The 576,716-nt window shown below is 40.1% G+C and overlaps 1 protein-coding gene across 1 annotated transcript; it reads right to left on the bottom strand.

Annotated features, from left to right (window-relative positions):
* Positions 1 to 132,817: 132,817 nt before the first annotated feature.
* ATG18B (autophagy 18 B-like protein) lies at positions 132,818 to 459,203 on the bottom strand. The gene is made up of 11 exons (XM_089383325.1): positions 458,904 to 459,203; positions 434,393 to 434,466; positions 348,941 to 349,014; positions 348,663 to 348,772; positions 272,330 to 272,421; positions 238,385 to 238,497; positions 177,462 to 177,581; positions 177,058 to 177,203; positions 133,838 to 133,954; positions 133,605 to 133,676; positions 132,818 to 133,116 (listed from the first exon to the last, which is right to left on the bottom strand). Exons 1-11 carry the CDS (start codon positions 458,960 to 458,962, stop codon positions 132,990 to 132,992), a joined length of 1,104 nt encoding a protein of 367 aa, XP_089239451.1. The 5' UTR covers positions 458,963 to 459,203; the 3' UTR covers positions 132,818 to 132,989.
* Between the last annotated feature and the right edge of the window lie 117,513 nt (positions 459,204 to 576,716).

Genomic DNA, 576,716 nt, shown 5'->3' with positions numbered 1-576,716 from the left:
AGGGGGCAACTGTTATAGACATTTTTGTGCCTTACAACATTGAGCATGAAATGTCCATAATCTAAGGGATCCAAAGTCCCTAAACATGTTGTTCCTACCCCTAGAGGAACAAGGCTAACAAACCACAACAATTCACAAAAGTTCTCCACCTGAAACTGCTCAAAAACAAGTCAATTCAGGATCATGTCAACTGCTCCACTGACCATCTGCGCTGAATGTCAATGGCTCCACTGGCTACCTGCGTTGAATGTCAACTGGAACAAAGGCTACCTGCGCTGAGCGAGAATGGACAAGTGGCAGGCTCATTTCTCAAGGTGTCAAGACCCAGGAAGCTTCCAAAATGACACTTGCCTCAGGGAATTCGACTGGTGATGAGTAAGAGGTTCCAAATCTCCAAGTGGAAGCAAGAACCTCCAAGTGGACTCAAGAACTAATAGAGGGAGAGGACACTAGTCAGATCTCAAGCTGACTCATCCTCTCTCCAAACATCTATATATGGATCTCTCCTCCATGAGATCTAGAGGCTGGAATTTTATTATTGCAAAGAATTGCTGTTGGTTTGAGATTGGAATCATTGGGTGCTTAATGATTTGAAGGGGCTGAAGATAGGAATTCCATTTGCTGGGAAGGAGATGCTGGATTGGAGCCCTCTGGGTTGTATCTCTTCCTGAACCTTTTTATTCATCAATAAAGCTATCTTGGTTTCTCCTATATGCTGATGTATTTTGATGTATGAATGTATTAGTGTATTTGGTTTATTTCTAATCATAAACTAGTTATGAATGTGAACATCTGTCTTTGTGTAGTGTTCTTCTCTTGTTTCAAGTATCTGTTCTCTTGTCGCAAGTAGCTGTTCTCTTGTGATCTTGCAGGAAGTTGTAGCTGGATAAGCAAGAAGGCAAGTAGCTTTGAACACCCAAAGAGAAGGGAGATTGGATCGAGGGACAAATGGAAGACACCGGTAAGTCTATTGATCTCTCTTCTTTCACATTTCATAAAGGAAGAAACCAGTGTAGCTGTATTCGTTTGTTGCTAAGGCACTGTCACACCTTAGGTGGATAGGATCGTCCTGCATAGGCATTTTTCCCCACAACACTAATGTGGCTAGGGAGAATGTGTACCACCCTCCTCCCACATCTACCCAAGTAACTGGCCAACCAGGGTAAACATATGCCGAAAAGTTACTATGATATGATTCAACTCCATATTGGTTAGTTAAGGAAGTGGAGCTGACAAAACACAACAACATAGACCTTCCAGACCTACTGCAAAACCCTCAGGAGCCATCTAAACCTTCCAAATGACTAGCCCCTGAGACAAACTAACTTTTTACTGTAGTAATCCCCCTATCTCTCCTATGACATGGGCATGAGTGTGAATGGGACCCTACAATTTCTCCCACAACATGGTTATGCCTATGACTAAGGAATTTCCCAAGAAGTTTTGTTCCTACAACTTTGACTTATGTGCCACCTTTTCAAGCCCAAGGCTCACTTCCCAGAACTCCATGGCACTTCTAGAAATGAAAGATAATAGTGGAATAATGATACAAATGTAATTACTTGAAAAAGGAATTGACTGGACCCCTACTAGCTATGACATGCATTTTGTCAAACATGTCACAAATATGCATTCTATAGGTTTAAACCACAGATCTGAGCATATGGGTCTCATAATTACGTGAGAATCACTAAGAAGCATTGATGCCTCATCACATTAAATGCATTACTATTTGTTAAGTCACATATTCATTTTACATTTAGTGTTTAACCAAAACATGATGAGAGCCATACATTTTCACTTCCATAAAACTCATTCATAACCAACATATAGCTAACATAAATATCAGGGATATGATAGCCATGTAATCCACATTTAAACAAGTATATTTACCCATAAAAACACCAAGGAGAAAGATAACTCTTATTGATGATTGCATAAGCTGAACATTTATGGGACTTCCACGAACCACCCAACCATAGACTAGGCTGAACCAAATGTTTCTTTCAACCAGTCAACCCCATGCCATACTACAATCATGAATGTGGGATCTCATAAAACAAATGAATCAAAACCATCCAGGGCTTCTGGAGGTCAAACCACCTGAACTCTCAACCAGTGATTCCACCTCACCATCGGAAATCACAAACCATCTCCAGATTGGTCTCTACCCAAGCTGTCCAGGGCTCCAGAGCATTTGTTCCAACTAGGGCTTCTAGGACTAGTGACTCAACCCACATTTGTTGTCAGGCTTCTAGAGCATTTATCTAACCGCGACTTCCAGGACTAGTAATTCAACCCAAGTTGTTATAGGGCTTCTAGAGTGTTTGTCCAACCAAGGTTTCTAGGAACTAATAACTCAAACCACAACTAAAGGCACAAGAAAAGCAACCATAAAAAAAAAGTAAAACCCACAACACCATGGCTATCCATGAAATGGAAAGGTTAGTCAAATCCACTATCAATCCAGGCAGTCCTCCATGCCAATGATAGATAATAACCAAGAAACCACATGCATATGCCATGCATGCCAAAACTAGTGAGAAAAGCATACATGCAAGTCCGTACCTACAATAAAAACCCATTGTAGCTACCAATCCTAATGTCCTCTTGTGTTTTCCTGCTCTTCCTTTGCCTTCTTGCTCCAAAACTCCAAGTATGCCACACTCCTCCAAGAGTGATCCAAGAAAACTCTAAGTGTCGAAGAGTATGAGAGAGAGAGAATAGAGAGAGAGCTCCAATATTGAACTGAAAAAATTCTGACCAAGCTACCAACTAATCCTCATAAGGATTTTTATCAATAAGCCCTCTAATTTCTTCATTTTGCATTATTTTCCTTCATTTTCCTCCTCACATGCAACCTGCAACCTTTCACCTTTGTTTTCTTCTAATTTCCATTATTTTCATCAATAAAATGCCAATTAATGCCATTTTTCCTTTCCAAAGCCTTAACCATTACCTTTGCCAATTTCCATAGCCATGATTCATGGAAAGTGATCCCCATCACTATGTTTTTGCCCAACATTCAAATTGGAATACATGTCCCATGACCAACGTCTTATTTTACCATTATTAATTTTACATGGATTTTTAACCAAGGTTGTTACAGAGCCCTCCCCCTTGGGGGAACACCCTCCTCAGTGTTCAATGACACCTACAACCAATAAGACTATTGTAAGAAAAACGTATTGCCCATGGAGCTTTATAACTTATCTCTATTTAGTATTTACAATGATCAAACTGCTTAGAGGAAAACAACCATGACTACATAAGAACATGACAACCATAATGAAATGACACCCATACCATTTATTGGAGCTTTATAACATAGCTCATGGTGGTATTTACATCCATATACATATGCACCTATACCAAAACATCATACCCAAGCATATACTGAAACATTTACCAAATACATATACCAAAATATTCGCTCAACCAACAAATAGAGAAGGATACATAGCTTGCATTTGATCTGCCATCTCCCATGTAGCTTCATCGAGCTCAAAGTGCTTCCATTGCACTTTAACCTGCTTGATTGCTCGGTTCCAGAGCATGAGCATCTTTCTCTGCAAAATGCACTGAGGTTCCGACTAGAAGTCTCTTTCTGGCTCCACTTGAAATACATACCAGTCAATCACACGATCAACATGTTTAACATACTTCTTAAGCAATGACAGATGGAAAACATCATGGAATTTCATTATTGCAGGTAGTACAAGTCGATAGCTACTAGCCCAATCCTCTCAAGAATCTTGAAAGGTCCACAAAACCGAGGGCGAGCTTGGAAAATGATCTAATTAAAAAGGAGATCTTCCTCAGCTTGATGCACAAGTACACCTACTCCCCAAGCTAAAACTCCTTAAACAACCTGTTTTGATCTACATATCTCTTTTTCCTATCTTGTGTTGCTTTCAGATTCTTCTTGATTACCTGCATTTCCTATTCCATTTCAACATGTTCGGTCCAATCAACACCCTTTTAACTAGATCACTCCAATTGATGGGAGTATTGCAACTTTTCCCATACAATGCCTCAAACAGACTCATCCTCAAATATTCTTGATACCCATTGTTGTATGAAAACTCCACCAGTGGAAGATTCTCTTCCCACTTCCATTTCTGGTTCATCATATCATGCTTAGCATGTCCTCTAATATCCTATTAACCCTCTCTGTTTGTCCATCTGTCTGTGGATGATAAGTGTGCTGATGGCCAACTTTGTACCTAAACCTTCAAACAAATCCTTCCAAAACTTGGAAGTGAACGTTGCATCCTTGTCTGGCACAATCTTCTGCGGAACACCATGCAATATCACAATATCTCTGATGAAGACTTGTGCTACATCATTCACTGAGTATGTAGACTTCGCTGGAATGAAGTGCGCTATGTTCATCGACCTATTCCCCATTACCATGATGGAATCATGTTGCCTATATGTCCTCAGAAAAACTATGATAAAGTCTGTGGAGTACTAAAAAGGTATGTTTTTAATGATCATTTCAATGGCTTTTCAGTGGGACTTGTGAATCTTTTACATCATGAATGTGGAAAACAATAGAGAATTATGATAAAATATGTGGAATTAGTATGCAAGACTTAACCGCTGATAGTTGTCATTCTCTTGTGCAAGAAAGGGTAAAAACGAGGAGCTGCTGTTCCAAAGAAAAAGACAAGAACAGGGTAACTGCTGTCCCTTTGACGAAGGATCGAGTGCAAACGAAGCTAAGCAGGTTGAAGCAAACCGGTCCGGAAAAGAAGGAGAAGGCACCAGCACGGCGGAGGAGAAAAGAAGTGATTAAGGATTAACAGTTTGGAGAATCCCTCAGGATCGAGATCCTGAGGGATCACTGCCTTATTTATCTTATCGCTTAGACATCTCCGCTGTTACCCTTATATAAAGGGATGACACTGTTAGTCTTGGGGGACGATGCTTTTATGTAACTTTTTGTTAAAGATTGAACTTTGATCATCGAGTCTCGTTGAACTTGGCTCACTGTACTTTCTGTTTCATGCATTAATATAAACTTGGTGATTATCTTATTTCTGTGTCTGGATTAACTTAAAGTGGTGTACCCTTGAGGCTAAGGGCCTGGCCCTGGAGGACACTTGCTTCTATATCACTATGATTTGATTTCTGCGTGGTTTGCTTATTGTCATTAGTTGGTAATCTGATATGCTTTATAAGTTACATCATATGCTCTGTTAAGATTCATTCATTAAGGTTCTTTATATTGACTCTGCATTATATCATCAATACTTTCAGAGTTGATTCAATATTATTAGACTTAATTGAACATTGTTATCATTTTGTTACGGGGCTTTTATGCTGTGTATTTGTGTTAAGGAAATTATCTGAAAGATGTGTTCTTTATGATTCAGGATTCATGCTGTTCCATTTTAAAACACAGTTGTAATTCCTGTTGATGATTGGTGTTAAATCAGATTACTTTTCCAGAGTGTTGTGTGTGTATGATTTCCACATGCTGTTCCATAATTAGTAATTAATGCTGTTCCATTAGTTGGTTGTGTGATTTGCTTGGAGAATGAAAGATTTGAGTTTTGATTACAATGAGTGCATTTGAGTTGACAGGATAAAGTTTGATTATTGCTCGCGAGGTTTAGTTATACGATTGCTGTTCCATTCTAGATTTGCTGTTCAATTTACTATTTGCCGTTCCATTTTTATCTGTTGTTTCATTTACTCGCATTTGGTGTGAGAGACGATCTGTGGCTGTAGTGAGCCTCGGCATTTACTGCCTCGCTCCTAGACCCGTGGTCCATGCTCTAATTTCCTTTCCATCAGTTTCCAAAGGGATGGGCTATTGCTGTCGAACCCTTGAATGATAAAGTTGCCTAGCTTTAAGAGTGTGTGCTTTAGTCATTTGAAGTAACTTAGTCATAGACAAGCATCAGTTTACTCTTGTATTTTTATAGAACGCTGTACTACTAGCATTACTTTGACAAATAGCCTCAGATTGAGTCACTCTTTGAAATAACCAAATGCTCCCTGATTGACATATTAATGTGAGGTAATTAGAGGTGAAAGAGACCCTTTTTATAGCTCTACATTTTGGTGCCGTTGCCGGGGAAAGAGTGTATCCATTTGTCTTTTTTTTCAGAGTAGTGTACGAACCTGCTAAGGAAGAGTTGGATCTTAAAAACGAAAGGTAAGAACCTACATGCAGAGCATGTAAAAGCCCTGCTCCACTATCTGCTTTCCTAAAAAAATTTCTCTTGCTTTGTTTGAATAGAATTTAGCAGTTCATTTGAGTGCATGACTAAGCAGAAAAAACCAGAAAAGAAGATTAAGCTTCCATCCAAACCCAAAAAAGCTAAGGGGCCGGTGACCCTTGGCCGAACAACTTTCATAGACGAAATCTATAAGAAAACAGAATCTCACCCATCAGTAGGTCCCCGGAAAATCATTTCTAAACAACCTACTAGTTCCCTTCAGGTCACAGGATCACCATCTGTAGCCTTTGCTGAGGTGCATAGTCAAACTGAAGAGCAGGACTTTTAGGAAATTGAAAATTCTACTCCAAAACTATTGCAGGAAGGGAATTTCAGCAAATTTTGTGAAGGAGAAGGAGAAACAGGGGAAATTGAGGAACCAAAATATCCCATTGGAACAAATCAGCCATTAAACAACCCAGATAAGGGGAGCGCTGCGAAAATCATTGTTGAAGGAATCCAATCTCCTCAGACATCAGGTATTCCTCTTATCCCAGATAAAGGAAGTGCCATTAAAACTATCCCTGCTAAAATCGTTCCCTCTCAACCTAGGAATACCCTCTTAGATATCCAGAAGGTTATTGGCATATATTTGACCCTATGGCTCAGAACCAGCCAAATACTCAAACCTCTACATTACAATATCCTATAGTGGATTCTACAGCAAATGCGCCCATGAAAGCTATCCCTCTTCAACATATCCCTACATTTCACGGTCTCACATCAGAAGATCCGGATGCATTTCTATTCGAATTTGATGTGTTGTGTAGGGGATATGATTACACCACCGATCCCGAGAAATTGAAATTATTCCCCTCTACATTAAAGGGGGCTACTTTAAGATGGTTTATGGGACTAGGTGGTGGGGTCATTAACAATTGGGATCAAATGAAAGAATCCTTCTTAAAAAAATATCAGGATTATTGTAGGTCTAGAGAATTGAAAGACGAAATATTCCAAATGATAGCCAAACTGAACGAAACATTAGAAGAATATGTGGAACGTTTTCAATACAATTTACAATGATCTCCTTATGCATCACTACCTTTACCTGATAATGTGTTAAAAACTGCATTGATAAGGGGCATGAAGGAACAGTGGATTGAAACATTAAACATCATGGGAAAAGGGGATATTTATCAAGAGAATTTTGATAACATTATTGATTTATGCATTAGGAGTTCAAGAGGCAGCACAAGAATAAAACCGAAAAAATATGATCGGTTTGCAAGAGACAATAAAATATCAACAAAAGGAGTAATGCGTGTGGAGATTGGAAATTTATTAGAAAATTTTAAAACTGATATTCTAGGGACACTAACTACACAACTTGATATTATGCAGGCAAAATAGAAGCAGATGGACGCAGGACAAAATTTGGCAATCTTCTGCCCCCGATGCAGAAAAAAACATAGTCACAAGGAGTGTCCATTGGATACAGTCTAAACATGTGCCATCTGTACAAACGATCATCTTACGGAAAGCTGCCCCTCACTTCCTGGATTAAAAGTAGTATACAAGGAAGCAGAGGAAGAACCAGAATCGGTGTACTTGATCAACCAGCGCTGCCAGTGGTAGCCAAGACAATTTGGTATGTTTTCAGACCCAACCTCTTCTTTTCAGCCTCCACAATATAATGCTCAACAATATAATATGTGGCAAAATTAGCCCCCACCCCCATTTTCAAACTGGTCACCACCATTGTTTCCTTCTTCAAACCCGTGGCTGAATCAGCCAAACCAATCTGGTTGGCTGAATTTCCCTTATACTCCACCATATTGGCAAAATAGCCCATATCCTCCGCAATGGACTCCCCCTACTTCACAAGGTTCACCCTGGCAGACAAACTGGCAAAGACCGATGCAACAACCAGTAGGAACTATTCCGCTCCCTCAACCTACTCTGCCAGCTCTACAACAAAATCCCCAGTCTAATCTGAGACCGCAACTCCCAGCCCAACCCAACCCCAATCCAAATAACAGACCGGTCCAATCTCTTCAAATCATAGAATCACCAGAAATAGGACCCGACCTGCGGGAGTGTAACGATCTTCAATTACGATCTGGACGTATCATTGAAAATGAGGGAGATAAAACAGTTCATATTGAAGATCAGTTAGTAAGAGAACATCAGTTGCAACAAGAGGATGTAAATAAGCAGCAGTCTCATAATCAAGCAACCACATCCTCTCCCCCGTTCCCAGAACGATTAGTCATACCTCGACCTTTACAGTATCCTGACTTTGACATTCTGGGGGAATTACAAAATCTGTATATAAAAATCCCATTCCTCCAAGCCATTCAAGATATTCCTATATACGCAAAAACTATTAAAGGATTGTGCATAAAGAAACCAAGGAGGAATATAACAACTAATCCAAGAGTCCAAGTAGTCGGTACTTTATCTGATCTATTATATGGGAAAGAAACACCCATTAAATATGAAGACCCAGGAAATCCAATTGTAACTGTTCAAATTTACGGTCAGACCTTGTTTAATGCCTTAGTTGATTTAGGAGCTGCAATCAATATTTTAACAACCACCACCTGTCAAAAACTCGACATTACATCTGTAGAACCTACCTCTACTTTGTTAGAATTTGCCGACCGATCTATGGTTAGACCAGAAGGTACTCTACACGATGTCATGGTCGCTGTAGATTCCTAGGAATATCTGACCGATTTCCTGATAATTAATCCAAAAACCCGACTTGATGGACACCCGCTAATCCTAGGTAGGCCTTGGCTTGCCACCACCGATGCTTACATTGGTTTCCAGCAAGGAAATATGACCATAACCAAAGGACCTGATATCAAGAATTTGGTTCTGTACCCTCCAGCGCAGCCAATTCTTACAATAATTAAAACTAACAAGTATCCTGTATCATACCTTACTGATAACATTAGATCTCCATTGACTATACAAGAGGCACTTGATTTTAAAGATCAAACAGAATATGATGCCATTAATAATTTCATTAGTCAAACTGAAGCTGGATCCTGCACACAATGTCACATGATAGAAGTAGCATTTGATAATGAATTAGAAGAAGATCCTTTGAAAGACACACATGATCAAACAATACCTGTTACTTCTGTCGCAAATAGTAAAATTGTGGAAATTGAACTGGGAAAAACTTTAAATATCAATGCCAACCTCACATCTGAACAAGAAACTAAGCTCATCCATCTATTAAGAAAATATCAACAGGAATTTGCATGGGATTACCCTGTTATGAAAGGAATCGACCCACAATTGTGTACACACCACATTTATATATAAAAAGATGCTAGACCTGTCCGTCAACCGCAAAGAAGACTTAATCCTCATCTAAAGGATGTGGTGAAAGCGGAACTTCAAAAACTTTTAGATGTCAATTTTATTTATCCTATTTCTGACAGTAAATGGGTCTCTCCGCTTGTGGTGGTACCAAAAAAGAATGGGAAATGGAGAATTTGTGTGGATTACAGGGAACTCAATAAAGCAACACAAAAAGACCACTTTCCTCTCCCATTCATAGACCAAGTGCTAGATACTTTGGCAGGAAAAAAATTCTTCTCCTTCCTGGATGGCTTCAGTGGATACAATCAGATTCAGATTGCCCCTGAAGACCAGGATAAAACAACTTTCACTTGTCCTTGGGGAACATTTACCTACCGAGTTCTACCTTTTGGCCTATGTAATGCTCCCGCCACATTCCAAAGGGCTATCCTTGGCATTTTTGCAGATTTAATAAATGATGGAATTGAAGTATATATGGATGAATTTACACCCTATGGAGATGATTTTGATCGAGCACTAAATACCCTAGAAAAAGTCATACAACGCTGCATAGGTACCAGCCTTTTCTTAAGCCACGAAAAATGTTACATGATGATGACTGAAGGACTTATTCTAGGACACTATGTTTCAGCAGCCGGCATTCAGGTAGACCCAACCAAAATCCAAATACTTTTGCTTATTCCCACTCCTACTACTCAAACAGAGGTACGCAGCTTTCTTGGATTTTCTGGATATTATAGACGATTTATAGAACATTATTCACACATTGCTGCACCTTTATATGCACTAACTGGTAACGTTGATTTTCTTTGGACAAAAAAATGTGAACGTGCTTTCAAGGATTTAAAGAAGCTTGTATCCATAGCCCCAGTCCTACGAGGACCAAACTGGGATCTGCCATTTCAGATATCAGCTGATGCCTCAGATACAACCATTGGCGCAGTCCTTGGGCAGGAAGAGGATAAAAAACCATATGCTATCTATTACATGAGCAAAAATTTATCCCCTGCTGAATTAAATTACACTATTACTGAAAAAGAATTGCTAGATGTAATACATGCTGTCAATAAATTTAGACATTATATTACAGGCTATCCTGTTATTTTGTATACGGATCATTCCGCCATAAAATATTTAGCAAATAAGCTTGTCACAAATGCCAGAATAAATAGATGGTTGATCTTATTGCAAGAATTCGATATCACAATCAAGGACCGTCCTGGCAAAGAGAATCCTGTAGTTGATTTTCTCTCGAGAATGCTAAAGCCAATTGATGCAACAACAGTTGAAGATCAATTTCCAGACGAACATCTGTTTTCTGTTGCCGTTCGAACACCCTGGTATGGTGATGTTGCCAATTACCTTGCAGTAGGTAAACTACCAAAACACTTAACTCCTAATGAGCGAAAATAGATTGTTCAGAAGAGTACTCGATTCTCCTAGATTGGGGGCTATTTGTTTCACACAGGGGCAGACATGCATATCAGGAGATGTGTTCGAGAAGATGAAATCTTTGACATCCTAAAAGCCTGTCACAATGGACCATGTGGGGGACACTTCGCTGAGCGTAGAACTGGACACAAGGTATTACAGATAGGATATTATTGGCCCACGATTTTTAGAGATGCAAAGAAATTTGTCCAAGCCTGTGACAGCTGCCAGCAAGCAGGACGTCCTGGTCAAGCTGACGAGATGCCTCTCAAACTACAGTTAGTCATCGAACCATTCGAGTGATGGGCTCTTGATTTCGTTGGACCCATCAACCCCTCATCAAATCAGAGAACATATATCTTGGTGGCAACAGAATATGTCACCAAGTGGGTTGAAGCAGAAGCATTACCAAGAGCCATAGAGGACTCTGTCATACAGTTCCTGTTCCATCTATTTGTACGTTATGGCCTTCCAAGGGAAATAATTACAGACGGAGGACCACAATTTGCTGGCAATAGATTAGCTGCAACACTTAATAATTATCATGTCCAGCACAAAATCACTACTCCATATCACCCACAGGCGAATGGACAAGTAGAAAGCAGCAATAAGGTAATAGAATCAATCCTAACGAAAACCATTGCGTCACATAGGCGTGATTTGGCTGCCCGATTACCTGAAGCACTCTGGGCCTATAGAACAACATGGAGAAGCACCACTGGTACTCACCTTATCAATTAGTGTTTGGAAAACAACCCATTTTTCCTATAGAATTTGAAATCCAAACATTACAAACAACACAGGAAGTTGGCTTAGATATAACCGAGGCACAGATTAATCGACTACAACAGATCAATGAATTGGACGAAATTAGGCTCTCTGCACTACAAAATACAACATTGATTCAACAACAGCGAGCTAAATGGCATGATGCCCTCATCAAAAACAAAGTCTTCCACGAGGGAGACTGGGCTCTGTTATATGACTCTCGGTTTCAGGACTTCCCTGGGAAACTCCAGACTCGTTGGTTGGGACCATACGAAATTCAGAAGGTACATGACAATGGGACCATCACTTTAATCACCATTGACGGTTCTAGATATACCTTCAAAGTGAATTGCCACCGAGTTCGTCTCTATCGTAAACCACTCACTCGGGAATCCTTCTGCCAACAGCTACGCAGAGACACTGATATGGAGATTTTAGGAGAGGAAGAGAAGTCTTCCTCACCTGTAATTCATTAAGGAATTCATTTCTTTTCACAATTTGTACATAATTTCTTTTCTTCAAACTGGTTTGTGTATATATGTTTGAACTAAATGTGTTCTTTTTCTCAAAGATTTCAATTTTTTCCGTTCCTGAAACGAATGGCATTTGCGTTTTTCTGCTGTTCCTTTTCAAAAGGAACAACATTTTTGATTTCTCGATTTTTTTTTGTTGTTCCTTTTAAAAAGGAACAACACTTTCAATTTTTCTGCTGTTCCTTTTCTAAAGGAACATCACTTTCGATTTTTCTGTTGTTCCTTTTCTAAAGGAATAGCACTTTCGATTTTTCTGCTGTTCCTTTTCTAAAGGAACAACACTTTCGATTTTTCTGCTGTTCCTTTTCAAAAGGAACAACACTTTCGATTTTCCTGCTATTCCTTTTCAAAAGGAACAACACTTTCGGTTTTTCTGCTGTTCCTTTTGAAAAAGAACAAGCACTTTTGATTTTTTCTGCTATTCTTTTTCAAAAGGAACAACACTTTTGATTTTTCTGCTATTCTTTTTGAAAAGGAACAACACTTTTGTTTTTTCTGCTGTTCCTTTTCAAAAGGAACAACACTCTTGATTTTTGCTGTTCCTTTTTCAAAGGAACGACGTTCGCTTGTCTTGCTGTTCCTTTTCTAAAAGGAACAACATTTTGATTTTTGCTGTTTCTTTTTCAAAAGGAACGACATTGGTGTGTTCTGCTGTTCCTTTTTCAAAAGGAATGACATTTACTGTGTTCTGCTATTCCGTGTTCAAAAGGAACGACATTTGCACTTTTGAGACCTATGCTCCTTTATTGTTCTAGTATACTTTTTCTCTCTTTGTGAAACAACTTATCCCTTTTGCTGGTCCAAGTTTGAGGATGCTTCTTGCCCCTGTTCTTTCAAAGTCTTTTAGAGACAGCTATGCACTTATGCAATGAATACAAAATCACAACATACTGAAATCAGGAAATTATAAATCGCTATCTTTATAAGCCTATGTATTGGTAAGAGGACAAAAGGAAGGACATACTTATCTTTTGTTGTCATTATCTTACTAATTTTGCCCTGTTTGGTTATCTTTATCATGCCATTCTTTTTTTAATTTCCTTTCATTTTTGTTCAGGAATAAGAGCAAAGGGTTTATATCCTCTTGTTGAGATGATAAGACTTCTTCCACCATTCCTACTTTTAAGGAGTGTTGAACCACCCTTTGTGGATATATAAGGAAAATTGCTTTATGAAAAAAAGAAAGAAAAAAAGCAAATGAATTATAAATTGTCAAATGCAGGATAGGGGGTCTCATCAAGAGCCAGCCTACCATGATCATGAGGATGGAAGTGAAGTGGCATTCCCACTGTGGCCACCACACCAGGGATATGGTCCAAAAGGTATATCAAATAAACAAACCTTGGAACAGGAGGTCTCATCATGAGTCAGCCTGCCCACTCTTCGCCCCCTCCTCGTGAATGGCATTATGGCTAACTAGTTACCAAGCCAGCATAATGGCCTACACTTTGACATCACGTTCCTTAATATGGAAATAAAGAATCATGGTTCCAGGGGTGAAATAAACAACTCTGCCAAGGTTATGGACACCTGTCGGTAGCAGAGCACTGTTAATGGTATCAAAGTCACATTAATTTCAACAATAGGTAGGATACTAATACTCTTTTGTTTCTTATATCCTAGGCACTAATCATACATTATTTCCCGACTTATATATCGCATGAACTTTTATTACAAAATCATGGCAAAGGAGGTGACAATGACCACTTGAGATTTGGAAAGTACGATAGACGTCCTATCCCTCGGCCTCGCATCATATCACAACAGCCTCTTACGTAATACGCGATCCAACTTTACGCCTCGATTTAAACAATCCGTTGTTTTTCTAAACATGGCATATTTTCATACGCCGTTCCTTTATGACTTGATTACAAATCGGGTGCCGCTCCTTTCTTTGATGGCTGGGGCAACCTATCGCATTGTGGGAGGGGAGGTTAACCTCATTATTTCCCGTGTTATGTGTCATCTCACTATTCGGGAAAGATAGTGTACCAGGAAATGGCACGGTTTAACGACATGATATTTCTATTTTTTTCTACACAAGTTGCTGTTCATAAGTCATTTCTGTTGCATACTCTGTGTTTTTGCTAAATCCGACGATTACCACCCTCTCTGTGTTTCAAACAGCACAAGTAGTTGTTGTTCCATTAAGAATCCATAGTGAAACCATGGGAGGTAGGGCAATTCGAAGCGAACCACAGGAGTTGACAGTCTCCGCTGCTGCTCGGGAGATCCTGGAAAGAGCAGGATCACTGACTTATCTCAGTCGCCTGCAGGAGTCCAATGAAATAGTGGCGATGGAATTTCTGCAGAACCTGCAGGAGGATCACTCCACAGTGAGGGGGAAGGCGGTCACCGACGATATAATCGCAGAAGTCTCGGGACTACCAGCCACCGGACTTGTATGGACATTAAAGAAGGAAAGACTCCAGAAGATCATGGAAATTTTCCAGGATGAAGGCCAGAGCTTAACGATTAAAGGGAAGGGAGTTTTTCCGGCAACGCTAGGAGAACCCTAGGCAGAATTAGCAAGAATAGTGCAAAGCTACATCACCTGCGAGGGGAGAAAAGATGTGGTAAGGCCACGACATCTTAAACTCTTAGCTGTTCTAAAGTAGAAATGCTCTGTAAATCTTCCTGCACTTTTGAATTCTTTACTTCATGACGTCGCACGAAGCCTGAAAAAGGCACAGCATGTAGAGTCAGTTGTCAGCCACCATGGATTAATCCGACTAATAGTTAGTCATAGCCTCACCCAGCAGCAAAGCAGCTGGGAAGAATCAATTGAAATAATTGTGGGGAGAGCGACAACACCTTCCCCAAAACGTAAACATACTACAAGCACACTAGAACGTCCGGAAAAACGCAGAGAATTAAGAAAACAAAAACATGTTACGAGCACATCCGGACGACCAGAAACACGCCAGGAATCAGCAAAGCATAAGCATGACACTAATACAGCGGAACAACCATAGAAACACAGAAAATCAATCCGGTTAGCCCGGATAAGAGGAAGGCTGGAAAAACTCCAGGAAAGCACCAGCCAGCCAGTGGTAATTGAGGACGAGCAACCCTCACGGCCAGAAGTAGAAGAAGAACAAGTCGAAGGAGAAAAGGAAGGAGAGGCCGAGGAGGCTAAGCAATCCGAAGAGGAAAATGATGAAGCAGCTGAGCCTCCTGAGACAGAAGCTGAGCCTCCTGAAACAGAAGCTGAGCATCCTAAAATGGAAGCTGAGCATTCTGAGGCAGAAGCTGGACAATCCAGGCAGGAGGAGGAAATGGGACAACAGGTAGGTAGCCCACCACAGGACCCAGTATGGTTATGGAAAGCACATAGAAACCTTATGAGAACTCTGGGTGTCATCGAAACGTTAGGACCCATGCACGAGGCACTCATTCGACAAAGTTTAGAATATTTTCTTTCTATCAAAGACCTCGCCATTGATGTAGCCAAATTCCGGTACCGAATCTCTAATCCAAACATCCAGCTCAGGGAGCCATTTAAGTATGAGAATTTTCAATTAGCTGCCAACCGTTTGAACCTCTATGGTGAAAGCATTTTGAGGGCAAGGCCATCCTGGTTAGGATATAGATTCTGCAGTCCAATTATCTAGCACCCTGCACCCGGATTTCAAGCCCTATATGAGATGCCTGAGGGTCAAACAAGCCAGTTCTTTGACTACCTAGTCACTCACCATGGCTGTAGGCCTCCGCATGAGATTCCTTCTGCAGCCTATTCTCTCACTGCTTTGCATGTCAACTACAACGTTTTCATGAGGGCATGAAACAGGGTAAGCAGGGGGGTGTGTGGAGTACTAAAAAGGTATGTTTTTAATGATCATTTCAATGGCTTTTCAGTGGGACTTGTGAATCTTTTACATCATGAATGTGGAAAACAATAGAGAATTATAATAAAATATGTGGAATTAGTATGCAAGACTTAACCGCTGATAGTTGTCATTCTCTTGTGCAGGAAAGGGTAAAAACGAGGAGCTGCGGTTCCAAAGAAAAAGACAAGAACATGGTAACTGCTGTCCCTTTGACGAAGGACCAAGTGCAAATGAGGCTAAGCAGGTTGAAGCAAACCGGTCCGGAAAATGAGGAGAAGGCACCAGCTCGGTGGAGGAGAAAAGAAGTGATTAAGGATTAACAATTTGGCGAATCCCTCAGGATCTTTGATCCTGAGGGATCGCTGCTTTATTTATCTTATCACTTAAACATCTCTGCCATTACCCTTATATAAAGGGACGAAACTTTTAGTCTTGGGGGACGATGATTTTATGTAACTTTTTGTTAAAGATTGAACTTTGATCATCGAGTCTCGTTGAACTTGGCTCATTGTACTTTCTGTTTCATGCATTAATATAAACTTGGTGATTATCTTATTTCTGCGTCTGGATTAACTTAAAGCAGTGTACCCTTGAGGCTAAGGACCCGACCCCCGAGGACACTTGCTTCTGTATCACTACGATTTGATTTCTGCGTGGTTTGCTTATCGTCATTAGTTGGTAATCTGATATGCTTTATAAGTTACATCATATGCTTTGTTAAGATTCGTTCATTAAGGTTCTTTATATTGACTCTGCATTATATCATCAATACTTTCAGAGTTGATTCAATATTATTAGACTTAATTGAACATTGTTATCATTTTGTTACGGGGCTTTTATGCTGTGTATTTGTGTTAAGGAAATTATCTGAAAGATGTGTTCTTTATGATTCAGGATTCATGCTGTTCCATTTTGAAACACAGTTGTAATTCCTGTTGATGATTGGTGTTAAATCATATTACTTTTCCAGAGTGTTGTGTGTGTATGATTTCCACATGCTGTTCCATAATTAGTAATTAATGTTGTTCCATTAGTTGGTTGTGTGATTTGCTTGGAGAATGAAAGATTGGAGTTTTGATTACAATGAGTGCATTTGAGTTGACAGGATAAAGTTTGATTATTTCTCGTGAGGTTTAGTTATACGATTGCTGTTCCATTTCATAATTGTTGTTCCATTCTAGATTTGTTGTTCAATTTACTATTTGCCGTTCCATTTTTATCCGCTGTTTCATTTACTCGCATTTGGTGTGAGAGACGATTTGTGGCTGCAGTGAGCCTCGAAATTTACTGCCTCGCTCCCAGACTCGTGGTCTATGCTCTAATTTCCTTTCCATCAGTTTCCAAAGGGATGGTCTATTGCTGTCGAACCCTTGACTGATAAAGTTGCCTAGCTTTAAGAGTGTGTGCTTTAGTCATTTGAAGTAACTTAGTCATAGACAAGCATCAGTTTACTCTTGTATTTTTATAGAACGCTGTACTACTAGCATTACTCTGACAAATAGCCTCAGATTGAGTCACTCTTTGAAATAACCAAACGCTCCCGGATTGACATATTAATGTGAGGTAATTAGAAGTGAAAGAGACCCTTTTTATAGCTCTACAAAGTCCATGTAAATGACCTCCCATTTCCACTATGGAATCAAAATTGACTGTAGTAGTCCACCTGGATGCTTACACTCTGCTTTTACTTGTTGACAATCCAAGCACCTAGCTACAAACTCTGCTACGTCTCTCTTCAAATTCGGCCAATAGTAAAACTTATTCACTGCTCTCAGTGTCTTTTAATAGCCTAGGTGACCTAAATATGGTTTCACATGAAACTCCCTCAAGATCACCTTCCTGAGCTCATTGCTATCTGGCACGTATATCCTCTCCCTAAACCTGACCAGTCCATATGCTATGAGACAATAGTCCACATCCTATGCACTTGAAGCTGTACCTGTACCACTCCATGTACCTATACCTTTACCATTACTTGTACCTATACATGTACTCTATTGCAATTTGTTTCTAAGCTCATATACCTAACATCCTACTGACCTTCCTACAAGATCCTATCCTATAGATCTGTCCCATAGGAGCTCATAGCTGCTATATGATTCACCTATATCCAATTTCTAAGAGCATCTGTGACCCTGTTCTCTTTACATTTAATATACCTGATCTCAAAGTCGAGCTCACTGATTGTGGCGAACCATCTAGCTTGTTCGATGTTCAGATTCAGTTGGTAAAATAGATACATCAATCCATTATGATCACTCATCAATACAAATCGTTTTCCAAGAAGATAGTGCCTCCACATATTCAATGCATGAATTATTACTTCCAACTGAAGATATTGTGTCAGATAGTTCTGCTCATGCTCATTTAGTCTCTGTGACTCATAGCACACTACCTATCCTTCTCGCATAAGGAATCCACCAAGCCCTCTCTTGCAAGCATCTGTACATACCACAAACTCTTTGTCCAAATATGGGATCTTTAACACTGGAGCATGTGTCAACAACTACCTTAACTGCTCAAAACTGGTTGCACATTCCTTTGTCAATTCAAACCCCTTACCTTTCCTTTTCAATGATGTGATAGGATAAGAAATTTGCGAGAAGTTCTTGATGAACCTCCTATAATACCCTACTAACCACATGAAGGATCTCACCTCATCCACATTCCTAGGAGTTGCCCACTCCATGATAGCTCTTGCCTTTTCTGGGTCCACTACTATCTTCCTTGGAAACCACATGTCCCAAGTAATGGGCTTCAGTCTAAAAGAAACTGCACTTGCTAATCTTAACATACAACTGATGCTCTCTCAACAATATCAATACCACTGCTAAGTGTTCAACATGCTCTTCTTCACTTTTACAATATACCAATATATTATCAATGAACACAATAACAAGCTTGCCCAAAAAAGGACACAACACACTATTCATCAAGCATATAAAAGTAGATGGAGCATTAGTCAAACCATATGGAACTACAACAAACTCATAATGTTCATACATGCTCCAGAAATTTAGCTTGTGAATGTCATCTTCTGTAATGCGTAGCTGATGATATCTGGATCTCCGATCAATCTTTGAGAACACTGCTGCTCTCTTCAATTGATTGGAAAAATCATGAATCCATGAAAATGAATACCTATTCTTGATGGTCACTTCAACTACCTATAATCAATGCACAACCTGAGAGTACCATCCTTCTCCTTCACAAACAATACCAGTGTGCCACATGGTGATACAATTGGCCTAATGTATCTCTTGTCCAACATTTCCTTCAGCTGTAGCATTAGATCTACCAATTCTGAAGTGCTCATCCTATAAGGTGCCTTAGATGCTGGTGCTGCCCCTCGTACCAACTCAATAGAAAAGTCTAATTTCCTGTGAGGTAGAAAATCTGAAATATCTGCAGGAAATACATCCTGAAACTACTGTAGAACTAGGCACCTTCTCAAAACATTTGCATCCTCAACTTCCTTACCTTTGTCACTAGAAATATGCATTGCAAATAACACACACCCTTTCTTGTGACTATGCTTGGCCTGCATAGTTTTCACCATTCTCACTTATGTTTCTTTCTTCTTGCATGTATGACTATTTATTCCCCATTGTCATCTAAGTACTCAATAGCGTTGTCGTAACAATCCACCTTGGTCCTATGAAGATAGAAAAAGTCCATACCCCACAACATATCGTATGATCCCAACGACAATACATTCAAATGTGCTGATGTAGACATACCATTCAACTCAAATGAACAAGATCTTACCCAATGATGAACTTGCTTCATTGTACCTGTAGCCAACTGTACTAACCAAGATTCTTGATGCAATTATTTGTTCAAACCACACTTATCCACCAAGTCAGAATTAACATAACTATAATTATATCTAGGGTCAATCAAAATAGAAATAACTTGATCACAAAGCTTACCATCCATCTCGATAATAAATGCCTAATGATCTACTTTCTTGTTATCTAGCGTTGCATAGATCCTAGGAATACTCTGTCCAACATCTCCCATTGTCTGTGCCTCATGAGCACTCTAGATCTAAGGTATACCACTCCAATGTTGTGGATAATCTCTCCTGCGATGTTCTCCTCCAAAAGTCCAACACTGCAAAGGCTTCCAACCTTCATCCTTATTCTACTCCTCAGATGGAAGTCCCTGTCATCTGTTAGATGCATTGAACTTCTTAGATGGCACTACATTCTCTTTATTACCTATACCCCGAGGTCTTGCTTGTTGTTTGTCCCATTTTACTTTGTTATTTGCATTAAATTTCTATTTTGGTTTAGTCTCAGATCTGCACTTTGATTGCTCGTAACAATGCTTTAGCTTCCAAATTGCCTCCTCCAATGATCTAAGTTCATCAAACTCAATCCTGTGTATGAATGATATTGAAAAACAAGTAATGAATCTCTGAATATTGGCCTTCTCCTCTTTGAGGTAATGAACATACCTCATTAGCTTAAAGAATCTGCTAGTGTACTCCTCTTTAGTCATGGATCCCATCTTCAACTCATAAAATTCCTTTGCCCTGTCATCATAGTATCTCTCAGATAGATAATTCTTTTGGAACAACCTCCTGAATTCACTCCAAGTTAGCTCCTCATAAATATATCTGATGTTCTTTACATCTTCCCACCAAATATATTCTTTACCTTTAAGACTTCATGTAGCTATTCCGACCTTCATGTTTTCTGAGCAATCATGCAATCTGAAGAACTCATTAATTCCAAACAACCATACTTCTACATCATTTGACTTCTTCATCTCTCCATCAAATGTAGGTGGCTTTGATTTCTCAAACTCATTAGACAAATATCCCCTGTCACTCCTCCTGTAAGGATGATAATGATGACGATCATGATACTTGTGAGAACCAGAACTAGAATAGTAGCTGTGTCCATCAACTCTTCTATCCATAGTGTCCAAGAACATGCCATCTCTGTCCGACCTATACCTACCAAGAGACCTACTTCCATATATGCCCCATTAGTTATGTCCTCCTATTTATGGTTGATCTGAAGTGGTGCATGTCTCTACAAATATGACAAACTCTGAAGGATTATTGTATTGACTTCTGATTGTTTCTCTTGTGCATATATGATTCTATTATTATTTGCTTTGTAACTCCTTGTTTATGCCTTCAAAATTCTATGTGTCTGCTAAGTTAGAAGAATTCCCAACACCACACTGCTCATCTAATCCATAAGGAGAATCTTGTGAACTGTAGTCTACCATATTTCTAGCCATCTTGATCTCTTTCCTGCAAGGCATCTTATGTCAGCTAAACCAAATCACAAAAAAAACAACATACCTTACAATAATTCAAGGAGGATATCTCATCTGCAAGATCAACCAATTTAGTGTGATACATGTATAAACGTAATCATAACAACACATAAATAGATAACATATATATATATATATATATATATATATATATATATATATATATATATATATATATATATACAACATATAAACATCATTCTAACCATGGTCTAATCATCAATGCATGACCATATCAACTACACATAATGACATCATGTATGGAAACAAAAACCATATCAATTTATGCAAAACGATATATAAGCATTGACAAGCATAACCAATGTGTAATCGACATACACTCATGATGACGCATTCCACGACAACACCATCATCCTTCACATGACGTCATCACTACAACCATGATCAACACCATGCATATGAAACAAGCACATAGACCACACACATGATTAAAACGTATGCAACCGAAATGAATACATGACAAACACATTGCCCATCCAGTCTAAGGGGTGAACCATGATCTAATACCACTTTGTAAGACCCTCCCCCCACATCTACCCAAGTAATTGGGCAACCAGGGTAAACATGTGACAAATATTTATTATGATATCATTCAAATCCCTATGTGTTAGTTAAGGAAGTGGAACCAATGGAATACAACAACACAGGGCTTCCAGACCTACTGTAGAACCCCAAGGAACCACCCAAACCTTGCAGGTGACTATCCTTCGAGACAAAATAATTTTTACTGCACTAATTCCCTAGTTGCTCCTCCCATGACATGGGCATGAGTGTGACTAGGACCCTCCATTCACTCCCACAACATGGGTATGCCTGTGACTGGGGACTTTCCCAAGCCGTTTCGTGCCTACGACTCCAACTTCTGTGTCACTTTTCCAGGCCCAGGGCTTAGGTCACTGTCGAGAACTCCATGGCACTTCCAGAGATAAAAGATAACAATTGAATACTGATACAAATGTAATTACTTGAACAAGGAATTGACTGGATCCCTACTAGATATGACAAGGATTTCATCTAACATGTCACAAATATGCATTCTACAGGTTTAAACCATAGATCTGAGCATAGGGGTCTAATACTTCTTTGAGAATCACTAAGAATCATTGGTGTCTCATCACAATAACTGCATTACCATCTATTAAGTCACATACTCATTGTACATTTAGTGATTAACCAAAACATGATGAGAGCAATACAATTTCACTGCCATAAAACTCATTCATAACCAACATATAACTAACATAAATATTAGGGATATGATAGCCATATAAGCCACATATCAACAAGTATATTTACCCCTAAAAATACCAAGGAGAAAGGGAGCTCTTATTGATTATTACATAAGCTGACCAGGTATGGGACGTCCGTGAACCACCCAACCATAGACTAGGCTGAACCAAATGTTTCTTTCAGCTAGTCACCCCCGTGTCATACTCCAATCATGAATGTGGGATCTCATTGAACAAATGAATCAAAACCATCCATAGCCTCTGGATGCCAAACCACCTCAACCCTAAACTATTGGTTCCACCTCACAATCGAAAATCACAAACCATCACCAAATTGGTCTCTACCCAAGCTGTCTAGGGCTCCTGATCTTTTGTTCTAGCCAGGGCTTCCAGGACTAGTAACTCAACCCACAGTCGTTGTCACGCTTCCAAAGCGCTTATCCAACCAAGGCTTCCAGGACTAGTAACTCAACCCACCAAGGGATTCCAGAGCGTTTGTCCAACCAAGGATTTCAGGACTAGTAACTCAACCCAAGATGTTATAGGGCTTCAAGAACATTTTTTCAACCAAGGCTTCCAGGAACTAATAACTCAAACCACATCCAAAGGCACAAGAAAACTAACTAGGAAAAAAAGTAAAACCCACAACACCATGGGTATCTAAGAAATGGAAATGCTAGGCAAATCCACTATCAATCCAGGAAATCCTCGTTGCCAATGACAAATCATAACCAAGAAACCACATGCATATGCCATGCATGCCAAAACTAGTGAGGAAAACATACATGAAACTCGGTACTTGCAAGAAAAACTCATTGCAGCTGCTGAACCCGATGTCCTATTGCACTTTCCTGCTCTTCCTTTTCCTTCTTGCTCCAAAAATCTAAGTATGCAACACTCCTCCAAGAGTGGTCCAAGAAAAATCTAAGTGTCCAAGAGTATGAGAGAGAAAGAATAGAGAGAGAGCTCCAAAACTGAACTGACAAAAGTGTGACCAAAGCTACCAACTAATCCTCAAAAGGATTTTTACCAATGAGGCCTCTAATTTCTTCAATATCCATTATTTTCCTTCAATTTCCTCCTTATATGCAACCTATGACCTTTCACCTTCCTTTTCTCCTAATTTCCCCTATTTTCATAAATAAAATGGCAATTAATGCCATATTGCCTTTCCAAATCTTTAGCCATTTCCTTTGCCAATTTCCATAGCCATTAATTAATCACAAGTGATCCCCATCACTATGTTTTTTTCCCAACATTCAACTTGGAATACGTGTCCCATGACCAAGATATTCTTTAACCTTTATTAATTTTACATGGAATTTTAACCAGGGTGTTACGGAATGACCTAGAGAGCATCAAGGCCTAGAGTGCTCCCCAAGTGGGTGAGTGAGTGCCTTTAGCATCGAGGAAGAAGTTACCATTCAATTAGTATGTAGGAATGGTAATAACCCAAGGTTTTAGTATAGTTCATAATCATTGACCAGGTTCCAAGAGACGACTTTTTGAGTATGATGTTGATTGAGGATAATTTCCATAGGTAGTGGATAGATGCATCAACATAACTAGCTCACTCAACATTTTTCTAGAGTTTTTTTTCAACAAGAGAACATCTAGATAATCATTATGAATACCTCCCTAGCTAAGAGGGAGTGTTGATTTTTGAAGCTATGGCTGGTCTTCATAATTAATAATTTTAGTCCAAATATATGTAACAATAAATATAAGACACGTTCTTCATGTCACCTTAAAAAAGGAAAATTTTAGATTTTTTAATTTTGATTTTTTCCCAAGAAATTAAATTTGGCCCTCCAAGTTAGCCTGCCTCATGTCACAGCTATTTGGCCTCACAGTCCATTACTATATAAAGGCATTCTACTTCCTTCCCTAGGCATAATTCAAATCAATCCTAATAATAAGTATCTCTCTGTTCATCCAAGTGAAGAAGAAAAATAAGAAGAATACCGAAGTTATCCAACAGTTCGCCAAGCTCTCTCTTTCTTGTTTTAATTCACACGTGTGACAGAAAGGACAAATTTCTAGGCATTTTTGGGTAGCAGGTTTGAGTTTTTGTTGTTGCAGAAGTAGGCTAAAATTCAGCCCTAGAAGATCAAACCAAATGTTGGAGCCTTTGTTAATTTTGAGGAGTTTTGACCATTTTTGATCAACCGTAGGGCAGGAAAGGACAAATGGCAGCAACAGTTGGGTGGCGGAATGAGCAGTTGCGGGAAGGTGATGCCAATGTGGTAGCAAAAGGTAAGGGCAGCCGAGGAAACGAAAAAGTTTAAAGGCATCCAAGGAAGAAAGCAGCCGAGTGAGAAGTGGTAGTCCAGGAAGCTGAGAAGAATATAAAGAGAGGAAGAATAGAAAGGAAGGGTTGGATTATGGATTGTTGATGGTGTTGCTACTATTGTTGTTGAGTTTCATTGATCGTCAGGGCTGGTGCTGAGACACTGAAGGATCGGTCCACTGAGGAGGTACGCAGATACTAGAGCAGAAGCAGGAGGGGCCAGGTACTAAGGAACTAAGTTGTGGAGTAGTTATGACTCGAGCTACTAAGCCGGATATTTTCTGTGTTGTTGGCGGCCAAGAGCCGAGTTCTAATGTATTCTATTCTAATACTTTAATGTAATTTGAATTTGATGACTGTTAAGGCCCATAAATATACTGCACATCTTATTGTATGTTTGTCAAAATTTTAATTAGTCCCCTTGTTATATGAGGATTGTGTTCGAAAGATCGACACTCGTATATTATTAAGTTCTGTGGCATACATGATGAGTCTCTGTGTATGAGTTGATGATACTATTATTTTCGTTCCATGTTGTGTCACCGCATATGTATATGACCACCTTTCTATAGCTTAGACCCCTTAAATCCCATGCTGAGCCCTTCTCCCCTTTTGGTCGCGGCATGCTTTGGGTGAGACTCTTTGCCCTTCGGGGTAAGGTGAAAATGCCAACACTGTCCTAGACTACAGCAGACCATTGTTGGCCTTCCATGCCTGAACCTGGGGTCTTTTCCCCGATGACTCGCTCGAGCCAACAAATGGTTCCGTTGCCAAGACTTGAAGTTAGGAGAGCTGGTTCAGAGTATGGTATTGAGGGTGTTTAAGAAATAGATCGGAAACTGGTGGAATCACAAGATAGACCAATTTTTTGTAGAAAAAGATGCCCGTAGGAATCAGCCGATTAGTAGGGTGCACAAGAAGATCCTATATGCTGATAGTTCAGATGACCGATATGAATTTTTTTGGTGCAAATTCCTTGAAGACCTGTACAATTGGGTGAGGGAACTGAAGCAGCAGAGTCCTTCGAGCGGATTGGCAAGATCCTACCACAGTTGGACTTCATACGAAATTACACTATTACAGTAGCTGGATAATGAGCGGACGAGAGTAGCTAATTTCTAGGTAAGAACTATTGTAGAAGGGTACGTAGTCGAGTTTTTTGCATAGAGCTATCAGTCCTACTCAAAGGCGGAGGCAGTGTTCCACTTCAAGCTAAGGGGGGAACTAATAGGAGAAATCCCGACGTGGATTAAGATTTTTTTGGTAGAGAAGGGAATGTTATCTCTAGACACTGAAGGATGGAACCGTAAAACCCTAGTATCAGGGGGAGGAGCTAAAGTGGAAAATGCATCCCACCAGGGGATAAGGGTGCTGCAGGGGGATGGATGCAGAAGGATTAAAGAAAGCAAGGGATGTTAGATCACAGAGAAGGGAATTGTTAGCATATAAGTGGCAGGTAAGAGCAGCTCGGGCCCTAGGGAAAAGAAGGAGAGGGTCCCACCCGATAGGAGTGGCGATGGAAAAACCCCAAGCTAAGATGAAGGGGGAAGAGGACGCTAGGGCACTAGAAGATGGGATAAAAGGATGTTAGAATCAGGAAGAGGAGGAAGGACTTCCCCTGCAGGTTGTAGAAATAGGATCGCAATAGGGAACTGGAGGAGGGCTATCCCGGAATGTTGCGGATGTGGAATCGTGACCGGGGCCCCATGAAGGATCCTCCCTAAAGGCCGTGGAAGAAGAACTGCAAGACCAACACCCATGCTGGTATGAGGACGACAACACCATGGGCAATAGAATGAGGAAGTTATTCGATGAAGAACCCACATCCCCCAAAGTTCAGCAGCCCCAACCCCAAAGCGCAAGCGACATTTTCCCCGACCTTCCCCTAGTACCCTACCACAAACTAGAAGAATTCATCTTTAACCTAGCAAAAGCAGTGCGAGTATACAGAGCGCAAGAAAAGTACAAGACTGGTCTCAGCACTGGGGGTGATACCAAAACTAGTTGCAGCAGAAATTTGGGACTATAGGGGTCACTACAACTAGGAACCAACGGTTTTATATTGTTAGAAAATATTTAGAACAGTATGGCAGGATCATTTACAAGATACCCAGAGTTTGCAGGCAAGGGGAATGAGGATGTGGAGCAACACTGGTACCTCTACGAAGTCATCTGGAAAACTCGCCAAACTCCAGATAATGTTCAAGCGGTGGAGTTCTAGACAATGCTTAGGGAATGAGCTCTATGCCGGTTCATAAAGTGGGCGGAGAAAAACCAGAACCCAACCATAGACGACATTAAGAGGGGATTTGTGCAAGAGTTCAAGGTATCGCAAACTGATCAGCAAGGGCTATCAGGGTTGTGGGAAGTCAAGCAGAGGGAGGGAGAGACTGCATGGGAGCTCATGCAAAGATTTAAGGACGCCATTGCCAAGCTAAGTTAAAATTTAGACCTAAACCGCCAGCAGGACTGGTTCATAAAGGTGTTCTCTCCTTTGACCAGAACACCACTGACACAACAGAAGATAGGAACCATGCAGGATGCTTTAGAGCAAGCATCATGGATAGAAGTAATGGCAAGGTATCCCCATGAATATTGGGGAGGCATAAGTTTGCAAGACCCAGAAATCACAGGCTTGTAGAGCCAGCTCACAAACCTGGCCGAGAAGCTGAGGGATCTTCAGCCCGCACGACTAGCCAAACAGAATGTTTGGTGCATCTATTATCTGGTGGAGGGGCACGTTGTGACAGAATGCCTGTGACTGTGAGGTCTTAACCCAACAGGAGGGGTGGCGGGGTCATTGGGAACTTCTCCGACTACAGGGGTTGCAACCATCGGGTCGCAAGGACCCTTCCCAGGAAGGAATAACACAAATTTCTGTGAAATCTGTAGAACATATGGACACCTGCCGCAGATTTGTCCAGTGCTGCAAAAGTACTCTAGCATCCCCAATAACAACTACTGTGATTTATGCGCATCGACTACTCATCACACCAATCAGTGTCGGGCGCTAGATGCTCTAGCAGAGAGATTGGATAGATCCACGTTCCGAGTCAATGAATCAAATCGAAGGGGGTGAGGAGGCAATGAACGCGAAGGGAGATCGGGGGGCAGAGGAACCCTAAGATGCTACAGTTGCGATCAAGAAGGACATGTAGCAAAGGAATGCCCTCTCCCAAGAAGACCATGGTGTTCAAAATTCAGAGTTAACACCTATGTGACAGAAGATTGCGCGGAGCTCATCATGAAATAGGAAGAGAGGACCAGACATGAGGAGCTAACCTGGTGAATGCCGAGCCGTGGGTTGACGAAGCCCTCCCTGCAAAAAATATCAATATAGTCTCTCGAGGAGGAAAAGACAGGGGAAGATCACTACGCGGAGGAAAATGCCATAATTGTCAAAGAGGCATCACCACAAAAGGCATATCAACCCGAGTGCCAAAATCAATATTACCAAGAAGTGACCAAACTGTTTGAAGGAATGTCTGAAGATAGGGACACCCAAGGTCCGCAAATCTATGGGCTCAGCCCTGCCCAACCCATTGGGGAATGGTTTAAACTATTCTTAAAAATTGTTGAAGATGAGACCATGCTAAGGGAATTACAAAAAAGCTTGAAAGTTGCGGTATCCGTAGAGTGAGAGGATGCGGGACCACCTTGTGAAGTCTGGCCAGAGAAAGCATCCAGGAGGGTAAAGAGGAATAAGAAGAGAAGCAGGAAGGAATTCTGAATCAATGCGCAGGTGGCAGGATTCCAAATAAAAGACACCATGCTAGATCTGGGATCGAATGTAAACATCCTACCCCAGAAAACTTGGGAGGAAATGGGGAAACCAAAATTGAAATATTCGCCAATTCAATTGAGAATAGTAGCTCAATACTGCATACTGCCCATCAGAATATTTGAGAATGTAGAGGTTGATGTAGCAGGAGTAAAAACATGCACTGAATTCGAAGTAATAGACATTATGGGGGGTAAAGACCCATATCCAACACTCTTGGGGATTGACTGGGCATACGAAAAATATGTCATCATAGATTTGAAAAAGGAACTGATGATATTTGAAGTAGAAAGCCTAAGGTTAATTCAGCTACTGGACCCTTACTAAGGACCTAGGTTCATAGAACCAATAGATGACAGGGAAGAACCAGGGATGTTAGACCAGTTGTATACTCTCACGACCGGGGAGAGGGAAGATTACATAAATCCTATTACCGAGGATCAATTAGTTGGAGGAGCATCCAAAGTTCTGAAGCTGGTTCAAAAGCTGCATGGGATGCATGGCAGTAGGAGGGTTACGAAATAACAACCCGATGATGTGCAATGATAAGCTGAGTAAATGGGGGACATATAGGAAAGAACGACATACCAAAATACTGTGGCCTTGAACTGATAGATAAGTTCCTAGACAAGATGGACCAGGGTGTACCAGAAGACCAAAGAATCCCCTTTCTGGACATTGCACTCATGGCAACACCGGCAAGATGGTGGAAAACACACTGCCAAGTATTGAAAGACTGGACAGATGCAAAGCAAGCATTAAAGGAAAGGTTTAGCAATAAGGAAGAACAACAATCAGGCCAAAAAGAATACACGGGGATATCAAGTCCCGAGGAACATATTAAAGAATGCACAACCAACTGGGAAAGCCAGGGACTGCGAAGGAGTCTGTGGGTGCATGCTTTTATACACACCCTCAGTGCCATCCCTCGGGTGTGGTACATCCATGAAGAACTACGATGACGAAAAACTACAATGGATGCCTTGAAAACATAGTTTGTCGATGATTTCTTGTTCAAGGACAGTGAAGACAAAATGACAGAAGTGCTTCAAGTGGTGAAAGGAGTTTTATTCACCCCAGAAATGCAAGTGGAGGGGGAGCACAAAGAAAACTTCCTACACTACTTATTTGATACGAAACGTCTAGAACTAGTAACCTGGACAGAGTCAACACAGAACCAGAGGAAGATGGACTAGAAGGGCTTAGGCATCTAGCCTTCGAGGAAACAGAGGGAGAAAGAGGGATTCACGAGAGCCCTTCAATAGAAGGCACTCATCTCCTACCAGTGAGACTGAGAAAGCAGAACGTAGGGATAGAGGAAAAAACCAAGATAGTATCGGTGGGAGACTACTGGGATGAACAAACCACTAAAGAAATTTTCGACTTGTTACAAGAGTACCAAGACCTGTTCCCAGCTTCTGTAACTGAGCTCAAGGGGATAAAAGGTAACTTGGGAGAAATGAAAATTGTTTTGAAACCAGGAGTCTGACCAGTAAAGCACAGACCATACCGGCTGAACCCAAGGGTCAAAGAAAAGGTTAAAAGGTAGATTGATAAAATGCTGGATGTAGGAATCATTTTTTCGGTTGACGAAGCTGACTGTATAAGCCCTATAGTGATTCAAAACAAGAAGGATATGACCAAGATTAGAGTATGCGTCGACTATAGAATCTTGAACAATGCATGCGTGCACGACCCATTCCCCACACCCTTCAGCAATGAAGTCCTAGACAATGTTGCGGGGAATGAGGCTTACTCATTCACAGATGGCTTCTCGGGCTATCACCAAGTCTGAATAGCCGAAGAAGTCAAAAGGAAAACAATGTTCACGATGGAGTGGGGGTCATACGCATATAATGTAATGCCAGTTGGATTGAAGAATGCGGCAATAGTTTTTTCAAGGATTGTAGTAGCAACTGTTACACTAAAATTTGTCACCATGACTATTTGCAGTCAGTATGGCTCCATCAATTGTCATACTATCCTCCTTGGCAAGTCTTATACCTCTGCTCCTCATGTCAAACTCCAAAAAAGAGAGAAAGTCTTTAAAAGTCTATATAACTTTGGTTACGCAGTTTATCTTACCCTTACCTGCGTGTACGCACCTCAAGTTCATAACACCTGCGTACTTGTACGCTCTGTCTGTAAAGGGGTGGGTGCGTACTCCTGTAAAGGTCAAAAGGTGCAAGTTTTACTTCAAAAAACTTACTTGTGGTCGATTCTAGAGGATTCTAGAAGATGGTTTGACGTGGATTGAGCGCCTCCAGATGGTTCATGCATCCCAATGAAAGAGGAACTTATCCCATCAAGAGGGGAGCTATCCCATTGAAAGAGGGGCTTATCCCATTGATGGTGGACCTGATTAACTTCCTCCAAAGCACTATAAATATAGGCATTGGGCCAGAGGGAGGAGATGTTGAAAGCTGAACATTCCTAAGGGTAGATGCTGCTGAAATTAGGACTCCCTTATAGAGCTTGAGAGGAGAGATTCCAATCCTTTCTTAGCTTCATTTGGAAGTGGGTGAGCTGATCAAAGTAGAGGAGAACTCTTGCTGGACCCTGGGAGGGACCTGCACAACACCAAGGCACTGGTTGTAATGGTTTCTTTTGTTTCCAATTAATACAATTAAGTTCATTTTTCTCAACAAGTTGTTATATATAATTTGTTTCATAAACTCCTTGGTCTTTATGATGAATATGTTTTATTATATGAGTTATTCAGGTGCTATGTAATCGTTTGCTTGTTAGTGAATGCAGGCTTCAAGGAGAAGGAGCTCATCTGGATCGAAGAGGCTTGGCTGCTGCAAACAAGCGTTGGACTAGAGGTAAGCCTTAAACACCTGGTTGCTTTTATTTTAAATGCATATTTAGGGAAAGATAGTGTTTGATTGTTTTGTTTTTCACTAGAAAGCCTTAGCTTCTAGGGAGGTCGGTTTTGTCCGCAAAATTGACTCTTTCCGCATGACAACAGCTTTCAGGGACTATATTCATAAATTCCTAGAAGTCTACATGGATGACTGGATAGTGTAGAACCTACTAAAAAAGCACACCAACCTGTTGCGAGTAATGTTCGAAAGATGTAGACAATTACGGATCTCTTTAAATTTGAAGAAGTGCATTTTCGAGGTTCCCTTTGGAACCCTACTAGGCCATATTGTGTGCAAAGATGGAGTCTACGTGGACCCTACTAAAATAGAAGCAATCATCCACAAGGAACCGCCCCACAACATAAAGAAATTAAGAGCAACTCTAGCCTGTATGGGGTACTACAGAAGGTTCATTAGAAACTATGCAACCATAACAACCCCAATGGAGAGATTGCTAAAGAAGACGTAGGAATTCATTTGGACAGCAGATTGTCAAGCAGTGCTCGACAAACTAAAAGAAAGGTTAGTAAGTGCACCCATCTTAGTATACCCTGACTGGAACAAAATGTTCCATGTACATATTGATGCATTTGGAATAGCACTAGGAGCAGTCCTGGTGCAACCAGGAGAGAAGATGGATCACCCAGTATACTACGCAAGAAGAAAGCTCTCCATGGCAGAAAATAATTATACAACAATAGAACGAGAGGCTCTAACAATGGTCTACTCTCTCCAAAAGTTTAGGCACTCCCTGCTAAGGGCGCCTTTCAATTTTTTCACAGACCATTTTGCACTAAAATACCTAGTAAACAAGCCTGTGCTGGAGGGGAGGATATGCAGATGGCTATTGCTGTTTCAAGAGTTCACATTTGAAGTAGTTGTTAAACTGAGCAGACTAAATGTAGGCCCAGATCAAATTTCTCTTTTGGAGACAGGGGAGAGCGATGGAGCAATAGACGACTAGTTACCCAATGCCGATTTATTCAGGATAGAATCTATACCCGACCACCTGCAGGAAATTGCTACTCTGCTCACAACAGGAAATTGTCCATAGGACTACACCGCAATGCAGAAATGACACATGGTGGTCAGAGCAACATATTACCAACTCATAGCAGGACACCTTTACAAAATGGGTTTAGACGAGATACTTAGGCGCTGCGTCCTACAACACAAAAGAGAAGATATCTTATGGGAGTGCCACGCAGGGGTTGCGGGAGGACACGTCGGGGGTAAGGAAATGGCAAGGAAAATACTACAAGTGGGACTGTGGTGGCCTACAATACATAAGGATTCAAAGGCATTCACTAATGAATGCGATGTCTGTCAAAGAGTTGGAAGGCCTTCACGATGCAATGAGCTATCACTACACTTGGTCCATACGGTACAAATATTTGATAAATGAGTGGTAGACTTCATTGGTCCAATATCCCCACCAGCACGTCGCTCCAAAGTTTGATACATAATTACCACCATAGAGTATCTATCAAGATGGGTAGAAGCCACACCAGTAAAAGACTACACAATAGAAACTGTAGTGCACTTCATTTTTGAAAACATCATCTCAAAGTTCGGATGCCCAAGAACTCTTATAAGAGACCAAGGTACACACTTCCTGAACGAGACGATCTAGGTACTATTAACAACTTTTATGGTACAACATCACAAAAGTAGCCCTTACCATCCATAAGCAAATGGTGCGGTAGAAGCATTCAACAAGATACTGGAAAAAGGGCTAACCAAAATTGTATGAACCAACAGGGATGAATGGGATGAAAGACTTCCAACGATGCTCTGGGCATATAGAACAACAGTTAAAATACTACATAAACAAACCCCATTTTAGCTGGTATACAACAGAGAGGCGGTGGTTCCAGTAGAGTTTGTACTACCCAGCATGTTTATTTATGAAGCAACAGATATGACAAATAGTAGTGCCTTGTGGGATAGACTGAGCCAACTGTTAGAGCTCGACGAAATGCGGTTCCTAGAAGAGTTCCATCAATTTGTCGAAAAATGAAGACAAAAGGCTTGGCACGATAGGCACATCAAGAAGAAATTGTTTGGTGTTGGCGACCAAGTGCTCCTATATGACAGTAAGTTCCTCAAGTTCCCAGGAAAACTACAGATGCACTGGTTAGGCCCATTCCTAGTTTCACACATAAAGGAATCTGGTGCGGTGAGATTCGCACAATTGGATGGAGTTCTACTGCCAGAATGGGTGAATGCCGCACGCCTGAAACCTTTCCGCAAGTGAATATATATATATATATATATATATATATATATATACATACATACATATATAATAAATAAATTTCTTTCAGTGTTCATAATAAGGTTGTACCCAGTAGACAAATACCGCAACCCATTTGAGGTCACGGGAGGGGGGGGGTAGTATAGTGCCAGTAGAGTTAGCAGGCCAAGTTGGTAGGAATAGTAGCCATGCGTGTCAGGCACTGTCAACAGAATCCACGTAGGTTCAAACTTTTTCGAAATTGATGACCGCACACGCACCCGTCCCATCTATCGTACTAGTAGTTATTTCCTAATTAAGTAATTAATAAGGAAACTGCCATGATAGTGTCGAAAAATATTTCCCGTTAAGCATAGAATTAGTTAATAAATAAGCCCATCATGACAGAATAAAGATGCCATGCAACCCATTCTATACTTGCCAAGCTCATGTCATAGATGGCTTGAATACATGGAAAGGCTGCTGGAGTAATGAGGTGATTAAAGCTCATCAGTCAAGGGTCGTGTCAGAACCAGCTACATAACTCCTAGAAGAATGTAGGAAATAACATAAGTTCAAACACTAGAAGTAATTCAGAAGAACTCGGAAGAATAGGATCAGGACAGAAGAAACAGGAGACCACTAGTGCAAATTGTCTATAGAAGAAGGGAAACAATGGCCAAGAGAAGCACATCAGTTCCACAAATTGCTCTAGATGCAAGAATCAAAGTTATGGATGACCTGTATGGAAAATATGACCGGTTGAACCTCATCGACAATGACTTCATAGACAGGTTCCAATTCCCGTCCATGAAGAGGGAGGTATATGTAGAAGAATTTCAATGGGAGGATGGCACCAGAGCCTCCAGAATCATGGGATATTTCAAAGGGCTACAAAAGTCCACACTGTTTAGCTTAATAAATCTGCCTGTGTTTGGCACCCAGTTGGCCGCCATGCAATGTACCAAGCTGTTGGCAAGCAGGATGCATGGAGATTCCCTATGGCTGGACAAAGAATACCCAATCCATGCCGAGCATATATACAGATTGACAGGGCTAGAAAACATGGGGAATGCAGTCAATAGAGCATTCCAGGCAGGTGCCAAGTGGGGTAAGAAACCCACATAGGACAACATCTACTCCTGATATGGAATAGAGTGGGGGGGGAAGGTGTAAAGCTAGACAGAATTAACAAAGATAACATTTGGTTTTCCTGCTACCTGATTGTAGGAAAGACGATGAGGCACTTAACAAGAAATGAGTGCACCCTGGACATGGTCTCAATAGTAGAGCACTGCTGCCAGGTGAGATACTCAACTGGGCAGCGTTTGTACTCAACGAAATCTTTGAGGTGTGCAAAGATGTCTACCGGCGGAGAACTAGATTTGTGTTCAGTTACTTGGTAATGACACTGGCAATGTGGAAGTGGAAGCCACCCATAGAGAGGCAGATGGAAACCATTGCTGAAGATCAGCCAATAGCACTCAGATATGAACCATGGAGGGCATCGAGAGATCCCAATGTCAAGGAAATCAATGAAGCGGCTTTCAAGAGCTGGTACACCTAGTTGGTGGATGCCATCCAGTCCGTGGAGAAAATACCTAAGAATCTCTTGGATGAGTTCTCAGGAAAGCTCTAGTTCAGGGCTTCGCACGCACATACGTACCTCAGACCATGGTGTGTTAACCCCACCACATTTAAGTTAAAGCCACAAAGATTTGGTCTGATAGAGGAGGCTTTGCGTAGAGAAGTAGAGTCATGGCCGGGAGTGGCTTGCGCAATAATGGAGGGGAAGCCTAGGTACCTATTTGGAGCTATGGCACCACAAAGCCAAGAAGGAGAGGGAGAAGAAAGCAATAAAAGGGCAGCAACAGAAGTACTCCAGCCAATGCTTCTCCAAATGGAGGAGAAAATGTTCGAGGTTAGGAGAACAATTGCAAGCTTCGAGCCAGGTGAGGGTGAATATCCCAAACATTTTCAAGGTTCAACTATGCTGTTTCCAATTATCATGCCACCCCTCATAATTGCTCCACCCACGGATGCAGCCCAAATCCCCTCCACGACCCCAGTGCCCAAACCACAAAAGAAGTGGTTTATCTGCACCCCTCAAGTCAAAAAACCACTACCAAAAAGCCGAAAGTTACCACCCCAGCCCCAATCGTTGATCTCACTATTGAGGTCGAACGTCAAATTCCCGCAACTTCTATAGTCAATGAAATCCCCACTACCACAACCACAACAATACATCAGTCGCAAGAGTCATCCCCGCAAACAGCTTCCACCTCCGCAATGGTGTCCGAGCTCTTCCCCTTCGACCACAGGAGTGTATCTACAGAAGCAAAAGTTCAATCAACTGGCCGGAAGGAAGGTGCCACCTTGACTTTAGAAATGCTACCTACTGAGAGTACACCACCAATGCTAGGACTGAACCCACTGAATGGAAGACACCTGGATTATAGTTGGTAGGGAGAAAGGACTGGCTCGTACCTACCCATGCCCCCTATAAAAATCACAATCTCCCCAAACCCTAGTATCACACCAGCCACACCACAGTTCACCCCACCATTACAACAACCATCCTAGCAAGAGCATTCACCTGCCTCACATTTCGATAAATACATTTCAAGTGGCCTACCCCTACAACAACATTTTCTAGAACCAGACACCATGAGGGTTGATACACTGTATCACTAGTCATCGACCCAGTTATTTCTTTCATTCAGCAAGTTGCCCACAAGGCCGAGGGCCTACATTAGAAATAGGTTAAGGAGCATGAGCAGTAGACGATGCAATTGCTCACAATGACGGAAGAAAGCGATCGCCTGAAAGAGGCAAATATAGGGTTGCCAGAACAAGTGCATCAGCTAACGCAACAATTCCAAGCCATGTGGCTAACAGTCGTCGAAGCCAACACTGAAGCACCAGTGGACATGTCTGCTTGCTCCTTGATTGACTGCTGTGATCACATACAGATGGCGTGCGTACGCCTGGTAACCACAAATGCAGAGATGAAGAAGAAGCTAGAGACTGTAAGATCCGCACTGCCAAACCCTGTGGAAATATATGCATGTTAAGTTGAAAGCAAGATGCGGGAGCTAGAGACAAAGAAACAGGCATTAACTGACGCCCTCACCAATGGATATGCCTTAATGGGAAAAGTCCATGAATGGCCAGGCATTCTAGCCCTGAAGAATCACCAAGTCTACCCATTGCGAGAGCAGATTCAATTACTATTTGCAAGCACAAGGGCATGCACTGATCTTGTTCAAATCTAGTAGCTAACTGAACAAATCGACATCCTCAAGCCCAAGTTGATGCAATTGAGGATGATTCGGCCAGGACAAAGAGGGTAATCCGAGACTTACGACCCCCAGTGTGGGTGCAGGTCTTGCAATTGAAAGCGGCATGTGACTCAAGCAGCCAACAACTTGACGACCTGCAGGTCCAACAACCGACAACGCTGACATCACAATCAGCCGAGACATTTACAGAAAAGGCAGATATGATCCTCACAAATTGGAACTTGGCCATCCAACGATATAGCAAGTTTAGGTAGCAGAGGAAAACAACAGTCCTCGAGTTGGAGCCTTCGTTTGGGACGAAGGAGTCACAAGGTTAGGAAAGGGGCACAGAAACAGATGCCACACCATAGGCTAGGTTGAACACGAAAGGAATGCCTATTCCACAAGAAGGAATTATAGCAACAGAGGTGTCGACATAATAGACAGAGGACATAGCGCCGATAGCAACACAACCACCACCCTTAGAACCCATGGAGACAACACTAGAGCCACCAAAGGTCGAAATGACTTGACTCGAGGATGAGTCAAGAAATTGTGGTCAGGGCCTGTTGGAGCCTTCGTTAATTTTGAGGAGTTTTGACCAGTTTTGACCAACCGTAGGGCAGGAAAGGACAAATGGCAGCAACAGTTGGGTGGCAGAATGGGCAATTACGGGAAGGTGATGACAAGGTGGCCGCGAAAGGCAAAGGTAGCCGAGGAAATGTAAAAGCGCAGAGGCAACCAAGGAAGCAAGCAGTCGAGTCAGAACTGGCAGTCTAAGAAGCTGAGTGTTAGAAATTATATATTACGGAGCAATAGAACACATAAAAATATTGCAGAAATATAAACAGAGAAAACGCATAAAACAAGAGAGACACAGATATATGTGGTTCACCCAGTTTGGGCTATGTCCACGAAGAAACAACCAGTCCTTCTTTTATTATATTATCCAGCAAACTGAAGATATACAACCTACAACAGATCTGCTGTAACACCCTCTTCACTCTCAATCTCCTCTCTCTTCCTCACTCAGAATACAGACCTACATAGATGCAATAAAATTCCCTCATATATAGTGAGGGGTTGCCTTCTATGGAAAAAAACCCTAAATTAAACATAACTTCTACCGTCAGATCATCCGCCTAATGAACGGCCCAGATTGACTAGAAATTACTAGACTTTTACAAGGCAATTTTACATCTATTTTTGGCTTCAGGGGCGCTGCCCCCGAACCCCCACCGAGGGACCGCTGGCCCTCGGGCCCCCAACTGGGGGGATTAGCCCCCTCGGACCCCCGTGGGGGCGACAAGTCCCCCACGCACCCCCTCGCGTGGAGGGGTGTATAGTCTTCCTGGGGTATACATTCGACTGAGACATTTGAATACAAAAGATAATTAGGCTCCACACCCAACAATCTCCCACTTGGAGACTGATTATAGAGACTCCACCGCTGCTTCATTTGCTAGACAATGACTCCACTTTGGACCTTGCTATTTCTCATCTTCTTCATCATACTTGAAGACCAATTGAAACTAAGCAGATTCTCAGTTTCTCCTTGGTTACAACTTTTGTTAACATATCTGCAGGATTCTGGCTTGTGTGTATCTTTTCTAGCTTCAACTGTCCATCTTCCAATGCTGACCGTATGAAATGGTACTTGAGCTGTATATGTTTAGTCTTGGATTGGAATGCAGAGTTCTTTGCAAGATGTATGGCACTCTGGCTGTCACTGTATAACCTACCCAACTCTTGCTTCTTAGCCAATTCATCTAGAAACCTTTGTAACCAAATCATTTCTTTACTAGCCTCTGTAGCAACAACATACTCTACCTCTGTTGTTGAAAGTGCAACAACACTTTGGATTTTTGAAACCCAACTGACAGCTGTTCCACCTACAGTAAATACATATCTTGTAGTTCTCCTCCTATTATCTCTGTCACCTGCCATATCTGCATCAACATATCCCTGCAGAGCAATGTTTGAACCACCAAAGCATAATGCTTGATTTGTGGTACCTCTCAAATACCTGAGAATCCACTTCACTGCCATCCAATGTTCTTTTCCTGGATTGTTCATGTACCTTCTTACAACTCCCACTGCATGTGCAATATCAGGCCTTGTGCAGACCATTGCATACATTAAGCTTCCAACTGCTGATGCATATGGAACTTTAGACATATGAGCCATTTCTTCTTGAGTCTTTGGACATACCTCCTTACTTAATCTGAAATTTCTAGCCAAAGGTATACTAACTGGTTTTGCATTCTGCATATTAAACCTTTTCAACACCTTTTCTATGTACTCACTTTGAGACAATGTTAATTTGCGATTCTTCCCGTCTCTAGTTATTCTCATACCAAGGATTTGTTTTGCGGCACCCAAATCCTTCATTGCAAATGAGTTTGCCAATTTCCTTTTGAGCACATTTATTTCCTGCATGTTAGAACCTGTAACAAGCATGTCATATACATACAATAACAATATAATATAGCTTCCATCATTTTACCTTTTGAGATAAACACAATGATTAGAGTGACATCTAGTATAACCTTGTTCAGACATAAACCTGTCAAATTTTAGATACCACTGCCTTGGAGCCTATTTCAATCCATACAAGCTCTTCTTCAAACTGCACACTAGTTTTTCCTTCCCTTTTACCTCATATCCTTGTGGCTGCTGCATATATATCTCTTCCTCCAAATCCCCATGGAGAAAGGTTGTCTTTACATCTAACTGCTCAAGATGAAAATATTCAACTGCTACTAGACTTAAAATAGTTCTGATTGAAGTCATTTTAACAACAAGAGAAAATATTTCATCAAAATCAATACCTTTCTTCTCTACAAACCCCTTCACCACAAGTCTAGCTTTGTACCTTTGTTTTCCTCCATCTTCTTCCTTCAACCTGTAAACCCATTTATTCTGCAATGCTGTTTTACCTGTAGGCAACCTAAATAAGTCCCAAGTCTGGTTATGTGCTAAGGAGTCCATCTCTTCTTTCATGGCTTGCTCCCACTTCTTCCTAGTTTCTACTTGCACTGCTTCTTCATAACATTATGGTTCACCAGAATCAGTCAACAATACATAATATAATGAAGGAGAGTATCGTTCAGGGGGTCTACATATCCTGGTAGATCTTCTAACACCACTTTTCGGTGTTTGAGGTGTTTGTTGTTGTTGTGGTTGTTGTTCTAGCTGTTGATCATTATGATTTTCAGGCACCATCACTTTTCCTGTGATATCATCAAGCACTGTGTATTCTTTGTTTTCTTTTTCTTGTTTCTTTTCCTGCAACTGATTCTTATTAAAGACCTTTTCATTGAATATTACATCTCTGCTCCTAATGATTTTGTGATTTTCATAATCATATAAGTGATAACCAAAATCATTAACACCATATCCAATAAAGGTACATTTCTTTGATTTTGCCTCAAGCTTTGTTCTATTTTCTTTGTTAATGTGGACAAAAGCTTCACAACCAAAAGTCTTTAAAAATGGGTAGTTTACCTTTTTACTTGTCCATTCCTCCTCTGGAATACCACCATCCAAGGAACTTGAAGGCCCTCTATTTAGTAAATAAATAGTAGTGTCTACAACATCTGCCCAAAATTGTAAAGGAAATCCTACATGCTCTACTATTGCCTTTAGGAAAAAAACAAGAATTTCTCTAAGGAAAAGGTTGTTGGGTTTTTCCCCAAATGATTTTTCCGAGGGTAAAATACTCGTGTCTCTTGTTTGGATATCTCTTTATGATCCTACTCGCGTTTCTGTTTCTACTATTGAAATATTTTATGTAATTATTTTATGGTGAATGTGAATACAAGAAAAATTAATATAACAAATCATAAGAAGTAATTATTAGATTAGAAGACCTTGAAAAATCAACACAACATGTCATGTAGAATTTTTTTGGATTGGTAGCAAGGAGTAGGGTTTTGAGGACCTTGAGGGAAAGGAAATGTTAGGTGCTATAGTTCTCTAATATATGTGCGGAGTCCAATAGTAGTACTAACCCCAATTTTTCAGGGCACTAGCTAAGGAGGCTTAATTGTTACCTTAGCCATATTACCCAACTACACAGGTACTAGAGAGTAATCTCCCCAACCGCTCTTCTTAGTGCCACTATAATAGTAAGACAATCGATCATCTTACTTAAGGTTGGTTTCAGGTAACCTTGGGGATTTTTGATATACCCTAGGGTATGTGGAAGTGAAGTAAACAAGTATTTTATGATGTGGTGCTACTCAAAGGAGTACAATAGGGGTTTCAAAGGTGACCTACTAGCTATTTAAAACATGTTGTATTTTGTTTCTGTATTCTTCCCCAAACATAGAGTAAGAAACTAAATGACATATCATCGTTTGATTTATAGACGTCATAACATTTCTATAGCCTTAATTTTATTTATTCATTTTCTAAAATTTGGGCCTAGGAAAGTGCCTTAATACCACTTGTGGTGCTCTTTATTAGTAAATTGAAAGATGCAACCCATAAATAATAGGTTTTACTCAAATTTGTTCTAGAGATAATATATTACAACTACAATAGCCAAATAAAGAACAATAATGCTACGAAATGTTATACCTTTACTAATGGTAGCAATGTCCATTTTCCTCTTAAAGGGGGAAAAATCAAATTGGGTAGAGATCCTATTAAAATAAACTTCACATGATTCTATAGTACATTGATTCTACTTCTTAATATAATTCGACGTACCTCCTAGGAACAATCTAGAGAAGGAACTTTCTAGTAGGTGGAACCTTCTAATAAGCCTTCTTACAACTGTTTCTTTCACACTACGACATGGGCCTTATTTACTAGATATGGCCTCCATACGTAACAACCTATCTATATAATTAGTGGGTCAAGGTCAAACCCTAATAATTTTCTCTCACAAATATGGCATTATTTCACTGACAACATACAATAAAATCTTTAGAGTAGTAGTGTTGTTGAAATATTGCATGATATATTCATTAGGTTCAAACCCAAAAATATATGCACTTTCATTTGTTAATAGTGTCTCTCCTATTAGTGGATGAATTTAAGTCATTATGCTTGATTTCTATGTAGGTGGTGTTGAGTTTCTCTTTCTATAAACAAAATACCATACTCAATAGGCTCCACATTCTCCATCTTAATCTCTTCTATCATTTTCCATGCAAACATACCATAATAAATGCCAATTAGACTCTCTGGACTTGTTGATCAGTGTTTTAGTTCTTCAAAAAATTTTCACACTAATCTTTGACAAAACTACATGTACCTTTGTGATTAATTGTGTTTGCAAAACTCAACCTACCTACAATCATATCAACACTAGAATCTACTCTATTTCATCTCCTGGGATCAATACATTATCCCTCTTAGTAGCAAAAGGAGCGGGAGACTGAATCACAATATCTTTTTCATTCAATTTTTCTATGTGCATGCGCTTTGCAAGTGCAAGAATAACATTGCGATCTTCCTACCTAATATTGCACAGACATCAATATCAACCAACATCACTATTACAATAGTGATCCTATGCTTTACACTCTTATGTCAACATCAATTAATTGTCATTCAATTAGAGCAACTAGTATAATAAATCAATAAGGATCTCATACCAAATTTTGGGTTTATAACTCAACAACAAATATATGAAAATACATATCAAGCACATACTAAGCAAGGGACATTAAGAGTTAAACACTTAAGAAAGCTTCGAAGGGGAAATTTCATTCAAACAATCATTGATCTAAGTGGATGTTGGTGGCCACCCACCTATCCCACTTGGACCCCCACAACTATCTCTTTCAATTTTTCAGTTTCCTTAATTGTAGCAGACTTTACTATTTTTAGCAATTTTTCGCGTCCTGAACTTCCGAAGTTGTTTTGAGGCCCTAAACAACAGTTTTTTGGGAAACTATGAGCAACATGGGTTAATAAATTGATGTTTCGCTTCCCAAAATTGTAGTCCTCGGATAGATATTTCTAACGAGTTATTGTGCGCATCAAACAGAGATCGTATGCCAAAGTTACAACCCTGGGAAGTTGTTGTACCAATTTACCCAAACGGGGCACACAGTTTGTCGTTTCATCTCCTAGGGTTAGGTTTTTTGGATGTTTAGGGTTTTCCATTGTTTCTCAACAATAAATAGGCCTTTGAGCCTCATTGTAACACAGTTCAGAGGCATGTAGTCGCCACATCTCTCCTCAGAGATAAGCTACCATCGCCTGAGCTAGTTTATTTCCATTTTTGTTTTTAAGCATATCTCAGTATTTTACATTAATGAAATGAAGTATTATTTCTGTTGTATCTCTATATTTATGGTTATCTCTGTAATTTGTTGCGTTCTTGCTTAAATCTAGATCAGTGGTATTAGAGCGGTCTGCTCTTTCTCTGTTTTTCTTTACATGTCCCCAATGAGGTCAGGATATAAGGAGTTAGGGCTTGAACTAGTCGAACCTTTGCAAGACCAACCTCACAAATCCCGACGACTTCCCATGGAGGATGAAAATAAAGACGAGGGGACATGAGATCCTATCAAAATATTGCTCGAAAAATCCCTCGAGCGACAAAGGAATGCAATGCTGAAAAAATTTTCCCAGATCCTTTAGCGGCTACTCAAAGGCGATGCATCGACTTCCAACAGCTACTCTCGAAATGCCACACCCTTTAAGGTACAAGTTAATTTTGGAATCCCCATATTCGAGGGTCAGATAGACACAGATGCCGTAGATAAATGGTTAAATCTGCTAGAAGGGTATTTCTCTATTCATGATTTTTCTAGGCAACAAAAGATCACTTCCACTCTTCTCAAATCCAACCCCCACGTCAAGGACTGGTTGGAAACCTACTGTGAGCAGAAGGATGAAAGTACGAACTCACTGTTTTCAGCCGCTCCCACTTGGAGTTCATTCCAGGACGCCATCAAGGAGCAGTATTACCCTGCCAAAAGCTATGAGGACAAATACATAAAGTGGACCATGCTACAACATGGAAGGAACCAAGATGTGCCGGAGTTCACAAATATTTTTCATGCCCTTCACACAAAGTTTGGTATCAAGGATTCTGAGTTGCATTTGGTACTCAAATATCGTGGTTGCCTACATAGGTACATCCAGGATAAGATGGAGTCCCTAAACATCTCTTTGCTCAGCACAACATACCGATACGCCGTCAAGATCGAGCAGAAGTTTAAACAAAAGAAGCGAGACTTTGGATCTACGAATTCAAAGAATAAAGGACAAAGCCAAGGCAGGGTGACCCAAGAAAACTCATCGAAGACGTAAGAAAATAACAACACCACAAAGTCAAAGAAGGACACAGGAAAGTGGTGTGAGTTCCATAAGAGCCCTGCTCACCACACAAGTGAGTGTCGGACCAAGCAGTCGTTGGTGGTCGAGTTGAAGGCTTCAGAATGAGATGCATGTTCCGATCCTTAGCCAGAACCTAACAAGGGGAATGGAAAAGGGAAGCAAATCATTGATGCGGAGCCCAGCGCCGCTATTGCCATTAACAAGATCCAGAAGAATTAACCTGAGGATCGAGAGCAGGCAGAGCGTCTTTTCCACTCACAGATGTGTGTGAAGGGCTCACCGCTGCAATTCATTGTTGACAGTGGGAGCCAAAAGAACCTCATTTCAGCAGAGGTTGTGAAGCGGTTGGGCCTACTGACTACACCACACCCGCAGCTGTACATTATAGGGTGGCTTCACTAAGGACAAGATCTCTGAGTTCACCAGCAGTGCCGCCTTCCCTACAGCATCAAGTCCTTCACAGATGAGGTATTGTGTGATTATGCACCTCTTGATGCTTGTGATGTACTATTAGGCCAACCATACTTATGGAGGCTACATGCTGTGTATGGGTCAAGGCCTCACGCTGTTATTATTTCTTTGGGTAATTCATTATACAAGATACCAAAGACAGCCCCACCTACCACAACTTCTTTGATCTCTGATAAGAAATGCAGTAAGATCATCTCCCAAACTACGAAATTTATTTCTGTCTGGTTCGCTCTCAAAGTAAGGGGAAGATCGTTGCCACATCCATGACCCTCGAGAAGGGTTCCTCCACGTAGTAGCAACAAAATATGGATGTGGTAATGAAAGAAGACAGGAACATCTTCCCCTCACGCATAGGGGTACGGTTGCACTGACAGGTCAAGCATTCATTCGATCTGACTCCTAGAGAACCTCTACCCAACAGGTCGATATATCGTCGCTCCACTCTAGAAAATGCTAAGTACAAGCAGTGACATGATCAACATTAGGTACCACACAAGTTTCAGGTGGGAAACAAAGTCTAGTTGCATCTGCAGAAAGAACGCCTTACAAGTTCCCATCAGAAGCTCCGACCACTCCGATATGGTCCTTACACCATTACCAAGGCTGTGGGAAATAATGCTTTGGGGAAAAACATTCCCCCATTCCTTTTCTTGCACCATGTGTTCAATGTGGACCGCCGTCGACCATGCTTCCCACCATCACTGGACACAACAGAGGTTGCAGAATAGCTCATCTAGGGCCAAGTTCAGCAGAAGTTTCCTCATCTCATGGAGGAACTCAATGCAATGGGGACCATTGATTCATAAGGGGGGAGGAATGATCCAAGTGAATGTTGGTGGACACTCACCTATCCCACTTGGACCCCCACAACCGTCTCTTTCAGTTTTTCAGTTTCCTTAATTGTAGCACAATTTACTATTTTTAGCAGTTTTTCCGATCTTGAACTACCAGAGTCGTTTTGAGGCCCTAAACGACGTTTTTTGGGAAATCTGGGAGAAACATGGGTTCATGGACTGATGTTTCTCTTCCCCAGGTTGTAGCCATCGGATATATCTTTCTAACGAGGTATTGTTCACATCAAACGAAGATCGTATGCCAAAGTTACAACCACGGGAATTTGTTGTACCAATTTACCCAAACAGGGCCCACAATTTGGCGTTTCATCTCCTACGGTTAGTTTTCTGGATGTTTAGGGTTTTCCATTATTTCTCAACAATAAATAGGCCTTCGAGCCTCATTATAACACAGTTCAGAGGCATGTAGCCGCCACATCTCTCCTCAGAGATAAGCTACCATCGCCCGAGCTAGTTGATTTCCATTTCTGTTTGTAAGCATATCTCAGTATTTTACATTAATGAAATGAAGTATTATTTCTGTTATATCTATGTATTTATGGTTATCTCTGTAATTTTTTGCATTCCTGTTTAAATTCGGATCAGTGGTATTATAGTGGTCTGCTATTTCTCTGTTTTTCTTTGCATGTCTCCAACGAGGTCAGGATATAAGGAGTTAGGGCTTGAACTAGTCGAACCGTTGCAAGACCAACCTCGCAAATCCTGATGACCTCCCATGGTGGATGAAAAGAAAGATGAGGGTACAAGAGATCCTATCAAAATCTTGCTCAAAGAAGCCCTCAAGCGACAAAGGAACGCAATGATGAAAAACTTTGCCCAGATCCTTCAGTGGCTACCCAGAGGTGATGCATTGGCTTCCAATAGCTACTCTAGGAACACCACTCCCTTTAAGGTACAAGTTAATTTTGAAATCCCCATATTCGAGAGTCATATAGATGTATATGCTGTAGATAAATGGTTAAATCTGCTAGAAGGGTATTTCTTTGTTCATGATATTTCTAGCCAAAAAGATATCACTTTCCCTCTTCTCAAAGCTTCCCCCCACGTCAAGGACTGGTGGGAAACCTACTGCGAGTAGAAGGATGAAAGTACTAATTCATTGTTTTCAGCCACTCCCACTTGGAATTCATTCTGGGATGCCATTAAAGAGCAGTATTACCCTGTCAAAAGCTATGAGGACAAATACATAAAGTGGAGCATGTTGCGGTAGGGAGGGGACCAAGATGTGCCGAAGTTCACAAATAATTTTCATACCCTTCGCACAAAGTTGGGTATCAAGGATTCTGTGATGCATTTTGTACTTAAATACTGTGACTGCCTAAACAAGCACATCCAAGAGGAGATGGAGTTCCTGAACATATCTTCACTCGATAGGACATACTGATACGCCGTCAAGATCGAGCAAAATTTTAAACAAAAGAAGCGAGACATTGGATCTGTGAACCTGAAGAACAAAGGCCAAAGCCAAGGTAGGGTGACCCAAAACAACCCATCAAAGTTGCAAGAAAAGAAAAACACCACGAAGTCAAAGAAGGACATAGGAAAGTGGTGTGAGTTTCATAAGAGCACCACTCACAACACAAGTGAGTGTTGGACCAAGCAGTTTCTAGTGGCTGAGTTGAAGGCTTCAGAATCAAATGCATGTTCTGACACTGAGTTAGAACCCAATAAGGGGTATGGAAAAGGGAAGTAGATCATTGACGTGGAGCCCATCACGACTATTGCCACCGCCAAGATCCAGAATAATGAGCCTAATGATCTAGAGGAGGGGGAGCGTCTTTTCCACTCACAGATGTGGGTGAATGGTTCACCGCTGGAATTCATTGTTGATAGTGGGAGCTAAAACAACCTCATTTCAGTAGAGGTCATGAAGCGGTTGGGCCTACTGACTACACCACACCCTGTAGCCATACAGTATCGGGTGGCTTCACCAAGGACGAGATCTCCGAGTCCATCAGCAGTGCCACCTTCCCTACAACATCAAGCCCTTCACAGATGAGGTATTGTGTGATGTTGCACCTCTTGATGTTTGTGATGTACTATTAGGTCAACCATACTTATGGAGGCGACATGTTGTGTATGAGTCAAGGCCTCATGCTGTTATTATTTCTTTGGATAATTCATTATACAGGATACTGGAGGTAGCCCCACCTACCGCCACTTCTTTAATCTCTGACAAGAAATGTTGTCAGATCATCTCCCAGTGTAGGAATTTATTTTCTGTCTGGTTCGCTCTCAAAGTAAGGGGAAGATCATCACCACATCCATGAACCCCGAGAAGGGTTCCTCCATGCAGCAGTAGTAGCAGATGGATGTGGTAATGAAAGAAGACAAGAACATCTTCTTCTCTCCCACAAGGGTATCGTTTCACTGTCAGGTTAATCATTCATTCGATCTGACTCCTAGAGCACCTTTACCCAACCGGTCGATATATCACTGGTACCACGCAAGTTTCAAGTGGGCAACAAATTTTGGTTGCATCTGCAGAAAGAACGCCTTACAAGAGCTCATCAGAAGCTCTAACCACTCCGATATGGTCCTTAGACCATTACCATGGTTGTGGGAAACAATTCTTTGGAGCACATCATTCCCCCATTACTTCACTTGCACCATGTGTTCAATGTGGACTGTCGTCGACCATGCTTCCCACCATCACTAGACACAACAGAGGTTGTAGAACAAGTCACCAGGGACCAAGTTCAACAGAAGTTTCCTCATCTCATGGAGGAACTCAACGCAAAGGGGACCATTGCTTCCTAATGGGGGAGGAATGATCCAGGTGGATGTTGGTGGCCATCCACGTATTCCACTTGGATCCTCACAACTGTCTCTTTCAATTTTTTAGTTTCCTTAATTGTAACATAGTTTACTATTTTTAGTAGTTTTTTGGGTCCTGAACTTCCGGAGCCATTTTGAGGCCCTAAAAAACGTTTGTTGGGAAATATGGGAGAATGATGGGCCCATGGATTGAGGTTGCTCTTCCCAAAGTTGTATTCCTCGGATATATCTTTCTAACGACGTATTGTGTGCATCAAATGGGGATCGTATGCCAAAGTTACGACCCCGAGAAGTTGTTGTGCCAATTTACTCAAACGTGGCCCACAGTTTGGCGTTTCATCTCCTAGGGTTAGGTTTTTTGGATGTTTAGGGTTTTCCATTGTTTCTCAACAATAAATAGGCCTTCGATCCTCATTTTAACATAGTTCAAAGGCATGTAGCTACCACATCTCTCCTAAGAGATAAGCTACCATCGCTTGAGCTAGTTGATTTCCATTTCGGTTTGTAAGCATATCTCAATATTTTACATTAATGAAATGAAGTATTATTTCTATTGTATCTCTGTATTTATGGTCATCTCTATAATTTGTTGTGTCCCTGTTTAAATGCAGAACAGTGGTATCAGAGTGGTCTGCTTTTTCTCTGTTTTTCTTTGCATGTCCCCAACGAGGTCGAGATATAAGTATTTAGGGCTTGAACTGGTCGAATCTTTGCCAAACCAGCCTCACGAATCCCAACGACCTTCCATGGCGAATGAAAAGAAAGATGAGGGGATAGGAGATCCTATCAAAATCTTGCTCGAAGAAGCCCTCGAGTGAAAAAGGAACGTGATGATGAAATTTTTTTCCCAGATCCTTTAGCGGCTACCCAGAGGCGACACATTGGCTTCCAACAGCTACTTTGGAAATGCCACACCCTTTAAGGTACAGGTTAATTTTGAAATCCCCATATTCGAGGGTCAGATAGACACAGATGTCGTAGATAAATGATTAAATCTGCTAGAAGGGTATTTCTCTGTTCATGATTTTTCCAGCCAAAAAAAATTCACTTTCGCTCTTCTCAAAGTTCCCCCCACGTTAAGGACTAGTGGGAAACCTACTGCGAGCAGAAGGATGAAAGTACAAACTCACTGTTTTCAACCGCTTCCACTTGGAATTCATTCTGGGACACCATCAAGGAGCAGTATTACCCTGTCAAAAGCTATGAGGACAAATACACAAAGTGGACCACGCTACGCCATGGAAGGGACCAAGATGTGCCAGAGTTCACAAATATTTTTCATACCCTTCGCACAAAGTTGGGTATCAAGGATTCTGAGCTACATTTGGTACTCAAATACTGCGACTGCCTACATAGGTACATCCAGGACAAGATGGAGTTCTTGAACATCTCTTCACTTGGCATGACATATCGATATGCTGTTAAGATCAAGCATAAGTTTAAACAAAAGAAGCGAGACTTTGGATCTTCGAATCTAAAGAACAAAGGACAAAGCCAAGAAGTGGTGACCAAGACAACCCGTCGAAGATGCAAGAAAATAAAAACACCACGAAGTCAAAGAAGGACACAGGAAAGTGGTGTGAGTTCCATAAGGGCCCCACTCAAAACACAAGTGAGTGTCGGACCAAGCAGTTACTGGTGGCCGAGTTGAAGGCTTCAGAATCAGATGCATGTTCCGACCCTGAGTCAAAACCTGACAAGGGGAATGACAAAGGGAAGAAGATCATTGATGCGGAGCCCAATGCCACTGTTGCCATTGCCAAGATCCAGAAGAATGAGCCTGAAGATCTAGAGGAGGGGGACTGTCTTTTCCACTCACAAATGTGGGTGAAGGGTTCGCCGCTGCAATTCATAATTGATAGTGGGAGCCAAAAGATCCTCATTTTAACAGAGGTCATGAAGCGGTTGGGCCTACCAATTACACCACATCTGCAGCCATATAGTATAAGGTGGCTTCACCAAGGACAAGATCTGCGACATCGCCAGTAGTGCCACCTTCCCTACAACATCAAGCCCTTCACAGATGAGGTAATGTGTGATGTTGCACTTCTTGATGTTTGTGATGTACTGTTAGGCCAACCATACTTATGGAGGTGACATGCTGTGTATGAGTCAAGGCCTCGCACTGTTATTATTTCTTTGGGTAATTCATTATACAGGATATCGGAGGTAGCCCCACCTACCGCCACTTCTTTGATCTCTGATAAAAAATGCAGTAAGATCATCTCCGAGACTAGGAAATTTATTTTCTGTCTGGTTCGCTCTAAAATTAAGGGGAAGATTGTTGCCACATCCATGACCCCTGAGAAGGGTTCCTCCACGCACCAGCAACAACAGATGGATGTGGTAATGAAAGAAGACAGGAACATCTTCTCCTCACCCACAAGAGTACCGTTGCACTGTAAGGTCAAACATTCATTCCATTTGACTCCTAGAGCACCTCTACCCAACAGGTTGATATATCATCACTCCAGTCTATAAAATGCCAAGTACAAGCAACGACATGATCAACATTAGGTACCATGAAATTTCCAAGTGGTCAACAAAGTTTAGCTACATCTGTAGAAAGAACGCCTTACAAGAGCCCATCATAAGCTTCAACCACTCCGATATGGTCCTTACATCTTTACCAAGGCTCTGGGAAACAATGATTTGGAGCACAACATTTCCCCATTCCTTTGCTTGCACTGTGTGTTCAATATGTACCGCCATCGACCATGTTTCCCACCATCACTAGACACAACAGAAGTTGCAGAACAGCTCACTGGGGACCACGTTTAGCAGAAGTTTCCTCATCTCATGGAGGAACTGAACGCAATGGGGACCATTGCTTCCTAAGGGGGGAGAAATGATCTAGGTGGATGTTGGTGGCCACCCACCTATCCGACTTGGACCCCCACAACTGTCTCTTTCAGTTTTCCAGTTTCCTTAATTGTAGCACAATTTACTATTTTTAACAATTTTTCAGGTCCTGAACTTCCGGAGTCATTTTGAGGCCCTAAAAGACATTTTTTGGGAAATCTGGGAGCAACATGGGGCCATCGACCAATGTTTCGCTTTCCACAGTTGTAGTCCTCGTTTAGATATTTCTAACAAGGTATTCTGCCCGTGAAATGAAGATCATATGCCAAAGTTACGACCTCGAGAAGTTGTTGTACCAATATACCCAAATGTGGCCCACAATTTGGTGTTTCATATCCTAGGGTTAGGTTTTAACAATGTAAACTTTGAAACGGGAACTATAAACTCAAAACAGGAACTCTAGCAAAAAAACGCCAAAAAAACATCAAAAACAGTGCTAAAAACGAAAATTGTGTATACTGGAACGATGGTTTTTTTTTAAGGGACAATTTTGAACATGTTTTAAAAATGACAGTGAAAACAAAATTTTCATGCAAAATATAGCTTGAAAACGAAAAAGTGATTATACTGGAACGATGTTTTTTTTTAGGGTCAATCTTCAAAATTAAAAAAAATATGCTAGTAAAATGATCTAACAACATAAAAGTGACTCATAACTTCTCATTTAACACCATATGGAAATCAAAAATTTTATTTCAAGAGACGATGCATACATCAGTTAGATAAACTGTCTTAAATAATTATTCAAAATCACTCATATTTTCTTGCACGCCATCATAATTCACATCTTCAGATGAGTCACTGGATTCTGATGAAGATGTTCCATATTCTTCTCTTTCTTCAACTAGTGGCTCATCTGAGTCCACATACATGCCCATCATTTCATGTTTCAAAATTCTTCTAGATCTACAACTGGTTTACACAGACTCCCATCTCAATACTGTTCCTTTTGGTAACAACCTTTTAAGAATCTCTATCGTCTTGAAGCGAAGAGTTCCCCTCTTTGTTAAATTGAAGTCATAAACAAGTATGTCAACATCCTCCAATTTCAATATGTCTATGCGGCGGCGATTTATATTCGTACCCTTTCTTTTTCTCTTTCCGCCATTTTTTTTGTCAACTACCATCTCTGGCTTATACACACCATTGAATGGGTGTGTATTTGTGGCATACCAATGTATTTCAACACTTGTAACATCCTCATTTTCTGTAAAGACCTTTATAACTTTAGCAACCCAAAATGGATAGCCATTGAGATCTCCATCTGCTAGCATTGCGATCATGCAACCCTCCTTAATATCCTGTACTGAACCCCTGTAAAGGTCTTCCATGGCTTCACGTTATGCACGAGATCTTCTGGAACCAATATACATCTCTCTTTCCTCTGCCTGTGAAGAATTAATGATACCTTGAGATTGTTGCTATTCAACAATGTTTATTTCCTCATGTGCATTCGACACATTTTGTGGCCAAATAAATGGATTTTTCAAAGGTATATCTTCATTTGTTCTTGTTGAAATGATATCACTTTGATTATCGAAAAATGACTCCCACCAAACTAAATCAGCAATGTCAAAGTACTCATATGTATATCTAATACATTTTTTAATTTCTTATAGGAAATCATAATAATTTATATCTTCGTTTTGTTTGCGTGCATTATGAACTTCACCAACTGATTGTAATAACAATATTTTCGATGCAAATATTTGATGATCTGGAATAAACTTCAAAAATTGCAAACCTGATGACGGTGCCCATTCTGTAGTAGTTGAATACTTCTTGACCCATATTAGTGTTTTCCCATCAATTTTTTTGATACGAAATTGATGTTGGAAGCTAATGTCATTAAGTTGTTCAATGCATTTCCCCTCGCCATATGATCCCATAATAAACCTTCGCATGTCAACAGTGTCTTCCAACACATCAAAAGTAGGCTCTGGCATGTATGATTTATTAATACATTCAATTAATGATGGTAAGCTCCCAGCTTCCTTCCTCCTCAATGTGATTGAAAAATGACTGAACATCTGATCAATATGATCATGAGTGTTCCCAACAAGAAGGAAACCATCCTTTACCTTCTGAAAAAATCTCAATTCAGCAAGCATGTTTAGATATCCAAAAACAACCTGATTTTTGTTTTCACGGCAAGTGTTGTCCAATTGTAGATGCAAACTTTAGGAAGATTACCAAACCAATGAGAAAGCACATCATGAATTATGGTTATGGTCAGATTTGCATCATTATGAATATTTGGAGCTGTGAGGTACACCTTTGGCAACATTTTCCCATTGAAGACCATACAATCGACCAAGTGATGCTGAATAAAATTTTCCTCCTGTAAATTTTTGGGTGTGCGAACAAAATGTGGTAAAAGTGTTTTCTTTTGGTCCATACCATCAATTATCAAACCCAAATATTTATTCGGATTATCATAACACTTCTTTCGATTCTTGGACAACTTTTTCTGTTCATTTGTTTGTTGTTCACGATGCTGCTGAAGTTCTTTGACAATTGAATCTACACAACATAAAAGAAAGCCATTAAGAAATATGTTTTCATACTTGATGAATATACAATCTTAAAAGTTAAAGTTATGAATGCCTACCTCTTTTTGACCCTTCACATTTGTCCTTTTTTTATTTAAGAGAAGCACATGTACTGCAAATTCCCATCCTTGTCTTCTTAGGAATACGAACATTGTTGAATTTTTTCTTCCATATCTTCACAAAATATTGATATGTAATAAACCGGCCATGTCCCTCAGCACCTTCTGCATATTCTTTGTATAAGTTGTAGATTTAGCGTCTCAAAAAATTATCTGGAATATGTATTGTCTCTCTATTTGGCATACACTCTCCATGCTTTGAAAAGAAATCTTCCATCCATGACATTGCAATGTTTGATAATGGCCCAAACTATATTTTATGACGTATTTCAGAATAAAATGTGAGATCCTTTTCCAAATTTTCTTGAATTCTTGAGAGACGAAAATTCCCAATCGAATGAAACATTTTGAAAGCTTTTCTATAGATAAATAAAGTCTTAATATGATAATCATAACCTGACAATGTAGATTGCATGTACCTAACTAAATATGAATTTTGCATGCTTTTATTCATTGACAAATATCTCTTCCTGCTCTCAAATGCAAATTTGAAATCCATATGTTTCAAGAAATCTTTTTGGAAACATTCACTTGAAATGAGTGCGCTGATAGAACTTCTTCTTGTTAGATATTCTGCTCTACCCCTTGTATAACTAGAACATCTTGCATTGATACGAAAAGGTCTGGTCCTACTCTCCGATACAATATTTCTTGGCAACATCTCCATCATTAGATCATCATTTGTATAAGGATTTTTATCATCATTAAGAGGAATGTTATCCACACTATGATCAACTGTGCTTTTCAAATACTGACTTGGAGGATATTCTTCACCTTCCCCTTCTTCAGTGCTACTGCCATAGTCCATAGAATTCAGACTCAATGGAAATTTTGACTCGATGTTTATTGGATATTCTTCCTCATGTGCATTTTCAGTGCTGCTCTCACGGTCCATAGAATTAGGAATAAGTGTATCATCTTGTCCTTCATCACTGCTACCTTTATACTCATTAGAATTAGGACTAAGTGCATCATCATGTCCTTCATCACTGCTCCTCTCATAGTCCTTAGAATCAGGACTAAGAGAACATTGTGACACTCCATTCTTTTGAAATTCATCATTGCGCTCTTCATCACTGTTGCTCTCATAGTCCTTAGCATTAGGACTAAGTGGACACCGTGACAGTCCATTATTTTGAATTTCATCATCCCGCTCTTCATCACTGCTGCTGTCATAGTCCTTAGAATTAGGAATAGTTGGACACCGTCGCACTCCATACTTTTGAAATTCATCATCCTGATCTTCATCAAAGCTGCTTTCATAGTCCTTAGAATTAGGACTAACTCGACACCATGGCTTTCCATACTTTTGAAATTCATCATCCCGCTCTTCATAAAAGCTGCTCTCATAGTCCTTAGAATTAGAAATAACAAGACACCATGACACTCCATACTTTTCAAATTCATCATCATGCACTTCATCGTTGCTGCTCTCATAATCCTTAGAATTAGGACTAAGTGGACACTTTGACACTCCATTCTTTTCAAATTCGTTATCACGCTCTTCATCACTGCTACTCTCATAGTCCTTAGAATTAGGACTAAGTGGACACCTTGACACTCCATTCTTTTGAACTTCACCATCTTGCTCTTCATCACTGCTGCTTTGATAGTCCATAGAATTAGGACTAAGTGGACTCCGTGAGACTCCATTCTTTTGAAATTTGTCATCAAGCTCATCATCACTACTACTTTCATAGTCCTTCGAATTCAAACTAAGTGGAATCTCTGACTCTTTATTTATTTGAAATTCTCCATCCCCTCTTTCATTAGTGCTGCTCTCATAGTCCTTAGGATCAGGACTAAGTGGAAGAATTGACTTTCTATTCATAGTGGAAGAATTCCCACTATATTCATCCATATGAATAGAGTTGTTACGCGATGAAGATGTTGATGTTGTATAAATCGAAACTTCACTATCAGGACAATCCATCCCTTTCAAATAGAAGGTGTTGAATGATACAAATGGAGAGTCTCCTAAAGATATTATATAGCTTAGAGAATGAAATTTTCCCTCCAAAATTTTTTTGCGAAAATATTCCCCTCCAAAAACTTTCCAACCAAAAAATTTCGCGAAAATATTTCCTTCCTAAAAGTTTGTGAGATATATTTCACTTCATTATTTTATTATGCAATTTAATGAAAATGTAAACTTAATTTTTTTTATGAAATAAATCATTAAAGTTAAAATTGTAAACTACAACTTCTACCTAAATTATTTTAATAGTCAAAGTATATAATTTTTACTAAACAATTGAATGTTTTTTTAAATTTTTATAATACATTTAGAAACAAGGTAATCCCACATTCACCCTGCTATAAAACAATTCCAAACTGTTTGCTTTATCATATTTTCATTCATCGCCATAAAAAAATTAACATGTTAAAATTTATTAAAACTAATTAATCACGCATTCACTGTACGATAAAACATCTCCGTAGTTTCACCTATATATTCCATTATCACTATTACTCACGTCACATCAAGGTTTGCTGAGGTTCGTTAAAAGACTTGGAGAAAATTTGTGGAGCAGCTACATTGGGATCAACAACATATTCAACGAAGAATTTCCGCAATTGAAAGGTCAGTTAAAATTTTTTCCTTGAAATTTCTCATATTAAATTAGTTTAACGAAGTAGATTTTTTTTCTAAACTTAAAATTTTTTGTCAACCAAATTAAGAAATATTTCTGTCATGAACATGGTGGGCCCAGGGAAACCCCATCCTGTAATCGACTTTCCACTAAATTTTTTTCTTATAAACTTCAATTTTTTTGTCAACCAAATTAACAAAAATTTTCGACGTGAGCATGGTGGGCCTAGGGCAACCCCATCCTGCAATCGGTCGGCCACCCACTCCCTCCGCACACCCTTCCGGGCCCCTCCCAAAACTTAGCAAGCCCTTTCCCCCTCACCCCTCAAACCCCCTTCTGCCCGACCTTCCTACCCCACATGACCCCTTCACCCCTACCCGACCCCCTACCTCACTCCCTTGGAGCCACCCACCTACCTCCCTACCCAACTCCCCTTCCCTTCCCCCTCACCTCACCCCTCGTTTCTCCCCACTCTACCCCTATAGCCCCCTTACCCCCCCACCACAACCCCCAACTCCCCCCGTCACCCTCATCCCTATTCCACCCCCCCGCCACAACCTCACCCCCTCCACCTCACCCTTACCCCTCACCCCCCTGCCCCCTTCCATAACCCCCCCAACCCCCCTCCATAACCCCAGCAACCCCTCAGCCCTCCCCCTCTACCGCTGGGACCCTACCCTCACCCTCACCCTACTCCCCCCTAGGCGCCCCCCAATAAACCTACCCCTACCCTCGGCGGCCCCCCTTAACCTTCCCCCCCACCCCTCCTTAACCCCCGGCGGTCCGCCCTTAACCCCCCCCACCCAACACACCCCACCCCCTTAACCACCCCCAAACCCACCCGGCCCACCCCCTTAACCCTACCCCATTCCCCCCCCTGGCGCCCCCCCTTACCCCCCCCAACCCATACCCGCCCCGCCCTTAACCACCCCCCCCCCCCCCAAAACCCCTTACCCCTACCCAATCCCCCCCCGCCCCCCTTTACCCCCCATCCAACTCGTACTCGCCCCCCCCCTTTAACCCCCTTAACCTTACCCCATCCCCTCGGTGCCCCCCCTTACCCCCCCCCCCCCCAAAACCCCTTAAGCCTACCCCATGCCCCCTCACGCCCCCCCCTTAATCCCCCCCAAACCCACCCACCCAACCCATACCCGCCCGCCCCCCTTAGCCCTGCCCCCCACCCAACCCATCCCCGCCCCCACCCATCCTCGCCCATCCCCGCCCCCACCCATCCCCGCCCCCCATAACCTCGCCCCCCGCTCGACCCCCTCCCATCCCCGCCCTGCCCCTCCCCCTCCCCCTCCCTCCCTCCTCCGCCTCCGCCTCCGCCTCCACCTCCCGACCTCCGCTCGCTCGGACGGCCACCTAGGCGCTCCTGCGGGCCACCGGGGTGGCACGGTGTGGGCGACTACGCCCCACCCTACGCCACCCCGGCAGCCCGCCCGGGGTGGCCATCTGATTCCGAGGTGCGCCCAGGTGGCTGTCCAAGCGGGCGGAGGTCAAGAGGCAAAGGAGGGAGGGATGGCGAGGGGGAGGGGCGAGGCAAGGATGGGAGGGGGCGGGGTTACGGGTGGGGGCGGGTTAAGGGTTACAGGTGGGGGTGGGTTAAGGGGGCGGGGTTACGTGTGCAGGTGTGTAGGTGGGTTAATGGGGTGGGGGCGAGGTTATGGGTGGGGGTGGGGGCGGGGTTATGGGTGGGTTAAGGGGGTGGGCATGGGTGGGGGTGAGTGGGTTAAGGGGGCTGGTTACGGGTGGGGGTCAGTGGGTTAAGGGGATGGGTGGGGATGGGTGGAGAGGTTTCGGGGGGGGGTTAAGGGGAGGGGGGCGGTAGCGGGTGGGTTAACGTGGGTGGGGCGGGAGTGATGTGCGGGTGGGTTAACGGGGGAATGTTGGCGGGGGGAGGAAGGGGAGCGTGTGGGAGAGGTTAAGGGGAGGGGGCCGGTAACGGGTGGGTTAAGGGGGGTGGGGGGGATGTGTGGGTGGGTTTGGGGGAATGTTTGGGAGGAGGCAGGGGAAGGTGAGGGTGTGGGAGAGGAGGGGAGGGTTGGGGGAGTGGGTTTGGGGGGATGTTGGGGGAGGGGGTGGTGATGGGTGGGGGGGGACGAGGGGGGGAGTTGGGGGGGTGCTAGGGGTAGGGGATGAAGGGGTTAAGGGGGGGTGACGAGGGGGAGGATGGGGTAGGGGGCAAGGGAGGGGTAGGGTGGAAGGGGGCGGCGGGTGTTAAGGGGTGAGGATGGGGGGGTTTACGGGTAGGGTGAGGGGCGGTGGGCGGGTTATGGGACGGGCCGAAGCGTGAGGGGGGGGGGGGGCAGGGGTAGGTTGAGGGGGGGCAATGAGGGTGGTGCCGAGGGGTTGTGGGGAGAGGGTGTTGAGGGAGGTAGAGGTAGGGTGGGTGGGGGGAGTTAAGGGTTCGGGGGAGAGGGGTGGCCGAGTAGAGGGGGTGTGAGGAATGAGTGGGGTGGATGGAGGGGAACGAGGGGGCCCGGGTAGAGGGGTGAGGTGAGGGGGAGGGATGAGGGGTAGAAGGAGCTAGAGTGGGGGGGGGGGGAACGAGAGGTGAGGGGGATGGGGGGGGGTGGAGTACCCGGGTAGAGGGGTGAGGTGAGGGGTAGAAGGAGGTAGAGTGAGGGGGGGAACGAGGGGTGAGGTGAGGGGGAGGGGGGGTATGAGGGGGAAGGAGGGGTGGGGGGGGGGTGCTAGGTAGAGTGGGGAGAAGGGGAGTGAGGGGAGGGATGAAAGGTGAGGTGGGGGTGGGTAGGTAGAGTGAGTGGAGGTGGGGGGGAACAAGGGGTGAGAGGCAAGGTTGGGAAGGAGGAGGTGGTGAGGGGTGAGGGGGGTCCGGGTCGAGTGAGGGGGAACAAGAGAAGTGAGGGGGATGAGGGGTGAGGGGGGAGTAGAGTGAGGGGGAGCAAGGGGTAGGGGTGGCCACAGGTAGTGGAGGGGGGGGGGGAGAGGAGTGAGGAGGAGGGGTAGGAAGAGGGAGGGGATGAGGGGTGAGGTGAGAGGAAGGGAGGAGGGGTGGATGAGGGGTGAGTCCAGGGGGAGTGAGGTAGGGGGGATGAGGTAGGGGAGGGGGGGTTAAGGGGTAGAGGGAAGGAGGGGTAAACATGGGCTGGGGTAGCCGTTCGATTGCGGGGAGGGGTGGTTCAGTTGGGGGTGAGGCGGGTAGGTGGAATAGGTGGAAGGTGGGTAAGGGTGGGCTCGGGTGGCCGTTCGATTGCGGGGTGGGGTGGCTCAGTTGGGGGGGAAGGGGGTAGGCTGTTGGGGGTTGGGGAGAGCGGAAAGGGGGTGAAGTGGCATTGGTGTTGTGGGCCAGTAGGGGGGCTAAGGGGTTGAGGGGGGCGTGGAGGGGAAGTGGTTGGGGGGTGGGGTGGCATGGCGCAGGGGTAGGGGGGAGGTGTGGAAGGGGGGTTAAGGGTGCAGTTGGATGGCCATCCAATTACGGGGTGGGGTGGTGTGGGTCGGTTGAGGGGGAGGAGGGGTAGGGGGCATGTGGGGTAAGTGGTGGGGAAATTGCCCGCCACTCCGTGGATGGACAGGGAGTGGATGGACAGGGTGGTGTCAGTGGGCTTCTACCATTTCTTAGTGTTAATATTTTTTTAATTTCAATTATCTAATTATACAAATTAAAAATTTAGGATATATTTTCGTTGTGAATTTAAGTTAATATGTTTTCGTTGTTTACTAATTTGTGTTTCTATTTTTCAAGAAAATGGCATCAAAGAAGATTTTTGTGAATATGTCTGGACCAAAAACACTTAAAGGTGCATGTTCAAAAAACATTGGTGAATGAAATCCACCTGAGCTCATGGTTACAAATCTTTCAAGTGCCTCAAATGATAAAACGATGATTTCAAACTGGAAGAATTCAAAAGAGGTGAAATTCCCATCAAGAATATGGTATGTGAAAGAAAGATAAAGTCAAAGTGTGAACATATATCTATATATTAATATACCGAATGAAAATGGAATTTTTGAGCTGATGGGAAGAGTCATAGATATGTGTTCGGTACCAGACACTGAAGTTGTTTACATACTTACAAAAGCTCCCAAGTCACATGAAAGGATTAAATATCAACTAACATATTCATTGTATGACACAAGAGATGTATCTACAAAGTTGTGTAAACAAATTGTAAATGAGATGAAACAAAACATCGTAAGTATTGTCATTTATATTTGTATTTTGTTTTCTTGAAAGTGTCTCGCTATATTTTTTTAATTTTGTTTTTATTTACATATGATATTTTATTTGGCAGAATTTTGTTGAAGGTTGTTCAATTAGGTTGGGAGGCATTCATTTCATAGAGCATGATATCATGAAAGTTGTTAGTAGTTTTTAATCAGTGTTAGAAGAAGATATGGAAAACAAGCAAAATTTAGTAATTGATGATGCTACAAAACTACATCTAAAGGATCAGAAAAAAAGGCCTCTAGTGGATAAATCTAGCAAGGGTAAACAAGTTACTTTTGAGGGAAATGAAGTTGAAACTGACAGTGAAGCATATGTTGCCGTTACTGAAGATGACATTGGAACTGAGAAGAGCCATAAAAGACCAAAAGTAACAATGCCCAAAAATAAATCTGTTGAGAATGTTATTATGAAGAAAAGTAAAGTTGAAGATTTTGAAGTAGTCATTACCAGTAGTCAAGAACCTAGTGAAACTTCAAAAGAAAGCAGAGAAATCATTACACCAGGAGTTGATTTACAGGATGGAATTATCAAAACAAAACAAAATTCCATTCGACAAAATTTGACAAAGAAAAACTTAATTGATGGTGGTCATACATTTCAGCTTAATGTCAGACAAACCTATAAGGCAAGTGAAGGACAATGTCAATATCAAGTCAGAAAGCCACACCATCTGCATGTTCACAACTTGAAGACATTGATGAGGTATAATCCATATGCTCATGTGGTTGATTATGTGCTTCTTGTTGATCCAGTTCAAGTTGCCAACAAAGAAGCATTTGATAAGTCAAAATGTTTTGAATGCCATTATTATGTGCTTGGGGGGAACCATTCTGTAGAAGCTCAAAGACAATTGATGGAGGAATATCCCAATAACCCACGTTTTGAAACAATGAAATGTATCATTTACGCTGGTTTATCGAATATAGAAGAAAAGTTAGTGGCATGGGATCATAATTCAGATAATGAATATAGGATGTCTATGACTTTCATCCAAAGAGTTAGATTTATTCATAAGTGAATTTCAATAAAAATGTGGTGGGGATAGGATAAATGTCACTACAGATTTCTGAAGGGAATGTTGTATGGAAATAGGCTATCAAATTGAAGAGAAACCCAATTCAAAAAGTGGAAAACGCAACCTTCCTAGTGATATATTCAGAGGTGTTGATAACATTTTCCAATTGGCATTTAGAACTGGAGATGTTTGGAACTTGATTGATGAGATTTTTAGCACGTGGGAAAACATTGGCATTAAAAACCAGAAGGTTAAAAAGTCTAAGCCATTGATATGTGGCGGCAGTAAATTAGGTCCTGACTTGAAGCAGCTTCTAGAAGATATGACTATCACACCTTGGCGAGCAATGCAAGGAGTGAAAGATGAAAAAATTGTCAAAACAATATTATCTCGTGTGAAGTCAAGGGAATTATCATTGGAGAAAATGTCCGCGGAATTTCAAAAGTAAGTTTGTTGAATTATTTTTATTTATTTCTAGATTATAGTTTTATTTTAAATAAAACATGTTGTTCTTGGTAGTATCTGTTATACATATCATTATATTGACTTTTTGTTACTTTATCTATGTAGTCACAAAGTTTACATGAAAACTCAAGAACAAATGGTTAGATTGTTGAATGAAGATAGTTGGGATGATGTCGTATGCAACTATCCAGATTCAAGTTTTACATCAACAGTAAAAGCTTTTTATCTTGCATTTAAAAAGGTATCTTGATTTACACATTCGTTTTTATTCATCTGTGTACTATTTTTAGTTTATAACTTACACATATATTTGTTTATTTTATAAAAGATGAAGAAGGATGATAATGGAGCGCCAACTAGCTTCAGAACCTTTATTGAAAAAATAAAGACCGAAAGATTGAGGAAGCAACATGTTAAGAATGTTGAACTTGATCCAACTCTTACTCATTTCATTTGGAATGGGCTAGACACTGTTCAATATCAAGTAATACAAGCCGAATGTGAAGACATTTCTAAACTCATACCTAAAAGGGAGTATGCCCTAGTTATTGCAGATATTCCCCATGGTTTCAATGTTCCAAATATTGACTATGATAGTGACCATTATACTTATCAAGCTTTTAGTAAACTTGTTGCGGGATGTGTAGAAGTCACGTCATCACCATTATGGAGATTTGTGACATTTCATTCAGACACACAATTGGCAATGATATTGTCAAGCTTCAAAGGGAAAACAAATTCAAGGATGTAGCTTACATGGTAAGACGTTTAAAATGTATATGTGATTAATGTTGAAAAATTCATTTATGTACAAGTTGATTGAACTTTTACTATTTCATGTTACAGGCAAAAGTCAAATCTTCTTAACCGTGATGATCAAGTATTTATAAATGATTGTGAGTTCATTCATATTGATAGTTGGGCAAAAGATGATAGTTGTATGTCTATGATTTTTAATCGGGTGGACGGAAAGAGTCATAGCCAAATACTGAGTTATGATGCTGTTGTGAGAAAACTAACATATGAAGACAAAGAAGCAAAAGGAGAGATAGATAACATTTATCAAAAACCACAATTATTAAAACTATCTTATAGACATATGTTTAAATGAAGGAGATTGGGTTCTGGATTTATTTTCTGGCTCAGGTAAGTAGAATTTAATTTCAATATGTTATTTTTTTAATTAATATGTCATTGTACTAATTTACTTCATTATTTCTTTTGTGCTTGATAACTAGGTACAACACTAGCATGCTGCCTTCAAAAAGGAAGAAATTGCGTTGCAATTGAAAAAGATCCATTACAATGCAATTTCATTCAGCAAAGAATTAATGCTCTTCAATTTTTTCCAGATACAATGCAAGAAATTGGGTTGAAAAAATGGGACTTTAGTGAATCACGTGTTGCAAAAAAGGCAAAGGAACCTCAACCACCATTACATGGGATGTTTGGAAAAACATACATTGGGAGATTGGCAGACATGAAAGATCCATTAGAAGACGAAAATGAGCAAAAGGAAGCAGAAAATATTGAGGAAGAAAACAATGACGAAACTCTAGAGGACGAAGAGTTTGGATTACGTGACATTGTTGATTAAATTTAAGTTATGCTTGGAAATCAAGCTCATTTTTTGTAACTATTAAGTAGTTATACTTGCAATGTTTTGACTTTGACATTTTGTGAGAAGAATATACACTCAGTTAAGGTTGTTATGCATTGAATATTTGCAAGATGTGATTTTCGCATTAATTTTTAAGTTAACCATTATTTTGTGAAAAAAAAAGTGATTATTATTATTTTTTTGATATGAAATTCATAAAAAAAACTATTATTTAACTATTTTTAGTTAAAATTTTCGTATAAAAATTGTGATTTTCGCATGTCAATTGTAGCAAAAAATTATCAAAACGTGTAGTTTTTTAATTATATTTATGTTAAAAATGGCTATTTTTATGTCAATTGTTAGAAAATATTGTTTTTTAGAAACAATTATTTCTTGTGGATTGAAAAATTAATTAACAATGTCTAAATATGTAGAATATTGAAAATTCAAAATATCAACCTTCTTTTTTAAATATGCGAAACAATAAAAACCTCACTACAAAAAAAATAAAATTAAAATAAAAATAAGAAAATATGAAGAAAAAGACCACTTCAAAAATGATTAAGTTTACAAAATAATTATTTACATTTCCTACATTAGAAAATAAAAAAAGTAAAAAAAAAACACCTTTTAAAAAAAGAGTCTGGTGCAGAATTACCACGTTTTTCAATTAGCATAAAAAACACTACCATTATAAAACGCATACATAAAAAAATTTATAGTGCCAAAAACTAAGCTTTAAAAAACACGTGTGTTCTGCATAACCCCTTTTCGAAATTGGGTCACTTTTTTGCTATCTCTACAAAACAGGTAACAGTATGGGTTCCCGTTTCAAAATTTACATTTTTTTTGGATGTTTAGGGTTTTTCATTGTTTCTCAACAATAAATAGGCCTTCCTGCCTCATTGTAACACAATTTAGAGGCATGTAGCCACCACATCTATCCTTAGAGATAAGCTACCATCGCACAAGCTAGTTTATTTCCTTTTTTGTTTGTAGTATTTGACATTAATGAAATGAAGTATTATTTCTTTTGTATATCTGTATTTATGGTTATCTCTGTAAGTTGTTGCGTTCTTGTTTAAATCCGGATCAATCATCCTATGTATGTTTTCATTATACAATTATGTCCCTTTCTATAATTTTAGGTGACCATGACAATATCACAATAATATGTTATAATAAGATATTTAGTTCAACCATCTCCATAGCTATCTTCGACAATGTTTCCCTAAATATTCCCATCAAATATCTAGTGTATTGATATGTAAATCACCATGGATATTCCACTTGACTAGTTCATCACAACAAATTTGATAAAATAAATGAAATCTATACTCTCAAGGTTAATTTTCCTTTAGATCTCAAATTCTTAATAGCTTATTTTATGCTTAAATGAATAAAATAGTTGAAATGCAAGAAGTAAAAAACATAAAGAAATACATACACCATCCACAATAGATGTAAGTTAAGCCTTGGGAAACCCTTACGAGATAAAATCCAACTAGAAAGTAAGGTTACTCTACTCTTTTTTATTTGGTATGGAAAAATGCAAGTCTAAAGGAAGAGGTACTCTCTATGGAGTTACATGAGACCTATGACCTGTAGGGATGCTACAGAACCTTAACCCCCTATGTTTTTCTCTCTAACTTCCCACTTTTAGTTCTTTTGCTCAACTATGTAATAAAATACAATAGCATAGAATGAAACCTCCACTCCTCCTAGTGCCTTGGTATTTAACGTAGCTTGATATCCAACAAGCATAAGGTTTGAATCGCTCAACCCTCAACGAGAGTTACAAATTTATAACTTTTAGAGTCTTCTTAAAATCTACACATGGCTAGCCCCATTTGTATGAGTAATGGGAAAAGGCATGACATCCTCTCATACCATGGTGGTCAACATGGTAGGTCAGCTTGTAGGAGGCATAACTTTTGCATATAAACCCCAATTGATGTGATTCTTGCACCGTTGGAAAGCTATTTGAGTGTCGATCAACGTCCCAATGTTTCATATTGATGTGAAAAAGTTTTGACCCCAAAAAGTTCCATTTGATGCCTAAAAATGGCTCTAGAATGTTTCAAACCCCAATTATCCAAATTGGGACTCATTGTTAAAATGACCTTGCAAGCTAATTCCTCTAATCAAATAATATAATGATTGAACCTTGATAAGATTCTCATCCCTAACTTCTCTTCATATTCTCATATTTGATTAATATATAGAGTTTCATGTATGGTCTTCCTCATTATCCTATTAAAATATATTAATTAAACATCACAAGTAAGAGTTAATCCTATAAATCCAGATCCAAATGTGCAAGTTGCCCATTTCTAGGCATCCAATTGTTGCAACTACCTTACTTGAAGAACGGCCAAGACATTCCTGTCACTTGTGCTTCATGGATGTGCTCGTCCAAATGTTCAACTAAGTTCATGGATTGCATCCACTAAATCCGTAAAACCCAAAGTAGTGTTGCCCACCGCCAAAAGCACTAATACCCATGAACCAAAGTAGTATGTGGTCCGACATGCTTCTTATCGCATCTTTCCCCATGAAACAAGGAACACTCACCCCACTTGGGATCGCTTCCATGTTTATTATCCAAAGTCATCATTCACCATAAATAAAAAGCCACTTCATGGCAACACTCATCTCATGGCAACACTCATCTTATTAAGATGCTTGTTAATATGCTTATGTCAAACATCCTTAATTACTTTAGTTAAACTTCCTCAACACTTGCCATAATGCAAGACCCTTCAAGGCATGTCCCATCAATGACAATCTCATTGAATGGGCAAAGGTGCACATTACCACTGCGAAGACAATGACCTTATAAATACCCTATGGCTTAAGAGTTAGTGGATGTACCTTGGGGACCATATACAAGGGATAAGTAATGAGTAGCAAAGGGGTAGGAGGGGACATCTAGTCGCACTTCATATGGGAGCATTAATGGATAGTTTGATGATGTTTGTGTCATGCATTATAGAGTGAAGTAATGACTAGCAAAGGGGTAGGAGGGGACATCTAGTCGCACTTCATATGGGAGCATTAATGGATGGTTTGATGATGTTTGTGTCATGCATTATAGAGTGCACCCTCACGTAGTCATTCTAATGGGAACTATGAGGATAGATTGGAACCATAACAAAGGTCTTCTTCACGTCCAAATTCAGAGCATGAGTCAACAATTATTACGAACAGTCAAAGTATTTGACTTCGCCTTCGTCTAGCCTTCAACTTTATGATAAAATGAGAGTAGAATACTTTAGAGAACATGTGTTTGACTAATCATGGTTATCTATTCATATGGATTTAACGGCTCAATTTCCTGGAACCCGTCACTGTCCCAACTTGGAAGATGCCGGCAGACTCAACGACTACACTTCACAGGTCGTCATCTCCGATTGTACGGCCACTAGTTGCAGCCAGGGATCGAATTAGGGATGGAAATTGACACTGTTACGGGTGATTTGTCGGTTAAGTATAGTTAAAATTTTCGTATTCTTGTTAATGTTAAAATATCAAAACATATTCTAGAGTTGCAAAAACTGTCAAATTTGATGGTTGTTTTTTTGTTAAAATATCAAAACAAATTATAGAGTTGCAGAAACCTTCATATTTGATGGGTGTGTTAGATTTGTAAATCGTGCAGCTTGTCAATGAAGTGTTGTTGGCCAACGCTGCCACATTTTCTCAGCAGGCTTTGAGTTTTACAGTGTCGAGAAAAAATTGTGAAAAAAAGAAAGAAAGTTATTTTAATGTTTATGAGGTTAAAGCTAGCTTATTGGATATATTGATGTATTTGGTCTTTTTCTTGTGCAACATAGAGTATCTGCATAACTTTTCCATTTTAAAATGAAATGTTTTTCTGTTTCCACTTTTCCCTAAACAAAAAATACATATTATTTCCTCAAAGCAAACCTCCATGTCAAGGACTGGTGAGAAACCTACTGTGAGCAGAAGGATGAAAGTACGAACTCACTGTTTTCAACCGCTCCCACTTGGAATTCATTCCGGGATGCCATCAAGGAGCATTATTACCCTGTCAAAAGCTATGAGGACAAATACATAAAGTGGACCACGTTGCGGCATGGAACGGACCAAGAGGTGCCAGAGTTCACAAATATTTTTCATGCCCTTCACACAAAGTTTGGTATCAAGGATTCTGAGCTGCATTTGGTACTCAAATATTGCAGTTGCCTACACAGGTACATCCAAGATGATATGGAGTCCCTGAACATCTCTTCGCTCAGCACAACATACTGATACGCCATCAAGATCGAGCAAAAGTTTAAACAAAAGAAGTGAGACTTTGGATCTATGAATCCGAAGAACAAAGGACAAAGCCAAGGCAGGGTGACCCAAGACAACTCGTCGAAGCTGCAAGAAAAGAACAACACCACGAAGTCAAAGAAGGGCACAGGAAAGTGGTGTGAGTTCCATAAGAGGCCCGCTCACCATACAAGTGAGTGTCGGACCAAGCAGTCGCTGATGGTTGAGTTGAAGGCTTCAGAATCAGATGCATGTTCCGATCCTTAGTCAGAACCTAACAAGGGGAACGACAAAGGGAAGCATATCATTGATGCAGAGCCTAGCGCCACTATTGCCACGACCAAGATCCAGAAGAATGAGCCTGAGGATCGAGAGGAGGGAGAGCGTCTTTTCCACTCACAGATGTGGGTGAAAGGCTCGCTGCTGCAATTCATCGTTGACAGTGGGAGCCAAAAGAACCTCATTTCAGTAGAGGTCATGAAGCGGTTGGGCCTACCGACTACACCACACCCAAAGTTGTATAGTATCGGGTGGCTTCACCAAGGACGAGATCTCTGAGTCTGCCAGCAGTGACGCCTTCCATACAGCATCAAGCCCTTCACAGATGAGGTATTGTGTGATTATGCACCTCTTGATGCTTGTGATGTACTATTAGGCCAACCATACTTATGGAGGTCACATGCTGTGTATGAGTCAAGTCCTCACACTGTTATTATTTCTTTGGGTAATTCATTATACAGGATACCAAAGGCAACCCCACCTATTGCAACTTCTTTGATCTCTGATAAGAAATGTAGTAAGATCATCTCCCAGACTAGGAAATTTATTTTTTGTCTGGTTCGCTCTCAAAGTAAGGGGAAGGTCATCGCCACATCCATGACCCTCGAGAAGGGTTCCTCCACGCAGCAGCAACAGAAGATGGATGTGGTAATGAAAGAAGACAGGAACATCTTCTCCTTACCCATAGGGGTACAGTTGCATTGACAAGTCAAGCATTCATTCGATCTGACTCCTAGAGCACCTCTACCCAACAGGTCGATATATCGCCGCTCCATTCTGGAAAATACCAAGTACAAGCAGTGATATGATCATCATTAGGTACCACGCAAGTTTCAGGTGGGAAACAAAGTCTAGTTGCATCTGTAGAAAGAATGCCTTACAAGAGCCCATCAAAAGCTCCGACCACTCCGATATGGTCCTTACACCATTACCAAGGCTGTGGGAAATAATGCTTTGGAGCACAACATTCCCCCATTCCTTTTCTTGCACCATGTGTTCAATTTGGACTGCCATCGACCATGCTTCCCACCATCACTGGACACAACAGAGGTTGCAGAATAGCTCACCAGGGACAAGTTCAGCAGAAGTTTCCTCATCTCATGGAGGAACTCAACACAATGGGGACCATTGCTTTGTAAGGGGGGAGGAATGATCCAGGTGAATGTTGGTGGCCACTCGCCTATCCCACTTGGACCCCCACAACCGTCTCTTTCAATTTTTCAGTTTCCTTAATTGTAGCACAATTTACTATTTTTAGTAGTTTTTCTGATCTTGAACTTCCAGAGCCGTTTTGAGGCCCTAAACGAGGATTTTTGGGAAAACTGGGAGCAACATGGGTTTATGGACTCATGTTTCTCTTCCCCAAGTTGTAGTCATCAGATAGATCTTTCTAACGAGGTATTGTTCACATCAAACGGAGATCGTATGCCAAAGTTACAACCACGGGAAGTTGTTGTACCAATTTACCCAAACGGGGCCCACAATTTGGCATTTCATCTCCTAGGGTTAGTTTTTTTGGATGTTTAGGGTTTCCACTGTTTCTCAACAATAAATAGGCCTTCGAGCCTCATTGTAAAATAGTTCAGAGGCATGTAGCCACCACATCTCTCCTCAGAGATAAGCTACCATCGCCCGAGCTAGTTGATTTCCATTTCTGTTTGTAAGCATATCTCAGTATTTTACATTAATGAAATGAAGTATTATTTATGTTGTATCTATGTATTTATGGTTATCTCTGTAATTTGTTGAATTCTTGTTTAAATATGGATTAGTGGTATTAGAGCGGTCTATTATTTCTCTGTTTTTCTTTGCATGTCCCCAACGAGGTTAGGATATAAGGAGTTAGGTCTTGAACTAGTCGAGCCTTTGCAAGACCAGCCTCACAAATCCTGATGACCTCACATGGTGGATGAAAAGAAAGACGAGGGGATAAGAGATCCTATCAAAATCTTGCTTAAAGAAGCCCTCAAGCGACAAAGGAACACGATGATGAAAACCTTTGCCTAGATACTTCAGTGGCTACCCAGAGGTGATGCATCGACTTCCAACAGCTACTCTGGAAACATCACTCCCTTTAAGGTACAAGTTAATTTTGAAATCCCCGTATTCGAGGGTCATATAGACGTAGATGTTGTAGATAAATGGTTAAATTTGCTAGAAGGGTATTTCTCTTTTCATGATTTTTCTAGCCAAAAAATTATCACTTTCCCTCTTCTCAAAGCTTCCTCCCACGTCAAGGATTGGTGGGAAACCTACTGTGAGCAAAAGGATGAAAGTACAAACTCACTGTTTTCAGCCGCTCCCACTTGGAATTCATTCTGGGATGCCATCAAGGAGTAGTATTACCCTGTCAAAAGCTATGAGGACAAATACATAAAGTGGACCACGTTGCGGCAGGGAGGGGACCAAGATGTGCCGAAGTTCACAAATATTTTTCATACCCTTTGCACAAAGTTGGGTATCAAGGATTCTGTGTTGCATTTGGTACTTCAATATCGCCACTACCTAAACAGATACATCTAGGAGGAGATGGAGTTCCTGAACATCTCTTCACTGAACATGACATACTGATACGGTGTCAAGATCAAGCAGAAGGTTAAACAAAAGAAGTGAGATATTGGATCTGTGAATCCGAAGAACAAAGGCCAAAGCCAAGGTGGTGTGACCCAAAACAACCTATCGAAACTGCAAGAAAATAAAAACACCGCGAAGTCAAAGAAGGACACATGAAAGTGGTGTGAGTTCCATAAGAGCCCCACTCACAACACAAGTGAGTGTTGGACCAAGCAGTCGCTGGAGGCCGAGTTGAAGGCTTCAGAATCAGATGCATGTTTCGACCCTGAGTTAGAACCCGACAAGGGGGATGGAAAAGGGAAGTAGATCATTGATTCGGAGCCCATCACCACTGTTGCCACCGCCAAGATCCAGAAGAATGAGCCCAAAGATCTAGAGGAGGGGCAGCGTCTTTTCCACTCAAAGATGTGGGTGAAGGGTTCACCGCTGGAATTCATTGTTGACAGTAGGAGTTAAAAGAACCTCATTTTAGCAGAGGTCGTGAAGCAGTTGGGCCTACCGACTACACCACACCCGCAGCCGTACAGTATCGGGTGGCTTCACTAAGGACGAGATCTCTGAGTCCATCAGCAGCGCCGCCTTCCCTACAACATCAAGCCCTTAACATATGAGTTATTGTGTGATGTTGCACCTCTTGATGTTTGTGATGTACTATTAGGTCAACCATACTTATGGAGGCGACATGTTGTGTATGATTCAAGGCCTCATACTGTTATTATTTCTTTGGTTAATTCATTATACAGGATACCGGAGGTAGCCCCACCTACCGCCACTTCTTTAATCTCTGATAAGAAATGTTGTAAGATTATCTCCTAGGCTAGGAAATTTATTTTCTGTCTGGTTTGCTCTCAAAGTAAGGGGAAGATCATCGCCACATCCATGACCTCCAAGAAGGGTTCCTCCACGCAGCAGAAGCAACAGATGGATGTGGTAATGTAGGAAGACAAGAACATATTCTCCTCACCCACAAGGGTAACATTGCACTATCAAGTCAAGTATTCATTCGATCTGACTCCTAGAGCACCTTTACCCAATTGATTGATATATCGCTGGTACCACGCATTTTTCAGGTGGGCAACAAATTCTGGTTGCATCTGCAGAAAGAACGCCTTACAAGAGCTCATCAGAAGCTCCGACCACTCCGATATGGTCCTTAGACCATTACCATGGCTGTGGGAAACAATGCTTTGGGGAACATCATTCCCCCATTCCTTCGCTTTCACATGTGTTTAATGTGGACTGCCGTCGACCATGCTTCCCACCATCACTAGACACAACAGAGGTTGTAGAACAACTCACCGGGGACCAAGTTCAACAAAAGTTTCCCCATCTCATGGAGGAACTCAACGCAAAGGGGACCATTGGTTCCTAATGGGGGAGGAATGATCCAGGTGGATGTTGATGGCCATCCACCTATTCCACTTGGATCCCCAAAAGTGTCTCTTTCAGTTTTTTAGTTTCTTTAATTGTAACACAATTTACTATTTTTAGCAGTTTTTTGGGTCCTGAACTTCCGGAGCCGTTTTGAGGCCCTAAACGAAGTTTGTTGGGAAATATGGGAGAATGATTTTCCCATGGATTGATGTTACTATTCCAAAAGTTGTAGTCCTCAGATATATCTTTCTAACGACGTATTGTGCACGTCAAACGAAGATCGCATGCCAAAGTTACGACCCCGAGAAGTTGTTGTACCAATTTACTCAAACGTGGCCCACAGTTTGGCGTTTCATCTCCTAGGGTTAGGTTTTTTGGATGTTTAGGGTTTTCCATTGTTTCTAAACAATAAACAGGCCTTCGAGCCTCATTTTAACACAATTTAGAGGCATGTAGCTACCACATCTCTACAATTTAGAGGCATGTAGTTGATTTCCATTTCTGTTTGTAAGCCTATCTTAGTATTTTACATTAATGAAATGAAGTATTATTTTTGTTGTATCTCTGTATTTATGGTTATCTCTATAATTTTTTGCATTCCTGTTCAGTAGTATCAGAGCGGTCTACTCTTTCTCTGTTTTTCTTTGCATGTCCCCAACGAGGTCGGGATATAAGGAGTTAGGGCTTGAACTGGTCGAACCTTTGCCAAACTAGCCTTGCAAATCCCAACGACCTCCCATGGCAAATGAAAATAAAGATGAGGGGATAGGAGATCCTATCAAAATCTTGCTCGAAGAAGCCCTCAAGTGACAAAGGAATGCGATGATGAAATTTTTTTCCCAGATCCTTCAGCGGCTACCCAAAGGCGACACATCAACTTCCAACAACTACTCTGGAAATGCCACACCCTTTAAGGTACAAGTTAATTTTGAAATCCCCATATTCGAGGGTCAGATAGACGCAGATGTCGTAGATAAATGATTAAATCTGCTAGAAGGGTATTTCTCTGTTCATGATTTTTCCAGCGAGAAAAAGTTCACTTTCGCTCTTCTCAAAGCTGCCCCCCATGTCAAGGACTGGTGGGAAACCTACCGCGAGCAGAAGGATGAAAGTAAAAACTCACTGTTTTCAACCGCTTCCACTTGGAATTCATTTTGGGATGCCATCAAGGAGCAGTATTACCCTGTCAAAAGCTATGAGGACAAATACATAAAGTGGACCATGCTCCGCCATGGAAGGGACCAAGATGTGCCGGAGTTCACAAATATTTTTCATACCCTTCGCAAAAAGTTGGGTATCAAGGATTCTGAGCTACATTTGGTACTCAAATATTGTGATTTCCTACACAGGTACATCCAGGACAAGATGGAGTTCTTCAACATCTCTTCACTCGGCACAACATACCAATACGCTGTCAAGATCGAGCATAAGTTTAAACAAAAGAAGCGAGACTTTGGATTTGCGAATCTGAAGAACAAAGGACAAAGCCAAGACGTGGTGACCAAGACAACCCACCGAAGATGCAAGAAAAGAAAAACACAACGAAGTCAAAGAAGGGCACAGGAAAGTGGTGTGAGTTCCATAAGGGCCCCACTCACAGCACAAGTGAGTGTCGGACCAAGCAGTTACTGGTGGCTGAGTTGAAGGCTTCAGAATCAGATGCATGTTCTGACCTTGAGTCAGAACTTGGACAAGGGGAATGACAAAGGGAAGAAGATCATTGATGCAGATCCCAACACCACTGTTGCCACTGCCAAGATCCAGAAGAATGAGCCCGAAGATTTAGAGGAGGGGGACCATCTTTTCCACTCACAGATGTGGGTGAAGGGTTCACCACTGCAATTCATTGTTGATAGTGGGAGCCAAAAGAACCTCATTTTAACAGAGGTCATGAAGCGGTTGGGACTACCGACTACACCACACCTGCAGCCGTACAATATCGGGTGGCTTCACTAAGGACGAGATCTCTGAGTCTTCCAATAGTGCCGCCTTCCCTACAACATCAAGCCCTTCACAGGTGAGGTATTGTGTGATGTTGCACTTCTTGATGTTTGTGATGTAATATCAGGCCAACCATACTTATGGAGGTGACATGTTGTGTATGAGTCAAGGCCTCACACTGTTATTATTTCTTTGGGTAATTCATTATACAGGATACCGGAGGTAGCCCACCTACCACCACTTCTTTGACCTTCGATAAGAAATGCAGTAAGATCATCTCCGAAACTAGGAAATTTATTTTCTGTCTGGTTCGCTCTAAAAGTAAGGGGAAGATCGTCGCCACATCCATGACCCCTGAGAAGGGTTCCTCCATGCACCAGCAGCAACAGATGGATGTGGTAATGAAAGAAGATAGGAACATCTTCTCCTCACCCACAAGAGTACCATTGCACTGTTAGGTCAAGCATTCATTCCATCTGACTCCTAGAGCACCTCTACCCACAGGTCGATATATCATCACTCCATTCTAGAAAATGCTAAGTACAAGCAACGACATGATCAGCATCAAGTACCATGCAATTTCCAAGTGGGCAACAAAGTTTAGTTGCATCTGTAGAAAGAATGCCTTACAGGAGCCCATCAGAAGCTTCAACCACTCCGATATGGCCCTTACATCATTACCAAGGCTCTGGGAAACAATGCTTTGGTGCACAACATTCCCCCATTCCTTTGTTTGCACCGTGTGTTCAATGTGGACCGGCATCGACCATGCTTCCCACCATCACTAGACACAACAGAGGTTGCAGAACAGCTCACTGGGGACCAAGTTTAGCAGAAGTTTCATCATCTCATGGAGGAACTCAACGTAATGGGGACCATTGCTTCCTAAGGGGGGAGGAATGATCCAGGTGGATGTTGGTGGCCACCCACCTATCTGACTTGGACCCCCACAACTGTCTCTTTCAGTTTTCTAGTTTCCTTAATTGTAGCACAATTTACAATTTTTAACAGTTTTTCAGGTCCTGAACTTCTGGAGCCGTTTTGAGGCCCTAAACGACATTTTTTGGGAAATTTGGGAGCAACATGGGGCCATCGACTGATGTTTCACTTTCCATAGTTGTAGTCCTCAGTTAGATATTTCTAACGAGGTATTGTGCCCGTGAAATGAATATCGTATGCCAAAGTTACGACCTCGAGAAGTTGTTGTACCAATATACCCAAACATGGCCCACAATTTGGTGTTTCATCTCCTAGGGTTAGGTTTTTTGGATGTTTAGGGTTTTTCATTGTTTCTCAAAAATAAATAGGCCTTACTGCCTCATTGTAACATAGTTCAGAGGCATGTAGCCACCACATCTCTCCTTAGAGATAAGCTACCATCGCACGAGCTAGTTTATTTCCTTTTTTGTTTGTAGTATTTTACATTAATGAAATGAAGTATTATTTTTGTTGTATCTTTGTATTTATGGTTATCTCTGTAATTTGTTGTGTTCCTATTTAAATTCGGATCAATCATCCTATGTATGTTTTTATTATACAATTATGTCCCTTTCTATAATTTTAGGTGACCATGACAATATCACAATAATATGTTATAATAAGATATTTAGTTCAACCATCTCCATAGCTATCTTTGACAATGTTTCCCTAAATCTTCCCATAAAATATCTAGTGTATTGATATGTAAATCACCATGGATATTCCACTCGAGTAGTTAATCACAACATATTTGATAAAATAAATGAAATCTATACTCTAAAGGTTAATTTTCCTTTAGATCTCAAATTCTCAATATCTTATTTTATGCTTAAATGAATAAAATAGTTGAAATGCAAGAAGTAAAAAACATAAAGAAATACATACACCATCCGCAATAGACGTAAGTTAAGCCTTGGGAAACCCTTACGAGATAAAATCCAACTAGAAGGTAAGGTTACTCTACTCTTTTTTATTTGGTATGGAAAAATGCAAGTCTAAAGGAAGGGGTACTCTCTATGGAGTTACATGAGACCTATGACCTATAAGAATGCTACAGAACCTTAACCCCCTATGTTCTGCTCTCTAACTTCCCACTTCTAGTTCTTTTGCTCAACTATGTAATAAAATACAATAGCATAGAATGAAACCTCCATTCCTCCTAGTTCCCTAGTATTTAACATAGCTTGATATCCAACAAGCATAAGGTTTGAATCCCTCAACCCTCAACGAGAGTTACAAGTTTATAACTTTTAGAGTCTTCTTAAAATCTACACATGGCTAGCCCCATTTGTATGAGTAATGGGAAAAGGCATGACATCCTCTCATACCATGGTGGTCAACATGGCAGGTTAGCTTGTAGGAGGCATAAATTTTGCATATAATCTGCAATTGATGTGATTCTTGCACCGTTGAAAAGCTATTTGCGTGTCGATCAACGTCTCAATGTTTCATATTGATGTGAAAAAGTTTTGACCCCAAAAAGTTCCATTTGATGCCTAAAAATGGCTCTAGAATGTTTCAAACCCCAATTATCCAAATTGGGACTCATTGTTAAAATGACCTTGCAAGCTAATTCCTCTAGTAAAATAATATAAGGATTGAACCTCGATAAGATTTTCATCCCAAACTTCTCTCCATATTCTCATATTTGATTAATATATAGAGTTTCATGTATGGTCTTCCTCATTATCTTATTAAAATATATTAATTAAACATCACAAATAAGAGTTAATCCTATAAATCGAGATCCAAATGTGCAAGTTGCCCATTTCTAGGCATCTAATTGTTGCAACTACCTTACTTGAACAATGGCCAAGACATTCTTGTCACTTGTGCTTCATGGATGTGCTCGTCCAAATGTTCAACTAGGTTCATGGATTGCATCCACTAAATCCACAAACCCTAAAGCAGCGTTGCCCACCACCAAAAGCACTAATACCCATGAACCAAAGTAGTATGTGGTCTGGCATGGCAACCAATAAATCCCATGCTATCGGGCTTTAAATGAATGGAGGCTGTATATGGCCACCGTTTGATTTCGGCCTTAGCAAAATCGAACGGTCGGCATATACAACCGCCGCTCATTTAAAACCCGATAGCATGGGAAATATGGCTTACCATCTGACATGCTTCTTATGGCATCTTGCCCCATAAAACAAGGAACACTCACCCCACTTAAGATCGCTTCCATGTTTATTATCCAAAGTCATCATTCACCTTAAATAAAAAGCCACTTCATGGGAACACTCATCGTTAATATGCTTATGTCAAACATCCTTAAATACTTTAGTTAAACTTCCTCAACACTTAATGCAAGACCCTTCCAGACATGTCCCATCAATGATAATCTCATTGAATGGGCAAAGGTGCACATTACCACTCCGAAGGCAATGACCTTATAAATACCCTATGGCTTGAGAGTTAGTGGATGTAGCGTGGGGACCATATACAAGGGAGAAGTAATGAGTAGCAAAGGGGTAGGAGGGGACATCTAGTCGCACTTCATATGGGAGCATTAATGGATGGTTTGATGATGTTTGTGTCATGCATTATAGATTGAAGTAATGAGTAGCAAAGGGGTAGGAGGGGACATCTAGTCGCACTTCATATGGGAGCATTAATGGATGGTTTGATGATGTTTGTGTCATGCATTATATTAATGGATGGGATGGTTTGATGATGTTTGTGTCATGCATTATAGAGTGCATCCTCACGTAGTCATTCTAACGGGAACTCTAGGCATTCTAACGGGAACTATGAAGTGATTGATCGGATAGATTGGAACCATAACAAAGGTCTTCTTCACATCCAAATTCAGAGCATGAGTCAACAATTATTACGAACAGTCAAAGTATTTGCCTTCGCCTTCGTCTGGCCTTCAACTTTATGATAAAATGAGAGTAGAATACTTTAGAGAACACGTGTTTGACTAATCATGGTTATCTGTTCACATGGATTTAACGGCTCAATTTCCTGGAACCCGTCACTGTCCCAACTTGGAAGATGCCGGCAGACTCAACGGCTACACTTCACAGGTCGTCGTCTCCGATTGTAGGGCCACTGGTTGCAGCCAGGGATCGAATTAGGGATGGAATTTGACACTTTTACGCTTCCACATTTTCTCATCACATTTTGAGTTTTACTATGCGGAGAAAAAATTGTGAAAAAAAGAAAGAAAATTATTTTAATGTTTATGAGGTTAAAGATAGTTTATTGGATATATTAATGTATTTGGTCTTTTTCTTGTGAAGCATGGAGTATCTGCATAACTTTTCCATTTTAAAATGAAATGTTTTTTTGTTTCCAGTTTTCTCTAGACAAAAAATACATACTATTTCCTCCTATGCTTTTTTCCGCATTTTCCAGTGAGAGTGGATGATATTTAGTCTTTAACTAAACAATAAGAGTTTTGGCTTTCCAAAAATATTGACCTCTCTATAATTTTGTTTTTATTGATTATTATGAATAAGATTAAACATTTTAATATGGTACTTTTTCTTCCTCAGTAACTCCTTATCCTAATTACACTTGTGATCATGTTTTGGAATTTCAAAACATTTTTTTTAAGGGGGCAGTCCTTACAGAAGCTTTTATTAGGCCCTATTTTGTACAATATATACATCAAACGTCATATTGACTGTCACATCAGATCACAATACCTCACATCAGATCACAATTTAACTCCGGCATATGACTGACCGTGCGGCAACACATAAACGAGATTCGATCGTAGAAAGTCGTCAACCCCCACCACGCGAACCATGCACTCGGGTGCATTTTGGAATTTCAAAAAATGACGTTTTCACACTTCCACCACCCATTTTCACAATTCCACTACCCATGTTAATTTGACGTTTTCACAATACCACTACCCCTTTTCACAGTTTCAAAGGAATATGTTTGACAGTTATGTAAAAATTTAAATGGTATTTTAAGGCAAATCACCAGGCAATTTTACGCTCAAATTCCATCGCCCATGTCAGCTCATTGTGTTGCGTTCCAATTCCCATTGAAGATACCAAAGCGAAATGGATTTGCAAATTCTGTAAACAAATCACGCAACGTTGCTGTTAATTTTTTGACCTCTGCCTCCATCACAATCGATTCCAGAGACGAAAGATTCCACGGACACAGTTTGTTTACTGGGGGAGAGCAATTGGCCCCCCCCGGGCCGGTTTTGAGCGTGTCGCGTATAATAGAATAGTTGGGCAGGCAGATCTGGTCTAAATCTGATCTAGTGCGGACACGACCAAATAAAATATCAATGTGCACGCATGCTTTATGATTCCCACATTACATTTTTTATTTTTTTGTTCATTCAATGAGAATCCAAAAAGACGAGAGATGGCACGTAGGTATATCGATACTGCCTCTAAATTCTCTGACATTTGGGCCAACTTGCCGCTCCTGTTCAATTATAATATCAGTTCATATGGATATGGGTTCACTGGAGAAGAGTATACACAATTAATATTGTTCATTCAGTCATTCGAGTCCAATTAGACCAGAGATTGGGTTTCACCAGAGAAGAGTGTATATATATATATATTTTTCACTGGAGAAGAATGTGTATATTATGTCGAGTGTATATATTTCATTAGAGAAGTGTATATATGAGTGCGAGTGTATATATTCTTTTTCCGAAGGTATTATATTTTACAGGAAGAAAAGTATCTATATATCCGAGTGCGTTTATATAAATATAAAGCAATCTAAAGGTGCATGCAAGAGTTTAATATATATTCATATTCGATGCACCCAGCGCAATGCAAATGGTCAAATAAATTCGAATGAACAATAGATTGGATGTTTTCACATTACAATGGTTACAATGTGAGATTGGGTTTTTATGAAATCACTAAAATGTATTTTACTGTAAAATTGGAAAGATAGATTTATCTTTATCTATATATTTTTTTAAATGAAAGTTTTAGATAGATTTATCTTTATCTATATATTTTTTTAAATGAACATTTAGATAGATTTATCTTTATCTATATATTTTTTAAAATGAAAGTTTTAGATAGATTTACCTCTCATCTCCTTAGGAGGAGAGTACTTTTCCTCCCAATTGTATAAATAATAGATCTGTAAATATATGTTTTTAAATATTATTTGAGGTTTGTAAATTAATTCTGACATCAATGAAATTATGATTTATATTTATGATAAAAATACATATTTAATTGCAAATAATTAATATAATTTAAAAAAATGGAAATATTAATAGAAACATTTTTATTTTTGTTTTTTATAATTGAATATGATTTTTTAAATTATTCAAATAATATGTAAAGTGACTACTCATATATATTTCACTAGAGAAGAGTATATATATTACAGTGAATATATATATATGAGCTTATGTAAAACTTTAATATAATTTCATATTGTATATATCTAGTGCAATACAAGTGGTCAAATAAATTCGAATAAAAAATGTTTTCACAATGTTTTCACACTACAATGTGAGATTGCGATTTTATGAAATAACAATAAGGAAATAAGTACTTATCACTATAACATTGGAAAGATAAATTTATCATTATCCAGATAAATTGAATACAACAATCTAAATGTTATCGATATATCTCCCAATGCATATATATATGTTCATAAAAACTTTAATATATATTCATATTCTATATACCTAGTGCAATACAATCGAATAAAAAATAGATTGAATACACAAAGGCTAGCATAAATATTTTCACATTACAATGGTTGCAATATGAGATTGAGATTTTATGAAATAACAATAAGGAAATAAGTGCTTATCACTATAACATTGGAAAGATAAATTTATCATTATCTAGACATTTTCATAGTTTTTAAGTTAAATCTTTGTTTCAATGCAACAACTATCTAATCTTTTTAGGATCAAAGTAATTTTGCTTCAAAGTGTATAAATAGATATTTGAATTTTTTTTTTTTTTATTTCTTCACATGGAATAATGATTCACATCCACATCCCTAATAAAAGTGTATATTTAATTGTAAATTATGGATATAAAGTTTTAAGGAGATATGGACGTTAATTGAAACACTAAAGAATAAATTATTGTTGAGCATGACTCTAAATTACATTATTCAAAAAATATGCAAAGTGACCACTCATGTATAATAGTACCAAAGCATGGATCAATGGAGTTAGCTTCACTATGATGCTTGATGGATTCACTTGAGATGACGCTTTTTGTTGCATCTAATTAAAAGAAAATTTATAACTAAATGATGCTACCCCATTTATTAAAAACATTGAAATTCCAAAATATAAGTGGGAATATTGCGATTCCAAAATATATGGTAAAGTGTTTTAATATGATTATGGTATGAATATGTGTTATTTTTAAATCTTAAAAAAGAATGTTATTTTGTTTTAATATATACAATGTGGATATGTATTATTTGCAAATCTCATTCACAATAGTTGTTTCTTGAAAGTATGGTTTTGGAAAATGTGAAGCCATGTGTGATTTGAATTTATGAAGGAACGAAATGATATATAGATTTATAAACAAAACATATATATACAATGAAACTTGATTTCTATTAATAAATGGAAAATGTTGAGATTATATAAGTGACGAATGAAAACAAACTATCTCGAATAGTGGTAGCTTATTAATGAGAAGAGATGTGATAGCTACTTGCCTTCACTGAACTATGTTACAATGAGGCTCAAAGGCCTTTTTATCATAAAGAAGCAATGAAAAACCCTAAACATCCAAAAACCTAACCCTAGAAGATGAAGCACCAAAGGCTTGTGGGCTTTAATGGGGTAAGTTGGATTGTCAACTTCCTGAGTTTGTGACTTTGGCATACGATCTCCATTGGTGCACACAATAGTTTGTTGGAAGTGTTTATCTGAGTAGTACATTTTTCGACCACCAATGGATTTTACAATTGTTGTTGGCTCATTTCCCCAAAAAGTTTCCCCAAAAAACACAATTTATGACCTCAAAATAACTTCGAAATTTTAGGATCTAAAAACTGTAGAAAAAAACTGCCAAAATAGAAAACTATGATATGAGCTAGTAGAATAGGTGGGTGGCCACCAATATCCACCTTGATCAATCCTCCCCCTAGGAAGCAATGGTCTCCATTGTGTTGAGTGTCTCCATGAGATGGGGAAACTTCTGTTGAACTTGGCCCTTGGTGAGCCACTACCCTTGGTGCAATAGTTGGTTTACTTTGACAACCTAATACACCTGGATTCTCTGTTAGTGAGTGGTCTTAATCTGTGTGTCCACAATATGATCAATTGTGGCTTGTTCTATGTAATTTGGGTTGAGCTCTGTCGGTGTCAGCTACTCTATGACTTGTAATCTGTCCAACAATGGTGGAATGTATGGCTGAAGATGGTCCACATTAAACAGTAGGTGCATACCAAGGAAGAGGAGAATGCTTAACTCAAAAAAGCGTGGTCACCCACAACCTTGGTGATGGTGTAAGGTCCATAGAAGAGTGGCTGAAGCTTTTGATAGGTCCCTATAAGACGTTTCTTCTGCAAATGCAACCAAACCTTGTCTCTGACTTGAAACTTCTATGACACTTGGTGTTGATAATGGTGTTGTTTGTACTTAGTATTGGGATTTTGAAAGATATCTGGACTTGTTAGCAGAGGTGCAGAATTCGTTCAATAAAGTTGGTAGCTTTGTTGGCTTCAAATTAAACATATGTAGATTTAACCAATATAGTTGCAAGGAGCAGTGCAGCATCAATATGACCCAATGGTTGAAATCATAGACCCACTTGAAAGGGGTTATGGCCAGTTGATAAATGGATAACTTTGTGGTAGTTATGCTTAACATAGGTGAGATTCTCATCCCATGTTTTTGGATTCTTGGAGTTGTACATGCACAAAATGTGCATGATGATATTGTTGGCGACCTCTATTTGGCCATTAGTCTAGGGGTGGAAGGAATTTGATTTGGTGATATTGGTGTCCAACAATGACCAGCGTATCAACCATAATACACTTAGTAACCTGCTATCCTGATACGATATGATGGTTTATGGGATCCAAAAATGTACCCACATATGTTTGAAGAAGAGCTTGGCCATGGCTTCTGTTGTGATATTCTTCTTGCAAGCAACCAAAATGGCCATCTTAGAAAATATGTTAATGATAAAAAATACACAATCATTACCATGCTTGGTAGAAGGAAGGCCAGACATACAGTCCATCGAGATGGATTCCCAAGGTCAACTAGGAGTAGGTAGAGGGGTGTACAAGACTTGCTTCTTAATGGTGGGTTTGACAGTGGTGTAGGCAGTGTAGGACCTAATATACTTGCTAACATTCTGTCGAATTTTCATCCAATAAAAATAATTCTACAGTACTACCATTGTCTTCTCTACACCAAAGTGACCTACTACTTGACTGTAATGTGCTTCCTAGATCAGTCTGCCACACAGACGATTGTCTGTCTTATGTACATAAAAATGAATTTATAAAACTGAGCATCGGAATGCCCGCCTCAGCTAGATCATGAAAATTTTATGAAGATAATGTATTGTATTGTATCTTATTACCGGTCACCTTCCAGTTCGAAAAACCTTGTATCGTCATGATAAAGCATTTCACTCGACATCGGAAGATTTACGACCTCATGCTTTAGGTGGCAACTGTTATAGACATATTTGGGCACTACAACTCCAATCACATCTGTCCATAAACCAAGGGCTTTCAAACCCCTAAAAGTGTTGTTTCATACCCTAAAGGATCAAGGTCAACTGATTACATCATTTTGCAGAAGTTCTCCCTGAAAAACTGCTCAGAACTGGTCAAAACTGGATCATATAGACTGCTCCATGCTAAGGGTGCGATGCATCCCCCATGTTACACACGGGGGTTGCGATGCATATTGAAAATCCCTTCTGTAGGGTGCGATGAGCAAGAGCAGACAAATGGCAGAAGCAGTTTTCTAGGTGGAAACTCAAAGAATCTTCTAGAAACTGCTCATATGACACTTGCCTCTCTGAATTCGCCCAGGGATGAGTAAGAGATCATAAAATCTCCAAGTGGAACCAAGAACTATCAGTGAAATGACACTAATCAAAATCCCAGAAGCTGACTCACTCTCCTGCAAACATCTAAGAATTTTGGAAATGGAACCCTGTGAAAAATGAACTTAGCAAAAACTATCATTATTAAAGCATGACTAAACCATCTCTAATCATAGAAAAGCTAAGAAAAATAATGATAATCAACCACGAGGCGTAGGACATGCATTGGTGGCAAGTTGTGGAATTATGTTATGAAATGAGTTTAAAATGTTGGAGTTTAGGTTATGAAATAGTGGTAATAAGTGATGGAAAAATAGAAATATTTAAGGCTCAACATCCCCCCATGCCTGAGGGTTTTCATGTCCTCATGCAAACAAATCTCTTGCTCATTGACAAATTCTAACATTGTTTCGTAGATGTTGGTTCTTGTGGAGCAACATTGCTTGAATATTTGGAGGTGTTGGTTCTTGTGGAGCAGCATTGCTTAAATATTTGGAGGTGCAGATTCTTGTGGGGCAACTCTCTTCATATTAACATATCATACTGATTTTATAGAAATACAAATTGAGGACAAGAACGAGATGGATGAGGGAGAGATGATGGATGAAAATGAGGTGGTGATGGAGATGGTGAATGGGTGCTTGCATATTCTGTCATCGTAAGGCCAATGTCTATAGGTGGTTTCCTTTATCATTTCATGGCAGTAATGACTTCATCCCATGAATAGAATGCTTGGAGAAGGAAATATAGAGACTTCCTTCATTAATGCACTATAAGGTTTTTGCTTTTAACATGGTCTTGTAATCAGAGTATATGAGTAATGAATGGAAGGAAATAGAAGGATAATGTTTATGAAAGATGAAATGCGTGGAATGAGAAGTGGTGAATCATTAGGCTTCTTTAACCTTCTAATGAATTGGAGAATCATAAGCAAAATTTACCTCAAGTTTTACCTTTGTCGTTGATGTGCCCAGTGCTCCAAGATGAAGTGGAGGATGGAATGGCTGGAGCTGATGTGACTACTAATTTGATCTGTTGAAGAAGGCTAAAGGATGAAGGATGAAATGAAGTGCTGAAGGATGAATTGAAGGTCCCCTTCTCCCCCATGCTTGAGGAGTTGTATGTCCCCAAACAACTGAGGAAAGGTGACTATTGCTGCAAATGACAATGGGAATGCTGATACAAAAATCCAAATTGCTACAAATCTCTGTTGAGATCACAAAACCATATAGTCTTCAACCACTACACACCCGTGTGAAATCTTGCATAAGTGAATAAATGGTGTTGATGTCAAACATAAGCAAGAATAATTGGATTACCAACCATTGAGGATGTTGTTAACCAATGTGAGATATCCCACCTTTGATGTCAATGGGAATCAAGGCACTAGGTACATTCTACTAACCATGAATGGATTTGTCGAAGTTGAATGGACTGCAAAATTCATCCTCCAAGAAACATTGATTTATTTCCTTAGTAGATGACAATGATACTTGCCATTAAGGCATGCGGGCTCCTAGGTACCTTATCTAACCATAACCTTGGTCCTAGATAATTTGCTAATGTCAATGGGACAAGGCTTATTGACAGGTGGGCCTTAAGGGATCCCGCACCAACCAACTCAAGTAAAAACATAATGAATTGAAATATACATGATTTAAAGAACTCATACAAATTTACAACTTTATTGGGAACCTTTCTTGCCAGTTACCTAGTTTTCATGCAAAATCCCTGCTCAGTTGTGCCAGACAAGCTGGTTTTCGAAAAAGGACTTATTTTTCTCTTTACTATTTTCATTTATTTATTTACTAACTTTCCTACTATACTAAAGAAAATATTTCCTTCAAGTGAAATAGAAATTCCAATGAAGGCAAGTGCAGATAAGGTACAAAGATATATTCATGCTTAGATTTAACATATAAAATTTAGAATATACATGAACATGAAAAATCAGTAGCTTTGAAAGATGTGATACAAAGAGTACTTGAGGATGAGAGTGGTACTTTGACTAAATTGTGATCTAGAACCAATGCTCAATGTAATCGTGATGGTATTAGCCCATTTCTTTATTTTGACCACTCTGAAAGTCCTCCTCGATCATGCCAGTCAAACTTGGATAATTGGTCTATGGAATGCATACAAGGCTTGCTACTAGGCATGGTGAAATTTCTTTTATCTCATGTTCAGCTGGATGCTCCCCATCGGATTTAGTACATGAGTTCTCAATCTACTTGGTAGATAGGCAAGAGGAATCAAGAGAGACCTCCAAATCCTTTTCTGGCTATGGAGAGATAGATAATTTCCGGAATGCAGTCAAGATGAACTCTTCCTAAGAGGAAGATACCCCAGCTAGTGCTAGGATTGGAGAAAGTTCTTCAAGGAACATTCTTCAAGCTCCCAATCATTCTTGAATTTCTCCTGCTGGTTGATGATACCTGTCTCACAACATGAATTAGTACAAAGGCATTCTTACAACACCCCAAAATGTTTTATCTTGAAAGAGCTTGAATTTTTAATCTAAATGAATTAAAATTTCTAATAGCAATAAAACTTACCAAAATTGAACTCCTCACTTACTCGGGTAGCTAGACAATGGAGTGACCCCAAACCAAAGCAGATGCATGGCTCTTCACTCACGTCTTACTGTCATCTCTACCCTCTAGTTTCCCTGCAACTAAGATCACACAAAAAAAACTTGTGAAAGAAACCATGCTCTAATCCTTTTAGCACCTCCTCGAAAACGGTGCCAAAAATGTTGGAGAAATTATGTGTTATAATTCCAACATTAAATTATCAATCTGGGGTTGTAAGACTTAGAGGCACAAGCGCAGGTAACACATGATTAGAACATCTAACCTAAACTAGAGTGAGAAATCAATTTACTGTTTAAGTACATAATTTCTATTTATAGTTTGAAACTAATCAATTGAGGAAAACATGCTCAAACAATACGAATAAGAAATTCTAATCATTGTGCAAATGAAACTAACTCTAATTAATCATAAACCAAGCAATACAAATTACTATTCAAATGATTTTAATCTAAATGGAAATCTCAATCTAAATAATAATATACATTTAATATAAGTACAAAAATCTGAAATCAGTCAAGATTAATTTAAAATGATACCAAACCTATGCTAAATCTTAATTCCAATAAAATTCACTCTCATTCAAATGATCTTAAACTAAGGCAATGGACAAACAAGACTTCAACTAATCTAATTCCTGGGATGCATAAAACAAATCAAATAAGCATTCAAACTAACCTCTATCATCACTTTGCAATTGCTTCAAAAGAAACTAAGTAAACTAAGATTCTAATTGACATGCTTTAAGATATAAAAGACTGCAAAATAAGAAACTATTTTATCCTTAGATTACTTCAATCAAATTCAAGAAATCATTCAAACATGAACACATTGTGTGCATACTTGGTAAGTCTGTCAACTACCACCATGATGACACTCTTTCCCTCAGACTTGGGTAAACCTGTGATAAAATCCATTGAAACCTCCTCCCAACGTTGGCTTGGAATGGATAAAGGTTGTAATAGACCTGGTGTCTTAATTGTTTCAACTTTATTTTGCTGGCAAACCAAACATTCCGCCACAAACTTTTGAATATCTGATTTAAGGCCATCCCAAAAAAATTCCTTCTTAACCCTGTGGTAAGTTTTTAAAAATCCTGAGTGCCCTCCTAAGGGAGAAGTGTGCAATTCCATAAGAATCTTTTGTTTTAGCTGGGAATTCTTACAGAGGTATAAGCGATCTTTGTACCATAACGAATCATTTTTCCAGCTAAATGTATCAGAAGTACTGGAATCTTGTTGTAGCTTTTGAATAAGTGCCCACACTTCTTCGTCGTTCTTCCATTCCTCCCTTGCTTCGTTTATCCAATCTGGTTGGATAATAGAAATGGCACACAACAATGCTTCCACATCCTCATCCTTTCTTGAGAGTGCATCTGCCACCACATTTTGCTTCCCTTTTTTGTAGATGATTTCAAAGTCATAACCCAACAACTTTGTGACCCACTTTTGTTGCTCTTCAGAGGATAATCTTTGTTCTAAAAAGTATTTAAGGCTATCATGATCCGTTTTTACCTTGAAGTGTCTTCCCATTAGGTAGGGTCGCCATTTCTTAAGTGCATGGAGTATTGCCAACATTTCCTTCTCATAAATAGCTTTGTTTAAAAACTTTCCCTTGATTGGACGACTTTCAAAAGCAATGGGTCTTTCATCTTGCATTAGAACAGCACCAATTCCATTTCCTGAAGCATCACATTCCACAATAAAGGTTTTTGTGAAGTCCGGCGTAGCTAAGACCGGTGCTTGGCACATTGCCTCTTTAAGATGTTCAAAGGCCTTTGTTGCTTGCGAAGTCCATGAAAATGAATCTTTCTTCAATAATGTTGTTAGAGGTGCTGCTATTCTCCCATAATTCTTAACAAACTTGCGATAATACCCTGTCAACCCAAGAAATCCTCGCAGATGCTTTATGGATGTGGGGATTTTCCATTCCTTAATGGCTTTAATTTTGCTAGGGTCTACCTTAACTCCTTCATGAGATACAATATGACCCAAATATTCCACTTCCTGGACTCCAAAGAAACATTTGGATCTTTTTGCATATAATTGTTTCTCCTCCAATAGTTGTAACACCCTGTCAACATGTTCAACATGATCCTTCCAAGTCTTGCTGTAGATTAGTATATCATCAAAAAATACTAACACAAATTTTCTAAGGAATGGTTTGAAAATTGAATTCATCAAACCTTGAAATGTTGAAGGTGCATTGGTAAGGCCAAAAGGCATGACCAAAAATTCATAATGACCCTCATGAGTTCTAAATGCTGTTTTCGGAATGTCTTCAATCTTCATTCTAATTTGATGATATCCCGAACGAAGATCCAACTTGGTGAAGTAAATTGATCCATGCAATTCATCCAGTAACTCATCAATAACAGGAATGGGGAACTTATCTTTAATAGTGAGCTTGTTGAGCTCCCTATAATCTGGACACATGCGCCATGATCCATCCTTCTTGTGCACCAATACTACTGGAGCTGAGAAAGAACTTTGACTCGGTTGAATTATACCAGCCTCTAGCATTTCTGCAACCATACGTTCAATTTCACTTTTTTGGACATATGGATATCTGTACGGCCTGATGTTTGGAGGAACACTTCCTGGAATCAGATGAATAGCATGATCATGATTACGTATAGGTGGGAGACCTTTGGGAGTCTCAAATACCTTGGAATGATTGTCCAGGACTTTTTGGAGATCTGGAGAAATAGATGATTCCAATGTGGAAACATCTAGCGAACATAGTTGTGCAATCACACCTCTTTGCTCCTTTTTTAGAAGCTTTGTCATGCCATTAGAGCTGATTATCTTTCCTGGTTTCCCTGCAATACCCCTTAATTCAACTTCCTTTCCTTCCACAGAAAATTTCATGAAAAGTTCTTGAAAATTAAAAGCTATTGTACCCAAGGATTGTAGCCATTGGACTCCTAGTACAACATCAGCACCTCCCATTGGAATGGAAAGCATTGGGCTAGTCAATACATATTCTCCCATGGATAGCTTGATATTATGGCACTTTCCAGAACAATTTATTGTTCCTCCATTTGCAATCATCACTTGACACTCTGGTGCTGGATATAGGAAGCAATTCAATTCTTTTGCTACCCTACAATGAATAAAATTGTGGGTGCTTCCTGAATCAATCAACACTATTACCTTTTTCTTCTTGATTTGTCCTTCTATCTTGATGGTTTGAGGAGTGGTAATTCCCGCCAATGCATTACAAGATATGGTCGGATTTATTTGTTCTTCATCTAGGCTTTGTTCCTGGAATATATCCTCTTCTTTTGACCTTTCTTGCTCCTTTTCTTCTTCCTCTTCACAATCTATGTAGAATAATTTCTTCTCAGCACACTTATGACCTTTTGTGTATTTGCTATCACAATTGTAACAAAGCCCTTTTGCTCTTTTTTCTTCCAATTGTTGTGGTGTCAACCTTGTAGGTTGTGGAAGACTATGGGCAACAACACTTCCATCTTTATAGTTGTGAATGGTATGCTTCCTAGTTGCCATAATTTTGCTTTCCATTTTTCTTGCTAACCTGAATGCCTTCTCTAATGAATCAGGTTCCCAAAGGCGCACATCATGTTGGATATTATCCTTTAAAGACCCTATGAACACATCAATCCTATACTCCTCTGGAATATCTTTTACCCTTATGTTCAATTTTTGGAACTCCTCAATGTGCTCCATTATTGAACCCTTTTGTTTGAGACTTATCAATTGGCTAAAAAAAGTGTTGCTTTTTGTATCCTCATAATGTGCTATCAATTCTTCCGTAAAAATTGCCCAAGTGATAAATTGTTTACGAGAACAAAGCCATTGATACCATACAAACTGATTTGGTTCCAAATATAAAGTTTCCATACGTACCTTTTGTGTGTTTTGCACATTATTGAGATCGAAGAATTGCTCCATCTGTAATATCCATGTGGCGGGATCCTTGCCATCAAACTTCCTCATATCGATTTTTGTAACATGGTGAGTCTTCGATCCAACATTAGAGTCTATGGAATCATGATTAACATTTCTTTTCTTCTCATCATGAGTTTCCTTTACTACCTTTTCACCATTAGTGACCCTTTCTTGTAGCAACTTCTTCAATTCATCCATCTTATCATCCATGCCATCAATTTTAGCATCCATGCCATTCACCTTAGCTTCCATGCCATCCATCTTAGCTTCCATGCCCTTTATCTTAGATTCCACGCCATTTACCTTAGATTCCACGCCACTTATCTTAGCTTCTGTTAGCTTTTGTGAGCGTGACATTTGTTGCACTTGTTCTTGTAATTTTGATATATCATGTAGCATTTCTTCCTCTTCTTCATGAGTCATGCTAGAGCTTTCAGGTTCCTTACTAGGTGTTTGCATTTTCTTTCCTCGGGGCATTAGTTACCGATAATAATGTTTTACTATGCCCTTTGAATTCCGTTAAACCAAGCTTACACAAAAATTAAAAAAAAAACTACACACCTTTTTTCACTTTATAGAAGCCTGATATTGAATCTGATGTATCTCTGTAATTTCGGATCCTCCAATTCTGAAATTGCTACCTGTAGTAGCCTTCTGTGTCCTCTTTCCAATGCCACAAGTCTGAGCCAAATTGGATTCTCCAAGGAAGAGTTATGTGAAATCTCCCACAGTGACTAGCTTTTAGACTGGTTCAGTACAGCGAACTTGTACGACTTGCCACGAGTCCCTGTTTCAACCTTTGAATCTGAAACACACATAAAACAAAACTACAGTCCGTCCTCTTTCTGTACCTTCTTACGAAATTTCAATCCGATCCCCAGAGAGAAAGTTATGACGATTTTCCCCAGGTCACCTGTTTTGAATGTAATTCAGGAGTCTGCAAAAAGACCAACTTCCTCAGATCATATCTCCGCAAATATCACGCAAAAAGCTCTGAAATTCGGATCCAAGGTTCAGCGCGATTTCTTCTCAAATGGGTTTTGTTTTCAACTTCTGAAACGTCACAGAAAAAAGTTATAGCGAAAATGCCATGATGACCTGTTTGGAGCAGCGAAACCCTAGAATCCAAAGCTCTGATACCAAATGTTATGAAACCAGCTCACAAAAAGATAGAAAAGAGAGATCCACGCCTTAGAATTCAGCCTCTTCGAGGGGGCAACCTCCTTTACATTACATAAATGAACAATTCTTGGATGATACAAATGAAAATACCTCCTTTCTATATATAGGAGTCTAAGTGGTCCCAATACAATCAAAGCCTACATAACAATAATATTGTAGGGCACAACAATAACAATAGTGGGCTTCTATGTGGCACAATAGTAACAATATGGGCACTACATGGGTACATCAATATAAATAAGGGGTATAACTACAATAGTAATGGGGTAATCACTAGTATTATAGGGACCCAACACATTGACTAATGGTTCTACCAATAACTAATTCAATTATAATGAATTTCAAAACTAAACTACAACTCCAAACAATGATGTAATGGTCTCGTTGCATTGCTTTCAAATACTTGATTGCAAAAACACAATGTTACAAGAAATTATATTGAATCGGAATCAATTTCAATTCATATTTAAAAGAAATAGAGTTATCGATCCCTTGTTTATCCAGTTAAGATGCACCTTTGAGTATTCCAATCGTAAACTTGTAACAAATGGATTATTTATGAAATACAATCATTGCTCAAGACAATTCCTTAGTTTGCAATGAGTTGAAGATGAAGTATTTATTTAGTTTCAAGAAAACAAATTACAATCTTGAGTACAAAATCATAATTATGAGATCTAATTAACAAATGCTTTCAAAATAAAATCCCTACTTCTAGATCTATCCTATGATGTTTTACAAAACTTGCTTCCAGGTGATGATGGGCCCTTTCCATTGCCAGAGCAAGTCTAAATTAACATAATACTCTCTTTAAAAATTAAAAAACACATTAATACTTATAGCAAATTGAGTGCAGAATAAGAGTTGTATTAAAATTCAAAACTAAGTTTATATGCATACATTCTTTGAGTCCTTGTTATGAAACCAGCTCAAGAAAAGATAGAATAGATAGATCAACACCTTAGAATTCAGCCTCTTCGAGGGGGCAACCTCCTTTACATTACATAAATGAACAATTCTTGGATGATTCAAATGACAAAACCTCCTTTCTATATATAGGAGTCTAAGGAGTCACAATATAATCCAGCCGACCTAACAATAATAATATAAAGGCACAATAATAACAATAGTGGGCTTCTATGGGGCACAATAGTAACAATATGGGCACTAAATGGGTACATCAATATAATAAGTGGGTTATACTAATAACAATAAGGGGTTACACTAGTAGTATAGGGGCCTAACAGTCCTTTTGAGGCAAAGCGAAACTTATTACATCAATCCTTTCGACCTATCCTTTTTTTTCTCCATACAAGTCATGGATAAGCTATTTATAAAATTTACAAGGCGAATTTTGACTCTAACAGTCATTTTCCTTAATCCTAGAAAATTGCATATTTTTAACAAATTGGCCTCAAAGATATTTGCATATCTTCCTAACTATAGCAAATTTTGGAAAACCGTTTGGAGGGAGCCTAATTTGTCAATATTTAAAAAAAAAAACCACTCTTTGATTTTTCTCATTCAAATCCATTTCCTTGGAAAGTGTGCCCGAAGTTGGATGTTTGGCTCTTTTTGCAAATTTGGGCAAGATTCTAGAATTCTGGAAAAACAATGTTTTTTTATAAAACTACCTCAAAGACCCGCGTATAACTTTTGAACCAAAGATAATATTGAGAAACTATTTTGGTTATAGATAATATGTTATATTGGTAAAAAACCTAGTTTCTCTGGTTTTTGATATTTTTCTCCAGATGCAAGCAAATCGAGTTCAAACTTGACATTTTGAAAATTTTGAGGATTTTGAGCAAATTTGTTGATTTTTCTTCTAGAGACCCACATGTACAACTTGGGTGCAATACAACTCATGGGAAGATCTTAGAACATAATTTTAGACAATAACCTTCCTCGGTTTTCCGAGGAAGCATGCCAAGATGTCGAAGCTCCAAATTTGATATTTTCACCTACAAGAATTTATTTCGTACTCAACCTGTAGCAACTAGTTTAATTGTCTTGTGAAGAATTTTGGAAATGGAACCCGGTGGCAAATGAAATTAGAAAAACCATCATTATCAAATAATGACTAAATCATCTTTAATCATATAAAAGCTAATAAAACTAATGATAATCAACCACTAGGCGTAGGATATGTATTGGTGACAAGTTGTGGAATTACGATATGAAATGAGTTAAAAATGTCGGAATTTAGGTTATGAAATAGTGGTACTATGTGATGGAATAATAGACATATTTGAGGCTCAACAATATGCCCTCTCAAATATTGACCATATAGCGTTGGCTACATCATCAAATGCTGGCATGTTAGCCCACGTGATCCTACCACATCATTTGCAATATTTTTGTGGCATCCACATAGCCTCATCGAATCATGCATGGAAATTTCTACCTCATCCCCAATTCGCAAGTCTCACCGAACACGACCTCTTCACAAAAATATCAAATTTCCTTTACATCTAATTCTGATAGATATCTAGGTACGTGTGACATTTGCACTTGGAAAAGCTTCTAGATCCTTATATCCCTAGAATATCTCCTCTCTGCAAGCACATTTAGGCCTCCTAGACTTGTATCTTTGCACTCATTGTTGGATGCCCTAGGTTCCCACATGCATCTACCATTTGCAATGTAATCCAACCTCGCACCACACTTTCTTTAAAAGGGCTTGACTCGATATCTTCATATGAAATCTGTAACCACCCTCCTCCCACATCTACCCAAGTAACTGACCAATCAGGGTAAACATGTGACGAGAGAGGCCACTATAAAGGGATTCAACCTCCTTGGTGACTTTAAGGAAATGGAATCGACGGAACACATCAATCATACCTTCCACATCAGCAACAACACCCCCATGAGACATTCCAACCACTAAGACATCCTGCCCCTGGGTCTCACTGATATTTTAGACCTCTTGACCTCTAGACACTATCATGCTGTATGCATGCCAGGATCCAAAGACCTCTGGATGCTCTCACAGGCTGGCAAGCCAGCGTCCAAGGAATTTTCCCAGCATACATGTGCCAACATCCGCAGAATTCAAGGCACTTTTCTAGCCTAGAATTTCGGCCACTACCCAAAACTTGTTATAACTTTCATAATCCATCAAAGACATTATGACAAGATTATTAAACCAAGAATAAACCTCAAGACTAGGCCTGACCATCCCCAAACAGGACTAATATTTCGTCAAACACTTGGCATCAATGCAACCTACAGGTCTAGGATACAAGACAGAGCATGAATGACTGAAAACTCTTATGAAACATGACAATAAGGATCACCACCTTCTCCATTGAATTGTTATAACATCAATTAGGTCTTGCATCCATCAATTTAACAATTACAAGTAAATACATGAGATAACCATGACATGAACCAGTCAATTAACCAAGCTTATAACTAGCATAAAACCATATAAATATCAGAGATATAAAAACCATTAAATACACATATAAACAAGTTCGAAAGAAAGAGAAATTTACTTTCATTAATCATAGGAAAATCTGACCAGGTTCGAGACTTCCATGTACCACCCGACCGTAGACATGGCTCAACCAAATCTTTCTTTCAACCAGTCACCCACGTTCCATATTCCAAGCATGAATGTGGGATCTCATTAGTAAACCAATCCAAAAACAACCAAGGGAATCTAGAGGTTAAACCACCTCCACCCTCACCAAAACAAGATCAAACCAAAATCGATGCTCCAATCACAATCGAACCAAACTTGGAATGCTATATGGAATCCATCACTATCCTTGAGGAATTTTCCATCTCCTTGTTTCTCAGGCTTTACCGCAATCCAATCCCTAATCACTGGGCCCTAAATTGAGACTAGTATCTCAGGATTTACTGCAATCGAAACCTAGATCACTAGGCCCTAAACTGAGACTTCTCCCTCAGGCTTTACCATGTATCTTGCCAAAATAGGTTAAGGGATTCCTAGGCCTTTGGGAATGAACCTTAAGACCACCTCCACCCCAGATTCCGAAATCCATCCGACAAAACAAAGCTCAAAACCAAGATAAACATCCCAACATACCATGGCATCTAGAAAAAGGAAAGTTTAGGATGAAACCACTATCATAACCCAAAAAAACCATGCCATCGACATCAAGAGAACCATACACCAACATGCAAAGCCATGCATGTCAAAACTAGTGAGGAAATCACACATGCAATATGTTACCTGCAAGTATTCATGTTGAAGTTGCTTGATCATGATCTTCCTTCCTTGATCCTTGCTTTCCTTCCTTTCCCTTTTCTTACTTTTCCTTCCTTGATCCAAAATTAGAGTGCTCCAAGAAAACTATAAGTGACCAAGAATGAAATAGAGAGAGAATAATGAGAGAGCTCCAAAACTTGAACTGACAAAAGGTTACCCACTGATCCTCGGAAGCCTTTTTATTAATGAGGCCTATCTTTTCTTCATTTTCCATTATTTTCCTTCATTTTCCTCCTCACATGAAACCTGTGACCTTTCACCTTACTTTTCTCCTAATTTCCTTTATTTTCATAAATAAATGTGCCAAAAATGTCTTTTTTTCCTTTTAATGCCTTTGCCTTAGCCTTTGCCAATTTCCTTTGGAAAAAACACATCCAATGATTCCCACTAGGATATCTTTGCTCAACATTCAACTTGGAATAAGTGTCCCTTAACCGTGGCCTTATTTTCCTTTATTAAATTTCATTACATAAACTTCTCACCAGGGTTGTTACCGACTTGTGATGGAATTTGGCCCCCAAGCCTCCATCTCTGAAGACAGTCCCCACACTAAATACAACTTATTCCACCCTTCTCTACACATATCCGGATCAACTTTGGATACGAAGCTCCTACAAATATGCACAAAGTTAATTGACTTAAATGTCCATAATCTTGTATACATCTGATGAGCCCACATTGTATTTGACCCATATACAAAACTACATCAACAACATATATGGACCCAATACACCCGAATTCTCTACAGTTCTTCAGAATTAGAAACTTTTAAGTTTTTAGGAACTTATCCCAGACTTGTATTTGTACATAATGTTGCTCAAAACATTAATTCTGCAAGAATGATACCTTCTTTCCAACTCCAACATTTCATATTTTGGCTCAAGCTAGAAATACAATAAATAGATTCAATAACATGCTAACTACCAGGCATCAAAAACCAACTAAACCATAGCTAGTAGTGCTCTTGTAACTTCAACACAACAACTCCATAACAACCCCATAATGGGTCCCAATCTGAATTTATCAAACCTACTGATATAGCATATCATGTACAACATCAATCACATGCCCTCATCGATCTTAAGCACACAAATCCATAAAATCCATATCATGCTAAGCAACAAATTTAATACATTGTAATAATTCAACTAAGCATATTAAAAATTCATGCATGGTCAAGCAAATGAATCCATGCTTATAATAATAAAAGCACATGTGCACAAAGACATCTAACCTCCCATAACCACGGATAACATGTAAATAACATCTCATTAGAGACAAATATAAATAAATATTCCTCCATAGAAAATGCTAGCACATTCATTATTATCATACATAACAACATCATCCATTATTTGTTGTGCACATAAGTAAATACACTTATCTATATAGCTTGAATGACTGGTAACTGAGGGTGGGACTCTCCACCCAACCATAGGCCAATTACATTGCAATCTTTCTTGTAGCTGACCGACCTCGAGCCAAATTTAGAGTCCAAGACATTAAGTGCTCAAGTGTATTCTCAACAAGAAAATTAAACCACATAATCAAGAAGAAGAGTCCATTGTCCATGTGGGTTATCAACTACCTCCAACAATAAGCACCACAATGATTCTCTGTCCCAGTATAAATCAATCACAGGAATTCATACAAGGCCCAGTGAGTACTATTTAGTTCTAGGAGAATGAATACACTACATGGGTGGGTTATGACCTATCTTCTCTAAGAAAGCACTACAAGAGTCAATATACCACTATCTAGTTGGTGTATCAACTTAGTGAACAAGCACATAAGTGGTTTATCAACCCCAAGGCTAGCACTTAATGGCTTATCAGTTCCTTTCAGCAATCCCATGGATGTCTCAACCTGTCAAGTGATTTATTAACTCTCCATCAATCATCCCAATGGTTTATCAGCCCCAAGGAAAGCATTGAGTGATTTATCTTCTTCACTGAACTTTCACTAGAAAAGAAACCATAGGCACACACCACTCATATGCATGTTTTTTGTGTATCAATCATAAATCACAGTCTAAGAGAGGTATTCTCTCTTATAGATCCACGTTCACTACAATTCCTGCACTCTGCCTTCTTTTTTGTTTAACATTCATTGTTACTTGTTCCACAAGATATTCCTTGCTCTCCCACTACATAGTGTTTTTGTGCATCATCTTGCATATCTGCAACGCCACTATAGTATGTGCATTCGACATAACATGCACACACAATATACAACTCATGTCCATGCGCCTGCTCGCATATTGTATGAATGTTGAGATGTCCAAATGAATCCTTGACATCCATCCCCACGTGCTCTTTCTTGTCGGCCTTTTCCTTTCCCATGCAAGTCCTTAGATCTATAAATTCATGTCTACTCCTCTTAGCCTAGTCATTGTGTTTCTATTTTTGCAATATTTACATGAAATACAATTCATAGCAAAAATTAAAAGAGAGATAGAAAAAGGGTTTTCACAAACAAGTTGATGGAGTTAATGATATCGATGATAAACACATAGATAAAATTCTTGATGAGTGCCAACATATTTATCAATTTGGCCAGATGGAGATGAAATGTTTTGATCTCCACCCCTATCTTCATTATGTAAAGAAAAGTAATATTTCAAATAAATTTCAAAAGAATAAATTCAAGGGCAATTAATTCATTCTCGTTTGATAAGTTCTTGACAATGAAATTTAGAAGTTAAGATTTTCATAAGTCTCTTCGTCGAGTTCAAACACATGTAAAGACACATTTACATGGATAAGTTAGAAAACTAGATGACTTTTGACCAATTGTTACAAATAATCATGTTGGGCATGATTAAATCTTGATTCAAATTGAAAGTTGAGTCTATGGCTCCATAATGGTACTCCCTTGCACTTTAAAGTGGGGAGGTACACAATTGAGAAATGTGCTCTCTTTCACCTCAAGGGAGGTAGTACATTGACAAGGTGAAATGGTTAGTGATCAATCAAAACCACGAGATACAATGATGAAAGAGCTATTGAATAAAATAACACTCCAAAGATCAATATTAGATCCCTTCACTGTACTCACATTTTAACTAACAAAGGGGGGAATATTAGATGATTTTGTGAAAAATCCAAAACTGGAACCCTATTACAACAACTAGTATTATTTCTCCTAATTGTTAATTAATTTAACAATTTATCTGCTACGAAACATATCGAAATAAACACACTACAACCTTCAAAAATAAAATACTACAGAAAATAATGCGCTGGAAACTAAGAAATGCTAGCACAAATATCACTGGAAAAACTCAAATTGGAAAAACTGGTGCAACAAGTAAGGGTTTTATTATTATGCAGTGATGAAAAAAATCTGAGTACAACTGGATGTCATAATCTGGAAATCCTATAGAGAAAAAATATTGGCAAAAAAATATTGAGAATTTTTCATCAACCCACAGTAAAACTCCCAACGTGACTTGCCTTCAGAAATTTGGCCCTCTGACCCTTTGTGTCATCCTACGTGTTGCTCTACAAAGCCTACTGGAGGTCTAGCCTCAGACTGGTCTATGATGAAGTCGTTCTGCCTTCTTCTAACTGGAAAGACACTTCTACGACACTCTAGGACTCCTTCCCGAACTTTGGAACTGAAGACATCAATCCCTCTTAGCAATTCGACTTTGCCTTTAGAAGTTGTTGCACTACCCCAACATTAGCCTCTTTGTGGCTCTCGTACCTCTCTGCAAATTCACTTGCTGGATCTGGAATGCCTCCTCGAGACTCATTGTCTCTGCACCTCTCTCACTCTTCAATTTCTATCTCTCTTCAACAACTGACTACTGCTACTCTAGAAATCGACCTGCTCATAAATCGAACTACTCAAGTGTATTCTCCATCACCACATTGACATCATCTTATAATCCTCTCTTGGAGCACCAACAACCAATATTAAAACATAATCGATGGCTAGGTTCATCTCTGGATTGATTTGTGTGAGTTTCTAGATGATTCTTTCCTTGACTTAATTAATACTGATTAGTTAACCATATTCCCTAATTTTAGACTTGGGAAATATTTAAAAACTAGTTAATAATCTAATTAAGTCATTTCTAGGCATAATTTATAGAAACGATTTCTGGGTTTTGGAGATCTCATGTAGTTAGCCTATACACAAAATTTCATGGCTAGAACACATCTGATGCTACAAAAACTAACACTCTCTCGTAGAGGGGAATGTGTTCTAGTGCTACTACACCTCTTGTAGCAGTGCCATGTCTTTGCATAATCTCCTTTCACACTTCTGATGTCCGACCATACTACCCACCAACCACTACGCAAATTTGATATATGTTGCATCTGTGTTGCTGCTAACCCTACTGGACTATTGCCAACACTGCATCTGCATTGCAACTCCCTCTCATCTGTTGTTGCTACAACTGCAACATCTGCAACTGAAAAGAATCCAAAATATTGAATCAATTGTGATCAGTGTAATGCATATGTCACCCAAGTCTCCGAATGTTGCTATTATTTGCACTATCACAAAAGAATCTGTGCCATTGCTGACTTTGCACTATGTCGCTTGCACTGCTAGCAAATCTGCACTGCGCTCCCCAACATTTGACTGCTACTAGTCTCTACAACTATCGCGCTGGCATCTCACTGCATCGAATATCACTAATCCATTCTGCTACTGAACACTGTGGGCCCCTGTAGCAAGGTATTGATCCATGAGGTGGACTCCTCAAGGATCTTGCCCATTCTGAAAATTTCTAAATCTAACAATACCAGAAATTCTACTACAATAAACTGATTTTCATTACCTACTTATATTCTTCATGTTAACAAGTTATTTTTAGAAATATTCATAAAATATTAATGTAAATACATTGCATCCTACACCAATATATAGATCAATTATTGAAAAATAAATGAGACAATCACACAAAGGACACACTAATTATTGGACTAAACATCCCCGGAAAAACCCATTGTGGAAAAAAAGGTGCAACAGATATGAGGGTTTTATTATTAAAAAAAATTCTGAATACAACTATGGTTCCAAATCTGGCTCACCCAATAGAGAATAAACCTGATAGAAGTACCTCTATCCAGAGACAGATATTTTAGCGAATTGAACAACTGGATGAACAAACCCCACAGGTGACTACGTTGTCCCTAGTTCTGTGCAACGATGACTACTCCAAGCTCTGTGATGGAACTACATCATCTCCTTTAGGAGTTTCACCACCCTCCTAATAAGCCTTCTGGACTCAAAAATCGATCTGTTGAACTGCTACTTGATCTGCCTCAAGAAACCCCAGTACTTCCTCTAAGTGACTGCATCAGCTCCTCTAGCCTCTATGACACCTTTCTGGAGCTACAATGTCTCTCCCTGGTGTTGTGTTGCCTCTCTACTATGTATTATTGGGCTTGGACTCAATTCCCTCTGTCGAATTTCCCCTCTCTACACTAGAAGCTCACTCCAAAATTCTCAGCTAACCACACCCTAGAATTTCGATTTAGCTCAAGTGCTGCTCTCACTATGTGTATCCTCCAATTGACCCTAAGCCTCCTTTTATACCTTTCCTGTTGATAAATCAATGACCGTGATCTAATCTCTAAACAATGGCTAAGATTAAATTAGACTTGATCCTCATCCCTTAGAAGCTTCTCACCCATATTTTCTAGCCATTAATATTTTAATTTTCCTAAGTTTAGACTTAGGAACCCCATTAGAAATATTAATTATTTTAATAAAATACAATCCAGGTGGAATTTCACCAAACTATTTCTGGGTCTTGGAGATCTCATGTATTCTAGCCCCTCCACAAAGTTTTGGAGCTAGATCACATCCGATGCTACCCAAAAATCAACACTTCGTCTTAGCAAGGAATGTTCTATAGTAATATTTCCCAGCAGAAGTCTCACACTAATCCACGACATTGGTCCTCTGCGTTGTTGATGCTCGGCCTATTTCCCCTCATCCACTGTGCTGCTACAATCTGTATTGGTGCCCATGAAACTACCACTATCGCTATTACATTTGTACTGCATCTCCCTCTCAATATGCTGCATCATGTTTCCCATAGCACTACCATTCCTAACTATTGCACGGAAACTCAGTTGCTGAGAAATAAACAACTGAAAATCCACCTAAAAGCTAACATGTTGGTCAGTATGGATGCCCCTTGACGCTGAGGCTACCTATGTTGCTAATCTGTGCTGAACCTCTAATGCTACTGCAATGTTGTTGTATCTGCTCTATCCCTTCCGCACTACTGCAACACTCTACTACACTGCTTCAGACTTTGTCACTCTAGCTCTGCCACTATTGCTCCATCATCCCTCACACCAAATGACTCCCATCATTTTGCTATTTTCATTAAGGGCTCCCACAACCGTGTGTGATCCAAGAGTTTGGGCACCTTAAGGATCTTGCCCAACTTATGTAGTCCTCACAACTACAACTCAATATCTCCCCACCTCCTCTCTAGAGGTGCTTGAGAACTGATTGGTGCAATCATCATCATCCTCTTTGTCGACTTGTGCTAGAGAAACCTTTGATTCAGACTTCTCTTCTTTTCCCTTCTTCTAAGGGCACTACGTGGCGAAATGACCCATTTCTCCACATCTAAAGCATATGACTTTGGATATGTCCTTTTTATTTCTCTTATGTTGCCCTTGACATCCCGCTAATGTAAGAGCCACATCCTCCTCTTCTTCCTTCTTGACTCTAATCCCTTTTTTTTTTTGCTTCCTACCTTGGTCAACCATCCAATCTCTTCCTGTCGAAGAGCTGCCCACATCTCCTCCCAACTAGGAAGTGAAACCCTGCCCAAGATGCTTTGGATAAAGTTTTCCCAGTCTTCAGTGACTGCATTTAGGGCAATTCTAACCATAAATTTAGGATCTGGTGTAGGCCCTATGGAAGTTAGCTCGTCACAGATCCTTTACAACTTGAGAAGGAATGGATCGTTTTCTTCTCCCTTCTGCATATGAAACTATCTCATCTCACTCTCAAACAACATCTTATGATGAACGGAAGTTCCCTCGTATAATGTGGTTAAGGCCTCCCACATTTCCCTCATTGTGTCTTTCTCAACAATATGTTGGATCACATGATCCTTGACCCCATCCAAGATCATGCATTTTTCTTTTTCTTGAGCCTCTTCATACTTCTTGAGAGGATCGGCATCAACCGGAACAACAACCGTCCTCAAGGCATAATCCTTGATGTGATTTTTATCCAAAACTAAGAAGGCCACGCCTTCCAGATGATGAAGTTGGATGCTCCGTCCAACCTATCCTAGTCCCTCAATCCATTAACGTCCATCTATGTTTGAATGAATGTCGAACTGGTTCTCTTCTCCCTCTTTCGGTGTTGCCCCATAAAAACTCGGGTCTGGATTTCTTTGGCGCTAGAAATCCTCTAAGGAACAAGCTCCCTCTGAATTTCAATTTCCTTTATGGAAATCCTTTTGCCAACCATTGTCGAACCACCCCTCTCTAACCTCTCTTTTCTTTTACTGAGCACTGGATCTAGATTTCTTGGCAAGAAATATTCTGAGGAACTGCTTCCCTTTACTTTGCTTCTACCCCACTAGGTATTGTTCTGCACCAACATAATCAACACCCCACCAACAACTCCAGATGAAATATGTGTTGCACCTCTGGCCATGGCAACCAGAAAAACGAGACTCAATAGTCTTTTTGTTGGCCCAGTAACCACTGCACTACCCTCTACAACAATAATGTCACCCAATCAGGCTGACGCAAGCTCTGCGTGAGCCTCCCTTGGTGACTCTATCACCCCTCCTCTGCTCTCTCAGCAAGAAACTATGCTTCCTCTCGAGGAAGCTGTCTTCACACACATATTTCCTTTTTCCCTTTCGTCGATGGCTTCAGTCCTCCTTGATCTGCAATCACTCTGATACCATGTGAAAATTTCTAAATCTAACAATACTAAAAACCCTACCACAGTAAACTGATTTGCATTACCTACTTGTTTTCTTCATGTTAACAAGTTATTTTCAGAAATATTAATGAAAATACATTGGAGCCTACACCAATATATAGATCAAGTACTAAAAAATAAATGAGACAATCATACAAAGGACACACTAATTTTTGGACTAAACGTCCCTGGAAAAACCCAGTGTGGGAAAACTTGTGCAACAGATATGAGGGTTTTATTATTAAGTAGGTTTATGAATACAACAAAGAATAAACCTGACAGAAGTACCTCTATCCGAAGACAAATATTTTTGCGAATCTGGCAACTGGATGAACAAACCCCACATGTGACTGCATTGTCCCCAGTGTTTTGCAACGATGGTTGCTACAAGCTCTGCACTGGAATTGCGTCACCCTCCTAGTGAGCCTTCCTAGCTTAGAAATTGATCTGTTGAACTACTGCTCAATCTGCCTCACAGAAACCCTAACGCTGCCTCTAAGTGAGTGCATCAACTCCTCTAGCCTATGCTTCACCCTTATGGAGCTACGTTGTCTCTCCCTAGTGTTGTGTTGCCTCTCTGCTATGTATTCTCAACCTTGGATTGAAGTCCCTCTTCTGAACTACCCCTTTATGCACAAGAAGATCACTTTGAAATTCTCAGCAAACCACGGCCCAGAATTTCAATTTAGCTCAAGTGCTGCTCTCATTGTGTGTATCCTCCAATTGACCCCAAGCCTCCTTTTATACTTTTTCTGTTGATAAATCAACGATCGTGATCTAATCTATAATCAACGACTAAGATTAAATTAGACTTGATCCTCGTCTCTTAGAATATTCTCACCCATATTTTCATTAATACCCATTAATATTTTAATTTTCTTCAGTTTAGACTTAGGATCCCCATTAAAAATATTAATTATTTTAATAAAATACAATCCAGGTGGAATTTCACCAAATGATTTCTAGGTCTTAGAGATCTCATGTGTTCCAGTGCCTCCACAAAATTTCAGAGCTAAATCATATCCGATGCTACCCAAAAATGAACACCCATATGTAGCGCTTTGGGGCTACAACACCAAGTCATCCTAACTCACTCCTACAACTATATCAATAAACATGGTGAAGTCTTCCTCCATCTTGGATAAAATCCTATCGATCTCTGTTGAAGCTGTCTGTTGGTCCTGCTTCTCCTCCTTGTGCTTTTTCCTTAGAGGACACTTTGTACTATAGTGACTAAGCTCACCACATCTGAAGCACTTGACCTTCGACAGGTCCTTCTTCTTATTCCTCTACTCCCCATGTCCCTGACTGGGACCCTTAGATGCGAGGGTCACATTCTCCACCTCCTTCACCTGCTTCGATCCGCTATTACTACCATTGATGGTGCTCTTCAATAAAGCTCGTCCAAACTCTTCCTTCGACAAATCGATCCACATCATGTCCCACCTTGGAAAGATATCTCTGCCCAAGATACTTTGGACGAATACCTGCCACTCCTCTGAGACATTGTTGAGTTCCAATCGCATTAATTCTATGGGTTGAGGCGCTACCCCAACAACTGAGAACTAGTCTCGGACCTCCTGAATCCTGGTGAAGAAGGAATCTATGCCTTTCCCCTTCTGCATCCTGATGCATCTCAGCTTCTCCTCCAAGTACATCTTCCACTGCTCAGAAATACCTTGGTATAGCGTGGCGAGAGCCTCCCACATCTCTTTGGTCGTTCCCTTGGCCGCTATATGTGATACAATATGATCCCAGACTTTGTCTAGGATCAACCGCTTCGCCTATGCCATCTCCTTTCTGTACTCTTTCAATGGATTTGCATTCGTGGGAGCTACTACCACTGCATCAATATAAGCTTTCAAGCCAAATTCATCTAGAAGGAAGGATATCCTTGCCATCCAGATGACGTAGTTGGAAGTTGCATCCAACCTGTCCTGATCACAAAGCCCAACAATGACCATCTCAACAATTTGTCAAAAGCTTCCTCTTTCCTTCTGCTTGGTCATTGCTCTTCTATTCACACTCCCTTCTAGAGTGAGAAGATCTGTTCACAATGACTACTAATCTGCAAGGAAAAATAAAACTTCTTGAAACTAGAAGTTCCCTAAGAGAAATTTTTCCTATGGGTGTGCTTTTCTCTTTTCCACCTAGATGTTGGTCTTGCACTAACGAACTATTGTGAAACCCTCTGCATCCAACTAGAGATAGGCCCAACAAAAAATGAGTTGCTCCCTCTTCCTCTAGAATCACTCGATCTAAAAGGATCGAAATTTTCTATCCCTCTCTCAAAAAAATCAAACTTCCATAAGTAACTCGGCCTCCTGGCAAAATGTTGTGCTTCCCTTGGGAATTTCGACTTGCTGCTCTTACTGAGCAGCGAAATTCCTTCTTTTTTATTCTGAGCTCTTTGGCTGATCAACTGCGATCTAATACCAAGTGAAAATTCCAAAACTAGAACCCTATTGCAGCAATTGGTATTATTTCTCCTAATTGTTAATTAAGATAACAATTTATGTGCTACAAAAAATATTGGAATAAACATAGTACAACCTTCACAAATAAATATTGCAGAAAATAATGCACTGGAAACTGAGAAATTCTAGCACACACACATAAAATATGAGACAATTATTTTTGGATAAATGTCCCTAGAAAAACCCAACTTGGGAAGACCGGTGCAACAGTTAAGGGTTTTATTATTATGCAGCACTGAAAAAATATGAGTACAACTGGCTGTTGTAATCTAGAAATCCCACATAGAAAAAATACTGCAAAAATCTAGTGAGGAATTTTCCTCACCCCACAGGCAAACTCCCAACACGACTTGCTTTCAGAAATTTGGCCCTCTGACCCTGTGCGTCAGCCTCTACGCTGCTCTACGCAGCTTGCTAGACGTCTAGCCTTAGGCTGGTATCTGATGAAGTCGTTATGCCTTCTGCTGACTAGAAAGAAACTTCTCTGGCACTCTGGGACTCCTTCTCGACCTTTGGAACTGAAAACATCAATCCCTCTCAATAATTCAAATTTGCCTCTAGAAGCTACTGCACTGCCCCATCGTCAACCTCTTTGCAAATGCACTCATTGGATTTAGAATGCCTCCTCCATCCTCACTATATGTACCCCTCTCTCATTGCTTTGATCTCCAAGTCTCTCTCTAGCATCTGAATATTGCTACTCTGGAAATCGATCTGCTCAAAAATCAAACTTCTTAAACGCATTCTCCATCACCACATCGACCTCCTCTTATAATCCTCTGTTGGAGCACCAACGACCAAGATTAAACATAATTGATGGCTAGGATCATCTCTGAATCAATACTTGTGAGTTTCTAGATAATTCTTGCCTTGACTTAATTTATATTGATTAATTAACCATATTGCCTAAGTTTAGCCTTAGAAAATATTAAAAAATTGGTTAATAATCTAATTAATTCATTTATAGGCAGAATTTCAAGAAACAATTTATGGGTTTTGGAGATCTCGTGTCTTCTAGCCTCTCCACAAAATTTCATGGCTAGAACACATATGACTCTACAAAATCTAACATATTTCATCACTTGTGATAAATTGATGATTGAGATGTCGATCGAAACAACTTGTGTCCCTTTTTAGAGCAATATTCAACTAGATGGTCATTAGACCTATTAATTTTTCTTGCCATTTTATTTGGCTGTTAGGAATTATCTAGGAAGGGTCAGACATCAAGATGATTCATTTCTCATAATTCACTCTCATTAGATATTGGAGTTCATACTCATGGACATATTATAAATATTGGAATTCACATGTTCAAATAGTAGAATTTTCTACATTCTCAACATTCATATTTCGAAATTTTTTAAGAACAATGTTTTCATTGAATCTCAATTCAAAAGTTTTAAATTGAAGAATCAAATTATGCTAGTTTATGCTGGAAATACTGAGAGGGGGATGAATTAGTATTTCTTTTCAATTGTTAACCAGTTAGATTCTACACAATTTAAAATCAGAGAAATGAACAATTTTATTATTGAAATAAGAAAGACAAATGATCCTTTTACAAATGAAGGTGTACAATGATTTCCAAGCACCAACTTGGACTTAATGAGGCTCTAACCTCTAGGTATTCAACCCTATCTTCACCAAGGCTCCAACCTTGAGGGGCACCTACCCCAAGGACACCAATCCTTCTCTGCTACGTCACTAGATATTTGATCAAATACTTCATTTCACAAATCTGCACTATTCTGCACCATCTTCAATTTTTCACTGCTCCAAACACCAAAGTATACCATTGATATGTCTTCACACTTCCCAAGAAGAGTTAGCACCACACTGCACCAAGTCTGCACCTGTTTCTTCACTGGACTTATTTGATCAAATACTTCATTTCACCAATCTGCACTATTCTGCACCATCTTCAATTCTACACTACTCCAAACACCAAACTATACCACTAATCTGTCTTCACACTTCCCAAGAAGAGTTAGCACCACACTGCACCAAGTATGCACCTTGTGAATATTCAAAGTATACACTTCACTGCATAAAATTTCTTTGTGGGGGTAGGACTCTATCCCACTGCAGAGACCTGAGAAGCTCAACGTTGGAAGTCTGAAATCATTGTCACGTTGTGGAGATAGAAATAGTATAGAGACCAAAAAATTGTGCCAACGAGGAACTGTTCTTCTTCAATTCTGTTGTGACAGAGACCGAGGAGTTGTGCCAAACCTTATTTAACGCAGCTATGACAGAAACCGAAGTTGTGTCATTGAGGAACAACCCTATTGTGACCATGCAAACAAGAAACAAAGACCGTGAACCTGTGGAGTTGTGCAAATGAGGAACTGTGGAACCTTGCTAATGAAGAGACTCCTTTTTCTGGCTGTCCGAGAAGGTATACTCTTTTGTTTTCTTATCTTCTAGTTGTCCATGATATGTGAACAAGTTTTCATGTCTTTTTTATGTTATTTGATTCTCTTTTGTACTTGAGGAGGAGGTATGAGCCTATATTAATTGGCTATTCTGCCCATAAACCTAAACTGACTCATCTTTTAGTGCAAGCCGACATATATAAGTTTGTGTAGGTTGGCTCCATGAACAAAGGTATAATTTAACTTGTAAAATCAATTTCTCTCTCGTTATTTGGAATTTCAGGACACATAATAGCTCATTAGAAAGGTAAAATTATTCCCTTCAAGATGGTCTAGGTCTCATGATGAGATTCTTCCTCTAAGATGGAGAAAAATATTATTTAATGTGACTGATCATTCATTAGTGTAGAAATGGAGGCAGGGAAAAATGCCTTTGAGTGTTGGGCTTCTTCATTGATTGCCTTCTTAATCATATCCTTGTCTTCTTCAACATATCATCATGTCCTTGATGTCCTTGCCTTCTTCATCACCATGTCCTTCTTCATGTCCTTTCCTTCTTCAAAATATTGACATCAATGACAACTAGATTAACAATCTCCCCCTTTGTCATTGGATGGCAATATTTTTCTTCTTTCCTCCTTTGACATCAATGGCAAAGAAGCGCACAAGGACTCCCCCTATCAAACTGCTCCCCCTGTCATGCAACATCTTAAGAATTAGCTTAGTGTGATGCTAGAGAAATAACCCCCATATTTTGGCAAAGATTTTCAAATTCTTCTCGGGGAAGAGGTTTGGTGAAAATATCTGCAATCTGATCCTTAGTATTGATATACTCCAACTTGATGTTTTGTTCAGCCACATGTTCATGGAGAAAATGATATTTGATTGGTATATGTTTGGTCTTTGAGTGCATCACTGGATTTTTACTAAGACTGAAAGCACGTGTGTTGTCACAATAGATGGTGATTGGATGTTTAGTTTCTATGTTGACATCCTTCGAAGCTTCCTTCATCCATAGTATCTGTGTACAACAATATGCAGCAAATATATATTCGACTTCTACTGTGGAAAGAGATATATATGATTTTTTTTTATTGAGCCAAGATACTAGACAATCTAAAGAATGCATTTCCACTAGTACTTTTTCGATCATCCATGCTTCTAGCCCAATCAACATCAGTGTAAGTTGTCACTGTAAGAGTTGTGATTTTGGGATACCAAAGACCAAAGTCAGGAGTTCCTTTCAAGTATATGAGAATTCTTTTTACAACCAACAAATGGGATTTCTTAGGAGTTGATTGAAATATTCCTACCATTCCTACTACTTGCATAATGTTGGGTCTTGTAGCAATTAAGTATAGGAGAGCTCCAACTATTGACCTATAAAGAGTTGCATCTACCGAGGGGGATTCATCATCTTTTCTCAATTTGCAGTCTGTGGTCATTGGTGTGCTCATAGGTGCACAATCTTCCATTCCATATCTTTTAAGCATGTCTTTAAGATATTTTGCTTGAGATATGAACATGCCTGTTGTGGTTTGAGATACTTGTAGTCCAAGGAAGTAAGATAATTCACCCATCATTGACATTTCAAACTCTTTTGACATATTTTGAGCAAACTCATGGCTCATCTCATCATTATTTCTAGCAAAAATCAGATCATCAACATAGACAAGAGTGACTAGTAACTTATCCTCATCCATCTTCATGTAGAGATTACTTCCTGCCACCCCCTTTTTGAAGCCTTTTTGTTGTATATAGTGATCCAATCTTGCATACCAAGTTCTAAGAGCTTGTTTCAACCCATATAATTCCTTTTTCAACTTACAAAACAAAGTATTTTCCTTCTTCTGGATCAAACCCTTCTAGTTGCTCCATGTAGACTTATTCCTTGAGTTCCCCATTCAGAAATGTTGATTTTATGTCCATTTGATAGACTTTGAATCCTTTTGAAAAAGCAAATGCCAAGAACATCCTCATAGCTTCCGTACGAGCTACCGATGCAAGGGTTTCTTCAAAGTCGATTCCTTCAATTTGTGAATAACATTTACAAACAAGTCTTGCCTTATTTATGATGGTTTGTCCATCTTCATTCATTTTGTTTTTTAACACCCACTTGGTTCCAATTATATTTTTATCCTTTGGACAAGGTACCAACTCCCACATCTCATTCTTCTCGATTTGAGACATTTCTTCTTCCATGTCTTCCACTTAATGAGGATCCTTGCTTGAGTAAAAGTTTCTGGTTCTATCATAGATAGGAGAGCAACATCATTTTTCCTTGGTGTACTTGTCATCCTTCTTCAGGTTTGTAGCCCCTCATCTACATTGCCAATAATCTGTTCTTCCAGGTGATGTTTTTGGAGGAATTTCACTTTTGAAGGAGTTTGAGATGGTTCTTTTTGTTGAATTTTCTAAGTCTATCCGTTAGAAAATTAATATGTATTCTGCTGGTTTATTTCTTCTACTTGTAAATTCCGAACAAGTTATTTAAAACATTTAAAAACCAAAATAAACACAATACAGTCACAACATCTGCAGATCATCAGCTGAAAGAAAAAAAGCACACAAGTAACACCATTATTTTTGGATAAATGTCCCCGGAAAAACCCAATGCGGGAAAATCGATGCAACTATTCTGAGGGTTTATTATTATGCAGTATTTCCTTGAGTACAAATAGGTACCTAATCGGCTCACCCGACAAAGAAAAATACATGGCAGCAATACCTCTCTATTCGGAAACAACTATTCAAAAAACATTTCCCACGAAACTCTCTCCAACGACTTTGAAGCTCAGCGCTAGCCCTTCTAGCCTTCGTGTCAGCCTCCTGCTACACTGCGTCAGCCCCTGAACCCACTATATCAGCCCTCTGAGGCTCTACACAGCCTCTCGGACCCTTTGTGTCACTCTCTCTGCGTTCTGCATGGATGATGCAGTCCCTATGGGCTCTACGTTGTCTCTACTGGGCTCTGCATGGCCTGCTCTAGTTGTCGCTCTCGCTCTCTACTTCTGCGCTGGTCTCTTGGCACTGTCTTTGCCTCTCTACCCAGTACTCACTTCCCCTCACTTTTGATCACTGATTCACATTTGCTTAGCAACCTCGATATAGAAAAATGAATGATTGATCACTCTGGTGTGTTATCCAACTCACCCTCAAGCCTCCTCTTATACTTTTCCTGTTGGTCCTTCAATGACCAAGATTAAATCTCTAATCAATGACTAAGATTATATTTGACTTGATCCATGACTTTTGGAACCTTCTAACCCAGTTTTATATTAATAGCCATTAATATTTTATTTTTCCTAAGTTTATACTTAGGAACTCCATTAAAAATATTAATTATTTTAATATCTCCCAAACCGGGTATAATCTATCCAAACCATTTCTGGGCCTTGGAGATCTCATGTGCTTTAGCCTCTCCAGAAATTGTCACGGCTAGAGAACATCCGATGCGACCCCAAATCAACACTCCCTCTTAGCGAGGACTGTGCTCTACTAATACTCCTTATTGAGCATCACTCTGATTATCCAGCACCGGTACCTGTGCTGATGCTAGGCCTCCTCACCCAACATCCTGTACTATTACCCATGGCCCTAAAACTACCACTGTTGCATCTGTATGGCATCTCCCTCTGCATCTGTGCTACTCCTGGTCCATCCTCCCAACACTGCATCTGCACTGCATTGCCCTCTCATCATGATGCATCATGCTACTGCATATTGCTACTGCACTGCAACTCAGTTACTGAGAAGCAAGTAACTGATCCATCCAACTTATGACATCCTTGTTAGGCTAGAAACACTCCCTATGCTGAATCTCTCTCTGTCGCTAACAAGTGCTCCCTATATTAGCCTTTGCGCTGCTGCTACAACTCCCTGCATCTCGCACTGTTGCAAACCTCTCTGTGCCATCCTGCACCATTACAAATTTCACGTGCTTCTCACAATGTTGCAGCCTGCTAGCCTCGCGTTTCCCAGGGACTCCTGCATTGTAGCACTCTCCGTTGCTTCATTTGCATCCATCTCTATCGACATCTGCTAGTCCTGCTACTCTCTCTTCGAGGCTCCTGTAGCAAGGTATAATCCAAGCGGTTGGGCACCTCAAGGATCCTGCCCCTCATCACCTGTAGTCCTCCTAAATACAGCTCGATGTCTCCCCACTTCTTCTATAGTGGCACATGAGCACTCATGGCACAATTGTCATCCTCCTCTACTTCTTTCTCCGCCTTTGCTGGTGCTGCCTTAGAGTAAGAAGCCTCTCCCTTACTCTTCTTCCTCGGACACTGGTTTGCATAGTGACCCAGTTCCCCATAATGGAAGTACTTGACCTTGGAGAGGTCCTTCTTCTTCCTCTTCTCCTGCTTTCCCACAAATTCTAGAGTGGCATCCTCTTCCTCTTCCTTCTTGATCCCAACCCCTTTGCTGCTACTTCCCGTCTTGGTCAGCCATCTGATCTCTTCTTGATGAAGAGCCCCCCATAATTCTTCCCAATTTTGAAGACTCGCCCTACCCAGTATGCTCTGGACAAATGTCTCCCACTCCTCGGAGACTACATTAAGTGCAATCCTCACGATCAACTCCTAATCTGATGTTGCAGTCCTCACCATCAACTATTGATCTGGTGTGGCCCCTATGGAAGTCAGTTGGTCACGAATCTCCTTCAACCGATCAAGAGATCTATCTGCTCTCCATTTTGCATTTGGTATGACCTTAGCTGATTCTCTAGTAACATCTTCCTTTGCACGGAAGTATGCTGGTACAATGTCTTCAAGGTGTCCCACATCTCCTTTGTTGTTTCCTTCTCGGCAACATGTTGGACCACATGATCCTTGATCCCATCAAGGATGATGCACATTTCCTTGGCCATTGCATCCTCGTACTTTTCATTCGCTATCGGGTCAACTGGGATAGCCATCACTCTCAAGGTGAATCCCTTCATGTGATGTCTGTTTAGAATGGGCAGGATCCTAGCCTTACAGACCACAAAGTTGGATGCTCCATCTATCCTATCTTGATCACTCAGCCCATTCATGACCATCTCTTTTCTCTTCTTTTTCGACTCCTCCGAGTCTCTCTACTTCCCGCTTAGAAGTTCTCGATTCGACTCCTGTTGAGTCTCTCAACTTCCCATCTAGAAGTTCTCGGTTCGACTCCTCTGAGTCTCTCTACTTCTTGTCTGGGAGTTCTCTTCTGGACTTCCTCTAAGTCCCAATTTCCCTCTTGGAAATCCTTCTACCAACCGTCAAGTTTCCCCTCTCTGACCGTCTGTGCAACTACAACACTGATCCAAATTCCTTGGCTAGAAATCCAACTCCCTCCACCTTGGTTTTGCCTTGTTAGGTACTGTTCTGACCACAGTACCCCACCAGCGTCGCTCAAACTGCCCACAGCTTCATATGCCCTAGCAACTGAAGGGTTGAGCCTCTAGGCTCTGCACAATCCTCGCACTGGCAAAAATATCTCCCTCAGCCACTACATCAACCCTCCTGGTCTCTGCATGGCTCTGCATGAGCCTCTTTCTACCCTCCTTAGCCTCTGCGCTGGCCTCTCTCTAGTCCAGACTAATGACGCAATCCCTTTGTGTTAACCTTTCCTCTGTCGCTTTCTACAAGGATCAACTTTGTCACTCGGGACAGTTGAATCTGCTACAAATGCTCTGCTATGCTGATGGCTTCAACTTTCCTACGATCTGCAACCACGCTCTGATACCATGTTGATTTTTCTAAGTTTATTAGTTAGAAAATTAATCTGTATTCTGTTGGTTTATTTCTTCTACTTGTAAATTCTGAACAAGTTATTTAAAACATTTAAATACCGAAACAAACACAATACAGTTACAAAATCTACAAATCATCAACTGAAAGAAAACAAACACACAAGTGACACCGTTATTTTTGGACAAATGTCCCTGGGAAAACCCAATGTGGGAAAACCGGTGTAGCTATTCTGAGGGTTTATTATTATGAAATGTTTCCCTGAGTACAACTAGGTGCCTAACCAGCTCACCCAACAGAGAAAAATACACAGCAACAATACCTCTCTATTCGAAAAAAATTATTCAGAAAACCTGTCCCATGAAACCCTCTCCGGGGACTCTGAAGCTCAGCGTTGGCCCTTATGGCCTTTGCATCAACTCCAGGACCCTCTGTGTCAGCCCTCTGAGGCTCTACGTAGCCTCTGAGACCCTCTGCGTCACTCTCTTTGCCTTCTACGTGGATGACGCAATTCCTTTGGGCTCTGCATTGTCTCTGTTGGGCTCTACGTGGCCTACTCTGGTTGCTACTCTTGCTCTCTACTTTTGTGCTAGTCTCTTGGTACTATTTTCTGTGTTAGTCTCTTGGTACTATCTCTGCCTCTCTACCTAGTACTCACTGCCCCTCACTGTTGATCACTGATTCACTTTTTCTTAGCAACCCCGCTCTAGAAAAAAGAATGACTGATCACTTTGGTGTGTTCTCCAACTGACCCTTAAGCCTCCTCTTATACTTTTCATGTTGGTCCTTCAACGACTAAGATTAAATCTCTAATCAATGGCTAAGATTGGATTTGGCTTAATCCATGACTTTTGGAACCTTCTAACCCAATTTTATATTAATACCCATTAATATTTAAATTTTCCTAAGTTTAGACTTAGGAACTCCATTAAAAATATTAATTATTTTAATATCTCCCAAACTAGGTATAATCTGTCCAAACCATTCTAGGTCTTGGAGATCTCATGTGTTTTAGCATCTCCACCAATTTTCACGACTAGAGAACATCCGATGCTACCCAAAATTAACACTTTTTCCTTTTGTTTTTCTTGATATTTTTCCTCTTTTTAAGGTTCTTCTTTGTTTTCTTTAATGAGGGTGTCAACTTTATGATCTTCAATTTCCTTTTGTAGAACGGCTTCATCAATATTCACATTAATTCTTTCCACTATTTTCCATAGTCAATTATTATAGCACTTGTAATATTTGCTCCATGTAGAATATCCAAGGAATATTCCTTTGTCAACCCGAGAATCAAATTTTTCTCGTGAGTCATTATTGATTTTTATGAAGCATCTGCTTCCAAAAATCCTGAAGTATTTTACTAAAGCAAGTCTTCCTTTCGATATTTCATAAGGAGTCTTCTCATTATTTGGTCTTAGTTGTGTTCGATTCAAGGTATAAACTAATGTCCCGACTGCTTCTCTCCAAAATTTTGGTTGCAAGTCAGCTGCTAGTAACATTGCTCTTTCCATTTCTTGAATAGTTCGGTTTCTTCTTTCAACTACCCAATTTTCCTTGGGTGTTATAGAAACAAAGATTTCTCTTTCGATTCCATGTACTTTATAGAATTCATCAAATTCTTTTGATGTGAATTCTCCCCCTCTCTCTGTTCTAAGACATTTAATCTTAGAATCCTTTTCATTTTCTACAAGAGCTTTAAGGTTCTTAAAACATTCAAATGCTTCAGATTTATATTTTATGAAATATACCCACATCATTATAGTATAGTCATTAACAAATAAAGCAAAGTACCTTTCTCCTTGGAGAGTTGGAGTTCTAGTTGGTCCACATAAATCAACATGAATGATCTCCAAAGGTTTTGATGTATAGAACTCCTTAGTCTTGTCGCTGGTTCTAGTTTTCTCTCCATGTTGACATGGACTACATATAACTTGATTTGGATTGAATAACTTTGGAATGTCTTGCACTACATTAATCTTTCTGATATTGATCAAGTTATCAAAACTTGTATGTCCCAGTTGCTTGTGCCACAACCAACTTTCATCTGTTTGAATAAGGTAACATTTATCTTCTTGAATTTTGTTCAAAATGTAGACGTTATATAATTTTCTAATTCCTTTCGCCACAAATTCCCCTGAGGAAGAGTTCCTTATTTCACAATTTTTAGTGCTAAAGACAAAATTATTTCCTTGATCACAACTTTGGCTAACACTCAAGAGATTGTGTTTGAGCCTGTCTACCAGGAAAGCATTTTGAGCCTTTCCTTTTCCATGAATAAGGGTAACGGTTCCTTTTCCAACAATTTTGGTAGATCCACTTCTAAAGGATACATTTCCTTCCTTTTTGTTCAATGAGACAAACTTACTTTTGTCACCTGTCATATGTCTGGAGCACCCACTATCCACAATCCAATGATTTTCATCACTCTGAGCGCATAGAGCTAGGCCACATTTATTCGTATTAGGATTCTCATCTTTTTCTTCTCTTCTTTTGAGGGGGAAATTTTGTTCATTATGTCCATTAGCATTACATAATGAGCAAATTGGATCAAATTTTGCCAAAGGATCAAAATACTTGTAGGTCTTGATTTGTCCCTTCCCTTTGAGACCACATGGTTTGTTTGTTTGATCCTTCAATATTGGTGCTTCATTCTTATGAGCCATGCAATGTTTAGCTTGATGACCAAATTTTTTACAATAATAACAATGCCTAAGAAAAATAGTTTGATACCTGTTGTAATAGCCATGACTTGAGTCATATTTCTTCCTTGAGGTTATTCTTTCTTCACACTTTGGATTTGAGGTGGGCCTTTTCTCTTTGCAAGATGACTTCTCTTCTTTTGGGTAGCTAGAGAGAATTTTGACATAGATTTTTGCATAATCCTTCGAACTTGAAGATTCTGCTTTGAAACCAATCCCAAACTTGTCATTTTGAGATATTTGAATATTGAGAATGTGATTGAGTGTTTGAGAACTTTGCCAACTTCTTTTGACTTGTTCCAATTCCTTTCTCAGAAATACTATTTTAGCTTCACGATTTTCATAGATTTCTTCCTTTTCTTTTAGCTTATTTTTCAAGAGGTCTTCCCTTCTTTTTTCTTCCTTCTTTTCTACCTTGAGAGAAATGATTTTATTTCATAATTTCTCATTTTATTCAATGGCACTCATTAACAATTCATATACATTTCCTTCTAGTCCTGAATTGTCATCATTTGTGAATGCCATGAATAATAATTCTTAGCTTCCAGCATAGTCATTTTCTTCATCTGATTCATCATTATCTCCTTTGCAACAAGGGAAATTTTTATTCGATTTATTTTTGATGACTACAAATTCATCTTCATTAGACTCATCATGCTTAGAGAATAAATTTTTCTTATTAAGCCCTTTCTTTTTCTATACCATCCTTTTAGAATCCTCCTCATCATCACTATCATGCTTATGAGGACATTTTGCAGCATAATGACCTATTCTTCCACATTTGAAACTAATAAGAGGGCACTTCCCTTTTAGCTTGGATCCTTTCTTTAATCTTCATACAAATTGCGCCAATTCGGATCCAGGATCGGAGTCATCACTGCTGGTATTCCATGCTTTCACATTTCCTGATTTTGAGGCCTTGAATGTTGCAACTTTGGAGCTCGGGGTTCCTTTTCTCATTTCATAAGCAATGAGGATTCCATGAAGTTCATCCATATTGAGAGTATATAGGTCCTTCATTTCTTCTATAGCACTTACTTTGGATTCAAATATGTCAGGGAGAGATTTTAAGACCTTTTGAACAACAATTCTTTCTTCAATATTTTCTCCCAGTCCTTTAAGAGAGTTGACCACTTCAGCTACTCAAAGAAAGTATGATGAAATATCTTCTTCATCATCCATTTTCAGAATTTCAAATTTCCTTCTATGAGTTTGAAGTTTTTCCTTCTTAAATTTGGAGTCCCCATCATATACCAGTTCATCCCATACTTCTTTGGCTAAGTCACAATTCATGACTTTTGTAAATTTAGAATCAGTGATTCCACTAGTGATGGAATTTAAGGCTTTTGCATTTGCAATGTAAGCTTTCATTTCATCTTGATCAGTTGGAAGAGTGGAAGGAGCCATGTACCCATTCAAAACAGAATGCCAAACTTCAGCTCCAAGGGAGATTAAGTAGTAGGACATTTTTTTTTTCCAAAAACCAAAATTTGTGCCATCGAACAAAGGAAGCCTCCCTGTCACTTCTTGATTCTTCATTGTGCCTAAGAATCCTTATTGTAGCTGTTAGTATGATAGTGAAGAAGCTGGCTCTAATCCAAATTGTTGGAAATACTGAGAGGGGGTTGAATCAATATTTATTTTCAATTGTTAACCAATTAGATTCTACACAATTTAAAATCATAGAAATGAACAATTTTATTATTTAAATAAGAAGGACAAATGATCCTTTTACAAATGAAAGTGTACAATGATTTCCAAGCACCAACTTGGACTTAATGAGGCTCTGACCTCTAGGGCTTTGACCCTATCTTCACCAAGGCTCCAACCTTGAGTTTAGGGGCACCTAGCCCAAGGACACCAATCCTTCTCTACTGCTTCACTAGACTTACTTGATCAAATACTTCATTTCACTAATCTGCACTATTTTGCACCACCTTCAATTATGCATTGTTCCAAACACCAAACTATACTACCGATCTATCTTCACACTTCCCAATAAGAGATAGCACCACATTGCACCAAGTCTGCACTTGCTGCTTCACTGGACTAATTTGATCAAATACTTCATTTAACCAATCTGCAGTATTTTGCACCATCTTCAATTCTGCACTACTCCAAACACCAAACTATACCATTGATTTGTCTTCACACTTCCCAAGAAGAGTTAGCACCACACTGCACCAATTCTGCACCTTGTGAATATTCAAAGTATGAACTTCACTGCATAAAGTTCTTTGTGGGGGTGAGACTCTATCCCACTATAGAGACCCAAGAAGCTCAATAGTGGATGTCTAAAAACATTGTCACATTGTGGAGATAGAAATAGTATAGAGACCAAACATCTGTGCCAACGAGGAACTGTTCTTCTTCAATTCTGATGTGACAGAGACCGAGGATTTGTGTCAAACCTTATTTAATGCGACTATGACAAAGACCGAAGTTGTGCCATTGAGGAACAACCCTTCTGTGACCATGCAAACAGGAAACAGAGACTGTGAACCTATGGAGCTGTGCAAATGAGGAACAAAACCTTGCTAATGAAGAAACTCCTTTTTCCGATTGTCCAAGAAGGTATAATCTTTTGTTTTCTTATCTTCTAGTTGTTCACGAGATGTGAACATGTTTTCATGGCTTTTCTATGTTATTCGCTTCTCTTCTATACTTGAGGAGGAGGTCCGAGCTTATATTAATAGGATATTCTACCCATAACCCTGAAAGGACATGTCTTTTAGTGCAAACCGACATATATAAGTTTGTGTAGGTCGACTCCATGAACAGAGGTATAATTTAACTTGTAAAATAAATTTGCCTATCGTTATTTGAAATTTCGGGACACACAATAGCTCATTAGAAAGGTAAAATTATGCCCTTCAAGATGGTCTAGGTCTCATGATGAGATTATTCCTCTAAGACAGAGAAAACTATTATTTAATGTGATTGATCATTCATTAGTGCAGGGAAGAATACCTTTGAGTGGTGGGCTTCTTCATTGATTTCCTTCTTAATCATATCATTGCCTTCTTCAACATATCATCATGTCTTTGATTTCCTTACCTTCCTCATCACCATGTCCTTCTTCATGTCCTTTCCTTGTTCAAAATATTGACATCAATGGCAACTAGATTAACAGTTAATGCATTAATTCTTGTTTGCACACTGGGATAATCATTCAATCTCATGACTAAGTGTAGGATTGTTAGCTTGTGAGTCCTAAATGATCACAAAGTCTTAGATCACCTCTTTATCATTTGTCATCCTTATCATTGATGAGGTGCCATCCCTATCTATTACAAAGTTGTCAGCGTGTTGAGAATGACTAAAGCCTTTTCTACTAATTATTATGTCATACCTTATTGCATTGTTTAACAAATATGTTTACACATTCATTTGTGATTTTTTAAATAAACTAGACATCTAATAAACATATAAAGTTAGTGTGGTTTGTTCATAGTATTTGTTTACCATTTATTATTTATTAAAAACACTTTCAAACAATGTAATGAAATTCCAACTCTTTTATATCTTTTATGTTCTAGAAAGCTATGATGAGTGCACAATTGAATATTGATAAGTACTTCTAATGATGCAGATCTTTTTTTAACAATTCCAATATATCATTAAGAAATTACACTTCAAAAATTCAACCATAAAAGCATAAGGACAATAAAGATCACAATGCACAAAGAAAACACAAGATTTATCCTCGGCAAACCCACTTGAAGGAAAATCCCAATAACCTTTTCCTTAAAGAAATTATTTAGTTCAACAAGAAAGACATCTAATGTTGCTAGTCAACTATGCCAAGAAGCTAAAGGTCAAATTTGGTCAAGAAACCCTCTAGTCAAGTCAAGTCAAGTCAATCTTCTTCCCTTCAAATTTGACCGTGTTAGATCTACTAAAAAATTTTAACCTTCACAGAATAAGAATTGCCCAAACGCTACTCAAAATTTAAGTCTCTCCAGAACCTACCAAAAATTTTGGTCTATCCAAAAATTACCCAAAATTTCAGCCTATCTAGAAATTGTTGCTTAGAAATTCATATTTGTGAATTCAGAGAGAGAGAGAGAGAGAGATGATAGAGATGAACTCATCCTTCTTCTTCTTATTCATCATTCTTCTCCTTTGCTTGAATTCCCAAAAACTGTCTTCCTTGAGTGAGATCAAATGATGCCTTTGCGGAGGAGGTCGAATGCCTTTATATAGTGGTATGCCTTTGCGAATGGGTGTGTCTCTTCACTGGGGCCAACTTTGACTAGTTTGGATCCAAATTTTCAAAATTTTCTTTTAATTAGACATGACTAACATGTCTTATAATAATTCTTAAGGGCTAAATAGTCAAAATGGCATGAAGAAAATGTCTTATAGACTCTTTATACATTACAAGGGATAGGATGTAAATTATGAAGACTCGTCATAACTACAAAATTCAACACTCCCTCTTATCTAGGGAGGTATTCATAATGACTAGACAAATGTTCTTCATGTGAACAAATTTCTCTAAGAAAAGGCTATAAAAAATCATCACCATAATTGGGTCACAAATGTGGTAAGCTAATAACATTAATAAAATACCATAATTCTGGCCAAATAACTTTGACATGTGGTCGATCAAAAACATCAACATACTACCATAATTCTGGTCAGTACCTCCGACACATGGTGCATCCTCACCATAATTCTAGTCTATTTGACACATTGTATAATACTAATCTTGGTTCACCATCATTTTGGTTGGCACCTAACACATGGTTAATCCCCAAAGGCCACACTCTTCCTAAGTAATTTGGGAATAATGCTCATGATCTTGATGCTTAAATGCCACACTCTTCCTGAGTAATTATGGGGCTAATGCTAATGATATTCATTCTTAAAGGCCATACTCCATCTGAGTTATTTTGGGCCTAAAGGATCATTCTTCCTAATTCTGGTCAATATAATTGACACAGGAAGAATGGTTATCCTCTACTGGACCATTCAACCTAATTTTGGTCATTTATGACATAGGGAGAATGTCAGTCCATGATGTTATCTCATCAACACTCCCTCTTAATGAGAGAGGCATTCTCCACAAGCCCAATCTTGTCCCTAAAGTATACAAACTTTACTCTAGACAAATGATTTGAAAGAATATCAACAATATGTTCATTAGTGGAGATATACTGGATCTTCACTACTTCCTTTTGTACCATGTCACGAATGAAGTGGTACTTGATCTCGATGTCCTTTGACTTGTCATGGAAAATTGGATTCTCTATCAGCTTCATACAATTTCTTTTTCACAATATATCATGGTCGGTTCTAGCACATGATCAAACAATCTCGTGAGTAACTTCCGAAGCCACACTACTTCACAACTCACCAAGCTAGCTGCAATATACTCTGACATGGTAGTACTGAGTGAAATAGAAGTTTGTGTCCTGCTCTTCCACAAAATCATAGCAGAGCCTAACCTCCAAATATACTCTTTATGTCTTCAACACTCCCTGCCCAATCTACATCAATAAATCCTTGCAGTTGTATGTCAATGTTTGAGACATATCTTAAACCATGGTCAATTGTACCACATAAATATCTCAATATGTGTTTTGCTGCAATCCAATGATCATGTCTACATTCCACCTGGAACTGGCACATCATGTTCACTACAAAGCAAATGTATGGCTTGGTATTAACCAAATACATCAACAAGACAATAAGCTTTTGATACATGTATAGATCTACCAAATCAAACTCAAAGTCTCTCAACTTTCTCAGATTTGTCACCATGTGAGATGCTATAGATTTACAGTGCATCATTCCAAATTTCTGCAAGATCTTGATAACAAACTTTCCTTAACTAAGGAAGATTTCAATAGGCTTTTTCCGTACTTCTAGTCCCAAGCAATAGTGCATCAACCCAAGATCCTTCATATCAAATTTAGAAGCCAACTCCTCCTTACTACGAATAATGAGATGCTCTACACCTGTCAGATATAAGTCATCAACATATATAATAGAATCATAAGTTCATTCTTCTTGACTTTGAAATACAGGTTTGGATCAACATCACTTTTGGAGAAACCAAGTCTTGTCAGATAATTGTTAGTTTGTGTATACTAGGCTCTCGATGCTTTCTTAAGTCCATACAAGGCTTTCTTCAATCTACAAACATGAGACACTCTTCCATGGACCTTAAAAATTTGAGGTTGCTCTATGTACAGTTCTTCCTCAATCACGACATTAATAAAAATAGTCTTTACATCCATCTGATGTAAATTCCAACTCACAAAAGAAGCAATAGAGATAATAGTTCTAATGGTAGTGTGGTAACTAGAGCAAAAGTTTCATCATAACCTTTTCCCTATTCATGGGAGTGTTGATTTTTGGTAGCATCGAATGTGATCGCCTCAAAATTTGCAGGGAGGCTAGAACACATGTATTCCAGAATACCCAGAAATCGTTTTGGGAAATTCCACCCGGAGAATGTTTTATTAAAATGGGTGCCTAAGTTTAAAATTAGGAAATTAAAATAATTAAAGGGTATTAATTAAACTGGGGGTGAAACTTCTAGAAGAAGATGAGGATTAAGCCAAAATGATCTCATTGATTAGAATTTAATATGGATGTTGGTTATTCAATGAGAAGATTATAAGAACAGGCTTGATGGGCATTTGGAAGACACACCGTGTGAGAGATCAAGAGATCGCTTTCTAAAGAGAGAAGCATAACAGTTGCCGGAGAAGTGATCGAGGTGATTTCTTGTAGTGAGGGGCATGGATAGTTTCTAGAGGAAGTTTCCCTGATCCGGAGAGTAAAAGGTAGAGAGGGCAGAAAGATTTCGAGAGAGGCTTACATAGGGGCCACACAGAGCTATGATGTGGTAGTGCAGAGCTTCAGAGGGAGTTCGAAATTCCGCTGAGGAACAGTCAGGATCAAGTGCCGGAGCCGAGGTGTGAGACCGGGACAACAGAGGGGCGAAGTTTCCAGTGAGAAGAGGATCAAAGGAGGTGCATCGCAGTCCTAGCAGCAGTGACTGCATGGGTATGATGCAGTACTGTGCAGAGGCATCATAGAGGCTCATCTCCAACGTAGATCAGTACCAGATTTTCCAATGACGGGGTGAGATCATCTCACTACTTCTTTTCCAGTTAGATCTCTATATAGGATTGCCAGTTTTGGCATCCAAAGGATTGTACTCATAAATTACTTCTTAATAATACAAACTCTCAGTTGTTGCACCAATTTTCCCACACTAGGTTTTTATGGGGACATTTGTCCAAAAACAATGGTGTCACTTGTGTGTGCTATTTCTTTCTTGCTTAGCGCTTGTTTCCGCATATTATTGAAGTTGTGAAGTTTGCAGTTGTATTTATTTTGATGTTTACAATATAATACTGTAAATAACTTGATTCAGTAGGAGAAATATAATTAGTTGTTGCAGTAGTGATTCGGGAATTCCAAATTTTCACTTGGTATCAAAGGGCAGGTGAAGCAAGAGAGCAGACCGGAAGAGTGAAGTGTTGAAGAGAAGGAGGGAGATTGAAGTGTTGTGTAGGAAGTAAATCAAATCCCCAAAGGGATTGCTTAGTGCACGCCATGAGGAAAAGATTCTCGAGGAAAATATCTCTCTAAGTGAGTTGACAGAGAGGTAAGATTTCCAATTCATGATTTGGCAGTGGCAGAGGGAGCAGCACAACAATAGATCCAACGCTGAGCAGACTTCAGGTGGGACACAGTTTTTTGCAGCAGTTTCTAGGGCAGAAAAATGTCAAAAGAGGGAAGGAAACACTATTTGAGGGAATTTCTTCCTCAGAGAATTCCTAGCCAGGGAATTTGATTTCTCATTTGTTGAGCAGCAGATCTACTAACTCCAACAGGGAGTGCATAGGTCATCCTAGTAGTAGTGTAGAGGAGAGATGAGGTAGTTCGACATTTTGTCGATAGAGATGGCATCCAATGGGCTGAGAGATCAAGATCGTTTGGATGGAGCATCCAAATATGTGATCTGGAAGGCTAGGATCTCATGCCTTCTAGATGAGCATGATCTCAAGATGTATGTCGATAGTGTGGTAGTTGTACCCGCTGATGCAGATCCACAAAAAAAGTACAAGGCTGAGATGGCGAAGGCAAAGCAGTTGATCCTCGATGGAGTGAGGGATCATGTTGTATGTCACATTGCTGACAAAGGGACGGCCAAATAGATGTGGGATGCCTTGGCTACACTATACCAAGGATCTTCCAAGCAGCGTAACATGTACTTGAGGAGAAGCTGAGATCAACAATGATGGATAAAAGGGACTGCATTGATCCGTTCCTATCAAAGCTTTAAGAAGTCTGAGATCATTTGGCAGTTGTAGTATCAACACCTCAGCCTACATAAAGGTGAAGTTGGCCCTGAATTCAGTCTCAGAAGAATGAAAAGTATTTTTCCAGAGTATCCTGGGTAGAGAGAGATTGTCGAATTGGGAAGGAATGTGGGCCGCCCTTCAGCAGGAAGAGATGAGGCGAGACTTAGTCAAGTGAAAACTTGATGGAAGCAACAACAGTGGGGCAAAGCCCAAGGAGGAGGAAGAGAATGCAACCCTTGCATCAAAAGCACAACAGGAGCAGCGAAAGAAGAAGAAAGATGCCTCAAGATCAAATGTTTCCGGTGTGGTGAATTTGGTCACTATGCTGCGCAGTGTCCTCTCAAGAAGGATAACGATGAGAAACATGATCTGCACGTTGCAAGAGATCAAGGAGGAGTTTTCCATGATTGCCCAAATACCTCCAGGGGCGAGCTGGGGTGATCTAGTATTGTAGTTCGAAAGCACTGCAAATGGGCAGGATCCTTGAGGAGTCAACCTCTTGGAACAATACCTTGCTATGGGAGCCCATAGTAGAAGTAGCAGAGGAGTGTCATAGTGATAGTTGCAATGGCTAGGGGTTTCAAAATCTGAGCAACAGAAAGCTAGTGTTGGTAGTAGTGCAGTTGGCACAGAGAAAATTCAGTAGCAGAGTTGTGGCTTCAGTGATAGCATAGAGACTAACAACAGTTAGAACTCCAGTAGCAGATGCATCAAGATGAAAAACTTTGGTTCAATGTTTTGAATGTTTTTCCGTTGTTGTTGCAGCAACAAAAATAATTGGAGAGGGTTGCAGTGCAGGGGCAGAGTTGGCATTGCTTGGGTTAGAAGTAACACAGATGCAACATTTGTGCAATAGTTGGTGAGCAGTCATGTCAAACATCAACAATGCAGAGGGAGATGTTACAGAGAATGGTGATGCTTCAGCAGGTTGCATTACTAGAGCACATTCCTCGCTAAGAGGGAGCATTGATTTCCAGTAGCATCGGATGTGCTCTAAGCCTCAAAATTTGCAGGGAGGCTAAGATACATGTATTCCAGAATACCTAGAAATTTTTTTGGGAAATTCCACTTGGAGAAGGTTTTATTAAAATGGGTGCCTAAGTCTAAACTTAGGAAATTAGAATAATTAAAGGGTATTAATTAAACTGGGGGTGAAATTTCTAGAAGAAGATGAGGATCAAGCCAAAATGATATGAGCCATTGATTAGAACCTAATCTAGGTTGTTGGTTACTCAACGAGAAGATTATAAGAAGAGGCTTGATGGGCATTTGGAAGACACATCATGTGAGATATCAAGAGATCGATTTCTAAAGAAAGCAACACAACAGTTGTTGGAGAAGTGATCGAGGTGATTTCTTGCAGTGAGGAGAAGGGATAGTTTTTGGAGGAAGATTTCCTGATCCAGAGAGTACAAGGCAAAGAGGGCAGAAAGACGTCCAGAGAGACTGACGCAAGGCCACGTAGAGCTACGTTGTGGCCACACAGAGCTTCAAAGGGAGTCTAAAATTTTGTTGAGGAACAATCGAGATCAAGTGTCAGAGTCGGGGGGTGAGACCGAGAGGAAAAAGGGCCAAAGTTTCCAGCTAGCAGAGGATCAGAGGAGGTGCAGTGAAATCCCAACAACAATGACGTAGTACTGTGCAGATGCAGCACAGAGACTCATCTCCAGCGCAAATCAATGTCGGATTTTCCAGTGACAGGGTGAAATCATCTCACTACTTTTTGTCCAGTTACATCTCTGTATAGGATTGCCAGTTTGGGCATCCAAAGAATTGCACTCATAAATTACTGCTTAATAATAAAAACCTCAGCTGTTGCACCGGTTTTCCTAATTGGGTTTTATCGGGGACATTTGTCCAAAAACAATGATGTCACTTGTGTGTGTTATTTCTTTCTTGCTCAGCTCTTGTTTCCACATATTATTTAAGTTTTGAAGGTTGTAGTTGTATTTATTTCGATGTTTACCAGATAATACTGTAAATAACTTGATTCAGTAGGAGGAATATAATCAGTTGTTGCAATAGTGATTCAGGGATTCCAAATTTTCATAGGGAGAACCCTCTAGCCACAAATCTTGCCTTGTATTTGTCACTATTGTCATCCACTTCATGTTTGATCTTGTATGTCCATTTGGAGGTGACCACAATTTTCCCTTCAAGCCTTGACACAATCTCCCATACATCATTCTTCATAATCGATTAATATTCTTCCAACATTGCGTCCTTCCATACTTGTTGGCTAGCTACTTCTTCAAAGGTGGAAGGTTCATAATCATTAAGATTAGTCATTAAAGTTGCATATCCAAAATAACTCTTCATTCGCTTCCTTTCCCTGAAGGCGCCACGTGGTGCTACATGTCCTGCATCCTACAAGATAGATCTAAGCCAAATCGACCTCTTCCTTATTTCAAGAACAATAATCGGATCCATTGGTTCGCTAGGCCCTTCTAGCTATTCTTGATGATCTATCGGATGTTCTGCAATATTGGATGGACATGTAACTTCTTTCTTGAGAGCTTCACATTCTTCGTCGGCATCAAAATCCATGGAAACTTCTTTATATTTCCAATAGGCCACATTTTCAACAAAGGTAACCTCCCTGCTAACTTGTTTTTGACCTGGAACATAGATTTTATATGCCTTTGATGAATCACTGTATCTAACAAATATTCCTTTGTTTCCCAAAGGCTCTAACTTCCTTCTCTTATCTTTAGGTACATGGATATAAACAAGACAACCAAATATTTTCAAATGACCAACTTGTGGTTTTTGTCCAGTGAATGCTTCTTCGAGAGTCTTGTTTTCTAGAATTCGACGAGGACTTCTATTTTGAATGTAGATAGTTGTCATAGATGATTCACTCCAAGGAAACACATGCAGGTCTTGATCATGAATCATTGCCTTAACATATTCTTCAAAGGTTCAATTCTTTCTTTCAACAACCCCATTTTGTTACAGATTATAAGGGAATATCAACTCCCTCTTAATCTCGACTTCTTGGCAAACGGAAACGATCTCCTCAGAAGTATATTCTCCTCCATTATAAGATCTTAGGATCTTGATCTTCTTTCCCTTCAAGTTTTCAACTTCAACCTTGAATTCCCGAAACTTGTCAAAGACTTCATCCTTTTTCTTCATGAAGTAAATCCATGTCTTGCGAGCGAAATCATCAATAAAGGCTACATAGTACAAAGAGCCTGCAAGAGATTTCACTAGCATCGGACCACATACATATGAAAGGGTTAGATCCAAAATTTCCTCAGATCTACTTTCATTGGTTAGAAAAATATTCTTGACATTCTTCCTAAGTGCACAACCTTTACATACTTCTTCATGTTCTACCTGCAAATCTATGATACCTGAAACCATCTGTTTTAAAGCGAGCAAAGCTCTATAGTGAGGGTGATCATATCTTTTATGCCAAAGCTCACATGGATTAATTTCATTATGTACAAATTCCAATTACTCTAGTAGAATCAATACTACAACCCTTCATACAAGAACTTTTCCATCAACAAATGCTACTTTATCTTCCTTATTTTACAAACATGAAATATAAACCAAATTCTTTTTCAAACCTAGTACATATAATATGTTTCTTAGATGAGTGTTTTCACATGATTCCAACTCAATAGAAGTCTTCCCAATAACTTTGATTGCATAACTATTGTTGTCTCCAAGCTCTACCTTTTGAGATAATCATCTTTCCATTAAGCTTGTGAGGTTGTCATGATAACTTGTCATGTGACTTTGAGGCACCACTATCTACTAGCCATAAATCATCGCTATCTGCAATCGAAACTATAAAATCAAAAAAATCAAAGAAATCTTTGTCACCAAATTCTTCATTCTTAGGTTTCTTTGGAAGTTCTTCAAAATCTACTATAGTGGCATGCCGCTTTCCCTTTCTCTTTCTATAATTTGATCTTTCAGGACAATCACTTCTACAATGACCAAATTTATGACAATGATAACATTTAATCTTTGACATATCTCTCTTTCCTTGAGGAGCATATATTCTTCCTTTGGGTCTTCTTCCTTCAGATCTTCTTTGGAAACTAAACGTCTTTCTTCCTCCACCCTTCTTGAAATGTGCTACATATGCTTGAGAATCACCTTCTTTGGATCTCTGAATCTTTTCTCTTGACATGTGCCTTGATTCTTCTTGAGTACATGCAGTCCATAGTTCATCAAAATTTGGAGTTTATTTTCTAGCACATATCCTTGATGCAAATGAATCCCATGATTCAAGTAAACCATTAAGTGTTGTAGTCACTAGTTCATTTTCGGGAATGATTTCATCAATTGCTTGAAGTTGATCTCTCAATTGAGAAATCCTCATGAAATATGAGGCTATAGTATCATTCCTTGTCATTCTAACATCACGAAGCTCATTCTTCAAACTCATTGCTTGACCAATATTGTTGATAGTGTATAATCCAATTAGGGCATCATACATTTTCTAAGGATTCAAGATTTGCAATATATGGAATCAAATGATCTCTGACAAAATCGAAAATGATACTCCTAGTTCTAATATCATCCTTCTCAAATTTTAACTTTTCTTCATCCTTTTCAAGTTTAGTGACCTTGCCCTTCACAATGCCCAAGGGTTCATTTTTTGCAAGGAGGTCAATTCTCATTTTCCAAGCCCTAACGTTTGTAGCTCCTAATTTGCTTTCAACCTTCATATAGGAACCCATAGTCATAGACAAGTAGATAGATTTTAGATGAGGTCTTCTTTAATGCTCTTCCCTTTACCAAATCTTTCCAAGAGTGATCTCAAAGTTCTTTTTTGTCACCAAAGCTTTGATGCCATGTTGAGTTTTCAAGTGCAACAGGTACAAGCACAAAATTTTGAAATATTGATAATTACTTCTAATGATGTAGATCTTTTAACAATTCCAATTTATCATTAATCCATTACACTTTAGAAATTCAACCATAAAAGCATAAGGACAATAGAGATCACAATGCATAAAGGAAATGCAAGATTTACCCTTGGAAAACCCACTTGGGAAAAAAACCCATCAACCTTTTCCTTGGAGAAATTCTTCAGGTCATCAAGAGATATGTCTAACACGACTAGTCAACTATGTCAACAAGATAATGATCAAACCTGGTCAAGCAACTCTCTAGTCAAGTCAAGTCAAGTCAAGTCAAACATCTGCCCTTCAAGTTTCGGCCTGCCCAGAATATGCTGCCCAAAAACTACCCAAAATTTCAGCCTGTCCAAAAATTGTTGCTCAGAAAGTCACACATGTGAAGTCAAGAGAGAGCGATAGATGATAGAGATGAATTCGTCCTTCTCCTTCGCTTGAATGCGAGAAATTGTCTTGCTTGAGTGAGATTGAATGGTGCCTTTATGAAGGAGGTCAAATTCCACTATATAGTGTTTTACCTTCGCGAATGGGTGTGTCTCTTCACTGGAACCGACTTGACTAGTTTGGAGCCAAAAATTGAAATTTCAAAATTCAAAAATTTCTCTTTTAAATAGGACATGAAGAACATGTCTTATAATAATTCTTTTAAGGGCTAAATCAAAATGACATGAACATGTTTTACAAAATCTTTATACATTACTAATGGCTAAAACATAAATTATGAAAACCAACCATAACTACAAAATTCAACAAGCTAATTATTTGGTCTATTAAGATAAATACTTTTGAAGTTGTGTAATCAAGTGTTTCATTTGCATCACCTTCATACTATTATTATTTTTTTAAAATAAATTATATTACATAATAATAAAAAATGTACAATATATTTATAGCTTTGTTTGTTCATATATGTGTGTGTGTGAAGGAAGAAAATCAATAATATATAAAATGTTTAATAATTTCAAAATTGACTTTGTTAACTTGAAATAAGAGAATATTATTTTACAAATATATTAATATATCAAATGTTTAAATAGATATTAAGAAATGACAACTTCCTATAATTGCAACCTAATTTTTGCCCTCCCCTCGAGCCTCTTGGACAAGGTATCTATTATATGTTGCAAGCCAATAAAAATGCAGTTGTATATTATAATTTCAATCATCATTTAATGAGAATACATTTTTTTATACCATAAGAAAGAATATGAATTAATTAGTCATTAATATCATATACTTATTTTTCATATATTTTGATATAAAATCTTTATAAGATAAAATATAAGATAACATAAATGCCTTTGGGAAATGTAATATGAAGATGTACGAGTCATTAATACAATACAACTTTTCTCTTTTCATAGAGAACATCTAAATTCAAATATTAATGGAATTCTACAATTCTATTTGTACTTTCTTAAAGGATTACACATAATAATAATGTGATCAACACCAACTATTTAAAAATCATTTTCAAATTTTTATATATTATTTTCAAATTTATGCCATGAAGATTGAGAGAGAGGATGCCTTTCAACATACTCTTAACATTTTATCATTTGAACATTTTTTTGGTTACATTCTTTTTTACTAATTTGCCTAAAATCTAGGTAGAACTTTAGAAAAATTGTTAAAATTGCAAATATCAGTGGTTGAGATTGCATAATTTAGGTGCAATAAGGGTTTTTTTTAGGACATTCTCTATTTATACATTCAATAATGCAATTTGAGCAATGAGAAATTGCAATTTCGCCAATAATTACATAACCAAATTCATTATTAAAAAAGTTTTTATGTTTAGACTTATCCATGTCTTTGTGTCAGACAAAACCAATCTCTTAGTGATATTCAACCTTATTTTTGAAATAGAAAAAATAACTAATAAATATATAAAATTAATGTGTTTTGTTCATTATATTTTGAAAACACTTTCGACCAATATAATGATATTTTATTTTTTTTACTAACATTTTTATCCTAATGAACTAATCATTTAATTTATCAAAATAAGAAATTTTGATATAACCAGAGGTTTTATATTTACATCTCTTATACTATTTTTTAAAATAAATTTCACTCTTAATATTATTTTTTTAAATAAATTTATAATTTTGTTTAATTTATCAACCCTTGTACTATTTTTTAAAATACACTTTAAAATAAAATTATAATTTTGTTTGATTTATCACACAAGCTATCCACTCTAGTTTCCTTTTTTCATTCATATATATATAAGTTATACGGAAAGAAAATAAAAGCTAAGCAAAATATTTTTAACCGAATATCAATTTACAAATCTTATTCAAATTTACTCTGGAGGACTTGTTACAAGGTTGCACTCCCGTTCTAGATTCCATACTGGATTAATTTCAGGACCCAATGTCACTTTATATGTATTATAATAACCATTATATGTAACGGTATGGATACGAGCTCTGCAATGCACAGAGGAAAGCAATTAGTTCCATCATGTTAACAAGTTCTAAAAACAATAGAATATCGTTTAATGAGCTTAATATTGTAGTCCATCAACTTAAAAACCAATTTAATGTTATTTAACAATGTTTTTCCATTGATATTAGAGAAGCATTGATATTAGACAAGAATCAAATATAGATGTGTAATATATTGAAAAAGTAATTGGGTTAAGAAGTTTATTTTACAGTATTTTACAGTCCAGTATAATGTGTAAGGATGTTTATCTGTCGTCAAAATTGAAAATTTGTCCATATTGACTAAAATAAAAATCTAAAAAAAATTATATAAAACATTTAAATAATATGAATTCATAAAAAAATTAGGTCTTTCTTGACTCATATGAAATCTAAATCTATATTTAAAATAAATTTATAATAATAAATATTTAAAATATATATATATTAATTAAAATAAACATTAGCAGAAAATATAAATACAAAATTACCTTAATGTATATGCTTCCGACCCACTCTCTTGTGTTGTGCTAACTTCTATATCATTTTGTATTGTTACACAACTGAGATACACAAAGAAAAGAGAAGGTAAATGTATAAGTGAATGGAAATAATATGAAAAAAAAATGGTATTTGAGAAGGAAAGTAATAATTCAAAGTTCACTACAAATAATGCTTAATCTACAATATAAAATAGAAGCACTGATGTAAATAATAGCGACACCTTTTCACTTTCGAAGGAAGTACATTTTGAAGCACAGCATGGTGATAACAAGGCTCCAGTGCATCATTCACAGATCCAGGGATCATAGCTGAAAGCAATCCAGTAGGTTTCTTCTTCCTAATATCAATTAAGGAAATGTTAAAATGTACTAAACGTAAATTATCAGTTGCAAAAAACTTATTTTGAAATTATATTGGACTTCAAAAATATATATCATACCAAACTAATTATATATAGATTAATATTTTTGTTAAGATTATTATAATTTTTTTTTTTTAATTATTTTTCAAAGAAATTTGAAAAATAATTTTCTCACATTTCTAGTAAATTTGTTAAGACAGTCATATATTCCATCTAGAGACTTTTAAAACTAGCCAAATACCCAACAACAGTAATAAAAACAAATTAAATTGACCCTTTAAATTACTTATTATTTTAAAATTATTAATATATTTAAATTACTTATAATTCTAAAATTATTAATATATTTATGACTTTTATTGATATATTATTAATAATGTTTATATTAATTATTATTGTATATTAACTAGATTAATTTTTGCATAGTTTAATGAGACAAATTTTGGCTTTTTCACCGGAACCCGATGACATGATTATTGGTGAGATCATAGTTATTTGTTATTTAAATTGTATTTTGGAATGCAGATGGATTCAACACTACTTTAAATACCTAGAACTCTTAAGATTAGACTCAAAAACTTAAAACTACGATTTTCTCCATTTCCAACATGATTTTAAGCAAAAGTGAATGAAAATCCACCAAAGAAAAAGCTAAAACATTTCCTCATTATAATACTTCAATTATTAAATGCAAACAAAACTGAAATTTTAATAAATTAAAATTTAAAACATATCATTTATTGGTGAGATCATAATTATTTGTTATTTAAATTGTACTTTTAAATGCAGATAGATTCAAAACTATGAAAAATACCTAGAACACTTAAATACTCAACAAATTAAATCTAAGATTCTCCCAATTTCCAACATGATTTCAAGCAAAAGTGAATGAAAATCCACCAAAGAAAGAGCTAAAACATTGCCTCATTATACTATATACTACTGCAATTGTTAAATACAACAAAAATAACTGAAATTTTAATAAATTAAAATTTAAAACATATCATTTACCACTATAATCAATCCTATCAGAAATGTCAATATTATTTATTGATAACTATTATAAAATTATTAGTAAATTAATGATATTTTTCTTTTCAAGGGAAATCATTCTCTCCCTTATCTCGAGGGCAAGAATGAGGGTCAATACAACAATATTCATAAACACTTAATCATTACAACAATATTTCTCATCATCATATCACACACAAGAAATTAGGTGGAGGAGGTAACAATCATTTTGTGCAACCACCCGAGATATCCCCAATTGACTAGTAAATTAACAATCTTTATTAATATGTTATTAGTAATTTATTAATGTTAATTATTATTTGATATGGGTAGCTCCTAATTAATATTTAGTTGCTTATTTTATTAATGTTTATATTTTTTTTAATATCACATTAAATGTATCATAAACCTAAAAATTGATAAATAATTTATTTAACTTCATTTGACCATATATTATCATTAAATATATATTAATAATTTACAAAATATAAGAGGTCAAGGTCCAAAACTCGTGGTAGTCAAGAGGATACTCCGAACAAAATCCAACTACGTTAAAGGTTGATGTGAACTAGGTTAAGTGCAATCTCCATATGATTTTGACGACTTAGATGCCCCTATGTCATAATTTCTTAAACAAAACCTAATCACACAAATCATAAAATACCAATGTATAAAAATACAAAATATGAGAAATATCAATTCACGTTAATTGTAAATCAACTATTCCATCATGTCTAGATAATAATACTATTCTATCAATGTATATTAAACATATCTTTTATTGTTTAGATTCTCTTCCGGATCCATCGCATAAGGATTCTTTTCCATCGACGTTTCGAACCAGCAACGATGGTTCATCTTGATGTGAGAAATGTAAGGTTAGTCTTCTTTTTCATTAAGAGCCATCTGTTTCGTTCAAATCTGCGAACTTCTTTCATAATGATGTAACTCGCAGAAACCTCAAAGACAAGATATCTTTTATTTTTATTTATGTAATAACAATGCAATGTAATGGTATGGATATGAGAATAATCACACACACAATGAATATTAAAAGAATACTGATATTAAAAATAACCATGTAGTAGTGAAATAATATCAAAAGAATAGTGATACTAATATTAAAAATTAGATAATGTCATTTCCATGATGTGAAGGTCACAATTCAAAACTTCATATGGCCTAGGTTGGGTAAGAAACCTGGGTGATTTTGACAACTTAAATGTCCCTGGGTCGTGGTTTCTCAAGTCAAAGGTTAAGCTTGCAACTGGGTGATTTTGACAACTTAGATGTCCCTGGGTCGTGGTTTCTCAAGCCAAAGGTTAAGCTTGCAACCATCTCAAAATTCATCCAGCTTGACAAAAAAAATAGATATATTTTTTAAAAGAAACAAAATATAAAAAAATAGATATATTCTTAAAATTTTATTTTGATTCATTTTTATATAAAAATACAAAATATCAGAAATATTGATTCACGCTAATTGTAAATCAACTATACATCATGTCTAAATAATAATATTATTCTATCAATATATATTAAACACAACTTTTATTTTTATTTAAGTAATAACAATGTAATAACAACGCAATGTAATGGTATGGATATGAGAATAATCACACACACAATGAATATTAAAAGAATAATGATATTAAAAATAACCATGTATTAGTGAAATAATATCAAAAGAGTAGTGATACTAATATTAAAAATTAGATAAAGTCATTTCCATGATGTGAAGATCACTGATTCGACTCCATATAGGCAAGTTGGGTAAGATACCTTTTGACAACTTAGATGTTCCTAGGTCGTGGTTTCTCAAGCCAAAGGTTAAGCTTGCAACCATCTCAAAATTCATCCAGCTTGACAAAAAAAATAGATATATCTTTTAAAAGAAATAAAATATAAAGAAATAGATATATTCTTAAGATTTTATTTTGATTCATTGTTATGATGTGGTTGAGAGGGGGTCTAGGCTTTCGCTGAGATTGAACCTCAAACAACAACGATTAAATCCTCATCGATGGCTGAGATAATCTCTAAGTCGATTCATGTGAGTTTGTGAGCATTCTCACCTTTCTCAATTAATTCCTATTAATTAATCGATTTCCCTAAGTTAAACTAGGGCATTTTTTAATTATCGATCAATTAATTTAATTGAGTTGTCTCTAGGTGGAATTTCCGTAAACAATTTATGGGTTCTGGAGATGTCATGCGTTTTAGCCTCTCCACAAAGTTTGAGACTAAAATACCATTCGATGCTACAAAAATTAACACTCCCTCTTAGCGAGGAAGGTGTTCTCTCCCATAACATCCTCCATACACGTTATTTATGATTGACACCTATGACTACTGCCACTTCCCACCAACTACTACTTAACTCTGATTCATCTCCCACTCTGTCGTTGAATCACCCTGCGTTTGTGTTGTTGTTGACATTGCACTGTACAATCTGTACTATTGCCAACTCTGCCATTGCGCTGCAACTGATCTCAAGATGTTGTTGTTGCAACTACTACAACTGAAATCCAATCTCTGAATCAACTGTGCCACTAGAGTGGCTTTGTAGTTGATTCCTCGGTATTTGATTGCTACTAGCCTCTACACTGTCCACTGAGTAACTGTCTACACTCCACCTACTTTGCGCCCCTCAGTGTCTGACTGCAACTATCCCTTAAGAATGAATTGTGCCATCTGACACTGATTCGTCTGCTACATAATACTTTGGTCCCTTGTAGCAAGGGTATTGATCCAAGAGAAAACACCTATTCGATTCTTATCTCAAGGAATCCTACCCAGCTTTGTGCAACTATGGAGTCTAGAGCTCAATGTCTCCCCACCTCTCTCCCACAGGTATAACTACATACAAAGAGAAATCTTCCTCCAACCTAGAGGACAACTAATCTATCTTTTGCTGAAGTTGTTGCTTGCTCTTACTTCACCTTCTTGTCCTTCTTGTTGAAAAGTGTATCTAGGTTTGGTCTTCATAATAACATGTGTAATTATGATTTTATGTAATTGATATAAAGAAGAAAAATAAAATTATTTTTGTAATACTTGAATCATGGGTTTCATGATCAAGAAATTTTATTTTTAGATAAAGTTCTCATTTTGAGCTATTAGGTTTGGTCATAAAGTCACAAAGTTCATAAAATCAATGTCAAAGTTTGAAGACCCATTTTGGGCATGTAATCCATTGTAAAAGAAAAATTATTAGCCCTCTAAGACCTTGTCACAAGCTCCTCTTCATGTTGGCCTAAGGATGCTTCTAGAATGGCAAGTCGACTCACCTACAACTCAAGTTGGCTTATTTTGATGGACGAATCACTATAAATAATCAGCTCGACCTTCAATGTCAGTTTGAAGACCTGTTTTGGGCATGTAATCCATTGTAAAAGAAAAATTATTAGCCCTCTAAGACCTTGTCACAAACTCCTCTTCAGGTCGACCTAAGGATGCTTCTAGAATGGCAAGTCGACTCACCTACAACTCAAGTTGGCTTATTTTGTTGGACGAATCACTATAAATAGTCATCTCAGCCTTCATTTGTGAAGCAAGCAATTCAAAAAAACAAGTTTGCAATAAGGAGTGCGAAAATCACTAGGAAAGAAGAGAGAAGTCCTTGGTGTTGTTTATGGGTATGTCTTTGGGTTAAGTACACTCCACACGTGCAAGAATCTGTTGCAACCTTCTGCAGGAAGAACGAGATACCACAGTCATATTGAGAAGACAGATTTTAGAGAAGAACAAGGTGATTCTCTAGCCAAGTTAAAGGAGAAAGAACATCCATCTAAAGCGAAGGGAATCAAGGTGTTTATCTCTCTCTCGTATGCTATAGTTAGGACTTCTGAAGTAGGGTCGAGAATTGCATAACTGAGTCAAGGAACCAAAATCCATAGAATATCTGAGATAGTGAAGGAAGGAAGTTTGACCATCGTTGACTCAAGGAAGAAATCAAACAAGAAGGCTTGTGACTTGGTCTTGGAGAGGTCATTGTGTCAAGGGTCTAGGCCATGGTCTTGGTATTCGTCAATTGAAGTCTCTATAAGAAGAATAATTCTTTTGGGTTTTTGTCTCAAATTGGAGAAGTTTTGGCTTTGATTGATCGCCTATATTTTGTGTCTCTTGTCTCTTTATTGTTTATGCTTTGATAGTTGTTTGATGAACACTATGACAATCTAACTAAAAGAGAAGATCTTAATCTAATGAAATAAAAAGCATTCACAAGCAATTATCATTAGAAGAGAAATCACCTAACTGCTATGCCCTAGATTTCTCAACACTTGTTCCTCTGAGGACACTGGGTATTGTAGTGACCAAACTCACCATACCTGAAGTACTTGACCTTCGGCAAGTCCTTCTTCTTCTCACCTCCATGTGAGCCTTGTCCCTGACTGGGACCTTTCTTCGCCTTTCCCATTGATTCAAGGGCTACATTCTCCTCCTCCTTCATAGTCTTCGATCCTCTATTGTTGCCACTTAGACCACTGTTGTGAAGATAAATCCCCTCTACCGACAAAGGCGATCTCTCTAGCCCAACGAGTGGGTATAGCAACAAACTAAACAAACTAATGCAGACTTTCCTAGCTTATGTTTAAAGACAGAGAGAGAGAGAGAGAGAGAGAGAGAGAGAGAGAAACCTACCTTGCTCTGATGCTAATTGCTCAATCCTTTGGTGATGGCTTCGATCCCTTAGCTTCCAAGCTTGCTCCTTGCTTGTTCCTTACATCCGAGTACCTGCAAAAGAGATGAAAAGACAATACAAGATACAAGAGCATACATAGTATATATCAAACATAAACTACTTGATCAAGGAGTATCAAGCTAAATGCATAAATATTTAGAAATTTATGGAAAGTTAACATCAGTTGTATATATTAATGAATTAAAAAGGGAAGCATACAACCATTGCCTTGGTGTTGGAAAACTCCTTTTGGTGGAGGTCCAAGTCCAAGCCAAGACTCTTCAAGCACTCCTTCTCCAAGTTAGATGGGCAACATTTAGACATAATCTCAGCATAGGAATGCAGGCAATCAATGGCCAACCATTTAGGGATGGAAGGGGTTTGATTTATAGGAAGGCAGAGGGAGTTAGGGATCCACAAAAGAGGGAGGAAGGTCCACATCTCAAGGGGAAGGCCCTTAAAGGTAGGATCAAGAGCTCCAAATGGGAGAGCTCAACCATATCTCTACCCAACAACATCAATCTCGTTGTTTCTCAAAGTTTCCAGCATACGAAGCTTCTCCTCCATTTTGAGAAAACCTACCAAAAGAGGTTCAGCGAAGGTTTTGATATGAAAACCTGCGCTGGCAATGCTAGGTCAAAGAACTACAGTCAACCATCAACATGGGCAGATAATGGAGCAAAGAGTGTTGGTCCTTAAATTTAGGATTTCAGTCAATCTTCTCCAGAATTGACTCAAGGTAGTTTTTCTTCCATTCTTCAAGGATGTTTCAGTATGTGTTTCATGATGAACACACTTCACAATTGTCAACATTTTGGCTCTCTGGGATGTGGAACATAAAGTGAACATGAGGTGTGACAAAATATTATGTAACAGATGCCCCCTAAAGCATGAAGGTAGAACAAAGAGTGATGGGTGAAATGCTTTACAAGTCAAGGCAAGGACCGAAAAAACACTACCAGTAGACTTGCAAATCAAGCATATACATATACATATCTGACATCTCTAATATAAACATGCCTAATGATACATCTTTGGATAGACATCTAATAATACATTAATCCATGGCATGGATGCAACCATCCGAATACAAGGGATTATATGTATGGATCCTCGGCATGGACGCAACCATCCGACTAAAAGAGATCATGTGTATGGATCCACAACATGGACGCAGCCATCTGACTAAAAAGAATCATGTATACAATCATGAATACTCAATAAATCCTCGTAGCTTGGACTTTGATAGATAAGATCCAGTGTCTTCATATCTATCTCGATCTGATCAATGTACGAATTCTACCATGTGAATAGACGTGTCGGGTCGAACATGATAGAAAGCCACCTAATTACCAATCAATGATGTAAATAGTTAACAGGCACAAGAGAAACCACCAATAGTGACGATGGCTCTTAAGGTACAACAACACAATCTACGAGTGCGAATAATGAAATTGAAGTCGAACACCCGTAGAATCATTTGATCGAAGGCCAATGATATAAACATATCGTCAAATGCGAAGAACTTGCCATTAAGGCATGCAAGCTCTAAGGTACTAGAAGGGAGTTTCTAGATCATCTTCCTGGATAGTGAGATGAAGTTGATAGGAAGTGTTCCGTCGAAGGAGGGCCATAATGTATCCCACATCATGGACACGAAATGAAAGAGGTAGTAGAGTAGATAAGTTTGATTCAGGATTGTGGCTGAAAGGTCAGACACTGTACAAGCCGTAAAAGAATGCAGATGGGACTTCTCTTGAACATATTGGCGACACGACTCCAAAGTTTGGCAACATTGGACTCAACATAGGATCATAGGCCATAATGACAATGTAGTATAATCAAGTGAGAGGAAAAATGGATTTCCTAAACCCAGGAAGGAAAATGATGAAGTGAGGATAACAAAAACTCAACACGAGAAATAGATAAGTGTCACATTCAAGAGCGACATGCTACCTTTACACAAAATACAAGGGATGTTCACTTTCACGCCCCCCCCCCCCCCCCCGCTATTTCTAGCGAGTACCTCTTTATTTTTACATAAGCTTCAAGAGGATACCATATGCTTGTCGTGTAAGTTCATCCTTCGGATGAATCTATCCTAGTAAGTTTAATGAGTTCTAGGAAGGAAAAACTCGATCTCGTCATGCTGACAAGTCCTGCGTCATTTAAGTTTTACGAGTTTGACGAAGGGGTAACTTGACATAGTTTTCATGTTTAGAGAGTTTCGAAAAGAGGCAAAAAAAACTCCAAAGGTCCCTTTTCGTAAATCGTCTCTTAAATCCGAAAAGGTAGAAAATGATATTCAAGAGAACCTCTTAGTCATGTTCAACTAAGGTATTCATTTTTCGTACAGAAGTCTATCTCAGTTCAGAAAAGGGTTAAACTTATACTAAGTAGACATCATTTCATTTACTTTAACAAGTTCGAAAAGACAAGTGCTTGACAATCTTTTCATATTTTTGGAGTGTGAAAAGCACTGAAAGAGGACTCCACTTGGAGGAACGGGTGGTATAAAAAGGATATCAACTGGTTTCGGTCATGATGGAACTTCGCAAAACATGTAAAGGTCAAGAGGTTGGCTAATAAGACCACTCATAGCAAATATTCCCCAGGTAAGGGTAAAAAAACCAAGTGAAAGTGTATGATCGGCCAAAGATATGGTGACGATGGAATGACAATCATGAGAGATAAGATGAAAATGGTTTCATTTTTACACAAGCTTGAAACATGTAGAAACTATGCTTGAAATTGACTTGCATGCCCCCAACATAATGACTCAATTCGAGGTACATGCCCCCCAAGCTTCATTTCATTCACCTAAGCAAACTATTGGTTACTAACAGGCAGGATGGAATGAAGGTTCACTTACGAGATCTAATCAAAGACTCGAATTGGAAGGGACTTTTGTTTCATTTTTTAACGAGCTTGACACAGGGAAATAACCATGCTCATGACACGTTGTTTCATTGTTTAATGAGCTTGACACAAGTAAAGGAACTTTGCTCCAACACCTTGTTTCCTTTTTTAATGAACTTGACACAAGTAAAAGAACTCTGCTCATGGGAACGTATTTCATTTTTTAACGAGGTTGACATAGTAAAAGAATTATCCTCATGGTGACCTTGATCATGGAATATAAGAGACCATGGCATCCAAGAGGTTCTCATCAGATGGGAGAACAACAATCTAGAAGGGATACATGTCAAGGGATCTAATGGAAAGATCATGTTCCAATGCCCCAAGTACATGACACACTATATTATTGACTAGATCATCAGTAGACGCAGGCATGGAACAAGTAGGCCACATAATTAACCCGGGGCGGAGGTGATACCACTTGCATAGAAGAACCATTTAGGGAAGATGGTTGAGTGGGGGCCATATCATGAACAACAAACGAAAGTTGATCGATGATCACAATTCTTCCTTCATGCCAGAAGCACATCACTTGAAAGAGGGAAGAGGCAAGAGCTCCCATGACATAAACATAGTCACGGCCAAGGAGTAGATTAAAATCCAACGAACCTTGGACAACCATCATGTCTATATAGATAGTCTTACCTCCCAACGTAGTAGGCAACTTAGGAAGGATCCCTAACGGTTGACTAGTTCCTCTGTTAAAAGCCAACAGTTTCTGGGTGACGGGGACAAGCTACAGAGAACCTAAAGCTTGCTAAGTAGTGGAGGACAGAATACTAACAGATGCACCCTTGTCTACGAGTGTGCTAGGTGTTAGCGCTTGAATTTGGCCTCAGGCTGAAAATGGAAAACTCCAAGGCAACATCAAACCACTTAACCTCGTAGCTAGCCCTACGGGGCAGGAGAGGGCTCTCTCCGGTCTATCTCGGCAAAGATCTTCAACGGGCAGAGATAACCAATAAAGAACACTGATTTTAGGCTAGTAAACTGATAAAAAGGTTTGATTTGCGATTTTTTAGGGTTTCGGTGGAACGTTGGGGAAAGGCAATTTTGGGTGCGGGGATTGGACACAGTTTTTGCAGGGGGTTCTTTGGGGCAAGGTAGGAGACTGTATTGATGCCTTTGAAAGAGTCAGATGGGCAAGAATGACTGGTGAGGAGCTAAGGAGAGCAAGTAAACACCTTGAATCCTCCTTAAACAGATGAAAACATTGATATCAAGCAAACTTAAAGGCAGAGCATAGCAACCATGAATTCTACCTTAACACTTCATTTGCCTAATTTGCAGAAGGAAAAGTAAGAAGATGATTCACATAACAAACTTACAAGTACAAAGAGAAACACACCATCAATACATGTAACCACAGGAATCCCAAAAAGGACTGCAAAACCCTGGTCTTCCTTTGCCAAAAATTGCAGAGATACAAAGAGAAATACAATAGAAGCTTTCTCCCTCAAGAGTCCAACCTCTCCAACCATGAAAATGATTTGGAAAATACATAATATAGACCATGCCAACCCATTCCCTGGCCTCTAGGGGTCGAGCTCATCATCCTAGGAGTTGTTTCAACCAATTCTAAACAAAGCACTACAATCTAGGCAGTCAAAACAACTTGCCTCTATAAGCTAGGAAACCAATTCATTCATTAAATTTTTGACTTTTTATGAATGAATCTTCTAGAAGAGATAAATAAGTGCCATGACATCATAAAATTACATCAATTACATCAATGAGGGTGAAAAATCCCATCACAAGTCAAAACTGGTCAAAGCTGGGCGAATTCCTGAGCTGAAGATGAAAAATTTGGAAAATATCCTGATGCGTAGCGCCCCCAATTCTGAACGCGTTGCGCGCTTTTCAGCCCACATTTGGGGCACTTCCCGGCATCCAAATCAGGCAAAAGTAGGCTTGTTGGAAAGGTCTGGATGTCTACTTTCCAACCCAAGTGGAATTTCTCAATTTGGTGGTCATTTGCCCCTCCAAAATTGCAATCTCCCAAGACTGCTTCCTGTGTGTCAAAAAGGTGGCAGAAAGTCATTTTTTGCTTGTTTTTTGACCTTCTGGAGGCTCAAAACTTGATGGAATCTCTTGGCAATTGCTGAGCAAGTGTATTTTTGCATGACAAATTCAAAAATACTGAGTTTTCATGAAATGGAGTTGACCATCTTCAGGTTAGCGCGCGACGCGCTACGTGTTGAGAGCAAAAACCTGTGTGTGGCACGAAAAATTCACAATTGACAAAATTTTCTCCAAATTTCTTGAAATTTGGGCTGGGAGTCCCCAATCAAGTACCATGCTCAGTCAAAGAGGCTTTGGCCAAAATTTGGAGTGGATCGGGCATTTTTCTCCGTTTTAGTGCTTTGCTCAACCTCCTTGGATCTGGCCATTGTATTTTTGACATTTCTCTAAAACCATGACACCTGTGTAAAAAGTGGAGGTTTTTCTTCTTTGGCATGTTGTGGACAAAAACCTCTCTCAGTTTTCCAAAATTCATCTTTGATTGCTCTTAAACATCTTTTGAGTGAAACTTATCCCGATGTGTGAAACAAGGAATTTTGTCGAAATGAAGCGAAATGAAGGGGATAAGAGGCTTCTAAATTCTTGGGGAAATTTTTGGAAGTAGGGAGGGATGTTAGGAAGTAGGGGAAAGTGGAATCTCAGAGATTGAGTGAGGGGAAGGGGTCCAAAAGGGCAAAACACAGGCCCAACCTAGAAAATTGCCAGGTTGTAGCTAGAAACTAGGGTTTGTGCAAAAATGAGGAATTTGGGGGATCTCAGTGATGGAAAGTGTTTGATAAGGTACATGAAGGATAGGGGAAGGTGTATGAACATCTGGATACAAGTTTTGATAATGATTTGACCATCCAAGAGAAATTGCCTTCAAAACCCTAGGAGAGGGAAATGACCTTGCCTAAGTGCAACTGAAGCATGAACAAGGTGTAAAATGACTCATTAGACACTGACATGATAATGACAACCCTATGAATGATGATAAACTCAGCTGAATGGTGACATGGACCAAAATTTGGACAACTTTAGAAGGAGTGGAAGCAAACCCTAAACCTAATGCCTAGTGACCAAATTTTGCTTGAAGACTCACTGAAATGACAAAATTTGACCTTGACACTCTGAGACCACTTTGTAAGAGCATATTTGATCACTGGAGGAAGGCTGGAAAGACTGACACGAACATTGGCTCCAATGGGGATGGTAGCTCCTTGGAGGTGCCAAGAACGACAGATCTCTGGAAGAGCTAGACAGTGCCTTCATCCATTGGGCAATGGAGTCAAAAACTCAAGCTGAAATGCATGACTGAAAACTGATGACTTGACAACACAAATTGACTCTCACTCAACTAAAAACTGACTCAATACTTAAACACAACCGACAAACTAGAAATGATGCTCAAAGGGGAGCTTATTCATCAAAACCTACTCTAACAGTTTCATTCATCACCTGATCAAGTGAAATGAAACAACCAATGCAACCAAGTAAGTATCCCGTTTGCTGTTCGAAGTCTCCGCAAGTGCTCACTTATGAACAGCAAGAGAGAACTACTGAACGGCAACTCCCATGATAACTTAGAAACAGATCCGTTGAATGATATGAATTCTCTATCCGCCTCCAAAAACACTGCATAAGGATCTTGAAGTTCATGCACACTGGAACTTAGCTCATCCAATGGATTACTTCTCTTCTCCTCATACCATGAATGCAAACTTTGATCTGAGCCTTGTGACGAGACCTCTGTTGAAAATGAGAAAGAAACCCGCTGCCGGATCAAATTCATATTAGCACATGTTTCAAGCTCACATGTAGTCAATGGAGAAAGACTTTGATTGCAAACCTCATCCAAAACATCAGCTATTGGATCATGAAAAACTTGAAAAGACTGTTGTAATGTATCCATTGAAAATGTATGACATCCTTCTAGCTGTTCATCTTTTTCTTGAGAGATTTTACGAAGATTCTTCCTTATAAACTGAAATGCTTCAAAACAAAAGGGTATAGAATCTTCCTGCATCATCAAATCATGTATTTCATCTTCCACAACTTCGTCTGTAATTTGCCCTTCAATTTCATTTGGTGGCTGCAAATCTGAATATGAGAAGTCTTGAACAAAATTTTCTTTGCTCTCAAGATGCTTCAAATCAAGACTTGTTGACATTTGATTTCTGATTGCATGGTAGTTATCTCTGATGAACTGAAACGAATCAAAACAAAAAGGCAAAGATCCTTCACTTACTTCAAACTTTGCTGCACTTTCCTTGTCACTGTCATAGCTGATATGTGATGGCTGAACATTGTATTCAAGTTGCTGAAAACGAACTTCTTCCTCCCACAAACTAGCTGCTTGTTTGATTGCAAGATTAGCTTCTTTTTGGAGAACATAATCATCATCATACTGATCAAACTGAGGCAATTCATCATCAAACATACACATCATATCAACAGCTCTCTCTTCTTCACAATGATCTATAAAACAATCATTATGACAACTGGGATCAGAAACAAAATGTTTTGGATCAGCAACTTATTCTTCTTCAATCAGCGAGCCATGATCTTGAACATCATAAGCATTTCTTGCGGTGATCTTTTGCATCATCTCTTCTACTGCACTTACCAAAATATCAAGATTCATCTCTAGAGATGTTGATTCGGCCGGATCTATGTTTTTCATCTCTTCTTCTTTCAACCTTGCCCTTCGGATCAGCAGATGAGCCTCTACATTTACTGCACTGTTTTGCATCTCGTGAAGTGTTGTAATATCCCTTTCTTTCAGCTGAAACTCCATCTCCGGATCAAAAGCACCCGAATAGTGCAAGAGAGCAGATCTAGGAGTAGGCCTTATATCAACTGGCATTGAATAATAAACTTGATTAAATCTGGCCAAAAATTGTTGTACTGTCTCCCCTGGCAATCTTTTCAGCTGGTTATACTCTTCTACAATCAAGAAAAGGTTCTGCCCGATCATCCACCTATCGAGAAAAACTTTGACAAACTGCTGGAAATCTGAGATGCTCGCATCAGGCAGGGTTTTGAACCAACTCTTGACTTTGGCTTGCAAAGAAAGAGCAAAAAGCCTTATACTGACATCTTCTTCATCAACTTCAAAAAGATCTAGAAAATTCTCAACATTCTGCACATGTTGCTCAGCATTGACATTCTTACTTTCACCATCAAACCTCGGCAAGTATAGATCATAGTTTTTGGGGAAAGCATGGAGAACAGAAGGTAAAACAAGAGGTTTATACCGATCTGGAATTTTACAAGGTGTATGGGTATGTACAGCAGGTATATAATCGATCTTGGTTTCTTGGGGCTCATCAATTTGAAGATGGTCATCACAAAATTCGGAAAAAGGATCTTGATCAAGCTCAAAGGTATGCAAATCTTTGGTATTCACAATCTTCAAAGGGAAAGAATCAACTGCAGGTCGAGGATCTCTTCTCAAATACAGTATACTTTGCAAAGCCTTCTTAACATTCTTGGGAAAAGAGAAGAAATAATTTATGACAAGGAACAAAATGTCTTGGATGAAATTCCAACTTGAATACCTGATCTGTCCATGTTGTCCTTTCATGTTTTTGCTGGTCGGGATCATCCTCCAGTGGAGTCTTTGGATCTGATCTCGAAAATGATTTAGAGTCGTCAGGTGAAAGATTTCAGCCTTTCAAGTGTCTGATCGTTGTCCACCATCAACAATCAGATCTAAACTTGATACATGTACTGGGGTAATTAACAAGTTAAATGTCACGTTTACAAGCTAGACCAGAGATTGACTGAAGCAACGTTTATCTACTTCCGCTAATGCAAAGCAAAAGCGTTTCGAAGGCTACCTGGCATAACTTCAGGCTCCGTCTGTAGCTTATAAAACAAATGACATCAACAAGCAAACCATTTGTTCTCCCCAGTATGGTAGCCAATATGTTAGCGCTTGAAATTTCACCTCAGGCTGAGAAAGGCAAACTCCAAGGCAACATCAAACCACTTAGCCTCGTAGCTAGCCCTACGGGGCAGGAGAGGGCTCTCTCCGGTCTATCTCGGCAAAGATCTTCAACGGGCAGAGATAACCAATAAAGAACACTGATTTTAGGCTAGTAAACTGATAAAAAGGTTTGATTTGCAATTTTTTAGGGTTTCGGTGGAACGTTGGGGAAAGGCAATTTTGGGTGCGGGGATTGGACACAGTTTTTGCAGGGGGTTCTTTGGGGCAAGGTAGGAGACTGTATTGATGCCTTTGAAAGAGTCAGATGGGCAAGAATGACTGGTGAGGAGTTAAGGAGAGCAAGTAAACACCTTGAATCCTCTTTAAACAGATGAAAACATTGATATCAAGCAAACTTAAAGGCAGAGCATAGCAACCATGAATTCTACCTTAACACTTCATTTGCCTAATTTGCAGAAGGAAAAGTAAGAAGATGATTCACATAACAAACTTACAAGTACAAAGAGAAACACACCATCAATACATGTAACCACAGGAATCCCAAAAAGGACTGCAAAACCCTGGTCTTCCTTTGCAAAAAATTGCAGAGATACAATGAGAAATACAATAGAAGCTTTCTCCCTCAAGAGTCCAACCTCTCCAACCATGAAAATGATTTGGAAAATACATAATATAGACCATGCCAACCCATTCCCTGGCCTCTAGGGGTCGAGCTCATCATCCTAGGAGCTGTTTCAACCAATTCTAAACAAAGCACTACAATCTAGGCAGTCAAAACAACTTGCCTCTATAAGCTAGGAAACCAATTCATTCATTAAATTTCTGACTTTTTATGAATGAATCTTCTAGAAGAGATAAATAAGTGCCATGACATCATAAAAGTACATCAATGAGGGTGAAAAATCCCATCACAAGTCAAAACTGTTCAAAGCTGGGCGAATTCCTGAGCTGAAGATGAAAAATTTGGAAAATATCCTGATGCGTAGCGCCCCAATTCTGAACGTGTAGCGCGCATTTCAGCCCACTTTTGGGGCACTTCCCGGCATCCAAATCAGGAAAAAGTAGGCTTGTTGGAAAGGTCTGGATATCTACTTTCCAACCCAAGTGGAATTTCTCAATTTGGTGGTCATTTGCCCCTCCAAAATTGCAATCTCCCAAGATTTCTTCCTGTGTGTCAAAAAGGTGGCAGAAAGTCATTTTTTGCTTGTTTTTTAACCTTCTGGAGGCTCAAAACTTGATGGAATCTCTTGGCAATTGCTGAGCAAGTGTATTTTTGCATGAAAAATCCAAAAATACTGAGTTTTCATGAAATGGAGCTGCCCATCTTCAGGGTAGCGCACGGCGCGCTACGCGTTGAGAGCAAAAACCTGTGTGTGGCACGAAAAATTCACAATTGACAAAATTTTCTCCAAATTTCTTGAAATTTGGGCTGGGAGTCCCCAATCAAGTACCATGCTCAGTCAAAGAGGCTTTGGCCAAAATTTGGAGTGGATCGGCCTTTTTCTCCGTTTTAGTGCTTTGCTCAACCTCCTTGGATCTGGCGATTGTATTTTTGACATTTCTCTAAAACCATGACACTTGTGTAAAAAGTGAAGGAGGTTTTTCTTCTTTGGCATGTTGTGGACAAAAACCTCTCTCGGTTTTCCAAAATTCATCTTTGATTGCTCTTAAACATCTTTTGAGTGAAACTTATCCCAATGTGTGAAACAAGGAATTTTGTCGAAATGAAGCGAAATGAAGGGGATAAGAGGCTTCTAAATTCTTGGGGAAATTTTTGGAAGTAGGGAGGGATGTTAGGAAGTAGGGGAAAGTGGAATCTCAGAGATTGAGTGAGGGGAAGGGGTCCAAAAGGGCAAAACACAGGCCCAACCTAGAAAATTGCCAGGTTGTAGCTAGAAACTAGGGTTTGTGCAAAAATGAGGAATAAGGTACATGAAGGATAGGGGAAGGTGTATGAACATCTGGATACAAGTTTTGCTAATGATTTGACCATCCAAGAGAAATTGCCTTCAAAACCCTAGGAGAGGGAAATGACCTTGCCTAGGTGCAACTGAAGCATGAACAAGGTGTAAAATGACTCATTAGACACTGACATGATAATGACAACCCTATGAATGATGATAAACTCAACTGAATGGTGACATGGACCAACATTTGGACAACTTTAGAAGGAGTGAAAGCAAACCCTAGACCTAATGCCTAGTGACCAAATTTTGCTTGAAGATTCACTGAAATGACAAAATTTGACCTTGACACTCTGAGACCACTTTGTAAGAGCATATTTGATCACTGGAGGAAGGCTGGAAAGACTGACACTAACACTAGGTACGACCATATTATAAGCCTGCACTATAATCTGGAAAGGCCCATAAGATGAAAGACAATATTCTGCCAGTCAACTCCAATCAAAAGAAATGACCAAACTACTCTGAGAGAGTTCCATAGGAGCGAAAGCTTTGTCTCCTTGCATTATGGGAACAAGAGAATTGCTCGCAGGCACCTTGGGAACGAGAGTATTTCCCTCCAGTTCATTCGAAACTAAAGAAACAAGAACCTGAGCAGTATGAGGTTCACTCTCAACTAGAAAGGTACGGTTAACTGAAAGTGGAGCCAGGTCTACTGTTTGCTCAACCATTGGTTGGTCGAGAATGGACTCACGAGACCCACTTTTAGAGAGAATGGGGTTGACCAAAGATGGTTTTTGATCAATCACTTGATCAATAGCGAAGGATCAAGGGAAAGCTTTCAGTAACTAGCGGGAAGACAAGGCTGAGAAGTTGTAAGGCTTTCCAACTCTTTGGTGTTGATTTTTGGTAGCATCAGATGTGCTCTAGCCATGAAAATTGGTGGAGCAGCTAAGGCACATGAGATCTCCAAGACCCAAAAATCGTTTGGGGAAATTCCACCCGAATGGAAAGATATTAAAATAATTAATATTTTTAATATAACCCTAAGTCTAAACTTAGGAAAATTAAAATATTAATTTGTATTAATATAATATGGGTGAGAAAGTTCTAAATAACAAGGATCAAGCTAGATCTAATCTTAGCTGTTGATTAGGGACATAATCTCGATCGTTGAATCGTCAACATGAAAACTACAAGAGGGGGCTTGAGTGTCAGTGAGAGACACACCAAGAGATCAAGAGAGATCAGTCAATTCGATTTTCTGGGGCGTGGTTTGCTGAGGAAATCAAACTAGTGATCAGTTGCAGTGAGGGGCAGCTTGGCAGGAGGTCAAAGAATACATTAAGAGAGGTAGCAGAGTGCCAGAATAGGCAACACAGAGCCTAGGAACGCTGACGCAGAGGCAGCAAGGGTTGACGCAGAGGCTAAGGAGGCTAGCACAGAGGACGCAAGGGGCCAAAGGAGCTGATGTAGAGAGCTTTAGAGGCTACGCTAAGAAATTCTGTGTGGCAGACTGAGAGCAGATTAGCCAGGAGAGGGTGACGCAGTTCTAGAGGAGTGCGTGGAGCATCTTTCGATGTCCAGCACAAGGAACAACTACAGTAACTGTAGGATTGCTCATTGGGTTGCTGATTTGCCGGAATATCGATCTCCGGATAGAGGTATTGCTGCCAAGGGTATTCTTTGAAGGGTGATTCATTTTTGGCACCCTAGTTATATTCAGAATCGACTTAATAATAAAACCCCATATATGTTGCACTGGTTTTCTCGCATTGGGTTTTTTTGAGGACGATGGTCCAAAAATAACGGTGTCCCTTGGGTTGTCTCAGTTTATTTTAGTTGTTGATCTATATGTTTGTGAAGGCTGCAATTGTGTTTATTTTGATGTTTATATTATTACATAACTTGTTAATGTAAATAACAAGTAGGAGATAATAAACCAGATATTGCAGTAGGGATTTCTAATGTGTTATTTCAGAAATTTTCACATGGTAACAAAGCGATTGGAGATCACAGGAGGACTGAAGACACCAGAAGGAGAAATCTGAAAAATTTGCAGTAGAAGCAGCTGTCTTGAGAGACAACATTGTTCTAGAGCTGCAGTGATAAGAGAAGAAGTGACGCAGTGCTTAGAGGGTGACACAGAGGCTCACGCAAAGCCAGCGTTAGCATTTCGAGCCAAGGGAAGGGCCAGTGCAGAGGCAGAAGAGGCTCACGAAGAGCCATGACATCCTTCTCAACCAGGTAGGATTGACGCAGTTGGCTGAAGGAGAAGATTCAACCTTCGTCGTGATTGCACAGAGCCTAAAGGGCTTAGATTCTTAAGTTTTCAAGGCTAAGGGAGCTGTGAAGATTGTGATTTGAGGAGCTGGTGAGACGCTGGTTCTGTCGGTGCAGAACAATGTCTAAGAGACCTCCACAGATTTCTAGCCAAGAAATCCAGATCCGTGTTGCAATGACAAAGGAGGATTGGAGGAGTGATTCGACATTTGGCCAGAGGATTTCCGTGAAGGAAATCGAGACTCAGAGGGAGTCTAGAGGAGCTTGTTCCTTAGAGGGTTTCTTGTGCCAAAAGAAATCCAGATCCAAGTTTTACTGGGGCAGCAACGAAAGAGGGAGTAGAGAACTAGTTCGACATTCATTTTGGAAGAGATGGAAGCCACATCTCTAGGAGGGAGGTGGGGTGATCTAGAGTTGTAGTTCGAAAAGACTACAGAATGGGGGTAGGATCCTTGAGGTGCCCAAACTCTTGGATCACATACGGCTACGGGAGCCCTTAACGACAATAGCATGATGATAGGTGTCAGCTGGAGCAGCAAGGCAAGGCTAGAGTGCATAAATCGGAGGCAGCACAATGGAGGTTGCAGTAGTGCGAGAGGCACAGAGGTGTTTGCTACAACGCAGTAGCAACAGAGGGTGCACAGGATAACAACAGAGGCAGCTTCAGCATCACCAGGCTTCCAGACTGACCGGGATGTCAGTGTTTGAGAGAATTCAGTTACTTACTTCTTGGTAACTGAGTTGCAGTGCAGCAATTAGCAGTCACAGTGCTATGGGCAACATGATGCACCATGTTGAAAGGGAGCTGCAGTACAGATGTGACAGTGGCAGTGGCATGGGCAGCAGTACAGGAAGCAGCAGTGCAGGGGATGTGAGGCAGCAGACCAAGCATCAGCACAGGTACTAACGTGGAAGATCAGTGTGATGTTTCTATGGTGAAGCATTACTAGAGCACATTCCTTGCTAAGAGGGAGTGTTGATTTTTGGTAGCATTGGATGTGTTCTAGCCATGAAAATTGGTGGAGAGGCTAAGGCATATGAGATTTCCAAGACCCAGAAATCGTTTGGGGAAATTCCACCCGTATGGAGAGATATTAAAATAATTAATATTTTTAATGAGAACCTAAGTCTAAACTTAAGAAAATTAAAATATTAATGTCTATTAATATAATATGGGTGAGAAAGTTCTAAATAACGAGGATCAACCCAGATCTAATCTTAGTTATTGATGAGGGACTTAATCTTGGCCATTGAATCGTCAACAGGGAAATTAAAAAAGGAGGCTTGAGGGTCAGTTGGAGACACACGAAGAGATCAAGAGAGATTAGTTAGTTCAATTTTTTGGGGCGTGGTTTGATGAGGAAAATCGAACTAGTGATCAGTTGCAGTGAGGAGCAACTTGGCAGGAGGCCGAGGGATACATATCAAAGAGGCAGTGCAGTGTCGGAAGAAGCATCGCATAGCCTAGGAAGGCTGACACAGAGGTAGCAAGGGTTGACGCGAAGGCTAAGGAGGCCAATGTAGAGGACATAGAGGGCCAAAGGAGTTGGCGCAGAGGCCATAGAGGTTGATATAGTAGACGCAGAGAGATTTAGAGGTTGTGTTGAGAAAGTCTGTGAGGCAGACTGAGAGCAAATTAGTCGGGAGAGGGTGACATAGTTTTGGAGAGCATGACACAGTTCCAGAGGAGTGAGTGGAGCATCTTTCGCTGTCCAGCACAAGGAACAACCACAATCACTGTAGGATTGTTCATCCGGCTACTGATTTGCCGGAATATCTGTCTCCGGATAGAGGTAAAGTCTGTGAGGCAGACTGAGATCAAATTAGCCAGGAGAGGGTGACACAATTCCAGAGGAGTGCATGGAGCAGCTTTTGTTGTCCAGCACAAGGAACAACCACAATCATTGTAGGATTGTTCATCTGGCTGCTGATTTGCAGGAATATCTGTCCCTTGATAGAGGTATTGCTGCCAAGGGTATTCTCTGAAGGGTGAGCCATTTCTAGACCCTAGTTGTATTCAAAATCTGCTTAATAATAAAAACCTCTATATGTTGCAACGATTTTCCAATCTGTCCCTTGATAGAGGTATTGCTGCCAAGGGTATTGTCTGAAGGGTGAGCCATTTCTAGACCCTAGTTGTATTCAAAATCTGCTTAATAATAAAAACCTCTATACGCTGCAACGATTTTCCCGCATTGGATTTTTCCAGGGACGATTGTCCAAAAATAAAGGTGTCCCTTGTGTTGTCTCGGTTTATTTCAGTTGTTGATCTGAATGTTTGTGAAGGCTGCAATTGTGTTTATTTCGATGTTTATATTATTAAATAACTTGTTAATGTAAATAACAAGTGGGAGATAATAAACTAGATATTGCAGTAGGGCTTTCTAATGTGTTAGATTCAGAAATTTTCACATTTGGAAGCCTCATCCAAGAGAGGACAAAGGTGAATGGGATGATTACCTTCACACAACTTACAGGGAAATTTGACTATTCCCTTTTTCCCATGGACGTTATTATTACTAGTTGAAGGTTTATCACCAGCATGATCTCCAGAGGCTGATGACAAACGTTGATGTGAACTTGTGGACCACATTTCCAATATCTTGGGAAGACCATGACATTCTCAAAGAAGGTGATCACCCTTACAAAGCTTGCAAAGGAATTTCACTTTACGAGATTGGTTGGAAGATTTCTCTACATTAGTTACATCTGTAGCAATGGTTGCTTAGTTGCCCCCTTGCTTATTTTGCTTCTTCTTCTTCATCCTCTTCTTCATAGCTTCCTGGTTACTAAAATCCAGACTTTCACCAGGCGAAGAGGAAGAACGGGGTGAAGAAATAGGTGAAGAAGGTGAGGGTCAACTTTAGGATCAACATGAGGTTGATGTTGTTCAGGTGGAGGAGAACTCAGTTGAAAAGTAGTTTGGACACTCAGAATCACCGAGGTCAAAAATAACCAAACTGGCAGACCAATGGTCAATCCAGGAAGGGACAATGTTGCCATATAGGGAGCACCAATATTTCCAAAAGAAGGAAAAGGACTAGGATTCCCGTCTGAGGGGTTTCCTTGACTGGTAGACGCAGGAAATGTTGCCATCAGTATCAACCTAAGATCTACTAAAGAGTATTTCCACAGGAAGGATGTTGTTCCGCGACCAATTAATTAGTTTTAGAAATTAACAAAACAAAACAAAAGAGGGGTAAGCTAGGCAAGAGGGTTTACCAAGTATGTAATGTTCCTAAACAGGAATATAAGTGATATAAAAAGCATGCAAACAATCCAGCAATCGGAAAAACGAAATATACATTCAGCACCCATGGAAACACTAGAAATAGAGAATTGTTGAGCCATTTTATTACTTCTTCAGGAGCAAATATAATAGTAAAATAGAATGGTGCACCTGTGCTTGTCTCAATGGACAAGCATGACAAAGCCTAGGTGAGAACATGTTGAACTAAAGGCTGCTACAACTGCTGCACCAAACTGAACTGCGCTGCCCTATAAAACTATTTTGTCTATTGACTTTGAAGGGCTGGAATAACTGCTTCACGTGCCCAGAAAATTATCAGATTTTAGCGCCTTGCTCCTTCACCTAAAACCAGAAAAACCCACGAAGGAATTGGCCAAATGTTGACCTCAAAATTTTGGACCAAATTCCCCTTAGCTCCTCTAGTTGTTAGCTCAGTTGGGACCCCTGTTTGACCCCTTATATTTGCCCAGAAAATTCTATAAAATTAGGAGTGTGATCCTTGCCCAAAACCCAAAAAAACCCAGAAAGGAATTTGGCTGGTTTAGACTTATGAAATTCGACCCCCTTGGAGCCCAGCTTCAGCAACAACTACAAAACTCAGCCTGCTGGAATCTGCCTATAAATACTCCCAGAAATGGACCCAAAGTGTTGGGATGACCTCTGCTATCAATCCATTGACTTCCTGGATGTGCTTCTGGCCTATGGAACTTGCTCCTTAGCTCCACGAAATTGTTGGATTGGCCCACTGCACTGTCCCCAATTCCAATAATTCGAACTGCTGGGATGTTGACTCTGCTGGCTCCAAAACTCACAAGAAAGGTTGGCCCTTCGCTGCTCTCCCGATCATCTAACTTTCTCGGCAAATGCTTGATCACTGATAGCTCCAAACTCCCCCTGCGTATTCTCCAGCTAGCCAAAAATACACACTCCGTGTTGTGGCTGAATGGTAGTGTTGTAACACACTCCCGGAACTCCTAAAATACATATGGAACTGCCTCTCTAGGGCGGGCACATATGGTCCCCCGAAGTAGAGGTTGAATCTTCGGCTTGAGAGATTCGTAGCTAAACAACTGGTTGACTCAGCTAAATAGTAGAGCAAACAGTCAAGTAATTTTGATTGTAAGGTGTAAAAGAATGATCCCAAATGAAAGCTCTCTCCTCCTTTTATCTTTGTGGGCCTTTCTTGCCTCATGTGGGCCCCTCCATCCAACACTTCGAATTCCCTCCAAGCCATTCGAATGGCCCAGTTCGAATTCCCACGTGGGTGGCCCCTACCTTCCACTAGCAATCAAATTAAGTCAAATTTCCTCCCAAGTCCCTAAGTCAAAAATGTTGGGTTCTTTCCCTTAGCCAAAATTGTGCAAAAACGTGTGGAAACACCTTGTTACAAATGTGTTTGAGAAGGGACATGACAGTCCTCCCCTCCCAAATGTTGCTTTCCCCCAAGCAACCTCAAAGCTGGGTGCTCCAAAATGTTCTGACCCTCCTAGGGGGCATCCTCATCCGGTAAGCTCCTCTAATGCACCAAAAATCGCTTGTCCTCAAGCAATGCCTAAGCAAACATCCTCTCTAACTATTGCTTCCCACTATCACTACAAAATGTGCCAGGGTCCCAAATGTGCCATTGGATCGTGCCTGACCTCAACACTGTCCTGATATGAAAGAATCCTTCAATACCAAGATCCCAAGGAATGTTGTCCAACATGAAGCTCCCCTCGCTCCACTCACTATCCCACCCAGTGAAAGTACCAAAAGTCCCCTGCTCCATCAGTGACTCGTTAAAGCCCAATGGAAGATCTGTATGATCTCCCCCTACAGTAGTTGGCACATCCCGAAAGGTTATTGAGCTATGGAGAGTTGTGATACCCCAGTTTCCTGCTAGTCCCAGAGTGGTGCCACCATGCTGACGCAACGCTACTCTGACTATGTCAGACTCACCATCATGTGCAGTAAGTATCCTCCTCTCCTGGAACTTGATGGTGTAATACTGAAAGAGGTGAGACACATCCTGCCTAGGCATCTCCATGGCACCAAGGTCTACCCATCCAAATCTAACTCTGAACCTGTGCAGCAACAGAGAATGTTTGCCTCCCCATATGATGAAACCCTCTGTGAACCACCATGTGTCATCCCAAGAGCAAACTATATCTCTTTGCCATGACTCCGCTCATCACGAGTGATCTATCAATCAACTGAATCCCTACATCCCATAACCAGACCTACTGCGGCATAACCCTGTCAACCGATGGAATCCCTCTAGCCCTTATCTCTAGTCCCTACATGTGATCACTATATAGTATATAGGCTCCATATATTGTGGGCTAATCTAATGCATGCTAATTTGCTCTGTGTCAGCCACTGTGTAGTACCGATGATCACTGGAAACCACGTGTGCCAAGGAGCTACCCCCTGAATGCAACCAAAAGATAGGTATCTGATACTCGTAATCGACTCAGGGGATGTGGATCCCTCCTATCCCTGCCAACCATCTCTCCTAGGTCTACCATCCGCCCTCTTGATAATGTGCCAATATAAGGTATGGAGCATGGACACATACTGGGAAACTACCTCAATCATACTCGGTATCCTCTGCTCATGCATGGTCCTGACATGCCTTGAGATAAGAGTGACACATGTCTCCCTCGTGACTAGTTCCTTAGACGTAGGCTTGGTGATGAACGATATGTCACCCATGCAGATGATCACCTCATCCCCCAATCAATGGTTGTCAACTGACGCAACAACCCAATGCCACTGTTGAAAAGTCTCCCCCTAGTGCGCTAAGTGTCACTCAAATATTGCAGGTGAGCTCCTCGTCTTCCGCTGCTCATGCCAAGAGTGCAGAAAATCAACTGTGCCCATGAGGGATGTAGAAGAGGGTCAGGCATGTGAGTCCCCGCAAATACCATCAAGTATCGCTCATTTGTGTCTCTATAGATCTTGGGTGAACTACGCCAAAAGGTATGTCCGGTGTTTCTGTCCAAGCATCTCCCTGGAGGCAACACTCCCAGACCTCGTTGTGCGGGACTATACACCCTTGCATACCATCGATCATCCCAGTACTCCTGGACATGCCACTATACACCGTGGCCTACCCCTGTACACCCCTGGATACCCTCGACTACGGATATGCCATCTTGTATTGGCCTGTGTCCCACCTGTGTCACTCCCTGCATGTACTCAATGCGATGTGAGGCACTCCCACTCCACAGCGCAATCTAACATACTACGACACACCACCTTGCATCTCCATGCTCCTCTGCAAGCCTCGCTCCTCGCTCCATAGCACCGCACGCCACTGGATGCTATGGCCTAACATTGGGTCTGTATGCATTAGATTGCATCCCTCTACATAACACTATACCCTATGACATAACTCTGTGTAGTCCTGTGTACCACTGCCCACTGTCGTACCACCCTGTAACATACAGTATCCTACATGGGCCAAAATATCCACCTCTCTGCTAGTACACCATCCATGATGTGGGCTACATCCCCCCATCTGCTCTTAAAGGCTTGAGCGGCCTGACTCCTCGCATGCTAATGGAAATGACACTACTGCGACTATCCTCAATAGTACCTGAATCCCATATGTTAGTAAGAGAGCACTCTCTCCATACCATGCCTTGTCTGATAGCCTGTCGATGTCGCCTCCTCCTACCAGCTCTTTCCAGAGTAAGCTAGTCACCCTGTGACTCCACGCACCATTAATATGCCAAAAAAAATCATAAAATTTATCTGCTCGCCTGTCAAACCATCTTGTCCCTAGTGTTTACTGGGGCTCTGATGGAGATCTGAAAATGTGGGGGCACTCAAGCATCAAGTCCTTCACGTAGCGACTACCATCACCTACCATCTCTGTGGTGTGATGGAAAATCTCACCTGGATCCCAAAAACAGTTTGTCCCTAGAGTCCCTTTGGTAATCCATGGCCTTTATTGACATGTGGCCATGGATGTATCCAAACACCTAACCTGCTCCATCAAGTACCAACTCAGTACCTCTTGCCATCTAATCCCAAGGAAGAGATCGAATGTGTAATCCTCTATGGAAGGAACAAGCTCTCCAAGTTGATGTGGTTTCATGCTTAGCTCAGTCCTACTAACCTGTCCACCCCCTTGGGTACGTCTAGACAACTCAACCTCCCTCAATCCAACGCATAAGGGTGGGTTGATAATGCTATAGACCCTGCCAGTGGGCCTATGAAGTGAACTGGGCTGAAAACCCAATGCGTGGCCTCTAAGTTGCTCCTCATCCATGGTCTGCCCAAGGGATGGCTGCACAACCTCCTCCATCACAGCTTCGACATGAGGCTTCAACTGCTCCTCAATAGACAACCCGATGCGCACGATATGCTCACCAGTCAGTTGTAGGTGACTGTCGTGTCGCAACTCCGTCATAGATAGAGGCCTCTGTACTTATCGGCTCCTCAACAATGGTGGAGTTGTCTTCCGACACCTCATCAACCTGTGGTGCATTGTTATTACCTGAGAAATCGGTCACAACCCTGAATACCTCATCAATGGGTGCATGCTCAATTGTCTCCTTGCCAACCATGGCCCCTTCAACTACTCTTTCATATTTTTCCTTAATACTTCTCATCATCCCTACAAAATCCCACTGAATATCCATTGGTTTGTGCATACCCCTTAGTTCACAGAATTCCCAAAAAGAGAGGGACGCATGAATGCCATAACCCAATGATTGGTATGCCCTCCAGTTCTCCCCCAATAACTCCACATCAGTTGAAATCATGTCTGGATTCCCAACTGAGGAATGAATCCACTTCTTCCCCACATCAATCATCATTTGTTGTATCCTCACCACCTCATTCCAGGTGACCACCATGTTGTTTGATTCTAATCTCACAGAATTCCCAAAAAGAGAGGGACGCATGAATACCATAACCCAATGATTGGTATGCCCTCCAATTCTGCCCCAGTAAATCCACATCAGTTGCAATCATGTCTGGATTCCCAACTGAGGAATGAATCAACTTCTTCCCCACATCAATCATCATTTGTTGTATCCTCACCACCTCATTCCAAGTGACCACCATGTTGTTTGATTCTAATCTTTCCCACAGGTTGAGCCAAGAGTATGGCTCTGATACCATTGTAATGTTCCTAAACAAGAATATAAGTGATATACAAAGTATGCAAACAATCCAGCAATCAAAAAAACGAAATATACATTAAGCACCCATGGAAACACTGGAAATAGAGAACTGCTGAGCCATTTTATTACTTCTTCAAGAGCAAATACAATAGTAAAATAGAATGGTGCACCTGGACTTGTCTCAATGGACAAGCATGACAAAACATAGGTGAAAAAATGTTGAACTGAAGGTTGCTACAACTGTTGCACCAAATTGAACTACACTGCCCCAGAAAACTATTTTGTCTGTTGACTTCAAAGAGTTGGAATCACTGCTTCCTGTGCTTAGAAAAATCTGAGATTTTAGCTCCTTGCTCCTTGGCCTAAACCTAGAAAAACCCACGAAGGAATTGGACAAATGTTGACCTCGGAATTTTGGCCCACATTCCCCTTAGCTCCTCTAGTTGTTGCCTCAGTTGGGATCCTTATTTGACCCCTTAGATCTGCCCAAAAAATTCTATAAAATTAGGAATGTGATCCTTGCCCAAAACCCAAAAAAACCCAAAAAGGAATTTGGTTGGTTTAGACTTCTGACATTCAACCCCCTTGGAGCCCAACTTTAGCTGCAACTGCAAAATTCGGCCTGCTGGAATCTCCCTGGAAATCCTCCCAAAAATGGACCCAAAGTGTTGGGCTGACCTTTGCTACTTAGCTCCACAAAATTGTTGGACTGGCCCTATGCGCTGTCCCCAAGCCCAGTAATTCGAACTGTTGGGATGCTGACTTTGCTGGCTCTGAAACTCACAAGAAAGGCTGGCCCTTTGCTGCTCTCCCAATCCTCTAACTCTCCCGGAAAATGATTGATCACTGATAGCTCCAAACTCCCCCTGTGTATTCTCCAGCTAGCCAGAAATATGCACTCCCTATTGTGGCTAAATGGTAGTGTTGTAACACACTCCCAGAACTCCTGAAATACTTATGGAACTGCCTCTCTAGGGCGGGCACATATGGTCCCCCAAAGTAGAGGTTGAATCTCCCACTTGAGAGATTCGTGGCTAAACAATTGGTTGACTCAGTTGCATAGCAGAGTAAACAGTCAAGTCATTTTGATTGTAAGGTTTAAGAATGATCCCAAATGAGAGCCCTATCCTCCTTTTATCTTTGTGGGCCTTCCTTGCCTCATATGGACCCCTCCATCCAACACTTCGAATTCCCTTCAAGCCATTCGAATGGCCCAGTTCGAATTCCCACGTGGGTGGCCCCCACCTTCCACTAGCAATCAAATGAAGTTGAATTTCCTCCTAAGTCCCTAAGTCGAAAATGCTAGGTTCTTTCCCTTAGCCAAAATTGTGCAAAAATGTGTGGAAAAACCTTGTTACCAATGTGTTTGAGAAGGGACATGACAAAGTATCTGTGAACCACAATATACACCTTAGCCGCCAAGGACTTAATGTACGGTGACCAATCTCCCCGAATGTTGTGTTTGGTGTATCATGTTTATAAGGCGGCTGACTCGGTTACCTATGGCTAAAAGATAGCAACCTAGTGGGGTCTCCCAATATATACGCGGCAGTAAGGGGAGCACAAGTCCATGTGAGCGTTATCTAATGCATAACCGTTTGATGAGATCGTTACCATATACTTTCCATACGTGAAGCACCTCCGATATACCCAAGAGTACTGGAGAACGATCCTATATACTTCCATACGTGGAACAAGATTTCACCCCCGGATACAATGCTGGAAGATAACGACAACTGCTAGGTTTATAGACGCCGGAACACGTCTCTAGCCTAGACCTCTAAATGTTTGCATTTAATTTCAAATGCTCCTTAGGTTAATTGAGTAAATTTTAATGTTTATCTTGAATTATATTTCAATTTTGGGCTCAAAACGATGTCACCTAAATCCCTAAGATGCAACTATATGAGAAAAAGAAAATTTTCCACTTCGATGAAAGCTAGACTAATCAAGGGAAGAAATTTCAAATTAATGCTCAAAAGTAAAAATGATTTTCACTTTTCACTATCTTAAATAACCTTTTTGAAAGCAAAATGATCTTCACTTTTACTAAGATGCACTTATATAATTGTTGTTTTTCTTTGATTTTTGAATGCTCTAATGCAACTAAAGCATTAACTAAAACAAAATGAAAATTTGATTCAAATGCTCTAAAGCAACTAATGCATCAACCAAAGAAACACCAAATCCAATTCAAAAACCTAAATGAAAATAACTAATAACTTTCACTTTTTCCTTTTGAACAAATAAACGATGCACTCTTTTCAGAGTGAAAATCAAAACAATGTAATCTATGCTTGATTAAAAACAAAGATGATCTCCAAATGCAAATGACCTAATGCAACTTGAAAGACAACTTTATGAAAGACAAAGCTAAAACAAATGCAAACTAATGTTTTTGATGATTTCCACATAAAACAAGACTCAATCAATCAGCAAACCAGTATCTCAGCGACACAACAAGCAACAAGTGATGTCTAATTGACCTAAAAACCATAGAACTCAATCAAATTCTCACTTCAAGCACTTCAAAGCCAAAGATACCTATTTGCTAATTAAACAAGACAATTAGACAAAAACACTGCCAAATCTAGACTCAAAGGATAGGAAAAGATATTCAAAGGCTAGGATCCTAGGGTAGAAACCCTATTTGTTCTAAAATTTCTGAGATCAACGCAACTATCATAGCCAAAAACAAGTTGAAAGTGGCTTCAACACTACTATTTCAAGTAAAAACGTGCTAGCAGTGTGACTGTTAAGGTCAAAAACGCGTTGGGTGAGAAAGTTGGGTAAAAATAAAAAGAATTTCAACAAAGATTCCAGATCTAACACTCTAAAGCAGTGATCATTCAATGTGCAGACCTATATAGTCCCAGACTAACTGATAATTCGATGGTTGGCCAAACTGATCAAAAGACCAAATCAAGAAAAGAGATTGAAGAGGCTATAACATCCCCCGTGAAGTCGCCATTTTGTTGTGAAGATAAATCCCCTCTACGGACAGAGGCGATCTCTCTAGCCCAATGAGTGGGTCTAGCAACAAACTGAACAAACTAATGCATACTTTCCTAGCTTGTGTTTAAAAATGCAGAGAGAGAGAGAGAAAAACCTAACTCGCTCTGATGCTAATTGCTCAATACTTTGGTGATGGCTTTGATTCCTTAGCTTCTAGGCTAGCTCCTTTCTTGTTCTTTATGTCCGAGTGCCTGCGAAAGAGATCAAAAGACAATACAAGATACAAGAGCATACATAGTATATATCAAACATAAACTACTTGATAGATCAATCATTATCAAGCTAAATGCATAAATATTTAGACATTTATGGAGAGTAGTGAACATCAAATGTATATATTAATGAATTAAAAAGGGAAGCATACAACCATTTCCTTGATGTTGAAGACCTCTTTTTGGTGGATGTCCAAGTCCAAGCCAAGACTCTTCAAGCACTCCTTCTCCAAGTTAGATGGGCAGCATTTAGGCATAATCTTAGCATAGGAATGCAGACAATCAATGACCAACCATTTGGGGATGGAAGGGATTTGATTTATAGGAAGGGAGAGGGAGTTAGGGATCCACAAAAGAGGGAGGAAGGTCCACATCTCAAGGGGAAGGCCCTTAAAGGTAGGATCAAGAGCTCCAAATGGGAGAGCTTGACCATATCTCTACCCAACAACATCTAACTCGTTGTTTCTCGAAGTTTCCAGCATACGAAGCTTCTCCTCCATTTTGAGAAAACCTGCCAGAAGAGGTTCAGCGCGGGTTTTCATATCAAAACCCGCGCTGGCAGCGCTAGGTCAAAGAACTACAGCCTACCATCTAAAAGAATGTCGAATCAATTAATTCAGAATGAGCAAGAAGCTCAATGATAATATAGAGATATTTACAATAATAGAAACATCAAGTTTCTATGTAGAATATGGAAACACTCAGTTTCATCTAAGAAACTGCTTAAACGAATAAAAAAAACAACAGCTAAAAGAATGAGTATTAAATACTAAATAGGAATAGGAATATTCTAATACCCTCCCTTAATACTCAATCTATTTACAACACCAATAGACCCTCTGAATTTTACAAATTTATCAGGACCAAGAGGCTTGGTGAAGATGTCGGCGGGCTGCTCTGTTGTGGGAACATATTGCAACTGAACTGAGACGTCTTCAACAAGCTGGCGAATGTAGTGGCAATGAGTTTCCACATGCTTTGTTCTTTCATGAAAGACTGGATTTTTGGCAAGTTTGAGAACTCCCTGATTATCACAAAACAAAGAAGTAGGCCCGGTCTGGGAAACATGCATATCTGCAAGCATACGTCGAAGCCAAACTGCCTCACAGGATGCCTTAACTGCTCCCCGATACTTTGCTTCTGTTGAGGAGAGAGCCACTGCCTGTTGCTAGTCCAAGTAACAACACCAGATCCTAGACTAAACACATACCCAACTGTAGATTTACGGTCATCAACTGAACCGGCCCAGTCAGAGTCAGTGTAACCACTGAGAATAGGATTGGAACTGCGAGTATATAAGAGGCCATAATCAGAAGTACCACGCACATATCGTAGCACACGCTTTGCTGCTATCCAATGATCAGCTTTAGGAGCTGACATAAAGTGGGAGATATAGCTTACTGCAAAACTGATGTCAGGTCTAGTGGCAGTAAGATAGATGAGACTGCCCACTAGTTGCCTGAATAAAGTTTCATCCACAAGGGGAGAGGATGACTGCGATGAAAGTTTGAGCCCTGGTTCCATAGGAGTCGTGGCTGGTTTGCAATCCTGCATTCTGAACCTGTCCACAAGATTTTTTGCATACTTGGACTGAGAGAGAAAAATATGATTTTCAGTCTGCCAAACTTCAACCCCCAGACAGTAATGAAGAAGTCCCAAGTCTGTCATCTCAAAAGTTCTGCATAAATCTTGTTTGATCCACTGTTCCACCAAGGTTCCGGGACGAGGGGGCGAGGGGGCGCAAGAGCGGCCTATGCAAAAGCTCCCTACCATTTTTTAGGAAACGTGGGGGAGTGTCAGGGTCTTAAAAATTTATAAATATAAAAAATAATTTATTAATTGAGTCCACTATGACAATTTGGTTTGAATTGAAACGCTGCAAAGCATGATCATTGATATGAATATCATTTGACATTATCCAAATTTATAATATCATATAAAATAATAAATTTAAAATTCTAATTCAGCTTGGTCAAATTCTAATTTAGATTTTGGTCAGACAGAGGGAGAGCTTCAGCTTGATAAGGTAGCCACTGAATTTTGTGAAAAGGTAAATGAACAGATCAGGAACACTGCATTGGCAGTAGAAGGGGCAACTACAATGGGTTGTCCAGCTGTATTGGATCCAACAGCTAGAAAGTTTGTTATATTATATATAATATAGACAGTACACCATATGCTGAAAGAAGAGTTTTAGTTCTAGGAGAGATGAGAAGATCACATGAAAGAGTTTCTGACAGTTTACTATCAAATGACATTGACTGCAGGATGACCATCTGCGAACCAACTTGGGTGACCAACAATGGCATGGATAATTTGTCTACCTTATTAGAGCAATGCCATGCAGTTCAAACTTCAAACTAGCAGTGTATTTCAGGGGTGAAAATATTTTTCAGACCTGAGAATTCAAGCTGAGCAACTGTGGTCTATGTAAATTTTGTAACTGTATAAATTCATATATAACGACAGTTCCTGAGATTTCTTGTTGCCCATAGTATTTTGTCATGCTTGCAGTAAACGCATGTTAGTCTATAGTCCACCCAATTATTTCCCACATGACATAGGTGTTGCTTCCATAGTTTGTATGTCAAATGTCATGCAAATTAAAAACACAAACTGAATGTCTCATATTCTTTGCCTGTCACTCCAGTTATCTCCCCACTGTAATCCAGCCATCACTTGAGAAAAAATGGAGAAGTTTTAAAAGGGAAAATTCATGTACGTGCTATATGGTCCAACAAATTTCCATGATACTGACCCTCTAAAATAACGCTCTTTGAAACCAAAAGACAGCACAAGACGTTATCCCCATACAGAACATGAGTAGCTTTGTACCACTTTAGGTCTATTAAATCATAAACTATAAGCAAGGCCATTTTTTTGGGAGCGTGGGGAAACGTCCCCTCTGGGAAGGGAAATGTTTTCCCTGGCACGTCCCCCTGAGTTTCCTCCATTTTGGGAGCATGGGGAAACGTCCCCTACTCGTCCCCAAGTCCCCGGAGCGCGGGGGAGCGAGGAAACTAGACCCCTAAGGGGGGGAGCGAGTCCCCGTGGAACACTGGTTTGATCCCATGGATCAAATGTGCAGAGCTGCCAGTAATGATAAGGTCATCCACATAGACAACCACAAGCAAGATATCATCAGCAGTATGCTTGATATACAGGTTTGCATCAGATGGGCTCCGCTGAAAACCCTGATCTGTCAGGTACTGATCAATTTTCATGTACCAAGCCCGAGGAGCTTGCTTCAAGCCATAAATGGCTTTAGCTGATCGACACACTTTCTGTTCTTGACCAGCAACCTTGAATCCTGAAGGCTGCGTCATGTAGACTTCTTCTTGGAGATCACCATTTAGGAAAGCACTCTTTACATCCATCTGATGAACTTTCCAATTGAACTGAGCTGCTAGGGCAAGGACAAGCCTTATGGTACTCATCTTGGCTGTAGGAGCAAAAGTCTCTTCATAGTCGATGCCTTCCTTCTGTGAGAACCCTCGAGCCACAAGACGAGCTTTATACTTGTCTATGGTTCCATCAGCTTTGTATTTCACTTTATACACCCATTTGCAGCCTATGGGATTTTTCCCTGCAGGAAGATCAGAAAGTGTCCATGTGTGATTCTTCTGAAGACTCTGAAATTCGGCTTCCATAGCCTGTTCCCACTCAGATGTACCCTTAGCCTCTGAATAAGTTTGAGGCTCAAAAATACTGTGAAGGTTAGCCATAAGAGCAAAATTGACTGTAGATTGTTGTTTGTTCTTATGTCTAGAAGTTCTACCTTCAAGAAGCTCATCATCTCGGAGATCACCAATGGTTTTAGCCCACCATTTAGGCCGAAGAGTAGAGGAACCAATATCAGGAGGAGATGAAGAAGACTCAATAGGAGCAGCAAGAGGAGGGTTATTTTCTGGAGGAAGCTCAGATAGAGTATTATCAAACACTGATGCTACATCATCCCTCCCATCAGGTGGACCGACCGGAAGAAGAACACTGTGAGGCTGATCTTCAGAACACTGCTTAGAAGAAGAAGACTGAAAAAATCCTCTGTCTTCATCAAATACTACATCCCGACTGAAGCTAAGACGACCGGTGGCTATATCTATCAGCCTATAGGCCTTGTGATGATCACTGTAACCTGTCATCATGAGTTTCTGGCTTTTGGAATCCAACTTAGAGCGCTTAGCAGGTGGAATCCAAACATATGCAACTGAGCCAAATACTTTGAGGTGACTGATCTTAGGCTTACGCCCAGACCAAACCTCTTCAGGAGTCTTCCCTTTAACAGCCTGAGTAGGTGATCGGTTAAGAAGATAAACAGCAGTAAATACTGCTTCAGCCCAGAATTTGTTTGGAACACTCCCGTGTTGTAACATGGAACGAGCCATTTCAACAACCGTGCGGTTGCGACGCTCGACAACACTGTTCTGCTGAGGAGTGTAAGGTGTGGTTAATTGACGTTTGATGCCATGAATATCACAGAAGTTGGCAAAAGCTGAGGAACAAAATTCCCCCCCATTGTCGGTCCTAAGGGTCATGATGTTACAACCAGATTCTTTTTCAACTAAGGTTTTAAACTTCTGAAAGGTACTAAGAGCATCAGATTTATTTTTTAGAAAATACACCCACATCTTTCTACTGAAATCATCTACAATAAGTAAAAAATATTTGCAAGCAGTGATAAAAGCTGTATTCATGGGACCACAAATATCAGCATGAAGTAACTGAAGTACCTTAGATGCGCGCCAAGATTCTCCATCTTTGAATGAAGACCGATGTTGCTTTCCCGCTTGACATGCGCTGCATACCCCCAACTGCTGAGTCTGAATATCAGGTAATCATGACACAAGTCCCTCCCGAGAGAGCTGAGAGAGATACTGCATATTTAGATGCCCATATCGCTGATGCCATAGAGTGCTGATGGGAGAGACACGTGCTGCTAGAGCCACTTCTGGAGAGTCACCGGTGTCAAGTAGCCTGTATAGACCATGGTCCTCTAGGCCAACAGCAACTGTTAGACTAGTCTCCCTGTCAATAATGGAGCACTTGTGTGCACTGAACACAACATCAAGCTGAGGAGAATTCCTCATAATCTGGCTGACAGATAGCAGATTAATTTCCATACCACGAACATAGTATACATTCAGAAATATGAGTGTGCGCCCACCAGACTGAATTTGAACTATACCTCTGCCAGCTACTGTGTACTTTTCACCTCCGCCAAATACCACGGAATCACTGAAAGGTGAGAAGTCAATAAACCAATCACGCCTGTGAGATAAATGGCGTGATGCACCAGAATCAATGTACCATGCAGAGGAAGGAACATGATCTGAAGACCTTTTAGCCATAAAGGCGTAAAAGGCAGAATCTGTCTGCTCGGAATGTTCTGCAACATTTGCTGTCTGATGTGGCCCTCCCTGTTTCTTCTGTTCAGAAGCAATCCTCTGTCGGCAATCTTTCTTCATGTGACTGAACCTGTGACAGTAATTACACTGCACACTTTTCTTCCTAGCAGGATCAAAAGACTGAGAAGAGCCTTTCTGCTGAAAGGACTGAGAGGACTAATATTTTGCAGCAAATGCATTTTCCGAGGACACTGATGAAGCACCATTACCAAACTGCTGTTTCCACCGATCCTGCTATAGAAGTTTGGTACATTCTTCATGTGACCGAACCTGTGACAGTAATTACACTGCACACTTTTCTTCCTAGCAGGATCAAAAGACTGAGAAGAGCCTTTCTGCTGAAAGGACTGAGAGGACTGATATTTTGCAGCAAATGCTTTTTCTGAGGACACTGATGAAGCACCATTACCAAACTGCTGTTTCCACCGATCCTGCTGCAGAAGTTTGGTACATAACTCTGGAAACTTCAGATCAACATTTGTGGTGGTAATGTTGAGTGTTTCTATGAAGTGTTCATAAGATTTCGGTAGACTTTTCAAAGTAATGACTACCATATCTTCTTCCTCCATGGTCCGACCATTGGCTTCGAGCTGATCTCGACTGTCTTTAATTTTGTTGAGATGTTCATGTAAAGACATATGTTCGTCCATCATGATGGAGAACAACTGATTTTTGAGAAAAAAGGCTCTGCTTTTGTCAGATGTCTCGTGCAGTTCTTTCAACTGTTGCCAGATTTCGGCAGCTGTCTTGCCAGAAGGAATCTATGGTAACTGATCATCAGCGACAGAGAGCTTGAGAAGCATAACAGCCTCTCGATTTCGATCATCAAATTTATCTTGATCTGTACCGGGACGAAGCTCTTTGCCCAAAATGAGCTAATCAAGACGCCTGTATTCAAAAATGGTCAACATTCTTTGTTTCCAAATGTTATAGTTGTTGCCATTAAAGCGTGGATTTCCTTCTAACATCAGATTGGTGAGCGTGGCCATTTTCCCAAAGACAATACAGAAGTTTGACACAAAAAAAAAATAGCTGCCTGCTTATCCTGGTGCAAATCAAAACAGACTTTGTTCTGCTAGACAGGTTTTAAAAAAATATACCCAGCAAAAGTATATATCTCCACAGTCTAGAAAAGGTAGCAATAGAGCAAGTTCCACTGCTGTAGCTGTACCCTTCTTTCAGGTGATGCCTTTTCAAATGAAGGAGCCGCAAATAAATTCCAAGAAAATATCAAGATGACTGTATGAGACTGACACAGAACCTTAACAAATTCTGCTTTGAAAGAAATAGGCTTGAACAATGCACAAAAATTAACTCAGGGCTTTGCTAGATAAAAGTTTAGACAGTCCTGAATTTTTCACAAAAACGCTGTCTTAGGCTCGAATTCTCCACATTTTGTTCTAGGAAAGAATATGTGCAAATGTCAATCAACACCATGCCTCAGATTTGTATCAGTGCACCAAACCAAAACAATGACAAGAGGTCGCATGCATCCTCATAAAATTAAAGCTGATTTGAAGGGAAAAAAAATACGTAGACTGAAAAAGTGAAACCACGTGAGCCGTCCACGATTGTATTTGTTGTCATATCAACAAAAATACTCGGTGAATGTTCGAGTCTTTCGGTCGGAGAAAGCCGTCACGTGAGTCGTCGTTTTGATAAACCCACGCTGCCGTCGTTTTGTGGTTCCACTGTCGGAGAATGCCGTCGTCTCAAATTTTCACGTCTCTGCTACCAACTGTCGGAGAATGCCGTCGTCTCAAATTTTGACGTCTCTGCTACGATTGACCAATAGAAAATACAAGGGCCACAATGAGACCAGTGTCTGGAGCACGTCACTGAGAGGCAAACAGCCCCCCCAACCCAGCGACACAAGGCTTCAAACGACAAATAGACTGCTGCTCATAACACTACGATCCAGCTCCTGGGGTTCCGGGTTGTGATGCAAACTGGTGATGCTGCGTTGGAAATGTGAGGAAGATGCAGTTCAACAGTAAAAACAAATATGGCGGAGTCAGCCAGCCAGAGAACGAATCCCGCGCCCACGAGACGGTCACCGCCACAAAGTGCTGTAGCGATTATCCAAACAGAATCGGTATACCAGCAAGGGAATTTTGTTCTAAACCAGATCCAAGAGTTTCTTCAACTTTTAATTCCTCAGAAAAATGATAATGCAGGAGAAGAATCCATTTCTGTATCGAGATAGACGACTGTAAGCTTTTATCACAGTGAGAAAAGCCGAGGCTAAGACTTAGTGAAGGCTACCTGGCTTACAGAGGGCTTGACCTTAGAAATGAATGAAAGAAAGAACTCAAGAGATTAGGATGCAGAGAGAATAACTGTTCAAGAAATCTCTTAACCTCACTTCGATACCATAAAAGAATGTCGAATCAATTAATTCAGAATGAGCAAGAAGCTCAATGATAATACAGAGATATTTACAATAATAGAAACATCAAGTTTCTATGTAGAATATGGAAACACTCAGTTTCATCTAAGAAACTGCTTAAACGAATAAAAAAAACAACAGCTAAAAGAATGAGTATTAAATACTAAATAGGAATAGGAATATTCTAATACCATCAGCATGGGCAGGTAGTGGAGCAAAGAGCGTTGGTCCTGAAATTTAGGGTTTCAGTCAACCTTCTCCAAAATTGACTCAGGGCAATTTTTCTTCCATTCTTCAGGGATGTTTCAGTATGTGTTTCATGATGAACACACTTCATAGTTGTCAACATTTTGGCACTCCGGGATGTGGAACAGGAAGCGAACAGAAGGTGTGACAAAATACTATGTAACTACTCTTGACTAGAGAAAATTGCATCTCCTCCTGTGTGAAATTTGACCACAAATGATACCATCCAAGTAGAGTATCTCGTCCAATAATGCCTTGGACGAAAGTAGTCCACTCCTCGGAGAAACCATTGATGGCTACATGCACTAGTTCAGCTTCTTGTGGCGTCTCACCTATGAGAGAATTCTTTCCAGCTATCCTGAATCCTGGTAATGTATGGAGTAACTCCTACCTTATGCATCCTAGTGGTTCTCAATAACTTCTCCTTCAGGATCAAATTCCAATTATTGGAAGGATTCTAATATAGCATTGCGAGTCCATCCCACATTTCTTTCACCATATTCTTGGCCACTAAGTGTGAGACTATGTGATCCTAAATGCCATTAAGGGTCAACCTCTTCGTCTTGGTCATTTCCTTTCTATAATTCTCTAGTTGCTACGGGTCTGTAGGTGCTGCTATAGCTCTCTCTATGTAATATTTCAGACCATGTTCATCTAGCAGAAAGGACATCCTGGCCTTCCAAATAACATAGTTGGAAGCACCATCCAATCTATCCTGATCACAGAGTCCTGCTGAGGCCATCTCTACAAACTCACAATTGGGTTATAAACAAGAATCTCCTCCTCTCCTACTTGGCTACCTGCTCTGCAATTCACACTCCCTTTTGGAATGTGTCATCCTGCTAGCTGGTTCTGCCTCTACAACTGTAAATCACAAATTTCCTAGAATAGAAAACCCTTTAAGAAAAATTCCACTATGTGTTATTTCTCTTCCACCCCGACACTAATCTGCTATTGCAATAATTGTTGCAAATTATCTGTGACCAGATCAAGAATTTGGTCTACGAAAATACTAATTTTCTCACCTATCGCCTATTGGAATTACTTCCCGGACAAATCGACCCTTCCTGCACTTTGCAACTAGAAATTTGACCCCCTATCAAGCAAATTGCTCTACCTGGCTAGGCACTGCGCAGGCCTTAAAGAAAGCGTGTTGTTGCTCCCTCTAAGTTGTGAATTTCTCCCTCTTCGTCTCTAAGCCTCTGATCTGTCAAACTCGCTCTAATACCATGGGAAAATTTCAACTATTGTAGCAACTGGAAATTATTCTTCTAACTAGTTAATTATTAAGTAGTTTATTTGTTACAACAAATAACAAATAAAATCACAACTGCAATTTTCACCATAAAAAAAATGTTGTGGAAAATAAAGTAAAAATTGAGAAATAATATGCACACAAAATAAAATTTGACACTGTTATTTTCAGACAAATGTCCCCAAAAAAACTCGGGAAAACCAGTGCAGCAGTTGAGGGTTTTTATTATTATGCAACTGTGAAATTTTGAGTACAACTAGATGCCCAAAACTGGAAATCCTCTACAAGATAAACTGGCCACAAAATTAGTGAAACAATTCTCGCCTCAACCGACATTGATCCAACTCCAAATACTGGCGCAAACTAGTTTACTCGAACCCTTGCGTCAGCCTTTTGTGCAAGACCTCACATGCATTGCTTGGAAGTTGCTATGATCAAGTCATCATGCCCAATTCAACCTCTGAGAATGACTCGCTAGCCCCTCCAAAAATTCTCCCAACCTCCAACAACTGAATCGAACCTCACTCCAACTAAATCGAACTCTACCTTTGAAGCTGCCTGCGCACTTCACAGAGGAAACTTGGCCCTCCTATAGTTACTCTGTGGAAATGTAAAACTTCCTCCGAACTCACTGTCTCTGCCCCTCACTGTCTCTGCGTACCCTCTCTGGCTCGAACTTCTCTCTGTTGAATCATTGCAGCTGGGAAACTCAATCTCTACCAAGGAACTCGATCGCTTGTGTGTTCTTATCCAACCCCATCAACCTCCTCTTATAATCTCTAGTTGGACCACCAATGAACATGATTAAATTCTCATCGATGGCTGAGATCATCTCTAAGTCGATCCATATGATTTTGTAGAGAATTCTCACCTTTCTCAATTAATACCTATTAATTAATAAGTTTCCCTAAGTTGGACTTAGGTATTTTTTAATTATCGATCAATTAATTTAATTGAGATGTCTCTAGGTGGAATTTCCATAAACGATTTCAGGGTTCTGGAGATCTCATGTGTTTTAGCCTCTCCACAAAGTTTGAGACTTGAACACCATCTGATGCTACAAAAATTAACAAGGTGGTATTTCAAATGGCTTATTCCACCTAACATTTCCATACCACATAACTTGCAATTCAATCTCATTCTATTATGACCATCATTAGGTAGACCATGTTCCAATGGCTTTGGCATTTTGAAAAATGTAGAGCATTAATTAAATTTGTAAACCTATGGGATAAAAAATGGGGGAAACTTAGAATCAAAATCCATAAAAAATTTAAGAATGCTACAATTAAAATAGCCGAGCTATGTAACTGTTAAATCCTCCATTCAAAAAAGGTGGGAAGAGGTATTATCTAATGGGCATTGCATACCCTATAGTAAATCTTGAAAAACAAAGAAAAATGAAGGCATAAATTCTTTTAAACACCTGGAAATATGGATATGGTAGATAGGAGTAGATCCCCACTTCACAAATCCTTAGTCGATGGCAATGAAAACTATATATTACCCCTTGTTTTCTTGATGAAAAATTTGCAAAATGAGGTTGAAAAGCCCAAACCAATGTCTTAAACCAAGATTTAAAATAGCAAGCCGATAATTTACATCGTGTTGTAATAACTTCAAAGGAGAAAAATATTGCAATAACTAATGGTGATATTATCACTGACTTGGAATTTGCCGATATTATCACAATAATTTCAATATATTGACAATAACTGCAACATTGGTTCCAACTTTAAAAACTCCTTTTTTCATGAACCAGAAATAACGCTTAGGAGGTATCACTTCTATCAAAATTGAGTCCATAACTACAACTCTTGCGTATATCCATGCTCAACGCCTTGCTCCAGCATCTCTTGTATAACTCACAACAATACTACAAAACATAGAAAGTATGGAAAATCTCATGAGCAAATGCAACCTCAACGATGACCCATTCATATGCCAGTGGTCTCCTTCATATGTAATTACTGCAATTTTTAAGTTTTCTAGACATCTAAGACACAGTAGCATATTCCAACTGCTGTACACAGTGGACCTTTAACATTTGGCACTCATACAAAAAAATTATCTGCCCCATACTCTCAGGGCTCTCGCTTCCAATGTACATATCTTCTTCTCTCCATTTGTGTTGGCTTTCACAATCTTGTACTCCCTCAACAATTTTCCAATTACCTCATAGGACTTTCTCACAAATGAATTACACACTTGAAGGAGGACTTCTTATACCAACAATCTTCGAAATGCTCATCTTGCTTTGAACAAGGGCTCACTCAACTCCTAGCCTCCAGAGTCCTCATGTATAAACTACCAACGTCCAAGCTGGTCAATGTCTCCTAAAAATCCATGAATTTTGGTGCTATTCCCCAACTTCCAAAACATTTTGTTTCAGGTCACAATGAAATGGTATATTATGCACTAGTACTTTTCGACTTCCTCCTGGAAGTACTATTCTTCAACAGGGAGGGTCAAACAGTTTCCATCTGTGAAACTCTTGAAACTCCCATGGTGATCTATCTCTGGTTCAAGCACCCCATTTTCTGCAGGGACATGGGTCTATACCAAGACTCCAACTTTGTAATTCATTGCAAAGGGTGTACCAGAAGAATTTGGGAAGAATTTCCTCTAAGCAGGGAATAAATGATGAGAAAATATTCATGAATAACGTATTGTTAATGTTATATCATTTCTTGTTATCATGTTTGATCTGCCCAGTTATTTGAAGGCCATAGTATCTAGTCGAACTTAGTATTGTAAAGTGATTTCTATTTATTCCACATATAATGAAGAGTTTAAAGCCTTTGTATAGTCTGGTAATTCTCTCCCTTGGTTTCTAATCTGTTGTTCTCCTGGCATCTCTCATTTTCATTGTGTGCTCACATCAAGACCACATATACCACCATTTCTAGAGATTGAGGACAAGTATCACAACATATCTAGTGAAGAGGGTGCACCTTGACTTCTTCCCAGCCAGATACAATTGTACTTCTATAAACAATAATTTCCCGGTTTTGGGTGGCATCAATTTCATAGATAGATGATGGTCAAATATTTGATAATCCTCCACTCATTTCTTCCATTGTATCCCAGTTATGTCAAGTAAATAGGCTTTTTATGTACGATGCCTCACAGCTGGGCTTTCTGCAGTAAATGCCGAGGCCAAAAGTAGACAATGCTTAAAACATATCTCTCAGAAGATGCATGAACCATTCCATCATTGGTTGTCACTTGCTAATTTTCTTTTCACAGTAAACAAGCACTTTGAGTCACCTACGCATATTAATAAATTTTTCATTTTGCTTTCTAAATTTCTACATGTATGATGAGCAAAGGTTCAAGCAGAGATAAAAAGGGATATTAAAAGTGTGTGTGGATTGGGTGGTTATATGAGAGAATACTTTTAAAACAAAGAGAAGAAAAGTTCGCATAGAATTACCTATCTGTCATCAGTAAACCAAGGGTAAAAATGTGCACAGAACCAGAGGAGCTGGTAGCTACAAGTAACCGTGGAACCTGAGATGGTGGTCCAAATGAAAGAGAGTAGATAGCAGCAGGAGATGTTCCTCTCCGAAAACTGAATTCCTGCAATTAAAGGAAGAGATGTTGGGAAGCCAAAATATTCTGATAACAATAGAAAAGGTACACACTCAAACAATAATAAAATGGACAAAGGAAATTATAAATATGGATCAGCAACGGTATGTTATAAAAAACATAACCAGAATAATAATTTTTTACTGCTTAAGCTTTCAGAGTGGTGACCTGCTTGAACCACAAACCAATGAAAATATCTCCTAAAGTAAAATGATACAAGAATATTTTAACTGTATAAAATTTTACCTTTGAAGCTTGAGACACTAAGTAAACCCTTATAACAGTTCCCTGTTCAGAAGCTGTCGCAATGTGTGATCCATTTGAAGAGAGAACCATGGCTGCCAATGGCGACTTATGAGCATTTATCTGTCATGCAGAAACAATAGATAAATCATAGAAATAACCCATCTGTAATGTCCCTTCTGGACATTTTCATTAAATTTATGAAAATTTTCTTCTGAAAAAATTCAAAATAGCATGAAAATTCATCAATTTATGCCAGAGAAATTGATAACATAAAAACCCAGAAATGAATAATGCTGCTACCCTGGCAAATTGAAATTAAAATTACGGCAATCACAATATGAGATAAATGCAGCAAATCTCAGATTTATTATATTTCTATAAATACTGAAATTACATGGCCATAAAAATAACTGATGTGTAGCTGAAATAGAACCCCTCCAAACTGCTGTAAAGTTGTAAACTGAATCTGGTCTCAAGATAATCTGCTGCAACACTGGATATGACCTAAACTGGACTCCAAATATAGCTCAACTTGAGGATATGGATGATCCTCACTCCAATCTAGTAGATCTGCTCCAGATCTGATCTCCAATAATGTCGCTGAAGCACTGTGAGATTTCTGGATGAAATCTCCTCAACAGTGGGTTGGGTTTTTGTCCAACTAACAATAGGGAAACCCAAGAGTTTTCATCTTGGGGCTCACTGAAGTTGAGAACCACGTTCCCAAAACCTCTCCAACAAGCAAATATCACAACTCCAAGATGTCTCAAATGATCTCCTCCTCTTTCTAAAGACTCCATAGATAGATGACCAAGCCTCTAAAAGCATCTTATTTTATTATTATTCTAGAAGCTCCTCCCTTGACTTTAAGTGACTTTTTAATTTAATTTTATCTCACTTAAATCACTTTTGGCCTTTTCCTCCAATTAATTATTTTTCCCTTTTTGTAATTAAATGACTAATTAAAGTCATTTTTAATCTAGGAATATGGTAAATCTATCACCATGCTTCATCTGGAAGTCTAGTCTCTTCCCATCATCCCATCCTGCAGATCTTCTTGTTCCAGTTCCAACGAGCTATTACACTGAGGTATTCCATCATATATTCCTCCCGAAATGCAACCTCAAGCGTAATAAAGTAAGTCAAGCCCAGTAATAACCCCAGTTTATGAAAGTTGTTGAAATGCAACGAAGCAAAAGGCAAGCTATGTTGTTGAAATGCAACGAAACAAAAGGCAAGCTATGCGGATGATGGAATATGCCAAGTGAATGCCGTTAGATCCTAAGAAAACTCCTCGAAACCCCTCTAGAGCCCTTGATGATGTAATCCTGCTCCTTGGCTATCACATACCCTGGAAACCCATCTTGGTTGTACTATAGAGGAGAATAAAAATGGGGACGTGACAAATCCTCCTGCCCCAAGATTGCTTGTCCTCAAGCACTCTGTATCTGTCCACTGCAAAGGCATCTGCAAACTGATACCAAGATTTCATATAAACCATTGTGCTATGTCATGCCTCCACATTAACTAGTCATGAATGGATCCCTCAATACCTAGATTCCAAACCCATCTCTGACTCAACCTGCAATCAATGAATCCACCTGCATCCCAAAGCCACCATGGCCAATCATCATCGTTGTTACAAGCCATTTTGTCACATCTGGAAAATAGACCTGAAAATCAGATCAGTGAATATCCATGAACACTTTGTCATCATCCCTTCACAGAGCCCTAAGCATGACCTCTCCAAAAAGTCTGAGTTTTTGGGATAAATTGCTCAAAAACATTGTTTTTAGCCGCCAAGACACCTTGGCTCTTTAGTCACCTGTGTTCGGCGCATGTTGCATGCTTGTCCACCTATGTTGGTCAGCACATGTTGTTCCCTTCTGTAGGTGCGTTAATTCTAGAAATTCAAGAAAAATAAAAATTATTTCTAAAGCTTCTTCTTCCAGAAGCTTTTAAGGTAGTTTTAACCATTTACCATGGATAGAGAGCTTGAACCTTATCTTGGTGACCTTATATCTTATCCCTTGAACTCATCTTCCCCTCTTAAGTGGATCTAAAGCCTAGATTGGTAATTGGATAAGAATTCTCAAACTACCACACTCCTATAAATTCACTGCCTCCCATAAGGTCTAGGTTGGCTTTTGGAGATTGATAACAGCCTTATACTGTTGCTTTGAACCTAGAAGAGTCACCATATTCATGCATTAGGGTTGATGTTGAGGTGTGCTTTGTGACAAGGAAGGACAAGTCAACTTGGGGAGACATCTACAAAGTCAGTTACTATTTATGGTTGTAAACTCTCTCCTATATTTGTTAATACAAAGAGTATCTTGTTTTCCTATATTTGTTGTGTTATGTTTGCACTCATGTATTTCAATGCCATGTTGATTCATTGAATAGAGATTTTAGATTATGCTACGTGGATGTTGTGGATCCTTTGCTTGTTTTAGTCGTGTGTGCAGGTTCTAATTACAACACTTGGAGCTAGAATTGGAGCTTACAAGAGAGGAGGACTTTAGATTATGCTACGTGGATGTTGTAGATCCTTTACTTGTTTTAGCCGTGTGTGCAGGTTCTGATTACAACACTTGGAGCTAGAATTGGAGCTTACAAGAGAGGAGGAAAGGAAAACTTGTTGCAAATTCCAAGTAGGATTCTTTCCCATACTCTAATTTCTCTAAGGAAAACTTCATGCTTTTTATCTTCTATTGTTCTAGATTAGACCACTAGACCAGTGTTGCACGAAGCGCCCCCCCCCCCCGGTTCGAAGCTCCGAAGCGCGTCCCGTACGGAAGCGCCTAGGAAGCTTCATCGGAAGCGGCGCTTCTGAATTCGGAAGCGGCACTTCGGCTTTTTAAGCCGCTTCCTGGAATTTCCGAAGCGCCGGCCGGAAGCCCCGCTTCCATGCCTCCGAAGCGCGCGTCCTACGGCGCTTCGGACCTCAGAAGCGCGGCGCTTCGGAGCAGGAAGCGGCCGCTTCGCGCACGCTTCCGTACGCTTCGGCCAAAAAGGGCGCGCGCAAGGGAAAAAAAACATTCTTTTTTTTATTTTTTATTTAGTTATGTTAACTCAACATTAAGGGGGTGGGTTAGGGTGAGGTTAGAGTGAGGTTAAGGTGAGGAATGAAAAGAATAAAGCCCCCATTCATTCCTCATTTTCTCACTTTGAGTTTATGAGAGTTGGAGAAGAGAGGAGAGGAGAAGAGAAGAGAGGAAAGGAGAGGAGAAGAGAGGAGAGCTTGGAGGAGTGAAGAAGGAGGAGCTAGGAGAAGGAGGAGGAGCTTGGAGCAAGAGCTTGGAGGACTTCATCTACAAGAGCTAAAGAGGTAAGTTCAAACCCCAAACTCCCTTTTTTTTTGACAATTTTTTTGTATTTTTTCTCCTCCCTCTCCTACTCTTTCCCATTGTTTCTACTTGCTCCTTTATTTACAGGTCGTCCACCACCTATATCCATATTCCAAGATGGTGTTCTTTTGGCTTCTATGTATCATTCCACTCTTGGTTTTAATGATGGCAAAGGTGAGGAATAGAAGGGAAGAAACAGAAGAGGACAGTGGTGATGGTCCTAATAAGAGTGACCCAATGTATGATGAGGAGGAAGGGTTTGAAGAGGAAGGGGATGAACCTGAAGGGGACACTGAAACACAAGATGGGAAAGCTACATCAACACCCTTGTGGAAATATGTGACCAAACTTGATGGGGGAAAGGGTGGTGGATCTTACAAATTTGTGTGCCCTCATGGTTGTCATGGAGGAAAACCATATTGTGGTTCATATACCCGTCTGAGGAGGCATCTTTGTGGGGTGCTGGACAGTGATGAAAAAAAGGGTCCTGTGGGGGTACAAATTTGCCCAAACATTTCAACTGAAGAAAGAAGAAAATACATCCAAATAGAGATGGCTGCACAACAAAAAAACAAGAAACAAAAAACTCATTCTGAATCAAGTGCAACCTCTAAATTTGGTAGTTGCTCATCTCCTCATGGTACTTCTGCAAGCTCTGGAGGTAGAAGAACAATAGGGGATTTCCTTAATGTTGTTGGGAGGGATGATGTGGATGGAAAGATAGTCCGTTTTCTTTGTGCTTGCGGTGTACCATTCAATGTGCTTCGCTCTCCCTATTGGCATGAAATGGTAAAGGCCATCAATGAAGACCCAAAAGGATACAAGGCCCCCAACTATGAGAAAGCTAGAACAGTGTTATTAGAAAGAGAAAAAGCTAAGGTTCAAAGAGCTTTGACACGTTTTACAAATGAGTGGGTAGATTCTGGGGTATCCATTGTATCAGATGGGTGGACAAATATTAGAAACCAACATTTGATAAATGTTCTTGGTGTTTCTTCTAGTGGTGCAGTATTTATTGCATGTCATGACTCATCCTCCATCACTGCATCTGCACAAAACATTGCAGATCTCCTATTGAAATCAATCAAAGATGTTGGTCCGAATAATGTGGTTCAAGTGATCACAGATAATGCAGCAAATTGTAAGGCAACAGGAAAAATTATTGAGCGTACTCATCCACACATCTTTTGGTCTGGGTGCCTGGTTCACACATTGAACCTTTTGATGCATGATATTGTGAAACACAAAGAATGTGGGTGGATTGCTGAGGTTTACAGGAGAGGGAAGCAGCTCATTAAATTCATCACAGGGCATACAAGGGTAAACTACTTCTATGGCACTTACTCCAAGTTGCAATTGCTTAAAATTGCAAAGACAAGATTTGCTAGTTATTACCTCACCTTTAGGCGGCTAGTGAAGGTGAGACAAGCTTTAACTAATCTGGTGTGTGCTGAAACATGGGATGAAATTAACACTGACATAGATGGTGCTAATGCAGTCAAGGACACTGTTCTTGACAGTTACTTTTGGGGACAGGTTAAATATGTTTTGCAATTCACCAAACCAATTTATTACATGATCAAGTTTGCAGATTCAGATCGACCAGTAATTGGGGAGGTGTATGAGCAAATGGATAGCATGTTGGGGCAAATTAAAGACATTGTTGAGCCTAGAGATACCACCTTGTACAATTATATTCGTGTAGAGGTGGAAAACCGATGGGAAATGCTAAATGTTCCATTGCATGCATTAGCATATGTTTTGACACCTAAATACTATCATCCATCATGGCTTTCAACGCCAGCACCTGGGGGGGAAGCAAGAGAAAACCACATCAAGATCAAGAGGTTCACAAAAAATATATGGCTGCATTGAGTAAATTAATCCCTGATGAGGAGGAGGCTGCATTGGTACGGAGACAGGTGAGCAACTATACGCTCAACACTGGTCCATTTGGGAGCATGCATGCAATTAAAGATCGAGAGACTTTTTCTGCTCTTGAGTGGTGGAACATGCATGGAGGGGGTACTCCACTTCTACAGAGTTTGGCATTGCGGGTGCTATCACAGGTGGTAAACACTTCTTCTGGAGAGAGGTGTTGGAGCTCTTATTCTTTCATCCACAGTGTTAAAAGGAACAGGTTGAATTTAGACCGGGCAGAGAGCTTGGTTTATGTTCATTACAACTTGCGATTGTTGTCCCATTACTGTGAAGATGCAAAGTCTAATAAAGACTTGTTGATTTGGGACAAGAATCCAGAGGAGCCCAATTTGGAGGATGGAGTGTTGCGATTAGAGCAATTAGAGGATGCTCTTATCCAGGTATGTCCATTGTGGTATGAATTTTTCAATTTTCCCTTATAAAGCATTTCTCTAATTCATGTTTTTAATTTTTTTGTTAACTAGTGTTTTTTTTTTTGCATGAATTTTTTGAGCGATTCTAGGATGATGATGACCGTGTTGATATGCCACCACCCCCACCCCCATCTGATCCCTTGGTTCCTAGGTTCCATGGTTCAACACCAACAGCAGGGGGTTCTTCTTCATCAGTTTCAGTGCCACGACTTCCACAGGCACCATCTTCTTCATTGCCACCACGTGGAGGCCCGCCACCACGTTCTATTTGTGGTGGAAGGAGGAGAGATTAGTAGATATATTCACAATCTACTACTTTTTGTCATAGATTACCCATTAGACTTGTAGACTTGTGAATTTGAATTTTGAACCTTTTTGGCTTGGCGGTGACCAAGTGACATATTTTGTAAACATTATTATTTGAATTTTGGACATGAAAAATGTTGACAGTTGCTCACTTGCTAGATAAATCATAATATGCTCTATGTTTTATGTTTTATAATATGCTTAAATGTTTTATGTTCTATGCTTAAAAATTTGATGTATGTTTCTAATAGCTAGAATATAGATGATTGTTGTACATACTAGTAACTACAATGGAATCATGGATGCCATATCTATCTTGATTTATGCAAAAATATGCATGTTTTCATGTCTTCTACAATTAATTTGGTATTTGGGATGTTTGTTTTGAGTATAAATGCAAAAATATATATATATATATATATATATATATATATATAGCAGACGCTTCCGCGGACGCTTCGCTTCCTAGATTTTTGGAAAATTGACGCTTCGGCGTCCCCGCTTCCAAAAAACGCTTCCGCTTCTCTCCCGCTTCGTGCAACATTGCACTAGACTAGAGAATTCACCTTTGTCTGCGATCGTGAAAATGTTGCATAACAAATTGGCAACCATACTGGGGATCGATTTTCCCTTAGTGGTTTCCTTGACCTTAGCACTTTTTCGCCTCTCAAAGTGACCTTGGGTGACTCACTCAAACATTGATTGACCCTAGGAAAACGCTTTGTGAAACTTTGCTGCATTTCTTGTGTTGTCATTTGATCGAAACTGCTCCAGCGCATTCCCTGTTTTGAGACAGAGCACTTCAGTGCACTTGTTCCTTCTCTGTACCTGCGTTGCAACGCACTGGTGTCTATATTCTGCACCAGTGTTGATCCTGTAGGATGAAAAAACTTGCATTCCTTAGCCTTTCTCCTCATTCTGCTTGAGTTTAGAAAGTTTTCTTTGTGTCTTTGAGTTTGTCTTTGTTTCCAAAAAGCCAATCCCTTGTGTGAAATTACGTGTTTTTGCTTGTATTTTTGCAAAACTATGTATGAGTGTTAATCACCTCTGAGTGTCATCAACTTTTTGATAAGATTTTGTTTCTTTGTTTCTTTCTTCTTGTCAATTAGCGTTTGTATGCATAGATTGATTGTTGGATTTGAAAAGTGACTTTCACATTACAATAAACTATGTGTGGTTTCTTTTTGTCAACGATCAAGTTGCGTTCATATGTTTCTTTGCATTTTGAACATTAAAAGAAAATAAAAGAAAAACCATTATTTGCATTGCATACAGGGCTTTGATTTTGATTGGAATAGGGAAATTGAGGAGATTGATTGTTGCATTGTTGATTGATTTCTTCCTCCCCCACTTAGTTAGGTCTTTCATTATTAAAAGTAAAACAAAAAGAGTTATTTTTGTCATATTAGTTGCATCATAGGTGTGTTCAGGTGACATCAAGTTTTGAGCCTTGAAATTGAAACATAATTCAAGATCAACTCTAAAATTCACCTCAATTAACCTACGGAGCATTTGGAACTTTAACTAAAACATCTAGAGGTCTAGGCTAGAGATGTGTTCCGACATCTTAAAGCATAGGAGCTGTCATGTTTTGCTAGCATTTCATTCTGGGGGTGATATCCTGTTCCACGTATGTAAGTGTATCGGATCGTTTTCCATGTACCTTCGAGTCAGTGTTACTTGGGAGTGGGAGCGACTGTAATATCCCTTCCCTTAATAATACATAATAAATAATAATATAATAATAAATAATAATAATATAAATAATAAATAATAAATCACTTAATAATAAATAATAAAAATAATAAATCATAAATAATAAATGAATTTAAAAATAAATAAAAATAATAAAAATAAAAATAGTAATAACTATACTAAAACTCTAAATCAGAATAAATAGAAATAAAACAAGAAAACTATCAAAAAGAAGGAAATAAAACAAGAAAGCTAAAAAATCAAAAGAAAAGTAAAGAAATAAAACAAGAAAGCTAAAAATCAAAAGAAAGTTGCATGTAGACACATGGAGTGTGTGCATGTGGTTCCCCTTCCAATGTTGTTCTATTTAATAGATGGTGAGGAAGATGAGAGGATTCTGGCATTCCATCTTTCCGAGATTCTATCTTTCATTCTCTTGGGAGAATGGTATACTAAGACTAGGAGTCACTGGCAGTAGGATGTTGATTGAGGGCTCGGGGGTGGCCAGTTGTAGCAAGACGTTGCACAATTGAGCCTACGGTTGGGTGGAGAGTCGTCCCCAAAACCTTGTTGCAGATAGCAGACTTCAACCGAAATCACAGATAAGTGCTCTAATCATAGTTTTGAATTTGAAGTTAATTAGTTGAATTGCATGTTGAGTATAAATTACTTGATTAATTACATGTTTATTTTGGGTTGTTACATATGGTATCAGAGCCAGTTTCAATTCTGTGTGACCTTTAAGTAAAACTTTTGAGAAAAATATTAGATTAATTTTTCCAATTATTTTGTTTGTGATGATTAAAAAAAAATTAGTGAAACTAAATTTGAGAGAAATAAATACACATTTATCATTCATGCAAAGATTAATTTCTTATCTTTTTCCTTAAATGCTTTGTTTCTGCATGTAAAGGAAATTAAAGAAAATATTATTTTCATACCATTCTCCCAAGAGAAGGATTGTGTACATATTGACAAAAGAAGTGAGAGTCAATTAATAGAGGTTGACTGATTTGCACTCATTGTTTCATGAGTAGGATTTTACATAGAGAAACTTATATATATTATAAACTTACATAGAGAAACTTATCAAGTTTTGTTCCCATAGTGTTTAAGGAGGTTGTTTCCACAGAACACCACCCATTTAAATTTTTCATGGACAATGATGGTAGTAGTGTTTCCAACTGTTTCAAAATCTAAAATAAAGATATTATTTAATGAGCAAGAATCTCTTGTCCAAATTGAAGAAGGGTGAATTTACCATAAAGCAAATTTTTTTTTGGTATAAAGCAATCAAATGGTATTGAGATAGGTACTTGACGAGATAAGAAAATATTTTTTGTGGATGAAAATGATAATTTTTAAGTGATGTATGTATAAGTCAACATGGATCAACAAACCCTCATGCAAGTAAATTAAGCACGATATAAAATTAAATCATGATGACCTAGTGTTTATATGCAATTACATGTAGCGATATTGGAATTGGTAAGCCAAAGGGGTAATTGGATGTAAAACCAAGGGATTTTAATTTTGAGATAGATGATTTAAATAATGATTGTATAACTAGTAATATCTTAACAATGAATTTCACCAGAATTTCCTTGGGGAAGGAAGAATATATGGTGAGAGATTAAGACTTAAGATGATGAGGCTCATGTGAAATTTAACGATGTACTTAGATGATTATACCTATGGTGTAAATGGTCAACTTCCTAGTTGAAAGAAATGGAAATGATTATTGAAAAAGTAATTGGTATCTTGATGAAAACATAACATTAATAACACTGATGAGATAACATGGATCCTAGATGGGTGTTGAATAATCTTAGTTCATAGTTGAATGTCTATAAAGTAAATGAAATTGATTTTTCTGATGAATCATGATAAGAATGCTTATAGAGTATTATTCTATATTTGATAAGTATTGAGATGTTTCTCATATTAATGATGTTTTATGATATGATGGTATGAGGGTGATCATGCACATGTGGTTCATATTTATATAGTTGTTACAATAGTGATGATGTATCCTTATGATCATGATGATATGCATAGGCATTATGATGTTATGTCAAGGTATATTGACATATTCATTTATTACGTGATGATAGGTATTTGATGTTGAATACTCATGATGAATATGATATGCATAATGTGGCATAGGAATTATGATGCTATAATATGAGGTTTATTGACATGTGGTTCATTTATTATGTGAAATCATGATATGTCTTTGATGAAAATATGTTGATGCGCTGACTTATGAGGGTATTTCATGGGGTGAAGCATGTGATAATTGCATACAAATTTATGACATGCATGAGCATGCAATTCGTTATTATTCATAATGTTGCAGTTAACAATGATGAATGTTACATAATGACATGCAAGACTTGGCATGTGGATTATTTTCTAGGATACTATGATGGTATAGCTAATGCATTGGTTGCACGTTGAGCTGTGATGATTGACAGGATTCCACAAATAGGCCGAGAGGGCCGGTTTATTTGATGATCTCGTGTGAGCCCATACGCACGAGGGAGAATAAGTAACACCATATGGGCTGGGGACAAACTCAATCAACACTACATATGCCAGTGGTTCCTTTGTCTTGTGTATAGCTCTTGATGGATAGCTCTTGAAGAGCTATGAGACCATCTTGAGGAGGCCAAGTGCCTGATGTTCTAGGCTTGGTGCCTGTTATTGGATTGGGATGCCGAAGTCTGGAAGGGTTGTATAAGACTTCGATGCCTGGGGCTGTGCGCCTTAGTAGTTGTGGAGGGAGTGGGCCAGCCTTGCCAGATGCCCGGGGTCATTGAGTACCGGACCGGATGCCTGCCTTGGGGCAGATGAGGTCTGAGTCAGGCGCGAGCCTTGGGGCCACCCTTGGACTAGGATACAGACCGGGTCAGGCTTAGCCTGGTGCCGAAAGTGGGAAAAAGGCCAGAGATTCCTTGAGATTTCCCGGGGTGTTGGGGACTTTCGATGCCTGCTGGTTATATTAGTTCAGCAGAGGGTGTTGGAAACAGGAAGTAAATAAAATAATAAATAATAAAAACAATACATAATACATAATTCAACATAACTTCGGGACGAAGTTCCTTAAAGGGGGAGAGTATGTAATATCCCTTCCCTTAATAATACATAATAAATAATAATATAATAATATAATAATAAATAATAAATAATACAAATAAATAATAATAATATAAATAATAAATAATAAATCACTTAATAAAAATAATAAATCATAAATAATAAATGAATTTAAAAATAAATAAAAATAATAAAAATAAAAATAGTAATAACTATACTAAAACTCTAAATCAGAATAAATAGAAATAAAACAAGAAAACTATCAAAAAGAAGGAAATAAAACAAGAAAGCTAAAAAATCAAAAGAAAAGTAAAGAAATAAAACAAGAAAGCTAAAAATCAAAAGAAAGTTGCATGTAGACACATGGAGTGTGTGCATGTGGTTCCCCTTCCAATGTTGTTCTATTTAATAGATGGTGAGGAAGATGAGAGGATTCTGGCATTCCATCTTTCCGAGATTCTGTCTTTCATTCTCTTGGGAGAATGGTATACTAAGACTAGGAGTCACTGGCAGTAGGATGTTGATTGAGGGCTCGGGGGTGGCCAGTTGTAGCAAGACGTTGCACAATTGAGCCTACGGTTGGGTGGAGAGTCGTCCCCAAAACCTTGTTGCAGATAGCAGACTTCAACCGAAATCACAGATAAGTGCTCTAATCATAGTTTTGAATTTGAAGTTAATTAGTTGAATTGCATGTTGAGTATAAATTACTTGATTAATTACATGTTTATTTTGGGTTGTTAAAGCGACATTTTCAAAAGCTCCTAGTTTGGAAGCGAATCCCGAAGCGATTTTTATATAATATATATATTTTTTATATTTTGATACATGTATGTCAACAAAAACATGTAGAATGATGAATGAGATATAAAAAACATAAAAAAACATAGATTGATCATTGAACCATCAACCATATAACATCAATCATCTAGAAGTTATAATATTCATCAACCACGTCCACAAGTGAGTAACATACAACATATTGAGTCTTGTGAAACATGATTCATCAATCTTAAAGTTTCAGCTTCAAGCTTTCAAAATTGAAAATTCAATATATACCATTTATCATCATTGATCACCAAAGTTGTACTCGTAAGCTAAGTTTAAACTTTAAACTTTAACCATTACAATAAATAATATCTAACATGAAATAAAATGTTATAAAATGAATTATGAAATGAAATGAAACAACTTTCACGAAGCATCATATTCATAATTCAGAATCATTACCAATGAGTTATAATTGCCAACTTCAAACTTCAAACTTAAATTGTCACAGTCATATATTGTTTACAAAAAATATCATTATGATATGAAAGAGTCAAGACTCAATAGTTATGAAAACTAATAGAAACTAAAAAAGACAAATAAATTGTAAATCTATTATCTACTACTACATGTGGCCCTTGCCACGAGAAGTGTCTAATGTATGAGCAGGTCGTGGTGGTCTTCTAGGAGTCCCCCGCACAGACCGACGACCAGAATCGGAAAGCACATGCCATCCACGTGAGGGTGTAGATGGAGCCCGTGGCAGCAAAGGAACAAGACTCGAAACTCGAGCACTGCTACTGGATGGTGGAGGTGGCATGGTTGTTGCTTCACCTTCCTCTCTTATAAGTTCCGCTTCCAGTTCTTCAAGATGTATAGTGCCATCCTCCAAATTATCATCCTCTGGGTGGTTGTCCCAAATTTTATATGTTGGATTCTCATAAGCCCGATCACAGTAATGACTCACCAACCTCAAGTTGTAGTGCACATAAGCCAAGCTTTTTGCCCGGTTTTCATTGAGTCTGTTTCTTTTCACATTATATATGAAGTTGTAGGTGCTCCAATGCCTCTCTGTAGAAAAAGTATTTACAACCTGTGAGAGAACTTTTTTTGCCAATTTTGGCAAAAGTCCATGGCCACCATATGATTCCCACCATGTGAGAGCATCAAATCAGGTATGAACTTTTCTAATGCTTGCAAATATCTTGTAGATACCTCTTCATCTATATGGGGTTTGGCCCTAACCCCACCCCTCGGTGCAGGTTGGCCCAACCAAGATGTAGAGTAGTATTTTAGCGTAAGGATATATGCCAAGCAATGTAGTGGAACATTAAGTTTATCCCACCGTATACATACACAATCGTGAATCAGTTTGTACAAGTTGGGATCATTGCTATGAACAATATCTTTTATTTGCCCCAACATGGTATCCATCTGCTCATACACCTCGCCAATCACTGGTTTATCTGTATTTGCAAACCGAACCATGTGATAAATGGGCTTGGTGAAATCCAATACTTGCCTCACACATGCCCAAAACATACCATCAAGAGCGGCCTCCTCCACCTGTTCAAAACCTTGCCTGTTAGTGGCATTTGTAGCCCTTTCCTTTAATACCTGCCAGTGTGGACTTGATACCATGCTAGCCAATGACTCTCTTACCTTCAAAAGGCGCCTGAAGGTGAGGTAATAGCTACCAAATCTAGTCCTCGCAATCTTCAACAACTCCAATCTTGAGTGACTGCAAAAAAATCCATGGGTATTGCTATGATTTGTAATAAAATTTATCATTTGTTTGCCTTTCTTGTACAAATCACCAATCCATTTGTATTGTTCGTTTTTGTTCTTAACAATATCATGCATCAAAAGGTTCATTGTGTGAACCAAACACCCAGACCAAAATATGTTGGGGTATTTATCCTCAATAATTGCTCCCGCTGCCTTACAATTAGGAGCAATAACAGTGATGACTTGGATGACATTGTATGGCCCAATACGGTCAATTGTTTCAAGTAATGGTTTTACAATGTTTATGGTGGTCTTGAACTTGTCTGAGTAATCATATGCTGAAAGAAAGATGGCACCACTAACAGACACAGCAAGAACATTTATCAATGGCTTGCCTTTTACATTTGTCCATCCATCAGATACAATGGACACCCCATGGTCAGTGCAAGAACTTGTCATTCTATTCAAAGAATATGATATTTTTGCTTTTTCATGATCAAGTCCAATGGTTCTTGCCTTGTCATACCCAGGGCTCTTGTATCCTTTCGGGGCATCATTTATGGCAGAAACCATTTCGTGCCAATAAGGTGAGCGAAGAACATTGAATGGTATCGCACATGCATAGAGAAACCTGTAAACTTTTGAATCCACATCATTCCTACACCCTTCATCAAGGAAATCTGATATGGTTCTACGCCTTAAACCTGGTGACCCTGTGCCTCCATATCCACTGCCTTGGTAGGACGCTGAAGGAGTTCTTTGTGCATGTGATTGTGAGCTTGGTTCAAAGAAACCCTTTGATTTTTTAGATTTGTATTGGTCTTCCTCCTCTTCTCTTATGTATTTGGCTCTATCTGCTGCTGACACACCTGTACAAGTTTTAATTCCTATTTGTTTATCTCCCATGGCATTTTCCCGTAGAGGTGTTTTCTGGCACGGGTGTATGAACCTGTGTAATTATTGTTGCAATGGGGGCAATGAAATTTAGTGGTTCTACCCCCTTTCCTTGGTTTAGGCATGTTAACATATTTCAACAATGAGGTTTGGCCTTGTTTAGTTTTTTGAGCTGACTCATGTTCACTCTCCGCTAGCTCCTCCTCACAGGGGTTGTCATCAAATCCACTATGTCCCCCTTCTTCATCCCCTTCTTCATTTTCAATTTCAACCCTCCTTTTTCTCTCGAGCACCATAATAACCAAAAAAGGAACCAAGAAGAAGAAAATGCCAAGAAATATAACCATGATGTTTGAAATTTGAAGTTTTGAATCTGTAAAAAAAATCTCTCACTCTCTTGCTCCTTGCTCCTCACTCTCTCCTTACTCTCTCTCACTCTCTCCTTGCTCCTCACTCTCACCCTCTCTCAATCTCAATCTCACTCTCACTCTAACAATGATGAAATGAAATGAGGGAGGGTCTATTTAACCCTCCCTCCCTCACAAATTTTCCACAATTTTTTTTTTTTACCCCCAAACTTTTTCTTTTCCGCGCGTTTCACTCTTGTCAGTCGCTCACGTCGCTCCGAGAGTGATTTTTATAACCCGGGAGCGGTCAGGAGCGATTGCTCCCTGATTGCTCCCTGGTTATAAAAATCACTCCCGGAGCGATAGGAGCAACGCTCCCTACTTTGCTCCGGAAATAGGCAGGGAGCGCGTTCCCAACCCGCTCCCGCCTGGAGCACGGATTTGGAGCGGGATCGGGGGGGGGCGCTCCCCCGCAACACTGTTTCGAGTATATTGGATGTCACTCCACGCATGATAAGTATATGGGAATGCTCTCATTAAACAGTTACGCATTAGACATCACTACTACAGACTACACTTCCATGTACCTCTAGGTATATTTTGGAAGTCCACAATAAGTTGTTATCCAACCATAAGTAACCAAGTCAACTGCCTTGTACACTTTGATACATCGAACACAACATTCAGGGAGAATACCTACCCATACATAAATCCTTGGTTCACCAGGTGGTTGTAATGTTCCTTTTTCTGGTGTTCCTCATGGCATGGTTAGGATGGACTTTCAGGGTTGGGGCAGACAGGTCACAAGTGCAGGTTTACTTCATCAGCGGGCCCAAGGGCTTCAGGAGGTGTTTCATGGGGTTTTGAGGAGTTTTTATGAGGTTCGATGGCATCTGCTTGGTATATTCCATCATCCGCACAATTTTCCTTTCGTTCTGTTGCATTCCGACAACTTTCAAAAACTGAGTTATTAATGGGCCTGACTCCATTAATTACGCTTAAGGTGGCATTGCAAGAGGAATATTTAGCAGAACACCTTAGTGTAATAGCTCGTTGGAACCAGAATGAGAAGACCTATATGATGGGATGGCTAGAAGTGATCTTTGGTGGCTTGAGGAAGCATGGTGGCCAATTTACCATTTTTCCACATTAAAAAGAAAATTTTAATTAAGGGAAATGTGCTCAATGATTAAAATAATAATAAAATGGAAGCTTCTAGAGGGGTCCATCAGATCTATAAAAGAGGAGGAGGCTATTAGAGGACATCTTGGATTTGATATTCGTTCTCGTATGAGAGATTGAGAACCAGATTCTCTACAACAGTAGCCCCAAGACGGAAACCCTCGAGTGATTCAATGAGATTGGGCGAGTACCCATCTTCCCTTGGTGAATTCATCCAAAATTCACAGAAGAGCTCAGCGATGATATTTCAGTTCAGTTTTGGAGGGCCAGCACAGTATGGGAGTAGATTCGTGAGGCTAGTTTCCCATCTTAGCTATTTTATTGTATTAGCATGTAAACCCCAGTTTATATTATAATAAAGCTGAGATTATTTTCTGCCTATTATTTTATGGAATTGCATGCACTTTATCTATTATCTTTTACATAGCATGTTGATTTGGGGTAGCATCAGATGTGTTCTAGCCACGAAAATTGGTAGAGAGGCTAAGGCACATGAGATATGCAATACCCAGGAAGGGTTTGGGTATATTCTAAACGATTTGGGAGATATTAAAATAATTAATATTTTTAATGGAGTCCCTAAGTCTAAACTTAGGGAAAATAAAATATTAATGTGAATTAATATAATACTATGTTGGAATGGTCCAAAATTCATGGATCAAACCAGATCTAATCTTTGTCATTGATTAGGGACTTAATCTCAGTCGTTGAGATGTCAACAGGAAAAGCAAAAGAGGAGGCTTGAGGGTCACTTGGAGAGGACACCAAATGATCAATCATTCTATTCTCTAGAGCGGGGTTTGCTAAGAGAGATAGAATTAGTGATTAGGAGAGTAGCTGAGGGGCATTGAGTATAGAGAAACAGAGAAGGCAGAGATTGTGTCGGGAGAGCAGCGCAGCAGCCAAGGAGGGTGACGCAGAGCCAAGAAGGGCTCACACAGAGGCAGCCAAGTGCTGCGGAGAGCACCAGAGGGGCCAGCGCAGCTCATGCAGAGGCTCCCAAAGCTGGCGCAAGGCCTCTTGGGGCTGGCGTAGGGCAAGAAAGGCTGACGCAGGGCTAGCGTGAGACAAAGAGGCGCTGACGCAGTCCAGTTTGGGTAGACGCTAGAGTTGCAGAGCAGTTTTGTGCTGAGGAACTACCGGAAGGTTTTCTCGACGTTTCAGCCAGGAGATTTCTCTCAAACTGTGAGGTATAGCTGCTAAGGAAATTCTCTGTTGGGTAGGTCAGTTACGGCACCCAGATTGTAGTCTGATATTGATTAATAAGAAAACCCTCAGATAACTACACCAGTTTTCACGCTTTGGGTTTTTCTGGGGACATTGGTCCGAAAATAATGGTGTCATGTGGTGTGTTTGTTCTTGTTTCTTTTAGTTGCTGATCTGTAATATGTTGAGCATGCACTAATGTTTATTTTCAGTATTTACTTTGTAAATAACTTGTTAAAGAAAAATAACAAGTAGGTAGGAATAAATCAGAAAAAGTGCATGAAGGGTTTCTAAACTAAGTAAACTTAGAAACTTCAACATGGTATAAGAGCGTGATTGCAGATCATAGGAGGACTAAAAGACATCAGCCGAGTGGAGCAATAGCAGTAGAAAATAGTTGTCCCAAGGTGACAAAAGTTGTTTCTAGTAGCGCAGAAGCCAAGGAAGTGTGACGCAGAGCCAGCCAGAGCCACGCAAAAAAGCTGGGAATCGCGCAGAGCCTCAGAGAGGCCAGCGTTGCTGACGCAGAGGGCCAGAGCGCTGATGCGAGGCATCCCAGGGCTGACGCAAACCCATTTGGGGTGATGCAGAGCTAGCGTGGGGCAAAGAGGGGCTGACGCAATTCACAGAGAGGCAGTGGTTGGAGTATAGGAGGCTACAAAAATATTGCAGAGTGGAGCTGGTGAGGTACTGTAGTCTGAACAGTACCTGACAGAGCAGCGCCAGAGGAGTTGTTACCGAGGGTTTCTAGCCAAGGAACCTGGATCAGCAGTGCATTTGCACAAGACGATCAAAGTAGGGGGCATCTCGACAAGCGGCAAAAGGATTTCCAGGAGGGAAATCAGGACTCAAAGGGAGTCCAGAAGAAAACTTCCAGACGGAAGTAGAGACTCAGAGGAGTCGAACAAAGAACTTCCAGGAGGGAAGTAGAGGAGCATCATGGCACTACATGGGATAAGAGACCAAGATAGACTAGACGGAGCATCGAACTTCGCAGTCTGGAACGCCGGAATCTTATCAGTGCTTGACAGGAATCGTGTCAAGAACTTTGCCTTGAAGACGATAGCTATACCAGTCGACCCAAATGATAATGACAAGTACAAAGAGGCGATGGCGAGGGCCAAGAGCATTATCCTGGATGGGGTCAAAGATCATGTGGTACCACATATAGCGGAGAAGGAAATGGTAGTTGAGATGTGGGAGGCTCTCAAAAACCTGTACCAGCATACTTCTGTGGAGAGAAGAATGATGCTCGAGAACCAGATGAGGTCGTATCAGATGAAGAAGGGTCAATCAATTGACACCTTCCTCGGAGGACTGAATGAGATTTGAGACCAGTTGACTGCTATAGGAGTGACACCGGACCAGGAGCTTATGGTGAGGACAACCCTGAATTCCGTCTCAAAAGATTGGGAAGTGTTTGTCCAGAGTATCTTGGGCAAAGGGACTCTCCTACCTTGGGACGAGATGTGGGCAACACTTTGCCAGGAAGAGATCAGACAGCAGAGAAAGATAGGTAGCAGTAGCAAAGGGTTCAAGGTTCAGCAGGAGGAGCAGGATGTGGCCCTAGCATCTAAGGGAAAGCAAGAGAAGCGGAAGAAGAAAGATCTCTCCAAGATCAAGTGCTTCCACTGTGGGGAGATGGGTTATTATGCGACCCAGTGCCTAAGGAAGAAGAGTAAGGGAGAGGCCTCCAAGACCAAGGCAACGCCAACAAGGGCAGAGAAGTAAGTGGAGACAGACGATGACTGTGCCATGAGTGCACACACACCACTTGAGCGGAAGTGGAGAGACATCGAGCTGTAGTCAGATGGACTACAGGCAATGAGGGGCAGGATCCTCGAGGTACCCAGCCTCTTGGATTAGACCTTGCTAGGGGAGCCCCAAAGAGGAGTAGCAGTAATGACGATGTCAGTAGAGACAGATGTGGATGAAGCGACACAAGGAACTACAGTGTAGGATTCCCAGGGTAGCGCGAGGCTAGTAGGCTGCAATAGTGCGAGAGGCACGGGAGTGTTGCACCAATGTAGGATGGCACAGAGAGGTGTGCAACGGTGCGAGATGCATGGAGTTGTTGCAGCAGCGCGGAGGTCAGAGAGGGAGCACTTGTCAGTGACAAAGGAAGCTTCAACATCAGGAGTGTTTCTAGCCTGACGGAGATGTCAGAGTTGGGAGATCAGTTACTTACTTCTGAGTAACTGAGTTGCAATGCAGCAGTTAGCAGTGGTAGTGCTATGGGCAACATAATGAGAGGGGTTGCAGTGCAGATGCAGCAGTGGCAGTGGCAGGGCCATGGGTAGTAGTACAGGATGCAGCAATGCAGATGATGAGCAGCAGGCCTAGCATCGGCACAGGGACTAATGCCGGATGATCAAGGTGATACTTAGTGAGGAGTATTACTAAAGCACAGTGCTCGCTAAGAGGGAGTGTTGATTTGCAGTAACAATGGATGTGATCTAGTCACGAAAATTGGTGGAGAGGCTAAGGCACATGAGATATCCAATACTCAGAAAGAGTTTGGGCAGATTCTAAACAGTTTGGGAGATATTAAAATAATTAATATTTTTAATGGAGTCCCTAAGTCTAAACTTAGGGAAAATAAAATATTAATGTGAATTAATATAAAACTGTGTTAGAATGGTCCAAAAGTCATGGATCAAGCCAACTCTAATCTTAGTCATTGAGACTTAGGGAAAATAAAATATTAATGTGAACTAATATAAAACTGTGTTAGAATGGTCCAAAAGTCATGGATCAAGCCTGCTCTAATCTTAGTCATTGATTAGGGACTTAATCTCGGCCGTTGAGATGTCAACAGGAAAAGTATAAGAGGAGGCTTGAGGGTCACTTGGAGAGGACACCAGATGATCAGTCATTCTATTCTCTAGAGCGGGGTTTGCTAAGAGAGATAGAATCAATGATCGGGAGAGAAGCTAAGGGGCATTGAGTACAGAGAAACAGAGAAGGCAGAGATTGTGTCGAGAGAGCAGCGCAGCAGCCAAGGAGGGTGACGCGGAGCCAAGAAGGGCTCACGCAAAGGAAGCCAAGTGCTGCGGAGAGCACCAGAGGGGCCAGCATAGCTGACGTAGGGCCTCCTGGGGCTGATGCAGGCCAAGAAAGGCTGACGCAGGGCCAACATGAGACAGAGAGGGGTTGACGTACTCTAGTTTGGGCAAACGCTGGGGTTGCAAAGAAGTTTTGTGCTAAGGATCTACCAGAAGGTTTTTCTGGGGTTTCAGCCAAGGGATTTCTCTCAAACTATGAGGTATAGCTGCTAAGGAAATTCTTTGTTGGGTAGGCCAGTTACGGCACCCAGATTGTACTATGATATTGCTTAATAAAAAAACCCTCAGATAGTTGCACCGGTTTTCCCGCATTGGGTTTTTCTGGGAACATTGGTCCAAAAATAATGGTGTCATGTGGTGTGTCTATTCTTGTTTCTTTTAGTTGTCGATTTGTAATATGTTGAGCATGCACTGGTGTTTATTTTCAGTATTTACTTTGTAAATAACTTGTTAAAAAAAAAAAACAAGTAGGTAGGAATAAATCAGAAAAAGTAAATGAAGGGTTTCTAAACTAAGTAAACTTAGAAACTTCAACATGGCAATCTTTTGTTAAATGAATGATGATTTAATGGTGAAATTTGGGTTGAGTTCAATTTCTGCAAAATCAATCAAATATCCCGTTCGGGATATTACAGTGGCATCAGAACATGATTCTGGCAAGTTGTGGGTTAAAATCAAATGTGATGTCAGAGCCAGTGTCAAAGGTCCTTTGATCGGAAGATTGGAATTTTCTCTTCATTGGAAGTCAAATTATCCGCAGCATTTCAGTGTCCAGAGCTATTATTGGTGGACGAATTTTCTTCTACATTAGCAAACCCAAACAATTATTCTGTGAAGTGGTGAAACCCTTATTACCAGCAGACGAGAGCACTAACAACAAGGCAGAAGAGAGGATTTTTCTATTGGAAGATCGAATCCCTGAGTTTGAGGGTCAACGTTGGCTACAACTGTTAAATTATGGTATGTTCTATGCTTAGAGAAGTTTACTTATCTTTCTTATTATTATCCACAAATTAGCAATCACATGTACATAAGTAAAGTGCAGATAGAACATTAAACGATCAACAAAAAACAAGCCAAGACAAGAGACACAAGATGTGGCAGCTAGCCAGGGACAAACCCCAATATGGGAAAACCCTTTGATCAAATCTTCTTTTATCTTCAATAATTCAGCAGATAGAAATAGTACATAAATCTGATTTACATTAGCAGCAGCAAACCCTAGATCAGCAGCATCAGCATCATCGACATCACCGGCATCATCGGCTTCACTAGCATCATCAGCTTCACCGGAATCGGCATCATCGACATCACCGGCATCATCGGCATCATCATCATCGACAGCACCGGCATCATCGGCTTCAACGACATCATTGGCTTCACCGACATCATCATCATCGGCATCATCAGTATCAGTGTCATCGGCATCAGCCGGCATCATCGGCTTCACCGGCATCATCGGCTTCATCAGCTTCACCTTAGGATCTCTCCTCCTACTAAAACCCAAAGACAAGTAGAGAGAGGAACAGATCCAAGTGTGTGTAGAAATGACTTGAAGTCCTCTTCTATTTATACCAATGTTGTGAAAATCGCGATTTAATGAAAAAATCGCAATTTTTTCCTTCTGTCGATCAAATCGTGATAAATATACAAAAAAATCGCCGGTATTTTTTTTGCTGATTTTTACTGAAAAATCGCGATTTTATGAAAAAATCGCGATAAAAACAAAAAATCGTGATAAAAACAAAAAAAATCGCGATTAAAAAAAAAAAAATCGCCGGGGGTCGCGGCAGTGTGGTTTTATAACATTTTTTGGGTTTTTCATGTGCTCATTTGGACAGTCACGCGCGGAGGGAGGAGGAGCTCTTGGAAACCAAGCTGAAGAGGGTTTTTAGCCAAATCTAAGTGCTTAGAGGAGAAAATCAAGAGGAGACCACCGATTTCTCCATAGAAATGGTATGAGGATTAATTTTTTTTTGTTTTCATTGTTTAAAAACATTGTTTTTGTATGTTTTTCATTGTTTTTGGTTGGGAAACTTGGTATGGGCACCATTTTTCTTTTGTTTTCATTGTTTTTAAAGATTTTTTTGTATTTCTTCATTGTTTTGGCTTGGGTAACTTGGTATGACTATGGGAACCAATTTTTTTTTGTTTTCATTTTTTTAAACATTGTTTATGTTTTTTTCATTGTTTTTGCCATTTGGTTGGGTAACTTGGGTTTGGAATGGTTGGGTAATTTGTGTTTGAAACTTTGACCTTTGGAATGGTTGTTTTAGGTTGGGTTACGGGTAACTTGGATTTTCATTGTACAATCATCAATGTAAAAATTAAAAATTAAAATACTAAATTGTAATTTGTAAATTTGTAACTTGTAATTTTGTAAATGCTAAATTGTAATCCTAATCCTTATTTTCCCATAGGTTCACAACTGCACCAAAACACCATTCAAGACTTCAAGTTTGCAACTTCAAAGTTCAAAAACAAACATGCCAAGGAAATTGGATCCTTTCTAGAAATATGTTGTACCTGATGCTCCGAATGATAGAGTAAACTTGAGTTGCAAGTTGTGTGGAAAGGGGATGTCCAGAGGGGTGTATAGGTTGAAGTTTCACCTTGCAAAAATCCCTGGACATGATGTGGAGCCTTGTACAAATACAACTTCTGAACTTATCCAGAAAGCCATGAGAGCATTGGAAACTTTAGAGCAGAATAGAGAGGCCAAAGAAGAACTCAAAAGGCAACTAAAAAGATCAGCTGAAGGAAGTGGACCAAGTGGCACTGGTTCTACTGCAGCATCAGCCAATCCGATAGCTGCATCATCATTTTTTGTTCCTCGAACCACACCTGGTTCACAGCCATCTATCAGTTCAATGCTAAAAAGAACTGAGAAAGAACAAGCTGACAAGTTGCTGGCAAAATTTCTCCTCTAGAGTGATATTCCTTTCAGCATTGTAAGAATAATCCATTTTTCCAACCTACTGTTGATGCTATTGCCAGTGTTGGTCCGGGGTACAAAATCCCTTCTTATCATGATTTCAGAGGCCGGATTCTTCAAAATGAAAAGCGTGACTGCACCCAAAGATTGGAGGATTTTAGGGCATCATGGGCACAAATAGGATGCACTGTTATGTCAGATGGTTGGACTGACCAAAAGGGGAGAACCCTTATAAACTTCTTGGTTAGTTGTCCCAAGGGGACTATGTTTATCAAATCTGTTGATGCATCTGCACAAATCAAAGATGCAAGAACTTTATGTAATTTGCTGGATGTGTTTATTTTGGAGGTGGGTGAACAACATGTTGTCCAAGTCATAACGGACAATGCTGCAAATTATGTTGCTGCTGGTAGGATGCTTATGGACAAGCATCCTACTTTATTTTGGACACCTTGTGCTGCCCAATGTATTGATTTGATGTTAGAGGACATAGGGAAAATTCCCTTTGTCAAAGATATTGTTGACTCATCAAAAAGCATTACAAAATTTATATATAATCATACATCTGTGCTTAACTTGAAGAGAAGATTCACCAACAACAAAGAGTTGGTGCACCTCGCCATTACACGGTTTGCCACCAGTTTCATATCTCTTCAATCCCTCTTGATTTCTATGTGGGATGTGAAGAGAATGTTTCTTTCAGAGGAGTGGCGTGCTTTACCAATGAGCCGCAAACCAGAAGGAGAGGCCGTATGCAGACTAGTTTCATACCAGGAAGACTTCTGGGTAGGAGTGCAGGAGGTGTGCGCCGTTACTGAACCTTTGGTAAAGGTTCTTTGGTTGGTTGATGGTGAGAATCCCGCAATGGGCTATTTGTATGAAGCCATGGACAGGGCCAAAGAAGCCATTCGGGCCTACTATGATGATAAGGGAGATGATGGGTTTCAGAAACAACTCCTTCTATGGGGAGTGATTGATGAGCGATGGAACAACACACTTCATCGTCCCATTCATGCTACTGGGCGTTTCCTGAACCCTACATTTTCTTATGCATGTGGGTTTGACTTTGATGCTGAGATCATGGATGGATTCTTATCCTGTGTCCAGAAGATGGTGCGATCTCCAGAACAACGTATAAAGATCTCTAAACAAATTGAGACATATAAGATGGCAGGTGGCACATTTGGCTTTGAGATGGCTATCACTGATAGGACGATTAAAATGCCAGGTATTTTTTAGTTTGTAACTTTGTTTCAAATTTCATTGTCTCTTCAAATTTCATTTTTTTCTTATGTTTATTTAAAATTTTATTTGTAATTTTATTGTAGATGCATGGTGGAAAATGTATGGTGGCAGGGTACCCCTTCTGCAAAAGCTTGCCATTCGCACCCTCAGCCAAACATGCAGCTCCTCAGGATGTGAGCGCAACTGGAGTGTATTTGAAAAAATACACAACAAGAAGCGCAACAGGTTAACACTTAAACATTTAAAATATTGCAAATTTCCAAATAAATTTTTGAATTCATTAAACAATATTTTTTTTATAATTATTAATTATTATTTCATGATCTTTGTACAGGTTGGAGTCCCAGTGACTTAATGACATGGTCTACGTCTACTACAATCTTTGATTGTGCGTGAGGCAACTTGAGAGGACACCTGATGTGGATGCCATCTCATTGGATGGGATTGACACCACTGCTACATGGAGGGTTGAGGTCGAGAGGCCTCTCATGGATTCTGCTGATGATTGGTTAGTGCAGGATGTAGTGGAGGGGGAGGAGGAGTAGGAGCAGGAGGAGGAGTAGGTGGAGGAGGAGGAGGAGGAACAGGAGGAGGAGGTGACACCGCCTGCCCGGGCTACCACTGCCACCAGTAGAGGACATGGTCTACCTCCTATAGCTCCTACTTCTAGTTCTTCAACTTCTAGAGCACATCAGACTCCACGGCCAGCTCCACCAGCACGGGCACCAACATCTACATCTAGAGGGAAAGGGAAAGCTGTGGCATTTTCTCGCAAGAGGGGCAGAGGAAATAAATAGGATTAGACTTTCATTTTATTGTATATGACATTATGACATTGATGAGATACATTATCATATTTTTTGTTGATATTTTGAGGCTGAGTTGGGACTTACTATTCAGGACATGGTTCAATGTTATGTGTGATTTTAGCGCTAGAAATGATATTAAACATCTTATATATTAGTTTTTTTATCATATTTATGTGTCAATGTATTTATTTTATGTTGTAGATGGTTTAGATATTAAAAAAAATGAATATTTTTGTACCAAACAATTTTTTCCCAATAAATCCGATTTTTTTCGATTTGTTCCCCACACCGATTTAATCCCGATAACGATTAATGCAACATTTATTTATATTAAAACATAGAGGTTGAATAGACATGACTGTTGGGCTTCTGAGCCTACATAAGTTGCTGACTGACTTAACAATTTGTCCATAACATAAATAAATTCATAACTTCATAAATACTTATCGGAATCGGATGATCTTTAGATCAACCCTACACCTCTCAACGAGAGGAATCTAATAAAAATATTATCAGCTATGAATAAGATGACCCACATGAAGTTTGGCCCTAGTTGCCAATTTTAACACTCCCGCTCAACTAGGGAGAACTTCATCTGCAATCTGTCTGTCAGTCTGCTACTATTCATCCATCAAATGCACTGCCCTGTACAACCTGATCCTTGCCCTGCTCTGCTATATTCTACCTGTTCTGCTTTGTCTTGTTCTACCCTATATCGATCTGTACTGCTCTGTTCTGATCTGCTCTGCTCTGCTTTGTTCTGTTCTGCTCTACTTTTGTCCAACTTATGAAGAAGAAATGATCGAGGATGTATCATACTGACTCAAAGTCAGTCTCAGAGTATGTACCACTGGTCCCAGACCAGTATCAACCAACCCGAAGACAACGTCATAGTGAGTACAACTCCTACCACTAGTTCCAGACCAGTATCATCCTCCACTGACTCAAAGTCAGTCTCAGAGTGCGTACCACTGGTCCCAGACCAATCTCAACCAACCCGAAGTCAGCGTCATAGTAGGTACCACTCCTACCACTGGTCCCATACCAATATCGCAGTGTCAGAGAGTGTACCACTGGTCCTAGAGCAGTCTCAACCGACCCAAAGTCAGCGTCATAGTGGGTACAACTCCTACCACTGGTCCCAGACCAGTATCATTGATCTCAGATCAATCAAGGTCATCCTAGCATAGGGAGTATGGTAGATACAGCGATGCATCCATCGGTACTACTATGGTCCCTATCCTCATTTCCCTGCTCATTGATCAGATGAGAGGTACTTCCCATGAGTCCCAGACTGCATGGGTAGGATGCCTCGACAGGAGAACTTAATCAATCCTGTCCTCACAAGAAAACTAATCATCCTGCTACACAATCGCCATGGAGAACACATCATCCAAGCCTCACAGGAGAACTAATCATCCTGCTACACAATCGTCATGGAGAACACATCATCCAGACCTCACAGGAGAACTAATCATCCTGATACACAATCGTCATGGAGAACACATCATCCAGACCTCACAGGAGAATTAATCAGTGTTGCACTAATCGGGAGAAAAATGCGATAATATTGTTTTATCGCGATTTTTTCAAAACAACAAGAAAATCGGGCAATAAAATCGGATTTTTTTTTATAGCTGATTTTTTCAGTAAAAATCGCAGGCCCGTCAGGCAGCGCGTGTTTTAAAGGGAAAAACCCTATTTTTTTAGTCATTTGGACAGCAAAAGGTGCGCTGGGGTTTGGAGACTTGGAGATTTTGGAGCTGAATCAACTAACTAGAGGAGAAAATCGAAGAGTGAGCTAAGGAGGAGACATTATCTCCATAAAACCGGTATGGGCACCAACGTTTTGTGTTTTCATTGTTTTGTAACTTTGTTTTTGTTTTTCTTCTATGTTTTTGGTTGGGTTTGGAATGGGGTTTTTGACATTTGTCCAATGTAATTTTTTTTTTGTTTTTTTGGTTGGGTTTGGAATGGGGTTTTTGACATTTGTCCAATGTATTTTTTTTTGTTTTTTTGGTTGGGTTTGGAATGGGGTTTTTCTTAAATTGTATGTAGTTTTTTTAGTTTTTGTACAATGTAAATAGTAAAATACTAAATTGTAAGTTTGTCACTTGTAAATACTAAATTGTAATCCTTATTTTCCCATAGGTTCACCGAAACACCATTCAAGTTTTCAACTTCAAAGTTCAAAATCAAACATGCCAAGGAAATTGGACCCTTTCTGAGAATTTGGTGAACCTGATGGTCCGAATGATAGAATAAACTTGTCTTGCAAGTTGTGTGGGCACCATATGTCCGGGAGGGTATACAGATTGAAGTATTATCACCTTGCACAAATCCCTGGATTTGATGTAGGGCCTTGCACAGAGACAAATCCTGAAATCAAAGCATTGGAAACTTTAGACCACACTAGAGAGGCCAACGCAGAAATGAAGAGGCAACTAAAAAAGTCAACTGAACAAGGAAGTGGCAATGGTTCTACTGCAGCATCAACCAACTCGGTAGCTGCCTCATCATTTTTTGTTCCTTGAACCACACCTGGTTCAGAGCCATCTATCAGTTCAATGCTAAAAAAAATTGAGAAAGAACAAGCGGACAAGTTGCTGGCAAAATTTCTCCTTTGGAGTGATATTTCTTTCCGCATTGTAAGGAATAATCCATTTTTCCAACGTATTGTCGATATTATTGCAACTATTGGCCCAGGGTACAAAATCCCTTCTTATCATGACATGAGAGGCCGAATTCTTCAAAATGAAAAGCTTGATTACACCAAAAAATTGGAGGATTTTAGGGAATCATGGGCACAAACAGGATGCACTGTGATGTCAGATGGTTGGACTGACCAAAAAGGGAGAACCCTTATAAACTTCTTGGTTAGTTGTCCCAAGGGGACTATGTTTATCAAATCTGTTGATGCATCTGCACAAATAAAAAATGCAAGAACTTTATGTGATTTGCCAAATGTGTTTATTTTGGAGGTGGGTGCAGAAAATGTTGTCCAAGTCATAACGAACAATGTTGCAAATTATGTTGCCGCTGGCAGGATGCTTATGGACAGGCATCCTACTTTATTTTGGACACCTTGTGCTACACACTGTATTGATTTGATGTTGGAGGACATAGGGAAAATTTCCTTTGTCAAAGATATTGTTGAGTAATCCAAAAGCATTACAAAATTTATATATAATCATACATCTGTGCTTAGCTTGATGAGAAGATTCACCAACAACAAAGAGTTAGTGTGCCCCGCCATTACACGGTTTGCCACCAGTTTCATATCTCTTCAATCCCTCTTGAATTCTATGTGGGATGTGAAGAGAATGTTTCTTTCAGAAGAGTGGCGTGCTTTGCTAATGAGCCGCAAACCAGAGGGAGAGACCATATGCAAACTAGTTTCATTCCAGGGAGATTTCTGGGCGAGAGTGCAGGAGGTGTGCGCCATTACTAAACCTTTGGTAAAGGTTCTTCGGTTAGTTGATGGTGAGAAGCCCGCAATGGGCTATTTGTATGAGGCCATGGACAGGGCCAAAGAATTCATTCGGGCCTACTATGATGATAAGGGAGATGAGGGGTTTCAGAGAAAACTACTCCTATGGGGAGTGATTGATGAACGATGGAACAACACACTCCATCATCCCATTCATGCTGCTGGGATTTTCCTGAACCCCGCATTTTCTTACGCATGTGGGTTCGTATTTGATGTTGAGATCATGGATGGATTCTTAACCTGTGTCCAGAGGATGGTGCGATCTCCAGCAGAATGTACAGAAATCTCTAAAGAAATTGAGACATATAGGATGGCAGGTGGCACATTTGGCTTTGACATGGTTGTGACTGATAGGACGATTAAAATGCCAGGTATTTTTTAGTTTGTTTCAAATTTCATTGTCTCTTCAAATTCCATTTTTTTCTTATGTTTATTTAAAATTTTATTTCTAATTTTGTTGTAGATGCATGGTGGAGAATGTATGGTGCCAGTGTACCCCTTCTGCAAAAGCTTGCCATTCGAATCCTCAGCGAAACATGTAGCTCCTCAGGACGTGAACGCAACTGGAGTGTATTTGAAAAAATACACAACAAGAAGCGCAATAGGTTAACACTTACAAATCTAAAATATTGCAAATTTCCAAATAATTTTTTGAATTCATTAAACAATATTTTTTTTATAATTATTATTTCATGATCTTTGTACAGGTTGGAGTCCCAGTGACTTAATGACATGGTCTACGTCTACTACACTCTTCGATTGTGGGTGAGGCAACTTGAGAGGACACCTGATATGGAGGCCATCTCATTGGATGAGATTGACACCACTGCTGCATGGAGGTTTGAGGCCGAGAGGCCTCTCATGGACTCTGTTGATGATTGGTTAGTGCAGGATGTAGTGGAGGGGGAGGAGGCTGAGGAGGAGCAACAGTGGTTAATCGAGACCAAAATCGTCATTCTAAGAAATCCAATTTGATTTTATTAATCCAGTGAAGGATGCGTAAGGCTGCATGTAATTTTCCCTGGCCAAAATTTCTTTCCATCTGATGTTCCTTGCTACTAGAGGAGTAATCGAATCTGGTGAAGCACGAATCGACATTAATATATTTTCCCTGGTAGTGCCAGCAAATTTGGGTTGTAGCAACTGGGGTGTATCGATTTACAGTGAGATCGAATCAACCATGGGTACCAAAGGAGGACGTAGATGAAGCCGCAATTAAGCAAAATTTAAAATGAAAAAAAAATTGAATTATCCGAGCAAGATTCATCGTGTTTTCCAAGGACGAAATTCCTGTCATGGAGAGACGGATTCTCTCTGAGATGTAGTATTTAATCATGGGTTGTGGGCCCTAATTCCAACTGGGCGTACAATGGGTTCACAGGCAGCAATCAAACTTGCTAAAGCTAAGCTCCAGACATACCTTCTGTGCAGGGTACCATTCTATCCATAAGTGCTGCGATTTCATCAATCTCTGAGAATATACAACATAAATCTCTGTTGGAAATCTGTTTAGTATTGCTGCGGTATCCTGAACTAGCACCTTCTTCTACAGTCACTATATTCACTCCTTTCACTGAGTTATAATCTCAGAGGTAGCCATCTCTATTTTTAAAGGGAAAAGGACCAGATCACTGAAGTATCTAGCAATTTTCTTGGAGAAACCAAGTAGCATCTGCTTGAGGATATTGGCATCAGAAGAGATCAAACTACAGTGACCAAATCTAAAATTTCATTTCATGTCCCTGTAGCAGCTGGCAAGTAGGAGGTCGCATTGTCATCTTCTTTCTGGCCTGGGGCTTACCTCAGGGAATTAAAGGAACAATTTCGCATATCAACTGAAGAAATTCTAGAGTGCTGGAATATCACCTCAAGTGGACTTTGTTATATATTCTTGTGGCAGCTATTTAATACCAGGTTCAATCCTTCTTCTTTGCTCATTGTGTCCTTTTCAAATGAGGAAAAATTGTTCTGGGGCGTTATTGTCGCATAGCAGTCGTGTGTTAAATTCTGGGTTTGATACAAGCAATATAAATTTGTTCTAAAGTCTGTTGAAGTATTGCATGCACTGTCCTGCTCAGTCACAAAATTTGCAAGTTGAGTCTTGTAACACTAGACATGAGTTGTTATGCTGCTGTAAGCAATGTCAAAATATTGTTATAGTCATGAAGGTTGTCTTAAGCTATCTGAGTGAGGAAATGGTCATGGTGCCATCTATAGAGTCAAATTAATGGCTGAGTATAAGACAACCTTGCATTCTTCCATGTGTTTGTCAATACTAGTTGTTAGCTGTCATGAAAAGCATTGCTAAGTATTGAATTCTGTTGGAAAGTCTGTCAGTCAAAGTCATGCATAAAATAGCTTGAGGTGTTTGCTATCATTGAACAAAAACATGGATCAAACCTTCATAGGCTCCCCTAATAAACTAACAGCAACAACCAACAGAACCTTCTCCAAAGAAATACTCACTTTGCTACAGCAAGAGCAGCCACAAGAAGAACATGAGTTGGGATACAAAATTTAACACTTGGAACAGATTTGAGATGCATGGGAGTTACAACAAAAATCATTCTCAAACTAGAAGAACTTGCTTCACTTCTCTCGAAGGTGCAGCAGTCAAATGGGAAGAGCTTGGTTCGGGCTCTAAAACCAGCCATGCTAGCTCTCATACAACACAAATTTTTGGAGCATCCTTGTGTAGGGGTCAAACTTCGAGTTGCTTCTTGTCTTAGTAGTATCATGATGTTGACTACACCTATACCTCCTTACAGTGATGGCCATATGAGGAGAGTCTTCATGCTGATAGTGGAGACTTTTCAGGATTTGGATAACATTGAAGGCCCTACCTTTGGGAAGAAGCTAGAGATTCTAGAAGTCATGGCCTTGGTTAGATCTTATGACCTCATGTTTGAGAGGGAGTATGACGATTTGATCCTGCAGATGTTCCAATGCTTCTTTAACATTAGGAAACATCATCCTGACACAGGCATAACACAAATGCAATCTATTTTGTCCTCATGTATGGGAGGCCATCATGCCATTTGCAGGAGGTTGCAGTCTAGGTTGTCGGCCATTTGGCGGGAGGAACGATTGGTTTCACCTACTGCTTATGAACTAGCCGAAAGGTTAATTGAGTAAACCATTGGACTATTCACGAGATGGTTGACCCAGGAGGAGTTGCAGTGGATTTATGCTGACCAACCATGCAACAAGAATGAGTTGAGGAGGAAGGGTCTTTGCTTCATTTGCAAGGAACCTTGGGGACCTGACCACTCATGCTCGAGAAATGCAGAGGGGATGGTAGAGGTAGAGTAGGAGGATATTCCTTATGTCTTTCAGGATGAGGACTCTTCTTTGGATGAGTCCATGGGATCATACAGGGATGCCTTTGGGGAGCATGAGACAGCTAAGGAGGAGGATATGCACAGTATGCATGATGAGGCCATGATGGAGGAGGATGAGCAACCATCCTTGGGGCTAGCCATCGATGAGGAGTAGGCAAATGCACAAATAGCTCACAGGGTGGTAGTATTTGCAGACACATGTCCTCAGGAGGTGCGAGGGTTTGACAAGATAGCTTTGCATGAGGTTGGTAGACTAGAGGGGCATGGAGTTTTGAGCTAGATGAGGGTGGATCTTTTTGATATGGTGGTGAATCCATCTTTGGTTCGACCAACTGATGAGGTGCAGGTGCTTGCACAAGCAGCTGGCAGAGCTGCAGTACTTTCAGGGAGCAGCCCTCTCCAAGAGTACAGGGATAGGGCTTGCAGCATAGTTTGGCCACTTGTACCCATTACAGGGAGAGAGGCAGGATTTTCTCGATGGATATTGTTGAGTGACCAAGCAGAGTTGCGTGAGTGGGGCACGACGCAGAATAGGGGAATTATCACATATATAGGTGCTTGTGCATTTGATCCTTTCCGCGGGATGGATTGGCGAGAGATCATGAGTTGGTATCCTAGTGATGGTGTGATATCCTTAGTCAGGGGCGTAGTAGAGCGGAGACCCCAGACATGTCAGAGACTACATGCTCTAGTTGGCAGTGGGATACAGGTCAACAACTCTTCAACGTTCCATCCAAGCATTAGGAGAGCAGGATTAGCATTGGATTGAATCAGGGATTGGACTGGAGAGAGGTGATGAGTTGGTACACAGTTGGTGGGGCAGCATTCACAGTCAAAGCTATAGCACCACAAGAGCCGTGGAGCATTGATGCTTGTTCTTGGTGGTATTGGGATCCAGGAGGATTTGTTTATGACAGGTTCAGTGAGAGATTGGTCTAGGATCCGGGAATTGGGTCTCAATTGCGTTGGGCCACCAGATTGGCCCACAGGTTTGGATTGCTTGAGGGCAAGCAATCTTGGGGCGGGAGGACTTGTAATATTCCTTTTTTTGGTGTTCCTCATGGCATGGTTAGGATGCACTTTCAAGGTTGGGGCAGACAAGTCACAGGTGCAGGTTTACTTCATCAACGGGCCCTGGGGCTTCAAGAGGTGTTTCAAGGGGTTTTGAGGAGTTTTTATGAGGTACGATGGCATTCGCTTGGTATATTCCATCTTCCACACAATTTGCCTTTCGTTCGGTTGCATTCCGACAACTTTCAAAAACTAAGTTATTAATGGGCCTAACTCCATTAATTACGCTTAAGGTGGCATTTTAATAGGAATACTTGGCAGAACACCTTAGTGTAATAGCTCGTTGGAACCGGAACGAGAAGACCTATAGGATGGGATGGCTAGAAGTGATCTTCGATGGATTGAGGAAGCATGGTGGCCAATTTACCCTTTTTCACATTAAAAAGAATATTTTAATTAAGGAAAATGTGCTCAATGATTAAAATAATAATAAAATGGGAGCTTCTAGAGGGGTCCATCAGATCTATAAAAGAGGAGGAGGAGGCTACTAGAGGACATCTTGGATTTGATATTCCTTCTTGTATGAAAGGTTGAGAACCCGGTTCTCTACTCCAGCAATAGCCCCAGGACAGAAACCCTCGAGTGATTCAGTGAGATTGGCCGAGTACCCATCTCCCCTTGGTGAATTCATCTAAAAGTCACATGAGAGCTCAGCAGTGATATTTCAATTCAGTTTTGGAGGGCCAGCACAATATGGGAGCAGATTCGTGAGCCCAGTTTCCCATCTCAGCTATTTTATTGTATTAGCATGTAAACCCCAGTTTATATTATAATAAAGCTGAGATTATTTTTTGCTAATTGTTTTATGGAATTGCATGCACTTTATCTATCATATTTTACATGGCAATCCTCTATTAAATGAATGATAATTTAATGGTGAAATTTGGGTTGAGTTCAATTTCAGCAAAATCAGTCAAATATCCCGTTTTGGATATTATAGTGGTATATTGCAGTTCACAGTGACTTGGTAAATCCTTTTGCCTAGTTACCCCTTTGTTTTATTTGTGTTGTTAATTTCTAAAATCCATTGGCTGCGAAACAACAACCCCACCGTGGAATAACTCCTTAGCTCTTAGGTTGAAGCTAATGGTAATAGTTCCCGAGTCTACCAATCAAGGAAACCCCTCTAATGGGAATCCTGGTCCTTTTTCTTCTTTTGGAAATATATTGGTGCGCTCCTTATATGGAAAAGTTGTCCCTTCCCAGATTTACCATTGGTTTGCTAGTTTGGTTATATTCGACCTCCTTGGTTCCAAATGTCCAAACTGCTTCTCAACCAAGTAGTCCTCCACCTGAACAACATCAACCTCAGGTTGATCCTAAAGTTAACCCTTTGCCTTCTTCACCTATTGTTTCTTCATCCCTTTCTTCCTCCTCGCTTGGTGAAAGTCTTGACTCTAGTAACCAAAAATCTAAGAAGAAGAAAAGGACAAAGAAGAAGAAGCAAAATAAGCAAGGGTGCAACCAAATAAACATTGTTATGAATGCAACTAATGCTGAGCAACCTTCCAACAAGCCCCGTAAAGTTAAATTCCCTTGCATGCTTTGTAAGGGTGATCACATTCTTAGAGATTGCCTTGGTATTCCAAAGGTATTAGAAGTGTGGTCCTTAGGCTCACATCAGCCTTTGTCACCAACCTCTGGAGATCATGGTGGTGACAAATCATCAACTAGTGATAGTAAGATCCATGGGAATAAGGGTAAAGTTAAGTTTCCTTGTAGGTTATGTGAAGGGAATCATCCTATTCACCTTTGTCCTTATATGGATGAAGCCTCAAAAGTGTTGGAAAACCTTACAACTTCTCAGCCTCATCTTATGACTGGCTATCAGAAGCTTTCCCCTAATCCTCCACTAGTTGATGAAGTGATTGATCAAAATCCAAATCCAATCAATCCCACTCTCTTTGAACATAAATCTCGTGAGTCCATTCCCGACCAACCATTGGTTGAGAAAATGGTTAACCCAATTCCACCTTTAGTTGATCATACCTTTCCCATAGAGAGTGAAGTTCATACCGCTAAGGTTCTTCTCGTTTCTTCAGGTTCCAATGAACTGGAGGGAAATCCTCCCATTCCAACGACACAGGGGGACAATCCTCCTGTTCCCACAACACAGGGGGAGCAATCCTCTTGTTCCCACAGCAAAGGGGAGTAGTTCTCCCGTTCCCATAGCATAAGGGGGTAGTTCTCTCGTTCCCACAACACCCCCTCCAAGTAGTATGGTCCCTTCCTTCGATTGGAGTAAACTAGCATAATATCATCTTCCTCCTTGTGTGCCCTCTAGATCATAGTACATGCTTATAATATGGTCGTTCCAGGCACAACCATAGTTGAAGGCGCGTCTGTTAGTATTTTTTCCTCAACTACTTGGCAAGCTTTAGGTTCTTCGCAACTTGTGCCAGTTACCCAAAATTTGTTGGGTTTTAACAGAGGAACCAGTCAATCGTTAAGGATCCTTCTTCATTTGCCTATTACTTTGGGAGGAAAGACTGTCTATATCAATGTGATGGTAGTCCAAGGCCCTTTGGATTTTAATTTACTCCTTGGGCGTGACTATGTTTATGACATGGGAGCTCATCTCTTCACTCTTTTATGTGATGTGTTTCCCACATGAAGGAAGAATCATGACCATTGACTAGCTTTCGTTCGTTGGTCTTAATATGACTCCCAATCAACCTACTTTCCTAAATGGTACTTATATGCAAGTGGTATCTCCCCCGCCACAGATTAATTATGTGGTAACCTGTTCCATGCCCACATCTACTGATGATCTAGTAGGTGATGTAGTGCATCATGTACTAGGAGCACTGGCGCCTAATCTTTCCCTTGGATCCTTTGATATGTATCCCTTCTAGAGCATTGTTCTCCCATCTGATGAGAGCTTCTTGGAAGTCATGGTCTCTGGGGAGCCATGATAAATATAACAAGGTCTCGGAGAAAAGTTCATTTTCTTGTGTCTAGCTCGTTAAAAAATGAAACAAGGTCCATAGAGCAAATTTCTTTTTCTTGTGTCAAGCTTGTTAAAAAATGAAACAAGATCTCGGGGCAGAGTTCCTTGTCTTGTGTCAAGCTTGTTAAAACACGAAACAGATCCCTTTCCAATTCAAGTTTATGATTAGATCTCATAAATTCCCAGTCGGTCTTTCAATTGATCTCATAAATGAACCTTCATTCCATCCACCTGTTAGTAACTAGTAGTCCACTTAGGTGAATGAAATGAAGCTTGGAGGGCATGTGCCTAGAATTGAATCATTATGTTGGGGGCATGCAAACTTATCTCAAGCATAGTTTCCCATGTTTCAAGCTTGTGTAAAAATGAAACCAATCACTCTCAAGCATAGTTTTTCATTGTTTCAAGCTTGAGTAAAAATGAAACAAATTTCAAGCATAGTTTCCCATGTTTCAAGCTTTTGTAAAAATGAAATCATTCTCATTTTATCCTGTGTGATTGCCATTTTTATCACCCTGTTTTTGCTAGATGAGCTTTGGTTTTCTCATTCCATCGTCATCATCTGCTTGGCAGATTATATGCTTTCACTTGGTTGTTTTACCCTTTCCTGAGGAACAACTGCGATGAGTGTGAAAATTCTATTACTGCAGCAACTGATTTATTTTTCCTACTTATTCTTCAATAAGTTATTTACGAAATTGCTTCAGTAAATATTAAAATAAACTCTACTGCAGATATCACACCATAGAACAAAAACAAAAATGCACAAAGACAAACACATCAACACAATTAGTTTTGGACGAATGTCCCCAAAAAAACCCAATGCGGGAAAACTGGTGCAGCAGAGGAGGATTTTATTATTAAACAGCTTTTCTGAGTACACAAGGTGCCAAACTGGCTCACTCGACTGAAATAAATTCTTTGGAACCTCTCCTAGGCACAATGTCTGACCTGCTAGCCTTTGCGTAGCTCCCAGACCCTCTACGTCAGCAGTTTGCCTCTCTGTGTCAACATTGGGCCTCTCTGCGTCACCCAGGCAGGCCCTCAATGACTGTGCAATCTTGTTGCCTCTGCGTCTCTCTGAGTGGCTTTGCTTCTTCCTTTCTAACCTCTGTGTTGATCCTCTGGCACTGTCCCTGCCTCTCAACTCCGTCCTCGCTACCTCTTGCTGCAATCTAGACCTCTAGTTCGAATTTCTCAGCAAACCCGCTCCAGAAATTGAACTGACTAGTCTCTCTCAGTGTATCTCCAACTGACCCTCAAGTCCCCTCTTATACTTTTCCTGTTGATGAATCGACAACCGAGATTAAGTCCCTAATCAACGGCTAAGATTAAAATAGACTTGATCCTTACATTTTGGAAGCTTCTCATCCTTATCTTTATTAATACCCATTAATATTTTTATTTCCCTAAGTTTAGACTTAGGAACTCATTAAAAATATTAATTATTTTAATAACTCTTCATCCGGATGAATTTTTCCAAAACGATTTCTGAGTTTTGGAGATCTCATGTGCTTTAGCCTCTCCACCAATTTTCATGGCTAGAGCACATCCAATGCTACCCCAAATCAACACTCCATCTTAGCGAAGAATCTGCTCTAGTAATGCTCCACACTAAGCATCACTTTGATTATATGGCACCGGTACCTGTGCTGATGCTAGGCCTCCCCGCCCAACATCCTCTACACTGCTGCCCATGGCTCTGCCACTGCCGTTGTTGCATCTGTACAGCAGCTCCCTCTGCATCCATGTTGCTGCTAGTCCTTCTTCCCAACACTGAATCTGCACTGCAACCTCTTCTCATTATGCTGCATCGTGCTACTGCTAACTGCTAGTACACTGCAACATCATACCCATTTCTTTCTGCTACTGAAATGGGTTCTTTATCATCCCCATCTTCTCCCCTGAAATAATCAAACTTTGTTCTTCCAAGGTAAGGATATCTGCCACCTGTTCTCTTGTAGGAGTGTAGCTCAACTATACAGCTCCTCGTTGGACACAGTCTCTGATATAAAGTGACACCGAATATCAATGTGCTTTGACCGATTGTGAAATACTAGATTCTCAAAGAGCTTAATGCAACTTTGATTATCACACATGATCCTGGTCGCCTCCATCTTTCTTCTGAATAGGTTCACGCGAAGTTTTCTAAGCCATATGGCTTCACACGAAATTGTGCTTGCAGCCATATATTCTGCTTCAGTTGAGCTCAGAGCTACATATTTTTGTTTCCTACTGCACCAGGAGGTCATTCCCGATCCAATGTTGAAACAGTACCCAGAAGTACTTTTCTGGTATACTGAACTTCCTGCCCAATCTGCATCAGTAAATCCACTCATATCCTTGCTCCTGGTGTACAAGAGTCCATAATCGATTGTTCCCTATAAATATCTGAGAACATATTTGGTTGTTGCCCAGTGCACCCTCTTTAGTTCCACCATGAACTGACTGAGGGTGTTGATAACGTAACAAATGTCTGGCCTAGTATTGACCAGATACATCAAGGATCCTATGAGCTGCCTGTATAAGGTGGGATCAACATCCTTGTCTTTTGATGCATCAATTTTCTTCCAATTGGTGATCATTGGAGTAGCAATGGGTCTACAATCCTGCATCCTGAATCTATTTAGAATTTTTGTAGCATATCTCCCTTGTCCAAGGAAGATCTCCCCCTTTTTCTGCCAAACTTCCAACCCCAGGAAATAATGCATCTGTCCCAAATCCTTCATGTCGAATTATGTGGCTAGATTTTTCTTATAGTCCCCAATGAGCCTGGATGATCCTGTCAGGAAGAGATCATCCACATATAATACTAGGATTAGAGGCTCATTCTCTACAACCAGATAGTAGAGATTTGAATCTGTGTCACTCTTGACAAACCCCATCTTCTGCAAGTAGCCATCAATTCGACCAGACCACGCTCTAAGTGCCTATTTCAGCCCATACAAGGCTTTCTTCAATCTGCATACATGAGACTTTTTCTCATTAGTCTCAAAGCCTTCTGGTTGTTCAATGTATACCTCCTCTTCTATCACCCCATTCAGGAATGTCGTTTTGACATCCATTTGATGAATCTCCCATCCCATTTGTGCTGCAAGAGATAGGACAGTTCTGATATGTATACCTGGCTACTGGGGCGAAGGTTTCTTTGTAGTCAATACCTTCCTTTTGAACATACCCCTTAGCCACAAATTTGGCTTTGTATTTTTCCACACTATCGTCTGCAGCATATTTAATCTTGTAGATCCATCTCGAACCTACCACCGATCTGTCTTGAGGCCTCGGCACTACCTACCAGACATCGTTCACCATTTTAGAGTTGTATTCTTCTACCATCACATCCAACCAAAACTGATGTCGAGAAGCCTCCTGAAAACTAGCAGGCTCCCCATTCTAAGCTACTAATGCTTGATATCTATCTGGTTGTTTTCGCTTCCTTTTATTGTTTCTTGGTGCACCGATAAAATCCTCTGCATCTCACAAAATCTGACAAAGTTCCCTACTCGTTCTTCCTCTCATATCAAGTGCATCTATTAGCTCCTCCTCCTCCTGTGACTCTTCCTATTCTAAGGAAGAATTCTTGTCTTCTGTTGGTTGAAGTGGTTTTACCAACGACTCATCTTTTGACTACTCTTCGGGACGCATTTCTCGAGATTTTATGAAGGCCCTATCCTCCATGAACTTCACATCTCGTCGAGCTACTACCTTCCTACTCCCTAGAAGATAGATTTTGTATGCCTTAGCATTCTCGCTATATCTCACAAGATATCCTTTCTCTGCAGTTTGATCCATCTTCTTCCTCTTCTCCTCGGGTATGCAACAATATGCTAAGCTCCCAAATACCTAAAATGACCGTGTTGACCACTACGTGTCAACTACCCATAGCAGTACACCCCCTTTTTTCGCAAAAGGGATAGCGCTTGATCAACGTGTCCATGTTGTTCGACTATCATCATCAGTCTGATCATGTTATATTGTAAACCCTTTCTGCATGTGTAAATTGTAAATAATCTCAGCAGATCTGTGTCATATATGTAATTGCCTAGGTAAACCTAATTTTCTGGTGATGATCTACATTCCAGAAGGTTTTTTGTCTCACCGATCCATGATCCGCAGATTTTTCCTTCAGCCTTATCCCAAAGCCGAAATGGATTTTGTCATTAGAATCTTAAGGGAGTCCTAGTGTGTTAGATCGAGTCTATGTAAAAGTGATTTGGGAAGAATCCTAACTATTTGGTTAGGTTATTTTATTACAAATTGCTTGATCTGCTAGATTATGTTTGTGTCGTAGAACTGGGTAGTCTATGAGGGTCTATATCAAATGGGTTTTCCCCCTTGAGATGTAAAAATGTATAACTCATGATGTAAAATGTCTTGAGAGTTAGAAAAATAATTTATCCCCTCATAAGTCCTAGGTCCTAGGTAATTTTAAATTTTCCAAAGGCTAAATTCGAGGGTCCTTTGAAAAATTAAATTTTAAAAGGTCCAGGAACTAAGGTTAATTGATTATTTTGCTAAAATTTTATGCCCTTGGTCCCTAAGGTTAAGTCAAAGTCAAAATTTTGAGGAAATTAATTCAAAATTTTAATTTTTGAATTAATTAAAATGCAATTAATTGATAATTTCGAATTTCCTCAATATTAAAAATTTCGACGGATGATATTAAAAGAAATTTTGATCCTCATCAACGGTCAAGATCGCTTTGACAAAAATCACTTGAACTAGCCGTTGGAAGATTTGTTTTTAAATAGGAGGTCAATTGTCAGTTGAGAGGATTCGATCTTTGAATCGTGTGCTAAGGAAAGCTCTCTTGGAATCGTTTTTCATGTGCAATAAAAAAGACTTTGGGGTTAATTTCTGCTAGTATTACTCTTCATGGAAATGCTGTAAGATGTTTTATTTTCATGCATAGATTTAATTTCATCCATTGATGATAGCTTTATGAAGAGTGATTTAAACACAAGTATCTTGTTTGGTCACTGGGGTTTGAATGGTAGTTTAAACTCTGAATATAATGGCAGGGATCTCCATTAGATCTTAATTTTATTGTCGTTTTCTCTCTCTATGTTAATGGTTGAATTAAGTTGTGCAGGAAATTCTTGATTTTCAGATCATCGGGCATTCGGGGAAGTTTTCAGTTGGATTAGCCAACTCTCGATCAGCATTTTCTAAAGAGCCCAGCTGTTTTTGATCCCAGGCTTATCATTAGAACTTTCGTTGGGGATGCATGAAGTGTTTTCTGAAGCACCTCACCTTAAGTTTAAAATATTAAAAATATATGTGTGGCATAATGACAGATCTGGCTGCTTAGAGCCTTTAATTTGTGAATATTGTAATTATTTAGCTATTTTGGGGTTTTTAGTTTCATCCTTGCATATATTGTTTCTGGGCATTTTGTTTTGCCATTGCAGGTTGCAAATCTAAAGAGGAGAATTTGCTTGAATCCAAATCTAGGCCCTGGAGGGTAAGATATGGCCTCAGAGTCAGCTCTTGCAGGGGTTTCTGAAGAAATTTGAAGGTTTCCCAGGCCTAGTGTTTATCTTTGTTACAGGAAAATTTTTTGAAATTTTTTTTAAGTAGGCTGTGGGATTGCTGCCAAACCTCCACGCAGCTTTCTCCCACTGGCCAGTCTCTGCTCTACCCACGTTTTTCAAACCCTTGTTGTCTCAAGACTGCATATCTCACCATCTCTGTGTTCATCCTCAAAGCCATCACACTGCCATAGCTTCGTCTCTTGTATCTGCAGCCTTGCTCCTCTCCATCGTGCACCCTCATCTACACGCAGTCCATACACTACTATTCCCATTTGCAGCCTCCAAACCGCCACACCATTCTCCACACAACTGGTCCATCGAGCTACCTTTCTCCCTCGCTGCTCCAAAATCCTGCTATTTCTCCCTAGCTGCGTACCCAGCTTCAATCCTCACGCTGCCGTCAAACCCTGTGCATTGCCTCCTTCTCTGTGTTCCCTCAAAACCCACTCCACGCGTCTAGCCACATCATCTATGCGTTCATTTTATCTTTTGTTCTACCCTGCCCGTTGACAGTCCATCGAAGTCGCGGTTTCTCATCCCTATCCACGCGAATCCCTTGCTTCCAAACGTAGTTTCTTTGCTCCATACTTCATCACACCTGAAAAACATATACATGCAAACAAGTGAAACATTTTGACTTTTATGTGTTTAGTTAGGGTTAGCATAATTAGATTGCATTCGATTCTTAGGTTAGTGTATTTTTTTTGTTGTATATTTGATACGATTAGGTTTTAGCTTTAGAATTAGATTTTGATTTTATTTAAGTTAGGTTTTAGTTTTAGCTTTGGATATATTTAATTTTAGTTTTGTTCTATTTTGATTTTAAAATAAATCCAAAATAATAAAAATATAAAAAAAATCCAAAAAGCATAAAAAGGGTTAGTCTTTAGGCTCTGATTCATTTTGTTTAGATTCACATATAAAATAATAATAATATAAATTTTGAGCAGATTGGATGTGTTTGGTCACTTTAAAATTTGAAAATATTTTGTTGATCATTTATTGTATTAAGTCTTGCTTAGCAAATTGAGAAAAGGATTTTCTAAGTCTGTGGATTTAAAGTTTCTTTGTGCTAAAGATTTTTGTGGTATTCACAGTTAAATGTGCTTAAATTTTTATATCTAGAGATTAACTATTTATAGTTGGTGAAATTTTCCTGGATTTGGTTCTTTAAGCATACATCTTTTAGTTCTGGGATTTGAACTGGTTAGCATTTAAATTTTGTGGTTATTTAAAGCATTTGCATCTTTAGAAATTTAATTGCTGGAACATTGTTAAGTCATTGTGCAATTGATCGTTTTGCTTGAACTATCCGATGCTAGTCACATGTTAGAGACTTTGCAAATATTTTCAAGCGATTGTTAAAGAGTTTTTTTTTAATATCTTTGTTCCATAGGTAGCAGCAGCTAATCAATTACTTGGTTTTCATTTTAGTGAGATCATTAACTCCATAAGACACTGGTATTAATCAAATTTTAAATCTTGCTAAGCTTTAATTAATTATTTGATTTGCTTCATTGTGTCTCCCAAACCGGCTGATTCCCAGCTGGTTCTCCTTTTTCCCGTAGGGTCTACCCCCTTTAGCCGACTATAGGGAGACGGCTTAAACGGAGAGATCGGGGATCAGGGTGACAGCCCCCGGTCTGAGCGTTGTCGCAGTGCCTAGACACTCTGTGCAACAACATTTTTTAGCGTTGTTGCTGAGAATAGTTTTTATGTCCTTGGTCCTCACGACATTCATCTTTCATCTTTCTATCATTCATTTGAGCCGGCAACGACAACATTTTTTGGCACATCTCATCTTTTCCGCCATTCATTAACTTGTCAAGAGGCACAACGTTTCCTTGCATCATTTGATCTTTTCATCGCCCTATCTTTCGTTAATCATTTCATCTACACTTTTAGCACTTGGACATCTCGGTTTGTTTCTTGTTTGGGTGGCAACTCCATTTATTTTCATTTATTTTTTCTCAAACAAGAAGCCCTCCCTTATATCCGGTTGTTGTTTCCCTTTGGATCCTAGAGTTAGATTCATGTTCAAGTGGCAACTCCACTTCTTTCATCTCTTGATTTTCTTGAGCAGAGGTCTCTCTCTATCATCCATTTGGTCCCTCGTTATTCATCATGGATTACTTGTTTACCCCGTGTCATTTTACTGATCTTCTCCATGATATTCTGGAAGTGGCCATTCATAAATTGTCTTTATTGTCGGGTGGTGATGTAGTCGCTGTTAGAAAGCATCTATGCAGGTTTTCTCGTATAATGCTCATATATTGTAGTTCTCCTCAGTATGATCATGAAGATGTCAAAATGTGTTTATTTGCCTTTTCTTTAGAGGGTGATGCTTTGAATTGGTTTAATAATTGTCCTGAAGATTCTTTCACTTCTTTACAAGACATCGTTCATGCTTTTAAAGATAGATATTGTTATCAAGATAGCTCGCCTTGTGCCCCTAAAATTATGCAACATGATGAAAGTGATCTTGTCAAGGATCCAGCTGTCGATGAAAGATTTCAAAACAATTCTCCATATCAGAATGTGCCATCCACTTGCACCATTACAGATCAAATTCATGACAATGGGAAGACAGCGACAACCTATCAAATCAGTGTCGACAATGAAAGAGAAAATGAGAAGCAAATTATAGAAGAACTAATGCAACTAGTAAAAAATATGGAGATTAATCAAGAAAAATTTGTAACTAATTACATCAAGGATATGAGAACTTTATACACCCACTTAGAAAAGCGAGATAAGGAAATGGAAGCCATGGAAGCTAATGATGACAGGGAAATTAATTCTATGTAAAACAAGTTATTAACTATGGATGAAGAGATGACCATCATGACATTCAATTATAATAATCAGCTAGCTACCATGCAAGCAAATCATAAGAAAGAGATAAACTCTATGCAACATTGCTTGATGACCATAAAAGCAAAGAATGACAAAGTAATAAAAGATATGGAAGCTAGTCAGAAATGTCTTCAAAAGAATTTCTTGAGCATGGAGGAAGAACATGCCGGGGAAATCAATGTTATGAAGGTTGAACACTCTAACCAGATGGATGCCATTACAATACAGGTACAGAAATTTCAACAACGATCAGAGGATGAAAGAAACAAGGAGACGTCAATAGATCAGAAGCCTCCTTATTTGCTGCAACAAGCTCCATCTTATTATGAGGAGGTCATTTGTTCCAATGAAAAGTGGTTAATTGAAGATGACCCAGATAAAATTGAAAACGATAAAGATCAGATGCAAAATGAAGAGAGACATGTCACGCATATCTTGCATACTTCATCTAAGAGTTTTGAAGTAGAATGTTCAACATCATCAGTGATACAGCATGCCACAAAGAAAAAACGCAAGATAAAGAGAACGAGAAAGCGATTTGATACATCAGATGGTCATAAGCAGATTGATTTTCGGATAGGAAAAAGTCTTACCGTATGCAGAATTGGACATGGCACATCCAAGAAGCAGCTGACAAATTTGCCTGAAAGCAGGCAAATGCTCAGTATACACTATATTGAACGCATCTGATGCCATGGGGCATCCTCTGTATTTCTAACTCTACTCGTCTTTTCAACGTTTCATTTCTGTCTTAGGATTAGATTTACTTTTCATGTTACTAGATAGTTAATAAATGAAGAACTTATATCTTTCCTATGCTTAATGTTATATGATGATTTTTGGATGGATGCTACTTATGTTTTGTTGTGTGTTGCGTGGATGCAGACTCTGGATTCTCACATTCCTACAGTGCAGCAACGTGTCCCCAAGTAGAGCCACATGTTGACCACTACGTGTCAACTACTCATAGTAGTACACCTCCTTTTTTCACAAAAGGGATAGCATTTGATCAACGTGTTCGTGTTGTTCGACTATCATCATCAGCCTGATCATGTTATATTGTAAACCCTTTCTGCATGTGTAAATTGTAAATAATCTTAGCAGATCTGTGTCATATATGTAATTGCCTAGGTAAACCTAATTTTCTGGTGATGATCTACATTCCGGAAGGTTTTTTGTCTCACCGAACCATGATCAGTAGAGTTTTCCTTTAGCCTTATCCCAAAGTCGGAATGGATTTTGTCATTAGAATCTTAGGGGAGTCCTAGTGTGTTAGATCGAGTCTATGTAAAATTGATTTGGGAATAATCCTAACTATTTGCTTAGGTTATTTTATTTCAAATTGCTTGATCTACTAAATTATGTTTGTGTCGCAGAACTGAGTAGTATATGAGGGTCTATATCAAATGGGTTTTCCCCCTTAAGATGTAAAAATGTAAAAATCATGATGTAAAATGTCTTGAGGGTTAGAAAAATAATTTATCCCCTCATAAGTCCTAGGTCCTAGGTAATTTTAAATTTTCCAAAGGTTAAATTCGAGGGTCCTTTGAAAAATTAAATTTTAAAAGGTATAGGGACTAAGGTTAATTGATTATTTTGCTAAAATTTTATGCCCTTGGTCCCTAGGGTTAAGTCAAAGTCAAAATTTTGAGGAAATTAATTCAAAATTTTAATTTTTGAATTAATTAAAATGCATTTAATTGATAATTTCGAATTTTCTCAATATTTAAAATTTCGACAGATAAGATTAACAGAAATTTTGATCTTCATCAACGATCGAGATTGCTTTGACAAGGATCACTCGAACTAGCCGTTGGAAGATTTGTCTTTAAATAGGAGGTCAGTTGTCAGTTGAGAGGATTCGATCTTTGAGTCGTGTGCTAAGGAAAGCTATCTTGTAATCGTTTTTCATGTGCAATAAAGAAAGACTTTGAGGTTAATTTCCGCCGGTGTTACTCTTCGTGAAAATGCTGTAAGATGTTTTATTTTCATGCATAGATTTAATTGCAGCCATTGATGATAGCTTTATGAAGAGTGATTTAAACAAGGGTATCTTCTTTGGTCACTGGGGTTTGAATGGTAGTTTAAATTCTGAATATAATGGCAGGTATCTCCATTAGATCTGAATTTTATTGTCATTTTCTCTCTCTATGTTAATGGTTGAATTAAGTTGTGCAGGAAATTCTTGCTTTTGAGATCATCGGGTGTTCGGGGAAGTTTTCAATTGGACCAGCTAACTCCTGATCAACATTTTCTGAAGAGCCCAACTGGTTTTGATCCCATGCTTATCATTAGAACTTCTGTTGTGGATGCATGAAGGGTTTTCTAAAGCACCTCACCTTAAGTTTAAAATCTTAAAAATATATGTGTGGCATAATGACAGATCTGACTGCTTAGGGCCTTTAATTTGTGAATATTGTAATTATTTAGCTATTTTGGGGTTTTTAGTTTCATCCTTGCATATATTGTTTCTGGGCATTTTGTTTTGCCATTGCAGGTTGCAAATCTGAAGAGGAGATTTTGCTTGAAGCCAGATCTAGGCCCTGGAGGGTAAGATCTAGCCTCAGAGTCAGCTCTTGCAGGGTTTCTGAAGAAATTTGAAGGTTTCTCAGGCCTGGTGTTTATCTTTGTTACAGGAAAAAATTTCGAATTTTTTTAAGCAGGCTGTGGGAACGCTGCCAAACCTCCACGCAGATTTCTCCCACTGGCCAGTCTCTGCTCTACCCGCGTTTTTCAAACCATTGTTGTCTCAAGGCTGCATATCTCACCATTTCTACATTCATCCTCAAAGCCATCGCACTGCCATAGCTTCGTCTCTTGTATCCGCAGCCTTGCTCCTCTCCATCGTGCACCCTCATCTACGCGCAGTCCATACACTAATATTCCCATTTGCAGCCTCCAAACCGCCACAACATTCTTCACGCAACTGGTCCATCGAGCTACCTTTCTCCCTCGCTGCTCTGAAATCCTGCTATTTCTCCCTAGCTGCGTACCCAGCTTCAATCCTCACGCTACCGTCAAACCCTGTGCATTGCCTCCTTCTCTGCGTTCCCTCAAAACCCACTCCACGCGTCTAGCCACATCCTCTACACATTCATTCTTTTGTTTTGCCCTGCCCATTGACAGTCCATCGAAGCCATGGTTTCTCATCCCTATCCACGTGAATCCCTTGCTTCCAAATGCAGTTTCTTTGCTCCATACTCCGTCGCACCTGCAAAACATATACACGCAATCAAGTGAAACATTTTGACTTTTATGCGTTAAGTTAGGGTTAGCATAATTATATTGCATTTGATTCACCCCCCCCCCTCAGTATTTCCAACACATCAAGTTCCTTCTTATAATTTCTTGTTGGTGTTGATTTGGGGTAGCATCGGATATGCTCTAGCAACGAAATTTGGTGGAGAGGTTGGGGCACATGAGATCTTTAATACCCAGAAAGGGTTTGGACAGATTCTAAACAGATCAGGAGATATTAAAATAATTAATATTTCTAAATGTGTATTAATATGAATCTGCGTTAGAGTGGTCCAACAGACATGGATCAAGCCAAATCTAATCTTAGTTGTTGATTAGGGACTTCATCTCGGCCATTGAGATGTCAACAGGAAAAGTATAAGAGGAAGCTTGAGGGTCACTTGGAGAGTACACCAGAGTGATCAGTCATTCTATTATCTAGAGCGGGGTTTGCTAAGAGAGATAAAATCAGTGATCGGGAGAGCAGTTGAGGGGCATTGAGTACAGAGAGACAGAGAGGTAGAGATAGTGCTGGGTTAGCAGCAGAGTAGCTAGTGCTCACGCAGAGCCACGCAGAGGCAACTAAGTGTTGCACAAAACACCAAAGGGGTCAGCGTAGTTGACGCAAAGGCTCAGAGAGCTGACGCAGGGCCTCCTGGGGCTGACGCATTGCCAGCACTGGGCTAGGACAGGTTGACGTAGTCCGGATTGGGGAGACACTAGGGTTTCTGGGGCAGATTGGTGCTGAGTAGCTATCGGAAGGATTATCTGAGGTTTCAGCCAATAGATTTGTGAGAAACCGAGAGGTATTACTGCTAAGGAAATTCTCTGTTGGGTAGGCCATCTTCGGCCCCCAGATTGTACTCTGATATTGCTTAATAAGAAAACCCTCAGATAGCTGCACCGGTTTTCCCACTTTGGGTTTTTCTGGGGACATTAGTCCAAAAATAATGGTGTCATGTGGTGTGTTTGTTCTTGTTTCTTTTAGTTGCTGATATGTAATATGTTGAGCATGCACTAGTGTTTCTTTTCAGTATTTACATTGCAAATAACTTGTTAAGGAAGATAACAAGTAGGTAGGAATAAATCAGATAAAGGGCATGGAGGGTTTCTAACTAAGTAAACTTAGAAACCTCAACATGGTATCAGAGCGTGATTGCAGATCACAGGAGGACTAAAAGACATCAGCTGAGCGGAGCAATAGCAACAAAAAACAATTGTCCCGAGGTGACAGAAGTTGTTTCTAGCAACGCAGAAGCCAAGAAGTGTGACGTAGAGCTAGCCAGAGCCACGCAGAAGAAGTCGGGAGCTGCGCAGAGCCTCAAAGAGGCCAACGTTGCTGATGTAGAGGGACAGAGGGCTGACGCAGGGCATCCCAGGGCTAACGCAGACCCATCTGGGGTGACGCAGAGCGAGCGTGAGATAGAGAGGGTTAACGCACTTCACAGAGAGGTAGTTGCTAGAGTCTAGAAGGCTGCTAAAATATTGCAGAGTGGATTTGGTGAGGTACTGTAGTCAGAACAGTGCCTGAGAGAGCAGGGCTAGAGGAGTTGTTACCGAGGGTTTCTAGCCAAGGAACCTAGATCAGCAGTGCAGTTGCATAAGACGATCAAAGTAGGGGACATTTCTAGCTGGGGAACCTGGATCAGCAATGCAGTTGCACAAGATGATAAGAGTAGGGGGCATCTCGACAAGCAGCAAAAGGATTTCCAGGAGGGAAATTAGGACTCGGAGGGAGTCATGAAGAGAACTTCCAGATGGGAAGTAGAGACTCAGAGCATTCGAACAAAAAACTTCCAGGAGGGAAGTAGAGGAGCGTTATGGCACTACACAAGGTAAGAGACCAGGATAGACTGGACAGAGCTTTGAACTTTGCAATCTGGAAGGCCAGAATCTTATCAGTGCTTGACGAGAATCGTGTCAAGAACTTCGCCTTGAAGGTTATAGCTATTCCAGCCCATCCCAATGATAATGAGAAGTACGAAGAGGCGATGGCGAGGGCCAAGTGCATTATCCTTGACGAGGTCAAGGATCATGTGGTACCACATATAGCCGAGAAGGAAACGGCAGTTGAGATGTGGGAGGCTCTCAAAAACCTATACCAGCATACTTCTCTGCAAAGAAGAATGTTGCTCGAGAACCAAATGAGGTCGTATCAGATGAAGATAGCTCAATCGATTGACACCTTCCTCGGAGGACTGAATGAGATCTAAAACCAGTTGACTGTTATAGGAGCAACACTGGATCAGGGGATTATGGTGAGGACAGCCCTGAATGTTGTCTCAAAAGATTGGGAAGTGTTTGTCCAGAGTATCCTGGGCAGAGGGACTCTCCTACCTTGGGACGAGATGTGGGCAGCTCTTCGCCAGGAAGAGATCAGATGGCAATCGAAGACAAGAAGCAACAGCAAAGGGATCAATGTTCAGCAGGAGGAGGATGTGGCCCTAGCATCTGAGGGAAAGCAGGAGAAGCGGAAGAAGAAAGATCTCGCCAAGATCAAGTGCTTCCATTGTGGGGAGATGGGTCATTATGCGACCTAGTGCCCAAGGAAGAAGAGTAAGGGAGAGTCTTTCGAGACTAAGGTAGCACCTGCACGGGCAGAGAAGGAAGTTTTGATAGACGATGACTATGCCATGAATGCACACGCACCACTTGAGCGGAAGTGGGAAGACATCGAGTTGTACTCAGGCGATGAGGGGCGGGATCCTTGAGGTACCTAGCCTCTTGGATTAGACCTTGCTACAGGAGCCCCGACGAGGAGTCGTAGGACTGGCTGAGTGGGTAGAGACAGATGCGGATGGAGCGGCAGTGAGAGCTACAGTGCAGGAGTCCTCAGATAGCGTAGAGCTAGCAGGCTGCAGCAGTGCGAGAGGCACAGGAGTGTTGCACCAGTGCAGAAAGGCATAGAGAGGTGTGCAACGGTGCGAGAGGCACAAGAGTGTTGCACCAATGCAGAAAGGCACAAAGAGGTGTGCAACGGTGTGAGATGCAGGGAGTTGCTAGTAGCTACAGCAGCGCAGAGGTCAGAGAGAAGGAGCACTTGTCAACGGCAGAGGGAGCTTCAACATCAGTGGGTGTCTCTAGCCCAACAGGGAGGTCAGTTGGGAGATCAGTTACTTAATTCTCAGTAACTAAGTTGCAGTGCAGCAATGGGCAGCACGATGCAACATGATGGGAGGAGATGCAGTGCTGGGAGAAAGGACCAGCAGCCACACGGATGCAGAGGGAGTTGTCGTACAGATGCAGCAGTGGCATTGGCAGAACCATGGACAGCAGTACAGGGGGCAGCAGTGCAGAGGATGTTGGGCGAGAAGGCCTAGCATCAGCACAGATACCGATGTCGGATGATCAGAGTAATACTCAGTGAGTATTGCTAGAGTATAGTCCTCGGTAAGAGGGAGTGTTGATTTGCGGTAGCATCGGATGTGTTCTAGCCACGAAATTTGGTGGAGAGTTTGGGGCACATGAGATCTCCAATACCCAGAAAGGGTTTGGACAGATTATAAACAGATTAGGAGATATTAAAATAGTTAATATTTTTAATGGAATCCCTAAGTCTAAACTTAAAGAAAATAAAATATTAATGTGTATTAATATGAATCTGTGTTAGAGTGGTCCAAAAGACATGGATTAAGCCAGATCTAATCTTAGCCGTTGATTAGGGACTTAATCTCGGCCGTTGAGATGTCAACAGGAAAAGTATAAGAGGAGGCTTGAGGGTCGTTGATTTGGGGTAGCATCAGATGTGCTGTAGCCACGAAATTTGGTGGAGAGGTTGGGGCACATGAGATCTCCAATACCCAGAAAGAGTTTGGGCAGATTCTAAAAAATCAGGAGATATTAAAATAATTAATATTTTTAATGGAGTCCCTAAGTCTAAACTTAGGGAAAATAAAATATTAATGTGTATTAATATGAATCTGTGTTAGAATGGTCCAAAAGACATGGATCAAGCCATATATAATCTTATCCATTGATTAGGGACATAATCTCGGCCGTTGAGATGTCAACAGGAAAAGTATAAGAGGAGGCTTGAGGGTCACTTGGAGAACACACCAGATGATCAGTCATTCTATTCTCTAGACTGGGGTTTGCTAAGAGAGATAGAATCAGTGATCGGGGGAGCAATTGAGGCGTATTGAGTACAGAGAAACAGAGAAGGCAGAGATTGTGCCGGGAGAGCAACGCAACAACCAAAGAGAGTGACACAAAGCCAGCAAGGGCTTATGGAGGGCAACGCAGAGGCAGCCAAGTGCTGCGCAGAGCACCAGAGGGGCCAGCGTGGCTGACGCAGAGGCTCCTAGAGCTGACGCACAGCCTCCTGGGGCTGACGCAGGCCAAGGAAGGCTGACACAGGGCCAGCGTTGGGCTAGGAGTGGCTGACGTAGTCCAGATTGGCCAAACGATGGGGTTGTAGAGCAGTTTTGTGCTGAGGAACTACCAGAAGGGTTTTCCGAGGTTTCAGCCAGGAGATTTTCTCATATTGTGAGGTATTGCTGCGAAGGAAACTCTCTGTTGGGTAGGCCAGTTTCGACACCCAGATTGTACTCTGATATTGCTTAATAAGAAAACCCTCAGATAGCTGCACCGATTTTCCCGCATTAGGTTTTTCCAGGGACATTGGTCCAAAAATAATGGTGTCATGTGGTGTGTTTGTTCTTATTTCTTTTAGTTGTTGATCTGTAATATGTTGAGCATGCACTGGTGTTTATTTTCAGTATTTACTTTGTAAATAACTTGTTAAAGAAAAATAAAAAATAGGTAGGAATAAATCAGAAAAAGTGCATCAAGGGTTTCTAAACTAAGTAAACTTAGAAACTTCAACATGGTATCAGAGCGTGATTGCAAATCACGGGAGGACTAAAAGATATCAGCCGAGCAAAGCAATAGCAACAGAAAACAGTGGTCCCGAGGTGACAGAAGTTGTTTCTAGCAGCGCAGAAGCCAAGCAGTGTGACACAGAGCCAGCTAGAGCCATGCAGAAGAAGCCGGGAGTTGCGAAGTGCCCCAGAGAGGCCAGCGTTTCTGACGTAGAGGGCCAGAGGGCTGACGCAAACCCATCTGGGGTGATGCAAAGCCAGTGTAAGGCAGAGAGGGGCTGACGCAGTTCACAAAGAGGCAATTGCTGGAGTCTAGAAGGTTGCAAAAATATTGCAGAGTGGAGCTGGTGAGGTACTGTAGTCAGAACAATACCTGAGTGAACAGGACCAGAGGAGTTGTTACAGAGGGTTTCTAGCCAGGGAACTTGGATCAGCAATGCAGTTGCACAAGACAATCAGAGTAGGGGGCATCTCGACAAGCGGCAGAAGGATTTTCAAGAGGGAAAGTCCAGAAGAGAACTTCCAGACGGGAAGTAGAGACTCAGAGCAGTCGAACAAAGAACTTCCAGGAGGGAAGTAGAGGAGCGCCATGGCACTACACGAGGTAAGAGACCAGGATAGACTGGACGGAGCTTTGAACTTTGTAGTCTAGGAGGCCAGAATCTTATCAATGCTTGATAGGAATCGTGTCAAGAACTTCGCCTTGAAGGTTATAGCTATCCCAGCCGACCCAATGATAACAACAAGTACGAAGAGGCGATGGCGAGGGCCAAGTGCATTATCCTTAACGGGGTCAAGGATCATGTGGTGCCACATATAGCCGAGAAGGAAACGGCAGTTGAGATGTGGGAGGCTCTCAAGAACCTGTACCAACATACTTCTGTGTAGAGAAGAATGTTGCTCAAGAACCAGATGAGGTCGTATCAAATGAAGAAGGGTCAATCGATTGACACCTTCCTCGGACGACTAAATGAGATCCGAGACTAGTTGACTAGTATAGGAGCGACACCGCATCAGGAGATTATGGTGAGGACAGCCCTGAATGCTGCCTCAAAAGATTGGGAAGTGTTTGTCCAGAGTATCCTAGGCAGAGGGACTCTCCTACCTTGGGACAAGATGTGGGCAGCTCTTCGCCAGGAAGAGATCAAACGATAGTCGAAGACAGGAAGCAATAGCAAAGGGATCAAAGTTCAGCAGGAGGAGGAGGAAGTGGCCCTAACATCTGAGGGAAAGCAGGAGAAGCGGAAGAAGAAAGATCTCTCCAAGATCAAGTGTTTCCACTGTGGGGAGATGGGTCAATATGCAACCCAGCGCCCAAGGAAGAAGAGTAAGGGAGAGTCTTCCGAGACTAAGGCAGCACCAACACGGGTAGAGAAGGAAGTTTTGACAGATGATGACTGTGCCATGAGTGCACACACGCCACTTGAGCGAAAGTGGGGAGACATCGAGCTGTAGTCAGGCGGACTACAGGCGATGAGGGGCAGGATCCTTGAGGTATCCAACCTCTTGGATTAGACATTGCTATGGGAGCCCCGACGAGGAGTAGCAGGACTGGCTGAGTGGGTAGAGACGGATGTGGATGGAGCGGCAGAGAGAGCTACAGTGCAGGAGTCCCGAGACAGCGTAGAGCTAGCAGGCTACAACAGTGCAAGAGGCACAGGGGTGTTGCAACAGTGCAGGAAGGCACAAAGAGATGTGCAACAATGCGAGATGCAAGGAGTTGCTGCAACAACGCAAAGGTTAGAAAGGGAGCACTTGTCAGCGGTAGAGGGAGCTTCAGCATTAGTGGGTGTCTCTAGCCCAACAGGGAGGTCAGTTGGAGGATCAATTATTTACTTCTCAGTAACTGAGTTGCAATGCAGCAGTGGGCAGCATGATGAGAAGAGGTGCAGTGTGGATGCAGTGCTGGGAAAAAGGACCAGCAGCAACACGGATGCAGAGGGCGTTGTCGTACAGATGCAGCAGTGGTAGTGGCAGAACAATGGGCAGTAGTACAGGAGGCAGCAATGCAGAAGATGTTGGGCAAGAAGGGCTAGCATCAGCACAGGTACCAATGCCAGATGATTAGAGTAATACTCAGTGAGGAGTATTGCTAGAGCACATTCCTCGCTAAGAGGGATTGTTGATTTGGAGTAGCATCGGATGTGCTCTAGCCATGAAATTTGGTGGAGAGGTTGGGGCACATGATATATCCAATACCCAGAAAGGGTTTGGGTAGATTCTAAACAAATCAGGAGATATTAAAATAGTTAATATTTTTAATGGAGTCCCTAAGTCTAAACTTAGGGAAAACAAAATATTAATGTGTATTAATATGAATCTGTGTTAGAATGGTCAAAAAGACATGGATCAAGCCAGATCTAATCTTAGCCGTTGATTAGGGACTTAACCTCGGCCATTGAAATGTCAACAAAAAAAGTATAAGAGAAGGCTTGAAGGTCACTTAGAGAACACACCAGATGATCAGTGATTCTATTCTCTAGAGCGGGGTTTGCTACGAGAGATAGAATCAGTGATTGGGAGAGCAGCTGAGGGGCATTGAGTACAAAGAAACAAAGAAGGCAGAGATTGTGTTGGGAGAGCAGCGCAACAGCCAAGGAGAGTGACGCAGAGCCAGCAAGGGCTCACGCAAGGCCACACAGAGGAAGCCATGTGTTGCGTAGAGCACCAGAGGGGCCAGCGTGGCTGACATAGAGGCTCCCAGAGCTGACGCACTGCCTCCTGGGGCTAACACAGGCCAAGGAAGGCTGACGCAGGGCCAGTGATGGGCTATGAGTGGCTAACGCAGTCCAAATTGGCCAAACGATGAGGTTGCAGAGCAGTTTTATGCTGAGGAACTGTCGGAAGGGTTTTCTGAGGTTTCAGCCAGGATATTTCTCTCAAACTGTGAGGTATAGCTTCTAAGGAAATTCTCTGTTGGGTAGGCCAGTTTCGACACCCAGATTGTATTCTAATATTGCTGAATAAGAAAACACTCATATAGCTGCATCGGTTTTCCCGCATTGGGTTTTTCCGGGGACATTGGTCCAAAAACAATGGTGTCATGTGGTGTGTTTGTTCTTGTTTCTTTTAGTCGCTGATCTGTAATATGTTGAGCATGCACTGGTGTTTATTTTCAGTCTTTACATTGTAAATAACTTGTTAAAGAAAAATAACAAGTAGGTAGGAATAAATCAGAAAAAGTGCATGAAGGGTTTCTAAACTAAGTAAACTTAGAAACTTCAACAAGGGTCACTTGGAGAGTACACCAGAGTAATCAATCATTCTATTCTCTAGAGCGGGGTTTGCTAAGAGAGATAGAATCAGTGATCGGGAGAGAAGATGAGGGGCATTGAGTACAGAGAGACAAAGAGGCAAAGATAGTGTGGGGTTAGCAGCAGAGCAGCCAGAGAGAGACGCAGGAGTAGCCAGTGCTCACGCAGAGGTAGCTAAGTGCTGCACAAAGCACTAGAGGGGTCAGCGTAGCTGACGCAGGGCCTCCTGGGGCTGACGCAGGCCAAGATAGGCTGACGCAGTGCCAGCGCTAGGCTAGGAGAGGCAGACGCAGTCCAGATTGGGCAGACGCTGGGGTTTCTGGGGCAGATTGGTGCTGAGCAGCTGCCGAAAGGATTATCTGGGGTTTCAGCCTGTAGATTTGTGAGAAACCGAGAAGTATTACTGCTAAGGAAATTCTCTGCTGGGTAGGCCAGTTTCGGCACCCAGATTGTACTCTGTTATTGCTTAATAAGAAAACCCTCAGATAGCTGAACCGATTTTCCCACATTGGGTTTTTCTAGGGACATTAGTCCAAAAATAATGTTGTCATGTGGTGTGTTTGTTCTTGTTTCTTTTAGTTGTTGATCTGTAATATGTTGAGCATGCATTAGTGTTTATTTTCAGTATTTACATTGTAAATAACTTGTTAAGGAAGATAATAAGTAGGTAGTAATAAATTAGATAAAGTGCATGGAGGGTTTCTAACTAGGTAAACTTAGAAACTTCAACAGTTGGAGCACCAACGGCCAAGATTAAAACATAATGGAAGGCTCAGATTAACTGGGAGTTGATCCTCATCTTCTTCTAGAAGATTCACACCAGATTGAATTAATACCCTTTAATTAATCACATTTCCTAAGTTTAGACTTAGGAATACATTAAAAAATGATTTATTATTTTAATTAAACCATCTCTAAGTGGAATTTTCCCAAACAATTTATGGGTCTTGGAGAATGCATGTGTCTTAGCCTCTTTGCAAAATCTCAAGGCTAGAGCACATCCGATGCTACAGAAATCAACAATGCTTGGGAATTCTCCCTCTAGAAATCACTTTGGCTTCTTCCTGACTGCACTTTCCTAGGAGCTCATCAAATGTAGGAAACTTGTCATTATTGCTGATAGTAGTAATAAAAGTTTCCCAAGAAGAAGGAAGACCTCCAAGCAAAATCAGTGCCAGTTCTTTATCAGAAACAACTTCACCAGAAGTTGACAACTGATCTTTGATTTTTGATATCCTCATGAAGTATGCTTGAATGGTTTCTCCTCTACAAGTGGGTCTTCATCTTGGAGTTTGGTATCCCTATACGGGGTCCAAGCCCTCCAGAGAGTAATATTGGCATTTATAGGGTGTGCGTTGAGATTCATGGGCCTCCACTATAGTAGAGAGCAAATAGCCATGCCATGGGATCCTTCAATACTACTCACTGCACACTCGTGTTCCACTTATTTGATGATGGTGATGATGCACCTAGACCACCTTGCCCATCTGGTTACACACTTAACCACACACTTGGCAGTTGATCAAGAGCCTAGTTGATTATTATTCCAGCCCTTGCAGATGGGATACATGCTTGTTCGATTCAGTTGGAAACCCATGAGGGTGCCTTTGTGACCCTACAACCACTTGGCAGCACCATAGGTCATTTGCTTGGAGATCAAGGGACCATCCCCTTCATCACTATTTTTAGAGCTCTTTCATTCATTTTGACAAATGTTTGACTTCACTAGGCCTTCCAACATGCCTCCTAGCTATTGTATTATCATTTTAGCCCTCTTGAGAGGCTTATTTTTCATATTATGGAGCTATTTGGTGGGCTTGTCACCAAAAGGTTATTATTTGTACACTATTTTATTATTAGGGGCATCATTAGGCCTAATTAGGCAATTCGAACCCCTTAGAGGATCATATAAATTGATGAGAGGTTCATTTCATTCCTCGTCATCACTTGGCTTTGGGATATATCTTTCTAAAGATTTCAAACCTGCAATTTGTGGAATGATTTGGATGATTAAATGCATTTTGATGTATGGAATATTTTCGCTCTCTCTATTGGAGCTTCTATTTTGCAAATGTGAACTCTCTTGTCATGTATGTGCTCTTTCCATGCAAATTTCTTGATAATTTATGTCTAATGCATGGAACGCGATGCTTTGATTTTGCTTGTGCCCTAAAAATTAATGCGAATTTATGAAACACTTGTAATCTTGGCTCGTTGCATATGTTATTCATCTTGGCAAGAAGAACGAATTTTCATAGGGGCAGATTGCACACCTTTAACCTTGAAATTCCATCAAATCTTGCATATCGAAGTATAAAAGTCTAAAGTTGATGTGTAGATGCATCCATCATCAATGAAGTTGCTTCTTTAGGCCTCCTTGAAGAGCGAAATTCCCAAATCTTCATCATTTTTACTCCAATCTTCCCAATAGCCAGACACTAGTCCTAGATCCTTGGTGATCACATTAACTTAATGAAATATCATTCTTTCACCTCTTTTCTTCCTCTTTTCTTCATCCTCTAAGGATAAGGAGATTTTCTAGGGCTTGGTGCAAAATTTTAGGGAGGAGAAATTTTAGGATTCCGTCCAGACAAGTTTCTTTGTTTATGTCTCGTCTAGATATCCTCCGATTTTAAATGAATTCCGACGATGGAATTTCAAATAAATTGATGCCCTAGCTATCACACTAAGAGGGAACCCTTGAAGTTGCTTTGACTTGGGGATTTCTTGAAGGTTTGCACTTTGTAGTTCATCATTCAAAACCTTTTCTCTTAACTATAGGTGATCATTGGATGAGCCTTTACCACAATATATCTCTCAACCCTTGGTCTCTTATAATATTTCTCTCAAGGGGTTTTTTGTGGAAAGTCACCCTAGCTTCTCCCAAAGCTCACACTTTAATTCAATCTTTCCATTGAATAAGCCATCCTTGCCTCACTTTGAGCCCTCGTATGAGAACATCAATCACAAGTGAGGGATATTGGAAGTTTTGATCTTAGGCATTCATCATTATTGAATATCCCTAAGCCCGAGGTTATCCATTATACGTCTTTTTTGGGGAGCCTTTCAGCTTTTCTTTAAGAATTTGAACCAATAATTGAGCCTCTCCTTTGAATGGACCTTAGAAATCACTACCTATCCTATCATTGATTCACCATTCCTAGTGATTTCCTTACACTGGAACTCCTCCCATTGGTGAAACTCTATAAAGAGCAAGGGACATCGACTGAGGTGACAGTGGGTCCTTGTCCCATTGTTGCCACTTGGTCTAGTAGTTACCCCTTTGGAACTCCTCCTAGGACCCCTGCTAGATCGGGCGGTAACAGTCCCCTTCTTTTAAAAAGACTTGCTAGTACTTTTAAATGTTTTAAGTACCTTGGTCACTTTTCCCATAAAGTAACTTATAAAACATAAGTCACATTAATATTATAAAGTGAACTTTAGTGCTTTGAACTTCAGTACTTTTCCTATAAAGTCACATTTAAACATAAGTGACCTTAATAATTTAAAGTACATGGTACAACTCCACATAAAAAATACTTTAGCCCCCCTTGACATTAACAATCTCATAATGTCACTTAAACAAAAGGTGATCAAAGTGTCTCCTTAGGCCAAAGGGAAACATGCCTAGGCAACACTTCCTTGGTACCAATTTTCTCAACAAAATCACAAATCCGAATAAATGAGAACGGGCCTTCTCTCCCCTTTTATAAGATTTTGCCGAATCTTCTCCAGTCTTCTAGAAATCTCCTTTTATTATTTTATTAATAAGCCACTTAGCGCATTTTCCTCCTTTCTCCAAGTGATTTTTGTTAACTAATTAAAGTCACTTCTATCCCCTGAAAATGCTAAAGTCGTCAGCATGATCACACCGGCCTCCCAAAGCCCCTTTTTATCATCTTGTCTTGTAGATCTTTTCATCCCAATTCTAACGAGCTATACAGTAACGTATTTCTCTCAGTGATCAGCCCGAAACAACACTTTAAGCGTAAATAACTAAAATATGCCTAGTAATAATCCCGTTTCACAAGAATTGTCGGAACGTAACGGAACCAAGATCAAACTATGCAGAATTGATCTTGATGATGAAAAATGGAAATTGATCCCCGTCGGCCCCCAAGGAACTCCTACAGAGACTCTAGGCCGACAAATATAATTTGCTCCTATGACTTGGTTGACCCAAGCTCTGGAAATCTCTCCTAATCTCACCACAAGGCAATCCAAATATTGGGGACATTCTAATTGAAGTCAAAAATCTGTACTAAGGGGAGAAGTGATGTAACGACTTCTCTCAGTGGCCCAATGTTCAAATTAAGGTGAGTTGTTAGAACTAAGGGTAATCTTCACATTTTTCCGTGGACAACCCAATCAACTCAATGAAGGCTCATAACCCCTTCTTGGGGAAAGCACCCTACCACCTTAGTTGTATATGAATACACAATTCTACACAATTATTACTTGTATTTTCATATATGGTGAACATTTGTTCATTCTTACAGAAGTGATTTTGCCTAAGGGTACCACAAAGCATTGTGATCTCTTGTTCCTGGTTTGATCTATCTTGTGCTTGGGTTATTTCTCTCTCTAATGCATGTGTTCTAGGGCTTATTTTCTCTCTATCATTGTCGCTCTCTTGGCTTCCCTGCTGTTTCTTATCTCTTCGTTGCAAAATTTGGGTTGACTTTGGTTTGCTAATACTTGTGAATCTCAACATGCTAGTGGGCTATTATGCAATTCATATAGGATTTTGTACTCCAGAGAACATAAGATCCTATGATAGAATTCTTTTCAAGCCCCATTGAAGAAATTGGAAGTGGTAATTTCATATGTAGAAATATGAGCACTAGGATATACAAGGAATAAACTATCGTAAAGTCACAAATCCATTATTGGAGTCGTAGGAGCTCATGTACAGTCAAGAAAGAAATCTTTCCCTCTAAATTTTAACTGACATTCATTTTGGATTAATTGTCATTCATTATTTCCTTCAATTGCACAAAAAAGTACTTGATTCTATATCATTTAAATTTAAAAGTAGTGGGGTTGATGAAAAAATTAAGTTTCTTGACTTTGCTTTGTAAATTAAGTTCCCATGGCCTGCAAAAAGTATACAATTAAAGTTCAGTAGTTATTTTTTAGTCTAAATTTTAAGCAACAGACAGTCATCCATTGCATTATCAGATATACTAAGAGTTGTAATGCACATTCATGATCATTTATCTAAATGTCATATCATTAAACCAAAGAAAATTTTGTAGACAAGGTATCCATTAATTAACCACAATTGACTTGGTTAGCATGAAAACTCCATAGTCAAATGCAATTTACATAGTTTCTGTGTGTCATGTGTCTCAAATAGAAAGAAGCCCACACTCAAAAGCAACACTAACCTGACAATGTGAATGAAGTTCATTGACATTGTAAATCAACACTACTCCTTTATCAGTACTAGCTGGCAGAGCAAGATAGCAATTATCCTGGCAAGGAGAAAAGGCACAAAGGCCTGCATCGCATAAAATTACATTAGGACATCATATCACAAAAAGGTGGCAAGAAAGATGAGTAAATCAATCTTGTGGCTATTAAGCTTATTAAACATTCAGACACTTCTAATACATTCACTATACGGAAAAACTTTCTTCTACAAATAGAAATTTCAACATACAACTTGGTGAAGCACATGATGTGAAACTAAAGACGACAACAATACATCCAAAACAGTGATCGTATACACAAAATAATGAAAATCGAAGCACGTAATTGAACATGCTCTTGAAAAATACCTTATTCACAAGATAAAAAGCTAGTGTACTAAGCTAGTTACATTAGGACATCATATCACAGAAAGGCGGCAAGAAAGACAAGTAGATCATTGTTGTGAATATAAGATTATAAAACATTCACACTTCTAATCCATTCACTACATGGGAGATTTTTCTTCTACCAATTGAAGTTTCAAATTACAACTTGGTGAGGCATAGGATCTGAAACTCAAGATAACAGCAATATATCGACAGAAGTGGTTGTATACACAAAAAAGCTAAAATTGAAGCACATACTTAAGCATGTCCTTGAAAGTTACCCTATTCACAAGATAAAAAGTTAGTATACTTTGCAGGCTAGCACAGCTTAAAAAACTTTTATGATACATCATAACAGCCAGAAACTTAGTTGTAGGCTGCTTTTGACCTAAAAGACTTAAACAAGGAGATTTTCGGTCAATAGCTTTAGTTGACTTTGTACAATGACTAAAACAAATGAATTTAATAATAAAGAGAATAAATTTGGAGCTCCTTTCAAGATAACAAACTTTTTCCATTGATGTTGAGTTTTTAATTAACTTTGCATGTAAAACACCCTTCACTCTGCATGTTTAGCCTAGACTTAGCCATCTAGTTTGAGACAATTTTCTAGATGGAGCTTTGCTGCTGCCATTAGCCAATTAAAGTTGACTAACAAGCACGTATGTGTCGAGACATTTTGAGTAGATGAGTATACAAAATATGCTTCTAGTGCTAAGTCACTTAATACAATGTCATCTGCCAGTTTGTACCTAGCAGAATAAAGGGCTCCATCATCCAATGGACAAGACACCAGTGGAAATTTCAAGTCCAGGAATCCTGCTGGACAATTTCGCCCCTTCTCCTCTATTCTTTCTCTATGCAAATTCTGTAACCCATGGGGGAACTGTAAAATATGTTACACAGTAATTTGTCACTGTCTCCCTGTCAGTCACCCTACTGTGTCAGGAATTCACAATAATCAAGTTCATGCCTTCTGAACTGGCCAAAAACCCATTTTTCCAAAGTTTTCGTCATCAGCGCGTCTGTTTCTAAAATATCCGCGATGACTGGCACTTTATAACAGACCGCGCGCGCTGCCAGCGCCGAAGCACACGCCTTTCCCGCGCTGGTCGAAATTTCATGACCAGCGCAGCCCTTCTGTGTACCTACCCGCGCTGATATGACCCCTTCCATTATGTCTCTGCGACGTCAGCGCGACAGACCAGTTATGCACCCGCGCTGATCCAGTTTTGGCGAATTTGTTCCAACAGCCAGCCTTCCAGATAACTCCAGACTTGGTTGTTGGCCTTGTGAATATCGACTCCCTTCTATGGCATGTCTGTTCGACCCTTTGCAACCACTTCCCTTGAAGATAAGCTCATCCTTCCACCCTTTTAGGAGGCTCCTTCTCCTATATAAACCTCCACCATTACCATGAGCAGCTAGTTTGGAATAGCTTGGATTGTGTAGAGCTTATAGTGCTCAGATTGCTGCTACTATAGGTATTTGGTGTGCTAAGTGTGGAAGTGATTGATAGCTTAGGGAAGGTTGTTTTGTGTTGCTTGTGTGTGAGAGAGAGTTTCTTGTCTTGGGAGAATCATTTCCAAAGGTGAATGCTTGAGACGCTTGCTGACTGGCCCCTCCTGAGAAGGATACCGACGTCAGAACATTTGGTTGTACTCTTCTCTGTTTGATTAATAATAGATGACTGCTATTATTGTTCCATTCTCATTTGTCTATGCAATGGTTAATGTGAATTACATCCTTTCTGACTGATGTATGGTTGCTTTTATTAGATTTCACGCTTGTGTTTGTTCCCTCTTCGTGTGTGCAGGTATCTATTCGCGGGGACTGCGGAGGATTGTGACCAGCCAAAGCGAAGGAGCGAAGCAAACAACAGCGCTGGAATCCAAGTAGGTGCTCTTTACCTCTTGTTTAATTGCAATTAGGAACATGCATAGTAGCATTGACTGATTGTTGCTAGACCCTTGCTGGGCTAGTAGGGATCGCCTCTATCCGTAGAGGGGATTTACCTCTCCAACAATTTGGCGACTCCGCTGGGGATCAGCCTTTAGTCTCTTGTGTCCACCCTTTGTGTTTGAATTTGATTGTTCTCTTTTTCAAGATTTGGGGATTGTTTCTTTGCTTGTAGCCTTCCTGGGTCCATCTGGGAAGTGTCTTGATTGTTAAAAGACTTTCTACCTTTCGTTTGGGAGTTTGTTGCTTTGATTCTACTCATTTTTACCCTCAGCGCGGTTTAATTAAAAACAGACGCGCTGACGTCGCGCACCTGCCTCTTTGTTATCCCTGTCATCGCGCCTGTACGATTAACAGTCGCGCTGACCTCGTTTTTTTGAGACAGCGCGCTTTATTCGTGTGCTTCCGCGCCGACGCCGCACCCCTGCTTCTTTGTTCTCCCTGTCATCGCGCCTGTACAATTAATAGTCGCGCTGACCTCGTTTTTTCGAGACAGCGCCCTTTATCCGTGTTCTTCCGCGCTGACGTCGCAAAGTTGCTACGGGCCTCCTCTTTTCAGCGCCGAGTTGCTGAAGCCTACCCGCGCTGATCCTGTAGAATTCATTTTTGTTCAAATTAGCCTCCTGAACCTGTTGCTGTGACTTTCCCCTCTTCTCTCCACTTGGTTTGTGACTTGTTTTTCATTACCTAAACTCTGAGCTGCTTGTTTGCGAAGTCTTATTCCATAGGGTTTCGTTTTTGCTCGTTTTTCGGTTTTGCAAGTACCTTCCTCTTTGCTTTCGCTGCTTGGTTTGTATTTCCACCATCACTTTTGCAGTTGCTGGATTGTGTTGAGTCTCTAATTGACTGGTTGTAACTCTCATCCTCCGGGTGTTTGCCTTTTTCCATTGATTTCGCATTCTAGCCCTAGGGCATCTAGTGGCCGTGTGTGTGTCAAGCCTTCCGTCGGGATCTTGTTTTCTTGTTTGACCAGCCAACTTCGGATTCGTTTTTACACTTGGTCAGTGATTGTTTAAGTGTTTTTAGTTGTGTTTCCAAGCGGTTTTTCGCTTCCTCCTTGCTTGAATCCTTGCTTGTCTTGCCGAGCTTAGATCACATAGCTCGTGCGGAACTTGGTTTTCCTTTTGATTTGGAAATCTTTGTTGGATGTTTTGGGAACTTTGTGTGCTTTCACTAAGTGATTTGCTTGGTGTTCTCGTTCCTCCAAATTCATTTAGATGCTTTGTGCCATTGAAAGAAAATCAAACTAGTAGCTTTGCTTTTGAGAATTGAAAAGGAAAAGAACATTTCATTGATTCGCATTTTCAAAAGAAAAGTTTCCTTTCCTCACTTTTAGCTGCATTAGGCTACTTGATTGTTTGATTTCATTTTGTTTGATTGAAAATTCTTCACCCTCTCATAGTTAGAATTCATCGAACAAAATGGTATTCTTTAGCATGTAGTTTGCATCTAGGTAATTGTGAGAGAACATACGATAGAGCCTGAAATCGAAACTTAACTCAAGATTAACCATAAAATGAACTGAATTAACCTAAAAACGCATTGGAACTAAACGCAAACATCTAGAGGTCTAGGTTAGAGACGTGTTCCGGCGTCTTTAAACATAGTCACTGTTGTTTCACATTATGGTTGGGTGATTCCTCCTTCTGTGACTCGATAGTGGTCTAACACGGATTGCGCTCCCACGTACCGTCGCGTATATAGGGAGACCCCACTAGGCTTTTATCCTTTATCCATAGGAAGCCGAGTCTGCCGCCTTGTGAACCGTAACGCACCGAACACAGCATTCGGGAAGATTGACTGCAGTACGGAAAGTCCTTGGCTCTCATATGATTGCTGAGGTGTATAAGCAGTTTTACGGGTCGCTTGGTAAACCCTTTACCTAGAGTCTCCAGAGCAGTCACTTTTGATCCTTTTCGGACTCCCTAAATGAAAAGGTGCCTGTGAGCGTCTTGTCACTTCGTGCTCATTAAACATTCAAAGGAGACTAGAGTCATCTTTTCGTCCTTTTCTCGACTCTCGAAACATGAAAAGGTCAAGTTTGGTTCTTGTGTCTTAAAATTAATTCGGCCACGATAACATCACCTGGTTTAGATCTTGTGTGCGATAGTTTTGAGTAGGGTTTTTATCGTTAGTTTGCTTTAGGTTTTCTGAGGGGTCTTATCATCCTGGCTGACCCGTCAACTCCCGGTCCGAGTGATCAAAGTTTTCCATCTTCTGTTGCTCCAGAGGTACCAGTTGTAAGCGATACTCTTCCCATTGTCCCGAGTATCCAGCCTATCAACGTACGTGCCCCGGGCGACGAAGATTACATAGAAGATTGGAATCCTATCTGGGAGCCTGACAGCGATTCTACCCCCCGTACTCCTTTCGGTATGTCGTCTCCGATGTCTACTTCCCCCATGGATGAGACATCCTCCAGCACAGGTGAGACACCCGTGGTGACAGACATTGAAACTCCGATCCCGGCCTCCTCCCCACTCCCTCCGCGATATCAGTCAGTGAGGGATAGGATAGCCGCTAGAACTACTTCTACGACTATATGGGATCCTAGTCTTATTGCCACCACGGGGCCCTTTGTTTCGCAACCTCTTAGTACACCTCTTACTTCAGGTCTTAATACGCCTGTTACCTCAGTTCCCACCAGGCCCACCGTTTGTGTAGCACGCTCGACTCCCGTCGTCAGTGCTGTGCCAGCGTCCTCATCTACAAACCCTGAAGCTGGTCCCTCTTCTGGTGGCATTCCAGGAGCAGGGCCGTATGATGCCCATGGGCAGCCCATTGTGGACCCAGATTACGAAGGTCCGCTCTTTTATTATGATGCGAACGGCCAGTACCTCGAGAACATTTCGGTCCTTCCTCATCGTCCTTTCGAGGAGAACCAGGAACCGTTGGACATTACGTATGATCCCGTTACTCATGTTTTTCATGGGCACCGGAATCCTCCCGGACAGCCCCAAGGACCACCTAATCAAGGCCAGCCGCCTTATGTGCAAACCCCTCAGGGGCAACCACTTTATGGCCCGCCTTACCCAGGACAATCTGGGGGCCCACAGGGACAACCCTACCCGGGACAACCCTCGGCCGTTGGAGGTCCGTCGTATTCATATCAAAGTCAACCTACTGGATATCCAGGGCAACCTGGTACCCAGCAGGGTTACCCAACTGGACAACCCGGGCAGCCTTACATTCAACAAGGCCAACCCGGTTTCCAGCAAGGGTACCCATCTGGACAAACTGGGCAAGTTTATACTCCTCAAAATCAACCAGCAGTCCAGCAGGGATATCCTCTTGGGCAGGGGGGGCAACCCTACTTACAGCAGGGCCAACCTTCCGCCCAGTCTGGTCATCTTTCTGGGCAGGGTGGGCAACCCTACGTTCAGCAGGGTCAACCCACTGCTCAATCCATCCATCCTTCTGGGCAAGGGGGGCAGCCTGCTATACAGCAAGGCCAACCCACTGCTCAGCCTATGCACCAAGGAGGGCAGCCCGCTATACAGCAAGCCCAGCCCTCTGCTCAGTCTGTGCACCCTGGGGGGCAGACGGGCCAACCTTCTATGCAGCAAGGTCAACCCGCTGTCCGCCCTATTCGTCTATCTGGACAAGCTGGCCGACCTCAGGGTCGACCAGCTGTTCAGCCGGCTCAGTCATCTGTTCCGCAAGGACAACCGGGCACCCAGCAAGTTCATCCTGCTGGCCAGCCAGGTCCATCTCAAATCCAACCAAGTCAACCTTCGGGCCAGATGATCCAAGCCCCGCCAGTTCAAGGACATTACTCTGGGCCTCAAACCCAAACGGGTTATCAAATGCAAGGTGGGCCACAGCCTCAACCTTCCTACCAGACGCAGCCTCCCTATCAGGCTCAGTATGGGGCCCAGCAACCATATGGCTACCAGCAACCCCAGGGGCAAACTCACTTTGCTCCTTATCAAAATTACCAACAGCCACAGGTCACTCCTTACCAAAATTATCAGTATGGTGCACCTGTAGGGCAAGTTGCTAATACTTGGGGAGCTGGGGGGCAGACACAGGGACAGCCGTCCGCATATGGCCAGAATCCGTATGGACAGCTCCCCTACGGACAAGGTCCCTATGCGCCAGGCCCTTTTGGGCCAGGTCCATCGGGGCAAAATTCTTACGCACCAGGCCCTTTTGGGCCAGGTCCGTCTGGACAGAGTTCGTGGGGGCAACCACCATCTGGTTGGAACCCTAATGTCGCCTCGAATCCGCAGCCGCAAATGTCCTTTAACCCGCAGTTACCATTCTTAGCAACGTTGGAACTGCCCGATGTGTCCAAATTAACAAATGATCCTATTTTGCATAATCCATATTGGCCACCGGTTCCGACCAAAATACCAGGTGATTGTCCAAAGTTTGATGGCAAAGTTGGTGAAGACCCTCAGGCCCATGTAATGACTTATCACCTTTGGTGTTCATCGAACTCATGGCTTGATGATTCTATCCGGCTACGCCTCTTTCAGAGGACTCTCACTGGTTCAGCCGCTAAGTGGTACATAGAACTGAATCGCGGCATGTTTCAAGATTTCAACTCGTTGGCTATGGCCTTTCTGACTCATTTTCAGTTACCCATTCGGTACGAGACTGGGACACATCTTCTCACGTCTCTCAAACAGGATACGGCTACGCACATCTCTGATCATATACATGAATGGAGAAGGCGTCGTCGCTTGATTAAATTTTGGATCCCTGATCAACTCCTGACCGACTGGTTCACGACTTCCTTTGTCCCTAAGATTGCAAAAGACATCGCAATGGGAGCGTGTGTGACTGAAGAGCAAGCAATCGCGCGAGCTCAGTACCTTGACTTAGTGTATTCTCAGTCGGGTACTTTGTATGAGTATTTGCCAGATGCCCCGAGGCATGGACAGCCCAAAGCTCCACCAAAGCCTTCTGTTGATGGAGTCATTGGTTCTGTGAATTCATCATCAAAGAAATCGGCCGCGAACCCTGGGAAGCAGAAACAGAACGCCTCTAGCGAAAATGCTCCTCAGGGCCAATCAATTTCTGGGAGTACCTCCGAGGTAAACGCCGTTCAGTCCACCGCGGCGGACAAATCCTCGAAAGGGAAAGCTAAAGATAAATCTGGACAGCCCAAGCAGGACCCTCCTAAGCCTCCCTCCGAGGAAGGAGCTAAGCGGAAACCTAAGTATCCTTGTCTCATCTGCGATGAGGATCACTATACCAAAGATTGCCCAAGGCGGTCCGAGGTTAGTCGACTCTTGAAAGGTGCTCCGGGGCCTCCTGCTGTGCTAAAAGAGCCTTTCCCTTCCCAGCAGACCCAAATGGTGGCAGATCCCTCTCAATCCTCTTCCTCGTTCGGTTCTCAAGTGTTCATGGCTGGAACGATTCCCATCCATGTTTCAACTCGAGCGAAAGATTATCCATCTCCAGCCGGGAAAGAGCCGGAGGTTCCCTCCAGCGCTCCTCCGTCCAGCTCTGGTCCCCTTCACATCGAACGGCCCAGCACTGAGACGATCCCCCGACCCCCTCCCAAAGGTGTACTCAGGAAGTCATCTTATAACCCCAATGCTCGTGCTGCCCAGCACTATAGCATTGTCGAGGACTTAGCTCAGGCTCCGTCTGCTATGTCCGCGTTAGAAGTCCTCCAGAGCTGCCCCTCTCAGAGGAAGTCCTTGCTATCAGCGATTGGTGGCATAGACCCGGCAGATTCGGATTTAATTTCTTTTGATCTCGAGGGTTTCACACAGAGACTGCCTCATCAGGTGGCTTTCCTTATACAGGTCCTCATTAATGGCAAAACGATTCATCGCACAGTCATTGATGAGGGTGCCTCAACCTGCATCATGTCAGTTGCTTGCTGGAAGGCTATTGGTTCTCCTGCTCTGAGCCAGTCTCCTACGACCCTGGAAGCTTTCGATGGAAGAGAATCTCGTCCATATGGTATCCTACCACGATTGCCTATCTCTTTAGAAGGGAAAACCGTAGAGGTAGAGGTTGAAGTTGTTGACGCTAATCTCACTTACAACCTCCTCCTTGGACAAAGCTGGACATACGCCATGCAAGCCGTGGCTTCCTCCTTGTTCTGTGTCGTTCATTTCCCCCATCAAGGAAGAATCGTCACGGTGGACCAGCTGTCCTTTTTTGCTTCCTCTTCTGAAGGAAATGTGCCATTCGTGGAGCATACCTCCAAGTCGTTAGTGAGTGTGGGTGCCGGACTATTCAAAGATCCCTCCTTAATGGGAGTCTTTCCCCTCCCACCTCCAAATCTCGCCCCTGTTAACATGATTTCAGTACGCTCTGATCCATGGGTTCTTCCTCCCTTGAATCAGGAAGACTCTTGGGGTGATATGATGCCGTTGAGTCCTGCCGAGCTCAACTACATCGAGATTGTCGCTGCATCGGCTCCCCCTCCTGAACCTGCTTTTCTCAGCAGCGTTCCCGATTCATATGATCATTTCCCTTGGCTGGGAGAGGAGGCCACTTCGGATCCCCTGAAGGAAACATTTCCCTCCGATGAGGCCATCATAGAGACTATGTCTCTCGAAGAGCTCCCTTGGTCAGATCACCACCATCGCTCTTCGTTTCTCCCTCCACATTCGGAAATGATCGCATGTCTCGAGCGGTTTGCTTCATGTGTCCCATCTCCGCCCCTCCAAACACCCGTTCAGCTATATCAAGTGTCTTCGGAGGGCAATATGGGTAACATCACGCAGACTCAGCCTATCGACATCTCTGTCAAACCAGGGATTGTCGAGAATATTTTCATTGGAGTCACATGCACTCCTGAGGAAGTTCAACTCTATACAGCTTTATTTCGTGAATTTCGTGATGTCTTCGCATGGTCTTACGAGGAAATGCCCGGCATTGACCCTAGTATTGTGGTGCACGAAATACCCACTTATCCCGGTGCTAAGCCTGTTCGGCAGCGCTTACGCCCAGTGCACCCTCGAAAGGCTGCAGCCATCAAGGCCGAAGTCGAAAAGCTTCTTCGAGCTGGTTTCATCTACGCCATCCCCCTCACCGAGTGGGTGTCCAATATCGTCCCTGTGAATAAAAAGCAGGGTACTATCAGGGTCTGTGTTGATTACCGCGATATTAATCGTGCCTGTCCAAAAGATAACTTTCCTACGCCTTTTATTGATCAGCTTATTGATGACTGCGCAGGAAGTGAGATTTATTCGTTTATGGACGGCTTCTCTGGTTATAACCAGATCAACATAGCCCCTGCAGACCAGCATAAGACAGCTTTCATTTGTCCTTGGGGCACCTTCGCTTATAAGAAGCTTCCTTTCGGTCTCAAAAATGCCGGTGCCACTTTCCAGCGTGCGATGTCGTATGCTTTTCACGATATCCGACACATCGTACAGCCTTACCTGGATGACCTCCCAGCTCATTCAGCTAAACGTCAAGACAATCCATCTCATCTACGCGAAATCTTTCTCCGCTGTCGACACTACCGTATTCGACTCAATCCGCATAAGTGTGTCTTCTGCGTAGAATCTGGCCGGCTACTCGGGTTCATCGTCTCCCGGGAAGGCATCCGTCTGGATCCCCTCAAAGTCGAGGCCATTTTGAATCTTCCTCCCCCTGCCTCTTTGCAGCAATTGCAGAGCTTGCAGGGTAAAGCTAATTTTCTCAGACGATTCATCCCGAATTATGCCGAGGTGGCTAAGGGCTTTACACGGTTATTAAAGCGAGACACATCCTTTCGTTGGGATGCTATCGCCCAGGAATCTTTCGAGCGCCTTAAAGACCTTCTTGTCTCAGCTCCGCTCTTAAGACCCCCGAACTACCACCATGATTACACTCTCTATCTTGCTGCCGCGGACACCACCATCGGCATGGTTCTAGTGCAGGATGATGATGCTGGCACCGAGCACCTTGTCTATTATCTTAGTCGCAACCTTCTGGATACGGAAACTCGCTATGCATATGTCGAGAAGTTGGCATTGGCAGCTGTCTGCGCCGTCCAACGATTCCGCCATTATATTCTGTTGCGCACAACGACCGTGATCTCTGACTGCAACCCCATGACCTACATTTTGTCGCGTCAACTGCTGGGGGGCAAATACTCGAAGTGGATTGTAATCCTCCAAGAGTTCGACTTGGAATTTACTGCGGCCAAGTCGAAGAAATCTCTGGTCTTTGCTGAACTGCTCTGTTCCTTACCATCTCACTCTGCACCATCTCGTTCAGAGGAGCATATCCCGGATGAAACATTGTTTCTCATCAGCACTCTCGACCCATGGTACGGGGACATTATTGTATATTTGCAGACGTTTTCCTTCCGTCCACACGTATCGAAAGATGCTCGACGGCGAATTCGCCACCAAGCTCAACCCTATCGCATCTTGGGCGATACCCTGTACCGCCTCGGCGTTGATTCTGTTCTCCGCCGATGTCTGACTCTCGAGGAGGCTGAGCGCGTGTTGAATGACTGCCACTCCGGCGCTTGTGGCGGCCATATGTCCGGATATGCTACCGCCCAGAAGATCCTCCGTGCTGGTTATTTCTGGCCTTCCATCTTCAAGGATTGCATCCTTGCTGTACGTGCATGTCACGAATGCCAGGTTTACCACCGGAAGATGCGTGCACCTGCTGCACCACTGCACCCTGTTGTCACCGTAGGTCCATTTGCCAAATGGGGCATCGATTATACGTCCTGTAACCCTCGTTCGGCCGGGGGGCATGGGTACATCATCGTTGTCGTGGATTATTTCACCAAGTGGGCCGAAGCGATGCCTACATTGAACGAAGACGGTTACACAGCGGCGCAGTTTTTATTCAATCATGTCATTACTCGTTTCGGAGTCCCTCAGGCTATTGTCACAGATCACGGAAAGCATTTCCGTAATCACATGATGACGGAACTAACGACCCAACTAGGCTTGCGTCAAGATAGTTCGACACCGTACTATCCACAATCCAACGGTCAAGTCGAGGCCGTGAACAAAGTTTTGATCACTATGCTTCAACGTACCGTCAATACGCACAAGTCTAATTGGCATCTGATGTTGTTCCCAGCCTTGTGGGCCTACCGAACTTCTGTGAAGGACGCCACCGGTTTCACTCCGTTTCAGTTGGTTTATGGACTGGAGGCCACCCTTCCCGTCGAATGTGAGATTCCTTCGTTGAAATTAGCTGTCGAGTTGCTTCCCAACACCACTCCGGTAGAGGAACGGCTTCTATACCTAGAACGGTTAGACGAGACTCGTCGTTTAGCTTCTCTGGCTATCGAAGCACAAAAGAAGAGAGTCAAGGCTCACTTTGACCAGAACATTCATCCTCGTTCCTTCGTTGAGGGAGATCTAGTACTGCTCTACGATCAAGCTAAAGATAAGCTGGGGGCAGGAAAACTCGAATCCATGTGGCTAGGTCCCTATATCGTGAAAAGAGTTTTACAAAAGGGCGCATATGAGTTGATTGATTACGAAGGAAATCCTCTTGACAAGCCCCGCAACGGGCTGTATCTGAAGAAATATTATGCATGACTTCGTGCACTCAGTGTGTACATACGCGTGTTTAGTGTGTTTTGTGTGCATGATTTCATGTTTTGCTTTGGTGTGAAGACGTGTTTGCCTCTTATTGTGTTTTCTTCTTCTTGTGCAGATGTCTAGTGCACCTTATGTTGGTTTCGCTGATGGCGCCTGCCGTAGTACCTGCAATTTGTCCTCTGCGGCGTGGGCGATCTATGATCCTCACGGAGAGTTGCTAGATCTTCAAGGAGTCTGCCTCGGTCATACCACTAATAATGTTGCCGAATACAGTGCCGTAATTGAGCTACTAGCCGAAGCAGTTGATCTCGGCATTCGTGCAATGATGGTAAACCTGGACTCCCAGCTTGTCGTTCATCAACTCAACGGGCGATATTCCGTCAGAGACCAACGTATCCTAAGGTTGTATCTACGTGTCAGATTGTTAGAAAGGAATTTTGACTATATCACATATCAACATATTCCGAGACGATTAAACACGTTGACTGATGCATTGGCAAATCATGTGTTAGACAGACATTTGCGAAACAGATAACATCATACAAGAAGACATAGAAAGCATAGTAGAGCAAAGCATATGTAAATAAGATATTTTCTTAAGCATAGTTTGCATGTGTGCGTGTGTGCTTTTAAGCTTGCATTAAAAACATTAAAATATATGGGTCATGTGTTGTGCAATTCATACATAAGATCACATTTGTACTGAACACTTGCATAACGAAACATCATCACATGTAACAAGATCCATCCAAAAACGGTATGTATGTATATATATATATCGTGTGGCGCACTAAGGCGCTCAAAAATAAGTGTATGTGTCAAACATAAGAGTCACTGTTCTCCATACATTCGAGACATATGTCTCTCAAAAACATCAAAAGGGAACCTAGGTGACTACTGTCCTGGGTTGTGCTCTCTGTAGCACACAGCTGCTCGTGCCACCCGCCTCAACAAGCGGTGCACCCTGGGTGCCACCCCCACTGTGTGGATCTGGTGCTCTATGGGAACCTCCTCGACTCCCTGGTAGTCCGGCACACCCTCCAGCAAACCCTCAAGGTTGCGAGCTATCGTCTCTGAAGTATCAACTCCTGGAGGGACTAGGGCCAGGGCTCCAGCTCCTTGCCCCTCTCTCCGTGCCTCTGGGGCTAGGCCGATGGGTCTAACGGGTCCCACATCTGCGCACCGTGACATTTATCAAGACATGTACATAAAAAATCAAAAACATTAAAAAACTCAAAAATCAAGTGTCATACCTCCATCATCCCAACGATCTCCCGCGGGCAGTACCATATCAGGATCGTTGCGGAAGTCCATACCAGCGTATGGCCAGTCCTCCACGAAAATGATCTGCTGGTCCAACCACTCTCGAAAGAACACTCCCCAAGCAGCTGGACGGCCACCACCTCCGCGCGGCATGATGCGAGCCCATCGAGTGGCCCTCGTCTCCCGCGGACCTCTAGGTGGATCTACGGCCATAGTCTGCAGCCGCATGGCTGGCACCCGCTCCAGAATGAGTGGGAGTAAGAGCGACCCGTAGCCAAACTGTTTCGTCTCCCCGCGACGACAGTTGCTGAGTTGCCTCTTCATGCTGTTGGTCACCGCTGTGGCCCAGTCAAACACAGTAGGCTGTAAGCACTCGAGAGCTAGCAATAGGTGGGTCTTCGAGGCCTCATGGTTGGCCAAGCTTCCCGCTGTCCGGGTTACCATAAAAAGGATGGTGCGAAGGACTATATCCGTCACTGTGGGAATCGATACCTTCCCACTTCGCGATTTTACAGCCTCTGGACATACTCGAGCCATGAGCTGGTCAAGGGTCTCGCCGCTGGGACGTTGTCCTTCTATGATAGGCCTCTCGCCCCGACGTGACAATCCAGTCAAAAAATAAATGTCCATATGATCGAACTCAATATCTTTGCCTCGGATGGTAAACTCGCCATCTATCGGGTTCCATGCCCTGATCAGGAACTCAAGTAGGTCATGCTAAGCTCTCAGACGTGGAGTAAGGAAGAATTTCATGAATCCGCACACCCGCATGGCATTTCGGCAATCCGCACTTGCAAAAGCGGCTATATCCTCAACATCATGGGCCCTCTCTTGCCACTGAAAGGCCATTGCGTCCTGCATGAGCATTAAAAATAATTAGAGTGCTGGCTAATAAGATTTTTACGTTCAAAACTTAAAAAACGAAATTTGACAGCGCCAGCGCGGCTGTTTTTAAAACAGCCGCGCTGACCATGGCAGCGCTTTGTATTTTCTTCAGGTCAGCGCGGAAGAACACGGGTTTTCCGCGCTGACCGCAAAGCTGGTACGTGTAATGTTAAATCGGTCAGCGCGGTCCCGAGCGGGAAACCCGCGCTGACCGAGAGCGCACCCATGACTCAAAAAATTGCCCAATTGGGCCCATCCCACCGTTAAAATGCTCAAAAAAGGACTCAAAAGAGAGCGCATGGCAAGGGGAACCTACCTGGAGCAAGCCGTTCGACGAATGGTGCCCGCACGAGGAAGAATTCGCTCCGTCAACTTCACAGCTTCACAACGTTCTCAAAGGCTCAATATGGTAACAATGGTAAAAATGACTATTTACCCTTCTATTTATAGTAAAAATGGCTCAATTAGCTATAGATTTTACAAATGTGGGTTTTGTCATGCCTTTACCATGGATATAGCACTTCTTATACATGTTTCAATATGTTTTTTAACATGTCGAACGGATTTATGCGGGTATTTTTATTGTGCAGGTCCTCAGAGTCGGTGAAGTCATAATGGTCCTAAAAAATCACTTGGTCTCAAAAATGTCGTCTTTGAGCTCTTTTCCGACATGAAACAAGAAAAGATGGCCGAGCTTCCTTTCAGCTCGTTAAAGGGAACGAGAGGCGGTCGTTTTAAGCTCTTTTTCCGACCGTGTAACTTAAAAAGATTGCCGGGTGTTTGTCGTTTCACACTCGATATCGGCTCTAAAACGACGTGTTTCCGACCGCTTTTTTACTTTTTCGGGTCGAAGGCACTATTTACGAAAAGTACTCCTCGATCGTAATGGTCGGGCGGTTCTTCCAAGCATTGTTTTATACTTTTTCGGGCTCGGGAGACACAACTGTACGAAAAAGGACCCCCCTGGAGTCTCCTTTTCCGCTGTCTTTTCAGACTCTCTAAACAAGAAAAGACGCCGAGTTTTTCCTTTGTCAGGCTCGTTAAACACTTGATGACATCGGGCATTGTCGAAATGACACTCTTCAAGCATATGCTATCCCCGTCAAGCTTGTCATCCAAAAATAACTGGGGTACCTGCCAGAAATGGTGGGGAAAATGGAACTGCAATCGTTGCGTCGGCAGTATGTCGCTCTTGAACATGGCACTGGTCTGCATTCGTGTCGGGTGGGAATTTCTCATGTTGTTTCACAATTGACCTCCGTGGGTATGGGTTATCCTATTTGACCTCTCATTTGCTCATTACCACCGTTATCGTATCCTCTGCTCATTTGATGTCAAATACTGCCAAATCCACTGTCTTGCCGCCGATATGTTCAAGAGAAGTTGACCTCTGCAATAATACAACCTCATCTGTTGTCTCACACAAATCATTTTACCTCTGTCTCGTGTCGATGATGTGGGAAACATTATGGCCCACCTTCGGTCAAGGTCACTTCCTGTCGACTTCAACTCATTATCCGGGAAGGTGACTTAGAGACTCCCTTCAGGTGCCTTAGAGCCTGCATGCCTCAATGGCAGGTTCTTCGTGTTCGACGCGAGGCTTACATCATCGGCCTCCGATCGAATGGTTCCGTGGGTGTTCAACACCAGCTCATTGATTCACATGCCACGGATTGTACCTATAGTACCTTGAGGACCATTGTCATTATTGGTGGTACCTCTCGCGTCTGTTAACAGTTTTCATCATTGGCTGGTAATCAGACGATGTTCATGCATGTTCGACTTCAGCTCATGTATTCACATGCTTGGATTTGTACTTTGTTCGGGTCGGGACGGAGCGCAAGACCCTAGATCTCTGTCTGTTATGGTCCAGGTTGCGATTTTGTGGATGATCATTACATGACTCATTGATGGATGGCTGCGCCCATACCTGAGTCTTCATGGATGGCTGCGACCATACCTTATCATTATTCTGGTCTCTTTAGCTGGGTGGCTGCGTCCATTCCACAGACCTTTTCGAATGTCTTTCGGATGGCTGCGCCCATGCCTAGACTGCATGTACTTGATTATCAGAGACATTCGGTCCTTCCTAGTGGTGTTCCAGTTCGGCAAAGTGTTGTAAAGCATTCCACCCCTCCCACTCTCTCGGTCTTCATGCTTTAGGGGGCATCTGTTACACAGTAATTTGTCACTGTCTCCCTGTCAGTCACCCTACTGTGTCAGGAATTCACAATAATCAAGTTCATGCCTTCTGAACTGGCCAAAAACCCATTTTTCCAAAGTTTTCCTCATCAGCGCGTCTGTTTCTAAAATATCCGCGATGACTGGCACTTTATAACAGACCGCGCGCGCTGCCAGCGCGGAAGCACACGCCTTTCCCGCGCTGATCGAAATTTCATGACCAGCGCAGCCCTTCTGTGTACCTACCCGCGCTGATATGACCCTTTCCATTATGTCTCTGCGACGTCAGCGCGACAGACCAGTTATGCACCCGCGCTGATCCAGTTTTGGCGAATTTGTTCCAACAGCCAGCCTTCCAGATAACTCCAGACTTGGTTGTTGGCCTTGTGAATATCGACTCCCTTCTATGGCATGTCTGTTCGACCCTTTGCAACCACTTCCCTTGAAGATAAGCTCATCCTTCCACCCTTTTAGGAGGCTCCTTCTCCTATATAAACCTCCACCATTACCATGAGCAGCTAGTTTGGAATAGCTTGGATTGTGTAGAGCTTATAGTGCTCAGATTGCTGCTACTATAGGTATTTGGTGTGCTAAGTGTGGAAGTGATTGATAGCTTAGGGAAGGTTGTTTTGTGTTGCTTGTGTGTGAGAGAGTTTTTCTTGTCTTGGGAGAATCATTTCCAAAGGTGAATGCTTGAGACGCTTGCTGACTGGCCCCTCCTGAGAAGGATACCGACGTCAGAACATTTGGTTGTACTCTTCTCTTTTTGATTAATAATAGATGACTGCTATTATTGTTCCATTCTCATTTGTCTATGCAATGGTTAATGTGAATTACATCCTTTCTGACTGATGTATGGTTGCTTTTATTAGATTTCACACTTGTGTTTGTCCCCTCTTCGTGTGTGCAGGTATCTATTCGCGGGGACCGCGGAGGATTGTGACCAGCCAAAGCGAAGGAGCGAAGGCGGTATCTCTTCATCAAACAACAGCGCTGGAATCCAAGTAGGTGCTCTTTACCTCTTGTTTAATTGCAATTAGGAACATGCATAGTAGCATTGACTGATTGTTGCTAGACCCTTGCTGGGCTAGTAGGGATCGCCTCTATCCGTAGAGGGGATTTACCTCTCCAACAAAATATGTCACTATCATGATGAACTTATCTAAAAGATCTAGCCCCTTGGGACCTAGTTGCTAAGGAACTTGCTCCAGAGTTTTTTTCACTTAATTAATTATTTTTGTTTTTAAACGATAAATGATTAATTTAGTTTTTTCATTCACATCCTCCAAAGCTGCAGTGTGTCTTAATAACTAGGCATTGAGTGTGTTTTCTAAGTCTAGGATCAATGTATATTACCATGCTAGGCATTATCTTGAGTCTTGCGGAAATGCAGTAGGTTTATATAGGATATTTTAATAATTAAAAATTTCCCACAGAAAGGAAATTTTTAATTAAAATTTATGTAACAAATAAAAAAGCGGTAGTAAGAAGACTCACATGGCATGTAGGTACTCATTTCTTGTGTTCAAAGTACCAACATTACCTTAGTACCCACTTTTGGGCAGAAAAATTTAATTTTTCCCCATGAAAAAACACTTTTACTCAAAAAAGTGAGAAAAAAAAAACATAAAATCAGGATATTAAATAACTGAGAACATGTTGAAAACGTGTCTCTAGTAAATTGATGCTCTCAATCACTTAAGAGGAGTGAGTAGGCACTCAAGAAACAGTTAAGTGCCGAGTTGGAGGCCAAGTCAGCCCACTAGCATGGAGGCCAAGTCAGCCCACTAGCAAGGCCAAGTTAGCTGCCAACAAATCTGAGTTAGGAATCCACGATTGAAGGGACGAGTTGGACTCACCAGTTGAGTGGGAGACAAATAAGGCGATTTAAGTGAGCTGATGGGGGAGTTAAGTGGACCATAGTGCGAGTTTACTCGACACTCGCACCACCTCTTGACAACTTGCATTCCTTCTTGAGATACTCACCACATGGAGTACGCATGCTACGCTTGGAACTTGTGTTCCTCTTTGGGATTTTCAACTTGCATTGGGATTCTCACCTCTTTCATTGGGATCTCCTCCCTCATTTTCAATAAATTGAAGCTCTTGCCTCTTGTGCAAGGAGTGTCAAAGAAATTGGGGAAGCGCTAGATTAAATTTCATTTTTGCCTCATAAAAGACTATTTATTTGCCTCAAAAGGTAACTCAGATCTGCTTCAAGACTTCTACAAGGATGACATCAAGGTCTGCTCCAAACTTCTACAACAGTGACTTCAAGATCTGCTCCAAACGTCTACAAGAATAACTTCAAGATCTACTCCAAACTTCCACAAGAATAACTTCAGGATATGCTCCAAACTTCTACAAGAATGATGCCAAAAAGAATTTCAAAAATTGTGCCAAAATCCTTTAAAAATGCACCAAAAGTCCTTCCATAAATAGCCTCACCAATCCAGCCTCTCCTCACTTCTGGTTCATGAGATATGAACCCTAGAAACAATTATTTTCTTTGCTTGTTTCAATAGATCCGAATTTTCCTTGAGCGAATTGCTAAAATGCCTCCTCCTCGTGCCTATATATAGTGCATTCAGTGTTGAAATTTTTTATAGCATCAAACAGGTGTTCTAGTACCAGATGATGTTAAGAGGCTAAGGAACACTATATCTCCAAAACACAAAAAAAAATAAAAATAAAAAATAAAAAAATCGCGAGATAAGCTTGGGAAACACCTTAATTAAATTAATTTGTTGTGATTAAAATATTTCGTAAGTCTAACTTGGGAAGTGGTAAAATAAAGTTAATTAATTAAGGATGTTCAAGATTGCTCTAGACACTTCTATTGATGAGGTCTAATTGATCCTAGTCATTGATGGAGATTTAATCATGATCGTTGAAGATTCAACGAGAGGTTATAAGAGTAGCTCGAAGGGATGGAGAGAATAATTGGTTGCATCAGAAATATCAGCATGATCAAAGTAGGTCGAGCAACCCAGTTCACAGTATTTAGCGAGTAGAGTTCGAGCTAGGGAAAGAGAGTAGCAGGGATTTGTAGTAGGGATAATTTCTGGAGAAATTCTCAAGGGATTTTCCAGTTTCTAGATCTAGGAAAGGGAGGCCAAATTATCCAGCATGGTGTTTGAAAATCTACAGTGCAAGTTTCCCAGTTGCCCAAAAAGTGTGTGTAAGATCTAGAGAGAAGTGTAGGATCCTGAATCTACATCTTGGAGGCTAAGTGAATCAAATCTAGGGGAAAAAACGGCCACGACAGCTCATGTGGAAGTGATCCAAAGGCAGATCGCATTACTACGAGAAAATACTGCACATTTCCAATCCAACTATGCGAAGATTGTTGGGAAGTGCGAATTTGTCAGAGAGGGCCAGATCCAGTTGTTGTGTGTGAAAATTTCTAAATTTACACATCAGAAACCCATACTACAATTACTAGTTTAACATCTCCTACTTGTTCTTTGCATTAACAAGTTATTTAATTACATAAATATCGATGCAAAACACTATTGCAGCCTACACATACATACAGATCATGAACTCAAATACAGTGAGACAATCACACAAGGGACACCATTATTTTTGGACAATCATCCCCGGAAAAACCCAATTTGGGAAAACCGGTACAACATATAGAGGTTTTGTATTATTAAGCAGATTCTTGAATACAACTAGGATGCCAAATATGGCTCACCCAACAGAGAAAAATCATGGAAAAAGTACCTCTAGCTGGAGACAGATATTCCGACAAATTCAGCAACTGGATGTCAAATCCCACAGATGACTCGATGGTTCCTAGTGATGGGCAGCGATGGTTGCTCCAAGCTCTGCACTGGAACTGCGTCACCTCCTCTAGGAGTTGTGTCACCCCCGCAATGAGCCCCCCTTGCTCAAAAAGTCGATTTGTTGAACTGCTCCCTCCCTGCCCCACAGAATCTCTCCAGTGTTGCCTCTAAGGGCATGCGTCAGCCCCTACGGCCTCTGTGTCACCCTCTCTAGGACTGCGCTGTCTCTCCCGATGCTGCTCTGCCTCTCTGCTATGTCTTCGGCCTCGAACTGAGGTTCCCTTGCTGAACTGCCCCTCACTGCAACTTAGACCACTAGCTCGATTTTCTCAGCAAACCACGCCCCAGAAAAATCAAACTCTTTGATCTCCTCAAGTGTATCTCCAATTGACCCTCAAGCCTCCTCTTATACTTTTCCTGTTGATGAATCAATGGCCGATTAAGTCCTTAATCAACGGCTAAGATTAGAATTGGCTTGATCCTCATCACTTAAAACCTTCTCACCTATATTTTTATTAATACACATTAATATTTTTATTTTCCTAAGTTTAGACTTAGGAACCCATTAAAAATATTAATTATTTTAATAACTCCCCATCCGGGTGGAATTTCTCCAAACGATTTCCGGGTTCTGGAGATCTCATGTGTTCTAGCCCCTCCACAAAATTTCGGAGCTAGAGCACATCTGATGCTACCCAAAATCAACACTCCCTCTTAGCGAGGAATGTGCTCTAACAATACTTCCCCATAGAAGCATTGCACTGAGCCACTGCATCGGTCCTCTGTGTTGTTGATGCTTGGCCTATTGCCCTTCACCCACTGCACCATTGCTTCTTGTACTGTTTCCCATGACTCTGCCATTGCCATTGTTGCATCTGTACTACAGCTCCCTCTCAAAATGCTACATCATGTTGCCCACAGCACTGCCACTGCTAACTACTACACTGCAACTCAGTTGCTAAGAAGTAAGCAACTGAAAACTCACCCAAAAGCTGACATGTTGGTCAGTATGGATACCTTGTGATGCTGAAGCTACCTCTACTGCTAATCTGTGCTGACCCTCTGCTGCTAATGCGCTGTTGTAAACTGCTTTGTGTCTCTCGCACTGCTACAACATCCACTGTGTTGCCTCGGACATTAGCACTCTAGCAATGCCACTATCGCTTCATCACACCTCACTCCAACCGACACCCGTCATTATGCTACTGTCGTTAAGGGCTCTCGTAGTCGTATGTGATCCAAGAGTTTGGGCACCTCAAGGATCCTGCCCAGTGTAGCCCTCCTGACTACAACTCAATGTCGCCCCACCTCTTCTACAGAGGTGCATGAGCACGCATATGCACTCATGGCACAAACATCATCCTCGCCTTCCTTGTCTGCTTTTGCTGGAGAAACCTTTGATTCAAAAGCTTCCCCCTTGCCCGTCTTCCTGGGGCACTGAGTGGAATAATGTCCCATCTCCCCATAGTTGAAGCATATGACCTTGGTGATGTCATTCTTCTTCCTCTTCTGTTGCCCCTACTATCTCGCTGATGCAAGAGCTGCATCCTCCTCCTCCTCCTTCTTGACCTGGGTTCCCTTACTGCTACTCCCTGCCTTGGTCAATCCCCTAAGCTCTTCTTGTCGAATTGTTGCCCACATCTCCTCCCAACTGGAGAGAGTCGCTCTGCCCAAAATACTTTGGACAAATGTCTCCCAGTCCTTCGTGACTGCATTCGAGGCAGTCCTAACCATGAACTCAAGATCTGGTATAGACCCCACGGAAGTCAACTGGTTGCGAATCTCTTGCAACCGAAGAAGGAAGGGATCTATCTCCTCTCCTTTTTGCATCAGATATTGTCTCAGCTACTTTTCTAATAGCATCTTTCGTTGCACGGAAGAGCCCTGATACAAGGTGGTCAGGGTCTCCCACATCTCCCTTGTTGTGTTCTTCTCAGCAATGTGTGGTACTACATGATCTTTGACCCTGTCTAAGATCATGCACTTGGCCTTAGCCTGTGCCTCCTGGTATTTCTTCAATGGATCAGCGTCGACTAGTTCAGCAACAACCTTCAAGGCATAGTCCTTGATGCGATGTTTGTCTAGGATTGCCAGGATCCTGGCCTTCCAGATGACAAAATTGGATGCTCCATCCAATCTGTCCTGATCCCTCAACCCATTCATTGCCATCTCTGCTCAAAAATAGGATTGGTTCTCTTCTCCCTCTCCTATTGTCAATCGAGCAAGACTTGGATCTGGATTCCTTGGGTGCAAGAAACCCTCTAAGGAACAACTCCTCTCTAGACTCCCTCTGAGTCTTGATCTCCCTCTTGGAAATCTTCCGGCCAACTGTCGAATCGCTCCTCTCCAATCCTCCTTTGTTGCTACAACTCGGATTTTAGATTTCTTGGCTAGAAATCTGTCAAGGCAGTGATTCCCTCTACCGTGGTTCAATCTCCTTAGACATTGTTATGCACCAACAAAACAGCGTCCCAATAGCTCCTCAAACCGAAAATCTGCTCAGCTTCCTTAGCCGCGGCAACTTGAAGAATCTAAGCGCTTGGGCCTTCAGGCTCTACGCAATCACTACATGGGATGGATCAACTCCTTTTGGCCAACTGCATCAATCCTTCCTGGCTCAGAAAGATGACGTGGCTCTATGTGAACCTGATCTTCCCCCCTCTGCCTCTGCGCTAGCCTTGACGGCTTATGCAGCTTCTGCGTGGGCTCCTCCCAGCTACTGTGTCACCTCCACCTAGCTCAGAGTGCTGATGTAGGCACTGCATGAGCCTCTGTGTCACTTTCTCTGCACTGCGTCACTCCTTCTGCGTCCCTGGCTCTAGAACAGCATTGTCACTCGGGACAGCTTCTTTTCTGCTGCAAATTCTCCGGATTTCTTGGCTAGTGTCTTCAGTCGCCTATGATATGCAATCGCTCTGATACCATGTGAAAATTTCTGAATCTACACATCAGAAACCCCTACTGCAATTACTGGTTTAACATCTCCTACATGTTCTTTGCATTAACAAGTTATATAATTACATAAATATCGATGTAAAACAATATGCAACCTACACATACATACAGATCTTGAACTGAAATATGCTGAGACAATCACACAAGCGACACTGTTATTTTTGGACAATCGTCCCTGAAAAAACCCAATTCGGGGAAACCGGTGCAGCATATAGAGTGTTTGTATTATTAAGCAAATTCTTGAATACAACTAGGGTGCCAGATATGGCTCACCCAACAGAGAAAAATCCTGGCAGAAGTACCTCTATCTGGAGACAGATATTCTAACAAATTCAGCAACTGGATGATCAAACCCTACGGTTCCTAGTGCTGGGCAGTGATGGTTGCTCCAAGCTCTGCGCTAGAATGTGTCACCTCCTCTAGGAGTTGTGTCACCCCTGCAATGAGCCTCCCTTGCTCAGAAAGTCGATTTGCTGAACTACTCCCTCTCTGCCCCACAGAACCTTTCCAACGCTACCTCTAAGGGCCTGCGTCAGCCCCTACGGCTCCTGTTTCGCCTGTGTCCGCCCCTACGGCCTCTGCGTCACCCTCTCTCAGATTGCGCTGTCTCTCCCAGCGTTGCTCTGCCTCTTTGCTATGTATTCTTTGGCCTCAGACTGAAGTTCCCTTGTCGAACTACCCCTCACTGCAACTCAGACCATTAGCTCGAGTTTCTCAGCAAACCATGCCCCTGAAAAATCGAACTCTTTGATCTCCACGAGTGTATCTCCAACTGACCCTCAAGCCTCCTCTTATACTTTTCCTGTTGATGAATCAACGGTCAAGATTAAGTCCCTAATCAATGGCTAAGATTAGAACTGGCTTGACCCTTGTCACTTAGGACCTTCTCACCCATATTTTTATTAATACACATTAATATTTTTATTTTCCTAAGTTTAGACTTAGGAACCTATTAAAAATATTAATTATTTTAATAACTCCTCATCCGGGTAGAATTTCTCCAAACGATTTCTGGGTTCTAGAGATCTCATGTGTTCTAGCCCCTCCACAAAATTTCAGAGCTAGAGCACATCCATGCTACCCAAAATCAACATTGTGAGGGAAAAGTATTTTTCCCAGATTATTTTCTGGTTGAGATAGATTGTCGGAGGATTTCCAGTTAGGCATCTAGATTATAATTCCCCATATTTGCTGCAAAATAAAATAAACCCTCATCTGTTGCACTAGTTTTTACTTTGGAGTTTTTCTGTGGACTTTTCAGTCCAAAATAGAGCTCTTAATAGAGCCTTTGTGAGTACGTTGGCTACCTAATTTCCTATGGAGACATATTGCAACTATATTGCCCCATGCTGAACATAGTCTCTAATAAAGTGACATCTGATATTAGTGTGTTTCGACCGATCATGAAATACTGGATTCTCAGATATTTTAATACAACTCTGATTATCGCAAAAAATATCGGTCACTTCCATCCTCTTCCTGAACAAACTCACAAGCAGTTTTCTAAGCCATATAGCTTCGCACATAGCTTTGTTGGTCGCCATATATTTTGCTTCTACTAAGCTCAGAGCTACCGACTTCTGCTTCTTGCTGCACCAAGAGATCATTCCTGATCCAACACCGAAGCAATACCCAGAGGTACTTTTCTAGTCTGCTAAACTACTTGTCCAATCTGCATCGGTGAATCCATTCAATCTGATGTCATTTCCTCGGGTGTATTTCAACCCATATCCAACTGTTCCACGCACATATCTAAGAATGTGCCTAGTTGCTGCCCAATGCACCCATTTCAGTGCCACCATGAACTAACTAAGTGTGTTGACAACGAAGCAAATGTTTGGCCTAGTGTTGACTAGATACATGAGCGACCCAATGAGCTGCCTATACAAGGTGGGGTCCACCTCCTTGTCTCCTGATGCATTTATTTTCTTCCAGTTAGTGATCATGGGCATAGCCATGGGTCGACAATCCTGCATTCTGAATCTCTTCAAAATCTATGTAGCATATATTCCTTGCCCAAGGAAGATCCCCCCATTTTTCTGCCAAACTTCCAACCTTAGAAAATAAAGCATCAACACCATATCCTTCATGTCGAATTATGCTTCAAGATTCTTCTTGCAGACCTTTATGAGCCTAAATGACCCTGTTAGAAACAAGTCATCCACATATAATACCATAATAAGTGGCTCATTCTCCACCATTAGATAGTAGAGATTGGGATCAGCATGACGCTTGACGAATCCCAACCATTGCAAGTAACTATCAATTCGACCATACCATGCTCTGGGTGCCTGCTTGAGCCCATACGAGGCTTTCTTTAACCTGCATACATAAGAACTCTTTTCATGAGTTTCGAAGCCTTTAGGTTGTTCTATATAAACCTCTTCTTCTATCACCCCATTCAAGAATGTTGTCTTGACATCCATCTGGTGAATCTTCCATCTCATTTGAGTTGCTAGGGAAATAGCGGATATGATAGAGGTATATCTGGCTACTGGAGCGAAGGTCTCCTCATAGTCTATTCCTTCCTTTTGTGCGTCTTTGCCACGAACCTAGCCTTGTACTTCTCTATACTTCCATCTGCAACATACTTGATCTTGAAGATCCACCTTGATCCTACAACTGATCTATCCTCTAGTCTAGGTACCACTTCCCAGACATCATTTGCCATGATAGAACTATACTCTTCTACCATGGCATCCACCCAAACTTGGTGTTGTACGGCTTCCGGAAAGCTAAAGGGTTCTTCAACCTGTGCTACCAAGGCTTGGTACCTGTCAGGTTGTCTACACTACCTCTTCTCGGTTCTAGGAGCTCCGACAAACTCCTATGCGTCTCTTAATGTCTGTTGTACCTCCCTGCTGGTTCTACTACTGGTCGTGGGAGGCTCAATCAAATCCCCCTCCTATTCATGTTGTTCCATCAGCTGAGAACTGTATGGATTTCCTTCTTCTGAGGAAATACTGGTGCTGGTCACTCTACTTGATCCAAGTGTCTGTCCTCCTGCTTGTCCTCCTTGTTGCCCCTGCTATTGTTGGACTAATGGAACATCTATTGGCTGACCTTGTGCTAGCATATCACTCAAGATTTCCTGAAATCTCTATCCTCCATGAACTTTGCATCCCTTCTTACTACAATCTTCCTGCTGCTAGGAATGTAGATTATCTATGCCTTTGAGGTCTCGCTATATCCTATGAGGTACCCCTTTTCTGCAATTTGATCCATTTTATTGCACTTCTCGTCTGGAATGTGACAATATGCCACTTTTCCGAATATGCTAAGATGACCCACCTCCGGCTTTTTCCCCGTAAAGACACCTTCAGGCATTTTCTTCCCCAATGCCCTGTGAGGAGTTCTATTCTGGATATACACCATTGTGTTGCAAGCCTCTTCCCATAAGAATCTAGGAAAGTCTTGGTCATACAACATAGCCTTTGTTGCCACAACAATAGTTCTATTCTTTCACTTTGCTACTCCATTATGCTCTGAATTATATGGAGTTGTCCATTCTCTTTTGATGCCCTCCTTTGCGCAAAAATCTGTGAAGTCTTTGTCCGTATACTCTCCACCATTATCTGAATGCAATACCTTTATCTTTTTCCCTGTCATGTTCTCTAGGAGAGCCTTAAACTCTCTGAACCGATCAAAAACCTCATCCTTAGTCTTTAAGAAATAGACCCAGGTTTTTCTAGAGTGATTATCAATAAAGGTGACGTATTCGCCACCACTAAGAGCTCTTGTGGACATTGGGCCACAAATATCTGAGTGCATCAATCCCAGTACGCCTCCCGCTCTGTTGTTACTTCTGGAAAAAGTTGCTTTAGCGTACTTCCCTAGTACGCATCCTCTGCATACATTATCATGCTCAGTACTAAGGACTAGAACTCCTGTAACAGTCTCTCGAAGCATCCTTAGTGCTCCATGGAGTAAGTGTCCCATTCGTCTATGCCATAGTTCATTCATCTCCTTTTCACCATTATGATTGTTGCCTATCAGTGTCATCGGAGACTCGAGCTGCAATCTATACAATTTGTTGCTTCGAGCTCCAATTTGTCTCTTCTTATTCCAACTTGGATGTTTGACGTATACTTTCCTTCCAATGAAGTATACATCGTATCCCTTGTCCTATAACTGGGACACTGAAATCAGATTCATTTCTAACCTAAGCACATGCAGAACATTAGTGGCTCAGATGTTGGTTCCTGCTTCTGTCTAAAATGCTATGGTGCCTCTCCCTACTGGAGTACACTTCATCCTCAGTGCTCCATGGTGTAAGTGTCCCATTCGTCTATGCCATAGTTCATTCATCTCCTTTTCACCATTATGATTGTTGCCTATCAGTGCCATTGGAGACTCGAGCTGCAATCTATACAGTTTGTTGCTTCGAGCTCCAATTTGTCTCTTCTTCTTCCAGCTTGGATGTTTGACGTATACTTTCCTTCCAATGAAGTATACATCGTATCCCTTGTCCTGTAACTGAGACACTGAAATCAGATTCATTCCTAACCCGGGCACATGTGGAAAATTAGTGGCTCGGATGTTGGTTCCTACTTCTGTCTGAAATGCTATGGTGCCTCTCCCTACTGGAGTACACTTCGTTTTGTTTCCCATAGTAATCTGGAAGTCCATTTGCTCTTCTTGATAGCTCGAGAAATATTCTCGTACTCTAGTCATATGGGTTGAAGCCCCGCTATCAATATACCAAACATATACTGACGCTGAACTTGACAAGCATGCAAATTTTTCTTCCAATCTGGAAGATAATTCAGAGACATCTTGCTTTTCCATCCTCCTTTGTGTTATTTTCCCTATTGATTTTTTACACTTTTCTGCCCCAGCAACTGCTGCAGAAAAGTTGTGTCTTCACCTGATAACTGCTTTGCGTTGAAGCTTTTGTGTTGCTTCCTCTGTCACTGGCAACCTTCGATCTGGAAATCTTCCACTCTGTTGACTCTCTCAGAGTGAGATTTTCCTATGAAAAATTTGCCCTCCTAGACTAGACTGCATAATTCCTTTGGGGCTTCGATTTTCTGCCTATGCAGCAATTTCGAATTCCCTCCTCTTCAACACTCGCTCTTTCGGCCTGCACTCCTGCATAACATAGCTTTGATACCATGTGAAAATTTCTAAACAGAAATCCAACTACAGTGACTAATATTATTTCTTCTACTTATTAATTCAGAAATAAGTTATTCACAGTGTTTCTACAACAAATATCGAAATAAATTCTACTACAACCTTCACAATTAAAATACTGCAGAAAGTAAATGCAAGGAAAAATACTAGCACAAGTATAATCACAATGACACTGTTACTTTTTACAATTGTCCACGGAAAAGCCCAATGTGGGAAAACCAGTGCCGCAGATGAGGGTTACTTTATTGATCTTCAGCAAAAATCTCATGTACAAGATACAACTAGCAGAATAGAAGAGGAATTTCTGTGAGAAATTTTACAAACAATATTCTCACGCTTCTCAGCGAGATTTTGACTCTGGAGAGGACCTGTTGCCCCCTCTACATCTCACTGCGTCAGCTTCTACGTAGGGACTGCACAGTCCCTACGTCACAGCGTTTGTGATGTCCCTCCTCCACGTCACAGCCTCTGCATTGTCCCTCCTCTGCTCTGTGTCTTCTTTTTGCTCCTGCACTCCCGACTGATGTTGATGCCCTCTCTCCTTCTCACCTGCAACTCTCCCTCTGATTCGATTTCCTCTTGCCAAACTTCGACTAGTGAGAAAATCGATCTTACTTGGGTAACTGAGTATTTTCCTGGTGTGTCTTCCAAATGCCCATCAAAGTCCTTATAATCCTCCAATTGAGTAATCAACAGCCTAGATTAGATTCTAATCAGTGGCTCAGATCATATTGACTTGATCCTTGTCTTCTTCTATAAGTTTCACCCTCAGTTTAATCAATAACCTTTAATTATTTTAATTTCCTAAGTTTAGACTTAGGCACCCATTAATAATAATTAATTATTTTAATAAAACTGTCTCCGGGTGGAATTTCCCAAAACAATTTTTGGGTATTTTGGAATACATGTGTCCTAGCCTCCCTGCAAATTTTGAGGCTTAGAGCACATCCGATGCTACCATAAATCAACAGGAGCTTGGGTATATTCTTCTTATAGGAATGAATATATCTTCCCTAGTTAGAGGAAGAGATAGACACCTTATTCTTGTCTTCATATTGTAAAGAAAGAATGGAGGATTAGGGAAGCATCTTAGACTGATTCTGATACTCTTTGATGATGAGGTAGGGCATCCAAGATAAAAGTATTCAAAGAGGAAATTCCTTGAGGATGTGTTATTCGAAGCTAGGAATTTTCCTAAAAGGACATTCCTTGCGAACACCCGGGTGGGGTATCTGCTTTGAGAGACAACAATGATGGTGTTTATTAGTCATTGGTCTTGCCAACATTGTGCTCTGATCTTGTGGAAAGTTGTTAATCAAGGCCTTGCTATGTGACAATGTTGGTTGATATGATGAGATGCTCTGACGTAAGTTAAGGAAGTGGCTTATGAGATGGCTTACCAATCCGACTCTTCTTATGAGAATTCTTCAGTTTGAAAATGTCCAAGTATCTTGTATGGATTATGAATACCTCCCTAGTTAAGAGGGAGTGTTGAAATATGTAACTAGGTTCGGTCTTCATAATGACATATGTAATCATGATTTTATGTATTTGATGTAAAGAGAAAAATAAATTTATTATTGTTTGAGATCAAAAATTTATTATTGTTATTCTTGAGGCATGGGTTTCGTGCTCAAGGGAAATTTATTTTTAGGTCAACCACCCATTGAGTGCTTCTAGGGCTTGTCATTGAGTCTACAAGTCACATGAGTCATTGTCATGCATGGAAGACCCTTTTGAGCATGTTACATATTGTAAAGAAAATTTATTTGAGTCAAATACCCTCCAAGACCTTGTCAAAAGAGCTACAACAAGTCGGCCTACATGGAAGATTATGTCGGCCTCGTGGAGGCAACTCGTACCCCTAGAAAGCCTATAAATAAGAAGGAACTTGACCTCATTTGGACACACACAACAAGCAAGTTCAATCTCCTCAAGATAAAAGCTGGAAAAAGGACGAAAAAGAAGAAGAATAGCAAGATCGAAGTTTTAGGCCTCACTCTCTCTCTCATGTTAGGGTTTATAAAGTTGTTGGGAAAGTTGAGTTGTTGGACACGTCGAGTTGCTGGAAAGTTGTTGGGCAAGTCGAAGTGCTGGAAAGTTGTTGGGCAATTCGAAGTGTTGGAAAGTTGTTGGCAAGTCAAAGTACTTGAAAGTTGTTAGGCAAGTCGAAGCGTTGGATAGTTGTTGGGGTCGAAGTTGCAGAAGAAACTGCTAGGTCAAAGTTGTAAAAGAAACTATTAGGTCAAAGCTGGAGAAGAAACTATTGGGGTTGAAGTTGCTAAAGGAGTTGTTGGATTTGCTTGAAAGAAAGCTTATCAAGGAGAGGCATTGACTTGGTCTTGTAGGGGTCTTGGCAAGGGCCATAGGTCTTGGAATTCATCAATTAAATTTCTATAAGAAGAGAAGAATTCTTGTGGGTTTTCCTCTCAAGAGGAGAGGTTTTGGCCCTGGTTAATCGCCTATCTCCTGTGTCTTCTTGTCTTATTGTTCTTTATGATTTGGTAGTTGTTTGATAATAAGAACACTAAATATAATCAACTAAAAGAAAAACCTAAATAATTTTGGAAAAATACATCACAAGAGGTTATTAAAGTAAGAGAAATCACCTAATCTAACTGCCCTAGATTTCTCAACATGGAGCACTTATAACTTCATCCATAATGTGAGAAGAAACTGTCTCAATGAAAACCACGCAGAAAGCTTGGTTTTTGTGCACTACAACTTGACGTTGTTGACACACTATTATGAGCGAGCTCATGTAGATAGATCATATATGACTTGGGACAACAACCCAGAGCAGGATAATTTGGAGGATGGAGCTATACATTTAAAAGAATTGGAAGCGGAGCTTTTGAAAGATGATGATGAAGCAACAACAATAGCGATGCCATCCCCATCATCCACTAGAAGTGCTCAAGTTGCACGAGCACCAGCTTTGCCTTTGTTTCCACCTCCATCTGCAGCATTACGTGGAGGTCATGTGCCTTCTAGTTCTGGACGTGTTCGTCCCACTATGCCAGGAGTAGACTCATGGATCATCATCGAAGAAACTAGATGTTTCTCATGCAAAGAAGAGATTTTAGAGTATAGATTTAAATGTACTTTCTAGTTTGTACTTTGTAGTACTTTTTATAACTATTGGCTCTTTCATATTTATTATGGTGTTTTTTGTAAACAATATATGACAATTTAAGTTTGAAGTTTGAAGTTGGCATTTATAACTCATTGCTAATGAATTATGAATATGATGCTTCGTGGAACGTTTCATTTCATGTTTGAAACTTTGATATTCTTTGTTAGTGTTTGGTTACTAGTAATGGTTACTGATATTCTTTGTTATAGTTTGGTTACCGGTACAACTTTAGTGATGACAAATGTTATATATTGAATTTTGAAATTTTGAAACTTTAACGTTGATGAGAATCAACATGTTGCAACTTGTGGACCTGTAGTTGAAGTGTAACTTATTTAACTACTAGATGAATGATGTTATATGGTTTAATCCATGTTTTTATGTTTTTTATCACTAATTCATTATTCTACATGCTTTTGTTGACATATATGCATCAAAACATATAAAAATATATATTATATAAAATTCACTCCCAACCCGGGAGCTTTTGAAAATGTTACTCCCGCTTCCCGCTCCCAAGCAGCCTTGGGATGGAGAGTTTGATGAATTCGTGGTTCGCACCAAACTCTATCCTGTAGCTTATTTTTCTTCCAGAACCATCCAAGTGACATATACCCTACAGTTATAACAAACAAATGTAATTTATAACACAAATTTTATTTAGTCGGTTTCTCAATCGCATTATAGGGTCCTAATATCACCTAGAAGGTATTAATTTAATGTATAAAAGGGAATCTCTATATCCCATTTGATCGTCATTGCTAAACAATCCTATTTTCATTAATTATAGTGTATTTAATGTTATCAATGCCTTTATAAATAAAACAATAAGACCTTGTTTCTAATGAAATAATATATGTTATGATATATCGTTTAAGTTGTTAGATGGATTGTTCTCTCATGGGAGCAATGATTATTTTATTTTATTGCATATATTTTGAGATTTTTTATATTTTTAAAATTTTGTAAATTATGATATATATTTTAGGTTGTTAGATGAAGCGCTCTTTAATGGGAACAATAATTTTTTTATTTTTTTGACATATTTTTATATTTTTGAAATTTTGTAATATGTCAAATCTAATGCCAAATTTTATCATTGAAAATTTTATTGTCAAATTTTTCTCGAACATTAAGGTCGTTGAATTTGAACTCAAACCAGGTGACTTAGGCTAGATCATGTTTGCTAGCTAGGTTTTGCTATAGATGGTGGTTTTCCTAGCTAAGGTTTGGACATATTGAAGAGTCCTAGCTTGTGATAACCTTGAGGCTTGAAGGACATCTTGTACCAGCTTGTGATAACTTGTTAGCATGTTTTGTAACTTCATTCTTTTAAATATATTAAGTGTAATTTGCTATATAAACTTTTTGTAATTCCTGATGCAGTTTTCACCTTGTGTTCTCATGGTGATTGAACAGTTTCAAATGTTGGTTAAGTACACTAATTCAACATAACGGTGAGCCAATTTTGTTGAATGATATGACAAGTAAATGGAAGCTAAGAGGGTAGATTTGTGACTGTAGCAAATCTGCTGTTTATAAGTTATCTTCAGATCTCTTATATGTTCAGAATTGTCCCCTGTTGGAGAAAGTAACTAGTTTCGGTCTTCATAATTTGTACCATTATGTATTTTTATGTAAAAACTAAAAAGCAAAAGAAAAGAAAAAGAAAATTATTATTATTTTTTTCTAGATAAGCATGTTCTTCATGCTTCTAGGTTTTTGAGTCAAAGAGTCAAAGTCCTATTTTGGACCTATTGTAAAAGAAAAAGAAAAAGAAATTTTTAAATGTAAATTTTGGGACAGAAACCCCTCTAGATGCCAAGTCGGCCTACATGTCAAGTCGGCTCTGCCCCAATGGACGTGTCTATTCGCACCCCTCTAATCTATATAAATAGAGGGTAGATGGAGCTCATTTGGACACACACACTTGGATGTTTTTGGTCTGAAATATCGCAGAGAAGATAGAGAAGATGAGGAAGGCCAAAATCTGAAAGCAAGGGTTTCTTCTTGGAGCTAGGGTTTGTGGATGATCTGCCTTTTGTTGCTGGTCTCTTGCTGATGAATCTATTGGAAGGAAGGAAGTTTTGCTTGGCATCTAGAGGCAGAATTTTCTGTGGTTATGGGTCTTGAACATCTCATTTGATCTTATTCTATAAGAAGAGATTTTCTGGGCTTCTCCCCTTGGAGGAGTTTTTCCCTGGCTTGGAGCCTATATCTTGTGTTCTATTGTCTTCTGTTATGGTAATTGCTTGATGAAGAAAGATAACATAATAATAATAATAATAATTCTGACAGATTTACAAGTAATTATCATGTAATGGAAATCAGATAATATTTAAAAACCTCATGTTCCAACATTACCCTGTGGCTGGAAATCTAGCCCCCTTGAAGTACATTGTTTCACTGATTATTTTCTTGGACTACCTTATGTATTTTGTTGGACAGAAGTGTAATATGTTGCTGTAAATTATAATTTAGATTCAGCGATAAGGTTGAAAGTTCAGAGGAAATAGATCAGAGAAACTTTAAGTAAGGTGAACTTTCTGATAGAGAAGACACACTTGTACAACAGAGAAGATAATACCTTATGAAACATGTCAATATGATCTCAAAAACCAACGAAAATTATGTTTACAAAGAATTTAGCACATGTTTTCTATATTATGAAATCCTGAAATGTAGCTCTTTGCTGTTCTTTAGACAATTTAGTACAAGAAGGTAAATGTGTCCCGTGTGGTAGAACTCCAACCTTTTGGATTTGGAACAGTGTCAATTGTATCTAAAATTGAGACTTTGTTCAAATCGTAGATGTATGCCTTATCCTGCAACACAACAACGAGACTGCAAAAGACAGAGTGAGCCAACAAGAACATTGAACCAAAAAAAGTATTAATTGACATATGTTTGCATATTACACCAGAGCATGTAAGTCACTGAGGTGAAAGGAATCTACAAACAAGTAAAACACAATAGAAATTTTGCATCTTGTAACCACAAAGCTGAGGAAATTCATATATTAACAGACTAAAAATGATTTCAAATTGATTGAACGATGATTGAAAAAGAAGTTGAAACATAATTCCTTTTCTAATGAATGTTTCCATTAAGCATCAGAAGGGTAGAGTTTGGATGTATGTCGGATCTGTCTTAAGAGTACATTTCAGATTGTCTTTTTGAGACAGAGACTGTGTAATGGGCAACATCTGTATAAGAAGACTTCAATATCTATCCAGGGTTATATGATCCTTGAGAAACTTGGCCACCCTATACCAAAACTCTGAACCTAGGCAATGCTCATAGCCTCATGAGTCATACTAAACCCTTTCTCAAATATATTCCAACTTCACTAACCAGATTCCATAATCTTTAATCTCGAAACAGAAAACTTAAGTTGCACGAAACGGGGAAGCGGGTATGAGTTTCCGAAACGGGCACGGGTACGAAACGTGATCCCCCCAAATTTTGGAAATGGGGAAACGCAATATATATATATATATATATATATATATTCCATAATCTTTACTCTCAAAACAAAAAACAAGTTGCACGAAACGGGGAAGTGGGTACGAGTTTCTGAAACGGGCACGGGTATGAAACGTGACCCCCCCCCCCAAATTTTGGAAACGGGGAAACGCATATATATATATATATATATATATATATATAAGGACATTTAAGAAATATGTGCAATCATAAAGCATATATGATACATTCTAATTTATTACATTATGATTAAATTGTCAATGCATAAACTATAAGTCTCTAAATTTACATCACATTTACTCATGAATGATCACATAATGAAAATAGCAATATCCAAAATCAGCCACGAGAAATTTCTAATTCCTTGTCTCATGCTTGATTGGGAATCTCCTCCTACATAGTCGAACGACCTTAGTGCTTTTGATTAAATACAAGTTCCATACCCTAGTATCCTACGTGCTCTTGATTATTGGGAGTCTCCCCTGAATAGAGGGCTTGGTTCTCTTGATTAAATACAAGTTCCATATCCTAGTACATGACAAAATCCAATGGAAACATTGTAATTCCCCCCAATCCTGAAATCCTGAAAAGCAGATAAGTCTGCGGGATTTTAAGTGAGATCTAAAATTCTACTTTCTCCATATCAAATCCAATGAGGGCGAAACCACTCTCAAACATGTTGAATCATTTCATGGTAATGTTAAAAATTTAAGTAAAAGGATGAAATGAAAAATAAAAGACATTGCCATGAACTGCATATTAACACTAGGGCCATAGGCTTGAACATTAGGCTGCCCCACTCAAAAAAATCCTCTTTTTTATAACTTGAGAGGCATCCAAAGGATATTTTAGTTACCCAATAAAAAATTAGAAGCGAAAAAATAAAAATAAATACAAGAAAAAGTCAATTTATAAGAGGAAACTCCGTCGTACGACCTAGAAACGCGTTTCCGGCCGTACTGGCCATGTTTCCTCCTCGGGGCCATGTTTCCTCCTCGGTAAATGGGCCAGTACGGCCGGAAATGCGTTTCTAGGCCATACGGTATGAGTTACCTCGTTTCCATTTCGTTTCCGGCCAGAAATGGACCCTTCTCCAATGTTTCCTGCAACTTAGCAAAAAACGCACTCGCAAAGAGTAATAAGGCAATACAAATGAAATCTAGGCGTCATTGTTACAACCCTAGTATATGCACCATTTGCCTCTTAATTGGATGTAACATGTGTTGATTTGGGGTAGCATCAGATGTGCTCTAGCCATTAAAATTGGTGGAGAGGCTAAAGCACATGAGATCTCCAAGACCCAAAGATGGTTTGGGGAAATTCCACCCAGTTAGAGAGATATTAAAATAATTAATATTTTTAATGGAGTCCCTACGTCTAAACTTAGGAAAATTAAAAGATTAATGGATATTAATATAAAACTAGGTGAGAAGGTTCTAAATGACATGGATGAAACCAAATCTAATCTTAGCCGTTGATTAGGGACTTAATCTCGGTCATTGTTCCTAAGTCTGAACTTAGGAAAATTAAAAGATTAATGAGTATTAATATAAAACTGGGTGTGAAGGTTCTAAATGACATGGATCAAGCCAAATCTAATCTTAGCCGTTGATTAGGGACTTAATCTCGGTCGTTGAATCCTCAACAGGAAAAGTATAAGAGGAGGCTTGAGGGTCAGTTCGAGATACACCAAGATTGATCAGTGAATTCGATTTTCTGGAGTGGGGTTTGCTGAGAGAAATCGAACAAGTGATCTGAGTTGCAACGAGTAGTGAGTGCATAACAGAGAGGCAGAGACAGTGCCAGAAGGCCAGCGCAGTGATTAACGAGGCTACACAGAGCCAACAAGAGCCACGCAGAAGGCCAGAGAGACTGCACAGAGGCTAGCAGGGCCTACGTGGGTGATGCGAAGGGCCAAAGCGCTAACGCAAAAAGGCAGAGGGCTGACACAGAGGGTTCCAGAGCTACGCAAAGCCTTGGAGAAGTGTTGGAAGGATTTTCGCGGGACAGACTTGCTAAATATCTACTTCCGAAGAGAGGTATTACTGCCAGATAGAAATCTTTGTTGGGTGAACCAGTTTGGCACCCTAGTTGTACTCAAGAAAGTTGCTTAACAATAAAACCCTCAGAACTACTACACCGGTTTTCCCAAGTTGGGTTTTTCCGAGGACGATTGTCCAAAAATAACGGTGTCCCTTGTGTGTTTGTCTATTATTTCAATTGATGATCTGTATATGAGTTGAGATTGCATTTGTGTTTATTTTCAGTATTTATATAGTTAAATAACTTGTTAAGGAATAAACAAGTAGGTGAAATAAACCAGATAATGCAGGAATAATTTCTAACGTGCTAGACTTCGAAATTCCAACATGGTATCAGAGCATTGCAGATCACAGGAGAGTTGAAGGCACCAACTAAATCAAAGAATTTGCAGCAGAAACAGCAATCTCGAGTGACAGAAGTTGTTCCTAAGCAGAAAGAAACAGAGAAGGGTGACACAGAGGGCCTGCGTCATCAGTTCGAGCCAGAGAAGGGGCCAGCGCAAAAGCAGTGAGAGGCAAAAGAGGCTCACGAAGAGCCACATCATCCTACTCAGTCAGGTAGGCTTGACGCAGTTGGCTAGAGGAGCAATTCAGTCTTGTCGGGATTGCGTAGAGCTAAGAGGCTCAGTTTCTTCAGCTGCTAGGGCCTAGGGAGCTGTGGGAAGATTGTGGATTGAGAAGTTGGTGGGGTGTTGTTGTCGAAGCAGAACAGTACCTAACGGGACAGAACCAAGGTAGACGGTGTCAATGCCTTGAGGGATTTCTAGCCAAGAAATCTAGATCCAAGTTGCATTTGCAAAGAGGATCGGAGAGGAGCAGATCAACAATTGGCAAGAAGATTTCCAGCAGGGAAATCGAGACTCAGAGGGAGTCTAGGAGAGAACTTCCAGGAGGGAAGTCGAGACTCAAAGGGAGTCCAGTAGAAGAGCGGAGATGGCAATAAACGAACTGAGGGATCAAGACAGGTTGGACAGGGCCTCCAACCTTGTCATCTGGAAGGCCAAGATCCTGTCTGTTCTAGATAGACATCGCATCAAGGGCTTCGCCTTGAGAACCGTGGCTATCCTAGTCGACCCAGCTGATAATGAAAGGTATGAGGATGCAATGGTGAAAGCAAAATGCATAATCCTTGATGGGGTTAAGGATCATGTGATACCGCATATTGCCGAGAAGAACATGGCAAAGGAGATGTGGGAAACCTTGGCGACATTGTATCAAGGCACTTCCTTGCAGAGGATGATGTTGTTGGAGAATCAGCTGCGGCCGTATCAGATGCAGAAGGGGGACAGATAGATCTATACCTCAACAGGTTGCAAGAGATTCGGGACCAACTTACTTCCATAGGGGCCACGCCGGATCAAGAGTTCATGGTGAGGACCGCCCTGAATGCAGTATCCGAGGATTGGGAGACATTTGTCCAAAGCATCTTGGGCAGAGCTAATCTTCCAAGATGGGAAGAGATGTGGGCAACTCTTTGCCAAAAAGAAATCAAACGATTGACCAAGGCGGGAAGTAGCAGCAAAGGAGGTCGAATGAAGAAAGAGGAAGAGGATGCGGCTCTGGCATCTGCGGGATAGCAAGGGAAGAGGAAGAAGAAGGACATCTCTAAGGTAAAGTGCTTCCATTGTAGGGAGTTGGTTCATTATGCAACCCAATGTCCCAGGAAGAAGAATAAGGGAGAGGCTTTTGACTCCAAGGCAGCTCCAGCTAAGGTGGAGAAAGAAGTCGAGACGGATGACGATTGTGCTATGAGTGCTCATGCACCTCTAGAGAAGAGGTGGGGAAACATCGACCTGTAGTGAGGAGGACTACAAAAGATGAGGGGCAGGATCCTTGAGGTACCCAAACTTTTGGATCATATCCGGTTATGGGAGCCCCGAATGATAGTAGCAGGATGACGGATATCGATAGAAGCAAGATGCGAATGGAGCAACAAGGCAATGCTAGAGTGCAGAGGTTTGTAGCAACGTAGTGGAGGTTGTAGCAGTGCAAGAGGCACAGAGGAGGTTGCAGCAATGTGAGAGGCACAGAGGTGTTTGTAGCAGTGCAAAGGCAGCAGAGAAAGCGCCAGATAGTAGTAGAGGTAGCTTCAGCATCAGGAGGCTTATAGGTTGACAAGGATGTCCGTACTTGGGTAGATCAATTACTTACTTCTTGGTAACTAAGTTGCAGTGCAGTAGTGGCAGTGGTAGTGCTATGGGCAGCATGATGCAACATGTTGAGAGAGCGCTGCAGTACAGATGTCGTAGTGGCAGTCGCAGAGCAATGGGCAGCAGTACAGGAGGCAACAGTGTAGTGGATGTTGGGCAGCAAGCCAAGCATCAACACAGGTACCAGTGTCGGATGATCAGTGTGATGTTCAGTGGTGGAGCATTACTAGAGCACATTCCTCGCTAAGAGGGAGTGTTGATTTGGGGTAGCATCGGATGTGCCCTAGCCATGAAAAATGGTGGAGAGGCTAAAGCACATGAGATCTCCAAGATACAGAAATGGTTTGGGGAAATTCCACCTGGTTAGAGAGATATTAAAATAATTAATATTTTTAATGGAGTTCCCAAGTCTAAACTTAGGAAAGTTAAAAGATTAATGGGTATTAATATAAAACTGGGTGAGAAGGTTCTAAATGACATGGATCAAGCCAAATCTAATCTTAGCCATTGATTAGGGACTTAATCTCGGCCATTGAAGACTCAACAGGAAAAGTATAAGAGGAGGCTTGAGGGTCAGTTGGAGATACACCAAGATTGATCAATCAATTTGATTTTCTGGAGCAGGGTTTGCTGAGAGAAATCGAACAAGTGATCTAAGTTGCAGCGAGGGGCAGTGTTGTCGCGCGAATTGGCACGACAACGCTCAGACGGGGGCTGTCACTCTGATCCCCGATCCCTCCGTTTAAGCCTGTCTCCCGCGGCTAAGGGGGGTAGACCCTGCGAGATAATGAAGACCAACTGCCAAACAGTTGGGTGGGAGACACGATGCACGATATGATAGAAGCACTAAAATGGATTTAGAAATGAAAAGACCAGTGCCTTGTGGAGTTAATTTTTAATCGATTAATTATCAGATGCTGAGGAATATAGACCATGCAGAGCAAGCATTTATCATTGAAGCTCGAATGATGCAAGATATTAGTTAGAATGACGATGCTCTTATAATGACCAAAGCTCAATAACGATATTCAGCCACTGGAAATTTCGAAAAAGATGAATGCTTAAAACCACCATGAGAATCGTAAATTGACCAGATATCTATTTCGCATCTCGGAAAAAAATTAGATCCTCAACATGAAAGATATAACGTGAAAGCTCCTGAGACTTGCAAAAAATAATTTCCCACAAATTTTTTATTTTTTTAACATTTTTTAAATCTTTTTTCAATTTTTATTTTTCAATGTTATAAAAAATTAAAAATCCTAAAAGGTTAAAATTCTAAAACTAAATTCTAATCATTAAAAATAAAACTAAAAAAATATATTTTTTCATTTTTCATTTTTTATTCAAAAATTCAAAAAATTAAAATTAAAATCTAATTAAAGCTAAATCTAAAAAAAAAAAATCTAAGATCTAACTAACATTAAAAAACTAACACATGAAATAAAATTAACTAAACAAAAACTAAAATACAAAACACATTTTTTTATGATTTTTTTTTTTTTTTTTAAAACAACGAATCTATATAAAAAATAAAACAGAACTTTATATTTAAAATCTAATTATAAACTAAGCTATAGTCAAAACTAAAATCAAAATCTAATTTAAAAAATCTCAACCCCAGCTAAAGATTAGACACAAATTAAAATCTACCCATACATAAAAAGGGAAAACGATTTATTTAAAAATTAAAATCCTAAAATTTAAAATAAAAAAAAAACGTCAAAGTCTAAAATAAAAAATGATTTGAAATCTAACAAAACTGAAACGATATGAGTCAAAACCCTAATCTAAAACCACGCTATCAACCTGAAATCGTAACCCGTCGAACAGCTGTAAAAAATAACCATGTAAACCAAATATGCATTCACTTGTCCGAACAACGCAAATAAAAATTCAGAACGACGCGACAGTCTCACGCAAACTCACCGTATACAAATCAAGGGAAAACGCTACGATACGCAGAGGTTACCTGAGAATCCTTCACGCTGGACGTTGTGATCTGAAAGCTTATAATCGATGAAAATGCTGGTCACGTGCTTGGTTTGTCCGTTCATGTCTTGTGTTTGCAGGGTATAAATCACATCAAATCGTTTCTGAATTGCCCATATGACTTATCTCGCTGTTTTGCAGGTATTCGGCAGCAGCAAGGGACCACAGTTTTCTTTCCAGCCGACAACTGATAACTGAAATGCTTTGCCCAGAACTCAGGACGATGATACGCGGATTACCCTTCAGCCTCAAATCCGAAGTGCGTGAGGCATACTGAGAGATAAGGGTGAATCGTTGGTTGTTTGGCCACTCCACCAAAATCACGCTCACGCTGTCTCGTTCAAAGCCATCCTTTCCGCGCGTGGGTAGATACACGTTGGGAGCTGATACTTGACGGATCTGAGATTTCCTTTTCAACTGGCCCGCAGGTATTGGTGAGGGAGTGCAAGTTTCTAACAAAGAACTGTGCAGCAACTTATAGCGCAATTTGTGAAAGAATATCAAAGGGAGATCAATGCGTTAGCAGTTGTTTACTGCAGCTCAGTGCCATTTGAAACGGATATGCAGAATGGTGTCGATGAACAGCTGCAAACACAAAAGAAAACAAGAGCCCAGCAGATATATGCAAAATCTCGAAGTAAAACCCCTAAAAATTAACCTGGAATCACAAAAATTTGCAGCTCTAAAGCAGCCTGACTAATGTACAAATTATGGCCCCTGAAATGCCAGATTTAACAATAAGAGCAGCAATATTTTCAATATATCAGAAATTTTTTTGAACTTCACTGTGAACAGAAAGAAAAATCTCTCAATGTAAAACAGAAAAAGAAACTTTAACAGATTAACCCAGGGCACAATCAGCTGGGCTCTGCACAGAACAGCCTGTGGGAGTCGGCTGGTTCAGCCGAGAACTTCCCCAAACGCCCACAAATACCTTTCACTTAAAGAGTTCCTGCACACCTCAAGCAAGCATCAGCAAAAAAGGGCAAGAGATGCTGCTAGATTTCAAGAGAAAATGGAGATACCTGCCATTTTCCAGAAACCCTACAACATTCAGACCCTAGCACGTGAGCAAGATACCTGTACTCACAATGCTCTGAAAAAAATCAGCTATTTTAACTGTTGAAAACTGAAATATGCAGAAAAGCAAACACCTCACAGCAATTCCAGAGAGTAACACCAGCCAGTTTGAACCCCAAAGTCTTTTTATTAATCAGAAATCAGTTTACAAGAGAGCTTTCAGTACAGACTCACAGATCAGATCCTCTGAAATGACCCCCTAAGACCCTATAAAAAGGGAATGATCCTAACGGCTAGTTCGAGTGATCCATGTGGAAATGATCTCGACCGTTGATGAGGATCAAGACATCTCTTGATCTCATCCGTCGATTTATTAACTTAAAATATTATTATTTTATTAGTTAGGGTTTTTGCTTGATTTTTTAATTTTTTATTATTTTTTATTATTTTATTATTTTTATTCATTTTTTAATTTTTTAATTCATTTTAAAATGGATCACTGAACTAAACCTTCGGAAACATCACCTAGGACCTAGGACCTAGGACTCATGAGGGGATTTAAAACATTTCTCGACCCTCAGGACACGTTACATCATGACTTTTACAAAATTACATCTTAAGGGACAAACCCATTTAATACAGACCCTCACAAAACACCCAGCTCTGCGACACAACAATAATCTAGCAGATCAACACACTAGGATTCTCCTAAAGTTCTAATGACAAAATCAATCCCGGCTTTGGGGTCAGGTTTGAAGGAAAACTCTGCCGATCCATGGATCGGTGAGACAAAAAACCTTCCGGGACGTAGATTATCATCAGAAAGTTAGGTCCACCTAGGCAAATTACATACATGACTTCATGTCTGCTAATTATTACATTAATACACAGAGTTTACAATCAAAAAGACAAACTGCTGAGATGGCAGGATGGCACGGACATGCTGATCAGGTGCTGCTTCTTTCTGTCAAGAAAAAAATCAAAAAGGGGATCAACACGTTGCTGCTTGCAGGAATGTGAATGAATCTGCATCCATACAACACAAAAATAAGTAGCGTCCATCCAAAAATCAGCATATGGCACAATAAAGATAAAAGACAACAGCGAAAATCAGAAATACTACAAAGGATGCCCTACGGCATCTGTTTCAATATAGTGCATCTGAGCATTTGCCTGCTTTCAGGCAAATCGGCTGCTTGTCTGCCACGTTTGCAAGACTTTTTCCTATCCGTCTCGGCCGTCTGGTCTAATCTTCTTCCTCTTGCGGGGGATGTGAGATCTGGAACTTTCTGCGAAACTATCAGATGAATAAGAATGAGTCTTTTTGTGTCTTGCCAACTGCCTAAACAGTGCGGCAAATGAGAAGGATCCTGGTTTCTCTTATCATCTGACCATTGTTGACTTTTGAACTTGTATTCTAATGGCATCCATCTGACTAGAGCATTCATCCCTTATAGCATGATATGGCAAGCTATGTTCATAGCAATGTTGCATGAAATTTATTTCTTCTTTATGATTCGCTTTTACTGAATGATGAAAAGTCAATTTCCCTATCATGATCAGCTTTCATGTCACCATATTTTCCTCTTGACATCTTGGATGCTTCTAATTTCTGTTTTATCTAATTTTCATGGCCTCAATTAGCAATTTTGCGTTATCACGATGCCTAAAGTTTTAACATCAGGACTATATCCAGTTTCTTACCAGCCATTGATCTTGTATAATTTGCTTTTGATTTGTCCCTGCAAGATCTACATCCGGTTGACACATTCTCATGATGAATTGATCTTTCAGCTGGCAAATTATTTTTATTCTGTTGAATAGGGGCAGAAGGCAATGCAAAAGCACTTACAATGTCATTAAAAGAAGCTTAGGAAAATTGTTAAACCAATTCAAAGCATCATCTTTTGCTAGACGCATTTTGATATCACCATGATAAATGATCCAAATATGATCATGATCAATAAACAAGTCTAGATATTCGATTGGATCACCATCTGAAAAAATAGGTAATTCAGGAACTCCGGAAGATTATGGAGACGGTGAAAAACGACATGGAATGCTGATGAACAATAAATCCTAGCTCTTTGCTCAAGAAAATCAAAAGATGAGAGTGGATCTTGAACAATAAAAATTCTTCCAAGAAGTAACCAACCAACAGATATGCGGGAGGCTTCTTGTCTGGGAAAAAATAAGAAAATTCGCCACCCAAACGAAACACACCGAAGAGATCTCTGATATGTGATGAAAAGATGCCCAAATTATTTGATGCCAGCTCTCAGGAACAGAAAAATGCCAAAAATGTTGTCGCGCGATTGGCACGACAACGCTAACTCTGATGATCCCTCCGTTTAAGTCTCCCGCGGCTAAGGGGGGTAGACCCTGCGAGATAATGAAGACCAACTGCAAACAAGACACGATGCACGATTGATCTAAAATGGATTTAGAAATGAAAAGACCAGTGCCTTGTGGAGTTAATTTTTAATCGATTAATTATCAGATTTTTGCAGAGCAAGCATTTATTTTAAATGCTTGACGATGCTTTATTTCAATTTTCAGCCACTGGAAATTGAATGCTTAAAACCACCATGTTAAATACCAAATCTAATTAAAAAAATTAGATCCTCCTTAGCTCCTGAGACTTGTTTAAAATTTTAAAACTAAATTCTAATCATTTAAAAATAAAACTAAAAAAATATATTTTTTCATTTTTCATTTTTTATTCAAAAAGTCAAAATATTAAAATTAAAATCTAATTTAAGCTAAATCTAAAAAAAAAAAATCTAAGATCTAACTAACATTAAAAAACTAACACATGAAATAAAATTAACTAAACAAAAACTAAAATACAAAACACATTTTTTTATGATTTTTTTTTTTTTTTAAAACAACGAATCTATATAAAAAATAAAACAGAACTTTATATTTAAAATCTAATTATAAACTAAGCTATAGTCAAAACTAAAATCAAAATCTAATTTAAAAAATCTCAACCCCAGCTAAAGATTAGACACAAATTAAAATCTACCCATACATAAAAAGGGAAAACGATTTATTTAAAAATTAAAATCCTAAAATTTAAAATAAAAAAAAAACGTCAAAGTCTAAAATAAAAAATGATTTGAAATCTAACAAAACTGAAACGATATGAGTCAAAACCCTAATCTAAAACCACGCTATCAACCTGAAATCGTAACCCGTCGAACAGCTGTAAAAAATAACCATGTAAACCAAATATGCATTCACTTGTCCGAACAACGCAAATAAAAATTCAGAACGACGCGACAGTCTCACGCAAACTCACCGTATACAAATCAAGGGAAAACGCTACGATACGCAGAGGTTACCTGAGAATCCTTCACGCTGGACGTTGTGATCTGAAAGCTTATAATCGATGAAAATGCTGGTCACGTGCTTGGTTTGTCCGTTCATGTCTTGTGTTTGCAGGGTATAAATCACATCAAATCGTTTCTGAATTGCCCATATGACTTATCTCGCTGTTTTGCAGGTATTCGGCAGCAGCAAGGGACCACAGTTTTCTTTCCAGCCGACAACTGATAACTGAAATGCTTTGCCCAGAACTCAGGACGATGATACGCGGATTACCCTTCAGCCTCAAATCCGAAGTGCGTGAGGCATACTGAGAGATAAGGGTGAATCGTTGGTTGTTTGGCCACTCCACCAAAATCACGCTCACGCTGTCTCGTTCAAAGCCATCCTTTCCGCGCGTGGGTAGATACACGTTGGGAGCTGATACTTGACGGATCTGAGATTTCCTTTTCAACTGGCCCGCAGGTATTGGTGAGGGAGTGCAAGTTTCTAACAAAGAACTGTGCAGCAACTTATAGCGCAATTTGTGAAAGAATATCAAAGGGAGATCAATGCGTTAGCAGTTGTTTACTGCAGCTCAGTGCCATTTGAAACGGATATGCAGAATGGTGTCGATGAACAGCTGCAAACACAAAAGAAAACAAGAGCCCAGCAGATATATGCAAAATCTCGAAGTAAAACCCCTAAAAATTAACCTGGAATCACAAAAATTTGCAGCTCTAAAGCAGCCTGACTAATGTACAAATTATGGCCCCTGAAATGCCAGATTTAACAATAAGAGCAGCAATATTTTCAATATATCAGAAATTTTTTTGAACTTCACTGTGAACAGAAAGAAAAATCTCTCAATGTAAAACAGAAAAAGAAACTTTAACAGATTAACCCAGGGCACAATCAGCTGGGCTCTGCACAGAACAGCCTGTGGGAGTCGGCTGGTTCAGCCGAGAACTTCCCCAAACGCCCACAAATACCTTTCACTTAAAGAGTTCCTGCACACCTCAAGCAAGCATCAGCAAAAAAGGGCAAGAGATGCTGCTAGATTTCAAGAGAAAATGGAGATACCTGCCATTTTCCAGAAACCCTACAACATTCAGACCCTAGCACGTGAGCAAGATACCTGTACTCACAATGCTCTGAAAAAAATCAGCTATTTTAACTGTTGAAAACTGAAATATGCAGAAAAGCAAACACCTCACAGCAATTCCAGAGAGTAACACCAGCCAGTTTGAACCCCAAAGTCTTTTTATTAATCAGAAATCAGTTTACAAGAGAGCTTTCAGTACAGACTCACAGATCAGATCCTCTGAAATGACCCCCTAAGACCCTATAAAAAGGGAATGATCCTAACGGCTAGTTCGAGTGATCCATGTGGAAATGATCTCGACCGTTGATGAGGATCAAGACATCTCTTGATCTCATCCGTCGATTTATTAACTTAAAATATTATTATTTTATTAGTTAGGGTTTTTGCTTGATTTTTTAATTTTTTATTATTTTTTATTATTTTATTATTTTTATTCATTTTTTAATTTTTTAATTCATTTTAAAATGGATCACTGAACTAAACCTTCGGAAACATCACCTAGGACCTAGGACCTAGGACTCATGAGGGGATTTAAAACATTTCTCGACCCTCAGGACACGTTACATCATGACTTTTACAAAATTACATCTTAAGGGACAAACCCATTTAATACAGACCCTCACAAAACACCCAGCTCTGCGACACAACAATAATCTAGCAGATCAACACACTAGGATTCTCCTAAAGTTCTAATGACAAAATCAATCCCGGCTTTGGGGTCAGGTTTGAAGGAAAACTCTGCCGATCCATGGATCGGTGAGACAAAAAACCTTCCGGGACGTAGATTATCATCAGAAAGTTAGGTCCACCTAGGCAAATTACATACATGACTTCATGTCTGCTAAGATTATTTACAGTTAATACATGCAGACTGGGTTTACAATCAAAAAGATCAAACTGCTGATGATGGCAGGATGGCACGGACATGCTGATCAGGTGCTGCTTCTTTCTGTCAAGAAAAAAGGGGTGCACTGCATGGGTAGTTGACCAGTAGGGGTCAACATCTGGCTCTACTTGGGGACACGTTGCTGCTTGCAGGAATGTGAGAATCCAGAATCTGCATCCATACAACACAAAAATAAGTAGCGTCCATCCAAAAATCAGCATATACGTTAAGCACAATAAAGATAAAAGCTCTTCATTTATTAACTATCTAAAACAGAAACGAAAATGCGGAAAAAACAAGGAGTAGGGTTAGAAATACGATACAAAGGATGCCCTACGGCATCAGATGTTTTCAATATAGTGCATACTGAGCATTTGCCTGCTTTCAGGCAAATCTGTCGGCTGCTTGTCGGATGTGCCACGTCCAATTTTGCATATGGTGGGACTTTTTCCTATCCGAAAATCAAGCAGCTCGCGGCCGTCTGATGCATCAAATCTTCGTCTAATCTTCTTCCTCTTGCGCTTCTTCTTTCTGGCAGGATGAATTACTGATGATCTGGAACTTTCTGTTTCGAAACTATCAGATGAAGTGTGTAAGTTATGCATGCTAAGTCTTTTTGTGTCTTGCATCTGATTTTTGTTGTTTTTAAGCTTATCTGGATCACCTTCAATTATCCACCTAATGACCTCCTCATAGTAAGATGGAACTTGCTGCGGCAAATGAGAAGGATCCTGGTTTCTCTTATCATCTGACCATTGTTGAATCTTTTGAACTTGTATTCTAATGGCATCCATCTGACTAGAGCATTCATCCCTTATAGCACTGATTTGCATGGCATGGTGCTCTTGCATGTGTTTTATTACTTTATCATTCTTTTCCTCTATGTTCATCAAGCAATGTTGCATGAAATTTATTTCTTCTTTATGATTCGCTTGCATGTCAGCCAACTGATTGTTATGATTGAATGTCATAGAGTCAATTTCCCTATCATGATCAGCTTTCATGGTCACCATATTTTCCTCTAAGACTGACATCTTGCTTTGCATGCTTCTAATTTCTGTTTCATATCTAATTTTCATGGCCTCAATTTCCTTAGCATGCTGATTTTGCGTGACCTCCAACTCCCTATTACGTTTTTCCAGGTGGGTGCCTAAAGTTTTAACATCATTGATAAGACTAGTTTGATTGCTTTCCATGTTTCTTACCAGCATCATTAGATCTTGTATAATTTGCTTTTGTTCTTCCCTTTCACTATTATTTGTCCCTGATTTTTCACTATCATGAACTTGATCTACAATATTTCCGGTGGATGACACATTCTGACATGATGAATCGTCTTGGGATCTTTCAGCTGGACCTCTTATCAAATTATTTTTATTCTGTTGCACAATTTTAGGGGCAGAAGGCAAGCTGTTTGGATAACAATATCTATCTTCAAAAGCACTTACAATGTCATTTAAAGAAGTAAAAGAATGCTTAGGAAAATTGTTAAACCAATTCAAAGCATCATCTTTTAAAGAAAGGACAAATAGACGCATTTTGATATCACCATGACTAAACTGAGGGGATCTGCAATATATGATCATGATGCGAATAAACAAGTCTAGATGCCTATTAGCAGCGATTGGATCACCATCTGAAAAAATAGGTAATTCAGGAATGGCCTCCTCCGGAAGATTATGGAGACGGTGAGTAAAACGACATGGTTTAAATGAATAATCCATGATGAACAATAAGGGATCAGATGGATGATAGAACTAGCTCTTTGCTCAAGAAAATCAAAAGATGAAAGAAGTGGAGTCGCCACTTGAACAATAAAACTGATTCTAAGATCCAAGAAGTAACCAACCAACAGATATGCGGGAGGCTTCTTGTCTGGGAAAAAATAAGAAAATGGAGTCGCCACCCAAACAAGAAACACACCGAAGAGATGCTGCTGATATGTGATGAAAAGATGCCCAAATTATTTGAATCTGCCAGCTCAAATGAGAGATGAGAAGATGAGAAGATGAAAAGATGAAACCCCAGGAACAGAAAAACTCTGTCCCCGGCAACGGCGCCAAAAATGTTGTCGCGCGAATTGGCACGACAACGCTCAGACCGGGGGCTGTCACTCTGATCCCCGATCCCTCCGTTTAAGCCTGTCTCCCGCGGCTAAGGGGGGTAGACCCTGCGAGATAATGAAGACCAACTGCCAAACAGTTGGGTGGGAGACACGATGCACGATATGATAGAAGCACTAAAATGGATTTAGAAATGAAAAGACCAGTGCCTTGTGGAGTTAATTTTTAATCGATTAATTATCAGATGCTGAGGAATATAGACCATGCAGAGCAAGCATTTATCATTGAAGCTCGAATGATGCAAGATATTAGTTAGAATGACGATGCTCTTATAATGACCAAAGCTCAATAACGATATTCAGCCACTGGAAATTTCGAAAAAGATGAATGCTTAAAACCACCATGAGAATCGTAAATTGACCAGATATCTATTTCGCATCTCGGAAAAAAATTAGATCCTCAACATGAAAGATATAACGTGAAAGCTCCTGAGACTTGCAAAAAATAATTTCCCACAAATTTTTTTTTTATTTTTTAAATCTTTTTTTTTCAATTTTTATTTTTCCATGTTATAAAAAATTAAAAAAAAATCCTTAAAGTTTAAAATTTTAAAACTAAATTCTAATCATTAAAAATAAAACTAAAAAAATATATTTTTTCATTTTTCATTTTTTATTCAAAAAGTCAAAATATTAAAATTAAAATCTAATTTAAGCTAAATCTAAAAAAAAAAAATCTAAGATCTAACTAACATTAAAAAACTAACACATGAAATAAAATTAACTAAACAAAAACTAAAATACAAAACACATTTTTTTATGATTTTTTTTTTTTTTTTAAAACAACGAATCTATATAAAAAATAAAACAGAACTTTATATTTAAAATCTAATTATAAACTAAGCTATAGTCAAAACTAAAATCAAAATCTAATTTAAAAAATCTCAACCCCAGCTAAAGATTAGACACAAATTAAAATCTACCCATACATAAAAAGGGAAAACGATTTATTTAAAAATTAAAATCCTAAAATTTAAAATAAAAAAAAAACGTCAAAGTCTAAAATAAAAAATGATTTGAAATCTAACAAAACTGAAACGATATGAGTCAAAACCCTAATCTAAAACCACGCTATCAACCTGAAATCGTAACCCGTCGAACAGCTGTAAAAAATAACCATGTAAACCAAATATGCATTCACTTGTCCGAACAACGCAAATAAAAATTCAGAACGACGCGACAGTCTCACGCAAACTCACCGTATACAAATCAAGGGAAAACGCTACGATACGCAGAGGTTACCTGAGAATCCTTCACGCTGGACGTTGTGATCTGAAAGCTTATAATCGATGAAAATGCTGGTCACGTGCTTGGTTTGTCCGTTCATGTCTTGTGTTTGCAGGGTATAAATCACATCAAATCGTTTCTGAATTGCCCATATGACTTATCTCGCTGTTTTGCAGGTATTCGGCAGCAGCAAGGGACCACAGTTTTCTTTCCAGCCGACAACTGATAACTGAAATGCTTTGCCCAGAACTCAGGACGATGATACGCGGATTACCCTTCAGCCTCAAATCCGAAGTGCGTGAGGCATACTGAGAGATAAGGGTGAATCGTTGGTTGTTTGGCCACTCCACCAAAATCACGCTCACGCTGTCTCGTTCAAAGCCATCCTTTCCGCGCGTGGGTAGATACACGTTGGGAGCTGATACTTGACGGATCTGAGATTTCCTTTTCAACTGGCCCGCAGGTATTGGTGAGGGAGTGCAAGTTTCTAACAAAGAACTGTGCAGCAACTTATAGCGCAATTTGTGAAAGAATATCAAAGGGAGATCAATGCGTTAGCAGTTGTTTACTGCAGCTCAGTGCCATTTGAAACGGATATGCAGAATGGTGTCGATGAACAGCTGCAAACACAAAAGAAAACAAGAGCCCAGCAGATATATGCAAAATCTCGAAGTAAAACCCCTAAAAATTAACCTGGAATCACAAAAATTTGCAGCTCTAAAGCAGCCTGACTAATGTACAAATTATGGCCCCTGAAATGCCAGATTTAACAATAAGAGCAGCAATATTTTCAATATATCAGAAATTTTTTTGAACTTCACTGTGAACAGAAAGAAAAATCTCTCAATGTAAAACAGAAAAAGAAACTTTAACAGATTAACCCAGGGCACAATCAGCTGGGCTCTGCACAGAACAGCCTGTGGGAGTCGGCTGGTTCAGCCGAGAACTTCCCCAAACGCCCACAAATACCTTTCACTTAAAGAGTTCCTGCACACCTCAAGCAAGCATCAGCAAAAAAGGGCAAGAGATGCTGCTAGATTTCAAGAGAAAATGGAGATACCTGCCATTTTCCAGAAACCCTACAACATTCAGACCCTAGCACGTGAGCAAGATACCTGTACTCACAATGCTCTGAAAAAAATCAGCTATTTTAACTGTTGAAAACTGAAATATGCAGAAAAGCAAACACCTCACAGCAATTCCAGAGAGTAACACCAGCCAGTTTGAACCCCAAAGTCTTTTTATTAATCAGAAATCAGTTTACAAGAGAGCTTTCAGTACAGACTCACAGATCAGATCCTCTGAAATGACCCCCTAAGACCCTATAAAAAGGGAATGATCCTAACGGCTAGTTCGAGTGATCCATGTGGAAATGATCTCGACCGTTGATGAGGATCAAGACATCTCTTGATCTCATCCGTCGATTTATTAACTTAAAATATTATTATTTTATTAGTTAGGGTTTTTGCTTGATTTTTTAATTTTTTATTATTTTTTATTATTTTATTATTTTTATTCATTTTTTAATTTTTTAATTCATTTTAAAATGGATCACTGAACTAAACCTTCGGAAACATCACCTAGGACCTAGGACCTAGGACTCATGAGGGGATTTAAAACATTTCTCGACCCTCAGGACACGTTACATCATGACTTTTACAAAATTACATCTTAAGGGACAAACCCATTTAATACAGACCCTCACAAAACACCCAGCTCTGCGACACAACAATAATCTAGCAGATCAACACACTAGGATTCTCCTAAAGTTCTAATGACAAAATCAATCCCGGCTTTGGGGTCAGGTTTGAAGGAAAACTCTGCCGATCCATGGATCGGTGAGACAAAAAACCTTCCGGGACGTAGATTATCATCAGAAAGTTAGGTCCACCTAGGCAAATTACATACATGACTTCATGTCTGCTAAGATTATTTACAGTTAATACATGCAGACTGGGTTTACAATCAAAAAGATCAAACTACTGATGATGGCAGGATGGCACGGACATGCTGATCAGGTGCTGCTTCTTTCTGTCAAGAAAAAAGGGGTGCACTGCATGGGTAGTTGACCAGTAGGGGTCAACATCTGGCTCTACTTGGGGACACGTTGCTGCTTGCAGGAATGTGAGAATCCAGAATCTGCATCCATACAACACAAAAATAAGTAGCGTCCATCCAAAAATCAGCATATACGTTAAGCACAATAAAGATAAAAGCTCTTCATTTATTAACTATCTAAAACAGAAACGAAAATGCGGAAAAAACAAGGAGTAGGGTTAGAAATACGATACAAAGGATGCCCTACGGCATCAGATGTTTTCAATATAGTGCATACTGAGCATTTGCCTGCTTTCAGGCAAATCTGTCGGCTGCTTGTCGGATGTGCCACGTCCAATTTTGCATATGGTGGGACTTTTTCCTATCCGAAAATCAAGCAGCTCGCGGCCGTCTGATGCATCAAATCTTCGTCTAATCTTCTTCCTCTTGCGCTTCTTCTTTCTGGCAGGATGAATTACTGATGATCTGGAACTTTCTGTTTCGAAACTATCAGATGAAGTGTGTAAGTTATGCATGCTAAGTCTTTTTGTGTCTTGCATCTGATTTTTGTTGTTTTTAAGCTTATCTGGATCACCTTCAATTATCCACCTAATGACCTCCTCATAGTAAGATGGAACTTGCTGCGGCAAATGAGAAGGATCCTGGTTTCTCTTATCATCTGACCATTGTTGAATCTTTTGAACTTGTATTCTAATGGCATCCATCTGACTAGAGCATTCATCCCTTATAGCACTGATTTGCATGGCATGGTGCTCTTGCATGTGTTTTATTACTTTATCATTCTTTTCCTCTATGTTCATCAAGCAATGTTGCATGAAATTTATTTCTTCTTTATGATTCGCTTGCATGTCAGCCAACTGATTGTTATGATTGAATGTCATAGAGTCAATTTCCCTATCATGATCAGCTTTCATGGTCACCATATTTTCCTCTAAGACTGACATCTTGCTTTGCATGCTTCTAATTTCTGTTTCATATCTAATTTTCATGGCCTCAATTTCCTTAGCATGCTGATTTTGCGTGACCTCCAACTCCCTATTACGTTTTTCCAGGTGGGTGCCTAAAGTTTTAACATCATTGATAAGACTAGTTTGATTGCTTTCCATGTTTCTTACCAGCATCATTAGATCTTGTATAATTTGCTTTTGTTCTTCCCTTTCACTATTATTTGTCCCTGATTTTTCACTATCATGAACTTGATCTACAATATTTCCGGTGGATGACACATTCTGACATGATGAATCGTCTTGGGATCTTTCAGCTGGACCTCTTATCAAATTATTTTTATTCTGTTGCACAATTTTAGGGGCAGAAGGCAAGCTGTTTGGATAACAATATCTATCTTCAAAAGCACTTACAATGTCATTTAAAGAAGTAAAAGAATGCTTAGGAAAATTGTTAAACCAATTCAAAGCATCATCTTTTAAAGAAAGGACAAATAGACGCATTTTGATATCACCATGACTAAACTGAGGGGATCTGCAATATATGATCATGATGCGAATAAACAAGTCTAGATGCCTATTAGCAGCGATTGGATCACCATCTGAAAAAATAGGTAATTCAGGAATGGCCTCCTCCGGAAGATTATGGAGACGGTGAGTAAAACGACATGGTTTAAATGAATAATCCATGATGAACAATAAGGGATCAGATGGATGATAGAACTAGCTCTTTGCTCAAGAAAATCAAAAGATGAAAGAAGTGGAGTCGCCACTTGAACAATAAAACTGATTCTAAGATCCAAGAAGTAACCAACCAACAGATATGCGGGAGGCTTCTTGTCTGGGAAAAAATAAGAAAATGGAGTCGCCACCCAAACAAGAAACACACCGAAGAGATGCTGCTGATATGTGATGAAAAGATGCCCAAATTATTTGAATCTGCCAGCTCAAATGAGAGATGAGAAGATGAGAAGATGAAAAGATGAAACCCCAGGAACAGAAAAACTCTGTCCCCGGCAACGGCGCCAAAAATGTTGTCGCGCGAATTGGCACGACAACGCTCAGACCGGGGGCTGTCACTCTGATCCCCGATCCCTCCGTTTAAGCCTGTCTCCCGCGGCTAAGGGGGGTAGACCCTGCGAGATAATGAAGACCAACTGCCAAACAGTTGGGTGGGAGACACGATGCACGATATGATAGAAGCACTAAAATGGATTTAGAAATGAAAAGACCAGTGCCTTGTGGAGTTAATTTTTAATCGATTAATTATCAGATGCTGAGGAATATAGACCATGCAGAGCAAGCATTTATCATTGAAGCTCGAATGATGCAAGATATTAGTTAGAATGACGATGCTCTTATAATGACCAAAGCTCAATAACGATATTCAGCCACTGGAAATTTCGAAAAAGATGAATGCTTAAAACCACCATGAGAATCGTAAATTGACCAGATATCTATTTCGCATCTCGGAAAAAAATTAGATCCTCAACATGAAAGATATAACGTGAAAGCTCCTGAGACTTGCAAAAAATAATTTCCCACAAATTTTTTTTTTATTTTTTAAATCTTTTTTTTTCAATTTTTATTTTTCCATGTTATAAAAAATTAAAAAAAAATCCTTAAAGTTTAAAATTTTAAAACTAAATTCTAATCATTAAAAATAAAACTAAAAAAATATATTTTTTCATTTTTCATTTTTTATTCAAAAAGTCAAAATATTAAAATTAAAATCTAATTTAAGCTAAATCTAAAAAAAAAAAATCTAAGATCTAACTAACATTAAAAAACTAACACATGAAATAAAATTAACTAAACAAAAACTAAAATACAAAACACATTTTTTTATGATTTTTTTTTTTTTTTTAAAACAACGAATCTATATAAAAAATAAAACAGAACTTTATATTTAAAATCTAATTATAAACTAAGCTATAGTCAAAACTAAAATCAAAATCTAATTTAAAAAATCTCAACCCCAGCTAAAGATTAGACACAAATTAAAATCTACCCATACATAAAAAGGGAAAACGATTTATTTAAAAATTAAAATCCTAAAATTTAAAATAAAAAAAAAACGTCAAAGTCTAAAATAAAAAATGATTTGAAATCTAACAAAACTGAAACGATATGAGTCAAAACCCTAATCTAAAACCACGCTATCAACCTGAAATCGTAACCCGTCGAACAGCTGTAAAAAATAACCATGTAAACCAAATATGCATTCACTTGTCCGAACAACGCAAATAAAAATTCAGAACGACGCGACAGTCTCACGCAAACTCACCGTATACAAATCAAGGGAAAACGCTACGATACGCAGAGGTTACCTGAGAATCCTTCACGCTGGACGTTGTGATCTGAAAGCTTATAATCGATGAAAATGCTGGTCACGTGCTTGGTTTGTCCGTTCATGTCTTGTGTTTGCAGGGTATAAATCACATCAAATCGTTTCTGAATTGCCCATATGACTTATCTCGCTGTTTTGCAGGTATTCGGCAGCAGCAAGGGACCACAGTTTTCTTTCCAGCCGACAACTGATAACTGAAATGCTTTGCCCAGAACTCAGGACGATGATACGCGGATTACCCTTCAGCCTCAAATCCGAAGTGCGTGAGGCATACTGAGAGATAAGGGTGAATCGTTGGTTGTTTGGCCACTCCACCAAAATCACGCTCACGCTGTCTCGTTCAAAGCCATCCTTTCCGCGCGTGGGTAGATACACGTTGGGAGCTGATACTTGACGGATCTGAGATTTCCTTTTCAACTGGCCCGCAGGTATTGGTGAGGGAGTGCAAGTTTCTAACAAAGAACTGTGCAGCAACTTATAGCGCAATTTGTGAAAGAATATCAAAGGGAGATCAATGCGTTAGCAGTTGTTTACTGCAGCTCAGTGCCATTTGAAACGGATATGCAGAATGGTGTCGATGAACAGCTGCAAACACAAAAGAAAACAAGAGCCCAGCAGATATATGCAAAATCTCGAAGTAAAACCCCTAAAAATTAACCTGGAATCACAAAAATTTGCAGCTCTAAAGCAGCCTGACTAATGTACAAATTATGGCCCCTGAAATGCCAGATTTAACAATAAGAGCAGCAATATTTTCAATATATCAGAAATTTTTTTGAACTTCACTGTGAACAGAAAGAAAAATCTCTCAATGTAAAACAGAAAAAGAAACTTTAACAGATTAACCCAGGGCACAATCAGCTGGGCTCTGCACAGAACAGCCTGTGGGAGTCGGCTGGTTCAGCCGAGAACTTCCCCAAACGCCCACAAATACCTTTCACTTAAAGAGTTCCTGCACACCTCAAGCAAGCATCAGCAAAAAAGGGCAAGAGATGCTGCTAGATTTCAAGAGAAAATGGAGATACCTGCCATTTTCCAGAAACCCTACAACATTCAGACCCTAGCACGTGAGCAAGATACCTGTACTCACAATGCTCTGAAAAAAATCAGCTATTTTAACTGTTGAAAACTGAAATATGCAGAAAAGCAAACACCTCACAGCAATTCCAGAGAGTAACACCAGCCAGTTTGAACCCCAAAGTCTTTTTATTAATCAGAAATCAGTTTACAAGAGAGCTTTCAGTACAGACTCACAGATCAGATCCTCTGAAATGACCCCCTAAGACCCTATAAAAAGGGAATGATCCTAATGGCTAGTTCGAGTGATCCATGTGGAAATGATCTCGACCGTTGATGAGGATCAAGACATCTCTTGATCTCATCCGTCGATTTATTAACTTAAAATATTATTATTTTATTAGTTAGGGTTTTTGCTTGATTTTTTAATTTTTTATTATTTTTTATTATTTTATTATTTTTATTCATTTTTTAATTTTTTAATTCATTTTAAAATGGATCACTGAACTAAACCTTCGGAAACATCACCTAGGACCTAGGACCTAGGACTCATGAGGGGATTTAAAACATTTCTCGACCCTCAGGACACGTTACATCATGACTTTTACAAAATTACATCTTAAGGGACAAACCCATTTAATACAGACCCTCACAAAACACCCAGCTCTGCGACACAACAATAATCTAGCAGATCAACACACTAGGATTCTCCTAAAGTTCTAATGACAAAATCAATCCCGGCTTTGGGGTCAGGTTTGAAGGAAAACTCTGCCGATCCATGGATCGGTGAGACAAAAAACCTTCCGGGACGTAGATTATCATCAGAAAGTTAGGTCCACCTAGGCAAATTACATACATGACTTCATGTCTGCTAAGATTATTTACAGTTAATACATGCAGACTGGGTTTACAATCAAAAAGATCAAACTGCTGATGATGGCAGGATGGCACGGACATGCTGATCAGGTGCTGCTTCTTTCTGTCAAGAAAAAAGGGGTGCACTGCATGGGTAGTTGACCAGTAGGGGTCAACATCTGGCTCTACTTGGGGACACGTTGCTGCTTGCAGGAATGTGAGAATCCAGAATCTGCATCCATACAACACAAAAATAAGTAGCGTCCATCCAAAAATCAGCATATACGTTAAGCACAATAAAGATAAAAGCTCTTCATTTATTAACTATCTAAAACAGAAACGAAAATGCGGAAAAAACAAGGAGTAGGGTTAGAAATACGATACAAAGGATGCCCTACGGCATCAGATGTTTTCAATATAGTGCATACTGAGCATTTGCCTGCTTTCAGGCAAATCTGTCGGCTGCTTGTCGGATGTGCCACGTCCAATTTTGCATATGGTGGGACTTTTTCCTATCCGAAAATCAAGCAGCTCGCGGCCGTCTGATGCATCAAATCTTCGTCTAATCTTCTTCCTCTTGCGCTTCTTCTTTCTGGCAGGATGAATTACTGATGATCTGGAACTTTCTGTTTCGAAACTATCAGATGAAGTGTGTAAGTTATGCATGCTAAGTCTTTTTGTGTCTTGCATCTGATTTTTGTTGTTTTTAAGCTTATCTGGATCACCTTCAATTATCCACCTAATGACCTCCTCATAGTAAGATGGAACTTGCTGCGGCAAATGAGAAGGATCCTGGTTTCTCTTATCATCTGACCATTGTTGAATCTTTTGAACTTGTATTCTAATGGCATCCATCTGACTAGAGCATTCATCCCTTATAGCACTGATTTGCATGGCATGGTGCTCTTGCATGTGTTTTATTACTTTATCATTCTTTTCCTCTATGTTCATCAAGCAATGTTGCATGAAATTTATTTCTTCTTTATGATTCGCTTGCATGTCAGCCAACTGATTGTTATGATTGAATGTCATAGAGTCAATTTCCCTATCATGATCAGCTTTCATGGTCACCATATTTTCCTCTAAGACTGACATCTTGCTTTGCATGCTTCTAATTTCTGTTTCATATCTAATTTTCATGGCCTCAATTTCCTTAGCATGCTGATTTTGCGTGACCTCCAACTCCCTATTACGTTTTTCCAGGTGGGTGCCTAAAGTTTTAACATCATTGATAAGACTAGTTTGATTGCTTTCCATGTTTCTTACCAGCATCATTAGATCTTGTATAATTTGCTTTTGTTCTTCCCTTTCACTATTATTTGTCCCTGGATTTTCACTATCATGAACTTGATCTACAATATTTCCGGTGGATGACACATTCTGACATGATGAATCGTCTTGGGATCTTTCAGCTGGACCTCTTATCAAATTATTTTTATTCTGTTGCACAATTTTAGGGGCAGAAGGCAAGCTGTTTGGATAACAATATCTATCTTCAAAAGCACTTACAATGTCATTTAAAGAAGTAAAAGAATGCTTAGGAAAATTGTTAAACCAATTCAAAGCATCATCTTTTAAAGAAAGGACAAATAGACGCATTTTGATATCACCATGACTAAACTGAGGGGATCTGCAATATATGATCATGATGCGAATAAACAAGTCTAGATGCCTATTAGCAGCGATTGGATCACCATCTGAAAAAATAGGTAATTCAGGAATGGCCTCCTCCGGAAGATTATGGAGACGGTGAGTAAAACGACATGGTTTAAATGAATAATCCATGATGAACAATAAGGGATCAGATGGATGATAGAACTAGCTCTTTGCTCAAGAAAATCAAAAGATGAAAGAAGTGGAGTCGCCACTTGAACAATAAAACTGATTCTAAGATCCAAGAAGTAACCAACCAACAGATATGCGGGAGGCTTCTTGTCTGGGAAAAAATAAGAAAATGGAGTCGCCACCCAAACAAGAAACACACCGAAGAGATGCTGCTGATATGTGATGAAAAGATGCCCAAATTATTTGAATCTGCCAGCTCAAATGAGAGATGAGAAGATGAGAAGATGAAAAGATGAAACCCCAGGAACAGAAAAACTCTGTCCCCGGCAACGGCGCCAAAAATGTTGTCGCGCGAATTGGCACGACAACGCTCAGACCGGGGGCTGTCACTCTGATCCCCGATCCCTCCGTTTAAGCCTGTCTCCCGCGGCTAAGGGGGGTAGACCCTGCGAGATAATGAAGACCAACTGCCAAACAGTTGGGTGGGAGACACGATGCACGATATGATAGAAGCACTAAAATGGATTTAGAAATGAAAAGACCAGTGCCTTGTGGAGTTAATTTTTAATCGATTAATTATCAGATGCTGAGGAATATAGACCATGCAGAGCAAGCATTTATCATTGAAGCTCGAATGATGCAAGATATTAGTTAGAATGACGATGCTCTTATAATGACCAAAGCTCAATAACGATATTCAGCCACTGGAAATTTCGAAAAAGATGAATGCTTAAAACCACCATGAGAATCGTAAATTGACCAGATATCTATTTCGCATCTCGGAAAAAAATTAGATCCTCAACATGAAAGATATAACGTGAAAGCTCCTGAGACTTGCAAAAAATAATTTCCCACAAATTTTTTTTTTATTTTTTAAATCTTTTTTTTTCAATTTTTATTTTTCCATGTTATAAAAAATTAAAAAAAAATCCTTAAAGTTTAAAATTTTAAAACTAAATTCTAATCATTAAAAATAAAACTAAAAAAATATATTTTTTCATTTTTCATTTTTTATTCAAAAAGTCAAAATATTAAAATTAAAATCTAATTTAAGCTAAATCTAAAAAAAAAAAATCTAAGATCTAACTAACATTAAAAAACTAACACATGAAATAAAATTAACTAAACAAAAACTAAAATACAAAACACATTTTTTTATGATTTTTTTTTTTTTTTTAAAACAACGAATCTATATAAAAAATAAAACAGAACTTTATATTTAAAATCTAATTATAAACTAAGCTATAGTCAAAACTAAAATCAAAATCTAATTTAAAAAATCTCAACCCCAGCTAAAGATTAGACACAAATTAAAATCTACCCATACATAAAAAGGGAAAACGATTTATTTAAAAATTAAAATCCTAAAATTTAAAATAAAAAAAAAACGTCAAAGTCTAAAATAAAAAATGATTTGAAATCTAACAAAACTGAAACGATATGAGTCAAAACCCTAATCTAAAACCACGCTATCAACCTGAAATCGTAACCCGTCGAACAGCTGTAAAAAATAACCATGTAAACCAAATATGCATTCACTTGTCCGAACAACGCAAATAAAAATTCAGAACGACGCGACAGTCTCACGCAAACTCACCGTATACAAATCAAGGGAAAACGCTACGATACGCAGAGGTTACCTGAGAATCCTTCACGCTGGACGTTGTGATCTGAAAGCTTATAATCGATGAAAATGCTGGTCACGTGCTTGGTTTGTCCGTTCATGTCTTGTGTTTGCAGGGTATAAATCACATCAAATCGTTTCTGAATTGCCCATATGACTTATCTCGCTGTTTTGCAGGTATTCGGCAGCAGCAAGGGACCACAGTTTTCTTTCCAGCCGACAACTGATAACTGAAATGCTTTGCCCAGAACTCAGGACGATGATACGCGGATTACCCTTCAGCCTCAAATCCGAAGTGCGTGAGGCATACTGAGAGATAAGGGTGAATCGTTGGTTGTTTGGCCACTCCACCAAAATCACGCTCACGCTGTCTCGTTCAAAGCCATCCTTTCCGCGCGTGGGTAGATACACGTTGGGAGCTGATACTTGACGGATCTGAGATTTCCTTTTCAACTGGCCCGCAGGTATTGGTGAGGGAGTGCAAGTTTCTAACAAAGAACTGTGCAGCAACTTATAGCGCAATTTGTGAAAGAATATCAAAGGGAGATCAATGCGTTAGCAGTTGTTTACTGCAGCTCAGTGCCATTTGAAACGGATATGCAGAATGGTGTCGATGAACAGCTGCAAACACAAAAGAAAACAAGAGCCCAGCAGATATATGCAAAATCTCGAAGTAAAACCCCTAAAAATTAACCTGGAATCACAAAAATTTGCAGCTCTAAAGCAGCCTGACTAATGTACAAATTATGGCCCCTGAAATGCCAGATTTAACAATAAGAGCAGCAATATTTTCAATATATCAGAAATTTTTTTGAACTTCACTGTGAACAGAAAGAAAAATCTCTCAATGTAAAACAGAAAAAGAAACTTTAACAGATTAACCCAGGGCACAATCAGCTGGGCTCTGCACAGAACAGCCTGTGGGAGTCGGCTGGTTCAGCCGAGAACTTCCCCAAACGCCCACAAATACCTTTCACTTAAAGAGTTCCTGCACACCTCAAGCAAGCATCAGCAAAAAAGGGCAAGAGATGCTGCTAGATTTCAAGAGAAAATGGAGATACCTGCCATTTTCCAGAAACCCTACAACATTCAGACCCTAGCACGTGAGCAAGATACCTGTACTCACAATGCTCTGAAAAAAATCAGCTATTTTAACTGTTGAAAACTGAAATATGCAGAAAAGCAAACACCTCACAGCAATTCCAGAGAGTAACACCAGCCAGTTTGAACCCCAAAGTCTTTTTATTAATCAGAAATCAGTTTACAAGAGAGCTTTCAGTACAGACTCACAGATCAGATCCTCTGAAATGACCCCCTAAGACCCTATAAAAAGGGAATGATCCTAACGGCTAGTTCGAGTGATCCATGTGGAAATGATCTCGACCGTTGATGAGGATCAAGACATCTCTTGATCTCATCCGTCGATTTATTAACTTAAAATATTATTATTTTATTAGTTAGGGTTTTTGCTTGATTTTTTAATTTTTTATTATTTTTCATTATTTTATTATTTTTATTCATTTTTTAATTTTTTAATTCATTTTAAAATGGATCACTGAACTAAACCTTCGGAAACATCACCTAGGACCTAGGACCTAGGACTCATGAGGGGATTTAAAACATTTCTCGACCCTCAGGACACGTTACATCATGACTTTTACAAAATTACATCTTAAGGGACAAACCCATTTAATACAGACCCTCACAAAACACCCAGCTCTGCGACACAACAATAATCTAGCAGATCAACACACTAGGATTCTCCTAAAGTTCTAATGACAAAATCAATCCCGGCTTTGGGGTCAGGTTTGAAGGAAAACTCTGCCGATCCATGGATCGGTGAGACAAAAAAAAACTTCCGGGACGTAGATTATCATCAGAAAGTTAGGTCCACCTAGGCAAATTACATACATGACTTCATGTCTGCTAAGATTATTTACAGTTAATACATGCAGACTGGGTTTACAATCAAAAAGATCAAACTGCTGATGATGGCAGGATGGCACGGACATGCTGATCAGGTGCTGCTTCTTTCTGTCAAGAAAAACGGGGTGCACTGCATGGGTAGTTGACCAGTAGGGGTCAACAGGCAGTGAGTGCATAGCAAAGAGGAAGAGAGAGTGACAAAAGGCCAGCGCAGTGATTGAGGAGGCTATGCAGAGCCAGTAGGAGCCACACAGAAGGCCAGAGAGACTGTGCAGAGGCTAGCAGGTCCTGTGTGCGTGATGCAGAGGGCCAGAGAGACTGCGCAGAGAGGCAGAGGGCTGACGGAGAGAGGAAGAGGGCTGACGTAGGGGGTTCCAAAGCTACGTAGAGCCTTGGAGAAGTGCTGGAAGGATTTTCGTGGGGCAGACTTGCTGAATATTTGCTTTCAAAGAGAGGTATTACTGCCACAGAAATCTCTGTTGGGTGAACCAGTTTGGCACCCTAGTTGTACTCAAGAAAGTTGCCTAATAATAAAACCCTCAGATCTGCTGCACCGGTTTTCCAAGTTGGGTTTTCCCGAGGACGATTGTCCAAACGATGTCCCTTGTGTGTTTGTCTATTATTTCAGTTGATGATTTGCATATGAGTTGAGACTGCATTTGTGCTTATTTTTAGTATTTATATGGTTAAATAACTTGTTAAGGAATAAACAAGTAGGTGAAATAAAGCAAATAATGTAGGAAGAATTTCTAATGTATTAGACTTGGAAATTCCAACAACATGTAGAAGAAATCACTTATATGTCAAAATATTGACCCACATGCATGTATTGTCTCACATACACAAGTAGGTATCTGCTCAACTGTAATGTTGATTAACTATAGTTTAATTCCAAACTACGATAAAGGAACAAAGTAAATGAACGTTTAGAAAAGGCAACATTAGTTGAAAAAGGTGCTCTATCAATAGGTTGGTTGAATCCTCTTGGCATGTGACCTAAGATGGTTCTATTACAGCAGGCCATTCAACGAGTGTTAACTGATAGATGCAAATCCACTGAGAGGGTCTCCAAGGTAACATACATACCCCTTATTTCCTCATTCATCATCATTTTTATTCTCTCTAGCATGCATTGTTGATGTTTTTTGTAGTTTGGAGCATCGGGTAGACATTCTCCCATGGGGTCATGCTGATTTGACTAGGGGGGAATGATAAATTCACCCATGAGGCCACGCTGATTTTGGCCCAGGGAAATCTTTCTCCCAATAGCTCTAGTGTCTGGCTCAAGCAGATTGGCCCACAATACTCATTGCCTACTCCGAGATGGAGTGATCTAGTTTTTTATAAAGCCGGGTTGATTTATTTATTTAATGGGTTTTTCACCGACTCGTGGAATAAGCAATTATAATTTCTAGTCTAATGTTGAGTTGTAATGTAGGCTCAATAAGTGAATGGGTTTCTCGTGGGCCTACTCAACATTAGAGCTCTATATAAATAGATGTGCATGTGAGGAGACACTCATCAACATAGCAAGTTCATTTTCATCTTTTCTTGTGAAAGTGAAATATCAACTAAGGAGAAATCTATTGCATCTTTCATTCTTCATCATTCTATCTCTCTCTTGGAGGCTGCATGTGTGAAGGGTTTGACCAAGTTTGACCAGCACCCATATAGCCACACGCCTGAGGATTTGACAAGGTTTGACTGCAATCCGTACAGCCGCATGTGTAAGGGTTTGACCACAGCCACACATGCGAGGGTTTGACAGAGCTTGACTACAGGCCGAGTTGACCACAGGCCGCACATGCGAGTTGACTACAAGCCACACATGCGAGTTTAACCACAAGACACAGTTTGACCAATGATGACATGTGCTAGTTTTACCAATGCTGACTAGCAGCAGTGTTTGACCAGGTTTGACTAGCGATTTGACTTGTAATGAATGGCACGTATTTCTAGACAAATTATGATTTGTAGACCTTGTTGAAAAGAAAATTTCTCCTCAGGAAAAGATTGTTGGGTTTTCTCCCAAATTGGGTTTCCCATGGTAAAAATATTGTGCGTGGCTATCTTTCTATGATCTTTATTGTTTCCACTGCATTACAGTCGAGATTTTCTGTGTAATTATTCAATGATAATAGTGGCATGAGAAATATTGTTTGAAAATTCATTAGGAAGTAATTATCAGATCAAAAAATTGTATTCTACTACACATGCTATAGAATTTTGACATGGTATCAGAGCTTTGTTGAAGATCAGCGATTGATTTCAGCCCTAGATTTCAGTATTCAACACCTTGTACAAATTTCAAATCTCTTGTCAAGAGTAGAAGACAGGTTGGATGGTCCTACAAATTTCAGATCTTGGAAGACCAAAATACTCTTTCTCTTGGATGAAAATAAGATTCAGAATCATGTGAAGAAAAATGTCTCAGAGCCAAAGAATGTTGAGGATAAATAAAAGCATAAGAAGAATGAAGCAAAGCCTAAGATTTGATTCCACGTGTTGCTGAGTTGAAGACTGCCAAAGAAATGTATGATGCTTTGGTGCGATTGTTCAAGAGTAAGAACACTAGCAGGAAATTAGCTTTGAGGCATCAGCTCTGTAGTATCATGATGTCCAGATCAGATTCAATTGCTACTTATCTCATGAGAGTCTCCCAGTTGAGACATCAACTTAGAGCCATTGGAAATACTAGTGATGATGCAGAGCTTGCTACAGTGACTCTTAATGGATTTCCTTCTTTGTGGAATCCATTTGTATAGGGTATTTGTGCACGGGATGACCTAATCAAGTTTGATCAACTTTGGGCTGATTGTGTCCAAGAGGAGGCTAGATTGTTGTCCAAGAACAGCTTGCATAACAGGTTGCGAGAAAACCATCAAGGTTGAATACATTGGGGCAAAAGAACAAATTGTTGAAATCTTTACCAAACCTTTACCACATGAGGCACTTGAGTATCTTCGCCAAAAGCTTAGGATTCTCCCACGTTCCCATTAAACTATTCTTTTATCCAGTCAAGTCGAAAGGGGGAGTTCAGGCAGGTTACAGGTCCGCAGGAGAGGCAACTTGCCAGAGGAATTATCCTTTGCCATTGATGTGAAAGGGGGAGAGAAAGCGTTAGGAAGGTTCGAAGCATGATGTCAAGGGGTGTTATGATCACAGGTGGGTACTTGTGTTGCCATCAATGCCAAAGGGGGAGATTGTTGATAGATGGTCGTCATTGATGCCAACCCAAGTACCTCCTGTGATCATAACACCCCCTGACATCATGCTTCGAACCTTCCTAACGCTTTCTCTCCCCCTTTGACATCAATGGCAAAGGGTAACTCCCCCTGAAAAGTTTCCTCTCCTGCGGACCTGTAACCTGCCTGAACTCCCCCTTTCGACTTGACTGGATAAAAGAATGGTCTAATGGTAACGTGGGAGAATCCAAGCTTTTGGCGAAGATACTCAAATCCCTCACATGGTAAAGGTTTGGTAAAGATGTCAACGATTTGTTCTTTCATCCCAATGTATTCAACCTTGATGGTTTTCTCGGCAACCTGTTCTCTAACAAAATGGTACTTGATTGGAATGTTGTTGATAGGTAGTTGTCATTGATGTCAACCCAAGTAGCACCAAGAGCTACCCTGATCTTCCATGGCAAATTTGGCATGGCAATTCATGAAGTCTTGTGTCAAGATCCTTCTAGATAGATTCTCCTTGACGAGATGCTTCTGTTGATATATGGTACGCCTCGTGGCTCCTTCTGGTTTGAGAGAAAATTGAGGTTGAAGTTGAAGACCCAGTTTTGTGGGCTAGAACCCCAAGGGTAGAGACATGTCATGTCCCTTCTCAAACACATTTGTAACAGGGTGTTTCCACACATTTTTGCACAATTTTGGCTAAGGGAAAGAACCCAGCATTTTTGACTTAGGGACTTAGGAGGAAATTTGACTTAATTTGGTTGCCAGTGGAAGGTGGGGGCCACCCACATGGGAATTCGAACTAGGCCATTCGAATGGCTTGGAGGGAATTCGAAGTGCTGGATGGAGGGGCCCACATGAGGCAAGGAACACCCACAAAGATAAAAGGAGGAGGGAGCTCTCATTTGGATTCTTTCTTACACCTTGCAATCAAAATTACTTGACTGTCTGCTCTGGGGTTTAGCTGAGTCAACCGATTGTTTTGCCACGAATCTCTCAAGCGGGAGATTCAACCTCTACTTCGGGGGACCATCTGTGCCTGCCTTAGAGAGGCAATTCCATAAGTATTTCAGGAGTTCTGGGAGTGTGTTACAGCACTACCATTCAGCCACAACAAGGAGTGCATATTTCTAGCTAGCTGAAGAATACGCAGGGGGAGTTTGGAGCTATCAGTGATCAAGAAATTATCGGGTGAGTTAGAGGATTGGGAGAGCACCAAAGGGCCAGCCTTTCTTGTGAGTTTTGGAACCGGCAGAGCCAACATCGCAGCAGTTCGAATTATTGGGCTTGGGGACAGCGCAAAGAGCTAGCCAACAATTTCGTGGAGCTAAGGAGCAGGTGCCATAGGCCGGAAGCCCATCCGGGAAGTCAGGGGATTGATAGCAGAGGTCAACCTAGCACTTTGGGTCCATTTCCGGGAGGATTTACAGGCAGATTCTAGTAGGCCGAGTTTTGCAGTTGCAACTGAAGCTGGGCTCCAAGGGGATCGAATTTCAGAAGTCTAAACCAACCAAATTTCTTCGTGGGTTTTTCTGCATTTTCTGAGAGGAGTCTGTGGTTAAAATCTCAGAATTTTTTGGATGTTATTCGGGCGTGAAATCCTAATTCGTATAATAGGGCGAATTACTAGTTAGCTAGGGAATTCACACCATTTTGTGGGTTCGACTTTGGCTCGAAGATAGGCCAAACCCTTTCTGGGTTTTGTGGGTTTTGGTCAAGGAGCTTGAGGTTAAATTTGCATCATTTTCTGAGCTTCGGAGGTGGAGTTTCTTGCAGTCCCTTTTCAATCAGCAGAGAGTTTTTTGGGCAGGGCAATGCAAACTGGTGCAGTAGTTGGGCAGCCTTCAGTTCAGCCATTTTCTCACCTGGGTTTGGTCATGCTTGTCCATTGAGACAAGCCCATGTGCACAATCTCATTATCCATTGTATTTTGCCTTTAGAAAAGTAATAAAATGGCTCAACAATTCCTTATTTGGAGTATTTCCATGGGTGTTTAATGTGTATTTCGATTTTATTTTCTGCTGCACAGATTATTTGCTTTATATCACTTGTATTCCTAATTAGGAACATTACAGTGGTATCAGAGCATGATCTTGGCCCAACTGTGGGAAACTAGCCAGAAGATCATGGAATCTTTGGGTATGAGTGCACAGTGACGTGTGAAAACGGAGACAAACCCATGGCTCAAGGGAAATCCACTATGCAGAAATTATGGGGTAGAATTCATTAGGACGATCAGCGGTTGGCCTAGTTGAGGAGGGTGATAGACCAAACCCATCCTCGCCCTTACAACAGAGACATTAGAGGTGAGCAGGTTGTGGGGGTGCAACCATCTACATCATGTGGGGAAAGTCGACCAAATCAGGCATGAAAAGGAGCAGGCAGGGCAGAGACAGTTAGAGGGTGAGACCTGGGGGCGCTTTTGCTAGTGGAGACCTAGCTTTAGATATCAAGAACCTAAGGAGGAGGTTGAGCATAATGCTGAGAGCCCACAAGATGGTGAGGAGCACATCGATATACCCGGTGTGGCACAGGAGTCACCTTTATTAGAGCCCTCTTTGATAGCCCCAGTTGACACCTTGGTGGAGAAGATAGAGCCTACACACCTAGAGCCATTTGTTGCGGAGTAGCCACCCATGGACGAGATGCCAACAGTTGTTGAGGTATCTTGAGCTATGACCGAGTTTACAGGCGATAGATGCCCACAACAGTTCCACAAGTTTCAGGTCAACCTTCTAACATTAAAAAGGAAGGTTGCATTAGTGTGTGAGGCTATTCTGTAGCAGAACGAGGAGATGGAGGTCATGAGAGCGGTTTGTGCCGAGTCCACGGCCAAATTGACTCACGTTGGGGAGCGGTTGGATTCCCTCCTGGTGCAGCTAGAGTGCACGTTGGAGCGTGAGAGCAGCCCTCTTCGGGCATACATAAACGGGGTTGGCAACACTGTTAAGTTACCTTGGCCAATTGGATGAAGAGAGACAGAGTTACCTAGTCAAATTGTATGTATTGACCAAGATAGCGAAATGAGACAACCTAAGTTGCATAGGGTGCAACACCTGCATGCTAGGGTTGTTCTATGTGCAGGAGTTTGTGCATTCAATCCCTCTCTTGGGGTTGGGTGGCGACAGATTCTTAGTACCCAGTGGAGTGGACTATGGAGATGGTAGTGGATCGAGGTGGAGCGCAGCAAAAGTTTTGAGACACTGGGGATGTTGGAAGCCCCGACTAGCATTAGGATCTGGGAGGGACCACCTATCATTTCTAAGGTATACCGGTTGACTACGACCTAGAGGGTATAGTTGACCTAGCAGTCGAGCATGCACCTCCGCTAGGAGATTTTCGGCCAGCACCAGTGACCAACCAGTTTTTGGGCAGACTCCTTGGGTTGTCTTGGTATGACAATTATACATGGGATCTCATGATGATCAACATACTCTGGCAGGAGTTTTTCGGAGGAGGTGGCATTGGCAGGCCAACAGACATTGCCTTGTATGGAGTTGGGGATTACTCTCATTTGTGTGAGACACAAAGGAGCAAAGCAGTGGTGGCATCGATGCTGACACCTGGCGAGGTTCACTTCTTGGTTCCCTTAGGGAGGACTTGGAGGGAAGATCCCCTCATCAGAGAGCATGGTGGTGTGACAGTGAAGGTGATGATCCAGGTTGGATGCAAGCCGACGCATATGGACACACTGCACAGCTTTAGGCCATCTCGTTCAGGGATGGGTAGGAACATCTAGCGGGGAGTAGTGGTCTGCAGATGGGCATGGAGATGCATGGGGGTGTGTCATAGTATGTTGGACTGCGATGTGGAGTAGGAGTGCCTCACACCGCATTGAGTACATGCAGGGAGTGACAGCTATAGTGACATAAGCGGGACAAAGGATGGTATAGGATGGCATATCCATAGCCGAGGGTATCCAACAATGTACAAGGGTAGGCCGCGGTGTACAATGGCATGTCCAGGAGTACTGGGATGATCGGTGGTATGCAGCGGTGTATAGTACTACACAACGAGGCCTTGGAGTGTTGCCTCTAGGGAGACCCTTGGATGGAAACACCAGGCATACCTTTGGGCGTAGTTCACCTAGGATTGACGGCGACACAGATGAGCGACATTTGATGGTATCTGCGGGGACTCACACACTTGACCCTCTTCTACATCCCTCCCAGGCACAGTCAATTTTGTTTTCGACTTTCTGCACTCTGGGCATGAGCAGCGGGGGACGAGGAGCTCACCCGAGATATTTGGGTGACACTCAACGCACTAGGGGGAGACTTTTCAGTAGCATTGGATTGATGAGTCAGTTGATAGCAACAGGTTGGGGAATGAACTGATCATCTGTAGGGGTGGCATATCATTCATCATTGAGCCTACGTCTAGGGAGCTAGTCCCAAGGGAGACATGTGTCACTCTTTTCTCAGGGCATGTCGGGACCAAGCATGAGCAAAGGATAGCGGGTACAACTGAGGTAGTTTCCCAGTATGTGTCCGGGCTCTGGATCTTATATTGGCACATTATCGAGAGGGCAGATGGCAGACCAAGGGGAGATGGCTGGCAAGGACAGGAAGGATCCACATACCCTGAGTCGATTACGAGTATCAAATCCCCATCTTTTGGTTTCATTCAGTGGGTAGCTCTTTGGCACACTTGGCTTCCAGCGATCATCGGTAGTAGGTACTACACAGTGGCAAGCACAAGGAAGATTAGCGTGCATCAGATTAGCCCATGATATATGGAGCCTAGATAGTGATCACATGCAGGGACTAGAGATGAGGGCCAAAGGGATTCCATCAGTTGACAGAGCTATGCCGCAGCAGGTCTGGCTATGGGATGCAAGGATTCAGTGGATTGATAGATCACTCATGATGAGCGGAGTTGTGGCAGAGAGTGATATAGTTCACTCTTGGGATGACACATGGGGGTTCATAGAGGGTTTCATCATATGGGGAGGCAAACATTCTTTATTGCTGCACAGGTTCGAAGTTAGATTTGGATGGGTAGGCCTTGGTGCCATGGAGATGCCCAGGCAGGATGTGTCTCGCCTCTTTCAGTATTCCACCATCGCGTTCCAAGAGAGGAGGATATTGACTGTGCACGATGGGGAGTATGATATAGTCAGAGTAGCGCAGCGACAGCATGGTGGCACCACTCTGGGACTAGCAGGGAACTGGAGCATCACAACTCAATAACCTTTAGGGATGTGTCGGCTACTGTAGGGGGAGATCATAGAGATTTTCCATTGGCCTTTAGCAAGTCATTGATGGAGCAGTGTTAGCGAGTCACTGATGGAGCCAGGGACTTATGGTACTTTCACCAAGCAAGATAGTGAGTGGAGTGAAGGGAGCTTCATGTTGGATAGGATTGCCTGGAATCCTAGTATTGCAGGATTCTTTCATATCAGGACAGTGCAGAGGTCAGGCACGGACCCTGACACATTTTGCAGTGACAGTGGGGGAGAAACAGTTAGAGGGGATGCTTTCTCGAGCATTACTTGAGGACAAGTAATTTTTGGCGCATTGGAGGAGCTTGCCGGATGAGGATGCCACCTGGGAGGGTGAGCACATTTTGGAGCACACAGCTTTGAGGTTGCTTGAGGGCAAGCAACATTTGGGAGGGGAGGCCTGTCATGTGCCTTCTCAAACGCATTTGTAACAGGGTGTTTCCACCAGTGTGGAAAAAGTCGGGAAAAAATCGGGATTAAATCCCCAAAACGCGATTTTTTTGGCTGGCCGATTATATCGGCCGATTTTTTGCCGATTTTTTCCCAGTCGAAAAAATCGGGATTAAATCGAAAAAGTCGGGATTAAATCGGGACTTTTTCCAAAAAATCGTGGTAGTTTCTTTAATGATTTTTTTTTCTTTGAAAAAATCGGGATTTTATTGAAAAAATCGGGATTTTATTGAAAAAGTCGGGATTTTATTGAAAAAGTCCGGATTTTTTAAAAAATGAATATTTTTGTATTTTTTTAATTTTGCCGACTTTTTGCCGACTTTTTCGAAAAACTCCCGACTTTGCCGAGTTTTTCAACTTTTGGACCCTTGCCGAATTAATCCCGACTTCGACTTTTTCCACATTGGTTTCCACACATTTTTGCACATTTTTGGCTAAGAGAAAGAACCCAGCATTTTCGACTTAGGGACTTAGGAGGAAATTTGACTTAATTTGGTTGCTAGTGGAAGGTGGGGGTCACCCACGTGGGAATTCGAACTATGCCATTCAAATGGCTTGGAGGGAATTCGAAGTGTTGAATGGAGGGGCCCACATGACGCAAGGAAGACCCACAAAGATAAAAGGAGGGAGCTCTCATTTGGATTCTTTCTTACACCTTGCAATCAAAATTACTTGACTATTCGTTATGCTGTTTAGCTGAGTCAACCGACTGTTTAACCACAAATCTCTCAGGGGGGAGATTCAACCTCCACTTCGAGGGACCATCTATGCCCGCCCTAGAGAGGCAGTTCCATAAGTATTTCAGGAGTTCCAGGAGTGTGTTACAGCACTACTATTCAGCCATAACAGGGAGTGTGTATTTTTGGCTAGCTGGAGAATACGCAGGGGGAGTTTCGAGCTATCAGTGATCAAGCAATTGTTGGGAGAGTTAGAGAATTGGGAGAGCATCAAAGAGCCAACCTTTCTTGTGAGTTTTGGAACCAACAAAGGCAGCATCCCAATAGTTCGAATTATTGGGCTTGGGTACAGCATAGAGGGCCAACCAGCAATTTCGTGGAGCTAAGGAGAAGGTGCCATAGGTTGGAAGCCCATCCGGGAAGTCAGGGGATTGATAGTAGAGGTCAGCCCAGCACTCTGGGTCCATTTTTGGGAGGATTTACAGGTAGATTCCAGCAAGCCGAGTTTTGAAGTTGCCGCTGACGCTGGGCTCCAAGGGGGTCGAATTTCAAAAGTCTAAACCAGCCAAATTCCTTCATGGATTTTTTTGGGTTTTCTGAGAGGAGTCCGTGGTTAAAATCTCAGACTTTTCCGGATGTTATTCGGGCCTAAAATCCCAATTCATATAATAGGGTGAATTGTTAGTTAGCTGGGGAATTCGCACCATTTTGTGGGTTCGACTTAGGCTCGGAGATAGGCCAAACCCTTTCTGAGTTTTTGTGAGTTTTGGTCAAGGAGCTTGAGGTTAAATTTGCAGCATTTTCTAAGCTTCAGAGGTGGAGTTTCTTACAGTCCCTTTTCAGCCAGCAGGCAGTGTTCTGGGCAGGGCAGTGCAAATTGGTGCAGCGGTTGGGCAGCCTTCAGTTCAGCGATTTTCTCACCTGGGTTTGTTCATGCTTGTCCATTGAGACAAGCCCAAGTGCACCATCTCATTATTGATTGTATTTTGCCTTCCGAAAAGTAATAAAACAGCTCAACAGTTCCTTATTTGCAACATTTCCATGGGTGTTTAATGTATATTTCGTTTTTATTTTCTACTGCACAGATTATTTGCTATATATCACTTGTATTCCTATTTAGGAACATTACAAGGCATGACACCTTATTCACCAACGGTTGTCAATATATGACAGGGATTCTCACCACAATCTCACCACGTATAAATTGAATAACTTGAAAATCCAAAGATAGTAAACCAATCATTGACTTTACACTCGGATAAGACCATATGCACTAAGCCAATCATTGATTTCAAAATTTTAGTGGAATTGAAAATTTATATATATATATATATAAGGGGTAGTAATTAATTAAATTAAAGATATTTATTATTATTAAAATAATAAGTATTAAGAGTTTTATTAAGGCTATATGCACTAAGCCAATCATTGATTTCAAAATTTTAGTGGAATTGAATATATATATATATATAGATATATAGATAGATATATATATATAAGGGGTAGTAATTAATTAAATTAAAGGTATTTATTATTATTAAAATAATAAGTATTAAGAATTTTATTAAGGCAATATTTTAAAGTATTCAGTGTTTATAAAGAATCACTAAGTTGTTAAAATATGAGACCTTTGGATTACATGGCACATTTAAAATAAATTTTTAAATTCCTAATATGCCTCCCTAACGTCTACCTCATAAAATTCTCTAACATTCATAATATGAAGCCCCTCCTGGCTCTATAAAAGGAGACTCATTATCCCCTCAACGTGTGTGCTTTTTGCGACGACCGTAAAGCAGATGAAGATACAGTAAAGGTTTTTTTTTTAATCATGAGCTGTAAAATTAATTTCCTGGAATTTTACAGAATTAACTAACAGAACAGCTGAGGGTACCTACCTGCGCACTTGCGGTTGTTGATGCCTCCAACTCCTTGTTTTGGTTACCAAATGACCGAATCCACCCAGCCAAACTGAACAGAGCCTGGCTACTCAGTCCAGTGAGCTCCTTAGCTGAAGCAAACTGTTCCCCCGTGCCCAGAAACCTCAGAACAATCTGCGCTCTTCCTGCTGGTAACTTCAGTTCCTCCTTTAGATTCCCTTCCTCCGTTCTTTTCCTTCCTCTTACCCCCGGCCCCCGTAAACTTCTGCTTGGTGGACTTTATCTGGTTTCTTGGCGGTGGCCGCTCTTCCACCAATGGGCCACCGCTTAGTCCCCTGGTGACACCCTCCCATGTCACGTATCACCTTCTCTATCTCTTTTCATGGTCACGTATAATTATATATATATATATATACTTTATGATTTAATAAATGGCATTTCTTTATGTTTTATTAAAGTACTTTTTTTTTAAATATTAAAATTATAACATTATTTTAAATACCCTTTTAATTAATTTCTTATATATATTTTTAGTCAGTTTATTAATTTATTAATATAATTTTTATTAATAATCTGAGATATATAATTTATTAGCCCTTTTTTAGTATTTACTCATTAATCATAATACATTAAGCAATATGGGTGTTGATGGATGAGTGGAACCTCCATTCGAAGAAGTGTCATGATATTTAATACCTATAGTTACTTTCATATATAAATAATAGTACGGTGTATGCGACACATGCATATGTAGCTATCATATGCATGCATCGTATGCCTGCTATTATTCTTGCATTCTCTATATTTATAAATAGGTCGTTACACTTTTAAAATGAAAAATCATTAGAATAACACTCTGAGATAACGCAGATATTTGAGGGTTAAGGTTTGTTTGATTTTGATGGGATCGTATTGCAGGAAGAAGCGAGTTAAAGGTTAACGCAGAAATTACAAGAGGCCATAGTGCAGGCATGATAATAGAGTGGGTGTTTGGCTTAAAAGGACAACAACGTAAGGCATATCATATTGTTTCAGGCCACTCGGATTTTGAATATCAAGTTTGGTATCCACCTACAGAAGTCTCAGACCTGTAATTTGAAAGGCTGCAAGGTTACATAAAAGAACAAAATTACAAGAAGTCTCGAATCTGCATTTGAGTGACTTGTTCAGTGATCACAACAGCAATCCTACAATACTTTAAAACAAATCAAAATCTCTTTATCTGGGCAACAAACAAGAATGACTACTCTCTCTAAGACTATATTACAGTGAATCCTGCAGCAATAATTGAAGACAGTACGTTGTTTGTAATGAAAGGTGTTTTAAACAGTGACAATGTTGTTTATTACTCAAGTATCGTGCATAAGTTTTGGAGTAGTCACAACATTAGCAATTTGACTACATCAAGGATAGAAGGATCTGTTTTCACCGCAGTCCATAGCTCATTTGTTCATTTGCATTATTCAAACAGTGATATCATCATCTACTACAGTGAAAGTTTGAAGTAGCAACAGTGTATGACTTCACTTCTTGCAGCAGTTGCTAAAGGCATCTATTTGATTAAGGGTTGAGTAGGACATCTTCATCATTTCACAGTATTAAAAGCACATACATCAGTATCATCGTCGGCATCACAAGGTAAGATAAGGTAAGCCTGTTCACTTCTTTTTGTGTTGATATTTATTGACTTGCAGAAGTATTTATTTATTTGGGTTATTATTATCAATTTTTGTATGGAAAGGGAGATTCGTTTGAGTGTGTTGCAGGTACAGATTATTAGGGCAAGCATCTTTAAAAGACAAAGAGCCAAACATTGAAAATAATCAAAACCAGTCCATCATTAAGAAGAGCAGCATCACTGAAGGACAAGTTAAAGAACCTCAAGCAGTTAAACCTTGAAGCAGTCCATCATCACTTCTGTAGCACCAGCAGCATCAAGTCTTGTATAGAGAGTCCTTTGTAAATTAAAGTATTGTATATTATTGTAATTTAGAAACTCAGTGACATTGCCCAGAGCTGAAGAGGGCATTTTGTTTTGGTCAAGGGTTCTTGGTTATTGGGACTAGGGTTTAGGTCTTACCATGTCAATTTGTCAAAGAATATCATTGTTATATCATTGTAATGTGGATCATTGTCCCTGGTACGGGAGTCCACACTTATGTATTTGATTTTCGTCTTTATATTGTGTTAGGCAGGTGAATGAAGTCACCTATAGGTTGGGGCCTGTAAACACTTCAAGGTGGTAGGGTGGTGCTAGGGCGAGTTGTGGCTCACTAGGGTGTTGGGGCATCCATTCAGCTAACTGCTGATAAAACCAGGGCGTTGGGGCATCCTTCCAGTGGGAGCTGGAGAAGAATGTTTTTCTAGAGTTCTAGGAAGTCGTAGCTTTCTTTTCAGTTGGGGCTGAAGATTAAAGAACTTATTAGAAAAGCATTTGGTGGTTTTTGACCCAGAGGGGGTTTTCCACCTAAAAATCTTGTGCCTATTGTCTCTATTTTTGCATTGTTGTTTACTGCTCTTATTAAACAATAATAATAATAACTGAAGATTAACTAATGCTCTGAAAAGATTAATAAAGTGTTATTTGCTAAGAAATATTGATTCACCCCCCCTCTCAGTATCTCCAACAATTGGTTTCAGAGCTTGGTTCCTTTGGTAGCAGTTTAACAACTGGAAGGAGATCATGGAGTACACCAAGAGTAGAGTTCCTCTATTTAATGGAGATAACTATGCACTTTGGAGTGGAAGGATGCAAGTTCATTTACTTGCGCAAGGATATGAAGTTTGAGAAATTGTCGAGCAGGGCTACATAGCAACAAAATATGAACATTATAAGTGGACTCAAATTTTGAACAACTAAGGATGAAAGAGGATGAGAACATTTGTAGTGACCCATCATTAATATAGAGAGCTCAAGAATATTAGCATGCATACGATGCATGCATATGATAGCTACATATGCATGTATCGCATGCACTGCACTAGTAACTATATTCTAAATTACCTAAAATATTAAATATCTTGACACTCCTTCAAATAGAAAAGTCGCATTCACCCATCAGCACATATTACTTAATGCCTCATGATTAATGAGCGATTACCAATGATATTAAGTTTAAAAGTATAAAGTAGAAGGGTTATAAAGAAAATAAATGTAAAGAATTATGTAAATTCTTAAAAATCAGGTTATATAATTATATATCTCAGAATTTTAATAAAGTATGTCAATAAATTATTAAAGGGATAAATTAAATCAAAGTAAAGTTCCTATGTATGAACTTAGGACATATTAATTAAATAAATAAAATTTTAATCAAAATAAAATCACACATGTCAAATTATCCTTAAAAGAAAGATTCGACTGAGCATGTTGAGGAGGTGTGGCTGGGAAAGGAAGCGGTGGGCTCATAGGTGGAGAGAGAGCAACCACCGTTGATGAACAATACATAAGGAGATGGCGAGGAGGAGTTTGGAAAGGGGGGGGTGTTCTTTGCCTGTGGATGGGGAAGATTGTATTTGCTGTAAGTGGAAAAACTGAACCGGGTGCTGTTGAAGGAAGGAGAGGAAATTTATCCATACTGCTTATAATTCAGAACTATTGAGCCTTACTTGTTTTGAAGTCTCTGGGCACGGGGGAACGGTATGCATCGGTTGAGAAGCATACTGGATTGAGTATCTAGGTCTACTCGGTTTGGCTGGGTGGTTTTTGGTCATTCGGTAACGAGAGCGCTGGAGAAGTTCTACAACATCCTCATCGCAACGGCCGTAGCAGACCAAGTAAGTACTTCATCAAATCTATTAATACCATTTCAGACAGTTTCAGCACAGTTTCAGCAATCTTTACAGTTTCACAGTTCAGTAATGGCTCTTAATTTAGTACGGCCATTACATATGGTATCAGAGGGGTCGTTCAAACCCTGCGACCTCACAGGCCCTACGCTCGTGTAAATTTGTGGTTCAAACCCCCGCCCTTGTGACTAGGGAAATTTTATTAAATAAATTATTGCTTTACTCCTGCATTCGCTTCCTACGCCCGTGACAGTTCAATTGTTTATCGGAATTCAATTCTATTCGTCGGGGTTTTCTTTCTTTCTTTCAATGATTCTTCTCTGACATTTATCTGGTTTATGAGGTTTTGAGACAAGCGGCGGCAAACAATTCTTCGAAGTAGGTATCTCAATATTCTCCTCATTTGGCATACGCATCGGCCCAATTAATGAATCCGAAAGAAAATTTGTCGCAGTGCTTGTTATAAAAGTTTTGTGGATACAATATTCCTAGTTTAATCGCGTGATATTTCTGGAGAGCAATTATTCATTCTGGCAGTCCATGCAATAAGATCGACGAATTTCCCTTAGGAACCGCAAGATTGTTCTGTCGTAATATATGCAATCTTTCATCCGTGCGTGTTCGGCGGACTGGAGTAAATGAAATTCATCGGGATTACATTAATTGACACATAAATTTGAATTTTGATAGGCCGAAACAACCCAACAACTGGAAGAAATCTCCGGGCTAGAAGCACACCACACCAGAATAACCAGTTCGAAATTTCATCTTTCTTGGCTGGCAACGGAAAAACCCTTGGGAATCATTATGGGAGACTTACAGAACGCACAGCTTCGAACAATGGATCAAAATGAGTCGCCTGAAGTTGATATCGGGGTGGTCTCGACGATTTTATCCGCAATTTCACATGATAAAGATTGCACTGAGCTTTTCAGCTTGTTTCAGAAATATGCTTGTGTTAATCTATTTTGCGGGCGGATGCGCGCCGAATGCTTCCAAAGAGATCTTTCTGTATGTGATTTACGAAAAAAAAACGATTCACAGCAGTTGAGTTCATAGCTTTCAAAGACTATTATTGAATGCGTAAAGTTTCATCCTCATCTTCGCAATATTGTGCCGGTGAACAATCAATTTTGTCAAGAATAGAACTGGAATATGAAATGAGTTGAAGTGCTTATCCTTTGTATGCGAGGTACATTTTTGTAGGTGATGACATTTAGTGCACAATCCGTTGTGCTTTGCAATGTACCTTTATCTCGACAAAAACATTTTGGTTCATCAAATGCTGCCCGCATAGCGCTGTCTGCAGAGGAGTTATCTTTGAATGAAATCAGACTACACTTCTCCAATGGTTCTCAACTCAACAGGCTTTGGGTTGGAAGTAGTCCTTGCCTTGATGAATGGCGTGGTGTCATATGTGACAATGAAACTGCGAGTATTGTGATTGGCCTACATTTATCACATATGCAACTTCAAGGTCATATTCCAAAAGGATTTTCTCAGCTTCGTCATCTTCAAGAACTATGGCTAGATCACAATCAATTACGTGGCACAATCCCAATAGATATGGGTAATCTTGCCAATTTGAAATCTCTAAGACTTCATGGGAATAGGTTAAAAGGATATTTGCCAGAAAATTTGAGGGCAATCCCTGACCTCAGCTATGATCCCAAGTTAATATGCAATGCCCCAGATGACTCTGCATGCAGAACACTTAATCCAAACTCCACATCAAGGAAAATGTCTGTTTTCCAAAATTCTCTTGTAAATTCATCTCCTGTGCAGATTGGGTCACTGTCCCTACAAAATTTGGTTCAGAATTCTAAAGTTATGGAGCACACGGCGGTGTTTTCTGAGGTTTCTAAGCGGATTCTACTCATCCAATTGGGTGCACCTTCTCCTTTGATTGCGCTGCATAACGATGAGGACAAAGAAATTGGACTTGCTTATGTGACCCTGGGGGAATACTTGGAAAACAAAACTATAGCAGGATTAGTGATTCTTTTACAGATTGCAACTGCACATCTGCTTGCCCGATGTGTGTTACTGGTCAAGTCTTGGACCCACTGGTATCTGATGCTGGACATTGTAGCTGTGTTACTCCGCTGCTTGCCGTTGTGGAAATATTCAATGTGCAGCTATCCAATTATACTTTGAGCATGGAAAGAAGCTTTACAAGGAATTTTGCTAGGACTCTGCAAGTGTCCCCTTCACAGGTGGTTCCCATTGCGAGGCATGGTGTAAATGTCATTCTAGATATCTATATTTTACCATTTTCAGGATCAACAAACTATGCTGATATGAAGACCACAAAAACAATCTTGATTCAGAAGAATAGCAGCGGAGAAGGCATCTTGCAGGATCCAATTCTTGGACCTTTCTAAATCCTTAGAATAGAGAATCCCCTTGAATCAATTTGTTACCTATTATCAAGCCAGCTTAATTCCAATTGCAATGGACGGGGTTTTTGTTGCCAGAGCCAACATCTATGTGAGAGTCATCCTCAAGAGCAAGGACAGTTGATTGTTCATCAAAATATTGTTCAAGCCTGCCAAAGCAGCAACCCTCTACTGGGGATTGAAACTTCCAGTTTATCTTGTCAGTCATACAAATCTTTCAAGGATCCAGTAGATGAAATCCAGGAGAGATTACAGCTTCTGAGTCTTAACGAGATGCATAAGTGTAGTGTAAGTGAGAGACAGGAGATAAGCCCTTTTGAAACAAAGGACAAAACTGTCCCAGGTGAAGAATGCCGTGATTTGGTCCTATACGAAGGCTCTTTTGATCCATTGAAAAAGAGGAAGATTCGGCCAAGAGTGGTTTTGGATTCAGAAACAATGAGAGTTTGGAATTTGTTGATGGGAAAGAGAGTGATTGAAGCAAACAATACAGATGATCCAGAAGACAAAGAAAGACACTGGGAAATGGAAAGGCACATTTTTAAAGAACGGGCTCAAAATTTCATAATTTGCATGCGTCAAGTACAAGGAGATCGTCAATTTTCACAGTGGAAAGGATCAGTCGTGGACTCTGTTGTTGGGGCATTCCTAACTCAAAATGTATCTGATCATCTTTCAAGTTCAGCATTTATATCGCTTGCTTTACGGTTCCCTCATATTGAAAACACTGAAGTTGCTCCATATGATGGCAAGGAATTGGAGAGATTCAAGCCAAAGGACGCATTTTGCCGGACTGCAAATGAAATGATATCAATTGGCGATGAAGTAAACCATGAACACTGTTCTACCTATTATGATGTAAGCCATGGCGTGGATTGCCACAACAGGGCCTTGTCATATCCAAAAGCAGGGCCTTTGGATGGAGCCAAAATTAGCGTTGGTTTTCTTGACAAATACTGTGTTGATTATGGTGGATATAATGATTCTTCAGAATCCATTATATATGATTTCCTTGAGAATTTTTCTCAAGAGGGGTGTCATACTGGTAATGTCTTGCCCAGTGAAGGTGAAATCTCAATCCCAGAAGATAATCAAGAGCTAGAGGAGTTGAAATTGAATTTGACCCTAAACTCCACCTTGGAGGATTGTTCTGCACCTGATAATTTGAGCTTGAAGGTGACAAAAGATGAGATAAAGAACAGGAAAATTGGTCACAAGAAAGTTTCTGTCAGTAAAATAAGTGGTATTGCTAGAGCAAATATTGAAATGGGCCAGGGAAAGAGCAAGAACAAATTTGATTGGGAAACTATATCGAAGAATACAAATGTAGAAGATTGTAGATTAAAAAGAGAAAGGGACTCAAATACCAAGGATGCTGTGAATTGGGATGCAGTCAGATATGCTGATCTTGAAGATATTGCAGATGCCATCAAGGAACGAGGGATGAACAATGTTCTTGCAGGGAGAATAAAACGGTTTCTTGAGATGCTTCACACAGACATTGGCAGCATTGACCTAGAGTGGTTGAAGGATATTCCACCTGATGATGCAAACTGGCCTTTCCTGCCGATAATGATATGGACTCCTTGATGCTGTGAATTCCTTGATGATATGGACTTCCTGATGATGATAATATGGACGAGATTAACTCCTTGAAGAGTTGAACGAAAAGGAGTTGACGTATTCTCTAGAGATAAGTACTTTCTTGAATATTTTGATATTATGCTTTTAATTATTATTAGTCTCTTGTAGTTGTAAATTTTGCTTGGATGGATTCATTTTTATTATTATTTATGCTCCAATAACAAACAATTGGTAATGATGTTTATATTCTTACAATCTTCTAGATATTCATTTTAAATGTTTAGTCATCCTCCTTTATAATTACTAGGGGACTCACTCCTCTGTACCTGTCAACCACGTAGATATTCCTCTTTGATAATTGAGTTTGTATAAAGTTCTTCTATGAGACCTTTCTTCAAGTTTGTATGAAAACTTCTGTAGGTGTCTTCTTAATAGTTTTTACTTCAGAAAATATATATATACAGTGGACAAATAACATTCAAATGAGACCTCTAAAGAGTCACATATAATATCTTCCTTACTCAAAATTACCCCAGCTGTTATACATAATTTAGCCATATTATTATCACAATACCACAGTAAAAGATGTAGGATTCCCTCCTGTATATTCTCTTAATTTCTGACAAATTTCTGAGTTTGTGTGAAGGTTACAGTGATCCCCTTTTGCACATCAGTTGTTATCTGTTAGCTGTAGGTGAACAGTTTTTCCACTATACTTCCAGTTAAATGATAACAGAACCAGACAATTGAGCTCAAGCGGTTATATACACCATTCACAGTTATTCAACAAGGAATACACTGCTATTAAACACCATGTGATGAGGAACTAACTTAGAATTGCAAACAGCCATTAACTCATTCATATAGAAGCATATAAATAACTGGTATAATGCATAGAACTTAAGTTCGGACCCTGGAATGTGCACTGGCAAAAGATCTGGAAACAGTAGTTCACTTGGCATGAATATCAACTCCTTGGTAGTGAAACAGTCAATAGGAACGGATACTACGCAACATTCAGACCTAATTTAGCAATTCTTATAAGTGATGAATACAACCTGAGCAAAGGTTCCATGAGCATAAATTCAACCCATAGGGCCAAGGTATTGAAAGAGTACTACCAATTAAACATAGAGCAATGTTCGGTGTATTATTGTTAAAGGAAATGTTGAGTTCAAAATATGTTCCCCAAATGTGTTACATACCATACCTTGAGCTAGGTATTTCAAACAATTTATATATAAAAGAACACAACAAATAACAGTATTGTTAAAAAGAAGGAATTGAGATTTGTCTTTGCTAATGACTGTCCATATGATGCATTTTGTTACCAAGTAAGACAATAACCCAGTTAGTTGTTACTGGAGCAAACACATACAGATCAATGAATGTTGGAACATAACGATATGTGCTCGTAAGATCGAATATCAAGTGTCAGTTAGCAATCTAAAGTCATGAGTTTTATGCACAAACAATACACGAAAGAATGATTATATTGTAATATGAAAGCTAATGACATGAAAAGATTATGGCAAGGTATGTTATACTTTAGATGACATGTATGAAATATACATAAGCTATGTGTTTTGAAAATATTAATGCACATGTTATAAATGCATGGACAAGTGTTTATGATTGCAGATAAAATCCGTTACCAAAATGACCACGTGATGACAGAAACTTCAGAACAATTAAGGCTCAAAGAGATTCCATGATAGGGTATTAACCCTGATTCTACTGGGAGGGGTGGAGGTGTTGCCCACCGTTTATCCTTCGAACCCTGGAGTCATGGGAGGACTATGCGAGTCACGCTCCCTTAGACGTGTGATGATGACGGCCAGATGCCTACTAGGGATCAGGTCGGTATAGCCAACGTTGTCACCCTTGGAGTTTATGAATGGTTAGGTCAGTATAACTGACGCCATGGCATACTCCAGTAGAGGACGGATAGGATGGGAGCGGAAGAGATTAGGAAGGATAGGATGATGTAGTGATAACCTGGGGAGCCTGATGAAGTAAACCATGATCATTAAAGTTATAGACCTAAAAGTATTCAAAACACCAATTTTATAGCGTCCTCACATTAAGTAAGAATTTAACCTCAATACACAATCCGAACAAGAATGTATTAATCACCATTATAAGTATTGATAAAAACTCTAACTTCGGGACGAAGTTTTCTGAAGGAGGGGTGTATGTAGTGACCCATCATTAATATAGAGAGCTCGAGAATATTAGCATGCATACGATGCATGCATATGATAGCTACATATGCATGTATCACATGCACTGCACTAGTAACTATATTCTAAATTACCTAAAATATTAAATATCCTGACACTCCTTCAAATAGAAAAGTCGCATTCACCCATCAGCACATATTACTTAATGCCTCATGATTAATGAGCGATTACCAATGATATTAAGTTTAAAAGTATAAAGTAGAAGGGTTATAAAGAAAATAAATGTAAAGAATTCTTAAAAATCAGGTTATATAATTATCTATCTCAAAATTTTAATAAAGTATGTCAATAAATTATTAAAGGGATAAATTAAATCAAAGTAAAGTTCTTATGTATGAACTTAGGACATATTAATTAAATAAATAAAATTTTAATCAAAATAAAATCACACATGTCAAATTATCCTTAAAAGAAAGATTCGACTGAGCATGTTGAGGAGGTGTCGCTGGGAAAGGAAGCGGTGGGCTCGTAGGTGGAGAGAGAGCAACCACCGCTGATGAACAGTACATAAGGAGATGGCGAGGAGGAGTTTGGAAAGGGGGGTGTTCTTTGCCTGTGGATGGGGAAGATTGTATTTGCTGTAAGTGGAAAAACTGAACCGGGTGCTGTTGAAGGAAGAAGGAGAGGAAATTTATCCATACTGCTTATAATTCAGAACTATTGAGCCTTACTTGTTTTGAAGTCTCTGGGCACGGGGGAACGGTATGCATCGGTTGAGAAGCATACTGGATTGAGTATCTAGGTATACTCGGTTTGGCTGGGTGGTTTTTGGTCATTCGGTAACGAGAGCGCTGGAGAAGTTCTGCAGCATCCTCATCGCAACAGCCGTAGCAGACCAGGTAAGTACTTCATCAAATCTATTAATACCATTTCAGACAGTTTAAGCACAGTTTCAGCAATCTTTACAGTTTCACAGTTCAGTAATGGCTCTTAATTTAGTACGGCCATTACAACATTGCAGCTTACTTTCAACGTGTAGATGAAATAACAAATGCTTTGGAAGGATTACGAGAACCAGTTGTTAAGAAGGTCATTGTTTGGAAAGTCCTCAAAACTCTTCCATTAAGGTTTAATCCTAAGGTTTCAGTATTAGAAGATAGATCATATTTAAGCAACTTGAGTATGGATGAATTACATGGGATACTTACAGCTTATGAAATAAAGATTCAAGAAGAAGATGGCTCATCTAATATAGAAACTGCATTCACAACATCCAAGAAAACCGAGGAGGATCATATTTAAGCAACTTGAGCATGGACGAACTACATGGGATAAAACCAGGAAGGATCATATTTAAGCAACTTGAGAATGGACGAACTACATGGGATACTTACAACTTATGAAATGAGGATTGAAGAAGAAGATGGCTCATCTAATATAGAAATTGCATTCACAACATCCAAGAAAACCGGGAAGGCCAAACAGGTATCCAAACTTAGATCTATTTGTTGCAAAGAGGAAGAAGAAGAAGAAGAAGTAGGACTTTCAAATGAAGAATTTGCGTACATTACAGGGAAGATGAAAAGAACAGGTAAGTATAAAGGCAAACTTCCATTAGTATGCTTTAACTATGGTGAGATAGGTTATTTTGCTGCTAATTGCCCTCATAAGAATAAAACATTTACAAAAGGAAAGAAAGTTCAAAGAAATTTCAACAACCAAGGTAAGAAGAAAGGGTTTAAGAAAAACTTCTTCTCCAAGGAAGATAGTTCCTCATCTGAAGAAGAAAATGACAGTGATGAAGAAAAAAAAAGAGTATAGACTGGACTAGGCTACAAAGAAATCCTTGAAAAGGGTTCAAACTCCGAAAGGGAAAATGCACAGAAAACCTATGTTGAAGGATCTACCAAGCAAGGATGTTTCCCAACCAAAAAAAAGGTTCAAGATAGACAAGAAGGTTCTTGGAAAACAATTCCACGAAGAAGGTTTCCTCCCAGGTATCAACCCACCTTTTATGGTTTTTGTTATTCATGTAGAAAGTTTGGGCATAAAGCTATAGATTGTCGTACTTATGAAAGCAACTTTGGAAGATCTTTTAGGAATATCTATTCCAAAAATCTGCAAGCAAACTTTAGGCAAAATTATAACAGATTTGACTGGTTAAGAAATGAAGTAGAATGCTATAAATGCAACAACTTTGGACATTTGGCTAAGGATTGCAGGTTTATGCTCCCCTCAAGGGAATCACAACAGAATTAGAATGAACAAGTTTGGAAGAAGAAAATTGAAAGGTGCGCTCTTACATTAAAGGCTCAAAGCAAAAAGAATGTTTGGTATGTCGATAACAGTTGTTCTACACATGACTAGAGATAGGAATAAATTTATATCTTTAAAGGAAGGAAAAGATGAAACAGTATCCTTTGGAAATGATGGATCTTCAAATGTCATACGAACAGGTACTGTCAAGCTTGGAAGCAAGGATGCTATAGCAAAAGATGTGCTTCTTGTTGAAAATATGAATCACAGTTTGCTAAGTGTAGGTCAAATGTGTGATCAAGGACACACAATGTTATTTGACTCAAAGAAATGTGAAATAAGAAAAGAAAAATCCGGTCAACTTGTGGCTACTGCAAATAGAGCTCCAAATGACATATACACCTTAGATGAGGTCGTTAAAGGATGTTTCTTGGCAAAAGAAGATGAGAGTTGGTTGTGGCATAGGCAAATGGGACATATAAACTTTGACAACCTTGCTAGAATTAGCAAAAAGAAATTTGTGAACATTGTCAGCATGGCATTGTCCATTTTTGGGAGGATTTACAGGTAGATTCCAACAGGCCGACTTGTGCAGTTGCAATTGAAGCTAGCCTCCAAGGGGGTCGAATTTCAGAAATCTCAACCAGCGAAATTCCTTCGTGGATTTTTTTGGGTTTTCTGAGAGGAGTACGTGGTTAAAATCTCAGAATTTTCCAGCTGTTATTCGGGCCTGAAATCCCAATTCGTATAATAGGGCGAATTGTTAGTTAGCTGGGGAATTCGCACCATTTTGTGGGTTCGACTTTGGCTCGGAGATAGGCCAAACCCTTTCTGAGTTTTTGTGGGTTTAGGTCAAGGAGCTTGAGGTTAAATTTGCAGCATTTTCTGAGCTTCAGAGGTGGAGTTTCTTGCAGTCCCTTTTCAGCGAGCAGGCATTGTTCTGGGCAGGGCAGTGCAAATTGGTGCAGCGGTTGGGCAGCCTTCAGTTCAACCATTTTCTCACCTGGGTTTGGTCATGCTTGTCCTTTGAGACAAGCCCAAGTGCACCATTTCATTATCGATGGTATTTTGCCTTCCGAAAAGTAATAAAACAGCTCAGCAGTTCCTTATTTGCAGCGTTTTCATGGGTGTTTAATGTGTATTTCGTTTTTATTTTCTACTGCACAGATTATTTGCTTTATATCACTTGTATTCTTATTTAGGAACATTACAAGACATGACACCTTATTCACCAACGGTTGTCAATATATGACAGGGATTCTCACCGTACTCTCACCACTTATAAATTGAATAACTTGAAAATCCAAAGATAGTAAACCAATCATTGACTTTACACTCGGATAAGACCATATGCACTAAGCCAATCACTGATTTCAAAATTTTAGTGGAATTAAAAATTTATATATACATATTAATAAGGGGTAATAATTAATTAAATTGAAGATATTTATTATTATTAAAATAATAAGTATTAAGAGTTTTGTTAAGGCTATATGCACTAAGCCAATCATTGATTTCAAAATTTTAGTGGAATTGAAAATATATATATATATAACGGGTAGTAATTAATTAAATTAAAGATATTTATTATTATTAAAATAATATGTATTAAGAGTTTTATTAAGGCTATATGCACTAAGCCAATCATTGATTTCAAAATTTTAGTCGAATTGAAAATATATATATATATATATATATATCTTAATAAGGGGTACTAATTAATTAAATTAAAGATATTTATTATTATTAAAATAATAAGTATTAAGAGTTTTATTAAGGCTATGTTTTAAAGTATTCAGTGTTTATTAAGAATCGCTAAGTTTTTAAAATATGAGACCTTTGGATTACATGGCACATTTAAAATAAATTCCTAAATTCCCAAATTCCTAATATGCCTCCCTAACGTCTACCTCATAAAATTCTCTAACGTTCATAATATGAAGCCCCTCCTAGCTCTATAAAAGGAGACTCATTATCCCCTCAACGTGTGTGCTTTTAAAATGAAAAATCATTAGAATAACACTCTGAGATAACGCAGATATTTGAGGGTTAAGGTTTGTTTGATTTTGATGGGATCATATTGCAGGAAGAAGTGAGTAAAAGGTTAACGCAGAAATTACAAGAGGCAATAGTGCAGGCATGATAATAGCGTGGGTGTTTGGCTTAAAAGGACAACAACGTAAGGCATATCATATTGTTTCAGGCCACTCGGATTTTGATTATCAAGTTTGGTATCCACCTACAGAAGTCTCGGACCTGTAATTTGAAAGGCTGCAAGGTTACATAAAAGAACAAAATTACAAGAAGTCTCGAATCTGCATTTGAGAGACTTGTTCAGTGATCACAACAGCAATCCTACAATACTTTAAAACAAATCAAAATCTCTTTATCTGGGCAACAAACAAGAATGACTACTCTCTCTAAGACTATATTACAGTGAATCCTACAGCAAGAATTGAAGACAGTACGTTGTTTGTAATGAAGGGTGTTTGAAACAGTGACAGTATTGTTTACTACTCAAGTATTGTGCATAAGTTTTGGAGTAGTCACAACCTTAGCAATTTGACTACATCAAGGATAGAAGGATCTGTTTTCACCGCAATCCATGGCTCATTTGTTCATTTGCATCATTCAAACAGTGATATCATCATCTACTACAGTGAAGGTTTGAAGTAGCAACAGTGTATGACTTCACTTCTTGCAGCAGTTACTAAAGGCATCTATTTGATTAAGGGTTGAGCAGGACATCTTCATCATTTCACAGTATTAAGAGCACATACATCAGTATCATCGTCAGCATCACAAGGTAAGATAAGGTAAGCCTGTTCACTTTTTTTTTGTGTTGATATTTATTGACTTGCAGAAGTATTTATTTATTTGGGTTATTATTATCAATTTTTGTATGGAAAGGGAGATTCGTTTGTGTGTTGCAGGTACCGATTATTAGGGCAAGCACCTTTAAAAGACAAAGAGCCAAACATTGAAAATAATCAAAACCAGTCCATCATTAAGAAGAGCAGCATCACTGAAGGACAGGTTAAAGAACCTCAAGCAGTTAAACCTTGAAGCAGTCCATCATCACTTCTGTAGCACCAGCAGCATCAAGTCTTGTATAGAGAGTCCTTTGTAAATTAAAGTATTGTATATTATTGTAATTTAGAAACTCAGTGACATTGCCCAGAGTTGAAGAGGGCATTTTGTTTTGGTCAAGGGTTCTTGGTTATTGGGACTAGGGTTTATGTCTTACCATGTCAATTTGTCAAAGAAAATCATTGTAATATCATTGTAACGTGGATCATTGCCCCTGGTACAGGAGTCCACACTTATGTAATTGATTTTTGTCTTTATAGGGTGTTAGGGTGGTGCTAGGCAGGTGAATAGAGTCACCTCTAGGTTGGGGCCAATAAACACTTCAGGGTGGTAGGGTGGTGCTAGGGCGAGTTGTGGCTCACTAGGGTGTTGGGGCATCCATTCAGCTAACTGCTGATAAAACCAGGGCGTCGGGGCATCCTTCCACTGGGAGCTGGAGAAGAATGTTTTTCTAGAGTTCTAGGAAGTCATAGCTTTCTTTTCAGTTGGGGCTGAAGATTAAAGAACTTATTAGAAAAGTGTTTGGTGGTTTTTGACCCAGAGGGGGTTTTCCACCTAAAAATCTTGTGCCTATTGTCTCTGTTTTTGCATTGTTGTTAACTGCTCTTATTGAACAATAATAATAATAATAATAACTGAAGGTTAACTAATGCTCTGAAAAGATTAATAAAGTGTTATTTGCTAAGAAATATTGATTCACCCCCCCCCCCCCCCCTCAGTATTTCCAACAATTGGTTTCAGAGCTTGGTTCCTTTAGTAGCAGTTTAACAACTGGAAGGAGATCATGGAGTACACCAAGAGTAGAGTTCCTCTATTTAATGGAGATAACTATGCACTTTGGAGTGGATGGATGCAAGTTCATTTACTTGCGCAAGGATATGAAGTTTGAGAAATTGTCGAGCAGGGCTACATAGCAACAAAATATGAACATTATAAGTGGACTTACTCAATCTGTCTATGTTAAGGTATTGGGTTGTAAGATAGCTAAGGAGGTATGGGACAAGCCTCAGAATATATATGTAGGAGACTCAAAGGTAAAGGAAGCAAAACTTCAAATTTACAAAGCTCAATTTGAACAACTAAGGGCGAAAGGGGATGAGAACATTGCAGCTTACTTTCAATGTGTAGATGAAATAACAAATGCGTTGGAAGGATTAGGAGAACCAGTTGTTAAGAAGGTCATTGTTCGTAAAGTCCTCAGAACTCTTCCATTAAGGTTTAATCCTAAGTTTTCAATATTAGAAGATAGATCATATTTAAGCAACTTGAGTATGGACGAACTACATGGGATACTTACAGCGTATGAAATAAAGATTCAAGAAGAATATGGCTCATCTAATATGGAAACCGCATTCGCAGCATCCAAGAAAACCGAGGAGGATCATATTTAAGCAACTTGAGTATGGACGAACTACATGGGATAAAACTGGGAAGGATCATATTTAAGCAACTTGAGTACGGAAGAATTACATGGGATACTTACAACTTATGAAATGAGGATTGAAGAAGAAGATGGCTCATCTAATATAGAAACTGCATTCACAACATCCAAGAAAACCAAGAAGGCCAAACAGGTATCCAAACTTAGATCTATTTGTTGCAAGGAGGAAGAAGAAGAAGAAGTAGGACTTTCATATGAATAATTTGCGTACATTACAAGGAAGATGAAAAGAACAAGCAAGTATAAAGGCAAACTTCCATTAGTATGCTTTAACTGTGGTGAGATAGGTTATTTTGCTGCTAAGTGTCCTCATAAGAATAAAACATTTACAAAAGGAAAAAAAGTTCAAAGAAATTTCAACAACCAAGGTAAGAAGGAAGGATTTAAGAAAAACTTCTTCTCCAAGGAAGATAGTTCCTCATCTGAAGAAGAAAGTGACAGTGATGAAGAAGAAAAAAAAAGAGTATAGAATGGTCTAGGCTACAAAGAAATCCTTGAGAAGGGTTCAAACTCCAAAAGGGAAAATGCACAGAAAACCTATGCTAAAGGATCTACCAAGCAAGGATGTTTCCCAACCAAAAAAAAGGTTCAAGATAGACAAGAAGGTTCTTGGAAAACAATTCCACGAAGAAGATTTCCTCCTAGGTATCAACCCACCTTTTATGGCTTTTGTTATTCATGTAGAAAGTTTGGGCATAAAGCTATAGATTATCGTATTTATGAAAGCAACTTTGGAAGATCTTTTAGGAATATCTATTCCAAAAATCTGCAAGCAAACTTTAGGCAAAATTATAACAGATTTGATTGGTTAAGAAATGGAGTAAAATTTTATAAATGCAACAACTTTGTACATTTGGCTAAGGATTGCAGGCTTATGCTCCCCTCAAGGGAATCACCACAGAATTAGAATGAACAAGTCTAGAAGAAGAAGACTGAAGGTGTGCTCTTGCATTAAAGGCTCAAAGTAAAAAGAATGTTTGGTATGTCGATAACAGTTGTTCTACACATATGAATGGAGATAGGAATAAATTTATATCTTTAAAGGAAGGAAAAGATGGAACAGTATCCTTTGGAAATGATGGATCTTCAAATGTCATAGGAACAGGTACTGTCAAGCTTGGAAGCAAGGATGCTATAGCAAAAGATGTGCTTCTTGTTGAAAATATGAATCACATTTTGCTAAGTGTAGGTCAAATGTGTGATCAAGGACACACAATGTTATTTGACTCAAAGAAATGTGAAATAAGAAAAGAAAAATCCGGTCAACTTGTGGCTATTGCAAGTAGAGCTCCAAATGACATATACACCTTAGATGAGGTCGTTAAAGGATGTTTCTTGGCAAAAGAAGATGAGAGTTGGCTATGGCATAGGCAAATGGGACATATAAACTTTGACAACCTTGTTAGAATTAGCAAAAAGAAAGTTGTGAGAGAAATGCCATTGATTTCAAAACCAACCAACATTGTATGTGAACATTGTCGGCATGGCAAGCAGACAAAAGTTAAATTCAAGACAAAAGAACACTTCACATCACAACCATTGGAATTAATACATACTGATCTATGTGGACCAATGAGGACTAAAGGATTGAATGATGAATTATATTTTATAGTAAAGATAGATGATTTTACCAGGATGACGGCTGTTAGTTTCTTGAAGAAAAATCTGAAGCATTTGAATGTTTCAAGATCTACAAGGAAATGGTTGAAAATGAAATTGATTTAAAGATTAAATGTTTGAGATCTGATAACGGCGGTGAATTTACCTCCAAAGCATTTCAACATTTTTGTGAAGAAAATGGAATAAAAAGGCAGTTCTCAACAGCGAGAACACCGCAACAAAATGGAGTTGCTGAAAGGAAGAATAGAACTATACAAGAAATGGCCAGAACAATGCTAAATGATTCAAAATTAGATGACAAATTTTGGGTTCAAGCAGTTGATACAGCTGTATTTATTTTGAACAAAAGTTTGCTTAGAAACAATTGTGATATGACTCCATACGAACTTTGGAAAGGAAGACCAGCAAATGTCAAATATTTTAGGGTATTTGGAAGCAAATGCTACATTAAAAGAGAAGATCAGGAAACAGGAAAGTTTGATTCTCGAGTAGACGAAGGTATCTTTGTTGGTTATTCACACAAAAGAAAAGCTTATAAATGTTACAATCAAAGACTTAAACAAATAGTTGAAAGCATCAATGTAACATTTAATGAAGATTATGGCTCAAAGGTTAATGAGGAAAGCTCCTCTTCAAGCAAACCAAAGACACATGAGTCAGAACCAGAAAAGGTCAAAGAAGAAGTCCCAGAGCAAGCACAATTGAATAAGGAAACAACTACCAACTAGGAAGAGATATGAGACGGACAACAGTTTGAACAAGAAACACCCCAAAGAATGGTATCAAAACAATCATCCATCAAATCAAATCGTTGGGAATCTCAATGAAGGAATAGGAACTAGAAGAAATTGCCAGCCTCGTGTACCACAACGAGCCCATCTTGCTCTCTTAGCTACATTTGAGCCAAACAATTTTTAGGAAGCCGGTCAAGATGAACATTGGGTAGCCTCTCTCTGCCTCTGCGCTGGCCCTCTCTTTGGCTCGAAATGATGCAAGCCCTCTACGTCACTTCTTCTCTACTACCTTTTGCTTAGGAGAAACTCTATCTCTCGTGACAGTTGCTACTACTGCAAATTTCCGATATCGCCGATGCCTTCAATCCTCCTGTGATCTACAACCGTCTGATACCATGTTGAAATTTCAAGTCTAACACGTTAGAAATCCCTACTCCATTATCTGGTTTAATTTCTCCTACTTGTTTATTCCATTAACAAATTATTTATAAATGTAAAGATTGAAATAAAAACAAATGTAGCCTTAACTTATATACAAATCAGAAACTAAAATACTGAAACAAACACACAAGGGACACTGTTATTTTTGGACAATCGTCCCCGAAAAAACCCAATGCAGGAAAACCGGTGCAACAGTTCTAAGGGTTTTATTATTATCCAAATTCTTGAGTACAACTAGGGTGCCGAAATGGCTCACCCAACAAAGATTGTTACGCGGCAGTAATACCTCTTCTCGAAGACAGATATTCAACCTTTGATCTCTAGTCTACCCCACGAAAATCCTTCCAGCGCTCCCACTTGGCCCTGCGTCAGCCCTGCTAGCTTCAGCGTAGCTCCTAAATCCAATGTGTCAACATCCTGGCTCTCTGCTTTAACTCTCTGAACTTTTGCGTCACCCACATATGCCCCTCAGCCTCTACGCACTCCTCAGCTGCCTCTGCGTAGCTCTAGATGCCTCTGCGAAGCTCTAGCTGCCTCTGCGTCAACCTATTCAGTCTCTGCGCTGACCCTTTGGCACTATCCTTGCATCTCTGCTATGTACTAACTGCCCCTCGCTGCAACAGACCACTATTTCGAAATTTCTTAGTAAGCCCCGATCCAAAAGATCGAACTGACTGATCAATCTTAGTTTATCTCCGACTGACCCTCAAGCCTCCTCTTATACCTTTCCTATTGAGTCTTCAACGACCGAGATTAAGTCCCTAATCAACAGCTAAGATTAGATTTGGCTTGATCCATGTCATTTAGAACATTCTCACCCAGTTTTATATTAATACCCATTAATATTTTAATTTTCCTAAGTTTAGACTTAGGAACCCCATTAAAAATATTAATTATTTTAATATTTCTCCAACCGGGTGGAATTTCCCCAAACCATTTCTGGGTCTTGGAGATCTTATGTGCCTTAGCCTCTCCACCAATTTTCATGGCTAGAGCACATCCAATGCTACCACAAATCAACATGGAGAAGCCATGATTCGATATTATTTGGCGGGAGGATTTCCGTGAAGGAAATCAGGACTCAGAGGGAATCTGGAAAGAACTTGTTCCTTAGATGATTTCTAGCGCCAAAGAAATCCAAATTCGAGTCTTGTTGGGGCAGAAGTAAGAGAGGAAGAAGAGAACATGTTCTACACTTATTTGAGCAGAGATGGTAGTCAATGGATTAAGGGATCAGGACTGTTGAAGTTTCTAAGTTTACTTGCTTAGAAACCCTCCATGCACTTTATCTGATTTATTCCTGCCTACTTGTTATTTTACTTAACAAGTTATTTATAATGTAAATACTGAAAATAAACACTAGTGCATGCTCAACATATTACAAATAAATAACTAAAGGAAACAGAAACAATCACACCATATGACACCATTATTTTTAGACTAATTTCCCCGGAAAAACTCAATGTGGTAAAACCGGTGCAGCTATCTAAGGGTTTTCTTATTAAGCAATATCAGAGTACAATCTGGGTGCTGAAACTGGCCTACCCAATAGAGAATTTCCTTGGCAGTAATACCTCTCAGTTTCTAACAAATCTCCTGGCTGAAACCCCAACTAAACCTTCCGGCAGCTACTCAGCACAAATCTGCCCCTGAAACCCCAGCGTCAGCCTCTCTATACTACATCAGCCCCTCTCTGCCTAGCGCTGGCCCTGCGTCACCCCTGATGGGTTTGCATCAGCCTTAGGAGGCCCTGCGTCAGCCCTCTGGCCCTCTGCATCAACAATGCCGGCCTCTCTGAGGCTCTACGCAGCTCCCAGCTACCTTTGCGTGGCCCTGCGTGAGCCCTGGCTGGATCTGCGTCACTCTCCTGGCTATTGCGCTGCTCTCCCGGCACTATCTCTGCCTCTCTGTCTCTTTGTACTCAAATGCCCCTCAGCTGCATCTCCCGATCACTAATTCTATCTCTCTTAGCAAACCCCGCTCTAGATAATAGAATGATTGATCACTCTGGTGTGTTCTCCTAGTGACCTTCAAGCCTCCTCTTATACTTTTCCTATTGACATATCAACAGCCGAGATTAAGTCCCTGATCAACGGCTAAGATTAGATCTGGCTTGATCCATGTCTTTTGGACCATTTTAACACAGTTTCATATTAATTCCCATTAATATTTTAGTTTCCCTAAGTTTAGACTTCGGGACTCCATTAAAAATATTAATTATTTTAATATCTCCTAAACTGTTTAGAATTTGCCCAAACCCTTTCTAGGTATTTGAGATCTCATGTGCCCCAACCTCTCCACCAAATTTAGTGGCTAGAGCACATCCGATGCTACCCCAAATCAACACTCCCTCTTAGCGAGGATTGTGCTCTAGGCTCTAGCAATACTCCTCACTGAGTATTACTCTGATCATCCGGCATCGGTACCTGTGCTGATGCTAGGCCTTCCTGCCCAAAATCCTCTGCATTGTTGCATCCTGTACTGTTGCCCATGGTTCTGCCACTGCCACTGCTACATCTGTATGACAACTCCCTCTACATCCGAGTTGCTGCTGGTCCTTTCTCCCCGCACTGCACTTCCTCTCATCATGTTGCATCGTGTTGCCCACTACTACACTGTAACTCAGTTACTGAGAAGTAAGTAACTAATCTCCCAATCTGACCTCCCTGTTGGGCTAGAGACACCCACTAATGCTGAAGCTCCCTCTGCCACTGACAAGTGCTCCCTCTCTGACCTCTGCGCTGCTGCAACAACTTCCTGCATCTCGCATTGTTGCACACCTCTCTGTGCCATCCTACATTGATGCAACACTCATGTGCCTCTCGCATTGTTTCAGCCTGCTAGCGTCGCGCTATCTTATGACTTCTGCACTGTAGCTCCCTCTGTTGCTCCATCTGCATCTGTCTCTACCTGACTCAGCTAGTCCTGCTACTCCTCTTCGAGGCTCCCGTAGCAAGGTCTAATTGAAGAGGTTGGGTACCTCAAGGATCCTGCCCCTTATCGCCTATAGTTCGACTGACTACAGCTCGATATCTCCCCACTTCTTCTCAAGTGGCGTGTGTGCCCTCATGGCACAGTCATCGTCTATCAAAACTTCCTTCTCTGCCCGTGTTGGCGCTACCTTAGTCTCAGAAGACTCTCCCTTACTCTTCTTTCTCAGACACTGGGTCGCATAATGACCCAACTCCCCACAGTGGAAGCACTTGATCTTGGGGAGATCTTTCTTCTTCCATTTTTCCTGCTTTCCCTCAGATGCTAGGGCAACATATCCCTCCTCCTGCTTGACTTTGATCCCCTTGCTGCTGCTACCTGTCTTTGACTACTGTCTGATCTCTTCCTGGCGAAGAGCTGCCCACATCTTGTCCCAAGGTGGGAGAGTTCCTCTGCCCAGTATACTCTGGACAAATACCTCCCAGTCTTCTAAGACAGCATTCAGGGTTGTCCTCACCATCAACTCCTGATCCGGTGTCGCTTCTATAGCAGTCAACTGATCTCGGATCTCATTTAGTCCTCCGAGGAAGGTGTCAATCGACTCTCCCTTCTTCATCTGATACGACCTCAACTGATTCTCAAGTAGCATTCTTCTCTACACAGAAGTATGCTGGTACAATTTCTTGAGAGCCTCCCACATCTCAAATGTCGTTTCCTTCTCGGCTATGTGTGGTACTACATGATCCTTGACCCCATCAAGGATAATGCTCTTGGCATCCTCGTACTTGTCGTTATCATTGGGGTCGACTGGGATAGCTATTACCTTCAAGGCGAAGTTCTTGACACGATTCTTGTCAAGTACGGATAAGATTCTAGCCTTCAAGACTGCAAAGTGTAACAACCTATCTATAAATATAGAGAACACAAGAATAATAGCAGACATACGATACATGCATATGATAGCTACATATGCATGTGTCACATACACCGCACTAGTATTTATATACTAAATTAACTATAAGTATTAAATATCATGACACTTCTTTGAATAGAAGTTCTACTCATCCATCAACACCCATATTGTTTAATGTATCATGATTAATGGGTAAATACTAAATTTAAAATGTATAACGTAAACATAACTATAAAAGATAGATGTTAAAAATTAAGCTAAATCCTAAAAGATGGCTATATAATTATATATTTTAGATTATTAATAAATTAATAAAATAATTAAAAATATATATATAATAAATTAATTAAAGGAAGGGTACTTAGTATAACCTTAGGATCTTTATATTAAAAAGAAGTATTTTATTAAATCATAAAATAAATATATTAATTACGTGACATGGAAGGGTGTCACGAGGAGGCAAAGCGGTGGGTTGCTGGTGGAAGGGCGGTCACCGCCAAGAAACAAGATATAAACCACAGAGAAGAATTTTGGAGGGGATCCGGGAGGAAGAAGAAATCAGTGTTGTTAAAATCGCGATATTATCGTGATTTTATCATTTAATCGCAAGTTTTTCATCAAAACGAGAATACCCCAAGTAGTACTCGCATTTTTTTATACGTGATTTTTTTGGTAATTATCGTGGAGGGTCAGGGCAACGCGGTTTATAAGGAAAAAAACAAATTTCTTTTATTTCATTTGGACAACAGAGCACGCGGAGGGCTGTGGAGACTTGGTGTGTTGGAGAGGCTTGGAGATTTTGCCATTTTGGAGCTAAATCAACTACGTGGAGGAGAAAATCAAAGAGTGTGCTAAGGAGTTGACCGATTATCTCCATAAAAACGGTATGGGCACCAATTTTTTTTTTGTTTTCAATGTTTTGAAACTTTGTTTTTGTTTTTTTTCAATGTTTTTGGTTGGGTTTGGAATGGGGTTTTTGACATTTGTCCAATGTAATTTTTTTTTAGTTTTTTGGTTGGGTTTGGAATGGGGTTTTTGACATTTGTCCAATGTATTGTTTTTTTAGTTTTTTTGGTTGGGTTTGGAATGGGGTTTCTAAGTTTCTTAAATTGTATGTAATTTTTTTTTAGTTTTTGTACAATGTAAAAATTAAAATACTAAATTGTAAGTTTGTAACTTGTAAATACTAAATTGTAATCCTTATTTTCCCATAGGTTCACAACTTCACTGAAACACCATTCAAGTTTTCAACTTCAAAGTTCAAAATCAAACATGCCAAGGAAATTGGATCCTTTCTTGGAATATGCTGAACCTAATGCTCTGAATGATAGACTAAACTTGACTTGCAAGTTGTGTGGGCACCATATGTCCAAGGGGGGTACAGATTGAAGTATCACCTTGCAAAAATACCTGGATTTGATGTAGGGCCTTGCAAAAATACAAATCCTGAACTCATCCAAAGAGCCATGAAAGCATTGGAAGCTTTAGACCAGAATAGAGAGGCCAAAGAAGAAGTGAAGAGGCAACTAAAAAAGTCAGCTGAACAAGCAAGTGGCACTGGTTCTACTGCAGCATCAACCAATCCGGTAGCTGCCACATCATTTTTTGTTCCTCGAACCACACTTGGTTCACAGCCATCTATCAGTTCAATGCTAAAAAGAACTGAGAAAGAACAAGCTGACAAGTTGCTGGCAAAATTTCTCCTTTGGAGTGATATTCCTTTCAGCATTGTAAGGAATAATCCATTTTTCCAACCTGCTATTGATGTTATTGCAACTGTTGGCCCAGGGTACAAAATCCCTTCTTATCATGATTTTAGAGGCCGGATTTTTCAAAATGAAAAGCTTGACTGCACCCAAATATTGGAGGATTTTAGGGCATCATGGGCACAAACAGGATGCATTGTTATGTCAAATGGTTGGACTGACCAAAAGGGGAGAACCCTTATAAACTTCTTGATTAGTTGTCCCAAGGGGACTATGTTTATCAAATGTGTTGATGCATCTGCACAAATCAAAGATGCAAGAACTTTATGTGATTTGCTAGATGTGTTTATTTTGGAGGTGGGTGCAGAAAATGTTGTCCAAGTCATAACGGACAATGCTGCAAATTAGGTTGCTGCTGGCAGGATGCTTATGGACAAGCATCCTACTTTATTTTGGACACCTTGTGCTGCACACTGTATTGATTTGATGTTGGAGGACATAGGGAAAATTCCCTTTGTCAAAGATATTGGACCCTTCTAACACAGTTTTATATGAATTCCCATTAATATTTTATTTTCCCTAAATTTAGACTTAGGGACTCCATTAAAATTATTAATTATTTTAATATCTCTCAAACTGTTTAGAATCTGCGCAAACCATTTTTGGGTATTGGAGATCTCATGTCCCTTAGACTCTCCACCAAGTTTCGAGGCTAGAGCACATCCAATGCAACCCCAAATCAACACTCCCTCTTAGTGAGGACTATGCTCTAGTAATACTCCTGATTGAGCATCACCTTGATCATCCGGCATCGGTCCTTATGCTGATGCTACGCCTGCTGCCCAACATCCTCTGAAGCTGTTGCATCATGTACTGCTACCCATGGCCCTGCCACTGCCACTATTGCATCTATACAGCAACTCCCTCTGCATCTGTGCTGCTACCCATGGCTCTGCCACTGCCACTGTTGCATCTGCACTGCAATCCCTCTCATCATGCTGCATTGTGCTGCCCATAGCACTGCCACTGCTAACTGTTGCACTACAACTCAGTCACTGAGAAGTAAGTAACTGATCTCCCAACTCTGACATCTTTGTCGGGCTAGAGACACCCTCAATGTTGAAACTCCCTCTGTCGCTGACAAGTGCTCCCTCTCTGACCTCTACGTTGTTGCAACAACTCTATGCATCTCGCATTGCTCCCTCACGCTGTCCTAGGAATCCTGCACTGTAGCTCCCTCTGTCATTCCATCCGCATCCGTCTCTACTGACATCCGCCAGCACTGCTACTCCTCTTCGGGGCTCCCGTAGCCAGGTATAATCCAAGAGGTTGGGTACCTCAAGAATCCTGCCCCTCATTGCCTATAATCTATCTGACTATAGCTCGATGTCTCCCCACTTCCGCTCAAGTGGCATGTGAGCACTCATGGCACAATCATCATCTGTCTCCACTTCCTTCTTCGCCCTTGCTGGCCTAGCTTGGTCTCGAAAGCCTCTCCCTTGCTCTTCTTCCTCGAACACTGGCTCGCATAGTGACCCAGTTCCCCACAGTTGAAGCATTTGACCTTGGAGAGGTCCTCCTTTCGTTTCTCCTGCTTTCCCTCAGATGCTAGGGCAGCGTCCTCCTCTTCCTCCTTCTTGACTCTGATCCCCTTGTCGTTGCTTCTCATCTTGCTTAGCCTTCTGATCTCTTCTTGTCGAAGAGCTGCCCACATTTCCTCCCAATCTGGAAGGGTCGCCTTGCCCAGTATTCTCTAGACAAACACCTCCCAGTCTTCTAAGACTGCGTTTAGGGTTGTTCTCACCATCAATTCTTGATCCGGCGTAGCCCCTATGGAAGTCAATTGATCCCGGATCTCCTTGAATTAACTGGGGAACGTGTCTATCTACTCCCCTTTCTGCATCTGGTATGACCGCAGCTAATTTTCAAGTAGCAACCTTCTCTGCACAGAAGTATGCTGGTCCAATTTCTTTAGGGCCTCCCACATCTCATTTGTCGTGTCCTTTTCGGCAATATGTGGTACTACATGATCCTTGACCCCGTCAAGGATGATGCTCTTGGCCCTCGCCATTGCTTCCTCATACTTGTCGTTCTCAGTTGGGTCAACTGGGATTGCTATCGTCCTCAAGGCGAAGTGCTTGACACGATTCCTATCTAGAACGGACAATATTCTAGCCTTCCAGACTATGAAGTTTGAGGCTCCGTCTAGTTTGTCCTGGTCTCTTACCCCGTTCACTGCCATCTCGCTACTCCTCTACTTCCCTCCTGGAAGTTCTCAGTGTGACTCCCTTTAAGCCTCGATTTCCCTCCTGGAAACCCCTCTACCAATGTCGAGATGCCCCCACTCCGTTCCTTAGTGCAGTTGCATCATTGATCTGGATTTCTTGGCTAGAAATCCTCAGCAGCAACTCCCTCCTCTTTGGTCTTGCCCTGTTAGGTACTGTTCTGACTACAGTGCCCCACCAGCTTCACTCTGCAACTTACCCACAGCTTCCTAAGCCCCAGCAAACTGAAGGTTAGAGCTTCTAGGCTTTGCGCAATCCTAGCACCAGCAAAATCTGCACCTTGCCACAGACGTCAATCCTTCCTGACTGAGAAAGATGAACGGGCACTGCGTAGGTCGAGTCTGCTCCCCTCTGCCACTGCGCTGATCCTCTTCCCAGCTCAAACTTGATGATGCAAGTACTGCGTCACCCCTTCCTTGCTGCTTCTCTGCTAGGAACAGCTTCTGTCACTTGGGACAATTGTTTTCTGCTACTACTGCACTTAGTTGATGTCCTCAGTTCTCACGTGATCTGCAACCACCCTCTGATACCATGTTGGAATTTCTAAGTCTAACTATTAGAAACCCTTCATGTACTTTTCTGATTTATTTCTGCCTACTTGTTCTGATTAATTAACAAGTTATTTACCATGTAAATACTGAAAATAAATAGAAGTACATGCTCAACACATTACAAATCATCAACTAAAGGAAACAAAACAAGCACACAAGTGACACCATTGTTTTTGGACCAATGTACCTGGAAAAACCCAATGCGGGAAAACCGATGTAGGTATCTGATGGTTTTAATTATTAAGCAGTTTCATAATACAATCTGGGTGCCAAAACCAGCTCACCCAACAGAAAATAATCTCGGCAGTAGTACCTTGCAGTTGGAGATAGATGTTATAGCTGAAACCCCGGATAAACACTCCGACAGCTCCCAGCTCCAATCTACCCCACGAAAACCCCAGCGTCAGCCTCTAGGGACTGCGTCAGCCCTTTCTGGCCCAACGCCTGCCTAGCATCACCCTAGCTTGCCCTGTGTCAGCCTCTGGAGGCACTGCATCAGCTCTTATAGCCTCTGCGTCACCCACGCTGGCTCTGTGAGGCATTGCGCAGCTCCTGGCTGCCTCTGTGTGAACCCTGGCTGGCTCTGCGTTCCTCTCTCCCGGCTTCTACACTAACCCTCATGGTACTATCTCTGCCTCTTTGCTTCTATATTCACTGCCCCTCAGCTGCAACTCTGATCACTCTTTCGACTTCCTCAGCAAACCCTGCCCTAGAAAATCGAAATCTTGATCAACTCGGTGTATTCTCCAAGTGACCCTCAAGCCTCCTCTTATACTTTTCTCGTTGACAATTCGACAGCCAAAATTAAGTCCCTAATCAACGGCTAAGATTAACTTTGGCTTGATCCATGACTTTTGGACCCTTCTAACACAGTTTTATATTAATTCACATTAATATTTTATTTTCCCTAAGTTTAGACTTAGGGACTCCATTAAAAATATTAATTATTTTAATATCTCTCAAACTATTTAGAATCTGCCCAAACCATTTCTAGGTATTCGAGATGTCATATGCATTAGCCTCTCCACCAAGTTTTGAGGCTAGAGCACATGCGATGCTACCCCAAATCAACACTAGTAACTGGCTGAGGACCATCTTGGAGAAAAAAATTCTCCTAGGGATATCATTCACAAAATGGTGGGTAACATCTGGCTCCAACTGGGACATGATCTCTCGAAGAAGTGGATGAAGCTACTCAAATGGTAGGTCGCGATCCAACAGTCTCTTGGTTATCGTAGACCAATTACCTGCACATATCAACGACTAAACCCACGGGGCAGCATGTTTTTTTACAGTGTCTTATGATCACCCATGCTTAGTGTTAGGCCATAAAATCAACAGAAAAAATAAAATATGCAAATTTTAATCTTATGATCACCCATGCTTAGTGTTAGGCCATAAAATCAACAGAAAAAATAAAATATGCAAATTTTAATTTAAATGCATCTAATCTACCACGAGAATATCATATGAGGTTAGTTCTAATGCAAACTCAACATGCGATGCATCCTACTCTAACATGCATATCAAACAACGTCACGTGCTAGGTATAATCATAGACCCAATGCAACCAACATATCAATTGATACAAGAATGCATGCTTCCATGATTATTTTTGCAACGGACCTGACAATACAAATGGGAATAATGATATGAGGGGTTGCGAGGGATGGAGGTGGGAAAACAAGAGACCCATATGCCATAGAAAGGAACGCTAGAAGAAGGAAAAGACACCAGTCGAGAGGATTGAATTTGATCCTCCAACCAAGAGATGGAAATGTCAATGATCAAGTATATGAATCTTTGATGAAGAACTATCTCGGGCCTATCATCCTTAGGGTAAGGAGTAAAAGACTCATACATGTTTAGGATGATGCTATTTTGGTCATTTGGAAAGCAAGAAGTGGACTAATCATTGTATTTAGGGAAAAACCATGTTCTTGATTCTTCATGGGGAAAACAGCCCTTCATCAAAACTAGAATGAACATCATCACAAACATTTATTTCCAGGGCAAGGGAGGAGCGTTCAGACATGAAGAAAAACCCTTTATCGGTGGCATAGCCTAGGGGAGCATCTTCCTCAATTTCTTCTATATTAAAATCATCAGAATTTCCCACAATCTTGGAAGGCTCTTCTTTGATTGAATCATCTTGGAACATAAATAAGAGACCTTTCCAACCACTAGGAAGGGCTTTATAAGGACCAACATTGTTATTCAGAAGGGGCAAAGCATTTTCTTCTTCCTTGAGCTCATTCTTATGGACTTGAGAAACCATGGGGTCTTCCTTTCTATAATCATACCCAATTCCGCAATCAACAGCCCAAAAATCACTCATAGATTCTTCATTTATTTGACTATCATGATCTTCCTCGGAATCCTCCCATTCTTCACTATATATTTGGTGTTGGTTAGGATGTCATTCATTCTCTTCTTTAAACAAGGACTTTTCCTCCTTCACTCGTTAATGAAGAATGATCTCCTAGGCATTTACTACAGGATTTTGATAAAATGCCTCAAGAATAGGGTCATCTGTAGGACTCTCTTTATATTCACCCTTCGTGTTATGGAGCCTATCCAATTGCTCACAATAGTGTGAGAAAATCTCTTGGGAGTTATATGTGGCTATCAGTTTCCTGCAAGACTTTTCATATTCCATCATCCATTATTGTAATGTCTGAAGGCTCACCATGTTGAGATCTTCCTCAAAATCCTTGGAGGACATGCTTTCCAATTCATGAGGCTCTCCTTTGGCACCATCCTTAAAGTATGCATCAATAAGACACTCTTCCTCAAACATAAAACCATATTCAATAACTTCCTCCTCTTGAAGGGCCACGTCCAACATTTGGCATATATCTTCATGAGATTGGAAACTCGACCCTTCATGTAACAAGAAGCGCGTAGTCAACACTGGAAGAGAAAGAATGCTCTTAGGTTCACATGAATCAAGCCAATCAGTATTTGGGGCAATGGATAGGACAAATAATTCCATTTGGTCACAAGGTTGAGTTATATTTTGCTTTAAAAAGCACCTTATGAACCTTATGATGTGATTGGCTGCGGAATGTGGATCCCCATCGAACATTGGCATATTCTTCATGCATTTCGATGAGGGATACTGCGGGATCCCTGTCACTTTTATGGCGGGAATATATGTGTTCAACATGTTGCTGGGTCCTTAATGACATGGGAGTCACCAGGGTGAATGAAATTGCCTTGAAAAATGCTTGCTTCACCCTACATGCATTGACTTTAGTGATCAATGAAGAACCAGGGCTAATGGAGTCGCCAATAATGATATGTCAATATGTCGTATGGGGAACAAAACACATGATTTGTGTCCCCAACAACAGCGCCAAAATGTTACGCTCAAACAAATAGGGGGCCTAAAAGGGACTCCTAAAGGGACAACTGCCAGGTCAAGGGCAACGATGGAGACTTAGCCCATTGTCACCTCAGCGAAGACTCCCCACTCTTTATGGACTTTCACCGATGGGAGGAGACCCAGTATATAGAAATTCACTTGTGATGGATGAATCAACAAATGGATGCAAAGTGACCTTAGTGATCCTTTTCTTAGGAGATTAAGAATAAAGCTTTCTTGCTTTTCAAGCAAGGTACAAAGCTTTCTAGGAGAAGGAGGTGAAGATTTAAGGGCTAGGTTTGAGGAATATGCCTTGTAAAGGAGTTTCCCAATCCCTAAAATCCTATTGAACTTGACTTCCGAGGTGGTTCTTGAAGAATTAACTTTTCAAAGGTCTGGGACCACATGGGACCAAGTGGACCCATCTTAGGTTAAGGGGAGTGAGTCTCGCAACCAATGATGATCTTAACCTAGACAAGGAAGGGGAAAGGATCAAAACAAGAATTTCCACTTAAAGATGTCAAATTGATCCTATGAGGTACTAGCCTAGGGAACACCAGGGCAAATTTTGATCTCAGAGCTAGGGCTTGGGATATCGCACAATCCCACCGTCGGAATGGCTTCAAATTTGGAGGAGACCTTGAGAACACACCAACACAACAGAAGTTAGGAAATCAAACTTTTTCTATGGCTGCTTTGTCAAGAAAGTGATGCCCTAGGTGACCCAACTTGACTAGACTTAGAAGAGGGGAAAATGTGAAGAAAAATGTTCTTTGAGTGATCACCTATTGGTAGACCAGTGACTAATCCTTTGGGGAGAATAGAGTCTAGGAGAATGATGAGAAAGGACTTCGTTTCTGGGTCAAGGAGGCGTTAAGGACTACTTCGATTGAGCTTTAGGGCAAGAAGAAGTGACTTTAAAGCTTTTATAATTCGCTTTGCAAAAAGAGATGGTTTATCAAGATAAATTCAATGGTAGAATTATCCCTAAGAGATTTCATTCAACATACATTGCGCATACGTTGAGAGATGCTATATAGAAATAATAATTCCACAATTTCGCAATTATGCAATGCAACAATTAGCCCTAGTATAGCGAAAATCCCATTCCAATGTATATGAAAAAATAAAACAAGAATAGCATTAAATGTGTGTACTTACATGTAAGAGAACATATCCAACCATCAACAATTTGACAATAAAGAAGCTCCAAGATAAGGCACTCCAATCCAAATATCAAAATTCATCCATGCTCTAATTCACCCTCCAAGAAAAAGTGTGAAATTCTCAAGAGAGAAGAATGATCCAATCCAAAGTGATCATACAAATGAATTCATGTTTCTCCTATTTATACACTCATTAGGAGTTCGAATTACCTAATTTGAGCCTACATTAGCCCATCAACTAAAATAACATGCAAATAACTATCTATTAGTAACAAGCCCACCCAACTAGTTCATAAATAAAATAATAATAAGCCTCCCAAGAGGTCGAATAATCAATGATACATGTTGTTGGGCTCTCTAAGAGGCCCGATGAAGTCCATAAGTGTGAAGATGATGAGTTGGACTTCCAAAAGTAATGGTCAAGGGGTTGGCCCCTTGCCCTCCACATAATAAACCTGTGGTGCTCCCAATGGCTGTGAGGGCAAACAAGTGACCTCATGGGTCTCCAATTAAGTCAAAGATGCATGTAGACCATATGCAAGGGCTCAATGATGGTGTAAGTGATGCCACATCAACATCCAAGTCTTTGGTCATTTGCCAAGTGCATGGTACATCTATGGGGCTGGCTGGGCAAAGGTGAACCAAGTGCATCTTCCTCGTCCAATAGGCGAATCTCGAGCAATCTCTGAACATCTCTGGGGATCCATGGGGTGTTGTCCACTACTGTGGAGGCCCATGGCTCTCAACGCACACCCTACATGTACCAATGTAGCCCTATGGAGGGTTAGGACCCCGTATAGGGAGACCAAACCCAAGATAGCGACCATTTGCAATCCTGCATAAGACCCAATGCATCCCCTAGCCTTCCAATACAACAAATCAACAAGGAAATCAAGTAAAAGAGCCTTACAAACCATGTACAACAGGTGGGGACTTCATAATGTCATGCCCTTCCATAATGGGCTTTGGCATGTGCTAATGTCTCCAAGCTCCAAATGGGGTTAACCAAGTATCCTATTAGGTGGTTTCTACTTTTAAATGGGATAATATGTCCAAGGTACATCCTCTAAAGGTGGTGGCATGTGATAAATAGATGAATGGAGTAGGGAATGAAAAGGGGTAGCCCTGGGCCACATGGTAGGGTACAAGGGTAGCTAGTAAAAGGGAAGCCCACATTTGGGTATATAAGGTATAGGAGGGAGCAATCGCGTTACATGAGGTGCCTCGACCTTGATTTTTCCACCCTTCTTTATATGCCTTTTGTTTTTTATGATTTTTCTTCAATTAACTACTCGGGGTTCAAGGGGTGAGAGCATGATGTGTGAGATATTGCAATGGATACCCCTCCTAAGGTAGGGTGGTTCATTTCCCACCAGGAGTTGGAACAATCATGGGTTCCTATATGATGAAGGAGGCTCATAGAGCCTATAGAAACCAGGGTGATGGCCATGATGATGGGGTAGAGCTCACATATTGGCTTTTGCCCACATGCTAATTGTGTTTGTCCCAGCCATCTTTTGCATTTTGTGGTACATTTCCTATTGAATGTGGCCAATTATGCTTTTACTTTTATTTTTAGCTACATGAACCTCTAGGGCATCATTCCAGGCCTGACCCAGGTGTGGGCAAGGGGAGGGTGAATGCTAACCCTATGTGGACCTAGTGGAGGAATGTGGACCCAAGTGGGAAAAATGATGAATGGGGTTATAATGAGTGGAAAGGGGGGAATATATGTGGATGAAGGAGCGGGACCACGCAACCAAAATCGAGGTTTCCCAATGGTCAGTAAAAGAGATCCCAAGGGACTAGAATCCAAGGTTAACATCCAAAAGGGGTCTAGGGGACAAATGTACATACCTAGCCCATTCTTTCTGTCAAATCCGCCCATTAATCCATGCCTCGAAGTATCCATGATAAGCAAACTATAATACTTAATTACCAAATGACAAGGCATACCTTAGGTTTGGGAGGCCTGCCTTCAAACATACGATCATGGCGACGGACCTCATGATTGCCTTAGGTTGCGGAGAAATAGCACAACGACCTAGTTGGTGGTTGCAATGGGCTACTGGCAATTGCTGAAGACCATCTTGGAGAAAAAAATTCCCCTAGGTATATCACCCACAAAATGGTGGGTAACAAGGTTAAGGACCACATAATTCCTCATCTTCCCGATAAGAAATCTGTTAGAAATGTGGGAATCTCTTACAAAGCTCTATCAGAGCGACAACCAGTACAGAAAGATGGTACTCTGAGAGAAATTGAGGAGCACCAAGATGGCTAGGGAAGAAGTAATAGGTTCATACCTCACTCACATTGTAATGTCCCCTCTCGGATGATAGGCAAAGGGACAACTCACTAGCTCATTCTTGAATCCAAAGGCTAGAGTCGTAGGAGAAACATTAATAAATGGGGTCAACTAGGAAATAAAGCGTCACGGGTCATGCGACTCAATAAAGTGGCATCTTCAATGACAAAAGGATAAAGGTGATGGGAAAACATTGGAAAAGGCAATAAATTAAAAGAAGAGGGAAAATGAATTCAAAATTGGAGAAAGGCGGATAAACAAGGAAAAAGGGATTAAAAGAGAAAAAAATGGATTTTCCTCCCATCATCATGCATTTTTATCTTTGTGGAGATCAGATTTGGAGAGCTCATCACTCATCTCTTCCTTGGACAAAAACCCTTGGATTGAGAGCTGGTTTTGGTTGACGATCATTCACCCTAGCTAGTTGAAGGAGAGATCAACCAGATCTCTAATCAGGTTCATTAGTTGAAAAGGAACATCATTGTTGTCACTCAGGGAGATTAGATTACTTGGTATGGAAACTCTTTTCCCCCCAACACACAGTTCTGCTAGTTGTCATGTCATCGGAAGGGGATCCGAGTATGGCTTCATGAGCAAGATGGGGAGATAAGGCTGTGCGATTGGGTAAAATTCATAACATCTAGTGATTGAAAAAAAAAATCTAGATATAAAAGGAACATGCACAACCGAATGAAAATCAGATATGGGAGTTAGTGGCCTGTACAGGGGAATGTAAACAGCTACAGACAGTTCTGAAAGTGTAAAGACCAAGACATAGTTTCTGTTCGAAATTCCAAAATCACAAAAAAAACTTTGAAAAAGTGGCATTGCAATTTCGAGTGCTCTCTGGAAATATAAAGTTGGCCAACATACAAGATCCACAACCCCGCTATTTATAGGCAACTTTTGTAAGGTAGCAGGTTCATCTGGGTAGTATAAATTGAGGCATAAATATATGGTCTTTGTGAAAGATCATATCTGAATGAAAGACAGAATATATGTACCTTTTCCTATTTAGGCGAACAGCAAGAATGGCTGTAACAAAATTCAGCTCCTTGACAGCAGTTCCTGTTTCAGTGTTGAATAAACAGAGCCGACGGGGAGACAATGCAGGCTGCCATCAGTGAAAAATACAATGAGAATGCTACCATGTGTGTATAAACTACATGAAAGCAATTCAGAGAAACATGATCGGATGTATTTAAAAATGCAACAGAATACCCCAGACCAGTGTGCAAGAGTCAAAGGAGATCTAGACTTGCAAGATGAGATTTTCCCTCACCTGCTCTCCTGCTCCAACTATGGCAAGGAGGCTTGTACTATAGAGCATTTCAACAATGCTTAAAGCTCCATCAGCTATTAACATAATAAAAATGGAAGTTAAACCAACTTAAGCCATAAATGCATGAAATTATTAGACGTAAAACTCATCTGTGATGACTAGTTTATTTTTTATTAGTGAAACTGTGATTTAGTAAAACCTGTGCAGCATCAACACATCCATGATGGAGCAAAATTCATCTACATAACTGACTACACTGACTCCTGAGTACTTGATACTTGGCAGCTGGGAATTCATTTCCACACAAATTGATGACAGTTTATTGTCCACGGTCAAATTTTTCCAGCCATGGAGAACTAGCCCTCATGCCTTAAAGGCTCTACTAACTTCAATTCATTAATCAACAATGCTGTGCAACTGGAAGCAAATAACCAAATAGCCATATTGAATATGGGTTAACACACCTTTTGAATGTCACTACTTGGCTGATTTTCAATGCATAAATAAAGAAAAAGAGGCCTAAACAGATTTTATCAAAAAACAACATAGGGATCTCTTCTGTGGCTTCCAAGTCAAAGGAGTTTGCAAGTACTTTGCAATTGCTAAACCTACATCCAACTAAAAGAGACAGAAAAGAGCATTTTTTTATGTACAATAATTGACTATTCAGATAATATAAAACAATTATATTAATGTCCACAGATGACAAAAACAGATCAGTGGGACTTGAAAATACATTAATTTCCAAACATTAAGCGGAAGAGCCACAGCTACTCCTGAAAGCAGAAAGATAAAGAAACGGCAGCGGAAATTACAGAAAAGAGAATGAGGAAGCCTAGAGGGTAAAACCTAGAAAGGAGAATGAGAAAGCACGCCACATTAGCACTTGAGGTAGAGGTAGAGGGAGCAAAAACATCTCCATTTGCATCAATCATTGGGTACCAATGCAACACTTGTTAATGTCCTCCAAGGAGTGCCAAGGGTTTACAGGGCTTTGCTGGTTCACCATGGGAGTAGCCCGAAAGTGATCAATCAAAGCTTTCCTAACATTAGAAACAAAAGAGAAAAATCTAATGAATGGTGTCTAGTTGCTCAACTTAAGCTAGAAGGTAGCTCTGCCCTCAAAGCAGATATATCTTTGTGTCCTTCTGAAAACGGGTCGTCTGGCCACAAAATGGGAGGATGTGCACTGCCTCACCAATCTAGAATCACCTATGTCCACAACTGGGGAGTCTACACAGCACTTAACACCTCCAATTACCAAGATAAGTTGGAAGGAGGTGATAAACATGGTGGGAGTCGGGACAACATCAAGATAAATCTCATAAGGCCTACCCCATGTATGATATAAGTAATCACCTCATGTATGTAGAGATCCAAATGCTTCTTACGAGAATAGAAAAAGAAAGTAGTCAATGACCCCCTAGAATCATGGTATAGAGCATAGATGAAAAAAACAGTGCAAAATCACCAACATCACGATTGTTTATGATGATAACCACAAAACTAAAAATCGCCCTGGAACAATTGCAAGATTTGGAAAATACCAGAAATTGTGATTTTTTTTAAAAAACAGCAAAAATTGCCAGAAAATCTTGTCAAAGTGGGAACAAATGCCAAGGCTGAATTTGACCATCCTAAAATGCAGATTTTGATTTTTTTCCTCATTTGTCTTTGCAATTATTGTGGAGTGAGAGGGAAGGTGTTTAACATCATCGACAACCAATCTTAGGAGGGCCAAACCATTGTTCTCATCGCCCTCAAAGTTTTTTTATTGGAGCAATGATCAATTCCTATCTGCCTATGGTTTTCATATTCTCAAATCCCAAGGATTTCTTCAAATTCTACCCTATTAACTAGCTCTTTTCTAAATTTATGCAAGGTTTTCAAACTGCATGTTGCTTTCCTTTTATTATCACTTTTCATGGCTCATAGAGCATTTTTAACAGCAAACTGTTATTTACACCTGTTGACCACTACTGGTCAACTTCCCATGCAGTACACCCTCTTTTCTTGGCAGAAAGGGGTAGCACCTGAACGACGTGTCCGTGCCAGCCTACAGTCATCAGCAGCTTGATCATTTCAATTGTAAACCCAGTCTGCATGTATGAATTGTAAATAATCTAAGCAGATCAGAGTCATGTATGTAAAATTGCCTAGGTGGACCTAACTTTCTATGATAATCTATGTCCCGGAAGGTTTTTCGTCTCACCGATCCATGGATCGGCAGAGTTTTCCTTCAAACCTGACCCCAAAGCCGGGATGGATTTTGTCATTGGAATTTTAGGAAAATCCTAGTGTGTTGATCTGCTAGATTATAGTTGTGTCGCAGAACTGGGAGATTTGTGAGGGTCTATGTTAAAGGGGTTTTTTCCCCTTGAGATGTAAGTTGTAAAAGTCATGATGTAATGTGTCTTGAGGGTCGAAAAATGTTTTAAATCCCCTCGTGAGTCCTAAGTCCTAGGTCCTAAGTGATGTTTCCAAAGGTTTAGTTCGATGATCCATTTAAAAAATGAAATAAAATAATAAAATAAATAAAAACTAAGAAATTTAAAAATTTAAAAAAATGAAATAAAATAATAAATAAATAAAATAAATAAAAAATAAAAAAATTTAAAAAGTTTAAAAATTAAAAAAATAAAATAAAATAATATTTAAGTGAATAAATCGACGGATGAGATCAAGAGATGTCTTGATCCTCATCAACGGTCGAGATCATTTCTACATGGATCATTCGAACTAGCCGTTGGGATCATTCCTTTATATAGGGTCTTAGGTGGTCATTTCAGATTCATTGGATCTGTGAGTCTGATACTGAAGAAGCTCTCTTGTAAATCTGTTTCTGGTTAATAAAAGAAGACTTTGGGGTCCATATCTTGCTGGTGTTACTCTCTTGAAATGCTGTGAGATTGTTTAAATTTCTGCATATGTTATTTTCAGTTGTTAATAATAGCTTTTGTAGAGTATTGTGAGCACAGGTATCTTGTTCACTTGCTGGGGTTTGAGTCTGTTAGGGTTTCTGAAGTAATGGCAGGTATCTCCATTACTGTTTGAGATCTAGCAGCATTTTTGCCCTCTTTATTGACAGTTGTTTTGAGTTGTGCAGAAAACATCATTGAAGGAAATTTTGTGGGCGTTCGGGGAAGTTCTCGGCTGAACCAGCCAACTCCCGCAAGCATTTTTTGCTGAGCCCAGTTGGATTTGATCCTGGGTCTATCATTCGGTTTATTTTTCTAAGTTTGCATGAGAGATTTTCTGAAGTTCTTCACAGTTACAATCTGAAATTTCTGTTCTTTAAATATTTTCCGTGCTTATTGCCGAATCTGGCTGTTAAGGGGCCAAATCTGTAAATTATTAAGCTGATCTAGGGTTTTAATATTTTTTTTCTTTATGCAGTTTTCATTAGAGTTTTTTTTCGTGTACAGGGCTTTCATTGCACTGACTAGGGTTTTTGCAGGCTCATGTACTTCTGATCTGAGGTTGTAAAAGCATGTGCTAAAGCTGTGATGGGCATTATTTCATGCATCAGTACACTAGCTGGATAAAAGAGAACGTATTCAATCCATCTGATCAGCAAACTAAAGGTCAATATAGTTGTGGATTACGCCTGGGTTTTCGTTGAGAAGCAAGCTTCCTTTTATCTGTCGCCGTCTATTTGTTTGGCACGCGGGTCAGCCGATTTCATCACACAGGCGGAGTAAATTCGGATAGACAGTAAATATCCTCAAGCGATCTCAGTCCCTGGTGCCGTCGATTTGTGCAGCATTTAAAAAACGTTACGGTTTGTATAAAATCGCGTTTGATCAGCAAACTCAGAGCCATATTCGCGTGCCAGGACTTCCCCGTAAAAAATTCGAGGCCGCATCTCTTTCCTCTGGTGGCTGAGACGTTATCGTTCAGTAGTTGGGGCGTATGCTCCTGCGGTTGTGGTCTCAACTGTGTATTACATCCATCGAACACTTTAGCTGCCGCCGTCGACTGTATGAAACCCGACCATTTCCCCTGAACACTTCCGCTGCAGGTATCGAAAATCATTCAACGGGCCAGGTTAATCGCAAGTAATCTCCAATCATTCGGTATCAGGTAAATCGATTTTGTTCTGCATGGTTACGTCCAGCCCTTTTTTTCGATTTTAACGTAGAAGGTGACCAGCGGTATTTTCATTATATTTTCGTTTTGTTTTCAGAGGTTAAATCGTATTTCTTTGATGTATATACATATAGAAAAGGGTAAGCGTAGTTAAATTTTTAATTTTAGATTTTAATAAATAGTCTCATTTTATTTATATTTTTATTTTAGACTTTAATAAATATAAAAAAGGAAAAAAAATAATAAAAAGGGGTTAACATGAATTTTTAGATTTCATTTTTAATTCAATTTAGGATAGTTACGTAGTTTATTTTTTAAATGTTAATTCTTTTTTTAGTTTCATTTTGATGTAAATTCATAAAAAAGCAAAAAATATTTATGTTTTAGAATTTAGATTTAGCAATTAGTTTTAAATTAGAATTTTTTTTATTTTAATTAGATTTTTGATTTTTGACTTAGTTTGGTTTTAAAAAAATAAAAAGGGACTTATTTTATTTTGGTTTAGTTTAGTTTTAGTTTAATTTAGTTTTAGAATAGATTTTAAATTTTAAATTTTTAGATTTTTTTAATTTTCATTTTTATAATATTGAAAAATAAAAAATTGAAAAAAGATTTAAAAAAAATTTGGAAAAATATTAAAATTTTTTGGAAAATTTTCTCTTCGTCAGATCCAGTCATTTTCGGGAATTGTCGTATCTTTCATGCTGAGATCTAAATTTTCAAGTCGAGATGCGAAATTGATATCTGGTTCATGATTTACGATTCTCGTGGTGTTTTAAGGCTTTTATCCCTTCAAAATTTTCAGTTGCCAGATGTCGTTTTGAGCATTATGATTTAGCTGATGATAGATGATTGTTGTTCATGGTCCATATTTTTATATCATTTAACAAGTAATCGTTTTAGCCACAATCTCTTAAGGAACTGGTCTGCTAATTTAATCAAATCCATCGAGTGCTTTTTTATATCGTATCTCGTGTCTCCCAACCAACTGGTCGACAGTTGGTCTCATCATCTTACAGGGACTACCCCCCTTAGCCGCGGGAGACAGGCTTAAACGGAGGGATCGGGGATCAGAGTGACAGCCCCCGGTCTGAGCGTTGTCGTGTCAATCTGCGCGACAACAACACCAACAGTGTATGATGTTCATTTTTTTCATTTTCATTTGCCCTAGTTTTGAAGGTGGAAGTTGAGTATTGCCTTGTTAATACAGTGAACCCAAAGATCAGATAGACCAACAAAGATTGTTTTGTGTACTATGTGGGCATCCCATGACAATTGGGGTTAGCTAGTTGAAGAACCAATTGGCTAGATTCAGAGCATAGTTTTAAAACCAGGCTGGTTCGAATCGGATTTGGCCTGGTAGACCAAGCCAGACCCCTACCCGGGTCGGCTCGGTCAAAAAACCAGTCTTGCGACCAGTTCGTTACCGAACTGAGTCGGACACTAACTCGGCCGGTTCGGTAACAGACCAGCCGAGCCCGCTCTCGACGAAGCCTGAGAAAAAAGGGCAGCAATGCGGACTTGAAACTGAGTTTTTTTTTTTTTCTTAATGCCTCCCAAGCCTATAAAAGTGACCCAACACCATCACATTTCCTCACAGCTATCTCGTTGCATTTGTGTGGGCATTTGTGAGGAGTTTGTGAAGAGTTGGAGTTGATTTTTGGAGCAGCAGTGAGAAGGTTCTTGGGCAATCATTGGAATAGCATTTTGGAGCAGCATTGAGGAGTTTGTTTTTGGAGCAACATTGAGGAGGCTAGAGGTATTTTTTCACTTCTCAAATCTGCCCTTGGTTTTTTTTTTTTGCAAATATGGAAATTGAAAAGAGTAATTTTTCGAGAAGAAATGAACATTGAAGAGTTTTTTTTTGCCTTTGCATTTTCAAACTTTTGTCCTTTCATTTCCAATTCCAAATATTAGAAAATGGCTCCTAGAATGAAAGATGTTGCTTGGGCATATGCTGAAATAATTGATAATCAAATGTATTGCAAATTTTGTCATAAAAGAATTAAGGGAGGTAAAGGGGGGATTCACAGTCTGAAACAACACTTGGATGGTATTAGAGACCAAATTTTCCCATGTGCAGCACCAGCAGAACAAATTGGAGAAATTAGGAAGGAGTTGCTAGAAAATTTTGAGAAGTTTGAGGAAGAAAAAGCTAGGCAAAAAGAAATAGGCTGAAATAGGGAGGAAGAAGAGTCTAAAACACATGATGGCTACCAACCCCAATTTTGATTATGAGGGCTCTTCATCTATCTCTTGCACTAATGCATCCAACCCCTTTCGCTATGTTCCTCCCTCTTTGGAGTCTATTCAAGAAAAGGGTAAGGGTAAAATTAAAAAGAAGGGTGATATCAAAAGTTATTTCACACCCTCCTCTCCCTCTGATAGTGCACATGGTCCTCAAGCTAATAGAGGTCAAATCCAACCTATTTTAGATGACCATTGGAAAAAAATCGAGAGAAATTGCCTTTGATTACATAGCTAGATGGTGGTATGATGTTGATATCCCCTTCAATGTTGCCCGTTCACTACATTATGAACATATGTTTGATGCCATATTTGGTGTTGGTAAGGGTTTCAAAGGCCCTACTATGCATGAATCTAGATCTCTTTTGCAAAAATATTTATGTCCATTGATGAATATTTGAAAGAATTCAAAAGCTCATGGGTGAAAATAGGATGTACCATAATGTTAGATGGATGCACTGATCAAAGGAACCATACCATTATAAATTTTCTTATCTTTTTCTCACAAGGAACCATGTTTCTAAAATCAATTAATGCATCTAATAAGGTGAAAGATGCACACTTGTTGTTTCAACTTTTGAATCAAGTAGTTGAAGAGGTGGGAGTGGATAATGTTGTTCAGGTCATCATAGATAATGCCTCGAACTATGTTCTTGCTGGTAAAATGTTAGGAAAAACACAAAACCATCTTTTGGACCCCATGTGTTGCACATTGCATAGACCTCATGCTTGAGGATATTGGTAAAATAGATTGGATCAAGAACACTATAGAGCATGCCAAAAGCATAACAAAGTATATCTACAATCACTCATGGATTTTGAACCTAATGAGGAAAAACACAGGGGGCAAGGATCTTGTTAGGCCTGCCATCACTAGATTTGCAACTCACTTTTTGACATTGCAATATATGCTTTCCCAAAATAGAAACTTGCAGAGGATGTTTGCTAGTGATGAATGGAATGTACGTCAATGGACTCGCAAACGCGATGGCAAAGATGTAAGAAAGAAATTTAATGAAGATATATTTTGGAAAAAGGCAACAAAGATTTTGAAAGTTGTTGAGCCACTAATTAAGGTGTTGTGGTTGGTGGATGGGGAAAGATTGGCTATGGGTTTCATTTATGAGGCTATGGATCAGACGAAGGAGCAAATAAACACAGCATACAAGGATAGAGTGGCTAAGTATGGGCCCATTTGGGAAATAATTGATCAACGATGGAACAATCAACTCCATCGCCCTATACATGCAGCTGGGTTTTTTTTGAACCCAAGGTATTGTTACCGCTCAAACTAGCATGGGTCCTAAAAGGGGATCCTTGAAGGGTTACTACTACGCTAAGGGAAACAATGGAGCAATAGCCCACTATCACCTCGGCTAAGGCTCCCTATTGTTTACGGTCTTTCACCGATGGGAAGAGACCTGTTATGATAAGGATCAAGAAATGGTGGGACCAATGATAGGGCGAGGGGTGATCCTGGAAGCCTATTCACAAGACAAGCTCAAATATGTGGCTTGCTCGTCTTGGAAGACAAGATGGAAGTCTCTCTAAGAAGGGCTTGGGAAAATTTCTAGGGTTAGGTTTTGAGTATGTGTCTTATAAAGGAGATCCCTAAGCCTTAGAATTCTTGTAGAAACTTGGGTTCTAGGTGATCTTTGAAGAATTAACCTTGATAGTGCATTGAACCACACGGGACCAAGTGCACCTGAGGTTCTGTTAAGGGGATAGGATTTAGCAACCAATGATATGTCTGACCTAATTAAGGAGGGGAAAGGGATCAAGGAATGAATTTTCAATAAAATGCAATGCAAGGATCCCAATGAGGTTTCTAGCCTAAGGGAAACCAAGGGAAAAATTGGTCTTCGAGCTAGGGCTTGCGATATCTCAAGATCCCACCGTCGAAATCTCATGAGATTTGAAGGGCTTCTTGAGGACACACCAGCACAGTTGTGGACCAAAAATCAAAGTATTTGGATGGCTAGATCGTGAGATATTTGATGCCCTAGGTGATCTAGAGGACTAGACCTAGAGAAGAGGAAAGGGGAGAAGGAAAATAGGTTTAAGGTGTTCACCTTTGGGTGGACCAGTGCCTAATCCTTTGGGGAGATTAAAGTCAGGTAGAATTATGACTATGGACCTTTGAATTTTCTAGGTCAAAGAGGCCTCAAAGACAACTTCACTTGGCACTAGCGCAGCAGCAAAAGCGATTTCAAAGACTTTATACTTCGATTTGCAAGATAAATGGCTTGTCAAGATGAATTTCAATATTGAAACATCCCTAGGAACATTCATTCTTTATACATGGCCCATACATGAAACATTCCCTATCCAAAAACAAAATTTCCACAACTTCGCATAACATATGCAGCAAATAAGCCCTAATATAGCAAAATGTGACAAAATTAGAAAGAAAGAATAGCATTAAATGTACTTACATGTATAAGAATATATCCAACCATCCAAAAACTTGCCATCAAGAAGCTCCAATACATATGAAAATTATCCAAGCATCAAAATTCATTCCATGCTCCAAAAATTCGTCCTCCAGGATAGCGAAAATCTCTAAAGAGATACTAGTTCCAAATCCAAGTGATGATGAAAAATGAACTCTCATCATTTGTATTTATACACTCCTAATGAGTTCAATTTAGCTACTTGAACCTACATTATCCCCTAAAAAAAAATAATGTGCAAATAACTAACTTTTGGTGACAAGCTCACCAAACTAGCTCATAAACAAAATAACAAGCCTCTCAAGAGCTCGAATGATCAGTAGTACATGTAGTTGGGCTCTCTAAGAGACCTGATGAAGTCCATAAGTGCCATAATGATGAATAGGACTTCAAAAGTAATGGACAAGGGGTTGGCCCCTTGTTCTCCACATAATAAACCTGTGGTGCTCCCAATGGGTGTGAGGGCACACAAGTGACCTCATGGGTCTCCAAGTAAGTCGAAGATGCATGTAGAGCATCTGTAAGGGCTCAGATGATGGTGTGAGTGATGTCACATCAGCATACAAGTCCAGGGTCATCTGCCAAGTGCATGGTACAACTGTGGGGCTGGCTGGGCAAAGGTGAACCAGGTGCATCTTCCTCATCCAATAGGTGAATCTCGAGCAATCTCTGAACATCTTTGGGGATCCATGGAGTGTTGTCTATTGTTGTCGGGGCTCATGGCTCGCAACACACACCCTACATGTGCCAATGTAGCCCTCTGGAGGGTTAGGACTCTGTCGTATAGGGAGACCAAACCCAAAATGGAGACCAACTGCAATCCCGCATAAGATCCAATGTGTCCCCTAGCCATCATGTACAATGTTGATTTTGGGTAGCATCGAATGTGCTCTAGCTCTGAATTTTTGTGGACGGGCGAGAATACATAAGATCTCCAAAACCTAGAAATCGTTTGGAGAAATTCCGCCTGGATTGTGAGCTATTAAAATAATTAATATTTTTAATGGGTTCCTAAGTCTAAACTTAGGAAAATAAAAATATTAATGGGTATTAATAAAAATATGGGTGAGAAGCTTCTAAGAGGCGAGGATCAAGTCTGTTTTAATCTTAGCCGTTGATTAGGGACTTAATCTCGGCCATTGATTCATCAACAGGAAAAGTATAAGAGGAGGCTTGAGGGTCAGTTGGAGATACACCAAGTTGATCAGTCAATTCGATTTTTTTGGGGCGTGGTTTGTTGAGAAAATCGAACAAGTGATCTGAGTTGCAGTGAAAGGGGTAGAAGCAAAGATTTGGATCGGAAAGGAGTTCCGAGCCAAAGAGTACGTGGCAGAGAGGCAGCGCAGAGGCCTACGCAACCCAGGAAGGGGCTGACGCAGGCCAAGAGGGTCTCTTGCAATGACAGCGCAGGATATTCGTCAGAAGTTCGAGATTTTGCTTGAGAAGCGAGGTTCTAAGCGAGAGGGCTAAACAACAATCTTCCTCCAGCAAATCAATCCAACAGAACGGGTGACGCAGTCTCCGAGAGGCAAGACGTTGACCCAAGCAGTGATTGCGTTGGGATTTCGCAGTGTTTGTCAAAGTCAGGCCACTCAATGGATCAGTTGTGACTTGGAGAACAAGGTAAACCCTTGTATGTGTTTCATGCTGTCGATATTTCTCTGAAAGGTTAGCCAGTGTGAGAGGCAACCTGTTGTACTCAGATTCTGCTTGCTTAATAATACAAACCCTCTATCTGCTGCATCAATTTTCCAGCATTGGGTTTCCGGGGACGTGTTGTCCAAAAATAATGGTGTCCCTTGTGTGTTTGTCTCATCTATTGTTTCAGTTTATGATCTGTGCGTCAATGTAGTCTGCAATAGTGTTTTCATTTATGAAATTAAATAACTTATTGAATGAAATAACAAGTAGGAGATGCTAAACCAATAACTGGAGTAGGATTTATGTTTGTAAAGATTCAGAAATTCTCACATGGTATCAGAGCATTGCAGATCATAGGATACTTAAGCCATCAACCGGGAGATCCAGCAAATCTATTGCAGAGAGGCAGTTGTCCCGAGTGACAGCGTTGTTCCAGAGCCAGAGAACGCAAAGGAAGGGTGACGCAATGCAGAAAAGGTGACCCAATGGCTCACGCAGTGCCTGTGTCAGCATTCTGAGCCAAGAGAGGGTGACGCAGTAGCTGGGAGGAGCCTATGCAGTGATTGCGTCAGCTTTCTAGGCCAACGCAGAAGCAGAGGGGCAGATCAGGCTCACGCAGAGTCACGTCATCTTTCTAGACCAAGAAGGAATGACGCAATGGCCAAAAGGAGCTGAACTAGCTCACGCAGTGACTACGCAGAGCTGGAGGAGCTTAGATTCTTCAGTTGTTGGGGCAGAGGAAGCAGTGCAGATCAGAACTGAGGTGCTAGTGGGACATTGTTGCTGGTGGTGCATAACAACGTCTGAGGAGACTGAACCAAGGTAGAGGGAGTCACTGCCTTAACAAATTTCTTGCCAAAGAAATCTAGGCCCGGGTCGTTGAGCAACAGCAAAGGAGGATCGGAAATGGGTGATTCGACATTATTTGGCGGAAGGATTTCTCTGAAGGAAATCAGGACTTAGAAGGAGTCTAGAAGGAACTTGTTCCTTAGAGGATTTCTAGCGCCAAAGAAATCCAGATCCGAGTCTTGTTGGGGCAGCAGCGAGAGAGGGAGAAGAGAACCTATTCTATACCTGTTTGACTGAGGGATCAGGATAGACTGGATGGAGCATCCAACTTTGTCATCTGGAAGGCCAGGATCCTGGCAGTCTTGGACAAGAATCGCATCAAGGATTATGCCTTGAAAGTGGTGGTTGTACTGGACAATGTTGATCCTCTCAAGGAATATGAGGAGGCCCAAGCAAAGGCGAAGTGCATGATCTTGGACAGGGTCAAGGATCATGTGATCCCACATATTGCTGAAAAGGAAACAACAAGGGAAATGTGGGAGGCCTTGACCACCTTGTACGAGGGAACTTTCGTCCAACGGAAGATGTTGCTTGAGAACCATCTGAGACAGTATCAAATGCAAAAGTAGTGCTTCTGGGTGTGAGCACAATTGGTTTGTCTTTGAGAGAATTCACACGAAGAAGAGAAACCGTTTAGAATAAAAATGGTTGAATGATCTATTCTTCGTCCAATACAACCTCTGGCTAAGACGCAACCAATTGTTGAACAAAACACCTAATACAGATCCCATTGTGTTGGAAGACATTGATCCATCCTCAGATTGGGTAGTAGAAACTCAACCAGCAGAGTTTGACATTGATGAGGATGTTGGTGTTGATTTTGATTTAGAGATGGATGCATTACAGACTATTCAGTTAAATGCAAATCCACTAGTACCAGCCCCAAGTCCTCCAGCTACAGGCACTTCCTCTACTCAGCCATGACGCAGGCGCATAGCTCGTCTATCTCAGCATGCAGCTAGTGCTAGTGCTACTACTTCTACAGTTGCAGTTGGAGATCTTGATGAAGAGGAGCCATGGGTTTCCCTATCTGACTCCAATTCAGAGTCTGAGCCAGATGATCTTTCCTTGTCTAGCAATAGTGACTAGTGATGTTTTGTTGTAGAGGGCATTGGCATTTAGAGCCTCCTTGGTTATGTGTTTTTTTTTATCTCTATATATTACATGTATTGGACAGTGCACTGGTGCCATTTTGATATAATAGATATATTCATGAGCATACTTTGATCATATGTTGTCTTCTCTCTATATTCTAAAGCTTTGAGTTTGGAAACATGAATGAAAATCTTTAAAAATATGTTTTTTCAAAAATAAATAAAATATATATATATATATATAATATGTATTTTTTACAACGACCGAGTCACTGAAATCAACTAGGCCGAGTTGATACCGATTCGGAGTCCGAGTCGAATTTGTAGGAATTTACAAGGTAAGTTCCTCAGATAGAACACCAAAGGACACCGCTCACAAACAGATCACAGATCAATACACCAGTATTCTTGACGTGGTTAAAACCCTTGAAGAGGGAAACAGTCCACGGCCTGAGCCAACGTGGCTACTTCAGGCAATTTATTAATAAAAGAATGAAAATTTACATAAGCTTCTCTCATGAACGGTTACCCTACAAATGACCGTCCATGCTCTTTAAATAGAGATCATGGACCAATCGAGTGTTAAGCCACGGATCAAGTGTCGGTAATGTTAGTGTCGGTCATGATGCCCTCCATCAGTGATCAAAAAACTCTTTGCATATGCATAAGTAGGTGTCTCATCGATGTCAGTTTTGCATTCCATTAAGCATGCCATAAAACTGATGGAGGAGCTGGTCCTTGTTCCCTTCTTGGCTTCGCTGGATCAGGTCATATCAGTTAATGAACTTGTGTCACGCTTGTTTTGTTTTGTCTTGAAGTCCAAAGTCTTAGGTCTAGGGTTTCGGTCAAATGTCATTGCAAGATCATGAGTCAGAGGTCCATGGGTCCCAGCAAGCCGGAAGGAGAGTCCATCAGATGGTCAACCTGCAAAAAGAACGGAGTTAAAGCACTCAAAAGATCAAATTCAAGACCAAGTGAACTCAAAACAGTGTTAAAAGTGAATGTCAAAACAAAAACATTAGAAAGTGGGTTTGGTAAGTTAATTTTTTCAAATTGGGCCTATAAAGAGTAAATTTCCCTCTAAACAGCCTCATTATGCATTTGAGAGCTTGCAAAAACGAGTGAGAGGTCAAAAGAGGCGATTTGCAGAAAGTTGGAGTCATTCTCAGGGGCGCAACCACTCAGGCTCAGTGCGCGACCAGTTGGGTGGGGCGCGACCACTCAGCGACCCCTCTGCAATGTATTTTTCTAAAGGGCGCGACCACTCAGGCAGGGCGCAACCACTCAGAGCACGGGCGCGACCACTCAAGCTGTCTTCTACAGAACCACTCCAAATCGACTAAATCGCCCTCTTGCTTGCTCAACTGATCGAGGTAGGGTCTTCTAGTGCGTTTGAATGCTTGAAACATGAAATGATGGGCTTGCATATATATGTTTATCACCAAGAAATGTAAGGAGAACTAGATTTGGGTGATTGCTTGTTCATGTAGGCATTATGCTAGGGTTGATGTTTTTTCAAGGTTTTAAACTCCCATTTATTCCCTCCATTGTTTCCCATTAAATTCACAATTGTTATGATATGTCTCTATCTTATCTCATTTGCAAAGAGTATTAAATTTCCTATCTCCCAATTTCTAACCATATCCCCCCCTCAAATACATTTCCAAAACCCTAATGCCCTCCATCTAATCTATCCAAAACCCTAATGCCCTCCACACGGCAAGGAAAATAAATGAACAACAGCAAGGATAAAAAATGTTATGTAAAAAGAGAAAAGAGCAATAATATGGCAAAATGACCAAATAAAAAAAGATGTTGCTGTGCATAGTCATTGGAAAATAGAAGACACACTGTTGTTGCATATCCATAGCAAAAACAAGAAAAATGCAGCTGTGTATATGTATAAAATGGACATATTGCTGTAAATATTGTTTACAAAAGCATATTGTTGTGTCTCCCCAAAACCAAGCCCTATTTTCCTCTCTACCCCTTCCCTAAAATCCTGTTCAATTAAGATCCCTTTTCCCTTATGACAAGATGTAAAAGAAGCCTTGTTCCCCTATGACTAAATGTACATAAAATCCTTTGAAAAACACTGTTTACCTTACGATGTACATTGAAAAAAACAAAAAACTCAAAGGAGTAAGCTATCTATGCTGTCCTATACTCCTGTTGCAAATGCATGTCCTTTCCCTTGATGACTATCATACGTATTTTCCCTAATAAAGTATTTCTTTGCAAATGATTTCCTAATGATGGAAGATGAGATGATATGTTTGAAATTTTGTGAATTATCCCTTAAAAATCCCTGTTTTTACATATTTTCCCATTCCTTATTAAAAATCCCTCCCCTAACATTTCCCTTATGATTTTTTTTTCCCCCTTGAAAACAGCATACTTCTCAGCATTTTTGCAGGCAAGGGCAGCAGTTTACTCTATCTATTTGCTTCACTTTGCTCAAAAGCACCATGTCAACCACTGAAACCTATGAGCAAGGTGATGACCGGTCTTCTTCCACAGAGATCGAGGTACAGCAGAGGCCTCGTAAGGGTGGCAAAGGTGGTCATCATAGGAGAGAGGAACCCACCTCTTTGGCAGAATTGCAGGCCTGTCCTATGGCAGTGAATTGTTTCTGTTATATGTCATGTTTTCAGTTCTGTGAGAGGCTTGCCCAGATTCAGCACCACAGGGAGTTGGCCCGCTTATTTGTTTTGCACCTTCGTGATGGGCAGGTCACTCTTGCAGGGGTGAATTTTGTACTATCTCCGGAGGTGATTTCAGAGGCTACCGGGATACCAAATGTGGGTGAGGTGTGGCCCAAGCGCAAAATGCTGGATTATGTTTATTTTGAGCCGTATGTCAGGCCAGCATTCATGAGTCACTTGTCAGGGGTCTTTCCCTTCAGATTCCTCCGGGGGGAGTATGCTCCAATCATGCGGCTTATCATGCATTACTTCACATGCGAGGGAAGATTTTCACAGGCTTCTCTTGTCACATTCGCCTGTTGATGCACTTTACCCGAGTGAGGATGATGAACATCCCGGTTTTCTTCTTCCAGGACATTCAGAGGATGGTGTCCGTGTTTCAGAGGCAGTCCCCAGCTCAGCAGCATAGGAGTTTGTGCCATCATGGTCTCATCCAGCTCATTGTTTCCCATCAATTGAGTCAGCAGCGCATTCCATGGGCAGACTTCATTTCTCATGAGTTCTTTACAGTGCCACCACAACCTCACCCAGAGCCAGAGGTCATTTATGAAGAGGGAGGTCCATCTCACCAGCCCGAGATCATTGTTCCGAGACAGGTTGCTTCCTCACCTCAGGTCACCTACCAGAGAGGTCACAGGACCTTGTTTGCAACAGCTCGACGAGTACTTTCTCCACAGCAGGTGGAAGGGGTCTCGCCATCATCATCTACAGGTCAGCGAGTGTTATCTCCACACCAGGTGGAAGGGGCCTCGCGTTCTCCATCAGCAGTACGGGAGGGCAAACAGCTCATGGCAGAGGAGGAGAGAGCCGGTGACACATAGGTTGACATCATTAATCTTGATGCTCGCTCCCCCACTTCAGATTTGCATGAGATCATCCGACAAAGAGAGGCGGAAAACCGCTTGTTACAGCAGAAGCTCGACATGGCCCAATGGACAATAAACTATCTTGAGCAGCGCAACAAGCAACTTGAGGATGAGAAAGAGTTGGATGAGCTGTGGAGGATTCGAAGTGACCGAGTCATCAACCGTAGGAGGCCCGGTGACTTGCTTCCCAAGGAGAGGGAATCCATGCTTATCCGTGTAAATGCACACTTGCAGAGGCTGTTAGAGAAGGCAAACGAGGACAAGAGGTTGCTACGGAACATGAAGAATCACTATTGGGCGAGGATGCATGTTTGCAAGGCGAAAATGAAGATGTTCCAAAGGAGGTTGTCCGAGGCCCATAAGAGGAAGAAGAAGACCAACCCGCTCCGTATCTTGGCTGAGGCCTCTCTCACTCACCATGATACTCATTAGCCTCCTCCTAGCAGCAAACCCAAGAAATTTTGAGAGTTTTGAGACATTTTTGGCATTTTTGAGAATTTTACAGGTTTTGGCCATTTGAGTGGTCTCACCCCGCGCGCGACCAGTCATGGGGAAAGCTCAGAACGGGGAAAACTCTACATTTTTGGAATTGTCATGCAAAAATACACTTGCCTATGGATGGGTTTCAGATTTTATGAAGATTTGGACTTCCAAAAGCTCAAAATACATGCAAATTTTGACTTTCTGCCCCTTTTTTGAGTTGCAGAAAGCTGCCTTGGGAGAAATGACTTTTGAGGGGTCAAATCAACTCCAAATTCAGAAATTCCAGTGGGGTTGGAAAGTAGACTCACAGACCTTTCCAATGAGCTATCTTGCACCTGATTTGGACACCGGGAAGGCCCTCAAACAGAGCCGTCAATGCGCGCGACCAGTCAAAGTGAGGGGCGCGACCACTCAGGGAAATTTCACTGTTTTGACCAGTTCGGCCAGCAAAACACTGTTTTTACTTTGGTTGACTTTTGAGGCATGTAAATGATGGATTTTTGTGTAATTTTCATAGCACTTGGATACATTTACTCTCCTTAGACACTTCTAGAAGTTTCTTTGATGTAAATAGTGAATATTTAATGCATGGATAGATTACCTAAGTTTTAGTGGCAAGTTGTTTTGACTGCCTATTATCTAGTGCTCAGTTTAGAATTAGTTGAAACAGCTCCTAGGAAGCTGAGCTCGACCCCTAGAGGTGGGGAAAGGAGTTAGATCATCTATATTATGCCTTCTCTTGCTCATTTTCATGGTTGGACTCTTGAGGGAGAAGCTCCTATTGTATATTTTACTTGTATCTCTGGAATTTGAGGAAAAGGAGGACCAGGGTTTTTGCAGACATCATTGGGATTCTTGTGGACTCTTGTGTTGATGGTGTGTTCTCTTATTGTAATTGTAATTGTGTTTATGTGTTCCATCTCTTTCTTTACTGCAGCTTATTGAACAAATGAAGTGATAAAGTTTGAATTCATGCTTGCCATGCTCAGCTTTCAAATTTGTTTAATGTTTATGTTTTCCACTGTCTAGAGAGGATTCAAAGTCATTGTTTGCCCTCTTTAGCTTCTCTTCTTTCCTCCTTGATCATCCATCTCAGCTAAAGTCATCAGCACAAACTCCTACCTTGCCCCAAAGACCCACCTGCAAAAACTGAGCTCAATCCCCGCACCCTGAATTGCACTCCCTCCAATTGCCACCAAAAACCCCAAAAACTTTAAATCAACCCTCCTTATCAGTTTACTAGCCTAATATCAGTGTTCCTAATTGGGTCAGCTCATCCTATTGAAAGATCTACCGAGTTTGACCGGAGAGAGCCTTCTCATACCCCATAGGGCTAGCTACGAGGTGAAATGGTTTGATGTTGCCTTGAAGGTTTACCTTCCTCAGCCTAGGGTGAAATCTCAAGTGCTAACAGGTAATACCAAGGAGAGAATGAACCGTCGGATCACTTTATGTCTAGAACATATCGTGACCGTCAGATTGTAAGTTACAAAAGTACATAGTAAAGAAACACACTTTACCTAACTCTACACTAGACCAAGTTATACTTAACTATTTCCTATGTGTCGGAATATCCTAACATCTCCCCTTAAGAACAACTTGGGATAAGATTGAAGAATGTACAAGTATGACACAATAGGAGAAGGAAGGAGGCACTAGAGCCTATCCCCCCTTTGAGACAACTTCCTGAACTCCAACCATAAATCGAAGTTTAGTAAACTTCGCCTCTGTGAAAGCCTTTGTAAAGATGTCTGCAACTTGATCATCTGTTGAACAATATTGCACTTCAAGAACATGGTCATGAATAAGCTTTCTGATGAAGTGCATGTGCAATTTAATGTGTTTGCTACGCTGATGTTGGATTGGATCTTTGCATAGTTGAATGGCACTTTGATTATCACACCAAAGTGTAGTCGGGTGCTGTTGTTGAAAGCCAAACTCTGACAGGATCTGACGAAGCCACAGGGCCTCCTTACTAGCCTCTACAGCACCATGATACTCTGCTTCTGTTGAAGAAAGAGAAGAAAGTGAAATGGCACTTTGTTTCTTGCAAGCCCATGGAATAGGTCCTGAACCAAGAGTGAACACATAACCTGCAGTAGACTTCCGATCATCAGGGTCACCAGCCCAATTGGAATCAGTGAAACCAACCAATAGAGGAAATGCTTCTACACTGTAATGAATCCCAAACTGTATTGTACCTCGAACATAACGAAGTATTCTTTTAGCTACTTTCCAATGACTTTCATGTGGGTTTTGCATAAACCGACAATAAGACCAATAGCAAAGGAAAGGTCAGGATGAGTATGGGTCAGATACAAAAGTTTTCCTACAAGTTGACAAAATAAGGTAGCATCAACTTCAGGGGAAGTACAAGTGACTGAAAGTTTGGCTCCAGACTGAAAGGGAGAAGGGGCTGGCTTACAGTCTTCCATGTGAAAATGGCGTAGAAGATCACATGCATACTTTGACTGGGAAAGGGAAATACCTTCCTTGAATTGCAAGACTTGGAGACCAAGAAAATAATGCAAGTGTCCTAAGTCTGTCATTTCAAACTTCTTTTTAAGGTTGGACTTCACATGGTTTATAAGGTTGGGATCACTACCAGTAAGGATAAGATCATCAACATAAAGAACAAGAATGATAAGAGACTTGCCCACTTTCTTGGTGTAGACAGTATTGTTAGAATGACACCTAGAAAATCTAGTTTTTAAAAGAAAGCTATCCATTTTGGCATACCAAGCCCGAGGGGCTTGCTTGAGACCATAAAGGGATTTCTTAAGCCGACATACAAGGCTGGAGTCTGTTTGTATAAAGCCAGTAGGTTGTTCCATATAGATTTCTTCATGCAAGTCCCCATGCAAGAAGGCAGATTTAACATCCATCTGATGGACTTCCCATTTGAAAGAGGCAGCAAGGGAAAGAAAAAGGCGGATAGAGCTCATTTTGGCAACAGGGGAGAAGGTTTCAGTATAGTCAATGCCTTCAACTTGTGAAAAACCCTTAGCAACAAGACGAGCTTTATGTTTATCAACTTTTCCATCTGGTCCATACTTGGTTCTGTAAACCCATTTGCATCTAACAAGTTTTCGTCCCTTTGGAAGGGGAACAAGATCCCATGTATCATTTGCCAATAATGAATGATATTCTTCATTCATAGTTGCGTCCCAATCTGGATGGCCTGAAGCTTCTGCAAAGGTGTCAGGATCATAATTAGCTGAAGCTTCAGCTAGTAAATAAGAGGCTCTATCGAACTAAGAATGTGTACGTCGCTAATCTGTAGGATCACCGACAAGAGCACCTGCTGCATCCCGAGTAGCATAGACCCATTTTGGAAGTTGAAGAGCTGAAGGAGGATCCTGAGAAGGTGGGGGAGGATTTTCATCCTCGCTATCATCATCTGAAGAAGAAATATTTTCAGAAGTAGAAGGGATAGAGAGAGGTGGCACATCCACCGAATTAGACTCGTAGGCCGATATATTTTCAGCAAACTTTACATCTGTTCTAATGATAACATTTTTGGATTTAAGTTGAATAACTTTGTATCCTTTGACATCTTCAGAATATCCAACAAAAATACATTTTTCACTCTTAGGTTCTAAAAAATTATGTTTCTCATCTGGAATATGGGCCCATGCTTCACTTCCAAAAACACGAAAATGACTTACATCTGGTTTAATTGAGCTCCATGCTTCTTCTGGAGTGATATTCTTTAAAACCTTAGTAGGAGTGCGATTTATTATGTAATTTGCACAGCTAATTGCTTCTGCCCAAAAATTAGGACTAAGTCCTTTAGATTGAAGCATACAATTAGCCATTTCCTTTAGGGTGCAATTCTTCCTTTTAGCTACACCATTTTGTTGTGGAGTATATGGAACAGTATGTTGTATTTGAATTCCATTCTCAGTGCAAAAGTTGATGGATTTGTTGTGAACATATTCTCCACCATTATCAGATCTTATCTTAAGAATTTGATGTCCAGATTGTTTTTCAACAAAGGCCTTAAAGGCGAAGAACATGGTAAATACTTCACTCTTGAGTTTTAAGAAGTATAGCCAAGTGCGTCTGGAGAAATCATCAATGAAAGTTAAGAAATAATTGTAACTAATGTCACATGGTTCAGGTTCGAGTTCGAGTTGGACAACAATTAATTTCGATTTGAATTTGAATTTTCGAATGAGGTTTGCCATTAAATTCGAATATATATATATATATATAGATAACTCAATATAATATTTACATATTAAATTTTTAATGTTTACAATACAAACAAAGTTGCCCCTTTATATACATATAATCATTATATTTAGCATGAAATTTAATTGAACTTTATATATCTCATTATAATATTAATATATTACTTTTTAATATATATAAAATAATATGTATATAAAGTAAATTATTTATAAAACAATTTTAATGATATAAGATATTCAAATAGAATTTAATTAAATTTAATATATAATTCTTTATTATTAATATATTATTTTTTAATATGTATAAAACAATGTGTATCTAAAAGAAAAAATTAAAACTATTTGAATCTGATTCAAATTAAAAAAAAAAAGAGTTAAAAGCCTCTTACCTAACTTACCAAAGCGTCACTCGCTTCGCGAGTGCATAACCTACCAAAGTTTAAGCGTCATTCCTCCATGTGAGATTGCAGTTGCATCTCTGTGCGATTGCAGTTTCGTCATAGTATATTTTATGTACAAATTGTCGAAGGTCGATACATTGAAGTCTCTCTTATCATAGCCTGCGTTATCTGGGACAACTGCTCGATGGCTTCTGAAATTCTCAGAGTTTGCAAGATGGCCCTAGATGTTTGTGCACATTTTCATCTACGCGCTTGATGACCCAAACTCAATTAATGGGGCAACTTTTAACTTAAACAAGACGTTTAAAATTCTAAGAGAGATTGGAACTCGAAAATTAAAATTGAAACTCGAAAATTGAAATATGGCGAACCTTGGAATGCAAAATAAGGCAAATATAAAATCGAACATGAACCGAACTTAATCGAACTTTATCAAAACCCGAAGATATTTTTGAGGTTCGCCGAATTTTGAACCTCAAGGTTCAAATTCGGCAAACCCTGTGACACCGCTTGTAGCCAGAGATGAAACAACTGGAAGTGGACCACATAAATCACTCTGCACAAGCTGTAAAGGGGCTGAGGCATGCCAAGAGGCATGTTTTTCCAAACTATCCCGATGATGTTTTCCGAGTACACATCCGGAACAAACACCATCTCTGCAAGATACCATTGGAAGACTTGTCACCATATTTTCTTTACATAGATTCTGAAGGGAGGATAGTTTAAGTGACCAAATCGCTCATGCCAAAGTTTGCTCACTTCATCATTATGAGCAACAAATACCGTGGGAAGATTTGATGACCCAAAGTTGTTAAACTTATACAACCTTATAGAATCATCAGCAATGCCAGTAGCTAAAATCTATCTAGGATCTCTTAGGTCCTTAATTACAACATCGTGAGGTGAAAATTCAACGATTTTACCTTCACCTGAATGAGTTATCTGATATACAGATAGAAGGTTGCAGAATAAGGTTGGAACACATAATACATCATTGAATTGATCATTGTCTATATGAACAGTTCCAGTCCCTACAACACTGAGAGATCTATCATCACCAACATATATATTTTTGGTGTTACAATCATTTAAAGAAGAAAACATGACTTTGTTTTTGGCCATGTGATAAGAAGCTCCAGAATCAATGAGCCACTCATGAAAATGAGAAGAAGAAGATACATTTAGTGCATATCCAGACCGAGATGCTTGACAACCACATGCAGAAAGTGTTATTCCTGAATATGAAGTTGAAATTGTTGAGTGCTCCAAATGGATGTTATGCTTCTTAATTACTGCTTTCAAGGCTTCCATCTTCTTAAAGCATTTGGATTCTAAGTGGCCATCTCGATTACAAAAGTGGCAATGTCTATCAGTCTTCTTCCCTTTGTTTTTTTTTGCCTTATCATTTTGTTGAAATAATTTTTCATTTCGAGATTGAAATGGCTTAGGACCGTTGTTTGGTTTAGGACCATTCTTTTTAGGATACGGCTTCTTAGGATTCTTTGAATTTGGTTGCTGCTAGGCGGCTAAGGCTTTCTTAGAAGAGTTTCCAAGATTAAGAAGACCAAGATGTAAGAGTTTTTCTTGTTCTCTTATTAATGAATCACAAAAGGCATCAAAGGAAGGGGACTTGTAGTCTTGTCCTTGAAATGAAAGTTTCTCTTGTAGAATGGAAGGTGGAAACGAACACAGAGTAGGCTGGTCCCAACTTAGTAAGAATGGAATAGATAAGGTTACCATCTTCTTTCTTAACCTTAACACCTTCCAAGAGAAATCTATGGGTCTTGAACTTAGACAAAAAATCTTCAATGGAAGAAAAATTATTGGAATCCAATGTAAGCAACTCATTTTCGAGTTGATGGGCTCTAAGTTCATTTTTAATTCCAAAAACTTTAGTGATCTGTTTCATTGCTTCATTAGGAGTATCAAGTTCTGCAATATGGAATCCACGGTCTGGAAAAATAGACATCCCTATCAACCCACGTGCTTGATCTTGCCTATTTTCTCATTTGGCTGCCTTATCTTCATCTTTCAGTTTGGTTACTTGGCCTAAGGCTATTCTGTAAAGACCTTTACTTCTAAGTAAATCCACAATGTAGAACCACCATTGGAAGTAGTTGGTGCTGTCAAGAATAACTTGGCATGGACTTTCCATTTTAACAGAAACTGAAGCTATAGATGCTAAAACTAAGTGTTCCAATGGAAAGATCTCGAAAAATTCCTCTAGTTCAAAAAAAACGGCTCTGAAAACGGCTTCCAGATGAAGAAGTTATGGCTTTTTGAAGAAAAATTGTTGAAGATGCCGTCAAAGTGTGGGAATGTGCATAAATGAATGATAATATTATATTTAAAAAAAAATCCGCCCCCTTTCCAAACTTAATCTAATTAGCTCAACAAAAAGAAAGACTTGAACTCAAGACCTCTATTCTCATAAAGTAGCTTTGGACCAAGTAAGCTAGATTAAAAGGTTAGTATATTTGGAAAAGAGGAAGGGGTTTTTTTTTTTTTTTTGAAGATGCCGACACAGTGCGGGAATGTGCAGAAATGAATGATAATGTTATATTTAAAAAAAAATCCGTCCGCTTTCCAAAATTAATCTAATTAGCTCAACAAAAAGAAAGACTTGAACTCAAGACCTCTATTCTCATAAGGTAGCTTTGGACCAAGTGAGCTAGATTAAAAGGTTAGTAATTTTTGGAAAAGAGGAAGGGGGGGTTTTTTTTTTAGTCACTGAAGCTTTGGGGTGTGTGCTTACTTGAGAAAGCTCTTTTTTGCCTACAAAACAAAAAACAAAAAACCCAACACAGACATACAAAAAAAAACAAACCTTATGGCTTGAAGTTAGCTTCAGCCGGAAACTAAATATTTTCCTCAATGTTTCTGATGTTCCGAGATCACACTAAGGCGCGACGAAAAAGAGCATACACATGAGAAAAATCCTTCCTTTCTGTTTCTGATTTGCCCAGATCGCACAAAGTCGCGAGGCAAAGAGCATACACAGAAATGAATGGTATAGATCCGGTAATAAAAAAACAAAGAGCTAAATAAACCGAAATAAACAGAGAGAAAATAACTAAAAACTGCAAATAAACACTGTATACCTCCATATCTTAAAAATGACATAGCTAGGGCTACCAAAAACCTTTTCGTGTCAAACAAAAGGGGTTCCTCATTGGAACAGATGCTCCTAACACAATAGAGCAGTCCTCTCGGCCCGAAAGCAGTCAGTAACAGTAGATCTAGGAAACGACAGTCGGATGCAGTTCTACCGGCTTCAGATTTGGATCACCAACGGATGCGGCTCTCAAATAGCCCTGATACCATGTAGGAATTTACAGGGTAAGTTCCTCATACATAACACCAAAGGACACCCCTCACAAACAGATCACAAATCAATACACCAGTATTGTTGACGTGGTTAAAACCCACAAAGAGGGAAACAGTCCACGGCCTGAGCCAACACGGCCACTTCAGGCAATTTATTAATAAAAGAATGAAAATTTACATAAGCTTCTCTCATGAACGGTTACCCTACAAATGACCATCCATGCTCTTTAAATAGAGATCATGGACCAATCGGGTGTTAAGCCACATATCAAGTGTCGATAATACCGAGGAGAGAATGAACCGTCGGATCACTTCATGTCTAGAACATATCATGACCGTCGGATTGTAAGGTTACAAAAGTACATAGTAAAGAAACACACTTTACCTAACTCTACACTAGACCATGTTATACTTAACTATTTCCAATGTATCGAAATATCCTAACGGAAGTCGACCCTCAGCCGATTCCGAATCTGAGTCCGAGTTTTAAAACTATGATTCAAAGGGCATAAGATTGGGATTTGTAACTATGTCACAAGGTTCACCAAATTTGAACCTTGAGGTTCGAAATTCAGCAAACCCAAAAAAAAATTAGATTCGTTCAGGTTCGCCAAACCTGAAATCCAAACCTCAAGATCGAACCTAATCAAATTCGAATCTAAAGTCAAACCTAATGCCAAATTTAATAGAAAGAAATTAGGGTTCACGCTTAGGGTTTGCGGTTTATCAAAAAAACCATGGGTGTCGACATAATTTTCTCCTGTTCCCGCCTAATTTCTTTTGCCCCAGGGAATTTATTTACCATGACACTACACGAGTTTGCTCAAGTATCAAAGACAACACCCTGGTCAGTGTTCCCTTGGTCGCTAAACTGATTCACGAGTTTATTGTGTTCATGGTCTTTACTCTATTACAGTCTGAGATACGAGACTTGGAGTTATTTCTAAATTGTTTGTCACCTGAGTCTTTGAGTTGAGGAGATCATGGGATCGTGCAATGTGAGGTGCTCAACCATTGAGTTGGGCTTGTCTTGAATCTCTAGGAGGCTCCAAGTTCCAACAACTTACAAACTTCAGAACCAAGGTAAAAATTCAAATTTGCATAATGTTTATTTTTAAACTTATGGATGTTGAATTTTTGTAGCTATGGTTAGTCTTCATAATTAATATTTTAGCCCTTAATAATAAATGTAAAGCATGTTCTTCATGTTAGTGTCAAAAGAGGCAGTTGGACTAGGAAGCAATTGGACCAGGTTTCACCAAGTCTACTTTTCTGGTCAATTTGACCTTATGGTTGACTAGATGATCTAGGTGTGTCTCTTGTTGAACTGAAGAATTTCTCTAAGGAAAAGGTTGTTGGGTATTCCCCATATGAGTTTTCCTAGGGTAAATGCTTATGTTCTTGATTTGGTTGCCTCTTTATGATTCTAAAGTCTATTGTTGAAGATCTTTTGTGTAATTGCTTAATGATTAACGTGAATATGAAAGAATCTAAAGTGAATATCATTAGAAGTAATTATCAGATCTACGAAAAATCAACATGGTATGAGAACTAGTGTATGAGAGCAATCTTGAAGTTGTCATCTTATGTGATGTTCCCAATCTTTTGCATGCAAAAATCACTAAGAAGTTTGTCAATTTTTGGTAACATTAAATAAAAAGGGGGAAATTCTTATTTTGTGGGAGAAAAGCAGAATTATTATTTTAATGGAGAATGGTAGCAAATAATATTTTATTGGAGAATGGAGGAAAATTATTATTTTATTGGAAATTAGAGGCAAAATAATATTTCATTGAGAAAGGAGACATTATTATTTTATTTAAAATAGCGGAAAAAAGTCTCCTAGTGAAAATGGGCCCCACCAATAAAATAATAGGGAAAAAGGAGAATTTAGAAGCTAGGAGGCTCAAGGGAGAATTATAAATGGAGGATGGACTCAATTGCAAATCATTCTATTCCTATCTATCTCTTGACTTAGAAAAGAAGCTCAAGCGTGTTTCAAAAGTTTCAAGCAAAACTCAAAGCTAATTTCAGTGGACTTTGAGTGCCACCCTAGTTGACTTCTTCCTTCTTCGATGGACACCTTCTGGCCACCCTAGTGAGAAAATTCCATTAGAGATTTCATTGCTAATATTTGGAGGAAATTATAGGAGAAGTCGATTTTGCAGGTACCCTAGCCTCTAGAAGGAAATCGAGTGGTTCTTTCATTCACAAGGCCAAATCACTTTTACCCAAGCAACCACAAGCCGAGTTATTGCTCCCAATCACACCAGTTTGAAGGAGGAAGTTAAGGTTTGCTCTCTAGATCTGTTGGGTTAAAGAATTTCCAGTGCCAAGGTGAATCTATTGTGGAGCCGAGTTGACCAGATTGAAGAAGGGAACCATATTGCATTTGTGGACAGAAATTACAGTGCCAAAGAGGTTGTATTGATTGTATTCAGGAGGCCGAACAGATAAGTATTTGTGCTCAGATTTGGGAAACTGATTTGTAGAGGGTTTTCAGTCGTTTTTAAAGCCAAATAGAAGGCCGAATTACTGATCACAAGAAAGACACAATTTATCTCTTGCTTGCCAGTCGAGCTACTGTAAGAGAAAGTCTGATTTCCAGTGTAGTAGGGGACGAGTTTGCATCCTTGGTTGAGGGACGATTTGCAATCTTGTTGGCCGATTTATTACCCTCTGTGTAGCTAAGTTTAGTGTTGATAAAAAGGGCAGAAAACTGATGTCATATGACTGAGTGGTTCATGGAATGGGCTGCTATTTTGGGGTGGTCGATTTTCCCTCTAAAATGTCTTCCCAAGCTGCTTAACTGACTTGTTGACTGGCTTAAGTAGTGAATCACTGAAATAGGTGCTCTTTGGTGTGAATCTTGCTGCTGTTATCACAAGGGGAAAGGCTACCACACTCAGGAAATTATTGTGCCCGGGTTTCTCTTACCAATGTGTTGTAATAATTATTATTAATATATCAGCTCGTAGTTTGAAGATAAATTGGCTGTGTTTTTCATTTCTGGGGTGGCCTATGTAATTCTGAGCATTAAATAGATAACATTTTGTTAATAAACATCTACTTTATACTGTGCTTGTTCCTTTAAGTAAATTCAAGAAATTGCACCTACAGTCATAGACCTTCAAACTTTCTGACGAAATGTATCACTGGAATGCTCAACCAGAGTGTTATTTTGAAGCTTCCATTGGGTACATGCGTTTATTTGGACATAGACTTCAGAAAGTACCTACAGCACCTTGTACCCAAAACGTTTGTTAAAATAACACAGTGAACCAACATAAATAAACATGGAAATTTGTGGGTTTTCCAAGTTAATCTGTCAAGGGATATTACATGGGACCCACGAATTTTGGACAAGGACTTAGGAGAAAAGGGAGGCCGAAATGTTTTGCTAGTGGAACGTGGGGGCTACACGCATGGGGAAAACACACTTGCCAAGGAAGGAATTCGAATAGCCAAGGAAAGGGGGTTGAAGAGCTTGTTGGAGGGGCCCATGTGGGAAAAAGGAACTCACAAATTATAAATAGGAGAAGCTCAACCACATTTGGGGTCTTTTGCCAATCGAACTTTCTATTGTTGCTCGAGCTGCTTAGCCAACTCACACTGTTGTTCAGCACCGAGTTATCCAAGCGGAGAGCTCACCCTTTTTGGGGGACTTCAAGTGCCACCCTAGGGAGGTTAGCTCGTATGAATTTGGAGAGGAGTTTGGCGGGATCCAGAGCTAAACACACAGTCACTCACTCAGCTAGTGCGTATTCCAGGGGGACACGGGAGGGGATAACACTTGGCTCATTTCAGTTGTCTTTTGGGTAGTGTTTGCCGGGAGAAATTTGGCATAGGAGCTTCAGGGAGAGATCAGCCTAATTGAGGAGTTTTGGGGCAGGAGGTTGCTGATTGAAGGCAGCACGAATTGGTTCATCCAAGGCCAGCGCAGAAGCTATTTTCTGGCACAAGTGGGAGTTTGTGGGAAGAGTTTTGGAGCTGGGTTTTACCAGGAGAAATAAGGAGAACTTTGGGGTAGTGACTCATTGTTTTGGGAGTGATTTGAGGGCTTTTTCAGGGAGTTCGTTGGCAGGCTGTATTTCCCAACTATTGGAGGAAGACGTGGTAATTGAGGCCGAATTTCAGGGATCAGAACCAGACCAAACCCTTCCTCGGTTTTGGTGAGTTATTTGTGAGGAGCTTGGGGATAATTTTATAGAATTTTCTAAGCACCGAAAGCGAGGTCTTCAACAGTATCTTTCTAGCAGACAATGTAGTTTTCTAGGGCAGCGCAGAGCATCATTGGAGCAGTTTTTTCTTTCATTTGGGCTTTCTACTTTATCACCTAGGTCTTGTCAAGCTTGCCATTGAGGCAAGCCCAAGTGCACTCCTTCCACACCATTGTACTCTTGCTCCAATTATTTAATAAAATGGCTCAAGTGGTTGAAATTTTTGGAGTTTTTATGGGTGTTCACTGAATATTCTGAAATTTTCTGTTGCATGTATTGTTTTGCTTTGCATGTCACTGTTTTTCCTAATTAGGAACATTACAGTGGTATCAAAGCTCTGATCTTGGCTCAGTCGTGTGGGAACTTTCCTCTGAACGAGGAGGATAGGCAGAACGTGACTTACCAAAGACAGAGGTACCGCAGCAAGGAGAGGGAGCTGGAGATTACACCTGATCTTGATGCAGGTGGGAAGGAAGTAGTAGTAGCAAATATGGGGGTGCCAAAGAGTAAGGAGGAAGCAATATTTGATAGCCTCTTGAAGGCCCTAAATGATTTAGCTAAGGGGCAGAAGGAGATGTTGGAGGAGATCAAGCAGCAAAATAGGGACAAGAGCATCCATCGTGAGTTCCTATTTGGAGAGACTTCAGGGGCCTCACAATAGTACGACCACCCTTCACCAGCCACTCACCCACCAGCCTTCAATGGGCCAACCAGGACCACACTGCCTACTTTTCTACCATTAGCACCTAGTGAGCAAGGTGGGCCAGATGACCAGATGCCCATGGGAGATTATTTCAGGGAGTGGCAATCCATGGGGGAAGATTTCAAGGCAACCTTGTCCTTCAGAGATTATTGCCAGCTCAAATAAAATGAGAAGGGCAGGTACAGTGGGGGACCGAGCACACAGAGTTCAAAGTTGCAGCGTACTATTGGGAGGATGTACTTCCCCACATATGATGGATCTACCAAGTGCATAGCTCGAGCTTGGGTGGAGAAGTTGGATACTTATTTCCAGCTTAATCGGATGACGGAGATGGAAGCCATCAAAATGGCTACCTTGCACTTGGAGGGGGGCGCACACGATTGGTGGTTTCATGGCTTGTCCACACTAAGGCATGTCAGCATGACCTCCTATGAGGACTTCACACGGAGTGTGGTGAAGTGTTTTGATAGGAGGGACCTGGAGGCTCACTTCAGGGAGCTGACCCAACTTAGGCAGACTGGCCACCCAGAGCATTACATATCGGAGTTTTTGAAGGTTTCAATCATGGTGCCAGACTTGTCCGATGCCAGGAGAGTGTACACATTTATAGAGGGGTTACTAGAGCCATTGCGTGGACTGGTGAAGTCTCGCAGACCCACTACCTTGCAAGAGGCTGTGACTTGTACCAGGGATTTGCAAGGGGCAATCCCCAACACAAGCAACCATTCCATCTCGAACTCCCTACCCATAGAAGGGGAATGACACTAGGCCCCCACCACAATGAGCAGCCCAAGGGCGTGGGCAGTTAGATGAGGAGACTAGGAGAGACCTCCGGAGGAGGAAACTATGTTTTACTTGTCGGGAGCCATGGGCACCAGGCCACTGGTGCACAACGAGCAAGGCCTACTACATCGAGGTCTTCTCGGATAGTGACCAGGAGGATGATGTGGAGTTGGAGATTGGCAGGCGAGACAGCAAGGGTCAGGCAGAGAGGGGACCACCACCACTACCACCTGGGGGAGCACCTTTCACACCATCTGGGGGAGTGCTTGCTTCTTTGTGTGGAATTCCCAAATTTTTGACATTGAGGATCCGAGGCACAATGCAGGGACAACGTGTCTCAGTTTTGGTAGACAGTGGGGCCACCCACAATTTCAATGATGCCCAAATGGTTCAAAGACAGGGTATCACTACAGACAAGTTCAGGGTTCTCAATTCTGGTGTCGGGGGGCAGGACTATGCAATGCACCCGATATGGCCCCGCTTTGACAGTGACCATGGGGAACTACGCAATGACAGATCATTTCTTTGTTGTGGATGTGTCGAACACCAACATGGTGATGGGTGTCTAGTGGCTCTACTCCCTTGGCCGGGTCACCACTGATTGGAGGAAACTGGAGATGGAGTTCACAGGGCCGGATGGCAAGCTGGTGGTTCTTCAAGGCATGCATTCATATCCTCCATAAACAGTTTCAGCGCACAGGATGGAGGCAGGCTTTAGGCATGGGAACATAACATGGGCAGTGGCGCTGAGGATTTCGGCGATTGGGGGACAGCCCAAGCCACCACACCCAAACATATAGGCCATCTTGGATAGGTAACCAGTAGTGTTTGGGGACATACCACCAAAGCAGCCACCTGACAGAGGATTTAAGCACACGATTGAGTTGGAGCCTAGGGTGCAGGCAGTTATCACCACTCCTTATAGGCATCCCAAGGCCTACAAGGACAAGATTGAGCGTGCCATTAAGGAGTTGTTGGCGTTGGGGCACATTAGGCCGAGCTCTAGTCCCTTCGCTTCATCAGTTGTTCTGGTGAAGAAGAAGGATGGGACTTTGCGCATGTGCATTGATTATAGGGCGCTCAACAAGAAGACTTTGAAGAACTACTACCCCATTCCGCGCATTGATGAGTTGATGGATGAGCTTAGAGGAGCCAAGTATTTCTCTAAGATAGATTTGCGCTCGGGATACCACCAGATCAGGGTTAGGGATGATCAGAACATCCCCAAGACAGCTTTCAGGTGCCACTATGGGCATTTTGAATTTTTGGTCATGCACTTTGGGCTGAACAACGCACCTGCCACATTTCAATCATGCATGAATTATGTATTCCGTGGGGAGTTGCAAAAGTTTGTATTGGTGTTATTCGACAACATTTTGATTTACAACCGAACGCGAGTGGAGCATTTGCAGCACCTAGAGATGGTGTTGCGCATCTTAGAGGAGGGACAATTTTACACCAAGTTGTCCAAGTGTGAGTTTGTGCTGACAGAGATGCTCTACTTGGGCCACATCATTGGCGCAGATGGAGTGAGGGTGCATGAGGAGAAGATTGGGGCCATCTGGGATTGACGAGAGCCCCTGAATTTGACCAAGTTGAGGGGGATTATAGGCATATGCACCTATTATAGGAAGTTCGTAAAGGGTTTCTTGCAGCTAGCAGCTCCCCTCACAAATCTGACGAAGAAGGGGACTTTTGCATGGACAAACAGAGTGCAGTCGGCATTTGATCGCCTCAAGGAGGTGATGAGTAGTTGCCCAGTTTTGGCACTCCCGGATTTCACTCAACCGTTCACCTTGGAGTGTGATGCATCAGGTGAGGGGGTTGGCATAGTTTTATCTTAGGAGGGACACCCCATCACTTTTGAGAGCCAGAAGCTCTTTTCGCATGAGGTAGTATTCTATTTACGACAAGGAGATGTTGGCCATCATGCATGCGTTGGCCAAATTCCGACAGTATCTGGTGGGAAACAGATTTTGGGTGAAGACTGATCACAATAGTCTTCACCATTTTATGGGGCAGCAAGGCCTCAGTGACAGGCAGCAGAGGTGGGTCAGCAAGGTGTAGGCCTACGACTTTGATATTGAGTATGTCAAGGGCAAGCACAATGTGGTAGCAGATGCATTATCCAGGAGGCCCGCGACACTTTCACTCATGAGCATTTGCCATGATTGGAAGGCGCAGTTGTTGGTGGAGTACTCCAAGGATCGGCGGGCATGTGAGATTCTGGAGGGTATTCACACTGATGAGTGTTACAGGGTGATGGCTGACGTCATATACTACAAGGGGCGCATATTTTTGGTGTCAGGTTCACAATTGAGGGAGAGGATTCTCCATGCAGCTCATGACTCTCCACTATCAGGGCACCAGGGTTCCGGAAGACATATATGATGATTAGAGAGTGATTCACATGGAAAGGCCTCAAGGGGGACATATTGAGATATGTGCAGGACTGTGAGGCTTGCCAAAGGAATAAAGGGGAGTTGACCCATCCAGCTGGGTTATTGCAGCCACTTTCCATCCTCGAGGGGAAATGGGAGAGTATCTCCATGGATTTTATCACAGAGCTCCCTACGGTGCAGGGCAGAGATTGTATTTATGTGGTGGTGGATCAGTTGACCAAATATGCTCACTTCTTCACCATTCCGACACGGTATTCAGCATCACAGGTGGTCGAGTTGTTCTTTAGGGAGGTCTTTCGCTTGCATGGACTCCCTAAGACCATAGTCAGTGACAGAGACAGTCAGTTCATGGGGGCATTCTAGCAGGAGCTTTTCAGATTAGTGGGCACTGAACTTACCCCAGCACTAGTTACCACCTACAGACCAACGATCAAACTGAGAGGGTCAACAAATGGTTGGAGGGCTATCTTCAGAACTATGTGACCAGGCAACAAAGAGCATGGATTCGGTGGTTACATTTGGGCGAGTACTGCTACAACACCACCCATCACATGTCCATTGGTATGTCACCTTTCCATGCCTTGTATGGTTATGATGCTTTGTCTTTTGTTGACATTGTTTTTGGAGACAGTCAGGCCCCAAAGGCCAAAGATTGGATCCAAGAGAGCCAAGATATCCTCAAGGCTCTCAAGGATAACTTATTGACAGCCCAGAATCAGCAGAAGATGTATGCGGATAGGCACAGGATTGAGAGGCAGTTTGAGGAGGGGGACTTGGTCTTCTTGTGGCTACAGCCATATCGTCAGTCTACATTGAAGCAGAAGGGGGCCAAGAAGCTACAACCACGTTTCTATGGGTCGTACAGGGTGACTAGGAGAGTTGGGGAGGTGGCCTATGAGTTGGAGCTTCCCCAGGGAGCAAGATTCATAACATCATTCATGTCTCATGCTTCAAGAAGTTGTTGGGGCAGCTCGTGACAACAGCTACGGAGTTGCCTCCACTTGATGATGACGGGCATCTGGTTTTGGAATCGAAAGCCATTTTGGAGACTAGGGAGGAAGTTGACGAGCAAAATTATTAGCGAGTACTTAGTACACTGGAGGAGTTTGCCGGATGAGGATGCCACTTGGGAAGGTGAGCACATACTTGAGCATCCAGCGCTGAAGTTGCTTGGGGACAAGCAACATTTGGGAGGGGAGGACTAGAATGTCCCTTCCCAGGACTATAATGTCCCTTCCTAAATTAGTTTATCTTAAGTTTATTTCCATAATTTTGGCTTCTTTGGTGACCATGGGACCCACGAATTTTTAGAGAAATGTTAGTCTTTGTAGCATTAGATGTGTTCTAGCCTTGAAATTTTGTGGAGAGGCTGGAATACGTGAGATCTCTAAAACCCAGAATCGTTTCTAGAAATTCCGCCTAGAAATGGCTTGATTAGATTATTAACTAGTTTTTAAATATTTTCGAAGTCTAAACTTAGGGTATATGATTAATTAATTAGTATCAATTAAGTCAAGGCGTGAATGATCTAGAAACTCACACGGATGGATCTAAAGATGATCCTAGCCATCGATAACAAAGGATTATAAGAGGAATTCGATGTGGTGATGGAGAATACACTCTAGAGGTTCGATTTCTGAGCATACCGATTTCCAGACTAGCAGTAGTCAGTTGTCGAAGAGAGAGCTAGACATCGAAACAATGAGAGGGGCAGAGACAGTGAAACTGAAGGAAGGATTCCAGATCCGGTGAGTACATTTGAGCATATCGATTTCCAAAGTAGCAGCAGTCAGTTGTCAGAGAGAGAGCTAGAGATCGAAGCAATGAGAGAGGGGCAGAGACAATAAAGTTGTTGATTTGGGGTAGCATCGGATGTGCTCTAGCCATGAAAATTGGTGGAGAGGCTATAGCACATGAGATCTCCAAGATCCAGAAATGGTTTGGGCAGATTCTAAACAGTTTGGGAGATATTAAAATAATTAATATTTTTAATGGAGTTCCTAAGTCTAAACTTAGGAAAAATAAAATATTAATGGGTATTAATATAAAACTGTGTTAGAAGCGTCCAAAAGTCATGGATCAAGCCAAATCTAATCTTAGTCGTTGATTAGAGATTTAATCTCGGTCGTTGATAGAGCAACGAGAAAAGTATAAGAGGAGGCTTGAGGGTCAATTGGAGAACACACTGAGAGAGATCAAGAACTCGATTTTTTGGGGCAGGGTTTGCTGAGGAAATTGAGTGAGTGATCAGAGAGGCAGAGTTAGTACCGGGAACATCAACGCAGAAGCCGGGAGAGGGTTGACGCAAAGCCAGCTACGAAGAGGCAACCAGAGGCAACGCAGAGGCAGCCAGGAGTTGCGCAGAGCTTGAGGAGGGCCAGCGTGTGAGATGCAGAGGCTCCAAAGGCTGACGTAGAGCCCCGAGAGGCTGACGCTGGGCCAGATAGGCTGCCGCTGAGCCAGAGAGGCTAACACGGACCCTAGAGGCAGCACTGGGAGATTTCGTGGGACAGATTGGAGCTGGAGAGCTGGATAGGGTGACACAGTCCCTATTAGGGTGACGCAGAGCAGCAGAAAGTTGTATTGTTTCTCTGGGATTGTTCATCCGATGATTTAGCCGGAATATCTATCTCCGACTGAGAGGTACTACTGCCGAGGGAATTCTCTATTGGGTGAGCCATTTCTAGCACCCTGGTTGTATTTTGAAACTGCATAATAATAAAACCCTCTGAATAGCTGCGTCGTTTTTCCTGCATTGGCTTTTTTTGGGGAAATTAGTCCAAAAACAACGGTGTCACTTGTGTGCTTGTTTCTTTCAGTTTATGATCTGTATGTGTTGATACTGTACTTGTATTTATTTTCAGTATTTACATGGTAAATAACTTGTTAAGTAACTGAACAAGTAGGAAGAAATAAATCAGATAGTACAGGAAGAATTTCTATCAGATAAACTTAGAAATTCCAACATGGTATCAAAGCATGGTTGCAAATCATAGGATAACTGAAGGCTTCAGCCGAGCAGAGCAGCAGCAGTGGAAATAGTTGTCCCGAGTGACAAAAATTGTTCCTAGCAAAAAGCAGCAAGGAAGGAGTGACGCAGAGAGCCTGTGTCATTAGTTCGAGCCAGGAGGAGGATCAACACTGAGGCAGAGAGGAGCAGACCTAACCTACGCAGTGCCCAGTCATCTTTCTCAGTCAGGAAGGATCGACGCTGTGGCCAGGAGGTGCAGATTGTGCCGGTGCTGGGATTGCGCAGAGCCTAGAGGCTCTAACCTTCAGACTGTTGGGGCATAGGAGACTGTGGGTAAGTTATGGAGCGACACTGGTGGGGTATTGTGGTCAGAACAGTACCTAATAGGACAAGACCAAGGAGGAGGGAGTTGCTGTCAAGGATTTCTAGCCAAGAAATCTGGATCAGTGGTTCAGCTACACAAACGATCAGAGTGGGGCATCTCGACATTGGCAGAGGGATTTCCAGCAGGGAAATCGCGGCTCAGAGGGAGTCAAACTGAGAACTTCCAGACGGGAAGTAGGGAGACTTGAAAGAGTCGAAAGAGGAGCAACAAAATGGCAGTGAATGGGCTAAGAGATTAGGATAGACCAGACGAAGCTTCAAATTTCGTAGTCTAGAAGGCCAAGATCTTGTCCATTCTAGACAGGTATCGCATCAAACACTTCGCCTTGAAAACGATAGTGATCCTGGTTGACCCAGCTGAAAATGACAAGTACGAGGAGGCAATGGCCAGGGCAAAGTGCATCATCCTTGATGGTGTCAAGGATCATGTGGTGCCACATATTGCCGAGAAGGAAACGGCAAATGAGATGTGGGAAGCCTTGAAGAAATTGTACCAGCATACTTCCGTGCAGAGGAGGATGTTACTTAAAAATCAATTGCAGTCATATCAGATGCAGAAGGGAGAGCAGATAGACGTCTTCCTCGATGGATTGAAGGAAATCCGTGATCAGCTAACTTCCATAGGGGCCACACCGAATCAAGTAACTGATGGTGAGGAACACATTGAACGCAGTCTCAAAGGATTAGGAGGTATTTGTCCAAAGCATTCTGGGCAAGACGAGCCTTCCAGATTGGGAGGAACCGTGGGCGGCTCTTCATCAAGAAGAGATCAGACGAGTGTCCAAGGCGGGGAGTAGCGGAAAAGGGGTCAGAATCAAGGAGGAGGAAGAAGAAGATGCGGCTCTCGCATCTGCGGGAAAGCAGGAGAAAAGAAAGAAGGACCTCTCCAAGGTCAAGTGCTTCCATTGTGGGGAACTGGGTCACTATGCGAACCAGTGTCCTAGGAAGAAGAGCAAGGGAGAGGGTTCTGAGACCAAGGCTGTGCCGACTCAGGCGAAGAAGGATGTGGACACTGATGATGACTGTGCCATGAGTGCTCGTGCACCTCGAGAAAAGAGGTGGGGAGACATCGAGCTATAGTCAGACGGACTACAGGCGATGAGGGGCAGGATCAGTGTTGCAAGAAACGTCCCCTCCCCTAGATCAAAAGCCCAATCGACAATCCATATGGATTCGTGGGTGATCTGCCCTCTGAAATGCGGATCAAGCTGAAAAATACAGTTCCTGCCATTTCGGAACCTTACAGCCCGATCCGCATTTCAGTTTTTTTTAAACGCATTTTGGTTTTTTCCGATCTGCGTTTCGATTTTCCAGATTCGTGTTTCGGTTTTTTCCAAAACGCATTTCACACGGAGATAATTGAGCAACTGGTCCATTTGGGAGCATGCATGCAATTAGCGATTCTGGGATGATGATGATCGAGTTGAGATGCCACCCCCATCTAGTCCCTTGGTTCCTAGGTTCCATGGTTCAACACCAACAACAGGGGGTTCGTCTTCATCAGTTTCAGTGCCACAACTTCCACAGGCACCATCTTCTTCATTGCCACCACATGGAGGCCCGTCGCCAGGTCCTCTTCGTGGTGGAAGGAGGAGAGATTAGTAGATATATTCACAAATTACTACTTTTATCATAGATTAATCATTAGACTTGTAGGCTTGTGAATTTGAACCTTTTTGTCTTGGCGGTGACCAAGTGACCTATTTTGTAAACATTATTATTTGAATTTTGGACATGACAAATGTTGACAATTGCTCACTTGCTAGATAAATCATAATATGCTCTATGTTTTATGTTTTATATTTTAAAATATGCTTAAATGTTTTATGTTTTATAATATGCTTAAAAATTTGATGTATGTTTGTGATTGCTAGAATATAGATGGTTGATGCTCGAATAATTAATCATTGATGTATATACTAGTAACTACAATGGAATCATGGATGCCATATCTATCTTGATTTATGCAAAAATATGCATGTTTTCATGTCTTCTACAACTAATTTGGTATTTGGGATGTTTGTTTTGAATATAAATGCAAAAAAAATATAATATATATATATAGCAGACTCTTCACTTCCTAGATTTTTGGAAAATGACGCTTCCGCGTCCCCGCTTCCAAAAAACGTCCCCGCTTCGTGCAACATTGGGTAAGATCCTTGAGGTACCCAACCTCTTGGATTATACCTTGCTACGGAAACCCCAAAGAGGAGTAGCAAGACTGGCGGATGTCGGTAGAGAAAGATGCGAATGGAGCGACAGAGAGTGCTACAGTGCAGGAGTCCCGAGACAACGTGAGGCAACAGTGCGAGATGCATGGAGTTGTTGCAGCAGTGCAGAGGTCAGTAGAGGGAGCACTTGTCAACGACAGAGGGAGCTTCAACATCAAGAGTGTTTCTAGCCTGACGGAGATGTCAGAGTGGGAGGATCAGTTACTTACTTCTCAGTAACTGAGTTGCAGTGCAGCAGTTAGCAATGGAAGTGCTATGGGCAGCGCGATGCAACATGATGAGAGGGGATGCAGTGCAGATGCAGCAGTGGCAGTGGCAAGGCCATGGCCAGCATCATGGTGCAGAGGGAGTTGTCATACAATTGTAGCAGTGGCAATGGTAGGGCCATGGGTAGCAGTACATGATGAAGCAGTGCAGAGGATGTTGGGCGGGAAAGCTTAGCATTAGCACAGGGACCGATGCTGGATGATCAGGGTGATACTCAGTGAGGAGTATTACTAGAGCATAGTCCTTGCTAAGAGGGAATGATGTTTTGGGGTAGCATTAGATGTGCTCTAGCCATGAAAATTGGTGGAGAGGCTATAGCACATGAGATCTCCAAGACCCAGAAATGGTTTGGGCAAATTCTAAACAGTTTGGGAGATATTAAAATAATTAATATTTTTAATGGAGTTCCTATGTCTAAACTTAGGAAAAATAAAATATTAATGGGTATTAATATAAAACTGTGTTAGAAGGGTTCAAAGTCATGGATCAAGCCAAATCTAATCTTAGTTGTTGATTAGATTTAACCTTGGTTGTTTATGAACCAATGAGAAAAGTATAAGAGGAGGCTTGAGGGTCAGTTGGAGAACACACCAAGAGAGATCAAGAACTCGATTTTCTAGGCAAGGCTTGCTGAGGAAATTGAGAGCGTGATCAGAGTTGCAGCTGAGGGGCAGAAAATACATAGCAAAGAAGCAGAGTTAGTACCAGGAGCATCAGCGCAGAAGTCGGGAGAGGGTTGACGCAGAGCCACGCAGAGGCCACGCAAGGCTTGCTGAGGAAATTGAGAGAGTGATCAGAGTTGCAGCTGAGGGGCAGAGAATACATAGCAGAGAAGCAGAGTTAGTACCAGGAGCATCAACGCAGAAGTCGGGAGAGGGTTGATGCAGAGCCACGCAGAGGCAGCCAGGGGTTGCGCAGAGCTTGAGCAAGGCCAGCATGTGAGACGCAGAGGCTCCAGAGGCTGACCCAAAGCCCCGAGAGGGTGACGCTGGGCCAGATAGGTTGACGCTAGGCCAGAGAGGTTGACGCAAACCCTAGAGGCAGCACTAGGAGATTTCGTGGGACAGATTGGAGCTGGAGAGCTGGATAGGGTGACGCAGTCCCTATCAGGGTGACACAGAGCAGTAGAAAGTTGTATTGTTGTTGTGGGATCGTTCATCCGGTGATTTAGCCGGAATATCTGTCTCCGACTGAGAGGTACTACTGTCGAGGGCATTCTCTGTTGGGTGAGCCATTTCTGGCACCCTGGTTGTATTCTGAAACTGCATAATAATAAAACCCTCTGAATAGTTGCATCGGTTTTCCCGCATTGGGTTTTTCCAGGGACATTAGTCCAAAAACAACGGTGTCACTTGTGTGCTTGTTTCTTTCAGTTTATGATTTGTATGTGTTGATACTATACATGTATTTATTTTCAGTATTTACATGGTAAATAACTTGTTAAGTAACTAAACAAGTAGGAAGAAGTAAATCAAATAGTACAGGAAGAATTTCTATCGGATAGACTTAGAAATTCCAACAGAAGCCAGAGGAAGGATTCCAGATCTGGTGAGTACATTTGCAAAGAGGCAGAAGAGCCATAGAGAGGCTGACGATGGGGCAACATAGTAGCCTCTAGAGGCAGTTTCGATTCTGCTGGTGAAAGACGAGTTTCAAGTGCCAAAAGCTGGACAGAGGTTCCGAAGGCCAGGAGCGACATTTTCCCAGACAGCAGCAGACCAAACGGCTTGAGGAGAGGTTGATTCGTACTGAATGTAGAAGAGACTGTGCTAGGGTGATGCAATAGCTGCGCAGGGCCAGTTTGGACGACTCACTTGGAGCTGAGGTCAAAGCCCGAATTTGCCTGTGGGGTGAGGGAATTTCCTCACTAGAATTTTTCCATTATTTTCTCTGCAAGATTTCAAGATATTCAGCATCCAGATTGTACTCAGATTATTTCACTGCTGCAAAATAATAAAACCCTCAGTTGCTTCACCAGTATTCCCAAGTTGGGTTTTTCCGGGGACTTGTCCAAAAATCACTGTGTTATTTTTTGTGTGTGCTAGCATTTCTTCCAACGTTTATTCTTCCGCAGTTTTATTTGTGTAGATTGCAGTGTGATTTATTCAATATTTGTTGTAGCAACTAGTAAATAAATTGTTAAATTAAATTAACAATTAGGAGAATAATTTCCAGTTGCTGCAATAGAGTTCCTGCTTGGAATTTTCACATGTTATCAAAGCGCAATTGATTAGCCGAGAGCTCAGAGGCAAAGAAAGGAGTTGTTGAGAAATATAGGGCATAGCAATTAAGTGATTTCTCTTCTATTAGTAGCTGCTTGTGAGTGCTTTTTACTTCTTTCTCTTCTATTAGTAGCTGCTTGTGAGTGCTTTTTACTTCTTTAGATTAGGATCTCTTTTTACTTATGTTATTAGTGTTCTTCTTCATCAATCAACTACCAATGCATAAACCATAAAGAGACAAGAGACACAAAATACAGGCTATCATCCAGGGCTAAAACCTCTCACTCGTTGAGAGGAAAAGCCGCACAAATTCTTCTTATAGAGATTCCAATTAACGAATACCAAGACCAAGACGCTTGACCTATTTGCCACTCCAAGACCAAGACACAAGTTCTCTTGATGAGATCCTTTGACAACAACAATCAACACTCTGCTTCTTTCCTTTTCTCGACTCCTCTTCCACTTCAATCTTCTTTAGCTTCAAACCTTCGGCCTTCCTTCTAGACTTTACCTTCTTTGTCTCGGCCTCTCTTCTGCTACAACTAAGCTTCAGACTTCGCACTTTCTCCGCTACTCTTTCTCGGTTCTTTCTGCTGCACTTAAGCTTCAGACTTCGCACTTTCTTGGCTACCCTTTCTCGACTCTTTCTTCTGCACCTAAACTTCAAACCTCGCACTTTCTCAGCTACCCTATCTCGGCTCTTTCTTCTACTGTACTTCGCACTTTCTGCTTTAGACTTGGTGACCGAAAATCTGTGTCCAAATGAAATTTGGATGGCCCTATTTATAGTGGTTTGCCACTGTAACAAGATGACTTGAAGAGGGTAAGCTGACATAAATGTTTGGAGGAGATAATTAATTCCATTTGAAGCCAACTTGAGTAGGGATGACTTGTGCTTGTCTTGGAGAGCTACTTGACATTTCTATTGACTCATACGTAAGTATAATATTCCCAAGAAGGGTCCTTCATACATGACATAGACTCAAATTGATTTTATGACCAATCCTAAGTGCTCACAATGGGAGTCATACTAAAATAAAATTCCTTGCTCATGAAACCCATGAGATAAGGATTACAATAATAATTTTATTTTTTCTTCTTTTCATCAATTACATAAATTCACAATTACACATGTCATTATGAAAACCAAACCTAGTTACTTTTCAACACTCCCTCTTAACTAGGAAGGTATTCATAATGGTACTTGGTCATTCTCAATTTGAAGAATTTCTCATAAGAAAAGTCGGATTGGTAACCAATTTGTATAGCGTCATATCAATCAGCATTGTCACATAGCAAGGCCTTGACTAACAGCTCTAACTCTCCACGAGATCCAAGCACAATGTTGGCAAGACCAATGATGTATAAACACCCTCATCATTGTCTCTCTCAAAACATACCTCACCCGGGTTCTCAGGGTGTGTTCCACTAGGACTATTCTTATCTTGGATTCTCAGTCCTCAAAGAATATCGGTCCTCAACGACTACTCTTATCTTGGATACCCTAATACATCCTCAAAGAGCATTGGATGCCAGATGCTTACCCAATCCTCCATTTTGTCTTCCGAAAGTGAAAACAAGAATGATATCTCTATCTCTCACTCTTAATTAGGGAGGACATATCTATTCCAATAAAGGAATGTACTCATTCCTACAAAAGGAATGTACCTGAGCACCCTCTTGGCTTAGGAATTTCCAAGTTTCTTCCAAATAAGAAACATTTTTTCAGGCTCCCTCTTAATTAGGGACCTATAGCAGCTCCTCAAGTGGAGATAATGGGACAACCAGCTGCTTGAAGAACTCCTCACAATGTCATGAACTTCTTTTCGTTATCTAGGAGTCTTCATGTTTGGGACATAGGGCATCGACCATCCGTTACTTTCAGCGATGAGTCAGCCATGTCATCATCAGAACGTGATCCATCAGTCTATATTTGGCCTTCCTTCATGTCATGCTTCTTTATTCATGCCATGTTTACTTAAAGATCTTTCATCCTGTTAGGGTCAGTCTTTCCAGCCTTCCTCCAGTGATCAAATATGCTCTTACAAAGTGATTTTGAAGTGTCAAGGTCAAATTTTGTCATTTTAGTGAGTCTTCAAGCAAAATTTGGTCACTAGGCATTAGGTCTAGGGTTTGCTTTCACACTTTTCAAATTTGTCCAAATGTCAGTCCATGTCATCATTCAGCTGAGCCTATCATCATTCAGAGGGTTTCTATCATCATATTAGGTTCCATTGGGTCATGTTACACCTTATTCATGCTTCAGTTGTGCCTAGGCAAGGTCATTTCCCTCTCCTAGGGTTTTGAAGGCAATTTCTCTTGGATGGTTAAATCACCGGCAAAACTTGTTTCCTGATGTTCATACACCTTTCCCTATCCTTAAAGTACCTTATCAAACACTTCCCATCCCTTAGATCCGCCAAATTCCTCATTTTTGCACAAACCCTAGTTTCTAGCTACAACCTGGCAATTTTCTAGGTTTGGCCTGTGTTTTGCCCTTTTCGACCTCTTCCCCTCACTCAATCTCTGAGATTCCACTTTCCCCTGCTTCCTAACATCCCTCCCCACTCCCAAAAATTTCCCCAAGAATTTAGAAGCCCCCTATCCCCTTCATTTCGCTCCATTTCGACAAAAATCCCTTGTTTCACACATCGGGACAAGTTGCACTCAAATGATGTTTCAGAGCAATAAAAGATGAATTTTGTAAAACTGAGAGAGGTTTTTGTCCATAACATGCCAAAGAAGAAAAACCTCCTTCACTTTTTGCACAGGTGTCATGGTTTTAGAGAAATGCCAAAATTACAATCGTCGGATCCAAGGAGTTTGGCCAAGGCACAAAAAAGGAGAAAGAGGCCTGATCCCCTCCATATCTTGGCTGAGGCTTCACTCAAAGATCATGGCACTCAATAGCCTAGCCACAGCTCAAATCCCAAAAAAAATTGAGAATTTTGGGTAATTTTGGCATTTTTTGGTAATTTACAGGTTTTGGCTCTTCAACGGGTCTCACCCCCGGTGAGACCCTTTGTCATGGCAACTCCTTTTCACAAAAACTCAGCATTTCCTGATTTTTTATGCGAAGTTACATATGCCCATGGATGGACTTGAGGTTTCATGGAGTTTTGGGCCTCCAGAAGGTCAAAATACATGCAAAATTTGACTTTCTGCCACTTTTTTGAACTACAGAAAGCTGTCTTGGGAGAATTGGTTTTTGACAGGGCAAATGAACTCCAAATTGAAAAATTCCAGTTGGGTTGGAAAGTAGACTCAAATACCTTTCCAACGAGCTATCCTGCACCCAATTCTGACACCTGGAAGTGCCCCAAACAGAGCTCCAAAGGGGCGCGACCCGTTGAGCAGGGGGGCGCGACCCGTTGAGCAGATTTTGCCAGATTGCATTGTACAGCCCAGAAAACGCAGATTTGACTCAGTTTGACTTTTTGGGGTTGAAGATGATTATCTTTGATGTAATTATTGTAACTCTAAGACACTTTTACTCTTGTTTAACACTTCTAGAAGATTCATTCATGTCAAGGGTAAATATTTAATGAATGGATTGGTTTCCTAGCTTATAGAGGCAAGTTGTTTTGACTGCCTAGATTTTAGTGCTCAGTTTAGAATTAGTTGAAACAGCTCCTAGAAGGATGAGCTCGACCCCTAGAGGCAAGGGAAGAGGTTGGCTTGCCTATATTATGTATTTTCTTAATCATTTTCAGGGGTTGGAAGGTTGGACTCTTGAGGGAGAAACTATCATTGTATTATTTCATTGTATCTCTGCAATTTTTGGCTAAGGAAGACCAGGGTTTTGCAGTCATCTTTGGGATTCTTGTGGACTCATGTGTTGATGGTGTGTTTCTCAATGTTCTTGTAAGCTTTGTTATGTGATTCATTTCTTTTCTTTACTGCTGCACATTAAACAAATGAAGTGTTAAAGTAGGAATTCATGCTAGCCATGCTCTGCTTTTAAATTTGTTTAATTTCCATGTTTTCTACTGTCTAAAGGGAATTCAAAGTCATTGTTTGCTCTCTTTAGCTCCTCATCTTTCATTCCTAATCATCCATCTCAAGTTAAGGCATCAATACTGTTTCCTACCTCGCCCCAAGGAACCCCCTGCAGAAACTGTGTCCAATCCCCGCACCCAAAATTGCAATTCCTCAATTTGCCACCAAAAACCCTAAAAACCCCAAATCAACCTTTTTAATCAGTTTACTAGCCTAATATCAGTGTTACCTTGTTGGTCATCTCATCCCATTGAAGATCTACCGAGATTGACCGGAGAGAGCCTTCTCCTGCCCCGTAGGGCTAGCTACGAGGCTAAATGGTTTGGTGTAGCCTTGAGGTTTACCTTTTTCAGCCTGAGGTGAAATTTCAAGTGCTAACACATCCTACTACATGTGCAACGATGGTGGAAGATATCCATAGATCTTCCCTCGGCAACCCTGCATAAACCCATCGAGATATTTGTTCAAAAATAAATGAATGAACATTAAAATCAACATTACCTTTGTGATGGTCTTTCATCATAACATCTTCTAGTCTTGCATACATATCGACACATCTCCCAAGATATATATTGTCAAGGATCTCTTTGCTTTTCAAACTCCATCGGAGTCTTCATATCTTCCATGGAGATATCCTAGTCAAATCTTCTTGGTCTTTCGGATGTTGATTGCCTTTACCATGGTTGCATATTCCATGATCTCTTCCTTCCTTTCTTTGCACATTACATTCCCAGGAGCTTCCAATCAGAGTTCCTCAATTGTAGTCAACCACCTCATACTTCATATGAGGACATATTATGTTGATTTCATCTAGTGAATGCATGGCCCATGCATTCCTGCATTCCTTTGAGGGAGGAGATCCTTTCTTTGATCATGCTCTCAAGATAGAGCATTGATCCATGTTACCTACAACCATATGACATGATTTCCACAATATCAAATGTAAGCATACATACCTCATTTTTCCTTTGGGTCATCCAGACTTCCTGTAGCAGCTTCTTTGATTTAAAGAGCTTCAATCCCTTGATCTACTTCACTTTTATGTCATCACATCATCATCCCATGAATTCCACAAGATTGGAGTTCTTGATGAAACACTTGTTTCTCCTCATGATCAGTGAACCTTTCAATGAAGATTCCATTAGAGAATCTTGAGGATCTAAAGCATCACCATCAGCAAATGTTTCCTTTTGTCAGATGTATGATGAACCTTGTACTAGATGACCTTGCCACTTATGTTTCCAATGAGATTCCCAAGAGATATATCCTTGACTTCCATAGATTCTAACCATCTTTCATGCTTCTCTATGATGATGTCCCGAGCTCTTTCTTTCAATGCTTCTATGATGCCTTGATGCATCCCATTTAGTGAATTATGATAGCCATATCTTACAACAGAAGACTTAGGAATTTGAAAAGAACTTAGGTGAGGAAGACTATCTCAGTCATAGTAGAGATCTCTTACTTCCTCTATCTTGGACTTCTTTTCAGCTTCCTCCACTTCTTCGGTGATATGAGCTTCTTCTCTTCTTCTTTTGTTATTGTCCTTCTTGATCTTAGGACAATCTCTTTTGTAGTGTCCATATTCTTGACACCCATAGCATTGGATTTTAGCCATGTTCTTTTTCTTTTTCTTTTTCTGAGGACCAAACTTTCCAAATTGTCCCTTTCTTCTTGTCATTGCAGCATAAGCTTGATTTTGCTCACCTGCTCCCACATCAGATTTGGCCTTTAGTCTAGATTCTTCAATCTTGCATAGTGACCATAGATCCTAGAATGGAGTAGCTTCTTTCTTCCGATAAATACTTGAGGTGATGTTACCCCACTCCTCTGGTAGTGCATTTAAAACAACTGGAGTCATTTCTCTATCAAACATGACTTCTCCCAGATCTTGTAGTTGATCTTGGATCTCAGATATCCTCATAAAGTATGAGGTTATTCCATCTTCCCTAGACATCCTCAGCTTGTAGAGTTCTTTCCTTAATGAGATGACTTCTCCAGCAGTGCTTATGAAATACAACTCTACCAGTTTGATATAGATGTATTTTGAAGTTTTGAATTCAGATACATATGGGATGAGGGGATCCTTGATGGATTCAATGAGAATCCTTTAAGCCCTAATTTCCCCTTTCATATACTTTGTAAGTTCTTGAGCATCTTCTTCTCCTGGTTTGGTGATAGATCCTTTCACATGATCCATGACCTCATTTTCAATGAGATTTAGATTGATTTGTCCCTTTCTTCCATGCAAGATAGTTTGAATCCCCAACCAAATTGTTGCTTTTCTTGCAAAAACACATTTTTGACAGATTCAGATAAGGTCATATACTTACTTGATAGGATGCTCCTTTCTCCTCATTGCTTTCTTGATGTTGATAATGATATAGATAGCAGAAAACTTCTCCTTGATGAAGGTAGTTTTCTTCAAGAGTGATCCTTGATCCCACAAAGAGTGAGATCTCTTTGGATCCTTTGATGAAGATCAATGATGACTTCTTGGTGATGTCTTCAATGGTAAGGACCTTGATTCGTAGATCTCTTCAACTTGGCCTTCTTTTCTTGATGATGATCCCAAGACTTCTTTGTAGACTCCTTCTTCGATCTAGGGTTATAATGCTTCCTTTGTAGATCTTGTCTTAAAGATGATCTTTGCTTTGATGCCTTCCTTGAGATTTGATCCTTGAGTGTCCCTTGATAAGATGCCCTTCCTTGACTTTGTCACCTTAGCTATGATACCATGTTGAGAAATCTAGGGCATAGCCATTAAGTGATTTCTCTTCTCTTAAGTAACTTCTTGTGAGTGCTTTTTACTTCTTTAGATTAGGATCTTCTTTTACTTAGGTTATTAGTGTTTTTCTTCATAAAACAGCTACCAATGCATAAACCATAAAGAGACAAGAGACACAAAATATAGCTTGTCACCCAGGGCTAAAACCTCTCACTCCTTGAGAGGAAAACCCGCACAAATTCTTCTTATAGAGATTCCAATTGACGAATACCAAGACCAAGATCCTTGACCTATTTGCCACTCCAAGACCAAGACACAAGTTCTCTTGATGAGATCCTTTGACAATGACAATCAACCTTCTGCTCCTTTCCTTTTCTCGGCTCCTCTTCCACTTCGATCTTCTTTAGCTTCAAACCTTCAGCCTTCCTTCTAGACTTTACCTTCTTTGTCTCAGCCTCTCTTCTGCTGCAACTAAGCTTCACACTTCGCACTTTCTCGGCTACTCTTTCTCAATTCTTTCTGCTACACTTAAGCTTCAAACTTCGCACTTTCTTGGCTACCCTTTCTCGGCTCTTTCTTCTGCACCTAAACTTCAGACCTCACACTTTCTTGGCTACCCTATCTCGACTCTTTCTTCTGTTGTACTTTGCAATTTCTACTTTAGACTTGGTAACCGAAAATCTGTCTAAATGAAATTTGGATGGCCCTATTTATAATGGTTTGCCACTGTAATAAGTGGACTTGAAGAGGGTAAGCCGACATCACTGTTTGGAGGAGATAATTAATTCCATTTGAAGCTAACTTGAAGAAGAATGACTTGTGCTTGTCTTGGAGGGCTACTTGACATTTCTATTGACTCATACATAAGTGTAATATGCCTAAGAAGGGTCCTTCATACATGACATAGACTCAAATTGATTTTATGACCAACCCTAAGGACACACAATGGGAGTCATACTAAAATAAAATTCCAAATTCCTTGCTCATGAAACCCATGAGACAAGAATTACAATAATAATTTGTTTTTTCTTCTTTTCATCAATTACATAAAATCACAATTACACATGTCATTGTCATGACCAAACCTAGTTACTTTTCAATAGGAATTTCGTTGCTCATTATGGGTAGCAAGCCGAAATTCCTAGGGCAGCGCAGTTATTCTGCTAGGAAGCCAAATTACTTGTGGAGGTTCGATTTTTCTGAGTGAGGGGCAGAAAAATTCAATCTTTCCAGATCGAGTGATTTCAGAGGCAGAGCGAGCAGCTCAGATTTTTTGTCGAGTAGATCCCTAACTAGATGCAGTGGTTTTTGCAGCAGTTTGCTAGAGCAAAGACAACGTCGAGTGGAAGGAAGAAGAGCACACACAAAAGGGAAATTTTCCTCAAGGAACTTCTAGTCTCAAGAAGTTCGATTTTTTCCTTGTAGATCAGCAGTCGTTGTGAGCAGATCTTCTCACTCCAGAAAGGAGTGTGAATAGCAAAGCAGGAAAGAGGAGGTTTTCGACATTTTGTTAAGATGGCCACTATTGGGCTTCATGATCAGGACATGTTGGATAGGGCTTCCAACTATGTCATCTGGAAGGCAAGGATGTCCTTCCTTCTAGATGAGTTTGGCCTAAAAACATATATTGATGCAGTGGTAATAGTTCCCATGGATGCAGGTCAATTGAAAGACTATAAGAAGGAGATGGCACGGGTGAAGAGGCTGATCCTAGATGGAGTTCGAGATCATGTTGTTTCACACATAGTTGGCAAAGACACTGCCAAGCAGATGTGGGATGCTCTCGCCACATTGTATCAGGGTACTTCCGAGCAGTGAAAGATGTACCTCGAGAAGAAGCTAAGGCTCATCCAGATGCAGAAGGGGGAAGGCATAGACCCCTTCCTCACTAGGATTCAGGAGGAACGGGACCAGTAGTCAATTGTTGGGGCAGCGCCTCAACCTACAAAGCTTATGAGATTGGCACTCAACAATGTCTCTGAGGAATGGCAGGTCTTTGTCCAAAGCATATTGGGCAGAGACAACTACCAGATTAGTACAGGATGTGGGTTGACTTGCAGCAAGAGGAATTGAGGCGGGCTCTTCTAAAGAGCTCCATTAGTGGCAACAGCAATGGACAGAAGCAGGTGAAGGAGTAGGAAAATGTGGCCCTCGCATCAAAGGGTCACAGTCAGGGATAGGGGGAGCAGAGGAAGAAGAAGGACCTGTCAAAGGTCAAGTGCTTCAAGTGTAGAGATCTTGGTCACTACAGTACCCAGTATCCTCTCAAGAAGAAGGACAAGGATAAGAAGCAGGACTAGGCTCCAGCACATACAAAGATCGATAGGTTGTCCTCCAAGTTGGAGGAAGACTTCACTATGATTGTCGACATACCTCCAGGAGTGAGGTGGGGTGATTTGGAGTTATAGCCCCAGAGCGCTACAGATTGGCAAGATCCTTAAGGAGTCCACCTCATGGATCAATACCTGGCTACGGGAGCCCACATTGTTTAGTAGTAGGATAGATCTATTGGAAATAATGAGAGGGGAGTGAATCGGTATTTCTTAGCAATTAGCACTTTTTAATCATTTTCAGAGCATTAGTTATTCTTCCGTTATTATTAATGTTTTTCTTCAACGATTTTAAACAATAATCAGCAGACAACACCATACAACAATGCAGAAAGATAAAACAAAGGACACAAATATTTTTAGGTGGAAAACCCCCTCCGGGTCAAAAACCACCAAACGCTTCTTTAGTAATGTCTTCTCCCTGTTAAATAATTTTGATTACATCAAGATTTCAGCTACAACTGAGGGAGGCGTCAACCCTCTAATTCACAGGCTACAACCTATAAGACGCTACTGGACCCTAATATCCTGTTGCAACCAAAAGGGGACGCCCCAAAGCCTTGTAGATTAGACCACAACCTGATGAGTGCCCCAACACTCTATTTACCAGCTGTTGCCGGAAAGGATGCTTCGTTGCCCTATTAGTTTATCAACCACAACTGAATGGATGCCACAACGCCCTTGCCCTAGCACCACCCTACCGCCCTAAAGTGTTTTCAGGCCACAACCTAAAGGTGACTCCAATCACCTGCCTTGATGAGCCAAAAGACCACGTTTCACAATTTTCAGACTGGATCCCCTATACTCTGAATCAATGTAGAATAGTTGTAAGAAAGATGTAGAATAAATGTCGAATCCTAGTAACCACTGATCACTGTTCCCACAAATTGATTACTGCACAATGCTACATATCAAGTTATCACTGTTCAACTGCACATCATTGTCACTGCACACTGTATATCACTGTCACTGCACAATTGCTGGCTATTACTACATGTCACTGCTCATGAATGAATAGTCATCAATGCTCAAACACTGTTATCATCAGGTTGCACATGATGTTGCAACCATCTGGCACTGCTATCAAATAATGGCACAAACCAAGGTGCCTCAAGTCATCTCGATGACCTGCAATCAGTGCTTTCAAACTAGGCCCAAGAAGGGCTACAAGCATATGTCTTCTCACTTCTACTACTGATCACAAATCATATATTGTTGTCCATGTCCCATGTCAATAAGTTGTACAACAAGGTTATTATCACTTGTCAAGAGTCATGCCAATGTGTGTTAAGTCTATGTGTCAATTTACTAAATATGTCAAGTCAATAACAGGTGTATAAGTCAATGTCAAAATAAAATTACTGTAATCTATAGGTGAGGTCTTAAAGGTCAAGATTATATGTTACATGTCATAGCTAGCCAAAATAGTTGATGTCATTGTGGGTATAATAACACAGTCAATGCATAATCATTGACGGTTGCATCACCTAGTCAAGTCACTAATAGGCATGTAAATCTAAGTATAAGATTAACCAACATCTTTGTGACAGGTATATAGATCTAAGTATAAAATCACTGTCAAGAGTCATGTCATTGTTTATGTGTCACAGTCCATATGTCATGTCCCTTCTCAAACCATTTGTAACAGGGTGCTTCTACACAATTTTAGCTAAGGAAGAGAACCCATAATTTTCGACTTAGGGACTTGGGAGTCAATTCGACTTCATTTGGTTGCTAGTGGAATGTGGGGGTCACCCACATGGGAGTTCGAATTGGCCCATTCGAATAGCTTGGATGGAAAGTCGAATAGGTGGATGGAGGGGCCCACATGAGGCTAGGGAGGCCCAAGGAGTTATAAGGAGGGAGCAGCTCTCATTTTGGATTCATTCTTACACCTAGCAATCAAAATTACTTAACTGTTCGCTCTACTGTTTAGCTGAGTCCACTGGTTGTTTAGCCACAAATATCTCAAGCGGGAGATTCAACCTCTACTTCGAGGGACCATCCATGCCCGCCTAGAGAAGCAGTTCCATAAGTATTTCAAGAGTTCCAGGAGTGTGTTACAACACTACCATCAGCCACAACAGGGAGTGCATAGTTCTGGCTAGTTGGAGAATACGCAAGGGGAGTTTGGAGCTATCAGTGATCAAGCATTTGCCGGGAGAGTAAGAGGATTGGGAGAGCAGCAAAGGGCCAGCCTTTCTTGCGAGATTGGAGCCAGCATCCCAGCAGTCTGATTTACAGTTACCTGGGCCTGTGCAGAGAGCCATCACTAGGCTCACGTGGGAGTTGGAGGAAGGAATTGTAGAGCTGGAGCTGGCCGAGAGAAGTAGGAGATCACTTGGAGGGCCATTTCAAGAGAATTGCTAGAGTTGGGAGAGCAAGGATTGACAGGATCAGTCACAACAACAAAATTCGAAATTGGTGGAGGGCCAAGCTGTGAAGGGTCAATTTTTGAAGGTTAAACTAAGAAACCCTTTCTAGGTTTTTCTGGGTTTTTGGCAAGGATCACACTCGTAAATTTATAGAATTTGGCTGGGTAGATCTAAGGGGTCAAACATAGGTCCCAACTCAGCCAGCAACTATAGGAGCTAAGGGGAATTTGGGCCAAAATTCAGAGGTCAACAATTGGCCAATTCCTTCATGGGCTTTTCTGGGTTTAGGACAAGGAGCAAGGAGCTGAAATCTCATAATTTTCTGAGCACGGGAAGCAGTGATTCTAGCCCTTCAAAGTCAATAGACAAAGCAATTTTCTGGGGCAGCGCAGTTCAGTTTGGTGCAGCAGTTGTAGCAGCCTTCAGTTTAGCATTTTCTCACCTGGGTTTTGTCATGCTTGTCCATTGAGACAAGCTCAAGTGCACCATTCTATTTTACTATTGTATTTGCTCCTGAAGAAATAATAAAATGGCTCAGCAGTTCTTTATTTCCAGTGTTTCCATGGGTGCTTAATGTATATTTCGTTTTTCTGATTGTTCGATTGTTTGCATGCTTAGTATATCACTTACATTCATGTTTAGGAACATTACAGTGGTATCAAAGCCATAATTTTGGCTCAACCTATGGGAAAGATTAGAATCAAACAACATGGCAGTCACCTGGAATGAGGTGGTGAGGATACAACAAATGATGATTGATGTGGGGAAGAAGTTGATTCATTCCTCAGTTGGGAATCCAGACATGATTGCAACTGATGTGGAGTTATTGGGGGAAAGCTGGAGGGCATACCAATCATTGGGTCATGGCATTCAAGCGTCCCTCTCTTTTTGGGAATTCTGTGAACTAAGGGGTATGCACAAACCAATGGAGATTCAGTGGGATTTTGCAAGGACGATGAGAAGTATTAAGAAAAAAGATGAAATAGTAGTTGAAGGGGCCATGGTTGGCAAAGAGATAGTTGAGCATACACCCATTGATGAGGCATCATCTATTGATGAGGTATTCGGGGTTGTGACCGAGTGCTTAGGTGATAACAATGCACCACAGGTTGGTAAGGTGCCGGAAGACAACTCCACTGTTGATGAGGAGTCGATAGGTACAGAGGCCTCCAGATCTATGACGGAGTTACCAGACGACAATCACCTACAGCTGACTGGTGAGCATATCATGCATATTGGGTTGTCTATGGAGGAGTAGTCGAAGGCTCATGTTGAGCCCGTGATGGAGGAGGATGTGCAGCCATCCCTTGGGCTAGCCATTGATGAGGGGAAGCATAGAGGTCATGCGTTGGGTTTTCAGCACAATTCACTTCAGAGGTCCACTGCCAGGGTCTATAGCGTTATCAACCCACCCTTATGCATTGGATTGAGGGAGGCCGAGTTGTCTAGATGTACCCGAGGGGGAGGACAGGTTAACAGGACTGAGCTGAGCATGATACCACGTCATCTTGTACGGCTTGTTCCTTCCACAGAGGATTACACATTCGATCTCTCCTTTGGGATTGGATGGCGAGAGGCACTGAGCTAGTACTCCATGGAGCAGGTTAGGCGGTTGGATACATCCATGGACACATGTCAGTAGAGGCCATGGATTACTAGAGGGACTCAAGGGGCAGGACTATTTTTGGGATCCAGGTGGGATTTTCCATCACATCATAGAGCTAGTAGGTGATGGTAGTAGTTACGGGATGGGTTTGACACTTGAGCACACCCACATTTTCCAATCTCCATCAAAGCCCTAGTCAGCACTAGTGGCAAGAAGGTTTCGCAGACGAACAGACAGATTTCATGAGTCGTCGTGGCATATTGACGGTGCATGGAGTCACAGGGTGACTAGCTTACTCTGGCAGGAGCTGGTAGGAGGAGACGGCATCGACAGGCTATCAGACATGGCATTGTATGGAGAGAGTGCTCTTTTACTAGCATATGGGACACAAGGACTATTGAGGATAGGCGCAGTAGTGTCATTTCTATTAGCATGTGGGGAGTCAAGCCGCTCAGGTCTTTCAGAGCAGATGGGTGGATGTAGCCCACATCATGGAGAGCGTACTAGCAGAGAGGTCGATATTTTGGCCCATGCAGGATACTGTATGTTACAGGGTGGTACGATAGTGGGCAGTGGTACACAGGACTACACAGAGTTATGTCATAGCGTCCAGTGTTATGTAGAGGGATGCAGTCTGATGCATATAGACCCAACGTTAGGCCATAGCATCCAGTGGTGTGCGAGGCTATGGAGCGAGGAGCAGGGGCCTGCAAAGGAGCATGGAGATGCAGGGTGGTGTGTCATAGTATGTTGGACTGCGTTGTGGAGTGGGAGTGCCTCACATCGCATTGAGTACATGCGGGGAGTGACAGGTACAGTGACACATGCAGGATCCAAGCTAGTATAGGAGGGCATAGTCGTAGCCAAGGGTATCCAGCGGTGTACAGTGGCATGTCCAGGAGTACTGGGATGATCGGTGGCATGCAGGGGTGTATAGTGCTACGCAACGAGGTCATGGAGTGTTACCTGTAGGGAGACCCTTGGACAAAAACACCAGCATACCTTTGGGCGTAGTTCACCCAGGATCGACGGGGACACAGATGAGCGATACTTGACGATATCCACAGGGACTCACACGCCTGACCCTCTTCTACATCCCTCACAGGCACAGTCAATTGTTGTCGACTTTTTGCACTTTGGGCATGAGCCACGGGGGATGAGGAGCTCACCCGAGATATTTGGGTGAGACTCAGCGCACTAAGCGGAGAATATTTCAACAGTGACGTTGGGTTGGTGCGTCAGTTGACAGCCACAGGTTGGGGGATGAGGTGATCATCTGCAGGGGTGGCATATCGTTCATCACCAAGCCTACGTCTAGGGATCTAGTCCCGAGGGAGACATGTGTCACTCTTTTCTCAGGGCATGTCGGACCGAGCATGAGCAGAGGATAGCGGTTATGACTGAGGTAGTTTCCCAATATGTGTCTGGGCTCCAGACCTTATATTGGCACATTATCGAGAGGGCGGATGGCAGACCCAGGGGAGATGGTTGGCAGGGACAGGAGGGATCCACATACCCTGAGTCGATTACGAGTATCGGATACCCATCTTTTGGTTGCATTCAAGGGGTAGCTCTTTGGCACACATGGCTTCCAGCGATCATCAGTACTACACAGTGGCAGGCACAAGGCAAATTAGCATGCATCAAATTAGCCCACGATATATGGAGCCTATATAGTGATCACATGCAGGGACTAGAGACGAGGGCCAGAGGGATTCCATCGGTTGACAGGGCTATGCCGCAGCAGGTCTGGCTATGGGATGCAGGGATTCAGTTGATCGATAGATCACTCGTGATGAGCGGAGTTGTGGCAGAGAGTGATATAGTTCACTCTTGGGATGACACATGGGGGTTCACAGAGGGTTTCATCATATGGGGAGGCAGACATTCTCTGTTGCTGCACAGGTTCAGAGTTAGATTTGGATGGGTAGGCCTTGGTGCCATGGAGATGCCCAAGCAGGATGTGTCTTGCCTCTTTCAGTATTCCACCATCGAGTTCCAGGAGAGGAGGATACTGATTGCGCACGATGGGGAGTATGACATAGTTAGAGTAGCGCAACATCAACATGGTGGCACCACTCTAGGACTAGCAGGGAACTGGGGCATCACAGCTCAATAACCTTTAGGGATGCGCCGACTACTACAAGGAGAGATCATAGAGATCTTCCATTGGGATTTAACGAGCCACTTATGGAGCAGGGGACTTCTGGTACTTTCACCGGGCAGGATAGTGAGTGGAGTGAGGGGAGCTTCATGTTGGACAGGATTGCATAGGTATTGAAGGATTCTTCCATATCAAGATAGCGCAGAGGTCAGACATGATCTAGTGGCACATCTGGGACCCTCGCAGATTTTGCAGTGACAATGGGGAGCAACAGTTAGAGAGGCTGCTTTCTCAAGGATTTCGTGAGGACAAGCGATTTTTGGTGCATAGGAAGAGCTTGCCGGATGAGGATGCCACCTGGGAGGCTGAACACATTTTGGAGCATCGAGCTATGAGGTTGCTTGAGGGCAAGCAACATTTGGGAAGGGAGGATTGTCATGTCCCTTCTCAAACACATTTGTAACAGGGTGTTGCTACACAATTTTGCACAATTTTGGCTAAGGAAGAGAACCCATAATTTTCGACTTACGGACTTAGGAGGCAATTCGACTTTATTTGGTTGCTAGTGAAATGTTGGGGCCACCCACATGGGGGTTCGAATTGGCCCATTCGAATAGCTTGGATGGAAAGTCGAATAGGTGGATGGATGGGCCCACATGAGGCTAGGGAGGCCCAAGGAGTTATAAGGAGGAAGCAGCTCTCATTTTGGATTCATTCCTACACCTTGCAATCAAAATTACTTGATTGTTTGCTCTGCTATTTAACTGAGTCAACCGACTGTTTAGCCACGAATCTCTCAAGCATGAGATTCAACCTCTACTTCGGGAGACCATCCATGCTGCCCTAGAGAGGCAGTTCCATAAGTATTTCAAGAGTTCTAGGAGTGTGTTACAACACTACCATTCAGCCACAACAGGGAGTGTGTAGTTATGGCTAGTTGGAGAATACGCAAGGGGAGTTTGAAGCTATCAGTGATCAAGCATTTTCCGAGAGAGTTAGAGGATTGGGAGAGCATCAAAGGGCCAGCCTTTCTTGCGAGTTTGGAGCCAGCATCCCAGTAGTTTGATTTACTATTACTTGGGCATGTATAGAGAACCATCATTAGGTTCACGTGGGAGTTGGAGGAAGGAATTGTAGAGCTGGAGCGGGCCGAAAGAAGTAGGAGATCACTTGGAGGGCCATTTGAGGAGGATTGATGGAGTTGGAAGAGCAAAAATTGACAAGATCAATCACAACAACAAAATTCGAAATTGGAGGAGGGTCAAGCTATGAGGAGTCAATTTTTGAAGGTTGGAACCAAGGGAAACCCTTTCTAGGTTTTTCTGGGTTTTGGGCAAGGATCACACTCCTACATTTATAGATTTTTTTGGGCAAATCTAAGGGGTCAAACAGGGGTCCCAACACAGCCAACAACTAGAGGAGCTAAGGGGAATTTGGGCCAAAATTTTGAGGTCAACATTTGGCCAATTCCTTCGTGGGTTTTTCTGGGTTTAGGCCAAGGAGCAAGGAGCTCAAATCTCATAATTTTCTGAGTACGGGAAGCAATGATTCCAACCCTTCGAAGTCAGCAGACAAAGCAATTTTCTAGGGCAACACAGTTCAGTTTGGTGCAGCAGTTGTAGCAGCCTTTAATTTAGCATTTTCTCACCTAGGTTTTGTCATTCTTGTCCATTGAGACAAACTCAGGTGCACCATTCTATTTTAATATTGTATTTGCTCCTGAAAAGTAATAAAATAGCTCAGCAGTTCTCTATTTCCAGTGTTTCCATAGGTGCTTAATGTATATTTTGTTTTTCTTATTACTGTATTGTTTGCATGCTTTGTATATCACTTACATTCTTGTTTAGGAACATCACTCCATATCTCAAATTCTATCAATGTTACTAAGGATTACAACTATCATAAGGTCAAGTCAAGTCAAGTCAAATCTCTTGTCAAGTTAAGGATCAAACACCAAATTAATTCAAATCAAAAGTCAATACTGTCATCACAGTCTTATTTCCTTGCAGACTTTTGCTACATTCATCTTTTGCCACATCAAGTCAAGGATTACTAATTCAATAGGCAACCATAAGTATTACTGCAGTCACATTACATATGAATCCATCAAACCATAGTCACATGTACAGGGAATACCTGCAGGTCTTCAAATTACTGTTAAACATTATATAATTGTTTTGCAAGGTCACATAAGGTACGGTGTTCTAAGGTCATGTCACTGTTTGGTATAATAAGTGTTACTGTCAATCAAGTCAGGTTTATATGTTAAGTCTATGTGTCAATTCAGTGTGTCAAGACTATGTCAGGTCCAAGGTTACTTGGGAGTGGTAGTGAAAACAGGGAGCGGGAGCGAAAACGAGAGCAGAAGCGACATTTTCAGAAGTTCCTAGTTTGGGAGCGAGTCCCGAAGCATTTTTTATATAATATATATATATATATATATATATTATATTTTGATGCATATATGTCAACAAAAACATGTAGAATGATGAATTAGATATAAAAAACCATAAAAAACATAGATTGAACCATATAACAACAATCATCTACAAGTTATAATCTTCATCAACCACGTTCACAAGTTAGTAACATAGTAACATACAACATATTGAGTCTCATGATTCATCAATCTTAAAGTTTCAAGCTTTCAAAATTCAATATATAACATTTATCATCATTGATCACCGAAGTTGTACTTGTAAGCTAAGTGTAACCATTACAACAAATAATATCTAACATGAAATGAAATGTTATAAAATGAAATGAAATGAAACAACTTTCAACTTTCATGAAGCATCATATTCATAGTTCATTACTAATGAGTTATAATTGCCAACTTCAAACTTCAAACTTAAATTGTCATAAATTGTTTAAAAAAATATCATAATAAATATGAAAGAGTCAATAGTTATAAGAACTACTAGAAACTAGAAAAGCCAAGTACATCTATTATCTATTGCGTATGCTTGGGCCTCTTGCCACCACGAGAAATGTCTAATTTTTTAGTCTTGTTGGAAAATCAGGATCTTTGTCATTAATATCACCCTCTAAGCATTAATATCCAGAGGTATCTTTGTCATTACCTCTAGATTTGTATAGGGATCTTTGTCTTAATATCACCCTCTAAGCATTAACATAAGATAGAAAAAGCATAGCATGTCAAGTCAATATTTTGTATCAGTGATGCGTACATTTTTAGGGGGGGTCATGATAGAGGAGTTTGACAACCAATGTCACTAACATCAAGGTACATAGAGGGATTAGTGCTCTTGATTAAAATACGAGTTCCATACCCTAATATATGACAAAATTCAATGGCAACATTGCAATCCCCCAATCCTGAAATCCTGAAAAACTGATAAGTTTGCAGGATTTTGAATGAAATCTAAAATTCTACTTTCTCCATATGAAATCCAATGAGGTCGAAACCACTCTCAAACATCCTGAGTCATTTCATGGTAATGTTAAAAATTTAAGTAAAAAGATGAAAACATTACCATGAATCGTATATCAATAGTTGGGCCATAGGCTTGATCATTAGGCTGCCCCACTCAAAACTTATTTGTTTCTTTGAAACAAAATTGCATTTGAAATATCACTGCAATTTTTTTTTTGCAAAAAAGACTAAACGCTCCTGAAAAGGCAGGGAGCGTTTTTTTAGGGAGCACGCTCCGGAGCCGCTCCCGCCCGGAGTGCGAATTGGGAGCGGGAGCAAGAGGGGGGGGTGGCTCCCCCGCAACCCTAGTCAGGTCAATATGTCAAGTCTATTTTTTACGTCATTGTTAAGTCTAAATGTCAAGTCAATACAGCTGTATGTTAAGTCACTATCAAGTATATATAAAACCAAATCATACAAAAGTCAATGATTGGCTTAGTGCATGATACTGATACTCAAACGATGAACCTCTTACAACCATTGTTTTATGGTGAGAAACATTGACAACTGTCGGTGAAGAAGGTTCAAATCACACTTTGCAGTAGGTAATAAATCTCCCTATCTCTTTTTTAAGATGCACACTTCTGAAATCAAGTCACAATCCTTGTTGTCATGCCAAATATCACATAGTTGTCCTTGTCTAGATGTTGTAGAAATGATACTTTGTTGATGTAACTGCTTTATCTTGATGAATCACTATGTTGTAGTAATTTATTTGCTTGTGAGGACTACATTGGATCTATTGTCTAAAGCCAAGGTCCTGGAGCATTTGAAACCCAAACTGCCTATACCTTTAAACACTAATCACTGTCCTGGAGTAGATTCTTGTTGGGAGGCTGAGGAGGGTATTAGGCCTGCGGAAACCCTAGGTTGAATGCACAAAAGCCTAAGTATTCAGACCTGTAGAGTATGTGCCATAATAGGGCTGGAAATCTAAGGCACTTAGTCAAGAGATAATGCCTCAAAAACGTACTCAAAATACTCCCTTTTTATGCCAATAAACCACCCAAATTAGACAGAAATAAAGTGCCAAAAAAAAACTTGTTCTTTCTTACCTCAGGAAGCCGAAGAAAACACAGGTCTTAGATGATGCCGAGTTGTTGTTCAGGAAGTGTGGCTTGGATTGCTTTCATAAACATTGCAAATAATTCGATGTGTTAGTTAATACAAGACCGCACTTTGGAGAAGTGGTTCTGTGTTCAAGTTTGTGTATGCCCTAACTGATATGATTACCAAAAACCTTCGTTGTCCTGTGATTTCTTCAGTGGTACGAAGATTTCAGAGAGACCAAAATAAATCATTGAGATATAATATGTCTTGAGAGTGAATAGGTCTTCTTTTATAGAGTTGAGAGGGGTTCCAAACTAAATAATCGTTGGATATGAAGGACTTCATAAAAATTTAATTAATTTATATCTTGTGAGATAAGTAAGAGAGTTGTTACCTGTATGTGAGTAGATTTAGGATTAGGTCATTTTGTATTTTAGGAAGAGGTTCCTAATGTAAATATTGGAGTATACTTAGGCACATAGCTTAAATGTTGGAATGATAATTTTGGAGGAGTATACACGGTCTTTTTATAGGCTTATGTGTGGGTATAAGAGGGTCTCCTATTAGCATTCTGATTTCCTTTTACAAGACCATAAACTCACTTTTCTTTTGATGATATACATTACATATATGTTGGAGTGACGTGTGTTCATAAAGTTTATTGACTTGGATAGTTTTGAAGTCTTAGGAGCTTTGTTAGGTAGGCCTTTTTAGGATATTTCAAAAACAATTTCATTTTTAATAAAATTTAATAGTTATTAATAAATTGTTTGTTTAAGCTCTAAGGAATTTGTACACTAACCCTCTTTGGTGTGTTTTGTAGGTGACACATGAGTGTATTAAGTCAATGATTGATTTATTGTCTTTGGTTTTTGAAGTTATGTAACTTATATGGGGTGAGATTACAGTGATAAACAATGTCATATGTTGACAACCGTAGGAGGAGGTGTCATGTCACTACCCCTGGGGGTTTTAACCCAGAAACTGGGGTCACTAACTTCAATTGTGAATATCTCTCAAACTAGGAGGCCTCTCAGGGCATACCACATCAACAAAAACATCTTTTCGAGGAGAATCTAACGGCATAGATCTCTGACCCAAACTCAATGATTTGGCCTACCAAAAACCCTCGACAAAGTCGGGGAACATCCTCAGTCCAAAGAACCCAAACCCTAGGACTTGGGTTTTTAACCATCCAACAATATAGTTGTCATCTTGATGTAATCCGACAATTACTAAGAAGCGTTCATTAACCATTTGACATCAATGACTGGTGTTTTTGGTCAAAATCAAACCCAATCAACTCCATGGGTTGACATCAATGACGACACCATCCAACAGGATCAGTGGTAGATGATGCAGTCAGATGCCAAAGAGAGTTGCAGATACTAGTAGCAGTCAGATGTTGGGGAGCGCAGTGCAGAGTTGGCAGTAGTGCAGTTGGCACAATGCAGAGTCAACAACAGCGCAGATTCTTCAGTGACAGTGCAGATACTAGCAGCAGTCAGAGACTCGGGTGACAGATGCATTATACTGATCACAGTTGATTCAGTATTTTGGATGCTTTTTAGTTGTAGATGTTGCAGTTGCAGCAACAACAGATGAGAGGGAGTTGCAATGCAGATGCAGTGTTGGCAGCAGTTCAGCAGGGTCAGCAGCAGCACAGATGCAGTGTATATCAGAGTTGCGCAGTGGTTGGTGGGCAGTATGGCCAGACATCAGTAGCGTGACAGGAGATGATGCAGAGACAGGGTGTTGCTACAGGGTGTGCAGTAGCACTAGAACACATTCCTCGCTAAGAGGGAGTGTTAGTTTTTGTAGCATCAGATGTGTTCTAGCCTTAAAATTTTGTGGAGAGGCTAGAATACATGAGATCTCCAAAACCCATAAATCGTTTCTGGAAATTCTGCCTAGAAATGACTTAATTAGATTATTAACCAATTTTTAAATATTTTCTAAGTCTAAACTTAGGGAATATGGTTAATTAATCAGTATTAATTAAGTCAAGGCGTGAATGATCTAGAAACTCACATGGATTGATCCAGAGATGATCCTAGCCATCGATTATGTTTTAATCTTGACCGTTGGTGGTCCAACAAAGAATTATAAGAGGAGGTCGATGTGGTGATGGAGAATACACTTGAGAGTTTCGATTTTTGAGCAGATCGTTTCTAGAGTAGCTACAATGAGTTGTCGGAGAGAGAGCTAGAGATGGAAGCAGCGAGAGAGGGGCAGAGACAGTGAAGTCGAAGGAAGGATTCCAGATCCGGTGAGTACATTTGCAAAGAGGCAGAAAGGTCACAGAGAGGTTGACTTTGGAGCAGTGCAGTAGCCTCTAGAGGCAGCTTCGATTCTGCTGCGGAAAAACGAGGTTCAAGTGCTAGAAGTTTGACAGAGGTTCCGGAGGCCAGGAGATACATTTTCCCAAACAGCTGCAGCCCAGACGGCTTGAGGAGAGGTTGATTCGAACCGAGTGCAGAAGAGACTGTGCTAGGGTGATGCAGTAGCTGCGTAGAGCTAGTTTGGATGGCTCACTTGGAGCTAATGTCAGAGCCCGGATTTGCCTATGGGGTGAGGGAATTTCCTCACTAGATTTTTGCCAGTATTTTCTTTGCAAGATTGCCAAACATTCGGCATCTAGATTGTACTCAAATTATTTCACTGCTGCTTAATAATAAAATCCTCAGCTACTCACCGGTTTTCCAAAGTTGGATTTTTCAGGGGGGGTTTTGTCCAAAAATAACTGTCATTTTATGTGTGTGTTTGTTAGCATTTCTTCCAGAGTTTATTCTTCCGCGGTTTTATTTGTGTAGATTGCAGTGTAATTTATTCAGTGTTTGTTGTAGCAAACAGTGAATAAATTGTTAAATTAAATTAACAATTAGGAAAATAACTTCCAGTTGCTGAAGTTTTATTTGTGTAGATTGCAATGTAATTTATTCAGTATTTGTTGTAGCAAACAATAAATAAATTGTTAAATTAAATTAAAAATTAGGAAAATAATTTCCAGTTGCTGCAATAGGGTTCCAATTTGGAATTTTCACAAGGACTTAGGAAAAAAGGGAGGCCGAAATGTTTTGCTAGTGGAACGTGGGGACAACAAGCATGGGGAAAACACACTTGCCAAGGAAGGAATTTGAATAGCAAAGGAAAGGGGGTCGAAGAGCTTGTTGGTGGGGCCCACGTGGGAAAATGGAACTCACAAATTATAAAGAGGAGAAGCTCAGTCACATTTGGGGTCTTTTTCCAATCGAACTTTCTTCTGTTGCTCGAGTTGCTTAGCCGGGTCACATTGTTGTTCAGTGCCGAGTTGTCCAAATGGAGAGCTCACCCTTTCTTCGAGGGACTTCGAGTGCCACCCTAGGGAGGTTAGGTCGTACAAATTTGGAGAGGAGTTTGGAGGGATTCAGAGCTAAACATACAATCACTCACTCCGCTACTGCGTATTCCAGGATAATACAGGAGGGGATAACGCTTGGCTCATTTCAGTTGTCTTTTGGGTAGTGTTTGTCGGGAGAAATTTGGCATAGGAGCTTAATTGAGGATTTTTGGGACAGGAGGTTGCTGATTGAAGGCGACACGAATTGGTGCATCCAGGGGCAATGCAGAATCTATTTTCTGGGCACATGTGGGAGATTGTGGGAAGAGTTTTGGAGCTAGGTTTTGGCAGGATAAATAAGGAGAACTTTGGGGTAGTGAGCCTCAGCATTTTGGGAGTGATTGGAGGGCTTTTTCAGGGAGTTTTCATGCAGGTTGTATTTCCTAGTTGTTGGAGGACGTGGTAATTGGGGCCGAATTTCGGGTGTCAAAACCAAACCAAAACCTTTCTGCTTTTGGTGGGTTATTTGTGAGGAGCTTGGGGTTAATTTTATAGAATTTTCTAAGCACTAGAAGTGGGGTCTGTTGGCCAATATGTGTCAACGACCCATAGCAGTACACCCCCTTTTTTTGGCAAAAGGGATAGCGCTTGATCAACGTGTCTGTGTCATTCGACTATCATCATTAGCCTGATCATGTTATATTGTAAACCCTTTCTGCATGTGTAAACTGTAAATAATCTTAGCAGATCTGTGTCGTGTATGTAATTGCCTAGGTAAACCTAATTTTCTGGTGATGATCTACATTCCAGAAGGTTTTTTGTCTCACCAACCCATGGTCGGCAGAGTTTTCCTTTAGCCTTACCCCAAAGCCGGAATGGATTTTGTCACTAGAATGTTAGGGGAGTCCTAGTGTGCTAGATCGAGTCTATGTAAAAGTAATTTGGGAATAATCCTAACTATTTGGTTAGGTTATTTTATTACAAATTGCTTGATCTGCTAGATTATATTTGTGTCGCAGAAATGGGTAGTCTGTGACTGTGAGGGTCTTGTTCAAATGGGTTTTCCCCCTTGAGATGTAAAAAATGTAAAAATCATGATGTAAAATGTCTTGAGGGTTAAAAAAATAATTTATCCCCTCATAGGTCCTAGTTCCTAGGTAAATTTAAATTTTCCAGAGGTAAAATTCGTGGGTCCTTTAAAAAATCAAATCTTAACTGGTCCAGGGACTAAAGTTAATTGATTATTTTGCTAAATTTTATGTCTTAGGTCCCTGGGGTTAAGTCAAAGTCAAAGTTTTGAGGAAATAAATGCAAAATTTTAATTTTTGAATTTATTAAAATGCATTTAATTGAAAATTTCGAAATTTCCTCAATATTTAAAATTTCGACAGATGAGATTAAAAGAAATTTTGATCCTCATCAACGATCGAGATCACTTTGACAAGGATCACTCGAACTAGCTGTTGGGGGATTTATCTTTAAATAGGAGGTCATTTGTCAGTCAGAACTATCCGATCTTTTGATCGTGTACTAAGCGAAAAGCTCTCTCTTGTAATCTTTTTTTTATGAGCAATAAAGAAAGACTTTGGGGTTATATATATATATATATATATATAATAAAAAAAATTTGATTTTGTTTTCTTTTGATTTCATTTGGTTTCATTTTTTATTTTTTTAAGATTATAAAAGTCTTAAAAAACATTAAAAAAGTTTAAAAAATCCAAAAACATTTAAAAAATATAAAATTAGAAAAATTTTGAAACATTTAAAATTTCTAAAAAGATTTTGTCACTGAGAATAAAAAAAATTAAGGGGTTTTTCGCTTAAACTTTAGAATTTTTAACGTGGCCTATGGCCCATTAAAAATTTGGAATTTTTTTTAATCCTTTGATTAAATTAAGTTCCTAAGGAATAATTAAAAAAAAATTAACCTAAAGTTCCTTGGTGTCATTTGGTCATTAAGTGCAAATTTTTATGATTTTCCTATGGTCAAGGTGCGACAAACATTTTAATCATATTTGATTGTTGAAAAAGGCTAATTGAATCTAGATCTTGGTCATGAACGATAATCGTTTTAAATTTGGAATCTTTTGCTTGTGACAGTGTTGGGCGTTTTCATGGATTACTTATAATTGTCACTTTTTCATCACATATTGAAAATCGATCTGGGTAGCTTGTTTTATTGATGGTTGATTCAAATATCTAGGCACTGGTCTAGAGATAATTCTATCTTGTGGTCGTGTCTTGTTTACTTTGGCGTTTAATCTATCAATCTGATTTAATCATTTAAATTCATCAAATTATCCATCATTAAAATCTCCCAAAGTCTGTTTTTCACAGGCTATCCTCATCTATTCGCCTAGGGACTACCCCCCTTGAATTACATAGGAGAGAGTCTAAACGGAGTGAGTAAGGATCAAGAGTGACAACCCTTACTCTGAGCATTGTCGCGCTGCCTAGACACTCTGTGCGACAACATTTTTTGGCGCCGTTGCCGGGGATATTTTATTCTCGGTGCTTCAACGACATTTTATCTTCATTCTCCTCATATCATCTTTATCATTTTTACAGGCAACGCCAACATTTTTGGCGCCATTGTCGAGGACCAATTTGTAGGGCCTGGGCTTTACGACATTCATCATTCATCTTTCATTGTTCTATCACTCATTTGTGCCGACAACGACAACATTTTTGGCGTCGTTGTCGAGGACTATTTTATTCTCAACGACATTTCCTCATCGTTTTTAATCATCTCATCTTTTCCGCCATTCATTATCTTGTCAAGCAGCACAACATTTCCTAGCGTCATTTGATCTTTTCATCGCCCTATCTTTCGTCATCTCGTTAATCGTTTCATCTGCACCTTTAGCACCTGGACATCTTGGTTCGTTTCTTGTTTGGGTGGCGACTCCATTTCTTTTCATTTATTATTTCTCAGACAAGAAGTCCTCCCTTATATCCAGTTGTTGTTTCCCTTTGGATCCTAGGGTTAGATTCATGTTCAAGTGGCAACTCCACTTCTTTCATTTCTACAAGAATTTCTACTAGAAGCTCCCTTCTTGTGGATCTCTTGAATTTCTTGAGCAAAGGTCTCTCTCTATCATCCATTTGGTCCCTCATTATTCATCATGGATTATATGTTTACCCCGTGTCATTTTACTGATGTTCTCCATCATATTCCAGAAGTGGCCATTTCTAAATTGTCTTTGTTTTCCGGTGGTGATTCAGTCGCTATTAGAAAGCATCTATGCAAGTTTTCTCGTATAATGCTCATATATTGTAGTTCTCCCCAGTATGATCATGAAGATGTCAAAATGCGTCTATTTGCCTTTTCTTTAGAGGGTGATGCTTTGAATTGGTTTAATAATTGTCCTGAAGATTCTTTCGCCTCTTTACAAGACATCGTCAATACTTTTAAAGATAGATATGGTTATCAAGATAGCTCGCCTTGCGCCCCTAAAATTATGCAACAGAATGAAAGTGATCTTGTGAAGGATTGAGCTGTCGATGAAAGATTTCAAGACAATTCTCCATATCAGAATGTGCCATCCACTTGTACCGTTGCAGATCAAATCCATGTCAGTGGAAAAACAGGAACAAGTTGTCAAATCAGTGTCGACAATGAAAGGGAAAATGATAAACAAATTATAGAAGGGCTAATGCGGCTGGTAAAAAATATGGAGCGTGATCAAGAAAATTTGTAACTGATTACGTCAAGGATATGAGAGCTTTATACACCCACCTAAAAAAGCGAGATAAGGAGATGGAAACCATGAAAGCTAATCATGACAGATAAATTAATTCTATGCAAAACAAGTTGTTAACTATGGATGAAGAAATGACCATCATGACATTCGATTATAATAATCAGTTGGCTACCATGCAAGCAAATCATAAGAAAGAGATAAACTATATGCAAAATTGTATCATGGGCATGAAAGAAAAGAATGAAAACGTAATAAAAGATATGGAAGGTGGTCAGATATGTCTTCAGAATAAGTTATTGATCATGGAGGAAGACCATGCCAAGGAAGTCAATGCTATGAAGGGTGAACACTCTAACCAGATGGATGCCATAACAATACAGATACAGAAATTTCAACAACGGTCGGAGGATGAAAGAAACAAGGAGACGCCAATAGATCAGAAGCCTCCTTATCTGCTGCAGCAAGCTCCATCTTATTATGAGTAGGTCATTGGTTCCATTGAAAAGTTGTTAATTGAAGGTGACCCAGATAAAATTGAAAACGATAAAAATTAGATGCAAAATGAAGACAGACATGTCACGCATATCTTACATACTTCGTCTGAGAGTTTTTAAGTAGAATGGTCCACATCATCAGTGATATAGCCTACCACAAAGAAAAGACGCAAGAGAAAGAGAATGAGAAAGCGATTTGATGCACCAGATGGTCATAAGCAACTTGATTTTCGGATAGGAAAAACTCCTATCGTGTGCAGAATTGGACATGGCACATCCGAGAAACAACCGACAGATTTGCCTAAAAGCAGGCAAATGCTCAGTATACACTATATTGAACACATCTGATGCAATGGGGCATCTTTGTATTGTATTTCTAACCCTACTCATTTCTGTCGTAGGATTAGATTTACTTTTCATGTTACTAGATAGTTAATAAATGAAGAGCTTATATCTTTCTTGTGTTTAAAGTTATATGATGATTTTTGGATGGATGCTACTTATGTTTTGTTGTGTGTTGCTTGTATGTAGATTCTGGATTCTCACATTCCTACAGTGCAGCAACGTGTCCCCAAGTAGAGCCAAATGTTGACCACTACGTGTCAACGACCCATAGCAGTACGCCCCCTTTTCTTTGCAAAAGGGATAGCGCTTGAACAACGTGTCCGTGCTGTTCGACTATCCTCATCAGCCTGATCATGTTATATTGTAAACCCTTTTTGCATGTGTAAACTGTAAATAATCTTAGTAGATCTGTGTCGTGTATGTAAATGCCTAGGTAAACCTAATTTTCTGGTGACAATCTACATTCCGGAAGGTTTTTGTCTCACCGACCCATAGTCGACAGAGTTTTCCTTCAGCCTTACCCCAAAGCTGAAATGGATTTTGTCACTAGAATGTTAGGGGAGTCCTAGTGTGCTAGATCAAGTCTATGTAAAAGTAATTTGGGAATAATCCTAACTATTTGGTTAGGTTATTTTATTACAAATTGCTTGATCTGCTAGATTATATTTGTGTCGCAGAAATGGGTAGTCTATGAGGGTCTTGTTCAAATGGGTTTTCCCCCTTGAGATGTAAAAAATGTAAAAATCATGATGTAAAATATCTTGAGGGTTAGAAAAATAATTTATCCCCTCATAGGTCCTAGGTCCTAGATAAATTTAAATTTTCCAGAGGTAAAATCCGTGGATTCTTTAAAAAATTATATCTTCACTGGTCCAAGGACTAAGGTTAATTGATTATTTTGCTAAATTTTATGTCTTAGGTCCCTAGGGTTAAGTCAAAGTCAAAGTTTTGAGGAAATAAATGCAAAATTTTAATTTTTGAATTTATTAAAATGCATTTAATTGAAAATTTCAAAATTTCCTCAATATTTAAAATTTCGACGGATGAGATTAAAAGAAATTTTGATCCTCATCAACGATCAAGATCACTTTGACAAGGATCACTCGAACTAGCTGTTGGAGGATTTATCTTTAAATAGGAGGTCATTTTTCAGTCAGAATCATCCAATCTTTTGATCGTGTACTAAGCGAAAAGCTCTCTCTTGTAATCTTTTTTTTATGAGCAATAAAAAAAGACATTGGGGTTTAAAATATATATATAAATAAATAAAAATAAAAATAAAAAAATTGATTTTGTTTTCTTTTGATTTCATTTGATTTCATTTTTATTTTTTCTTAATTATAAAAGTCCTAAAAAACATTTAAAAAGTTAAAAAATCCAAAAACATTTAAAAAAATATAAAATTAGAAAAAATTTAAAACATTAAAAATTTCTAAAGAGATTTTGTGACTGAGAATAAACAAAATTAAGGGGTTTTTCGCTTGAACTTTAGAATTTTTAACGTGGCCTATGGCCCATTAAAAATTTTCATTTTTTTTAACCCTTTGATTAAATTAAGTTCCTAAGGGATAATTAAAAAAAATTAACCTAAAGTTCCTTAGTGTCATTTGGTCATTAAGTGCGAATTTTTATGATTTTCCTATGGTCAAGGTGCGACAAACATTTTAATCATATTTGATTGTTGAAAAAGGCTAATTGAATCTAGATCTTGGTCATTAACGATAATTGTTTTAAATCTGGAATCTTTTGCATGTGACAGTGTTGGGCGTTTTTGTGGATTATTTATAATTGTCACTTTTTCATCACATATTGAAAATCGATCTGGGTAGCTTGTTTTATTGATGGTTGATTCAAATATCTAGGCACTAGTCTAGAGATAACTCTATCTTGTGGTCGTGTCTTGTTTACTTTGGCGTTTAATCTGTCAATGTGATTTAATCATTTAAATTCATCAAGTCATCCATCATTAAAATCTCCTAGACTCTGTTTTTCACAGGCTATCCTTGTCTATTCACCTTGGGACTGCCCCCCTTGACTTACCTAGGAGAGAGTCTAAACGGAGTGAGTAAGGATCAAGAGTGATAGCCCTTACTCTGAGCATTGTCGCATTGCCTAGACACTTTGTGCGACAACAGGGTCTCCATCAATATCTTTCCAGCAGACAGTGTAGTTTTTTGGGGCAGCGCGTGGCATCATTGGAGCAGCTTGTTCTTTCATTTGGGCTTTTTATTTTATCACCTGGGTCTTGTCAAGCTTGCTATTGAGGCAAGCCCAGGTGCACTCCTTCCACACCATTGTACTCTTGCTCCAATTATTTAATAAAATGGCTCAGCTGGTTGACTTCTAGATTTTTTATGGGTGTTCACTAAATGCTCTGAAATTTTGTGTTGCATGTATTGTTTTGCTTTGCATATCACTGTTTTTCCTAATTACGAACATTACATCTTGTTTGAAATCCTAGTCAAGTTCTGAAAAGGAAGGAGTATATCCAAAAGTGGCCAAAATATGTTTGTGCCATAAAAGATCCATTCTGCCTATATGATATATGTTAAGTCAAATCCTAAGTTGGACTAGAATCAAAAGGATCTCTATAAATGGGTCGAAATTTGATTGCAATACAAATTTGATCAAAGACTACGATACATTCTTAAGGCCGAAGTATACTTGTGAAGGGTCGAAACCCTAGTAAAATCTCAGAAGGATGAAAGTTTGTTGTACCTAATAGAAAGGAGCCTTAGTCACAGTCAACAAGAAGAACAAAATATTTGTCTGGGCTTTTGGTCAAAACCGAAGCTCTAAATTAATGGACCGAAAGTTTCAACCTCAGTTCGAGTTGTAGATTGACAATTCAAAGGCTGAGGATACCTTTGTCAGGTTGCAGAAGGCCGAAAGGCCTCAGGGAAAATCTCAGGAAGGCCGAGAAGGCTTCAGGACTAATGATAGAAAGACGAGTGGCTTCACAAATGACTTCAGAAAATTCCGAAATATCACAATCAATACAAAAGCCATCCTACATTTTGTTTTGATGTGGAATCCTTTTCTGATTTGATCAAAGTTTCATAAGACCATTGGAGCATGCCATGTTTACAAGAAATCTTGAGCACAAACTTATGATGTTTTGTACTGTTAATCTTAGATAACAATGGTATGTTCTATGCTTTAGCACAATTTACTTCAATGTTCCTTATTAGCCCAATGACAATTTCCAATTATCTTCAATAGCAATCGCATTAACTTAAACACATTGACAGTAAATGCAGATAGAACAAAAATACATGTGTAGAAGACAAGCCAAGACAAGAGGACACAAGATGTGGCGGATACCAAGGACAAACCCCAATATGGGGAAACCCTTTGATCAAATCTTCTTATTATTCTTCAATAGTTCAGCAGAGGCAGAGAGTACAAATATCAAAATTACATGCCCAAAACAATCTTGCCAAATCAGCGGTCAATCAGCAATCAATGCAGCCCTAACTAGAAAGTCAAAGGTGGTCAAAGCTACCCCAAAATGTCCTCCAAGCAGCTCGGTCAACAACATATGAATGCGGCCTGCTAAGGGAGTCAAAGTCAACCCAAAACCAGCTCGGTCAACCCAGTCAAAGTCTGCTGTAATTTCTGCATTCAAACCAAAAAGTCAAAGCTACAGTCAACACGGTCAAACGGTGCCCAAACACCGCAAAAAGACGAATGCAGCCAACGTAAATCGAAATTCTACCCTCAAAATCAAAGTCAAACCATGGTCAAACAGCCCAACGCTGGTCAATGCTGCCCTAATCTCTGAAATTTTAGGCCACCAAAACCAGTGCAGAAAGTCGTCCTCTTCCACACATGCGAAGTAGAGAAGCCTCCAAGGTGTACACACCAATCAATAGAGGAGAAAGAAGATGATGTGATGAGTTGAGATGATGTCCAAATGAGAGAGAGGTCACTCCTATTTATACACTTCGTTGAGGGTGAGGAGACACATCCATTTGGGCTTCATGAGCCTACATTTGACTGAGGCCGACTTGACTATTTGTCCATGAGAAAGAATAAATTCAAAATTCCATTTCTGCTTGTCAGAATGAGATGATCTTTATATCAAAATTTTACCTCTTGAAAAGAGGAACCCAATGCAATAATCATCTCCATCATGAGCTATCCTAAGGTGGAAGTTGGCCCTAGTTGCCAATTTTGACACTCCCTCTCAACTAGGGAGAATTCCACCTGCCAATCCATCATCAAGCCACCCTGTCATCCTGTACCATCTCTTCCATCACTGCTCTGTAGTGCTCTGCGCTGCTGAACCATGAAGTAATAATGAAGAAGAAGTGATCGAGAGTGAGTCATAAGATCATACCACTCTCCGCTGACTAAAGTCAGTCCTTGATCCTAGATCAAGTTGTTGAACACCATGCATCGTAGTCATAGGGAGTACGGTAGTACACGATGCGTCCATCAGTAGTGCTATGGTCCCTAACCATCTTTTCCCAACTCATTGGCCAGATAAGAGGTACTTCCCATGAGTCCCGGACTCTATGGGTAGGATGTGTGTTGGGGCATCAGGAGGAGAAGGTGAACCACTCATCCTATGCATATGTCAATCGTAGAGGAAGGTGAACCACTCACCCTATGGTTGCTCATAGCTCCAAGAAGTACCCCAAGCCCCCAAGAGCTCCCAGAGCTCTGTGTCCAACTCATACAGGATCCTCATAGGAGGGTCATTCCACGACTCCAAGTCTCTCTCAGAAGGTTAAAAATTTGACCTTCCCTAAAGGCTTCGTGAGAATGTCTGCAACCTGTTCATCTGTCCTGATGTGTTGGAGCCTAACTGCTCCCCGTTGTACCATATCCCGTATAAAGTGGTACCTGATATCAATGTGCTTGGAGTGGTCGTGGAACACGAGATTCTCTGATAGATGAATCCCACTCTGGTTGTCGCAAAAGATCACGGTGGTATCTAGCATGTGCTCAAATAGCTCATTGAAGAGCTTCCTCAACCAAACTATTTCACAACATGCCATACTCGCAGCAATGTATCCGGCCTCGATGGTGCTTAGTGCAACTGATTTTTGCTTCCTGCTCATCCAAGATATTGATGTTGATTTTGGGTAGCATTGGATGTGCTCTAGCTTCAAAATTTTGTGGAGGGGCTAGAATACATGAGATCTCCAAAACCCAGAAATCGTTTGGTGAAATTCCACCCGGATGAGGAGTTATTAAAATAATTGATATTTTTAATGGGTTCCTAAGTCTAAACTTAGGAAAATAAAAATATTAATGGGTATTAATAAGAATATGGGTGAGAAACTTCTAAGTGACGAGAATCAAGTCTGTTTCAATCTTAGTCGTTCATTAGGGACTTAATCTCGGTTGTCGATTCATCAACAGGAAAAGTATAAGAGGAGGCTTGAGGGTCAGTTGGACATACACTTGAGAGATCAGTCAGTTCGATTTTTCTGGGGGGCAAAGTTTGCTGAGAAAATCAAACAAGTAATCTATTGCAACAGAAGGGCAGGGATAGTTGAGGTTGGAGGATCTTCTCCAAGACCTCGAATACACAGTAGAGAGAGGCAGAGAGACGCCAAAGGAGGCAACGCAGACCCAGGGAGACTGACGCTGAGCCAAGAAGGGCCCACGCATTTCCAACGCTCGGGTAGAGTCACCCTCCAGTAGAAATCTGAATTCAGTCAGGGAGCAACAGGATCAAAAACCCCTAACACATCAAAAACCCCTACTGCAATATCTTGTTTATTATCTCCTACTTGTTATTTACTTAACAAGTTATTTAAATGCATAAATATTGAAATAAACACAATTGCAGCCTTCACAAACATACAAATTAGCAACTGAAATAAACTGAGACAACACAAGGGACACCGTTATTTTTGGACAATCGTCCCCGAAAAACCCAATGCGGGAAAATCGGTGCAGCATATAGAGGGTTTTATTATTAAGTAGATTTTGAATACAACTAGGGTGCCAGAAATGGCTCACGCTTCAGAGAATACCCTTGGCAACAATACCTCTATCCAGAGACAGATATTCCGGCAAATCAGCAGTCGGATGAACAATCCTCTAGTGACTGTGGTTGTTCCTTGTGTTGGACAGCGAAAGCTGCTCCACACACTCCTCTGGAACTACGTCACCCTCTTCAGAACTGCATCACCCTCTCCCGACTAATCTGCTCTCAGTCTGCCCCACAAACTTCCTCAGCGCAGCCTCTGAAGCTCTCTGCATCAACTGCGTCAGCCTCTATGGCCTCTGCGTCAGCTTCTTTGGCCCTCTGCGTCCTCTGCGCTAGCCTCCTTAGCCTCTGCGTCAACCCTTGCTGCCTCTGTGTCAGCCTTCCTAGGCTCTGCGCTGCCTCTTCTGGCACTCTGCTGCCTCTTTGATATGTATTCCTCAGCCTCTTGCCGAGTTGCCCCTCACTGCAACTGATCACTTGTTCGATTTCCTCAACAAACCTCGCCCCAGAAAATCAAACTAACTGATCTCTCTTGGTGTCTTGGTGTATCTCCAACTGACCCTCAAGCCTCCTCTTATACTTTTCCTGTTGACGATTCAATGGTCAAGATTAAGTCCCTAATCAACGGCTAAGATTAGATCTGGCTTGATCCTCGTTATTTAGAACTTTCTCACCCATATTATATTAATGCACATTAATATTTTAATTTTCCTAAGTTTAGACTTAGGGTCTCATTAAAAATATTAATTATTTTAATATCTCTCCATCCACGTGGAATTTCCCCAAACGATTTCTGGGTCTTGGAGATCTCATGTGCCTTAACCTCTCCACCAAATTTCATGACTAGATCACACCTGATGCTACCAAAAATCAACAGCAGTGACACCCAAGATCAGATGGGCGAGTTGATGGGTATGAAGAAGTTGCGAATCTGCAGGAGCTTGCAGGAGGCCTCTTAGAAATAAAGGAAAATCTCAAGACGTTAAAGGGCACAATATTGAAGAAGGATAGCGAGCTTGAAGAATGAAGGATCAGGAATGCAAGGTCAATTGTTAAGCATTTCAATATTGAGGAGCGATGTTACCAAAAATCAATAGCAGTGACACCCAAGATCAGATGGGCGAGTTGATGGGTATGAAGAAGTTGCGAATCTGCAGGAGCTTGCAGGAGGCCTCTTAGAAATAAAGGAAAATCTCAAAACATTAAAGGGCACAATATTGAAGAAGGATAGTGAGCTTGAAGAATGAAGGATCAGGAATGCAAGGTCAATCGTTAAGCATTTCAATATTGAGGAGCAGTTAAAACTTAAAACACCTGAGGGAAACAACAAAAACATGCTCTTAAGTTGCTCTTAATAAGAGTAGGAGATGAGATGTACAGCAACCCTCTTAAGAGGCACATAAGTAAAGTTTGTAGCACATGGAGTTCGCAATTGCAGAGGAGTAGAAATGTGAGCAATGAACAACCTTGCACATTATTGCTCAACCCACACAAGGAGAAGATGATGGATGGATTGTACAAGGAAGCGAGAATCCAATCTTGCAGGTTGTTAGAGCAAGGATGGTAAGTATATCAGGATGCAAACTCAGAAGTCAGAACTATGGCATAGTGGCATCTCAGTTATAATCAGAGTAGTGCAGCGTCAGCATGGTGATTTGTTTCAAGGATTGTTGGTGATTGGTGGTAGAAGCACTCTCTAGGAAGTCATGGATTCCAAAGGTGCCAATTGACATCTGCTATGACAAAGAACCCCAACAGTTAGATTAGGGGAGATTATGATTTGGTACTCCATCAAATGAGAAACTCATGGAAGATTACGTCTCGCCAGAGTTACAACACAATTGGAGTGCTCAGACATTGGAGATGCTAAAATCCCTATTTGGCAATGGGATCTAAGAATTGGTCTGGCATACAAATTCTGGAAAACATCTTAGTGATGCAACAGGGATTCTTCAGATTCATTTGGGATCCTGGTATCAAGGTTAGAATTGTTTGGGGTCAACCAATTTTGGGAAGGGAGGACTGTAATATCCCTTTTTCTGGACATTGGGAAAGGAAAGTATCTCATTAGCCTGGGTTACAAACTAAAATTAATTATGGGCAATGGCATAATTAATTAATTAAAAATGGCTAAAGGAAAAGAAATATTATAAGTCACTTTAATAAAAATGTTAATTTTCCAGTGTTTTATGCTTAGCACAATCACTTACTACAATTCTTCTTCGGTTAGCGATCACTTTATCCAATATAAATTCAATCTTCCAGTAACAATAACCAATTGTAGATAGAATAATAAACCAATGCACAATAGAAGACAACCAAGAACAAGAGAGACACAGTATTTGGTCAAAGACCAAGGAAAAACCCCATAAGGGGGAAAACACTTTCAAAATTATTCTTCTATTCGATTGTCATTAAATGTTCAGCAGAGAGATACAATGTTCCAATTCATCAACAAAGAGTCAAATTCAAACTTTTGACTATCCCAAAAGTCATTCAACCAATATCCAGTGAAAGATGAGCCCAATAGTCAAATCAGGTCAACAAGCCAAATCTGCAATTTTGGTCAAAGTTAACAATAGTAGCAAAAGCCCTAACAAGTCCAAAATTCAACTATCAAACCTCCTCCAAATCTGCTTAGTCAAAAGTCAAAAGATGTGGCCTTCCTTGCTAGTCAAAGTGCAGTCAAAACAATCAAAATTATGCCCATACAATTTGGTCAAAATCAACCTTTGACCTGAAAAAACCATAGTTACATGTCTATAGTCAACGTTGGTCAAACAACCCATAAAAGTTCAGTCAAACTGCCTTTGACCTTGACCTCTCAAAACAAATCCAAATCTAGTCAAACCAAGTCAAAATGTGCGAAGTCAACACTAGTCAAAGGTGCCAAATAAAAGATGAATTTCGGCCAACAAAAAAGACTCCCTCTCTCCTTCGCACGTGTGAAAAGAACTTGCAATTTCAGACGTAGTCGAACTACAAGAGAAGATATGATGTGTTGATGATTGCTCCAAAGTGATGTGTCATGTGCTCTATTTATATGTGTCTCAAAAGGGTCGAATTAGCTTGCCTAGGTCGACTTGTACTTTTGTGCACATGTGGGTTTCACCTTAAAAATAATACTTTTCCTTGACCAAATTAAATTCTTCCAAGGGCTAAGAGGGGCTTCTCTAGATGAGAAAAGGTTTCCAATGGAGGGAATTCCTCCCTGAGCTACCAAATTAACAAAGAGGAGGAAAAGACCCATGGTATTTTGATAGTCCATGACTATTAAAGGAGATGAGAGCTCACTCCTTAGGCATGCATTTGGGATTATTGTTTTGTTGTTGTTGAGTTGAGCTCTTGGAGCTTGTCTGGGTGAGAGCCCATATTATGTAGAGGGTTAGTTTCGGTGGTCAGTGGTCCACCCTAGCTGATCTAGTGAGGAGGGGTTTCAATATTAAGAGATATACCCTAGCCACTCAAAGAGGAGGGATCAAATCAGATCTGCTCATTGGGCTTAACATGGAGATCACAAGGAGAGGTCAATCAGATCTCTCGCATGGACAAAACATTGGAGGAGCTATTGTCAACCATTTAAATATCTTCTTGGTGTTTTAACAAGTTCTGATCCAGATTTGGCATTTAATATCATATTCCAATTAATAAAATAAGATTGAGCTTCTAATAAATATTGTTTGTGTTTTTCTTGCTAAGTTTTTGCAAATGTACCATGGTGTCATTTAAATTTGCGGAAAATTTATCTATGTAAATTCTGAAGAGAAGATTTATTGAAAATTTTAGAAAATAATTAGAAGGAATATTACAATGTAACTGTTAGGATATTCCGACACATAAGAAATAGTTAAGTATAACTTGGTCTAGTATAGAGTTAGGTAAAGTGTGTTTCTTTCCTATGTACTTTTGTAACTTACAATCTGATGGTCACGATATGTTCTAGACATGAAGTGATCCTACGGTTCATTCTCTCCTCGGTATTACCGACACTTGATCCGTGGCTTAACACCCAATTGGTCCATGATCTCTATTTAAAGAGCACGGAGGGTCATTTGTAAGGTGACCGTTCATGAGAGAAGTTTATGTAAATTTTCATTCTTTTATTAATAAATTGCCTGAAGTGGCTGAATTGGCTCAGGCCGTGGACTGTTTCCCTCTTTGAGGGCTTTAACTACGTCAAGAATACTAGTGTATTGATCTGTGATCTGTTTGTGACCGGTGTCCTTTGGTGTTCTATCTAATGAACTTTACCCTATACATTCCTACATGGTATCGGAGATATTTGAGGGCCGCATCCGTTGGTGATCCAAATTCGAAGCCAGTACAACTGCATCCGACTGTCGTGTCCTAGATCTATTGTTTCTGACCACTTTCGAGCCGAGAGGATTGCTCTATTGTGTTAGGGGCATCTGTTCCAATGAAGAACCCCTTTCGTTTCACGCGAAAAGGTTTTCGATCGCCTTAGCTACGTCATTTTTAAGATCTGAAGGTATACAGTTGTATTTGCAGTTTTAGTATTTATCTCTCTATTTCGGTTTATTTATCTCTCTGTTTTTTATTACCGGATCTATACCTTTCATTTTTGCGTATGCTCTTTGCCCCGCGACTCTGTGCAAACTGGGCAAATCAGAAACAGAAAGGGAGGATTTTCCTCATGCATATGCTCTTTTCCGCCGCGCCTTAGTGTGATCTCGAAAAATCAGAAACATTGAGGAAAACATTTAGTTTCTGGCGAAAGCTAACTTCAAGCCATAAGTTTTTTTTTTTGCATCTCCATGTTGGGTTGTGTGGCTTTTTGTTTTGTAGGAAAAAAGGGTGTTTTCAAGTAAGCACGCACCCCAAAGCTTCAGTGACTCCCTTTCTCTTTTCCAAAAATGACTAACCTTTTAAACTAGCTCACTTGGTCCAAAGTTACTTTACGAAAATAGAGGTCTTGGGTTCTTTCTTTTTGTTGAGTTACTTTTTCAAAAAGCACATGTAACTTATGTTTTAAAGTTACTTTATGTAAAAGTGTTCTCACCCATTATAAAAAGTGAGTCACTTATAATTTTGAAGTCTCCTTATCTTTTATTTAAGTTACAATTTAGTGAGTAGCTCATAAAGTACCATTGTAAAAGTGACTTTCACTTACTTATAAAAGTGGGTCACATAAAATATTTTTTTTATAGTGAGCTAATTAGATTAAATTTAGAAGGGGGGTTTAAATATAACATTATCATTCACTTCCGCAAATTCATGCACTTCGTCGACATCTTCAACAACTTTTCTTCAAAAAGCCATAACTTCTTCGTCCGAAAGCCGTTTTCAGAGATGTTTTTTTTAATCAGCCTAATTTTTCGAGATCTTTCCATTGGAACACTTAGTTTCAGCATCTACGGCTTCAGTTTTTCTTAAAATGGAAAGCCCATGCCAAGTTATTCTTGACAGCACCAACTGTCCTACATTGTGGATTTACTTAGAAGTAAAGGTCTTTACAGAATAGCCTCAGGCCAAGAAACTAAACCTAAAGATGAAGATAAGGCAGCCAAATGGGAAAATAGGCAAGATCAAGCACGTGGGTTGATAGGGATGTTTATTTCTCTAGACCTTAGATTCCATATCACAAAACTTGATACCCCTAATGAAACAATGAAACAACTCACTAAAGTTTTTGGAATTAAAAATGAAATTAGAGCCCATCAACTCGAAAATGAGTTGCTTATGTTGGACCCCAATCATTTTTCTTCCATTGAAGATTTTTTGTCCAAGTTCAAGACCCTTAGACTTCTCTTGGAAGGTGTTAAGGTTAAGAAAAAAGATGGTAGCCTTATCTATTCCATTCTTACTAAGTTGGGACCAGCCTACTGTGTTTGTTTCCACCTTCCATTCTACTAGAGAAGCCTTTATTTCTCAAGGACAAGACTACAAGTCCCCCTATTTTGATGCCTTTTGTGATTCTTTAATAAGAGAACAAGAAAAACTCTTACATCTTGGTCTTCTTAATCTTGGAAACTCTTCTAAGAAAGCCTTAGCCGCCCAGCAACAACCAAATTCAAAGAATCCTAAGAAGCAGTTTCCTAAAAAGAATGGTCCTAAACCAAATAAGGGTCCTAAGCAATTTCAATCTCAAAATGAAAAATCAATTCAACAAATGATAAGGCAAATAAAAACAAAGGGAAGAAGACTGACAGACATTGCCACTTTTGTAATCAAGATGGTCACTTAGAATCCAAATGCTTTAAGAAGATGGAAGCCTTGGAAGCAGCAATGAAGAAGCATAACATCCATTTGGAGCACTCTTCAACTTCAACTTCATCCTCAGGAATAGCACTTTTTGCATGTGGTTGTCAAGCATCTCGGTCTGGTTATGCACTAAATGTATCTTCTTCTTCTCATTCTCATGAGTGACTCATTGATTCTGGAGCTTCTTATCACATGGCCAAAAACAAAGCCATGTTTTCTTCTTTAATTGATTGTAACACCAAAAATATATATGTTGGTGATGATAGATCTCTTAGTGTTGTAGGGACTAGAATTGTTCATCTAGACAATGGTCAATTTAATGATGTATTATGTGTTCCAACTTTATCCTGCAACCTTCTATCTGTATATCAGATAACTCATTCAGGTGAAGGTAAAACCATTGAATTTTCACCTCACGATGTTGTAATTAAGGACCTAAGAGATCCTAAATAGATTTTAGCTACTGGCATTGCTAATGATTCTACAAGGTTTTATAAGTTTAACAACTTTGGGTCATCAACTCTTCCCTCGGTATTTGTTGCTCATAATGATGAAGTGAGCAAACTTTGGCATGAGCGATTTGGTCACCTAAACTATCGCTCCCTTCAAAATCTATGTAAACAAAATATGGTGACATGTCTTCCTATGGTATCTTGCAGATGGTGTTTGTTCTGGATGTGAACTCAGAAAACATCATCGAGATAGTTTTGAAAAATGTGCCTCTTGGCACGCCTCAACCCCTTTACAGCTTGTGCATATTGATTTATGTGGTCCACTTCCAGTTGTTTCATTCTCTGGCTACAAGTATTTCTTAACTTTCATTGATGGTTTTTCCAGACGCACTTGGGTATACTTCTTAAAACTCAAGAGTGAAGTATTTAACATGTTCTTAACCTTTAAGGCCTTTGTTGAAAAACAATCTGGACATCAAATTCTTAAGCTAAGATCTAATAATGGCAGAAAATATGTTAACAACAAATTCATCAACTTTTGCACTGAGCATGGAATTCAAATGCAACATATTGTTCCATATACTCCACAACAAAATGGTGTAGCTGAAAGGAAGAATTGCACCTTAAAGGAAATGGCTAATTATATGCTTCAATCTAAAGGACTTAGTCTTAATTTTTGGGCAGGAGCAATTAACTGTGCGAATTACATAGTAAATCGCACTCCTACTAAGGTTTTAAAGAATATCACTCCAAAAGAAGCATGGAGCTCAATTAAACCAGATGTAAGTCACTTTCGTGTTTTTGGAAGTGAAGCATGGGCCCATATTCCCGATGAGAAACACAAAGCCTTAGAACTTAAGAGTGAAAAATGTATTTTTGTTGGATATTCTGGAGATGTCAAAGGATATAGACTTTTTTCACCTAAGTCCAAACATGTTATCATTAGAAGAGATGTAAAGTTTGCTGAAAATATATCAGCTTATGAGCCTAGTTCGACGGATGTGCCACATCTCTCTATCCCTTCTACTTCTGAAAATATTTCGTCTTCAAATGATGACAGCGAGAATGACAATCCTCCCCCACCTTCTCAGGATCCTCCTTCAGCTCCTCAGCTTCCAAAATGGGTCCGTGCTACTCGGGATGCAGCAGGTGCTTTTGCAGGTGATCCTACAGATCAGCGACGTACACGTTCTCAGTTCAATAGAGCCTCTTCTTTACTGGCTCAAGTTTCAGCGAATTGTGATCTTGAGACCTTTGCAGAAGCTTCAGGCCATCCAGATTGGGACGCAACCAAAATGAACTTTATCCGCCTTGTTCTTTCCCTTGCTGCCTCTTTCAAATGGGACGTCCATCAGATGGATGTTAAATCCGCCTTCTTGCATGGGGACTTGCATGAAGAAATCTATATGAAACAACCTCCTGGCTTTATACAAACAGACTCTATCCTTGTATGTCAGTTTAAGAAATCCCTTTATGGTCTCAAGCAAGCCCCTCGGGTTTGGTATGCCAAAATGGATAGCTTTCTTTTAGATGCTGGCTTTTCTAGGTGTCATTCTGACAATACTGTCTACACTAAGAAAGTGGGTAAGTATCTTATCATTCTTGTTCTTTATGTTGATGATCTTATCCTTACTGGTAGTGATCCCAACCTTATAAACCATGTGAAGTCCAGCCTTAAAAAGAAGTTTGAAATGACAAACTTAGGACACTTGCATTATTTTCTTGGTCTTCAAGTCTTGCAAACCAAGGAAGGTATTTCCCTTTCCTAGTCCAAGTATGCCTGTGATCTTCTACGCCATTTTCACATGGAAGACTGTAAGCCAGCCCCTTCTCCCTTTCAGTCTGGAGCCAAACTTTTAGTCACTTGTACTTCCCCTAAAGTTGATGCTACCTTATACCGTCAGCTTGTAGGAAAACTTTTGTATCTGACCCATACTCGTCCTGACCTTTCCTTTGTTGTTGGCCTTATTGCTCGGTTTATGCAAAACCCACATGAAAGTCATTGGAAAGCAGCGAAAAGAATACTTTGTTATGTTCGAGGTACAGTTCAGTTTGGGATTCATTACAGTGTAGAAGCATCTCCTCTATTGGTTGGTTTCATTGATTCTGATTGGGCTAGTGACCCTGATGATCAGAAGTCTACTGCAAATTATGTCTTCACTCTTGGTTTTGGACCTATTACATGGGCTTGCAAAAAACAAAGTGCCATTTCTCTTTCTTTAGCAGAAGCAGAGTATTGTGGCAGCGTAAAAGCTAGTAAGGAAGCCTTGTGGCTTCGTCAGATCTTGTCAGAGTTTGGCTTTTAGCAGCAGCATCCGACTACACTTTAGTGTGATAATCAAAGTGCCATTCAACTATGCAAAGATCTAGACCAACATCAGCGCAACAAACACATTGAACTACACATGCACTTCATCAGAAAGCTCATTCATGACCATGTTCTTGAAGTGCAATATTGTTCAACCGATGATCAAGTTGCAGACATTTTTACAAAGGCTCTCACAGAGGTGAAGTTTACTAAACTTCGATTTATGGTTGGAGTTCATGAAGTTGTCACTAAGGGGGGATAGGTTCTAATGCCTCTTTCCTTCTTCTATTGTGTCATATTTGTACATCCTTCAATCCTATCCCAAGTTGTTCTTAAGGGGTGATGTTAGGATATTCCGACACATAGGAAATAGTTAAGTATAACTTGGTCTAGTATAGAGTTAAGTAAAGTGTGTTTCTTTACTATGTATTTTTGTAACTTACAATCCAACGGTCACGATATGTTCTAGACATGAAGTGATCCGATGGTTCATTCTCTCCTCGGTATTACCGACACTTGATCCGTCGCTTAACACCTGATTGATCCATGATCTCTATTTAAAGAGCATGGAGGGTCATTTGTAAGGTGACCGTTCATGAGAGAAGCTTATGTAAATTTTCATTCTTTTATTAAGAAATTGCCTGAAGTGGCTGCGTTGGCTCAGGCCGTGGATTGTTTCCCTCTTTGAGGGTTTTAACCACGTCAAGAATACTGGTGTATTGATCTGTGATCTGTTTGTGAGCGGTGTCCTTTGGTGTTCTATCTGATGAACTTACCCTGTACAAACCAACTTCCTTTTACCTCAAGTACAAAATAAAATGATGAATGTATCAAACTAGTTATTTCATCTAATAAGATGAATGTATCAAATTAGTCCATTGTACCTTATAGCGTAGCTCAAAATAGTTGATTGTGGCAAATTAGCTCTTTCATTCATGAAATATCCATGACTTCATTGGCCCAATAGATTGATAAGCACTAATCCTTTTCCCTATCATTTCACTTCCTTGTCTCCTCCTTCTTCCCATTCCTTTCTTCCCATATCCCTTTCCCCATTTCTATTTTCTTCCATATACTACAACCTTTGTTTTGTCAAGGCTTACTATTCATTTTCACCTTGAGCACCCACTCCATAGCCTTGATAATCCTACCTTAGGAAAACCCTCCTTGTGTTGGAGAAGAGTCAACATAAAGTGTGAGAAGAGTTGTTGAGGTGATAGTGAGCAGCATTCCTAAGAACACAAAGCTATTACCATGGTGCTTGAGACTTTACACTTTTTTGGGTGATAGATTTTGTTGCCAAGGTTCAGATATTGCTAGTGACATGTTTGCACTTTGTGAGCCAATTGTGGTTGACGCTTTTCATAAGGCATGCGGAATATTTCCCCCTCGTCTATGGGCTGGACGGTGGGGTGCATTGTTACAAGTAAAAAAAGGCTAGGTGAAAATGGTCCAAATAGGTCAAAAAACACCTAAAAATGCCTCTGGCTATGGAGAAACTAATGAAAATGAATTATAAGATAAACTAATATAATTTTATTAAGGTCCAACAAATGATCACAAAATGTCAATCAATGGAACTATAAGAGTGTCATCAGTGAAATACAAAATGTGAGTGCAAGAGCAACTCTTCCAGAATTATTGTTGGCAAACCATAGAATTACCATGACTAATTAAAAATAATTAGGGTAATGATGTGAATAATGCTCAAGCCCTTAAAAGGCTCTTCCAAGGAGAAGAGAACATGTTGGACAACATAGTAGGGTGGTACCAACAATGCATTGTAATCCGAGTGAAGTGCAAAAGCAGCTCCTCTAGAATTATTCTTTGTTAACCCTAGAACAAAAGTGATTAACATTTGAAAATTATTATGCAAATGTGATGGGAATAAGGTTTGAGCCCTTAGAAGGCCCTTCCAAGGAGACAAGATTATGTGAGACCATGTATTAAGGTGGAATACCAGGGCATGCAAAATTAAATGAATATAGTTTGGTCATTAATTTAATCCAATTTAGTACAAATGATTTTTAACAAATTAATGTTTGTTGAATAGCAAATTTTGACATTATTTCGTGTATAAATTTATAATGATTAAATGTATTGACTCAAATATTTGTTTCTATAGTTTCTATTATCATTGTAATTTCATGCTCTCAGTCTTCTAACAGGTATTTTCAGAGAACATGAAGTGAAGGTCAAAAAGAAACAATGACCCTCGAGGGAAGCATAAAAATACAACAAACAAGCAAGAAGAAGTGACATGTTTAATACAATAACATGAAATGTGATGGAGTTTCTCTAAAATGAATATATACAGAAGTTCAAGAAAAATGATTTTTTTCACAACTTGCTATTTAGCGACTCCAGCAACAAGACAAAAATTCAAGAGTATGTTGTCTTTGTTATTTGTAAGAGGAAACATCCCAATAATTCAAGCTAAACATTTATAGTCCAGAGATCTTCTTATCATCAACTCAGTTATATAAAACTTACACTTTCCATAGCACAAACTGCCGCTTTTACAATTAAAAATCTTGTAACCATCCCTTGTGCATATCGAGAAGCAACTGTTAGATAAACAACATGAACACAAAAATAAATTAAGACCTTTAACCAATGATTCATCATATTCACAAAATTATCCATTATCCATTAAAAAGACCAAACCAAGGGATCTATACCAGCAGTATAACAGAGTAAATAGTTGCTACATAACCATTGTAAAGAAACAACACTACTATCCCAAGAGACTGAGACACGTAATCATTATGAAGAAACAACGCTACTATCACAAAAGACTGAGATGGTGACTCAATAAAAATAATAGCATAATTATTGATGAGATACTGAAAGGGCCCATCATGGACTGCTATTTTGTTGATTTCACATCATGCAGTCTTAGATATCCATTTCTATGCACAACAGGGACTTTTCTAACTACGGCATGTATTTAAATTTTAAATCCATTAATTACTTGGGCTTTTTTTTAGAGTTTGCATACTCTCACCTTCAATTTTTCCAAAAATGGAGATGGGGTTAACTAGTGGGTAGTCGACCTAGATAGGATTAATGAAAAGGCATTAACAAAAATGATATGACATAACACATTACTCTATTTTCCACCATTAACCCCTCTTCTTTCAACATTATACAGAGGTTGCCCTCCCCCTCCCACTCTGTATTCACGCTGGATGTTTCTTTTAGTCCTGTAGATCTACTTTTGTGGTTATTATTTAGACATTAATAAAAGTATCTCGTCTTATCTTATCTACAACTTATTTGTGTACGTTCGAATCAGTGCATCTGATTGTATTGTAAATTTAATGGGCCCCCAATCTGACATAGGATAGTTCACCCACTTCCTCTTGTTGTATACCTTTGGGTTTGTTTTGTTTCACAAATTTCTTAATAGTGATTAGAGCAAGTCTGCAACTCTGGTTTTCTTATTTTAGGATGTTTGATGTTAAAGTCGGCATAACAGTAACAATTTGAATACAGCATGCCCAAACTAAATTTTCTTCATAGTAGCAGTGATTGCAGAAAACAGAACTAATTTGTTTCTCCAGCAAATGCATGCCTCATCTACATCAATTTTTCTAACAGTTGACAATAAAAATGCCAAAATTACCTTGATTGAAATTGCTTGATTATGAGGTGAGGATCCCAGAAACAAGTGTGAAAATCTCTCAAGAGATACTAATCCAATCCAAGTGATGATTAGAGGAATGAATGAGCCTCTCATCTATTTATACAATCCATAAGGGGGTTCAAATAGCCTAATTAGCCTAATAATGCCCCAAATAATAAAATAACATACAATAATGATATAACTTGGTGACAAGCGCACCAAGATAGCTCCAAAATAGAAAGATAAACCTCTCAAGAGGACAAATAGTAAACATAATGTGTCGTTGGGCCATTGAAAAGGCCTAGTGGAGTCCAAAGTGTGTCAATCTGTGAGAATAGGCTCCAAAAATAGTGAATGAGGGGTTGGCTTTTGATATCCAAGCAAGTCACATGTGGTGTCCCCAAGTGGGTGTGGGGGCACAATGACATCCTCATGGTGTTGATTTGGGGTAGCATCAGATGTGCTCTAGCCATGAAAATTGGTGGAGAGACTAAATCACATGAGATCTCCAAGACCCAGAAATGGTTTGGGCAGATTCTAACCAGTTTGGGAGATATTAAAATAATTAATATTTTTAATGGAGCTCCTAAGTCTAAACTTAGGAAAAATAAAATATTAATAGGTATTAATATAAAACTGGGTTAGAATGTTCCAAAGTCATGGATCAAGCCAAATCTAATCATAGCCGTTGATTAGAGATTTAATCTCGGCCGTTGATGGACCAACGAGAAAAGTATAAGAGGAGGCTTGAGGGTCAGTTGGAGAACACACCAGAGTGATTAGTCATTCTATTCTCTAGAGCGGGGTTTGCTAAGAGAGATAGAATCAGTGATCAGCAGCGAGGGGCAATGAATACATAGCAGAGAGGCAGAGTTGGTACCAGAGAGACAGCGCAGAGCCCGGAGAGGTTGATGCAGAGGCAGCTGGGTGCTACGCAGAGGCAGCCAAGAGTTGCACAGAGCCAGGAGAGGCCAACGTGTGAGACGCAGAGGGTCTAGGGGCTGACGCAGAGGCTCCAGAAGCTAACGCAGAGGCTAGCAAAGCTGACGCAGGGCCAAGAGGCAGCGTTGGAAGGATTTTGTGGGATAGACTGGGTGCTGGTGAGCCAGATAGGGTGACGCAGTCCCTATCAGAGTAGCGCAAAGCAGTGGGAGCTGCAATTGTTGCTGTGGGATCGTTCATCCGGTGATTATTTAGCCGGAATATCTATCTCTGAGGAGAGGTACTACTGCCAAGGGAATTCTCTGTTGGGTGAGCCATTTCTGGCACCCTAGTTGTATTCTGAAAACTGCATAATAATAAAACCCTCTGAATAGCTACACCGATTTTCCTGCATTGGGTTTTTCTGGGGACATTGGTCCAAAATAACAGTGTCACTTGTGTGCTTGTTTTCTTTCAGTTGATGATCTATAGATGTAGATATTGTATTTGTGTTTATTTTCAGTATTTACATGGTAAATAACTTGTTAAATAATTAAACAAGTAGGAAGAAATAAGCCAGATAGTACAGGAAGAATTTCTAACGGGTTAAACTTAGAAATTCCAACATGGTATCAAAGGGTGGTTGCAGATCACAAGATAACTGAAGGCATCAGCGAGCAAAGCAGTAGCAGCAGATTCAGTTGTCCCAAGTGACAGAGTTGATTCGTGCAGAAGGCGACAGAGGAAGGAGTGACACAGAGAGACTGTGTCATCAGTCTGGGCGAGAGAGAGGCAGCGCAGAGGCTAAGGAAGGTAGAATTAGGCTCACGCAGAGGCCAAGAGGGCTAACGTAGTTGGCTAGGGGAGCTGATTTGCCGGTGTCAGGATTGCGCAGAGCCAAGTGGCTCAATCCTTCAGTTGCTGGGGTATAGGAGGTTGCGGGTAATTTGCGGAGCGAAGCTGGTGGGGTATTGTGGTCAGAATAGTACCTAACAAGGCAAGACCAAGGAGGAGGGATTTCTAGAAGGGAAATCGAGACTCAAAGGGAGTCGAACCGAGAACTTCCAAACGGGAAGTTGAGAGACTCAGCAAGAGTCAAAAGAAGAGCAGCATAATGGCCGTGAATGGACTGAGAGATCATGATAGGTTGGACAGAGCATCCAACTTCGTGGTCTGGAAGGCTAGGATCTTGTCCATTCTAGACAAATATCGCATCAAGGACTTCGCCTTGAAAACAATAGCGATCCCAGTTGACCCAGCTGAAAATGAGAAGTACGAAGAGGCAATAGTCAGGGCAAAGTGCATCATCCTTGATGGGGTCAAGGATCATGTGGTGTCGCATATTGCCGAGAAGGACATGGCAAATGAGATGTGGGATACCCTAAAGAAATTGTACCAGCATACTTCCGTGCAGAGGAAGATGTTACTTGAAAATCAGTTGCGGTCATACCAGATGCAGAAGGAAGAGTAGATAGATGTCTTCCTCAGTACGAAGGAGATCCGTGGCCAGATAACTTCCATATGGGCCACGTCGAATCAGGAATTGATGGTGAGGACCGCATTGAACGCAGTCTCAGAGGATCGAGAGGTATTTGTCCAGGGCATACTGGGCAGGTCGAGCCTTCCAAATTGGGAGGAACTGTGGGCGGCTCTTCGTCAAGAAGAGATCAGACGGGTGACCAAGGCGGGGAGTAGCGGAAAACGGGTCAAAATCAAGGAGGAAGAAGAGGATGCGACTCTAGCATTTGCGGGAAAGCAGGAGAAGAGAAAGAAGAAGGACCTCTCCAAGGTCAAGTGCTTCCATTGTGGGGATCTAGGTCATTTTGCGAACCAATGTCCTAGGAAGAAGACTAAGGGAGAGGCTTCTAAGACCAAGGCAGCGCCAGCAAGGGCAGAGAAAGAAGTCGAGAAGGATGATGATTGTGCCATGAGTGCTCATGTGCCACTTGAGAAGAAGTGGGGAGACATCAAGCTATAGTCAAATGGATTACAGGCGATGAGGGGCATGATCCTTGAGGTACCCAACCTCTTGGATTATACCTTGCTACGGGAGCCCCCGAAGAGGAGTAGCAGGATTGGCGGATGTCGATAGAGACGAATGCGGATGGAGCGGTAGAGAGTGCTACAATGCAGGAGTCCCCGGACAGCGCAAGGCTAGCAGACTGCAACAGTGCAAGATGCACGAGAGTATTGCACCAATGTAGGATCGCACAGAGAGGTGTGCAATGGTGCGAGATGCAGGGAGTTGTTGCAGCAGCGCAGAGGTCAGTAGAGGGAGCACTTGTTAGCGACAAAGGGAGCTTCAACATCGGGAGTGTCTCTAGCCTGATAGGGATGTCAGAGTTGGGTGGATCAGTTACTTACTTCTCAGTAACTGAGTTGCAGTGCAGCAGTTAGCAGTGGCAGTGCTATGGGCAGCATGATGAGAGGGGATGGAGCGCAGATGCAGTGCTGGGAGTATGGACCAGCAGCAGCACGAATGCAGAGGGAGCTGTCGTACAGATGCAGCAATGGCAGTGGCAGGGCCATGGAGCAGCAGTGCAGAGGATGTTGGGCAAGGAGGCCTAGCATCAGCACAGGAACCGATGCTGGATAATCAGGGTGATGCTCAGTATGGAGTATTACTAGAGCACAGTCCTCGCTAAAGGTTGTGTTGATTTGGGGTAGCATCGGATGTGCTCTAGCCAAGAAAATTGGTGGAGAGGCTAAAGCACATGAGATCTCCAAGACCCGTAATTGGTTTGGGCAGATTCTAACCGGTTTGGGAGATATTAAAATAATTAATATTTTTAATGGAGTTCCTAAGTCTAAACTTAAGAAAAATAAAATATTAATGGGTATTAATATAAAACTGGGTTAGAATGTTCCAAAAGTCATGGATCAAGCCAAATCTAATCTTAGTCGTTGATTAGAGATTTAATCTCGGTCGTTGATGGACCAATGAGAAAAGTATAAGAGGAGGCTTGAGGGTCAGTTGGAGAACACACCAGAGTGATCAGTCATTCTATTCTCTAGAGCGGGGTTTGCTAAGAGAGATAGAATCAGTGATCAACAGCGAGGGGCAATGAATACATAGCAGAGAGGCAGAGTTGGTACCAGAGAGACAACGCGGAGCTTGGAGAGGTTGACGCAGAGGCAAGTTGGGTGCTACGCAAAGGCAGCCAGGAGTTGCGCAAAGCCAGGAGAGGCCAACGTGTGAGACGCAAAGGGTTTAGAAGCTGACGCAAAGGCTCTAGAAGCTGAAGCAGAGGCTAGCAGAGTTGACGCAAGGCCAAGAGGCAACGCTGGAAGGATTTCATGTGACAAACTAGGTGTTGGTGAGTCGGATAGGGTGACGCAATCCCTATCAGAGTGACGCAGAGCAGTGGGAGCTGCAATTGTTGCTATGGGATCGTTCATCTAGTGATTATTCAACCGGAATATCTGTCTCCGAGGAGAGGTACTACTGTCGAGGGCATTCTCTGTTGTGTGAGCCATTTCTGGCACTCTGGTTGTATTCTGAAAACTGCATAATAATAAAAACCTCTGAATAGCTACACCGGTTTTCCCGCATTGGGTTTTTCCAGGGACATTGGTCCAAAAATAATGGTGTCACTTGTGTGCTTGTTTTCTTTTAGTTGATGATCTGTAGTAGTTGATACTATACTTGTGTTTATTTTCAGTATTTACATGGTAAATAACTTGTTAAATAATTAAACAAGTAGGAAGAAATAAACCAGATAGTACAGGAAAAATTTCTAACACATGGGTCTCCAAGTGGATCGATAATGCTTGTAAACCATCTGTTAAGGCTAGGATGATGACATAAGCCCTCCCTTTGTCTCCCGCGGTGAGACACATCCTCATCTAGACCCTGGAACCCCTACCAAGTGTGTGGTACAAGTGTGAAGCCGACTACTGGGCATGGGGATCCAAGTACATCATCCCCACCCCAAAGTTGGAATACGAGCAATCACTGAATGGTGTTGGGGATCCATGAAGTGCTCTCTGCTATGGCGGAGGTCCATGGCTTTCTACACTCACCCTACAAGTGCCAATGTAACCCTCTGGAGGGCTTGGACCCCGTATAGGGAGAACAAACCCCAAATGGAGACCCACCTGCAATCTTACATAAGATCCAATGCATCTCCTAGCTTTCTAGTAAAACAAATCATTAGAGTAATCAAGTAAAATAGCTTACAAATCATGAAACACAAGTGGACACTTTATAATGGCATGCCCTTCCATAGTGGGCTTTGGCATGTACAAGTGTCTCCAAGCTCAAAAGGGGGTTAACCAAGGACCCTATTAGGTGGTTTCAGCCTCTAAAGGGGGTGACATGTCCATGGTACATCCATCCAATGGTAGGTGGGATGTGATATAGTGATGGAATGGAATGAGGGTGAAGGGGAAGCTCCGTGCCACATGCCATGGTACAAGGGTAGCTAATATGGGGAAGCCCACATGTGAGTATATGTTAGTGTAGGAGGGAGAAATCGTGGAACATGAGTTACCCCGACCTTTGTTTTCCCACCCTTCTTCATATGCCTTTTGCTTTTTATTGATTTTTCCTTATAACTGCTCGGTCCTCCAGAGGGTGAGAGCATGATGTGTAGGATACAACAATAGATACCCCCTTTAGGTGGGGCAATTCATTGCCACCAAGGGTTGGGACAATCATGGGTTCCTTCATGATGGAGGGGGATCATCTAGGGCCCATAGGAACTAGGGTGATGGCCATGGATAAGGGGTAGAGCTCATGTTTGGCTTTTTCCCATGTGCTAAATTTGTATGTCCTGGCCATCTTTTGCATTTTATAGTACAATTCCTGTTGAAAGTGGCCAAATTTTGCTTTTCACTGTCTTTTTAGCTGCATCAACCTCCAGGGCATCATTCTAGGCCCAACCCAAGGTGTGGACAAAGGGAGGGGGAGGCTAACTCCTTGTGGACCCAGTGGTCAAATGTGGACCCGGATAGGAAAAATGATGAATGGGGTTGTAATGAGCAGAGGGGAGCAATGTATATGGTATCGGGAAGCGAGACCACGTGACCAAAATCAAGGTTACCCATGTAGTTCCGTCCCTAAAACCTAGTGGCCAATAAAGGAAATCCCATGGGACTAGAACACAAGGTTAACCACCAAAAGGGCAGAGGAGACAAGAGTATAGACCTAGTCCACTCTTTCCGTCAAATCCCCCCATTAATCCATGCCCAAAGTGTCCATGACAAGTAAACAAAAATACTCAATCACACGATGATAAGCCATACCTTCGGGTTTGGAAGGCCCAAATTCAAACATATGATCATAACAGATGAGCAAGGGACCACATGGTTGGCTCAGGTGGCGGAGAAAATGGCACATCGAGTTATCTAGTAGATGCAAGGGGTTGTTGGTTGCCGGCTGAACACCATCTAGGAGAAAAAGTTCTCCTACAGATATCACCCACGAAGTGGTGGGTAACAGGTCTTTCCCCCAAGTGGGTTTTCCCTAGGTAAATCTTGTGTTCTCTTTGTGCATTGTGATCTCTACTGTTATTAAGGTTTTATGATTGAATTTCTAAAGTGTAATTGCTTAATGAGAAATTAGAATTGTTAAAAGATCTATATCATTTCAAGCAATTATCAGTATTTTAGAAATTAGTGTTTGTATCTATTGGTCTTGAAAACTCAACACCTTAGACGCTTCCTAGATGCTCTTTAATGGTAATTTTAATCAGAAATTGGTTAATGAATTGGAATTGTTAAAAGAATATCTATATCTTTTGAAGTAATTACCAGTATTTCAGAAATTAGTGGTTGTATCTATTGCACTTGAAAACTCTATGAAAATTCCAAACTAGAACCTTATTGCAGCAAATGATATTATTTATCCTAATTGTTAATTAATTAACAATTTATCTGGTACGGAAAATATTGAAATAGATACACTGGAACCTTCACAAATAAAATTATGGGGAAAAATAAAATGATGGAAGCTGAAAAATGCTAGCACACACACATAAAATTAACACAATTATTTTTGGACAAAAGTCCCCGAAAAAACCCAATGCAGGAAAACCGGTGTAGCAGATGAGGATTTTATTATTATTTTTCAGTAGCAATTCTAAGTACAATAATTTAGATGCCCAACTGGCAATCTAATCTGTGGAAAAATACTAACAAAATTATTGTGAGAATTTTCTCTCACCCCATAGCTAATTTTTGCCTCCGAAATTACCTCCCTAGCCTCTGTGCTGAGCCTTCTGCGTCACCCTCTGTGCAGAGCTTACGCTGACCCTATGAGAATTTCAACCTTCCTTCCTTTGCCTCTTCCAAGAACTGGAAACCTTCCTCCCAGAATGTTGCCTCCCTCCTCTTCCACTTGATACTCACCCTCTAGCTCTATCTTCTCTACTGAGCTACTGCTACTGAGAAAATCGGACTGCCTGGGCAACTAAGTATCTGGACTGGTATTTACTCCATCACCACATTGATCTCCTCTTATAATCTATTGTTGGAGCACCAATGGCCAACATTAAAACTTAATCAATGGCTAAGATCATCTCTGGATCGATCCGGGTGAGTATCTAGATGATTATCACCTTATCTCAATTAATATTGATTAATTAACCATATTCCCTAAGTTTAGACTTAGGAAATATTTAAAAATCAGTTAATAATCTAATTGAGACACTTCCAAGCGGAATTTTCAAAAACGATTTCTAGGTTTTGAAGATCTCATGTATACTAGCCTCTCCACCAAATTTCTTGGCTAGAACACATCCGATGCTACAAAAACTAACAAAATCAACACCCCAGACACTTCCTAAATGCTCCTTAATGGTAATGTTAAATTCTTAAAGTAAATGGCATTCTCCTTTATCTTTAAATTTTTAACATTACCATGAAATGACTTAGGATATTTGAGAGTGGTTCCAACGTCATCATACTTCATATGGAGAAAATAGAATTTCATATCCCATTCAAAATTCAGCAGACTTAACAGTTTTTTTCAGGATCAATGGGATTGTGGCATTTCATTAGATTATATCATGTATGAGGGTATATGATTGGCATTTAATCAAGAGCACCAAGCCCTATATGTACCCCAGTGTTGGTGGTGTTGATTGTTGAACTCCCTTTTCATGGCCTTAGCAAAAATGTACCCTTCACTCAAGTCAAAATAATTAATCAGGCATGTTAAGCTTTCTGTACAATATTATAAGGCTTGGATTAGTCCATTTGATCAAAATTGAACAATGTTGACTAAAATCCCTAGAGAATCAAAGTAGAGGCAAAAGTTAGACAAGAGGAGAGGAATCTAGATTATAGATGGTTGATGCTCGAATAATTAATCATTGATGTACAATGGATGCTATATGTATCTCGATTTGTGTACAAATATGCATGTTTTCATATCTTCTACAACTAATTTGGTATTTTGGATGCTTTTTTAATATAAATTCAAAAAATATAAATAAATTAATAAATTAATATATATATATATAATAGACACTTCTAAGGCGCTTCGATTCCTAGATTTTTGGAAAATGGCATTTCAGACACTTTGCTTCCAAAAAACTTCCCCGCTCCGTGCAACATTGCTTTATATGTTTTAACAACAAATGTTTTAGGCTACTTGATAGATTTAGCTCGTATTCAAGGTTAAGTGTGGGGTATTTGTCTTTTGAATGGCTCCAAGATGGTTAATAATCGTTTTGTTGATGACTCTCTTCTTTCTATGGGTGCAGAGAAGCATTCGGTAGATGATGCTCTGGCCTGTTTGGATCGTTGATTTCCGGTAGCATCGTATGTGCTCTAAGCCTCAAAATTTGCAGGGAGGCTAAAACACATGTATTCTAGAATACCCAGAAATCGTTTTGGGAAATTCCACCCGGAGACAGTTTTATTAAAATAATTAATTATTTTTAATGGATACCTAAGTCTAAACTTAGGAAATTAAAATAATTAAAGGGTATTAATTAAACTGGGGGTGAAACTTCTAGAAGAAGACGAGGATCAAGCCAAAATGATCTGAGCCATTGATTAGAATCTAATCTGGGTCGTTGATTGATCAACAAGAGGATTATAAGAAGAGGCTGAATGGGCATTTGGAAAACACATCGAGTGAGAGATCAAGGGATTGATTTCTCAAGAGAGCAACGCAGCAGTTGCCAGAGAAGTGACCGAGGTGATTTCTTGCAATGAGGGGCAAGGATAGTTTCCGAAGGAAGTTTTTCTTGATCCGGAGAGTACAAGGTAGAGAGGGCAAAAAGACGTTCAGGGAGGCTGACACAAGGCCACACAAAGCTACGTTGCGGCAATGCATAGCTTCAGAGGGAGTCCGAAATTCTGTTGAGGAACAGTCGGGATCTAGAGTCGAAGCCGAGGTGTGAGCCTAGGAGGCTAGAGCGTCAAAGTTTCCAGCTATCAAAGGATCAAGAGAACGTGCAGCGCAGTCCCAGTAGCAATGACGCAATGACTGTGTGGGTGTGACACAGTACTATGCAGAGGCAGTGCAAAGGCTCATCTCCAGCACAAATCAGTGCCAGATCTTCCAATGACAAGGTGAGATCATCTCACTACCTTTTTGCCCAGTTAGATCTCTGTATAGGGTTGCCAGTTTGGGCATCGAAAGAATTGTATTTAGAAAACTACTGCTTAATGTTAATTTTAGGTATGTTCTATGCTGAGAGCAATTTACTTCAATTTTTCACATTAACTCAATATCAATTCCAGATTAGCAATCACATTTAGCATGATAGTAAAATGCAGATAGAACATAAACATAAATCGCGGAAGACAAGCCAAAACAAAAGGACACAAGAAGTGGCGCCAGCCAGGGACAAACCCCAATGTGGGGAAACCCTTGATTAATTCTTCTTAAGTTCTTCAATAGTTCAGCAAAAAGAGAGATAGTACATATACATCAGAAGTCAACATTTTGAATTGTTAAAATAAGAGCAGAGATCTTCTCTAGGAAGATGACACATGAGGTAGCAGATTTGAACACAAGTGATTCCATCACTGTGCTGCACTTCATTACACTATGTTGCACTCATCATTTTGCATCCATCATCACTGTGTTGCACCCATCATGCTGCACTTCATCATCGCTAAGTTGCACCATGCTGCTCTTTGCAGCACCATTCATGTTGCACTTCATTACACTATGTTGCACCATGTTGCGCTTTGCTGCACCATTCATGTTGCACTTCATTACACGATGTTGCACTTTGCTGCACCATTCATGCTGCACTTCATTATGACTGTGCTGCACCATGTTGCACTTCATTATGACTGTGTTGCACCATGTTGCACTTTCATGTTGCACCATGTTGCACTTTCATGTTGCACTTCATTATGATTGTGTTGCACCATGCTGCACTTTCATGATGTACTTCATTATGACTATGCAGCACCATGATGTACTTCATTATGACTATGATGCACCATGTTGCACTTTCATTACTATTGACATCATAGTTTCCTTTATTATCATAACAATTATTGTCATTAATGCTTCCTCGTCTTGCACCACTTGACACATTTGGAAACCCTCATCACTGTTATGATACCAAAATTACTACAGAGATAGCATTTTGGATCTCCTTCATTGTCAGTATGTCGAGACTCTACTATAGCTCCTTATTATAAATAGACTGTAATACTGCTTCTTCTCCTTGTGCCGAGACAGTGGGATTGTGACTGTGTCTTATTATGAGATTACCAAGATGCATACATACAGGTCTGAATCTCACTATGATATATTCAAGATTCTGTCACAGTTATGCCGAGACTGTTAGGGCTAGTGTAGGATTCGAAGATCCCTTTCTTCCATCAAAAGATAATCATCGTGCTTCCTTTCGTTGAGATATGCACCACCGAGGAGGAGAGCACTACCCTCTATATCACTGTGATCATCACCGAGACTTTATGTAATTTATAAATGTGATTATCATCCTCTATTAGGACAGCATTTATATAGTTCCTTCCTTGACAGCGAAGAGCCCTCATTATTATCTACAGGCTAGGGTATATCCTCTCATTAGGACTGTGTATGGAAGCCTTTCTAGAACAGCGAATAGGTCTCTTATAGACCAGCGTTTAGGCTTCTCCTACTGCGTTGAGGAGGCCTCCTTCATAACAGTGTTAAGGTCATGACTACGTTGAGGGTTCTCTCTTCATGACAGCATTGAGGGCTCTCTCTTCATGGCAGCGTTAGGATCTAGGGCATCCTATAGGGCAGTGTAACATCTTAAGATCTCTCCTCCCACCAAAACCCAAAGACAAGTGGAGAGGAAGAGATCACAAGAGGTGTGTCTAAAATGACTTGCAAGGCACCTCTATTTATACTAAAACGTGGAGGACAAGTGGGGGTAATTTGGTTGTTGGCCAACCTTGATGAATTGTCACATAACACAAATAAATTCGTATATGCATGAATACTTGTCGGAATCAGATAATCTTTAGATCAATCCTACACCTCTTGACGAGAGGATTCCAAGAAAAATATCAAATGCCATGAATAATAAGACCCACATGGAGTTTGGACCTAGTTGCCAATTTTAACACTCCCTTTCAACTAGGGAGAACTCCATCTGCTAATCCATCTACCAGACTGGACTATCTCTGCCATCAGTCTTCTACATTGCTCTGCTGAACTATGAAGAAGAAGAAGAAGAAGTGATCGAGAATGTATCATACCATCCTCTACTAATCCGAAGTCAGTCCCACATAAAAGAGAGTGTCTCATACCACTCTTACTGACCCGAAGTCAATCCCAATAAAGAGAGTGTGTCATACCACTCTCACTGTTCTGAAATCAGTTCCAAATAAAGAGAGTGTATCATACCACTCTTACTGATCCGAAATCAGTTCCAAATAAAGAGAGTGTACCATACCACTCTTGCTGACCCGAAGTCAGTGCCACTTGATCCCAGATCAATATCATCCTAGCATAGGGAGTACGGTAGTAACATGATGCGTCCATCGGTACTACTATGGTCCCTATCCTCATTTCCATACTCATTGGCTAGATGAGAGGTACTTCCCATGAGTCCCAGACTGCATGGGTAGGATGTCTCAGCAGGAGAAGGATGAACCACTCATCCTGCATGGGTAGGATGTCTCAGCAGGAGAAGGATGAACCACTCTTCCTGCCTACATGTCGCCAGGGGAAGGTTGAACCACTCACCCTGTACACAACAAATCACTAGGGGAAGGCTGAACCACTCACCTTGTAAACAACAAATCACTAGGGGAAGGTTGAACCACTCACCCTATGACTGTGTCTCAGCAGGAGAAGGATGAACCACTCATCCTGCCTACATAGCAAACCACTAGGGGAAGGCCGAACCACTCACCCTATGGTTGCTCATCGCTCCAAGATGTACCCCCAAGCCCTCCAGAGCTCCCAGAGATCAATGTCCATATCATACAAGACCCTTAGGAGAGAGTCTCCACGACTCCTAGTCGTTCTCGAAAAGTCAAGAATTTGACCTTTCCCAGGGGCTTTGATAGAATATCGGCGACCTGCACATCAGTCCCAATGCGATGGAGCCTTCTTGCTCCTCGATGTACCATATCCCAGATAAAGTGGTACCTGATGTCTATATGCTTGGAGCGATCATAAAACACGAGATTCCTCAACAATCGAATCCCCCTCTGGTTGTCACAAAAGATCACGATGGTATCCAGCACGTGTCCAAACAGTTCACTGAAGAGCTTCCTCAACTAGGCAGCTTCACACAAGGTCATACTTGTAACTATGTATTCGGCCTCAACGATGCTCAAAGCAACCGACTTTTGCTTCCTGCTCATCTAGGATATCAAAGAAGAACCCAAAGAGAACCAGCACCCAGAAGTGCTCTTGCGATCCTCCACACTGCCTGCCTAATCAGCATCAAAATAATCATGCAGCTTCACATTTCCGGTAGTGTATCTCAATCCATAAGAGACTGTTCCCTGAAGATATCTCAAATGATTATTGGCACCAATCCAGTGAGGCTCAACCATATATAAGCTCAACATGTTAACTGCAAAACATATCTCTGGACGGGAGTTCACCAAGAACATCAATGCTAGTATGAGTTTAGGAAACTCAGAGTCATTTCAAAAATCAGGTCCAGCATCACTACCGCATAACTTTTTAAAGTTAGGCTTCATCGAGGTAGTCACGGGCTTGCAGTTCGTCATTCCAAATTTGGAATCCAACTCCCTCTTACTTTTGCAAATGAAAGGCTTTGTACCCGCTAGAAAGAGATCGTCCACATAAGGTAATAGTATGAGAGTTCTATCATCCACAACCTTAAAGCAATGGTTTAGATCGGCTTCAATCCTAGTGAATCTCAAATTCATCAGATAGCCAATCCTCTCATACCAAGCTCGGGGTGTTAGCTCCAAATCATAGAGATCTTTCTTCAACCCACATACATGAGATTCCTAATCATGAATCTCAAACCTCTCTGGTTGTTCCAAATCTGTGGTCTTGCTTTTACATGAGGGGAATGGTCCCCTTGTAAGATTTCCTTTGGTACATCTCGGGCATGTACCTTCATGCTCTTCTTGAATTCAGGCATCCCTGTCACCATCTGTCTCACATCGGGTAGGGCCCCACAATGAAGATGGGCAGACCTTCGGTGCTATAGAAGAGATGTGTCAACTGACATGGTCCCCAATGGACTTCCTGCAACTAGATACAAATTGCCAACCCTAAACTCAAGAGTATCTTGAAAAATTCCTTTTTCAAACACGTACCTTTCCATCGATGAATGCCACCTTGAAACTTTTGACTTCCATTTCCAAAATGGACACCAGGTTCCTTTTGAGATCAGGTACATAAAGAACTTCTTGCGAGTTACCCTGATCCATTTGAAGAGAAACATTCCCTGCACCCTTTCTGGGATAGGTGGCATTGTCTCCAAGAATAATCTCCATGATTGTTTCCTTCTCTATCAAATTAGAGAGAGCTTCCTTGAATCCAGTGAAGTGCCTTGAGGCACCACTATCAATTTTCCCAACGAGTCTGGTGGAGAGGGCCGACATAAGATAATACTCAGAAACAACATTTGATTCTTCATACCTGGAGTTCCTTGCTTTCCTTGAAGAGTTGGCCATTTCCTTGATGACCTGCATTCCTTTTATTCCTTTGCCATTGTACCTGTCATTCCTTTGATCATTGAAGATGCCCCTGGAATGATTGTTATCATCATCAAGTGATGTGTCCCTTCTATTTGGACACTTCCTCGCATAATGGCCAAACTTATTGCAAGCAAGGCATCTGCCTTTCCTTCCATTCTTAGATCCGGACTTCCCATTGAAGTGACCTGTAGGTAGGCCACCAGATGCTTCTGCTGCGCCACTTTGATAATCTTCTTTGCTTCGACTTCACCCTTGGTGAATTTGAAGAGGGATGAGGAACCCATTGAGCCTTTTTGTCCTTTCCAACTATCTTCAGTGATTGCTCTTTCACTCTTGCTTGGGCTTTGTCTTCACCTCACCTCTGATACCATGTTAATTTTAGGTATGTTCTATGCTGAGAGCAATTTACTTCAATTTTTCACATTAACTCAATATCAATTCCAGATTAGCAATCACATTTAGCATGATAGTAAAATGCAGATAAAACATAAACATAAATCACAGAAGACAAGCCAAGACAAGAGGACACAAGATGTGGCACCAGCCAGGGACAAACCCCAATGTGGGGAAACCCTTGATCAATTCTTCTTATGTTCTTCAATAGTTCAACGGAAAGAGAGATAGTACATATACATTAGAAGTCAACATTTTGACTTGTCAAAACAAGAGCAGAGATCTTCTCTAGGAAGATGAAACATGAGGTAGCAGATCTGAACACAGGTGATTCCATCACTGTGTTGCACTTCATTACACTATGTTTCACTCATCATTTTGCATACATCATCACTATGTTGCACCCATCACTATGTTGCACTCATCATTTTGCATCCATCATCACTGTGTTGCACCCATCATGCTGCACTTCATCATCACTAAGTTGCACGATGCTGCTCTTTACTGCACCATTCATGTTGCACTTTCATGTTGCACTTCATTACACTATGTTGCACCATGCCGCACTTTGCTGCACCATTCATGCTGCACTTCATTACACCATGCTACACCATGTTGCACTTTGCTGCACCATTCATGCTGGCACTTCATTATGATTGTGCTGCACCATGCTGCACTTCATTATGACTGGGTTGCACTTTCATGTTGTACTTCAATATGACTATGCTGCACCATGTTGTACTTCATTATGACTATGTTGCACCATGTTGCACTTTCATTACTATTGACATCATAGTTTCCTTTATTATCATAACAATTATTGTCATTACTGCTTCCTCGTCTTGCACCACTTGACACATCTAGAAACCCTCATCACTGTTATGATACCGAAACTACTACGGAGATATCATTTTGGATCTCCTTCATTGTCAGTATGTCGAGACTATAGTACAACTCCTCCTTATTATAAATACACTGTAATACTGCTTCTTCTCCTTATGCCGAGAGAGTGGGATTGTGACTGTGTCTTATTATGAGATTACCAAGATGCATACATATAGGTCTGAATCTCACTATGATATATTCAAGATTTTGCCACAGTTATGCCGAGATTGTTAGGGCTAGTGTAGGATTCAGAGATCCCTTTCTTCCATCAAAAGATAATCATCGTGCTTCCTTTTGTTGAGATATGCACCACCGAGGAGGAGAGCACTACCCTCTATATCACTGTGATCATCACCGAGACTTTATGTAAATTATCAATGTGATGATCATCCTCTATTAGGACAGCATTTATATAGCTCCTTCCTTGACAGCGAAGAGCCCTCATTATTATCTACAGGCTAGGGTATATCCTCTTATTAGGACTGTGTACGGAAGCCTTTCTAGAACAGTGAATAGGTCTCTTATAGACCAACATTTAGGCTTCTCCTACTACGTTGAGGAGGCCTCCTTCATAACAATGTTAAGGTCATGACTACATTGAGGGCTCTCTCTTCATGACAGCGTTAAGATCTAGGGCAGCGTAACATCTTAAGGTCTCTCCTCCCACCAAAACCCAAAGACAAGTGGAGAGGAAGAGATCACAAGAGGTGTGTCTAAAATGACTTGCAAGGCACCTCTATTTATACTAAAACGTGGAGGACAAGTGGGGGTAATTTAGTTGTTGGCCGACCTTGACGAATTGTCGCATAACACAAATAAATTCAGATCTCCATGAATACTTGTCGAAATCTGATGATATTTAGATCAATCCTACACCTCTCGATGAGAGGATTCCAAGAAAAATATCAACTGCCATGAATAAGAAGAACCACATGGAGTTTGGCCCTAGTTGCCAAATTTAACTAATACAAACCCTCAGTTGCTGCACCGATTTTCCCACATAGGGTTTTTCCGGGGACATTTGTCCAAAAACAACGATGTCCTTTATGTGTTGTGTATTTCTTCTTGCTCAGTTCTTGTTTCCACATATAATTTAATTAGTGAAGGTTGCAGTGTATTGGTTTCAGTATTTACCGTAGAACACAGTAAATAATTTGTTCAATTATTTAACAAATAGAAGAAACTTAATCAGTTACTGCATTAGAAATTTGGGCTCCAAATTTTCACATGGTATCAGAGGGTAAGTGAAGCAAGAGAGCAAACCAGAGGAGCCCAGCATTGAAGAGGAGGAAGATCGAAGTGTTGCATAGGCAATAGATCGAATCCCCAGAGGGATTGCGCAGTCCAGGCTAGGAGGGAAAGATTCTCAAGGAAGATCTCTCTCTGAGTGAGTTGACAGAGAGGAAAGATTCCCAAATCGAGATTTGTCAATGGCAGAGGGAGCAGCGCAGCAGAAGCTTCAGCACAGAGCAGTCTTCAGGTGAGGCGCAGTTTTCTGCAGCAATTGTTGGGGCAGAAAAACGTTAGAAGGAGGAGACACTTTTGAGGGAATTTCTTCCTCAGAGAATTCCTAGCCAGGGAATTCGATGTCTCAATTGTTGAGCAGCAGTAGAGGAGTAGATCTACTAACTCCAGCAATGAGTGCGTAGACCAACCTAGCAGCAGTGCAGAGGAGAGGAGGAAATTCGACATTTTGTTGGCAGAGATGGTAGCTAATGGGCGGAGAGATCAAGATCGATTGGATGGAGCATCCAACTATGTGATCTAGAAGGCTAGGATCTCCTGCCTTCTAGATGAGCATGATCTCAAAGCCTATGTTGATAGTGTGGTAGCTGAACCTGCCGATGCAGATGCACTCAAGAAGTACAAGGCTGAGATGGCGAATGCCAAGCGGTTAATCCTCAACGAAGTGACGGATCACGTTGTATGTCACATTTTTGGCAAAGGGACGGCCAAAGAGATGTGGGATGCCTTGGCTACGTTGTATCAAGGATCTTCCGAGCAGCGAAAGATGTACTTGGAGGACAAAATGAGATCTGCGAGGATGCAGAAGGGGGAACACATTAATTCGTTCCTATCGAAGCTTCAGGAAGTCCAAGATCAGTTGCCAGTTGTAGGATCATCACCTCAGCCTACAAAGATGGTGAGGTTGGCCTTGAATTCAGTCTTAGAAGAATGGCAAGCATTTGTCCAGAGTATCCTGGGCAAAGAGAAATTGTTGGATTGGGAAGGGATGTGAGTCTCTCTTCAACAGGAAGAGATGAGGCGAGACTTAGTCAAGTGCAAACTTGATAATAGCAACAATAGCAGTGGGACGAAGCCCAAGGAGGAGGGAAGAGAATGCAGCCCTGGCATCAAAGGGGCAGCAGGAGTAGCGGGGGCGGAAGAAGGACGTCTCAAAGATCAAATGTTTCCAGTGTGGTGAATTTGGTCACTACGCTACATAGTGCCCTCTCAAGAAGAAGGACAAGGACAAGAAACATGATTCGCGGGTTGCAACTGCAAAGATCGAGGAGGAGGAGTTTGCCATGGTTTCCCAGATACCTCCAGGGGAGAGGTGGGGTGATGTAGTACTGTAGTTCAAAAGAACTGCAGATGGGCAGGATCCTCAAGGATTCCACCTCTTGGATCAATACCTTGCTACAAGAGCCCATATCAAAAGTAGCAGGATGGACCAATGTCAGTTGATGCAGAGGAGTGCCGGAGTGACAGTTGCAGTGGCTAGGAGCGCCAGAGACTGAGTAGCGCAAAGCAGATTTGGCTACAGTACAAAGTCAACAGCATTGCAAAGACTTCAGAGGGTCAGCGCAGAGACTAGCAACAATCAGAACTCCAGCAAAAGATGCATCATGTTGGACACTTGTTCAGTATTTTGGATGCTTTTATGTTGTTGTTGCAGCAGTAGCAGTAGTTGGAGAGGGTTGCAGTGCAAATGCAACGTTGGCAATGATAGGGCCAACAGCAACACAGATGCAGCATTTGCGCAGTAGTTGGTGGGCAGTGGTCAAACATCAGCAACGTAGTGGAAGATTTTACAGAGTCAGGGTGATGCTTCAGCAGGGTGCATTACTAAAGCACATTCCTCACTAAGAGGGAGTGTTGATTTCTGGTAGCATCGGATGTGCTCTAAGCCTCAAAATTTGCAGGGAGGCTAGGACACATGTATTTTAGAATACCCAGAAATCGTTTTGGGAAATTCCACCCGGAGACAATTTTATTAAAATAATTATTTATTTTTATGTCTAAGTCTAAACTTAGGAAATTAAAATAATTAAAGGGTATTAATTAAATTGGGGGTGAAACTTCTAGAAGAAGACGAGAATCAAGCCAAAATGATCTGAGCCATTGATTAAAATCTAATCTGGGTCGTTGATTGGTCAATGAGAGGATTATAAGAAGAGGCTCGATATTTGGAAAACACATCGGGTGAGAGATCAAGATATCGATTTCTCAAGAGAGTGGTGTTGCAGTTGTCAGAGAAGTGATCGAGGTGATTTCTTGCAGTGAGAGGCAAGGATAGTTTCCGGAGAAAGTTTTCCCTGATCCGAAGAGTACAAGGCAGAGAGGGCAGAAGGACGTCCAGAGAGGTTGATGCAGATCTGTGCTTGGCAGTGTAGAGCTTCAGAGGGAGTCCGAAATTCTACTGAGGAACAGTCGGGATCTAGTGTCGGAGCCAGGTGTGAGACCAGGAGGCCAGAGCACCGATGTTTCCAGCTATCAAAGCATCGAGAGGAGGTGCAGCGCAGCCCCAGCAGCAGTGATGCAGTGACTGCGTGGGTGTGATGCGGTACTGCGCAGAGGCAGTGCATAGGCTCATCTTCAGCACAGATCAATGCCAGATCTTCCAGTGACAAGGTGAGATCATCTCACTACATTTTTGCCTAGTTAGATCTCTGTATAGGATTGCCAGTTTGGGCATCTAAAGAATTGTATTCAGAAAACCACTGCTTAATAATACAAACCTTCAGTTGTTGCACCAGTTTTCCCACATTGGGTTTTTCCGAGGACATTTGTCCAAAAACAACGGTGTCCTTTGTGTGTTGTGTATTTCTTCTTGCTCAATTTTTGTTTCCACATATAATCTAATTATTGAAGGCTGCAATGTATTGGTTTCGATATTTACCGTAGAACACAGTAAATTATTTGTTCAATTATTTAACAAATAGAAGAAACTTAATCAGTTGCAACAATAGAAATTTGGGTCTCCAAATTTTCACATGGATACCTTCTTTTTTTTTGAGTGCCATGGTTAGTGCCCACAAGATAGATTACTAGTTGGTTGCGCTAGATTCTCCACCAAACTAGTTTCCTGCAACTTGGACTCTCATTAGAACTGGGGTAAATTGTGAGATACAATATTTCGTTCAGTGTGAGCATGCCACCAATTGATTTATGGGATCGGTGTTCCTATAGGCCCCAAAATAAACTTCATGTGTGGCAACATAAGGACCTTTCCTTTGTCGGGAAGCTAACAATGGTTGGATGCATGTCTTGTGAAAATTTCAACTATTGCAGCAACTAGAATTAATTCTTCTAACTGTAAAATTAATTATGCAGTTTATTGCTACGGCAACACCAAATTAACCACACTGCGATCTTCACAAATAAAATACTTCGGAAATTAAAATGCTAGCGCACACAAAAATTATAACACCATTATTTTTGGACAATTGTCCCCAAAAAAACCCAATGTGGGAAAACCGGTGCAATAGCTGAGGGTTTTTATTATTAAGCAGCAGAGAAAATTTTGAGTACAATAAATGTCGCCAAACTGGCGAATCTATCCAAGAGAAATATTGGAAAAAATTTATTGAGGGATTTTACCCTCACTCTGAGCAATCCCGACACCATTTGGCCTCTGAAAATCTAGTCGTCCAAGTGGTCTACGATGGCTCTGCATCACCCTAGTGTTGCCTGCTACACGCACTACCTAAAAAAATTGTCAATCTAGTCGTCCTACCTGCTGCTGACTGGGAAAATGCTTCTCTAACATTTTGGAAACTCTTCCCAACCTCTGGAACTAAAAACGTCTTCCTCTTTAGCCAAATCGAACTGCTCTTCTGAAGCAAATGCGTAGTCCCTGCACTGCTTCCTGGAGAAAATCTCGACCTCCTCTTTTTGACTCTCTGGAACTGGAAAAACTTCGTTCAGACTCACTGCTTCTGCCCCTCTTTGTCTTTGTGTCCCCTCTCTGGCTCAAACTCTTCTAACAGAATGTTGCTGCTCTTTGGAAAGTTGAACTGCCCAAGGAAAACGATCTCAAATGTGTTCCTCCATCTACCCATCGACTTCTTCTTATAATCTCACTGTGGGACTCCAATGGCCAAGATTAAAACTTAATCGATGGCTGAGACTATTTCCTAGTCGATCTATGTGAATTTCTAGAGAAATCTCACCTTCCTCAATTAATTACTCATTTTCCCTAAGTTAGACTTAGGAAAAAATTAATTATTGGTCTATTAACTTAATTAAGGCATTTCTAGGTGGATTTTCCTAAAACATTTTCTGGATTATGGAGTCCTAGTGTTTCTTAGCCTCTTTGGCAACTGCCGAGACTAGAACACTATCTAATGCTACAAAAACTAACAATAGGCTTCACATGTCTATTATGTCTCTTGTTGGCCTCGTAGCAAAATTCAATTTCAACGCTTGGAGCAGATTCTTCAATCATACCTATGGCTATGATATAAGTATAGTGGGAGAGGAGCATCTTCTTCCAAAGTATATGGGCAGCTTGGAAAGCCATGGCTGGTTTGGTTCATTGGTCTTGGGAGGGCAGCAAGGCAAGCTGGAACTTAGCTTGTCACCCCATCTGGAGTTGGAGGGTGCAGGGTCAATGTGTTGTTGATATACCCCATTTTCAAGCTCGAAAATTGAGTAGAAAGGATATTTTCTTTTGGGGGGAACATGTGGGATTTCATCTCGCACTCCTGAAGGGACTAGTGTATTCTTGCTCAGGAGTTTTTTTTGATGGCCTCAGATCCCCTGTCAGTTATGGAGTTGAGAGAGCTCATCCCGAAGGCCAAGTTATTCAAGATGAATATAGGGATGCCAGGTATATTCTGGAAGAACTAGAGATGGAGCTTTGGGCACCCTCTTCAGCAATATGACACTCAGAGATTTTACTCACTCTTGCACCATCATCATTTGTTGTCACTGGTACTCAATGTGAGATGAATGTTCAATTATATAGAGGACAGACAGGTACAAAGACTTTGCAGTATTTGGTCCATCCAGATTTCTTATAAGCTATAAGTTTTTGCCTAGCTAGTGATGTACCCAAGGATTCCATTCAAGGCATGTTTGATCAAAAGTGTGTTTTCGGATGGCCTTTGCCCTGTATGTGGTCAGTTGGAGACTGTGAAACATATCTTCTAGGACTCCTGGTTTGCCCAAATTGCTGGCAATTTTTGCAGAATCTGTACTGAGAGCTTCTTCAGGGACACATTCATTGGAGGGCCACCTTATTTGAAGACTGTCGATCTCTTGTCCATTCTTCCTTTTCAGGGATCTAGCATTGCTTGAGGATTTCTGCTTTATCATTGGATGATCCGTTGTAAATCTGTTTTTGAGAATCAAGTTAGTTCATCATCTGACTTCTGTCCCTCATGCTGCGATGAGATATGCCATCATCTTTTGCATAAGAGCACTTTGTTGATCAAAGAAACTGAGGCCTTTAAGCCCACAACATACTTTGATTTCATTTTTGTTCTAGTTTCTCTATGGAAGAAGATATGATCTTCATTGTATATACCCTTCCACTTTTGGTTCTTCTGTTTGTAAATACTTCTCTGGATTATAAGACATATTTTTCAAACAAAAAAAAAACCTGCACAGATCCATCTTAACCCATGATCTTCTAAGCACCAAGAAAATTAACTCTGTTTCTTTTGATCCCTCTCAGGGCAATCTGAGGTTTAGATGGATCTATGCTGGTGAGAGAGGAAGAAGGGAGGCATACAACACTTTTCTATGTCACTGAACATTTAAGGAATATAATGTATCTTTCTTGTCTCTCCACACATATTCTTCCCATGTGTATGTACATTTTGTTTAAGAAATGACCTGAATTTAAAGGAAAACAAATTCTGAAGTGATGGGAAAGGGAGGACAGAGGCAGCCAATCAAGTATCAGACCGTTCTAACTAACCGAATCCAACAATGGATGCAATGGACTTACAAGCAGATAATTAGAGAGAAGGGTGAACCTTTGGGTTTAAATAACCAAGGAAAGCAGATCTCAAATAGTTGAGGAATGGGCATGGCGGAGGACAAGACCCAAGACCTAGGAAAATGCTCATAGGTGGGATCATATCAACAGATAACTCACAAAATTGGTGTCAATCAGCAACAGACACAGGGAAGTCAGGAAAAGAAGGAAGAAATAGCTAGAAAAGCAAACACATGAAAGGAGAATTTCTAATTAATTCAGGGTCTCATACTCCAACTGATGAAATATTTAGTGCAATCTCTTAGTGACACGACTACAATCAATTCTTTAAATGTATGTTTTAAAGACTTTTGATGATATCCCATACTACTGGAATGGCCAGAGCAAACCTGAAAATATATTGAGGCCATGTTCATATTTTACAGGGCAAGCTAAGCGCTGCCTAAGTTTTTATTATTATTAATAAAGTTAGTACCTTTCAGTTACAAAAAAACAAGCAGACTGACAATATACAACACACCAGTGAGCATAATTATGCCCTGGATCGCATAAATTACAGTTTACAACATTAAACTACACTAGTACTTGGTTGAAAACACCTAAAAATGCCTACAGGACGAGGATTGGAGGAAGTTCAAAATTCAATAATAGTCAAAGAATCTTTCACTGAATTCAATGTAGAGCTTCAATATTGATGATTGAAGTCATCTCAATGCATCCCCATAAGCAATGTATTCATTACAGGGTAACAATATGAACGTCTTATTTTCGTCTTTGTATTTAAAACTTACTTCCCATCCATCTAAAAGTCTTTGAGGTGCAGAACAATTTCCGTTGCTTAAAACCCCACAATTATTGTAAAGAAGAATTTTTTCACGGACTAAGAGTGCAATTGTGGCACTAACCTGTTATCCTGATTGAACGATGCATTAAGCAGCTGACGAGGGGCCGACTGGTTCGCCATGATTACAAACAACCTCAATAACAATTACGGAACCCCAATTGAATGAATTCTTCAATTCGAGGAAAGTCGTCGATCGAATTGAACCTATAAAATCTGGCCAGACGGAAGAAGATATCCGGCCAGACGGAATCACCGCAATTTGATTTTCTCAAAAGCCTCTGTTTTGGAAAGATGGGTTGTGCGATTAAAGGTAAACGGTGTTCACAGACAGGCGGTTTTGTGTTAGTTATTTTTTATGACGATAGATTGGACGTTCAAGGATGTCATGTAAATGGGCTCACGCATATTATGGACACTAGCATATTTTTGTTATATTAAAAATAATAAAAAATAAGTGCAGTGAAACTAAGAATAAAATAGTTTTATCCGAGTTTATTTGGGTTAACTAAAAATAAAAGTAAGTGCAGTAAAACTTAGAGATAAAATAGTTTTATTGGCTAGACAATTGGGAAGAAGATTGTTATTATAGCTTTTATTTGTATAAATAATTTTGATGAAGATTGTGATGGTGGTTATTAAAAATATATTTTTAAATGTATAAATTGAATTAATACTTGATAAAATTTTGTAGACATTTGAATTTTGCAAATTAAATAGTTTAAATTTATAATTTTTAAAATCTCTATTGAAATTAGCAAAATTAATCTAAAACATGCCTAAAAAAAATATAAATATATATATATATACATAACCCAATGGTTCTTAGTTCAAGTGGTTGGGATTGTGGCTTCCCACCCAGGTTCAAGTCTTCGGAGGCATGTTGTAGCATGTATTGATTAGGCTCAAGGAGTAGGCAGGCCCAGAGAGTTTTCACTTCACTAGTGGTTAATACGGGATGTCTCAGCTCTTTCTTAGTCATTGGCTCTTTCCTATTACAAAATAATAATAATAATATATAAAAGTACATAGAGGATTGTTGTATTATGAAGTATTGTGTTAATGATGAGATTCAAGATTTAAATCCTCTGCGGGTGTATAATATTCTTGGACAATGTGCTTTGTGAGGTTATTGTGGTGTACTCTCATAAATTATTTAATTTCATTTTTTTTAATATTGATGTTTTTTAATCATATTTTTTTGAATTAGTATTTTTCTATTTATAATAATAACATTAAATTAATAAAATTTTGTGTTGTAAACAAACCCTAGTTGTTGTATTCTAGGCGACCCATCTACTACTCTTCCTATAACGAATGTCAACGGAGGAGAGAATCCCCTTCCTATAGCAAGATTGTAGTTGACTACAACTATATGGGGCAACCTTCTACCACCAACCCCAATAGCTTGGGGTGAAACCTCAATGGAGATTAAAAGAAGCCTTAGCAACCTTCTCCGTCATTAAGGAAGCGACAACCAGGAAGTTGTTTATCTAAAGATGTCATAGACCTGAAATTTGAACTTCACTCCAGCCACATCAATGATTATATCCAATATATGCGAGACCATGCACTGATCAAGAAATTTCTCAACATTTGGCCTTTAGAAAAAACCCTCTCCCATTGAATCCAACTCAAACGGAAACCTAAGGGGCAAATAAATCTAGAACTAGGATCAAAAGGTTTCTTCATCATTGTCCTTGCAAGTCTTGAAGACAAAACACAGGTATTTGAGAATGGCCCGCATTTTTTTAATTCAGCAAGACGATATCTCTACTTTTGGACAAAGTGTTTCATGCCTGATAAGGAGGATTTTACCGTCACACCAGTTTGAATCAAAATGTATCCATTAGCAAGGGAGTTATGGGATGAGGAAACGTTAGTTGGCATCGACAACGCTCTCAGCCACTTCGTCAAATCTTCAAAAGCCACCAAGAAAGTCAGGTATATTTCTTACAACTGCATTTGTGTATATGTGAATATTTTAGAGTTGCTTCCAGAGTCCATTAACATCTACTATCACGATGAGTTCTAGAAGCAAACCCTTGATTAGGAGCACATCCTTTTCCAGTGTCGAAGATGCCACAAATAAATCATATTTATCGCAAATTCCCTTTACTTTACACAATTTCCAATTTTGTGACTCCATCTACACATGATGAGGGGGGATTGACTAAAGTCGAAGGCAAAAGCTCCAACCCGAAAACTCATGCTTTGCAACTCTCTATTTTGAAGGAGAATCCACCTGCCATTGATCACTTTGATCCTCTCTCTTCTCTGGATTCCTTGGACCCTCCTCTGATCGTGCCTCCCTCGAAAGTTGAAATATGTGACTTTGCTTTGCCCTCACCACCTTCTATCAAAACTCCTACCTCTTTAGCAACCCTGCCCCCTTGTTCCCCCACCCTCCTAATTTGTGCCCCAACCCCCTTTACATGAAATCCTTGATGGAACTTAGCTACCTTGATTTACTAAGTTTGGCCAAAGCCTTGAAAGGAAAAGATCATCTACCTTTTCTAAACATCAAGTCAACCTCCTCGACAAGGCATACTTCACATAGAAATTAATAGAAATTTGCTATTACTAATGAATTTGAATTGAAAACAAGAGATTGCAAATTTCCTCTCTATTCTCTAGAATGGAAATCACAATTTATAAACACATGCAATGGCATGCAGCCATCAAAACCACAAGAACACAATGATTTTACAGGGGAACCCAACTGGGAAAAACCCCTTTGTTGCTTTTCTTTAATCAAATGAGAATGAGAAACTATTACAATGTATTTCTTCGATCTTGAAGAACACCCTGCACTGTAATCCTGTTCTCCTGCTAATTATCCTGCTCTAGCCAACACTTAGTCAATTCAAGGCCCCATCTTACTCCTATTACCTTACACAATCCTTCAGGAAATTAGCTCCTAAAGGATAAGAATTTCCTCCTATTTGCTTGTGGAATTCCTAACGATGATTCACCTGCTTAATTGTCAAGCATGTACGCTCAACTAGTATACAATTGATAATTACAATGTGCCTTTTCCTCTACTCTAGCTAGGAAATTTGAATTCCATGCATGTCTGGGTTATTTTTAGTTGATTGACTAGTTTAACTAAGAGATAATTGAGTTAACAATTATTAGTTTTTGTAGCATCATAGGTGTTCTAGTCTTGAAACTTTATGGAGAGGATAAAACACTAGAGTTCTCCATAACCCAAAAATTGTTTCTGGAAATTCCACCTAGAAGTGTCTCAATTAGATTACTAGCTTATTTTTAAATATTTCGTAAGTCTAAACTTAAGAAAAGTGGTTAATTAATCAATATTAATTGAGAAAGGTGAGAATCATCTAAAAACTCACACAGATCGATTCAGAAATAATCTCAGCCATCGATTAAGTTTTAATCTTGGTCGTTAGAGTCCTAATTGGAGATTATAAGAAGAGTTGAATGGGTAGATGGAGAACACACACTAGAGATCGATTTCCTTAGGCAGTTTGATTTTCCTAAGAGGAATAGCAGTTGTCGAAAGAGTTCGAGCTAGAGAAGGGAAGCAGAGACAAAGAGGGGCAAGGATAGTGAGCCAAGATGAAGAGATTCTAGTTCCAAAGAGTAGCTTGCAGAGAGGAAGAAATAGCCACAGAGAGGCTAACGTTGGGGTTGAGCATAAGTCTCTAGAGACAATTCGATTTTTCTTGAGAGAAGCTGGGTTTCAGTTCCAAAGGCCATAAATATTTTCGAGACATTTGGAGAAACGGTTTCTTAGTAAGCAATAGACAGGACGGCTTGAGGAGCAGATGTTTCAGGCATAGCGTGGAAGAGACTGCGATAAGGTGACATGGGCCTGCACAGAAGTTGTTTGGAAGACTCACTTGGAGCTGGTAGTCAAAGCCCGGATTGCTTGTGGGGTGGGGAAAATTCCTCACTCGATTTTTGCTAGAATTTTTTTCTGTAGGATTGTCAAATTTTAGCATCCAGTTGTACTCAAAATTTATCACTATTGCTTAATAATAAAACCTCTCAATTGTTGCATTGGTTTTCCCACGGTTGCTTTTTCCAGGAATGTTTGTCCAAAAATAACTGTGTCAAACTTTTTGTGTGTGTGTGCTAGTATTTTCTTAGATTCCAGTTTATCTTCCACAAAATTTTATTTGGTGAAAATTGTAGTTGTGAATTATTCTTTGTTTATGTGAACAAATAAATTGTTAATTAATTTAGAGTTAGAAGAATAATTTCTAGTTGTTACAATAGTTGAAATTTTCACAGCAACAATTCTATTACTCAACTGACTCAACTAGTTACTTGAGCTCAGTTAACTGAGTCAAACTAAAAATAACTAAACTAGATTGTTAAATTTTAGCAATCACTGCATGCACAACTCTACTCCAAGCCTATAACTCAAATTGACCGATTTAACTAGTAGACAAGGCCATGTCACTCTAGCTAAATACAATCTAAGTCATCATGTTGATGCGGAAAATCGAATTACTCAATTTGACTAAGGCACGAGTCAAATTGAGCCTTTCTTACTACAATTTCTAATACCCCCTCTTAGCAAGAAAGGAATTTTGCACCACCCTTATCCTATACCTCTAGAATTTGAATTTTCCTCTTAACAATGCCTTTGTCAAGATATCTGCATCATGCTCCTCAGTTGGAATGTATTGTAGCATCTTAATTCTCCTCTACACATAGTCATGCAAGTGACAGTACCTGATATCAATGTGCTTGGACCTGTCATGAAATATTGGATTCTCAAAGAGTTTAATACAACTCTTTTTATAACAATAAGTCATTGTCGAATCCACCTCCTGACTTAAAAGACCCACAAGTATTTTCCTCATCCATATGGCTTCACATGTTGCTTGAATTGCAGCCATTTATTCATCCTCTGCTGAGTTGAGTGCCACGGGCCTCTGTTTCCTGCTATACCAGGAAATAGTTACAGACCTAACACTGAATATAGCACCTGAAGTACTTTCCTATTTGATGGACTCCTTGCTTAATTTGCATCAGTGAAGCCTTGGAGATTCACTCCCTTTGTCCTCATGTACCATAACCCATACTCAATTGTGCCTCTGAGGTATCTCAACACATGCTTTGTTGCCTTCCAATACAACTTGGTAGGCTTCACCATGGCTTGAATCAACTAATTAAATACATAGCACATGTCGTGGGCCCTGTGTTCACCAAATAAATCAAGGATCCCACAAGTTGTCTTGTAACATCCCTAGACAAAATTCCATGTAATAAAGTTAATAAAGGAAAAATAATAACCAAGGTCATGGGACACGTATTCTAAGTTTAATGTTGGGTGGAACATCCTAGTGTGGGTGTTTGTTTGGTTTATTATGACTAAGGAAATTGGCAAAGGAAATGGCAAAGGCTTTGGACAAGCAAAGAGGCATTTAATTGGCATTTTATTTATGAAAATAATGGAAATTAGGAGAAAAGGAAGGTGAAAGGTCACAAGTTGCATGTGAGGAGGAAAATGAAGAAAATAAAGGCTCCATTAATAAAAAGGGTTCTGAGGATTAGTTCACAACCTTTTGTCAGTTCAGTTTTGGGGCTCTCTCTCTCTCATACTCTTGGACACTTAGAGTATTCTTGGAGAATTCTAGCATTGGGGAAAAGAAGACAAGGAAGGACTAGAAAATCAAGAGGAAGCAAGGATCAAGCAAGGAAGATCAGGATTCAAGCGGCTATAGCAGGATTACTTGCAGGTATCGGGTTGCATGTATGATTTCCTTGGTAGTTCTTGCATGCATGGTACATGCATACATGTTTTTGGTTTTCTTTATGTCATTGGCATGGGTTTTGCTAGGTGTGACAGTGTTTTTTCAGCCTTGCCTTGCCATTTGTGGATAGCCATGGTGTGATGGGGTTCTCTTGTTTTGGGTTGAGATGGATTTTTAGATGGATTCGAAGCTAAGTGGGGTGGTATCAAGATTAATCAGAAGGCCTAGAAATATCAAGGTGGGATATACGGTAAATATTGGTTGTGAATACCCTTGATTAGGCCTAGGAATCCCTTTATTGGTAATGGTGGGATACACGGTAAAGCCCAGATGGTAGTGACCTCGTAGGCCTATGAATCCCTTGACCAGTAATGGCGGGAGATAGACAAATTCCTCACGGTTTAGGTGGAGAGATCTGAAGGCATCCATGCTTGTATAGGCCTAGTGATTTGGTGGGATTGCGGTAAAGCCTAGTTGTATTGATGAGGGTTTCAGACCTAGGAATCCCTTGGTGGGATATACGGTAAAGTCTAAGGAAGCTCTGGTTGGTTTTGTTGTGAGTCTCACATTCATGCTTGGAATATGGCACGGGGGTGATTGGATGAAAGAAATATTTGGTTCAACCTAATCTATGGTTGGGTGGTTTGTGGAAGTCCCTGACTTGGTTGGCTTATTCACGCATTAATAAGAACTCCTTTTCCTTTGGTATTTCATGTGTAAATGTACTTGTTAACATGTGGTTTTTATGGTTGTTCTACTATTATTATTATGTTGGTTATAAGCATGGTTCATGACAGACTTTGTTTATGGCTCTCGTCATGATTTGATTAGTACAAGAAATGTGAATGAGTATATGAGTTGATAGATGATAATGCAACTATTGTGATAAGGCATCAATTCTTCTTAACTATTCTCAGATAAGTATGAGACCCCTATGCTCATATATGTGGTTATGACCTGTAGATTACATGTTTGTGATATGTTTGACGAAATGCATGTCATGGCTAGTAGGGGTCAGGTCAAGTCCCTGTACCCTTTTTTTGCATTAGTAACTTTAATTTATTGTTATTTGTCATTTCTGGGAGTTTCATGAAGTTCTGGGCAAATGACTGAGACCTAGCCCTGAAAAGTGGCATCGAATTTAGGGTCGCTGGCTCAGAATTGCCTGAAAAAGGCCACAGTCGCATGCATACCTTGTTGTGGGAGCGACTGGAGGGTCTCAGTCGCATGCATGGCTTGTCATGGGAGCGACTGGGGATCTAGCTCAACAAAATGACAAGTTGTCTCAGGGGTTGGGCACCTGGAAGGGTTGGTTGTCTCGTAAAGGTTTTGTAGCTCCTGAGAAAGGTCAGATTGGTTTTGTTTTGTCGGTTCCACTTCCTTAAATGTACATAGGGATTTAAATCACATTAGAGTAACTCTTTGTCACATTTTTACCCCAGTAGACTGGTTAGCTTAGGTAAATGTGGGAGGAGGGTGTTATAGAGTGGTATCAGAGCATGGTTCACCCCTTGGACTGGATGGGCAGAATGTGTTGGTCATGCATACATGTCAGTTGCATATGTGTTTTTTATGCTTGCGGTCCATGTACTTGTCGTGTAGGCATGGTTGTAGTTGTGTCTCCATGTGAAAGTTGTTGGTGTTGTGGTTGGATGCATTTTTCATGAGTGTGTGTCAGCTATGCACTTGTTATGCATGTCAGTATCTATACATCATTATGCATACATTGACATGGTTATAGTTGTCATGCATGAGGTCATGGTATGTGGTTGGTGTGATCATGCATGATAACTAGATAATGGCTGAAATTATGTTTATGTACTTATATGATTATGTTTATACATGTATTACACTAATATGGTTGATCTTGTAGATGAGATATCCTCCGCTGAACTATACTAAGGTTTGTTGATTATGTTATTTTTTGGTTTAAGCTGACATGGTATACTTGCAGGAAGAAGATCAAAGATGACTAACAAGATGGTAGACTACAGTTCTCGGGAATCTCCCTATGGATCAAATGAGTAGCATGGTGGTAGGAACTCTTTTGACTTAGTAGACACATTGAGAAGTTTGAAGGCATAAATAATAAGTTGCAAAGTAGATAATGTAATATGGATCACAGAAGTCTGAATTTTGAAAATGATAGAATCATTCAAGCACAAGAAAAACAAGCAAAATTTAATGCAATAATCCTTTAGAGTTTGTAAAACTTGCAGAGATAGGGATCGCTTAAGATTAGCCATGGGAAAGAGGATAGGACTAATGGAGCATATGGAAGTAGATCTCATGGCGGGAATAGGTCAAACAGAGATGACAGGTTCTTGGATACACCAGATAGGAGAGGTGATGGACACAGGTTCTATTCTAGTTCTTGTTCTGAGATGTACCATGCTCATCATCGTTATCATCCTTACAGGAGAAGTGATGGGGGATATTTGCGAGATGAGTTCAAGAAATCCAAGCCACCTACCTTTGATGGATATTTGAAGAAGCTAGAAGATGCAGAGGCATGGATACTCGAATGAATAATTTCTTTGAGCTACATGATTACACAGAGAACATGAAGGCCGGAATAGTTATCTTTAGCCTCAAAGGGAAAGCAGACATCTGGTGGGAAGATGTGAAGTGGGTTAGTGACATTAGGATAGAGGAGTTGAGTTGGCATGAATTTAAGAGACTTTTTAGGAAGAAATAGTTTTCAGAGAGGTACTACGACAACAAAGCAAAGGAATTCTATGACCTAAAGATGGGGTCGATGACAGCTAAGGAGTATACAACCAAGTTTGTGGAGTTATTGAGGTATGTATCATATCTTAAGATGAAAAATCCAAAGTTTAGAGATTTTTCAGTGGATTACCATTAGCATTTAGAGTTCGGATTGAATATGATGAGTCTCAAGCACTTGAAGAAGTCATTGGGAAATTGAAGCATTGTTATGAGCAATCAAAGCATAAGATAGAACCTCAACAAGCTTAGAAAGGGAAAGACAAAGCTAAAGGTAAATGGTAGTTGAAGTGAACAAGACCTCAGAATGCAGGAGAGAAAGAAAACGCTGCACCTTACAAGAAGTTTAATGGGTCATAGCTTGGAGGGCAGCAGAATAAAGGTGATGGTAAGGGACAGTGGCAGTGTTGGATATGTGGCAAGGAGCATCTCAAGAGGGATTGTCCACAGAAACAGGGTGGTACGCCTCATATTTACAATGCAAAGGACATGCAAATAGTTGGGGATGTTGTGCAGAGCATTCCATGAATTTAAGCAGCACTGGATAACAGGCAGGCGGATCACCGGGCATATATTATCGAGATGGACGGTAATCTTTGTGATCAAGTTGTTTCTATTTTGATTGACCCTAGACCTATTTATAGTTATGTAAGTCCTAAACTGGTGGATAAGTGTGGTTTGAATAAAGAAGTGTATGCAGAATCTTGGTTAGTGCATTTGGAAATAGGTACAAAGAAGAAAGTTCATCATTGGGTAAGAGCTTGTGCATTCAAGTTGAATGGTATGCCTACCTCACCACATTTGAATGTATTGTCATTGGGATCATATAGTATGCTTTTGGGTATGGACTGGTTGTATCTTCATAGGACTAAGGTGGATTGCTATGACAAATCTAGTGAATGCTTGAATGACAATGGGGAACAAAGATTATTGCAGGGTAAGAAGAAACTACATCAGTTAGAATTGTGACAACTATGTAGGAAAAGCGTAGTCATAGAAAAGGGTGTGTGTTATTTGCAGTGAATATTTCTAGTGATAAAGGTAAGGATGTTGAGGATGCAGAAGTCATGAAAAAGTACCCGATCTCGCAACAACTTTAGGATGTGTTTCCAACATAGATTTCAGAGTTTCCACCTCATAGAGAAGTAGATTTCTCTATTGAGTTGGTACCAAGGGAAGCACCAACATCAAAGACACCATATAGGATGAGCACACCAGGGTTAGTAGAGTTGAAGTTGTAGTTGAAGGAAATGCTTGAAAATGGATACATTAGGCCAAGTGTATTGCCTTGGGGTGCACCAGTGGTGTTTTTGAAGAATAAGGATGGTACTCTCAGGTTATGCATTGATTACAGGCAGTTGAATAAGGTGACAATCAAGAACATGTATTTGTTGTTGAGGATTGATGACTTGTTCGACCAATTGAAGGGAGCAACAATGTTCTTAAAGATTGACTTGAGATCCGTATATCATTAGGTGTGCATCAAAGAAGAGGACATATACAAGATTGCTTTCAGGACCAGGTATGAACATTATGAGTTTGTTGTGGTTCCTTTTGGTCTAACTAATGCTCTAGCTACTTTCATGTGCTTGATGAATAGTGTGTTGCATCCTTATCTGGACAATTTTGTCATTTTATTAATTGATGATATATTGATATATTCTAAGAATGAGGAAGAGCATGTCGAACACTTAGCAACACTGTTGAGATTCCTAAGAGAGCATCAATTGTATGTCAAGCTTAGTAAATGCAATTTCTTTTAGACAAAGGTACATTACTTGGGACATGTTGTTTCCAAGAAAGGCATCACATTGGACCCAAAGAAGATAAGAACTATCATGGAGTGGGCAGTTACTAGAAATGTGGATGAGGTAATATCATTTATGGGGTTAGCAGGTTATTATAGGAGGTTCATCGGTAACTTCTCTCGGATCATATATCTTATTACATCACTGTAGAGGGAAGGTAAGAAATTTGAATGGACCAAGGAATGTGCAACAAGTTTTGAGAAATTGAAGTAGTTGTTGACAAATTCTCCAACCTTAAAGATTGTAGATCCAGAAAAAGAGTTTTCAGTGTGTACAGATGCTTGCAAGAGTGGACTTGGTGGATTCTTAATGCAGGAAAGACAGGTAATGTTCTATGATTCATGGAAGCTAAATGAGTGCAAACAAAATTATCCGACACATGATCTTGAGTTAGCAACGATCATCCATGCATTGAATATGTGGAGGCACTATCTTCTTGGAAGGAGGTTTGTATTAATGAGCAATCACAGTGGATTGAGGTATCTGTTTGACCAACCAAATCTGAATGTTAGGAAAGCTAGCAGTTGGCCATGATTAGCGAGTTTTACTTTGAGATCCGGTACATTAAGGGAAAGGAAAACATGGTTGAAGATGCTCTTAGCAGGGAGTGCAGGTGAATCATATAGTAGCCATGAGTTCTTATGGGACAAACTTATAGGATCGGATTTTACAGGCAGAACAACAGGATGACAGGTATAGGGATCTTAGGCACATGTTACAACAGGGTACAAGTGATCAGGATGTGGACTATCATCTCACAGCCGATGGTTTGGTCAGATTTAGGGACAGGATCTATGTGTTGAATGTTAGTGAGCTCAAGAATACTATCTTGCGAAAATTCCATGCAAAACTATATTCAGAGCACCCAAGATACCATAAGACATTGACAATGGTGAAGAAGTTTTATAATTGGTCGAATATGAAGAAGGAAGTGGCAGATTTTGTGGCTGGATGCGTAGATTGTCAACAGGAAAAAGCATAATGGAAGCACCCAAGTGGATTAATATAGTTGATTTTGATTCCAGAGTGGAAATGGGAGGTCATTTCCATGGATTTCATCACAGGTTTTCTGAGGACATCTAGACATCATGATTCCATCATGGTTGTGGTGGATAGGTTGACAAAAGTAGCGCAATTCATTCCATTGAATTCTACATATTCAGTTAATGATGTAGCACAAGTCTTCATCCTAGATGTAGTGAGGCTGCACGATGTTCCAAGGAATATTGTGTTAGACATGGATGCTAAGTTCACTTAGAGATTTTGGAAGGAATTGTTTGCGGGTTTGGGCACAGAGTTGTGCTGATGAGTTGGCCCTTAGCACAACTTATCATCTGCAAACAGATGGACAGACAAAGAGGGTCAATATGATATTGGAGGACATGTTGAGGATGTATGTGATGCATCAACAAAGGAGATGGGAGGAGTACCTTCCGTTGGTTGAGTTTGCTTACAACAATGGGTCAGTGAGGATGAGTCTGTTCGAGGCACTGCATGGGTGGAGTTGTAATACTCCCATCAATTGGAGTGATGTAGTGAACATAGTGTTGATAGGACCGGACTTGTTGGTAGAGATGGAACAAGAAATGTAGGTAATAAAAAAGAATATGAAGGTAGCACAAGACAGATAGAAAAGCTATGCAGATCAAAACAAGATGTTTAAGGAGTTTCAAGTTGGGGAACATGTGTCCTTGCGCATCAAGCCCAAGAAGATCTCCTTGAGGATTGGATCATGTGCCAAGTTGGCACCTTGGTTTAGTGGACATTTCAAGATTCTTGAAAGGATTGGACCAATAGCCTATCGACTTGCATTGCCTCCAAAAGTGAAAGTCCATGATGTTTTCCATGTCTCATTGCTTAATATGTATGTTAAATATGTTGATCATGTGATTGACTGGTCTATATTGCAGGTGGAGCGAAAGGGATAATTCCAGTCGGAACCTCATTTTATTTTGTAGAGAAAGATGCTCATGCTTCGGAGCCAAGCAATCAAGTAGGTTAAAGTGCAGAGGAAGCACTTTGGGCCTGATGAAGCTACGTGGGAGATGGTGAATCAGATGCGGGCTATGTATCCTTCTTTATTCACTAGTTGAGCGAATGTTTTTGATATATGTTTTGGTGTGATTTTTTGGTATATGTATATATGTATATGGATGTAAATACTGTGATGAGCTATCTTATAAAGCTCCAGTAAGTGATATGGGTGTGATGTTGTTATGTTGTCATGTTGGTTTGCTTTCAGCAGGTTGATCATTGTAAATACTACATCAAGCTAAGTTATAAAGATCCATGGGCAATATGTCTTTCTTTCCAGTGGTCTTACTGGTTGTAGGTGTCATTGAACACCGAGGACGATGTTCCACCAAGGGGGAGGGTTCTATAATAGCCTTGGTCAAAATTCCATGTAATAAAGTTAAGAAATACAAAATAATAACCAAGGTCATGGGACATGTATTCCAAGTTGAATGTTGGGTAAAACATCCTAGTGTGGGTGTTCATTTGGTTTATTATGGCTAAGGAAATTGGCAAAGAATTTGGATAGGCAAAGAGGCATTTAATTGGCATTTTATTTATGAAAATAATGGAAATTAGGAGAAAAGGAAGGTGAAAGGTCACGGGTTGATTGTGAGGAGGAAAAGGAAGGAAAATAATGGAAAATAAAGAAAATAGAGGCCTCATTAATAAAAAACCTTCTAAGGATCAGTTCACAACCTTTTGTCAGTTCAGTTTTGAAGCTCTCTCTTTACTCTCTCTCTCTCTCTTTCTCATACTCTTGGACACTTAGAATATTCTAGGAGAAAGAGGAAACAAAGAAGGAAGAAAGCAAGTGGAAACAAGGATAAATAAAGGAAGAGCGGGATTCAAGTGGCTAGAGTGGAATTACTTGCAGGTATCGGGTTGCATGTATGATTTCCATGCTAGTTTTGGCATGCATGGTACATGTGTGTTTTTTGATCTGGATTTAAACAAGAACACAACCAATTACAAAGATAACCATAAATACAGAGATGCAACAGAAATAATATTTCATTTCATTAATGTAAAATACTGAAATATGCTTACAAATAGAAATGGAAATAAACTAGCTCGGGAGATTGTAGCTTATCTCTGAGAAGAGATGTGGCGGCTAGATGCCTCTAAACCGCGTTACAATGAGGCTAAAGGGCCTTTTTATTATTGAACAATAAGAGCAAACCCTAAACAACCAAAATCCTAACCTGAGGAGATGTAACACCAAGAGTTTATGGGCCCCGTTGGGGTTAGTTGGATAGCCGACTTCCCGGGGTCGTGACTTGGTCATATTATCTCCGTTTGACACTCATGATTCCCCATTGGAAAGATCTCTCTGAGAACTGTGACAGAAAAGACAATTTTATCAAAAAATTGCAAGCGGTAGATTTCCAAAAAAATGTCGTTTAGGGCCTCAAAACAGCTCCAAAAGTTTAGGACCCGAAAAACTGCTAAAAATAGTAAATTGTGCTACAAATAAGGAAACTGAAAAACTGAAAGAGACAGTTGTGGGGGTCCAAGTGGGATAGGCGGGTGGCCACCAACATCCACCTGGATCATTCCTACCCCCTTAGGAAGCAATGGTCCCCATTGTGTTGAGTGCCTCCATGAGATGGGGAAACTTCTGCTGAACTTAGTCCCTCATGAGTTGTTCTCCAAGCTCCTATGTGTCCAGTAATGGTGGGAAGCATGGTTGAGGGCAGTCTACATTGAACACTCGGTGCAAGCCAAGGAATGGGGGAATGTTGTGCTCCAAAGCATTGTTTCTCATAGCCTTGTTAATGGTGGAAGGACCATATTGGAGTTGTCTGAGCTTCTGATGGGCTCTTGTAAGGCGTTATTTCTACAGATGCAACCAGACTTTATCGCCCACTTGAAACTTGTGTGGAACCTGATGTTGATCATGTTGCTGCTTGTACTTAGCATTTTTCACAATGGAGTGGCGATTTATCGGCCTATTGGGTAGAGGTGCTCCGGGAGTTAGATCGAATGAATGATTGGCCTGACAGTGCAACGGTACCCCAGTGGGTGAGGAGAAGATGTCCCTGTATTCTTTCATGACTGTATCCCCCTGCTTCTTCTGCGTGGAGGGACCCTTCATAGGGGCCATGGATGTGGCTACAATCTTCCCCTTACTTTAAGAGCGAACCAGAAAGAAAATAAATTTCCTAGTTTGGGAGATGATCTTACTGCATTTCTTAGCAGAGATCAAAGATGTGGCAGTAGGTGGGGCTACCTCCGGTATCCTGTATAACGAATTACCCAAAGAAATAATAACAGTGTGAGGCCTTGACTCATATACAACATGTCGCTTCGACAAGTATGGTTGGCCTAATAATACATCACAAACATCAAGAGGTGCAACATCACATAATACCTCATCTGTGAAGGGTTTGATGTTATAGGGAAGGCGGAAATTTTGGCGGACTCAGAGATCTCGTCCTTGGTGAAGCAGCTTGATGTATGGTTTTGGGTGTGGTATGGTCAGTAGGCCCAACCGCTTCACGACCTTTGCTGAAATGGGGTTCTTTTGGCTGCCACTGTCGATCATGAATTGCAACGTCGAACCCTTCACCCACATTTGTGAGTGGAAGAGATGCTCCCCCTCCTCTGGATCTTTGGGCTCATTCTTTTGTACCTTGGTGATGGCAACAATGGTGTTGGGCTCTTGTGGTGAAGTAAAAGTATAAGTGCGGACACGAACGAATTCCTCTAGCCCGATAATGGGTCTAGCCACAACAGTTACATTCTAGTGAAGATTTCCTTAGGTTAGAATCAATCAAGAGGGCCTACCTCTTGGTCGCTTATCCTGCTTGATGATGTCCTCGCTTTCTCGCTCCAACAATCTCTCTCTTCCTTCTTCAAACTCCTGAAACAAGTAAACAACAACAACACACAAACATAATCAAAGACAAATTGCAATTCAACCTACTTAATAAGTCAAGAAGCATCAAGACACGAATATGTAATATTACAAAACATGTAGGAAATCAATCGATAGTTTCATAATTAATATCAAAGAGAGATTACAACCATTCATCTTGATGTCGCAGTCTTCCTCTGACAAGATCGGGTTCCCACACACTTCTGCTAGCATTCCATGATGGCTTCAAACAACAATAGTTTAAAGGCTCTTCCCTTTAGACTTCACTCCAAACCAAACACACTTCTCCCTCACACAACTAGATGGCTACAATTAGTAATAGCTTGCTTGTCTAATCAAAATAGTATACTCACACTCAACCCACACTCTAACTCTGACTATAACATTCACACACTAGTTTGTGCTTGGGAAGAAGGGAGGTTTATATAGGAAATATGGATGGGAGATGGATCCTCTTCTCATGGGAGAAGGACTTATCCCTTGAGGTGTTTCCATCATTATAGGGGAAAGGAGCCCAAACTATCATCCTCGACCCCATCTTGCCAAACCATTTATCAAACTTCTGTTACGAAGCTTCTAGAGCTGGAAGCTTCAGCTCTAATTTAAAAAAAAAAATCATAACAGGACCGAAGCGACTGGAACACAGCTCAGTCGCACCGATCGGCGCAGGGAAGAGTGCTAATCTCTGCATATCGGCGTGTGGGAGACAAAGGTCATTAGCATCGACCTTGTAAATTGGGAAAAACAGAAGTTTCAGGGGAAATGGTGCAAAAGGGAAATGATTTGCTCATGAAGAGGGACACAATGGGAGTTTATTCATGAAGGCAAAGCATGTGGGGTTCACTGTAGAGGTCCTCCAGGATCAAGGAATGGGGAGTACAGGCACAATGACAAAATGTCGTGTAACAAATGCCCCCTAAAGCGTGAAGGCCAAGATGGAGTGAGGGATGAAATGCTTTATAAATCAGTGCATGGAACTAGTCTGCTATCGGAAAACTTGCAAGGAAGTACAAATACATATACATACATTGAGATCTTTGTCAAATGATACATGAATCGTGGCATGGACGCAGCCATCCAGAGAATGATCATGTAAATGTATCCAGGTATGGGCATAGCCATCTGTCAAAGAGGATCATAATGAAACCAAGATATGGTCACAACAATCCAATAATGAGAAGGATCACATATGCTAACTCATGGTCTGGTCGCAGCCAGCCATCTAAAAGAGATATGCATATCACCACAACCATGTCACATCACTTCGTAACCTAGACTTGTGTGATCTGAGTCCAAGGTCTTGCGCTCCAACACGACCCGACCAAAGTACAGATCCTAGCATGCAAATAGATGTGTTGACGTTGAACATGCTAGAAAGTTGCTTGATTACCAATCAATGATGTAAACTATTAACAAGCACGAGAGAAACCACCAATAATGACAATGGCCCTCAAGGTACTATCAATACAATTCACGGAATGTGAATATAGGAACTGAAGTCAAACACCCATTAAATCACTCGATCGAAAGACAATGATGTGAACTTATCGTCAAGTGCGAAGAACTTGCCATTGAGGCATGCAAGCTCTAAGGTACTGGAAGGGAGTATCTCAATCAACTTCCCAGATAATGAGTTGATGTCGACAGAAAGTGACTGTGTCGAAGGAGGGCCATAATGAATCCCACATCATCGACGTGAGATGAGAGGATGCAAAATGATTTTGGATGATACAGAGAAATAAAGGTAAGTGTAACTGCAGAAGGACAACTCTTGAACATATCGACGACACAACTAGAAGTTTGGGAGCTTTTGGATCCATAGGATCGGTGGTCATGATGACATGGCAGAGATCAAATGGAAGGAAAAATTGATGGTCCAAACCTAGGAAGGTCAATGATACTAAGGAGGATGTCCCAACCCGACACGAAGCAAAGAGTATCATGTTCAAGAGTGAGCTGCTGACACAACTCGATAGATTTCCAAATTTTCCCCCACCATTTCTACCGAGTACCCCAATTATTTTTTAATCGCAAGCTTGAAGGGGATAGCATATGCTTGCACTGTAAGTTCATCCTTCGGACGAATCCGACCTAGTAAGTTTAACGAGCCCTAGGAAGGAGAAGCTCACGTTCGTCATGGTGATGAATCCGATGTTGTTTAATAGTTTAACAAGTCCGACAAAGGTGTAACTCGGTATCTTTTTCATGTTTAGAGAGTTTGAAAAAGACACATAAAAGAAAACTCCACATGGTCCCTTTTCGTACATTTGTGTCTCTTGAGCCCAAAAAGGTAGAAAACGATACTTGAGAGAACCGCTTGACCATTTCAGTCAAGGAGTACCTTTTTCGTAAATAGTGCCTCCCAACCCGAAAAAGGGGCAAACGTATACTGGGCACACAACATTTCGCATGTGTTAACAAGTTCGAAACGACAAGGACTTGACTATCTTTTCGCTTTTAAAGAGTCGGAAAAGAGCTTGAAAGCGGACCCCCCATTTTTATTCTCTTTAACGAGTCAAAAAGGAAAAAATACTCAACAATCTTTTCATCTTTTACGAGTTAGAAAAGAGCTTAAAGGTGACTTGTCCTGGAGGAACGAGTGGTGTAAGGGTAGCAACTGGTTCCGGCAATGGTGGAGCTGCTCAAAACATATAATGGTCAAGAGGTTGGCTAATAAAACCCCTCATCGCTGCGGTCCCTCAGGAAAGGAAAAACAACCAAGTGAGAGCATATGATCAGCCAAAGAGATGGTGGTGATGGAATGAAACAACCAAGGCTCATTTAGCTGATAAAAATGACAATCACGAGATGTAAATTAGGCATGGGTCCATTTTTTCACAAGCTTGAACCATGGAGAACTCTGCTCGGATTTGGTTTCATGTTTACACAAGCTCGAAATGAAAAACTATGCTTGAATAAGTTCGCATGCCCCCAGCATAATGACTCAATCGAGGTACATGCCCCCCAAGCTTCATTTAAGTCAACTAGGTGACTGGAATGAAGGTTGACTTTTGAGATCTAGGAAAGACTCGATTAGGATTTTACGAGATCTTAATCAAAGACTCAATTTGGAAAAGGGAGTTGTTTCATTTTTTAATGAGGTTTACACAGTAAAAGAACCATCCTCGAGACTCTTGTTTCATTTTTTAACGAGCTTAACACAAGATGAAGAACTATGCTCACACCCTCTGTTTCATTTTTTAACGAGGTTGACACAAGACCAAGAACTATCCTCATGTTGTTTCATTTTTTAACGAGGTTGACACAAGAAAAAGAACTATCCTCATAACTCCTTGTTTCCCTTTTTAAGGATCTTGACACAAGACTAGGAACCATGCTCCGTGACATCTGTTTCATTGTTTAATGAGGTTGATACATGAAAAAACTATCCTCGAGACCCTTGTTTCATTTTTTAACGAGCTTGACACAAGACAAAGAACTATCCTCTCACATCTGTTTCATTTGTTAACGAGGTTGATACAGGAAGAAACTGTCCTCGGACCCTTGTTTCATTTTTTAAGGAGTTTGACACAAGACAAGGAACTATGCTCGCCTCTTGTTTCATTTTTTAATGAGGTTGACACAAGACCAAGAACGATCCTCATGACCCTTGTTTCATTTTTTAATGAGGTTGACACAAGACCAGGAACTATCCTCATAACTCCTTGTTTCATTTTTTAACGAGGTTGACACAAGACCAAGAACTATACTCAGTCCCTTTGTTTCATTTTTTAACGAGGTTGACACAAGACCAGGAACTATCCTCATGCCCTTTGTTTCATTTTTTTAACAAGGTTGACACAAGACCAGGAACTATCCTTATTCATCTGTTCATGGACCATACGAGAACATGGCTCCCAAGAGGTCTTCACTAGACGGAAGAACCACGCTCTGAGAGGAATACATTCCAATTGGTATCAAAGACAGATTGGGTTCCAATGCCCCCAGTACATAATGTACTATACCATCTGTGTGATCATCAACAAATGTGGAGACGGAACGGGTAGCCACATAATTGACCTATGGTGGGGAAGGTACTACTTGCAAACAAGAGCCGATAGGGGATGATGGTTGCAAAGGAGGCACCTGGTGACTAGTGAATGACAATTGATCAAGAATCACAATTCTCCCTTTGTGCGGAAAACAAACCACACAGAACAACGAAGAAACAAGAGCTCCCATGATATAAACATAGTCGCATTCAAGGAGAAGATTGAAATCTAAGGGGCCTTGGACTACCATCACGTCTATATAGACGATCTTTCCTCCCAAAGTAATAGGGAACTTCGGAAGGATCCCTAAAGGTTGGCCAGTTCCTCCATTGAAAGCCAATAGATTCTAGGTGACAGGCACAAGCTGTGGGAACCCAAAGCTTGCTAAGTAGTAGAAGACATGATGCTAACAGATGCACCTTCATCTAATATAGTGCCAGGTACTACCATATTATAGGCTTGTACTGTAATCTGGAAAGACACATAAGATGGGAGGCGGAAAATAGTCAATGGACCCCAATCGAAAGAGATGACATAACTACTTGGTGGGGGTATCATATGATTGCCCCCATGTTGTACAAGAATAGGAGAAGGATTCTCCTAAACAACTGGAACAGGAGGGTCACTCTTCGATTCATGAGAATCTGAGGAGACGAGAAGAACATGAGCAGTATGATCACCACTCTCTTCGGGAACAGAGTGATCAACTGAAGGCGAAGCCAAGTCGACACTCTTTTCAACCAATGGTTGGTCAAGAATAGACACAAGAGAGTCTCACTCAGGAAGAGAAGGATGAGAAAGATATGAATCCAAGTCAATCTCTTTGCCAACTAAGAGAGGGTTTGAAGAAATCCTCTTATAACCAACAGGAAGTTGGGGTTGAGGAGTTGTAAGGCTTTCCAAAACTTGGAAGCTTTATCCATAAGAGGACAAAGGTGAAGAAGATGCTCTCCTTCACATAACCTACAGGGGAATCTAATCTTCTCCTTCTTCTTACTAGCGCTAACCGGGGGTGTAGCATCGACATGATCTCCAGAGGTCAATGGGGATGGTCCGTTCAGGTCTTGAGACCATACCTCTAAGACTCTGGGAATGCCAGAACAATCTCGAAGAAGATGGTCACCCTTACAAAACCTACAAGGGAATTTTACCTTCCGTGAAGGATCAAAAGGTTTGTCGATGAGGGGTGCATTTAGAATAATAGTTGCACGGTTGGCCTCTCACTTATCTGACTTCTTCTTCTTCGTCTTCTTCTTCTTCTTCTTAGCCTCTTGGTTACTAGATTTGAAACTTTCACTAGACGAAGTAAAAGAGGAAGGTGAAGAAATAAGGGAAGAAGGTGAGAGGCCAACTTTAGTGTTGGAAATAATACTGAGAGGGGGGTGAATCAGTATTACCAAATTAATAATTTTATTTCCCAAATAGATTTATATACGCTACTTCAGTGAAGTGAACTAGCGTGTATACGCGACTGTGCTTAAAGAAACCAACGTATATGTAGATAACTTGTGATTTAGACAGTTTATCATGTGTTGAGCTTAAACCACTGTATCAGAGATTTATTAGACAGTGTAGTAAAAGCAGAATAAAGCATCACACATATGAACACCAAGATTTAAGGTGGAAACCCAATGTGGGTAAAAACCACCTGCTGTTGTCGTCTCTGTCTTCTTTTAATAATAAGAAAATCTGTTTACATTTTTGTACTGGTGCAGACTCATACCAGTATGCAGGATTCTATCTGCAGAAGGTTACAACCTTCTCTCGTTTTCCAGCGTCTACTGGAAGGGAGATACAACCCCCTAGCTCTTGTACTAGCCAATATGTTTACTAGTACGTAGGTGCTAGCCCACAGAAAACTCCACTCTTCCACTAGGGACCATGTTTCATGAATTTTCAGACTGGATACTCCCGGATCACAACACCACAAGCTGAAGGCCACGTTTCATCAAATTTTCACACTGGACCCATCAAAGCCTTTTAAACTTAAACTGCATCAACCAATATTCAAATAATCTTAAAAATCAGATCACTAACACCATAACACTATGTTGAACGCAGAACCCTACATCATCATCCAGAACCAACTGTAACCTCAAAATTCATGCATTAGAGTGTATACGCTACTTGGTTGAACCCAACTTGCGTGTATACGCTACTTCCTTTAACCCAACCTGCGTATATCTCTAAAGAAACTGAATCATAAGCTTCTGAACCACAGACTGTACCAATCAGTGACATTCTGAAGATCTACTGTCATATTACAGATTTAAAAACAGATAACAACAAGGATCACCATTCCTTCTCAATCAATAAATCAATCAGACTCAATTTCCTTATACAACAATTCTATGTTCAGATCTAAGAAGACTTCATTGACAGGCAGTGGTAAAACAACAGAATTTGATAAGATAGATTAGTTAGATCTGAAAAGAATCTTTTCTTTTTGTATACGCTACTTGAAAGAGTCGAACCTGCGTGTACACGCACTTTGGCCCAGGCGAACCTGCGTACAGATCTGTAAATTTTGACTCAAAACTTTGCTGCAATTCTAGACTTTAGACAAACCTAGATCATGATAGGTAACAAATAGAATAGGCACAAAACATCATATCTGGTCTCAACCAATATTAGATCATTCAAGAATAAGTCATTTCAAGTCTCATGATTCTTGATCCAATGTTGAACTCAAGGTGCACATGAATATTTCAAATCCAATCCCAAACATAACCCTGCAACATAATATATACTTTATATAGAAGTATTCCTCAAGATCTCATTGCTTGCACTCCTTGGCCTAATGATCTTCTCCTCCTTATATACTCTTAGGCCTTTCTCAATACCTTGGACCAAAACCACTTAGGACCAATACCTTGGACCCAATACCTAGGGTCAATACCTTGGACCCAATACCTAGGGTCAATACCTTGGACCAAATGCCTCGGACCAATTACCTTGGACCAAAATACCTTGGATCAAATACCTTGGACCAAAAACTTAGTTTTCCAACATGTACGCGCTTTTCCTCCTGTGAAAGTGTGTGTATACGTTATACACTACTTTTGTTCTGTTAAACCACGTGTATACACGCCTTGGACAAGGTGAACCAACGTATACTTCTCTTTCTTCATTCTTTGGAGTCTGATCTGTAATCCTTTGCTGTTGACTTGCTGCACTGTGAACTTTCATCTGAGTGAGTTGCCATCAAGGACAACACCTGTATCATAATGCCAATAATCTTCCCCTTTGGACTTGATGGAAAAAACAACACCAAGACACTCTCCCCCTTTGACATCAAGGGCAAAGGGCGGACCAAGATATTCCCTCCCCTATGCTTTTCATGCCCCCCCTTAGTACATGCTGAATTCTCTGATTGAGCTCCCCTTTGTACATGCTAAGATGCACTGAAACTATCCATGCTCCCCCTGAGCATAAGCAGAGTCTGCAAAAATATTCTCCAAAAGAATAACATGACTCTATAACTCAACTATGTGAGTATGACCTTCCTATCACCAATGATGCATACATACATCCATCTCCCAACCAAGTGGGGATATATCAAATTTGACTCATCCACCCAACAAAGTGGGGATATACGGATTGTTTATACATGACAGAAATATAATTACATCATCCATCTCATGCAAAGTGGGGATACAAATTACATCATTTGTCCAATAGGACTCATTCAAATGTATGAGAAGACATATCACACCCTAGACTTTTACATGACTTAAGCAACAAAAGGTATAAATATCTGAAGCCATAGTTGAACTCAACAACCATAATGCCAACAATGCAGAATGCGAATGAAGGCTAATGCTCCCCCTGAACCTGTGCTACTTGTGCATTGTTAACAAGTCAATGATCAAGGCATCTTTTTCAGTTAGATAAAAATTAATGAACAGAGCATATCAACAGACTGTAATCATCAACATCAGACAGAGCAACCATATCAGAGCCTGCCCATTGTTTTTCTTGTCTGAAAAACATATACGCTCCTTGACCCATAGAAACTCGCGTGTGTACGTGACTATACTTCATGAAACACACGTATAATAATCTTTCTCTGAAAAATTGGGTTTAATCAACAGGATGATGTAGCAACTACTCCGAGATTTTGTCTGATATATTCAAATGTTTCTCTGAGTAGTGGTTTAGTGAATATATCAACAACATGTTCTTTGGAGGAAACATACTCCAATTTGACCTTTTGTTCAAGCACTTGTTCACGTAGAAAATGGTATTTGATGGGTATGTGCTTGGTCTTGGAGTGCATGACTGGATTCTTTGAAATATTGATGGCACTTGTATTATCACATAGAATGGAGATGGGTGGAATACATGTGATCTGAATGTCTTGCAAGGTTTGCATCATCCAAAGTAGTTGTGTGCAGCAAGATGCACCAACCACATATTCTACTTCAGCTGCAGATAAAGCAATTGAACTTTGTTTCTTGTTGAACCAAGACACTAACCTGGAACCCATATAGAATGCACCACCACTAGTGCTTTTTCTATCATCAGCACTGCCTGCCCAATCTGCATTTGTATATGCATGAAGAGTAATATCTACATCTCTAGGATACCATAAACCAAAGTCCTGAGTTCCTTGAAGATATTTGAAAATTCTTTTGACTACCTGAAGGTGTGATTCCTTTGGATTTTCTTGGAATCTTCCAACTATTCCTACTACATGCATGATTTCAGGTCGGGTACCTGTTAGATAAAGCAGACTGCCAATCATGGATCTGTAAGTTGGTTGATGTACTGCTGTTGATTCATCATTTAAGCTGAGACTGCATCCTGTTACCATTGGGGTACATATAAGTTTAGAATCTTCCATTCCGTACCTTTTCAAGATCTATTTGAGATATTTGGTTTGTGAAAGAAAAATACCATCTTTATTTTGTTGAACTTGTAGACCAAGAAAATAGGTAAGTTCATTCAAATTCTTGCTGCATTACTGAAGCAAAATTTCGACTCATGTATTCTTCATTGCTACCAAAATTGATATCATCAACATAAACAATAATAATTATCAATTTATCAGTTTCAATCTTTATATATAGATTGCTATCTACTGAACCTTTTGTAAAACCTTGTTGGTGTAGATATTTGTTAAGGCAGTAATACGAGGCCCTTGGAGCCTGTTTCAGACCATAGAGGGCCTTTTTTAGTCTGGATACAAGTTTTGCATCATTTCCAAGAATGAATCCTTCTGGTTGTTCAATATAAACTTCTTCTTCTAAATCTCCATTCAGGAAGGCTGATTTTACAACCATTTGGTATACTTTGAATTTCTGAAAGCTAGAAAGAGCAAGAAACATCCTTATGGCTTCAAATCTGGCAACAGGTGCAAAAGTTTCTTCAAAATCTATACCTTCTTGTTGAGCATACCCTTTACAAACAAGTATGGCCTTGTTTCTAATGACTTCTCCATTTTCATTCAGTTGGTTTTTGAATATCCATTTAGTTCCTATAATATTTTTATCATGAGGTCTAGGAACTAATTCCCAAGTATCATTTTTTTTTCAATTTGCTCAAGCTCTTCATCCATGGCATTGACCCAACATTCGTCTTTGCATGCTTCTTTTACATTTTGAGGTTCAGTGGAGGATAATAATGCTATATAGCTTGAGATCCTTGTAATAGTTATTCTTGTTTGTACATCTACCTCTTTTTCCCCTAAAATTTGAGTTTCTGGATGATTTTTTTGAACATACCTAGATGAAGTCTTTTCTTCTACCATTCTCTTCTTCTGGTGCTTCATTGGTTTCTTCTTCAATATGATTTTGATTTGATGTGGGAAAATAATCCCCATCTTCTTCATTGTCATAATCTTCTGTTGATTTTATATGTTTTGGATTTTTGCATGCTTCATCAACAACATCAATGCTTTCAACAATTTTTCCAAGTCTTTTATTATAACATTTATATCCTTTACTTCTGGAAGAATAACCAAGAAGAATACCTTCGTCTGCTCTGGGTTCAAACTTACCATGTTTTTCATTAGTCCTTTTGATATAACATTTGCTTCCAAAAACTTTAAAGTATTTTACAATGGGAGTCTTACCATACCAAAGTTCATGTGGAGTTTGAGTGTTGTTTACCCGAACATTCGCTTGGTTGAGAATAATTATGGCGGCGAATGCAGCTTCACCCCAGAAGGTTGCAGGAGTTCCAAATTCATCTAGCATAGCTCAAGCCATTTGTTAAACTGTTCTGTTCATTCTTTCTACCACACCATTTTGCTGAGGAGTCCTTGCGGTGGAGAATTGCCTTTTTATTCCATGTTGTTCACAAAAGTCAAAGAATTCATTGAGGTAAATTCCCCTCTTCGATCAGATTCGAGGCATTTTATTTTTCGATCTGATTCATTTTCAACCGAAGCTTTGAAGGCTTGGATTTTTTCCAAAGCTTCATCTTTATGCTTTAGAAGACCTATTCAACACATTCTGGAAAAATCATCAATGAACAAAATAAAGTATTCTTCTCCACGAGGTGACTTTTTCCTTGATGGTCCACATAAATCAGTATGGACAAGTTCAAGAGGCTTACTAGCTGATCCTTCTTTTTCCATGAAGTGAACTCTAGTTTGCTTGCCGATTTGACATGGTTTGCATATTGTATTTTCTGGGATGTTGATATCTGGAAGATCACGAACAACCTTGAATTTGCATGCTTTTCTTATTTGAGAAAAGCTTAGATGTCCCAATCTTCTATGCCACAACCAGTTTTCATCATTTTTGCTTAGATAGCATTGTTGTTGTCCTCCCTTGAGTATGTATAAGTTGTTTGGAGTTCTTGTACCTTTGATCACGGTCTCTCCTGTATCAAGCTCACGAACAACACATCCGTTTGATCGAAACCCCAATTCATTTCCTTGATCACAAATTTTACTGACACTCAACAGGTTATGCTTTAAACCGTCTACATACATAACATTTCCAGCTTTAACCTTTTCTTTCAAGAAAACAGAGCCTTTACCTTTTATGATAGCAGGAGTGTCATTTCCAAATGAGACATTCTTTTCCTTTTCTAAGGCATTATATGAGTGAAGTTTTTCTTTGTCACCTGTCATGTGTTTTGAGCATCCATTGTCGATGTACCACTAATTTTCTTGTCCTTCTGCATACAAGGCTATACCACATCTTTCTGTTTGAGATTCTTTCCTTCTCCATATCTTGGGATTTAATGGAGTTTGCTCCTTTTGAGGTGTTTGCTGAAATTTGCTCCTACATTCAGATTCTTCATGACCAACGTTGTTATAGATTGAGCATTATATTTCATTTTCAAGAAGAGAAAAATTATTATAGGAACTTTTCTTGATCCCTGTTACATTCCTTTGATTTCATGCTTCTCTAGTCATGATGGTTTTGTAAGCAACACATTGAGCAACTTTCTGTCCAAAATTATGACATGAAAAACATTGCCCATTAAAGAAGTTCCTACGACTATCAAATCTATTGACCTGGTTATTGTAGTTTCTATTGATATTCATCTTTGGATCAAATTGAGAATTATTTACGTGGTGATTTGTTTTATGCCTTTGTTGACGATTGTCATACTGTTCACTGGTCTTTGCTGCATCAAGATAGATTTTGGTGGAGGTTGACAACTTCTGTGATTGAGATGCTTCTTTGGTATATCCAAGACCTATCTTTATTAGAGGAGAACACTAAACTTTGATAATTTCATTTAAAGTTTCTGATCCTTTAGCAAATCTAAGATTAAGAGATTTCGTTTTCTCAAGATCCTTTCTTAGACCCACAATTTCACATTCTAGTTTTTCATTGTCTTTTTCCTTTTTAGCGAGTTGGTATGTCAAGGTATCTATAATAATATTCTTTTCTTCTAAACAAATTTTGAGTTTAGATATTTCTTCATGAAGGTCTTCCTCTTCTAAAGCATCCCAAAAATTATCATCGTCATAAGCCATGATAAGTTTGTAATCTTGTTCAGTTTCATCTTCATCACTATTAGATAAACCATCGCTATCTTCATGAGTATAGTAATTCCTTTTATTCACAACTTGTTTTCTATTCCCTTTTGCATATTCCTTTCCTTTTTCAAATTTATCTTTATGAGGACATCTCGTAGCATAATCATTGACTTTGCCACAAGAAAAGAATTTGAAGGGTAACTTACCTCTAAACCTTCGAGAACCCCGTTGAAGCTTTTTGACAAAGTTTACCTCATCTTTTTCTTCCGAAATATGTCCTGATTCATTGTTTTCTTCCTTTCCTTTTGTTGAAGCTTTGAATGCGGCTTCTCTCATATGTGATGGTCCTCCTTTTCTCATATCAAAGGAAGTTAAGATTCCGTGAAGCTGCGACATAGTGATATGCTGCAGATCCTATTTTTCTTCTATGGCAGACAAGGATCTCAAAACTTTCTCAACTAAGGTAACTTCTTTAATTTCTTCACACAGATTCTTCATACAATTGACAACCTCATCTATATGTAGGAAGTAACTAGCTACACTTTAATCACTATGAATCTTAAGAGTTTCATACTAAATTATGAGAGTTTGAAGCTTAACACGTTTTACCTGAGAGTCTCCTTCATAGCTCAGAACGATTTTGTCCCATATTTCTTTGGCTGATTTGAGCTGCATGACTTTGACAAAATCTGTATGTGACAAACTTCCTAATAACGTATTGACAACTTTGGCATTAGTTTCATATTGCTTTTTACCTGCTGTATCTGTAGGAATTGCTGTTGGAAATGTATATCCTCCTTCCACAATTTCCTAGACATCCATTCCAAGCAATTGTAGATAGGTTGTGGTTCTTATTTTCCAATAAACAAAGTTGTTCCCATCAAAGATTGGCAGTCTGATGGATCCCATGCTTTCTTGATTATTCATGTTGATGGATGTCCCTTCAAGCGATCAAGCTTCTTCTAAAGGACATGCTCTGATACCAATTGTTGGAAATAACACTGAGAGGGGGGTGAATCAATATTATTAGATTAATAATTTTATTTCCCAAACAGATTTATATACGCTACTTCAGTGAAGTGAACTAGCGTGTATACGCGATTGTGCTTAAAGAAACTAGCGTATATGCAGAGAACTTGTGATTTAGACAGTTTATCATGTGTTGAGCTTAAACCAGTATATCAGAGATTTATTAAATAGTGCAGTAAAAGCAGAATAAAGCATCACACATAAGCAACACATATGAACACCAAGATTTAAGGTGGAAACCCAATGTGGGTAAAAACCACCTGCTGTTGTCGTCTTTGTCTTCTTTTAATAATAAGAAAATATGTTTACAATCTTGTACTGGTGCAGACTCATACCAGTATGCAGGCTTCTACCTACAGAAGGTTACAACCTTCTCTCGTTTTCCAGCTTCTACTGGAAGGGAGCTACAACCCCCTAGCTCTTGTACTAGCCAATATGTTTACTAGTACGTAGGTGCCAGCCTACAGAAAACTCCACTCTTCCACCAGGGACCACGTTTCATGAATTTTCAGACTGGATACTCCTGGATCACAACACCACAAGCTGAAGGCCACGTTTCATCAAATTTTCACACTGGACCCATCAAAGCCTTTTAAACTTAAACTGCATCAACTAATATTCAGATGATTTGAATAATCAGATCACTGACATCAGAAAACTGTGCTGAACCCAAGACCTTGCATCATCATCCAGAACCAGCTGTAACCTCAAAAATCATGCATTAAAGTGTATACGCTACTTGGTTGAACCCAACCTACGTGTATACGCTACTTCCTTTAACCCAACCTGTGTATATCTCTAAAGATACTGAATCATAAACTTTTGAACCACAAACTATACCAATCAGTGACATTTTGAAGATCTACTGTCATATTACAGAGTTCAAAACAGATAGCAACAAGGATCACCCTTCCTTCTCAATCAATCAATCAATCAGACTCAATTTCCTTATACAATAGTTCTACGTTCAGATCTAAGAAGACTTCATTGACAGACAGTAGTAAAACAACAGAATTTGATCAGATAGATCAGTCAGATTTGAAAAGAAGATTTTCTTTTTGTATACGCTACTTGAAAGAGTCGAACCTGCATGTACATGCCCTTTGGCCGAGACGAACCTGCGTACAGATCTGCAAATTTTGACTCAGAACTTTGTTGCAATTCCAGACTTCAGACAAACCCAGATCATGATAGATAACAAATAGAATAGGCACAAAACATTAGATCTGGTCTCAACCAATATCAGATCATTCAAGAATAAGTCATTTCAAGTCTCATGATTCCTGATCCAATGTTGAACTCAAGGTGCACATGAATATTTCAGATCCAGTCCCAAGCATAACCCTGCAACATAATATATACTTTAGATAGAAGTACTCCTCAAAATCTCATTGCTTGCACTCCTTGGCCTAATGATCTTCCCCTCCTTATATACTCTTAGGCCTTTCTCAATACCTTGGACCAAAAACCACTTAGAACCAATACCTTGGACCCAATACCTAGGGTCAATACCTTGGACCAAATGCCTCAGACCAATTACCTTGGACCTAAATACCTTGGACCAAAAACTTGGTTTTCCAACATGTACGTGCTTTTCCTCTTGTGAGAGTGCGTGTATACGTTATATGCTACTTTGTTCTGTTAAACCGTGTGTATACGCGCCTTGTCAAAGTGAACCAGCGTATACCTCTCTTTCTTCATTCTTTGGAGTCTGATCTATAATCCTTTGTTGTTGACTTGCTGCAATGTGAACTTTCATCTGAGTGAGTTGCCATCAAGGACAACACCTGTATCATAATGCCAACAATCTCCCCCTTTGGACTTGATGGAAACAACAAAACCAAGACACTCTCCCCCTTTGACATCAAGGGCAAAGGGCAGACCAAGATATTCTATCCCCCATGTTGTTCATGCTCCTCCTTAGTACATGCTGAATTCTCTGATTGAGCTCCCCTTTGTACATGCTGAGATGCACTGAAACCGTCCATGCCCCCCCTAAGCATAAGTAGAGTCTGCAAAAATATTCTCCAAAAGAATAACATGACTCTATAACTAAACTATGTGAGTATGACCTTCCTATCACCAATGATGCATACATACATCCATATCCCAACCAAGTGGGGATATACCAAATTTGATTCATCCACCCAACCAAGTGGGGATATACGAATTGTTTATACATGACAGAAATATAATTACATCATCCATCCCATGCAAAGTGGGGATACAAATTACATCATTTGTCCAATAGGACTCATTCAAATGTATGAGAAGACATATCACACCCTAGACTTTTGCATGACTTAAGCAACAGAAGGTATAAATATCTGAAGCCATAGCTGGACTCAGCAACCATAATGCCAACAATGCAGAATGCAAGTGAAAGCTAATGCTCCCCTTGAACCTGTGCTACCTATGCATTGTTAACAAGTCAATGATCAGGGCATATTTGTCAGTTAGATAAAAATTAATGAACAGAGCATATCAATAGGCTGTAATCATCAACATCAGACAAAGCACCCATATCAGAGCCTGCCCCACTATTTTTTTTTGTCTGAAAAACATATACGCTCCTTGACCCACAGAAACCCACATGTGTACATGACTATACTTCATGAAACACGCGTATAATAACAATTGTCTGAAAAATTGGATTTAATCAATAGGATGATGCAGCAACTACTCCCAGCTTTTGTCTGAGATATTCAAATTTTTCTCTGAGCAGTGGTTTAGTGAATATATCAACAACATGTTCTTTGGAGGGAACATACTCCAATTTGACCTTTTGTTCAAGCACTTGTTCACGTAGGAAATGGTATTTGATGGGTATGCTCTTGGTCTTGGAGTGCATGACCAGATTCTTTGAAATACTGATGGCACTTGTATTATCACATAGAATGGAGATGGGTGCAGTACATGTGATCTGAATGTCTTGCAAGGTTTGCATCATCCAAAGTAGTTGTGTGCAGCAAGATGCACCAGCCACATATTCTGCTTCAACTGTAGAGAAAGAAATTGAACTTTGTTTCTTGCTGAACCAAGACACTAACCTGGAACCCATATAGTATGCACCAGCACTAGTGATTTTTTCTGTCATCAACACATCCTACCTAATATGCATCTGTATATGCATGAAGAGTAAGATTTGCATCTCTAGGATATCATAAACCAAAGTCCTGATTTCCTTGAAGATATTTGAAAATTCTTTTGACTGCCTGAAGGTGTGATTCCTTTGGATTTGCTTGGAATCTTCCAACTATTCCTACTGCATGCATGATGTCAGGTCGGGTACTTGTTGGATAAAGCAGACTGCCAATCATGGATCTGTAAGTTGGTTGATGTACTGCTGTTGATTCATCATTTGAGCTGAGACTGCGTTTTGTTACCATTGGGGTACATATAGGTTTAGAATCTTCCATTTCGTACCTTTTCAAGATCTGTTTGAGATATTTGGTTTGTGAAAGAAAAATACCATATTTATTTTGTTGAACTTGTAGACCAAGAAAATAGGTAAGTTCACCAAGCAAGGACATTTCAAATTCTTGCTGCATTACTGAAACAAAATTTTGACTCATGGATTCTTCATTGCTACCAAAAATGATATCATCAACATAAACAATAATAATTAGCAATTTATCATTTTCAATCTTTGTATATAGATTGCTATCTGTTGAACCTTTTGTAAAATCTTGTTGGTGTAAATATTTGTCAAGGTGGTAATACCAGGCCCTTGGAGCCTGTTTCAGACCATAGAGGGCCTTTTTGAGTCTGGATACAAGTTTTGCAACATTTCCAAGAATGAATCCTTTTGGTTGTTCAATATAAACTTCTTCTAAATCTCCATTCTGGAAGGCTGATTTTACATCCATTTGGTATACTTTGAATTTCTGAAATCTAGAAAGAGCAAGAAACATCCTTACGGCTTCAAGTTTGGCAACAGGTGCAAAAGTTTCTTCAAAATCTATACCTTCTTGTTGAGCATACCCTTTACAAACAAGCATGGCCTTGTTTCTAATGACTTCTCCATTTTCATTCAACTTGTTTTTGAATATCCATTTAGTTCCTATAATATTTTTATCATGAGGTCTAGGAACTAATTCCAAGTATCATTTTTTTCAATTTTCCCAAGTTCTTCATCCATGGCCTTGACCCAACATTCATCTTTGCATGCTTCTTTTAAATTTTGAGGTTTGGTGGAGGATAGTAATGCTAGATAGCTTGAGGTCCATGTAATAGTTCTTCTTGTCTATACACCTGCCTCTTTTTCCCCTAAAATTTGAGTTTCTGGATGATTTTTCTGAATATACGTGGATGAAGTCTTTTCTTCTACCATTATCTCTTCTTCTGGTGCTTCATTGGTTTCTTCTTCAATATGATTTTGATTTGATGTGGGAAAATAATCCCCATATTCTTCATTGTCATAATTTTCTGTTGATTTTATCTGTTTTGGATTTTTGCATGCTTCATCAACTACAATATCATTGCTTTCAACATTTTTTCCAAGTCTTTTATTATAACATTTATATCCTTTACTTCTGGAAGAATAACCAAGAATAATACCTTCATCTGCTCTGGGTTCAAACTTACCATGTTTTTCATCAGTCCCTTTGATATAACATTTGCTTCCAAAAACTTTAAAGTATTTTACAGTAGGAGTCTTACCATACCAAAGTTCATGTGGAGTTTGAGTGTTGTTTACCCGAACATTTTCTTGGTTGAGAATAGTTACGGAAACGAATGCAGCTTCACCCCAGAAAGTTGCAGGAGTTCCAAATTCATCTAACATAGCTCAAGCCATTTGTTGAACTGTTTTGTTCATTCTTTCTACCACACCATTTTGTTGAGGAGTCCTTGCGGTGGATAATTTCCTTTTTATTCCATGTTGTTCACAAAAGTCAAAGAATTCATCAGAGGTAAATTCCCCTCCTCGATCAGATCTGAAGCATTTGATTTTTCGATCTGATTCATTTTCAACCAAAGCTTTGAAGGCTTGAAATTTTTCAAAAGCTTCATCTTTATGCTTTAGAAGACTTATCCAACACATTCTGGAAGAATCATCAATGAACAAAATAAAGTATTGTTCTCCATGAGGTGACTTTTCCTTGATGGTCCACATAAATTAGTATGGACAAGTTCAAGAGGCTTATTGGTTGACCCTTCTTTTTCCATGAAGTGAACTTTGGTTTGCTTGCCGATTTGACATGGTTTGCATATTGTATTTTTTGGGACGCTGATATTTGGTAGATCACGAACAACCTTGAATCTGCATGCCTTTCTTATTTGAGAAAAGCTTAGATGTCCCAATCTTCTATGACACAACCATTTTTCATCATTTTTTTCTTAGATATCACTGTTGTTGTCCTCCCTTGAGTATGTATAAGTTGTTTGGAGTTCTTGTACCTTTGATCACAATCTCTCTTGTATCAAGCTCATGAACAACACATCTGTTTGATCAAAACGCCACTTCATTTCCTTGATCTCACATTTGACTGACACTCAACAGGTTATGCTTTAAATCGTCTACATACATAGCAGGTTAAGTTTCAATGCTTCCTTAGGTTAATTCAATAAATTTTAATGGTTTATCTTGAATTAGGTTTCAATTACAAGGCCCTACCACTGTCATCTGACAAAAGCTCCTATATGCAACTATATGAGAAAATAGATCTTGGTCTTCGATGAAAGTTATTACTAATTGAGAGAGAGAGAACACAAAATTAATGCAACAATCGAAGAATGAAATATTTCACTAATAAATCTCCTAAATGCACTTCCCTTAACACCAAAAGAAGTTTCATTTCATTTCCAATGCTTATGATGACACAATTCTAGCTTCTCAATGACGCTACTGATGCAATATTTTCGCTTAAGTAAACTAGAATGATGTTCTTGTTTTCATAAAATGCAAAATGAATCTTTCACATAAAGCACTTTAATGAATTTTTTCACAATTCTAAACAAATAAGCATCAGTCAAATCCAAAGCATGATATATGAAACTAAAAGCAACTTCTTCTTTTAATCAAACAAACCAAACACATGAATGCTTCAATCGACAAACCAAGCAATGTAATCTATGCTTGGAAAGAGAAAAGAGACACTCGAAATAAGAGAACAAATGAGACTCTTTCACTCATTCAATTGAAAATGAAGCAAACAAATCATCCTAGTCACCTCTAGCGGAAGAAGAGAGTCTGAGGGTGAAGACACACTGGCACTGGGATGGGAGAAATTCTGATTTTTTCTCACCCCTGAGACCGGAGCGACTTTTGGGCCAAAATTAGCGTCGATCGGCACGACTGACCAGTACTACAACTAGCGCTGATGGCTGATTGGCGCGACTTTTTGGCCAAAAATAGCGCCGATCAAGGGATTCAAAGAGAAAAAAAAGAACTTCACACAGGGCCAGACTTAAACATCATAGGGTGGGCTAAACCAAGCAAGCACACAAAGCAAGCTAAATGAAGCTTTCTAGTCAGGGAGAAAACGGTCTAAAAGCTCACGGGGTAAAAAACACAAGGGCAAAACACACTGGCCAAGATTGGGGTCAAGCCCTAATATTCACTTGTAGGCATCGGCGTGACTACCTAATTGACAACAAGCGCCAGAGGCTGGTTGACGCAACTGTTCCTTAGCAATTCGTGCTGGTCGGCGTGACTGTCAGCAGATTAAATGCGCTGACCAAGGTAACTAAGGAAAAATAAAAAAAATTCAAAACAGGGACCAGATCTGCTACTATGAATTTTAGACTTAGGCCAGTAAGCAGGAGAAAAGAAATATAACCAAAGGGAAAACGTGAAACTAGCAAAGTTCTCACGAAATCATGAAATCCAAAACAAACAAAATATGGGATCTCCCCAGCGGAGTCGCCAACTTGTGGTGAAGTAAAATTATAAGTGCGGACACAAACGAATTCCTCTAGCCCGATAATGGGTCTAGCCACAACAAATACATTATATGGAAGATTTCCTTAGATTAGAATCAATCAAGAGGGCCTACCTCTTGGTCACTTATCCTGATTGATGATGTCCTTGCTTTCTCGCTCCAACAGTCTCTCGCTTCCTTCTTCAAACTCTTGAAACAAGTAAACAACAACAACACACAAACATAATAATAGACAAATTGCAATTCAACCTACTTAATGAGTCAAGAATCACTAAGACACGAATATTTAATATTACAAAACATGTAGGAAATCAATAGATAGTTGCATATATTAATATCAAAGAGAGATTACAACCATTCGTCTTGATGTCGCAGTATTCCTTTGACAAGACTGGGTTCCCACGCTTCTGCTAGCATTCCATGATGGCTTCAAACAACAATAGTTTAAAGGCTCTTCCCTTTAGACTTCACTCCAAACCAAACACACTTCTCCCTCACACAACTAGATGGCTACAACTAGTAATAGCTTGCTTGTCTAATCAAAATAGTATACTCACAGTCATCCCACACTCTAACTCTGACTATAACATTCACACACTAGTTTGTGCTTGGGAAGAAGGGAGGTTTATATAGGAAATATGGATGGGAGATGGATCCTCTTATCATGGGAGAAGGACTTATCCCTTGAGGTAGTTCCATAATTATAGGGGAAAGGAGCCCAAACTATCATCTTCAACCCCATCCGGCCAAACCATTTACCAAACTTCCGTTACTAAGCTTCTAGAGTTGGAAGCTTCAGCTCTAATTTAAAAAACTTTCCATAACAGGACCGACGCAACTGGAACATAGCTCAGTCACACCGATCGGTGTGGGGAACAATGCTAATCTCTGCACATCGGCGCGGGGGAGACAAAGGTCATTAGCATTGGCCTTGTAAACTGGGAAAAACAGAAGTTTTAGGGGAAATGGTGCAAAAGGGAAATGATCTGCTCATGAAGAGGGACACAATGGGAGTTTCTTCATGAAGGCAAAGCATGTGGGGTTCACTGTAGAGGTCCTCCAGGATCAAGGAATGGGGAGTACAAGGACAGTGACAAAATTCTGTGTAATAAATCCACATCAATGATTTGCTTCCCTTTGTCATTCCCCTAGTTAGGTTCTAACTCAGGGTCAGGAACATGCATCTGATTCGGAAGCCTTCAACTCGGCCACCAACAATTGCTTAGTCTGACACTCACTTGTGTTGTGAGTGGGGCTCTTATGGAACTCACACCACTTTCCTATGTCCTTCTTTGACTTCGTGGTGTTGTTGTTTTCTTGCAGCTTCAACGGGTTGTCTTGGGTCACCCCGCCTTAGCTTCGTCCTTTGTTCTTCAGATTCACAGATCCAAAGTCTTGCTTCTTCTGTTTAAACTTCTACTCGATCTTGATGATGTATTGGTACACCGTGCCGAGCGAGGAGATTTCCAGGAACTCCATCTTGTCCTGGATGTATCTATGTAGGCAGCCACGGTATTTGAGTACCAAATGCTGCTCAGAATCCTTGATACCCAACTTTGTGTGAAGGGTATGAAAAATATTGGTAAACTCTGGCATGTCTTGGTCCCTTCATTGCCGTAACATGGTCCACTTTATGTATTTGTCCTCGTAGCTCCCGACAGGGTAGTACTGCTCCTTGATGGTGTCCCGAAATGAATTCCGAGTGGGAGCGACTGAAAACAATGAGTTTTTACTTTCATCCTTCTATTCACAATAGGTTTCCCACCAATACTTGACGTGGGGGGCGCTTTGAGAAGAGAAAAAGTAATATTTTCTCGGCTGGAAAAATCATGAACATAGAAATATCCTTCTAGCAGATTCAACCATTTATCTACGACGTCTGCATCTATTTTACCCTCAAATATGGGGATTTCAAAGTTAAATTATACCTTAAAGGGTGTGGCGTTTCCAGAGTAGCTGTTGGAAGCAGATGCGTCGCCCATGGTTAGTTGCTGAAGGATCTGGGCAAAGTTGTCCATAATCGCATTCGTTTGTCGCTCGAGGGCTTCTTCGAGCAAGATTTTTATAGGATCTCCTACCCCCTCATCTTTCTTTTCATCCGCCATGGGAGGCCATCAGGATTTGTGAGGCTGGTCTTGCAAAGGTTCGACTAGTTCAAGCCCTAGCTCCTTCTATCCCAATCTCGTTGGGGACATGCAAAGAAAAATAGAGAAAGAGCAGATCAGTCTAATACCACTGATCCAGATTTAAACAGGAATGCAACCAATTACAAAGATAACCATAAATATAGATATGCAGTAGAAATAATATTTCATTTCATTAATGTAAAATACTGAAATATGCTTACAATCAGAAATGGAAATAAACTAGCTCGGGCAATGGTAGCATATCTCTGAGAAGAGATGTGGGGGCTACATGCCTCTGAATTATGTTACAATGAGGCTTAAGGGCCTTTTTATTATTGAACAATAAGAGCAAACCCTAAACAACCAAAACCCTAACCTGAGGAGATGTAACACCTACAATTTATGGGCCCCATTGGGGTTAGTTGGACAACCAAATTCTCAGGTTCGTGACATGGTCATATTATCTCCATTTGACGTGCATGATACCCCGTCGGAAAGATCTCTTGAAGGACTATGACAAAAAAGAAGATTTTAACAAAAAATTGCTGGCGGTAGATTGCCAAAAAAACGTCGTTTAGGGCCTCAAAACGGCTCCGGAAGTTTAGGACCCGAAAAAATGCTAAATATAGTAAATTGTGCTACAAATAAGGAAACTAAAAAAATAAAAGAGACAGTTGCGGGGGTCTAAGTGGGATAGGAGGGTGGCCGCCAACATCCACCTGGATCATTTTTGCTTCTCTTTCTGTCATTGGCATGGGCTTTTCTAGGCGTGACAATGTTTTTTTAGCCTTGCCTTTCCCTTTCCAGATAGGCATGGCATGACGGGGTTCTCTTGTTTTGGGTTGAGCTGGATTGGTGGATGGATTTGAAGTTGATTGGGGTGGTCTTAGGATTAATCACAAGGCATGTGAATCCCAGGGTGGGATAGACAATAAATATTGGTTGTGAATACTCTTGATTAGGCCTAGGAATCCATTGATCGGTAATGGCGAGATACATGGTAAATCCCAAAGGGTAGTGACCTCGTAGGCCTAGGAATCCCTTGATCGGTAATGGTTGGATACACGGTAAATACGAGAGGTGGAGACTAAAAAATTCCTCACAGTTTAGGTGGAGAGATTCCTAGGCCCAATGATCTAGTGGGATTGCGGTAAAGCCTGGTTATATTGATGAGGGTTTTGGGCCTAGGAATCCCTTGGTGGGATATACGGTAAATTCTTAGGAAGCCCTGGTTGGTTTTTTTGTGAGTCCCACATTCATGCTTGGCATATGGCACGAGGGTGATTAGCTGAAAGAAGAATTTGGTTCACCGCAATCTATGGTCAAGTGGTTCATGGAAGTCCCTGACTTGGTTGGCTTATGCACACATTAATAAGAATTCATTTTCCTCTGGTATTTCATGCATAAATGTACTTGTTAATATGTGTCTTTTATGGATGTTCTACTCTTATTGTTCTTTTGGTTATACACTGGTAAGCATGGTTCATGACAGACTTTGGTTATGTCTCTCATCACGATTTTATTAGTACAATAAATGTGAATGAGTATATGACCTGATAGTTGATAATGCAACTATTTTGATAAGGTAACAATTATTCTTAACGATTCTCAGATAAGTATGAGACCCCTATGCTTAGATCTATGGTTATGACCTATAGATTACATGTTTGTGATATGTTTGACGAAATGTTTGTCATGGCTAGTAGGGGTCATGTCAATTCCTTATACCAATGTTTGAATTAGTAACTTTAATTCATTGTTATTTATCATTGCTAGAATTTTGATGAAGTTTTGGGTAGAGGCCTAAAACCTAGCCCTAAAAAGGCGGCACAAAATTGTGGTCATTGGCTCATAATTTTCTTGAAAAAGGCCACAGACACATGCATACCTTGCTGTGGGAGTGACTGGAGGGTCTTAGTCATATGCATGGCTTGTCATGGGAGCAGTTGGGGTTCTAGCTCAACAAAATGACAAGTTGTCTCAGGGATTGGGCACCTGGAAGGGTTGGTTGTCTCCTAAAGGTTATGTAGCTCTTGAAAAAGGTCAGGTTGGTTTTGTTTTGTCGGTTCCACTTCCTTAAATGTACATGGGGAGTTGAATCACATCATAGTAACTCTTCATCACATGTTTACCCCAGTGGATCAATTATCTTGGGTAAATGTGGGAGGAGGGTGTTACATGTTTGTAGATGGTAGCATCTACTATCTCTCTTGAAGAAGCAACCTCCTTCCTCCAGTTTGTAGCTAGAGGCACGTCTAGAGGCTTGTAGTTCTCCATGTGAAATCATTGAAGTATTTTGTAGGAATACTTCCCTTGACTCACAAACAACTCACCGTCACCTTGCCATACTTCCAACCCAAGGAAGTAATGCATCAAACACATGTCTTTCATCTCAAATTCTCTTGCAAGGTCCTCTTTGAAAGAGTGGATCAACTACTCATCCCTTATAAGTATCAAGTCATCAATATACAAAACCAAGATAAGAAACATGCCATCTACCACAATGTGATAGAGGTTGGCATCTAATTCAGTTTTAGTGAAGCCCAATCCTTTGAGATATGTGTCAATATGAGTGTACCATGCTCGGGGTACTTGTTTGAGACCATACAAGCCTCTCCTGAGTTTACACACATGTGTATCCCTGTCATAAGTCTTAGATCCCTCTGGATACTCTATGTAAATTTTAAATTTCTTCCTCAACAACACCATTGAGAAAGGTTGTCTTCACATTCACCTGATGGATCTTCCAATCCATCTACGTAACAAATGTTGGAATGGTTTTGATCAAGGAATATCTTGTCATTGGGGAAAAAGTTTCCTCATATTCCACTCCCTCTACTTGAGGGAAGCATATGGCCACAAATCTGACTTTGTACTTCTCGATGCTCCCACCAGTTGCATGCTTTACTTTGAAGATCCATCTAGAACCAACTACTGCCTTCTTCTCTAGTCTTAACACAACCTTCCATACATTGTTCTTCACAATGGAGTCATACTACTCCACCATGGCATCAACCCACACTAGTTGAGAAATTGCTTCCTCAAATGAAGAAGGCTTGGTATCAACGATTTTTTTCATGAGAGCCATATATCCAGTGTACCTATCTAGTAATCTCCTCTACCTTCGCTTAGATGTAGGAGCTCCCACATGCTCTTGTGCATACTATACCAATCTGTCAACTTCTCTAGTTATCTTTCTCGCCTTTCTCGAAGATTCTGGCTGAGTGGGTGCCTCCACTTGGCCTCTGCTCCTCAATTTGTGGCTGGTCCACAACATCCTAAAGCTTTGTCTGAGGCTCCTCCTTTGGATCTAAAAGCTCCTCCTCCTGTGGGATACTCATCTCTCGCTCTAGAGAGCATCCCTTTGCCTTCTCCTAATCAAATTTGACATATCTCCTCACTATTGTCACCCTAAGTGAGGGAAAATACACCTTATAGTTATGTGGTGTCTCTGTGTATCCTACAAAGATTCCCATCTCAGTTGTAGGCTCAAGTTTCTTCCTGTTATCCTTGGATACATGACAATACACAATAGCTCCAAAAATTTGAAAATGAGATACATTTGGCTTCCTCCCAAAGAAAGCTTCTTCGAGTGTGATCATGCCAAGTATTCTATGAGGGCTCCTGTTCTGCAAATAAACTGTGGTGTTGCATGCTTCTGCCCATAGATGTAATGGAAACCCTTGATCATGCAACATGGCTCTTGCTTCTCCCACTATGCTTTTGTTCTTCCTTTCAGCCACCCCATTTTGTTGTGGGTTATGGGGTGCTATCAATTATCTTCTAATATCCTCTTTGGCACAAAAGTCCTTGAAGGTGCTAGATACATATTCTCCTCCATTATCACTTTCCAGGGCTTTCAATTTCTTACCAGTCTCCTTTTCAACCAATTCTTTGAATTCAATAAATTTTGATAAAGCTTAATGCTTCTTCCACGTGAAGAAGATCTAGCATTTTATAGAAAAGTCATCAACAAAAATTACATAATCCATGTGTTTCCTTGTAGAGGCTATGGAAAATGGTCCACATACATTAGAATGCACTCGCTCCAAGATTGTTCCAAATATGTTATCTGGGCCCTGGAATGTGGATTTGACATATTTCCCCAATGTGCATCCCTCGCAGACATCATGCTAGTCAAGGGTACATTTCGAGAGACCAGTGGTAATCTGTTGCATGAGTTTTAAGGCCCCATGGTGTAAGTGTCCCATGCGCCTATGCCAAATTTCTCCAACATCTCGACTTTGCACCTTTTCTTCCTTGCTACTCAGTGAAATGCAAGCTTCCACCTCAAGTTTGTAGATATTTTTCACTCTAACTCCAATCTGTTTCACTTGCCTAGAAACTACATGTCTCAAAAAGGCTTCCCCTTACTCAAGACAACAGCATAGCCTTTATCCTCTAATACTGCTACAATGATTGAGTTTTTCTTCAACTCAAGTATATACATAACATCTCTCAGATGAAGATGGGAAACTTACTCTCTCTTAAAGGTTACAATTCCAATTCCTTTGGTATTGTACTTCCCATCATCCCCAAGTACTATGTGCATCTGGAGATCCTTCTCCTCTAGGATATTGAAGAATTTTTTGCATCCTAACATATGGAACGAGACACCTAAATCTAGATAACACATAATCCCCATTATAGTGTTGGTCATGCATGAAATTAGGGTGAATTCTAATTCGAATTGTGAGGCAAGTGCTTCACCTCCTGGTCCTCCTCAAGGCTTCTTGTTAGACTTCTTGTGCGGACACTCTGTTGCACAGTGCCCAAATTGATGGCAGTGAAAAAGTTTTATCTTGCTTAGGTCCTTCTTCTTGCCATTATTATAGCTAGAATCTAGCTTGCTTTGGGCCTTTTTTCCCTTAGCTTTCTTACCCTTCCCAACCAAGGCAAAAATCTATTCCTCCTCATATTTGGATGTTACTCCATCTCTAGTGTTCCTTCAGATTTCTTCCCGCACTTGATCGTACCAAAGTCTCTCCCAATTTGGCAATTTGTCCCTTCCATTTATAGAGTCTGGGTAGTTGTGCCGTGATTTTGGAAGGCCTAGGAGAGCTAGGCTCACTAGCTCTGAACAGGGGATATTTTCTCCAACTTATCCAAGCTCATGTCAAAATTGAGTGAACCCGAAGAGGTAATGTGGAATGGTTTCATTTTTTTGCATGCAGATGTTTTTGAGCTTGTCCCTCAATTACAATTTCCTAGCATCAATACCATTCTCAAATAGCTTAGTGAGGGTCTTCCACATAGAAAATGAAGTCAAACTGAAAATAACTAAACTAGATTGTTAAATTCTAGCAATCACTACATGCACAACTCTACTCCAAGCCTATAACTCGAATTTACTGACTTAACTAGTAGACAAGGCCATGTCACTCTAGCTAACTGCAATACAATTTATCCTGCTGATGTGGAAAATTGAATTACTCAATTTGACTAAGGCACAACTCAAATTAAGCCTTTCTTGCTACAATTTCTAACACTTCAAATCTTGCCACTCTGCCCTAAAATCAATCTTTGGGCAATCCAATACATGCCATGGTTGCTTGGGAGCAGGAGCAGGGAGCAACATTTTCAAAAGCTCTCGGGTTAGGAGTGATTTTGGGAGCAATTTTTTTTATAATATATAAATTATATATATTTTTATGCATATATGTCAACAAAAGCATGTAGAATGATGAATTAGTGATAAAAAAACATAAAATCATTGATTGAACCCTATAACATGATTCTAATAGTTATAATCTTCATCAATTACAAGTCCACAAATTACAAGTTCTCATTTATATAGCACATAAGGGTGTGTAAAACTAAAATAGCATCGAGTGCAATCCATCTCTGAACTAAAAATACATCAACAAATAGGCTCTAGATGGCCTCTAGCATCCAAAAAAATCATGCTACAACAAATACCTACATATCATCAAAATCATTGCTTATCTTGGGATCGTAGCATGTTAAGTCGAGATTTTGTTTGAGTGATGGGTAAATTGTAGGGTCATGATAAAGGAGTTCAACAACCAATGTCATGAACATCAAGGTACACAACGGACTTGGTTCTCTTGATTAAATACGAGCTCCATCCCCTAGTACATGACAAAATCCAATGGAAACATTGCAATCCCCCCAATCCTGAAATCCTAAAAAACGGATAAGTCTGTTGGATTTTGAGTGACATCTAAAATTCTATTTTCTCCATATGAAATCCAATGAGGTCGGAACCACTCTCAAATATCCTAAGTCATTTCATGGTAATGTTAAAAATTTAACTAAAAGGTTGAAAATGAAAGATAAAGGAGAATGTCACTTTTACTTTAAGAATTTAGCATTACCATGAATTACATATCAATACTAGGGCCATAGGTTTGAATATGAGGTCGCCCCACTCAAAAATTATTGTTTCTTTGAAAAAAAATTGTGTTTGGATCATCTTTGCAAAAAATATTGTGAAGAAATCTAGGGAGTGTTTTTTCTTTTGGGAGCGCAATCCCAAAAATTGCTCCCAAATGGGAGTGAATAGGGAGCGCTATCCCAGTGTCGCTCCAGCTCGGAGCACGCTTTTGGTATGGATTCAAGGCGGGGGGGGAGGGCACTCCCCCGCAACCCTAATACATGCTCTCTTGGGTTCAATCCTAGCCAATGAAGGACTCAACACAATTGCATAAAGAAGAAAATAAAAGGAAGGAAAAGTGATATTTGGCTCCTGGATGAATTGGGGGGTATGTTGGTGAACTTAAGATGCATTAAAGAAATAATGGATGTTTTCCATGTCTCCAAAATACCTCCAAAATGAAGAACATTTCATGGAATATTAGAGGCCTTAATTACAAAGGCAAACAAAGGCTTCTTAAAGCAAAATGGAATTTCGAAAACCTTGTAGTTATGATGATTTAAGAGACAAAAAATTCTAGTGAATCCATTATCAATTTAATAATTAAATGGGGCAAATATTGTTGATTGACTACTATAAACACCTAGGGACACTAAAAGGGATTTGTTATCATATGGAATGCCCAGAAAATTCAAATCTTAAGTATGTTTGTCGCCTTCTGCATCTTTATCGTCTAATTTTGACTTATTGGATCTGCTAATATCTGCTTCGTATCAAATGTATATTTCCCATCCCCTCCTAAGGATAATACTCTTTTCCTCCAATCCATCAATGAAATGCGCAATTTCCTCTCCCTTGGCCCCTATATCCTTGGCAGTGACTTCAATCTTGTCAAATCACTAGATGAGAAACGTGGAGGCATAAGGTGAGTTGATGGAGACTCAACTCTCTTCTAGGTCACAATGATGAAGCTGCACCTACTTGAGCTTGATACTATCAATGGAATTTTTACTTGGAATAATAGAAGAGGAGGAATGCAACAAGTAGCCTTGAAACTGGACCTCTTTTTAGTTATAGAATCCATCCTGGCCTATGACATCTTTTTGGAAGCATCCATACTCCCAAGTCATGGCTCTAACCTTTGGACCATATGTTTAAATATAGACATCAAGTCTAGACCTCAAAAGAGACCTCTTCGTCAAGAAGTTTTAGCTACATCATCCAAACTTTTAGGCAAACATAAAGTAGTGGTGGGGAAAACAGGGAGCTCTGGAAGGCTCATCTATGTATAAACTCCAACAAAAATTGAAACACATAAAATGGAAACTCAAAGATCGGAATAAAACCAAATCAACAACATTTTGAAGGAGAAATGTAATTTGGAACTAAAAATGGAGGCAATACATCAAGAAGCCATTCTCTATGGCTGATCATATGCATTAATTACATAAGAGGCCATTATCCTCATTGATATTGAAGAGTGCAGGAAACAAGAGGAACTCCTATGGTAAAAAAAAATCAAGTATTCTCTAGCTTAAAGAAGGGCTTTCTTCCATAAAAAGCCCTTCCATAGAACCATACTCTAACATTGCCATCATAATCACATATCTTCCATCAAAAACCCTGGAGCATAAAACAAGTTAGAATATCAAAAGATCACTCTAGAGCTTACTCGATTTTATCAAAATATTCTAATAGAATCTATTCAAAATAGGTTAGAGGTGATATAACACATCACCAAGCACATCCCCCAAATATTTACCTTGGAGAAAAATGAGGCCCTGCTTCAAGAAATCGCCTCTAAGGGCATGGAAGTGACAATCAAGGAAGTATTGAATAATAAAGCGCCTGGTCCATGTGGCTTCACCATAAAATCATTTCAAGCATGATGGCTCATAGTAGGCCAAGCGATATGGTAACTAGTGGACAAGTCCAAGAGGTCCTGAACCATTCTAAAAGCTCTTGATGCCACCTTCCTTGCACTGGTCCCAAAACAAGATAAATTGGAGGATCCTAATGGATTCAGGGTCATTTCCCTTTGTAATGTCATATGCAATATCATCACTAATATCATTACCAAACGACTCAAGCCCCTTCTCCCAAATCTCATCTCGCCAAAGAAAATAACCTTTGTTGAAGGTTGCCAAATTGTAATAGATCTGACCACAATATATGATAAAGAAAATATACCCAGAAATAACAAGATAGAAATAGATAAACTTCTCTTTATTAATATCAAACCCTTAAGGTAGGGTAACACCATACAATCACTCCTTAAGGAACGAGAACACTCCACAAGCCATATGCTTGCCAATACAATAATCCTTGACATCTCTCAATGGGGAGTCTCTAGCCTCTATATATGATTCATACATACAATACCATGGGTTATTACCATGGTTCTCTCAATACCATATATCTAATACCACGGGCTTACCTTATAGCTATGGCCCATTATTATATTATTCCCTTGGGTACCTCCCTCTGTATCCCATACTATCCCCCCTAGGTATACTACATTCCACCCCCCTTAAACATGTTCGTCCCCGAAACATAAGAAGAACAAAAATAATAAGATCTAATCAAAATATTAGTCCACTGGTACCATGCATGTGCATCTAGCCATCAGAGAGAAAGGTGAACCCTCGATCTAGCTAGTGCCTCGCCCACTTGAGATGGAAGTTGACCCTGGTGACTCTTTTGTGTTGATGTGTTGTGGGTGGATTGTCACCCCTCTCTATCTGACATGCGGGGGTTTTTGTCCTTGTGGCTAATTTGTTGCCATCGTGTTGGTTGTTTCCTTGCGGGGTGATGTGGGTGGTGATATGCTGAAGTTTTAACCAACAATGTATCTTTCTTTAATTCACCACCTAATGGAGCCTGATTGGTATCTGGTGCATGTTGTGGCGCCTGTTGTTGTTGCTTGTCTTCCAATATTACTTCAACCACGGATTCCTCATATGATGTATCAATACCTGTAACATTTTCTTCTTCAACCTCCTTGGACTCTACCTGTTTATTGATGGAAATATCCTGTAATGTAATTTTCTTCTTTTTATACCAGAGCTTCAAAAATTGCTTCTGCACATTAATATTGATAGTACCCACAGATTCCATCCAAGGGTATCCCAAAACAACATCCACATTAGCCATATCTGAAGCATAAAAATCAGAATGCAATACATACTTATCCATAGAAATCTTCAAATATTTATAAACTTGAACATCCTCATTATCAATCTGTGTGTTTTCCATGTGGTTTGCTGGAACTTGCAATTTTTTACCAAATTAACATTTATAAGATTTATAATATGTGAGAGTAGATGATTGCTCAAGGTCTAACAAAGTTGGCATATTGTTAGATCAACATTGATACCAACCAACAATGGTAGTAATGGCTGCTGCCAAATAATATCTTGGGATTACACCATAAAAGACACTTTTTCAATACATGAGGCAAATCATTTAGAATCAAGGCACCAAGAAGTACCAATCGATGATGCCTGGCTAAAATTATGGAAACGACATACCTAGCGAAATATATCTTTCTTTCTGTGGTTCCTAATTTAGAATATAATGCTAATGTGGGCAACACTGAAAAATGTAACTATCAAGGACCATACAAACACCCTCTTTGCCTTCTTCACTCAAAAAGTCTGGAGCATCATTCAATAGCATTCTTGCTTCTTACCTCTAGGGTTATTTATAAGACCATCTCTCCAGCTTAGATAGAGATCCCCTCAACATCCCCAATGATTTCTCTAATTAGCGGAAATGTCCTTTCTTCAATCCTATCCTTAATTGCATTTGGACGCTCTTCCCTAGTTTCCTTATTTGAGTGATATGGAAAGAGTGAAATCGTAAAATATTCAAGGGACCCTTTATGCCCTTAGACTCTATTTGGAACTCTATTATTACCAACATTAAGGAAACCATTCTTTCCCTCTCTAGACCCCACTTTGATTGACAGGATCTGGGCTAGGAAGTTGGGCTTCTTCATCATTGGAATCTTGCCACTCTGCCCTTCTCCCTTCTCCAACCATCTCCCCCTCCCCTTTACTTTCGATTCCCTCTACATGGTCCCATCCCCTCCCCTCTTTGCTCAAACTAACTTTTGATGACGCATTGAAAGGGAATTCAGGCCCAATTGGATTTGGTGGAATATTCAAAGATCACAAAGGCCTTCCACTTTACATATACTTAGGTACTTTGGGCTTTAATAGCAATAGTGTCGCAGAACTCACTAGCCTCATCACAGGGCTGGAAATTGTACATGTATAGGGTTGCTCCAAGTTTTTTGTGGAAGATGATTCTCAACTCATCATCAACATGCTCCATAAGAAACAAAATGGCACCCTAGTGCATAAAGTATCCAAAAGCTAGAATTTAGAAGCATTCATATGCTAGTCTTCTTCTCTTATTGCCAACTTCCCGGTCATTGTCCCCTCCCACGTCCAATGAAAATGAAACAAAGTAGTCGATATGTTAGCTAATCATGGAATTTTGGACTCCTCAATAGTGTTATCCTCCATTTATAAATTCTTGCAATACTCCCCTCTAAACAATATGCTCTATAAGCTTGTTTAGAAAGATACATCTATCCTGGATGGATGTTCATGAAGAAAAAGGAGAGGGGGGGTAGGGGTACCACTGCCCCACCTGGTCAAGTGGTTGGAAAATGTTGCAACATGCCCCCATAAATAATGTTTATGATGTCATGATTCCCAAGACCTAACCATATGTGATATTCTCTCATCACACTTGATCTAATGCACATTTCATACTCCAAATTTGAATGTTTGTCGCCCATCTAGACTACTTGAAAGGCCTCCGCTCATGTGAATTTCAATCCATTTCTAATGGAGATTATTGTACCCCTCCTCATAGATCAATTCATATTTTTCACCTTTGTCATTGGATGTTAGAGTTTCCTACCTGAAACATAGGCCTTGGTTCTCATTGATCTTAATTGGGGTTTCCTATCAGCCTGCCCCCTCTATCTTGGACAAGCCCTGTTCTAGTACCCTCGGATAGCATTTCCTTCTCAAAATAAATGGCCCTCCTACATAAACTAGAGTTATGGCAACAATTTCCAATTGAAAACCAAGAGAATGAGTTATGCCTAGCTATTTCTTTCCCCTTGCAGTCTTGACATATGTGGTGTTACCTTCAATTTCAGTTCCTCCTACACACAAGATGAGTGCTCATTCTAGTGTCAGATGGCTTCAGTAAATATGATCTTGACAAGTTCTAGTTTGAATAACACCCCCTATCTGGTCTTTGCATCCATTTTTGAATTCTCTATTGGTACTTCCCCATTCATCATTCTCATATAGCATAGCCCTTAGGTACTTAACCTGATTTAGGGCTTGAGTGCCCTCTCTCTAGTCTTTTTCCTTGGGTTGTTTACATTCCCTTGTTTTATTTAGCTAGCTTGGTGTCTCTCTTCTCACTCCCTTCTGAGATGGCTCATATTTTTTATGAGTTACTTGTTGTATTTTTCAGTTCCTAGATCTTGGCCACCTTTAACACTCACCCACCTAGCCCTAACCCTTCTACATGTTATTCTTCTCTTTTCACCTTCCACTTGTGCCTCCCCCCTGACTGTTTGCTCTTCTTTCTTTATGAGGCCCTCCACCATGCCTCCTCAACGTGCATGTATCACAAGGAAGCAACCTACTACTAGGATGAGGCATCTCGGTGGAACATTGTGTCTACCATTGCTCGGAGGAAATTATTTCCCTATTTTTCTAACATACCGTGAGCCCCATCCATTATGAGCTCACTTGCATGGAGAGAGAAGGAGTGTTATGCACTTGATCTGCGAGAATAACAAAATCCCAAAAATAGGAAACAATATTGCACGATTATGCAGGAGCTGATAAACTACCTTTACTTTGGAATAACCGAGGATATAATAAGTTGGTGAAGGTGGGAGTTGGCCATATATTGCCTCATATGGCACCATATTGGTGGCTTCATGATAGTTAGTATTATACCACCATTTAGGTAAGGAAACCACTATACCCATTGATTCCTCTTGTCTAAAGTGAAGCACCGCAGATAGGTCTCCAAATATTTGTTGACTGCTTATGTTTGACCATCAGTTTGGGGATGATAAACTGTACTTAGTTGGATTTGCATGCCCTGTAGCTTGAAAAATTTCTGCCAAAATTTACTGGTGAAAGTGGGGTCTCGATCAAACAGAATGGAAGTCGGCATGCCATGTAGTTTTAAGATTTGGTCCATGAAAACTTGAGCCACTAATCTTGGGGTAAATGGGTGTGGTAGAGCGTAAAAATGAGAATATTTGGAAAGTATGTCCAAAAAAACCATGATGGCTGATTTGTTTCCTGACTTTGGGACACTTGTAATGAAATCCATGGAAACATCTGTCCATACGGAAGTAGGGAGTGGCAATGGTTGTAAGCTTCTTGGTAGTTTGATCGTTTCCCCTTTGTTGCGCTAGCATACATAACATTCAACTACACAAGTAAAAATGTCATTCTTCATTCTAGTTCAAAAGAAAGAGCGACGTGCTCGTGCATAAGTCTCCTGAAAGCCTGAATGTCTTACAAATGGAGATGAGTGTAGCTCTTCCAAGATGCGAGTTTTGAGGGTGAAGGTTAGGGATAACACTACTTGATCCTTGTAGTGAAGAACCTCATCCTCCAATAGTAGTCCTCTAAGGAATTAGGATCTTCTCTTAAATTATCAATGAGATGGGACAAAGAGCGGTGGTAGAAGCATCCATGATAAGCTTCTTCAATCCAATATGGTATGGGTAGAGAGAGGGATAAAAGGGTGTGATCATCCTCAAAATGGTGTGATAAGGTATCAACCACTAAATTGGTTCCCTCATCCCAACATTTTTGCGAGCCATTTATTTTTCGTGGTGATGATAGACACTGCTCAAGGAAATATTTTAGGCTATGATGGTCAGTGTGGATTTTGAAACGACGCCCCAATAAGTATGGTTGGAAAGTGTCTACTGCATGTAATAAGGCCATCATTTCTTTCTCATATGTAGATTGACCCAGATGTTTGCCACTGAGTTGTTGACTTGCAAGCCAATAGTCTACCTTCCTGCATTAATATTGTGCCAATTCTCATACCTGAAGCATCACATTCAATCAAAAAATGTTTTGTAAATTATAATAGGGCCAATACTGGAGTGGAGCACATGGCCTGTTTGAGAGCCAAAAAGGCATGCTGAACTACGTCAACCCAAATAAATGATTTTTTCTTGAGAAGATTAGTGAGGGGTCGAGAAATGCGTCCATAATTACAGGCAAATTTGTGATAGTAGCATGTGAGGTCAAAAATTTCCCCCAAACTCTTCAAGGTTTTTGGTTGGGGCCAATCTTGCATCGCTTGAATTTTTTTCAGATCTATCCTCACTCCTTCATGGCCCACAATGTGTTCCAAATACTCTACTTCTTCCATGCCAAAGGAACACTTGGATAATTTGACAAATAGTTTATGATCTTGGAGTAGTTGCAATACCTAGTCAACATGTCGAAGGTGATTGTTCAATGTTATGATGTAGATGAGAATGTCATAAAAAAATACTAGGACAAAATTTATGAGGTATGGTTTCAGAAGGTGGTTCATGAGGCTCTGAAAGGTGGATGGGGCATTACGGAAACAAAATGGCATGACTAGGAATTCATAATGGCCTTCATGAGTTCGAAAGGTGTCTTGGTAATGTCAACTTCCTTCATTTGTATTTGGTGATAGCCTGAGCAGAGGTCCTGTTAGCCTAGATTTACCTCAGGCTGAAAAAGTAGGATCCAGGGCCAACATCAAACCACGCTCAGCCTGGTAGCTAGCCCTACTAGGTCAGGAGAGGGCTCTCTCCGGGTCAATCTCAGCAAATAATGATCTATGGGGCTTGAGATTACTAAAATATCTTTTGATTTTAGGCTAGGTATATGTGCAAGAGAGTTGATTTGATAAAATAGTTTTTTTTTGGCTTAAAGGGAAAGGCACATTTTGGGGTTGCGGGGATTGAGGCTCAGTTCTGTAGAGATCTCAATGGGGCAAGGTAAGTAATCGTTTTGGCACTGAAATTTTAGTGAGATGGAAGGAATAGATAGGTGAGGTGTTGAAGAGGGAAAGAGCAATCATGGATCCTCCCAAAATAGCTAAAAACATCAAATAACTAAAGCAAACTTCAAGTAGAGCACTGCACTTTCAATGAATTCTACTTACACTCTTGTTTGTTTAGTTCAGAAGAAATAATATAGATAATGGCATGCAATCACATAAACAAATTCAAAATTTACAAAGAGAAGCACTGTACCAAGACAAATTTCCACATGAATCCCAAAGAGTGCTGCAAAGCTTGGTCTCAATTCCTTAGCCAAAATGAAAATATGAGTGTACAATGAAGCTCAATACTTTTTCAAGAGTCCAACCATGCTAATCATTGAAAAACAACATAATATGGACAAACATAGCTCATCCTTACCTCTAGGGGTCGAGCTCACATGTTTAGGAGTAGATCCAACTGATTCTAAACTAAGAACTAGAAACTAGGCAACATAAGAGCATGCCTCTAGAAACAAGGGAACTGATTCATTCAGTTTCAAACAACCTTTAAATTGATGAATCTACCTATACAAGTGAAAATCTAACATATTTACATCATGATCCATCAATGTTCATCAAATTACATCATAACTTTGCCATTAGGAAAGTGAAAAAGTCAAACTAGGCAAAACTGGGCGAAAAATAGAGCAAAACTTGGTCAAACTGGCAATTTTTCCTCTATGCACCGCGCCTGATTCTCTATGCGTCGCACCTATTTGGACCCACTTTTGGAGGCCTTCTCGATGTCCAAATGAGCTCCCACATGTGCTTGCTGGAAATTTCTACCTGTCTACTTTCCAACACAAGTGAAATTTTTCAATTTGGCCTCCATTTGCCCCTCCAAAAGTCCATTCTCCCAACACTGCTTCTTGTGTGTCAAAATAGGGGCAGTGAGGTCATTTTTTGAGTATTTTTGAACTTTTTGAGGGCTCAAAACCTGCCCAAATTTCTTAGCCATAGGTAGGCCAGTGTAATTTTGCACGCCAAATCCAAAAATGCTGAGTTTTTGTGATTTGGAGGCCCCTAGCAAAAGCGAGCGCCATGTGGTGCGACGCATAGGGCAGAAAAACCTGTTTTTTGTGCCAAAAAGTTTCAAAATGAAAAAATTGCTCCAAATTTCTTGAAATTTGGGCTGAGTCTTCTCTATCAAGCATGATGTTGGGCCAAGGAAGCCTCAGCCAATATTTGAAGTCCTTCATCCTCTTTTTGTCTCCTTGATGCTCTCTTCAACTTTGCTTTCAAACTCTTGATTCTCGCTTGGCACACCAAGTTCCGGGACAAGTAATGATATGACAGGTTTCTAAGCATATTATTTTCATTGATGGCCTTCTATAGCTTCCTCTCCAAGTGGACATTCAATCTTTCAAGCCATGACTCCCTATCGGCATTGATCTCTTGCTCCAATGAAGTGAATTCCACCCTCCTCCTTTGGGCAGCTTGGCGATTCTCCCAAATGTTTTGCAACTCCATAATCACCTACTGGTCCTCAAGCTGCTTATTCCTCTACTCCAAGTACTGTATAGTCCATTGAGCTCGATCCAAGTTGGTAGACAAGGCATCAATGTCCCCCTGCTGCTCCTTAATGATTTTTCTAAGATTTGTGCTTTACGGGCCCATTTCGGTATCATCACCCTCAATGAGGATGAAATCAGTCTCTTGCTCATCTGATGGTCCTTCCTCCTATAGTGGCCTCTTGCCTCGGTCCTGAACCTACTGTGCTGATGATGGAAGTGAGGCCCCTTCCACCCTGGGTGGAGATAACACTCGCTTTGCTGCTGCAAACAACCATCTAGTGCCCTTCTGATAGGTGATGAACACTGGCACACTAGCGGTCTGTGTCTCATGGCCCTCATGTTGATAGGAAGGTCCACTTGTCTCATGCCCAGCCTCTGAAGGTCCCTGTGAAGCTCTGAAAAACTCACGAGAGATGAAGTCATCCCAAGTGATGCCCTGTAAACCAAGCTGATGAACGACCACAATTTTGATGAGAGCAAAATGATAAATACTGTTGAACTGCTGCTGAGGGGTCTTGTGTTGCACAAGGATGGTCATCTTCTCTATGTTTTGGTACATGAAGTAAGGGATGTTCATCATCCATACCCAGGTAAAATGCATCAGCAGCCTGATATGATAAGCATATAAGCGGGAGAACCGACCCTCACAGCTGAAATACTTCATGATGAGTTTCATTAAAGGAGCATATTCATCTTTGAGGTACCGAAAAGGAAACACTCTCTTGAGTTGTCTCAAAAAGTCGGGCTTGATGTACGGTTCATAATGCTGCCGGTCAATTTTCTGCCTCTTGTTCCATGGCTCTCCAATGTTAGGTATGCCGGTTGCTAATGAAATGGATTTTGGTGTTAATGTGAAAGTTACACCAGCTAGAGTGGCTTGATCACCATGTAAATGCAACACAAACAAACGAGCCAACTCATGATGAAACTGAATATTAGCAACCTTCTCACAAAATTCATAACATGACTAATGCTGGAAACAAAAGATGGTAATAGGGCAGGCCTGTAACTCAGCAAGAGTGGTTGGTTCTTCTCTGATATGTTTGCCACCTCTATGACGCCTCTTGGGTGCATGTCCCTCTGTGGGCGAGTCACTTTGGGTCTCCTCTTCATAATCATATGAAGGATCAGATGCCATGCATGCTGGTAAATAAACTGCCTTGGAGAAGTAGGTGATGATATGTTAAACTATCTTGAACTGGTTTTGGTGATGTGTTTACCTCTGCCACCAAGGGAAAACAGTGAAATGAGGGACTGTAAGGGGAGGGAAAAATAGTGGAATTAGGGACTATTGAGGTAGGGTTATTTAAGGGAACAGGGAATGAGACTGTAGTTTGGGGAGTTTTAAGTATGAGTCTAGGGTTTGGTAATTTACAATTGGGATTTTGGGAAAGGGAACTTGGGATAGGGGATTAGTGAATTTAGGGGGTAGGGGAGCTTAGGGAATAATGAAATCAATGGGAAAAATGGGATAAGGGAGTGATGGAGGAATGATAGACTTGGTAGCAAAATAGTTAATCAAAACCCTAGGTAGCAAGTTACTTTGAGGAATTTCAAGTGGTAGGGTTTGATTGTTTTTTAAACACTCACCATTCATTAACCACCATAACATAAACACCAAATTTGGATAAATAATAGAGGTGGAGGCTCTACCTACTTGGAACAAGACAAATTTGTGTGTTTTGGCGATTTCAGCGAATTCTGGAAGTTTTCGGGCTCTTTGGCTGTGTGCGCCGCGCATCCAGCCCAATGCGCCGCGCCCCACATATGCGCCGTGCCCTTGCAAAATAACACAGGGGTCTGAGGCCCAGTGCGCCGCGCCTGGTGAGTGCGCCGTGCCTCCTGCCCAGTGCCCCGCGCCGATAACTTGCAACAATTTTCACCCAAACTTCCCTCTTACTCAACAAAATCGCTTTGCCTTGTTTCTCTTTGCTCTTGGAGTGAAAATGAGCTTCAACATTTGGAGAAATGATTTATACATGGAGCTTTTCAAATTTAATTTTTCCAAACCCACTTTCATAATGTTTTACAAATGACTTTATTTCAAACTCTATTTTTTTGGACTTTTTCACTTCTTTTAAGTTTTGTGATGAACTAAATGACCCGAGCTTTGCTTGTTTTGTAGGTGTTGGAGCTTCTGGGGCTAAGGAAAGAAACCAGGGTGCAGATGGAGTGATATACAATGAAGAAAGAAAGATTTCATGATTTTTTATACAATAAAAGAAAAATACTCTATTTTTTCCTCAAAACAGAGTTTTGAGAAAAAACACATTTTCAAACACTTGGCAATGAAATTTATTGACATTGAAACCTCCTCATGGCCTGCTGGTAATTATTGGACACTTTGAAACATTTTTTGACCAAACCCTAATGAAACCCTAGACCTAATTGAAAATGAAACCCTAAAGACAACCTTTGCAATATTTAAGATAAAAAGAAGACTGTATATGCTTTTTAATAAACAGACATGAGCCAGTAGGTAGATAACATGAGGGAAATTGTAGGAATGCCACTACCATCAGATGATCCATGCACCTAATGGAATGCAAATGACTGGGCGGGACACCTAATATGAAATGCAACAAGAGGATTTGATCTCTGACGGAGGGATGAAAATACCGACTCTAACATTGGCTCCAATGGGGATGGTAGCTCCTTGGAGGTGCCAAGAACTACAGATCTCCGGGAAAGCAGGCAGTGCCTTCATCCATTGGGCTATGAAGTCAATAACTTCGATAAAACAAAACAAAACTCTTGACTTAAAGACTCAATTTCAGGACTGAACGTGACTCAAATTGACCCATTTTCAAGACTAAAATTGACCGAAAGACCTGACTCTAACAGACCAAACCAAAACTGAAACCAAACCTCAACTTTATAGCCTTCACCTCGGGCCCCAAACTGAAGAATGAAAACAACACATTCTTGCAATGGAATTTAAACAAACCGGTATATACAATGATGAATAGGACAATAGAAAACAGTTCACACAATATACCATTTGAGGAGCCGACCATTGATCGGCCTGCCAGGATAGTCTTCGCTATTCAGCTCTTGCAAAAGGAAAAAATTCTGGCCCCGATGTGCAGCAACCTTGTATGTTCCTTTCCAAATATTTTCAAATTCGTCGTGCTTACCCTTCTCTTCATTCCTTGCATCCCATTTCAATACTATGTCTCCGATTTCAAACCTGTCCGTCTTTGCTTTCCGGTCATATATCCTCTTAATTCTTCCTGCAGCTTGGAAGTGTTATGAAATACCTCCTCTCTAGTTTGCTGTAAATGTATCATTTGATTGATTCTCCGCTGCAAACTATCATCCTTGCTGCCAGCTTCTTGCAATAGTTTAACCATCGGGACAGCCAAAGAGGTCGGGAAGACTGTGTCCATGCCGTACACAAGCTCAAAAGGAGACATGCCGATAGATTTCTTTTGACTTACCCGGTCTGCCCAAAGTGCATTGACTAGCTTTTTGTGCCAACTCTTCTTGTTAGTTTCCAGCAGCTTTTTGATGATGTTGACAAGAGATTTGTTTGAGGATTTAGCCAAACCATTGCCTTGTGGGTAATAGGTAGTCGAATTCCCAAAAGTGATTTGATACTTATGACAAAAGTCAATCATTCTTTTCTATTTAAAGGCTACTGCATTGTCAGTGATCAACTTATTTGGACATCCAAAATGAGACAAAATATTGTTTTCAAGAAATGAGATAATTACCGAATCGGTGGCTTGCCTTGTAGGAATTGCCTCTATCCATTTGGTGAAATAATCCATCGCTGTGAGGATCCACTTATGCTGTGCTGAAGAAGAAGGATGAATCTCACCAATAAAATCCAAACCCCACTGCTGAAATGGAGCGCTTACTTCAATGGGCTTGAGTGGTAAAGGCTGCAACTTCCGCTTACCTTGAAAAATTTGACATTCGTGACAGCTGGCCACTATTTTGTACACATCAACAAATAGATTTGGCCAATAATACCCCGCTCTCAAGATTTTATTGGCTGTTTTCTTCCAGAAAAGATGGCCTCGCAATCTCCTTTGTGAAAATCTTCCATAACTTGTTTTTCCTCTTCTTCTACTAAACAATTCAGCAGGACACCACCGGGATCTTTGCAATAAAGTGCACCATTCATGATACAAAATTTTGCAGCCTTCAATTTCAGTGTCCTAATTTTATTCTTAGCCATTCCAGGAGGTGCTGACAGATTTTGGAGTACAGAAACAATGTCCGAATACCAAGGAGAAAGGAGGAAAATTTCTGATACCTGAGTGGGCAGATTTTTTTCATCTTCCTCAGACATAGCAGCAATTAGATTAATGTCCAAGGCGTGCAGATTTGACTCAACCATGAGTTTAGCCAGCCCCTGTCCTTTAATGAGCTTCGTCGGTTTGATTTCCACATCATATTCCAGCAAGGCAACAATCCATTTTCCTCTCCTTCCCTCCGGATCTGTTTGCACTAGGACATCTTTGACAGCAGCATTAGGAACATAAGCAAGGATGTGAGAATGCAAAATATAAACCCGAAAATATTTCAATGCTTTTACCAATGCAAGGGCCTGTTTTTCAATAATATTATACTTCAATGCCACATCCCTTATGGTCTTGCTGAAGAATGCAATTGGTTTCTCGAGCTGGTCCCTTTTCTGCATCAAGACCGCGACCATAGTATGATCCGAGGCAAAGGAAAACAAAATAAAATCCTGAGTATAGTCCGGGCTGATCAAAACCGGAGCTGAAGAAAGAGCTAATTTCACCAAATTAAAAGACTTAATTGCTTCCTCGGTCCACCTTACTGCACTATCCTTTTTCAGCATGTTTGTGATTTCTCTTAAGTGTTCTGCAAGATTGGGCACAAAGCTACATAAGAAATTGATCTTACCATTGAAGGATTGAATTTCTTTCTTACTTCGTGGGAAATCAATCTTTTGAATGGCCTCCACCCAAGCTGGATCGATGCGTATGCCCTCCTTTGAGATAATATGCCCGAGAAGCTTACCTTCATCCATGGAAAACAAGCTTTTCTTTGGATTGAGCGAGATGCCATACTTCCTACACCGCTGAAAAATAGTCTTCAAATGATAGAGGTGCTCTTCATCTGTATTAGAGAAAATTGTTAAGTCATCAAGATAAACAACTAGAAAAACATATTTTTCATTGGCAAATGCTATATCCATCGCCCGCTGAAAGGTTGCACCAGCATTTTTCAATCCAAACGGCATCTTCACATAATGAAAAGTTCCCCATGGAGTGGTGAACGCTGTTTTGTCACGATCATCCTCATGGACTAGAATTTGGTTATAACCCGAATAACCATCGAGTAGTGACATCCGAGATGCTCCAACTACTCACTGAAGTATGTGATCCATCTTGGGCAATGGATAGTTGTCTTTCAAGGAAACTTTGTTCAGATTTCTAAAATCAATGCATAACTGGATCTCACATGTTTGCTTGTGGATGGGCACCAAGTTTGAAATCCAATCTGAAAATCTTATGGGGACTATGATACCAGCTTTATACAACCTATTCACTTCCTTCTCGATTGAGGGCAGCAGCTTTGGATTTATTCTTCTTAGCTTTTGGCGAAAAGGCTTTTGATTTGGCTTGATTAGGATCACATGTTGAATTATGCTCGTGTCATATGCCTTCAAATCTGAATAATCCAAAGCGAATACATCAGTAAAAGATGATAACAAACTGATATACTTTGCTTTTACATGTGGGGGCAATGCTTTTGATAATTTCACCATCTTGGAATTTTCAGCTGATCCTATGTTCACGTCCTCAACTCCTTTTTTGGTTGGTAGCAAAGTCGATTTTCTAGCCACATCGTCCTGATCGAAGAGCTCCTCTAAAGGTATTAGACCTTTAGGAATGATGTTGTCTTTGAGCTGCAAAAATTCCATCTGATTGACTCCCATATCCTCATCACCATCATCATATTCCATATCAATAGAAATGTCCTTGAATTTACCTTTATTTTGCAAAAATTCATTGATCTCATCATCATCTTGGAACACTTGCCAATACCTTTGATTGTCGGGGACAGCCGGGCGATGCTTCACATGAATCTCAAACTTGTTGTTTGAATTCATCGGAATTTTCAAATTGCTTGCTGCTGTTGCAAGTGAATCTGCAATGACATTCTGAGCACGGGGCACACAAGTTATAGTGTAATCAGAAAAAACCTTCAAGATATCCAACACCGCATTGCGGTAGGCCCGCATTCGAGGATGCTGAGCTTGGTATTCGCCTTTCACCTTCTTGATAACTAACTCAGAGTCGCCATACACTGAAATCCTCTTAGCATTTAATTTTCTAAGAACTTTCAAACCAGCAATCAAAGCTTCATATTCAGCCTCATTGTTTGAACAGTCAAAAGCTAGTTTATAAGAGTAGACCCTTACATTGCTTGGCACTTTGTTTGGGGTGAAAACTGGGCTGTGTATCCAAATACCAATTCCAGCACCTTCCCTTCCTACCGCGCCATCAAAGTCCATGCTCCATAGGCCTATTTCATCCTCTTCCAAATGCTGAAATTCTTTTTCTTTTCCTTGCTGTCCATCAATATGTTGCTGTTGTCGGACTGCTAATTGCTCAGCGATGCCATCAAACAAAGGAATTTTGCTTTGATAATCGGCGGGCATATCATCCAAATTTTGAGGCAGTGCAAGAGGTGCAAAACGAGCAGCCATTTCTCTTGGTGGATTTGCAATCGGTCTTGGAGATGTTGGGGGAGTGGGTGGAGCTGATATATGGGGGGTATGAGGAGGTGTATGCAGAGGTGAAGCAATCTTGGATATTTTAGGAGTAGAAGGAGTAGATGGAGGCGATACTACTGCAGATTTTTTATCAGAAATAGTAGGATGCACAGGAATGGTAGGAATGAAAGGAGGTTCGGTGGGAATTCTTGAACTAGACGCAATTGCAGATGACCCAAGGGTTGCAGAAGCGGTCTCTAAGAAATCAGCAATGTTAGAAGCAAAAATTGAAGTCTGAAGCTGATTCAAGATATAATCATCAATAGATTTATTGGCCCTTTCAATTTCAAGATTTCTAACAAACTCAGGTTTTAAAGCAGTTGAAGCAACAACGCTTTCAGATTTGGTTTCAAACAAAGACAACTCAAACTGCTTATCAAACTCAATATCCTCAAGATACTCAAAACCAACAGGACACAATTGAGCTTTGAACACGGGAATAATAGAACTTCCTTGGCGAACGATTCTTGGAATAAGATTGGGATTTTCATAAACAGGAGGGGGATCAGGATCCGGATTTGCTTTGGTATGTCTTCTGGAAGCCAGTGTGCTATTATTGCCAAGAAATCAAATGGACATTAACAACTTGTTCAAATTATCAAATCCTAGACTTATCATCCAAAATCTTAGAATTGTCAGATGTACTAGGGTGATCTGCAAGTTAGATACTCCGTTTATAAGACTAGACCGGAGATTGACTGAAGTAGCGTTTATCTACTTGTGCTAATGCAAAGAAAACACGTTTCGAAGGCTACTTGGCTAATCTTCAGGCTTCGTCTGTAGTTTATAAAACGAAGAATAACAACAAACAAATAAAATTCCCCAGTATGGTCGCCACTATGTTAGCACAGATTTACCTCAGGATGAAAAGGTAGGATCCAGGGCCAACATCAAACCACGCTCAACTTGGTAGCTAGCCCTACTAGGTCAGGAGAGGGCTCTCTCCGGGTCAATATCAACAAATAATGATCTATGGGGCTTGAGATGACTGAAATATCTTCTGATTTTAGGCTAGGTATATGTGAAAGAGAGTTGATTTGATAAAATAGTGTTTTGTTGGCTCAAAGGGAAAGGCACATTTTGGGGTTGTGGGGATTGAGGCTCAGTTCTGCAGAGATCTCAATGGGGCAAGGTAGGCAATCGTTTTGGCACTGAAATTTTAGTGAGATGGAAGGAATAGACAGGTGAGGCGTTGAAGAGGGCAAGAGCAATCATGGATCCTCCCCAAATAGCTAAAAACACCAAATAACTAAAGAAAACTTCAAGTAGAGCACTGCACTTTCAATGTGGCTCAAAGGGAAAGGCACATTTTAGGGTTGTAGGGATTGAGGCTAAGTTCTGCAGAGATCTCAATGGGGCAAGGTAGGCAATCGTTTTGGCACTGAAATTTTAGTGAGATGGGAGGAATAGACAAGTGAGGTGTTGAAGAGGGTAAGAGAAATCATGGATCCTCCCCAAATAACTGAAAACATCAAATAACTAAAGCAAACTTCAAGTAGAGCACTGCACTTTCAATGAATTCTACTTACACTCTTGTTTGTTTAGTTCAGAAGAAATAAGATAGATAATGGCATGCAATCACATAAACAAATTCACAATTTACAAAGAGGAGCATTTTACCAAGACAAATTGCCACATGAATCCCAAAGAGTGCTGCAAATCCTAGTCTTAATTCCTTAGCCAACATGAAAATATGAGTGTACAATGAAGCTCAATACTTTCTCAAGAGTCCAACCATGTTAATGACTGAAAAACAACATAATATAGACAAACATAGCTTATCCTTGCCTCTAGGGGTCGAGCTCACATGTTTAGGAGCTGATTCAACTGATTCTAAACTAAGAACTAGAAACTAGGCAACATAACAGCATGCCTCTAGAAACAAGGGAACTGATTCATTCAGTTTCAAACAACCTTTAAACTGATGAATCTACCTATACAAGTGAAAATATAACATATTTACATCATGATCCATCAATTTTCATCAAATTACATCATAAATTTTCCATTAGGAAAGTGAAAAAGTCAAACTAGGCAAAACTGGGCGAAAAACAGAGCAAAACTTGGTCAAACTGGCAATTTTTCCTCTATGCACCGCCCCTGATTCTCTATGCATCGCGCTTGTTTGGACCCACTTTTGGAGGCCTTCCCGATGTCCAAATGAGCTCTAGGTGTGCTTTCTAGAAAGGTCTACCTGTCTACTTTCCAACTCAAGTGGAATTTTTCAATTTGGCCTCCATTTGCCCCTCCAAAAGTCCATTCTCCCAACACTGCTTCCTGTGTGTCAAAATAGGGGTAGTGAGGTCATTTTTTGAGTGTTTTTGACCTTTTTGAGGGCTCAAAACCTGCCCAAATTTCTTGGCCATAGGTAGGAAAGTGTAATTTTGCATGCCAAATCCAAAAATGCTGAGTTTTTGTGATTTGGAGGCCCCTAGCAAAAGCGAGCGCCACGTGGCGCGGCACATAGGGCAGAAAAACCTTTTTTTTGTGCCAAAAATTTTCAAAATGAAAAAATTGCTCCAAATTTCTTGAAATTTGGGCTGAGTCTTCTCTATCAAGCATGATGTTGGGCCAAGGAAGCCTCAACCAAGATCTGAAGTCCTTCATCCTCTTTTTGTCTCCTTGATGCTCTCTTCAACTTTGCTTTCAAACTCTTGATTCTCGCTTGGCACACCAAGTTCCGGGACAAGTAATGATATGACACGTTTCTAAGCATATTATTTTGATTGATGGACTTCTCCAGCTTCCTCCTCAAGTGGAAATTGACTCTTTCAAGCCATGACTCCCTATCGGCATTGATCTCTTGCTCCAATGAAGTGAATTCCACCCTCCTCCTTTGGGCAGCTTGGCGATTCTCCAGAATGTTTTGCAACTCCATAATCACCTGCTGGTCCTCAAGCGGCTTATTCCTCTGCTCCAAGTACTGTATAGTCCATTGAGCTCGATCCAAGTTGGTAGACAAGGCATCAATGTCCGCTTGCAGCTCCTTAATTATTTTTCTAAGATTTGTGCTTTACGGGCCCATATCAGTATCATCACCCTCAATGAGGATGAAATCAATCTCCCGCTCACCTGATGGTCCTTCCTCCTGTAGTGGCCTCTTGCCTTAGTCCTGAACCTGCTGTGCTGATGATGGAAGCGAGGCCCCTTCCACCTCGGGTGGAGATAACACTCGCTTTATTGCTGCAAACAACCGTCTAGTGCCCTTCTGATAGGTGATTAACACTGGCACACTAGCGGTCTGTGTCTCATGGCCCTCATGCTGATAGGAAGGTCCACCTACCTCACGCCCAACCTCTGAAGGTCCCTGTGAAGCTCTGAAAAACTCGCAAGAGATGAAGTCATCCTAAGTGATGCCCTGTAAACCAAGCTGATGAACGACCACAATTTTGATGAGAGCAAAATGATAAATACTGTCGAACTGCTGTTGAGGGGTCTTGTGCTGCACAAGGAGGGTCATATTCTCTATGTCTCGGCACATGAAGTAAGGGATGTTCATCATCCGTACCCGGGTAAAATGCATCAACAACCTGATATGATAAGAATATAAGCGAGAGAACCGGTCCTCACAGCTGAAATACTTCATGATGAGTTTCATTAAAGGAGCATATTCATCTTTGAGGTACCGAAAAGGAAACACTCTCTTGAGTTGTCTCAAAAAGTCGGGCTTGATGTACGGTTCATAATGCTACCGGTCAATTTTTTGCCTCTTGTTCCATGGCTCTCCAATGTTAGGTATGCCGGTTGCTAATGAAATGGATTCTAGTGTTAATGTGAAAGTGACACCAACTAGAGTGGCTTGATCATCATGTAAATGCATCACAAACAAACGAGCCAACTCATGATGAAACTGAATATTAGCAACCTTCTCACAAAATTCATAACATGGCTGATGGTGGAAACAAAAGATGGCAAGAGGGCAGGCCTGTAACTCAGCAAGAGTGGTTGGTTCTTCTCTGATATGTTTTCCAACTCTATGAGGCCTCCTGGGTACATGTCCCTCTGTGGGTGAGTCACTTTGGGTCTCCTCTTCATAATCATATGAAGGATCATATGCCATGTCTGCTGGTAAATAAAATTCCTTGGAGAAGTAAACTGTCTTGAACTAGTTTTGGTGATGTGTTTACCTCTGCCACCAAGGGAAAACAGTGAAATGAGGGACTGTAAAGGGAGGGAAAAATAGTGGAATTAGGGACTATTGAGGTAGGGTTATTTAAGGGAACAAGGAATGAGACTGTAGTTTGGGGAGTTTTAAGTATGAATCTAGGGTTTGGGAATTTACAATTGGGATTTTGGGAAAGAGAACTTGGGATAGTGGATTAGTGAATTTAGGGGGTAGGGGAGCTTAGGGAATAATGAAATCAATGGGAAAAATGGGATAAGGGAGTGATGGAGGAATGATAGACTTGGTAGCAAAATAGTTAATCAAAACCCTAGGCATCAAGTTACTTTGAGGAATTTCAAATGGTAGGGTTTGATTGTTTTTTAAACACTCACCATTCATCAACCACCATAACATAAACACCAAATTTGGATAAACAACAGAGGTGGAGGCTCTACCTACTTGGAACAAGACAAATTCGTGTGTTTTTGGCGATTTGAGCGAATTCTGGAAGTTTTCGGGCTCTCTGGCTGTGTGTGCCGTGCATCCAGCCCAATGCATCGTGCCCCACGTATGTGCCGCGCCCTTGCAAAATAACACAGGGGTTTGAGGCCAAGTGCGCTGCGCCTCCTGCCCAGTGCGCCGCGCCGGTAACTTGCAACGATTTTCACCCAAACTTCCTCTTACTCACCAAAATCACTTTGCCTTGCTTCTCTTTGCTCTTGGAGTGAAAATGAGCTTCAACATTTGGAGAAATGATTTATACATGGAGCTTTTCAAATTTAATTTTGCCAAATCCACTTTCATAATGTTTTACAAATGACTTTATTTCAAACTCTGTTTTTTTGGACTTTTTCACTTCTTTTAAGTTTTGTGATGAACTAAATGACCAAAGCTTTGCTTGTTTTGCAGGTGTTGGAGCTTCTGGGGCTAAGGAAAGAAAGCAGGGTGCAGATGGAGTGATATACAATGAAGAAAGCAAAATTTCATGATTTTTTATACAATAAAAGCAAAATACTTTGTTTTTTCCTCAAAACAGAATTTTGAGGAAAAACACATTTTCGAACACTTGGCGATGAAATTTATTGACATTTAAACCTCCTCATGGCCTGCTAGTAATTATTGGACACTTTGAAACATTTTTTGACCAAACCCTAATGAAACCCTATACCTAATTGACAATGAAACCCTAAAGACAACCTTTGCAATCTTTAAGATAAAAAGAAGACTGTATATGCTTTTTAATAAACAGACATGAGCCAGTAGGTAGATAACATGAGGGAAACTGTAGGAATGCCACTACCGTCAGATGATCCATGCACCTAATGGAATGAAAATGATTGGGCGGGACACCTAATATGAAATGCAATAAGAGGATTTGATCTCTGACGGAGGGATGAAAATACCGACTCTAACAGGTCCAACTTGTTAAAGAATTTGGCACCATGCAGTTCATTAAGTAGATAATCAACTATGGGGATGGGAAATTTTTTCTTGATAGTGAGGTTTTAAGGGCCCTAAATTATGGACACATGCGCCATTCACCATATTTATTTAGAACCATGACCACCAGAGATGAATAAGGGTTGGTGTTGGGACAAATAACACCAACTTCGAGGATTTCCTTGATGATTTTTCAATTTCATTCTTTTGGGCAAAAGGATATCGATAGGGGTAGGCATTTAGTGGTTGGGTACCCGGAAGCAAAGGGATGATATGATCATATTCACCTCTAGAAGGTGGGAGATCCTTAGGTTTGTCAAAGACCCACTGGTGGCGATCCAATACATGTTGCATATCAGGATGAATGGGAGGAGGAGTGGATTCAATGGCATGAATGGCATTAAATTGTGTTACTATCCCATGATGGCCCTTTTTAAAAATATTCTCCATTCGATGCGAGCTGATGATAGTAGGAGCACCTGCTTGGAGTCCCCTCAGTGTATGAGTGTGGTCATTCTGCTTAAAGTTCATATATAAATCTTGTAAGTCCATTGTGATAGGGCCCAGTGTGCGGATCCATTCAACACCAAGGACAATGTCACAACTGCCCATTTCAATGGCAAACATGTGGGTTTTGAGGTGATAATCCCCCATTTGAAGCTTAATATTTTCACAGTGGCCTTCACATTTCATGGTCCCCCCATCAACGATAAGGAATTGGAAATTAGATACCACCCCAACAAAACAATGAACTACTTTCGCTACTCTCTTATGGATAGAGTTAATCGTGTTTCCACTATCAATCAACACCACTACTAGCCGATGTTTAAAAAAACCTTGGATTTTGAGAGTCCAGGGAGAAGAAATGTCGGCCAGGGCATGGAGTGAGATAATTGTCTCATCTTGCGTAGCTGGAGTATTAGTGTCCGGGGTTGTTAGGGTTCACCCTCTTCCTCCTTAGTCACTTGAGTGGATGGAACTTCATCAGTGGAGCTGTTTTCGGTAGCATTAATTTGAAAGGATTTTGTTTCGTTGCATTTATGTCTTAGGGAGTATTTGTCATCATAGTAGCAACAGAGTCTTTGTTTCCTTCTTTCAGCGACATTTTTTGAACCTTAAGTGTTTGGGTTGGGCCTATATCCAAGGTGGGACGTGCCCGTGGGATGGAATTTAGACGATTGGATTGGGCATTTAAAGTGACTTATACCTATATGACCTTGTTGCATGCTTCCAACTAAGTAGCTGGTTGATGAACTTAGACATGGGCTTGGATGGCTTCCTTTAAGCCGCTGTTGAAACATTCCAAGTAAAAGGCATCTCATAGTCCTTCAGTTTGGATGGCCAGTTTTTCAAAGGCTACAATGTAGCCCGTACTGTACCCATTTCCTGAGCTTAGTGAGATGACCCAAAATGTGAGATTCTCGATCAAAGTAGTCACAAATGGATTTTGACAACATGTTCCAAGTTGGTCCCCCTGGATATCATTTTTTATGCCACTGCCACAACTGCCATCACTCTTAGTCCAAGTAAAGAGCTCCCACATATAGTTTAGTTTCGTCTTACTAGATATTAATAAGGTAGAAATATTGTTCCATTTGTGCCACCCATACTGTCGGGTTAGAGCCATCAAATTTGTACATGTCTAGCTTAGGTGTCGAGTGGCTCGAATATTGGTGACCTGCATGGAAATGAATGTGATAGTTGGATTATCCTTCTACATGTGCATTAACACTATCTACTTACCTCACGAGTTCTCGAGACATCTGTAGGGCCGCCAATGCTTCTATGATTTTGGTGGCAAGGGATGCTTGTAAGTCATTGATTTTTTTCTTGAGGGCTTAGAATCTCTCCACTTCCTTTTCTACAGCCATAACTTGAGACCTGGTACCGTACATACACTAGCTCCAATCAAATTTTGAGCTTACTTAGGAGTACTATCATTGGAAAGAGGGTAAGCTCAGGAGTCTAGTGATGTGGGTCACTTGAATTGGTGTCTAGAAAAATTTGGGACCCCATGATAATTGGGGGCTTATAGGTGAATGGTACCACTGTGATTAGCTCTTCATCTTGAATATTATAGGCTAGGTCTCTTACAAGCCCATGATGGCCCCAGACTTGTTTTTTTTTTCTTACTCCGAAAGGAGTTTTACTTTAGCTGATCAATATTGTGGTGGTCTAAATCCAAAATGCTTGATACTGCCAAATATCCTGTGAAAATCGGGCCCAGACTGTAGTAATAGAAACCCCAAAGTCTTGGAATTACAATATGTGCTGCAACAATCTTATCTGGACTATGGTGGCCAAAACCCTCACTACACAAAGAGTGTAATCTATGCTGTGAAAACCCCAGTTACTGAATCTAATTTGTATTATAGTGGTAGAACCCCAACTATTGGATATGATCTGTACAATGGCGATCGAACCCCAACTGCTGGATCTGATATGGGTGAAAAGGTAGGGGTCAATCTTCAAATAACTGAGGGAACTATGGTTACAAAGGAGTGTCAGGTGCTACAAATTGTGATATACATAGGGGCCCAACAATAGTACTTGACCCAGACTTTCAAAGCGCTAACTAAGGAGGATATACTATACCCTTAGCCATATTACCCGACTACCCTATTGTACATGCGAGTAATATCCCTGAGTGTTTTTCTCAGTGTACTATAGAAACAAGACAACCGACGACTTATCTAAGGTTAGGTTTCAGGTTATCCCAGGGGGGCTTTTGATGTACACAATAGTACGTGGAAGTGCAGCTTGTGAGCGGTTCTGTCTAATGCACTACTAATCAAAGGGGTATCCACAGGGGTTACAAGGGAGTCCAATAAGCATGACCTCCTCTTTTATTTCATGCATCCATGCCTCCCCAAATCTATAGGTTTATGCACTCAATGACAGATCTCGTGGTTTAAAGATGCCATAACAGGTCTCTAGACTAAAAAACAATTATGTGAAAATTGGAGGTACAACTCACCCTAGAAAGTGATATGATACCAATTTCTATGCACTTTACCCATGAGAATAACAGAATGCCAAAAATATGAAACAATGTTTCCAGAAACACAAAAATATCACATGAATTGAGAGAAACTACAAAGATATTTTATTATTCAAAAGAAAAATACAATAGTCACTTGCCTCTTCAAGGGGGCAACCTCCAACAATGAAAAGCTCAATTACAATAAGACCCGATGATTCTTCCCTTGCTATCTATTACTATTTATAACTTTATGACATATAAAACCCTAACTACTAGTGGTCCCTTGCATAATACATGTTAACCACTTAATTAATTAACTATGCCCCATTTATAACTAATTGTGGTCCCTTTTCTATAATGTGGGTCAACCATTTACAATTATTATTAATGTGGATAACCACTTACGAGCTTTATTGACTCAACTAACTAACTATGACTGTAACTAGGTCTTTTGGGCTTAACATAAATAAAGGGGTTAGGTTTGGACCCTAACATAGAGCCTATCATTGGCACCACCTCTTGAACACAGAGGTTCTCATAGCGATGGCATATTGGGTACTTGATATTGGGCACAAGAGCGAACATTTCAACCAATAAATGTGTTGCACATAATGTTGTCATTGATGACATCAAGTGCCATTGGTGTCTAAGACAATAGTTTTGTCATTCATGAGTCAAAGAAAGTAGTATGATAACTAGATATCTTGCATGCCCTCATTAGGTGAAGTCAAAAAAGGTGTGAAGTTTATTGAAATAGGTATGAAGTTTATTGAGTTTTTCACAATGTTGTGATGCCCTAATGATCCTATAAACAACATGGTTCATTATTCCTCGTTAAGACATTTCCAACAGTATATCCCACTCTAAAAATATCCTCCTAGATGAGAGGTTATGGTCATTTGAAAATCAACATTATTTGAGGGTCCAAAACTATAGGGAAAAATCCTCCAAATATCAATACATTAAACAATGTGCATCTTCTAAGTGAATCATGGTTCAATGGTTAATTCAATGATAATTATTAACAAAACATGCATGTTGTTTAATGATGTTAAATATTGGGCATCTTTCATTAGATCTAATGGTGATCACGAGCGTGAACGATTGATGAAAATGAAAGATGCACAACACTTAACAGACCATTGAGATGATGACATGTGGTAGAGGTTGATAGAATAGAGGAGGTGATGTCAACAAATGATGTTAGCAAGGTGGCATGGTACCACCAAGCATTGCCTTATGGTAGGTGGATTTGGCGCATTTTGATTGCTTAAAAGTTCAAATATGGGTGACACATGGCACCCCTTATGGGTTGCTACATCGCATGATGGTGTCATGCTAACCTGATCATGCAAATGACCATGGACCCCTAGGGACTAGGTCACATGGCATGGTAATATGGGGTAAGAGGCAAGTGCTACAGGTCTGTTGTATTGGACATGGATTAAGATTAAGATTTTATGGTTGAATCTCTAAGCCTGGGGTCCTCATATTTATATAGATAAATATATAGGATCAAGCTCCATAACACACAAATTCAAGAGAATGAAATCATAACTAGTTCTATGATGAATAATCTTCATTGTTAATTGGTTCCGAGTGTAATTAGTTGACAATGTTGGTGGATCTTTGTTGATAATGGTCTACATTTAAGCCCATTGGGCATTGTTTTGCGTCGAGCTCAAAAGGGTATCGTTCTTTGTTGCAACAATGTTTTGTATCAAGCTTAGAGGGGTGTTTTTCTTTGTTTTGTGCAAAGCATTAAGGGTCATCATCATTTTTGTTGCAGTGTGGTTTGGATAGAGCATGAGGGGCATTGTCTTGCTTGTTGCAATGTGGTTTGGTCGAGCCTGAAGGCATCATTATTCTCTTTGCATTGTAGTTTGGCCAGAGCCCAAGGGGCATCATCATTCTTATTGTAGTGTGGTTTGGACAAAGCTCAAGGGGCATCAATTTTGTTGTTGCAATGATTTTTTGGCCAAAGACCGAGGGGCATCGTCGTTCTTGTTGTAGTGTTCTTTGGCTAGAGCCCAAGGGGCACCATCATTCTTCTTGCATAGTGGTTTTACCAGAGCCTGAGGGGCATCACTATTCTTGATGCAACGTGGTTTTTCCAGAGCCCGAGGGCCATCATAGTTTTTGTTGCAGTTTTGTTTCATTGAGCCCAAGGGGCATCATTATTCTTGTTGCCGTGTTGTTTGGTTGAGCCCGAGGGGCATCATCATTCTTATCGCAGTGTTTTTTGGAGCCCAAGTGGCATCATTATTATTGCAATATTGTCTCTTACAAAAGCCCAAAGGGGCTTCTTCTCTTTGTATTGTCTATGGCTTGAGCGTAGAGGGCATTGCTTTGAAAGTTTATGGCACAACACAATTGACATTGTATGATTACAAGTTGACACACATGGGAAATGATATGAAACTAGCTCACAAAAAGATAGAATTGATAGATCAACACCTTAGAATTCAGCCTCTTCGAGGGGGCAACCTCCTTTACATTACACAAATGAACAATTCTTGGATGATACAAATGACAAAACCTCCTTTCTATATATAGGAGTTTAAGGGGTCACAATATAACCAAGCCGACCTAACAATAATAACATAAAGGCACAAAAATAACAATAGTGGGATTCTATGGGGCACAATAATAACAATAAGGGATACAATGACAATAGTAATGGGGGAATCACTAGTATTATAGGGACCTAACATGCCCCTCTCCTTAAAAAAAGTGTTTTCCTCAACACTTGAGTAGTTCCGGATGCTTCTGTATAAAATTCTCATCCTCCCATGTGGAATCTTCAACGGGTAAGTTCTTCTACTTGATGAGATACCCTGAAATTGATCGATTTCGTAGCTGTCAAGTTCTTGTTTCTTTGATTGCTTCAGGTTCCAATATGATTTTTCTTTCCTCATAAAGTTCTAGCAATATTGTTTGAATGAGAATCTTGTCACCTATAACCTTCTTTAAGCATGAAACATGGAAAACTGGGTGCACTCGGGAAGCTGTAGGAAGCTCCAACTTGTATGCCATAGTACCTATCTTTTGCAACACCTTGTACTCACCATAATACTTTGGTGATAATTTATTATCCTTCTTAGCTTGCTTGAGGGACATTTGTTTATATGGTTTTAGCCGTAGGAATACCCAATCACCTACATCAAAACTTATTTCACTGCGATGTTGATCTGCTTGCTGTTTCATTCTATTATGTGCCAAGGTGAGGCTATCCTTTAAGAGTTGGAGAACTTGTTGCTAATGCTCGATGTGATCTTACATTGCTTGTGTTTTTTCAATTTAGAATGTCCTAAATTTCTACATTAATTATCAATCCGGGAGTCGTAAACTGATGAAGTGTGGCGCACTATATGTGCAAGACAACGTCTTTCTTACTTTTTATTGTTTTCAATTATATCTTGTATTTGGGGGCTTTATCTTGGTTTGTCTCCTAATGTAAATGGAAATCCTATTCCTAAGTTTTAAGAATACTTTAGAAGGCAAGTATGGGTGATCCAGGTGGATATTGGTGGCCACCTGCCAGGTCCACCTGGACCCCCACCATTGTCTTTCTCAACATTTTCAGTTTCCTTAATTGTAGCACAGTTTACTATTTTTAGCAGTTTTTCGGGTCCTGAACTTCCGGAGCCGTTTTGAGGCCCTAAACGACGTTTTTTTGGAATTCTGGGGCAACCGAGCCCTATTGTCGCCTCCCAAAGTGGTAGTACTCGGATAGATCTTTCTAACGAGCTATCGTACGCGTCAAACGGAGATCGTATGCCAAAGTTACGACCCCGGGAAATTGATGTACCAATTTACCCAAACGGGGCCCACAATTTGGCGTTTCATCTTCTAGGGTTAGGTTTCGGTATGTGAAGGGTTTTCCATTGTTTCTCAACAATAAATAGGCCTTCGAGCCTCATTGTAATACAGTTCAGAGGCATGTAGCCATCACATCTCTTCTCAGAGATAAGCTACCATCGCCCTAGCTAGTTTATTGCCATTTCTGTTTGTAAGCATATGTCAGTATTTTCCATTAATGAAATGAAGTATTATTTCCACTGCATCTTTGTGTATATGGTTATCTCTGTAATTTGTTGCGTTCCTGTTTAAATCTGGATCAATGGGTATAGATTTTAAGGCAATTATGTCCTTTATGATGACTTCCAGAACTTAACACTTCAGAGGATCTCAAAACATGCTAATGATGAAATTAATACTTGAACAAGAATGTAAATGTGCAGCTATTTGAATCAAACAAGTGATGAACTATTGATAATGAAATATCTATCTCTGCCGCTCATTTTAAATACATAAATAAAAGTATAGCTATTGCACTCAAACAAATCAAAAACTGCAAACTAATAAAAGTGAAACCAATTCACTTCATTTATAGTCCGATAGCTCGCCAAGTAGCTTTTTGGGGTTAAGCCATGGCTCTGGAGATAACGTCAATAACATGAGGAATTGATATCTAAATTAACTATCAATAGCAAATGAATACGACTGAAATCAAAGCATAACTGAATTGAAAGCTAAGAAAAACAAAGTCAGGAGAGAGGTCAATCTCATGTCACTATTTACTGCAAAAATTGTATGAAAATGCCCAGGCCTATCCTAACCTGAAACACACTGATCAGTGTTAGCAAAAATATACAACGCTTGGAAAATCATGTACAGGAATGAAACATTAACACCATAACTGAAATGTGAAATATACACAAGTGAACAAACTACGAAATATCTACAATGGAAATAAAACAACAACATATGAAAACTTTACAGAAATAAAGAACGAAACCTTAGCCAGCAGGGGCCCTCTGCACGGCCTTGGTTAACACGCTGTCAATCCGAGATTATGCTCACACAGTCATATAAAACAGAGTCTTATTATATTGCAAAACAGAGGAAGGATCCTCTCGTTACCACAACAGGACCAGTGTCACGGCACAATACATAAACTTAACAACAAGATTACATCAACAAAAACTAGCTACATGCGTTTGCAAACGTGTTATTTATAAGGGAAATTACATAACTGTTTTTCCTATGGAACTCCTTCAGCAAAAGACACATAAAAAGACAACATCCGTGAGCTTAGCATGTTGGTTGCCATGATCATTCAATCTACCAAAAGGTGGCTGTTGGATTTGCATCATGGAGGCAGTCTATAGCTGTCAAAATGAATCCATGGATCTAGGAACGGTCTCAGACCCTTTTACGTGCTGAAATAGAGACTTGTTTGCCGTAGGACTCCTTGTTTGACCACCGTTTGACCACGGCTTTCCTCTACGAATCTGGCTAAACCAATAGGACCTGGTCCATGTCTAGATCATTTCTGACCTGCCTGCGTGCCTTGTTTTTCTTGCTGACACGTGCAACCTAGAGATCAACAAAAACAGCTGCGGAATCTCAAGTCAGCTGTGGAAAGTGGCTGCATTCCGCAGCTGATGAGAAAAATCTAAGTCAAATAGAAAACACAAAAACATAGTTAGAAAACCACTTCAATTCACTCTCAGAATCAATAAGTAATGATCTTTGATATCTTGTGAGGCACCGGTGAGGGGAAAAAGTCTAGAAAAGTGTGTAGAAGAGATGTAGTTTCAGGGCTCAACATATCCCCACTGTGAAGGTGTTGCATGTCCTCATGCAACCAAAAATATGACCATCCTCCCTTCAGTTCATGTGTTCTGAGACCTCTTCTAACACATCCAGCCTTATTTTCTTTTTTATTGGTACCACTGTCATCCTAGGCTTCCTCATTAGGCACTTGAATTTGAGGTTGATGAGAGCTCTACTCAACCTCCTACTCTTGTTCTTCAATTTTCTATTTTTCTTCTGCCACAGCCCAAGATGCAACATGGTGTTGTCGTGAATAATCTTATCCAACCTACTCTGTTCTTTTAATGTTTCATTTTCTCTTTTGATGTGTCTATTTAGGACCTCCAGTTCAAAAACTTCCTGTTTTAGTGATTGGATTAGAGCTTCCTGGGATGTATTAGCCTGGGCAGATTAAGTGCCTTGATCTGTGGCAGTGTTCTCCAACGAATCTATATAATCATACATTTCCTGCTGGGTTGGATCTATCTCAGGTGTAGTCTTTCTTGGGCTGTCCCCAAAATCTGGTTGAGAAGGACTCATCTCAAAATTTGGCTGAGAAGGACTGATCTCAAAATCTGGCTGAGAAGGACTGATCTCAAAATTTGGTTGAGGAATAGGAGTATGGTGTGGGCTACGGCTAGGAGGGATTGCTGGAGGCTGTTCCGGTGTTTCCCCTCCTAAATCAATGAAGTGGGGCTGTTTAGTTTGTACTTTCCTCAGTTTTCCTTTAAGTCTGGAACTCCTCCTTAGATTTTGTGAGCTAGTGTCTCCTTTCTCCACACTCTGTTTTTCTTTCCCTTTTCTCTTTGCTGCAGCTGATTGTTCATGAGGTAAACTAGTCTTTCACAGAGTATTTGGTCCTCTTCTGAGGAAGGTTCTGGGGTTTGATAGATAGCTTCAATATTTATTTTCCCCTTGAGTTTTATTTGCTTCCTAACCTCAGTTATTTCCTTCCTACTTTCAAACAACTTCTCTTCCTTATTAGTTTCTTTAGCTATGTTAGTAGGAGTGTCCTGAATTTTCACACATGTTTTCCTTCTCCTACTTTTCCTTGCTGAGCTACTCTCGGGTATTTCAGGTGGATCCTGAAAGAAGTTTCTAATCAAGAACTGTTCCCAGGTGTCTTTCTTTGCCTTCAATTGTTTTTCAATCAAAATTTTTACAAGGCCGTGATGGTACAGGTGGGGGTCTATGTCCTCCAGATTATTTTGTACAGTTATGGACATCTTTTTCAGGATATTCAATAAAAATTAAGGCAAATTGATGGTTTGATTTTCTAGAAAATTCATTAGCAACCGGATGTGGTACATATACATGGACCTAAATCGTCTTTCACATGTAATAAATTTCTGGATTATCAATAATAGACTAGTCCACTTTTCCTCTAAAGCAGAGACAGGGATTCCAAGTTTGAAAATGGTTATATCCATACCTTGATTGTGTAGGATAATTCTCCAGGCCCTCTCATCAAAGTTTTTGTTTTTGAACCACCGTTCCCCCTCTTGTGGGAGTTCCGTTGCTGCTGCGATAGATGCCTCTGTGACTGAAAATTTAAGATCTCCAACTTCAACTTCCACGCCATTAAAAGACCTCGCAAATGTCTTCATAACTTCTTTATTGTAACCTCTGAATTTTTGGATGAACTGTAGCCACTGTGCCTTCCTTAGTATGCTTTTTAATTGTGGATACCCCTCCATGAATTTAGGCCCTTCCGGTTATGCTCTTAGCAAAAGACCCATTTCTTCCTCCTGCTTTAAAATACGTCTGAGTGAGTAATGGATTGACGGAGGTGAAACGGCTTTGTTAGCGGGGAATGGAGAAGGTTTGTGGAGAAAAACCAGTAGTTGTAAACGAAAGAGCAGAGACAGGTAATGAGAATGAGTTCAAGGGGATGTAAACAGACCAGAAATAACAATGCAACTTCAATGGGATAGTATGGAAATAGAGTGAGCTCGGATTTTGAGATAGAAGGCTGCAGAATAGGCGTGAGCATGTTCTCAAAATGACTCCGGATTTGTGCGGCGGGGACGTGATCAAATAGATTACGTTCTCATAATTACCTGATTTAGCTGGTGGAATGTCAACGTACAAATAAACACGAGTTAAATTCGGAGGCGGATCATGAGGCCATTAAAAATTAATGCAAGGTTCGTAGAGGAATCATGTAAAGGCCATGGAGCGGTTATGGAAGCTATCAATGATAATCATTACACATAATGGAGCCATGGTTTCATAACTATATAGAATGTGCTTTAAAATGCTATTTGAAATGAATTTTGCTTACCTTAGAATCTTACTACTTCTGCTCACTGACCTTTGATTGGCTGCTTCCTGTTGGTACTTTAGGTGTTTTATATCTTCAACATATTTTCCTTTGTCATACCTGCATTTGGTTCCCATCATTATTTGGCCAACATCTGACTGTCAGTGCTGAATAATAGAGTGTTAGCTGCGGAATCAATCAACTAGCTGCAGAATCAGTTTTTAGCTGCGGAAGCCGAATTCAGCTGCGGAAAATGACACAGTGAACATATGACTGAATGGAGATGGATGGAAATGAATGATGATTGAGTGAATGATATATGAAAACTGGTCATAAAAGGAATTTTATTGGCGAAATGTGATGATGAAATGAAGTGAAGTGAAATGACATGAAACTATGAATAAAATGAGGAAAGATTTTTTTTGGAAAATATAGGGCGTCAGAAGTTTCTGATTTTCGCCTTGTATTTTCTGTATAAGACTGCCAATTAGTGATTGGTTTTCAGGCTTATACAATTTTTTTTTTTTTTTTTTAACAGAGAAGAATAAAGACTAGGCTGGTGGAGAAGAAGGATTCTTCTTCACTAGCCTTATTGTAAAATTATATTGAAAGATCTTGACAAATTCCTTCTTTGAGAGTGGCTTATGATAGATCTTTAATCTGTGGCCATTCACAATAAGAGGAGTTTGATGTTCATCAATGGTTTTGATTCTTACTGCTCCATTGCTAAAGACTTTGTCAATCTCATATGGCCCAAGCCAATGAGTCTGAAATTTACCTTTGAAATTTTTAAACTTGGAATCAAATAGCAATGCTCAATCTCATTCTTGAAACTTTTTCTCCTTGATGTATTTGTCATGCCACTTAGCTCTTTGATATTGAACTAGATCAGTTCGTAGGATTGCTTTTTGTCTGATCTCATCTAGCTCATTCAACTGCTCCATTCTATGCTTTTGGGCTTCTGATAGATCCATTCCCAATTGAACTGCCATCTTGAAGGTTCTAACTTGGAACTCAATGGGGAGCAGAACTTCTTTTCCATAAACAAGTTCATAGGGAGAATGTCCTGTTGTATTCCTCCATGTAGTTTTGTAGGCCCATAAGGCTTCAGGAAGCCTTTCTGCCCAATCTCTTCTGTGTAGATGAATAGTCTTGGTAATGATGCCTTCAAGAACTTTGTTTGTAGACTCCACTTGACCATTTTCTTGCGGATGGTAAGGAGTAGATTTTCTGTGCCTGACCTTGTACTCTTCCGTCAGCTTATCCACCAATTTGGATGTGAATTGACCTCCCTGATATGTCACAATTTCTCTTGGAATACCAAATCGAGTAAAAATATCCTCATAAAGAAAACTAACAACTGAATGCTCAGTAGCAGAAAATAATGCTTTGGCTTCTACCCATTTAGTGACATAATCAATACATACCAATATATACTTTCTTTGTTTGGATGGTGGGTTAATAGGTCCAATGAAATCTAAAGCCCATTTTTCAAAGGGTTCGATGAGTACCTAGGGTTGTAATGGCATTTCATTTGAGAGGGTAGGTTTCCCTACTCTTTGGCAGCTGTCACATCTTCTGACATATTGTTTTGCATCTTTGAAGAGGGATGGCCAATAATATCCTAAAGAGAGGATTTTATAGGCTGTCCTTTTGTCAAAAAAGTGTCCGCCGCATGGTTCATCATGACATTCTTTGAGAATATCATGAATCTCATCTTCTCTAACACATCTTTTGATCACAAGATCTGGCCGTGTTTTAAACAATACGTTAGAAATCAATGAATATTTTGAACTCTCTTGAATAATCTTTCTTCTTTCACTAGGAAATAAATGTGGAGGTAGTTTTCATGTAACCAAATAGTTAGCTATATTTGCATACCAAGGAGTCTTAGTAGTTGCCGCAAATAAATATTCATCAAGAAACTTGTCCTCTACAGGAGAATCTTCTTTAGTATTTTGAATCCTAGACAAGAAATCAGCTACTGTGTTTTGTTTCTCTGGTCTATCTAACACAGTAATATTGAATTCCTGTAAAAGTAGGAGCCACCTTGTAACTCTGCCATTAGTAATGGGTTTATTCATTAGATATCTAATTGCAGAATGATCAGTATGAATAAAAGTTTCATAGCCTGTTATATAATGTCTGAACTTATTGATTGCATGAACAACAACTAAGAACTCTTTTTCAGTCACAATATAGTTCAACTCAGTAGGAGTTAAATTTTTACTGGTATAGTAAATGGCATAAGGAACTAAATATTTCTGTCCCAATACAACCCCTGGAGCTGTATCTGAAGCATCTGTAGAAATATGGAAAGGGAGTTTCTAATTTGGTCCTCTCAAGATAGGTGCTTCAGATATTATTTTTTTCAAAGTTTCAAATGTTGATTGGCAATCAGGACCCCATTTGAATTCACAGTCTTTTGTAAGTAGTTTGAAGAGTGGAGATGCTATTTTGGTGAAGTTTTCTATAAATATTCTATAATATCCAGTAAATCCCAGAAAACTTCTAACATCTTTTTGACAATTTGGAATAGGTAACTTGGAGATGACTTCAACTTTTGATTTATCAACTTTAATCCCATCCCCTGAAATATGATGTCCTAAAACAATACCTTCAGTAAACATCATAAAGCATTTTTCATGGCTTAGTGAAAGGTTTGTTTCTTTACATCTTATAAGGACTTTTTTCAAATTTTCTAATGCCTCTTCAAACGAATTACCATAAACTGTAAAATCATCCATATATACCTCTACACAATCGTGGATTAGATCATAAAAAATTCCTAGTACTGCTCTTTGGAATGTTGTGGGTGCATTACATAATCCAAAAGGAAGCACTTGATAAGCAAAAGTCCCCCATGGACAGGTAAATTTGGTCTTATCTTGATCTTCAGGTGCTACCTGAATTTGATTATGACCACTAAAACCATCCAGAAATGAAAGGTACTTTTTGCCTGCTAATGTATCTAATACTTGATCGATAAAGGGAAAAGGAAAGTGATCCTTCAAAGTTGCTTTATTCAATTCCCTGTAATCAATGCATACCCTCCATTTACCATTCTTTTTGGGTACTATAACCAAAGGAGAAACCCATCGGTTATCTGAAATTGGGTAAATGAAATTTACATTGAGTAGTTTTTGGAGCTCTTCTTTCACTATCTCCCTAAGATTCAGATTCATCCTTCTCTGAGGTTGTCTGATTGGTCTATTGTTTTCCTTGATATAGATATGATGGATGCAAGTCTTAGGGTCAATACCTTTCATTTCAGTATACTCCCATGCAAATGCAGTAGAATGTTTTTGCAAGATTTTGGTTAGCTCTTCCTGTTGTGAATTTTCCAAATTTTTGTTGATATTCTGTGTTTTTCCTGGAAAAATCTCAATGGTAGAGCTACCAAACTCTTCCATAGAGTAAAGAGACATTTGTCTTGATGATAGATATTCAATATCAGAATCTAACTGGTGTGTGGTCATATTTTGAAGATGTTTCAAGATTTTCTAATGTGTTCAAAATTTGACTATCTTCACTAATTTCAGAGACAGTAAAGACAAGTTGTATAATATCTTCATCGTCGACCCATTCATTGTCTCCTACTTCTATAATTGCCTTTGCTGGAGGATACAAAGTGAATTTCTTTGTTGAACTACCATCATAAATGTACATATCTCCAGATCTACAACTAATGAAAGCATCAATTGTGGTTAGCCAAGGTCTTCCTAAGATGAGTGGATGTCCTCCTAAATTACTCTTAGGAGTCAAAATCATGAAATCTACTGGATATTCCCAAGAATCTAAGGAGACTGAAATATCTTCTAGTACACCATTTGGTTTGATTATTGATCTATCCGCAAGTTGCAGTAAGGTGGGTGTAAAAAGAAGATTAGGAAGTTTAAGCTGTTCTATAGTCTGTCTACTCATAATGTTGATAGCATCCCCTAAGTCAATCAAAGTGTTTGGAATTTCTATCCCATTTATATGTGTCTTAACAATTGGACTACATGGATCTACATACTTCTGCATGGTAATTTTTCCCATCATGATATCTGCAATTTTTCCTACCAGGTGGATTCTTCTTGTATCTCTTGGTTTCCTTCCTGGTCTTTTAAGACTCAACTCCTTTATTATTTTCGCTAGAATAGGAATCTCTCTAATGGCTTGTAGCAAGGGAATCTTGATACAGACATTCTTTAATTCATCTAGAAAATCATAGTCAGGCAACAAGATTTGTTTTTCCACCCCTTTGTCAATTTGTAATCTTTTAGGGAAAGGAGGCATGGATGAAGATGTAGGTTGCTCAACTATAGGAGTTGTGGGAGTTGACTCTTTTTCTTTTTCTTTTTGAATGATTGGGTTTTGAAGAGATTCTTCCTCAGAACCCTTATTGAGTTTAAGAGAATCCTCCTCAGAGGTACCTTGCTCTTGAACATCTATAGAAGGTTTTTCTAAAACTCTACCAGATCTGAGTTGAACATCATTAAGAGGAACAATCATATAGGTAGGAAATTGTTGTCCTTCTACCATGTGAGAATTTTGAGGATTTTTGTTGTTGGGATTTGGTAATGGCCGGGCTGGTAGTTGATTTGTCTTTTGTTGAAATGGAAGCAAGAGTTGAGAATTTGGATTTTGTTGAGAAGGTTGTTGTTGTGGGAATGGCAATGAAAGTTGTGGGTTTTGATTTGGAATTTGTGGATTTCGTTGATTTGGGAAAGAAAATCTCCCATAAGGATTTTTCTTCCCTTGTGCCCATGATTGGTATGGATTTTGAGGTTGAGGCCAAGGTTGTTGCCAAGAATTCCAATTTGGCGGGAGCTGAAAGTTCATAGGATTGTTAAATCCTTGATTTTGTTGCCCCTTCCATGGTCTTCTTGAAACAAAACAAAGGGACTCTACTGAATTTGGATCTTCCTGAAAGACAGCTTTGGGCCCAGGAATTGAAGGACAATCCTTGGTCTCATGGCTTTCTGAGCAAATCATACATGTTTCTACAAATTTTGCATCCAAGGGACATTCCCTTAGAGCATGTTTCTTTCTACATTTTGGACAAAAGATGGTCAAGGCATCAACTTCTACTTTCTGCTTGTTTTGTATTTTAAGGGTGTCTAGTTGTTCACTGAGGTTCCCTAGAATATTAGTTTTGAATTCATCAAGCATATTTTCAATCTCCGCCCTACTTACTAATCCAGTTGCAGATTTGTTTGCTCTAATAAGAGAAGGATCTCTTGGCCCTTTTCTAGTTTTAGATTTTCCCCTTGAGAGATGGACACATAGTTCTGCTATGTCACGAAGTGGAAGTTAAGAAATATCTCCCTTCCCATCATGTTTAAAATATCTATCCATTCATCTCTAATGGCTTTCAATAGAAGGGCTTTCAAGGTTTCCTCATCTAAATTACTCATTTTTGCTGTCTTTAAGTTGTATTGAAATATTTCAAGTAAATCCTCCAAGTTTTCATCTTCTCTTTGCATCATCTTGAATACCTCATCCTTATGATTGGTCGACATACAATAATCCAGGTATCTATCCAAAAATGTTTGTTTCCTCATATCATTCCAAGTCCTAATAGATTGAGTGACTAATCCCATGAACCATTTCAAAGTAGCTCCTTTCAATGTTGAAGGAAACAGTTTGAGTTTTTGAGAGCTTCCATATAGTCATAGGTTCGGCATAAGACTTCAAACTCAAATAGAAATGTTTCAGGATCCTCACTTTGCAACCCATAAAAGTTTGGGAGGATAGATGGTGAAATGTTTTTCATTGTTGTATGAGTTTCCTCATCGGCTATAGGGAATCCAAATGAGTTATCTCCATCCCTATTTCCCCCATTGTTACCTCTACCTCCTCCATTATTTCCTCTTCCTCTACCTCTACCCCCTCTTCCAAATCCATCTACTACTTCCTCTGTCATGATAGTTTCCTCAAAGTCTTCTAGTTCTTCTATTAATGGTGAACGAGGAAGAGTTTCTCCCTCCTCTTCTTCAGGTGATTCTACTTCTTTGATTACAATATGTTCCCCTGTAGAAGTGAAGAAAGGTTCTTCTCCTAGGTTAGATTTAGTAGATAGTGTGGGAGAATCTCCTAATTCGGCTGCTGCCCCTTGAATTCCAGGAATCCTAAGGCTGGGAGTATGAGTCGAAGATGATGGAGGTGTATCTTGTCTATGCCTTGAAGTAGTTGGAGTTGTGAAAATCAAACTTTTGGCCCTAGCTATAAACCTTCCCCTAAAATCTCTTGCTCTATGCATGTCATTTTTTTTTAATTTTTAATTTTATTTTTAAATCAGGCTAATAATTATTTTTCTGCTCTTCCAGGTCACACTAGGTGCAAGAAGAGAGCATAATCAAGAAATTATTAAACTAATAACTCTCTTTTCTGATCCTGCAGATCACACTAGGTGCAAAAGGAGAGCATACTTCAAGAAGTTATCAATTTTTCCCTTTTTTTTTGTTTTTTGTAAGAGATCGGCTACCTAGTTACACTTCCCCGACAACGACGCCAAAATGTTTAGTCAATTTAGTATGTCCTAAATTGCTACATTAATTATCAATCCGCGAGTCAAAAATTGATGAAGTATGGCGCACTATATGTGCAAGACAACCTCTTTCTTACTTTTTATTGTTTTCAATTTTATCTTGTTTTTGGGGGTTTTATCTTGGTTTGTCTCCTAATGCAAATGGAAACCCTATTCCTAAGTTTTAAGAATACTTTAGAAGGCAAGTATGGGTATATATTTTAAGGCAATTATGTCCTTTATGATGACTTCCAGAACTTAACACTTCAGAGGATCTCAAAACATGCTAATGATGAAATTAATACTTGAACAAGAATGTAAATGTGCAGCTATTTGAATCAAACAAGTGATGAACTACTGATCATGAAATATCTATCTCTGTTTCTCATCTAAATACAGAAATAAAAGTTAAGCTATTGCACTCAAACAAATCAAAAACTGCAAACTAATAAAAGTAAAACTAATTCACTTCATTTATAGTCCGATAGCTCGCCAAGTAGCTTTTTGGGGTTAAGCCATGGCTCTGGAGATAACGTCAATAACATGAGGAATTGACATCTAAATTAACTATCAACAGTAAATGAATAAGAATGAAATCAAAGCATAACTGAAATTGAAAGCTAAGAAAAACAAAGCCAGCAGGGAGGTCAATCTCATGTCACTATTTACTGCAAAAATTGTATGAAAATTCTAGGGCCTATCCTAACCTGAAACACACTGATCAGTGTTAGCAAAAATATACAACGCTTGGAAAATCATGTACAGGAATGAAACATTAACACCATAACTGAAATGTGAAATATACACAAGTGAACAAACTATGAAATATCTACAATGGAAATAAAACAACAACGTAGGAAAACTTTACAGAAATAAAGAACGAAACCTTAACCAGCAGGGGCCCTCTGCATGGCCTTGGTTAACACGCTGTCAATCTGAGATTATGCTCACATAGTCATATAAAACAGAGTCTTATTATATTGTAAAACAGAGGAAGGATCATCTCGTTACCACAACAGGACCAATGTCACGGCATAGTACATAAACTTAACAACAAGATTACATCAACAAAAACTAGCTACATGCATTTGCAAACGTGTTATTTATAAGGGAAATTACATAACTGTTTTTCCTATGGAACTCCTTCAGTAGAAGACACGTAAAAAGACAACATTCGTGAGCTTAGCATGTTGGTTGCCATGATCATTCAATCTACCAAAAGGTGGCTGTTGGATTTGCGTCGTGGAGGCAGTCTATAGCTGTCAAAATGAATCCACGGATCTAGGAACGGTCTCGGACCCTTTTACATGCTGAAACAGAGACCTGTTTGTCGTAGGACTCCTCGTTTGACCACGGCTTTCCTCTACGAATCTGGCTAAACCAATAGGACCTGGTCCATGTCTAGATCATTTCTGACCTACCCACGTGCCTTGTTTTGCTTACTGACACCTGCAACCTAGATATCAACAAAAAGAGCTGCGGAATCTCAAGTCAACTGCAGAAAGTGGCTGCATTTCGCAGCTGATGAGAAAAATCTAAGTCAAATAGAAAACACAAAAACATAGTTAGAAAACCACTTAAATGCACTCTCAGAATCAATATGTAATGATCTTTGATAGCTTGTGAGGCACTGGTGAGGGGAAAAAATATAGAAAAGTGTGTAGAAGAGATGTAGTTTCAGGGCTCAACAGCTTGAACCTTAGAATTTTCTCTTAAATATGATGTGATGTTTTATCACCTAGATTGACCTCAGGCTAAAGGGAGCAAATGCCAGGGTAAGCACAAACCAAGCTTAGCCAAGTAGCTAGCCCTACTAGGCTGGGAGAGGGTTCTCTCTGTAAGGATCTCAGTCAAGATGACTGGATTAGGTAAAGGATTTTAGGCTAGGTATAGTAGCATGAAAGTTTTGATTTAATTTTGTTGGTGATTTGCTGGTTCAGGAGGAGCTGGGCAGTTTAGGTCTGGGAAATTAGATCAGAAATGCAGGGTGTTCTATGGGGCAAGGTAGGCATAGGCTTTAGCACTTTAGGCTTGATGATGTGAGGTGTTTAAGACTAATGAGGAGCTAAGAAGGGCATGTGACAATCATGGATCCTTATTAAACAGTAGAAAACATGAAATGTTGAATGATTTCCCAAAGCAAAGCACTGATACAATGGATTCTACCTATCAAACTTGAAAACATTCAACTAGAAGCAATGGAATGAATGATGGAATACATAAAACATGTAAACAAATGATCACAAAATAAGAAACTGTACTAAAACTCCATACCACAGGGATCCCATAAAAATAGATGCAAATCTTATTAATCTCCTTGCCAAATTGCTTACAATGATGTACAATTAAGCTCTGAGCATCCAACTGAGTCCAACCCACACAATGACTGAGAAAATACATGATATAGACCTCAAAACAACTAATCCTAGCCTTAGGGGTCGAATTCCATGAGAGGAGGAGCAGTTGCACACAATACTGAACTGATAGCTAAAGACTAGGGTGGTCAAATTGACTCTTTTCTAATATGAAGCAAACTGATTCATTACATGCCACTTAGGCCATTCATATGATGTATGTACCCTAGGTAACAAAAAATATACTTTAATTACATCATCATCATGAATTACATTAGTGAAAAACCAAAATCCCAGAGGTGAAAAGTGAAAAACCAAAGAAACAGTGAAAGAACTGGTTGCCTGTCAAGTGTGCAGCGCTAGTGTCAAACGCGCAGTGCCTGAAGGAAACGCGCAATGCCATCTTCAAGGTGAGTTTTTACTGCCTTCCTGATGTCCAAATTGAGCCTAGGATATCTCATTGGAAATCTTATATTGTCTAGTTTCTAGATCTACCTTCAGATTTCAAAATGAACTTGATTTGACCCTCCAAAAATGAATTCTCTCAAGACTGGTCAAACGCGCAGCGCTTGGTCCAAAAATGAGGCAAAAATGTGATTTTTTGCTAGTTTTTTTGCCATTTTCACCAACCAGTTTTGCCTTCCAATGCTGGAAACATGGTTTTATTGACTTTCTTGGGCCTTCTGAATCCAATGGTGGTGTCCATTCCTCAAAATAATGCCTCCAAAAAGTGCGCAGTGCCTAGGGCGCTGCACGTTTGGCCAAAAAACTGATATAAAAATTGCCTGGAAAAAACAGGAAATGCCAAAAGCCAAAAATAAGTTCAGGGTCTTCAAAAATGGTTGACATAGGTGGTGCTGAAGCTGACTAAGCATGGAGAGAAGCCGCCACCAATAGTTCAAGCTTATCCTTCGCCTTTTGATGAGTTAAGGCCTCAATTTTTGCATGAGCTCTTTTAGGCTTGACTCTAGCAATTTTGTTTCTCATGGCATAGTATTTGGCCATTTTTCTTTGGACTTCTGTGTGTCTATTGGCTTTAGCTAACAGGTCCTCAAGATGATTGTTAGCCCTCTCAAGCCAATATTCCCTGTTCTCATTCATCATTATGTCAAATTGTTCATTTAAGGTCAGTTGGCTGGCAAGTTGAGCTTCCTTTTCTCTTTCAAGCTTCAAAGCTCACTTTAGGCCTCTAGTCCTAGGCCTCCTCCTGGGAATTTCTTCCTCCATGGGCCCACCATAGTCACCACAGGCTTCCTCAAGTTGGACTTTAGTCTTTACAACTTCCCTTTTAACTTTGATGAGTTGAACTTCCATAAGCTCATGCTTGATGTCCACTTGCCTATTTTCCCGTTCATAATAAGATATAATGTATTTTTCTCTTTGTATATCCACCTGCAACTCATCTATCAATGCTTCTTGCTCTTTGAAGATCATTCTAGTGTTTTCCTTTTCATCTTCCTCATCTAAGTCCACTAAGTCAAAATCTTGCTCAGTTTCATGGGGGTCTTCTTCCTATTTTTGCATTTCTATTTCAACCATTTTTTCCTTTCCTTTCTGTACCTACTTTACTGATGAAGAGAGCAAGGCCCCTCCCATAATCTGTGGGGAAACACTTGCCTGTTTCCTCTCTGATAAGTGTGCACCAAAATACCTAAATTAGCCCTTGTTAGCTTGCTTCTTTGACCCTGATCACTTTGTCCTTTGCCACTGTCCCCTTTCCTGTCAGATGAAAGAACAGGTTCATGGAGTGGTGATAATGGAGGTGATGGTATGACTGAATCATCGGAGGAGGATGAATAATGCATGGGCTGAGATGAAGGGATGGAGGATGGTGGATGAGATGATGATGGAATGTCTTGAGTGAAAATGGGATTAGCTATAAATGTACTCCATGGAATGTTAAGATCTTTAAAGTGGTAAAGAACTATGATCTTTATGAGGGAATGGTGAAATAAACTCTTCATTTTATCTTTGTGTTCTCTTCTTTGGGCAATGTAAGCCATCTTCTCCACACTCCTTGTTATCTCAAAATCAGACCCTGGAAGGCTGCTGACCAGGAAGACCTTAAGTAACTATTTCAAACCTACTTTAGGCTGAGGCTTAGCCTCCCCAACCTGAGAGGGCTCTCTCAAAGGATTAATGATTTTTTATTATGATTAAGATGGCTAACTCTTGTGAAACAAAGATAGAAAAATGAGAGTGGTGGAAACACAATTAGAAAGTATCCATTGGGCTTATGGAGTTAGATATGCTTCAGTATTAACAGTGAGGTTAGCTCTGCATAGAAGTCAAGGCATTCAGAATCCAACATATGTAGAATACACCAAACACATAGAAGGCCAGTACAGTTTACGAATATATGAAGGAAATTAGAGCACTGTTAGTGATTTCTAAGTAATCACATATTCATAAAACTGTAAATATTAGGAAAAGACAACACAAGACATTCATCACATTGAATTCTTTATGATTCTTGAGAAGCAAAGCCAGTACTATATTACTAAAACCGAGTCTTTTACATAAAGCCAAATATCAGAGCCTTTTTTCAATAAATTTCCAACCCTTGGTGTATTGCTCTTTCCCCTATATATAGAATTCTTTACATAGTTGAGATTCCTCCTCCAACTTTAGGGGAACTCAAATTCTGCTTGCTATGACACCTATTCAAACTTTAACTACTTATTGAATGCAACAAACTGCTAACTAGACATTTTAGAAACCTAAGAAAATTAGGAGTCTAACTCCATATCATTCTGGTAATAGCATTAATTACAATCAAATCTCGTTCTCTGGCAAGTGGTCTCCTTCAATTTAGCTGTGGTGGATGTTTGAAGTTCTTTATTGGTCCTTAATATCTTATCCCTTTACTACTGCTGAGAAGTAGGAAACTGCCCCTGTTTTTCTACTTTTAGTTTCCTCAAAGATATTCGGAACCAATTAATCATGTTGATCTTGCTTAATTACCCAACAATCTACTGGAGTGCCACGTTCTTCATGTGCTGTAAGCCTTTCCCATATACATGTGTGATGACAAAAACTTTTTCAAAGCTGATTGAAAATTCATTTACAATACTAGCGGTGATCATTTGTATAGCAAAAAATTTAAAGTTAATATAACTTCCTTCCGCTTGTTTTGCCCTGGCTGGTTTCTTGCACATTGTAAATGGTCTTTTTCTGAGACTTCCTTTCAAAAATTCCCCTCGGTCCCTCAAAATTGGTCGACTGAGTTTTAATTACGCAGCTATAGCAGTTTCGTAGCGTGCTACGAAACTACTGTGCATTAGACATCATCTTCAGGAGTTTCGTAGCATGCTACGAAACTGCTGTGTAATCACCAAAACACAGTTTCAAGCCAAAATTTGATTGTCTTGGGTTTCTTTGAATTGACCTGTCCTTTTCAGCTGCCCTGAAGCTATCCAAAATTGAACATGGTAAATCATCAAAATTTGGAACTTAACCTTACATGCTGTGAGATTTTCCTTAGCTAAGGAAGTCTTTCCTGTTGGCTTAGCTGCACCTTCAGATCTTCAATTTGCTTTTTCATAACTCTGATCCCAGCTCTCAGCTTCGTGTTAACCCTTCTGATGAATATTGCTTCCTTTATTGCAGGGACTGTCCAGGTATAATATTGTGCATTACAGTCGACCACCTTGGGTATTTGAAATGTTTTGTCTTCCCACAGAGCTTGCATTTTGTCAAAATGAGCTTCCCTAATTGCATACTTCCTAGAGGCTTTCTTCAATGTAGCAATTTCAAGATTTGCTAACCTCAACTTATTTTTCAATTCTTCAACACTATATTCCTCTTGCAGGACAATTGCCTTCCTCTATCTTCTTTATGTAGCTGTGATGATGTTCTAACGAAGTCACAAGTTTGTCATGAGTTTTTACGTTCTCCTCTGTTTCACCTGCTTCTGGCAGCATCTCCTGTATCTGTTTGAAATTCCTCATCATGGGTCTTCTTGGCTTAAAGACAAATTGAGCAACCTGGTCATCAAATTTGAGCTTTTTCGAGGCTTTGGTTCTTTTAGTCTTGTCTTTACCTGATTCTATCAAATCTGCTTGAACTAGGGGAGATTATTCAATATCAATGGCTTACAGTAAGTCATTCAAGTTTCCCTTTGAAACAGGGCTCTCCTCAGTAATCACTGTCTTACCTTTTTCTTTAGCTATCTGGCTCCTAGTCCTTCTTCTTTGAACTACTTCACCTGTGTATGATTCATGTACACCTTCTTTGATCTGAGTCTTCTCTTTCAGGGATTGCTGGGATGTGTCTTGGATAACCATTGATCCGGCGGGCTCCTTTACTTGTTTCCTTTCCTTTAATTTTGTAAATCTCCTGGATCTTGTTTCTATACGGTGACCAGTTTCTGGTGGAGAATTTTTCACCGCTTGAGGACTGAGGCCAGCTTCATTTTTGAAGCTGGACATAAACATGAAGGTAGACCAATCCCTTCCTACTCTCTGGAGTTCATGCAGAACAATCAACTTAACCAAGCCGTGGTGAAACAATGAGGTCTCACAGGCTTCTTTCTTTAGCTGCACCTTGTCACACATTTTGCTTAGGCTACGAAATAAGTAGAAGGGTAAATCAAGAGATATCTTTCCTGTGAAATGCAGCAGAAGCTTGAAATGATATGAATACACCTTATGATATCTTCCCTCGCAGGTAAAGTACCTCTGTATGCAGGTAAGTAGATTGGCATATGAGTCCTTGACATAATTTCTGGGCACAGACTTGTTTAAATCTGAGTCAATGAACTCTGGCTTCAGAAATTCTTTGCAGGGGATCATATCAAATTTGAAAATTTTAAACCATCTTTCTTGTCCCCTTGGAATCTCAGAGACTGTGGAAATTACCTCTGGTGAGACTTGCAATTCAAGCACCCCAACTTTTGAATTCAGCCCTGTGAAATTCAAGGCAAATTCCTTGGTGATTTGCGGATGACCTCCCTGGAGTTTCTCGCAAAAATTCTAACATCCAACTTGCTTGAATGCATGCTCAACTTATCTGTTCTAGATAATGTCTAAACCTTCAGGTTCTCTCCTCAAACACCTACCTGACCTGTGCTCCTTTTTTTCTGTAGACCCTTCCATGAGACTTCAGCGTAATGAAAACTTGATAGACTGGCACTGTCTCAACCTTTGATCTCTACCTCGCTTGATAGCTGCCTCGCTTGACATTCAGGGAATTCAAATTTAACATTTGCTGATTTGTTCTTCGTTCAATGAATACAATCATAATTATGCCTGTGAATACCTGGCTCTTCTTGAAACTTGCAAACCGAGTGTACCAAGGTACCTAACGATTCTAATGATGAATATAAGCGGTTGGACATGATAGGTGAAGTGTATAAGCTGATAGTGGATGATGCAACCATAACGGAATTTGACAGATATGACAGCTAAGAAAGATTTTCTATGGATCGCACGAATCTCCGATTTCGTAGCGCAGCCAGTGTAAAATCTGGGTTATGCGCTACGAAATCACCTAAACTGCGTTGCGCTACGAAAACACCTAAAGCATTTCATAACACATAAGAACCTTTACAACAAGCTTGATACAGAGAATCTATGTAAGTTATGGGACCAATGGTGAATGAGAACGGACTATTGACCTTTATTTAACCATCCTACCAAGACTCTTAAGACACTAAGACTTATATACTAAAGTAAACATGGAAAAATTGAACTTGGACTAACACCTAACCTTCACAAACAAACTGATGTGAACAATTTGGTAATCGCTTCTTAAGTGATAACACTCCTGAAAAGATAGTAGGGTATATTGAGCATTTTAACCCTAGTGAAATGCATAAGTAACTAGATGTGGTAGGAATATGCCCTAGAGAACCTATCCTCACATGAAAAATATTTCATTATAATATTCATCATAGGTGCATATCTGTCAAGGAGATATGTGAAAGGGAAGTAACCTTTTTTTTAATTTCTGTACCTAGGTTTGAGGTATGGTTCATAAAAACATGCTTCTATCTCACCCTGCTTGAACCATTTTTCCCCAACTTCTGGAATCCCAGTGGCAGCTGATATGATGGCAGCAGACAATGTGAAAGTTATGCCTGCAAGTGTGACTTGGTTATCTTGAATTCTAGTTATGAAAATCCTAGTCAACTCAGGGTGGTACTGAACTGCTTGAACCTGCTCATAAAATTCAAAACACCCTAACCATTTGAAGGCTGTCACTGTCATAGGAGATGCTAGGAGCTCTTTGAGATCTGTGGGTTCAAACCTAAGAATTTTCCCTCCTTTATGAGGCCTTCTCTGCTCTATGTTTCTCTCTCTGTCTGATCTCTCTTCTTCACTGTGTGGCCTATATTCTTCATCAGCCATGGTGTCTTTGTTATGAAACCTTAAGTAAATGGTAGGGGAATGGAAGTGTTTGGGAAGGAAAAAGAAAAGGGGAAGGTAGATGGAAGTCTGGTGGGTGTAGGGATAAAGGTTTCTGAAGAGGAATATAGGGCATTGATCAAGTATCTTATGGAAAATGAGAAGCTTGCTTGCAAAAAATCAGGGGTAAGAGGAAAACTAGGGTTTTTCACATGAAACTAACACCAATCTCATTTTCACTCTTCAAACATTGAGGAAATAAATTTGAGGAGAAGGAAAATGATGTTTTATTTACTTGCTTAAAGCTGAGAAGGTTTTAGGAATGTCAAAGAGAAAACATGAATGAAAATTGGTCAAAAACGCAACGCATAGAGGGAGTGCGCAACGCCAAGAGGAAACGCGCAGTGCCAAGAGGGAATGCACAACGCCAAGAGGAAACGCGCAGCACCAAGTCGTTTCTGCTGATTTGGACCTTTAAATCGGAAAAACTTCTGCTGGAGTTCGCTCAATGGGAGGTTAAATGGAAATAAAGGAGACATGAAGGAAAGAAGGCCTTTATACATGCTTGAACTTAATTTTTTCTCCTCAAAACCCCCTTTGCTAATGTTTTGTCACTTTCACCTTTTCACCCTTTTTTGTCACTGTTCTTGATTTTCTAACTCTTTGATTTTTGACAGGTGGATGAATGCTCAATCTTAACTTGAATTTTACAATGATTGTTTGTCTTGCAGTAAGGAGAAATGCTCTAATGCAGCCGGGATCACTTATTACATATAGGAACTTAAAATTACATATGAAATACAAATAAACTAAAATACTTTGTTTTCACCTCAAAAACATGTTTTGAGGTGAAAATTACATTAGGTTTAATAGATAATAATTTCAGTAGCTATGTCTTACAAGCCATCATGCTTGATTTATTAATCATCCTCATATCCTTGCTGACCTTTATTTACACTTTGAAATCAGTTTCTTGACCTTGGTGATGAAACCCTAGACCTAATGAAATCATGCCTATGAACTAATGAAATGAACTGCAGATTAGTTATGAAACCCTGACTGAAGACAATCTAAAGAAGGATCAACAAGTATAGTCTATGAGGGAAAGATTTTCTAAAGAGGAAACAACCATTAGTGGATCGGTATATCATGACCTAATGGAATGATGAAAAATTTTCAGTATGGGACTCCTAAAAGGTATATGCAAAGAGTGAATTTTGATCCCTAATGGAAGTATGCAAATACTGACACTAACATGATGGATGGTGGATTATATCCATAAAGTGCCAAAAATGGGGTCATTTTTGTTGCAGTATGGAAGGAAGTGTTATATGACCATTCATCCAGAGGCCACCATTTGACCCATTGTGTCTGTTTATGAGATTCAAAGCAACGAAGATATCCTTCCAAACATTTGTTTTCTATCTCAGTTTTCCCATTAGATTGAGGATGATAAGATGAGCTATGAGCTAACTGAGTACCAATACAAGAAAATAATTATGTCCAAAAATTTCCAGTGAAAATGGGATCTCTGTCGCTTACACTAATCTTTGGGTTTCCATGTAGCTTTTGAATTGTTTCCATAAATGCAGTAGAAACCGTACTCGCTTTAAAAAGATGAGATAATGCGCAAAAGTTTGCATACTTGGTAAGTCTGTCAACTACCACCATGATAACACTCTTTCCTTCGGACTTGGGTAAACCTATGATAAAATCCATTGAAACCTCCTCCCAATGTTGGCTTGGAATTGATAAAGGTTGTAATAGTCCTGGGGTCTTAATTGTTTCAACTTTATTTTGTTGGCAAACAAAACATTCCACCAAAAACTTTTGAATATCCGATTTAAGGCCATCCCAAAAAAAATCCTTCTTAACCCTGTGGTAGGTTTTTAGAAATCCCGAGTGCCCTCCTAAGGAAGAGGTGTGCAATTCCCTAAGAATCTTTTGTTTGAGTTGGGAATTCTTACATAGGTATAACCGATCCTTGTACCATAATGAATCATTTTTTCAGCTGAATGTATCAGATGTACTAGGATCTTGTTGTATCTTTTGAATGAGTGCCCACACTTCCTCGTCATTCTTCCATTCATCTCTTGCTTTGTTTATCCAATCTGATTGGATAATAGAAATGGTGCAAAGAAATGCTTCCACATCCTCATCCTTTCTTGAGAGTGCATCTGCCACAACTTTTTGCTTCCCTTTTTGGTAGATGATTTCAAAGTCATAGCCCAACATCTTTGTGACCCTTTTTTGCTATTCTTCTAAAGATAATCTTTGTTCTAAAAAGTATTTAAGGCTATCATGATCTGTTTTTACCTTGAAGTGTCTTCCCATTAGGTAGGGTTTCCATTTATTAAGTGCATGTAGTATTGCGAACATTTCCTTCTCAAAGATAGCTTTGTGTAAATACTTTCTTTTGATTGGATGAATTTTGAAAGTAATGGGTCTTTCTTCTTGCATTAAATTTACAACACCAATTCCATTTCTTGAGGCATCACATTCCACAATAAAGGTTTTTGTGAAGTCCGGTGTAGCTAAGATTGGTGCTTGGCACATTGCCTCTTTTAGATGTTCAAAGGCCTTTGTTGCTTCTGGAGTCCATGAGAATGCATCTTTCTTCAATAATGTTGTTAGAGTTACTGCCATTCTCCCATAATTCTTAACAAACTTGCGATAATACCCTGTCAACCCGAGAAATCCTCATAGATGCTTTAGGATGTGGGGATTTTCCATTCCTTAATGGTTTTAATTTTGCTAGGGTCTACCTTAACACCTTCATGAGATACAATATGACCCAGATCTTCCACTTCTTGTATTCCAAAGGAACATTTGGAGATTTTTGCATATAATTGTTTCTCCTCCAATAGTTTGAGCACCATGTCAACATGTTGGACATGATCCTTCCAAAACTTGCTGTAGATTAGTATATCATCAAAAAATACTAACACAAATTTTCTAAGGAAGGGTTTGAAAATGGAATTCATCAAACCTTGAAATGTAGAAGGTGCATTAGTAAGGCCAAAAGGCATGACCAAAAATTCATAATGACCCTCATGGGTTCTAAATGTTGTTTTTGGAATGTCTTTAGTCTTCATTCTGATTTGATGACATCTTGAACGAAGATCCAACTTGGTGAAGTAAATTGATCCATGTAATTCATCCAATAATTCATCAATGATAGGAATGGGAAATTTATCTTTAATAGTGAGCTTGTTGAGCTCCCTATAATCTGGACACATGTGCCATGATCCATCCTTCTTGTGAACCAATACTACTGGAGTAGAGAAAGAACTTTGACTAGGTTGAATTATACCAGCCTCTAGCATTTCTGCAACCATACATTCAATTTCACTCTTTTGGACATAGGGATATCTGTAAGGATTGATGTTTGGAGGAACACTTCCTGGAATCAAATTGATAGCATGATCATGATCACGAATAGGTGGGAGGTCTTTGGGAGTCTCAAATACCTTGGAATGATTGTCCAAGACTTTTTGGAGATCTGGAGAAATGGATGATTTCAATGTCGGAACCTCTAGTGAACATAATTGTGCAATAATGCCTCGTTGTTCTTTCTTTAGAAGCTTTGTCATTTCGTTAGAGTTGATTATCTTTCCCGGTTTCCCTGCGATACCCCTTAATTCAACTTCCTTTCCTTTTGCAGAGAATTTCATGAAGAGTTCTTGAAATTAAAAGCTATTATACCCAAGGATTGTAGCCATTGGACTCTTAGTACAACATCAACACCACCCAGTGGAATGGAAAGCATTGGGATATTCAATACATATTCTCCCATGGATAGCTTGATATTATGGCACTTTCCTGAGAAATTTATGGTTCCTTCCCTTGCAACCATCACTTGACACTCTGGTGCTGGATATAGGAAGCAATTCAATTCCTTGGCTATCTTACAATGAATAAAATTATGGGTACTTCCTGAATCAATCAACACTATTACCTTTTTCTTCTTGATATGCCCTTCTATCTTGATAGTTTGAGAAGTGGAAATTCTAGCCAATGCATTACAAGATATGGTCGGATTCATTTATTCTTTTACTAGGGTTTGTTCCTGGTGTATATCCTCTTCTTTTGATGTTTCTTGTTCCTTTTCTTCCTCCTCTTCATAATCCATGTAAAATATTTTCTTCTCGGCACACTTATGACCTTTAGTATATTTGCTATCACAACTGTAACAAAGCCCTTTTGCTCTTTTTTCTTCTAATTGTTGTGGTGTCAACCTTTTAGGTTGTGGATGGCTAGGGGCAGTAACACTTCCATCTTTATGATTGTGAGTGGTAGGCTTCCTTGTTGCCATAATTTTGCTTTCCATTTTTCTTGCCAACTTGAATTCCTTCTCCAATGAATCTGGTTACCAAAGGAAAACCTCATGTTGGATGTTATCTTTTAAAGTCCTTATGAACACATCAATCCTATGCTCCTCTGGAATATCTTTTACCCTTATATTTAATTTTTGAAAGTCCTCAATGTGCTCCATCATTGAACCCTTTTGTTTGAGATTTATCAATTGGCTAAAAAAGTGTTGCTTTTTGTATCCTCATAATGTGCTATCATTTCATCTGTAAAAATAGCCCAAGTGACAATTTCTTTACGAGAGCAAAGCCATCGATATCATACAAACTGATTTGGTTCCAAATATAAAGTTGCAATGCATACCTTTTATGTGTTTTGCACATTATAGAGATCGAAAAATTGCTCCATCTGTAGTATCCATGTTCCAGGATCCTTGCCATCAAACTTCCTCATATTGATCTTTGGAACATGGTGGTTCTTCGATCCAATGTTAGAGTCTATGAAATCATGATTAACATTTATTTTGTTCTCATCATGAGTTTTCTTTACCACCCTTTCACCATTCATAAGCATTTCTTGTAGAAAGTTTGTCAAATCTATCTTCAAATCTTCTATGCTTGTCTTCAAATATGTCTTCAAACCGTCCATCTTAGCTTCCACGCCGTCCATCTTAGCTTCCACGCCGCTCATCTTAGCTTCCATGCCATCCATCTTAGCTTCCACATCATTCATCTTAGCTTCTACGCCTTTCTTTAAACCATCTATCTTAGCTTCCACGCCTTTCTTTAAAACATCCATCTTAGCTTCTATGTCTTTCTTTAAACCATCCATCTTAGATTCTGTTACTTTTTGTGTGAGTGACATTTGTTGCACTTGGTCTCATAATTTTGATATATCATGTTGCATTTCTTCCTCTTCTTCATGAGTCATGCTAGAGATTTTAGGTTGCTTACTAGGTGTTTCCATTTTCTTTCTTCGGGGCATCAATTACCAATAATAATGCTTCACTATGCCCTTTGAATTCCTTCAAACTAATTTTTCAAACCAAGCTTATGTAAAAATTTAAAAAAAACTACACACCTTTTTTTTTTTCACTTTGTAGGAGCTTGATATTGAATTTGATGTATTTCTGTAATTTTGGATCTCCAAGGTCTGAAATTTCTTCCTAGGGCAACCCTCTAAGTAATATTTCTAACTCCGCAAGTCTGATCAAGATTGGGTTCTCCAATGAAGAGTTATGCCAAATCTCCCACGATGACTTGAGTATAGACTTTTTTAGTAGTGCGAACTTGTATGACGTGTCGCGGGTCACTGTTTCAACCTTAGGTTCTGAAAATGGTACCCAAACAACTACAGTCCATCCTATTTCTGCAAATTCCTACGAAAATTCAATTTGATGTTCAGAAAGAAAGTTATGATGATTTTCCCAAGGTGTCCTGTTTGGAATGTAATTCGGGGGTCTGCAAAAACCCTAACTTCCTTAGATTATATCTTCGAAAATATAGCGAGACAATATCTGAAATTCGGAGCCGAGGTTCAAACCGATTTCTTCTCAAATGGGGTTTTTTTTAGCTTTTGAAACTTCATAGAGAAAGCGTTATAGTGAACATTCCACGATGGTCTGTTTTAGATGAAATTCTGGAGCTTGCAAAAACCCTAACTTCCTCAGATCATATCTCCAAAAATATAGCTAGACAAGATATGAAATTTGGGCCCGAGGTTTAGAAAGATTTCTTCTCAAATGGTTTTTTTTTTTTCGCTTCTGAAACATCGTAGAAAAAAGTTATAGCGAAAATTCTACGATGACCTATTTGGAGTAGCAAAACCCTAGAATCCAAAGCTCTGATACCAAATGTTATGAAATCGGGTCACAAAAAGATAGAAAAGATAGATCAACGCCTTAGAATTCAGCCTTTTCGAGGGGGTAACCTCCTTTAAATTACAGAAATGAACAATTCTTGGATGATACAAATGACAAAACCTCCTTTATATATATAGGAGCCTAAGGGGTCACAATATAACCAAGCCGACCTAACAATAATAATATGAAGGCACAAAAATGAAAATAGTGGGATTCTATGGGGCACAATAATAGTAATAAGGGATACAATGAAAATAGTAATGGGGGAATCACTAGTATTATAGGGACCTAACAATGTTGTTTGGAGCCCAAGTGGCATCGTTCTTATTGCAATATTGTCTCTTACAAAAGCCCAAAGGGGTTTGCTCCGTTTTTATTGTCTATGGCTTGAGCTGTTAGGATATTCCGACACATAGGAAATAGTTAAGTTCAACTTGGTCTAGTATAGAGTTAGGTATAGAGTTAGGTAAAGTGTGTTTCTTTACCGTTGTACATTTTGTAACTTACAATCCGACGGTCACGATATGTAGTGATCCGACGGTTCATTCTCTCCTCGGTATTACCGACACTTGATCCGTGGCTTGACACCCGATTGGTCCATGAGTTCTATTTAAAGCGCATGGAGGGTCATTGTTCGGGTAATCCGTGCATGAGAGAAGCTTATGTAAATTTTCATTCTTTGATTAATAAATTGCCTGTAGTACCCACGTTGGGACAGGCCGTGGACTGTTTCCCTCTTTGAGGGTTTTAACCACGTCAAAAATACTAGTGTATTGATCTGTGATCTGGTTGTGAGCGGTGTCCTCTTGGTATTCTTTCTGAGGAACTTACCCTGTAAATTCCTACATGGTATCAGAGCTATTTGAGGGCCGCGTCCGTTGGTGATCCAAATCTGAAGCCGGTAGAACTGCATGCGGCTGTCGTTTCCTAGATCTGCTGTTTCTGACTGCTTTCGGGCCGAGAGGACTGCTCTGTTGCGTTCGGAGCATCTGTTCCAGTGAGGAACCCCTTTCGTTTCACGCGAAAAGGTTTCCGGTAGCCCTAGTTGCGTCATTTTTCAGATCGGGAGGTATACAGTGTTTTTTGCAGTTTACTGTTATTTTCTCTCTGCTTATTTCGGTTTCGGTTTATTTAGCCTTTTTTTTAACCGGATCTATACCTTTCATTTCTGCGTATGCTCTTTGCCCTGCGACTCTGTGCGATCTGGGCAAATCAGAAACAGAAAGGAAGGATTTTTCTCATGCGTATGCTCTTTTCCCTGCACCTCAGTGTGATCTCGGAAAATCAGAAACATTGAGAAAAATATTTAGTTTTTCAGCTAAAGCTAACTTTGAGATTTTTTTTTAAAATTTCTAGTTTTTTGGCTAAAGCTAACTTCGAGCCGCAAGGTTCGTTTTTCTTTGCATATTCGTGTTGGGTTTTGTGTTTTGTGTTTTGTAGGGAAAAAGAGCTTTCTCAAGGCAAGCACGCAAACGAAGGCCCCCCCCCCCTCTCTCTCTCTCAAATTTTTTGTATAGATCAATTGGTTCAAAGCTATTTTAAGAGAGTAGAGGTCTTGGGTTCAAGTCTCCATTTTGTGGGGGCGGATTTTTTCATTCCCGCACATTCGCGCACTTTGCCGGCAACGTCAACAATTTTTTTTTTCAAAAAGCCATAACTTCTTCATCCGGAAGCCTTTTTCAGAGCCGTTTTTTTTAAAACCGCCTATTTTTTCGAGATCTATCCATTGGAACACTTACTTTCAGCATCTTCAGCTTTAGTTTTAAAAAAAAATGGAAAGTCCATGCCAAGTCATTCTTGACAGCACGAACTACTTCCAATGGGTAGCCTACATGGAAGATTTACTTAGAAGTAAAGGTCTCTTCAGAATAGCCACAGACCAAGAGAAGAAACCAAAAGATGAAGACAAGGCTGCAAAATGGGAAAATAGACAAGATCAAGCACGTGGTTTGATAGGGATGTCTATTTCTCCTGATCTTAGATTCCACATTGCAGAACTTGAGACTCCTCATGAAACATTAGAAAAACTCGCTAAAGTTTTTGGGATTAAAAATGAAATTAGAGCCCATCAACTTGAAAATGAGTTGCTTACTTTGGATCCTAATAATTTTTCTTTCATTGAAGATTTCTTGTCCAAATTCAAGACCCTTAGATATCTCTTGGAAGGTGTTAAAGTTAAGAAAGAAGATGGTAACCTTATTTATTCCATCCTTACTAAGTTGGGACCAGCCTACTCTGTATTTGTTTCCACTTTCCATTCTACAAGGGAAGCTTTCATTTGTCAAGGAAAAGACTACAAGGCCCCTTCCTTTGACTCCTTTTGTGATTCCTTAATAAGAGAACAAGAAAAACTCTTACACCTTGGTCTTCTTAATCTTGGAAACTCTTCCACGAAAGCGTTAGCCGCCCAGCAGCAGCCAAATTCAAAGAATCCTAAGAAGTCATATCCTCAAAAGAATGGTCCTAAACCAACTCAGCCTCAAAATGAAAGATCATTTCAGCAAAGTGATAAGACCAATAAAAACAAATGGAAGAAGACTGATAGACATTGTAACTTTTGTAATCGAGATGGCCACTTAGAATCTAAATGCTTTAAGAAGATGGAAGCCTTGGAAGCCGCAATGAAGAAACATAACATCCATGTGGAGCCTACTTCAACTTCAACTTCCGGAATGGCACTTTCTGCATGTCGTTGTCAATCATCTCAGTTTGGTTATGCATTAAATGTATCTTCTTCTTCTTCTCATTCTCATGAGTGGCTCATTGATTCTGGAGCCTCTTATCACATGGCCAAAAACCAAGCCATGTTTTCTTCTTTAAATGATTGTAACACCAAAAATATATATGTTGGTGATGATAGATCTCTTAATGTTGTAGGGACTGGAACTGTTCATCTAGACAATGGTCAGTTTAATGATGTATTATGTGTTCCAACCTTATCCTGCAACCTTCTATCTGTCTATCAGATAACTCATTCAGGTGAAGGTAAAATTGTTGAATTTTCACCTCATGATGTTGTAATCAAGGATCTAAAAGATCCTAAACAGATTCTAGCTACTGGTCTTGCTGATGATTCCACAAGGTTGTATAAGTTTCACAACTTTGGGTCATCAAATCTTCCCTCAGTATTTGTTGCTCATAATGATGAAGTGAGCAAACTTTGGCATGAGCGATTTGGTCACTTAAACTATCGCTCCCTTCAGCATCTATGTAAAGAAAATATGGTGACAGGTCTTCCTATGGTATCTTGCAGAGATGGTGTTTTTTCCGGATGTGTACTCGGAAAACATCATCGGGACAGTTTTGACAAACGTGCCTCTTGGCACGCCTCAGCCCCTTTACAGCTTGTGCACAGTGATTTATGTGGTCCTCTTCCTGTTGCTTCATTCTCTGGCTACAAGTACTTCTTAACTTTCATTGATGATTTCTCCAGACGCACTTGGGTATACTTCTTAAAACTCAAGAGTGAAGTATTTAACACATTTTTGGCCTTCAAAGCCTTTGTTGAAAAATAATCTGGACATCAAATTCTTAAGCTAAGAACTGATAATGGTGGAGAATATGTTAAAAACACATTCATCAACTTTTGCACCGAAAATGGAATTCAAATGCAACATACTGTTCCATACACTCCACAACAAAATGGTGTAGCTGAAAGGAAAAATCGCACCTTAAAGGAAATGGCTAATTGTATGCTGCAATCTAAAGGACTCAGTCTTAGTTTTTGGGCCGAAGCAATTAATTGTGCAAATTATATAATCAATCGCACTCCTACTAAGGTTCTAGAGAATATCACTCCAGAAGAAGCTTGGAGTTCCATTAAACCAAATGTAAGTCACTTTCGTGTGTTTGGAAGTGAAGCATGGGCCCATATTCCAGATGAAAAGCATAAAGCTTTAGAACCTAAGAGTGAGAAATGTACTTTTGTTGGATATTCTGAAGATGTAAAAGGTTATAGACTTATTCCATTTAAGTCCAAAAATGTTATCATTAGAAGAGATGTAAAATTTGATGAAAATAAATCGGCCTGCGAGCCTAGTCCGGCGGATGTGCCACCTCTTCCTATCTCTTCTACTTTTGAAAACATTTCTTCTTCAGATGATGAAAGCGAGGATGATAATCCTCCCCCACCTTCTCAGGATCCTCAACTTCCAAGATGGGTCCGTGCTACTCGGGATGCAGCAGGTGATCTTGCCGGTGATCCTACAGATCAGCGACGTACACGTTCTCAGTTTGAAAGAGCCTCTTCTTTACTGGCTCAAGCTCCAGTAAATCATGATCCTGACACTTTTGCAGAAGCTTCAGGCCATCCACATTGGGAAGCAACTATGAATGAAGAATATCATTCATTGATGACAAATGATACATGGGATCTTGTCCCTCTACCAAAGGGACGCAAACTTGTTAGATGTAAATGGGTTTACAGAACCAAGTACGGACCAGATGGGAAAGTTGATAAACATAAAGCTCGTCTCGTTGCTAAGGGATTTTCACAGGTTGAAGGCATTGACTACACTGAAACCTTCTCCCCTGTTGCCAAAATGAACTCTATCCGCCTTGTTCTTTCCCTTGCTGCCTCTTTAAAATGGGAAGTCCATCAGATGGATGTTAAATCTGCCTTCTTGCATGGGGACTTGCAGGAAGAAATCTATATGGAACAACCCATTGGCTTCATACAAACAGACTCCAGCCTTGTTTGTCGACTTAAGAAATCCCTTTATGGCCTCAAGCAAGCTCCTCGGGCTTGGTATGCCAAAATGGATAGCTTTCTTTTAGAATCTGGCTTTTCTAGGTGTCATTCTGACAATACTGTCTACACCAAGAAAGTGGGCAACTCTCTTATCATCCTTGTTCTTTATGTTGATGATCTTATTCTTACTGGTAGTGATCCCAACCTTATAAACCATGTGAAGTCCAGCCTTAAAAAGAAATTTGAAATGACAGACTTAGGACACTTACACTATTTTCTCGGTCTTCAAGTCTTGCAATCTAAGGAGGGTATTTTCCTTTCCCAGTCCAAGTATGATTGTGATATTCTTCGTCATTTTCACATGGAAGACTGTAAGCCAGCCCCTTCTCCCTTTCAGTTTGGAGTCAAACTTTCAGTCTCTTGTACTTCTCCTGAAGTTGATGCTACCTTATACGTCAACTTGTAGGAAAACTCTTGTATTTAACCCATACTCGTCCTGATCTTTCCTTTGCTGTTGGCCTTGTTGCTCGTTTTATGCAAAACCCCCGTGAAAGTCATTGGAAAGATCCAGTCCAGCATCAGCGTAGCAAACACATTGAACTACACATGCACTTCATCAGAAAGCTCATTCATGACCATGTTCTTGAAGTGCAATATTGTTCAACAGACGATCAGGTTGCAGACATCTTCACAAAGGCTCTCACAGAGGCGAAGTTCACTAAACTTCGATATATGCTTGGAGTTCAGGAAGTTGTCACTAAGGGGGGATAGGCTCTAGTGCCTCCTTCCTTCTCCTATTGTGTCATATTTGTAAATCCTTCAATCCTATCCCAAGTTGTTCTTAAGGGGGGATGTTAGGATATTCCGACACATAGGAAATAGTTAAGTTCAACTTGGTCTAGTATAGAGTTAGGTATAGAGTTAGGTAAAGTGTGTTTCTTTACCGTTGTACATTTTGTAACTTACAATCCGACGGTCACGATATGTAGTGATCCGACGGTTCATTCTCTCCTCGGTATTACCGACACTTGATCCGTGGCTTGACACCCGATTGGTCTATGAGTTCTATTTAAAGCGCATGGAGGGTCATTGTTCGGGTAATCCGTGCATGAGAGAAGCTTATGTAAATTTTCATTCTTTGATTAATAAATTGCTTGTAGTACCCACGTTGGGACAGGCCGTGGACTGTTTCCCTCTTTGAGGGTTTTAACCATGTCAAAAATACTGGTGTATTGATCTGTGATCTGGTTGTGAGCGGTGTCCTCTTGGTATTCTTTCTGAGGAACTTACCCTGTAAATTCCTACATGAGCCTAGAGGGCATTGCTTTGAAAGTTGATGGCACAACACAATTGACATTGTATGATTACAAGTTGAGACACGTGGGAAATGATATCGGTAGTTGAATTTTGGTTGTGGATCGACTACTGGTCGAATACCAATGCTCTCCCCTTGGAAGGTTGATCATCACAATAAAATAAAGTCCATGTGATGGTATGTCAAGCAACATAGCACAGGTCAATTGGTTATGGGGCTGTATTGTGTTGGCCAAGGCCTAGGTTGGAGCCCCGATGATTTTTAGGTAAGAAACTAATTCTTTATTCTTGTCGCCCTTGCACATTTTGTCGAACTATTAATGAGATGAAAATAGACAATATATAGATCCATTGCTGGAAAACACCCATTATGTAGAACACACCTTGAAAGTCGAATTTTGTTGAATATTTAATTTGACTTTTTTTTTGTAAGGTTTTTGGAGTTTTCACGAATCATTTCTAGTCCAAATTTCCAGAAGAAGCATGATGATCAGTGTTCAGTTATGATTAGTTCTAAAGGCATAAAGCCCTAAATGATGTTTTCTTAATGTTTAAAATCAATGGTATGTGTTTCAGAAGCTGATGAGTAAGTTGTAGTTGTTGTTGAGTATATGGAAAGAAGTGGTTTTGAGATGGTTTTTATGTGACCAAATTGATGAGTAGGTTGGAACATATTTGGGTAGGGTATGATAGGATGTTGATAGTAGTATGAAAACAATAGGTTATTGAATTTGAATATTTATATTGTTTGAAGAGGAGGTAGATCCATTTTGAAATGGGGTCCATAAGAAGTTGAAGAAGGAGGTGGGTGCCTCTAATGAGGTTGGTGCCTCAATCAGTTTGGATCCTACAACAAGTCAAAGCTTATATATCATGGAGGTTGGTACATTAATTAAGTTGGAGCCTAGATCAAGCTGAAGCTTTCTCATCACTAAGGTTGGTGCGTCAATCAAGTTGTAGGCTACAGTGAGTTGTTTCTTGCACATTTTCTAGGTTGGTGTCTCAATCATGTTGTAGACTGTTGCAAATAACATCTTGCATATCCTGGGGGTGGGTGCCCCTAGGACGTCAGTGCCTGCAAATCTATTTAATTAATTGAAGAAAAAGAAAAATAATAATTTTTGGTTTTCCCCTGTATGGGTTTCCAAGTAAAAGCTTATGCCTCCTTGTGTTGATGTGATGACAACTTCATGATGCATTTTTCTATTTATTAACATGTTTCAAATGGTTATGAGCCATTTCTATATAATTGTTCATTGATGAAAAGTTGTTAAATGGTAAAATTGTTGCCACACTGATCCATCCCCCCTTTTAGTGTGTTATTTGGTCCAACAAATGGTTTCAGAATAGGTCGTCTTCAGTAATAGTTAACTATTGAAAGGTGAAATATTGGCAACATGGACCTAAATGCAAGTCATATCATGCTCTTGAAAATTGAGTTGGAAGGTTTGAAAGGAAATGCAAAATCCTAACAAAGTGATTGGAAGAAATGGAAAATCAACTAAGATATAGGGATAATGAAATTGTCCTTCTCAAAGAAAAAAGAGACGCAACAAGGCAATTGTCTAAGGAAATTTAGGAAGGGATTCAAACCAAGATAAGTGACAAGAAAAAATCATCCAAGTACCATACACATTTTTTATGGTTATTGTTATTTATGCCATGCATTTTTTCATAAGGTAGTTGATTGTAGCTATGCGCAAAGTTCTGTTAAATGTTTTCTATGTCATAATTTTGAACATAAGGCCAAGGATTGTAAAATCAATCAAAAGAAGGAAAGGTGTCCATCTAAGAAGTGGAAGGAGAAAGAAGAAAATTGTGGTCTCGTATTGTATGCTCAAAAGAAAAAATATAAGTGGTATGTGGATAGTGGTTGCTCAAGACACATGTTAGGGGATTAGAACAAGTTTATCAACATTAAGGAGATATATAGGTAAAGTGAATTTTGGAAATAGTGCATCAACAATAATCATAGGAAAAGGGACTATCTTCTTTGGTAGTGGAAGAACAAAATCCCAAGATGTCCTATATGTAGAAGGGTCGAAACATAATCTTCTAAGCATCAGTCAAATGTATGATCAAGGTTTTGATATAACATTCAACTCCAAATAGTGTTAGATCAGAAATTCAAATACAGGAAGATCGATAGAAAAATATAATAGGATCGATGGAAATGTCTATGTCCTTGATGGATAAAATATTGAGAGATGTTGCTATGAGATTATTTCATATTTTCTTCGAGAAGACAATACTGTCAACTCTATTTCATCCCAAGAAAATAAAATTCATGAAAATCACGCAGACTCTAATTCTGATGAAGAAGAAGCCAAGTTGAGAACTGACAAGTTCAAAGGTAATCTCCATTTCAAATGCTTTGAATGTGGAAGGATGGGACATTATGCTTCAAAATGTCCTTATGCTAAAATGAATGATATTGATGATGAGACAAAATTCAAGTATAAGCATCAAAAGAAGAAGCAAGCTAACAAGAAGAAGGATTTCTACTCAAAAGAACAAAGTGACAATGAAAGCAATGAAAGTGTGATTGATGATGAAATAGGTGAAATATTATTCATCAACGAAACAAAAGACATGAAGCATAAATATATTATGAAGGATAAATTAGAAGTGCATTGAAGGAAATAAATATCCTTAGAAAGAAGGAAGGTATGTTGATTTAGCAGCCTCAAGAAAAAAATCTAAATGAAGACACCATTCTTGCTCTCAAAGTCAAATTAGAAGAAGCTAAAAGGGTAAAGGAGTTTTTTTCAAAACAAATAAATGAGAAGGGGAAATTTTTTGAAAGACTAGAGGAAGAGGTTGTCCTCTTGAAAGGTGAACTGGAGAAACTCAAACCAAAGATTCACAAAGGGACTGTATATCTAGATCTCATTCTCAGCATGCAAAAGTCTCCAACACTAAAACAGGTATTGGTTACCAAGGAAGTTGTGAGGCATCCAATAACAATGGTCTCCCAAGCACATAAAATGAAGATCATCCCAAGAGGCTCGATCATACATTCATTGCATCTAGCAGTGACTCCCTTGAAAGTCCCAAGCAAATGATGAACTAGTCATCCTAAGAAGCTTGATCATACATTCATTACATCTAGTGGTGACTCCCTTAAAAGTTTCGAGAAAATGATGAACTAGCCTAAGCATGTTTATGACTCTTAGGATGATGAAGTAACAAGGTACATTCAATTCACAAAGAGAAAGGAGTGAGAATGAAGGAAAGGAATCTCCCATGACAAAGTATCTTCATAAAGGATCTACAAGTAGCAATGAAGAAAGTGTTGGAAATCAAAAAACGATGAGGCTCCTCCAAGGAAGAACCCCAGAAGGTCAAGATATTCCTATACATCTAGGTATCAAAATAATTTATTTGGTTATTGTTTCTCGTGTACAAAATTGGGCAACAAAGCACAGGATTGTAGGACCTATGATGTGATGAGGTATAGAGGATATGATCAGGTCCCTAGATGGAGGTATATGGACGAAATTAGAAGAATACCTCAACGATTTCCATAAATTTTGAATTCTAATGATGGATGCTACATTTTTCATAATGAAGGTCATACAACACGAGATTGCAAACTCAACTTGAGATGGCACAAGAGAGAGGGACTTCCTATTAATCTAATGATTAACTCTACAAGATGGAAAAGAAGACAAGAATAACCATGGTTATATCTAACCCCTCATATCTAATCCCATTGGTGAAGGCTTCTTCAAGACTTTTATTTATTTAAGCAAAACCCGAAGAGGAAGTTCTATGTAGGTAGAATGATCACTTTGATGTGAGGGCAACATATAGACAATTACAAGGGGAGATTCCAGATGAAAAATAATGGCATATAAATATTGGAAGATGATGAAAGACATTTATAGGTAGATAATTCCATGAGAATTCATACAGGTCCATTATCAAAGACAAGACAAAGGAGAATTTAAGTACTCCATGAAAAACACGATCTCCAATGGATACTTTATCAAGTCCGCAAGAAAGAAGAATTGACAACATGGTCTTAGATAAATTCCATAGGAAGGTACAAGAACATTAGGAGATGAAAACATGATATTAGGAAAATATTCTAACAGGTCCATAGGAAAGTTCAAGAAGAATTGGTAAGCACTGAAAAACATACGCATTGATCTTAGGAACAATTGATGAGTAGTGGTTGACAAATAAAGGAATCATGGTCTCAGAGGGATACCTTTCTAGGTCCATGGGAAAGTGTGAGAATAGTTGAAGAAGCATCAATAGCATGGTCATAGGGGGATACTTTATCACATTCAAGAACAATTTGTAGATACTCAAAGAATTCCGACAGAGGAAGACAATCTACGGTAGATTCTATAGGATCAGGTTCACACATAATTATGGAAGCATTGGTAGAAAACCATGTCCCTTTTTGATTGATGTCATAGGGGGAGAGTGCATACATTGATAAAATCATTGATTTTGAGCAAAAGGAGGAGAAAATGCATGCATAGACAAAAGGAAGGAAAGAAAGAGCGAGGCATCTTCGTAGTCAGACAAGGAGAATCCACAACATCATGTTAGGGGAAGTTTGATGTTTTCTAAGGAGAATTTGGCCTATGTACATCAATGACCATCAATTTCGGGTGGTGTTTCCATCAATGAAAAGGGGGAGATTATTGCACATAATTTTTTCATTGATGACAACAAGTGTCATTTACTCTCAAAGGGGATGACCATAACAAAAATAGTGTCATTCATGAGTCAAAGAAAGTAGTATGGCAGCAGATATCTTGCATGCCCTCATTAAGTGAATTCAAAAGAGGTATGAAGTTTGTTGAAAGAGGTATGGAGTTTATTACGTTTTTCACAAGGTAATGCCTCCCTATTGATTCTATAAACAACATGGTAGTGTAACACCCCACCCCACATTTCCTGGCTTCTACAAGCTCTCTAGGGTAAACATGAGATGATATTTGCTATGCATGACCCAATAACCAAGTTCTAGTTATGGAAGTGGGGACTACTACCTTGAAACTCTTTGGAAACCTCTAGGAACACTTGGTCATCCAAATGTCAGAAAACATCCACTGATGATCTTTTCCTAGACTGGAACTACATTCTTGACTCACTCTGCATCCCAGTTGCACACATGCAGACCTGTGCATGTGGAAAGAAGGCTCCATCCACACGCACAAACCATCTTTCATGAGGCTACAACTGAAATTTCTTAGTTAACAGAGTGTGTCCAGAAGCCCTCTTTCGAATTTTCAGGGCTAGCCTACATGCCACCTACCTAGAACTACCTAGAGCTTCTAGAGCTTCCTGTAGGAGTCTTCCTAAACTATGCTTGACCCAATCCCTACTCAAAATTGTCAAATACATATGATAATAATTTATACAAACACTTTTTAGGCATAATACTTGTAGAACATGAATGCATATCTATTCAATATTTCATTAAGATCATCAGAGAATCATCAAGAAGGCTTGTTTCCCTCTATTATTAGCTACAACAACACACATTAGCTCATGCATTCATATAAGATAACTAAGAGCCCATCAAACCATGGAATGGATCCATAACAAGAGCACATCATATAATGAGAAATATACCATGCATGTAACCAACATTTAACCAAAATAGAACCATGACAAACTAGTCATAAAATCATACATAAAATAAAAACTTGTGCTTATTAATCTCAATAATAATCAACACATAATAACATATGGAAATTCAAACCAAGTCAAGGACTTCCACGCACCACCCAGCCATAGATTGGGATGAACCAAATCTTTGTTTTAGCCAATTACCCCCATGCCATATTCCAAGCATGAATGTGGGATCTCATGGGATAAACCAAATATAATCAAACAAGGACTCTTGAAGTTAAACCACCTCCACCCTAAAGCCATAGTGATCTCACCTAAACTGTTCTAGAGATCACCAAACCAACACAAGCTTGGATGCCTCAGAATTTATTCACCATACCTAGAGGAATTTTCCTGTCTCTACCCACATGTCGAGGGCTGCCTCGAGAAAACCATATCCATCCCCAACCCTTGGGATTTCCTGAGGCCACTTCACCTGGATCCAAAACCTTCTGTAAATTCAAAGCTCAACCAAAAATGAATCCCAAAACACTATGCCTATCCAAGAAATAGAAAAGGAAATCCCATGCTAATGACAACAAAATAACCAAATAACCAAATGCATGCACCATGCATTAAAATCCAAGCAAGGAAATCACACATGAAACCTGTTACCCGCAATGTCCTCCTGTTGTAGTTGCTTTTACAACCTTCTTCTTACTCTCCCTTGCTATCATTTTATTTTCCTTTGCTTGCTTGCTTATGCCCAAGTGCTCCCTTCTCTTGTTGTAGTGCTCTCTCTCTCCTTCTCTTCCAAAGTGCCAAAAGTGATCCATAGTAACTAACAGTAGCTAAGAGTGGCATAAAATGTTCTCCCTATCATTTTATTTTTCTTTTTCCTTTTCTTTTCCTTTAATTTCCTTCATTTTCCCTACATGCATATTCTTGTCTCTTAATATTCCTTTTCGCCTATTTTTCTCTATTTCTTTAATTAATTTCCATTTATTGCCTTTTTCCTTTTTCCAATTCCAATTCCAATTTCCTTAGCCAATAATTAACCACAAGTGATGCCCACTTTAATGTTTGTCCCTTCATTTAGCTTGGAATACATGTACCATGACCTTGGTCTTATTTTGCCTTTATAATGTCCTTCCATTTACATGGAAAATCAAGCCGGGGCTGTTACAAACCCCTCCCCTTTGGGAGAACATCATCCTTGGTTTTCTTATGATTCTTATGACTAGCAATTGCTAAACCTAACAAACATACTACTTATGGATATTTATAACACAACTCAATGCAGTATTTACAATAACCAACATACTAAAAACATGGCCATCATAATGCTTTTTGGAGCTTTATAACACAACTCATTGCAGTATTTACAATACACATATGCACACACACACACACAACACATTTGATTTAAGCAACAAATAAAGAAGGATATAATATCCACATCTAATCAACCATCTCCCACGTAGCTTCATCGAGCCCAAAGTGCTTCCACTGCACTTTAACTTTCTCTACTGCTCGATTCCGAAGCATGAGTTGTTTCTGCTACAATATTCTTTGTTGCTCTGGCTGGAACTCTTCGTTTGGTTCCATATGCAATACAAACCAATCAATCACATGATCAACATCATGTACATATATTTTAAGCAATGAAACATGGAAAACATCATGGAATTTCACTGATGGAGGTAGAGCAAGCCTGTATTTCATTGGTTCAATTCTCTTGAGGATCTAAAAAGACCCACAATACCTAGGTGCCAACTTGGCATAGGATAGTTTCCTTAAGCAACTCTTCTTGGGCTTGATGTGAGAGTACACATGCTCTCCAACCTAAAACTTCTTGAATGCTCTATGTTGATCCACATAACTCTTATTCCTATCATGTGTTTCCTTTAAATTCCTTTTAATAACCTACATCTCCTACTCCATCTCTTCCAACATATCCGGTCCAATCGGTACTGTTCACTGGATCGCTCCATCTAATAGGAGTATTACAAATATGCCCATAAAGAGCCTCAAATGGACTCATATTCAAGGATTCATGATACCCATTGTTATAAGCAAACTACACCAGTGGAAGATACTCCTCCCACTTCCTTTACTGATGCATGACATACATCCTCAAGGATCCTGTTAACCCTATCTGTGTGTCGATCTGTTTGTGGATGATAAGTTGTACTGAAAGCTAACTCTATCCCCAAGCCTGCAAACAATTCCTTTCAACACTTGGAAGTGAACTTAGCATCTCTGTCTAATATAATATTCTTGGGAACTCCATGCAACCTCACTATCTCCCTGATGAAGATCTGAGCCACTTCGCTGGCAAAATTACTCAACTTCACTGTAATGAAGTGAGCTAACTTGTTCAACTTGTCAACCACAACCATGATGAAGTCATGCTGCCTCAATGTCCTAGGAACTCCTATAATTAAGTCCATGGAAATGTCCTCCCATTTCCATTCTAGCATGGGAATAGGCCACAACAAACCAGTTGGATGCTTGCATTCAACTTTCACCCACTAACAATCCAAACACTTGGCAACAAACTCAACCACCTCTTTCTTCAAATTTGGCCAATAGTAGAAATTCTTAACCCTTGGATTTTTTTTTTGGTATCCTGGGTGGCCTAAATATGGATTGACATGAAACTCTCTCAAAATAGTCTTCTTCAACTCATTGCTATTTGGCACATAGAACTTCCTCTTGAAGCTGGCCAAGCCTAATGTTGTTAGGTGATACTCCTCATCTTGATCACCCTAACCTTGTTGCTACAATCTTTGCTTCAGCTAGTGGTACTTCTCATCATGTTGCCTTGCATGTAAAATCTTCTCTTGTAAATATATCCCATAAAAGCTCATAACTAAAATATGGTTCACTTTCACTCTCCTACTGAGAGCATCCACAACCCTGTTCTCCTTGCCTTTAACGTACCTGATCTCAAAATCAAACTCAATGAGAGTATCCAACCATCTAGCTTGCCTTGCATTCAGGTTTGGCTAGTTAAACAAGTACCTTAGTCCATTGTGATCACTCATCAAGACAAACCTCCTGCCAAGGAGATAATGCCTCCACATATTTAATGCATGAATGGTAGCTACCAACTCAAGATCATGAGTCACATAGTTCTGCTCATGTTCATTTAACTTCCTTGATTCATAAAAATCCACCTACCCTTCCTGCATCATGACTCCAACAAGTCCTTCCTTGCATGCATATGTACAAACCACAAAATCCTTACCAGGATCTGCAATCTTCAAAATTGGAGCATTGGTAAGCGAATTATCCAACTAATTCAATCTTGTTGCACACTAATCAGTCCATTCACACTTATTCCCCTTCCTTTGCAAGGATGTGATAGGATAGCCAATCCTGGAAAAGTTCCTGATGGACCCCCAATAATATCATGCTAGTCCCATGAATAATTTGACCTCATTCACATTCCTTGGAGCTGGCTACTTCATGATAGCCTTAATATTTTATGGATCCACTAATATCCCCTCCTTGGAAACAACATGTCCCAAGTAATGAATTTGAGACTAAAATAAACTGCACTTGTTATGTTTGGCATACAACTTATTCTCTCTCAACAATCTCAACAACATTGCCAGGTGCTTTGCATGCTCCTCCTCATTATTTGAATATACCAATATATCCCCAAGAAATACTATCACAAAATTATCCAGATAAGGGCGCAACACACTGTTCATCAAGCACATAAAGGTGGTTGGAGCATTAGTAAGACCAAAACGAACCACCACAAACACATTATGCCCATACCTTGTATGTGATGCAACCTTGTAGATGTCTTATTCTTTGATGCACACCTGATGATATCCTGATTTCAGATCAATATTTGAAAATACTACAACTCCCTTCAGTTGATCGAACAAATCATCAATCCACGACAATGGATACTTGTTCTTGATATTCACCTTGTTCAACTAGCTATAATCAATGTACAATTTATTAGTACCATCCCTCTTCTTTACAAACAACTTTGGTTCACCCCAAGGAGACACACTTGGCCTTATTTATCCCTTACCAAGCATCTCTTTAAGCTATAACTTCAAAAATCAACTCCAGAGTGCTCAACCTGTATGGTGCTGCTCTCAGTACCAAGTCAATAGAGAAATCTAGCTCCCTATGAGGAGGCAGCTATGGAATCTTTGTAGGAAACACATCCTAAAACTGCTACAGGATAAGATACTTCCTCGGTTATTCATCATCATCATCTTCCTTCCCTTTGTCACTAGATATATGTACTACAAACAATATACATCCTTTCCTGTAGTTGTGCTTAGTTTGCATAGTTGTAACCATTCTCATTGATGCAGGCTTCTTCTTTCCCTAAAAGGCTCTCTTTTCTTCATCATCATCTAGGCACTCAATGGCCTTCTCATACAATCTACCTTGTTCCTATGAATAAACAACCAATCCATTCCCAAAAGCATGCTATATGCACCCAAAGGAAGCACATTTAGGTGTGTTGTTGTAGGCAAGCCATTAATCTCAAATGCACAAGATCTTACCCATTGATGAACTCTTCTCTTAGTCCATGCAAGCAACTGCACCAACCAATATTATGCATGCACTTGTTTATTCAAATGACACTAATCCACCATGTCAGGACTAACATAACTAGAATCAGATTCAGGATCAATCAAAAGGAAAACAACTTGATCACAAAGCTTACCTTCCATCTCAATAATAGATGCCTGATGGTCTACCTGCTTGTTATCAAGTGCTGCATAGATCCGAGGAATCCACTGACCTACATCCCAAACTATCTGCACCTCATGAGCACTATAGATCTATGGTCTGCCACCCTGGTACAATGGACAATCCTTCTTGTGATGGTATTTACCACAAATCGAACACTTCAACAGTTCCATGCCACTGCCTTTATTTTGTTTCTCTCCAAGCTAAGACCCATGTCCTTTCTCAACTACATTAAAATTCTTATGAGGGGTTGAATTTTCCTTCTCATTTTCATCCTGAGATATTCCTCACTTCTTGGGCCATTTTCCTTTAGTCTTCCCATTACCTTTCCAGTCACGCTTGAACTCAGTCTTACGCTTTGACTGCTCATAATAATGCTTTAAATTTTTGATGGCTTCCTCCAATGACTGAAGCTAATCAAACTCGATCCGGTCTTTGAATGAAAATGGAAATCCACTTATGAACCTTTGGATCTTCTCTTTCTCATCCTTGATATAGGGCACATATCTCAATAGTTCTAGAAATTTGGTTGTATACTCTTCATCTGTTATGGAACCCATCCCGAGCTCATAGAATTCCTTGTCCTTTCCATCATAATATCTCTCAGATAGGTACTTCTTCTTGAAAAGTCTTTCAAACTCATCCAAAGTCAGCTTCTCTTCTATGATGCCTCTGAGATTCTTAACATCTTCCCACCAGATATATCCTTTTCCTTTAAGACTGAAGGTAGCTATTTCAAATTTCAGATATTTTGAGTAATCATGTAATTAGAAAAATTTCTTCATCCCACAACCATGCTTCTGTGTCTTCTGATTTCTTCATTTCCCTATCCAAAGTAGGAGGCTTGGCTTTCTTGAACTCCTCTAGTAAATACTGGCTCCTCCTATGATGTTGGCGGTGATGGCATTGACGTCTCTTGGAAGAAGAGCTAGAATACAATCCATAGGTACATAAGGATCTTCCACCTTTTATTGTGTCATCACGGTCGATCCTGTGCCTTTTTTGGGGCGTGTTTTCATCTGCCACATTTTTCTTTTCCTCCTGCCTATCTCCATGGCCGATCCCCAACTATCCCTGCTTTTACAACTTTGAAAGGCTCTAAAGGATAACTACATTGAATTCAAGTTGCTTTTATTGAGATTTTGCAAGTCTTTCCCATGCGTCAATCAACCTGTTGTTATCTGCTTTACAACTTCTAATCTCTTCCCTTAGACTCCTCAATGTATTGATGAGCCTCATCATTGGGTAATTATATGGGCCTTAATTGGCCTTAATTCACCTCCTAGCTTAGTCAAACCAACTATTCTCACAACTTAATGCATACTTTTGATTACATTTTGTTTATGAGATGAGTTAGAGTTGGATATTTTGCTTTGTGGTCTAATGTGCATGTAATGAAAGAATAAAGGATAAAAGCAACGAAAAATGTGCAAGGAACTGTGGCAAAGACCTTGGTCAAAACTCGAATGGGACAAGGGAAAGGAATTATAGGAGGCAAATCCTCCTCATTTACTACCCCTTCATTCAAATACTCCTCCATCATCTTGGAGTGAAAACAACCAAATCATGAGGACTAAAAGATAGCCGAGCAAGTGAAAGTGACAGAAACCAGTTTATCTTGAGTGGGGAGCCAAGCCTCCCTAATGGGAAGGAAGTTGTTGGATACTTTAGATGTATAAGAAGAGAGGCTTAGGACCTTAGTAGGATTCAGATTCTTATTGTAAAAATCTACTTTATTTTTGAGTTGCAAGACTTGTGGAAGTTTGTTATGTAATCCATGGTTTTTATAATAAAGATGAGTTCTGTTTTGAGCCAGCACTGAGTTAACTTAGAGGGCTGAAGCTCTTGGGTTAGGGCCCAACCCGAGTAGCCAAAGCTCCTCTTTATTGTACATGTATGCTAGCATAGATTTCTGGTTCTGTTCATTTGCTTAAGTAGCTTTCTGGTTCTGTTCATTTGCTTAAGTAGCTTCTTGATTTTCTGTTCATTTGCTTAAGTAGCTACATTTTCATTACAATAGTATAGCGTAGATGATTTATGGTTCTTCTGTTCATTTGCTTAAGTAGCTACATTCCGCTTACAGTAGTGTAGAGTAGATCGGTTGTGCTTTAGTTTACTGCCATTTGTGCCTTCTTTCAATTAGTAGGTTAGTTAGGAGAAAAAGATCACCATAAGGTTGTCCGCAGGTGTCTCAACCTCATCCCCTCCCTCTGGGACCATGACTTGAGGAAGAGACCCTTCAGTAACCCCAAAAACACAGGTTTTTGGTTTTTCGCATGAGCTATGGAGTTTGTTGTTTGATGCAGTTACTTGTTCACCCTCATTGGTTTTTCTATCATTTTCATTGAAACCTCCTTCAACACGTTCTTCATGCATAATCCCCTTACCATATGATCCACAACAAGCCTTCCCAATCACCGTTTGATTCATTAGTTTATCCAACTGCCACCTCGCATGATGTCTTCCACCTACTTTATGTGCTTTAAATCGCCACCATTGATCTACCTCCCTGATCTTACAGCTATCGTGTCACCTCAACACTTTATGTGCAGTAAACCCCCAGCATTGATCTACCTCGCCTGATCCGATGGCTGTCGCGTCACCCGATCGCCAACTAGCTTGGTTGATATCCACTGTTGATCTATCTAGCCTGATCCAACGGCTATCGTGCAATCTCGTGCGGATTCTTGCATGAATGTTATCCGCCGAGAGCACGCGAGAAAAGTGGTTTTATCATGCTACATGTCGCTTAGTTAGGCTAATCTCGTGAAATTCAGAAATACAACTTACAACTTTGAGGGCGCGTGAGAAACTGCTTACTGCTTTCGAAACCCGCTCCATCATTTCTGCACATTTTCTTCCCGCGATACGATCTCCACTGTCCATCCTCCGATTAATCATGTTCGTCCATCTCTTGACTTAATCTTCGTGATAAGATATCTGCCATTAATCTCTTGTTAACCCTGTTCGTTCATCTAGTCACTAAACCGCCCGTGATACGATCTCCACCATTCATCCTGTTCGTTAACCCTGTTCATCCATCTATTAATTTAAGCCCCCACGATTAGATCTCCGCCGTCCATCTTCTATTCGTTGATCAATCCAACGGTCCCTATGCACTACTACATCCTTACGTCCTCCTTTCACCAATTTCAATCTTCGACTACTCTTCCGCTTGAAAAACAGATTTAGTTTAGTTCCTTTTCTTACACCTTAGTATAGTTTAATTCTCTTTACCTCTACATCTTAGATAGAAGCATTAGGTTAGTGTTGATTTAGCAATTATGTTTAGCATAGCTGTTTAGATGGTTAGTTAGGTTATGGTGTGGTTTAGTATTCAATGCTATTTTCTTCATTATTGCAATAGAGTAGATCTCCCTTAGAATAGATTTGCTCTTATTCCATCAAAGAATTAAGCTTCTTCTGACCCTATAGAAGTTTGGCTTGGAACCCCTGGGGTCTCTTTCCAGATGAGCAGTGACCACAGGTAGGACCTTCACTTTTACTTGTGAATATAGCACTGTCACCTCCAAGTTTGTATGAACCCCGAGTTGATAAGTAAAGCTGGTAGCCCTGGGAGTTGCAACATTCTTGTTGCAATACATAGGCTCATCACTTTTTGGTGTTGTTTTTGGGGAGGTGTCTAGGTAGAATGTGATTACTTCTTTCTTCTATTTCTAGTCTCCAATTTTATTCCATTAGTTTATTTCTGCCAAAGTAATCTAGTTTCTTCCTTTATTTCAGTTGTCATTATTTGCTTTCTTTTCCATTCTACAAGTAGAATTTCAATTCAGTAAGTAGTTTCTTTGTTAGTAGCTTCCTTTATTTCATTTGTCATTATCTTCTTTCCTTTTCATTCTGCAAGTAGAATTTCAATTCAACAAGTAGTCTTTTTCTGTCAGTAGTCTTCCTTCAATCAACAATTTCATTCTACAAGTAGA

The sequence above is a fragment of the Pinus tabuliformis genome, chromosome Q (assembly GCF_031772625.1).
Source record: "Pinus tabuliformis cultivar Carrire ecotype Pingquan chromosome Q, CPIR1, whole genome shotgun sequence".
Lineage (NCBI taxonomy): Eukaryota > Viridiplantae > Streptophyta > Pinopsida > Pinales > Pinaceae > Pinus > Pinus tabuliformis.
Note: the sequence above shows the minus strand (reverse complement) of the source record. Positions and strands in the feature narration are given on the sequence as shown.

Bases quoted from the DNA above. Each gene is read 5' to 3' on its own strand.
- ATG18B (XM_089383325.1), bottom strand. From the start codon at position 458,962: ATGGCGAACCAGTCGGCCCCTCGTCAGCTGCTTAATGCATCGTTCAAT. The intron at 434,467-458,903 runs GTTAGTGCCACA...TTTATCTAACAG, and splicing joins TCGTTCAATCAGGATAACAG to TTGCTTCTCGATATGCACAA. The intron at 177,582-238,384 runs GTTAGTGTTGCT...TCTGCATGACAG, and splicing joins AACTTCATTCACATTGTCAG to ATAAATGCTCATAAGTCGCC.